At 43.1% G+C, this 576,716-nt stretch overlaps 1 protein-coding gene across 1 annotated transcript; it reads right to left on the bottom strand.

The window, feature by feature from the left end:
* Nucleotides 1–103,084: 103,084 nt before the first annotated feature.
* On the bottom strand, nt 103,085–556,146 carry LOC137334275 (metabotropic glutamate receptor 7-like). Its single transcript, XM_067998936.1, has 9 exons — nt 555,936–556,146; nt 461,957–462,092; nt 456,813–456,967; nt 395,561–395,698; nt 346,126–346,326; nt 322,373–322,512; nt 259,879–260,814; nt 135,731–135,977; nt 103,085–103,846 (listed from the first exon to the last, which is right to left on the bottom strand). Exons 1-9 carry the CDS (start codon nt 556,045–556,047, stop codon nt 103,797–103,799), a joined length of 2,115 nt encoding a protein of 704 aa, XP_067855037.1. The 5' UTR covers nt 556,048–556,146; the 3' UTR covers nt 103,085–103,796.
* Nucleotides 556,147–576,716: the final 20,570 nt, after the last annotated feature.

Genomic DNA, 576,716 nt, shown 5'->3' with positions numbered 1-576,716 from the left:
TGTATTTAAAAAACTCAAATGCAATGGGCCTAGGGTTGCCAACTGTGGTTGAACGTATTTCTGGAGGTTTCATCACATCTTATACCACCTCCAACCATCCCACCCTGTCAAAAAACCTTTTCCCCTTCTCTAATATTTTTATATCTAATAAACAAAAGTTTTCAAAGAAAATGAAAAAAGAGAGTTTTCTTTTAACACCCCTAAGGTTTTTGTTCCAAGTTGCTCGCAGCAGTGTCCAGGAGATTAATTGTTCATTGCTGGAGGCTCCAGGACGAACCTGGAGGGTTGGCAACCCTAAATGGGTAGATTTTTGATTTTGGTTCAGCATGGGCGGTAAGTATTGTTGGAGCACGGAAAGGAAAGTCTGGCGGGCAGGATACCACCCTGGGCACAGAGCCCGCATGGTGCTCCTTCCATTGAAATTAATGGAGGGAAAGCCTAGCTGGTTCTGTAAAAGTCACGTGGCCCTGCATGCCAGATATTCCTTTCTACAGGGAGACCTACCATGCTCTGGGGAAGGTGATCTGAAGCGAGCAATAGGGCAACCCTCTGCACAACCGCCTCGCACGGCAGCATGTCCACCTCACCAGCTGTTCAACAGGGTCAGGCGCACCACCGCTCTGCCATTTGTCCGCGGACTCTGTTTCTTGGCTCCATGCTGCTTATTTTATCCTTTTGTCTTCGCCGGTCATTTCCTCCCCCCATACCAGGTACAAACAGTAATCACAAAGGATAATAGAATGTTGGTCTTTATCTCAAGGCCCTGAAATACAATGGGGCGGAAGTGATGCTTCAGTTGTATAGAGCCTTATTCAGACCCCTGTAGGGTTCAAAACCCCTTTAACAAAATATATTTGAAGGAAAGGGTTAACTGTACCCCTTTTAAACAAAGACATTTGAAAACCTGCAAACACAGTAATGTGGTAAACTGTGTTCTCGCAAATCCTGTTTTTCCCTCACTGATGCTGATGGCATTGGAGAAGTCTGAGTTTCAGGATCGAAGGCATCGTACTGCGGATAGATATCTCGATTATTAAATAAATAATCTAGATGGATAATATTGAGCTTAAAGCGTTGTCAGGCTTTCAAAACACACAGGCATTTGGAAGCACAAGCTTTTCAACACAGCAGGGGGTAATGTAAGAAAAGGCAACAAGGACATACATCAAAGGTTTCGGATCAGGAAAGCAATGATAGGTGTGAAAAAAGCAGTGGCCTCTCATTCATATCTGGTAATCTGTTCAAAACAACTGGGATTTGTAAAACATCAAACAGTGTTGCATCCAGCATATGGTCAAATGGTGAAAGGAATGGATTTGAAGCCAGTGAAGCAATCAAAATTGGAGACGTCAGGACCATTAAGAATGTCTGGGTGTAGAAATATAAGGGACTATCTCCACATGAAAGACCATAAACGGACAGTAAAGGGGCCTTTTACAACCCATCGTTCAAGCACATGGGGCCCGATATTAGGAGGGAGGCAGGTTGGCAGCGGGGGGTCAACTGGGCGCATGGGTAACGCGCCCAGTGAAATCGGGGTGCTCCGCACGCAATCGCAGCTTGATTGAAGGTACTTACCTTTGCTTTCAGGTTTCGCGCTGGAAAGCTGCGCAGCGGGCGGACTGCGCATGCGCAGCATAGGCTGTCAGCTGGAGGAGCTCTATTTAAAGGAGCAGTCCTCCACTGACTGATGCTGCAGAAAATAGGCAAAATTACAGCATGGAGCAGTCCAGGGGGAAGGCTGCTCCCAGGTTTAATGATGCCTCACTCAAGGTCTTATTGGATGGGGTGAGGAGGAGGGGGAGGACAAATATCTTCTCCCCGGCAGGTGGGAGGAAGTGGCCTGCCTCTGCCACCAAGGAGGCCTGGCTCAAGGTGGTAGAGGAGGTCACCTACACCACCAACATATCGCGCACCTGCATACCGTGCAGGAGGCGCTTCAAAGACCTAAGTAGGTCAGCCAAAGTGAGTACACTTACTCATTCCCCTACACTCCGTCTGCCACATCACCGCCCCCACCCCACACCTCCTTCTGCACTGCCAACACTACTCTGTCACATCACCCCTCACACCCACTCAAACCTCATCCTCATCTTACCTGCACTTACTCACCTCGCCAGTACTCATCCCGCCACTACCACTCAACCCAATCCTCATACAATCTCATGACTCTATCTCATACTCACCCTCTCATGCATCTCTTTCATGGTCAGCCTCACTCAACCTGCCACTACCTGTGCTGCAGCCACATGCGTGCATCACATATGTGTATTAGGCAGCGTCAGGCAAACGTGTCGTGAGCATGAAGGGGATGCACAAGGGTGTTTGAGGGTTTGCCATGGTTTTTACTTATATTTAATTTCTGATCAACTCACATTACATATTATATTGGCTCCACTACTGCCACGTCTTTGCGAATCTTGTCTGGTTTGTGCAATAATGCCCTTTCCTGAGGATCACTATGAAGACCCACAACTGATGCCATCCATTGTGTCACTGCAGAGTGGGTGTAGGTGTATTTGCAGGGCTCTTTTGTGCAGACAACTGAGAGACGTCGGCGATGTCCCCGGTGGCACCCTGGAAGGATGCGGAGGAGAAGTTGTTGAGGGCAGTGGTGACTTTGACAGCGACAGGTAAGAAGATGGTGCTCAGGCCAGCCGGGAGCAGCTCGGCATCAAGGAGGCTGCAGATGTCCACGACTAAATGTCGAGCGACTCTGAGCCTCCGTGTGCACTGCTGCTCAGAGAGGTCCAGGAAGCTGAGCCTCGGTCTGTAGACCCTGTGCCGAGGGTAGTGCCCTCTGCGACGCATCTCTCTCTGCCGTTGCCCTCCCTCCTGCTGTGCAGGTGGATGTGTCACAGCACTGTGTTGTGGGGCTCCACGTGTCAGAAGTGGACGGCGTGTTCGGCGAGGCTGGTGATGCTGTTCGCCCTCCAAGGAGGTCATGACTGCAGCTACGGCGGCCCCCATCCGGAAGATGTACATCTGAGGGGGTCCGCAAGGTAGGTAAATGTGTCTGGACACCGGGATAAGTGTACAAGTTGGTGAATTTTATTGTTCGGACGAGGGTGGTGGAGGCCAAACTTTGTCCAAAGTGACAGAGTGGCCTCCTGCAATGAGTGAGGGTCTCCCCCCACCCCAGCTGTCAAATGGACCTTTGCAGCTGCAACACGTCCATTTCAACTGGGAGTGTTTACCCCAGTACGGGAAACAATCTCAGTTAATTTCAAAATCCGATCCCTCCTAAAATATCAGGTCAATCAGGTCTGTAAACAACCTGAAGTACCTGTTCAATTACTTTAAGTGGCACCCCATCGGCTTTAATTGCCGGCGGGAGTTCCACATGCGGGGGCTGCGCGCGCATGGGGAACCCAGAGGTGGGCGGGTTGGAGCCGGGCTCCAGACCCGCCCCGGGAATCCACGATTTCCGCAGCCCCCCCGCCAGGAACGCACCCGATCGCGGGTGCTAAAATCGAGCCCATAGTGTCGAAGCAGAAAGAGTTGTACTGGAGCTAACATACAGGTGGAAGGTATAACAGAACGAGTTAAAACAATACTGGAGCTAACGCTTGGACAGAAACATAGTTTACTGGGCAGGGACGGTTGGAAGGTATAATAGGAAGGTTAAAGGACAACGTTTGAGAATCAGAAACAGTTAGAGACGGGTGAAATATAACAATGGAAGCGGCAATTCAAAAATACATAGCAAAGAAGTTACCAAGGAATAAGGAATGGTTCCAAGTCGAGGATTATCAGTCAGACCCTTTTGAAGCATACGATGATAGGTGGGCATTTATGATAAAAGAGTGGCAGACATTTAAAAAACGGGCTAAAGCCGTATGGCTACTTACCTTCAGTCAACAAAAATAAAGTGATGAAAAGGTGAAGCAAGGGTTAGGAATAGAAGTATCAAATCTAAAGCGGGAATTGGAAGAGGTAAAGGAACAGTTGGAAAAGACACTTGATAATTGGAAACAGGAGGGACAGAATAGTGAAAAATGTATCCATACTTTGGAGGGCCACGCAGAGTACTTTCAAACTCAAACAGTAGTTAAAGAAAATGATTTGATCCGAAGTCAGGCAACTCAAAATGAGTTATTAGAGTGATTAAGGAAAGTAGAGCTGCAGGGGGATGATCCAAAAGCAGCCATGCGAGTACAGATGAGTTGCAACAAAGAAAGCCATCGAGGACCAGAAATATCCCATTCCCATTGTAAAAACAAGATAGCTGAATTAGAAAGAGCATTGCAAGTAAAACAAAGACTTATCTACACCATGAAGGGAGACGATAGTGATAGTGAGTTAGATGAACAACAGTGAGATAATTTAAACAGGGAAGCTACTGAATATGGACACCATGATGACCAACCCTCATGGGTTGCAGGTCCTCTGTGGCAGGAATGGAACAGATTAAATATGATATGGATCCCGCCACACATGAAAGAACAAACATATCAAAGAGATTTATTGTTCTATATACCCCACAACAAATACAAGATATGGCTCAAGCCATTTCTAAATTTGACAGTAAAGGCGATGTGTTTAAACACTTTACCCAAGTTGACCAAACTGCAGCAGTAAGCGGGATGGACACGGCTGAAAAAGTAAAATTATTACTATGGATGTTAGGTCCAGAGGTAATCAGCGGACTCCCACAGGAAAGGAAATTTGGACAAGGAACTTGGGCACAAATGCAAGAGGCCGTACTGACAGCCATTGGATTTGATAGGGGCGACCCCAATGAAGTGTTTACAAACTGTAGACAAGAACCCAATGAACATCCTGATGTATATGCCCAGCGCTTATGGCAATACTCTGATAGAGTCAATGGGCCAGGATTGGACCGTGGTAGTCTGGGGGCTCGTCATAATGTTACCAGATAGTTGAGAACTTTGATTGGTCACGCACAACCGTACTTACAAGCAGCATGGGGTGACTTTGACCCAGACAATGCAGCTCAGACGGACGCTGTAGTCATGAGATGGATGGTACTTAAATGGGAGAATAGAAAACTGGGTAAAATAAAACAACCAGTATACACCGTGCAAGCTGCAGCATGGAAAAATGAGGGCCCTAAAGCAACGGGACCCAGAATGAACATCTATGCTGATAAGATATGCCACAATTGTGGTAAAATGGGACATTTTGCCAGAATGTGTAAAAAAAAACCCCGTGCAGGAAATCCGCGGCACTATGTGAGAAGCCGGACCCAGAGGGGGAAAGAACCAGCCAAGCTCTATCCCAGTTTGACAGACATGGAAAAGTGTTTCAAAGTTGCAATAAAGGCGATGATAGTAGCCTCCGCCCCTCCTATGTGTTCGATTAAACAACTGGTGAGTTCGGAGGTCAGTTTGTCCCCCGGTCCCCAATGACGGGGACAGGCCCCACCTAAGTATTTGTGCCCGTTACAGTATGACTTACATGGACGACCGTGTGTAACCGCTGAGGTTTGGGGCCACCGCGGTATATATTTGGGTTGACACGGGAGCGTCCAGAACTGTCAAGGCTGTGTGCGAGAACTGAGGGAATCTCCTTTTTCTACTGGAGAACCTTCGAGATTAAGCAGATTCACGGGAAACTCCCAAACAGATGTTGAATCCCAGCCAATCTCGATTAAAAATAGGATTTAGTGAGGGAACGTGGGTATGCATACTAATGAACCTAGCGCAGAAGATGCAGGGAGTAACTGGAGCGGATATACTAGTGGGGAGATGTCTGATTGTGGATTTAGCAAATAGCATTCTTTGGCAGGCTGAGGAGACAGAGATAGAGAAACCGGTAGTGATTGCAGGTTATGGGAGATCTGTGTGATCATCGAGATAAAGGGGTATGGCTTGGATGAAATAGTCCGTAATTTATGCCCTGAGATACAACAGGTAGTAAAAGGGAATGAGGCAGCGTTTGCCAAACATTAACTTGATTGTAGTAGTATGAAAGGAGTGGTAGATATGCAGGGGCCAGACCTGCCCCATCCACTGAAGCAATATTGTTTCCCTCGTGAAGCAAAATGAGCACATCAGAAAAGCAATAGACTCGCTCCTCCAGCAAGGTATCTTACATCCAATAGCGACTGGAACAAACTCACCTATTTGGCCTGTTAAAAAACCAGATGGTTCCTGGCGATTGACTATCAATTATCGGCAGTTAAATTAGACAACTCCCTCATGTGACCCAACATTGCCCCTAGCATCGGCACCCAAGGTATTAAGACTGACACTAAAATCCGCTGTGTTCACGGTGTTGGACATATTATTCCCCTTAATCCAGAACACCGGTACAAGTTTGTCTTTACATTCCAGGTCCAATAGTATACCTGGACTTGTTTACCACAGAGGTTTCACAATTCCCCCTCTATTTTCCACCAACAAATGGCTAAAGCCATAAGTCAGTTTAGCCAGCCCGAATGCTTAATACAGTATGTGGATGATTTATTGTTGCATACCCTGGACATGGAAAGTCATGCAATATTGCTAAAAGAACTATTGCATTGTTAATGAGAGAAAGGTTAAAGGTTAATCCAAAGAAGGCACAGATAGCACAGGGTAAAGTAACTTTTCTGGGAGTAAACATTAGCAAAGACGGGAGGGGTATTGATGAAATAATAATAAAATCTGTGCAAGAACTACCCTTACCAACATCGGTTAAGGCGGGACGGTCATTCTTAGGATTGGTCGGGTACAGTCGGGATTTTATAGAAGATTTTGTCACGTTAAGTGCACCCCTCTATGCTTTATTAAAGAAGGATGCTAGTTGGGAATGGACCACTGCCTGTACAGAGGCAGTTACAAAGCTAAAGGAGGCTTTACAGAAAGCCCCTGTCCCAGCCCTAGCTGACCCAGAAAAGCCCTAGAAACAGCAGCCAGTGAATATTCTGTATCAGCGGTCCTAACTCAAAAGATCCATGAGAAACAGAGACCGATCGCTTATGCGTCCCCAGTCCTTAGCCCAGTAGAAGTAAATTATTCTGCATGTGAGAAACATTTGCTTGCGACTTTTTGGGCCATTAAGCATTTTACTTACATTGTGGGATTAGCACCGATACATCTATTAACTAACCACTCTCCAATGGAATTGTTGATAGACGGGAGATTAAAGGACGGTTCAGTATCTAACGTCCGTTTAGCTCAGTGGACCCTATTATTGCAGGGCAGAGATATTAAAGTCCACCACAACCCAGACCGGCCCAGCTTGGCAGGAAACCTGATGTATCAGTGTAAAGTGGCCAACCAAAACCTCCAAAGAGGTCTAATAAAGGCAGGAGTGTTACCAAACACTTGAGACATATATGTAGATGGATCCAGTAGAGTAGAGAAGGGAGAAAGGAAGTCAGGATGTAAAATATATGACTCGGACAAACAAATAGAATTATCTATTAAACTGCCTGCACAGATGTCTGCAGAGGCAGCCGAATTGGCAGCTGTAGTGTAAGTGGTCACACATCCAGTTGAGTTCCCACCTCCCTTTACCATACACTCAGACTCCATGTATGTGTGTAACTCTCTGACCGAGTACGTTCTGATCTGGGAAAAGACAGGCTTTATATCAGCTGATGGGAAGACATTACCCTCCACTCCCATTTTGAAGGTAATTTTTAACAAAGTACAGGAAGTACCCGTGAAATAGCAGTTCATAAAGTCCAGGCACATCCTAAAAATGAGCCCCTATGGGAGGGAAATCAGAAAGCAGATGAATTGGCTAAGAAAGGTGAGGAGGGAACAGATTGGGATCCAGTAGAAATGTTTCCTCCAATGGAAGCCAATCAACCCAAAAAATACCTGACCCAATTGACTTAAAACAACTACAAGGCAGGGATCCTGAAATAAAGGCAGTCTTGGTAATGCTAGAAAAGAAAGAAAGCCCAAGGGGAGAATATGCTAATAAGCCCAAATTAAAGATGAAAGATGGGATCCTGCCGTGGTGCCGCAGAATGAGTGAAATGCTTTTCTTTACCAAGCCCATGATGCATCCACCTCAGGACACCCCAGTCCATGGGGAATGTTAGAAAGGCTCCAGAAAGTTGCATGGTGGCCGAGAATGAAAGACCAGATAGAGCATTACTGTCAAAACTGTTTAATTTGTGTACAACACAACCCAGATGTGATTACCAAGAAGGCACTGTTGTGCCAAATTCGGCCAACAGCTGGCCCTTGGACAGATCTACAGATCGATTATATTGGGTCCTTCCCCAGCCCTCTCGAGGAAATCAGTACTTATTTGTGGTAGTCGACACATTCTCAAAGTGGGTAGAAGCATTTCCGACTCCCAATGCGATGGCACAGGCTGCTGCTAAGATACTGGTGAATCGCATATTCACCAGACAGGGAATCCCAAAGTCCGTTGACTCGGACCAGGGAATCATGTTATTAGGAGGGTAATGCAAGCTACTATGCAGCTGTTAGGAATCAAAACACTATTCCATATCTCCCATAATCCTACCTCATCAGGCATAGTGGAGAGAATGAACTGAATATTAAAAGCAATGCTAAGGAAGTTCATTGGACAATCTCGCAAAACATGGGACCAGTTGTTGCCCTTGGCATTAAAGGCTATGAGATCCATTGAGTCACGTATTCACCAAGGGCTTCATCCTATGAGTTAATGACGGGGAGGGTGATGAGAACCCCTGAACATTTGGTATATATCCTGATATATCCTGATATATCGTATATATGAGTCTCAGTATCAGGCCTTAACTCAGGAATGATATGTTAATCAATTACGTGAGCAATTGCAACAGACAATGGTCTTTGCAGCTGCTAATATTGGACAATCTAAAAAGGCCAACAAAATGTATTTTGACACCAAAGTCAAAGCAGTAGAATGGGATGTGGGACAGAAGGTAATGGTAAAAACATACCAAAAGGAAGGGCCATTTGTGGCTCATTTTTCTGGACCATACCTCACTATGGATAAAGCCAGTCCATCAGTGTACAAAGTAGTCCTGGGAAAGGGAAAAGAAAAATGGTTCCATGTCAATCAGTTAATAGAGTATAAGGGAGATATACTTGGTGTGATCGACCAGCTAGAGGAAACAATTCCCCAAGTTTCACCCATGATGTAGGACGAAAAGGACAACATGATATTACACCCACCTGTGGAAGGACAGGGAAATACTGGCCCATGGCAATTAAGGCCGAGGCCAAGGCCTCGCCCACCGTGGATGGCTGATCCCTCCATTGTGTGGAGCCTGAATCAAATGAGACCAAACAAAAGATGGTCATGATATAGAGGTAATCAGGAATAAAAGTAATAAGATATTAACAAAGAGCAGACATTACCCATATGTTTTGTTTTGTCCTAGGTCCTGACTTGAGACCAATATCGGGAAAGGCAAATGAAACATCATCAAGAATAAAATTACTGTTTGTAATGATAATGTGTATATGTATGTTAATATTGTGTGTAAATGGATATCAAGTAAAAAGTGAAGAATGTAACATAACGGCATACCAAGGTAGTGAGGATAAAGGGCAGACATGGGCGATACCACGGAATAGCAACATAATAACAAAGTACAAGATCAGAATGTGTCTGTGCTATGTATGGAGGGTTTTTATTGAATCAGGTACAACAGGGCTTGGCGGATATTGAAAATAATTTGTAAGTGATAAAATCCTTAAGAATTGGTTCAAACACCATAAAAATGTGAATAGTACCGACTGGTGCAAATTCGGGAGATATGGGTCGACCTATTATGCCCGGCGACCATGCAAAATAGATGCAGACAATAAAACAGAGAGTGGGTTGGTACCGGTTGTTATGTGATTGCCACGGTTAATTGAAAAGGATAAATGGGAAGTGTTTAAGGTAGAATCCATCGGAACTATTGAAGAGGATGTACATAAGGAATTTATACGATTCCCCAAACAGATTATGAAAAAAGGAACCATGTGGAAGGTGCCTAGCCTGGACTGCTGTACCAGGTCAAGGGGATCCTGGATATATAAGCATGATAACACAATTCCAGGCATATCTGCCTGTGGGTTGACCCTGGATGGCCAGTCTCCTATGTGTACAGTGCAACTGCAGACATGGGATGCCCACCAGGTGAAAATTGTCCATCGAGGATGTGGGGAATATTGTGTGACTACCACAAAATTCACTCATGAGCATGGTGACCAAGTGTGCCCGATAGAATCCCCAACCTTTTGTTTTGTACCGACAAAATTGACCAAGATAGGTCCTGTCGTGCTGATACACGTGGTGACCCACGATATCACCTCGATTCAAGTTAATACATCAATGCAGCATGAGGCCCTGAAAGCTGTGGTCCAATTTGGACATCCAATACCGCCATTATCTTTGAGTCTTAAATCCATTATAGAATGTATTAAAACTTCACAGAAGCACCTTGCAAAAATGCAGCAAGACAATTAGAATGTAGAAAAAGTGACAAACATGCTAGGTGCTCATAAATGGTGGGAGACAGTATGTAATATTGGACAACAGCTATGTGTTAGAATGATTAGTATGATTTTGATATGTATGCAATGTATACTAGTGTTTATTATGATAATTTGCTTATGTGTAATGCGACCTTTAATCAGAAAACATGGAAAAGAAATATTATTTTTGCATATGTCATGGCAAACCCATCCTAAACGGCAATAAATGATAAAAACCTAATAACCAAGGAAAATGCTCAGGGTATGAAGTGGATCAGTCAAACGAGTCAACAGGCCCACTTGAGGAGGGAATGTGGGGTTTAAAACCCCTTTAACAAAAGATATTTGAAGGAAAGGGTTAACTGTTCCCCTTTTAAACAAAGACATTTGAAAACCTGCAAACACAGTAATGTGGTCAACTGTGTTCTCGCAAATCCTGTTTTTCCTTCACTGATGCCGATGGCATTGGAGAAGTTTGAGTTTCAGGATCGAAGGCATCGTACTGCGGATAGATATCTCGATTATTAAATAAATAATCTAGATGGATAATATTGAGCTTAAAGCGTTGTCAGGCTTTCATAACACACAGGCATTTGGAAGCACAAACTTTTCAACACAGCAGGGGGTAATGCAAGAAAGAGCAACAAAGACATACATCAAAGGCTTCAGTTCAGGAAAGCAAGGGAGGTGTGAGAAAAGCATAGGCCTCTCATTCATATCTGGCAACCTCTTCAAAAGAACTGGAATTTGTAAAACATCAAACAGTGTTGCATCCAGCATATGGTCAAATGGTGAAAGGAATGGATTTGAAGCCAGTGAAGCAATCAAAATTGGAGACATCAGGACCATTAAGAATGTCTGTGTGTAGAAACGTAGGGGCTATCTCTACATGAAAGGCCATAATGTGGAGACATTTACCTGAGGAAGGAGGAAGCCTCCGAAAGCTTGTAGATTTCAAATAAAAATCGTTGGACTATAACTTGGTGTTGTAAAATTGTTTACAATTGAAAGGCCATAAACAGACAGTAAAGGGGCCTTTTACAACCCATCGTTCGAACACATGGTCTTTTGTACATCAAAGGGTCTCCAGTCACATGATCAAAGCCTAAACTGCCAATCATTGAAGTATGTTAATGATTGAGGCACAACAACAGGTACCGATTGGACAAAAAGAATGACCCTCCCCAATCCTACGTCCCATTGGTAAAAAAATATAAAAAGAAGATTTTGAGAGAAGAACGGTCTCTTCTCTTCTTCACCACCTGGCGGTCACAAGGAACGCACACTGCAGTTAAACATCACGCAAGAAGAAGAGGACGTCGAGTTCTGAAGAGCTGATCAATCTTCAGGCCCGATGAGCAAAATCCTTGGTTTAAAGGTTGGATATGTATTAATGATTTGCCTGATGTGTGTATGAATTGTTAAGTCATTACATAATTAAGTTGTGAATTATTAAGTGTATAATGGGATTTTATAGAGGAAAGTCATATGTTTGGTTTGATTTTGCTTCATGAATGCTCGTGTGAATGATAACATCATTAAATAATTACTTTTGATTAACGAAACTACCGTGAGTGAGGGTCACTTTCTTTGCTTGACTATTCGTCCAGTGAACAAGAATCACACAAAATAAGGAATTCCCTGCACCCTATCTGGAGGACTGCATTCAGTTTTGGGCACCGCATCTCATGAAGGATATACTGGACTTAAAGGGGGTACAGTGCAGATTCACCAGAATGATACCAGGGCTTTAAGGCTTAATTTATGAGGACAGGTTGTATAAACTTGACTTGTAATCCCTTGAGTATAGAAGATGGAGGGTGATCTAATTGCGGTGTTTAAAATGATAAAGGAATTCACTCGGGTAGGTATAGAGATTCTCCCACTATTTCCTCTAGTGGGGGGAATCCAGAACAAGGAGGCACAACCTTACAATTAGAGCTAGGCCATTCAGAAATGAAATGAGGAAGCACTTTTTCACCCAAAGGGTAGTAGAAATGTAGAATTGACTCCCCCAAAAGGCTGTGGATGCTGGGGGTCAATTGAAATTTTCAAGACTGAGATCAATCGATTTTTATTATGTAAAGGTATCAAGGGATATGGATCAAAGGCGGGTAAATGGAGTTGAGGTGCAGATCAGCCACAATCTGTTTGAATGGCGGAACAGGCTCGAAGGGCTGAATGGCCTACGCCTATTCCTATGTTTCAATGTTCTTACAGCCTTTGCAAAGGCTGAAATTTACTAATAATTTTTGATCCTTTAAAAATAGACTCACGCAATTTTTATCCCCATACTCTGCAACTTTAAGTGAGCGCATGCCTTTAATTTTGAGCAGGGTTGCGTGATTCTGATATGCCACAGGAACCCCCTTCATCACTATCCCTGTGCAATGCTCAAGCTATTGCAGACGTCGTATTTAAATGAGATGCATGAGTTGGCCTGGCAGCATCTGGCAAGGCCAACTCATCACTCTGCCGACGCACAATTTGGGCTCTGTGCGACAGTGTCAGTGGCTTTTTTTAACCTCCAGAGAGACAACCTTTAGCATTTCTCCATTCTAATCAACCCTTCTCCAACTGCACAAAACAGATTGGAATACCAAGCGCAGCTCCTGGGCCTGACCGCCGACCGAAGCTGAGGATGTTTCTGCCTCCGTTCAAAAAGCATGATAACTTGACTCCAGTGAAAGGCATTGGCAAAACAAAACAATCTAAAATGTCTCCACTCATCACACGTTGGCCCTGCCATCATTGCGTTTCAGCAGAGATTCACCAACATCCAAGCTTCTTTTGTCTCTTAAATGTTTTAATTATAAAATTTGTCAATCAAAGGTTTACAGCGGCAGTACTGGAATGAGAAACAAAGTGAACAGCACTTCATTAATCAAAGCCTCTTTTAGAAGTGAACTCGTGGTATTAATGCAAATACACATCTCCCACCGAGGATTTCATTTCACTTTAATGTTATTCATTAAGTTTTGTTATTCATTTTTGTTGGCAATCTACTGAAGGATAATTCCTTTTTTTAAATTACATTTGCTGAAACAAATGCTTTCTGCAACAAAAAAAATGAAATGCTTTATAAACAAACACTCATATCTGAATTAATTAGCAAATGCAATGAGTTTACTTGGGATCTGTGGCAAAATGGCTCATTGATTCCTGAATACGCTTAGGTCTAGCAGGAAGATACATTCTTTGAACTAAGCAAGAGAAAGAGATGTGATCTCCTTTTCACATCAGTTTGATAAATTATTAGATGGGGATATTCAGAGGTCAAGTGTACAACTGATCAGAAAAACTGTCAGCCGTGGTTCATTGGTAGCACTCTCAGGGTGTTCTGAGTCAGAAGGATGGTTCAAGTCCCACTCTAAAGATTTGAGCACATAATCCAGGCCAACACTCCCAGTGCAGTACTGAGGGAGTGCTGCACTTTTGTAGGTGCCGTCTTTCGAATGAGACATCTGCCCTCTTTGGTGGACGTAAAAGACCTCATGGCACTATTCAAAAAGGAGCAGGGGAGTACTCCCCGGTGTCCTGGCCAATATTATTTGTTCAACCAACATTATTAAAACAGATTATCTGGTCATTATTTCATTGCCGTTTGTGAGACTTTGCTGTGCACCAGTTGGCTGCCGCATTTCCTACATTACAACAATGACTACACTTCAGAAGTACTTCATTGGCTGTAAAGTGCTTTGGGAAGACTTGAGGTCATGAAAAGCACTATATAAATGCAGGTCTTTCTTACTTTCTTTTTTCTATGTGGCCCATGATCTGCTTTGGTCTACATACAAAACCTTAATTTAACAGTTTATTTATATTACATGGTTTTGGGTGTGGTGTGGAGTGTATATATTGTGACACACAGGGTATCTCAATTGTGTGGGACAGGCTGGATGAACGGAGGGTATTTTCCTGTCCGTCATTGTTCGTTTGTTCGTATTTTTCTCGATTGGTTAGATCCAGGATTCTCCTAATGCATCGCTTTGCTCAACGGACACATGGATTAGCCAATTGGACACGGAGGTTAACATACCCGATTTACAGCACTCTTAATTCTCCAGTCGTTAAGTCTGATCATCAGAAAACCAGTGGTGCCGTGAAGCAGTCGCTCTGACATCTGTGCCTGATTCTCCGCTCCACAACAGGAGCTTTGCCTCACACATTTTTTACCCTTATGTGTTCATTCAGTAAACTATACCCAATTTTCAGGAGTCCAATATTAGATTCAAGGATTTAAATTTGTACCGTCATGATTTTCTGCCCCAGTATGTTCACCATACTTTGTTAGCATGATAGGATGCAATAGAATAGATTTTCTGCCTATTGGGCATAAACACTTCAGACAAATCGATGGAATCCATTGCGTCAGATTTCTACCAGCTCAGCAGCCATTCTAATTTTCAGGTTTTGTTCTGGCGCCCGACACGCCTCGCAGTTTGCAATTAATTATGTTCAAACTTGCTCCAGTAATGTCATTTAGCTGTCCATGCAATTCCCTGGTGTTTACTCAGTCATTTGTTCATATAGAATGGGCACCCAGGACTGCTGCAGTGTAAATGTTTGTGGAAGCTGATTTACACAGCCCTGTTGTAAAATTTCTAACAGGATTTTGAGCCTATTGGGTTTAAGCCCCACAACAGGACTTGAGCACGTAAGCTCGGCTGACACTTCAAAGCAGCACTGAGGGAATGTTGGATAGTCAGAGGTGCCATCTTTTGGATATGATGTTAAACTGAGACTCCGTCTACCTGTTCAGGTGGATGTAAAAGATAACATAGCACTACGTGAAGAGCAAGTCAATTGTTTTCAAACAGCACAACCAGAAAAAGATTAACTGAACATTGATCTCATTTGCTGTTTTTAGGACCATGCATGTGTGCAAGTTGGCTGCCACAATTGCCTAAGAAACAACAGTGACTACACTTCAAAAGCAATTCTTTGGTTGTGAGGCATTTTGCTGCTTCCTGAAGACATTATATGAATGCAAGCTCTTTCTTCTTTCTTTCAAATGTAGAAATAATTTTACTCTGTGGCATTATTTATTATAAATGATTTTGCTATACATAGGTTTGATGGTACTGGAATTGTACTACCTAGGGAGTGGTAAATTGGGCCATAGTTATTTCTTCCGTATCAATGATCATCTTGACCAATTAGGACTCTTAATCGGAATCATTGCAATGGCAATCCAGCCAATCATACCCCCATAACGCACAGAGGTGGTTAATTTTCCCATCGGAATGGAACAATTTATTCTAATTCAAAGCAATGCACAGTGATGCTGTCTGGTTTCTCAATAATGATAAGGATCTCTCCAGGTACTCCATTCAACAATTTACCTCTGCCAACTAGGAGCCTCACTTGACAGGAGTGCTCGGGAAAAAAATGCAGCAACAAAGTTATAGACCTATTTCTGAGCCACGTTAATGTGAACGAGGCTTTTCGCTGAATCAACTGCATTGACCTCCAGATACACAAACACCTCATTCAAATATAGAATTCCAATATGGCTGATCACAAATCACTCGATCCCACTGTGTAAAGTTTAAGAGCTAAGCATAACATTGAACATAAAATGCTGGTATAAGCTTAAAATACTTCCCAACAATCAATGTTTAAACCCTCATCACATTCAATGTAGTGAACCCATTGCCAAATCTTATTAGAGGCTGCCATCTGCTTCGCAAGTTTGTCACTTTTCTGTAAAGTACTGTATATTGTTAAGTGTATGGTATTGTATTGTTCTGGGTGGAATTGCTGAATAAATTATTAAAAAGGACGGTGATACAAAAATTAGCCAAATTGTCCTCTTTTATGTGGAAGTTGTGGAGTTCCTGATCTGGGCAAAAGCATTATTCATCCTGTGATCAAGTACCCCTTGTGTCAGGATGACCAGCACTTGTATTACCCCTTAGTGTTCTCAACATCAATTCAACATAGTCAACTAAAGGCTGTTCAGTGCTCCTGCACACATTGATTGTTAGGTTCACAACAATAAACATACACTTATCACAGACCTCTATCTCTCCTCCCTGAAGGTTTGCCCCTGATCTGAAACATTGCGTACATTTTACCAACCTCCTTTACTTAATCAGTGGCCCCTGTGATGACATATTGGGAGCCAAGCTGGCTGCGACCATCTACTCCCCATGGTCCTAGTGCTCTAAGCTAACAGGGGGTGGATGCACACTTCATCACAACCTGTAAAACTTCTTGGTAAATTAGATACACTTATCAAGAAAGAGCACTGTGCACTGTGACAATCTTACTTAAGTGCAGAAACCCCATAGGCATTTCAAACACTCATGTGACAACACAGATCACACTGTAACAAGTGATTTGTAGTGGCGCGCACTCGATGGGCTGAACGGCCTCCTTCCGTGCTGTAACCTTTCTATGAATCTATGATTCTAATTCTACCACTGGATCACTGGTGAATCATACACTAGATACTTTTCAGCTGTTTGGGCCTTATAAAATCAAATCAAAATGATTTGAAATGGTTCACATTCCATCAAACCAACAAAGACAAATTTGAGGTGATTCGATGCACGTAAGTAACAATTTTTCCTTTCAACAAAGGCAGCTTTCATTTATTTTCAGGCACGTACAGATCTTAACAGCACGAATAGTATTTGTGCACACTCTCCCCTGTCGCCAATCAACATTCTGGAACGTCAATAGGAATTGTTGTCAATACCTTTAATTGAAATGAGTTTCCTTTACAAGTCGAGATGTTTGACCACCCCTCTCCCCCACATACAATAAGGACACAAAATGTGTTTTCTATGTCTCAAACGTATCAAGCTAAAAGGTATTTCTCATTCTTCGCTGAGTGAGTTCAAATTGCATGGATGGACAACAGAAATGGTCTCATCAGCTAAACTGATAATTGGGAATCATTTCTAGGAACATAGAAACCTTAGGAACAGGATTAGGCCATTCAACCCTTTGGGCTTGCTCCACCATTCCATTAGATCATGGCTTTTTAAAAATTTGTTCATGGGATGTGGGCGTCGCTGGCAAGGCCAGCATTTATTGCCCATCCCTAATTGCCCTTGAGAAGGTGGTGGTGAGCCGCCTTCTTGAACTGCTGCAGTCCGTGTGGTGAAGGTTCTCCCACAGTGCTGTTAGGTAGGGAGTTCCAGGATTTTGACCCAGCGACGATGAAGGAACGGCGATATATTTCCAAGTCAGGATGGTGTGTGACTTGGAGGGGAACATGCAGGTGGTGTTGTTCCCATTTGCCTGCTGCCCTTGTCCTTCTAGGTGGTAGAGGTCGCGGGTATGGGAGGTGCTGTCGAAGAAGCCTTGGCGAGTTGCTGCAGTGTATCCTGTGAATGGTACACACTGCAGCCACAGTGCGCCGGTGGTGAAGGGAGTGAATGTTTAGGTTGGTGGATGGGGTGCCAATCAAGCCGGCTGCTTTGCTCTGTATGGTGTCGAGCTTCTTGACTGTTGTTGGAGCTGCGCTCATCCAGACTGCAGTGATTCAATTTTACTAGGGATCCTTGGTGTCACACTCGGTCAAATGCTGCCTTGATGCCAAGGGCAGTCACTCTCACCTCACCTCTGGAATTCAGCTCTTTTGTCCATGTTTGGACCAAGGCTGTAATGAGGTCTGGAGCCGAGTGGTCCTGGCGGAACCCAAACTGAGCATCGGTGAGCAGGTTATTGGTCTCACTAGGAGCCCTAGTAAAATTGATGTCAATGGGAATCAGGGGAAAACTCTCCAGTGGCTGGAGTCATACCTAGCACAAAGGAAGATGGTAGTGGTTGTTGGAGGCCAATCATCTCAGCCCCAGGACATTGCTGCAGGTGTTCCTCATACAGTGTCCTAGGCCCAACCATCTTCAGCTGCTTCATCAATGACCTTCCCTCCATCATAAGGTCAGAAATGGAGATGTTTGCTGATGATTGCACAGTGTTCAGTTCCATTCGCAACCCCTCAGATAACGAAGCAGTCCGTGCCCACATGCAGCAAGATCTGGACATCATCCAAGCTTGGGCTGATAAGTGGCAAGTAACATTCGTGCCAGACAAGTGCCAGGCAATGACCATCTCCAACAAGAGAGAGTCAAACCACCTCCCCTTGACTTTCAATGGCATTATCATTGAAGTGCCGCTGGATAGCACTGTCAATGACACCTTCCATCACTTTGCTGATGATTGAGAGTAGACTGATGGGGTGGTAATTGGCCGGATTGGATTTGTCCTGCTTTTTGTGGACAGGACATACCTGGGCAATTTACCACATTGTCGGGTAGATGCCAGTGTTGTAGCTGTACTGGAATAGTTTGGCTAGAGGCGTGGTTAGTTCTAGAGCACAAGTCTTCAGCACTACAGCCGGGATGTTGTCAGGGCCCATAGCCTTTGTTTTATCCAGTGCACTCAGCCGTTTCTTGATATCACGTGGAGTGAATCGAATTGGCTGGACTCAGCCATCATTGAGGATGGGGATGTTCACAGATCCTCCTCCTCCCATTAGTTGTTTAATTGTCCACCACCATTCACGACTGGATGTGGCAGGACTGCAGAGCTTTGATCTGATCCGTTGGTTGTGGAATCGCTTAGCTCTGTCTATAGCATGTTGCTTCCGCTGTTTAGCATGCATGTAGTCCTGAGTTGTAGCTTCACCAGGTTGGCTCCTCATTTTTAGGTACGCCTGGTGCTGCTCCTGGCATGCTCTTCTACACTCCTTATTGAACCAGAGTTAATCCCCTGGCTTGTTGGTAATGGTAGAGTGAGGAATATGCCGGGCCATGAGGTTACAGATTGTGCTGGAATACAATTCTGCTGCTGCTGATGGCCCACAGCGCCTCATGGATGCCCAGTTTTGAGCTGCTAGATCTGTTCTGAATCTATCCCATTTATCACGGTGGTAGTGCCACACACGTTGGATGGTGTCCTCAGTGCGAAGACGGGACTTCGTCTCCTCGAGGACTGTGCGGTGGTCACTCCTACCAATACTGTAATGCACTGATGCATCTGCGACAGGTAGATTGGTGACGATGAGGTCAAGTAGGTTTTTCCCTCATGTTGGTTCGCTCACCACCTGCCGCAGGTGAATAAGCTACTGCTTATTTTGCGTCCCTACCATAACTGAATTGCACCCCGCCCCCCAATATGTCCCTAGCCAAGGCTACTGATGTGTTTGTGATGGGATAGTTCTGTTTTGCAAAGGTGAGAAATTCTCTTAACTTAAACTTATTGGGTATTCTTTGATAAAACCTGTTGCAGCTCCCTCTTTCCCCTTCATTAAGTCAGGTTGTCTCTGCAGATTGAAAGGATGTTAGAATCTGATGACCGAAGTTTTTGCTCTGCACAGTTTTGCCTTGGGGAATGAATACATCTCCTATTCATTTCCATGGAGGCCTCTTCTATTAGATATGATGACGCTGGAGGTAATTTATGAGTAAGTCTTACAGAACATTCACATAATAATGCATTCTTAAACAGTAGGTTAATTTGCTTCATTCTTATTTTGCAAATGTTAATCTGTTCACTGTACATCTAAATGGTTCACTTAAAAACCTCATTACTCATTAAGAACCAGCCCACAGTAAATGTCTAACATCCTGGACTGACCTATTAGCTGTAAAATGGTATTATTTTCCTGCTGAGCTGGCTTCTCCATTGCTGAGCATCCATGTTATCAAAAGCGAATGAATTACATGCAATAATGGATGCCTGGGAGTCAGCTAGATGCTGGAAGCCCATAGTTTAAACATAGAATAACAGGAGTTAATTACAAGCTGAACACTAAATTGAGTGGCTTGCATAGCTGATATAGAGAATAATGGATGCCTGTGTGTGGTGAATTGGAGACAGCAATTTAATGCCAGGTTTCAGACGATTTAGGCATAGAATATAGATACCTCGGAGTTAAGAGGCTGGATTACAAAATATAATCAAGGGATTCAGATCATGAAGCCTTAGGTTGCCTACCTAAGAACATAAGAACATAAGAAATAGGAGCAGGAGTAGGACATGTGGCCATTCGATCCTGCTACACCATTCAATAAGATCATGGCTGATCTTCAGCCTCAACTCCACTTTCCTGCCCGATCCCCATATCCCTTAATTCCCCTACAGTCCAAAAATCTATCGATCTCAGCCTGCAATATACTCAATGACTCAGCATCGTCAGCCCTCTGGGGTAGAGAATTCCAAAGATTCACAACCCTCTGAGTGAAGAAATTCCTCCTCATCTCAGTCTTGAATGGCCGACCCCTTATCCTGCGACTATAGACCCTAGTTCTAGACTCTCCAGCCAGGGGAAACAACCTCTCAGCATCTACCCTGTCAATCCCTCTCATAATCATATATGTTTCAATGAGATCACCTCTCATTCTTCTAAACTCCAAAGAGTGTGGGTCCATTCTACTCAACTGCCTGAGAGCCTGAACAAAGCACACACAAATCACTTATAAGCATTATCTGAACCCAAGGTAAAGTTATCTAAATTTGCTCCATGCTTCACCGCTATTTGTCAAATATATACTGTGAAATTAATTGAGTGGTTTCACTCCATTTTATTTTAATTTTTTTGGATGGCAGATGGCCGTAAGGTCCCCACATTGAATGAGGTTGGACTCTCTCTCCAGTTCAGAGTGGGCATGGGAAGAACCCGAAGGGCTTCATATCGGCCCATTTCCAATTAATCCATAAACAGCACGATTTGGAAGGCTTGAGGATCGGATATACCTCCAATAAACAGCAAAATGCATTCACAGACGGACAAGATGCTCATCAGCATGAAAAGAAAAACAGAACTCTCTACATTCTGCCATTGAGGCACGCACACACAAGCTGTCCCACCAAATATCTCCCTCCACAGTGGGGACCATAACAACAAGGATAACTGACAGCTCATTTCTTGAATTAACTTGTTTGACCGTCATTTTTTTAAATTGAGAGACAGAGAGAGCGGGAGACAGAGAGAGAGAGAGAGAGAGAGAAAGAGAGAGAGAGAGAGACAGGGAGAGATGGTGAGAGAGAGAGAGAAAGAGAGGGAGAGAGAGAAAGAGAGAGAGGGAGAGAGAGAGAGGAAGGCAGGGAGAGAGAGAGAGAAAGAGAGAGAGGGGAAGAGAGAAAGAGAAAGAGAGAGAGGAAGACAGGGAGAGAGGGTGAGAGAGAGAGAAAGAGAGGGAGAGAGAAAGGAAGACAGGGAGAGAGGGTGAGAGAGAAGAAGACAGAGAGAGGGCGTGAGAGAGAGAGGGAATGAGAGAGAGGAAGTCAGGGAGAGAGGGTGAGAAAGAGAGCGAGGGAGAGAGAGAGAGAGGAAAAGAGGGTCTGCAGGTGAGAGATGGAGAGAAAGAGCAAGAGGGAGAGAGAGAGCGAGAGAGGAAGACAGAGAAAGAGGGAGAGAGAGAGAGCGAGGGAGAGAGAGGAAGACAGAGAGAGGGGGTGAGAGAGAGAAAGAGAGGGAGAGAGAGAAAGAGAGAGAGGGAGAGAGAGAGAGGAAGACAGGGTGAGAGGGTGAGAGAGAGAGAGGGTGAGAGAGAGAGAAAGAGAGAGCAAGGAAGAGAGAGAGGAAGACAGAGAGTGGGCATGAGGGAGAGAGAGGGAATGAGAGAAAGGAAGTCAGGGAGAGAGGGTGAGAAAGAGAGCGAGGGAGAGAGAGAGAGGAAAAGAGGGTCTGCGGGTGAGAGATGGAGAGAAAGAGCAAGAGGGAGAGAGAGAGAGCGAGAGAGGAAGACAGAGAAAGAGGGAGAGAGAGAGAGTGAGGGAGAGAGAGGAAGACAGAGAGAGGGGGTGAGAGAGAGAGGGAGAGAGAGAGAGAGAGTAAGTCAGGGAGAGAGGGTGAGAAAGAAAGAGCGAGAGAGAGAGAGAGAGAGGAAAAGAGGGTCAGAGGGTGAGAGATGGAGAGAAAGAGCGAGAGGGATAGAGAGAGAGGAAGAGGGAGAGAGTGAGAGAGAGAGGAAGACAGAGAGAGGGAGAAAGAGGCAGACAGACAGCGAGGGAGAGAGAGAGAGAGACAGAGAGAGAGAGAGATTGAGAAAGTGAAAAAGGAGTGAGACCGAGGAAGTCAAAGAGAGAGGGAGAGAGAGACAGACATATAGAGAGAGGGAGAGAGAGGGGGAGAGAGAGAGAGGGAGAGAGGAAGACAGAGAGAGGGAGAGAGAGAGGCAGACAGACAGAGAGGGAGAGAGAGAGACAGACAGACCAAGAATCAGACAGAGGGACAAAGAGAGACAGACAGAGGGGAGACACTGGATGCAACATTCACAGCAAGGTGAAAAGGTTTGACATGGTATTTTAGAACAGGTGTACCACCGCCCACTGAGTAAGAAATGTCAAGCTGCCAAAATTACCCAACTTTAACATGGAGTGCGCCTCCTGGTGGAGAGTGTTTGTTCAGCAGTCTAGTGGCAGACTATATGGGAAAACATGTTCTTTCAAACAGGTTTGTACAAAAAACAAATAGTGCCTTTAAAAATTATTTTGTGCTTTAGGGTGTTCTAGAGGAAGGAGGATCAATTCCTAGCAGACTCAAGACAGCATCTGCCTGATACCTGACAGCATGGCAGTGGACACATGACTAATTCTGGCAATGAAGTGTCCGGGATGCATCCAATTTCTTTAAGTAACAAGAAATGGCAGACAGGCCTGATGGGCTGAAGTCTCAGGCCTATGCCTATATTCCAGTGTGACAGTCATGTCTGATTCCAGCCAGTATACTGGTCAATAAATGCCCCATTAAAGTAAGTATACTGATCAGTAAATACCTCATTCCAGACAGTATACTGGTCAGTAAACGCTTCATTCCAACTAGTATATTGGTCAGTGAATGCCCCATTAAAGTAAGTATACCGGTCAGTAAATGCCCCATTCCTGCCAGTATACTGGTCAGTAAATGCACCATTGCAGTCATTATATCAGTCAGTAAATTCCCATTAAAGTAATTATACTGGTCTGTAAATGCCCGATTCCAGCTAGTATACTGGTCAGTAAATGTCCCATTCCAGCTAGTATACTGGTCTGTAAATGCCCGATTCCAGCTAGTATACTGGTCAGTAAATGTCCCATTCCAGCCAGTATACTGGTCAATAAATGTCCCATTCCAGCCAGTATACTGGTCAGTAAATGCACCATTGCAGTCATTATACCAGTCAGTAAACTCCCCATTAAAGTAAGTATACTGGTCAGTAAATGTCCCATTCCAATCAGTATACTGGTCAGTAAATGTCCCATTCCAGTCAGTATACTGGTCAATAAATGACACATTCCAATCAGTATACTGGTCAATAAATGCCACATTCCAATCAGTATACTGGTCAATAAATGCCCCATTCCAGTCAGCCTATTGGTCAATAAATGTTCCATTCCAATCGGTATACTGGTCAATAAATGCCCCATTCCAATCAGTATATTGGTCAATAAATGTCCCATTCCAGTCAGTATACTGGTCAATAAATGCCCCATTCCAGTCAGTATACTGGTCAGTAAATGCCCCATTCCAATCAGTATACTGGTCAATGAATGCCCCATTCCAGTCAGTATACTGGTCAGTGAATGCCCCATTCCAGTCAGTATACTGGTCAGTAAATGCCCCATTCCAGTCAGTATACTGGTCAGTAAATGCCCCATTTCAGTCAGTATACTGGTCAATAAATGCCCCATTCCAGTCAGTATACTGGTCAGTAAATGCCCCATTTCAGTCAGTATACTGGTCAATAAATGCCCCATTTCAGTCAGTATACTGGTCAATAAATGCCCCATTCCAGTCAGTATACTGGTCAGTAAATGCTCCATTCCAGTCAGTATCCTGGTCAATAAATGCACTATTCCAGTCAGTATTCTGGTCAGTAAATGCTCCATTTCAGCCAGTATACTGGTCAGTAAATGCCCCATTTCAGTCAGTATACTGGTCAATAAATGCCCCATTTCAGTCAGTATACTGGTCAATAAATGCCCCATTCCAGTCAGTATACTGGTCAGTAAATGCCCCATTCCAGTCAGTATCCTGGTCAATAAATGCACTATTCCAGTCAGTATTCTGGTCAGTAAATGCTCCATTTCAGCCAGTATACTGGTCAGTAAATGCCCCATTTCAGTCAGTATACTGGTCAATAAATGCCCCATTTCAGTCAGTATACTGGTCAATAAATGCCCCATTCCAGTCAGTATACTGGTCAGTAAATGCCCCATTCCAGTCAGTATCCTGGTCAATAAATGCACTATTCCAGTCAGTATTCTGGTCAATAAATGCCCCATTCCAGTCAGTATACTGGTCAGTAAATGTTCCATTTCAGCCAGTATACAGTCCTCACCATGGGTGAAGATTTCCATGTGTGTTCGGTGTAGTAAGATTGAAAACATATTTATGAAGAACAGGTTTGAACAAAGGATATCTACCACATCCCCCCACCTTCTATATGGAAAAATATGGGAGAGAATTCATCCCCGTGCTCTCTGTAGAGCAGTACATTAGTAACCCCAAAGCAGCTGGCTAAAATTCCACATTCAAAGCATTATAGATTCAAATAAATTGACAAATCTATAATTAACTCCTGATATTTTCATTCCAAATGATTTTTATCGTGCTACTACTTTGCTTGTTGTTTTGTATAAATGTGTCTGACATTGCTTCTCTGGGTGGTGTGACGGGATGAACCATTTTTTAATGCAGTCCGTTTTGTTTGATTCAAGTTCAAGCAGATTAAGAGCATCATCTCGCTTTCGAACTTGGCTCATTGTTGACCTTAGCCTGTGCCAGCTACAAGCTGTTCGATAAGAGGCATCTGGCAACGATGATGGCACAGCGATTCAACTTTCCGACTGAAGCATGTTTCAGGTCAATAAGTTTAAGATTACAGAGGAAGTGAGAATTCATTATGAACTGTAACATTTCTGATGAATTTGAATCTGATAAATGTCAGATCTAACAACGATGTAGAAGCATTGCCACGCTGAATTAGGACTCCACCGCACTTCAAATGCTTGGTATAATTGCTATCTGGACTCGTGCTGTGGAAAAGCTGCAGAACTGAGGGGTCAAGCATTCACCGCTGAGAGACTGGAACTGGCACGGATGGGTTCCTTTTTAAAGATATGAAGTGCTCATTGTAGCAGATCTGTTGTGTGCTTTGCAGTGAAATAAATAGTTGATGATCATAAGCCAATAAAAAAGGTTTTGATGGAGAAAACGAAGCTTGAAGCCGACTTGCTCTTACTCGCAGCGTTATTTATTGAGCTTTTTCTTTTCCAAATAACTCTTAAGCTTCAGTAGCTGAGGTAATTTGTAGATCCATTTTGGCTTTCTATAGCCCTATTTACTGTGGAAAGGAGTTATTGTAGGGCACTTTGATCTGATGGACAGTTTATAGGACCATACATTTTCCAGCTATACGCTCGAACCCCAGGCTATTTTTTTTTAGCCTGAATTTTACCTGACTTAACCCTTCCTGGGACAAGCACCACCGTGAAAGGCAATGGGTGGAAGCAGTTTTCTCAAGCCGCTGCCAATTTAGGAATGTTTCAATAGTACCAGGATAACCCAGCACTACTGGGTTGCTTGTGTAGTGGAAAGAGAACAGGTCCACCCGTCAAAACATCAATCAATCAATCAGTTGGCACTGATGCAAAATGTCCCCTATGTCAGGGATGCTTTACCTTAATTGCCAGTAACTGTTAATCAATTATACAGGCTTTGCATTTAGCTACAGCAACAGTGCAAGACACTGGTTTGATAGGAATGAAGTAAACCTTCCTTAGTTTCAATGTTTGACTTCATTTTGCACCATAATTAAATTATTCAATTTGAAGCCAGAATTAAGTCTTAATGAGTGAGCTTACTGGACATCGGAGGATAGGAATCTGTTGAAGGCTTTGGGGAAGCCCAACTGTTCCCATTGCAATTGGGGGTTAAAATGATTGATTAAACAAAGACACCTCAGACTCCTGAAATTCTAATGTATAATTTCCGTTGCAGTCACATTTGCAACTCAAGAAAAGATAGATGATCAAGACTTTGGATTTCTGGTTTACGGCAGATCTGGGACAGACGTACTCAGGGGCGCATTCCGTCATGTCCCCGTTCCCTCCCCCCACCTTTTCCAGAGGACAGGCCTGGCAGCATAAATTGTGCCCACCCTTACGTTAAAAGGTGCTTGGCACTGTGTGAATGCTGGATGGAGGGGCCACCTGTTGGGCTCAGGTATCCACTGTTCTAGGAGAGGTTGGCCCAAAAATCTATGTGTAGCCAGGGCTTGGATTATTACCTTGCAAGGACCCAAAAATACAGGGCAGGGATTTAAAAAAAAATGCTGTCATGCAGGCAGCCCTGCAATGCCAAAACTCTCCTTTTTGGCAGGATTCCCAGCAAATACTGGGGAGCCCACTTCAAATATGATTATGATTCTGAGGATGGACCTCTGCGGTGGGTGGATTCTCACACTCCCCTCTACCCCCCCCCCTCCACCCTCGCCCCTCCCGGCAGAGATGTGCCCCAATCAAGGAGGAAGAAGGGTGCGGAAAACTTAGGCCCATGGGTCTTTAAATAGATTTGTAATTCACTTCAAAGAAAATAAAATTAAGATGGCACAATTGGAAGATATTGTCATGTAGGGATAAAAGTACTTCATAAAATATACAGTTCAACAACTGCCCTTAACTATTTATTTAATTACATCACCTATCTATCTACTTACAGAAAAGTTTTGTCAGTCAGACAAGCAAACTGCCCGATAATTTATTGCTAACTTCACTCTTTCTGTGTACATCGCGATTGATTCCTGGGAGCATTCAGCCAACCAAGATGCGTTTAGAGACAGTGTAGTAAGTGATAAAGCGTTTGTTTGATTACTTTGTGGAAACTTTGAGCCTATTGATATGCACTTTTCTCATGTACTTCTTTGTCTCTGGGCGCATCACTTAAAGACATTTTCTTCTGTAGCGATGCCCACATTGCTGAACATAGGAAATTATTTTCAGCAATATTCAAAATGATTATGAAATATATAAAGGACCTGATAAAGCACAACTTGATGAGAGACAATCATAGGGTCAAGCATCAACTAATGAATTGGAGGTTTCACAGATATTACTGCTGCACAGAGTAAATACCGTAATAAATCTAGGTTTTCAAAAAGATTTGACAAGACTCCACATCAGATATTAAAGAAAAGGTAACAAGTCATGGAATGAATAGCAAAGTAATGTTTTGGATAGAAAATTGAAATACTATGCACAGCAATGGTACCCATACCATAGGGAAGATACTATAGCTCTTGAGAGGTTGCAATATTAAGCAGTCAAGAGGGGATCAAGGCTCAAGAATCTAAGTTGAGGAAAGGATGAACGAGTTAGATTTCTCACTGGAAAGGAGGAGACTTTGAGATGACGTAAAAAAATATTGATAAAGTCAAAGCAGACAAACTATTGACAATGATGAAAGGTGCAAAAACCAAAAGTCATCAATTAAAAAATAAGAGTACCTAGTAAATTCAGGAAGAATTATTTCACAGCAGAGAAGATTAAAGTAAATAGTATAAATGGATTCACGACACAATCTAGTTTGTTTCTGGACAGGAAGTGATGAAGGATATCGTAAATGTAATGCATGACTATATCATGATCCAGCGCATTAGAGAAGTTATGAAAGGCAGTGCATATCCTGACTTGGTAATGCTAAGCGACTCAGACAACATACAGGAAATGGAAGATGTGCCATTCTTGAGAGATAGTCACCATAGAATGGACAAGTTCAACATGATCTGTGAATCAGGAATACCAATACCAGGAGACAGGCATATCATTTTAATAAGGCTAACTTCAAAGAAATAACACAAGCAAATTGATTATTGGTGTGGGGGTTGGTGGCAGGGGGCCCTTATTCAACAACACTTCAATAAAGATTGAATGGAGCACCATAATTGCGAGCATACAGGATAAATACATTTGCTGGATCAGCGGGAATAAACCAAACAAGCAAACATTAAGTTGATTAAGGAATTAGTCAGAAGTGAAATAAAGAGGAAGGACTACCTATACAAATCCCACACGCTCACTTGGATGAATCATGCAGAAGTGTGTTAAAAGTGTGGTCAGATGGGCAAAGAAAGAGCTGGAAAATAAAGCATTGCTGCAGATATAAGACATGATGGAAAGACACTCTTTCACTACTATAATAGTAAGAGGGCAGTCATTGAAGAGGCGAGAACCCTAAAAGATGCTAATAAGGCTGAAAGCGAAGATCAACACAAAACAGTTAATATATTAAATGATTGCTGCCTCCAAGTATTCATCAGGAAGACATAAGTAACATGCCCTTCCTAAATAGCAATAACCCAAGTCAATTTAATGATTTCAATATAAATAAGATGGAAGTCCTAGATAGGTTAAAAGGGTTCAAGACAAATTAATCCACAGGAATAGATAGTATTTGTTCTGGAATACAAAGAGAGATAAGACAGTTGACTAGATTGATTCCTGGGATGAGTGAGTTGTCCTATGAGGAGAGATTAAGTAGAATGGGCCTATACTCTCTGGAGTTTAGAAGAATGAGAAATGATCTCATTGAAGCATATAAGATTATGAGGGGACTTGACAGGGTCGATGCTGAGGAGTTGTTTCCTCTGGCTGGAGAGTCTAGAACTAGGGGGCATCGTCTCAGGATAATGGGTTGTCCATTTAAGACTGAGATGAGGAGGAATTTCTTCACTCAGAGGGTTGTGAATCTTTGGAATTCTCTACCCCAGAGGGCTGTGGATGCTCAGTCATTGAGTATATTCAAGGCTAGATAGATGGATTTTTGGACTGTAGGGGATTCAAAGGATATGGGGATCGGGCAGGAAGGTGGAGTTGAGGCCGAAGATCAGCCATATCGTATTAAAGGCTCCTTGTGACCAACCCTCAATTACATCAACAGGAAAGGTTATCATTCTCTAAATGCACAACTTGTGAGTGATGCCAGTCACCTAATTCGACGTTACCACCGGAAGCTGCCGTGATTCTTTTGCTCCACAGCAATCAATTATGCGGCCAGAGCAGTGCTTCCAGGTGGTTGCTTGGAGACCAGGGATACCATCCTCAACCATGGCCAATGATCCCACTCCAAGGGCAACTGCTGATAACAAATACAACAAAGCATTGTGCGCTATATGCATCATAACTGGGCAGTCGGGACCCTGAAGTCCTGCTTCTAGTGTCCAGGTAGGTCTGGGGAGCTCTACAGTATAACCCTTCAAGGACGTCCAGAATTATAGTGGGATACTGCTCAAATTTGCAGTTAGGAAGGGATTGTCCCTTCCATTTGCAGACAACAAGAAGGAAGAAGTTGAAGTCCTCATCAGAGCGTGGAGAGATTACTCAGGACAGAGAGGAGGTGGCACAGGGCAACCCATTGGCAGCAGCAAGAAAGGTTAGGTAGTAAATCTTTACCAACCATTTCCCATAGCCATAAGGCAGTCCATCTCCTAAAAAAACTAATTCTGTTTATGTTTCTTTGCAATTTCCCACCGCTGCCCTTCATTCAAACCAGCAGCAAATTTAAAATCCACTCAGGGAAAGGGCCATTCCAAATTTTATCATGAAATAAAAAGAGAACCAGAGGTTTCCATGAAAAATTGCACAAACACACCAATCCTGATAAAAAAAACCTGCCCTGCATATCAAATGAGGTCCTCTCCAGGAAATAGCTTTGGGTTTTGGTGGTGTCACATGGACAGGCAAATGACCCACCCAGTTACGATTCCAGTGGGTGGAGGAAAATCCAGTCCGACGTCACAAGATTAGAAAAAAAGAATGACTTGCATTTATATAGCGCTTTTCACGACCTCAGGACGTCCCAAAGCGCTTTACAGCCAATGAAATATTTTTGAAGTGTAGTCACTGTTGTAATGAAGGAAACGCAGCAGCCAATTTGCACACAGCAAGGTCCCACAAACAGGAATGTGATAATGACCAGATAATCTATTTTTAGTGATGTTGGTTAGTGGATAAATATTAGCCAGGACATCGGGGAGAACTCCTCTGCTCTTTTTCAAATAGTGCCATGGGATCGTTTATGTCCACCTGAGGGGGTAAATGGGTCCTTGGTTTAACACCTCATCCAAAAGACAGCGCCTCCAGCAGTTCAGTACTGCACTGGAGTGTCAGCCTAGATTTTGTGCTCAAGCCTCTGGAGTGGGATTTGAACCCATAACATTCTGACTCAGAGGCGAGAGTGCTACCCACTGAGTCACGGCTGACACAGATAGTTACTGATGAGGAAGACCAATCGGCCCATCTCAGTTCATCCATCCAGAACAAACCAGCACTCCCCATCTCCCCCTCCACTGCAGTTTCCAATTGGTTTTTAACAACTTTACCTAGAAGACCATTCCTAATGCTGATCACTCTTTGTGCAAAGAACTTCCTGATATCAATCCTAAATTTCCCATTTGTTGGTTTAAACAACAACAACTTGCATTTATATAGCACCTTTAACGTAATAAAACATCTCTAGGCGCTTCACAGGAGCGTTATCAAACAAAATCTGTGAGCCCTTGTTTCAGTGTTTCCCAGTTTTTCCTTTTCCATACCATTTACAACTTGTACAGTTCTATACAATCACCTTTCAGATGTCTCCTTCTAAGGCGGAAGGGCCCAGTTTTCTCCAGTCTTCCTTCATAACTGCAACCTCTATAACTGGGGATCAGCCCATGTGACTTGGGATAGGAGGAATTGGTTCAGGAAGTAGTCTAAGCCGAGAGAATGTCTTCTGTGGGTTGGAACAAGAAGTGAATTCGTTCTCTGTGAGCCTACAGATTGCTCTGGATGCTTCCTGCATCCAGTGGGAGCCCATCCTATTGCAGGTGGAGGGAACAGTTTAAGCTTTTATCCATGAGCACACTGCACTCCATACATGGGTAGGGTTTGAGGAATAAAAACAGAAAATTCTGGAAACACTCAGCGGGTCAGACAGCATCTGTGGAGATAGAAACAAAGTTATCGTTTCAGGTCAATGACCTTTCATCATAGAGTTTGAGGAATGTTGATATGGCGATTACAGGGTATGAAGGCTATACACTCAAAGACCTGCCATTTCTCAATACAGATGTCCTGGATCTACTGTGTCTTTGTCATTTTCTGTTATTTTAATACCAGCTAGCTGTGATGTTGTTTCTTGGTTTTGTGTAGGGATGGCTAGATTTTTTACGAGAAGCCAATTAGCTTGAGACATAATTCCCAAATCAATTTTTCTTGCTAATAGGCCCCAAGGAAATTTAGTTTGGACCTTCTTTCAGATGTGGGATACATTGACTATTAAATGGAAATCTTTGATAAACTCTGCCACCCAGTCCTGTGGTTGGTTCAGTCAGGATTTATATGCCAGGATTATAGAAGGGTTACCGATCTGCCACTGCCAGAGGTTTCCTTTCCACTTGTTCCCCAGAGCTTCCCAATCTGGGATCATGCGCTGCAGAGAATGTACTTTCAGACTGGACATCTTCTCATCCTCAGCCTGGTATGGCATGCCAGAAGTCCAAACCCAGTGCTCTGTTTTAATGTAAGGAATCTTACAACACCAGGTTATAGTCCAACAGCTGTTGGACTATAACCTGGTGTTGTAAGATTCCTTACATCTGTCAACCCCAGTCCATCATCAGCATCTCCACATCATGGCTGTTTTAATGTGAGGTACTGACATATTGTCCCTGTATTTCACCTGGTGTAGAGCTGACAAAATCAATCCAGCATCTGAGTCCTGTACGGACACCACCAAGAACAGATTCTCCTAACACAGGCTCTGTACCCACAGTCCAATTGCAAATGGCGATGTGGGGCCAACGTCAGCACAAGACAAATGCTTCAGGTGACTATAGAAATATTTGGATCATAGATTTTCAAACTGTGAGGATACCAAAAGGCACTTCAGGCCATCAGAGTTTCTGTGTCTCATTAGATGCCTGTATTTGTTGATTTACTAGAAAGTTATATCTGCTGTAATATCTAATAGAATATTTTCTGCAATGATAGGGTTGTTTTCCTTTGGGCAACTTACACTGTTTTTCAGAGAATAAAACAGGGGGCCCCCAGAAATGTGTCAATATTTCCAGGGGAACGCCCACAAAGAAAGTTTTGAAAACCACCCACTTAAATGTCCTCACGTGCTAGGGATATGTGTTGGAATATAGGAACATAGTAACAAGAGTAGGCCATTCAACTCTTCGGGCCTGTTCCGCCATTCAATTAGATCATGTTAGATCTGTATGTTAACTCTATTTACACGCCTTGGTTGAAAACTACTAAATAATGGGGAAAAGATTATAGATTGTATGAGGAGAGTTCGATGAAACAATAATGAATTATCTGCAAGGATAGCTTCGGTATTTTGCTTTTCAGTGCAATACTGATTGTAAGTAGCCCCTGTCTTAGCTGAGTGGCATTGAACAGTGGAACGATCATTGGTATGAGTCAAAGAATGTACAGCTTGCTGTAGGCATGGTGTTACAAGTTAATTACCTTCTTTATAGACACCCCCTTGGTTAATGAATAATGAATGAAGCGTTGAAGGAAGAACACTATTGTAGGATTACCAATATTGGGAAAGGATACAGATTGCAGGAGTATTAAGCTGTTCCCAGTCAACAAGCCTTAAGTGTTTTTTATGCAATTGGTACACTATAGTCAGTCTCACATCACCATCCTATTACATTTTCTGTTCCATCTTGTGTAACATCAGCTATGCTATGCAAGGCAGCAATGAAATGCTGACTGTCAACAGGGCTGATTCGATTGGCTTTCTACAAGAGGAAATTTTCTATTCTGAGCATAGCACGTCCTTCAGCTATTTCATTATTTGTTTGAAAACTGCAACGCTGGAACTTTAAAAAATGGATTTCCCATTTGAAATGTCTTCCTGCTTCCTTAGTAGCAGCCTTTATAAAACAAAAAAGCTCCAAGTCCATTCATTCGGCTGTAATACAGAATACCACAGTGAAGTGTAACACAAACAGGCAGTATTTGAAGTAAAGACAAATTATCAGTTGTATTGAATCCTTATATTTGACTCCTTAGCTTAGAACGTCGATGCGCAGTGCCCGTTTTACAGGCGCTAAACGGGCACCTAAGCCTCAAATATGGAGGGCAGGAAGCGCGTGCTCATTACAAGCTGGAATTGCGCCACCCGCCATATTGGTATAGGCAAAAAAATAGGCGCACCTGAAACAAGTGTTAACCCCTTTGCATATGCAAATAAGAGGCCTAACACCTGTTTGATGCCCACTATGCAAAATTGGGCCAGCTGCATTCAGGAAAATCAGGTCTACATGCAGCCTAATCCTGAAAGGGATGGCTGCAAGCCGCCACCAAAAAGCTGAGTGTTTTAAAAATACTTAACTGAATGTGGAGCCAGGAGGTGCATTGATGTTTCTCCCGCTCCACTGCAGTCCCACAGACCGTTGCCGGACCCCGATCGCCCCCTTCCCGATCTGCCCCCTCTCGATCGCCTTCCCTTCCCCTTTAAACATTTACCTGAGGCTGCTGCTGGTGACGCAGTGACAGCTTGCCGGTCTCATTTAAGTGAGGCCTCAGGCCCAATATTGGGTGTGCCGAGGGCTCGTGTGGAGCATAAACACCGGTATAGATCTGTTGGGCTGAACGGCCTGTTTCTCTGCTGAAAAATTCTATGTAATTCTATGGAACTCACTTAGCCACAGGGATGATTGCAAAAGGCCAAGAAAGATGTTTGGGATATTTCAAACAGGTTAAAGCCTTTGTTAACGTAGAGACAAAAGCATTTCATACAAGCATGCACTTGTTACTAAAATTAAACAGTGTGATTTTTACCTCCTTGTCAATTGTCTTTCCCAGTAGCTGCAGAATACCTCGCTATTTGTATATGCTCTATTTAATTATAGTTGCAGCCTGATTCCTGACGTGAAGCCTGCTTATTAAAACCAACAGTAACCTTTAAAAATGAAGAAGAATTTGAAATGAGGATTAAACTCAGATAGATGGATGAATAGACAGACACATGATAGATCGACAGCGGACAGATGGAGGTACAAAGATATAAGTGAAAGTTAACAGAGCATGGGGAGCAGACATGTAAAAAATAGGGGCCTAATTTGTGAAGGGTGCCTGAAAGCGGTTTAAGAAATGCAACTCAGACTTATGTTATTTGCAAAAAGCTTGCAGTTTTAACAAAGCTGTTGCTAACCTGGGGGAATTTGATAATCAAACCATGTGCTAATGACGCAAATGCCTTATTTAACAACTTGGATGGAAAGGCTGAAGATTGAAAACAGTTTCACCTTACTGACCTTGGATTAGAAAAAAAATGATAAAAATTGCCAGACAGGCTTGCAGGCCAGACAGAAGTCACTCAGAGCAAAGTGCCTCCACACCATAAGTGAATACATCCTTTTAGAAACGCTTTGTGCACCTGTCTTAATTGCTCACGAAGGTCATTTTTATCATGCCTCCATCTCCTTTTGTAATGTTCTGCAAAACCTTTAACAGGCCCTGTAGTGAGAAGGTTAGTCGGCAGCAAAGCTAACTTCAAGAATGTTTTGAAACTTCTGCTAATGTAAGGACATTAAGGTTTGGACTTCACGAGAGGTTCACCGGATCAATTAAGCACCAGGATTCCAGCTTCAGAAGGAAGGATGTATGATTAATCCATTCACTGGCTTTATACAGATTACACAGACAATCATACGGGCAAAGCATCGAATCCTGCTTTCACTGAAACCTTTCCCACTCGGACCATTCTGAAATTTCTCTCATCAGTGGGAATTCACAGTAGATTTGTTTTTCAGCAAAAGGAAGTACAATACATTTGAAGCAAATATTGATCATAAACTCAAAAAAAAAATGCTCAAAGGGGGATTGCTTTGATTTTGAGATTTTTTTTAAAGATGGAGAGGGAATTAAAGAGGAGAGGTTTAGGGAAGAAGTCTAAGGGAATATAGCCAAGGCTGTTGAAAGCTCTGCCAACAGTGGTGGGCAGAATGCAGAAAAGCGCCAGAAAGTCCTGGGTTTGAGTTCCTGTCTGTACTGAGTTAGCTGAGCTCACCTGGATCAGCAGTTGGGGCTACTTTCGGTCTCAGTGTCCCTGGACTAGGGAGGGGTGGGAGGAGTGAAGAGGAAAATCAACCAGCTTTCTTGTTACTAGATGCTGTCTGATGATTTCTGCCGAAAAGTGGAGTGGATAGACATTGGACGACAACAGGATCGGACTTGGCGGTGATGCCCCTCACTGTGAAGTCACTCACGCTCACCGTCGAGGCTCACGGGAAGAATGGCTACTTGGGCAAGGGAGAAAATGGAGAAAACTGCCGAAAATAAAATGGCTCCAGAGTAATTTTGAGGTAACTGCTTACCATTCACAGTACGGCCCCCCCCCCCGAGAATGTCTTTCTTCTTTAATCGTACCTATTTACATACAGCAGCAACTAACTGGACTGAACCTTTGTATAACATAAAGCAAATTCACAGAAAGGATAATACAATGAGTCTTCATGCTTCATCAGCACATCAGCCATACAAACACCACTCATCAACGTAAACAGCATTTCTCCAAGAACTAACTCACTACACTCCTTACACACGTACAGCAGGCAATACTGTTTACTAAAAGTACAAGCAATTAGTGAACTAGTCTTAAAACCTTCCTGTTGTAACACATATTTACATCATTATTATTAAGCAATAAAATAGAAACAAGAATTGCATATGGATATTGAAAATGTGCTAAACAGCAGAACTACTGGTTGCTAAATATTACAGTACTCATAAATATTTAGAACTTATGAATATTAATACGTAGTCATTCATTTCCATAATTATCAAATAGATAAAGCAGCAATGTAGGGATGGTTCAGATGTTTTTTTTTATTTAGCCTAAGGTCAAATTATTGTCTTCATCATTGAATTCCCGCTCCCTCAAAATGGGAACAATCATTTAAAGGGAATACTTGTTTAGCAGTGCCAAATCTTTCCACATGGTTTACATAATATTACTGTTTGGATAAAAAAAGATACTTTGCCTTACTTGGGATTTTACTGTATCTGAGGATCTAATCCCTGTTTTCACAGATGGAATGGTACTTTGCATTTGTGAACTTCCCAGCCTGCAGTGAAGGGTGCACAGCTCTCCAAGTTCAGCACCAGGTTAACAGTGACAGCAAACACGCTGGCAATTGTCTACTTGTGAATACAAACAGGCAGTCGCTAATTGAGCTAATTAAATGAGGATGTAAATGAAATAAAAAGACCTACTGAATGGGCTAATTAAAAAAAAGAATTCCTTGGGGAAAGAAACGGAATTTGGTCAAAGGACCAGGAAAGGGGTGACATCTCTCCTCCCCAGAGCAACAGAAAAACAAAACATGTGTTTTCATATCTGTGTTTCCCTCTCACCAAGTATATATTTCAATAAGCAAATTTCATCTGATTTTGTGTATGCCTAGTGGGTTACAGACTCCTTGAGATCTCAAAGTCGCTGTGTTCTAGTCTGCCTGGCATGAGCTATAATGGGCTTGAGATAAGGTGGACAGAATGCAAGTTATTTTTCTATTTTTCTATTTCTATTGCGGTTCAGGTGAAAACAGATGAAGCTCATCACAATACTTAGCTGCACCATAGGCACATGAATATGTGATCACAGGGTTAAGAGACAGCCTCCAGCAGGAATGATTTAATCAAGTAATCATCCTATTACTCCTTAATCACAGACATAATTAATAGTTAATTGATTAAAAATTACACTCCTAAATCAGTACACTGTAGGAGACCCTTCTGCTAATGAGCAAGATTACCACCATACTATGTAAAAGCCAACCTCTCTGTGTTGGTGATGCCATCTTGTCATTAGTACAGATTAGTCAGGCTTCAATTCCCATTGATTTCAAACCAGCTTTTTTGATTGACAGGATCCCAGTGACATTATCTAATGAAGATGATGTGGAGATGCCGGTGATGGACTGGGGTTGACAATTGTAAACAATTTTACAACACCAAGTTATAGTCCAACAATTTTATTTGAAATTCACAAGCTTTCGGAGGCTTCCTCCTTCCTCAGGTGAATGTGGAAATGAAATCCTCGAACCTTTTGCATTTATAAATCACAGAACAATACCTGGTGATTACAGATAGTCTTTCCAACTGCCCGTTGCCAAGGCAATCACAGTGTGCAGACAGAGAGGTGTTACCTACAGGGCCTCCGAATATACAAACAACCAAAAAAAACAGAGAGAGAGAGAGAGAGAGAGGCAGAAACATAGAAACATCCGGAAGGAAGAGAAAGACAGCAAATGACCCGTTATATTAAAAACAGATAACTTTTGTTCGCTGGTGGGGAACCCATGAGTTCCGTACCCATGAGGACGGCCTCAACCGGGATCTTGGGTTCATGTCACGCTACACGTAACCCCACCAGCAAACAAAAGTTATCTGTTTTTAATATAACGGGTCATTTGCTGTCTTTCTCTTCCTTCCGGGTGTTTCTATGTTTCTGCCTCTCTCTGTTTTTTTTTGGTTGTTTGTATATTCGGAGGCCCTGTAGGTAACACCTCTCTGTCTGCACACTGTGATTGCCTTGGCAATGGGCAGTTGGAAAGACTATCTGTAATCACCAGGTATTGTTCTGTGATTTATAAATGCAAAAGGTTCGAGGATTTCATTTCCACATTCACCTGAGGAAGGAGGAAGCCTCCGAAAGCTTGTGAATTTCAAATAAAATTGTTGGACTATAACTTGGTGTTGTAAAATTGTTTACAATTATCTAATGAAGGCAGGGGAGTTCTCTTGAAGTTATGGCCAACATTTATCCCTCACCCAACACCACTAAAAAATAGATTATCTGACCATTAATCTCATTTTTTTTGTGGGACCTTGCTGTGTGCAAAATGGCTGCTGTGTTTCCCTACATTACAACAGTGATGACACTTCAAAAGCATTTCATTGGCTATGAAGCACTTTAAGACATCCTGAGTCTGATGAAAGCACTATATAAATGCAAATTCTTTCTTTCTTTTGGATGCAAAGCTTCCATTACATTTGTGCTGATGATACACAAAAAATGGAGTTAGATCACAGATCAGTCATGATCTTATCAAATGGCGGAGCAGGCATGAGGGGCTGAATGGCCTACTCCTGTTCCTATGTTCCTATTCAGGACTTGCTATGTAATTTCCATAGGAGAAAAGTAAATGTTGCTCTATGTGTCATTTTCCCACAATATTTAAATAGAACATTGATCAACCAAATCCATCTATATTTGACAAATAAAAAGGTCCAAGAGAAAGTCCATGGCCCATTGTGCAGGACACCAACAAGGCTGAAAGAGAGTAGAAGAGAAGATAACTCAAGAAGTAGCAGTTAGTTGATGCCATGCTTGGGTTTTAAAAGCCTACAGATTGACATAAGAACATAAGAAATAGGAGCAGGAGCAGGCCAATCGGCCCCTCGAGCCTGCTCCGCCATTCAATAAGATCATGGCTGATCTGATCCTAACCTCAAATCTAAATTCATGTCCAATTTCCTGCCCGCTCCCCGTAACCCCTAATTCCCTTTACTTCTAGGAAACTGTCTATTTCTGTTTTAAATTTGTTTAATGATGTAGCTTCCACAGCTTCCTGGGGCAGCAAATTCCACAGACCTACTACCCTCTGAGTGAAGAAGTTTCTCGTCATCTCAGTTTTGAAAGAGCAGCCCCTTATTCTAAGATTGTGCCCCCTAGTTCTAGTTTCACCCATCCTTGGCAACATTGTAAGAGTTTTTGGGGGGACTGTGGTATGTTACCCATATTTATGTTCTCATGAAGAGGTTCAACCCCTAACCAAAACCATTCATAGGGACTTGAGGGATAAGAGTTGAACCCGTAACATCCTGGTCAGAAATCAAGTCTTCACCCATGGCAACTCACTTGTGGAACTAGGAAGGAAAAGTATGAAAATCTCTTAAAACATCCCCAATGATATGCTTTTAATAACTATATAGATTTTTCTTTTAAATCCGTTTTGCTAATCGTTGAGGTGTTCGCCTTCAATAAAATTCAAAGTCATTTTTGATTTGATTTTACTACAGAGTGAAATTGCTCAATTTTCACGTTTAAAAATTCACGCAGCTGACGCAATAGGAAAGGGATCAGAGTTCCATTTTTATGGGTATTATTAATCATAAAGGAATGTCATTTGTGTTTTTCACTTCAGACCCATTGGGCTCAATATTGACGCGGTGACGGGATCTGAGTGGGGGGGGGGGGTGGTGGTGGGGTGCGGGGGGGTGCAATAGTGGCTGGCAAACGCGGAACATCGTGGGACGCGTGGGAATGTCCAATTCAACAGGGATGCCTCGTTATCATTTTACTTCCAGGTTTTGCGTCACCACTGAAAGTGAGCGGGCATGATGTGCCGCCACATGACGAGATTTCACCTCAACCATTAAAAGGCCCACTTCACAGATGCAATGGTGGAGGAGGGTTAGAGTTCTGTAGGTTGTGTTCAGTTAAGTAGATGTTGAGAAATGGAATCAAGGAGGGCAAAGGCTGTGCCCAGAATCAATGAGGCTTCCCTGGACGTCCTGCTGGCTGCAGTGAGGGCAAGCAAGGAGGTCCTCTTCCCTAGCAATGGGAAAAAATTACCTGCTGCCACAAAAAAGAAGGCGTGATTGGAGGTAGCCCAAGAGGTGAGCAGCAGGAGTGTTATCATGAGGACTTGGATCCAGTGCAGGAAGCATTTTAATCAGAAAAGGTGAGCAAAGTTGCAGATTCAACTACATCCTGCAGTGTACCTCCCTCTCACTCTGTCTTGTCAAGCATACTCCATTCGCATCACTCCTCACACCAACTTAAGTTTCAGCAGAATCCATCGTTCCATTTCAATGCACAAGCTCACCTCCCCCTTCCTCCATCCACCACTGGGACTCACCCCAATCCTCATGTAATGAGATACCACCTCAGTCAGCTCCTCCGATTCTCAACACACGTCCTCAAATGCATGCCAGTGCCACATGTGATGCATCTAACTGATTGTCACCCTCACCGAATGCACTGCATCTATCGGAGGTACACATGCCTTACAGCTGCTCATAGGTCTGTTGTGCCCCCCCTGCAGGATTGCAGGAGAAGGAAAATTTAAAGGAGGGGGAGAGGACCAGAGGCAGACCCCCACAGATCATGGAGCTCCGAAATGCCAAACAGGAGACTTTGAAGATAAGTGGCATAACAGCGTCCTTGACCATCAGAGATGGAGAGACTCCCTTCATTGCTGCAGGGTGACAGAAATAAACTCTCCAACCTTCTCATGTTGACTTGATTTCAGCACCGAGTGAAATATGATCACCTTAATCATGCGAAGTTGCAACATTTTTCCTTTCCTATGATTAAATCATATCTGTCTCTTCTCTCCCCCAGGCCCTTCAAGCGAAGAAGAGAAGCCTGTGGCCCTTTGCAGATGACGGTTCCTCAGAGGAGCTGATTCCTTCTGAGGGTGCACCGTTACAGGCACCATCAAATACGAGCACTTCGGTGGGTCCCGTTATACAGTTAGGTGGGATGTCACCTGATGATTCGCATGGCACAAGTGAGCACGAGCAGAGAGTGGTGGCAAGGACAGCTGTGGAGAGTCCGCATCGGAAGGCACACTCCTCTCCAACCTCTTCTCAGCTGGGCACAGATGCTGAACCCCCGGGGGCCATCGATGAAAAGGAGAATGATAGAAGGTCAGCAGCAAATGTGCGAGGTACTGGCAGTTGTGCCAGGCACACAATAGCACAGAGGATGGAGGGGTCCAGCTCCAACATTTGTGGACTGATGATGCAGGCCATTGCGTGGATGTCTGCCATGGAGAGATTGGCCTCCTCCATGGAACTTGAATCGCGGCAAGCTAATCAGTCACTGCAGACCATGACCATGGTCGTGCAGACAATGGATGCCAACATTTATGCTGCCTTAAACACTATGTCAGATACCTTATCCGTGGCGTTACAGCATGTCACTGATCTGCATCAAGCTGCTCCCCTGCAGAGTGGTGGGAGTGATGTGCCGCTGTCCCAGGAGAGGGATGATGGTGAAAGGGTACATGGAAGTAGGAACGCCACTCAAAGTGCTCCCACATCTCACCCATTGCCCCCCAATCAACCGGTACTCACAATGCTGCCTCCTCTCCCGTTGGCCGAGTCTGTGCCTGCACAGGTATATGTGGAGCAGTCTTTGGAGGGGCCCTCACGGGCTCCAAAACCCAGAGGTCATCAGTGCGAGCATCTCAGAAGTCAGGGCAGGGAACAGGGAAGCTTGTCTCTACCTCTGCTGAATCCACAGGGGATGCACCACGTAGGAGCGGCAGAGAAAGGAAGAGAAAAGCTTTGTAGTTCACTGAGGATATGCACATGGGTGTTTATGAAAATGTTGTGTTGGTAAGTTTCATTTATTTATTTATTCACATCAAATTTATTCATTTGCACCACTTTCCTGTGTTCACCATTATTGCCTGCCGAGTGACAATTCGGATTTTCAGTTGCTTGGTGATGAATTTGGGGACATGAATTGACTGAGATCAATTGGTGCATGTGCAATGGGTGAGTGGTTGGTTACAGGACTGGTTTGTGTGGTTGGGGTTTGGTTTGGGAGGGGGCGGGGGATGTGATAGTTACTTTGGTCCAGTCTGATTGACTAACTGAACCTTCGATCTCTGAGACCATCCCTGGCATCCCGAGTGGCGATGTGTGTGGCTGGTCTGGAATTGGGTGCCCCATCTTCATCTTCCTCTTCCTCCTCCTCCTCCTTGTCCTCCTCCTCTCCATTGGAATCCTCATCAGATGAAGAGTGCTGAGCGGCTTGTTCCTCCTCCACCTCTAGTCCTCACTGCTGTGCTATGCTGGGCAGAACTTATCACACCATGATTGTCCTCGAGACCCTCACTGGCGAGCACTGACGGGTGCCTCCAGATCTATCCAGAAACCTGACGTGAATCTTTAGCATGCCAATGGCTTGCTCGATGACACATCTGGTTGTCATATGGTTGGCATTGTAGTGCTCTTGGGATTCATTATAGGGTTCCTCAGAGGTGTCATCAACCATGTTTGAAGGGGGCACCTTTGTCACCTAGCAGCCACCCCTTAAGGCTGGTTCCAGGTACAAGCAGCTCAGGGGGTGTTGGACTGCAACAGTACGGAAGCATCATGGCAGCCCCCAGGGAATCTGGCGCATATCTGCATGAACCTTTTCTTGTGGGTGCACACCAGCTGAACATTGAAGGAATGAAATCCCTTGCGGTTGATAAATACCCTTGGTTGCTATGGTGGTGCTCGGATTGCCACGTGTGTGCAATCAATGGCACCCTGTACCTGTGGGAAGCCAGCCAGAGACGCAAATCCGAGTGCCCGCTCATTCTGGCTATTATCATCACAGAGGAAGTTTACATACCTCTAATTTAGGGCGGTGGTGACTTTCGCAGCCATTGATAATATGTAGCCACCAGGTCCGGCATGAAGCACCTCTTCTAGGAAGCTGCAGTTATCTGCGACCATCTGACATGTCAATCTGAGCCTTTGGAAGCACTGCTCTTCAGAGAGGTCAAGGAAGCTGAGCCTCTGTCTGTACACCCTGTTGGTAGTGCTTCCTGCGAATTTGACCCCTCTGCTGCTATCCTCTCTGTTGTCCACCTCCCTGTTGTGCACATGCAGCTCTCTCACAGCACCACCTTGCTGCTGTGGGTGCTGATTGTGTTCAACGTCTAAAGTCCAATCAAAAGCAGCCATGACGCCACACATTCTGATGTTCTCTATGTGAAGACCTCCAAACTTTACGAATACGTATGTCACAACAAGAACTCTCAGCAAACCATTTCCCAGAGGGAACTGAGAAAGCAGCTGTGAGCACTGAGCCTTTATTTACATCGGGACACTTGACCTTTAACCAACCCCATGAAGTGCCGCTCAATCTCGCCTCCGTTTTACTGCCGAGTTTCCCCAACCCGTGCTGGAGGCATTACTTTCAAATCGCTGCCAAAATCTCCCGAAACGCCCCTCATTTGAATATTATAATCACTGACCCGCCTCTCCAGAGCGAGTTACTCGGCCGCCCTCAACCTCGCTGCGGTTACACTGGAAGTAGCCGCGTTAGTGGCGGCTTTTTATCAATTTAACCCACCCCGGACCCTATCCTACCCATCGTGGGGGAATTAAAATCCCCCCCGTTGCCTTTATAATAATTGTCAGTCTACTCCAGCAAATACAAGATACAGCTGAGTGTTACAAACCACATTCAATTTTTTTTTGTCATTCTTCGAGTCGCAATTTTTATAGGTTTTTTTTAAAAAGAGGTGAAGAGCTAAAGCCAATTGTGCAGGACTTCACAATTGAAAAGAAAAGATCAGGCAAATCAAGAGGTAGCGTTGGTGATATTAACCGTGGGTTTTAAAAGCCTGAAAATTGTAGGAGGAAAGAAAATCTCAGGGTGCTAAACAGTTCCAACGTTTTCAGCTCATGGGAAAGAATATGTTGAGCGGGAGACTGTGTGTTGAGTCTTGACTTCAAATCAGTTAGAGAGGACTCTGCATTTAGACACGAGAGGAAAATTCAGGTGAGCACTGACCATTGGAGGATCAATAAATAGAGGGAAAACTTTAGAGGAGGCAAGATGCGAAAAGCAGATTGCCAATTAGAAAACAAGCCTTTTTTTCTGGTATCCTGTAAAAGAATCATAGAATCTTGCAGCACAGAAGGAGGCCATTCAGCCCATCGTGCCTGTGCTAGCTCTTTGAAAGAGCTGTCCAATTAGTCCCACTCCCCTGTCGCCCTGCAAATTTTTCCTTTTCAAGTATATATCCAATTCCCTTTTGGAAGTTGCTATTGAAGCTGTCTCCACCAGCCTTTCAGGGAATGCATTCCAGATCATAACAACTCGCTGCATAAAAAAAAATTCTTCCCCCTGGTTCCTTTGCAAAATATCTTAAATCTGAGTGCTTTGGTTATCGACCCTCCTGCCACTGGAAACAGTTTCTCCCTATCTACTCTATCAAAACTGCTCAGAATTTTGAACACTTCTATCAAATCTCCCCTTCTCTGCTCCAAAGGAGAACAACCCCAGAGTGTGATAGCAATGCGAGAAGAGACATGGGATCAGTATTGAAGTCGTGGAAACACACGGGTGGAATATAGAATTAAAGAGTTGTTGAGGACGAAAGTATCAATACTGAGATTATCTGTACCACTCTATCATCACTCCACATGTCGGTCTCTTTGATATGACACCTCTTCTTTCAATTTCCGACAAAAATGTATCACAAATAAATACTTACAGCACAGATTCCATTTTGCTTCAAAGCGCTTTCTAAAGAATTTGCTGTGAAATTTGAAAGAAGAATCGTTTATTTCTCCGACAGTTAAAAGACACAAAAGTCACAGCAGAAAATTGGATTTGTTAGTGTGTTTGTACATTCATAGAGAATGAAACTGCTTGGGAACAGTAGTCACATTCTCAAATTTGCCCTTTAGTTACTTCTACAGAATTGAAAGTTGACTTGTCATGCCTGTTGTGTTTTTGCGCTAACGGCTATTGTTCTCTTTTCGTGAGTACAGGTTTAATAATCCTCTCTGTGTTCATCGCATTTTAGTTTTTGCTTTCCCTGAATCACTGATGTCCTGGAGGCTGAGTTAAACACATAGTAACAAAATGGGTCCCAGAGAGCTCTCGAAATTGCCTCTTTTCTCAGAGAATCTCAGTGGCCATTTTTCTTGTAGTTTTGACGAACACTGGAAATCCGTTAGATTAAGTGATTTGAGGAATTCTTTGACCATGTTTCTGTGATTTAATGAAAACCGCATAGAGATGGGAGAACTGTGATTTGATCAGTAACATGGTTACTCTGGGGTGGGAGAGGAAGAGAAGCTTCACTGCTGCAGCATGAACCGACTCCTATCACACACCTTCGTCCTGTCCGCAAGTGCGACTCCTATCTCCCTTTTGCTTGCAACTTAAATTCCTTGTCCCGCTCCCAATCTGACCTCTCTGGTTTTGGCCTTCACTGCTACAGTGAAGTGCAATGTAAGCTTGAGGAACAGCACCGTATCTTTTTATTAGGTATTTTCCAGCCCTCGGGCCTTAACATTGACTTTACTACCTTCAGGCCTTACCTTTTGCTCTGACTTTCTGTACGCCAAGTGATGATGGCGATGTGGGATGGGGGTGTCGGGGTTTCTCGGAGGAGAGACTGGTTGGCGCTTGGGATGGAGACCCTCTGTCAGAACACCATGCTGACAGGTCAGTATGCACCCTTGTTGGGAGCCTGCTTTTTTTCTTCTCAAGTTGCTGAATCCTGCTCCACTTTGCCAGCCCCTCCTGTTTCCATTTCGACCTGTCTCATTCCCTACCACCTCAGCTATTCAAACATTCTCAGTGTCTCTTATAATAGGGTTAATTTCTTTTATTATGCTTCTTCCTAGCACCTCATGTTTATTTACATTTAACCATCTCTTATTTCCTTTAAGCACCTTACTGGCCATTCTACAGACACTTCCTTTCTCATGAGTGTATCTATATATACATATCTATAATATATCTATAATATATATATATATACTGTTCCTTTCTAAATGCTAATCAACTTTAATATTTTCTTATTCTGATGAAGGGTTACTCGTTAACTTATTTATTCTCACCACAGATATTGACTGACCTGCTGAGAGTTTCTAGGATTTTCTGTTTTTGATAGCATCCTAACGTTCCTTCGAAAACACTGAACTATAACATCCTGTCAGGAGGACTCTCACACAATCTTTCAAAGAGCACTAGAGCCACCTGAAATTCTTGCCTGTGCTACATTAGTATGATCACTTCAAGTCCTCTTTGTATCTTTGCAGGCTTCCAGGACTGGCCCCTCCTACAGGAGAACTAGCAGCAGACCTAGCACCCTATCTACTTACTCTACCCAGTCCCCAGCTCATAGACATCCATCCTGAAAGGTTTGGATAAACAGCAGGAAGACAGCACAAGCAGCAGGTAACAGGGTACATCGGTCAGAAGAAGGAGCAGAATGCCCCTCATCAGAGGTTGAGGTGAGCGCCCTTCCCAACTGTTGAAGTCAGAGAACAAAATCTCTGAGGACCAGCTTTTAAGAAAAGGATGCTTTCGAAACACACTAGATTATTGGTACATCTACTCACTAGCTTCCAACAAATGATGCCTGTTAAGGGAAGCAGCTGATGAAGGCTCTGGAGAAGGCCAGAACAATATCTGCAACAACTGTCAACAGGGAGTGTAGTTGTTGCTCCTCTTCTAAAAACATAAGAACGTAAGAAATAGGAGCAGGAGTAGGCCATATGACCTCTCGAGCCTGCTCCGCCATTCAATAAGATCATGGCTGATCTTCGTCCTCAACTCCACTTTCCCGCTCAATCCCCATATCCCTTAATTCCCTTAGAATCCAAAAATCTATCTAACTCAGCCTTGAACATACTCAACTACTCAGCATCCACAACCCTCTGGGTGAAGAATTCCACAGATTCACAACTCTCTGCGTGAAGAAATTCCTCCTCATCTCAGTCTTAAATGGCCGACCCCTTATCCTGCGACCATGCCCCCTAGTTCTAGACTTTCCAGCCATGGGAAACCAACCCCTCAGCATCTACCCTGTCAAGCCCCCTCAGAATCTTGTATGATTCAATGAGATCAGCTCTCATTCTTCTAAACTCCAGAGAATATTGCCCCATTCTACTCAATCTATCCTCAAAAGACAACCCTCTCACACCAGGAATAAATCCAGTGAACATTTGTTGCACTGCCTCGACCCTATTGCCACCAAACTGTTGACCACAAAACTTCCCTTCCTGGCTCCCATGTTAGCTGATATTGTTAACGGTTTTCCCTTCTCAGGAACTGACCCCCTCCCCTTCAACTCTGCCGTCATCACCCCCTCTTCAAAAAACCCACCCTTGATCGCTCTGTCCTTGCAAACTACCGTCCCATTTCTCTCCCTTTCCTCTCCAATTTCCTTGAACGTGTTGTTGCCTCTCAAATCTGTGCCCATCTTTCCCACAATTCCATGTTTGAGTCTCTCCAATCAGGTTTCCGCCCCTGCCACAGCACTAAAACTGCCCTTATCAAAGTCACAAATGACATCCTATGTGACTGTGACGTGGTAAACTATCCCTCCTCATCCTTCTCGATTTGTCTGCAGCCTTTGACATGGTTGACCACACCATCCTCCTCCAACACCTCTCCTCTATTGCCCAGCTGGGTGGGACTGCCTTACATACGAACATACGAATTAAGAGCAGGAGTAGGCCATTCGGCCCCTCGAGCCTGCTCTAACATTTGATAAGATCATGGCTGATCTGATTGTGACCTCAACCCGACTTTCCCATCTACCTACTATAACCTTTGACTCCCTTGTTAATCAGGAATCTATCTAACTCAGTCTTAAAATTATTCAATGACCCTGCCTCCACCGCTCTCTGGGGAAGGGAGTTCCACAGACTCACAGCCCTCTGAGAGAAAAAAATTCTCCTCATCTCCGTCTTAAATGGGAGACCCCTAATTTTTAAACTGTGGCCCCTAGTTCTAGTCTCTCCCACAAGGGGAATCATCCTCTCAGCATCTACCCCTTCAAGTCCCCTCAGGATCTTATATGTTTCAATAAAATCACCTCTCATTCTACTAAACTCCAATGTATGCAGGCCCAACTTGTCCAAACTTTCCTCATAAGATAACCCCCTCATCCCAGGAATCAGTTGAGTGAAGCTTCTCTGAACTGCCTCGAAAGCAATTATGACCTTTCTTAAATAAGGAGATCAAAACCGCACACACTATTCTAGATGTGGTCTCACCAATGCCCTGTACAACTGTAGCAAAATATCTCTACTTTTATATTCCTTTCCTGTGCAATAAATGACAACATTCCATTTGCCTTCCTAATCATTTGCTGTACCTGCATACTAACTTTTTGCGATTCATGAACAAGGATACCCAGATCCCTCTATAACTCAGAGCTTTGCAATCTCTCTCCATTTAAATAATATACTGCTTTTCTATTCCTCCTGCCAAAGTGGACAAGTTCACATTTTCCCACATTATACTCCATCTGCCAAATTTTTGCCCATTCACTTAACCTATCTATATCCCTTTGCAGACTCCTTATATCCTCTTCACAACTTACTTTCCTACCTACCTTTGTGTCATCAGCAAATTTAGCAACCATAGTGGTTGTTGGTGGCCAATCATCTCAGCCCCAGGACATTGCTGCAGGAGTTCCTCAAGGCAGTGTCCTAGGCCCAACCATCTTCAGCTGCTTCATCAATGACCTTCCCTCCATCAGGTCAGAAATGGCAATGTTCGTTGATGATTGCACAGTGTTCAGTTCCATTCACAACCCCTCAGATAATGAAGCAGTCCGAGCCCACATGCAGCAAGACGTGGACAACATCCAGGTTTGGGTTCATAAGTGGCAAGTAACATTCGCGCCAGACAAGTGCCAGGCAATGACCATCTCCAACAAGAGAGAGTCTAACCACCTCCCCTTGACATTCAACGGCATTACCATCGCCGAATCCACCACCATCAACATCCTGGGGGTCACCGTTGACCAGAAACTTAACTGGACCAGCCATATAAATACTGTGGCTACAAGAGCAGGTCAGAGGCTGGGTATTCTAAGGCGGGTGACTCATCTCCTGACTCCCCAAAGCCTTTCCACCATCGACAAGGCACAAGTCAGGAGTGTGATGGAATACTCTCCACTTGCCTGGATGAGTGCAGCTCCAACAACACTCAAGAAGCTCAACACCATCCAGGACAAAGCAGCCCGCTTGATTGGTACCCCATCCACCACCCTAAATATTCACTCCCTTCACCACCGGCGCACAGTGGCTGTAGTGTGTACCATCCACAGGATGCACTGCAGCAACTCGCCAAGGCTTCTTCGACAGCACCTCCCAAGCCCGCAACCTCTACCACCTAGAAGGACAAGAGTAGCAGGTACATGGGAACACCACCTGCATGTTCCCCTCCAAGTCACACACCATCCCGACTTGGAAATATATCGCCGTTCCTTCATCGTCGCTGGGTCAAAATCCTGGAACTCCCTTCCTAACAGCACTGTGGGAGAACCTTCACCACACAGACTGCAGCGGTTCAGAAGTGGCTCACCACCACCTTCTCAGGGGCAATTAGGGATGGGCAATAAATGCCGGCCTCACCAGCGACGCCCACATCCCATGAACGGATAAAAAATTTGGTCCCTTCATCCAAGTAATTGATTATAGATTGCAAATAGTTGAGGCCCAAGCATTGATTCCTGCGGCACTCCACTTGTTACATCTTACCAACCTGAAAATGACCCATTTATGCCTACTCTCTGTTTCCTTTAAGCTAACCAATCCTTTATCCATGCTAATATGTTACCCCTTACACCATGAGCTCTTAATTTGTGTAGTAGCCTTTGATGTGGCACCTTGTCAAAAGCCTTCTGGAAATCCAAGTACACCACATCCACAGGATCCCCTTTATCCACATTGCTTGTTACTTCCTCAGAAAACTCTAATAAATTAGTCAAACACGATTTCCCTTTCACAAAGCCGTGTTGACTGCCTGATTGCATTGAGATTTTCTAAGTGTCCTGCTATAACCCCCTTAATAATAGATTCTAGCATTTTCCCTACAACAGATGTTAAGCTAACTGGCCTGTAGCTTCCTGCTTTCTGTCTCCCTCCTTTCTTGAATATTTTCCAATCTGATGGGACCCTTCCAGAATCTAGGAAATTTTGGAACATTAATACCAATGCATTTACTTTCTCTGCAGCCGCTTCTTTTTAGACCCTAGGATGAAGTCTGTTAGAACCTGGGGACTTGTCAGCTTTTAGTTCTATTATTTTTTTCAGAACCCTTTCCCTGGTGATTGTAAATGTTTTAAGTTCCTTCCTCCCTTTCACCTCTTGATTCACAATTATTTCTGGCATGTTATTTGTATTCTCTACATTGAAGACGGATGCAAAATATTTGTTCAATTCATCCGCCATTTCTTTATTCTCCATTATTAATTCCCCAGACTCACTCTCTGGAGGACCAATGCTCACTTTACTTACTCTTTTTCTTTTTAAATACCTGTATGAACTCTTACTATGTGTTTTTATATTTCCAGCTAGCTTTGTCTCTAATTTCTCTAATTTCTCCCTCCTTATTATTCTTTTCGTCATCCTTTGCTGTTCTTTTATATTGTGTTCAATCTTCTGACCTGCCACTAATCTTTGCGAAACTGTACGCTTTTTCTTTCAATTTGATACTATCTTTAACTTCCTTAGTTAGTCACGGATGGTACGTCCTTCCCCTAGAGTCTTTCTTTCACACTGGAATGTATCTTTGCTGAGTGTTATGAAACATCTCATTAAATGTCTGCCATTGCATCTCTACTGACCTATCCCTTAACTTAATTTTCCAGTTCACTTTAGCCAGTTCTGTCTTCATGCTCTCATAATTGCCCTTATTTAAGTTTAAAACACTTGTCTTAGACTTACTCTTCTCTCCCTCAAACTAAATGCGAAATTCAATCATATTGTGATCACTGATACCTGGAGGCTCCTTTACAATGAGGTCATTAATTAACCCTGTCTCATTACACATTACCAGATCTAGAATAGCCTGCTCTCTGGTTGGCTCTAGAACATGCTGCTCTAAGAAACTGTCCTGAAAGCACTCTATGAACTCATCTTTCAGGCTACCTTTGCCAATCAGATTCTTCCAATCTGTATGTAGGTTAAAATCACCCATGATTATCGCTGTTCCTTTCTCACAAGCCCCCATTATTTCTTCCTGTATACCCTATCCTACAGTGTGGTTACTGTCAGGGGGCCTATAAACTACTCCCACAAGTGACTTCTTGCCTTTACTATTTCTTATCTCTACCCCAACTGATTCTACATCTTGGTCTTTCGAACTAAGTTCATTTCTCTCTATTATACTCATGTCATCCTTAATTAACAGAGCTACCCCTCCACCTTTTCCTAGCTTCCTGTCCTTCTGAAATGTCAAGTACCCTTGAATATTCAGGTTCCAGCCTTTGTCATCTTGCAGCCATGTCTCTGTAATGGCTATCAAATCGTACATATTAATTTCTATTTGAGCTGTCAATTCATCCATTTTGTTACGAATGCTACGCGCATTCAGATACAAAGCCTTTAGTGCTGTCTTTTTACTATTTTTGCAACTTCTAGCCTTATCTGCTGGTGCACTCTTAAGTTTGCTTGCTCTGTCCCTTCCTGCCACTCTCTGATTATCATTTCCCGTATTGCTACCTTGCTCTCTTGCCTTGTCTTCTTTCTTTAATTTATCACATTCCCTTACTTGATCCCTCGCCTCCATTATTTAGTTTAAACCCCTCTCTACCACCTTAGTTATACGATTCGCCAGAACACGGTTCTGGCCCCAGCACGGTTCAGATAAAGGCCGTCCCAACGGTACAGCTCCCACTTTCCCCAATACTGATGCCAGTGCCCCATGAATCGAAACCCATTTCTCCCACACCAATCTTTGAGCCATGAATTTAACTCTCTAATCTTATTTACTCTATGCCAATTTGCTCATGGCTCAGGTAATAATCCAGAGAATAATCCAGAGATTATCACCTGGTTCCATTCTTATCTATCCAGTGATAGCCAGAGAATCGGCTGCAATGGCTTCTTTCCCCGCTCCCACGTCATTACCTCTGGAGTGCCCCGATCCTTTGCCATTCCTATTTCGCATCTACATGCAGCCCCTCGGCGAAATCACCGGAAAACACGTAAGTTTCCACATGTACTCTGATGACACCCAGCTCTACCTCACCACCACTTCTCTCGACCCCTCTACCGCCTCTGATCATCACACTGCTTGACCAACTCAATGAGCAGAAATTTCCTCCGACTAAATATTCGGAAGTCCGAAGCCATTGTCTTTGGTCCATGCCACAAACTCCGTTCCCTATTCATTAGAAGAAAAAGGGAAGACAAGGGCAATGTGGGCCCTTTAAAAACAGGGTAATATTGCAAATGAAAATAAGGAAATGGCAGACTTGTTGAACAATTACTTTGTGTCAGTCTTCACATTAGAGGAAGAGGATAATATACCTGACATTCCAGGAAAACTAATAATGAATCAAGGACTGGAACTCACTAAAGTTAACGTAAGCAAGAAAATAGTATTAGAAAAGTAAAGGCACCAAAGAGTGACAACTCCCCAAAACCTGATGGTTTCCACTCCAGGGTTTTAAAGGAAGTAGGTGAGGAAATTGCAGATGTTTTAGTGATAATCTTCCAAAGCTCTCTCAATTCAGGAATTGTCCCTTTAGATTGGAAAATTGCAAATGTAACTCCATTATTTAAGACAGATGAGGGAACCAAGAAAATTATAGACCTGTTAGTCTAACACCTGTTGTGGGTAAATTATTAGAATCTATAATTAAGGACAGTGTGATTGACCACTTAGAGAAATTTGAGCTGATTAGAGAGAGCAAACATGGATTTGTAAAGGGTAGATCATGTCTAATGAGCCTAATTGAATTTTTTGAGAAAATAACTTAAGTAATAGACAGGGAACTGTCTATGGATTTAGTTTACATGGACTTCCAGAAGGCCTTCGATAAGGTTCCACATAAGGGATTGTTAGTTAAAATTAAAGTTCATGGAATTGAAGGCAAATTATTGACCTGGTTAGGAGGTTGGTTAGGTGTCAGAAGACAGAGAGTAGGGATAATGGGTATGTACTTGAATTGGAAGGAAGTGACTAGTGGTGTCCCACAAGGATCTGTGCTGGGACCTCAACTATTCATTATATTTATTAATGACTTAGATAACACAATAGAGAGCCATATATCCAAGTTTGCCGATGACCATAAAGATAGGTGGCATGGTAAGTCATGTAGATGGGAGCATAAAATTACAAAGAGACATTGATAGACTAAGTGAGTGGGCAAAACTGTGGCAAATGGATTTCAACGCAGGTAAGTGTGAGGTCATCTATTTTGGACCAAAAAAGGATAGATCCGAACATTTTTAAATGGTAAAAATTTAGGAATGGTGGAGGTTCAAAGAGATTTATGGGTCCATGTACACAAATCACTAAAATGTAGTAGTCAGGTACAAAAAATAATCAAAAAGGCTAATGGAATGTAGACTTTATAACTAGAGGGTCAGAATATAAAAGAGAGGCAGTTTTACTACAGATATACAAGGCCCTGGTTAGACCACATCTGGAGTAGTTTGTACAGTTCTGGGCACTGTACCTTAGAAAGGATATATTGGTCTTGAAAATAATGCAGCGCAAAGTCACCAGAATGTTACCAGGGCTCCAAGGGGTAAATTATGAGGAGAGATTACATAAACTAGGCTTGTATTCCCTGGAATATAGAAGGTTAAGGGGTGATTTGATTGAGGTTTTTAGGATTTTGAAAGGAATTGATAGGGTGAAAGAAACTTTTCCACTGGTGGAGGAGTCTAGGACAAGGGGACATAACCTTAAAATCAAAGCCAGGCCATTCAAGAGAGACATTAAGAAACACTTCTTCACGCAAAGGGTGGTAGAAGCGTGGAACTCTCTCCCACTAAGAACAGCAGATTCTAGCTCAATTAATAATTTCAAATCTGAGATTGATAGATTTTTGCTAGCCAAGAGTATTAAGGAATATGGAGCCAAGATGGGTGGATAGAGTCAGGATACAGATCAACCATAATCTCATTGAATGGCGGAACAGGCTCGAGGGGCTGAATGTCCTACTCCTGTTCCTATGTTGCCTAGCTACCAACTCCATCCCTTTCCCTGACCACTGTCTAAGGCTCGCAAGGTTCGCAACCTTGATGCCCTATTTGACCCTGACTTCTGACCCCATATCCGCTCCATCATCAAGACCGCCTATTTCCAACTCCGTAACACCGCCAGTCTCTGCCCCTGCCTCAGCTCATCCGCTGCTGAAACCCTTATCCATGCCTTTTTTACCTCTAGACTTGACTATTCCAATGCTCTCTTGGCCGGCCTCCCGTTTTCCATTCTCCATAAACTTGAGCTCATCCCAAACTTTGCTGCCTGTATCCTAACTCGCACCAAGCCCTGTTCCCCCATCACCCCTGTACTCTTTGACCTACATTGGCTCCCGGTCCTGCAACGCCTTGATTTTAATATTCTCATTCATGGCCTCACCCCTCCCTATCTCTGTAACCTCCTCCAGCCCTACAACCCTCCGAGATGTCTGCGCTCCTCCAATTCTGGCCTCTTGCGCATCCATGATTTTAATTGCTTCACTGCCTAGGCCCTAAGCTCTGGAATTCCCTCCCTAAACCTCTCCACTCCTCTCTCTCCTCCTTTAAGATGCTCCTTAAAACCTACCTCTTTAAACAAGCTTATGGTCACCTGTCCTAATATCTCCTAATGTGGCTCAGTGTCAAATTTTGTTTGTTAATGCTCCTGTGAAGCGCCTTAGGAAATTTTACTGCATTAAAGATGCTATATAAATGCAAGTTATTGTTGTAAAATAACATTTTTCATGCAAAGATTAAATCTTTTCTTGACCAGAGCAGCCTGTCCTTTTGCAGCAGATAGTACTTAAACAGAATCTCTGAAAGGTTTAGTGCCAGTTATTTTATTGGACAGCAGTTTGCTCCTGAACTGCATCTGGCATCAGTGGAGGAAATCTGGGTGCCCAGCTGTTTGACTCTCATTTGCATGCAATTTATATTAGTGCGCCTACTCGAGGCTACAAATAAACCTATAAATAGGTTTAAGTTTCGACCTGCCAAGAGAAGGGAATGAGGGAAATCGCAGGAAGGCGGGTACTTGGGTTTGAGCTATGACGAAGGCACAGCCTTGTTTGGCCTAATGCTAAAGATTTTCATTTTCTCCTGGACTAGGCTTGTGTTTCAGAGTCAATCCTGTTTAAATCCTTGTTTCAGACTTCCTCAGCACCCAAGACTGAAGAAAACAGCTCAGATACTAAGTGTGGACACCTGACCTGACCAGCATCTGAGGAACCAGATGGCTTTAACCTCAGTTTGATTACGTACGTCCTCCCAGACGAATTGGTGATCAATGTGAGATGGCTCCAATGATCTTCAGGCATGACTGCAGTCTCTCCCTGGAGCTTTGGATCATTTTATCATTCATCTGCGGTGGTTTAATACTGAAATAAAATAAATCTTTAAGTGAGATTGATGTATATCCAGTCTGCTCCACCTACAAGGCCTTCATATTTCAGGATGTGGAGATGCCGGTGATGGACTGGGGTGGACAAATGTAAGGAATCTTACAACACCAGGTTATAGCCCAACAGTTTTATTTGAAAATCACAAGCTTTCGGAGCTTACCTCCTTCGTCAGGTGAGTGAAGGGTTCACTCTTCACTCACCTGACGAAGGAGGTAAGCTCCGAAAGCTTGTGATTTTCAAATAAAACTGTTGGGCTATAACCTGGTGTTGTAAGATTCCTTACATTCATATTTCAGCTAAGAGAAGGTTACTATCTCTGGGAATTTCCTTGAGGTCTCTCCCACACCGTAACTTTAGTGGCAGTTACGGCAGCAGGAGAGGTCCCTGTAATTATTCTTTCCTACGCCTGCTCCCACCCACATCCAGCAGGACTTCAGTGCACTTGTGAAAATCTACTGGGAAACCTTTCTCAAAACAGATTTTTCAAATCATTTGCTGCTGAATGATACATTGTTGGAATATTTTAATAGAGTATTTTTAATGGAAATTTCAACGTTTAAATTTAAACCTCCAAATACAGAGAAATAACTGAAACGACAGAGAAAGAGCAGGGCATATGGGACGTCAAGGGCAATACTGGGATTGGGAGTGGTGAAGGGGGCATAAGCCTTACAAAAAGATTTGGAGGAGGTGGGAGAAGTATGTTCCCCCTCATTCCCTGTGCCTGTCCCAATGTGTAGTGTTGGATTAAAAACCCCTTGAACAAAAGACATTAAGAGGAAAGGGTTAAACACAGACATTTCTAGGCAGAGGTGGGTGGAAGGTATAATAGGAAGCTTAAAGGCCAACATTCGAACAGAAAAAGGTAGAGGCATGTGGAATATAAAAATGGAAGCGGTAGTTCAAGGATATGTAGCAATGGAGTTACCAAGGAAACAACAAAACAGGCTGAAATATGGCTACATGCCCTCAGCAAACAAAAAGAAAGTGATGAGAAGGAAAAGCAAGGGTTAGAAACCGAGGTATCGGGCTAGAAATTCAGCCGTGTAACGCACGTTGTTTTGGCGCAATGCGGCCTCCCGAAATTCCAAAATGGTATCCGGGATGCGCGCCTGCACGCTTTTAGTGTTACGTGCACCAAACGCCATCTTGGTAAAGGGTTTTGCGCACTCACAGATAACGAACGCCGGCAGTGTGTAAAGTAGGGAGAATATGCATTAGATCAGCATGCAACGTTGATTTAAAGTGATAGATACCATTTTGGCACTTAACGCTCCGCTCAACACATTGTCTTAACCACTAACACCTGAACATGTCTTAGACGGCCTGGAGGACCCCCCCCCCCCCCCCCCACCTCCCACCAGCGCTATTTAAAGGGACCATGCAGGATTTACAGGTTAGTTGATGGATCATTGCTTTTGGCTGTTGATGCATCCGTACCTGTTTTTGGAGGTCTCCTATACTTGAATATTAGGACGAGGGGACATAACCTAACATTTAGAGCCAGGGCTGCCGGGAGTGAAGTTGGGAAACGCTTCTACATGCAAAGGGTGGGAGAAGTTTGGAACACTCTTCTGCAAATGGCAGTTGATGCCAGCTCAATTATTAATTTTAAATCTGAGCTGGATAGATTTCTGTGAACTAAGGGTATTAAGGGATATGGAGTTAGGTCACAGGTCCACCATGATCTCATTGAATAGTGGAACAGGCCCAAGGGGCTAAATGCCACTGCTATTTGCTGCCTCCTGTTATGCGCCACCTTCTCCTGCAAGAAAGCAAAAAGTGCGTTGGTGAGTGTCCTGCAGGATGTCTTGGTGATGCCTGTCATGGTTGAATAGCTGCGAGTGTGTTTGACCTGTGAGTTGCAGGTGGGCAGTTTGCAACAGTGGTAATGTGTGAGGGTGAGAGGAAACATCTGATTGGCAGAGTTGAGTCCTGATTGAAAGAGTTTGTTGGTAGGTGGGTGATGGGGGTGTGGTGTGTGGAGCAGTGGATGTGGCTAGTGATGCTGCTGGTAGGAGATGCCACTTAACAGTTGACCTCACTTAACTTGACCACCCATGTCAAAGCATTGAACTTCTTCCAGCACTGCATCCATGCTTGTACTGGTATGCTCCTGGCATTGACTGCATCCCCTTCTGCCTCTTGAGCATTTGTCTGGAGGGACTCTTGCCCCCCCCCCCCACCCCTGAAGATATAGGATGCCCCTCCTTCTGTCCGCCTCTTGCACCAAGGCCTCTAGTGCATCATCAGAGAACCTTGGTGCATGATCTCTCACAGGCCTGATACAAACTCAGATCGGCAGATTGATGAGGTCTGGCGGGCGGTTGGAGGATGTTGGATTTAGTAGTGCGCAACCTTTATTCAATGTTTTAACATAACTCAACAGTTTGTAAACATAGTGATGGGGCCTGCATCTGTGTTTTACGTGTGCGATGTCTGATCTCCATTCAGGCTCTGTGCGGACCCATATCTTATTTTTTGCAAATAAGAGGTTCAGCCTGTCTTTAAGAGGTGTGAGCAAATCACGCGATATTTGGGCCCCCCTCCTTGCTGGTGAGAAGTGTGAACCTGGTCCAAGGCCTGATTGCTGCATTTCGATAAGGTAAGTGACCAAGCAGTACAAATGTCTTGTGCTGCCTGCATCAGAACCACCACGCACGGGTTAATCATGCACCGCGATACCCATGTCTGGATTCAGGCCTTATTCAATTTAACCCCCAGATGGAAATATCTAATATAGAGAGATAATTAGGAGAGGTAAAGGAACAGTTGGGAAAGACACTTGATAATTGGAAACAGGAGGGACAAAATAGTGAATAATGTATCCATACTTTAGAGAGCCATGTAGAATACTTCCAAACGCAGGTGGTAGTTAAAGAAAATTATATGACCCAAAGTCAGGCAAGTCAAAATGACTTATTACAGCAATTAAGAAAAGTAGCACTGCAGTGAGACAACCTACAGCAGCCATGCAAGTACAGATGAGCGCCAATAAAGAAAGCCATAGAAGTATCTCCTTCCCATTGTAAATGTAAGATAGCTGAATTAGGAAAAGCTCTGGAAGTATACACCATGTAAGCTCCAGTCAGTAAAAATGAGAGCCCTAAAACAGAGGGACCCAGAATAAGCATTTATGCTGATAGGAAATGTTACATTTGTGGGAAAATGGGACATTTTGCCATGATTTGTGTAAAAAAAAAACTCCACAAGGGAAGCCCACAGCCCTGCAAGTAAAACATGACCGAAGGGGAAACGAACCAGCCAAGATCTATCCTAGTTTGGCAGACATGGAAAACTGCATCAAGGATTAATTATGCCATGAAGGAATATAGGAGAAAGGGAGAGGCTTACAAACCACAGAATATGTGCTTTTGTTTTCAGTGTGCTGTCTTTTTAAAGCCTGTGTGAATGTTACTGTCACTTTCAAAAGCCTGTGTGAATTTTCAATGGCACTGGCTGTGGCTCCCCCTTTCTTTCAAGACAAAGGAATTACAAAGAATTTGTTTAAATGTGAAAGCTAACTTTTTCTTCAGTTATATTCAGTATTTTTACAGTTTTTTGGAAAGGCACGCCTGAAGAAAGAACAAAACGAAAGATGGTGTAATTTGTTGGGTTTTAGTAAGCAGGTGCTATTTTATTTGCTCTGTGTTGTGTTAAGTTTAAGATATTGCTGAATGAAATTGGAGTTATTGAGGTTTACTATTAAATTGTGAAAAACACATTTTTATTGAGGCCACGGTGAAATTCTGGTTATGGTAATTTTTGTGAAAGTCTCTAATTCCAGACATGAGATTACACATATAAAACAAATTCTGAATTTCTTAAATGCTTTAATGATTTGAAGTTTATGTTGTGTTGAGTATTGGTGAGTGTGAATTGATGTGTTAAAATACTGGGACATTTTGAAGTAACTCTATTTGTTTAGTCATGTTTTAAGGTTGTGAAATGTGATAGCCATTAACAAGCTGGCATCCTTTGATCTGGTGATTGGTTGTGGTCAAACCAGAGTGACTGTGGAGGGAAAAAAAGGAATGATTAAAGGATCTCTGCTATCTCTATGATATGATGTGGAGATGCCGGTGGTGGACTGGGGTTGACAAATGTAAGGAATCTTACAACACCAGGTTATAGTCCAACAATTTTATTTGAAAATCACAAGCTTTCGGAGATTATCTCCTTCGTCAGGTGAGAGAGTGTGGGACTCCTTGAACGTTTCGCATTTATCTCTATGATAACGATCCAGAGACATCCTGTAGTTGGATTGTATTGCAGAATCGCTTCATAGAAAGTTTGAAGTTAATAGAAGGAAATACTATTGATTTCTGCCGCTTTAACAGATTTTCAATTACTAAGGATGGATAAAAATTGATATTTTTCTTGTGCCTTCATGGCTCATGTTTTGAAATTTGGAAGTTATAGAGAAGCTGAAATTTATTATCCAGAGTTTAATTGTATTAAGATCTTTGTGCAAGTTATCACTCTTCTAATAGGACAAAGACATTCTTTTAAAAAAAAGATCAATTTGAATTTCTTCAAAGCATTTTGTTTTAATTGAATTAAAGCTAAACAAAATGGCTATTGATCGTGATATTGACTCCTCCCCCACCCCTGAGCTTCCAGCAATTTAATCTGCTGAGTCACAAGCAGTTTCATTGTCCTTTAGGGAGCTCCAAAAGAGAGAGAGAAACTTTGGGAGATAGACAGAAAAGCTAATCAGTCTCTCCCATGTTCCCTTGGACACATTTTTCTAGGTTTGTTTCAGCTTAAAGGGATTATTCTTTAAAATAGATTATTTAATGTTAGTCAAGCATATAATTTTTTTTTAAATTTAAGTGTTTATTTCCCCACAGTGGTAGAAGGAAATATTGGGTATTATATCTGTGCTCGCTATGCTGATGATTCCACCTGGAGTGAGGTGACTAGATCCATTCATGGAAACATGCGTCAAACCCTCTCTGGACTCAGGATAAAAAGTGACAGAAGGAAATCATGAATTGACAAATTAACCCCTTGGGCTCTCCAGAAGAGCCACTGTGGATTTTCTGTTTTTCTTTCCTTTTAAAAACAGGTAACCATGGTTTTCGGGGCCACAAATGTGTGGGTGCAGAAAACCTAACAACCAAGGACAAGTTATGAAGTGGATCTGTCAGAAGATCAGACAGATCCACTTGAGGTGGGATTATGGGGTTAAAAACCCCTTGAACAAAAGATATTTGAAGTAAAGAGTTAACTGTGCCCTTATTAAACAAAGACATTTGAAAAACTGCAAACACGGTAACGTGTTCAGAATTGGTTTAAACTGTTTTCTCACAAGTTCTGTCTTTTCTCCTCAATGACACTGATAACACTAGAGAGGATGTTTCAGGACCAAAGATATTGCACCATGTGGATAGGCACATATAGATTATTGAATAAATAGGTTAGATGGATAATATTGAGCTTAAAGGCTTTTGGAAACACAAGCTTTTCATCATAGCAGGGGGTAATGTAAGAGACGGAAACATGTTGCTACAAGGGCATACATCAAAAGGCTTACAACATAATTATGGCTCAGGAAAAGCAATGATAAGGAGTAACAGTACGGTGTGAAAAGCCATGAGGCCTCTCATTCCTATATGGTGATCTGTTCAAAGAACTAGGATTTGTAAAACATCAAATAGTGTTGCATCCAGCACATGATATACCATAAAAGCAAATGATATAAGAAGAGCAAATGAAAGGGACCACTCGAAACAGGGTGTGGAAGATCATAAAAGATTTGAAACCATTGACAGTTAAGAATTGAAGACCAAATTGTCTGAGGCACAGAGATAAGAAGAGCTTCCGCATTCCAGTCACATGAGATCATTGCACTAGTTTTGATTGACTTAACTGTCAATCATTAAGGCATCATAGTATGATAGTAGGTACAACTTATGATGTGGAGATGCCAGTGATGGACTGGGGTGGACAAATGTAAGGAATCTTACAACACCAGGTTATAGTCCAACAGTTTTATTTGAAAATCACAAGCTTTCGGAGGCTTTCTCCTTCGTCAGGTGACTCACCATGATTTTGAACACCTCTATCAAATCTCCCCTTAACCTTTTCTGCTGTAAGGAGAACAACCCCAGCTTCTCCAGTCTCTCCACATAACTGAAGTCCCTCATACTTGGAATCATTCTAGTAAATCTCCTCTGCACCCTCTCAAAGGCCTTGACATCCTTCCTAAAGTGTGGTGCCCAGAATTGAACACAATACTTCAGCTAAGGCCTAACCAGTGTTTTATAAAGGTTTAGCATAACATCCTTGCTTTTGTACTCTATGCTTCTATTAATAAAGCCCAGGATCCGATATTTTTTTTTAAACAGCCTTCTTAACTTATCCTGCCACCTTCAAAGATTTGTGTACATACACCCCCAGGTATCTCTGTTCCTCCACCCCATTTAAAATTGTACCATTTAGTTTATATTTCCTCTCCTCATTCTTCCTACCAAAATACATCACTTCACACTTCTCTGCATTAAATTTAATCTCCCATGTGCCTGCCGATTTCACCAGTCTGTCAATGACCTCCTGAAGTCTGTTACTATCCTTCACATTGTTTAAAACATTTCCGAGTTTCATGTCATCTGCAAACTTTGAAATTATACCCTCTATACCCAAGTACTGGTCATTAATATATCAACAAGAGCAGAGGTCCTAATACTGACCACTGGGGAACACCACTGTATACTTCCCTCCAGTCTGAAAACCAACCATTCACCACTACTCTCTGCTTTCTGTCCCCAGCCAATTTTATATCCACACTGCCACTGTCCCTTTAATCCTATAGGCTTTAATTTTGTTAACAAGTGTATTATGTGGTACTTTATCAAATATCTTTTGAAAGTCCATGTACACAACATCAACCGCATCAACCCTTTCCATTACTTCATCAAAGAACTCAATCATGTTAGTCAAATACAATTGTCCTTTAACAAATCCGTGCTGACTTTCATTTATTAGCCCATATGTTTCCAAGTGACAATTTATTTTGTCCCGGATTATTGCCTCTAAAAGTTTCCCCACCACCGAGGTTAAACTGACTGGCCTGTAATTGCTGGGTTTATCCCTCTCCCCTTTTTTGAATAGGGGTGTAACATTTGCAATCCTCCAGTCCTCCGGCACTGCCCCCATATCGAAGGAGGATTGGAAGATTGTGGCCAGAGCCTCCGCAATTTCCACCCTTACTTCCCTTAGTAACCTAGGATACATCCCATCTGAACCGGGTGACTTTTCTACTTTGAGGACTGCTAATCTTTTAAGTACCTCCACTTCATCTATTTTTATCCTTTCCAATATCGCTACTACCTCCTCCTTTACTGTTACAATGGCAGCATCCTCTTCTCTGGTGAAGACAGATGTGAAGTATTCATTTAGTACCTCAGCCATGCCCTCTGCCTCCACGAGAAGATCTCCTTTGGTATACTAATGATCAAAGCTTAAACTGTCAATCATTGAGATATGTTAATGATTGAGGCCTAGCAACAAGGAGGTAATTGGACAAAAGATGCCATTCCCCCAATCCTACACCTCATTGGTCCAAAACCATATAATAAGAAGGCCTCAGGGTGCAAACAGTCTCTCTCTACCACACTGCAGTCGAAAGGACCTATGTTGCTGACAAACATCGCACAAGAAGAAAAGGACCTCAAGTGGCAAAGAGCTGATCACCCGTTAGGACTTGATGAAATATACTTGGTTTAAGGTTATATATATTAATAATTTTCTTTATATGTGTATGAATTGTTAAATCATTAAAAAATAAAGTTGAGAATTGCTATGACTATAACAGGTAGAGTGAGGCCGTATGTCTTATTTGATTATGCTTCATCCATGCTCGTATGAATTATAACATCATTGAATAATTACTTTTGATTAACAAAACTACTGTGAGTGAGGACTTTCTTTGCTTGACTATTCAACCAGGTTCAAGAATCACAGGAAATCAAGTTTACCCTGCAGTAAATTCAAATTCCTGGCATACCAAGTGCATACAATAAAAACTGAGCAAAGTATGCAGACATTCTCGGGCTTTGAGACAATAGATACAGATGAAAAGAGTCTCAGAGTTCAATACATTTTGTTTGTACCACCTACTGAGGGATAGCAGCATCAGAGGTTGGGGAGTAGATCCACCTAGATAACTATCAGTGTGAACTGTTCCGTGATTTATATTGAGGCAGATCCCATCACAATACTGATCTGAGCTAGAACCACCTGCTAATCCCAGATGAAGATGCTGCAGTAAGCTTTCCTATTAGCTGTGCGATGCATATAAATCACCAGCATCAATAAAAAGTGTTGCGGTCACATACACATTGTATTAATACCCAGCTTTAATATTTCAGGCCAAGTTTGTTCAGAGCTGCGTATTCTTGTGACAGGTGGACAGAATTACTTGATTAACACAGACTTTACACATAAAATAACCAGAGAACAGGGATTCATCAGATGATTATCAAAGACGGCGCATTCGAAAAAATATCAGCTGATAAATTAATAATGTGGGATGCTTGCTGACAGGCTCACCAAGAATTATTAAGCAGCGAAATGCTTAATTTAGTGACACTTCACTCAGCTTTATTCATTATTCACTTTGATTGCAATTTTCGAGCTTCTTTACATAAATATCAAAGTCTTTCTTTTTGCCGGCACTTGGGTCCTGGAAAACACGTATATTCGCCTGCTTCAGCCTTGAAGGACATCTACCCACCATTTTGGTTAGCGCACACTCTACGGATCAAGCTTCACTATCGTTGCTTTCTCAATTTCCGATCCCCGCCCAGCTATGTATTTTCAGTTCTAATCCTTCTCCTTTTTTGTCTAACTCTAGCATAGCATTTTTCTTATTCAAATACCTCATGGCATCTTTGTGAAACTGAAAAAAAATATTGCAGTATCTTTTTTCAATTTCACAAAGACAGTACTCACCTCTCTGTAACACTTCTGACTGAATTGGTGCAAAGTATCCTATATACTCAAAAGTGCATGCTTCCAAGGAAATATGATATCAGTAAGGTACGTTTTAGATTCATTGACCAATATTCTCTACAGATTTGTGCACTTTGGACTATAACCCCAAGAGAAGTCGATTTCAAATAATTTTTGGGAATAGGTGCTGCAGTGGAGTGAAACACTGTTTAATGTTTGCGGTCCCACTTTGAACCCAGCAGACATGGGATGCCCAAAATGAGAATGGGTTTCATTTCCCTTCCCAATGGCCCTCACTTTGATGATTGTATGTCAATAAAAAAAACGGCCTGTATTATTTCAGACTTTTAAAGTTATTTGCTGTAGCAGGGCATGAACGGTGCCCGCCATTAGTTGCCCTTACCCGTTTAATCTCAGATATTTTGCGCCGCAAGTTGCCGGAGGGCACCTGAACAGCATCTGAAGTTGGCCAAGTAAAAGCCTGACCACATGGCACTATAAACAGTGAAGACACACTCACCAATTCAGTCAGAAGTGTTACAGAGAGGTGAGTACTGTCTTGAAATGACCGTAATAACAGTAGAAAGTTAGTTTAATTGTAAAGAAACTTTTAAAAACATTTTATAAATAGGCAGTGCATGAACAGTTTTGAAAAAGCAATGACCCAGATTTTGTGCTGAGTGGCGAACAAATGGTGCCCGCCATTCATTAGATTCAAACTTACCCACAAACTATCCGTGGGCTTCCTGGCGCCAACTTGCATCAATGGGGAGCCGAAGAAAGTGCAGCGTCCTCTCCCGGGCATCTGTGAGCTTTGTGAGCGGGGAAAGGAACTTTCTGACCCCTCAAACAATCTGGTTGAAGCAGTGTCAACAAGACACGCAGGTTGAGAACCAGGAGGTGTTAGTCAGAACAGTAAATTCAATGTAAAATCAGTTACAGAAAGCGAAATAAAGAGAGGGTAAGAAATATTGAATTAAAAGACACAACAAAAAAGTAAAGAAAAAACATTTTAACTTGTTTTTAAATGTCCAACAACAATTAATTTTTGTAGGAATGAGGCTCCACACTTGTAAAAGTTAATTGTCAGTGCCAGAGAGATTGTTTGGCAGTCATTAAGACTTACCACATGGTTAAAATTTTGATTAGACTAAAAAAACTGGACGTACCTTTTTCTGGTGAAAATAATTTGTTTCCAGCTGAGCAGGAGAGCAACTTCGCTCCATTGCAGCCATTTGACCAGGGACTCAGCCAGCGAGCTGTCCTATCCGGGCAGCTTTCACAGGAGCAGAGCATCTGGTAGAGCAACTTCCGGATTTCCGCGTTTGACTGCGGTTGTGCGCTCGCCGGAAGTTGCTCTGAAATAACGGTCAGCGCTGTTAGGATCGCAATTATTTTCAGAGCAACTTCCAGGCCATTGTAACATTTTGTTCTTCCTTTCCACAGGTGCACAGCTTTCTGAGGACGTGGGGGCTGCAGACGATGGCGAGGTGGTGAGTGAGCAGGAGGAGGATTTGGAGGAACCGGATTGGGGGGAGCATCAAGAGGAAGATGAGGGTGCGCACTCTTGTGGGGAGGGCAGGCAAAGTGCTTTCATCACTCCTGTCTCCATGTGGCACCTTTAGGGTGCTGATGTGGAGGGAGGGGTTGCCTTACCGCTATGAGCCTCGCCTCACCCCCTCTCCAACTCCCGGACCCTCTGGCTCTGTGCAAGACACGCGTGACCCCCTCTCGCACAGGCAACTGCCCAGCTGCTGCCACAGGGCCTGTGGGAGGAGATGCATTGGTGAATTCAACTTGTCGTGGGTTGAGGGACCTCTAAGAGCTGGGGTATATGCGTCCCAGTCCCCTGTAAGACGGGGTAGAGGTCGGCCCCATGTTGATGATGACTGGAGAGAGGACTTAATTAGTCAACAAATGAAGAACAGTGATATTTGCTGAGCATAACAAGTACCTGGACCTCTTGCCTCTGTAAGACAGGGGATTAAGGACCTTGGGGCAGAACATTGGTGATTAGCTGGGCCACATTGGGTATCACCTTGGTGAGAAGGTGTTTAACATCAAGGCAGCATTTGACCGAGTGTGGCACCAAGGAGCCCTCGTAAAATTGAAGTCAATGGGAATCAGGGGGAAAACTCTCCAGTGGCTGGAGTCATACCTGGCACAAAGGAAGATGGTAGTGGTTGTTGGAGGCCAATCATCTCAGCCCCAGGACATTGCTGCAGGAGTTCCTCAGGGCAGTGTCCTAGGCCCAACCATCTTCAGCTGCTTCATCAATGACCTTCCCTCCATCATAAGGTCAGGAATGGGGATGTTCGCTGATGACTGCACAGTGTTCAGTTCCATTCGCAACCCCTCAAATAATGAAGCAGTCCGAGCCCGCATGCAGCAAGACCTGGACAACATCCAGGCTTGGGCTAATAAGTGGCAAGTAACATTCGCGCCAGATAAGTGCCAGGCAATGACCATCTCCAACAAGAGAGAGTCTAACCACCTCCCCTTGACATTCAACGGCATTACCATCGCCGAATCCCCCACCATCAACATCCTGGGGGTCACCATTGACCAGAAACTTAACTGGACCAGCCATATAAATACTGTGGCTACGAGAGCAGGTCAGAGGCTGGGTATTCTGCGGCGAGTGACTCACTTCCTGACTCCCCAAAGCCTTTCCACCATCTACAAGGCACAAGTCAGGAGTGTGATGGAATACTCTCCACTTGTTTGGATGAGTGCAGCTCCAACAACACTCAAGAAGCTCGACACCATCCAAGACAAAGCAGCCCGCTTGATTGGCACCCCATCCACCACCCTAAACATTCACTCCCTTCACCACCGGCGCACTGTGGCTGCAGTGTGTACCATCCACAGGATGCACTGCAGCAACTCGCCAAGGCTTCTTCGACAGCACCTCCCAAACCCGCGACCTCTACCACCTAGAAGGACAAGGGCAGCAGGCACATGGGAACAACACCACCTGCACGTTCCCCTCCAAGTCACACACCATCCCGACTTGGAAATATATCGCCGTTCCTTCATTGTCGCTGGGTCAAAATCCTGGAACTCCCTTCCTAACAGCACTGTGGGAGAACCGTCACCACACGGACTGCAGCGGTTCAAGAAGGCGGCTCACCACCACCTTCTCGAGGGCAACTAGGGATGGGCAATAAATGCTGGCCTCGCCAGCGACACCCACATTCCATGAACGAATAAAAAAAAACCTTTGTCAGGTTCTTTCACGTGGAGTTGAGGTGTATGCAGCGTGTACGCCTGTACTGTACCTGACTCCCGAGATACCCCCTTACCGCCTCCCACCACAGACATGGTCCAGGTCCAAGTGCCAACCGCTCCGCCTCCACCAGACACTACTTCTCCCCATATCCCCTTGGAGCAGCAGAATCCCAGCTCCCAACTCCCTAATGACGACCGACAGACCAGACACAGAGGTCACCCGGGATCCCACTGTTAAGGGCATGAATTGAGGGCTGTTTGAAGAGGTGTGATAAGTTTTCTTACTAGTGATGGTGCAATTAGAGCTTTGAGTTAGAGCATTGACAGACATCATCAGTCACCCTCACAGTCAGTGAGCCAGAATATTGAAACTGTCTCAATAATGTATTAAGAAGAGAGGTAGAGAGAGACTGAGAATTCTGGTTCTCGCTTTCCGCGTTTGTCAACAGGAATCGGAGTATTTTCAGATCACTTTACACTGGTCGCTCTCACAACTGAAGCAAAATGCTAAACTGTCCATTTTGCATTGCTACAAAATAGAATCCTTTATGCAGTGGTTCAAGATGTACAGTATAACCGCACTGGGAATAAGGCTGGACATGTGTGTTTTTCCATTTCACAGTGTGCTAAATTTATATTTCAAGATTTCATTTATTTATTACAATTTCAAGATTTATGCAACAATTTCAAATCCACACTTAATTGATGTGGCAATTCAGGTTTCAACAGATGGATCGTGAAATTAGATGAAAACACATTTTATATGCGAAAAACTCCTTCAAGTTATACCCACAGCCCCGAGGGGAATAATTAGGACCTTGGTTTTGTGTCTTACGCTGGGTATTTCCACAGGGTTACTTTTTATTTCCTCATGGTAGTCTATTAAGTTCACAAGCTGAGCAAGAGCACTGCTTCCTCAGCAAGCCCCTCGAGCAATTCCTTCTGGAGTTTTTGGGTGCTGGTGCACCATCTAGTAAGAACATATGAACAATGACGGACGGAAAAAGACCCACTGGTCCATCCGGCTTGTCCCACACAACTTCGATGCCTTGTGCATCATAACATATACACTCCCCACCCCACCCCAAACCATGTGATCTACTGGGAGAGTCGGAAAACCAGATTAAAAACCCAGGCCAATTAGGTGGGGGAAAAATATCTGGAAAATTCCTCTCCGACCCCTTTAGGTGATCGAAACGAGCCCAAGGAGACCACTGTAGCCTTGATTAATTTCATACAGTACCTGTCTTTGCTACAAGGTGATCTCCACCCCAGCCAGAAACAGGTCCAGCTCTCGCTTGAAGGAATCTGATGTGCATTTCACGTTCAGCCAGCAGACTTGAGTTACCAGTCTAAGTTTTTCAAGTACAAATTGGCAGTAAGGAAACTTGCTTGATGCCAGTGACGATTTTTCCCTTCCAGATGGATGGAGGAAATTACAGGCGTCATGATTTCACAATATGTGATGGGGGCACAAACAAGATTCCTCACTACCAGTGTGTACCCAGAAAATGCGCCCTATTGGTTTGCCCATCACTCGCTCAGTAAGGAACACAGAGCTCACTGGCATCCAGATGCTCTTTGCATTATAACCTTGTGTGTCAGCCGCAGATCAGCAGGTAGCACTCTCGCCTCTGAGTCAGAAGATTGTGGGTTCAAGTCCCACCCCAGAGACTTAAGCCCATAATCCAGGCTGACTCTCCAGTGCAGTACTGAGGGAGTGCTGCTCTCTTAGGTGGACGTAAAAGATCCCATGGCATTATTTTGAAGAAAAGCAGTGGAGTCCGATATCCTGGCCAATATTTATTCCTCAACCAACATCATTTAAGCGGATTATCTGGTCATTATCTCTTTGCTGTTTATGGGACCTTGCTCTGTGCAAATTGACTGCCATGTTTCCTACATTACAACAGTGACTACACTTTAAAAGGTGCTTTGGGATATCCTGAGGTCGTGAAAGGCGCTATATAAATGCAAGTCTTTCTTTCATTATTTTTATGACAATGTTTTTGGGGGGAGGGGTGGTGGGAGGAGAGCCGGGTGTATTTTACCACAATGTCGTGTGCAACCAATGTGATGATGCACTTCAACATGATGTATTCCATTGTATTGTGTAAGTCTTTCTTTTTTAGCAAAAAATCTGGGTGGCAGTGAGCTCCCTGGCTGTCCAAGAGCCTGTGTACTTTGCTGCAGTTCCCAGTGTGAAGCTGAACCAATAGGAGACCACTGCCTGGAGATGGATCCACATCACTTACCGAAATCTGGGTCAGCTGACTCTAGAGCCAAGTGGCACGATACAGCTTGAGTTAACACAAAGCCAAAACTGCTTCTTAATAATACAAAATTAAAGATAGCTTTTCTGTTGGTTCTGATACTGAACTGGGGAAGAAAAGTCAAAAATATTTGGCAGTCAAAGTGAACTACATCATCCATTCTATACTTACAGCAAGTACATAGAGCTTTCAATGTTGCTTTACCTGAGCTTGACCCTACCTTCAGTCGAGCCGAGAGGTAGAACAAAACGTTGCCAACATAGTTAAGGTGTGTCCCAAGACATAACCAAGCAATGATTTGTTTATTGTGCTAAAATATTAAGGTGAATTTATCTCATTAATCTGAAAACCAATTGAAATTGGAGACCCGACTAAAACAAACTGAAATAATGGCCCCGATATTACCAGGGAGGCAGGATGGCAGCGGGGGTGCGACTGGGCGCGTGGGTAACCCGCCCAGTAAAATCCGTCCATTCCCCACGCGATCGTGGGTAAATTGAAGCCATTCACCGTGGCTTCCGGGTTTCCCGTCGTCAACCTGGGCAGCGGGCGGACTGCGCACCCGCATCACAGGCTGTCAGCTGGAGGAGCCCTATTTAAAGGGGCACTCCTCCAATGCTGCTCCTGGAGCAAACAACCAAAATTATACAATGGAGCAGCACAGGGGAAAGGCTGCTCCCAGATTTAGTGATGCCTCACTCCAGGTCCTATTGGATGGGGTGAGGAGGAGGAGGGATATATTCTACCGGGCGGACGGGAGGAAGCGGCCTGCCTCTGCCACCAAGATGGCCTGGCTTGAGGTGGCAGAGAAGGTCACCAGCAGCAGCAACGTCTCCCGAACCTGGATCCAATGCTGGAAGCGCTTCAATGACCTAACTAGGTCAGCCAAAGTGAGTACACTTACTCATTCTCCTACACTCCATCTTCCACATCACCACCCCCACCCCACAACTCATTCTGCACTGCCAACACCACTCTATCACATCACTCCTCACACCCACTCAAACCTCATCCTCAACTTACCAGCACTTACTCACCTCCCCAGTACTCATCCCACCACTACCACTCAACCCAATCCTCATATAATGTCACGGCTCTGTCTCATACCCACCCTCTGATGCTTCTCTATCACGGTCAGCCTCACCCAAACCAATGCATTCAGCGGTTGGCCACATCACCATCCCTCACTCACGCCTCTCTACTTTTTCCCCTTATAGGAGAAGAGAGCCCAGAATGCACGGGAGAGGGTGAAGACCAGAGGGGGCCGCAACATCAGGTCGTCCTCACAGACGCGGAGCAGGATGCTCTGGAACTAAGCCGCACCCTCGAGTGCCTGTCTGTCGGGGACGCCGAGACTGACGCCTGACAAACGGCTGGTGACAGAACTTTAACATTCAGCACTCACAATAGCAAATGATGTTAACATGCCTTGGCATCTTCAGCATCTCAACATCTGTCACCATGCTTAATATTGTATTCTAATCTCTTACAGGGCCTTCAGCGACCACTGTGAGGGTGGAGGGCAATTCCTCAGAGGACCTGCCGGCCTCTGAGGGGGCACCGTCACATCTGAGCGAGCCATCCACCAGCGCAGATACACACACCTCGGTGGGTCCACGTCCTCACTTAGTTGGGGTCGCACATGGTGAGTCACCACACAAATGTGAGCACGAGCAGACACTGGTGGCAGGGGCAGCAGTGGAGAGTCTGCATTTGTGGGAGCATTCTTCTCCAGGCTCTGCTCAGCTGGACGCAGATGCTGAACCCTGGGGGCCATCCATGAAAAGGAGAATGATCGAAGGGCAGCAGCGCATTTGCGAGGTGCTGGAACAAGTGCCACGTGCACTCTCCACAATCGCGCAGAGGATGGAGGAGTCCAACTCCTGCATGAGTGGAATCGTGGCACAGACACAGGAGGGAATCTCTGAGATAATGTCACAGGGACGTGAAGGCATCTCTGTGATAGTGTCGCTGGTAAGTGCGGGAATGTCTGCGATGGAGGGAAGGCTAGCCTCCATGGAGCTTCAAGCACGGCTCACCAATGAGTCCATTGAGGCCCTGACAATGGCCCTTCAGACTCAGGGTGAGCAACATTCTGCCTCCTTAAACAGGCAGGCAGATACACTAGCACTGGCCTTACAAGGCTTCACACATGTCCTTCAAACTGTTGTCCAGCAGGGTGGTAGGAGTGATGTGGGCCTGGCCCAGGAGAGGGATGATGGCAAAAGAGGACATGGAAGTGGGGAGGCCACTCAAAGTGCCCCCACATCTCACCCATTGCCCCCCTCTCAACCAGTATCCGCAATGCTGCCTCCTATCCAGGTGGCCGAGTCTGCCCCTGCACAGGTGCATGTGGAACAGTCTTTGGAGGGGCCCTCACGGGCACCGAAACCCAGCGGTCGTAGGCCCAAAGCATCTAATCAGTCAGAGCATAAACAAGAGCAACCTACCACTACCCCTGCTGCAGCCACAGGGGAAGCACCATGTAGGAATAGTCGTAAGTGTAAGGCAAAGGTTTTCTAAGCACAAAGGGGATGCACAAGGGTGTTTGACGGTTTGTTATGTCTTTTATTTATATTTGATTTTTGTTAATGGCACATTAAATATTATTATTGTCACCACTACTGCCACGTCTTGGCCATTCTTGACTGGCTTGTGTAATATGTCCCTTTAATGAGATTCACCATAAACACCCACACTTGATGCCACCCATTGGGTCACCCTACAGTGGGTGTATGTGTAGTTGCATGACTATTTTATGCAGGTGCCTGTGGTGCAGCACTGTGTTGTGGAGCTCCACGTGGCGGAGGTGGACGGCGTGCCTGGCGAGGCTGGTGATGTTGCTTGTCCTCGGATGAAGTGATGAATGCAGATATGGCGCCCCCCCCTCATCCTGATGATGTGAATTTGAGGGGGTCCGCAAAGTAGGTAAATGTGTTTGCACAGCAGAGTTTAGGGTATAAATTAAGAATTTTGAGTGAAAACACAAAGGTCTTGCAGCCAAAATTTTGTCTGAAGTGACAGAGTGCCCTGCTGCAATAAATGAGGTTTTCCCCCAACTGTCAAATAATCCTTTGCATCTCCCACTGGCTGCTGGCTGAAACACATCTGCTCCAACAGGGAGTGTTTCCCACAGCACGGGAAACACGCTGAGGATCCTTCAAAATTGCACCCCTTCAAAATCTCCACTCAATGAGGTCTGTCAAGTACCTCAACTATCTGACTAACTATCTAAAGCAGCATCCCGCCGGCTTTAATTGCCGGTGGGAGTCCCGCATTCGGGAGGCACGCGCACACCCAAACGCGTCACTGGGGAACCCGGAAGTCAGCAGGTTCCTGGGGACCCGCTCCGGGATTCCGCCATTTTAGGAGCCCCCTGGCGCCAACGCAATCATTCGGCCAACCGACAATCGGCCCCAATATCACCATAAAACTCTCACAATTTTCTTCTTCCGAAACAGAACCTCTGTTGCAGGCTTGCAGAGTAGGCGGATAAATGATAAATTAAATTCAATACAGCAAAGTGTGAGGTGGTTCATTTTGGTAGGAAGCTTGTTCCTTGAGAGGTAAGAAACTAAATGGGGTAGAGGGGCAAAGAGATCTGGGAATACAGATACATAATCACTAAAGGTAGCAACCCAAGTTAATAAGGCCATAAAGAGTGCTAACAAAGTACTGTTGGTTCATTTCTACAGGAACAGAATACAGAAGCAGGGAGATAATGTCAAATTTATATAGAACCTTGGTTAGGCCACATTTGTGCTGTGTGCAATTCTGGTCTCCACACTGCAAAAAAGACATTGAAGAACTGGAGAAAGTACAGCAAAGATTTACAAGGATGATACCAGAATTGAGAGGTTGCAACTATCAGGAAAGATTGAGCAGGCTGGGGCTCTTTTCCCTGGAAAAGAGAGTAAGAGGAGACCTGATAGACGTCTTTAAAATTATAAAGTTACAAGACAGTTCTCAACGGACAACCCAACTGTGCCTTGTCTGAAATTGTGGTGGTTAGGGGTCCCACAGCAAATGGTACAAAGGTAGATGGGAGAATAGTTGCAAACAGTTTAAAAAAAATCACCAAGATTGAGTCAGAAATAAGGGGCCTGATATTCCCAGGGCGGTGGGTTCGCGGCGGGGGGGCGATTGGGCGCATGGGTAACGCGCCCGGTGAAATTAGTCTGCCCCGCGCGCAATCGCAGGCTGATTGGATCCATTTACCTGGTCTTCCGGGTTCCCCGCTGCTGAGCTACGCGTCGGGCGGGCTGCGCATGCGCAGTAAGGTCTGTCAGCTGGAGGAGCTCTATTTAAAGGGGCAGTCCTCCACTGACAGATGCTGCAAGAAATCGGAAAAATTACAGCATGGAGCAGCCCAGGGGGTAGGCTGCTCCCAGGTTAATGATGCCTCAATCCAGCTCTTATTGGATGGGTTGAGGAGGAGGGGGAGGACAGAGATCATCCCCTGGCGGGCGGGTGGAAGCGGCCTGCCTCTGCCAGCAAGAAGGCCTGGCTCGAGGTGGCAGAGGAGGTCACCTGCACCACCAACATATCGCGCACCTGCATACAGTGCAGGAGGCGCTGCAATGACCTAAGTAGGTCAGCCAAAGTGAGTACACTTACTCATTCCCCTACACTCCATCTGCCACATCACCGCACCCACCCCACATCTCCTTCTGCACTGCCAACACTACTCTGTCACATCACCCCTCACACCCACCCAAACCTCATCCTCATCTTACCTGCACTTACTCACCTCGCCAGTACTCATCCCACCACTACCACTCAACCCAATCCTCATACAATCTCATGGCTCGATCTCATACTCACCCTCTCGTGCATCTCTTTCACGGTCAGCCTCACCCAACCTGCCACTACCTGTGCTGCAGCCACAGGGCATGCATCACATATGTGCAGTAGGCAGCGTAAGGCAAACGTGTCATGAGCATGAAGGGGATGCACAAGGGTGTTTGAGGGTTTGTCATGGTTTTTACTTATATTTAATTTCTGAGCAACTCACATTACATATTAAATTGGCACCACTACTGCCACATCTTTGCGAATATTGTCTGATTTGTGCAATAATGCCCTTTCCTGAGGATCACAATGAAGGCCCACAAGTGATGACACCCATTGTGTCACTGCAGAGTGGGTGTAGGTGTATTTGCAGGGCTCTTTTGTGCAGACGACTGAGAGACGTCGGCGATGTCCCCGGTGGCACCCTGGAAGGATGCGGAGGAGAAGTTGTTGAGGGCAGTGGTGACTTTGACAGTGACAGGTAAGAAGATGGTGCTCGGGCCAGCCGGGAGCAGCTCGGCATGAAGGAGGCTGCAGATGTCCATGACTACAAGTCGAGTGACTCTGAGCCTCCGTGTGCACTGCTGCTCAGAGAGGTCCAGGAAGCTGAGCCTCGGTCTGTGCACCCTGTGGCGAGGGTAGTGCCCTCTGCGATGCATCTCTCTCTGCCGTTGCCCTCCCTCCTGCTGTGCAGGTGGATGTGTCACAGCACTGTGTTGTGGAGCTCCACGTGTCAGAGGTGGACGGCGTGGCCAGCGAGGCTGGTGATGCTGTTCGCCCTCCGAGGAGGTCATGACTGCAGCTACGGCGGCCCCCATCCGGAAGATGTACATCTGAGGGGGTCCGCAAGGTAGGTACATGTGTCTGGACACCGGGGTAAGTGTGCAAGTTGGTGAATTTTAGTTTTAGGAGGAGGGTGGTGGAGGCCAAACTTTGTCCAAAGTGACAGAGTGGCCTCCTGCAATGAGTGAGGGTCTCCCCCACCCACCTGTCAAATGGACCGTTGTAGCTGCCACAGTCTGATGGCTGCAACATGTCCATTTGAACTGGGAGTATTTCCCCCAGTACGGGAAACAGTCCCAGTTGTTTGTAAAATCCCAACCCTCCTGAAATATCTCCTTAATCAGGTTTGTAAACGACCTGAAATAAATAGCTTAAGTGGCACCCCGCTGGCTTTAATTGCCGGCGGGAGTCCCACATGCGGGGGCTGCGCGTGCATGTCAGCGCGTCTGTGGTAAACCCGGAAGTGGGCGGGTTGGAGCCGGGCTCCCGACCCGCCCCGGGAATCCCCGATTTTCGGAGCCCCCCCGCCAGGAACGCACCCGATTGCGGGTGCTCAAATCGACCCCATGATTTCTGGAAATTCTACCAATCTAGCTGCTGGGCTCTGAAAATTTACTTATGGCTTTCCACTAATGCCGAGCAACCCTGTACCACGTAATACATGGGCGAGGACGTGGCTGGATGCAATTGAGGTGAAAAGGGTGGAAAATGGGACGTATGATGACCTTGCACTCTTCCTGCCCCATTTCCACCAAGCTGCCTCTCCACCTCAACTGACGGAAATGACATTCGAAAATGGGATGAACACAAAAATGGCTGTGTTCCATTCCAATTTCCACTAGCCCTCCCCAATTTAGGCCACCACAGCAGGCAGCCGGGACCAGATATCCAGGCTACAGTGGCACCCCTCCTCCACTAAATGATCGCTATCACATGGATTGGCTGAGGCGATTTGCATTGATGCATTTAAGTACGTGAGGGAGAAAGGAATAGAAGGATATGTCGATGGAGTTAGATGAAGTAAGGTGGGATGAGGCTCAAGTGGAGCATAAACAATGGCATAGACCTGTTAGGCCGAATGGCCTGTTTCTGTGCTGTAATTCTATGTAATTCTCCGTAAGATGTTGGTGCATAACCGCAGTACCGCGATAAAAACACAGCAGCAACCTCTAATGGCAGAGCGGGTACTGCAAGCTTCAGTAAATTTAGTGAGGGACAGGGATGGATGAGTCACCATCATGTTGGAACCAATGATAAACATCAGTCCGGATTGCAGGCTGCTTGTGAGCAACACCATAGGAGATTCACTAGTACAAATTAAATGAATTATTTTGATCGATTGCCATGCTAATTGTATAAGCAGGTCACATGATGGGAGAGAATGGACAATACTCGTGAGCTTCTAGGGGTTTCTCCCTGACGGATTGACCTGACAATTTTTCTCTTCCCTCCATTTTGAGCCCAAATGGCTAGAAGAACAGTGCAAGAGAAGTTGTGAATCACAGTCGATAAGTCAAAACTGGGATAAATACATTTCGCTCCAGCCATTTTACAGAGATTGTGTGGATTTAACACATCGCTGGAAAGCTGCAGGCACAGGCTTAGTAAACTAAATGTGTTAATAAATTAAATGGAAGAGATGAAATTATTCACCATTGCCCTTTGTCATTCCTGAGGCAAGCTAAGTGTAATGATTTGCTCTCAGTTCCAGGACAGCATAATAATTAGATTCTTCACCAGAAGCAGATTTTCAGCATTAACAGCACATGACACATTGCAGTCAGTTAATCAATCCTAACAGTTATTAATTCCTTTTATTAGTTACTCCCTTTTACCAGAAAATGTACAATCTCAACATACTTTGGAGTGTGTATTTGTTATGACCAGACCAGGGGGATGGTTAATATGTGCCTTCCTGAATCCTGTCATAAAATGTTCTAATTTATAGAGAAGGTTTTTCAGGCAAGTGTAATCTTTCGATGTATCAGCTGCTATCCTGTTGTGCACATGTCTTGTATGTGATCCAGACATCCAAATGCTGGGTAAATTATGAGCTGCTGTGACTAAATAGATACAGCTGAATACATTTCACTGCAATTATTCGTGACTAAATTTATAAGAAGGAAATGATGTTTAAAGATGTGCTAAAAAGAGATAAGTTTTTCAGGCAATTATATTGGACCCCTCAGCAACCATTGCAATAGGAACACTGCAGTTGGCTTCAACACTGCCTAGCCCAGGGTGCTGAAGACAATTACAGTGTTCTGTCTGTAATCCTGGTTCACATTGGCCAATGTAGCCAGCACCTGTATTTTAGTAGCAAATGCCATTGGGGTTGTTACCCCCTTTATTTTGGAGCAATTACTGGGTGTTGCGTTTGGGAATTTCTAAGAATCCTCTTTCTGATCACTGTCAGTAACTTCTGCTGGAAAGTGCATGTGTGGTGAGGACAAGGACCCTCCCCTGCACCCCTTCCATATTAAATAGTCTGCTGATACTTTTTAAATAATAAAAGTCCGTATTTTTTCCACTTCCTTCCATGTCTTGTGACTTGCAGCCATCCACTTTTGTGCTCATTAAAGGTTTTGATGAATTTTCATCAATAATAAAGCAAACTTCAGAACTCAAGCCATCATCTCATCCTTTGGCCCAACTCCATCCTGCTGCCCATTAAACTTTGGACTTGGCAAACGATGGCACCCCACATAATACAGAAGAGATTATAAGCAGCTGGGATCAACTACTTGTGAAAATGTGATCACTCTTTGTACATTTGTACCAACCTCCTCCATGATTATACGTATTGAGATTGCTTTTAAATAAATTCTCTTTGCACTGGCTGTAATGTAAAATGTGAAGCCAAAAGTGTTGGCCTGGGGTGTCAGAATATTTTCTATTATGCTAAAAATCACTGGTGTACCACTGCTAATGAATGTCATATTAACATAGAAATATTAGAAGTTATATCAGTGTCACAAGGGAGTTCCAATTGATAGATTCAATTTCAATTGTAATTTTTAATTTTGTAGATTTCATTTCAGCCTAGAGTTATGAACTTTTCAACATGAACTTAATAATTTATATTAAATCCTTTATTCTCCCAATTGCAGAGGAGATTTAGTCAAATACAATGAAGTGATATTGGTGTTTAATAAGATCGATATAGAATTTCAAATTCATAGTCTTTATGCCAATGACACTGAAATGTGTTATGAGCTACGGCCATAACCTTATCCAATCACCTTCCTCAATCCAATGACAAATATTTTACCCTAAATATGCTTGAGCATAGCCCAGATACTCATGCATAAGATTATTCTAAATATCTAATATTAATATATTACTACTTTTACTGTGAAGATTCTCTAAAGAAGTCCAAAAATCAATTGTCCGAGTGTGAAAGATACTAAGCAATGCTGACCTTTAAATAGCTATAAAATCAGAGAGAATTATATTATAGGTTTTACAAGCTTGGTTGAATGTATTTATCACTGTCTAGTTAATAAGCAGACCCTTCTATTGCAACCATTTTGAGTTCAATGACCAACCCTACATCCCGTTCAGATATTGGAAATTCAAGGCTTCTTGTAGAGTTGAAGTTTCAGATAAAGAAAAGATTTAATTGTATTTCCAAAAGAGTAAGGTACAGTTGGTAATAAAGAAAAGTAACTTCAGAGAGAAGGTCTTCCATCAGACACCTTTATGTTCTATGGTGAGCCACCAAATATCTGGTTATGGGGTTCGACTAATAATGAAGATGTAGCCATAACATTTGATTTAAGCAGGAGATCACAGTGAGCCCACACAACCTACAAGCACTTTGTTTATGCAGAGTCTTTGGGGGTTAAACAATTGAAATTATTTTCCTATCCTCTCTGTCTCTCTTGCTCTTTCAGCTCCATTTGTAGAAAGCATACCAGCTAACCACTAACCCTCTCTCTGTAAAAGTCTCAAATTAACTCAATAAATATGTCACAAATGCTTTGGCCCTGAAATTATGTTGTGGGATAGTATCATGTGAATGCTTAATGTATTTGCTTGAAATTCCTCTTTCCACTATATATTAGTGGAAGAGCTATCCCATTTAAAATAAATGGTTTAACGCATCCATCAAAATAGCAGAGAGGGGAATTTCAGATATACGTATTGTGAATTCATATGTCAGCATTCTCCAGCATAGTATAGAACCTTTTGAGTTTTTTCCCAATTTCCCTTCTCCATCTCCCCCTCCCCTCCCGAACACACTCATACCACCATCAACACAACCAAATTCACACTGTTATTACAACATACTCAAACTCATACCATCAACACAACCAAATTCACACTGTTATTACAACATACTCAAACTCATACCACCATCAACACAAACCAAGTTCACACCACCGATAACAGAAAAACACTGTACCTCACACCACCATTAACACACAGAAACCATGTTGACGTCACACAGCCATTAACAAGATCACCCCATTTACTTCGTCACATTTTACAGTTCTGGGGGTAGAATTTCCACTTGTGGTTCTTCCAATCTCCTGCTGTAACTTCAGCAGAAGATTGGCAGAAATCCAGAAGAAATGATGTAAATGACCATTTCTCCAGGACTCCCGCTGATTTTCCGCTGAGTGACAGTGAGAGATGAGGGCAACACACAGAAACGCTTAGTAACTAACTGGCACATCCAAATACTACAGTACAGTTAGAGAACCAAGAAGTGATTAAAATAAGGGTTGGTTGATATCATGAATTTCAAGTGTAAAGTAGCAGGTGTGCGCAGTAACACATAATTGGATTTTTTACAGTATTAGGTGAAATTATCTCATAGTCTGAAGCTTGTAACCTCGTGAGATGGTGATCTGTTGCTTTTCTCCTTCAAAGAATCCATTGATTGATTACTCAGTGACAGGTGGCTCCACAACTCAGTAACCCCAGAGATCCCTTTTAGTTTTAGTTTCATTCATAATTTTTTTTCCTGGTCTTACATTTTTGATGAATATTTCTACTCATCGGGGTGATTGAATGTCAGTGCTAAGAAACAGGATACTTCTCTGCTCTTGGCATCATCTTTTTGAGTCAAGGTCTCCGGAGGTCAGGTACTGCATGCGTTAGATTCAGAGCATCATTCTTGCTACCCTGCCCCAAAAATGTGCCCTAACCTCAATGATGTGACAGAGGAGCACACCATACTGTATTTGGAGAGGCAGGGACTGATTAGGAACAGTCAGCATGGTTTTGTGAGAGGAAAATCATGTCTCACGAATTTGATTGAGTTTTTTGAAGGGGTAACCAAGAAGATAGATGAGGGCTGTGCAGTAGACATGGTCTACATGGACTTTAGCAAAGCCTTTGACAAGGTACCGCATGGTAGGTTGTTGCATAAGGTTAAATCTCACGGGATCCAAGGTGAGGTAGCCAATTGGATACAAAATTGGCTTGACGACAGAAGACAGAGGGTGGTTGTAGAGGGTTGTTTTGCAGACTGGAGGCCTGTGACCAGCGGTGTGCCTCAGGGATCGGTGCTGGGTCCGCTGTTATTTGTTATTTATATTAATGATTTGGATGAGAATTTAGGAGGCATGGTTAGTAAGTTTGCAGATGACACCAAGATTGGTGGCATTGTGGACAGTGAAGAAGGTTATCTAGGATTGCAACGGGATCTTGATAAATTGGGCCAGTGGGCCGATGAATGGCAGATGGAGTTTAATTTAGATAAATGTGAGGTGATGCATTTTGGTAGATCGAATCGGGCCAGGACCTACTCCGTTAATGGTAGGGCGTTGGGGAGAGTTATAGAACAAAGAGATCTAGGAGTACAGGTTCACAGCTCCTTGAAAGTGGAGTCACAGGTGGATAGGGTGGTGAAGAAGGCATTCGGCATGCTTGGTTTCATTGGTCAGAACACTGAATACAGGAGTTGGGATGTCTTGTTGAAGTTGTACAAGACATTAGTAAGGCCACACTAGGAATACTGTGTACAGTTCTGGTCACCCTATTATAGAAAGGATATTATTAAACTAGAAAGAGTGCAGAAAAGATTTACTAGGATGCTACTGGGACTTGATGGTTTGACTTATAGGGAGAGGTTAGATAGACTGGGACTTTTTTCCCTGGAGAGTAGGAGGTTAAGGGGTGATCTTATAGAAGTCTATAAAATAATGAGGGGCATAGATAAGGTAGATAGTCAAAATCTTTTCCCAAAGGTAGGGGAGTCTATAACGAGGGGGCATAGATTTAAGGTGAGAGGGGAGAGATACAAAAGGGTCCAGAGGGGCAATTTTTTCACTCAAAGGGTGGTGAGTGTCTGGAACGAGCTGCCAGAGGCAGTAGTAGAGGCGGGTACAATTTTGTCTTTTAAAAAGCATTTGGACATTTACATGAGTAAGATGGGTATAGAGGGATATGGGCCAAGTGCAGGCAATTGGGACTAGCTTAGTGGTATAAACTGGGTGACATGGACATGTTGGGCCGAAGGGCCTGTTTCCATGTTGTAAACATCTATGATTCTATGAAAACCTTTCCCATATCAGTTAGCTTCATGTTGAATTATGGGCAAGTTTGTGCAGTGGGACTTATAGAATCATAGAATCATAGAAGTTACAACATGGAAACAGGCCCTTCGGCCCAACATGTCCATGTCGCCCAGTTTATACCACTAAGCTAGTCCCAATTGCCTGCACTTGGCCCATATCCCTCGATACCCAACTTACCCATGTAACTGTCCAAATGCTTTTTAAAAGACAAAATTGTACCCGCCTCTACTACTGCGTCTGGCAGCTCGTTCCAGACACTCACCACCCTTTGAGTGAAAAAATTGCCCCTCTGGACCCTTTTGTATCTCTCCCCTCTCACCTTAAATCTGTGCCCATTATGAGCTAGGTCGAATCACTTCAAACAGCAACCGTAATAATCTAATGGGTCTTAGAAGCAGCCAGTTTAATACTAAGTTTTACTGATAGGAAAATCTCCATATTTCATTGCTGGTCTGTTCTAAGTTTGCTGATCTGGACTGGGGCAGCTACCATTGGCATATGGAGGAAGAAAAACAGTGAGGAATTCTGCTCATGATCACTATCTGAGTATGCGTGGGACATCGAGTGTGGCCAGGAATGGGCCTGACTGCGATGCCATCGTTGGAGAATAGCCGACCAATACACACTGTCAGCGCTCACACGCTACTGGAGGGCTGGCAGCACCTGTGGAATTGTGCTCCAACATGAGTCAACCATTTTGGGAAAGATGGGGAAAAATGACAATCAATCAGTGAACAGTCCAAATTTATTTAATTGAGGAATTTTAGAGCCAACAAAGGGGACACTTTGCTGCTGTCACTTTGGGATTGATTTAAACTTAGAGCCCTGAGCTGAAAGGACAAAGCATTAAACAAATGCTCACAAGAGAACATTTTATGAATTAATACTCCCGGTGCTATGCTTCGTACAGTGGGAGCGTTCCAGGCCTAAAGGTCAAGACATCTCACGTGGTTTTCCATGATTTTCCACTGCCCCTCATGCTCAGATTCCCGAAATGTGCTCCCGTCACATGAAGCTTTGTGATGGGCATGCCAATTCGTAAAATGTCTCTAAATTCTGAAATTGTGTCTTCTGTATTTCGTACATAAGCAATTCAAAGAAAAGGTATTGGTTTCCACTTAACCTACTCCTATCATTTAGAAACCATAGATTATATCTCCTCCAAGTCTCCGCAATGGCAATTCTTAGTTCCTCTAGCCTCTCTTCAGAGAAATGTAATCTCAGTCCAAGAACCCTCCTTGCTCCACACTCCTCTATTCCTTTCCTTTAAGTTGCAATAAGTCTTGCAGGCACATTATTTTGAATTAATATTGCATTCTTGGTCCTAACTTCCTGGTTTCTGCAGTATTCAATTATTAATCATCATCTCATATTGCTGAGATATCTCCAAAGGCTGATATGGAACCTTTCCATAATGCTTTCTGAGCCCACCAGTACAGAAGTACCAATATAAAAGGAAATCTAATCTTTGTCAACAGTGCTTTGTGAAAGTATTTGTGTTAGTCTGTAACAACAACTTGTGTAGACTTCTGTCATTGCCAATAACTTTCCAATGTATGAATTTCACAATTTCAAAATCAAACTCATAAGCAAGGGCTTTTCTCTATGGGGATTAGAAATTGCTGGTTGGGTGAAACGAATGGTACAATGGGTTAGACAGTAACCTTCCAGCTGTGGGATTTGGTTTCAGATCCAGTCTGAGTGATCAGATTAAAGTCTCCTCTGTCTGTTGGCTGTAAGGGCCTAATGTGAAATGAATTTGGACAGTCTCAATCCAGATCCTACAGCACAAAATTGGAATGTGAGTGTCTAGTGGGTCACTTTTGGAAAACGGAACTGACACTATGAGATGATTGTAAACAATTTTACAACACCAAGTTATAGTCCAGCAATTTTATTTTAAATTCACAAGCTTTCGGAGGCTTCCTCCTTCCTCAGGTGAACATAAGAACATAAGAACATAAGAAATTGGAGCAGGAGTAGGCCAATCGGCCCTTCGAGCCTGCTCCGCCATTCAATAAGATCATGGCTGATCTGATCCCAACCACAAATCTAAAGAACACAAGAAGTAGGAGCAGGACCCGGCCACACAGCCCCTGGGCCCTCTCCGCCACCCACAGGGCATTGACCGATCCGAACTCAGCTTCATGTCCAATTTCCTGCCCGCTCCCCATAACCCCTAATTCCCTTTACTTCTAGGAAACTGTCTATTTCTGTTTTAAATTTATCTAATGATGTAACTTCCACAGCTTCCCGGGGCAGCAAATTTCACAGACCTACCACCCTCTGAGTGAAGAAGTTTCTCCTCATCTCAGTTTTGAAAGAACAGCCCCTTATTCTAAGATTATGCCCCCTAGTTCTAGTTTCACCCATCTTTGGGAACATCCTTACTGCATCCACCCGATCAAGCCCCTTCACAATCTTATATGTTTCAATAAGATCGCCTCTCATTCTTCTGAACTCCAATGAGTAGAGTCCCAATCGACTCAACCTCTCCTCATATGTCCGCCCCCTCATCCCCGGGATTAACCGAGTGAACCTTCTTTGTACTGCCTCGAGAGCAAGTATGTCTTTTCTTAAGTATGGAGACCAAAACTGTATGCAGTATTCCAGGTGCGGTCTCACCAATACCCTATATAACTGCAGCAATACCTCCCTGTTTTTATATTCTATCCCCCGAGCAATAAAAGCCAACATTCCGTTGGCTTTCTTGATCACCTGCTGCACCTGCATACCAACTTTTTGATTTTCTTGCACTAGGACCCCCAGATCCCTTTGTACTGCAGTACTTTCCAGTCTCTCGCCATTAAGAAAATAACATCGTTCACCTGAGGAAGGAGGAAGCCTCCGAAAGCTTGTGAATTTAAAATAAAATTGCTGGACTATAACTTGGTGTTGTAAAATTGTTTACAATTGTCAACCCCAGTCCATCACCGGCATCTCCACATCATGACTACTATGAGATGAACCCTACTTTGGCATTAATTGAAATCTCATTTAGAGGCGCCCCATAGGATGGCTGGAGTGAGAAACAAGAAAAAAATGTCACAGTGGTTCAGTGAGGGGTGTTCTTCCAAGACTGGTGTTGAAGAATATTGTTGGGCAATAAACAAGGCGCTTTACTTGCCCCTGACTGTGTTATACATGTCTGGGAAGTCCTTGATACTGATCCTGGTGATTGAAATAAGAAGAGTTCCATTTCCCAACAATAACATCCCTCACCTGGATGAGCACAAAGTAAAAACAGATTGTTGGCTATAGAAAGAGTGATGCCACAATCCCATCGATAGGTTCAAGTTCCACATAACTGCTTATTGTGTAAAATTCTCATTTATGAGATGGGGCATGGAAGTTCAGAAGAGTCAGAAAACATGTCCAAAAATGGCATCTGAGTATGGCACCATTGCAGGAATGGCAGGAGCACAAAACGGATGGTAGAGGATCAGCTGCCCATCATACACCCCATCATACCCCCTGTTATACATCCCGTCATACACCACTTCGATAGGGAGGATGATCAGGTGGGATATATAACGGTGGCCAATTTAGTACAACCCATTGCATCCTCATCAAAGTTCAATTTTATTCCTTAAGTCTACTGTTTCACTCAAGACTCATTGCTATTACAAGTTTCAATATTTTGAAATATATAGCCAGTTGACATCCTTCAGGGCACCACATTGCAAATTTCTGATATCAAATTATTTGTCCAAGGAAGACTTCAAGCAAAATTCGGCCATTTCCACTGTAGGATAGGGATGAGAGAGACAGAGACAGATGAGATAGAGAGATAAAGAAAGAATTTGAATTTATATTGCACCTTTCATTACCTCAGGATATCCCAATGAAGCATGGTCCCCGTGGTAATGTAAGAAAACAATGCAGCCAATTTGCACACAGCAAGGTCCTATAGTCAGTAATGAGATTAATGGCCAGATAATCTGTCTTAGTGATGTTGGTTGAGGCATAAATATTGGCCAGGATGTCAGGAGAACTCCCCAGTGCTTCTTCTGAATAGTGCCCTGAGATCTTTTATGTCTGCAGGGCCTCCGAAAGACAGCACCTCCGATAGTGCAGTACGTCCTCAGTACTACACTGAAGTGTCAGCCTGTGCTCAAGTCTCTGGAGGGAATCCATGATCTTCTGACTCAGAGGTGAAAGTGCTACCACTGAGTCCAGGCTATGTCAAATATGAGGTCAAATGGCAAGTCATTTTGGGCCGCATTTGGACACCAGCTTATTCAATTGACCTATTTGGTAGGAATTGGTGCAATACATTGGATTACCTAACAGAAAAATGAAAAAAAAAATAACAAGGAGATATTAAAGCAATAACAAAAAGACCATCATAATTGAAACTCTGAACAAAAAAATGGCTTCTGCTGTTAAATTGGACACAAGTCTTTTCATTTGTCTTCCAAATATGCATATCTAATGATTTATTAATTGGACTGTATTGGTAATTATTAACCCAGAGGAGATGATGCAACATCAATCCTAATGGGATTAAGTCCCTTAACAACAAAATCTTACTATCTATTATACCACTTCCATTCACAGAACAGTTGAGTTATAGTCCATTATTTTAAGTTAAAACCTTGTGCAGATCAAATCTTTGAGTTTAAAATTTGAGCTCACAGTTGTTTCATATCAAATTCCCTTCTGCCACTCCCATCCCACTGTCTTTCAATCCATATATCTATTACATATTTAATTTGGTATATGGGGCATGCATTTCATTGAAAATTCATTGTAAGTATCTGCAGTATTGACGAGTCTATGCATAAATGTCTTGTGTCTCACACACACCAAATGCCACAATTTGTTACAGTGCAAAACAATCTCTTTTTTTAAAATAGCAAACAGCCAGTCATTAACCTGCAGCAATTGCAACTACTCCCTGATTGTATCTACTGACATACTGCTGAGTTCAATCACCTGGATTTGCCCATTTAGAGAAGTTGCCTTAAAGGCACAGGACAGGGTAGCAGATAGACATCACAACCATCTTTCAGATCATGAGCATTGCCACAGGAGATCTGTCAGTTCCTCAAATAACCTTTTAAGTCAAATCGTTGTGAATAGGATCTTCAACTCTGTGAATTATTTCTTTGATGCTTCTTATTGCATGAACCTGGAGTAATTTTTTTTTTTAAATCATCTTTTTAAAAGCGTGTTCCAAAAATCATTCATTTGTTTGCAGCTATTGTTGAATCATGATGATTTCTCTATGATGTGCAATTTCAGGTTTTTTCAAATGCAGCCCTTTGAAAACAGTCAGTAAGTCGAGTGAAAGAGTTGGCAATTGGATACTATTGCAAAGCAACCCATTTAAACAATAAATTCAGACTAGGAATTACTATTGGTAGTAAGAAATGAACTAACACATTCATACTTTAACAGAGATGTTAACCTGTTCAAAATAACCAACAGGAAATTCAATTTTTTAAAATAACAGTGTTTGATTTTTAAAGAAATCTTAGCAGCACCAGTTTCTTACCACGAGAACTAGTAGAAATAATCTTGAATATAGAGAGCCAACCAAATGAACCAGTTGCAACGAGTGGCAATGGACAAATTCTGCACCATCCTTTTGCACACAGTCTCTCTTAAAATAAGAGGATGGGGACATTTGTAAGGATCAAATTCAACTTCAAATTTTTCCTCATAACAAAAAATATGATAATACTTAATATAACCATTTTTGAAATGATACTTGCATTTATACAAATCATCCTCACAATGAATTACTTTGAAGGTGCAGTGACCGTTATGTAGAAATGAAGCTCATGAGTTTACCATTACTGTTCTTGTCCCAGTTTCAAGTGTGTTAGTGATTCACCCTGTTTTTTTTTACATCACGTATTTTGTATTTTAAAAACATTTCTTCTCGCAATATTTTTCCTACCTTCCATTCCCTGAAAGTGTTGTCTCCGGGCTGCTGTACAGTTAACATACGAGCATACAACAGACAGGAAAAGACCCACTGGTCCACTGACACCAGGGGTAGAGTTTCCGCTTTGGGTACAAATTACGCCGACGGGGTTTGAGTCTGCGTTTCCGCTAAAATGCATTAACATAATCACAAACGTAAAATCCTCCAATATCAGCACAATTTGGCAGCTTAACAAAGCTTATTTGTTTACTGTTTTCTCTTTGCAATAAAAAATATTCATTGATGTATTAAGAGTGGTAACCTGGTGCAGTTTTATTAATACAGCTGAAAATGGGTTTATCATAAAAAATAAGCATTTTTTAACAAGTGTCCAGTCCTCCACCTGTGAGTAACCTGATTTTAAATCACTGAAAATGACTTAAAAAACTATACTGAACCATTTACTACTTTCAATGGTATACACTAGTCAGTTTCTTAGTATTTTTAATATCTAAAAATGTTTAAAACGTGCTTGCTAGTAGCTGCATGCCTAAGAAAATCAGCTTAATTTGAAGACCTTCCTCGAACGGCCAAAGATGGGCGCAATTGGTGGAAACTCGCCGTCCTCGTTATTTCGCTCGGGGAGGCGTGGCCAGTTTTGTGGGCGGGGCCAGCTTCAGCGCAATGATTTTTGAGCCAGCTCAAAAGATCGCAGCAACTCAAATTACGCTGGACGTAATTTACACCTAGTGTAAATCGAAATTCCGCAATGTTTTATGTTGATTCGGCCAGATTGCACTGAAAAAGTCAACGCAATCCAGCGGAACTCAACCCCCAGTTGCCTTCAAATAGCTTGTCCAGTGTGCGGCCTTGAAAGCGAGTATCAGCAAGTTATTCACCTGTAGGGGCATCGTAACTGCGTCCAATCATGTTTTCACATCACATCTAGTTGTGCATCATCAGCAGAGGGTTTCTGGATAACGATTAGGTGGGGGAATCCTGACTCATTTTCATCTACCTCACTAGGGGCCAATTGCAGCATGCTTCTTACCACCCCAGCAGATAATTCAGTATAGACCAGGAATTGAACATTGAATGTGTCTCAAGTGTTCATCCAAGAATTCCCACCCATTGACTATAAATAGGCAAAATCTAGCCCAGAGTCACAAGGGAATCCTGCTGTGTTTTTTAAGCAGCGTATTAAGAAGGTCCAGATTGTGGGTACCTTAACCATCAGTCCACCTGGTAAGGTTATCACCTTTTGTCAAGTCCATAATTGGACAGAGGAAGAATGAAGCCAGGGTAGAGATGGAATTACAGCATGATAAAATATAGAAATGTGGAAAATAGGTTTTGTTTCAAAAAAATTAAATGTTCATTGTCCAGTTTACATTTTAGAAATTTCCAGACAACCCACTCAAAAGGCATAGTGTCCATTCCATAACTGGGCAGTGGTAGCCCTAGGTCACTAGGTAGTTCAGCAATTGGCATCCAAAACCAGACAGACCCCACCCCCCACCTTGAGGAAAATCTCAACCTTAAATAGCAGTTGTAACTATGGTTCAGGCTCAGCTCTCCCAAGTGCAAGTCTAACAAGTGTAGTGGCTGAGCTGATAGATCACACAAGCCAAATGTAAAACTGAGATATTTCTTCTGTAAGCATTCAGAATAGGATTGACGGTTCACAGGAAATGCAGATTTTGCAATAAATGCAGAGTTCTTTGAAGTGTTCTAAATCAGTTCATGCCGAGAAAGAGATTAGGACAAGTTTTCAAAGCCACTGGATGATGTAATGATACATATGTAATAAAAGTAGCAGTCACACACCATTAGCACCCATGTATTCTCATAGGCTATGAGCTATTTTATATCTTATGAAACAAGACAGCCAAGATTAAAATATATCTGGCAGGATTTTTGAAATTGAAATATACAATTAAATACCTGTGCACCAATACTAATGCACTAACTTAGAACACAGTTTGGTTTCAAGCTTTAAGATAATCTTTATATAATCTTTATATCCGAGAATATTATATTACAAGTATGCACAAGGTCTTTTTTTTGGTTGTGGAGAGCAGCAGCAGTGGGAATCTGGCTATTCCACCACTCAGAGGGTAGGCGAGTTTTTGACGTCCCCCACCCAAACACACACACACACACACACACATGCAGGGTTGTCAGAACATGAAGACCTGAATTCTCCTCCTGTTGGCAGCTTTATGTCAGGGTGATCCTCAAGCTCACCAATGTAAAACAATCACAATTTGGTCCCAGAATCCTCACTAGCCACACAGGCTAGTTTGGAGGCCAGAAGACCGCCCATCAATGGCTTTCCGCCACTGGGAGGGAGGGAAATACACTTCTGGTAGAGCCTTTAAAAAGCTGCAGCCAGTTAAAGGGCAACATCACTTTTTAGTAGAACGGCAGAAGGAGCAGCAGTCTTGGGGGTGTCAGTAGGTGGAGTGCGCCCTCCCCCAGATTTTCCTATGCGTGCTGGCAGAAGTGAGGGCCAGGAAGGATCATTTGAGAGTCACTGAGGGCAGGAAGCTCTATTAGAGAGTGGTGAAGGCTGCCTGGAGGGAAATGGCAGAGGCAGTCAATGCAACCTTCACCACCCCAAGGACTGCCACACAATGCAGAAAGAGGTTCAATGATCTCACAAGGGTAGCCCAGGTAAGTCAGAGGCTCTGGTACCAATATATATCCTCTATCACTCATCCAGCTTCACTCACCTCTTAACCTAACATAGTCTTTCTCTCTCCACACCAGGGTGTCAGGCAAATGCACTTTTACAAAGGGCAAGCTCTCCAAACAACCCTCTCGGGCACTTTCAAAGCCACAGCTGCTGCCACACCCTTGCCAATTCTGTCTTGGCATCTTACCTGTGCAAGCACTAGCACAAGCGATGCCTACTCATGAGAATTTAAACAGTCAGAAGGTTTGTTACTGGGAGACTCACCGAACACCAGACAGGTTAAATGAATGGGTGAGAAGGTGGCAGATGGAGTATAATGTGGGAAAATGTGAAATTATCCACTTTGGTAGGAAGAATAGAAAAACAGAATATGTTTTAAAAGGTGAGAGACTAGGGAATGTTGGTAGTCAGAGGGATTTGGGTGTCCTTGTACATGAATCACAGAAAGTTAACATGCAGGGACAGCAAGCAAATAGGAAGGCACATGGTATGTTCGCCTTTATTGCATGGGGGTTGGAGTATAAGAGTAAGGAGGTCTTGCTGTAATTATACAGGGCTCTGGTGAGACCACACCTGGAGTGCTGTGTACAATTTTGGTCTCCCGACATAAGGGCCGTAGAGGGGATGCAACAAAGGTTCACTAGATTGATTCCTGGGATGAGAGTGTTGTCCCATGAGGAGAGATTGAGTAGAATGGGCTGATGTTCTCTGGAGTTTAGAAGAATGAGAGGTGATCTCATTGAAATGTATAAAATTCTTAGAGGGTTTGACAGGGTAGATTCTGAGAGGCTGTTTCCCCTGGCTGGAGAGTCTAGAATTAGGGTCATAGTCTCAAGATAAGGGGTCAGCCATTTAGGACTGAGATGAGGAAAAAAAATTTCACTCAGAGGGTTGTGAATCTTTGAAATTCTCTATCCCAGAGGGCTGTGGATGCTCAGTCATTGAATACATTCAAGACTGAGATCGATGGACACTAAGGGAATCAAGGGATACAGGGATAGGGCAGGAAAGTGGAGTTGAGATAGATGATCAGCCATGATCTTATTGAATGGCGGAGCAGGCTCGAGGGGCCGTATGGTCTACTCCTGCTCCTATTTCTTATGTTCTTGGAATGAAGAACTGGGACAGGAAGAGAGGGAGAGTGCTATTCCACCATGAAGTGGGGAGAAACAACCCCCTTGGCTGAGGAGCCAAGGAACCCAGATGGCAGGGGCCCAGTCTTCAAAAGACCAATGATTTAGGAGTTTTATCTAATGTGGAGGCAGTGAAGATGGTTTCCATTTAAATGGTTGAGGTGATAGGTATGTGGGAGGAGTCTATTACCTACCTCAGCAACAAGTTGCAGGAAGTTTCTCATGACCTGCAAAACAGTCTGGAGACAGCCCAGGAATTGCTGCAACATGAAAATGCCAGGAAGAGCTTCTAAGGACATTGATTGCTTCTGGAGTGGCAGCCACCATTGCTTCCATAGATGCATTCAGGAGGACATCATAGGGCTTGTAAAAGCTGATTAAGACTATTCGGTCTGTGATGACACTAACCAGTAGCACTTCTGAGCCTGTGCTGTCTCTGCAGGGAATGACAAAGAACCTGCTTTCTTAATTGCTCCTCAAATTCCTTCACAAGGGAGCTTCAGCCATGAGTTCATCCCCCTTTGCTATTGAAAGCATTAGACTGCCAGTGGCTGGCCCTCTGGGGCGGTAACTAACCTGAGACAAGAGATATTTCAGGCCTCTAAGGCTCCAGGGAAACCATCCCAGCCACATTCATGACTCTCAGGGAGCACCTTATAGTTGGTTAAGATTAGGATCTAGAGTAAGTAAGCTATCTGGCACTAAGGGTAGTCACAGTATTAAGAAGTTGTTGTTGAAAGGGAGAATTATAGAATCAAAGAAGTTACAACATGGAAACAGGCCCTTCGGTCCAACATGTCCATGTCGCCCAGTTTATACCACTAAGCTAGTCCCAATTGCCTGCACTTGGCCCATATCCCTCTATACCCATCTTACCCATGTAACTGTCCAAATGCTTTTTAAAAGACAAAATTGTACCCGCCTCTACTACTGCCTCTGGCAGCTCGTTCCAGACACTCACCACCCTTTGAGTGAAAAAATTGCCCCTCTGGACCCTTTTGTATCTCTCCCCTCTCACCTTAAATCTATGCCCCCTCGTTATAGTCTCCCCTACCTTTGGGAAAAGATTTTGACTATCTACCTTATCTATGCCCCTCATTATTTTATAGACTTCTATAAGATCACCCCTTAACCTCCTACTCTCCAGGGAAAAAAGTCCCAGTCCATCTAACCTCTCCCTATAAGTCAAACCATCAAGTCCCGGTAGCATCCTAGTAAATCTTTTCTGCACTCTTTCTAGTTTAATAATATCCTTTCTATAATAGGGTGACCAGAACTGTACACAGTATTCCAAGTGTGGCCTTACTAATGTCTTGTACAACTTCATCAAGACATCCCAACTCCTGTATTCAATGTTCTGACCAATGAAACCAAGCATGCCGAATGCCTTCTTCACCACCCTATCCACCTGTGACTCCACTTTCAAGGAGCTGTGAACCTGTACTCCTAGATCTCTTTGTTCTATAACTCTCCCCAATGCCCTACCATTAACGGAGTAGGTCCTGGCCCGATTCGATTTACCAAAATGCATCACCTCACATTTATCTAAATTAAACTCCATCTGCCATTCATCGGCCCACTGGCCCAAATTATCAAGATCCCGTTGCAATCCTAGATAACCTTCTTCACTGTCCACAATGCCACCAATCTTGGTGTCATCTGCAAACTTACTAACCATACCTCCTAAATTCTCATCCAAATCATTAATATAAATAACAAATAACAGCGGACCCAGCACCGATCCCTGAGGCACACCGCTGGACACAGGCCTCCAGTTTGAAAAACAACCCTCGACAACCACCCTCTGTCTTCTGTCGTCAATCCAATTTTGTATCCAATTGGCTACCTCACCTTGGATCCCGTGAGATTTAACCTTATGTAACAACCTACCATGCGGTACCTTGTCAAAGGCTTTGCTGAAGTCCATGTAGACCACGTCTACTGCACAGCCCTCATCTATCTTCTTGGTTACCCCTTCAAAAAACTCAATCAAATTCGTGAGACATGATTTTCCTCTCACAAAACCATGCTGACTGTTCCCAATCAGTACCTGCCTCTCCAAATGCCTGTAGATCCTGTCCCTCAGAATACCCTCTCACAACTTACCCACTACAGATGTCAGGCGCACCGGTCTGTAGTTCCCAGGCTTTTCAATGCTGCCCTTCTTAAACAAAGGCATAACATTTGCTACCCTCCAATCATCAGGCACCTCACCTGTAGCTGTCGATGATTCAAATATCTCTGCTAGGGGACCCGCAATTTCCTCCCTAACCTCCCATAACATTCTGGGATACATTTCATCAGGTCCCGGAGATTTATCTACCTTGATGCGCGTTAAGACTTCCAGCACCTCCCTCTCTGTAATATGTACACTCCTCAAGACATAACTATTTATTTCCCCAAGTTCCCTAACATCCATGCCTTTCTCAACCGTAAATACCGATGTGAAATATTCATTCAGGATCTCACCCATCTCTTGTGGTTCCGCACATAGATGACCTTGTTGATCCTTAAGAGGCCCTACTCTCTCCCTAGTTACTCTTTTGCCCTTTATGTATTTGTAGAAGCTCTTTGGATTCGCCTTCGCCTTATCTGCCAAAGCAATCTCATGTCCCCTTTTTGCCCTCCTGATTTCTCTCTTAACTCTACTCCGGCAATTTCTATGCTCTTCAAGGGATCCACTTGATCCCAGCTGCCTATGCATGTCACATGCCTACTTCTTTTTGACTAGGGCCTCAATCTCCCGAGTCATCCAAGGTTCCCTACTTCTACCAGCCTTGCCCTTCACTTTATAAGGAATGTGCTTACCCTGAACGCTGGTTAACACACTTTTGAAAGCCTTCCACTTACCAGTCGTCCCTTTGCCTGCCAACAGACTCTCCCAATCAACTACTGAAAGTTCCTGTCTAATACCATCAAAATTGGCCTTTCCCCAATTTAGAATTTTAACTTTTGGGCCAGACCTATCATTCTCCATAGCTATCTTAAAACTAATGGAATTATGATCACTGGTCCCAAAGTGATCCCTCACTAACACGTCTGTCACCTGCCCTTCCTTATTTCCCAAGAGGAGGTCAAGTTTTGCCCCCTCTCTAGTCGAGCCATCCACATACTGAAGGAGAAATTCCTCCTGAATACACTCAAAAAATTTCTCTCCATCCAAGCCCCTAATGCTATGGCTGTCCCAGTCAATGTTGGGAAAGTTAAAGTCCCCTACTATTACCACCCTATTTTTCTTGCAGCTGTCTGTAATCTCCTTATATATTTGCTCCTCAATTTCCCGTTGACTATTTGGGGGTCTGTAGTACAATCCCATCAAAGTGATCTCTCCCTTCTTATTTTTCAGTTCTACCCATATAGACTCAGTAGGCGAACCCTCGGATATATCCCCTCTCACTACTGCCGTGATGTTCTCCCTAATCAAGAACGCAACTTCCACTCCTCTCTTACCTCCTGCTCTATCTTTCCTATAGCATCTGTACCCTGGAACATTGAGCTGCCAGTCCTGCCCCTCCCTTAGCCATGTTTCAGTAATAGCTATAACATCCCAGTCCCATGTACCCATCCATGCCCTGAGTTCATCTGCCTTGCCCATCAGACTTCTTGCATTGAAATAAATGCAGTTTAATCTAGACTTCCCTTGGTCTTTGCCCTTCTTTCTCACACCATCTGTCCGGTCATGTTCTGTACACTCTCCCTTACTGCCTTTTGTTTCTGTCACCACTTTACTTCCCACTGACTTCCTGCATCGGTTCCCACCCCCCTGCCTCATTAGTTTAAACCCTCCCCAACACCACTAGCAAACACTCCCCCTAGGACATTGGTTCCAGTCCTGCCCAGATGCAGACCGTCCAATTTGTACTGGTCCCACCTCCCCCAGAACCGGTTCCATTGGCCCAGGAATTTGAATCCCTCCCTCTTGCACCATCTCTCAAGCCACGTATTCATCCTAGCTATCCTGTCATTCCTACTCTGACTAGCCCGTGGCACTGGTAGCAATCCTGAGATTACTACCTTTGAGGTCCTACTCTTTAGTTTAACTCCTAACTCCCTAAATTCAGCTTGTAGGACCTCATCCCATTTTTTACCTATATCGTTGGTACCTATATGCACCACGACAACTGGCTGTTCACCCTCCCCCTCCAGAATGTCCTGCAGCCGCTCCGAGACATCCCTGACCCTTGCACCAGGGAGGCAACATACCATCCTGGAGTCTCGGTTGCGTCCGCAGAAACGCCTGTCTATTCCCCTTACAATCGAGTCCCCTATCACTATAGCTCTGCCACTCTTTTTCCTGCCCTCCTTTGATGCAGAGCCAGCCACTGTGCCATGAACCTGGCCGCTGTCACCTTCCCTTGTTGAGCCATCTCCCCCAACAGTATCCAAAATGGTATACCTGTTTTGGAGGGAGATGACCGCAGGGGACCCCTGCACTGCCTTCCTACTCTTCCTCTGTCTGTTGGTCACCCATTCACTATCTCCCTCAGTAATTTTTATCTGTGGTGTGACCAACTCACTGAACGTGCTATCCACGACTTCCTCAGCATCGCGGATGCCCCAAAGTGAGTCCATCCGCAGCTCCAGAGAGAAAGAGCAAGAGGGAGAGAGAGAGCGCGAGAGAGGAAGACAGAGAAAGAGGGAGAGGGAGAGAGAGAGAGAGAGAGGGGAAGACTGCTCCTTGACACCAGTTCTTCTGCTACCCACTGTTCAGTGGAGGTGACTGAGCCAACTTCTCCCAGAATATCCCTCTGTCTCCTCTGCTGGATGCTTTTCCTCCTGGTAGTCACTGAAGGGCTTCTTCTGCTACCCACTGTTCAGTGGAGGTGACTGAGCCGTCTTCTCCCAGAATACCCCTCTGTCTCCTCTGATTTTGTTGGTAATTCCTGATGAACATTGTTTTTTTTTATTCGTTCATGGGATGTGGGCGTCGCTGGCGAGCCCGGCATTTATTGCCCATCCCTAATTGCCCTTGAGAAGGTGACGGTGAGCCGCCTTCTTGAACCGCTGCAGTCCGTGTGGTGACGGTTCTCCCACTGTGCTGTTAGGAAGGGAGTTCCAGGATTTTGACTCAGCGACGATGAAGGAACGGCAATATATTTCCAAGTCAGGATGGTGTGTGACTTGGAGGGGAACGTGCAGGTGGTGTTGTTCCCATGTGCCTGCTGCTCTTGTCCTTCTAGGTGGTAGAGGTCGTGGGTTTGGGAGGTGCTGTCGAAGAAGCCTTGGCGAGTTGCTGCAGTGCATTCTGTGGATGGTACACACCACAGCCACTGTGCGCCGGTGGTGAAGGGAGTGAATGTTTAGGGTGGTGGATGGGGTGCCAATCAAGCGGGCTGCTTTATCTTGGATGGTGTCGAACTTCTTGAGTGTTGTTGGAGCTGCACTCATCCAAGTAGGTGGAGAGAATTCCATCACACTCCTGACTTGTGCCTTGTAGATAGTGGAAAGGCTTTGGGGAGTCAGGAGGTGAGTCACTCGCCGCAGAATACCCAGCCTCTGACCTGCTCTCGTAGCCACAGTATTTATATGGCTGGTCCAGTTAAGTTTCTTGTCAATAGTGACCCCCAGGATGTTGATGGTGGGGGATTCGGCGATGGTAATGCCGTTGAATGTCAAGGGGAGGTGGTTAGACTCTCTCTTGTTAGAGATGGTCATTGCCTGGCACTTAGCTGGCGCGAATGTTACTTGCCACTTATCAGCCCAAGCCTGGATGTTGTCCTGGTCTTGCTGCATGCGGGCTCGGACTGCTTCATTATTTGAGGGGTTGCAAATGGAACGGAACACTGTGCAATCATCAGTGAACATCCCCATTTCTGACCTTATGATGGAGGGAAGGTCATTGATGAAGCAGCTGAAGATGGTTGGGCCTAGGACACTGCCCTGAGGAACTCCTACAGCAATGTCCTGGGGCTGAGATGATTGGCCTCCAACAACCACTGCCATCTTCCTTTGTGCTAGGTATGACTCCAGCCACTGGAGAGTTTTCCCCCTGATTCCCATTGACTTCAATTTTACGAGGGCTCCTTGGTGCCACACTCGGTCAAATGCTGCCTTGATGTCAAGGGCAGTCAGTCATTCTCACCTCACCTCTGGAATTCAGCTCTTTTGTCCATGTTTGGACCAAGGCTGTAATGAAGTCTGGAGCCGAGTGGTCCTGGCAGAACACAAACTGAGCATCGGTGAGCAGATTATTGGTGAGTAAGTGCCGCTTGATAGCACTGTCGACAACACCTTCCATCACTTTGCTGATGATTGAGAGTAGACTGATGGGGCGGTAATTGGCCGGATTGGATTTGTCCTGCTTTTTGTGGATAGGACATACCTGGGCAATTTTCCACATTGTCGGGTAGATGCCAGTGTTGTTGCTGTACTGGAACAGCTTGGCTCGAGGCGCAGCAATTCTGGAGCACAAGTCTTCAGCACTACAGCTGGGATGTTGTCAGGGCCCATAGCCTTTGCTGTATCCAGTGCACTCAGTCGTTTCTTGATATCACGTGGAGTGAGTCGAATTGGCTGAAGACTGGCTTCTGTGATGGTGGGGATATCGGGAGGAGGCCGAGATGGATCATCCACTCGGCACTTCTGGCTGAAGATGGTTGCGAACGCTTCAGCCTTGTCTTTTGCACTCACATGCTGGACACCACCATCATTGAGGATGGGGATGTTTGCATAGCCTCCTCCTCCCGTTAGTTGTTTAATTGTCCACCACCATTCACGACTGGATGTGGCAGGTAAAGAGAGCTTGACCACAGAGTTGTGAGTTTGTTTCTGTTTGTGCTTTCAACTTTGGGAGTTGTATGATGCAGGGACAAAGTAGATTTCTGTCTTTTGAAGGATTTGCAGAAGTCTTAGAAAGTGAGTGACCTTGTGAGGGTGTGTCTGGGGGGCGGGGAAAATAGACAGGTGTCAAGTGACCTTATTTGGTGAGTCAAGCTTTATTTCTTGTCATTTCTGGGCTTTCCTAGATGTTGGCTCTCCTGTTCCTCTCCTTCTTGTGCACCCTCCTTGTGCTCTGGGGTTGCCTTGTTGGTCTGCGGACCCAGGTGAGAGAGTGTCTACATGTAAGGAAGAGATACCTTTGGTGATACCTGACTCTAAAAGCCTCCAAGCTAGCCGCTTCCCTGTCTTCATCATCCTCCCCTTCATAACATCAAAATGAAGGGACTCCCATTGAGAAATCTATGTTTAGATGATGAAGCAGCATTTGGAGCAGAGTTGAGTAAAAATAGCAGTGAAAAGTCTTGACTCAACCCCAAAGGTAGTGAGAAGATGGCTCGGCTGGCAAAGAAACACCAACCTTCAGTAGCAACACACCCAATGGACTCCACAGTATGGTATCTGCCTCAGAGACATCTGGTAAAATGGTGGTAATAATTTGACGCAGGTTTGGGGCAAAAATGGAGAGGAGTGTGGTGAAGGAGTTAGCTATACCTCCATGACCCCATTTAAATGTGGCAGAGCGGGCTTCTGGGAGGCATGTTTGGGAGTAAAACACAGGTACTTTTATTTTGTGATGGATTTGAGGCAGTAGCCTTTAAGAATGCTTTTACTCTGTTTACCACCCCAAAACAGGCCATAATTCAGAGGCGAGTTCAGGCCAGAATGTCTTAGCTGAAATAATGGTGGAAACAGAATCCCAAATAGCTTTTAAAAGAGACGTGGATAAATATTTTAAAAAGGAAAAAAGATAATAAGGTAAGGGGGAAGGGCAGACGACTGGAACTAAGCAAATAGCTTTTTCAGACAGCTGGCAAAGGCGCGATGGGTCGAATGGCCTCAAGATGTAAAATTCTACGGGGATAACTTTAACCCCAATGAACAGGTGGGTTGGGGGCAGGTGGAAGGTTAAAATAATATATTTTCCCAGCGCGACCGCAACCCGACTCCAACGCGCCCACTCCAGTTTAACGTGGGAGCGTTTGGATGTGCGGTGTGCAGCCAAAACCCAGAAGTCGTGTCCCCAATTAATGCCAGCGGGCGGATCGTTAAAGGGCAATTTACCTACTTGAGGTAGGAAATTTTTCGAAATGATTCTGAACCTGTAACGAATTTGACTTCATCTCCACGGGTTTCCCTGGGCTTCTGAATCTCGCCATTGAAACGGAGGCAGTCGAAGTTGATTTGTCCCTTTAAACCTCTGATTGACATATATCAATAAGAGCTCAGGTATTGCAACTGGTCTCTCAGTTCTCTCAGGCAAACATTTGGCTGAGAGTTCTTTGTGTTGGGTCTCTTTTCACCCTTCCAGCCATCACTCGATTAAATTAAATATTCAGAAAATAATCAATTGTTAACATCCTGAATCAATCTTGAGTGTGTGCACATTTAAGAATGATGACAAAATCTGAACTATTGGAATATCCTGCTGTCAAGTTACTTGAAAGAATCATAAAATTTGATAAGAACTTGGCTCTTTTACTAACATAAATTATACCACTCCAAAGATGTTTCCAATTCTCATCTATTCTTTATTTTTATATCTCCATCTCTTCCCTTCATTTTCTGCCTTTCTCTCTCTCCATCTTTGGCAATAGACTTTCCATAGATATTTATTACAAGCTCAGACTCCCACAACTATTTGGATTGTGTTTCTTCCCTCCCCACTTCCAATAAATACTTCATCCCTTTCTCTAATTTTCTCCTTCTCTGTCATATCTGCTGTAATAAATCTACTTTCCACACCAGAGTTCCTAAAGGTCCTTCTTTTTCCTCAGCTGAGTCTTCCCTCAGCAGTGGTTGACAGGCCCTTTGATTGAATCCACCACACTTCCCATATGTAGCAGAAAATAACTGTCAGGACATCTGTTATGCTTTTCATCTTTTAATGCTAATGCTCGTGCTGGTGCTGTTCGGAAGTTCAAAATATGAATGTCACTTATATTGCACTGATCATCAAATCACTTCTCTGCTGCTCACCCTGGTGTATGTTCCTTACTCCTGGCCTGAATCTGGAGCCAGCTCTTCATGCCCTCCTCCCCGTGCAGCCTCAATGCAGACCGGCCTGTACTGCAGCGGGGCGCGCAAGATGCTGGTGGCTCCCATTGACTCCCTGCTCAACTTCGGTACGTTGGCTGCAGGTCTTTCCTTGTTTAATATTGGTTTATTTTGTCTGCTGGCTTCTCCCCACCAATATACAGTCAGTAATAAAAAACCTAAAGTTGTTTGTAAACATAAGGAAGTGTAGAGTACCTTAAAAATACAGCAAGATGTGTAACCTGCAAAGAGTAAACGTCCATGGAAATCCAGGATGGTGGAGACACACACAGAATCAAGAGTAGAATCCTCAGAGCAATAGGCAACCCCAAAGAATGAATCCCAAATAACATGAGACACAGAAACCAACCAAAAATGATTGAAAAGCTTGTTAACAAATCCACTTGAATCTAATTGTGGCTGCCGGCAGATGTACGTGTCCTGCAAATAGCTCGGCAAACTTCCAATCTGCTGAGGAAACTACAGATTGGACTTGTTGCTGAGTTCTTGGGAAGCACTCAGACACCTCATCCAGAAATCGGATAAATTTCAAAGTGCTGCCTCATTGCCCCTTCCACCACTCTCCCCCTCACCTGCTTCTCTTCTCCTCCACCTCACCTTCTTCTCTCCCTCTCCCCTCCTCCTAGGCCCACTCAATTCCTCCCAATCTCTTTCATTTTCCCTCTTTCCTCTCCCCATTCCTCCCCTCGCTACCTCTTTGTTCCCTACGCTTCCTCTCCCCCTCACTCAGTCTGCTTTCACTGTTCTCACCCTCTCCCTTTCTCTCACCCCTCCACACCCCCTGTCTTGGTTCAATTATCTCCCTTGCTGGACCTGAGAAGTTGTCTTGGTTTTGACTCCCCATGTGCAGTGCCAAGGGAGGTCGAGTAGCAAAAACTGCAACCAATGAAAACAAATCTCTCCTCTGCAGCACCACTTTCTACATCCCCCGGTGCAATAATAAACGTCTATATCCGAGAACAACCCCCCAAAAAATGACCATAGGCCCAAATGCGTCCCCACAGCATAGGACCACAAACAATAACAGAAATTCCAGGATAGGACAACAAACCTTCTCCTCCCCACCACCAAGCAGAAATTCTGGCATAGGATCTCATTCACCCTCAACCAGCCCCGTGTCAGAAATTGCTGGTTAGGTTTTAAATCAACATTCGCCCCGAGGCCTCCCCCCACCTCCCCAATGGCTGACACCCCCCCCCACCCCGATGGCTGAGACCCGTCCGTCCCCCCGCAATTTCTCCGACACTACCCTCACTGCGATGTCTCCGACCCCCACTCCCCCACCCCACCCCAAGCTCAGACTTACCTGGCATCCGCTCCGCTGCTGCTTTCTCTCCCAACAGGCAGCCGGCCTGTCAACCTGGCTGGCTGTCGCGCAGGGAAACCCGGGAGCAAAAATGACTGCCTTCAGTTGAGTTGCGGTCGCAGATTCACTTCACTTCCGGGATTCCCACACGAAAATCTACCCACCTGCTCAGTTCCCAGCTCCAAATAAAAATCATGCCCTATGATTCTGTACAAGAAACGCAAACAGAAGTTTCATGACGTCAGATTCAAATGCACATTCCTTAATATTTACGATAAATCTTTCCACGAGTTTGATCTATGTCAAAAAAACTACCACAAGGAAATCAATTACGACCCTCACAAGCGTAAGGAATTTAAAACAAAGTTATTCAGATCCACTCACCATGCATATTTTATCTACAATTGGTTATTCAAGGCAAAAGGCTTTGTTGTGATTGTCCAGCAAGCATTTCCATGGAAACAAGAGAGGCAGAAAATTTTCTGATATTATACAAGAGGCTATCACCACTCTAATCAATGTCATCACTCCAGTTTGGTTTCTGTACGATACATGCTCTGTAGAAGCAGACACTGCTACATGCATTGCTCATATATTATGCTGGGAGCCAGATCCTGGCTGGACAATAGGTGACACCATTTCTATGACAACTGTGTCTGTCAGAACGTCCACACAAAATGAATGCTGGCTCTTTCATCACCATTGCAGTCTTGTTCGGCTCCCAAGGATTGACTGTTCTGCTGTTTTAGTCATACAAACCTACTCAGTTTCTGACAAAGAGGCACAAGAATTTAAAAAAAAAATTAAGGACACGCCACCCCACACAGCACCAGATTTGAGGGAACTGTCAGCTCCTATTTAATGTGCTGTACACAACAGAGTGCAACGACTGAAACAATTAATATGATGGAGACTTGGTGCATCTTCCTTTCTATGTGCTGAATGCATGAAGATAAAATAATACCAGAAACACTTCTTGCATGAATAAAAAATTAATCCAAATGGTTTTATTTCTTGTGCTGATACATTCTTTGACAATAACACATCATTTATCCCAATTAATGAGTGACCATAAAAAAAAAAATCATATGTTTGGCTGAAAGGATATTCCACGATATTGGCACATAAGCAGCAAGATTAATGTCAATACTTGTTACAAACAAACTGTAGAAAATGAACATGCTTTCATAGTGCTTTATCACACAGCTCCATAAGGGGCATTAACAAGACATGAACTGTTGACTAAACAGGGAATTTCAAGACCAATTAATAAGTGTGACTGCATTCAGGAAGCAACAGTGAAACAGAAGCAACAAAGATGCACCACGCAAAACTTCACAAACTATATAGATGGGATTTTATTTTCTCTTTGTCAAAAACTGCAGTCTGGAAGTACACTCAAAGACTTAATAGTCCCTGTGAAATCTCAGTTGTTCATTGCAGTTTGCCCACGAGGGAAGATACATTGGTCTCAGCTCTGACTGATGCGCCGGGTCACGCACATAGCAATACGACAATGCCAGTGGCTTGCAAGTCCAATAAATCCAATAGTTGTTTCAGGGAATCGTTTCTCAAGGAGCTTATCAAACACTTGGGTCTTCCGTGTTGAATCTCTGAGGTAAAGCCTGGCTTACAGACTCCTCCACTGATAGGCAGTAGGGCACGTGGAGGCCTGTGCCAGATGAATGACCAGATGCCTGAAGAACCTGGCCTCCCCATTCTCTTCAGGAGGCAGCAATTAAATTACAAGATCATTGTAGTTCACATATTTCTTTTTGGCTGCTGGGCCTGTAAGAAAGATTCAAGGTGAAAGTTAGAGCTGGGAAAGTCATGCTGTTTGGTCAATGTTCTTACACAATAACAGTGCTACAGATTAATTACTTTAAAGGGCTTTTTGAAGTGATGCAGAATAAGATATCTCAGCATCAGTGAACAAGTGAACTCTCTCTCCACAAGCAACCCAAGTTCCATAGCCAGCCCTCAGTCAGAGTACTTTACACAAATTGAGAGGTAAAAGGGAATCTGGGATTTCAAGGCCAGAAACCTTAACTAAGTCTTCAAGAAAATATTTATAGCAATGACCTCTTGGTTAGTCGCTGGTTAGTCTGAGGTTTGCAAGTTCATTTCACTGCTGGGCTTGCAAATTAATTCTAAGATTAAGGGTAGACTACGCACAGGGAAAGATTTCCTCTGTATGCAGGGAAATTGGAAACACATCTACAATTTCACTACATGAAATGTAAAGAGGGAATCTTCTCCCACAATCCCATAACTACTCAATCCACTGAAATAGAGATATACACATCACTGCCAATGTGGCTGCTCTTTCTTCATGTCATGAGAACACCTCACCAAATCAAGAAGCATTTATAGAAAATAAGTTCAGGCAAAATGGTTACATCTTCAGACATTCCTGACAGTGTCAGTGTCTATATATGGTGATGATGAATTCATTATATTCAGAAAAAAAGAAATCGATAGTATTAATGGGGCTTGAAAATATCATCAATAATAATTATTGTATCTAACATTTTTCTTTGTCTTTCCAATTTTCTCCCTTCCTCTCCTGAAGGGACTGCCTCATACTCAGCATGGTTTTCTGAGCACTGGTCAACTTTCTACAACCTTGCCCAAGTATCCAATCGCAACGTATGAGCACAGACAATGAGTGTTGGCAGGATATTCAACCACGGAGCATATCACAGCCAAACCCAATACTGTCCTGATCGCAGCCTCAACCCTGAGCTGATCATCTATCACCGTATGGTCTCCATCACGAAGACTGCTTACTTCCACCTCTGGAACATCGCCAACTCTGGAATTCCCTCTCTAAACCCTTTCATTTGTCCACCTCCCTCTCCTCCTTTAAGAACCTCTTTAAAACCCACCTATTTGATCAAGCTTTTGGTCACCCCTCCTAATCTTTCGTCTTTTGGCTCGATGTCCATTTTTTCCTTATGCCTCTGTAAAGCATCTTGGGATGTTCTTCTATGTTAAAGGCACTATACAAAGACAAGAAGTCCTTATCATCACCCCCTCCCTGCCCCCCACCCCCCACACGCACTTTCCAGCCCAAGTCAGAGGAGAGCGATCGGGGCAGGAATATTTTATTGATTCACTTCCTTTAAGCAAATATGTGACATTTCTACCAGTTCACAACATGGGTGACAAAATGACTGCAAGAATGTGACCCTTAATCCAACTAGAACCAAAAGAGTGGTACACGCATAGCAGAACAGATGCTGCGATGTACACTTTGAAGGTCTGTTATATAGATTTATTTCCAGAACATGTTAGTCCAGTTTTCATTGCATCACATTGTCTTCAGTGCACAAACACTTTAGAAGTGTTTCTCCCCAACATAAACAATTCCCAAGATCCGCAGTTTCCTTAAAAAAAACTGTTCATTAATGTCACGTTTCCTTGTCAAAAAAACGTATCGCCTGTAAGTCAGTGTCCTCCTTACCATTTTAGTGTAGCTCAAGGCATAAGGGACCAGTCTATGGCCCAGTATGACAACAAATAGATCTTCAGTGAATACTTATTAAGAGCTGGATTCAAGTCCACTGTTTCACCAAGAATATACTGAATGAATTTAATAGAATGACCAGACAGTGTGTCAGGAACTGTGAATGTGCACTTCAGTTCATTGTAAAGCTAGTGTTCTGGTTAGTGTTTTCTTTTAATTCTGTGGAACTCCTCCACTCCCTCTGTCTTCCCTTCCTGCTACGATCTACAGACTTTTAAAATCCAAGCTTGGCAGCACCTAATCACAACTTCCTGATTTACCTTAGTCTTTCTAGTCTCCGTGGTGTCCTGAGTTATAGACTGGCCATTCATCTAGGTTCCCCAATGAGCTAATTCACCATCCATCCACATTTGCTGCTACATTATAACAAAGCCCAGCGGTGCTAAAAGATTAGAATATTTTACCACTTCTCCCCTTCATTTGAAGATGATGCACTGGTTCATGAGTCCATTCCCAGCATCCTCTCATGAGTAAAACTCACAAACACCGCAGGCACACACAAATTACAACTGTATTATTTTTCACGCATGAAAGAACAGACAGAAAGTATGGGCACTTTATTTGAAGATCAATTTATTCTGTGGCTTGACTTCCAAATAGTTCAGGACACAATGGCAGCGCTGGTGCATGAACTGTGAAGACACTATCCGTGCCTCACAAATAAATTTTATATATCCCAATTTTTAAAAGGCTTTTTTTTTGCCTTTTTACATTCTTTCAAATGGCAAAAGAGCCTTGGAGTTTTCTGAATAGCTATATAAATGACAATTTCACCGTTCTGGGTATTTGTTCTATGAGTTACTTTGCTAGTCTAAGCTACTTTACGCACATCATCTTTCCTGCATTCTAACTATGTTGTAATTAAAACTCCTCAGGATGTCTGCTATTCTAATCCAGGACCTTAATTCTGTGGAACTCTTTAACTCCCTGCCTTCCCTTCCCTCTACCATCTACAGGCTTTTCCTACATCACAACAGTGACGACAGTTCAAAAGCACTTCATTGGCCGTAAAGCGCTTTGGGGCGTCCTGAGGTCGTGAAAGGCGCGATTGTAAATGCAAGCTTTTTCTTTCTTCTTTTAAGATACAAGTTTGGCAGCAACTAATCACTCTGCCTGATTTACTGTATCCTCGCTCCTCCATAGTGTACTGGATTGTAGAGTGGCCTGACATCTGGTTTCTTCAATAATAAAACGTGGAAGTCAATGGTAATGAAAATTGGGCAGTTTTTATAATGGGCGGCCGATTTGCAACGTCAGGTTCACACCTGAGAGGGAAGTTGAAAATCTATCCCATTGTGTTGTACTGGCAGGTGTAGCTAATGGTTTCCTACCATTTATATCTTGCAAGTAAAAACTAAAACATCACATAGATTTCTCCCACAAGGGCTTGGCTGTGTAGAATCAGATGCTGAATTCAGCAGGTGTATCTCAATTTTCCGATTCCCTTTTGATTCCTTACAGCTGTCTATACAAGATCATCTTGTGCCCTACAGCTGGACCTCACATTCCACATCTGGATCTGCACCTAAATCTGAAAGACAGCTGCAGACACCAGATTTTATTCCCCTCCAGCTTCACTTTATAACCTTCAACAGGCAGATAGTTGGCCAATCTCAATGACCTCAGCAGGAAACCCAAAAAGACAGGAGTAATCATACCAAAGTAAGCTGCCATAAACAAAGTTGCAAAAGAAGCTAGACTAATTTGAAGCTTTTTAAAATTAGATTTATACCATGTATGCTCTGAAAAGCAATTGTTTATTAACTTTGGCTAATTGATTGCACTCTTGCCTCTGAGTCAGAAGGTCGTGGGTACAGGCTACGCTCCAGAGACTTGAGCACATAATCTAGGCCGACACTCCAATGCAATACCGAGGGAGTGCTGCACTGGAGCTGCCAACTTCCAGATGAGATATTAAAGCAAGACCCCACTTACCCTCTCAAGTGGATGTAAAAGAACCCATGAGACTATCCGAAGAAGAGCATGGAAGTTCTTCTGGTGTCCAGGCCAATATTTATCTCTCAACCAATATCATCAAAAACTGATTAACTGGTCATTTATCTCATTGCTGTTCATTAAAATACATCTAGCAAAGTTCCAAGGTATATTGAAGTGTTTTTTATACTTACAGCAGTCTGATTTGAATTAAATCAAAATAATAATAAAATATTTGTATAATGAAGCAGACCGGACAGCCCTTGGTGCTTGAAGCTAGCCCAGGCCTGATGAGGTGAAGGTTTTCTCTTGCTACTGAGGGTTCTTGTTACATTTTGTTAGAGCAGTTTGAGCAGTCTCTGGTAGGTATGGTCCCAAAGTGCAAAGCTGCCAGAAATTTGACACAGATTGAGATTGGGCCAAAGGCACTGGGGTAGAGTTTCCGCTTTGGGCGCAATTAGGAAATTGGGCCCAAATTGTGCTGGTTAGGTTATACGTCAAGCTTCCGCTAAAATTCATTTGCACAATCACAAATGTAAAATCTTCCATGAACCAGCACAATCGGGTAGCGTAATAGAACGTAATTGTTTCTTTTGCTTTCCATTCAGAAGTATTCCTTGATGTACTTAATAGTGGTAACCTGGTGCAGTTTTATTAATACAGCTGAAAATGGGTTTATCACCAAAAATAAATGTTTTTAATAAAGGTTTCCAGTCCTCCACCTGTGAGTAACCTGATTTAAGATCTCGGAAAATGTTTAAAAATCTATACTGAACGATTTAATAGTTGCATTGGTGTACACTAGTCAGTTTCTCAGTAAATTAAATATTTTTTGATGTGTAAAAACTTTTAAAACGTGCCGACTAGTGCCTGTGCGCCTACGAAAATGAGCACAATGTGAAGAGCCTTCTCGAACCAGCCCAATCGGCAGAAACTCGAAATTTCGACCTGGGGGGGCGTGGCCAGTTTTGTGGGCGGGGCCTAACCCAGACAAACGGAATCTTGAACCAGCATAAAAGATCGCGGAAAATCCAAGCGTAGTGGTTTTGGGCATAACTCACTTACGTTTAAATTCCCCAATCTTTTGCGCTGGTTCTTTTTTTTTTTATTCGTTCACGGGATGTGGGCGTCGCTGGCGAGGCCAGCATTTATTGCCCATCCCTAATTGCCCTTGAGAAGGTGGTGGTGAGCCGCCTTCTTGAACCGCTGCAGTCCGTGTGGTGACGGTTCTCCCACAGTGCTGTTAGGAAGGGAGTTCCAGGATTTTGACCCAGCGACAATGAAGGAACGGCGATATATTTCCAAGTCGGGATGGTGTGTGACTTGGAGGGGAACGTGCAGGTGGTGTTGTTCCCATGTGCCTGCTGCTCTTGTCCTTCTAGGTGGTAGAGGTCGCGGGTTTGGGAGGTGCTGTCGGAGAAGCCTTGGCGAGTTGCTGCAGTGCATCCTGTGGATAGTGCACACTGCAGCCACGATTCCGCCCAGATTATACTGATATAACTAGTGGAAAATCAAACCCAATGATGAGAGGTTGAGAGCAGCAGTTGCAGATTGCCCTGCATCTAATCTGCAGTGTACCTAAGATGGGATTCCATGATATCAACACAGGGTACAAAAAGTGGGAAACTGTTCCTTACCCCAGCATGGACATCCTTTACAATAGCCACAATTCCTTCTTGCCCTAAGATAGAAAATGACATCAAATAATACCTTTCATACTACTGCCAGATGCAGAATGGTTAGCTACTGAATATAGAATTTCTCCCACATAACAGGGAGCTGGGTCCATATAGTCCAGTTGTGACTTTGTCGTTTATAAATCATTTTCTTCTGCCTTACTAAAATGGAATAAACTCCATATGCAGGTACTGGTCCTGTGATAACATCTCACTTGACCTCATATTTAAATTAATCTGCACTATAGGTTATTCATTGCACCTCTACTCATGCTAATTCAGCTCCCGCATATTGTTGACCTCAATAACTCCTCCTGGCCAATTCACTTGACGTTGACACAGCTTTCAATATTTAAGCATGAATACTGGAAGAAGAAACCCCCCCAGAAATAAGCAAGGACAATAAGAAGTTAATCATAATTCGGCTTGAGTTTTAAAAAGACCTGCTGCTGAGACTCCATCTTTCAGGAAGTGGTGAGAAGCGTGTTTATTTAGTCGCATTTGTTATCCAGCTACCAGAAAGACCATGGGCTCAATTTTGAAACAGAGCCGGGAAAGGAGCGGGGCGGTGGGGGGGTCAATTTGAGGTTGGGAAACCCATTAGTACGGGTTTCCCGGATGTCTTCACGATTTTGATGTGAGGATGGTCTTTTTTTTTTGTCGGTTTCCCGTCCAACTGACCGGCCTGATTGACAGGCTGGTCTCAGTCGGATGGGAGACTAGCCAGGGAGAGGATGTCTGCAGGTAAGTCATTATTTGCATGGATGTGGGGGGGGGGGGGCCACAGGGGCATGGGTGGGCAAGGTGCATGTGTGGGCATAGGTGGGCACGGGAGTTGCGAGTCATGGGGGATGGGATCGGGGTCAGCCACCGGGGGCAGGGGTCATCGTGGGGGCCACGATCATTGAGGGGGAAGGTCGGGGGTCGGAGGGTCAGGGTCAGAGGGGGAGGATCAGGGTCGGAGGATCGGGATCGGAGTCGGGGGTCGGAAGGGGAGGGTTGGGGTAGGAGGATCGGGAATGGAATCGGAGGTTGGAGGGGGAGGGTCGAGGTAGGAGGATCGGGAATGGAGTCGGAGGGGGAGGATTGAGGTCGGGGGTCCGCAATCCGTGGTCGGTGCAGGTAGGCTTGTTGGGCCTGGGAGAAGCACTCCTCCTCCTCTGGGCCCACAAGCTGTGCCTTTCTAGGCAATTACCTGCAGCCTCGGGCCTTCTCACCTCCTTTCACGAGGCGTAAAACAGAAGGCCCAGGAATCCCGGCCCCCCCCCCGGGGTTGAAATCGGGAATTAACGAAAAATAGAGGCCTCAAGACTCCTTGAAAGGTTATAAGGCCCGACCCGCCTCCTGGGAGCGGGTTGGCCGCTCGCCCCTTGTCCTGCCCCTGTGAAAACCGGGAATGGGTGAGTTGGAGGTGGGTTGGTGGTGGGTCTGAAATAGTGGCAATTTTCAATGCCCCCCTGCCCCCAATCGACCCGTTTTTTTACTTTTAAAATCGAGCCCCATGACATTTGTTCTACAAAAGCAAAGAGCAAAAACTTGGCTCCCTTTGAATCTATGATAACATTTGATAGCAGGAAGTTCCTTAGTCGCTGAAGGATACTGTGAATGATGGGTGGACCCAAGTGATTGATGAATGGTGGATGTGGCGAGGTGCCCTCCGCATACATGACAATTTAATTTACCTGGGTGTAATTCACTGAAGCATGAGATCAGATACTGAGTTGACAAGAATAAGCAAAATCAAATTCTTGTAGCTCATTCATTTTCTCTCACTGTTGAAGCTTATAACTTCCATTTTTTCATGTCTGATGATCCCAACCTCTCAGGTACATCAGGAGTACAACATTAGTTATTCCCTCCAGTTTTCCTCCTTCTTCTCCTGAAGGCACTGACTCTTGTAAGTTTCCACAGCTACTACAGGCCTCTGATATCTTGCCCAAGTGACCATTCTTTGTGTGAGGTTGGACAGTCAGCGTCAGCGGGCAATTGACCATGGAAGGTATCACGGCTAATGTAGACTTCAAAAACCTTCATCGGTGCATTTTCCAGCAGGAATCACTACATAATATAGAGAGTGGGAAACTCTGGCTGATTGATTCCTTCCCTAGCCCAGACGTGCTGAGGTCTAGTGCTGCAATTTTCGACTTTATTAATTAACCTCTCTCTTTTGCTCCCTGTTAAAGTCTCACCTTTAGCACTCTCTTTCTCATGCACAATTCCTGAAGTGAGGACAAGTAAGAAAGATGCTCCGGTGTTCAGTCACTGAGACCTGAAACTGGATGGCAGGATTGCAAGTTAAACTTCTTCTCCAAAACTGCTTCCTTCCTCCCTCTGGGAGGCATTTTGTTTCATTGCTTATGTGAAAAATAACATACAATAATATCAAATATGGCAAAATGTTAATAATCATGACACTATAATGGGTTAATGGTAATATGATGGCAATTGAGTGGTGAACTTGTTTAGTACACTGCACTTTCAACCCTGGAGGACCTTCGATTGAACCCAGGCCAGATTGAACTAACCAAGTGGGTGCATTAAATTCAGGAGAGGGGCAAGGTCAGGACTCTGGAATGGGCTTTGAACCCACATCCTTCTGACTCAGAGGCGAGAGTGCTACCCACTGAGCCACTGCTGACACTGGTTAGGCCATTCATTACCAGGTACCAATGGGCATAGCATGCATGGCACACACTCCACCCACTGAGACCTCAAAATTGCATATTACAAGTAGGCGCTCACCTGAAACAGGTAGGCGTCTGGGCTGCCCATGTGAAGGGCCCAACAGAAATGGCGGCAAGCACATCGTCTACCATCCCATCCCCGCCTGGCTGAGGTCATGAAAATCGGCTGGTCAGGAAAATGCAGCTGATGTTATATTCTGGGATTTTTAAGAAGGCTTTTCACAAGGTTCCACATCAGCAGCTAAGGCAAGGAATTACTGGAGAAGCGGTAAAGGAATGCCAAGTGGATAGAAAACTCAATTATTGTATGATTGAGGAACGTTTCGGGCTTGAGGTCCAAGATCTGTTAAAATGATTAGGACAAAAAGATGGAAGTTCAGTTCAACGTGTGCAAGTGTAAAGCAATTAATATGTAGGGAAGGTACCAAACGGAGAAGTATGTGTTAAGTGGAACATTGTGCTGATCAGGAAGAAAAACAGGATTTATAGTGGGTAAATCATTGGAACTGTTGGGCCTGTGGTTCACGCAGTAAAAATGGCAAATTAGGTACCAGGTTACGTTAGCAGAGGGATAGAGTACAAATCACAAAAGGTCAGTTTATTACTATATAAGGTGTTGGTCAGATCCCATCTAGTGTACAGTGTGCAATTCTGGGCACCTAATCACAGGAAAGATATAATTGCCCTTGAGAGGACACAGAGGTGAGCAACCAGATGTTTTGAGGTTCCAGGAATTTAGGTTATGAAGGAAAGCTAAGGACTTTGGGATTGTTTTCTTTGGAAAAAAGAATAAATTGCAATGCTCTGAGTTAATGAAAGGAATTCCATAATAATCAAGGTAGGCTTCAAGATATCACATTAGGGGAATTTCTACAGAAAATGTCCGTTCCCAGACTGCCTTGAACTAGCAATTCTAAAGCATAAAACTGGGGAGCAAGAGGTTACCGAGAGCTAAAAAGTGTATAGATATCTGCCTTTATAATGTTTAGCACTGTGAGGCAATTCAATAGAATGCACTCTCCCTTTAATTGTAAAATCAACAGAAGCAGCATGAAGCTGGAAATCCTATAACAGATGTGGTGTCTTTTTATTGCATTGCCACCTTTATAATGGCAGGGCGAATGCCAATTTGTTGCTGTAGAATACTAAAACATGTCCACAAAGAGCAAATGCTCTGTTGTTTTGAGATGTCACAGAAGATCAACCTATTTGGTTACAGGGTCCTGCAAAATGTCGGCCAAATCTATGAAAGGCCTTTGGGTTGAAACTATTTCTTTGCTCATGAAGCTTTGACTGCAACTTCACTGTTTAATTGAGGTAGAGCAATTAATGAGGTATAACGGCTAATGTCTGAATATTCTCAGCCAGGAAACATCAACAAATGGCCCACGGTCTTTCAGCTACCCTGGGACTGCCACAGCAATAGTCCTCGGAAGAAAGTTATGGAGACCCTGCTAACAACCCTGGCCTCGGGCTAAAGGAGAGCAGATTAGCCAGCCTGTTGAGGGAGAGGCAATCTATTGCCATGACAGCAAATGCATTTGTCAGTCAAGCAAATGCCACAACAGATATTTCTGTTGCTAACAATTCGAGTCAACCTCAGTCAATATGTCACTTTGTGTTTGTTCCTTTAATCACCATTAAATCTTTCAACCAATCTATTACTTATCTACTGCATGATACTGTTCTATTGATGAATAAAATCACTGAACCAGTTCACAATGCATGAGGACCCCTTACAGTCCAACACTTAGCAAACCTCTGCATTATATATTCCATGTGTTGTGACAGGTTGAGAAGTTGGACTCATGACATGATTGACATTAAAACAAATGAAACATTTCAAGTAAACCCCAACATTTTCTTTAAAAAGGAGATAGATGGAAAGACGATATCCTATTCTAGCAATATTTCCAAAATATGAATTTTCAGGATATTTTATTTTATACCAGCACAAACAGTTCCATTTGCTGAAAAAAATTAAATAAATTTGTTGGCGCAAATCACGCCCTATTAATGACGTTCCATAAACTCTGAAAGTTCACCTCAATTATTTATTGTGACAGAGCTGTATAACACCCTGAACATCAGAAGCTTGTCTTAACATTCTCAATGAATGAGACTAACATTTACAGCTTGCGAAAAAAAAAGCAGGTGCACAGAGAAGGCAGCTGTTGTCTGAAAATACGTCACTACCAAGTACAGGCTAAACTCAGTTTGTTTCTTTTTATTTTAAATAATATGAAACCTGCTTTGCCAGCAGAATGCAACCTTCTGCCCTTCTACAGATTTTGTTTCCCATTCATCATCTTCACTCCTGCGCAAGATCCATCAAACCCAATAGGGCTACCTTTCAAAAGGGAGCGAAGACAATCAGATAATCTCTTAGCGCTGTAGATGTTAGGCTATTAATAGGTTAACAAATAATGTTGTTTATTTGCCAGTTGAAACTCCAGTCACATCAAGCAGATGTTATGCATCAACATTAACAATTAATGGCCATTGTGTACTGTAGCAGCAAACAGACACGGATAACAGCATTTGCTCTCCAGACACCCTTAGCTGGGAGCAAGAAGCTATTTTTCTAGCCCCGGTTTTTATAAAAAGCTCTCTAAGAAAGCAACCAAACCCAAATCCTATCCATAGATGAGGTGAAAAGGTTTTGAAAAGCATGGGGATCAAATTTCCCATTTTTCCCCCCACCCGCCAAAAATGGCCAAAATTCCCGTTTCATTCAGATCAATGAATCGCGAATGAAATCACAGAAAAAACATCTTTTCTTGAAACGTGCAATCCCCAACAATGCAATTTCATTAGCGGCCGTGAAAAAGTGGTGGCCAATCATGATACGTCTGCAATAATGACTCTTTGAACACTTCTCAAACTGCTAATGAGCCACTTAATCAGCCTAAATTCCAAAAAGTTTGTTAATTCAGCTCAATAGCAATAGATGGGAAAAAAAATATCTTGTTTCACTGACCAGGCACTGCAAGTACTCGTGACCTCTGTCATGGTGGCAGACTGTGACCCCAATTGGCAAAGAAGTCATCTGGCGTGGGAATATGTCTCAGAGATGACAAACATTGTTTCCTGGGTCAGGGGTCATTACCAGTGCCCCTCGAGGAAGGTATAGGTGGTCCTGATATGGGACCACTGCTGTAGCACCAGATCAGGGCTGAAGGCCCAAGTCATCCATTTAAAGCCTTGGTTGAGCCTGAGGCCTTCAGTAGTTTTGACACTGCAATGAGCTGAAGAGAGAGAAGGTCTCTACAAGGTTCTCTCCTCCTTTTGAAGCATCTGAGGTCATTCATGCTACTATCCTGGGCTTACCGCCATGGTTCATCAGGCAGTCCCATGGAGCGTTGGGAACAAGGATGGATGAGAGGAAAATGGGCCAAGAACCCAGGCCCTGTCCACCCTATCAGCATTTACATGTAGCAGGTAGGGAAAGAGCAGTGAAGGAATGACCAGCATCAGTTTCAACAGGGGCGGGAGTGGGGAGATGCAGGACGGGGTGCTGAGAGAGCGGTAGGCCGATGGTTGCCAACCCTCCAGGATTGACCAGGAGTCTCCAGGAATTAAAGATTGATCTCCAGGACACTTCAGCGAGCAGCCCAGGGGAAAAATTGGGGCATCAAAAAATGATGTATTTTTTTCATTTTCATTGAACACTTTCATTTATTCATTATAAAAATATTGGCGGTGGCAAAAATAGGCTGTTTGACAGACAGTCAAGAATCATCCAATCGGGCAATTAAGAGTCTGTTCGCTTTCCAATTGGCGTGGGAAGGCGGAGCACCGCGAGGATGGACATGGTGAGCGACCAATGGCGGGAGCAAGGGGGCGGGGCGGTTGGAGGTGGGAGGTTGCATGATGAAACCTCCAGGAATATGTCCAAGTAGATGTGCCCAACCTTAGGTAGGCCTCATTGCTCAATTTCTCCCCTATTCTTCTGATATCCCATCCAGTAGTGGAGGAAAATTCAGTATCCGGCTGGGTAGCAGCAGAACAAGGGGGAACTGACCAATGAGGCCTACTGTTGCCTTTCCTCCGCGATCCATTTTTGTTGAATCCCAGTTCACCTTTGGTGGAGTGGGATCCCTGCCTGCGCCCTTGAACCCGCCCACTTTTTTGGCTTCAGGGTTGCGGCCGGAGAATGACTAAAGCGGGCTTTATAGGCCTGATGCGGTGAAGCACGCCCGATTCCCTGTGCTGCCTTCCAAAGAGTTGACAAAACTTCAAGGATTTAAAAAATGGCGCCAAAGCCTGTGGAATTGATCTCTCTATCACCAGCAGCTCAGGCATTTTTGGCCGTGCAAATTTTTGAAGGGCTTGCCTGCCGCTCAAAATAACGCTGGACACCAGGGACGAGCAAATGTCTCTTGTGCCCGGCATGCTACGGCACAAATCAAGGAAGCTCTATTGGATGACATATTTCCTTTATTTGCATAGCACTACATGAGCAGACATGTTGTTCCACCCCCATTACTTCAGGCACAAAATCAGGAAGTGTTGGGACCAAGCTTGAAAGAAGTTTCCATCTGCCTGAGTTATATCCGGGGGTGTGGCATAACTGCCGCAGGAAATCCAGGCCATCGTACTTTTCAGGAACATAAAACCATCTGTCTCTGGAAAGAACTGGAAGGCTAACTAGGCACGTAGTCTGAGGGAGCATGGTCAGCTTTCGCTGCAGTATAGCCCACTTAACCTTATTTGTTCCTTCCAGAGTCAGCAAACAGCAGGGCCATTAATACATGATAGATGCGTTGCTTTATGGGTCTGCTGTCGGACCTCCACAATACTTACTGTATCTGCTTTCACACAAATTTATTTTGTCCCTATTCACAGAAGGTAGATTTGTCTTAGATAAAAGATAAGGATTGGGAAGGGCGGTGGGGACGCAGAGGTAAGAAAGAGAAAGAAAAATGGATTTTCCCTATTTGTATATCCTATTCCCTCTTCTACAATTCTACAGAATTGAGCGAGTTCTGGACTAGTGTGCATCCCTGGAGTATTATGACATTCTGATAAGGCTTGAACTCCATTTTTGTTTGTTTAAAAAAATTAAACGGGTATGTTAAAAATTTTAACCAATGCAATTTTTTGTTCCACACATTGCCCCAGATTTTGCTGTCAAAGTAACGGTGAGACTAATGGCGTTCGCCATTATTTATGCTCAAATGTTAAACCAACTCCAGGCGAGGAGCAGATGCTAAACTCAAATATCCAAAAGTTGCTGTCCGAGATACTCCACTGTTAGCTTCGTGAAAACGGCATCTCGCTGTCTGCCTCACCACTGAAATGCTTTGAACGGCGTGAAGTTCCTGTATTTGCACAGTCGATACAAACTAAACTCGCCACAGAAAGTTAAGTCTTGTCCATTCCAGTCTAAGCACCCTTTTAGCAACATAATAAGTGTTAATTACTGCCAATCAACTTCGCTGGCACTGAAAATTCTGGTTTTAATTGTTTGAGATTTTAAAAATGTAAAATTTTAAATTTAATTTTTTTTTACTTTTCCTTTCTGACTTTTTTTTCTCTCTCTTAATCCAATCTTTCTTTCCCTCTCTTTATTTCTCTTTCTCTACCTGATTGGATATTGGATTCATCCACTCTAATTTACACTTCCTTCTCAGTCCTAGCGCTGTTAATTTCCCAATCCTTCGATCTGATTGGTTGAGGAGATACCCTGTTGCTTGCCCTGTTCAGGTCCCAGATGCCCCATTTCTCTCGGTGGGCTGTTATCAGCTCACACTTTCAGCAACTTCCCATGGAAAAAAATTAAAAACCTAAACAGATGCCGTTAGATGCCCTGCCACAGCAAATTATGGCCCAATGCCTTCTCTCAACAGTGAACAGCATTTGCAGAAAGTGGGCCTTGTCATCTATAATCTATCTAACTTTTCAATGTGTATCCCAAGGATTAATAAATGCTATATTTGTAATAATTTGCCGACTGGATAAAATATAGGCCCACACTATGTTACAAACCACTCTTTAAACTGACAGGTGTTAAACAACAATAACTTGCATTTATGTAACAAAGCATTTCAAAGAGATGGATTTAAAAAATGGATCTTGAGCCAAGTATTATATTGGGAGGGGTGGCCAAAAGCTTGGCAAAGAGGTGAGTATTATGGAGGGTCCTGAAGGAGGTGAAAGAGATGGAGAGGCAGATGGATTTAGGAATGGAATTCCAGAGCATGGGGCTTAAGCTAGTGAACGCACAGTCACCAATGATGGGGTGAAGGGAGGGCAGATGCATAAGAGGCTGAGTTAGAGGAACAAGGTAATTTGGGGGGAGGGTGTTATAGGGCTGGAGGAGGATACAAAGATAGTGTGTGGGAGGGGGTGGGGTGGTGAAGCCTCAAGGGATTTAAGCAAGAGGACAAGAATTTTAAATTTGAGATAAAAAGCAAAATGCTGCAGATGCTGGAAATCTGAAGTAAAAACAGGAAGTGTTGGGAGCACTCAGCAGGTCAGGCAGCATCTGTGGAGAGAGGAAGGTCGGGTTATCGTTTCAGGTCGATGATCTTTTGTCAGCATCCAAATTTGAGATGTTGGGGGATACAGATCAGAGTTTTTAAACAGACTAGAGCAACTAATATTTATTTACAATTAGAAGTGACACAAGGCACAAACATTTGGCAAACACTAGGAGGATAATACACCTGAACATTAATACAATAAGATGGACTGTAATCGGTTAATTACCCTTGGTAAGAATGATTTTTGGAGGAATCTAGCGTTTCCAATGGTTTATGAAACAAAATCCTTTGTTTCTAGCCAAATAAATTAAGCAGGTTTTGCTGCTCAACATTTTCCTTATCAACAGATTGTAACTTAATCAATGGTATCCTAACAAGTCAAGTAGAGCAGAAAACAAACCGTCATGAACCAAAATTGAGACAGATCTCCTGAACTGTTTAAAACTACAGTTTTTAACTACTTGTTTTTTTGAAGTAGAAATATTCAGATGAACTTCACATTATTATAGTAAATATATAATTGACAATTGGGGGAAATAATTAACACAGAACAATAATGTGTATCCCAGCAGTTAAGAACATTTTGCATGTATTGTTTCACATACACAAACTGGGCACTCATATAAACTGTTCCTTTTGCATCAAAAAAAACCCTGCTGGCAATTTAATCAATGGGAAAGAACCTATTTGATCTTCTGACTGGGAAATGCCACTTGGACTTTAGGTAAAATGAAACCAGCAATTTGAGTTCTGTGATCTTTCACAAAGAAATATATCACTTTTCACACCAGGCTACCTTCTCCCATGCAGTACAATAAAACACTGCTCGTTCCCATCCCCTCAGTACAACGGGAAATGCTGCAGTGTGAACACAGTTCTTGTATTATATTTAATGCAATTAAAGTCTTACTAAATTCACCACCCATCCCCATTCTTTTTTTTTTGCAGAACATGGAAATTATGTGGGCTTGAGTGAAGAACGGTTTCTGTCATTTCAACACGGAGTACAAACGGAAATAAAAAGATCTCAGCATGTGAACAATTCTATCCCAGTATAACATGGGAGATAGAAGCATTCATCTATAAAAGGAAAGCTCAGACTTTCAACTGCCATGTGTTGCTTTGTGAAAACAATCCAGAAACTTATAGGAAAGCACAATGTGAGGAGGATGTGTGTGTTTTTAATCTTGTCAAGGAAAGGTAGGGAGGGAAGAAGTCAATAAAACATTTTCTGTCAATGAACCTTTCTCATCCCAAAACACAACCTCAGGGACAAGTGGGGAAAGTTAACCACTTGGGTGTGCTGTTACATCATTTATTAGCTCCACCTGGCAGACTTCACTTTATCCCTAATCCTAAAGTGAAGTGGACCTTCTATACACTGCGCTGTAGAGCAAGACGCTTCATTTGATGAAATGACACACCGCTCACACTGGGCCAAAGGAGCACAGAGTTTTTATGTTACTATTTCTATCTTGCTGCAGGGAAAGGTGGACTATTATTGTGAATATTAATTGACAGAAAAATTATTTCATTTCTTCGGGGCAAAGTAAAATACCGAAGCAGAATATGTACTTCCACGGAAGATTCAGGTGAATGAAATTAATAGTGACATGCAGCACGTTCCGATTTACTTACACACAGTGGAATGGGACAACCAACTAAAACATTCAAAGCCAGACTCGCCTCACATGTCTCCAGGTAATATAAAATCAGACTATTCCAATTAAAGCCTTTACTAGAATGAGTAAAGACTTTTACAATAAGGTGAAATTACCACAGAGCAGTACCATCTTAGGACCATTTGGGCTGCAATGGAAACTGGTCAAAATGATCAAAGAAATAATGGTGAGTAACTTGTATAAATCTATAATACAAATCTCGCATAGGGCATGTGTCGCACTTTAAGTGTATGTGTAATGCTACGCTTTTCTGATTGGCTTATATTGGGGCCATTTTCATTGGAACAGAGGAGATCAGGGAATTATGAAAGGATGGGACAGAGTAGATAAAAACAGACTCTTTCCAGTATTGAGGGGTGTAGAATGAGGGGACATAGATATAAGATTAAGTGTAAGGGATTTAGGACAGCGAAGAGACATTTTTTTTCCACACACAGGGTTGTGAGGCTGTGGAATGCACTACCAGAGTTAGTGATTGAAGCAGAAATCATGTCAACACTTAAGAATAGGTTAGATGGGTGGTTGACAGAAAAGGGAATAAAGCAATATGAGAATAGGGCAGGCACATGAGATTAGGATTACTGCTCGTGTGGAGGGTAAACACTAACACAGTCGGGTTGAACAGCCTTCTCCTGTGTTGTAACTTCTATGTAATGAGATGTAAAAACACTTCACAATAATTGACTCATCCTGATTGTCTCCTGGAGCCAGTGGGCAGTGACAAAATATTTTTTGATTGGTTACTGGGAAATTGAGCGAATCGAAAAAACACCTCACCACTGTCCACTGCCTCACAAAAAGTTCTACCGTACCCACCAATTTACTCTGAGCAATGCCACAGGGAAATGCACTAGCAGATTTAATACAAAAGTTTATCTGACAAAATTAACTTTAAGGGTGAAAATGTTCAATTTTATTTTCATCAAAAAAAATCTTCCTACAATGGAGACTCACTAGCCCGTAAAACATTTACTAGTCATTATAATTATTGAGTTACTTGTGTGGAATTTTGGGTTGTTTAGGCATGTAATGGTTAACAGGGTGGTGTCATGTGTTGGACTATGGCTTTTAATTTCTGGGGCCTGGTTTCAAATCCAGTCCAGTCAGATCGGGTGAAATTCTCTCTGGTGACTGTTGGGTTCACATATGAAATGAATGTGGCTGGTTTGAATTCCATTTCTAGTGGGCATGGGCCCATAGCATAAAACTACCCCTAAATCAACACGAATTGGCAACCTTGGAGCCGGCATGGGAAACTGAAATTCTCACCACTAGTGCAGTGGGAGAGTTTCTTCTGATGGACCCAAAATCAAATTCTTCCATTCTCCGATACTACTATTCAGATCAAAAGCACAAAAAGTATAGTAACAGATAGTAACATGGTCGGGCTTTCATTGTCTGTTACAATACTTGTTGAGAAGTTCGTACTAACTCAATAGCATTTACACTGCTGAAACAGGGTGACTGTAAATGTTGTTGGATGGCAAACACCAACACTGAGATGGTCCAATTAGATTTTGTCTTTTTTTAAGTTTATGCCAGGTAGTTTTCTTTAAACAAGGATTTTTACCCTTTTCTTGGATACATGTTTAATGCAAATCTTCTTGCAGCTGTTTCCTATACCTATAGTTAAGGCATTTTGTGCTCATGTACTTTGTAGGTTATAATACATCTAATCTCATGTTTTAAATTAAAGCCAACTTATGCCAATATATTTCCTATGTAAAGCAAGCTCCTCGACATCAGCTTCATTACTTACACGGCAGCAGTTCTATATTGGGTGGGGGTGATGAAGGAGTGAGATTTTTTTTTATTCATTCATGGGATGTGGGTTGCTGGCGAGGCCAGCATTTATTGCCCATCCCTAATTGCCCTTGAGAAGGTGGTGGTGAGCCGCCTTCTTGAACCATTGCAGTCCGTGTGGTGAATGTTCTCCCACAGTGCTGTTGGGTAGGGAGCTCCAGGATTTTGACCCAGCAACGATGAAGGGACGGCGATATATTTCCAAGTCAGGATGGTATGTGACTTGGAGGAGAATGTGCATGTGCCTGTAGCCCTTGTCCTTCTAGGTGGTGGAGGTTGTGAGTTTGGGAGGTGCTGCCGAAGGAGCTATGGCGAGTTGCTGCAGTGCATCTTGTTGATGGTACACACTGCAGCCACGGTGCGCCAATGGTGGAGGGAGTGAATGTTTAGGGTGGTGGATGGGGTGCCAATCAAGTGAGCTGCTTTGTCCTGGATGGTGTCGAGTTTCTTGAGTGGGACGTGTCATTTGTAATGGTAGTACAAACGAGTGTGCAGCTTCCCAAAGACGTATTGTGGGGACATTCAAAATGGCAAACTGTAGTGTGCACCTGTACCAGGAAATGGTTACATCCAGACCATGTGATTGGCTATTAACTGCCATGTCATCCTAACTGGCTATGTACGAGAAAGGTGGGAGGGAAACGTGAGAGAAGGTGAGGCCAGGGCTGAGAATGGGCGGGAGAAAGCAATCTCTCTGCTTTAAATAGTACGTACCTGTTATATAAGTTGGAGTTCTGAATGAATGGGTGAATGGTCAAGAGTGACTTTATCTGCATCACAAAAGCAAGGGGTAAGTAAAAGGTTTAGATGAGTAGATTTAGTTTAAGCACTACAGAAGTAAATACCTTTTTTAAGCATTATATTTTTCAACTGACTAGAAATAAGGAAAGCAACTTATTTACAAATGTATTTATTTGAGCATGGACTCTCGTCCAAGGCTTAGTGATATTTTTGGTAGTCCTCCAGTCAAACTAATTGAGTACATACAATGCATGGTGTGGAATGGAGGCATGCAATCCAGATGGTCCCAGGTTTGACCCCAGGCTGTGCTGAGCTAGCTGAACTCAACTGGGACACTTCAATTGGTCTCCACACACCTGGGCTTGAGAAAGAAAAGAAAACAGACAGGGATTCCCTCTATGACCAAGCAGCCTGCTGAGACTTACCATCAAGACTGACATATGAAGAATGGCTGCTTGGACATGGTACCCCAACAACAGTCAATGCCTTTGGGAGAGGAGGAAAGAAAACTGGGGATTTTTTATTTAAATAGGTATCATTCATATCACGGCATCCCATTTGTCCTAAACAAAAGTGAGAACAGAGTGTTCTGATCAAAGGAATGGTGGTGAAGAACATTCCTATTCATCGCACAGACAGCAAAGGTCAATAAAAGAAATTACTTCATCACTGGGCCTTCATTTCCGTTTATCATTTGTCCAATAAAAGTATCGAGTGCATTACTGTTTCTTGATTACCAATGTACAATTTTTATTATTATTTAGTCATTACAAAGGCAATTAAAATTGATCTTTATTGAATGGGATGTCACCTTGAACAGACTGCAACATCAAATTGCATCTGTAGTTTGTACATTAAATTAAGTTAATGAAATCGTGGCCCTTATTCTCAGTAAATAGAAACATATACATTCTGCAATGTGTAATTCATGTGTAATTCAAGCACTTAGGCCTTGATTTTTATGGGTAGGGTGTTGGTGGGGGGGGGAGGCGGGTGGGGTGCGCGGGAGCCCAGTAGTGGGCCACAAGCCCGGCAAGGTCAGGGGGCGTGGAGGCCCTGCCGATCTTAACATCTGGGCCTCATTCAAATAAATCTTTCTCGAGTCCCGCCCGACACCAGGCCAGATCATCTATCTGGTCAGCGGGCGGGAGTGGGCGTCTGGTGGCAGCAAGTAGCGACCGGGGACCCTTGGGACAGTCTCTGGCAGTCAAGGGGGGGGTGGGTAACCAGGTGAATGGGAGGCCCAAATTCATCCTTGTGAGGCCCGGAGGAGCACTCCTGCCCCTCAAGGAAACTTAAAATAAAACTTTAAAACATACCTTCTGGGCCTCTTCGGGCCCACGGTCCAGATCCTGACAGATTTGGCCTGATGAGGAAACCGTCACTGCTGTCCCGGTCAGGCCTTCAATTAAAATTGCAGATCAGGGACTGATAACATCAATGGACCTGAGCTGCATATTTAAAATAGAACCCTAGCTTCCTTCCTGCGGGGGTCCTGCTCGCCTGCTCAAAAGAACAGATTAATAATGCGGACATGATAGGAAGGCAGCGGGATCAGAAGGGGTAAGCAACTGCCACTATATCTACTGGCCCCCCTACCCGATTTCCACCAGGCGGGGGCAATTAAAATCGGTGCCTTAGATTCTGACTGTGCATTTGAAGAAATTGTCAGAGAGTATTGCTTATTTTCTACAGCAGTACAACTGGATTTGGGGGTACCTGCACATTGCTTTTCTCAATGTAATTTGAAGACCCATTAGAAGAGCATACACCCATGGTTTACTCACAATATAGTGTGCAGACATTAACGGGGAAGAAAGTGTAAGGGAAATTATGTTAGTAGAAAGTGTAAGGGTATATTATGTTGGAAATACCCCTCTGTCTTCCATCCTCCTCCCACCCCAACACACACACACTACCTACTGATTTTTAAAAACATCAGATCTCCTAGCTGGAGACTGCCATGGCCGGTCTCCTCGTCTGCAGGCTGTGAGCTCATGCATCTGAGATCTTCTCTGATTGCTATGACACTTCTAGCTTTAGACAGCCCTGGGAGTCGTGTGACTGCAATAATGTAGAGAAGAATTTCTGATATGGTCCAGTTCATTTTATACTCTGTAACAGGAATACGAATGGTGAAAGATCAGTGAAGTTCTGATGTAGAAGGAACAAGACTATGAGGAAAATCATGAAATACTAATTAGATCATATTGAAGATAATATTAGAGCTAACAAAATTAGTTTTATGGAAACAGTACACCTTACATCTGACAGAAAGGGTTGACATAGATTTAGTGCTTTATGACTCAATCGCTAATCTGAGAGTGAAAATCTTGCAGCTTTATGTTAAAAGAAAATAATTAAATAAGGCCTTGACTTGTCAATGAGAGAGGATCCGAGATATACAGAGTAATGGGCCGGAAATTGATCCAAGCAGCAAACCAGCAGCACTCGCCGCTCATTAGATTTAAAGTCGTTCACTAACTTTCTTTTTTACGGCAACCTCCTTGAACTGCAAGTTCAAATAAGATCAGCGTTCTTTTCCAGGCTGTGAGTGGTGAAAGGATCTCAAAGGCCCCTCAACCAATCAGCTTGAAGCAAGCCACGCTGTGAGAACCAGGAAGTGGAGTTCATAGAAAATCCGTACAGACTAAAAACCAGGAAGTACCCGATAAGATATTATAAAATGAGATAAAGAAATTGAAATGAAGAAAGGATAAGGTTAAAAGACTGAGATAAAAGAGACAGGAAGGAAAAGTTTAAAAAATTAAAATTTTTCAATTTAAATGTCCAAAAACTATTAAAACCAGGAGTAATGAGATTCCAGATTTTTAAAAGTTAATTTTTAGTGCCAAAGAGGTTGTTTGGCAATCATTAAGACTTACCACGTTGCTAAAACTTAGTTTAGACCTAAAAAACTCAGTGTACCTGTTTTGTGGCGAGGTTAGTTTGTTTCCAGCTGGGCAGGAGAGCAAGTCGACGCCGGTCCATTCATTGCAGCTGGCGAGGTCCCTTTAACGTGAAGCTGTCACATCACTGGCGAACCAGGAAGAGCATGTTGCAGATTTCCGCGTTTGACTGTGCATGTACGGTCGCTGGAACGTGCTCTTCGATTTCGCCATTAATTACGGTGAGCGCTGTTAGGCTCACTGTTATTTTAAAAGCAATTTCCGGCCCAATATTGTGAACTGATCTCATATTTTACCTTTTCACTGTCCCAAATGTAATTTTTGATTTGGTACTGAGACTTATGGTAAGGTGTCATGTAGATTTGGCCAGGTGGGCTGATATACAAGACTTAACCAGATATTTAGCCAGAAATATTGAAGGAATATCTTAGACGGGAATAATCATTTGGATTCTGGAGATGTTGTAATAAAGGAAAAGACCAAAAATATTAGAGAGGTGCACAAATTTAGAGGAGCGAGCTTTGAGCATGAGTAGAGTGGTAGTGGAAGGATTATGTAGGAAGCAGGACTAAAGAAACAAAATAACAGAAACAAAAACATTTTAAGGCTGCGTTGGCGATTTGGAAAATAAAATAAATTAAGACAGCTATGGCCAAATGAGATCAAATCGGACCTTGGCAGCAAGCAGAGTTATTTTTAAAGATGTATAAGGAGGATGGGGAGTCATGTCAAAGTCAGTTGAGGATGACTAAAAATGACTGCAAGAAAGTGTAACAAGAGAATAGGAATAAAAACAGAAAATGGTTGGAATCCACATGGAATGAGCTGGAGCTGGAGAAGTTGCTGAGGAAAGAGATGTGGCTGTGAAAGCAAGTTTCAGTTGATAGCTGATCAAACATGAGAAGGGAAACAGAAAGCAATGAAGGTGAATAGGGTAAAAGAGACAAACGGAACTATGGAATGGAAAAATACTATGGTATTTTGCTTTTGTTTTAGAAGTTGCAGACAGCAACAAGAGGAATCTAAGCAGTTGTTTTTAACTGTGTAAATAGTAAATGAATATTGAAGAACAGGTAGATCCTTTATGTGTTTATTTGGGTAAAAATTCAAAATAGTGACTGTGTTAGATGAATTTTTACATCAGTTTTCAATAATGGAGGCTTTTGCCTGCCACTTTGACCCAGGAATATGTAACAAATATGGAGATCAGTAAGGCATGTATTACAAAGACATTGAAGGAATTAAGTGCATCTTCTTAGAAATTGTACCTAGTTATCTCTCAGAAGAAACAAACTGCATAGAATCCATGGGAGAGGAAATTATACATAGTCTATGAAATGGAACAAGCTACAAAGGTCGAATGAGCTCATGTTTATATTCTAAGAGGTTAACCAAGAGAGCAAGGGCAGCCCTGTGTGGTGCCACATTGTGGGGGAAAGCTATCAGAGGGAATACAGTTTGCAGAGATGTAGAGAGGGGAATCAAGTGTGCAACATGTCAATATAATTAAATGAATATGTTTATTCCCAAACAATTGAACTGAAGTATTGACAAGTAGGTACACTTCATTCAGTTAAATGCAGGCTCTGCATCGTGAGCGATTAATAAATATTAAATTAGTCTTGATTTGCCAGAGCTCAATGTACAAATAATAAACATTGCTGGACTAAGATTTACTTTTTAATTAAATCCTACTTCATTTTTATGGATGTCGGGAAAATTCCCCCAAATTTTAGTTACCTGAATGTACAGTTTTTGAATATCAGGCAATAATTTGTATAATGTAATTGGTCGTTACCTATTTTACAGATCAGTATAATTATAGCAATATGTAATGGTTCTGGCTGAGTTTGATTAAACATAGCTTCCAACTCAGCAACTACCATCCAGAATGTCACAGTCTTACAATCACAGATCCGATAGGCTTCACATGTCTACTGGGCAAAAGACAAACACTGGAGTCTATTACAGATGAGACAACTCAGATGCACTTAGTGGCAGTAAAGGCTACAAATAAAAGCCAACATGGATTCATTAAAGGCAGGATATGATGAGCAAAATGCATTGGCATTCTTTGAAGATGTGCTTGAGTTAGCAGTTGAAGGTAATGCAGCTGATATATTACATCTTGACTTTCAGAAAACGTTTGATAAGATCCTTCACAACTGTCTTATGAACACTATGAAATTCTTTGCAATCAAAGAGCAAATGACAATTTGAATAGAAAGTAGAAGACAGTTCAATTTTTTTAATGAGAAGTTATTAATGATGTGACAGCCTATTCCTGATAACTCAAAGAGGTTTTAGCACTAAAAAAAATTATCCAATAATTCAAATGAAGCACTTTAAATAATACAGCAAAGTTGGAACTTAGTGCTCAAAAACTTGAATTAAGAAAAGACTGTAGCTTCAAATGGCCTGTAGGAACCAACTCAGGGAAGATGTTTCCACTTGTGAGGGAGACCAAAACTAGAGGCCAGAAATATAAGATCGTCACTAATAAATCCAATAGGGAATTCAGGAGAAACTTCTTTACCCAGAGTGTGGTTAAAATGTGGTACTCGCTGCCACAAGGAGCAGTTGAGGTGAATAGCATAGATCCATTAAGGGGAAGTTAGATAAACACATTAGGGAGAAAGGAATAGAAGGTTATGCTGATAGGGTTAGATGAAGAAGGGTGGGAGGAGGCTAGTATGGAGCACAAACACCGGCATAGACCAATTGGGCTGAATGGCCTGTTTATGTGTTGTACATTCTATGGAATTCTATGTAACTCAATCTCCCAGCAGTCACTAATGGGACCACTTCTACTTATGTTTATTAAAAGCCACAACCGTGTAAATAAAATGACTAAGTTTACTATTGTGTAGGAAAATGAAGTGTTTCAAAGAGCTAGGTATGGTTCAAAAGAATCTACAGATATCAATCGATTCATCAAATGAACAGCAAATGACATTTGACATTGGGAAATGCAGAACAGTGCTAGAGAAATGAATAGTATATAAAATGAGAGTTATATTTTTAAATAGGTAGAGAAAGGGGAAAACGAGCTTAGAAAGTATCATCACATTGTATGGCAGCATTGGTACAACAAATAAAAACACAATGTTGGTATAAGTGACAGAAATTATCTATAAAATACTTGTGATGTTGCAAGTGGAGTACTGTATCTAGCTTTGGTGACTTAAAAAGACAGAAATAAAGATGGATAAAAGATAGAAAGAAAGACTTCAATTTACATAACATTTTATCATGGTTCTGAGCATGTCCCAAAATGCTTCATGTACAATGAATTACTTTTTGAAGCACAGTTACTGTTGCTGTGTAGGTAAATGAGGCATCCATTTTGCATAGAAGAAGGTCCCACAAACAGCAATGAGATGAATAACCAAAATATAATTTTTGGTGGTGTTGTTTAAGGGAAGTATTGGCTGGAACTTATATCTCTTCTTCAAATAGTGCCATGGGATTTTTAATGTCTACCTAAATAGAATGTCACCCGAGCACAACGCAACGCCATCAACGCTCTCAAGACCAACCGCAACATCGTCATCAAACCAGCGGACAAAGGAGGAGCCATAGTCATACAGAACAGAACAGACTATTGCAAAGAAGCATACCGACAACTGGACAACCAGGAACACTACAGACGGTTACCCGCAGATCCGACCAAAGAACACACCCACCAGCTCAACAAACTGATCAAGACCTTCGATCCAGACCTTCAAAGCATCCTACGCATTCTCATCCCACGTAATCCCCGCGTGGGAGACTTCTACTGCCTCCCAAAGATACACAAAGCCAACACACCCGGACGTCCCATCGTATCAGGCAACAGAACCCTGTGTGAGAACCTCTCTGGATACATCGAGGGCATCCTGAAACCCATCGTACAGGGAACCCCCAGCTTCTGTCGTGACACTACAGACTTCCTACAAAAACTCAGTACCCACGGACCAGTTGAACCAGGAACACTTCTCACCACGATGGACGTCTCGGCACTATACACCAGTATCCCCCACGATGACGGCATCGCTGCGACAGCATCAATACTCAACACCAACAACAGCCAATCTCCGGAAGCCATCCTACAACTCATCCGCTTCATCCTGGATCACAATGTCTTCACCTTCGATAACCAGTTCTTTACCCAAACACACGGAACAGCCATGGGGACCAAATTCGCACCCCAATACGCCAACATTTTCATGCACAAGTTCGAGCAGGACTTCTTCACTGCACAAGACCTCCAACCAACACTATACACCAGATACATCGACGACATTTTCTTTCTATGGACCCACGGCAAGGAATCACTAAAGAGACTACACGATAACATCAACAAGTTCCATCCCACCATCAAGCTCACCATGGACTACTCCTCAGAATCAGTTTCTTTCTTGGACACACGAATCTCCATCAAAGACGGGCACCTCAGCACCTCACTCTACCGCAAGCCCACGGACAACCTCACGATGCTCCACTTTTCCAGCTTCCACCCTAACCACGTCAAAGAGGCCATCCCCTATGGACAGGCCCTGCGAATACACAGGGTCTGCTCAGACGAGGAGGAACGCGATGGACACCTACAGACGCTGAAAGACGCCCTAGTAAGAACGGGATATGACGCTCGACTCATCGATCGACAGTTCCGACGGGCCACAGCAAAAAATCGCATAGACCTCCTCAGGAGACTAACACGGGACGCAACTAACAGAGTACCCTTTGTCGTCCAGTACTTCCCCGGAGCGGAGAAACTACGCCATGTTCTCCGCAGCCTTCAACATGTCATCAATGAGGACAAACACCTCGCTATGGCCATCCCCACACCTCCACTACTCGCCTTTAAACAGCCACCCAACCTCAAACAGACCATCGTTCGCAGCAAACTACCTAGCTTTCAAGAGAACAGCGTCCACGACGCCACACAACCCTGCCACGGTAACCTCTGCAAGACATGCCAGATCATCGACACAGATACCACCATCACACGAGATGACACCACCCACCAGGTGCATGGTTCATACTCCTGTGACTCGGCCAACATTGTCTACCTCATACGTTGCAGGAAAGGATGCCCCAGAGCATGGTACATTGGCGAGACCATGCAGACGCTGCGACAACGGATGAACGGACACCGCGCAACAATCGCCAAACAGGAGGGTTCCCTCCCAGTCGGGGAACACTTCAGCAGTCATGGACATTCATCCACCGACCTTCGGGTAAGCGTACTCCAAGGCGGCCTTCGAGACACACGACAACGCAAAATCGTCGAGCAGAAATTGATAGCCAAGTTCCGCACCCATGAGGACGGCCTCAACCGGGATCTTGGGTTCATGTCACGCTACACGTTACCCCACCAGCGAACAAATGTTATCTGTTTTTAATATAATGGGTCATTTGCTGGCTCTCTCTGCCTTCCGGATGTTTCTGCCTCTCTCTGTGTTTTTTTTTCTCTGTTTTTTTTCCCTGTTTGTTTTATTGTTGAATGTGTATTCGGGGGTTCTGCAGGTAACACCTCTCTGTCTGAACACGGTGATTGCCTTGGCAACGGGCAGTTGCAGGGGCAGTCTGTAAACACCATGTATTGTTCAATATGTATAAATGCGTAGGCTTCAAGGAGCTCTTGAAACATTTGCCTGAGGAAGGAGAAAATCTCCGAAAGCTTGTGAATTTAAAATAAAATTGCTGGACTATAACTTGGTGTTGTAAAATTGTTTACAATTACCTAAATAGGCAACTCAGTTTAATATTTCATCTGAAGGTGGCATTTCCAACAATGCAGCACTCCCTCAGTACTGCACTGAAATATGTGCCTAGATCACACACTCCAGTCCTAGAATGGGGCTTGAAATCTTTAGCTTCTAGCTCAGAGGTGAGAATATTATGAACTGAAACAAAAAAGCAGAGAGGAAGGAACTCAAAGAAAGTAGGTTGTTAGGCCATTAAGGTTTGAAGTGAGGATAAGGATAACCAACTTGTTAAAAAAAATTGAACAGGACATGAATGAAATTTGGTGAATGTGGAGAACTACTCTGAGAAATCAACAAGTGAGAATCACAAACTGAGTATAAATAAGGAGTCATTTCTTCACACTCATCAACTTGATATATATCGCCTTTCCTTCATTGTCGTTGGGTCAAAATCCTGGAACTCCCCACCTAACAGCACTGTGGGAGAACCTTCACCACATGGACTGCAACGGTTCAAGAAGGCGGCTCACCACCACCTTCTCAAGGGCAATTAGGGATGGGCAATAAATGTTCGCCTTGCCGGCGACGCCCACATCCCATGAACGAATAAAAAAAAACTTACATATTGGAGTGCCACCTCGCACAGGGACTGTTGAAATGTTAAAGGCACCTTTATCTCTATAGTTTTCCATTACCTCAGACACTCAATACTTCTGCTGCTGACACCGTGGGGGTAATTTTAACCAAACAATTCAGATCGGCCATCCATTTTACACCCTGCCCTGATTTTACTCTCGATTAATGTCAATGGAGATTTGGATGTAAACGGGCTTTGGCCCAAACCTACCTGTTTCCCACCTGATGGGTTAGGTTAAAATGACCCCCGCTACTATAAAGGAGGTGAATCCTGTGCCTATGAACATGTCCAGGATCCAGCAATTTACAGGTCCTGAGAAAGGTGGAGAAAGCATGGACCTATTTCCATTGGCACTCCAGTGCACAGGTACAACAGGGGAGCGCGATGCTTGGAGGATATCCATCTCTGCTTGAGGGCTGTTCTCCTTGAACCCCTATCACCAATATAAAGGTGCCCCTAAACGCAAAGAGGCAAACTCGATAGCAAGTCGAGAGACGTGGGATTGGTTGAGAGAAACGGGGAGGAAGAAAATGTCATGAATGCTGAACATGGACCTAAATAATAAGTGAGCAAGGAAACCCTTCTCTTACTTCTAATTCTAAAAAAAGTATAGCCAAATATTAATATATATATTAATACCCATCGATACCTAACTGATGAGGATAATTACACTTTGTTGCTTATGAGTTACCAAGTCACCTTCACCAGTGAGTTATATATGAATGTATCACAAATTCCCTATATTGATCCTTTATTTATTAAATGAAGTGGATAAATACAGGATTAATCAGTTTTTATTGGAGACAATTAATGGGATTTCCTTGTAACATGAATAATAGGTTGAGCAAGAATCCTCTGTTCTCATTTAATCATTTGTGCTAACAATCTGCCAAATTTATTTCCGAATTCAAAGTACATGACTTTAGCACATCATAAAATAAATTACATTTTATTGTGTGATATCAAATCACTTTGTTCCAAGTCAGAAAAGGTCTTTATTATAATTACCAACTAACTTGTGTTTTTCTTATTTAATTTTTTTCCATACAGCTGTTCAATGGAATTGTACATGTCTACAAATTCTAGGGCCCTGAAATGACATTATGGGTTGCTAGCGTACGAATACTAATATGTTGTCTGAGAATCCCCTCTTCCCCCATTTTAGCAGAGGCATTAATCAGTTTATTTTCTACTAAAATAGCTGAGACAAGAAACTTCAAATGAACATGATATTCATTTGCATGCTTGCATCTTACGATGTAGCTTCAAGGGTCTAGGGTTGCCAATTCTGGTTGTTCCTGGAGGTTTCATCACATGGCCTCCCACCTCCAACTGCCCTACCCAGTCAAACAGCCTTTTTACCCACCCCCCTCCAATATTTTTTATAAAATGAAAAAAAACCCACAATTTTCTTTAATGGCCCTATGATTTATTCTCCTGGATTGCTCACAGCACTGTCCACATCAATCTTTAATCCATGGAGATCCTGGAGGGTTGGCAAACCTATCAGGGCTCAGGTTTTTTGCCTATCATGTATTTAAGGAGGTAGTCACTGTGTTGTGGTCTTATTCTATGATCTTACCTTTAACGTTCTGGTTCTAAAAAGACAATTTCCTCTTCCAAATGCATGGTTTGGTCATTCACAATATAGTGAGGCTGCCAAAAGCATATTTAAAGGGGAAGGCATTTTCATTATAAATTCCCATGTCCACATTTATAATGCAACCTGTCTATGTAAACTCGTCACACTGTAATTACATCCTCCCACAAGTGGCAGCGCTGTAGCACTTCAGTTTGATATACCAACTCCTCAGTCTGTACTGCAGAGAAACTCAAATGCTCCAGCCAGCTCTACTTTTCTGCTTCCCAAATTGCCATACATTTTGTTATTTAACTATTAATAGTAAAAATCAAAGTTTATAAAAATGAGGATGGAATATATGTCTTTAAAATGATGACTGAATTATAGCCTCACAGTCTAATCCAATTATTCCCTGCCCTCTAACTCCCCTTCACCCAAAGACTACATTTGACCTGGATTCCCCATGTGCAACACCACAGGACATCGACTAATATATTAAGGCATTATAGGGTCCCATATTTCGGGATTTCAGCCAATGATGCCACGGGTGTAATATGTGTTAAAAAATATTAAGCAAAATATAGCCCTCAGGGTTGAATTCACAGGACAACAGGGCTAAATCAATGTACTGCAGACAATGAAAAATAGTTTGACATTCCAGTGATCATATACATTCATTGCTAGTGCATCATCTTGGTCCATTTGAACTCGGCACCGGTCATTACCAAGTTATGCCGATGATCTTTGCTCTTCGGGCAAGGGATAGTTTGACTAAGCTAACACTGGAGTCAGGCTTTTAAAAAAAAGCTGTGAAAGCTACAGTCAGGTAGCAAAGGCCTGGGTGAAAGATGGAATATGGGAGAGATGAGTTTGAAAATGAGCTTTAACTGAAGCAAGAGCATCCACCAAAGTGGGATAGCATATTCATTATTTTTATATTATGCAAAGACAAATTGTATTGATGGAAGTAAGTGATACTGATCATGACTGTTCGGTATGTTCACCTGATGGGAAATAAGAATCGATTCACATCAAACCTCATCAAGTGTTTTCTCAATCATCCTCACGAGATTGAAGAAATACACGAAAGATGCAAATATCTGGTTCAGATCGCAAGGGGAGGCAATCTTTACATCCCTGGGTTATGCTATTGTACGAGTAGATACAAGGCAGTATGAATCAACTCCCATAAAAGTAAAGCATTCAGACTGCTTTATGGAATGACTTACACCATTGAATCCAAAAAGGTATTTATGGCAGACCCAAATTTGTACATAGCCACTCAACAATTGACCACAATGAATGAATGGCTTCTTCGGTCAGGCTCCTTAAATGAGACATCAGTATTTTCATTTTGTACTTCAGATTGAGTTTCCTGATATTTTAAATCCTTTTTTATTATCTTCTTGTATTCTAGATTCTGTCCATTTCAGTTCTTCCATTCACAAAGGGATATTGCTTTCATCATTCGATGTTTGATCACTTTTTACCAGTCTATTCCTTTCTATTTATTTTACTCCCATTTCATATAAATGCATCTTTTTAACAAATTCTACCATTCAATGTGCATCATTTTTTCCCTTGCAAAGAAAAGATTATCTGTGCAGGAATTTAATCTTGCTTCTCGCTTAACATGACAAGAACAAAGTCCTTATAAAATATATTGGATAGCAATTAGCACGGAGAAGTACACAAACAAATTGATTCTCAGCACGGCACTAGTAATTTAAAAATATTCAGGTTTTTTTTGTTATCGTATGTTTCTGACACATTGGTCCACTTTTCAGAAGACATGTATGTTCCTTGAGCTTGATGAATGTGTCCAAACATGACAGTAAAAGAAGACCCAACTAGGTTCAAATTACTGAAAGAAATAACCATTGGTGGGGTATTTTTTTCAGTGTTAGTATCAAATTAAAATGGTTTGGCAATATTTGCTTCTCCAATTACGTTACTCAATCATCTAGTGTTGGAGCTGTGATGGTTGCCTGGGTCGTGTCATCTCTAAAAGAATTTAAAAAGATAGCACAAGGATGTCAAGGACTGAAATATGCACTACACCTTTAACCACATCAGAAAACAGGCTACGAGACATGAATACTGACTGAGTCATGGATATGGAACAGTGCTCAGAACAGTCACATGCATCTAACTATAGTAAGTTATTAGTTCAAGACAGAACTCCCTTTACTGTTAACTCAATAGGTTTGTAACTGGGCATCATATTTAAGCTATTAGGTTTAGCCACTGGTCAGCTCTTTACAGACAGACCCCAATAAACAGTGAAGTCATAAATACATCTCAGTTACTTACTGTTTGGATCTACATTTTCACACAGCTCTGTTTTGGCTTCACCATTAGGCCTGTCCGAGGATTTGTGGGATAGTCGTGAAGACATTGTTGCCGCGGTTACCACCGCCTTGAAGCTACGCTTTCTCTTCTGGACGTTCTGTTCTGGGTGGAAGATGATGATGTAAACCTTCGGCATGTAGAGCATACCCAGAGCCACAGAAGCACTTAGGTTCATGGATATGGTTAGTGTGGTGGTCTGTATGTACAACTGGAAAAGAAAACAAGGAGGGTTTTATGAGGGTTGCTCTTCCAAGCTGATGATGAGCACAGAAAGTCACAATGTTCACCATGAGGTATCTCCCATATCTCATACCAAGTTGGAGATCATCATGCTTCTAAAGCCCAAAGGTTTGGAAAGGGTAGAAAATAAACATTTTGTACTCGATATGTAATATCTATGAGAGTGGAGCAACATATACGCAATGTTTTATTTTTAAATCATATCTAGTTTGTCAGATTGGCACCTAACAAGTTTTGAGAGCGAGTGACATGTAAGTTATGTAAAATATAGCCACTGTGATTCTCCACAGTGATATGTTTTGTGCGCAAATATTGTATTGATTTCTGGACACAAATATAACTCAAACACTCAGTGAAATCTTTCCTTCTCACTTTCATGTCAGGAAGTCCAAGTACATCGTATTTCAGGATACGAGATCGACACCAGCATAGCGCCAAGAAATCGAGAAATGCACCACCATGCAAAACAGGTTCATTAATCAACCATTAGATTGTCCCTAAAAACAAGACACCAACTGTCGTGGTCACTCGCAGCTGCCATTGCCGGCCATAATGGAGGTAGCATCATTTTTTGGCTTGACATATAACGATGCTAATTATGATAATGAGGTTCCATCTGCCTGATTGACTGGTTCAGGTGGATCTTAAATAGGTTATAGCAACATTCAAAAAAGTAGGGCATTCTCCTGATAGCCTAGCAACATTGTTCCCTCATTCAAAACCACCATAAGAAAATATTAACTGGTCATTCATCTCACTGCCATTTGTTGGATCTTACTGTGCACAAAAATGGCTGCTGCGGTTGCCCACATATCAAGTACCACTGCAGTTCAAAGCAATTCATTCTATGTGAAGACATTCCTGACAGATATGACAAGATGCTATGTAAATACAACTTTTCCATATAAAAGTGTACAGAGGGTCTAAAACATGTCCATATATGGCCCTTTTTTAAAAGAGTAGCTGCATATTAAGATGCTGAATTAACTTAAACTTTATCTTATGGAGAATTCACTCAAGTAGGCTCAAATTGTTTGAGGTTTTTCAAATCACTGACTCAATAGTTTTCTTGACGGAGTTAAATTGAACCGTTAGTTTCAGAGCAAACTCATTCCAATAAAAATGGTGTCTGTGGTGACCACTCTTGATTTCTGATTGATCACTTTCACATTAGAAACACTGAACCAATTGCACACGAAGACAAGCTATTTCCATCGCCTCTTCCTGATTGGTTGTTTATCACAATAAGCAAACTGATACATTTAAATGCTGGGGAAAAAATGTTCACTCCCTTTTAGCTGCTTTGAAGGTTGTCCTTCCACAGTAACTCAGCAAGCAGAGAAAAACAGACAGAAGTCCTAACTTATCTCCATTTCGGACATTCTTACTCTTTACCTCACAGCTCTGCTCACTTCCTGACCCCTCAACACAAGCACTGCCTCAACTATCACTTGCTCCCCACCCCTCCTGCCCTATTGTAGGTCTTGATATTTACCTGTCTTGGACCCACCCTTCCCATTGTTTTGGGCCTCTGCTCCTTAACCTGCAAAACACATCAAGGGAGATGTACCTGCATATTAAAGCAACATGATTTTTTTTTTAATCATTCATGGGATGTGGGCATCGCTGGCAGGACTGGCATTTATTGCCCATCCCTAGTTGCCGTGAAGGGGCGGTGGTGATCTTTATCGTCGAACTGCTGCAGACCATGTGGTGAAGGTACTCCCACAATGCAGTTAGGTAGGGTCTTCCAGGATTTTGACCCAGCAACGGTGAAGGACTGGTGATTTATGTCCAAGTCAGAATGGTGTATAACGTACAGGGCAACTCGGAAGTGACAGTGTTCCCATGCATCTGCTACTCCTGTCCTTCTAGGTGGTTGATATTATGGGAGGGGTTGGATGTTTAGGCTAGTGGATCCAGTGGACTGCTTTGTCTGGATGGTTCAAGCTTCTTCAGTGCTATTGCATCTACACCCATCCAGGCAAGTGGAGAGTATTCCATCACACTGTGCCTTGTAGGTAGGTGGTGGGGAGGCTTTGGGAAATTAGGAGGTGAGCCATTTGTCACAGAATACTCAGTATCTGAATAGTTGTAGTAGCCATGGTATTTATATGGCTGGTCTAGTTGAGTTTCTGGTCAGTGGTGACCCACAGGATGTTAATGGTGGTGGATTTGGCAATGGTAATACTATTGAATGTCAAGGGGACATCATTAGTCTCTCTCTTGTTGGTGATAGTTATTGCTTGGCATTTACGTGGAGTGAAAGTTACTGAGGAATTGCGAATGGAGCTGAACATTGTAGAATTATCAGTGAACACACCACTTCTAAACATAGAAACATAGAAAATAGGAGCAAGAGTAGGCCATTCGGCCCTTCGGGCCTGCTCCGCCATTCAAAATGATCATGGCTGATCGTCTAACTCAGTACCCTGTTCCCGCCTTTTCCCCATATCCCTTGATCCCTTTAGCATTAAGAAATATATCTATCTCCTTCTTGAATACATCTAATGACTTGGCCTCCACTGCCTTCTGTGGTAGAGAATTCCACAGGTTCACCACCCTCTGAGTGAAGAAATTTCTCCTCATCTCAGTTCTAAATGGCATACCCCATATCCTGAGACTGTGACCCCTGGTTCTGGACTCCCCAGCCATTGGGAACATCCTCCCTGCACCTAGTCTGTCTAGTCCTGTTAGAATTTTATATGTTTCGATGAGATCACCTCTCATTCTTCTAAACTCGAGTGAATATAGGCCTAGTCGACCCAATCTCTCCTCAGTTAACCTTACGGGCACGGTAGCATAGTGGTTATGTTACTGGGCTAGTAATCCAGAGGCCTGGACTAAAATCCAGAGTCATGAGTTCAAATCCTGCCACGGCTGCTGGCGAATTTAAATTCAATTAATTAAATTCAATTAATTAAATAAAAATCTGGAATTAAAATACTAGTATCAGTAATGATGGCCATGAAACTACCGGATTGTCACAAAACCCATCTGGTTCACTAATATCCTTTAGGGAAGGAAACCTATATGTGACTCCAGACCCACAGCAATGTGGTTGATTCTTAATTGCCCTCTGAAATGGCCAAGCAAGCCACTCAGTTGTAAAATCACACTACGAAAAGTCATAATAAGAATAAAACCGGACGGACCACTAGGCACCGGACAAGACAACGGCAAAACACCAAGCCCAGTCGACCCTGCAAGGTCCTCCTTACTAACATCTGGGGACTTGTGCCAAAATTGGGAGAGCTGTCCCACAGACTAGTCAAGCAACAGCCTGACATAGCCATACTCACAGAATCATATCTTTCAGCCAACGTCCCAGACTCTTCCATCACCATCCCTGGGTATATCCTGTCCCACCGGCAGGACAGACCCACCAGAGGTGGCGGTACAGTGATTTACAGTCAGGAGGGAGTGGCCCTGGGAGTCCTCAACATTGACTCTGGATCTCATGGCATCAGGTCAAACATGGGCAAGGAAACCTCCTGCTGATTACCACCTACCGTCCTCCCTCAGCTGATGAATCAGTCCTCCTCCATGTTGAGCACCACTTGGAGGAAGCACTGAGGGTAGCAAGGGCACAAAATGTACTCTGGGTGGGGGACTTCAATGTCCATCACCAAGAGTGGCTCGGTAGCACCACTACTGACCGAGTTGGCCGAGTCCTGAAGGAAATAGCTGCGAGACTGGGCCTGCGGCAGGTGGTGAGCGAACCAACACGAGGGAAAAACTTACTTGACCTCGTCCTCACCAATCTACCTGTCGCAAATGCATCTGTCCATGACAGTATTGGTAGGAGTGACCACCGCACAATCCTCGTGGAGATGAAATCCCGTCTTCGCACTGAGGACACCATCCAACGTGTTGTGTGGCACTACCACCGTGCTAAATGGGATAGATTCAGAACAGATCTAGCAGCTCAAAACTGGGCATCCATGAGGCGCTGTGGGCCATCAGCAGCAGCAGAATTGTATTCCAGCACAATCTGTAACCTCATGGCCCGGCATATTCCTCACTCTACCATTACCAACAAGCCAGGGGATCAACCCTGGTTCAATGAGGAGTGTAGAAGAGCATGCCAGGAGCAGCACCAGGCGTACCTAAAAATGAGGTGCCAACCTGGTGAAGCTACAAATCAGGACTACACGCATGCTAAACAGCGGAAGCAACATGCTATAGACAGAGCTAAGCGATTCCACAACCAACGGATCAGATCAAAGCTCTGCAGTCCTGCCACATCCAGTCGTGAATGGTGGTGGACAATTAAACAACTAACGGGAGGAGGAGGCTCTGCAAACATCCCCATTCTCAATGATGGCGGAGTCCAGCACGTGAGTGCAAAAGACAAGTGCCGAGTGGATAATCCATCTCAGCCTCCTCCCGATATCCCCACCATCACGGAAGCCAGTCTTCAACCAATTCGATTCACTCCACGTGATATCAAGAAACGGCTGAGTGCACTGGATACAGCAAAGGCTATGGGCCCTGACAACATCCCAGCTGTAGTGCTGAAGACTTGTGCTCCAGAACTAGCTGCGCCTCTAGCCAAGCTGTTCCAGTACAGCTACAACACTGGCATCCACCCGACAATGTGGAAAATTGCCCAGATATGTCCTGTCCACAAAAAGCAGGACAAATCCAATCCGGCCAATTACCGCCCCATCAGTCTACTCTCAATCATTAGCAAAGTGATGGAAGGTGTCGTCGACAGTGCTATCAAGCGGCACTTACTCACCAATAACCTGCTCACCGATGCTCAGTTTGGGTTCCGCCAGGACTACTCGGCTCCAGACCTCATTACAGCCTTGGTCCAAACATGGACAAAAGAGCTGAATTCCAGAGGTGAGGTGAGAGTGACTGCCCTTGACATCAAGGCAGCATTTGACCGAGTGTGGCACCAAGGAGCCCTCGTAAAATTGAAGTCAATGGGAATCAGGGGGAAAACTCTCCAGTGGCTGGAGTCATACCTAGCACAAAGGAAGATGGTAGTGGTTGTTGGAGGCCAATCATCTCAGCCCCAGGGCATTGCTGCAGGAGTTCCTCAGGGCAGTGTCCTAGGCCCAACCATCTTCAGCTGCTTCATCAATGACCTTCCCTCCATCATAAGGTCAGAAATGGGGATGTTCACTGATGACTGCACAGTGTTCAGTTCCATTCGCAACCCCTCAGATAATGAAGCAGTCCGAGCCTGCATGCAGCAAGACCTGGACAACATCCAGGCTTGGGCTGATAAGTGGCAAGTAACATTCGCGCCAGATAAGTGCCAGGCAATGACCATCTCCAACAAGAGAGAGTCTAACCACCTCCCCTTGACATTCAACGGCATTACCATCGCCGAATCCCCCACCATCAACATCCTGGGGGTCACCATTGACCAGAAACTTAACTGGACCAGCTATATAAATACTGTGGCTACGAGAGCAGGTCAGAGGCTGGGTATTCTGCGGCGAGTGACTCACCTCCTGACTCCCCAAAGCCTTTCCACCATCTACAAGGCACAAGTCAGGAGTGTGATGGAATACTCTCCACTTGCCTGGATGAGTGCAGCTCCAACAACACTCAAGAAGCTCGACACCATCCAAGATAAAGCAGCCCGCTTGATTGGCACCCCATCCACCACCCTAAACATTCACTCCCTTCACCACCGGCGCACTGTGGCTGCAGTGTGCACCATCCACAGGATGCACTGCAGCAACTCGCCAAGGCTTCTTCGACAGCACCTCCCAAACCCGCGACCTCTACCACCTAGAAGGACAAGGGCAGCAGGCGCATGGGAACAACACCACCTGCACGTTCCCCTCCAAGTCACACACCATCCCGACTTGGAAATATATCGCCGTTCCTTCATTGTCGCTGGGTCAAAATCCTGGAACTCCCTTCCTAACAGCACTGTGGGAGAACCGTCACCACACGGACTGCAGCGGTTCAAGACGGCGGCTCACCACCACCTTCTCGAGGGCAATTAGGGATGAGCAATAAATGCCGGCCTTGCCAGCGACGCCCACATCCCGTGAACGAATTTAAAAAAAATGATGGAGAAAAGATCATTGACGAAGCAGCTGAAGATAGTTGGGCCAAGGACCTTGCCCTGAGGAACGCCTGCAGCAATGACCTGGGGCTGAGATGATTGGCCTGCAACAACCATAATTATCATCCTTTTTGCCAGGTGCGACTACAGCCATTGAAGAAATTTCCCCTGGCCCCCATTAACTTCAGTTTTACTATTGGGATCAGCTGTAGAAGTATGCCTAAACGCTGAAAAGAACTGGTTAAGAGTGTCAGACCTCAAACCCAAATCCAAAGTTGAGCCAATTAGAAATTGCCTTAGCTTAATTTGAACTCTTCGGCTGCATCTATAAACATGTGGGATGATTTGCCAGTTTCAGTACCTCTCTATACATGCAAAATGATAATGGAACATGTCAAAGACTTTGCTGTCTTCACTATGGCTGGTATTGGCAGCTCCGTGTAACTACAACAGTTGGTGCCTTGTTTACTGGGATAACCTAATGATGGCTTTTCATAGTGGTGTATTTTCTGATTTCATGGTCCTTTGATGGACATGATCTCCTGTGTTCTGAATGATGGTGGACCTCCGTATCCGAGAAGTGAAATGGGATGGAATGATGAATCCGAGTTCCCTGGCGGTCAGTGAATGTTCTTTTCATGCTAGTATATGGATATCATTTATTGGATAAAATTGGAGTAAGATCATATATATTATGGACCCTATAGACCTGGATCTAAACTCTGAATATTCACTGTTAGTGTCCAGGTATATTTTGTTACATTATTGGTAGCTTGAAGATCTAGGAGTTAAGTAGGTTATTTTTTTTTCTCCTCATTCAAGTCTGTATCCAGCTGTTCTCTGCAATGGATTGTTGGGTTATTAAAAATGATTTTTCTTTTTAACTGAGTGCCAGATTATGAAAGATTTAAAAGTACCTTTGCTATGAGATCACAGTTTTTTTTTAAAAGCTTTAGGCTCTCAGGTTATCATGTCATTCCGAGGCTGATTTAAATTTTGAGCCAGTTTTGGATGAATGACCAGTTAGTCTGTTTTTGATGGCGTTGGCTAGAGGCTGAATGTTGGCTGGGAAAATTCACTGCTCTTCAACTACTCCTGTGGGATAGTTAACGTCTAACTGAACACTTTTTATTGAATACACTGAGGAATAAGATGCATCTGTTGGCCAATTGCCTGGCTTGAATCTTGCCACATCCCATTCAACCATACAAGGCATCAGCAGCCCAGAGGTCTCTAACTTAGCCCAACTGAAATAAACAGGAGGAGGGAAACAGCCTTATGGCTACTGCAGAGCTTCCACCCTTGCAGAACACATTCTGAGACAGAGAGAAGTCATCTGTTAACACCTCCATAGGAAGTATGGGGCAGCCAAGTCAAAAATGTACAAGTCATAAACAAAATGTTCAAGAGTCAGGCGTTAACCTTGGTTCAATGGCAGCAACCTCGTTGTGGGTTCACTTCTGTGTGACTTTTGTATTCTGCTTCTTTACCAAGTTAGTGCCAGTAGAGTGAATATTTATCTCGGTCTTCCATTCTGGAACCAAGCATGAACATTACATTGCGCTTTACACAAAATCTCAGCTAAGCCTATAATGCAGTAGCAAATAAATCTCTCATTTAAAACCTCAGGATCAGTTGACCAGAAAGCTCAACAGCAACTTGCATTTATATAATGCCTTTTATGTAGTAAATGTCTCAAGGCATGATGCCAAGCAGCTGTAAAGGTGCAGTGGAAGAGGCAAGCTTTGAGGAGCTATTTGAAGTTGAGGAGAGAAACGGTGAGGTGCGAGACTTTAGGTAGAGAGTATCAGATTGTGGGGCCAAGATAGTTGAAGGCTCTGCCACTGATGGTTACATTGAGTTACATTGACCCTTTAGCACAGAAACAGGCCATTCGGCCCAATTGGTCTATGCCGGCGTTTATGCTCCACACGAGCCTCCTCCCTCCCCACTACATCGAACCCCATCAGCATACCCTTCTATTCCTTTCTCCCTTTCTCCCTTGTGTGTTTATCTGGCTTCTCCTTGTGGTAATGCGTTCCACATTCTTACCACTTGTTGGGTAAAGAAGTTTCTCCTGAATTCCCTATTGGATTTATTAGTGACTATTTTATATTTATGACCTCTAGTTTTGGACACCCCCACAAGTAGAAATATTTCTTCCATGTCTACCCTATCAAACCCCTTCATTACCTTAAAGACCTCGATCAGGTCACCCCTCAGCCTGCTCTTCTCTAGAGAAAAAAGCCCCAGCATGTTATGGAATCATAGAATGGTTACAGCACAGAAGGAGGCATTTGGCTCATCGAACCCGTGCCGGCTCTTTGTAACAGCAACCGAGTTAGTCCCATTCCCCTGCTCTTTCCACCCTGTCCTGCAAATGTTTCCCCTTCAAGTATTTATCCAATTCCTTTCTGAAAGCCACGATTGAATTTACTTCCATCACCCTTTCAGGCAGCGCATTCCAGATCATAACTACTAGGTGCGTAAAAAATTTTTTCCTCACGTCGTCATTGGTTCTTTTGCCAATCACCTTAAATCTATGTCTGTCGCTTCTCGACCCTTCTGCCAATGGGAATAGTTTCTCTTTATTTACTTTATCTAAACCCTTCACGATTTTGAACACTTCTATCAAATCTCCCTTTGATCTTCTCTGCTCTAAGGAGAACAACCCCAGCTTCTCCAATCTAGTAAATTTTTTCTGCATCCTCTCTAAGGCCTTCACATTCTTCCTGAAGTGCGGTGCCCAGAACTGGACACAATTCTCCAGTTGTGGCCGAACCAGTGTTTTATGAAGGTTCAACATAACTTCCTTGCTTTTGTACTCTATGCCTCTATTTATAAAGCCTGGGATCCTGTATAGTTTTTTAACCGCTTTCTCAACCTGTCCTGCCACCTTCAAAGATTTGTGCACATATACCCCCAGGTCTCTCTGTTCCTGCACCCCCTTTAAAATTGTATCATTTGGTTCATATTGCCTCTGCTCATTCTTCCTGCCAAAATGTATCACTTCGCACTTCTCTGCGTTAAGTTTGATCTGCCATGTGTCTGCCCATTCCACCAACCTGGCTATGTCCTCTTGAAGTCTATTACTATCCTCCTCACTGTTTACTACACTTTCAAGTTTTGTGTCATCTGCAAGTTTTGAAATTGTGCCCTGTACACCCAAGTCCATGTCATTAATCTAGATCAAAAAAAGCAGTGGTCCTTCTGCCGACCCCTGGGGAACACCACTGTATACGTCCCTCCAGTCCAAAAACAATTGTTCACCACTATTCTCTGTTTCCTGTCACTCAGCCACTTTTGTATCCATGCTGCCACTGCCCCTTTTATTCCATGGGGTTCAATTTTCTGACAAGCCTATTATGTGGCATTTTATCAAATACCTTTTGAAAGTCCATATACACAACATCAACCGCACTGCTCTCATCAACCTCAGCAAAAAACTCAATCAACTTAGTTAAACACGATTTGCCTTTAACAAATCTGTGGAGCTTTCCTTTATTAATCTACACTTGTCCAAGCCTTTCCTGATAAGTATATCCTCTCAGTTCTGATATCATCCTTGTGAATCTTATTTGCACCTTCTCCAGTGTCTCTATATCCTTTTCATAATATGGAGACCAGAACTTTACACAGTACTCCAAGTGTGGTCTAACCAAGGTTCTATACAAGTTTAACATAACTTCTCTGCTTTTCAATTCTATCCTTCTAGAAATGAAACCCAGTGCTTGGTTTGCCTTTTTAAAGGCCATATTAACCTATGTCGCTACTTTTAATGATTTGTGTATCTGTACCCTGAGATCCCTTTGCTCCTCTATCCCATTTAGACTATTATCCAAGCAATATGTAGCCTCCTTATTTTTCCTACCAAAATGTAACACCTCACACTTATCTATATTGAAATTCATTTGCCAATTACACGCCCATTCTGCAAGTTTATTAATGTCTTCTTGTATTTTGATGCATTCTTCCTTTCTATTAACCATATCTCCCAATTTGGTGTCGTCTGCAAATTTTGAAATTGTACTTCCGATTCCCGAGTCCAAATCGTTAATGCAAATTGTGAAAACAATATTCCCAGCACTGATCCCTGTGGAACACCACTTCCCACCTTTAGCCAATCTGAATAGCTACCTTTAACTCTTGCTCTCTGTTTTCTCTTTAGTAGCCAGCTTGCTATCCATTCTGCTCCCTGTCCCCCGACACCACATGCTCTGACCTCAGTCGTGAGTCTACAATGTGGTAGCTTATCGAAGGCCTTTTGAAAATCCAAATATGTTAAATCTACTGCATTACCCTTGTCTACTCTGGAATACAGAGGGACGCTTAGAGGCAAAGCTGGCCAGATTCAGAAGAATGAAGGGCACTGATTACCATGTGGGGCTGAAGGAGATTGCAGAAGTAGGCCACAGAGGAGTTTGTAAATGAGGAAGAGGATTCTGGATTCAATGCTTTGGTGTACTGGGAGACAATAGAGGTTGCCAAGGACAAGAGATATAGGGAAAGGGGTATCATAGATGTTTACAGTACAGATGGAAGCCATTCAGCCTTTCATATCTATGCCAGTTCTTTACTGGAACCAGCCAAACATAATCCTACTCTATGGCCATCTGCCTATAGTCGAATATCTCTCTATGCTTCAAATATTTATCTCAGTTTTCCCTTAAAAGATTCAATGGTCTCAGCCTCAACCACCCCAAAGCATTCCATTCCCCAGCAATCCTCTGTGTAAAGTATTTTCTCATAACCTCTCTCCTTACTCTCAGTGGCAAATACAGGCAGTACAGTATTAGACAAGTTGGGATTACTTGTGGCGGAGCACAGGAAGCCAATGAGGGTGGCATTGGAAAAGTTGAATCTGGAAGTGATGAGGCATGGGTAAGGATTTCAGTGGTAATGGGGATGAGGGGAGGACAGATGTGGGCAATGTTGTGGATGTGGAAATAGGTGGTGTTGGTGATAGATAGGATACTGAGTTTGAAGCTCAGTTCAGGGTCAAAGAGGATATGGAAGCTGCACATGGTGGGGTCAGCCTGAGTGAGCAGCGGGGAGAAGGGGAAGGGAATCATCAGTCACGTGTGGAGATTTTGGTGAGAGACGAATAGCATGGCTTTGGTCTTGCTGATGTTAAGTTGTAATAAGATCCGGCTCATCCATGATTTGATATCACGTGAGCAGTCAAACAGAGTAATGGTGGTCATGGAGTTGAAGATGGTGGCAGAGAGGTGGAGTAGGATTATGTTTGGCTGGTTCCAGTAAAGAACTGGCATAGATATGAAAGGCTGAATGGCTTCCATCTGTACTGTAAACATCGATGATACCCCATTTCCTATATCTTCAACTCCATGACCACCATCAGAAAGCTGACCCCATGCCTATTGATGATGCCACCAAGGGACAGTTTGTGGAGCAGGACAAAGTTATTAAAAAGCAGTCTGCGCTGAGTAAGCTGATCTCTCTCGAGTGGCTAGTGGCCTTTGGACATGAAAATCAGTTTATTATCTCATTTCTGATCACCAGTATCAATGACACCTGCTACAAAACGTGTCTGCGGATGTCAGGTCAGGCTTAGCTGCGATGGGTCCTACTGTCAAAAAGCCTGCTGACCTTCATCATCTAAAGTCAAACCTAAGAATGGCTACTTGGTAGAGGAACTGACCAGAGCCCACAGAATCAAGACCTCCCACTGTGAGGGGGGATAACTGTTGAACCCCAGGGGTGGGGTGGGATAAAACGAATAATGAGGACCTGCCCTGCTTGCAAGCTACATTATAGTCTAGTCAATCACAACAGATAAGCAATCATAGAAATTATAAAACAGGAGGCAGCCATTTGGCCTATTGTGCCAATGGTAGCTCTTCAATTGCAGCTATTTAAGTTGATTCCATTTCCGTGCCTTTTAGAAACATAGAAAATAAGAGCAGGAGTAGGCCATTCGGCCCTTCGAGCCTGCTCCGCCATTCAATATGATCATGGCCGATCCTCCATTTCAATACCATATTCCCACTCTCTCCCCATACTCCTTGATGCCTTTTGTGTCTAGAAATCTATCTAGCTCCTTCTTAAATATATTCAGTGACTTCTCTACCACAGAAGGCTGTGGAGGCCAATTCCACAGGTTCGCCAACCTCTGAGTGAAGAAATTTCTCCTCATCTCAGTCCTAAATGTCCTACCCCATATCCTGAGACTGTGACCCTTCGTTCTGCACCTGCCAGCCAGGGGAAACATCCTCCCTGCATCCAGTCTGTCCCGCCCTGTCAGAATTTTATACATTTCAATGAGATCCCCTCTCATTCTTCTAAACTCGAGTGAATACAGGTTGAGTTGCCCCAATCTCTCCTCATACGACAGTCCTGACATCCCAGGGATCAGTCTGGTGAACCTTCGCTGCACTCCCTCTATGGCAAGTATATCCTTTCTTAGGTAAGGTGACCAAAACTGCATATAATACTCCAGATGTGGTCTCACCAAGGCCCTGTATAACTGCAGTAAGACATCCTTGCTCCTATACTCAAATCCTCTTGCAATGAGGCCAACATACCACATCCTTTTTCCCCCACATCCTTTTATATCCTTTTTCAAACAATTTATCCAATTCCATTTTAAATGATGTTCTGGCCTTTACCTCAAAGGCCATTTGTGGTTAAATAATTCCATGTTCTAATAACTCGGTGTGTGGAAAAAAGATGCCTTCTGCCTTCTGCCTTCTTTCTTTTGTTCTTCTACAGATAATCCTTAAGTCATTGGACATTTGTTCATTACGGGCACGTTTTTAAACAACGATGGTGGCCATAGCAACTATGCTTCCTCTTATGTTGCAAAGTATATTCAGGCCTATTGTGGCAGTTTGCTTTGAGGCACCATCACATAGCACATTAATTTCCAAATGACATTTTATGATTTGTTTTTATCATAGCAATAATAGCTTTTGGACTAAAACGGATCAACATTACATGATATATCTTCACTGAAACCGTAGGCTTGTGCATAGAGTCAGTGAAGGTCATAAATATACTGGCACTGGTTTCACCCCACCCCACCCCTGGGATTACATAGAATCTACAGTACAGAAACAGGCCATTCGGCCCATCTAGTCCATGCCGGTGATTATGCTCCATACAAGCCTCCTCCACCCCTCTTCATCTAACCCGATCAGCAGACCCATTCTACTACTTTATCCCTCATGTGCTAATCTAGCTTCCCCTTAAATGCATCTATGCTGTTCACCTCAACTACTCCTTGTGGTAGCGAGTTCCACATTCTTATTACTCTTTGGGTAAAGAAATTTCTCCTGAATTCCCGACTGGATTTATTGGTGACTTTCCTATATTTATGGCCCTTAGTTTTGGTCTCCTACAAGTGGAAACATCTCCTCTACATCTACCCTGTCAATCCCTTCAGAATTTTAAAAACCTCTATTAGGTCACTACTCGGCCTTCTCTTTTCTAGAGAAAAGTTTCCACAATCTCCCCTCCTCAAGGTATCTGGGTGCCACACTTTAGGAAGGATGCAAAGGCCATAGAGAGGATGCAGAAGAGATTTACTGGAATGGTGCCAGTGATGAGGGATTACAGTTATGTGGAGAAACTGGAGAAGCTGGGGTTGTTCTCCTTAGAACAGAGAAGGTTAAGGGGAGATTTGATAGAGGTGTTCAAAATCATGAATGGTTTTGACAGTGTAAATAAGGAGAAACTGCTTCCAGCGCCAGAAGGGTCGGCAGCCAAAGGACACAGATTTAAAGTGATCGGCTAAAGAGCAAGAGACGGCATGAGGAAACATTTTTTTACACAGCGAGGTGTAATGATCTGGAAAGCACTACCTGAAAGGGCGTTGGAAGCAAATTCAATAGTAACTTTCAAAAGGAAATTGGATAAATACTGAAGGGAAAAAAATTACAGGGCTAAGGGGAAAGAGCAGAAAATGGGACTAATTGGATAGCTTTTTCAAAGAGCCGGCACAGGCACGATGGGCCGAATTGTCTCCTCCTGCTATGATACTATGAGGTGGAAGGGAGTGGTTCCCTTGACTCCATTTTCACAGTGCTACAAGCAGTGGCCAAGTTCTCCTTGCCTGCTGGCATTGTTGCTTAGCTGAGAAGGCAGATTTCCATGCCCAGCACTCAAATACACAGAACGGGCATTGCTCACTAGCTTCCCACTGCCAATTAGACTTTTAATAATCAACAAGAGTTGACAAGATAGTCAGTAAATGATGGCACAGTAGGCTACCTAATATAAATCAGGTGATTTCTGATAGGTGATCGGCTGAATACGCTTCGTCCCTCTTAGTTACCAGGAGACAACGAACGATAACTGAAGAAAACTTGTGACTCAAAGCACCTGCATGAGCAGCAAAAGGGCAGAGACTGGGATTGAAGTACAGAAAAGCTTTCCCCTTGAAACCCATGTGACAGCATCTTTATGTTTTCTTTCAGTGCAAGCAACACCCCAGGTAAGTGGCTGACTCAAGACTGGAACTCTCACAGCTGGGATCTGCTTAATGGTAGCAGCTGTGCATTTGTACAATGGTTCAAGAAGAACAGGGGGAGAAAATGTGTACAGCTTACTCTCTAAACAAACAAGTAACTAAAGATTTAAAGGCTTTCTACCTGTATAATGTAAACTTCACTAAGGAGCTTTACTAAAATTCCCCAGCAGGCTCATTCATTGTGACGGTTCCAAGAGACCCAAGAGTTAATTAGGTACACACAGGCTCAACCAAAGATTTTCAGAAAAATGCATTCTTAATCCCACGAAAATGAACAAACTATTTGCCTAGCAGGATAACTTTTTCAGACCTTTGAAATTAAGTTCCAATCGAAATGAAGCTTTGAACGAGTCTTATCATCCTGCAGCTGAAGATTTAGAAATGGGTTTACAGTCAACAACAACAACTTGCATTTATAAAGCAGATTTAAGGTAGTAAATGTCTCAAGGTGCTTCACAGGAGCATTATCAAACAAAATTTGACACCGAGCCACATAGAGATATTAAAACAGGAGACCAAAAACTTGATCATAGAGGTATGTTTTAAGGAGTGTCTTAAAGAGAGAGAGAGGTGGAGATGGAATTCCAGAGCTTAGGGCCTAGGGCAGCTGAAGGCACGGCCGCCAATGGTGGAGCAATGGAAATCGGGGATGCGCAAGAGGCCAGAATTGGAGGAGTGCAGAGATCTTGGAGGGTAGTAGGGCTGGAAAAGGTTACAGACATAGGGAGGGCAGAGGCTATGGAGGGATTTGAACATGATGAAAATTTTAAAATCAAGGAGATGCCAGATCGGGGGCCAATGTAGGTCAGCGAGCACAGGAGAGTTGGGTAAATGGGACTGGGAGATGTTGTGTAAACCAAATGCCATCTTGGTGATGTAGAACTAACCACTGTTTTTTAAACTGGCAATTGATTGGTGTAATTTTTTCATTTTACAGGTAAAGATTTCTTCAGATGTGTCCTTTCAATGTCAATTCCAAATCAGCCACAGGGGTAAAGGGTCTAACATCTGTCTGTTAATCTCCAGGTGTGGACAACTGGTTGATGTCCAGCATTTGTGCCTAAGCATTCCTGTTGCTAAGAACAGATGCTAGTGACAGGTCGATCAAGACCGGGCACAACATGAAAAAGATCACACATCTGCATGCAACTTCATAAAAAGACAGTAGAAATTGAAGTTAATATTTGCAATGTGTATTTTATAGAAAGAAGAACTAACGAACTTGCATTCCTATAGCGCCTTTCATGACCTCGGGATATTGGAAAGCACTTTACAGCCAATGAAGTACTTTTGAAGTGTGGGCACTGTTGTAATGTAGGAAACACGGCAGCCAATTTAAGCACAGCAAGCTCCCACAAACAGCAATGAGATAACAATTGGATCTGAAATCTGTTCTAGTGATGTTAGTTGTGGGATAAATATTGGCCAGAACACTGGGGAGAACTCCCCTATACTTCGAACAGTGCCATGGGATCTTTTACGTCCACTTAAGAGGGCAGATGGGACCTCGGTTTAATGTCTCATCCGAAAGATAACACCTCAGATAGTGCAGCACTCCCTCAGTACTGCACTGGAGTGTCAGCCTAGATTATGTGCTCAAGTCTCTGGAGTGGGACTTGAAGCCACGACCTTCTGAGTCAGAGGCGAGAGTGCTGCCCCTCAGCCAAAGCCAACATCTTTTTATGGAAATAGCCTATAGTTTATTCAGTCGTTTGCAATGACACTTGAGTTACATATATCCCATTCATGAAGAGTACATGACTATTGTTTGGATATGAACGTTTTGCTCATCAATGAGACAATCCTACCATTCCAGTTTCTTCTGGAGATGCTACAGGTTAAAATGTTGAGGAGAAAAAAGTATTTATTAATATTGTTTATAATAATTACACACTGAGGGCAGTCATGACCCTTTCTGATGCCAAGAAGTTATTAAGGAAATCAAAGAAATGACAGTATTATATAGGAATGAATGAAAACCCAGAACCATAATCTAAGTACATCTAAGTTTTTGTGGGTCAGTAGAACTATGCTCAGATAAGACGAACTTTGATTTTCAATGGAGGCAGGGGGGCATAGGCAATGATTGTTCATTCTGTCATTGGGTTGGAGAATATTACATCAGAGGACATGCATTTAAATCAGTGAAAGGTAAATTCAAAAACAGATACCACAAAGATGGATGATAAACGTTTGGATTAATCTGCCAGATGAGGTACTAGAGAGAAAGGCGTTAGGGCTTTCCAAAATGCAATTGGACGCTAGGCTGAGAGAGTTAGTATAATGGAGGGATGAGCTTCGATGGGCCAAATGACCTTTGCTTATACTTGGTAATTGTTAATAGTGATTGGGATTGAACTTAATTAAAAGCTGCCTGCTGCACATTTTTAGATATTTATTACAGATATTCATATTTTCTGCCTTATTTTCTCCATTATGTGGCTGACATTTTTAAAGGGCAATACAATCAGGACCATAACATCTCTGTAACTCCCATTAACACTGCTCCTCAATTGGTTGACATCTCCAGTGCATGACCGGTTTTGCACAATTTTCTTTTTCTCCAAAACAAAATAAAATTCAAACAGCGTCCTGGTTAAGAAATGGTCGAGTTTAACTCCAAATGGCTTAAATTTATTAGACAAGGCTAGAATTAAAATTTAGCAGTCTTGTTTGCATGTATGTCTAATGGCCCAAGGGGATGGTTACTGGGCTTTCCATATTTATCCCGTACGTGACACCGCCACTGTAGGAATGAACAGCTTTTTGTCCCATAGGCTCAGACTACATCTATGATACAATTGGGCAGAGCTTTCCTTTAGGAGCCTATGCATGATTTTCTATAAACTACTGACCTTCTATCATGAAGTAACAGAGCACTGTTTTCATACAAGTCCATAGTTATTATCTTTTTGTGACTAAAACTTCATTGCAAACGTCTGTCAGCACTGTGGAGCTTGGGGGAGAAGCTGAGTCCAATACATTGGTCATTCCTTCAGGCCATGTGAAAAACCACACCACCCTCTGAACATAGCTGAACGTTTAGCCTCTGAATTAATTTACTGTAGGAGCTGGCTATCCTGAAACAATGACTGTATGAAAGTGTACAGAAATACAACAAGCATTCCAATATCAGTATAAAGCGATGTATTTAAATTTTAATGCTGTCCGCAGGATATAATTCCCTTTGTGAGTTGCTAGCAATGTACAAAAGATGGGTGTTTTTGATCATACATACTGTGCTGACTATACTGGTATTTAAAGCATTTTTAAATGTCATGGTGAATTTGCAGCCATGCATATAACCTTCTGAACACATGAATAAACAATACATTAACCCAAAGCTTGAGTTTCCCTATTTGTTTATTTAAAAGATTTATTATGCAACTAACTACAACATCTTCAGTGTTAAATATATAATGACATATTTTAGGTAACAGGCATCCTGCTCACCATTTGTAATTCCTTAAAAGTCATAACACGAAGAAGTGCTTCTATATTTATACAAAAAACTAGAATTCACAATCACATCAATAGATGAGATTTGGAAAGACTGCCATAAATTGTAGGTTAGGCATTTGTGTGTAAAATTAGGGGAGACTTTCCAATTCTAAAAGGCAACAGATATTCCAATTATTTTATCCTACTTGGTTATGTTTCACTAGTTCCTGCCTACCAGATACTCTATCTCAGAGGGGGTGGGTATGAGAGAGAGAGTGAGAGAAAAAGAGTGAGAGAGAAAGAGAAAGGGAGAAAGAGAACGAGAGGGGAAAAGAAAGAGAAATACAGAAACACTGTTGTGTGGCAGGACGCGGGTTTGACACACATGGGGCTGATATTGGGAGCTCTTGGACTGAACCTGACGATCAAGATGGGCCTCTTCCCAATAGGGAGAAAAGGAACACAAGAGGAAGAGTCAAGCAAGAGTATTCTCACAATCCTGAGAGACTATCTTGAATGATCAGCTACAGAGCAGCAAGTAGGAAATACAAAAACAGTGGACAAACATGATCAGTTTTTAAAAAAATAAGGCTAGAGGGTAAAAAAATATTTATTTTACTCTGGTTTCCCACTTAATAGACGTGTCTACTTTTTTTGAAAGGTGAAAATATACCCTTTTGTGTTTAAACACTTTGATTAACTTTGGCAATAAAACTAAATAAAGTACATATTTTTTACCTGGCTAATTTTAACCCGCTATGATAGGTGAATGGCAGGAAGTACACCCCTGGTCTCTGTGTGCTCACCAGCGCAAAAGGTAGCGGGAAGTTGATTTTTTTTTTGACCAATTTACTCCGGGACAAAGCTGTACATCAATCATCATCTGCAATGTGTAATATTCAAATCAGTGACTGATGGGAAGATCAGCCAAGTTTCAGAAATATAGCAGCAAAGTGTCCTTCTAAATCTAAAATTGGAGGCACAGAAAAGTGAGTACACTCCCGTGAAGTGCCTTGGGATGTTTTACGATGTTAAAGGCATTATATAAGTTGTTGTTGGTAATAATAGAAATATTATTAAAAATCTAGCTGTCCATCTGATCTCAGGGCAGTCCCATTGCAAAAACTTTTGAAGATTCAAGTTTATTTTTTAAGCACACCGATAGTATTATCTGGCTCAAGCTCACAAACAATCAGAGTAAGTTCATTTAAAACAAAACACAGCTGAAATATTAAAGCAAGAAAGAACCCGCGTTTATATAGCATCTTATTGTTTCCTCAAGTTGTTCCAAAGCATTATGCAACAGAATAGTGCAACCAAGAGATATATCATTTATAAAAATTGGAATTCCCAACTTGGTTGGTTAACCTCTAACATTATGGACTGGATTTTGCTGTAAAAATAAAGGTGGGGCTATCAGAGCTCACTGTTATTCATCTGCAAATCGGACAGCAACTTCCGGCGAACACACATGCTCAGTTAAATGCTGAAATCCGGAAGTTGCTGTATGAGATGCAATGCTCCTCCAAAAGCTGCGCGAGAAATGGCATCTCGCTGTCTGGCTCCCCGTTCAAATCTATTGAACGGTGTGAAGTTCCTGTACTGACGTCGCAGATATGGACTAAACTCGCAAATAAGAGTTGTCAAGTCATTTCAAGTGTAAGTACCCTTTCAATGGCATGGTAAGTCTTAATTACTGCCAAAACAACCTCTCCGGCACTGAAAATTAACTTTTACAAGTGTGGAGTCTCACTCCTTCAGGTATTAATTATTGTTGAGCATTTAAAGAAAAGTTTTTTTAATTTAAATACTTTTAAAAAATGTTTTCTTTTATCTCTCTCTCTTAATCTAATCTTTCTTTCCCTCTCTTTATTTCACTCACTGTACCTGATTTGACATTGAATTCACTATTCTAACTTACACTTCCTGGTTCAGTCTCTGTGCTGCTCATTAACAATGCTTCAATCTGATTGGTCAAGGGGATACACAGTTGCTTGCCCTGTTCACACAGGTCCCAGATGCCCTGTGGAGGGCAACAAGCTGTGGATTTCTAATTTACAGGAACTTGCCGTGCAAAAGCCCTATAGAGATTCTATGGGCAATTACAAGTCTAACGAACGGCAAAATCTGGCCCATTGTCTAAATGTTAGACCCAGACCAGCCTCCAAATGAATTATATTGTTTTTTTTAAATTAACGATAGAGTAGAGCAGCCAGTCATCTGCTGGTAATGGGTTTACTAATGGTAATTACTAATTTGACTTTTGTTGATGGGTAGTTGAATCATGCTATTGCTCCTGGGGATAAGTATAGAAACTGTAACCAAACCTCCACTAACTCATAGGATGTGAGGTCACTACCTTGTGATGTCTAATATCTGGGATCTTCAGCCCAGCTGTGGGTTTTTTCTGATCTGCATAAACACACCTCTCTTTATTGATTGTAATATTAACAGTTTCCAATTTATCAGGAGAAATTTCCATTAGAAAGACAACAATAAATTACGACATTATATAGACGTTGCGACAGATTTATTTTTCTCATTGCATATACGGTGTAACAACTGAACTGAAGGTTTGTAAACTTCTCCCTAATCTTTCATTGGCCTTTTGTTTAGCAATATTACAGAAAGGACTTGCATTTATACAGCACCTCAGGGTGTCCTGAAGTGCTTTGCGACCACTGGATTACTTTTGAACTGTCGTTATGTCAGCGAACCAACAGCCAATTTGCACACAGATAATCTGTTTTTTTTGGTGGTGTTGGTTGAGTGAGGAATGTTGGCCAGGACACGGAGAAAGAGAGAGACAAATCTTTGCTCTTCTTCAAACAGTGCTGGGGGATCTTTTACATCCACCTGAGCAGGAAAATAGGGGCTTGCTTTAAACATTTCATCCAAAAGTCAGTACCTCCCACAATTTAGCACTGCCTCAATACAACACTGAAATGCGCTTAAGTCCTTAGTAGTGCTTGTAAACAGGACCTATTAACTCAAAGATGAGAGTGCGAGGCTGGCACTCTCTCTTTCTCAGCCAATGGAATAATTGAAAATAACTATAAAAGAGTGCATCAAATCTTAATTGAAATAGGAGCCCGTTTTCCTTTGGAACAGGCTTGCCACTGGAAGACAGTAGGGCTGGGCGTGTGCTCTACCTCCGCTGTGACCCAACCCAATTTCCCGGACCAGGATTGTTTATCAGATTCTCACCATTACCACCACTACCAAGAGGGAGCCTGCGGCTGCGAGGGAGCAAGACGTGGCAGTGCTGTAGTGGGGTGCACCCATTGTAGCACCAGAACAGGAAGAGCCACAATTAATGAAGGCAGAGGTACCCTGAAGATCTGAAGCTTGATATTACTTTACACCTTGGACTAAGCTGAGGTGTAAATAAGATTAGTGTTAAGGGCCTGAGGAGAGGGATCTTTCCCTCCAAAAGGTGCTTCACCCTGGCCTTCTTGTCGCTGGTCCCAGAGATTGCCACCCCTCTCATGGATAAATCACTCGGGCCAGCGGTAGTAGCGGCGGGAGGCATGGAAATCAGGCAGGCACTCTGGTCGCACCTTCCGACTGTCAGTTAAATGCTTCCACACTGGTAGGTCAGCGATGTACCAGCCCAGGAAGAGAGGGCGGTTCAAATCTTGGTGCTGCCATTATAGCCAAGAATGTAAAAATCATTATTTTCAAAATGGAGATATTGCAATGAACTTGATAGGTTGGGGGTTAAATTGGATCGGGCCAAAAACCAGGCATGGGTATCGCGATCCACGATTAACCCACAACCGGTGCTTCCTGTGCAGGCAGGACAAGACATTCGTACAGCCTAAGGACCACCTTCAAGCAGCATTAAAAACCAGGCCTGACATGAGGATTCAATGAAATGTGCACTTTCCACCAGCAGGGGAGCCCCAATCTCTTAAAGGGAGGATGTTTCTTAAAATCTCTTAAAGGTAGCCGGTACCTGTTATTTGCTAAAAAATAAGAGTCTGCTGTCTGCACGGAGTCTGAACGGAGATTAGACATCGCACACATAAAACACAGATGCAGGCCCCATCCCTATGTTTACACACTGATGAGTTATGTTAAAACATTGAATAAAGGTTGTGCACTACTAAATCCCACATCCTCCAATCTGCATGCCAGACCTCACCAATCTGCCGATCTGAGTTTGTACCAGGCCTGTGAGAGTGCGTGCACCAAGGTTCTCTGCTGATGCACTAGAGACCTTGGGTGCAAGAGGTGGACAGAAGGAGGGGCATCCTATATCCGCGGCGGGGGTGGGGGGGGCGGCAAGACGCCCTCCGGACATGTGACCAAAAGGCAGTGGGAGGGGCAGCGGGGGATGAAGTCAATGTCAGGCACGCAGCACCATGAACATGGAAGCAGTGCAGGAAGGAGTTCAATGCTTTGACACAAGTGGTCAAGGTGAGTGAGGTCAACTGTCAAGTGGCGTCTCCTACCAACTGCACCACTAGCCACATCCACTGCTCCATGCACTACACCCCCATCACCCACATACCAACAAACTCTTTTCATCGGTACTCAACTCTGCCATTCAGTTGCTTCCTCTCACCCTTACACATTACTACTATTGCAAGCTGCACACCCACAACTCACAAGTCACACACAGGCAGCTATTCAACCATGACAGGCACATCACCCAGACACACATTCCGCTTTCTTGCAGGAAATGGTGGCGCATATCAGGAGGCAGCAAGTGGCAGTGGCATTTAGCCCTTGAGCCTGTTCAACCATTCAATGAGATCATGGTGGACCTGTGATCTAACTCCATATACCCGCCTCAGCCCCATATCCCTTAACACCCTTGGTGCACAGAAATCTATCAATCTCAGATTTAGAATTCACAATTGAGCTAGCATCAACTGCAATTTGCAGAAGAGTGTTCCAAACTTCTCCCACCCTTTGCATATAGAAGCTTTTCCTAACTTCCCTCCTGCATGTCCTGGCTCTAAATGGTAGGTTATGTCCCCACGTCCTAGTATTCAAGTCTAGGAGACCTCCAAAAACAGGTAGAAATGCATCAGCAGCCAGAAGCAATAATCCAAGAACTAACCTATAAATCCTGCATGGTCCCTTTAAATGGCACTGGTGGGGGTCTTCCAGGCCGGCTAAACCATGTTCAGATGGTGGTAAGTTGAGCGTTAGACACCATTTTGGAGCTTATGACTTTAAATCAGAGTTGCACACTGATTGTGTCCATTTTCTCCCTACTTTACATGCTTCCGGCATTCGGTATTTGCGCATAAGCTACTACCTATACCAAGATGGCGTCTGGCGCACGTCATGCTAGAAACGTGTGCGTGCAGCCAAGACGCCATCTTGGCACATCAAGAGGCCGCATAGCGCTGAAGCAACTAGACGACCCAATTTCTAGCTCGTTATATGAGGTGCAGATAAAACAAAGGGTGGTTTGATTTACTAGTACCCAAGTAAAGCAATATTTTGCACTCTCTACTCAAGTTGAATAATAAACTACGCAGACTGGAACACACAGGAGAAAATGGGATTTAAAATAAACATGTTTATGCGAGCTACTGCATCAGCCTGAAGCAAAATGTGTAAATCCAACCCCCCCCCAACCAAAACTGTTCCTTCAGCTTAATCAACCGGGCTTTGTTTATCAGAAAAACACCAAGCTCACTTATTAATTTGTTTACTGCCACCAACTCTGTTCTGTGTTCAAACCTTGTCTGCAAATGAATCAAGATAGTTTGTGAACTGTGAACACTACAATTTAGTAAAGGAAAGAAAGAGGAATTCAATCATTTTTTGGTAGGTGGGACACAGCCAATTCTGCCCAATCGCAGGCTTATCAACTGAAAATAAGGCTTGGCACCATATATATAGGGTTATATCTCAAACATGTCACAAGTCACATGCTCTTTCATTGGAAAACAGTGGCAATTGACGAGTGCATCAGTCACACCATTTTGTTTTGATTGAGAACCCGAGATGAAAAGCCAATGTTTATAATCCAGGGTTGAAAAGAATAGGAAAGAAAGCAAGCTATGTCGGAGAATAAAGTGACAACCTGGGTTTTAAAAGCAAGTTGACTGCAGAAGAAAGGGAAGTCAGTGGTTTCAAAAAATATGTTATAGGAAAGGTTCGGAGGAAAGAACATTTATAAAACACTTTACCACATCTTTAAGAAATGCCTCAATGCTTCACAGACAATGAACTATTTTGAGTGCAGATGCTGTTACTCAAGCAAATGTGGCAGCCATTTTACACACAGTGAGATCCCAGAAACAGCAAACGAGATGAATGATCAGTTGATTCGTTTTTGGGTGGTATTTGAGAGAGGATCTTTGGCCAGGCTAGAGATGAAAGAAGGACCACTCATTAGAAGCAAAGCATTGTCCCAGGAGGGCTATTTTGCATTGATCACTTTTTAAACAGGCGTTCAGCTACTTTTGGTCAAGATTGAAGGGTGAAAATTTTGAGATGACAAAGTTTCATTGGGTTCTTGTGTGGGTGATATTGCTTTTAAGTGAAGCTGTTCATTTCGTTCAACAAATGCACTGTATTGAGGATTAGCCTGGATGGTTGTGGACCTAGTAAGAGATTTACCTTAAAAGGGGCTTCAGTAACTCAAACACGTCAGGGGCAATTTGCCTGTGAGCACTATCAGTAATTTCCAATTTGCCAACAAGCTTACCTGCCTTCACATGGTGAACCCATTTGTTAGTGGGTGCCAAACAAGTTGTAGCAGCTTGACATCACCGTGGGTCAGTGATGTTCATTGGGAATACAAAAGTGAAAATTTCTAACTTTATCAATTTATGTCTTCCCAAAAAGGATGGCAGAGCAAATGAGCCTTTATCCCTGTATCACTGAGCAAGTTCTCTCCAATAAATGACTGGAAATGGATCATCAGCTTGGCTGAACTCCACCCCTGTGACGTCATGTGAATGGAAGGGGGAGAAACAGTTCCTTATTTTTTTTTAATTCATTCCCCTCGTCTGACCAGGACTTCACTGCTGGACCACTTATCTTTTCTTTCCATAGTGCAAACTCCTTCCTTGCCCTCCTCAAACTCTCTGCAGCTCTTGACACAGTGGGCCTGGCCATTCTTCTCCATTGTCTTGCTCAATGGGACTTCCTTGCATGGTTTCACTCCTATCTGTGTGAATGCAGATGGTGCTTCTCCAGCAATGGTTTCTCTTCCTCACCTTGAGACCTCCAAGGATCCATCCTTGACTCCACCCCTCTGTCCTTGCAAATAATCGCCCCATCTCCAACCCGGATTTCTGCTGCAAAGGCCTTGAACGTGTTGTCGCCTCCTAAATCCATGCCCATCTTTCCTGAAACTCCATGTTTGAATCTCTCTAATCAGGTTTCCACCCTTGCCAAACCTAATCAAAATCATAAGTGGAATCCTGTGTGGCTGTCTTTGTCTTCTCTGCAGCCTTTGACATGGTCGATCACATCGTCCTCCTCCAATGCCTATCCTCCACTGACCAATTGAGTGGGACTGCCCTTATTTGGTTCCACTCCTACCCAACAAATTGTAGCCAGAGCAACTCCTTCAACGATTTCTCTTCCAGCCCCACACTGTTATCTCTGGAGTCCCCTAAGGATCTATTGTCGGCCCCTCCTCTTCCTCATCTACATGTTAACCCTTGATGACAACCAGCTCTACCTCTCCACCACCTCTCTTGACGCCTCCACTGTCTGTGTTCTCAGACTGCTTGTCCGACATTCAGTCTTGGATGAGCTGAAATTTCCAGCTAAATATTAGGAAGACTAAAACTACCGTCTTCAGCTCCCAAGACCACCCCAAACTCCATACCCTTGTAACCAATTCCATCCCCCTATCCAGCTGCTCTTGCGGGTTGAATCAGACTGTTCATAACCTTGGCATCCTATTTGAACCCAAGCTGAGCTGCCAATTCTATATCCTCTCCATCACAAAAACTACTTACTTCCACCTCTATAACATCACCCCCCTCCACCCCTGTGCTCAAACTGTCATCCATGCCTTTTTCACCTCCAATCTTGACTATTCCAATGCTCTCCTGGCCGGCCTCTCATCCTCCATAAACTTCAGTTCATCCAAAACTCTGCTACCCATATCCTAACCCACACCAAGTCCCACTTACCCATCACCCCTGTGCTCGCTGACCTACATTGACTCCCGGTCTACTAATGTCTTCAATTTAAAATTCTCATCCTTATGTTTAAATCCCTTCATGGCATCACCCCTCCCCATCCCTGTGACCTCCTCCAGCCCTACAAACCACTCAAGGACTCTGACACTCTTGTGCATCTATTCCTCCCTTTGCCCCACCATTGGCAGTTGTACCTTTTGCTGCCTAGATCTCATATTGTGGAAACCCCTCCCTAAATCCCACCTCTCTCTCCTCCTTTATGATTCTCCTTAAACCCCACGTCTTTGATCCAGCTTTTAGTCACCATTCCTACTTTGGCTCAGCATCCATTTTTGTCTGATTACACCTCTACAGTGTTCCTTGGGAATTTTTTTCTATATTAAAGGTGCTATATAAATGCAAGCTGTTGTTGTTTTCAACACCATTTATTTCCATCTTTGCAACATTGCCCACTTCCAATAATATCACAGCCCATCTGCCGCTAGAACCCTTATCCATATTCTTGTCAACTCTAAATTTGATTACTCCTTGCTGACCACCCTCCACAAACTACATATTGTCCAAAATCCAGCTGCCCTTTTCCTGCTCCGTTCATTCATCACCCCCATCCTCACTGACCTACATTGGCTCATTGTACCCCAACATATTCAATTTATTCCTTATCCTCATCTTCAAATCCTTTCATGGCCTTGTCCCCACCTGACCCCTGCAACATCCTCCAGCCTTATGCCTACCCCCACCTCCCATACCCTTTAGTCCTCCGACTCCCTTTGGGTGTTCCATCACCCTTTGCTCTACCATTGTTTGCAAAGCCTTCAGCTATTTTACTCCAACTTCTGGGATTTTCCCATCTCTCTGTAATTGCCTCAGTGACCCTTTCACCTCTCCACTTCTTTCTCCTCCTTCTAAAATGTCAAAAATGACCATGAAAGCTGCTGGACTATCTTAAAGACCCAACTAGTTCATCAATGCCCTTCAGGGAAGGGAACCTGCCATCCCCTACCCAGTCTCATATGAACTCCAGTCCCACACTATATGGTTGACTCCTAATGCCCTCAGGGCAACTGAGGATCAGCAATAGATGCTGCCTGGCCAGTGTTGTCTACATCCCAGTAGCAAATAAAAGAAAAACAATCTTTTTGACCAAGCTTTTGGCGACCTCTCCTAATCTCTCCAACCACAACTCGACATCTGTTTCTCTATCTATTTCAATTTGGGTGGCAGCTTGGGACACTCACTGCCTCTTCACCGGAACATTCCACTCACTGTTTCCAAGAAATACTTTGGTTGTCCTATGAATAAGCCAGTGACTATTTTGGGGTTAGTTACAAGACATTTTGTTGTACCTGTTTAATGAGGATTACTGTAGATGAATTATTTACACATAAATTCGCAAGCTTTCTCCTTAAAACCATAGGAGCTAAGTTTAAGAACAAAGAGAGCCTCTTTGACCACTTGAGAAATGATTATATTTCCTTCTTAAATCTCTTCCCATGTGAAGGAATAGTCCTGGTCTGCACTTCTTTCCAGGAATTGAGTTTCTTTGAGCTGGGCTGTGAAATGGGAGCCATTTTGTAAATGTCACCAGGAGTTGGAGAATATTGGCATCTGGAGAGAGATCAGTTGTAATATTTTTATTATATAAATTGTAAAGCAATGTCCGATGCCCAATAAGGAGGAGGATGTTGTATCTACATTTTCTATCAATCTGGTATGGTTGCACTGTATTTTGTAGTATTCGATTAAGGAATGTACATTTCTTAATGGTCCAATGGAGAGTGTGTATGTGATTTGTGGCTGTCGAACAGGGTCTGGCTCTGTGTTGGTGCCTTCGATGGTTTTACAGTGGCACCAGTAAAACATTGGTGTAGCATTGCTTACACAACAGTGACTGCACTTCAAAAGTAATTCATTGGCTGTGAAGAGCTTTATGATGTCCTGAGAATGTGATAGTGCATCACACAAATGCAAGTACTTTCTTTGTATTGGTTTAATACTTTGTAAATGCAAAACCTGAATAAACTTGGATCGTAAAGGTTCCATGTTATATGCTGTCAGCATTTAGTTCTGAAAGTTGGATAATTATCGGCATAAGCACGGAAATATAATGGAAGAACACATTCCACTATGATATTCCACTATTAATGAGTGATAGGTCTACCTTATATGAATAATAATTTAAATTTCAACAGTAAACTTTTATCATTATGACAAATAAAAGATTCCTTATGAACCTCCAACATTATATCTAAATGTTTATTGCTCCAGCTGCTCCCCATAAATTGTTCTTATGATATTATTGATGGAACATCGTTCAAATTGTGACATCATTTACTGGAACAGTTTATGCAAAAGTAGAACAGCAATATAATTTTGCACACAGATCTATTAGTTATCATAGCTGAAATGAGATGGGATTGATTCCACACTTTGTGCTCTGAATCCGCAATATGAATATTACACAGCTACTCAGAGATCCTGGCTCACAAGAATTATTTTCTGGACAATTATTTTCCATCACCTATCCATCTAATATTGTAATAAATTGCTTGCAATGAAATAGGCAATAGTGGTCTCAGGGGCAGGTATTTCCTTTCTGTTTCTCAAGTTCATCATTTCTCAGGACTGAATATAAAGGGTGAACACTGATGTTTTGTTGGATATTACAACATACCTATATCATCAAAGTAATGACAGGCATTACTCTTAGCGACTGGTTAAATGACCAGTCATCATGTTGACTCACTGGGTTTTAAAATCAAACCAAAACAGGCAGGGTATATAATGCAAAAGAAAACACAGAACGAGAAGAGTTTTCAAACTATCAAGTCTGTTGCCTCCACAATTTGCCTCATGCCTCCACAATTTGCCTCACCGTGGACTCTACCCAGCCCACTTAATCTTTCCAGAAAGAAGACAAACTGCAGGTAAAAACTCACACATGGAATGTACTGTGGCATTTCTCATGATCCTTAAAAGTAATTGAGTGAAACTCAAAGATATTAAAATCCTAAATTGCAGCCCACACTATTCAACTCTGATCAGTTGATTCAACAGATGACTCATCCATGGCCTAAGAAGTGTAGGAACTACTGCATTCTGCAGATCATATCATACAGTCTTCAATCCTGTCAAAGGGTACGTTTACACACGGGCTTTGGAGTTGCAGTGAAACAGAAACCTTTTCATTCTAACACTAAAGCTGATGTATAAACAAAGCCTGATGCCAGTGATCTCTGAATGTATATTACTCAGTATATGAGTAATTCAAGATATGACATGTGGTAAGCGCAGCACACTTGGGAGGAACAGGTGACTTTGGACCCATGGTTCTCAAAGCTTTCCACCACTGGGCGTTTCCTCGCTTCATGTCTGGGTCTGTTGTAGATTAATTGATAGAGATTGATTCTTTTTTGACCAAGGTCATACTTGAAGAAGTGCAGATCGTTACAACACCTAGGAGGTTTTAGACCAATTTAAAACGGATAGTCAAAATTGTGTTCTGAATGACCCAGGAGTGAACCCAGTTAGTTTGGTATAGTTTAAATGCCCCCTAAACACAGTTCTTTAACAAACTAACTTGCTTTTCCTGGGAGTCCATTCATCAACTACTCTGGAGGGGGGAAGCTCTGCTCAAGTCAGGTCTTGCTAGAGGCTCCTTAATTTTGTACTCAGACCTTTAAGCTTTTCAAGTCACAGTCTAAGTTAAATAGTTTGTTCACATCTATTCAACCCATGCCTCACAAAACTTTTAAACAAAAACTTTTAATTTTGTTTCTTCTCCAGTGAAAACTCGAAGAGTCGCTCTTGATCATGTAGATTTCTACATTCTGCACTCATTGTTTTTGCTCGTCTAAACTCCCTCTCATGATTCAATGTCCCTTTGAACGTAGGATGCTCAGAATTGCACACTCATTTCTATTTTTAAATACACCTTTATTAATTAGTCACGGAGTTTACATGATTAAAATAACCTGTTTTTGAATTACGAAATATATCACAGCAATCAGAGTTTTCATTTTGTTCTTAATTTTAATGTACAACTTTTTTTTATATTCCAACAGGTATACAGTAAGACAATAGCAGTCCACTCCAAAGCAGCAAACTAGGCATTGATAAACTATTGCACACAAGCCTTAATCTGCAGATTGCCAGAATAATTCTTTATTGCTTTTCATCCTTTGAAGACTAAAACAATTTTTCAACTTTTAATTGTTCTTGGAATATTCCACATATAAAACTGATCTGTTCATTTCAAAAGATGAGTATTATAAAATGAAAAGAAGAAATAAAGAACTTTTCTTCAAGGACAGCAATGCTTTGAGGGAGGAATGTTTGTAATCCGAGGAGCCCGCCTCAAAAATATTGTAAAATTCTAATGGTTGGACCATCACCTGCCTGAGAGAAGAGATTTCCAATTTTCCTAACTGGGAGGAGGGGAGTTGTTAGGGGGTTGGTGGCGGGGGGCGCGGGGGGAGATCTGCTATACCGGGTTTCCTGCAGGTGCACCTCAGTCGCTGCCATTTTGTTGGCCTGAGATTTCCATTATCCCATCTTAAATGTCTATGCTAATGCACCAATGTCACTAAAAAACTCAATCAGGGCCAGAACCTAAGCATGAACCATTATTAGTTCTGTTATTTATCAAAGTAAAACCTCATACCGGTGGTGAGCCAGCATCCTCAACATAGTTGATTTGAGTTTTAATTTTCAAAATGAACAACTGAGCCATTAGGCCCAGGCCTGATCCCTGGTAATATGCTGAGTTAATTGATTTCAGCCAAGGTTTTTAATGCCACATTCGTCTTAGTATCCTCAGACTAGGGAGAGGCCAACAGTTCTGTCTTTGATCACTACCCAGTGAAGCTATTGGAAAGTACACTTGTGGATGTCAGAAAAGGGCAGGATCAGGCTTGACTGTGATGCCCTCCATGGTGAAACAGCCTGCCAGCATTCCATACCTGGGATCACTGATGCGGAGTAATCACTTGGTTGAGGTGCTGGAGGTTGCCAGCCACTGTGGAACTACGGCTGACTAAGGATTATCCCCTTCAGGTGGGGAGAAAACTGAACATTACATAGAATGCATGGCACAGAAACAGGCCAATCGGTCAAACTGGTCCATGCCAGTGTTTATGCTCCACACAAGCTTCCTCTCACCCAACTTCATCTAAGCTGAACTCTTCATGAAGCACCATGTGCAAAAAGCAAACCAAGGGTCACCAAAGTATGTTTCCTATTCTTTCCATCGACCTTACCAACAATTACTGGCTCTTCAGGATACATCATATCTCACAACTTCTCCATCATTGTATTGCCTGGCTCTCACTCACATAACATGACCTCATATAAGGATCATCATGTACAACACCAACTGGTGAGATCAAAACTTTTCCTGAAAATGTATAAATGTATGATGTGGAACAAATCCTCTAATCAAAATTTTTGGCATAAACGCAATACTTAGGAAAGAGTGAACCATTAATTTAGTAGGGTAAACCATCTCAGTAAATTTTCCCTATTTGCTACTTTCAGTGAGGAAGTGAAAATGACTATAGAGCTGCAGTCACTGCTAACATAGCAAAGAAAAAGAAAAAATATTTTCGGTGAGTAAAGTTTCTTAACTCAGCATTGCACATCCAAAACCACTTGATATTTCTGGATGAATCAGTGTTCCTATAGACCATCCGATAAAAATCACATCATAATGCCCTTGATGATTCACTATTCAAGACTATCAAATATAAGTTTCCCCACAGCCAAAGTAGTATACCACATGTAAAGAATTGTACCAATTCACATGTATAAATTTAAGATACATATATTAATCCTTTGATTATTATCACCAGTAAAAATTTAAAGTGGTATTCACCAAAATTATCAGAGGCTCTGTAAACATCACCATCCTCAATGATGGCAGAGTCCAGCACGTGAGTGCAAAAGACAAGGCTGAAGCATTTGCAACCATCTTCAGCCAGAAGTGCCGACTAGATGATCCAACTCGGCCTCCTCCCGATATCCCCACCATCACAGAAGCCAGTCTTCAGCCAATTCGATTCACTCCACGTGATATCAAGAAATGGTTGAGTGCACTGGATACAGCAAAGGCTATGGGCCCCGACAACATCCCAGCTGTAGTGCTGAAGACTTGTGCTCCAGAACTAGCCGTGCCTCTTGCCAAACTGTTCCAGTACAGCTACAACACTGGCATCTACCCGACAATATGGAAAATTGCCCAGGTATGTCCTGTCCACAAAAAGCAGGACAAATCCAATCCGGCCAATTACCGCCCCATCAGTCTACTCTCAATCATCAGCAAAGTGATGGAAGGTTTCGTTGACAGTGCTATCAAGCGGCACTTACTCACCAATAACCTGCTCACAGACGCTCAGTTTGGGTTCTGCCAGGACCACTCGGCTCCAGACCTCATTACAGCCTTGGTCCAAACATGGACAAAACAGCTGAATTCCAGAGGTGAGATGAGAGTGACTGCACTTGACAACAAGGCAGCATTTGACCGAGTGTGGCACCAAGGAGCCCGAGTACAATTGAAGTCAATGGGAATCATGGGGAAAGCACTCCAGTGGCTGGAGTCATACCTAGCACAAAGAAAGATGGTAGTGGTTGTTGGGGGCCAATCATCTCAGCCCCAGGACATTGCTACAGGCATTCCTTAGGACAGTGTGCGAGGCCCAACCATCTTCAGCTGCTTCATCAATGACCTTCCCTCCATGATAAGGTTAGAAATGGGGATGTTCACTGATGATTGCACAGTGTTCAGTTTCATTCACAACCAGTCAGATAATGAAGCAGTCCGAGCCCGCATGCAACAAGACCTGGACAACATCCAGGCTTGGGCTGATAAGTAGCAAGTAACATTCGCGCCAGACAAGTGCCAGGCAATGACCATCTCCAACAAGAGAGGGTCTAACCACCCCCCCTTGACATTCAACGGCAATACTATCGCCGAATCCCCCACCATCAACATCCTGGGGGTCACCATTGACCAGAAACTTAACTGGACCAGCCACATAAATACTGTGGCTGCAAGAGCAGGTCAGAGGCTGGGTATTCTGCGGCAAGTCACTCACTTCCTGACTCCCCAAAGCCTTTCCACCATCTACAAGGCACAAGTCAGGAGTGTGATGGAATACTCTCCACTTGCCTGGATGAGAGCAGCTCCAACAACACTCAAGAAGCTCAACACCATCCAGGACAAAGCAGCCCACTTGATTGTCACCCCATCCACCACCCTAAACATTCACTCCCTTCACCACCGGCGCACCGCGGCTGCAGTGTGTACAATCCACAGGATGCACTGCAGCAACTCGCGAAGGCTTCTTCGACAGCACCTCCCAAACTCGCGACCTCTACTGCCGAGAAGGACAAGGGCAGCAGGTACATGGGAACAACACCACCTGCACGTTCCCCTCTGGGTCACACACCATCCTGACTTGGAAATATATCGCCATTCCTTCATCATCGCTGTGTCAAAATCATGGTGAGCCTTCTTCTTGAACGGTTGCAGTCCGTGTGGTGAAGGTTCTCCCACAGTACTGTTAGGTAGGGAGTTGTAGGATTTTATCCCAGCAACAATGAAGGAACGGCGATATATTTCCAAATTAGGGTGGTGTGTGATTTGGAGGTGATGGTGTTCCCACGCACCTGCTGCCCTTGTCCTTCCAAGTGGTAGCCTGCCAATACTCACCAGCTGCACTGAAAAAATCATCGAATGATACGGCACAGAAACAGGGCAGTCGGTCAGTCACGTTGGTGCTGGCACTTATCGTCACGAGTCACCAAGTCTAATCCCATTCTCCTGTTCACTCCCCATACCCTTTACTATTGCTCTTTTTCAAACAACTATCTAATTCCCCTGCAACAGCTTGTTGCAGAATCTTTATAAAGAAATTTTTCTAACTTCACTTTCCATTCTTCTTGTAATTATCTTAAATTTGTGCACTCTTATTACCATATTGCTGGCCACTGGAATCAATCTATCATTATTTATCTTATCATAACCCTTCATCATCTTGAAAGCTTCCACTTTATCACCCTAGGCCTTCTATAAGTTCAAGATTACCTTCTTGCTTTTGTATTCTATGCATCTATACACAAAACCAACGATTCTGTTTACCCAATCAATGCCTTGATCTACATGCCTTTAATGAGCTTGGTATTTGCACATAAAGGTCCCTCAATTCTGCTACTCCATTGTAAAGCCATTTGGTTGAGGAAGCTTATCAGTGCCCGTGAAGCAATTCATAAGTAGAGGAAAAGAGTAGATAAATATTGGAGAGAAAAAAAAGATGACTTGGCAATGCCACATTATCGGAATGGCTGAGAAGAAATGCCTTCAGAAGCTTTGGTGGGAGAGAGGAAATGATGGAGGTAGTTATTGAGTTAAAATAGTAGTGACAACTTCAAAAGCGTTGCAACCCACACAATATAGCTCCATGCCTACAATAGTTAGCCCAAGGGGGAGGGAAGGGTATATTTGAAATATATATTTCTATAGCAATGTGAGCAACCTTTATTCCATAGTAACTGAGCAGTCTTTCTTCAAAAAAATTAAAAAGGTTAGAAGCAGAAGAGTATTTTACAAAAAAAACTCACAGCGTAAATTCATCAACTAACTTGACAATCAAATTGGGGTAATTATGATAATTATAGTAATTACCCTGCATTCCAGCAAATACGCACATCTTCTCAGTTAGAATTGCATAAACATCTTTCTAGCTTCCAATTGTTGGCTTTGAAATTTCCCATTTGAAAATTAAAACCACTGCTGTTTACACAGCAAGGGTGAACAGAATGCAACGTGAAAGGGCAGCACCATTTGTTAGTTAGCCCAGGGTTTTTCAAAGCTCTCGAAACAATTAACTATAAAACAAACCATTTGAAAGAACAATTCTACTCTAATCATTATTGTAGGTAAGATGAAGGTCACTTATCAGTTTAGTTAGTTTTGGTCCAATTTAGCAAAACTATTGTCAATGACTGCGTTGCCTGCAGTGCATTCAAAATAGATGGAAGCAGCTAGCTTATGATTTACATTGGGACTCTGCCCAAAATGTTCCTTTGTATCACTCCCCATGGTCAAAAAATACTGCTACAGTCAATTTTTCTATTTCCCACACCCCCTCCTCTCCCCCCCCCACCCCCACCATTATATAACCTGTACTTAAGAACTCATTAATTCAAACAATTCACACTGTTTGGACAGTTACTTCCACAAAAATAAGTAATGGGTTCTCCTCCTTGTGTCGAGGTTCGATGGGGTGGTCCTAATGCCTGCCAATATGAAACCATCACTAGCTCACCGCAATTTGGTCCGAGAATCCTCATTAGCAATGCAGCCAGTTTGGAGGCCAGAAAACTGCCCTTCAATGGATCACCGCTGCTGGGAGGGAAGGAAATGCACTCCTGGCGGAGCCTTTAAAATGCTGCAGCCAGTTAAAGGGCAGAAGGAGCAGCAGCCTCGGGTTGTCAGCAACTAGAAAAGCCCCCAGATTTTACAATGCATTTTTGGAATTGCTGTTGGCAGAAGAGAGGATCAGGAGGGATCATTTGATGGGTCACTGAGGGCATGAATCCCCTTGAGGGAGTGGTGCAGATTGCGTGGAAAAAAAGTGGCAGAAGCAGTCAGTGCTACCTTCTCCACCCCAAGAACTGCTACACAATGCAGAAAGAGGTTCACTGACCTCACAAGGGTGGCCAAGGTAAGTCAGGGCTCTGGTGGCAATATATATCCTCTATCATTCACACAGATTCACCCACCTCTTTACTTATCATAGTCTTTCTCTCTCAGCAACAGGGTGTCAGGGAAATGCACCTGCAAACACTCAAAACTAACCTTTCAACTCAGAATAGCTTCTGCTAGTCTTCAATGACACCTCTTTTAAAGGGAAAAGACATTTTAACATAAAATGGCTTCCTCCTTCTATTTTGAATGTACTGCAGGTAACATAGTTAATGACAACAGCTTTGCTAAATTGGATCAAAATTAACTAAACTGGTGAGTGACAATAATCTTGCCAACAATAATGTTTAGAGTAGAACTGTTCTTTCAAATGGTTTGTTTTATGGTCAACCTCTCATCGTCATGGCCTGCACAACCTTATATGGGGCAAGTCTCATATACCTGTATATACTTGTAACATTGTCTTCCCTCCATCCAAAGGAAAAAATGGGGGACAAAGAATGCCACGGAATGACAAGTGGGGGAGAACCACCATCACTGTGAACTGAGTCTGCAGGAAATTGAGGCATTAGACTTAATAGGCAAATTTACAGGAGAGCCTGTAGGTCAAGGTGAGATTGGCAAGAGAAGGTTGGTAAAGGTTGGGATGGCTCATTGTACATAGTTTCAGCTTTATATGTTTTCTCAAAGTATTGCTGAGGAGCCTACGGGTCCAGGTCTCAGGGGCCCTGTCTTCCAAAGAGCAATGATTTGGGAGCAGTGATCTCATGTGGAGGCAGTGGAGACTGTTTCCATACATGGTTGAGATGAACGCGAAGGGGGAGGAACCCATTATCTGCATCTGCAACTCACTGCAGAAAGTATCTCACATGCCTGCAGAACATCCTGGAGAAAGTGACAACCAGGAGATTTCTGCAGCATCAAGTCAACAGGAAGAGCTATCAAGGACATCACTGGCTTCCAAAGTGGTAACCAGCAATGCTTTAATAGATGGTTTGAGGGTCAGCCTAAATGCCACACTTGCACAGGGCATCCAAGACCTCAGATAGGGTTATGCTGTCTTGATATCACCAACCCGTAGCACCTCTGAGACTGTGGGCTGCAAGGTGTGGGCACAGATGCCACTGTCTGTTCGGAAAGTGGCAATGAACCTGCTTCCTTATGGCTCCTCCCATGCCTTCACATGAAGAAGCATCAGATATGGAGCTGGCATACCATGCGACTGAAACCACTAGGCTGTTGGAAGCTAATCCCTCAGGGAGCAACTCGTAGAGGCAGTATATTAGGAACGAGGGGAAGTATGTTCGTTTGCTGACACAGGGGTAGTCGTGGTGTTAAGAAGTAGATGTAGAAAGAGAGAATAGATTTTGTTGATATTTCCTGTTGAATGTTGTTGTTTAACATCACAGGAGGTCAGAGTTGATATCTGTGTCTGTTGTTCAAATTTTGAGAGTTGGATGACAGCAGGGGAAACATAAACTTCTGTCTCATGAAGGACCTTGGTAGAAGTCTTGGAAAGTGAGGGACTTTGTAAAGAGGGGGAGGGGGAGAGGAGAATAAGCAGGTATGAAGGTACATTATTTGGTGAGTTAACCAATATTTTTTGAAAGATCTGGACTCTCAGTTGTGCTCTCCTTGCTCGGTCAGCCAGCTGCTGCGGCTCCTGCTCCATTTCCTTTCCTTGTGCACTCTGCTCGTGCTGTGGGGATGTCTATAGACCCTGGTGAGTTAGTTCCTATGTGTAGGGAAGAGATACATTTGTGATGGTCAACTCCAAGGGGTAGATTTTAATTTTCACTGCCGGGCGTAAAACTGGTGATAGAGAATCGGCTGCCCATTATAAACCCTGTCCGATTCTCCTTTCCATTGGTGGTGAAAGTTAAAATCTACCCCTTGGAGTCTCCAACCTAGCCTCTTCCATGATTTCATCCTTCTCCCTTTCATAAGAACATAAGAAGTAGCAGCAGGGGTAGGCCATACAGCCCTTCGAGCCTGCTCTGCCATTCAATAAGATCATGGCTGATCTTTTACCTCAACTCCACTTCCCCGCTCTATCCCCATATCCCTGGATTCCCTTAGTGTTCAAATATCCATCAATCTCAGTCCTGAATATACTCAATGGCTGAGCATCCACAGCCCTCTGGGGTAGAGAATTCCAAAGATTTATAACCCTCTGAGTGAAGAAATTTTTCCTCATCTCGTTCCTAAATGGCCGACCCTTTTTCTTGATGCTATGGCCCCTAGTTCTAGACTCTCCAGTCAGGAGAAACAGCCTTTCAGCAGCTACCCTGTCAAGCCCTCTAAGAATTTTATACATTTCAATGAGATCACTTCTCATTCTTCTAAACTCCAGAGAATATAGGCCCATTCTACTCAATCTCTCCTCATGGGACAACCCTCTCATCCCAGGAATCAATATCAGGATTTGCATAGAGAAATCCATGTCCAGATTGCAAAGCAGTACTTTGAGCAGACCTGAGTAAAGGTAACAGCAAAAGTCTTGACTCAACCCTGAAGTACTAACAAGATCACTGTGCAGGCAAACAAACACCAGCTTCAGTAGCAGCACACAAAATGACCTTCTCATTATGGCATACCTTGCAGCCACTTATGGTATAAAGCCTGTGTCACTTCTTGCTTCACATGTCACACCCGTTCTTCAATCGTTAGCTTTTTGAGGGCTTTTGTGTCGGGTTTATTGAAGCCATTGGTCAGCTTTTGCTAGGTTGTCATGTATGTACATCTGATAAAAAGGTCGGTATAGTTTTATTCATGCCTGACTCATCCACACAGCCTCACATCAGTTTCTTTTGGTGAACTGGTCGATTCTTTTTTTAAAAATTGCACAACATTGAAAACGCAATATTTACAGTACTTTCTAGTGAGGACTACAACAACAACTTGCATTTATATAGCGCCTTTAACGTAGTAAAACTGCGCAAGGCGTTTCACAGGAGTTATCAAACAAAATGTGACACCGAGGCACATAAGCAGATAGAGGGGTAGATGAAATAGGGAGTGAGGAGGCGCGTGTGGAGCATAAACCCTGACATAGACCAGTTGGGCCGAATGGCCTGTTTCTGTGCTGTAGACTCGATGATGTAGCTCCACACTGGCGAAGGCAGCAGCCTCCGTTGAAACTCAGGCTGTTATTTATAACATCTACTAGGCCCTGAACCAACTGGTCCACCCGCACATCCACCTGCTCAGTGGTTAACAGTTACCACATACACACTACCTATTCATCTTTGCGGGGAAGTGATTAAAATGTCATTTTTACAAACTATAAATAGGTTGCTTATCTACACAGTGTTTTTCTTCTTGTTGTATTTTGTCAAAATAAGGACTGGCAGTGCACCACTATTTTGCAGTTTACACTTTATATTAAGTGACAGCTTCAAGCTCTCCTCATCAGATGCACTTCCCACGTTGTTTTGACAGACTGCCTCAACTCCTTGCTTAGAAGCGCATTCCTTCTTACACCAGCGTTCAACACTTCCACCTCCCATACCCCGCACGGTTATGGCCTCTCCAAAACAGATTGCTGAGTCAATACCAATTAGCGTTGAAGGAAAGGGCAGTTTTCTTACCTCAGGCGTTCATTCAGCAGCAGCTGGATTAAAAACCCTCATCCCATCTTCAAAACCACACCCAAAATGTTGACTGTCTCCATCTCTGCAACCTCTTCCAGCTCTACAATCTTCCGAGATCTCTGCGCTCCTCCAATTCTGGCCTCTTGAGCATTCCCAATTTTCATCGCTCCATCATTGTCGGCTGTGCCTTCAGTTGCCCAGGCCCTAAGCTCTGGAACTCCCTCCTGAAACTTCTCCACCTCTTTACCTCTCTCTCCTCCTTTAAGACACTCCTTAAAACCTACCTCTTTGATCAAACTTTTGGTCACCTGTCCTAATACCTCCTTATGTGGCTCAGTGTCAAATTTTGTTTGATTTTACTACATTAAAGGCGCTACATAAATGCAAGTTGTTGTCTGTCCTCTCGACAGATGTTGACTGACCTGCTGTGTGTTTCCAGATGTTTCTTTCTTTTTTGTTTCAGATTTGCCAGCATCTGCAATAATTTGCTTTTTACCCATCCCATGTGTATTGACTGGAGCCAAATGGAAATTTCAGACCAGTAGACAGGGGCGTATACCATTAGAAGCAAATGTATTGTGTAAGCTTGGTGAGGAAACACTGGGCCCAAGTGAAAAGGAGCAACTGGTGGTGGCAGAGGAAGAGCAGGAAACTGGGCAGCCATATCATGTTTCTGATGCTGGTCAGTAGCAAATAACTGGGCATACTGACCGAAGCATCAGTTGATTTTAAAGCCACAATTCCTAACTGTGTTTCTGGTACCTCTGGAATCAACTATTCCAATGCTCTCCTGACCAGCCTCCCATCTTCCACCCTTTATAAATTTGAACTCATCCAAAACTCTGCTGCCCATATCCTAACTAGCACCAAGTCCCGTTCACCCAACACTCCTGTGCTTGCTGACCTATTTTGGCTCCCGGTCTGGAAAAGCTTAGATATTAAAATTCTCATCCAAGTTTTCAAATCCCTCCATGGCCTTGCCCCTCCCTATCTCTGTAACCTCCTCCAGCCCTACAACCTTCCAAGATCTCTGCGCTCCTCCAATTCTGACCTCGTGTGCATCCCTGATTTTCATTGCTCCTCCATTAGCGGCTGGGTCTTCTGCTGCCTAGGCCCTAAGCTCTGGAAATTCCCCCCTAAATCTCTCTGCCTTCCTCTCTCCTCCTTCAATGCGTTCGTCTTTGACCAAGCTTTTGTTCTCCTGTCCTAATATCTCCTTATGCGGCTCGGTGTCAAATTTAGTTTGATAATGCTCCTGCGAAGCGCCTTGGGACATTTTACTACATTAAAAGGCATAATATAAATGCAAGTTGTTGTTATTGTTTTGATTGCTTAACTTCCCTGAAAGTTGAGGAAGCTACATTCACGGCAGCCAGTGAAAAACCCCATCACTGTCCTGTAAGGGTCAACTGAGTCCTTCAGTCCACGGGTGGCCATGGATGGACACCTCTCCCAGCAGCAGTATTGTTTATATTGCCTCCGAAGGCAAAAGCGAGATACTCATCTTTAAGTGATTTCAGTGCCTCGACATGTGACAGTGCTGATAACTAAATGGAGCTCAAGACTTTCCTGTCCTCTATTGAGCCAGTGTTACATGAAAACATTTCTGAGCTTCCTTCAAGCACTAGGCTATTAAAGCTCATATGTGCAGACAGCATGTAATTAAAAAAAACTTGTTAGGGCTTCATTCAGACACTGTGCTATTAAAAGAAAATTTTGGCTTCATTCGGACATCAAACTATCCTCACTATTTAGCGTTAGTTAAACATCACATTATTAACACGAGTTTCACCATCCTGTTTCTTACAGATTTTCTCTGCAACAACCATCATGCTGTTATGTGTTGTCAGTCTGCTTATCAGTAACGAGGTCTGAGGCTTAGCTGCAGGGTGCCAAGACAGAGGTAGGGCCAGAGGCAGGAAAGTCTTAATATTTCACTCCTGCTATGCAGAAGTGAACCACCTTTTATAGCCTTTGCAGTTAAGTCATCTGACAACTAATTATTCTGAAGGGAACTGCAGGATGATTTTTAAAGTTCTCAAACAAAAATGATTTCCTATTACTGCTGGAATGCTGTTCTGGAAACACATCAAAAAATGCTTAAAACAAAGATAATGGGGTCACAGGAATGGTCACATAGTTGCTAAGCCATTGGTCAAAGTAGGACTAAACTGAAACTGCACAATTTATTGAATTTCCTTTATATCTTCACCCAAACATTTGCCCAATGTATTGTTTATTGTTTTCCCAGTGTTTAAGTAACTGAGGAGTTCAAGGGCTAAAGAGATATTGCCGACCTATGGAGTCGGGTGGAGTCTATTCAGCTAGAGCAACTTTTTGCAACTACCTGCACCAAATGCGATTTTTTTTCTATTTGTTCTTGGGATGTGGGCAATACTATCAAGGCAGCATTTATTGTCCATCCCCCTGTTGCCCTGAGGTGAAGAATCAACCACATAGTATGGGACTGGAGTCGCATGTAGGCTAGATTGGGTAATGTGGCAGGTTCTCCTGCCTGAAAGGAATTAGTGAACCAGTTGGGTTTTTATTACAATCTGGCAGCCTTTGAGTTCATTTCTTGTGACACCAGCCTGCAAATTACCAAATATACTGAATTCAATTCAACAACTTGGCGGCGGGATTTGAACTCATGACCTAGATTGCTAGCCCAGCACCATAACCACTAGGATACCATACACTTTTTGCATGAGGAGATCACAAGAAGAATACAGATGAGAAAGACCATTTGACCTATTGAACCTCATATGTCCAAGAAAGAAAATCCTATCGTTCCATCACAGCAGACTCTTGAATGAGTCCCAAGATTATTGCCTCACTAACCCAATTGGAAATCTACTCCAAGTGTCAATTATTCTATGTATAAAGAAGTTCTTCCCAACATCAGTTCTCAGTTCACGTTTCACCAATTTGAACATGTGCCCTGTTGTCCTACTGCTATGGCGTATTCTGAAGTGGTACGCCAGATTTAGCTTTTCTTTGCTGTTTCCTAATATACTTTCCCAGGTCTTGTCAGAGTCACCTGCTTTCAAGGCCAAAAAGCCCCACGTTTCTCTAATATTGCCTCATAGCTCAATTCATTGACCCTGGAGGGTCGGCTTTGAGGCTTTTCTCTACACCACCTCCAACGTTTGAATGTCTCCCTTGTGTCTTGATGACCAAAACCGGACCCAGAACCCAAGGTGCCATGCAAATAGAAGACTGTACAGTTTCAACCCAACATTTTCTAAGTTGTGCTTTACTGATTTAGCAATATGGTTCAGCATTCTGTTTGCTTTGTTGATGGCATGCCAGGTTACTGGGGAAGCAAAGTACTGAGCCTACTAATCTCCCAGAGTTCTGTCAACATCACCTTCAGTTATTGTCATATCTGCTACAGCAGTAATTTTACCGATGCAGATTTCAGGAGTGTGCTTTGAAGTTCTACATTTTTTTTCAGCAATGCAGTCTGCGGCCAGTCAAAAAGCATAATGCCATTCGTGTCACATGCGTACAAACGCAATGCAAAGGCTTTCCTAATGGGCTTTCAGTGTTGATAACATGCTTCTATCAAAATGTCCATGTTTACAGACATTCAAGGAGGCAGATTAGCCATCAGGACCCCTTTAAAAATGAAATATTGTCATCAAATGGTCGTTAAAGATTAAACAGATACATTTTAAAATCTATTTTAGCTTTTCTGTTCTTAAAAAAAATCATTTAAACGGTAAATGCTGATAACATCAAGAGAACTTGCTTGCAGGACCTATTAGGCTTGAAATTAGGAACTAAGGCAGTTTGTCCATTCGTGGTTCAGCTCTACCATAGGATGTGATTCAGTGATTCTTTCAAGCCATTTTACCAAATGGCATAACCATTTCATAGTTAAGAGAATTTGTTTTGGGGGGGGTGGTGTGGGGGATTGGTGTGGGGAATTGGCCAGAATCACCAGCAAACTAAGGAATAAAAATAATGTTAAGACCTTTCTTAAAAAGTTGAAAAACCTGGGTGAAAAGTTAAAATGCATTGAAGAAAGAACTTGCATTTATGTAGCGTTTTTCATAACCACAGATTATCCCAAAGTGCTACACAGCCAATAAAGGACTTTTGAAATACAGTCACTGAAATGAAGGCAAAAATGGCAGCCAATTTGCTCACAGCAAGGTCCCACAAACAGAAATGAGATAAATGACCAGGTAATCTGTTTAAGATGGCATTGATTGAGGGATAAATGTTGGCCAAGACATTGGGAAAACTCTCCTGCTCTTCTTCAAATAAAACCATGGGATCTTTTGCATCCACTTGAAAGGGCAGAGCCTTGGTTTAACATCGCATCCAAAAGACGGCACCTCTGACAATGCAACACCCCCTCAGCACTGTACTGAAGTGTCAACCTAGATTGTGTACACAACTCTCTGGAGTGGGACTTGGACCCTTGACTAAATGTAGCAAAAGCAGGAATCTCAGAACTTCAGGCATCTAATGCCATCCTGTGATTTTCTCATTTACATACTTACACTGATGAAGGGACCAGTGGATGAAATCCCTCCAGAGTGGAAATTACAGGAGATGTAAAATGGAGTGGAAACCTGACAGAAACCAATCCCAGTATCAAATTCCATCCGCAAAAAGCTGTTGCCCTACAATAATACCACCGACTCGCTTGAAACACCAAGTAAACTCAAGGCCTTATTATTAAATACATCAATCACATCTAATGGGATAGGATAGGTACTGGATATTGGATGAGATCTGTCTTTTACTTTTCAGCAGGCTTGATTATCCAACAGCATAATCTAACTGTGTCTCATTGCGCCTTAAATTGGACTGATTTATTTTTCCTTTACACCTCCATGAAGTGCCATGGGAGCTACATGAATGCAAATTGTTACTGATTCTAAACTATTGTCTTTAAAATACCTATATAAATGGTAGATTCTCAAGAATAAATCAGACTTCATTTAAGGGACGTTTGCACTGTAACTGTTGCGTCTGTTGGAATGGTTTGCACTTCACATGGACGCTGCGGTTATTGTGTAAATGCAGCCTACGAGTAGAGTCAGGGGCTGATCTAGCACCAAGGCAAGGAGGAGTGAGACTTTCTGGAGGAAGCAGCTTCACTCTGATTTGGCAGTCAGTTTGGACCTTGGCACCCAATTTACACCACCCAAGTTTAGTGTTGGTGTGAAGTCAAAACCACTTCACACTGATGTTAAATGTGTAGTGCGAATGCAGCATCAGGCACTCGGCAAGTTTTTTTCTCTATCATACATTCTCCCCTCTTGTCCTGAAGCCTCCTTGTTAGTTACAGTTTCAAGGGTGTTGATTGCTCTTCAATATCTCACTCAAGTGCTCATTTTTCACATGTGAGCCTTGATAGTGTGTTGAGAAGCTGTCTGAGCATTGTGGGGGGGGGGGAGGGGATGGATTAACATGCTAAGTGAGCCTTATCCTGTCCTCGGCTATATGTCTCCAGTCCACATGTGCACATTGTATCACCTCTACTGCTGCCTGGCTGAGTTCCCCTACATACCAGGGATCAATCCTGGTACCTTTCTGATCTGTGAGGTTCATCAACTCAATGGGTAAACTTGCTGAGCTCTGGGAGCAGCCAAGATTTTCTTTTTAATCCAATTATAAATGAAGCGTCTTCAAAATCTTAATTGTACATTGTTATGTATCGCAATGCCCAAGTCTGACAAGGACCACTCCCCAAACATATGGCAAGACTTCTTTGCCTCATAAATTGTATGTCAGGCATTAGGACTACAAGTAGAATGAGATTTATCACTCACGGAGTCATAAAAATGAACCTGATTTATAACAGGCAAGCTGTAATAGCCTGCCCTGTGCTGAATCTTTTTTTTAGGCATTTTGATGTACATTTCTTCAGTTTAGTATGAATGCATCAGGTGTGACTGGTAATTTTCCTGCCATATGTCACTTGGTAGAAAGTCAATGATGATAAGTGACACATATAAAATGACTCTTAGGGACTGATAACCAGGCATTGTGCCAGGATGCTGATAAAGAGCTACTTAAGGTTCTACTAAGAACCTATGTCCTTTGAAAGCACAGGACAGCTCACAACCCATAACTCTCAGCACCCACAATGCTTGGGAGTTAAGGGCCAGCTCTGCTACTGAAAAAACTGTCAAGAGTTTGCAGTCAATGTGGTACAATATCAATGGACTGCATATATACTGTAATAAAAACAGGAAATGCGAGAAAACACTCAACAGGTCAGGCAGCATCTGTGGAGAGAGCAACAGAGTTGACGTTTCAGGTCGATGGCCTTTCATCAGAATTGGAAGAAGATTTAACAGTTTTTAAGCAAGTACAGAACCAGGGAAAATGGCGGGGGGGGGAGTAAAGAACCATGGGGGAGGTCTGTGGTAGAGTGGAGGGCAGGAGTGATTAAATGACAAAAAGAGACAATGGACAAGACAAAAAGGGGGTGGTAAAGGGGCAAGTAAAAAAACAAAAGATGGGTCCAGAGGAGGGGTAAATGGCTACAGCAGAATAGCAGAGGGGGAGGGAAGCATAGAAAATCTGGCAAAGAGGAGTCTTGTGGCCTTTTCTTTTCTAAGAGTGCAAGTCCCCTTATAATGACGAGATGATTGTTCCTGCAATGTCAATCAACCTCTCTGGCCCAGAAAGGGAACAATTTAAACTGCGGAGTCTCATTCCTTCAGGTGGTAAATTGTTCTCAAAGATTTTTTTAAAATGTCAAATTTTTATTTTTTTTTTCTTACTTTTCCTTTCTGTTTCTTTTTTCTCTCTCCCTTAATCCAATCCTTCCTTCCCAATCTTTAGTTCTCTTTCTGTACCTAATTTGACTCTAATTCGCCCTATTTCCCTCACTGTCGTTCCTCTGTTTCTTTCTCAATCCTTAAATCTCATTAGTTAAGGAGATAGACTGTTGATCCAGCCATTCACCGAGGTCCCAGATGCCCCACTGTCCTCGTTATCAGCTTGCACTTCCAGTAAGTTACGGCACAAACATTTTATTGAGCTGAAGGGTGTGGGAAAAAGTCTAACTAACAGCGTGCTCCAGCAAAATCTGGCCCCTTGTTTTATTAAAGGGGAAGTACTGCTCAATTGTTCCTAATTCTAAATGATAAAAAGGTATATACCTGTACACTGTCTCTTGGTCACCTTTTTAAATTCTTTAAGTATTGCTCATTGATGCCTCTAGAATTGGGATGCAATTTGATAAAATATACAGTTTTCTTTTGAAAAAACCACAGGTTTTCTCCAACTAAATTCCTGCTGCTTTGCACAATTTAAACCCTATTTGAATTCATCATCATTTAATCGGATTAGATTTAGTTTTTTTATTTCTTACATTCCCTTCGAGCTTCACTGCCTTGTTCGTTGTGCTCCTCATGTTGCTATGAAAATATTTACGTTTATCAATATTGTAATGACCCCTAAGGTAATGCAACTAGCCGCTGATTCTAACCTCCTGGTTTAAATCTCTCACCTCTCTCATTCTGAAATGAAGTTTGCTTCCAATCGTTCTCGCTCTGCAGAACGTCAGCTACACTAAACGGCAAGATCCTTGAATATGAATTTTTACATGGCTGATTTTCATGGAGACTCTCTGGCTTGTCTGTTTCTCTCTGCTGGCTTTAGAGAGACTATCAATTTGAACAAGACAGGCTGAGGAATACTTTCCAGAAAAGGATCGAGGCAAACAAAATTTAAATACGTACCTCTTAAACTCAAAAAGAGCTGCCAATCAAACATATATATATATAAATAAAACCCACCAGATGTTTGTATTTGAATTGAATGACTTGGCTACTCCTTTGGGCACCTGACCAGACACAGCTTTTTATTGTATTAAAGCAAGCAGGGTCATCTTCTGTGATTAAACCAGGTTTATATCCTCATATATACTGTGGCAGAAGGAAGTCCATACCATGAGATATTATGAACACAAATTAACATTTTTATCAATATGACTTCTATAAATAGTGAATACAATTCAAGATCCTTAAAACACTGCCTACCATTCTCTGGAGTAAGAGATTCTATCCTTTTGAAAATCTACCTGCTGTCACTTGAAATGTTGTGCTGCTAAAATTAGGACCACATATCTCAATCACCATACATTGCTATAAAATGTATGTGTTTATTGATTGTTTTGTATGAAACTTGGTACCCAGTATTGGAGTTGCTGATATGTAAGGGTAAATGTCACCTTTACACCATGGTGTCACTTTAATTGCTACAAAACTGTGTGGTAAGATTAGTACGAATGCCAAGGACAGGAGAAATTTGTTTTTGAGTACACGATTTAAAACCAATTAAAGCATACTGCAATTAAAACTCAGCTATCAATTTACTTTCATTCCACTAGGCAATATTCAGACTGAAACTCCTTAATCCACTTAAACACTTATTACTGTTCAAAAAAGGAAAACGTGATCAAACATTAACAACGTTTCTTTCTTAAAATTAGGATATCAATGAACTATTCATTCACAGCAGGAATAAAAATGATAAATGTTCAAAAATTATACATTATAAAAATGATAAGACACCAAAGCTAAAAATGTCCCCTTACCCTCATAGCAACATGGAGAAAACATTTTTTTTTATTGGGTCAAATTGTCACATTCATGATAGCATGAAATCAGCTCATTTAAATATTTTTCTGCAATTCCTGGCACATGGCCTGTGACACACTGGGAGTACCGGGGGAATGGGGAGAGGTGGGGAGGTGGTGCGGGGTACGCAGTGTAGGATCGCTGGCTGCCCATGGAACGAAAATTTTCCTGAGGAAGAAAGACTTTCATTTATACAGTGTTTTTCATGACCTCAGGATGTCCTGAAGCTTTTTATGTCCAATTAAGTACTTTCTGTTGTAATGTAGGAAACGCGGCAACCAATTTGCAAACAGCAAGGTCCCACCATTAGCAATATGATAATGACCGGATCTAAAATCTGTTCTAAGTGATGTTGGTCGAGGGGTAAATATTGGCCAGGACACCAGGGAGAACGCCCCCTGCTCTTTTTCAAAATAGTGCCAAGGGGTCGTTTACATTCACCTGAGAGGGCAGATGGGGCTTCACTTTACCATCTCATCTGAACGATGCAAACTCCGACACTCCCTCAATACAGCCTGGATTATGTTCTCAAGTCTCTGGAGTGGGACTTGAACCCACAACCTTCTGGCTCAGAGGTGAGTGTGATATGGCTGAGCCACAGCTAAGCATGGATAAAGGGCAAGAAGGAAGGGAAGGTGGCACAGGGAGAGAGGTGGAGGCAGGGCAAGGTGCGAGAAGCCAGCAAGTGAAAATATATAAATTTTTTAAATAGGGCTGTTTGGTCTTATTCACCAAAGGAATAGCCTTGAATGGTTCCACTCTTGTCTGTTTAAATTCAGCCCAACCATCTCCACCAATAGCCTCGCTCCCTGCCTCACCTCTGGATCTATTCTCGGCCCTCTTCCCTTCCTCATCTACCTGCTGCCCCTCGGCACATCATCTGCAGGCACAATGTCAACTTCCATATGTGTACTGATGATACCCAGGTCTACCACTGAACACGAGGAAGGCCGAAGATATCATCTTCAGCCCCTGCCATAAATGCCGTTCCCTTGTCACTGACTCTATTCTCCCCCCAGGTCATCTGCATAGGCTGAATGAGATGGTGCAGATATCCATCACCAAACTGTTTACTTTCAGCTTCGTGCTATTGCTTGTCGCCACTCATACCTCATGCCCACTGCCACTCAAACCCTTATCCTTGCCTTTGTCACCACAGGATTCGATTTCTCCAATATTGCCCAGCCGTCCTCTCATTCACGACCCTCCGTAAACTTCAACTTCTTAAAAATTCTGCTGCCCACGTCCTGTCCCGCACTAAACTGTGCTCATTCTGCCTTCCTGTTTCCCTGACCTACACTGGCTTCCTGTTCCACCCTTAAATTTAACATTTTTTTCCTCGCCTTCAAACCCCTCCATGGCCTCACCCAACCCTGTCTTTTATAACTTCTCCAGCCTTATATCCCTCCCTGGGCTCTTCAATACTTCATTCTCAGGCCTTTTGTGCGCCCCCCTTCCTTTTAATCCCACGATTGATGGTACATCCTTTACCTACCTCATCCATGTTCTATAGAACTCCCTCCGTAATTCCTCCCCCTTTCTGGCTTCACCTTTAAACATTTTCTCAAAGCCCACCTTTTCCAACACACTTTTGTTCACTTCTCCCACCACGGTTTGGTGTCCATTAATTTATTCCTTTTTTAAAAATCTTTTTTCCCTTCTCCCACCATATCAAATGCCTCAGCATGTCTTATATGTTAAAGGCATGATATAAATGACTATATCCTCTAGATTTGCATCATCAACGCAAATTAAAATTGTGACATTCGGCGATTTATTAAATATATATAAATGAGGTATTCTTAATCCCAACAGCCTCAATACCCAGACAGCTTTTGTGCAGATTTCCTTAGATTTAAATTCGATTTGAATGCTATTTTGCTGTAACCATTTACACCTCCTCTGAGTTCTCTTTCAAAGAGTGCAGGAGATGACAACATCCCTCACCCTGAGAAGGATTTTCCCAGTACACCTATGTTGCTTCTTTTGTTGAATGTCTCATGTTTGATTGGAAGCTTCTGCAAATCACAGACCTTTTTGTAATCCACTTTTGTCCCTCCAATTTTTTTTCTCCTCTTTCTAAAGGCACTAACTCTTGCCACAGGTGGTGGCATTCCAGTTGTCGAGTATCATGACAAAGTGCTCAGTCTTCATTTATGATCCTGCTATTCAATTGCAGAGGACATCACAGACAAACCAGATACTGTTCTCACCTCACACACAAACACACATACACACTCCAGCAGGGGTTACTGGATAGTGATCAGGAGTGGGATACTTGCTTGTTTTTTTTGCCTCTCCAGTTCAGAGGTCCTGAGCCCAATTGCAGTGTTCCCAATTGCTGCCTGATCCGAGATAAGACAGAGAGCATGAATTGATCCTGTATGGCTCAACCCTACATCAATCAGACAGTCCCTTCACCCAATGGGGAAGATAATTTGCTGTTTTTATTTACTGTCATCCAATTAAATTTAGATCTATGCTGGTATATTTCTACTCGTGCAGTAAAGAAGACAGTTCTTGTGGTGTTGTGTGAGATAGGCAAAGAGGATACATGTGCAATTCAATAAAGACCTCAAGCAAGCAAAGACGGGTTTCAAGCATAATGTGCAAGAACCAAAGTAGAATGCTATGCTGAAGGGTTTCAATAAACAGGAGAGATTGGTGTCGAGGCTGATGGTGACATCTCATTGATGTAATGTTTGTGCAGATTTTCAACCTGCTTGAGAAGAATGTGGAACATTGGCTGACTGTTGGCAAAAAGCTTCTTCTGAATCTTATGCCAGGGCTCAAGGTGGGTTTGGTAAATGACACATCTCAAATGTGACTGATTACTATATAGTGACTATCCTTCACAAAGCAATGAGTCAATATACCTCCCTCTTATTGGAGGAGCGAAGGTTGTATTTATCAAAGTGAAATATTATAGCGAGGGAGAATGGAATTTTCTTTTCAGTTTTCACCTTGTGACAGCATCAAGTGTTCCACAGAATGTATTGTACAGATTGATTACAATTCAAGACTTTTCAATTGCTCTGAAAATATACGTTCCACACGAAATAACGGCAACTGCCTCCCACACACTCAATCTTGTTGTTTAAGAGATTTAGTCGGTACAAATGTCTCAAAGGAATAAACAATGAGAACCTCATTATGGCTGACAATTCTGAGTTATTTTCTGACCTTTAACCCATTACTGCTTGTAGGTCCAGGAAAACGCTACAAGGCTAAGTTTTCTGCTCATTACTGCAGTATTAACCACAGGCTGTCACAATAAACACTTCTATTAGCTATGTAAACAATATGTTAACTGCTTTTTTAAAATAATAATTCTGTTCACCCTCTCAACCCTAGGTTTTTGACTATTCTTTCTTCCATCTCCTTCTTCTATGTTTTCCTCTAACAAGATTAAGTTGCAAAGTTCTTCCTTTCCTGTTTAGTTTTCCTTACCTTTTTATTACTTCCTTCTAGCTCCAACTCTCCATTGTGGAAGTGGGAGGAAGCATTTTGAGTATTGCTTTTTATTGGCTGAAAAGTCAACTTTCCAGCCATTCAAAAAACTCAAGATTCAGAAGATTGACTTTGTCATAACTTTGGCACGCTTTTAAGATTCAAACCCAGAAGGGATGCAGCCAACAGAATGTAACGGCAGTCCCTGCAGTCTGATAGAGCCCAGATAAGTAAACTTGTCAATGGCACTCAGAACATTCATTCAATTAAGTGAGACCTCCTCTCTCTTTATCTCAAGATACGATTCAAACGTCAATTCTGGATGCAAAATAACTCTTCTCTGAGCGACTGGGGAGACAGAATTAATTCAAATTATGAAGGGACTGGAGAACTGAGAGACCTTTTCCATTTTCCATCATCAACAAGTACGGTCTAGAAGCCTTATATTTGGACAATGAGGAGATCTGAAGATCTGGTTTGTGATCCTCAGTCCATATATTTGTTGCCTCTTTTAAAAGGACAGATATTGCCGTAACAACTCGAGCTACCTGCAATCATTTCCCCTCCACTTAGAGTTGTTTTCATTCCACCTCCCTCTTTTTGTCTTTGTCATGCATTTTCACAACCCACTGGACTGTTCTCATAACCCCTAAACATGAGCTTATTGTTGTTGATTGATCAGCTGTGTATTAGCAGCATTTTCGGTTCTTGTTTTAGAATTTGCAGTTTTTAATGTTTGTTTTTGTGGCTCTTTCATTCTTCTATCCTCTCCATCACCAAGAGCGCCTACTTCCACCTCCATAATATCGCCCGTCTCCGACCCTGCCTCAGCCCAACTGCTGCTGAAACCCTCATCCATGCCTTTGTTACTTCTAGACTCGACTATTCCAATGCTCTCATGGTCAGCCTCCCATCTTCCACCCTCCATAAACTTAAGATCATCCAAAACTCTGCTGCCCGTATCCTAACTAGTACCAAGTCCCATTCATCCATCATCCCTGTGTTTACTGATCTACAATGGCTCCCATTCCCCAAACTCATCGATTTTAAAATTCTCATGCTTGTGTTCAAATCCCTCTATGGCCTTGCCCCTCTCTAGCTCTGTAGCCTCCTCCAGCCCTATGGCCCTCCGAGAACTCTGCGTTTCTCCAATTCAGGCCTCATCCATGGCCGAATTCCTTCCCCTCACCATTGGTGGCCGTGCCTTCAGACATCTAGGCTCTGAGCTCTGGAACTCCCTCCCTAAACCTCTCCATCTCTCCCTCCTCCTTTAAGACACTCCTTGAAACCTACCTCTTTGGCCAACCTCTCCTAATGTCTCCTTCTTTAGTTCAGTGTCAATATATGTCTGATTGCGCTCCTGTGAAGGCCTTGGGACATTTCACCACATTAAAGGCCCTATATAAATACAAATTGTTGTTGTTGCTGCTGTTCTGATGCCTTTTCACTGCTTGACTGAGATGATCTTTGTGCGTCATTCATCAATTTTTCACCTCTTTCCAGCTTTCTACCAACCTATTTGCAGACTATTAAAAAGGAAGACGTCCATTTATATAGCAACTTTTCACATCCTCAGGATGTCCTAAAGCATTTCACAGTCAATAAATTACTTTTCAAATATAGTTACTGTTGTTATGTAGGCAAACACAACAGCCAATTTACACACCACAAAGTCTCAAACAGAACTTAAATGAATGGCCGGATAGCCAGTACTGGGTGGTGTTGGTTGAGGGAGCAATGGTGGCCAGGACACCAGTAGAATGTCCTGCTCAAGTCTGAATAATGCCGTGGGATCTATTCAATCCAACAGCACAGGCAGAGGGAGTCTTGGTTCAATATCACATCTATAAGATGGTATCTCTTACAGTGCAGTACTGCACTAGAGTGTCAGCCTAGATTATGTGCTCAACTCTATAGTGGAGCTTGAACCCATGACCTTCTGACTCAGAGGGCAAGAGTGCCACCAACTGAGCTAAGCTGACACCTTGAACCCATATACGGGTTCTTTGTAACAGGGGACATGTCTGACTATTTTTTTTGCTGTTCTCTCCTCCCCACTGTTTTGTTAAAAAGGGTTTGCAGTTTCCAGTCTGATGAAGGGTACACACTCAAAATGTTAAATTGTCTTTGCACTTTTCAGATCCTAACAGGCCTGCTGTACATTAACAGCCTTTCCTGTTTTTAGTCATTCGTACCTCTGAGTCAGAAGGGTGTGGGTTCATGCTGCACCCCACGACTGGAGTATTTCAGTGTTGTACTGAGGGAGAGCTGCATTGTCTGAGGTGCCATCTATTGCCTGGGATGTTAAACCAAGGTCCCATCTGCCTGTTCAGTTGGATGTAATAGATCCCATAGTACTGATCTAAGAGAAAAGCAGGAAAGTTCTCCTGGTGTCCTGGTCAATATTCTTCCCTCAACCAACACTACCAGTAACAGTCATTTATCTTATTGCTGTTTGTGGGAAACCTATTGTGTGCAAATTGGCTGCCGCATTTTCCTACATAACATTAGTGACTGCACTTGTCCTTCGGGATGACCCGTGGATTTGAAAGGCACTAAATAAATGTAAGTTTGTTCCTTTATTTCACTTTTTCAGAATTTACAGATTTTTTTTTCTTATCTGTAATTACTTCATCGTTATTACTGAATTAAAATCCCAAATTAATATAAGAATAGAAAGTAGAAATATTACACAGTTAATGAATATAATGACTTGGATTTTTTGACAGAGGTGCAGAGGTGCATAGTGAAATTCATTATTCACTGCAGATCACAGTTTGACGTGTAATTTCCTTTTATCAACAGGCACAATGGAGGCAACAGCTTTGCTTTGATTGGCTGACCTCAGAAGTTGTCCTGGGGAACATACTTCTTCAGTTTGGAGAAAACATGTCAACTTTTAACAAAATTAGGTCTCTGGAAAAGTGCTAAATTATGAGACTGTAAGTGGGGAAAAATAGACAGAGTGAGAAGGGCGAAGAGTCTTTTCACTTGACACCAATGTGACGAATGAGGCAATGTCCAGGAAGCATCCAATTAACAGCATTATTCTTGTATTAAACCCAACAGCGCCAAGGCAGTCTCCTTTCGAAGTTCCACTGGGATAAGCACTGACTGACAGAGGTGGAATGTCGAAGATGACTGGCTTTAGTTTTGTCCCATCTAGGCAAAATCAAAGTGTCTCAAAAAGCAATCTACTGCTTCCCCGAGGTAGTATAATAGAATGAGTCTCGGTTGTTATTTTTTGGTTTTGCAATCCATAAGATGTAATTTTTGTTCTCCTGTGATATGTTATTCCTGGAAGCCACCAATATATTCTCAACCCACATGTTAATATTCATTAAAAAAATCTTTCTATCTGGTCCTGCGGCTACATTTTATGAGAAAACACTATTGAAGGAATTGGAAAGGACAATTTTATGGACATTCAACATTTCAGGTCAAAGAGGATCTAATGTAACCATTGCTGTTGGTCTGCATATCAGCAAATGTTATAAAATGAGACACTTTTGGTGTAAATAGTATGAGATAATTTGTCCTTCAGAAGTCAGGAATGTGATGGATCCATTGTGGTTGGCGGATCCATATTTAAAATCATTTCCAGATGTGTTTTTATGGGCTTCCATTGATCTAAAATGGATGTTGTGCAAAGATTTATGATTTTTTAAAAACATGTGCTCAATTCAGTCAGGTGGTACTGGTTCCACACGAGGACCAATGGCAGCAGCTAAACATTCCCAGGAGAGGTATAATCAGGTCAGGTGCATAGAGGAGCTCCCTCTATAATACAGACAAGCGACACCTTTACAGATACCTACTGCACCAGTAATACATTCCCATCTCCCTTCCTTTCAATCCCAGCAGCTTCAATGAATGAATTTGTATTAATTAATGCCAAAACTGAGGGCAGTTTTGTGCCACTGACTGATTCCCTGGGAACTGAATTCGTCCGCCTAAAGCTATTTTATGCTGGATACTTACCAGCCAACAGAGAGGAGATATCCACCCCCATCCCTTTCATTTACAAGGATTTTATTATTAATTGCCCTGGGACCTGTTTCTGAGATATCTTTAGGATCATTTTTTCATTGCTAATGATCAGAATATGAGTAATTATAGTGCTCATTTCAGTTTCAACCTAATTTTCCAAATTCTCGCTTAAGTTTTTTTAATTGTGATAGGACATTCTCCCTTAGTAATCCACAAGTTTGATTCTAAGCAATGAATAACAATGAGGACATTGAATTTAACATTAATATTGTACCACAACTGTTTTACACTGTGCAGGTGAACATACACAAAATGACTACAGGGATCAGCATTTGGTGCTGCTAGTTGGTGGAAACACAATGGGAGAGCCGCGGTTATGTTGCCCACTCATGCTGCTGGAGAGTGGAGAAAGGCAGAGTCCTGCGTACATGTTCACAAACTCTCCACGTACGAGGCATACTGACTATTGGCCTCTGAGTGCTGGTGAGATCTCTCTTTGATCTTGCAATGTGTTTTGTGCAGTGATGGATATCAGTGCTGGGCAATTGGAACATTTTCCATTTCAGACACCTCATGTCAGCATCAAGCACTCCCAGGTCAGGTGCAGCAAGGTTAACGGCACAGCAAAGCTCCCTTCGCTTTATCCCAACAATGTGCCAATCCCAACATTTGTCCCTCTGCCTCACCAGTTGTTCCCTTATTAAGAGTGGTAATTTAGTGCCGGTTTAATTCAGCATGTGCTGTAGGCCCACACTCACTAGGAAATGTGACTGCCCAAACCCATTTTAGATAGGACCATTGCAGACTCAGGAGAATTGCACCCCATTCGTCTGGACCGATGTCTAACCCACCACATCACCCGGTCCCTTGATGCTGAGATCTTTAATGATTGTCCCATCAACCATTTCCAGTCATCTCTTCAATTATCAGAAATTGTATGGCAGTATCTTAGCCATTTGAGATGTCACAGACGAAAATCCACATTGTTTTGTGTGCACATGCACTTCAACTATTAAAAAAACATTTTCAAGTGATGTACTGATACTGGAGTGACCATTAGTCACTGCAGCACAGAGGAGAGCAAGTCCAGAGAGAAATATTCCAATCTGGCATTCTTGGTGAATATCGCCATGGTTACATGATCAACCAATCATAGTGTTTTTACCAGATCACATCAATGGTTCAAAAGCAAGTTCATGTTTCTATATATTTCATAATAAGCAACTGGCTGGAGTTCAAAGAAGTTCCAAAAACATCAACACAACTTCACTTGTGCTGCACAGTGACAACAGTTCTGAGAACAAGACGGCACAAAAATAATTGATGGCCCGGAAATTGTGCTGCGTGGCAAACGAACCTCGCCTGCCGCTCATTAGTTATAAACTCACCCACAACTTGCTTCAATGGTGAGCTGCAAAAAGTGCAGTGTCCTTTCTCAGGCTTCTGTGAGAGTGGGGAAAGGATCGATCTCTCTCCTCAACCAATCAGCCTGAATCATCCTTGACAAGCCGCGTAGTCAGAGCCAGAAAGTGAAAGTTACTACAGTGAATTCACTGTACAATCAGTTAGAGAAAGCGTAATAAAGAGAGGGTAAGAAATATCAAATTAAAAGACAGAGATAAAAGAGAGAGACAGAAAAAGTTTTTAAAAATTAATTTTTTTATTATAAATGTCCGATAACAATTAAAATCGGAAGTAATGAGACTCAGCATTTTTAAAAGCTACTTTTCAATGCAAGAGGGATTGTTTGGCAGTCATTAAGATTTACCGTACCGTTAAACGTTAGTTTAGACCTAAAAACCCAGCGTACCTTTTTTATGGAGAGATTAATTCGTTTGCAGCTGGGCAGAAGAGCAAGTTCGCACTGGTCCATTCATTCAGCCGGTGAGATCTCCATACTGCGAAGCTTTCTAACGAGCAGAGCAAATGGTAGAGCAATTTCCGGATTTCTTCGTTTGACTGCACATGTGCGCTCGCTGGAATTTGCTCTTCCATTTGCCCTGAAATAACAGTGAGCCTCGTTAGCCTCGCCGTTATTTTATGAGCAATTTCTGGGCCAATGTCAATGCCTGGGATTAGTTAATTCAATGAAAAATAATGAATGCAGACATATTGCAGAATCCAGGCCCAGATGATGTTTTCAGGCTAAACAGTTTCAACATTACATCTACCACGGTGAGAGAGAAATGATAGGAAGAGAGAAAGAAAGAAAGAAGACAGGAAAGCGTGAACCCACAGAAGTTGGACTCTTTTCGGCAGATATTTGATGTGTTTGGATGTGGCGCTCCATTTTCCTTGGGGAGCAGCCAGGAATATCTGAAGACAGGCAGATGACTGTACACTGCCTCTTGCTGTCATCCCACATCCTATGATGTGGTACTTGTTTCACTCCTTTTGAAAGGATGAAAGGCTGCACGATTCTGCCAGGATTCAAATGCCAGGAGCCCAGTACCAAACAAAATGAACTATCCAACTTTTGAGCAGGGCCCCTGATAGAGGACAGTTGATGCTTTCAACTCAACGTCACTGGAGACTTGACTGTCCACTTATGAACTAATTCTTCGAGCGATATATATAGTCTCAGCTACGACCTTTGACAACAATCAAATGTCAAGCACATTGGCATGATTTTATCATGGTGGTGGGAAGAGAGCGGATGGGGGTACTTGCGGGTGCAAAACCCAGAAGGTAAGTGGGCGATCGTGACCTTAATGAGGCCAATCAATAGCACTTCCGGGTTTCACGCCCAGCAGCCAGCCCGATTGACAGGTTGGCTGCCTGTCGGCAGTGAGGGGAACTGCGCATCACAGAGGGAGCCGGGAGAAAGAGAGAGAGATCATCAGGCTTTGGGAAACATCGGAAATTGGGGGTGGTCTTCCAGCCAACATCAGAGATCAGGGTGGGGGTCTTCCAGCCGACATCAGAGATCGGGGGCTCCGGGCAGCATTGGTTTTAAGATTTTATGTTTGCTAACTTTTTTTTAGCATGGAAAATGTCAATTTATTTCATTTATTTACTGTATTGTTGATGGATCTGGCCCTTCCCATCTGCTGTCACCAGGCGTGAACCTGAAGCGATGGGGAACCCAAAAGGTAAGAGTAAAATCATTTTAAGTATCCAATACCAAAATATAAAAGTACCTTAAGTATCTTAATTAGGTACATTGCCCCTTTAAGTATCGGCCTGATGGATTTAAGTGGGGGCGGGACTTCCTGGTGACTGATGTGCCCATGCATACAGATCTGCCGAATGCAAAAATGGGCGGGTTGGAACCGGGATGTCTGCCCGCTGCTAAAAACATCGATTTTATCTGCCCCCCGCCACCAACCCACTCGATCTTGGGGGCTAAAATCATGCCCATTGTCTTAGATTGTTTTTACTTCTGGAGGATTAATATTCATCTTGGTGGCAAGACCCATGCACTTCCATAACAAATAACGACAAAAAGTTGCATTTAAAAGCATCTCATCTCAAGGCTCTGCAGAGGAAGAAGTGGCTGCCAAGCCAAAGAAGGAGGTATTAGGAAGGTTGGCCAAAGAGGTGGATTTTAAGGATGGTCTTAAAAGAGGACAGGGTGGTGGAGAGAGATTCCACAGCATGGGGCTAAGGCAGCTGAAGGCATGGCCACTAATAGGTGGGCAAAGAGTGGGGGATGGATAAGAGTCCAGAGCAGAGACATGGAGAGTTTTGCGGTGGGGGGGGGGGGGGTATGAACACTGAAGGTAGTTACAGTGATAGGGAGGGGCAATGCAACAGAGGGATTTAAACATAAGGATGAGAATTTTAAAGTTGAGATTTTGGGGGACTGAGAGCCAATTCAACAAGGACGAAGGTGATGGGTGAGCAGAAGTTGGTGCAGGATAAGATACAGTTTAGGATGAGCAGAAGTTTACAGAGGGTGGAGGATAGGAGGCTGGCCAGGGCAGGATTGGAATAGCTAAGTCTGGAGGATGGCAAAGGCACGGATGAGGGTTTCAGCGACAGATGAGTTGAGGTAGGGGTGGAGGCAAAAGTAGGCAATCTTTGGAGAGGACAAGGGCTGATTTTAACTTTTGAACAGTGGTGGAAAGTGAGTGGTAGCAGTTCGGCTGCCTGTTATACACCCCGCCCCATTGACTTGATGTATATCGGATATGGTGCATAACGGGCTGCTGATCCACTACCGCTTGTTTGCACCACCATCAAAATTTAAAATGGAGTCTGAACCAAGTTTCTACAATGGTACCAATTTGTAATTTTGTTGCTTGTAATGGGCATGATAGTTTGCATAAAGTGATAAATCAGGAAATGTAAATTCTACTTAAATCGTCTTCTAATGTGCACTCACTTTTAATTTATACTTTGCCATTCTTTACACTCGAAAGAATTTAGCAAAATGGCAGCAGCAAGCAGACTGCACTATCATTTCAAGATCTTCCCAACAAGGACTATATACCATAACCCCAATCCCACAAATATAAGAGAAATATCTGGGCAAAATTACAAGGAAAATTAATACAATCAACAAGACGACAGAAGGAAGACCTCCAAATAGGTTTAATAATATCTACAGGAAAATGGCAGAAAACTGGCCACATCAACAGTCCCCTGCAGGGTATCTGAAGGTGACTCAGGCACCATCTTGCTTGGTTTAATGATGCTCGACTCACACACTCAGTGGCAAGAAAACAAACTGAGACCACAAGACCTGGATGAAGAGGTTTCTGCTGCAGGATTGACCTGTTTGTAGTGCAGTCGACTCTTAATTCAAAGTTGCTTAATCAAATTATCTGATGATTCAGGTTTTTTTTGCACAAAATTCCCACTTTGCTATGTTACTTAATTCAAATTTTTGGATAATTCCAAATTTTAGCATAAATAATATTGAATTACTAGAAGTAACCTTTAATGTTATTGCCCATTTACAGCAGAATGGTTATTTTTACTGTAACCTTGCTTTTGGCATAATTACTGCAAATTTGTATTTTTTGCAGGCAATTAAGTGCAGACATTAATGGATTATTGCACACTGACAAACTCCAGTTAAATTGATAATAGAGAGGCAAACTTAACAAAAATAAGTCAACCAGCCATCTTCCGCATTATATATTAGCCCAATACATACACCCTCTAAATTATAACTGAAGTAATTTACAAACCACTTGTCCACATTATAACTCCGTTAGCCACGTACTGAATAGCAGCAATGTCCAATCTGACTTAAATGGTTATTTTGGTGCCTTACAGTAGCAAAGATTGAGAAGAGGAGGAGGAATCTGGAGCAGGAGGCATTATTATTTAAGGTGAATAGTAGTGTTTGTGTCAGTTTTGCTTCAGCAGAGACTTGCTCCCTAACATGTATAATCACTGACATAGACCCAGAACTGCATGCCTTTATTCTCACTGCATTTTCTATATCTGTGAACAACACTGCAGACAACAATTTCAACACCTTGGGTGTCTTCCACTTTCTAGCAGTCATCCTTTGGTCTTTGCCTGTACATTAAGGTACATGAAAAGATTTTTCTAGACCAAGATAAGAGATCTCTATCTGTTTGCAATCTCACCTCATCCCAAATTCTGGAGGGGGGAATATATAATGGGCTTTTCCTTCCTCCTTTGAATGTTTGATTTAGTGTGGTTGGAGCATTTTCCATCTAATTTTGCATGTCCATAGGAATGGTCTGAAGATGCATTGGGATGGATGGATCAGATCCCTTACCAGACATGACTGAAGCTTCTGCAGAGCTCAAACTTATGGATTAAGCAAGTTCTTGGCCACAGTACTTTAGTGCTATTTGATTTGGGAACTGTGAGCATTGTACCATCTTTTTAATAAAGGCTATACATTGCCTGTAGTCTTCAGCGACAGGCCTTTTGTAGACTGCTCTGGAGCAGGAGTGTACGCTCCAATACTCCGATTGGCCAGCATCGCTACAGGCGCACTCCCTGTTGCATCGCTACAGGCGTACGTAGCCACTTCTCTTATTTAAAGAGTCTGTCCCTGGGATTTGGGATGGAATCAAGGCTAGGTCAGAGAGACAGGCAGAAAGCTCCCCCTCATCCCCACACACATCTGGTGGCCCCACCGTGTCATGGAATTTTTACCCTCTTATGTTTAACGTAACCAAATACTGGAAACGTGACCAATGCTGGTAATAACCTTCATGAAAGGAGTTGATTGTGAAAATGTAGGCAGAGACAGCACCTTTATGAACCTGTGCCAAATATGGTAACAAACCGTCCCATCGAGAAGGAAAATAAAATTTCTAGGAGCTGACTATGTGTGGCGGGACCACTTTCCTCATCTAATGCACAGAGTGTTTGAACTCCTCTCTCTCCTGACTGACAGTGGGAACACAGAGGCATCTACATAAAGTTCCAGGGGAAAGGAGGCATTGAGGAAACAGCGAATGATAAAGAATGAACGTGCATTTATATAGCGCCTTTCACAACCTCGGGATTTCCCAAAGTACTTCACAACCAATAAAGTACTTTTGAAATGTCACTGTTGTAATGTAAGGAAATGCAGCAGCCAATTTTCACATAGCCATGTCCCACAAACAGCAATGAGATAAATGACCAATTAAACAGTTTTAGTGATGTTGGTTGAGGGACAAATGTTGGCCAGGATACCAGAGAACTCCCCTGCTCTTCTTTGAGAAGTGCCATGGCATCTTGTAAGTTTACCTGAGAGGGCAGACAGGGCCTTAGTTTAAAATCTCATTTGAAAGATGGCACCTCTGACAGTGCAGCACTCCCTCAGTACTACACTGTCAGCCGAGATTATGTGCTCAAGTCTCTGGAGTGGGACTTGAACCTACAACTTTCTGACTCAGATGTAACAGTGTTACCACTGAGCCACAGCTGACATCAATGATGCACATCAACATTTTAACAGTAAAGATTGTTGTAACTGCTTACCATTCCTTTGCTGACCAAACCCGATTAACCTCAAAACTTTTGGACTACAACACTGTTTTACCTTGACTTAAAAAAGCAAGTATTTGCTTGCTGCTGAGTTCATCCAATTTATTTTCTCACATTTAGAAAAGATTAAAACCCCAAAAATCATCAGGTCTAAATATAGGGTAGCAAAAATAGTTGGATAATTAGTGCAGGTAGGAAATACAAAATCAAAATGTGGAAGGTAATTTTGTCTGACCTAATACAAAAGCTAGTTTAAAATGAAAGTGCCAAGAATCTGTAGCAATGTAGACAGCACTCATAAATCTACAGGTTCCATCAGGCCTCATCATGTGAGCTTTTCTAGGACAGCGCAGAAAGATTAAAAGGATTCACACATGATTAAATGCATTCAGTAATGATTCTCAATATGAACGATAAAGGAGGGGTGTGCAAGGAATGCACAAACACTCAGCAGGTTATTGATGGTGATAATGCATATTATATTTTACAGCTGCCTTCCATTAGAAGTTAATTTTGTCTATTATCCTTTGGCACAGTCCAGGTTTTCATCTAATTGACTAAATGACTTCAGCTAACCAATTATTGTTGCTCCTAATGTATTACAATTAGAATGGATCCTGGCTGTGGAGACAGCTGGTTATATGTCATACAAGGAACAATTTTCTCTCATCTATTAGCGTCACTGATCTTTCAGCTTTCTATAAACTTTCCTCCTTCCTTATAATCTATCATATTTATTGCTTTAAAATGTTCAAGTGACTTTAAAATCTCATACATAGGAATGATAATGCTCATCTGACCTTAGTTAAGTCTTTCAATGCCAATGATTCTCATTAAGCTCTTAATGTTGTTCTTCACTGAAGAGCTTAACGTAACTTAAAAATGATTTAGTTACTGCCATGTGAATTAAGTACACCGCGTTCAACTCCTTTCTTGTGATGACACGATGGAGCAGACATGAGCGCGCTTGTTTCAAAATAAAATATCTATGGGCTCAGGCGCAGGGCTATTTTCCGCTTGAATTTGCCACGGTAAATCTCATCAGAGCTTGAAGACAACCAATACCCAACAAAAATGAAATTGTAAAAAATACACTCTGATATCCGTTAAATAACCCCCCTCACCTCTTTTTCCGGTACCTTGATGACTGTATCGGCAGCGTTTCCTGCTCTCGCCCTAAACTGCAAAATTTCATCAACTTTGCTTCCAATTTACACCCTTCCCTGGTCCATGTCTGACTCTTCCCTTCCCTTCATCGACTTTATCTCCTTTTCTGGGGATAGGCTCTCAACCAATATCTATTATAAGCCCACCGACTCCCACAGATACCTTGATTACACTTCCTCCCACCCCACTTCCTGTATGGACTCTATTCCCTTCTCCCAGTTTCTCCGTCTCCGTCGCATCTGTTCTGACGATGCCACCTTCCACACCAGTGCTTCCAATGTGTCTTCCTTTTTCCTCAACCGAGGATTCCCCTCTACTGTAGTTGACAGGGCCCTTGACTGTGTCCGTCCCATTTCCCGCACTTCTGCCCTCACGCCTTCCCTTCCCTCCCAGAACCATGATAGGGTCCCACTTGTCCTCACCTTCCACCCCACCAGCCTCCACATTCAACGTATCATCCTCTGCCATTTATGCCACATCCAGCGCGATCCCACCACCAAACATATCTTCCCCTCCTCTCCCCTTTCAGCATTCCAAAGGGACCGCTCCCTCCGTGACAACCTGATCCATTCTTCAATCACCCCCAACACCCGCTCTCCTCCCGAAGGCACCTTCCCATGCGAGCGCAGGAGATGCAACACCTGCCCCTTCACCTCCTCCCTTCCCACCGTCCAGGGCTCCAAACACTCCTTCCAGGTTAAACAGCAATTTACTTGTACTTCTTTCAATTTAGCGTACTGTATTCACTGCTCACAATGCAGTCTCCTCTACATTGGGGAGACCAAACACAGACTGGGTAATCGCTTTGCTGAACACCTCCGCTCTGTGACCCTGACCTGCCGGTCACTTGCCATTTTAATTCCCTGTCCCACTCCCACTCTGACCTCTCTGTCCTCGGCCTCTTACACTGTTCCAATGAAGCTCAACGTAAACTCGAGGAACATCATCTCATCTTTCGATTAGGCACTTAACAACCTTCCGGACTCAACATTAATTTCAATAACTTCAGATCATAACCACTGTTCCCATTTTTTTGGACAGCAAGTGCTGGTAATGGTTCTGCTATTGCCATTTACAGCTACTCTAGGCTGATCTTTTGTTTCTTAACTTGTCCCATTCCCACCTTCCTTGCCTTGCACCATCATCCCTTTTGTCATTTAATCACTCGTGCTCTCTACCCTATCACAGACCTTCCCTTTTGTTCTTTCATCCCCTCCCCTCCCCCCCTTTCACTGGCTCTGTTCTTGCTTAAAAACTTTAACTCTTTAACACCTTCCAGTTCTGACGAAAGGTCTTCGACCTGAAACGTTAACTCTGTTTCTTTCTCCACAGATGCTGCCTGACTTGTTGAGCTTTTCCAGCGTTTTCTGTTTTTATTACAAATAACGTTAACGTATTCTCTACCAATCATTTCAATGTGGCATGATTCTGGGGTTTAAGTAAGCTAGATTCATGATAATAGTATGATGTCTATCTACACAACAGTGAAAACTGTATTGATACTGCTCAAGTACCAATAGTCCAAAGGAGAGCAATAGTCAATAAGGTTCAAACTTGGTCAGTCCAACATGTGACAACGAAGCTGTACTGAGGAAAGAAACATCAATAACATTTTCAGTACTTCTAACAAAACTAGAGCAACTAAGGAGATTTTTTTCCCATATACAGGGTATGAACTCTTGCAATACAGATGGGCATGAACAAAGAGAACACATGTTGAAGATACCACTGCTCATTCCTATATATCAAGCAGGGTGAACATAAAAGCTCAGGTGGAAAAAATGCTTGAACAAGGCATTACTGAATTAAAACCGCCTGAGGGAACTCCATTAGCAATCATGAAGAAGAAAGAAAGATGAGAGCAACCCATTTCTTGTGGACTACAAAGGTCTCAATGATCTTGCACAACTAGATTCATTTCAGTCATTTATACTGTTAATGGATGAAAGTGTGATTGGCCTTGGAGCAATATAGCGCAAGGAGGTTAACTGTCCAAAGCATGATGTTTCTGTTATTGGAATGTACAACAAAAGAGAGTCTAACCACCTCCCCTTGACATACAATGGCATTACCATCGCCGAATCCCCCACCATCAACATCCCGGGGGTCACCACTGACTAGAAACTTAACTGGACCAGCCACATAAATACTGTGGCTAAAAGAGCAGGTCAGAGGCTGGGTATTCTGTGGCGAGTGACTCACCTCCTGACTCCCCAAAGCCTTTCCACCATCTACAAGACACAAGTCAGGAGTGTGATGGAACACTCTCCACTTGCCTGGATGAGTGCAGCTCCAACAACATTCAAGAAGCTCGACACCATCCAGGACAAAGCAGCCCACTTGATTGGCACCCCATCCACCACCCTAAACATTCACTCCCTTCACCAACAGTGCACTGTGGCTGCAGTGTGTACTATCCACAGGATGCACTGCAGCAACTCGCCAAGGCTTCTTTAACAGCACCTCCCAAACCCGCGGCCTCCACCACCTAGAAGGACAAGGGCAGCAGGCACATGGGAACAACACCACCTGCACGTTCCCCTCCAAGTCACACACCATCTCGATTTGGAAATATATTGCCTTTGTTCATCGTCGCTGGGTCAAAATCCTGGAACTCCCTTCCTAACAGCACTGTGGGAGAACCTTCACCACACGGACTGCAGCGGTTCAAGAAGTTGGCTCATCACCAACTTCTCAAGGGCAATTAGAGATGGGCAATAAATGCTAGCAGCGCCCACGTCCCATGAACGAATAAAAAAAAATGTACTGACACAGTCTGAGCAAGTATATAACTACAGCACTTAGTTTAATGCAGGCTACCAGAAATGTGGTTATTTCCAGATAGTACACATTTATTATTGATAACTAGTAATAGGCTAACCTGAATGAAGAATATTAATAGAAAATTCAGTTGGTTCTCTCTGCAAGATCAGGGATTCAATTCCATGAAATGCCTTTGGACGTTTTTCTGCATTAAAGACGCTAGCCATATAAATGCACGTTGCCAATGTTATTATTAGGAACCAAATCAAAATTAGAAAAAATATGATTTTGCATTTGTATAACACCTTATCACACCCTCAGGATGTCTTGCCATGTTTTATAACTAATAAAAACTAATAATTACTTATTTTTTGAAGAGCAATCAGTGGTGTTATGTAGACGAAAGTAACAGCCAACTAGCACATAACAGGGTCCCACAAACAGCCATGAGTGGACGATCAAATAATCTGCTTTGGTGCTGTTAGTTGAGGAATAAATGTTACCAGCAAATCCTACTCTTCTTTGAATAGTGCCATAGGATCTTTTGCATCCACTTGAGCACAGATAAGGCTTAACGTCTCATCTGAAAGTCAGCACCTCCACCAATGTAGCACTCTCTCATTACTGCACTGAAGTGCCAGCCTAGATTATGTGCTCATGTCTGTAGTGGCACTTCAACCCACCATCTACTGCCTCAGAGCCCAGAGTGCTATCACCGAATGAATCTTCAGAGGGGTGCGCTGAATATGTCTGTAGAAATTTTATTAAATGATACAGAAAAAAGATAATTGAAAATTACACTGAGAAAATAAGCCTAAAATCCAGAAATATGTTATGCTATTTAAGCAAGAGCTTAATGGAAGAGTTAGCTACTATTCATTAGCCACGAGACAGTACAACATATTTATGAAGAGTCTGAATATCTAATTCGGATAATTAAGAGAAAAACTTTGGAGTCACAACAGAAATATAATGGCTCACAAAGGATCGTGCCGCGCTTGATGGATTTTTATGTCAATTAGTCAGCAGCAACGTTCTCGATGTAAATGTTGTGATTGGAACATGAAGTTCCAAATAGGAAAAAAATATTTCACTCGAAATATTCCGATAATCTTAAAATGGCAGGATATTGTAGCATTGAAAAGAAACTTTGAGCTGCAATAACCTTTGTTCTGGGCAGCTATGTCAAAGGATGCAGCTAAATATGTACATTACTTCAATATTGATCAAAAGGTTAAACCTTGTAATCGGCAACCAGCTGGTCTGTTGGTTCCAAAGTCTGCGCATGAACCTTGGAACGTCATTGCAGTACATTTAATGCTTTCTTTGTTTACAGAAGCAGAAGAGCAATTTAAGATTTATATGAATGGATCAGTTTTTGAAATGGGTAGAGATGTTTCCATTTACAAAAGTTATCACTCATAGCACTGCTCAAAGACCAAAGGATAGGATGGCATTCGGTGATCTTGAGATACTCCAAGATAAATGATTTCCGATTATAACAAATTTGAGATACGGTAAAGGAGTAATTTGAGACAAGACATGTGGTGAGTGTAGCATGCTTGGGAGGAAAAGGGTGACTTTGGACCTATGGCTCCCAAAGCTCTCCACCACTGGGGTTTTCCTCATGTCATTTCTGGGTCTGTTGTAGACTAATTGATAGCGATTGATTGCTATGATTACTCAACAACTCCACTATCGTATCATGCGACTACCAGGATGGTAGAAGGCAAACTAGATGGACCTTGGTCCTGTTTCAGCTAACAATTCCTATGTTCCTATGAGATACTGTTCAAATATAACCTGAACAAGTGAGATTAGCTTAACTATTGCTTATCACTCTCAAAAAACGTAATAAAATCAATGAATTATATTGTAATCATGTTGTTATGAGAGTACGTGAAACAAGGTCATGCAAATGGGGCCAGCAGTTTCTAAGTTTGGCCCAACAGTTAAATTGGCTTTCAAAATGGACAGCACACCTTTTAATCCAGCTCAGCTAAACTTGCACAAAGAGATTAATTTCCTTCTTGATTATATCCTCACCACTAACAAAACTTGAGGTAATGAAAAATGCCTCACAGTTTCAGCAGAACACAACAGACAAGCGAGCAACTTGCTATGCTGTAGCTTATGCCAACAATGAGAGATAACAGAGCAATATTCAGGACAGACAATGTCACCAACTTGTGGAGTAGGTCCCTTTCAGAATACATTGCCCATTTTCCAAAGGATAGAAAATTCTGTGTCAAGTTTAGCTCAGAAGTTCCAAGAAGTTCATACCACTCCAGTTAATTATTACCTACACAATCCAATTTCTTCAGGATTCAAAAACACTCAACAATGAGACAACATCAAGCCCAATTGCAGATTACTAGAATCAATAACAACTTACATTTATATAGCTCCTTTAATGTAGTAAAACGTCCCAAGGCGCTTCACAGGAGCGCTATCAAACAAAATTTGACACTGAGCCACATAAAGAGATATTAGATCAGGTGACCAAAAGCTTGGTCAAAGAGGTGGGTTTTAAGGAGTGTTTTAAAGGAGGAGAGAGAGGTAGAGAGGTGGAGAAGTTTTGGGAGGGAGTTCCAGAGCTTAGACCTAGGCAGCTGAAGGTGCGGCTGCCAATGGTGGAGCGATGAAAATCAGAATTGGAGGAGCGCAGAGATCTCAGACGGTTGTAGGGCTGGAGGAGGTTACAGAGAGAGGGAGGGGCGAGGCCATGGAGGGATTTGAAACAAGGATGAGAATTTTAAAATCGAGGTGTTGCCGGACCGGGAACCAAAGTAGGTCAGCGAGCACAGGAGTGATGGGTGAACGGGACTTGGTATGAGTTAGGATACGGGCAGCAGAGTTTTGGATGAGCTCAAGTTTATGGAGGGTGGAAGGTGGGCGGCCAGCCAGGAGAGCATTGGAATAGTCAAGAGGTAACAAAGGCATGGATAAGGGTTTCAGCAGCAGATGAGTTGAGACAGGGATGGAGACAGGCAATGTTACAGAGGTGGAAGTATCAGAAGACTATCTCTAACAGATATTGGTGAACTATATGAATGTCTTGACTCAGCAATAATGATTTGACAATAAGCTGTTTATTTTACCCACTTAGATAATATTCATCTGTGGACTACAAAACACTTGCCAAGGAAGAGATGGCTGCCCCATGACTGTTTTTCAAAAGAAACCAATCCATTGAGTTCGATAAAGACCATACTTATTATCTGTCCTGGAGAGGATAGGTTCATTATTCTGCCAGAGTAGCAATTCAGCAAAGTTGGATTTTAGCCCACTATGGCAATCTACTAGAGCTATGCAATTGAGATCATTGAGGGAAATAAAACACTTAAGGACATTACATTGCATTAATGTTCAAAGAACAAATACAATGGTGATGTAATCACATCTCGTTATTTTGGGGATATTATTAATATTACACAAAGGGCCAGAACCACTAACAGAGTAATTATATTGCCAATGATGTGCTGATATTGTGTTATGTTCACTTGTCTCTGGTCAGTATATCTGAATTTATTTTTTTGTACTCGGTGGGTTAGACATTGGCCTTTCCCCTCTGGGACGTAGGTTCAATCCAAGCCCAGACGGCTGGGATGAAAACCCCTTTGTTTTGTGGTGATGAGAGTCCTGCATGACTTTTGTCACTCTCAATCCAATTCCTAGTAGGCAAGAGCCTACAACACAAAACTGCCCTTAATTTAGCAATTTCACTGAGGTGCCATACAATGAAGTCAGAAATGCAAAATGCCGACACTGTTGCAAAAGGGACTGCTTTTCTGAGGTTGGGGGCAGAGGCACAGTTACTAGGGCAGAGTAGGGGAATATTTTACTCTACATCTAACTATGTCTTTTCCTGGCCCTGCCTGAAAATGTTCCATTTCCCAGCAACAACATCCATTATTTCAGTCAGGACAAAATTCACAAACAAATAATGGAAATAATATCTGTGCACAGGAAATATATTAGGTTTTATCTGATAAATTCACAACAGGCAAATATTAAAACACCAACTTACTTTTGAATCAGGCTATTTCAATCTAAACATCTGATCAGGTGCCATAATAACAACTTCAAAAATAGCATTAGATTACAAAAGGAATGGAGTTATACAACTACACTAATATAAGAGTAGTAAAATTCGGTTTACTGAAAATTAGGACACTGAGCATGCCATTCAGGAGACAAAAAAGAACAGCACAAGCAGCATCAGCTGAACCAGTACAACCTCGGCCTCAAGTCCAAAGCCCACCCGTGAGCACTCCAAGTCCTCACATCATCCCAGTGATAAACAAAGCCCTTGAGAGATAACTGCAAAACCTCACTAAGGAAGCTCAGTACAGGTAACATTACATGGAACACCATGCTCCAAAGCATAGTGAGCATTGCCAAAGGAGTCTTCCTATTTACATCCCAAATATTTTAAAATGCAGCTTCCTACAAATGGAAATTGTGAGGAATTTATTATGTAATAGTAACAATAAGATAATCTTGGGGGTAATGTATTCATTTGGGAAATATTAAACACTCCTAATGTCCTGTCAATTTAGCAACCATTTGAGGTTACGTGTGAAAATTAAAAGACAATCTCTCAGATATGAAGAGTAATCTAGTCTAGTGGTATTCCAAGGTTCCATTTTTACTAGCACTATATTTAATTTTCAACATACTGCACTCCAGATGCCACTAACCGAGACTCCTATTCTTTGCAAATCTGCTTTTTGAAAATAACTTTTTGCGGTCTGGGAATTTTCCTTTTGTAAATGAAAGTCATAGGAACCAGCTGCCACCCCATATGAATTTCCACTGTATTCTAAATATAATTATCAGCAATTAATAGAAGCAAAACAATTACAGTTAATACTTCAGTAACCTGGACTTTTCCCAATTTGCACATTCAGACTGGGGAAAACCTTAATGGGTTCCAGCGCTCCAATCAAAAATACTTACTGCCCATTTTGACCTGCACAGCGGTACAAGTGGATGTCTCTAGTTCCCCCTTATTGCTTGGTAATGGCAAATGAGCTCTTGGCAATAAGGTTCTATACCAGCAATTGTATTGCTCCAGCTTAGAAAAGGAAATCTTGAAACAAGAAAGGAAGATGCTCACTCATATTGCATAAAAAGGGGAGAAAGGTTTGCTACAGCTATACAAAGCCTTGGTTAGACCACACCTGGAGTACTATGTACAGTTCTGGGCACTGCACCTCAGAAAGGATATACTGGCCTTGGAAGGAGTGCAGCGCAGATTCACCAGAATGTTACCAAGGCTCCAAGGGTCACCTTGCCTAAATGTCCAGTGGGCAGATGTCTTCTATTGAAGAGTGACTGAAAATAAGAGAGGCCCATTTTGATAATATTGTTTTCTACGACTTATGTTACTACTAGTCTTCCAGTGTTGGTTTTAATTCTGATGAAAATGTAATTGCGGCATGGGGTTAAGAGTACAGCTTCTTCATGGCAATCAGATGAGATTCTTTAAGAAACATAGGAACAGGAGTAGGCTATTCAGCCCTTTGAGCCTGTTCCGCCATTCAATGACATCATGGCTGATCTGTACCCTAACTCCATTTACCCACCTTGGCTCCATATCCCTTAATAATCTTGGCAAACAAAAATCTATCAATCTCAGATTTTAAATTATTAATTGAGCTAGCATCTACTGCTTCTTGTGGGAGAGTGTTCCACATTTCTACCACCCTTTGCGTGAAGAAGTATTTTCTAACTTCTCTCCTGAGTGGCCTGGTTCTGATTTTAACGTTATGTCCTCTTGTCCTAGGCTCCCCACAAGCAGAAAAAGTTTCTCTATATCTACCCTATCAGTTCCTTTCAAAATCCTAAAAATCTCAATCAAATCATCCCTTAACCTACTATATTTCCAGAGAATACAAGTCTAATTTATGTAAACTCACCTCATAAATTAACCCTTGGAGCCTTGGTAACATTTTGGTGAATATATGCTGCACTCCTTCCAAGGCCAATATATCCTTTCTAAGGTGCAGTGCCCAGAACTGCAAACAGTACTCCAGATGTGGTCTAACCGGGGCTTTGTATAGCTGTAGCAAACCTTCCTCCCCTTTATATTCTAGCCCTCTAGTTATAAAGGCTAACATTCCATTAGCTTTTTTGATTATTTTTTGTACCTGACCACTACATTTTAGTGATCTGTGTACATGGACCTCTAAAACTCTTTGGGCCTCCACTGTTCCGAGCGTCTCACCATTTAAAAAGTACTCGGATCTATCCTTTTGGTCCAAAATGGAATACCTCACACTTACCTGCGTGGAAATCCATCTGCCGCAGTTTTGCCCACTCATTTAAGCTATCAATGTCTCTTTGTAATTTTATGCTCCCATCTACACTATTTACTATGCCACCAATCTTTGTGGTCATCGGCAAACTTGTATATATGGCTCTCTATTGTGTATTCTTAGCCATTACTAAATCTAATAAATAGTTGAGACCCCAACACAGATCCTTGTGGGACACCACTAGTCACTTCCTTTCAATTCGAGTACATACCCAGTATCTCTACTCTCTATCTTCTGACGCCTAACCAATCTCCTAACCAGGTCAATAATTTGCTTTCAATTCCCTCAGCTTTAATTTTAGCTAACAGCCTCTTATGTGGAATGTTACTGAATGCCTTGTGGAAGCCCATATAAACTACATCTATAGACATTTCCCTATCTACTACTTTAGTTACTTCCTTAAAAAATTCAATTAGTTTCATTAGACATGACCTACCTTTTACAAATCCATGTTGGCTCAAATTTCTCTAAGTGCTCAGTCACACTGTCCTTAATTATAGATTCCAATAACACACAATCACAACAGATGTTAGACTAACAGGTCTATAATTTCCTGGTTTCTCTCTCTCACGTTTCTTAAATAATAGAGTTACATTGACAATTTTCCAATCGAAAGGGACAATTCCTGAATCGAGAGAGCTTTGGAAGATTATGGCTAAAGCATTTGCAATTTCTTCACCTACTTCCTTTAAAACTCTGGGTGGAAACCATCAGGTCCTGGGGATTTATCAATATTTTGTGCCATTATTTTTTCTAATACTGTTTTCTTGCTTACATTAACTTTAGTGAGTTCCAGTCCTTGATTCATTATTAGTTTCCCTGGAATGTCAGGTATATTTTCCTCTTCCTCTACTATGAAGACTGACACAAAGTAATTATTCAACAAGTCTGCCATTTCCTTATTTTAATTTGCAATATTACCACATCTGTTTTTAAAGGGCCCACATTACCCTTGACTACCCTTTTTCTTCTACTATAATTGTAAAAACTCTATGTTAATCTTGATATCTCTTGCAAGTTTCTTTTCGTTTTCCCTTTTTGCAGCTCTTTCCTTTCGTATTCCCTTTTTCCCTTTTTGAATTCCATTGTTGTTCTTCTTATCTCTCCCACTCTCCTGAATCTACACTAGTCTTTTCATTTTTGTATGCTCTTTTTTTTAGATTTATGTTATCTCTCCCCTCTTTTGTCAACCATGGCTGTTTTATTTGGTAAGTAGAGCTTTTGCTCCTTAAGGGTATACACTGGTCCCGTATTAAGCTAAATTATTTTTTGAACACCTCCAGCTATTCATCTGTAGTTTTGCCCTATAACAGTTTTGACCAGTTTGCTGTCGCTAGACTCTGTTTCAACCTGTTAAAGTTAGTCTTACCAAAATCTAGTCTCAGTAACTGTGTTACATTTCTCCTTCTCAAGCCTAACACTGAATTTGAACATATTATGATTACTGTTAAATAACTGTTCCCTCACTGTTAGATTATTAACAAAGTCTGGCTCATTACTCATTACTAAATCTAGCCCTGCCCTCTTGTTGGTTCTAGAACATACTGTTCCAGAAAACTGTCTTGAATGCACTCAAGAAATTCACTACCTTTCTGACTTAAGCTACTCTCCTCTTCCCAATCTATATGAAAATTAAAGTCTCCCATTAAAACAATTCTGCTTTTACTGCAAGCTTCTCTAATCTCTGAATTAATATATCCTGTCACTTCAATGCTGCTATCAGGAGACCTGTAAACAACTCCCATTACAGTTCTAAGTCCTCTCTTATTCCTCAATTCTAACCACAGAGTCTATGCTGATTGCTTTCCCTTATCTATATCCTGTCTTACTAATGTTGTAATGGTATCTTTAATCAATAAGGCTACCCCTCCTCCTCGACCAGTTTCCCTATCCTTTCTAAAGACCTTATAACCTGGAATATCTAACTCCCAATCACGACCAGCTTCTAACCATGACTCAGTTATGGCCACCACGTCATACCCTCTAAGCTGTATTGAGCCTCTAATTCATTCACTTTATTTCTTATACTCTGTGCGTTAATATATAAAACTCTTATTTGGGCAAGAGACCCTAACCTGGCCTCGTGTTCTGATGCTGTCTTTCGCACACCATTTAACTTAACACACTTCTTATTTGTCACTCCTGCTGTAACTACTTTAGTTATTTTAGTATTCCCTTCACCTGGAGTATCTATATCAGAGTTTGTGACCTGAACTCTGCTCTTATCCCAGAGTAGGCAATAGCTGGTGTTTTCTACTATGCTTTCGCTTAGCCCGTGGTTTTCCTGTCCGTTATAGTGAACAGGGGGAAATCAGGGGTTTGCAAGTGCACAAGCAGAAAGCCCCGGCCAATGAGAGCACGGTTCATGCCCACTCTGTTCTGAATCATAAAACAGTTTGGTACAGAACTGGAACCTCACCTGCAGGAAGTACCTGCACACATCCCAGATAAGTTTCATAAGAAATAAGAACATAAGAACATAAGAAATAGGAGCAGGAGTAGGCCAATCGGCCCCTCGAGTCTGCTCCGCCATTTAATAAGATCATGGCTGATCTGATCCTAACCTCAAATCTAAATTCATGTCCAATTTCCTGCCCGCTCCCCGTAACCCCTAATTCCCTTTACTTCTAGGAAACTGTCTATTTCTGTTTTAAATTTATTTAATGATGTAGCTTCCACAGCTTCCTGGGGCAGCAAATTCCACAGACCTACCACCCTCTGAGTGAAGAAGTTTCCCCTCATCTCAGTTTTGAAGGAGCAGCCCCTTATTCTAAGATTATGCCCCCTAGTTCTAGTTTCAACCAACCTTGGGAACATCCTTACCGCATCCACCCGATCAAGCCCCTTCACAATCTTATATGTTTCAATAAGATCGCCTCTCATTCTTCTGAACTCCAATGAGTAGAGTCCCAATCTACTCAACCTCTCCTCATATGTCCGCCCCCTCATCCCCGGGATTAACCGAGTGAACCTTCTTTGTACTGCCTCAAGAGCAAGTATGTATTTTCTTAAGTATGGACACCAAAACTGTATGCAGTATTCCAGGTGTGGTCTCACCAATACCTTATATAACTGCAGCAATACCTCCCTGTTTTTATATTCTATCCCCCTAGCGGTAAAAGCCAACATTCCGTTGGCCTTCTTGATCACCTGCTGCACCTGCATACTAACTTTTTGATTTTCTTGCACTAGGACCCCCAGATCTCTTTGTACTGCAGTACTTTCCAGTCTCTTGCCATCAAGAAAATAACTTGCTCTCTGGTTTTTCCTGCCAAAGTGCATAACCTCACATTTTCCAATATTGTATTTCATCTGCCAAATCTCCGCCCACTCACCCAGCCTGTCCATATCCCCCTGCAGGTTTTTTATGTCCTCCTCACTCTCTACTTTCCCTCCCATCTTTGTATCATCTGCAAACTTCGATATGTTGCACTCGGTCCCCTCCTCCAAATCGTTAATATAGATCGTAAAGAGTTGGGGACCCAGCACCGACCCCTGCGGAACACCACTGGCCACTGGTTGCCAGTCCGAGAATGAACCATTTATCCCAACTCTCTGCTTCGTGTTAGATAACCAATCCTCCACCCATACCAGAATATTACCCCCAATCCATTGATTCTTTATCTTGAGCAATAATCTTTTATGTGGCACCTTGTCGAATGCCTTCTGGAAGTCTAAATACACTACGTCCACTGGTTCCCCTTTATCCACCCTGTACGTTATGTCCTCAAAGAACTCAAGCAAATTTGTCAGACATGACTTCCCCTTCGTAAAGCCATGCTGACTATGTCCTATTAAATTATGTTTGTCCAAATGTTCTGCTACTGTCTCCTTAATAATAGACTCCAAAATTTTACCCACCACAGATGTTAGGCTAACTGGTCTATAATTTCCAGCCTTCTGCCTACTACCCTTTTTAAATAAGGGTGTTACATTGGCAGTTTTCCAATCTGCCGGGACCTTTGCCGAGTCCAGAGAATTTTGGAAAATTGTTACCAAAGCATCCACAATCCCTACTGCCACTTCCCTCAAGACCCTCGGATGTAAGCCATCAGGTCCAGGGGATTTATCCACCTTGAGTCCCATTAATTTACTGAGTACCAATTCCTTAGTGATTTTAATCGTATTTAGCTCCTCCCCACCTAGAGCCCCCTGTTTGTCCAGTGTTGGGATATCCTCTCAGTTCTGGTATCTTTTTTGCACCCTCTCCAATGCCTCTATATCCTCTCTATAATATGGAGACCAGAACTGTGCGCAATATTCCAAGTGTGGTCTAACCAAGGTTCTATATAAGTTTAACATAACTTCTTAGCTTTTCAACTCTATCCCTCTAGAAATGAACCCTAGTGCTTGATTTGCCTTTTTTATGGCCTTGGTAACTTGTGTCGCTACCTTTAGTGATTTGTGTATCTGTACCCTTTTCAAAAGGGAATTAGATAAATACTTGAAGGGAAAAAATTTACAGGGCTATGGGGAAAGAGCAGGGGAATGGGACTAATTGGATATCTCTTTCAAAGTGCCGGCACAGGCACAATGGGCCGAATGGCCTTCTGTGCAGTACCTACTATGATACCCCTAGATCCCTTTGCTCCTCTATCACATTTAGACACTTATTATCCAAGCAGTAAGTAGCCTCCTTATTCTTCCTACCAAAATGCACCACCTCACACTTATCTATAATGGCGATCACCATATTCCAGAACATCTGCACAGATTGTTCACTTGTCAACATACATGTGCTGGATAGGATGTTCTTACATATACTGGATTGTGACTTGCTCTAAGGTCTAGGGTTTATAGATAACCATGCTGAGAGCAGTTAAAAGAAAAAAATCTACAGGAAAACAATGCAAGAAGGCATAAACTGCTGCCTTATGAAACTCCCTTGCAAATATTTTGGATCCTTCTCGAGACTGATTAATTAATTACCTTTCTCTAATAACACAAAAGATGCATATTTAATATGTAGAAAACACCTGAATCCCTTCTCACAAGAATACAACTCATATTACTATGGGACAACCCGAGGACATTACGTATCCTATCAAATTGGATCTGGTTCTTGTTTCGTAGTGCATGCAGTGAGGAGCAGCTAATATCTAAAGAAAAATCTGAAGATGTGCGCAAGGGATAGGGTACTGCTTGCAGTGAATTATAATCCTACCTACTTGTCCTGGTACATCTAATAGGCACAGGCTGTATTAATCTGTAAGTGCAAGGAACTGCATGAATAAAAAAATAAATGTATAATAAAGGGACTAAAACGCTGAATCTCTGATTCTCGCTAGCATGGCATGGTACAGCATGCTGTATCCTATTAACTATTCTTTTTGTTCTTCCCATTGTGCCATAAAAACAAAATGCACAAAAAGGAGCAAGCCCATCAATACCCCCTAATTGATTGTGGACAACATACATGTGCAATGTAGACCTGGGCCAACAGATGAGCTCGGGGCAGAATTTTTTTTTTAAAGCTACAAGTTGTGGGACAAATGGGCCTCCTTCTTCATCAAGATGGGAGCCCAGTCACTGATCCTTAACTGCTGAGTACGTCCACTATCTTAAATGGTCATCACATCAAGACTAGTGACTGCAATGGCACCGTGCTAGGAATGCATTTCAATATTATAATTGCTTAACTGATAGTAAGCAATGCGTGTACAAACATCACTTTTGCCAGTATTTGCAGATACTTATACCCCTGGTGCAGAGCAGAAAATTAAGAGCATTCTCCTGATTTACACTTAAATGCAAATGTCTAAAGACACTTATGAATATGATCTATATAAAAGATCTGGTATTGATAGATGTCTCAGGAGCATCTCTCAGAGCTGAATTTGTATTCACAGAAGAAAAGATTGAGAGGAGACATAGTCCAGCTCTATAAAATACTGAGAGATAATGTCAACATAAGCAGGCTCTTTAACTTACACTGTGACTACAGGGCACAGATTTAAAATCAACACGCCTCAAGTGAAACTAGACCTCAGAAGAAAGTGGAGATGTGGAAAAGATTCCCAGCAAAACTAGCTGAGACTGTGTTACTTAACTCCTTCAAAAAGAAACATCATGGGAGTGGAAGGGGAGAAGAGAGAGAATTGGATCAGAGAAGGAGAGATAGACAGAGGGAGAAGGAGAGAAAGACAGAGAGAGAGAGAAGGAGAGCGAGAGAAGGAGGGCAAGAGAAGGAGCGATAGAATGAAAATAGGAGAGAAAAGGAAAGAAGGAGCAAGAGATGGAACAAGAGAAGGAGTGAGAAGAGAGAGAAGGAGACCAGAGGAGAGGAGAGAGGAGAGAAGAGAGAGGGAGAGAGAATAAGAAAAGGGGGTAGAGAAGGAGAGAGGAGAGAGACAGAGACAGATGATGCACAAAATCCAACAAACTGAGAATAGCTACTTTCTTCTTGGAATAAATGCTGTCGACAATCTTCACAATGACAAGCAAATAGTATTTTTTTCAATATCTGGGTGAACTACTGGAAGGCAGTCTACGATTCTGTTTGCAAGTATGGGGGAAAAATGAGCCAAAGCTAAACAGGGATGAGGTAGGGGGCAGCGGTCTGTACAGCTTTCAATAAGAATGGCTTTCGGAGAGGCAAGTTTAAAATTCTGCACTCTAGTTCCCAAGCTGCCAGTCAAGCTACATTACAGCTGAAAGGGAAGCTGTGCCAATAGTAAATGAGGCAATGTTACAAAGGAAGAATGTAATGTACCACATCTTTATTTTGGCAGTGACCATCCTGGCTTATGTTGCACCATTCTATTGTTTTGCTTGTCTGTAGTGATATGATTTATAATTCAATGTAGGTAGTAACTTTTTTTGCAATACATTCTTCAAATAACTGCACAAGTTTCATGTTACCGGGAGCTACATCCTAAACTTATTTATTGAGGGTCTATGTTCTATGCAACTACAAATGAGACAGAGCACTGCAAGATCAATTAAATCAGTCGTCGTCAATCATACGGAATGATTGGTATGAAAAGTTCCCATTACAGTGCATATTTTATAAATATCAGAAGGGTCCCAGTGACTTTACAGGGTCAATGGTAGATTCCCTATTAAGCCACAAAGGCTCAAAACTCAGTTCTACCCTGGGAGGCCACAAAATGCAGTTTCTTTCCACACTCTAATTCGATTTCTTTTAAACAAGTTGAATTTTGAAAACAAACAAAGCCTCTAGGGAGAGAGAGTGGGCAGAGAATGGAAACTGTACAAGTCAGGGTGCCCGTGGTCTCTTGCCATCTGCCCTGGTGGGGGGAATAGATGGAGGGTTATAGCTGAAGTGAGCATCAGTAGAGGAAGGGGCAGAGTTGGATGTAAGGTAATTCAAAGAGGAAGAGGTGGAGATAATGATAGGAGTGAAGGTTAGTAGGAAGAGGAATAGTTAGTGGAAAAGTGAAAGATCGGGGGTAAGAGAGGGGCGGGGGTGGAGGCAAACATAAATGATTGAGGGAAGGCCTTACTGCCAAATCAGCATGAGTCAGGGGGAGGTGGGGGGAGGGAAAGTGGTATCGACATGCTGCTCATCAGGCACACTCGCCAAATGGGAGACCCAATGCATTGTGACTAGAGGAGGAGAAATCCAGACTCCACAGGTCTGCCTTTCCATCATGACGATGTTAGTGTAAAGTGAAGTTGGTTTGAGTATTCCAGACACTCTCTGCACTGTGATCCGTAGACTGCCTCACATAAGGCCTGCAACCAAGAGGCTCCATTTGTGTAGGATTCAAGGGTGCTTTTTGTGGAAAGTGATGTGGGGAGAACAACAATTCCCCAGGTGTTCATTCTTAATTTATTTTTAGAAAGATATTTAATATATATTACATACATATACACAGAGAATCGTTTCCAGAATCTGACCTTTTGCATTTTTAATTTTCAATACTCCTTTTAACACTCAGCAACTGTTCTCTAACCCTGTCCATTCCTGCACAGCTGTTCTCTAACCCTGTCCATTCCTGCACAGCTGTTCTCTAACCCTATCCATTCCTGCACAGCTGTTCTCTAACCCTGCCTTCCAGCCCAGCTGTTCTCTAACCCTGCCCATCCATGCCCAGCTGTTCTCTAACCCTGCCTATCCATGCCCAGCTGTTCTCCAAACCTGCCCATCCCAGCCCAGCTGTTCTCTAACCCTGCCCGTCCTAGCCCAGCTGTTCTCTAACCCTGCCCATTCCTGCACAGCTGTTTTCTAACTCTGCCTGTCCATGCCCAGCTGTTCTCTAACCCTGCCTATCCACACCCAGCTGTACTCTAACCCTGCCCATTCCTGCCCAGCTGTTTGCTAACCCTGCCTGTCCATGCCCAGCCGTTCTCTAACCATGTCCATTCCTGCCCAGCTGTTCTCTAACCCTGCCTGTCCATGCCCAGCTGTTCTCTAACCCTGCCCATCTATGCCCAGCTGTTCTCTAACCCTGCCTATCCATGCCCAGCTGTTCTCTAACCATGCCCATCCATGCCCAGCTGTTCTCTAACCCTGCCTGTCCATGCCCAGCTGTTCTCTAACCCTGCCCATCCACGTCCAGCTGCTCTCTAACCCTGCCCATCCATGCCCAGCTGTTCTCTAACCCTGCCTGTCCATGCCCAGCTGTTCTCTAACCTTGCCTGTCCATGTCCAGCTGTTCTCTAACAGTGCCCATCCCTGCCCAGCTGTTCTCTAACCCTGCCTATCAATGCCCAGCTGTTCTCTAACCCTGCCTATCCACGCCCAGCTGTTCTCTAACCCTGCCTATTAATGCCCAGCTGTTCTCTAACCCTGCCCATCCATGCCCAGCTGTTCTCTAACCCTGCCTATCCACGCCCAGCTGTTCTCTAACCATGCCCATCCATGCCCAGCTGTTCTCTAACCCTGCCTGTCCATGCCCAGCTGTTCTCTAACCCTGCCCATCCACGTCCAGCTGCTCTCTAACCCTGCCCATCCATGTCCAGCTGTTCTCTAACCCTGCCTGTCCATGCCCAGCTGTTCTCTAACCCTGCCCATCCATGTCCAGCTGTTCTCTAACCCTGCCTGTCCATGCCCAGCTGTTCTCTAACCTTGCCTGTCCACGCCCAGCTGTTCTCTAACTCTGCCTATCCATGCCGAGCTGTTCTCTAACCCTGCCCACCCATGCCCAGCTGTTCTCTAACCCTGCCTGCCCATGCCCAGCTGTTCTCTAACCCTGCCCATCCACGTCCAGCTGCTCTCTAACCCTGCCCATCCATGCCCAGCTGTTCTCTAACCTTGCCTGTCCACGCCCAGCTGTTCTCTAACCCTGCCTGCCCATGCCCAGCTGTTCTCTAACCCTGCCCATCCACGTCCAGCTGCTCTCTAACCCTGCCCATCCATGCCCAGCTGTTCTCTAACCCTGCCTGTCCATGCCCAGCTGTTCTCTAACCTTGCCCATCCACGTCCAGCTGTTCTCTAACCGTGCCCATCCCAGCCCTGCTGTTCTCTAACCCTGCCTATCCATGCCCAGCTGTTCTCTAACCTTGCCCATCCACATCCAGCTGTTCTCTAACAGTGCCCATCCACGTCCAGCTGTTCTCTAACCATGCCCATCCATGCCCAGCTGTTCTCTAACCCTGCCCATCCATGCCCAGCTGTTCTCTAACCCTGCCCATCCACGTCCAGCTGTTCTCTAACCATTCCCATCCATGCCCAGCTGTCCTCTAACGCTGCCCGTTCCTGCCCAGCTGTTTTCTAACCATGCCCATCCTCACCCAGCTGTCCTCTAACCCTGCCCATTCCTGCCCAGCTGTTCTCTAACCCTGCCTGTCCACGCCCAGCTGTTCTCTAACCCTGCCTGTCCATGTCCAGCTGTTCTCTAACCCTGCCCCCCCATGCCCAGCTGTTCTCTAACCCTGCCCGTCCCCTCCAAGCAGCTCCCTAACCACTGCTATTCTCACCCAGCTGCTCCCTAACCCAGCCCATCACTGCCCAGCTGCTCCCTAACCCTGCCAGTCCCTGTCCAGAGGCTCTCTAACCCTGCCAGTATCTGTCCAGAGGCTCTCTAACCCTGCCAGTCCCTGTCCAGAGGCTCTCTAACCCTGCCAGTCCCTGTCCAGAGGCTCCCTAACCCTGCCAGTCCCTGTCCAGAGGCTCCCTAACCCTGCCAGTCCCTGTCCAGAGGCTCTCTAACCCTGCCAGTCCCTGTCCAGAGGCTCCCTAACCCTGCCAGTCCCTGTCCAGAGGCTCCCTAACCCTGCCAGTCCCTGTCCAGAGGCTCCCTAACCCTGCCAGTCCCTGTCCAGAGGCTCCCTAACCCTGCCAGTCCCTGTCCAGAGGCACCCTAACCCTGCCAGTCCCTGTCCAGAGGCTCTCTAACCCTGCCAGTCCCTGTCCAGAGGCTCCCTAACCCTGCCAGTCCCTGTCCAGAGGCTCCCTAACCCTGCCAGTCCCTGTCCAGAGGCTCTCTAACCCTGCCAGTCCCTGTCCAGAGGCTCTCTAACCCTGCCAGTCCCTGTCCAGAGGCTCTCTAACCCTGCCAGTCCCTGTCCAGAGGCTCCCTAACCCTGCCAGTCCCTGTCCAGAGGCTCCCTAACCCTGCCAGTCCCTGTCCAGAGGCTCTCTAACCCTGCCAGTCCCTGTCCAGAGGCTCTCTAACCCTGCCAGTCCCAGTCCAGAGGCTCTCTAACCCTGCCAGTCCCTGTCCAGAGGCTCCCTAACCCTGCCAGTCCCTGTCCAGAGGCTCCCTAACCCTGCTAGTCCCTGTCCAGAGGCTCTCTAACCCTGCCAGTCCCTGTCCAGAGGCTCCCTAACCCTGCCAGTCCCTGTCCAGAGGCTCCCTAACCCTGCCAGTCCCTGTCCAGAGGCTCCCTAACCCTGCCAGTCCCTGTCCAGAGGTTCCCTAACCCTGCCAGTCCCTGTCCAGAGGCTCTCTAACCCTGCCAGTCCCTGTCCAGAGGCTCTCTAACCCTGCCAGTCCCTGTCCAGAGGCTCCCTAACCCTGCCAGTCCCTGTCCAGAGGCTCCCTAACCCTGCCAGTCCCTGTCCAGAGGCTCCCTAACCCTTCCAGTCCCTGTCCAGAGGCTCCCTAACCCTGCCAGTTCCTGTCCAGAGGCTCTCTAACCCTGCCAGTCCCTGTCCAGTGGCTCCCTAACCCTTCCAGTCCCTGTCCAGAGGCTCCCTAACCCTGCCAGTCCCTGTCCAGAGGCTCCCTAACCCTTCCAGTCCCTGTCCAGAGGCTCCCTAACCCTGCCAGTTCCTGTCTAGAGGCTCTCTAACCCTGCCAGTCCCTGTCCAGTGGCTCCCTAACCCTGCCAGTCCCTGTCCAGAGGCTCCCTAACCCTGCCAGTCCCTGTCCAGAGGCTCCCTAACCCTGCCAGTTCCTGTCCAGAGGCTCTCTAACCCTGCCAGTCCCTGTCCAGTGGCTCCCTAACCCTTCCAGTCCCTGTCCAGAGGCTCCCTAACCCTGCCAGTCCCTGTCCAGAGGCTCCCTAACCCTTCCAGTCCCTGTCCAGAGGCTCCCTAACCCTGCCAGTTCCTGTCTAGAGGCTCTCTAACCCTGCCAGTCCCTGTCCAGTGGCTCCCTAACCCTGCCAGTCCCTGTCCAGAGGCTCCCTAACCCATATTCACCATCTACTACAGTAGAAAAAAATGCTTTGATTTATATGCAGCAGTGACAAACACAGGAGAAAGAGCAATGTGCAGGCCAGTGCTTTCATGTATGTGAAAGGTGAGGAAACGAGTGTCTAGTATGTTTATATATGGTGAGAGGGAGGAGAAATGAAAACTGAAGGTTTGATGAATATTCTATGCCACAGAAGCATATTACATCTAAAGGACGTGCTTAATTCCAGGTTTTAAGCTCAAGGGGTAAGCATTGATGATATAGGTATTAGAATTGAGGAGAAAAAACAAATCCCAAGAGCTTGGATCCCTCCAAGACAGAATTGTACACAATATAATAGATGACCAAGTCAGAGCCAGGTTAGTAAGCGTCTAGATCTACAGGAAGCAGGTGACATTTGATGAGCAGCAGAAGCCTTTAAAGTGCAGCTGGAACACCGAGACAATAACGACAGTGCTTCAAGTAGTACGAGTGAAGCAGAGAGGTTTCTTCATGCAATGAAAAATAAAATCGGATCTAGGTGATCAATAAATTGTAGATTGTAAAAACTGTAGTAAATCACATGACAGAAGAAAATATCCAGCATAGCTCAAACTTCTACGCAGTGTTTAATAAGAGCATTTAGCTAAAGTATGCAAGGCCAAGACAAAACTATCATTGCGAGACAAGTAAGGAATTAAAACAATAAAGCTGCGGTTGACGTTGTGTACATGGACTTTGAATAGGCATTTAAAAAAGTGCTACATAATAGACTTGTTAGCAAAAGTAAAACCCATGGGATTAAAGGATCAGTGGCAGCGTGTATACAGAATTGGCTAAGGGACAGAAAATAGAGAGTAGTGGTGAACGGGTGCTTTTCAGACAGGAGGGAAGTTCACAGAGGTGTTCCCCAGGGGTTGGTATTTAGACCACTGCACTTATTGATATATATTAATGACCTGGACTTGGGTATACAGGGTATAATTTCTAAGTTTGCAGATGACTCAAAACTCGGAAATTTGGTAAACAATATGGAGGATAGTAACAGACTTCAGGAGACATAGACAGACTGGTGAAATGGGCAGACACATGGCAGATGAAATTTAACACAGACAAGTGTGAAGTGATACATTTTGGTGGGAAGAATGAGGAGAGGAAATATAAACTAAATGGTACAATTTTAAAGGGGGTGCAGGAACAGAGAGACCTGGGGGTGTATGTACACAAATCTTTAAAGGTGGCAGGACAAGTTGAGAAGGTTGGTAAAAAGCATATGGAATCCTGGGCTTTATTAATAGAGGCATAGAGTACAAAAGCAAGGATGTTATGCTAAACCTTTATAAAATACTGGTTAGGCCTAAGCTGGAGTATTGTGTTCAATTCTGGGCACCACATTTTAGGAAGGATGTCAAGGCCTTAGAGAGGGTGCAGAAAAGATTTACTAGAATGGTACCAGGGATGAGGGACTTCAGTTATGTGGAGAGATTGGAGAAGCTGAGGTTATTCTCCTTAGAACAGAGAAGGTTAAGGGGAGATTTGATAGAGGAGTTCAAAATCATTAATGGTTTTGATAGAGTAAATAAGGAGAAACTCTTTCCAGTGGCAAATGGGTCAGTAACCAGAGGACGCAGATTTAAGGTGATCGGCAAAAGAACCAGAGGTGACATGAGGAAACATATTTTTACGCAGGATGTTGTAATGATCTGGAATGCACTGCCTGAAAGTGTGGTGGAAGCAAATTCAATAGTAGCTTTCAAAAACGAATTGGATAAATACTTGAAGGGAAAAAAATTACAGGGCTATGGGGAAAGAGCAGGGGAATGAGACTAATTGGATAGCTCTTTCAAAGAGCCAGCACAGGCATGATGGGCCAAATGGCCTCCTCCTGTGCTGTACCTACTATAATACTATGATAAGGTACATAGATCATTGAAGTGTCATGAACAGGTGCAGAAAATAATCAATAAGGCTAATGGAATGCTGGCCTTTATATCTAGAGGACTGGAGTACAAGGGGGCAGAAGTTATGCTGCAGCTATACAAAACCCTGGTTAGACTGCACCTGGAGTACTGTGAGCAGTTCTGGGCACTGCACCTTCGGAAGGACATACTGGCCTTGGAGGGAGTGCAGCGTAGGTTTACTAGAATGATACCCAGACTTCAAGGGTTAAATTACGAGGAGAGATTACACAAATTGGGGTTGTATACTCCAGAGTTTCGAAGGTTAAGGGGTGATCTGATCAAAGTTTAAAAGATATTAAGGGGAACAGATAGGGTGGATAGAGAGAAACTATTTCCGCTGGTTGGGGATTTTAGGAGTAGGGGGCACAGTCTAAAAATTAGAGCCAGACCTTTCAGGAGCGAGATTACACACAAAGGGTGGTAGACGTTTGGAACTCTCTTCCACAAACGGCAATTGATAGTAGTTCAATTGCTAAATTTAAATCTGAGATGGATGGCTTTTTGGCAATCAAAGGTATTAAGGGATATGGGCCAAAGGCAGGTATATGGAGTTAGATCACAGATCAGCCATGATCTTATCAAATGGCGGAGCAGGCTCGAGGGGCTGAATGGCCTACTCCTGTTCCTATATTCCTATGTTCCTATAAGTGGAAGAACAGTCTGAGAGCGAGAATTAACTTTTTCTGAATGTGATTCAGACAGGAGATGACACTGAACGCTCAGTCGAACCTTCGGACGAACAACAGAACTTTTTGTTTTAAGCTAGATACAGACACTCCATGTTGTGTTGTGCCACTGTCAGTTTACAAGAAGATGAATGCTAAATTATGCAAGTTTGCTGCAAGGTTAGTGATGTACACTGGCCACATCATCAAGTTGATGGAAAATGTAATGTGGTGTGTGACAATAAAGACAAATGCCTTCCAAGCTCTGGAACAGAGAACAACCAGTCCTTGAACTTCAAGTATGCCACCTGTTAGGATTGATGAAAAGAACTGACGCAATCACTAACCAGAAATGCTTAAAAGTGATGGCTAAGTATAATGATGATATATTTAAAGAATTAAGTTGCAAAGCAGGAAAACAGATCATACGACCAAAGTCAGACATTTAGCCAGTGATGAATCCATCAAGGAAAGTGATGATAAAGTTCACGTGAGCTCGACAGAATGGAGAAATTCGGTGTAATAAAGAAAATCACAAGAACAAAACTGGTGGGGCAGAAGTATAGTGACAGTAGTCACGCCAAACTGTGACCAAGTGAGAATGGGCCTCAATCTTAAAAGATTTTAAATAAAGCTGTAGAAAAGGAACAATTCAGGCCATGGAGGGAGTAGTGACATGATTATTAAATGTCAAAATCTGCTTGGTGCAAGTTATGACTACAACAACAACAACTTGCATTTATATAGCGCCTTTAACGTAGTAAAACGTCTCAAGGCGATTCACAGGAACGTTATCAAACAAAATTTGACACCGAGCCACATGAGGAGCTATAAAGAGGTAGGTTTTAAGGAGCATCTTAAAGAAGGAGAGAGTGGTAGAGAGGTGGAGAGGTTTAGGGAGGGAATTCCAGACCTTGAGACCTAGGTAGCTAATTACTACTGGCTATTACAATTGGGTAAAGATTCAAAGTTGAGCTGAATTGACCATTGAAGATGGGCTTAATGTCCAAAGGCACTTCTTGTGCCAACCAGCCTGAGAAAATGTAAATTGGCAAAAATAAATCAATCAGTCACCAAGGAATTGAAAAATCCAAAAGGTTCGCGCAAGATGATCTGTTGTGGTATGTCAACATGATGGCAGATGTGGTTTGCTGATGTGCAATGTGTAACACAAATGCAGAAAGAAAACTTACAAAGTGACAAAAAAATCATATAATATCCCTATCAAACCTTGGCAGGAAACTGGGACTGTTCATCTGATTCAATTCAATGGTTAATCATTGTAAACTACTTTGCAATTTTATCTGAACTGTAAGTTAACCTATATCAAGGCCCTAAAGTTCTGGAATTCCCTCCTTAAACCTCTCGGTCTCTCTACCTCTCTCTCCTCCTTTAAGACACTCTTTTAAAACCTACCTCTTTGACCAAGCTTTTGGTCACCTGTGTTAATATCTCCTTATGTGGCTGAGTATCTAATTTTGTTTGATAATGTACCTGTGAAGCGCCTTGAGACATTTTACTATGTTAAAGGCGCTATATGAATACAAGGTTTTGTTGTTGTTGATTGCACACTGCAAGCAGCAGCTTGTTACATACAGTATCCCAGATGAAATAGCTTCAAATCATATGCCCCCTTTTCAAGTGTAGAATGTTTAGTGAAGCCTCTGGATTGAAACACAACCTCATCATCAAGCTACCTGCCATCCAACAGTAAAGCTGAGAAAGTCGTTCGAATTCCAAAACACTTTATGAAGAAAAAGGTCAAATTGCACATCTTGCCATGTTTGATTACCCAAACACACCTGAAGTTGGGATAGCTTCACGAGCACAACTGCTGATGGACCGTAGAGTGAAAATAACAGTTACCACCTCAGAATGACAACTCTTACAAAAGGAGTTTCACAGCAGGTCAAGTATAAAAAAACAAAGTAAGCAAAAGATGCTACATTACCATGGAGCTCATCCTTTCAAACAACTACAGCCAGAAGGCAGAGAGGCTGCACCCAAACAAAATGAACAGAAACCAAACATTGTTTTGCGGAAGAGTGAGGAGCGGAGATCATTTATCCGAAGGTTAGATGATCAATGATTGACAAGAACCAGAAGATATCTTACCAAAACATTTGAAAAACTAGAGTCAGTGCAAGAGCTGACTGAAGAAACCAAAACTACAAGCTGAATCTGAGATTAGTAAGGATGAACCAGAATCGAGATAGCCAACCAGAATCTAAAAGCCAAGTGATAGATTAGACTGACAGTTTACCTGTAAGAAAATATAATCATGTAATAATGACCCCAATGTACAGTTAGGCATTTATTTGAATTTTGGGTTTAGTTATATATAAAAAAAAGCCCTTGAATTCCTGGGGAGGCCCTGTGTGTGTAATTCTGGGGAGGAGAGGAATCATAAAATCATACAGCACAGAAGGAGGCCATTCTGCCCATCGTGCTTATGCCGGCTCTTTGAAAGAGCTGTCCAATTACCCCACTCCCCGGCTCTTTCCCCACAGCACTGCAATTTTTCTCCCCTTCAAGTGTTTATCCAATTCCCTTTTGAAAGTTACTATTGAATCTGCTTCCAACACCCTTTCAGGTAATATATTCCAGATCATTACAACTCATTGCATAAATAAATTCTCCTCATCTCCCCTCTGGTTCTTTTGCCAATTACTTTAATTCTGTGTCCTCTGGTTACCGACCTTCCTGCCAGTGGAAACAGTCTCTCCCCATCTACTTTATCAAAACCCCTCCAACATCCCGGGGTCAGGGTCATTGAAATGTTTCGGTGGGCGCCTGTACCATTCTGCACCAGAACTGGGGCACCCACCTGCGCTAAGGAGTGGGGACAGTGGGCTCACTGAATGTTAGCAGCGCTCATGGGGCTCCGACAGGTAGAAGGACAACTTTTTAAAAATCCTGTTTGCTTCTTCTGCTAATTTTGGCAATGCAATCGAGTGCTGTGTGATTGAGTGCAGACACAAAAACTGCTCTTTAAATCTTAATTTCCTCCTTCCCACAGCCCTTGCAACTCTGCGTTACTAAGGGGATAAATGAGGGAAAAATGTCATATGATGAACTTCCCTCAGTTACATGGGGCCAGAATTTTTGTTTCCTTCTTTCAGATTCAATATTCTATTTTCCTTTCCTTTATATTCTTTCTTCAGTTTCTAAATTTATTTTAAATTTTAGATTGAACATTTCTGAAAACAATTTTAAAAATTGAAAAATTATAAATATTTACTGGAAATAGATTCAAAACATGACAGGAATCTGTTGGTTTTCTTTTAAGTAAATACTGTTGTCCCTCTGTGCACTTGCAGCAAATAGATACCCTCTGGTTAAAGCCAATTCAAACAGCTGGGTGGATGGTTCCATGGGTACCACTTGGCCTCTTGTAACTCAGTCAAGTGTCATTGCTTTTTGTGCGAGCCAAAATAATGAGTTCCAGCGTTCGTCCGTTTGAGTTGGTGGCGGGACATTCCAGCCATTCAGATCCTTCACCATCTGATGTTCACACTTTCTAGCAGGAGTCACTGGATAGCAATCAGGAGCAGGAACCCTCAATGTTTTTCTTCTTCCCGAGCACAGGCTATTAATGCTAATTGTAGCGTCAAAAATACAGTCCCAGCTGGGATTAGGTAACTGAGCACAGACCAGAGATTAAACTGGGAACTTTTGGGCTGGATGGCTCAGTACCACACAACTCACACAGTGTATTTACTTCTGGTGTTTGGTTTATTTGGTCTCTCTATCTTTGACTGGAATGGAGGCTTCCCATCAGGCACTTGGGCAATCTCAGCCTTGTCAACTCAGCAAAGTCCTCCTCACCAATAACTGGGGACTAGTGCCCAAGTGAAGAGAGCTGTCCCACTGATATCGTCATACTCACAGAATTATATCTACCAGCCAACATCCCAGATGTCAGTGCCATAGTTGAACAGCTGGGCTATGGGAGCGGCAATTCTGGTGCACAGTTCTTTACAGTTACAACTGGCATGTTGTCAGGAGCCAAAACTTTCACTGTGTACAGCCACGTCTTAATGTCACATGGAGTAACTGGACAATGGCATCTATGATGATAGAGACATCATGAGGATACTGAATAGAATTGTTCACTCGGCACTTTTAATTAAAGGCATTTGCAAACACTTCAGCCTTATCCCTTGCGCTCATGTGATGTGCGCCATGATAGTTGAAGATGGGGATGTTCATGGACCCTCCGCCTCCTGTTCATTACCTGATTGTCCATTACCATTCTAATTCGACTGAGATTTGCTTTGATCTGTTCGTTGTGGGACTGCATAACTCTGTCTACAGCTTGCTGCTTTTTGTGTTTAGCATGCAGCTCTCTCTTTTGTAGCACCACTAGGTTGGTGCCTCACTCTAATGTATGTCTGGGGTTGCTCCTGGCACATCCTTCGACATTTCACCTTGAACCATGGTTGGTCTCCCAGCTTGATGGTGATTAAGGATTGAGGGATGTGCCAGTCCATGAGGTTACATATTGTGGTAGTATGCTGCTGATGGCCCACAGTGCCTCATGGATGCTGAGTTTTGGACTGTTAAATCTGTTCTACTTAGCATGGTGGTAGTGCCAGACCATAAAATGGAGGGTGTCCTCATTATGGAGATGAAACTTTGTCTTTGCAAGTACTGTGCGGTGCTCACTCCTACCAACGCTATTGTGATCGGTCATGTCTGTGACACGTAGGTTAGTGAGGATGAGATCAAATAGGTTTCTTCTTTGTGTTGGTTTCTTCACAATTTGATGCATGTCCAGTCTGCCAGCTATGTCCTTCAGGTCTTGGCCAGCTCAATCACTGGTGGTAGTACTACAGAGCCACCCATGGTAGTGATTGAATTCCCATACCTATAGTACATTCTATGTCCTTGCATCCCTCGGAGCTTCGTCCAAGTGATGTTCAAGGTGTAAGAGTGCTGATTTGTCAATTAAAAGTGCCGAGTGGACAATTCGACTCAGTCTCCTCATGATGTCTCCATCATCATAGTGTCCAGTCACTCCACATGACATTAAGAAGTGGCTGTGCACAGTGAGGGTTTTGGCTCTTGACAACATGCCAGCTGTAACTGTAAAGAAATGTGCACCAGAACTAGTCGCTCCCATAGCCCAGCTGTTCAACTATGACACTGGCATCTACTCGACAATGTGGAAAATTGTCCAGGTATGTCCGATGTTTCAGTCGCTCATCTCCTGACCTCTCAGTGCCCTTCCACCATGTGATCGTTGGGAGTGTGATGGAAGAGTCACCGCTCCTCCAAATGAGTGAAGCTGCAACAACGCTCAAAAAGTTCAACACCATCCACTTGATCAGTGCTCCTGCCACTAAACTCAATATCCATCCCCTCCACCATCAGCTGTGGCTGCAGTACATGGTATTTTACAGGGTGCGCTGCAGCAATTCACCAAATTTACTTCAACAGCACCTCTCGGTTCAGCAAGTTCTGACACCGAGAACAAGTGGAGCTATGTTGTGGGAATACCATCACTTCCAGGTTCTCCTCCAAGTCACACGCCATCCTGACTTGGATATATATCGCCGTTTCTTCATTGTCATTGGGTCAAAATGCACTACCTAACACCATCGTGCGAGTACCATTAGCAAAAGGACTACAGCAGTTCAAGAAGAACAACCACCAACTAGGGATGGGCAATAAATGCGGCCTTGCCAGCGTGTACCCACGTCCCAAAAAGAAAATGCTGCTTCTTTATGGTTGAATTAATCTGCTGTGATATAAGCACAGACATTTTGGGAGAAAACTATTTATTTATTAATTAAGCTGTTGAATGAGATCAGCATGTGAGACACGTTGTACATAGACCAATCAAGAATGATTTTGAAACTGTGACATGTAGGGCTGTCGGCAGCTGTGGTGAACTAACTGAGTCAGCTTTTAATTGACCTTCTGATTAAACAACTGGGATGAGGTGAAAAAAGTTTGGTCGCAAGAGGAATGTTTCTCTTTTAAAAAAGGGTGGGGGATATTCTGGCAGGGTTACAAAAAAATCATATGCCTTCTTCACGTCTCCTCTGACACCAGACTATCACCACGAAGCTAGGTTATTCTTAATTGTAAAGATAGCTTTTTTAACAATCTCTTAAATTAAATTATCATCATAGCTGCTTATATATCAACCACAACGACATTAGGAGTCTCCTTAGGAAATAAAAGGAATGCCAACTTCACACTTTCTGAGCTATTTTCTTCTTCTGTGCATACATATCACCTCTTAGAAAGGGTGTCATAACAGATGAGAAAAGAAAGACTCGCCCCATTCACAGCCAATGAAGTACTTTTAAAGTGTAGTCACCATTGTAATGTAGGAAATGTTGCAGCCAATTTGTGCACAGCAAGGTCCCACAAACAACAATGACATAATCTGTTTTAGTGATATTGGTTGAGGGATGAATATTGGCCAGGACATTGGGAGAGCTCCCATGCTCTTCTTCGAATTGTGCCATGGGATCTCTTACGTCCACCTGAGAGGGCAAACGGGGCATCGGTTTAATGCCTGACAGTGCTTCATATGTCAGCCCAGATATTGTGCTCAAGTCTCTGGAATGGGGCTTGAACCCACAACCTTCTGACTCAGAAGCAAAGAGTGTTACCACTGAGTCACAACTGACACATGAAGCCAAATTCTGATGGTTTACTGGTTCATTTTGGACTGCTACATGGTTTCATTTGGCTCTCATCCAGTACCAGAACAAGATGATATGATTAATGAGAGCCGACTATGGCTTATTGATACCAAAGTTCAGATTTCCAAATTACTCAGCTAGCATAACCCAAGGTTGTCACACACTTCGTGCCCTTCGACAGACATTGAATAGGCAGTAAAACTGGAGGATGCTACAGTGTTTGAAGGGAGTGGTAGGTTGTTTTTTTAAAGTAAGCTCCATATAAAGAGTCTATGGTCCTGTATGTCCATTACAAACACTTGTTAGCGATTATAGTGAACCACGTGATAACGAAGGTGTGAGTTATCTTGAAGTCTTTATTCCTCCTATATTTTTATATGCATTAAAAATTACAGTAATTATTGCCCATTCATAAGGCTCTCTGCATGATTTCAGCAGTATAATCTAGTAGAGGCAGACTGTTTATAGAAATAGGAAATTATCCGACAGGCTTGACTCTTTATCTCTTGACCCTGCCATGTGGTCTGACTAAACTCAACTATACAACTCCCAGTACAGACAACAGACATCATTTTAGTTTAAAGACAGTTCAATGACATGAATTCAAATAATAAATGAAAATGCATAACACATTTTCTTTCTCATACATAACACTTCTGAGTAGCTGTTTGTTGTCATAGCAAAAGTGCATTGATCAGATCTGGTCTGTTCTTTCACTAGGTAGCAGCTGTGATATCTAAAAAAAATGAAATGAATATGATGATATATGGAGAAATTTATGCCTTTATTTAAGTGACAAAACCCTTTACTACAGCAGAAATACAAATGGGTGACCTGAAAATTCTGAGGTAAATTGTTTTTTCTGCAGTTAATTACAACAACAGAAATATATTTTTGAAATGATTTTCATTTATTTGATCATTTCTGTTACCAGGTACTCCATAATGTCACAGAAGATCAGGAGCTCAACTTTATAACTGTAGGGATTTGGAAAATATTGGGTAACCTACAGAGTATGTGGTTTGCAGACTGTAAATAAAAAAAATATTTGGGCCCAGACACAAATTGACTCATTGTAGTATTGAAGAGGCAGGTTTCCCATTGCACTGGGAAACAAAAAGAGACACAACAATTTATTTTTGTATAGTGCCTCTAATGTAGTGAAACGTCCAAAGGTGCTTCACAGGAGCATAATCAGACAAAAATTTACACCTAGTCAAAGAAGGAGATATTAGGACAGGTGATCAAAAACCTGCTCAAAGAGGTAGGTCTTAAGAAGCCTCTTAAAGGAGGAGAGAGAGTTAGAGAAGCAGAGAGGTTTAGGGAGGGAATTCCAGAGCTCACAGTAAAAATAAAAATGTAATCAAATTCCTCCAGCTTTAAAGCTGAGGTTTTTTTTGAATTTTACTTTGTTATGCTTCACATTAGAAATTATCGTTGCATATTTTAGGATGTTAGGTAGGGCATTGTGTTTGAACAAACTCGTTGTATCTTTGGGACCTGGCCGTAAAGGTTCTAAGTGAACTGAGCTTGGCTATGAGTCTGTAGCGGAAAATTGTTCATAGTTCTAAATTGACATTAAATGGGCCATCTCAGTTTCACAGCCAAGGAATGATTGGTTTAGAAGATGGAGGTGACACAATAATTCGGGACGGGGTATTTAAGCAATGTTGTTAGGAAAGAGAGACCTTTTCTCCATGTCTAACACCTGATCTGGGTACTTAGCTGGCTCAAGGTGCAAAAATTCCACCAATGACTACCTGATAATTACAAAACTTCACCAAAAATCATTAAGAGAAAAGGTTCTTTGTTATCTTGTTATAGTAGGTCAATTTTTGTCTGATTACACTCCTGTGAAGCACCTTGAGATATTTTCCTACATTAAAGGAGCCAAAGTGGCAGCCGTGACTCAGTGGTAGCATGCTCTCCTCTGAGTCAGAAGGTTGTGGGATCAAGAACCACTCCAGAAACTTTAGCACAAAATCTAGGCTGATACTCCAGTGCAGCACTGAGAAAGTGCTGCACTGTCTGAGGTGCCATCTTTCATATGAGACGTTAAACTGAGGCCCTGTCAGCCCTCTCAGGTGGATGTAAAAGATCTAATGGTACTATTTCGAAGAAGAGCATGGGAGTTCTCCCCAGTGTCCTAGCCAATATGTATCCCTCAACCAAAACCAATAAAAAACAGATTATCTGGTCATTATGACATTGCTGTTTGTAGGACCTTGCTATGCGCAAATTGGCTGCTGCATTTCCTACATTACAACAATGACTGCATTTCAAAAGTACTTCATTGGCTGTAAAGCACTTTGGGACATCCTGAGGCTGTGAATGGTGCTATATAATTTTTTTTTACATAAATGCAAGTTGTTGTTGTAGATTAAGCACATGTTCGTCTGTTGGCTGCTGGTTCATAATACCCTTCATTTCACTTCTGCCTACTGGGCCAGCACTGTGTACGGAAGCCTGGTAGCTGCACAGAAAATCTTGCTTCTGAATAAAACACAAAGCGAGTGGAAAATTCAGAACAAAAAAGGACACTTGTTCCTCATTGTTCCCTCAAAGGAAACTTGAATCTCGTGTGAAATGGCCCCAATTAATTTGTACTGGGGAGGCCTTGTCCAGCATTTTTTGAGTAACATCCCTCATCCCGATTGTCTGTCTCAGGATATCACGGCCGTTCTTAAGTGCACCCTCTGCTCAACCTAATAATTTTGACAAAAACTACAACAAGCAAAACCTACAGTACTGCTTGGAGCATCCCAGCAACAGCCAATGTTTTCAATAATGTATTTTAAACATCAATGCTTGTGAAAAATCAGGCCTTCGCCAACTTGGGGCTAAATCTAATTGCTAATTACCATGTACCCTTTATTCAGTCTAACCGTTTGTTTTAATTGAACATACAAATTATCCCTTTAACAGTCTTTTAATAATATTTCATCATCTCTTTCTCACACCTCAACAGGTCTTACAGGTATAGTTACAATGCAGATCCAAAATACTCCCAAAAGTGTATCGTAGCCACTAGGTATGTATAATGATTATACTGAAGCTCCAGCTCTTGAGTTGCACTCCAATCTCTGCACAGTACCCAGCAAGTTTAATCGCAACAAATTCCTTCAGGGCAGCCACTGATTTGGATCTTTATTGATCTTCCAACGCTGCTGGCTACCACCAGTGATTCATAATGTTTCTACCTCATGCAGTTTGCTTGGGTTTTTGCGAGCAAAATTGATCGACACTTCTCCTACCAAGAACAATTATTTCTGGATCTTCTCCTGAAATTTACCGCTCACTTGCTAAAGAAGAGAGCCACCCCACTGAGAGAGTTAAAGACAAATTTCACTCCTGGGAAGATCGAGCAAGATATATTGTACGGAAAGTAATGAAAACCAGGTCCCTGCTAATATGGGAGGTGGGGACGCTTCATTTGAACTTTGTTCTTTGGTTCAGCAGTTTTTCTACTAATGACTGCCAATTTCTTGGAAGCTTTCTCTGTCATTGTTTTCAAAACTGCAGGGTACCATAGCATGGTGTCTACAAAAAACTGCATGTAATATGTGGTATCAACCACTTTCAGATGTGATACGCACCATATAAATGTAAGTATTATTTAATAATTCTACCCAGCTAGGACTATTTGTTTCATTTTGCTGAATGAACTCAAATAAATGTGCAGGTAATAGTCAAACTGGCTGTAAAAAAATAAAGTTTTACATCTTTTTTTAATGCAGCAAGTTGTTATGATCTGGAATGCACTGCCTGAAAGGGTGGTGGAAGCAGATTCAATAATAACTTTCAGAAGGGAGTTGGTTATATATTTGAGAAGGATAAAGTTCGTAGGGCAATGGGGAAAGAAGGGAAGTGGGGCTAATTAGATAGCTCCTTCGAAGAGCCAGCACAGGCACGATGGGTTGAATGGCCTCCTTCGGTGCTGCATCAATTTAATTTTCTTATTGCTCATCAAGAGCAGGAACCTTAGTGCTGGGGAATAGAACTCTTCCTTTTTCAGGTATTCAGTGTCAGCACCACCCTATCGCTACATAGTGCCTTAGGCCTACCTTGAGAAGACCACTTCCATCACTAGCCTCCTCTGGGGGCGGGGCGGAGGGGCAGCGGTTTGCACTATGGGTCGATGCCCACTAGGATTGAGACTGCTGAAATTCATTTCACATAGGACGCTTACAGCCAGCAGATAGGGGAGACTTTCATCCCATCAGGCTGGACTGGATTTAAACCCAGGTCCCGTAGGTGAAAGGCCAGTGTCTAATTCACCCAGTTTCCCATAATTCAGGGGTTTTGATGATGTTATAGAGCTATTTTAAGGAGGTACTTTTCTGTTAAATTAGTTCAAATTAAACTTAAAACAGATATTAGGAAGGAAATCTTGACTTGAAGAAAACATTTTGGAATCACCTGCTGGATGGGATAGTAGGGAGAAACTAATTGGCAATATTCAGATGTAGGTAGTTACGATAACAGGGATATTAGGGTACTAGTAGCATGAGTTTTGATGGGCATGTGGGGTTAAAAACCCCTTTTAATTGAACGCTGTTGCATTTGAAAGAAATGGTTAACTGTGTCCCTTTTTGACCGCTGTTTGACTGCTTGACGGCTCTGGAGCTGCGGATGGACTCACTTTGGGGCATCCGCGATGCTGAGGAAGTCGTGGATCGCACGTTCAGTGAGTTGGTCACACCACAGATAAAAATTACTGAGGGAGATAGTGAATGGGTGACCAACAGACAGAGGAAGAGTAGAAAGGCAGTGCAGGGGTCCCCTGCGGTCATCTCCCTCCAAAACAGGTATACCGTTTTGGATGCTGTTGGGGGAGATGGCTCACCAGGGGAAGGTGACAGCGGCCAGGTTCATGGCACCGTGGCTGGCTCTGCTGCACAGGAGGGCAGGAAAAAGAGTGGCAGAGCTATAGTGATAGGGGACTCGATTGTAAGGGGAATAGACAGGCGTTTCTGCGGATGCAACTGAGACTCCAGGATGGTATGTTGCCTCCCTGGTGCAAGGGTCAGGGATGTCTCGGAGCGGCTGCAGGACATTCTGGAGGGGGAGGGTGAACAGCCAGTTGTCGTGGTGCATATAGGTACCAACGATATAGGTAAAAAACGGGATGAGGTCCTACAAGCTGAATTTAGGGAGTTAGGAGTTAAACTAAAGAGTAGGACCTCAAAGGTAGTAATCTCAGGATTGCTACCAGTGCCACGGGCTAGTCAGAGTAGGAATGACAGGATAGCTAGGATGAATACGTGGCTTGAGAGATGGTGCAAGAGGGGGGGGATTCAAATTCCTGGGACATTGGAACCGGTTCTGGGGGAGGTGGGACCAGTACAAATTGGACGGTCTGCATCTGGGCAGGACTGGAACCAATGTCCTAGGGGGAGTGTTTGCTAGTGCTGTTGGGGAGGGTTTAAACTAATGTGGCAGGGGGATGGGAACCGATGCAGGAAGTCAGTGGGAAGTAAAGTGGTGACAGAAACAAAAGGCAGTAAGGGAGAGTGTACAAAACATGACCGGACAGATGGTCTGAGAAAGCAGGGCAAAGACCAAGGGAAGTCTAGATTAAACTGCATTTATTTCAATGCAAGAAGTCTGATGGGCAAGGCAGATGAACTCAGGGCATGGATGGGTACATGGGACTGGGATGTTATCGCTATTACTGAAACATGGCTAAGGGAGGGGCAGGACTGGCAGCTCAATGTTCCAGGGTACAGATGCTATAGGAAAGATAGAGCCGGAGGTAAGAGAGGAGGGGGAGTTGCGTTCTTGATTAGGGAGAACATCACGGCAGTAGTGAGAGGGGATATATCCGAGGGTTCGCCAAATGAGTCTATATGGGTAGAACTGAAAAATAAGAAGGGAGAGATCACTTTGATAGGATTGTACTACAGACCCCCAAATAGTCAACGGGAAATTGAGGAGCAAATATGTAAGGAGATTACAGACAGCTGCAAGAAAAATAGGGTGGTAATAGTAGGGGACTTTAACTTTCCCAACATTGACTGGGACAGCCATAGCATTAGGGGCTTGGATGGAGAGAAATTTGTTGAGTGTATTCAGGAGGAATTTCTCCTTCAGTATGTAGATGGCCCGACTAGAGAGGGGGCAAAACTTGACCTCCTCTTGGGAAATAAGGAAGGGCAGGTGACAGAAGTGTTAGTGAGGGATCACTTTGGGACCAGTGATCATAATTCCATTAGTTTTAAGATAGCTATGGAGAATGATAGGTCTGGCCCAAAAGTTAAAATTCTAAATTGGGGAAAGGCCAATTTTGATGGTATTAGACAGGAACTTTCAGAAGTTGATTGGGAGAGTCTGTTGGCAGGCAAAGGGACGTCTGGTAAGTGGGAGGCTTTCAAAAGTGTGTTAACCAGGGTTCAGGGTAAGCACATTCTTTATAAAGTGAAGGGAAAGGCTGGTAGAAGTAGGGAACCTTGGATGACTCGGGAGATTGAGGCCCGAGTCAAAAAGAAGAAGGAGGCATATGACATGCATTGACAGCTGGGATCAAGTGGATCCCTTGAAGAGTATAGAGATTGCCGGAGTAGAGTTAAGAGAGAAATCAGGAGGGCAAAAAGGGGACATGAGATTGCTTTGGCAGATAAGGCAAAGGAGAATCCAAAGAGCTTCTACAAATACATAAAGGGCAAAAGAGTAACTAGGGAGAGAGTAGGGCCTCTTAAGGATCAACAAGGTCATCTATATGCGGAACCACAAGGGATGGGTGAGATCCTGAATGAATATTTCACATCGGTATTTACGGTTGAGAAAGGCATGGATGTTAGGGAACTTGGGGAAATAAATAGTGATGTCTTGAGGAGTGTACATATTACAGAGAGGGAGGTGCTGGAAGTCTTAACGCGCATCAAGGTAGATAAATCTCCGGGACCTGATGAAATGTATCCCAGGACGTTATGGGAGGTTAGGGAGGAAATTGCGGGTCCCCTAGCAGAGATATTTGAATCATCCACCGCCACAGGTGAGGTGCCTGAAGATTGGAGGGTAGCAAATGTTGTGCCTTTGTTTCAGAAGGGCGGCAGGGAAAAGCCTGGGAACTACAGACCGATGAGCCTGACATCTGTAGTGGGTAAGTTGTTCGAGGGTATTCTGAGAGACAGGATCTACAGGCATTTGGAGAGGCAGGGACTAATTAGGAACAGTCAGCATGGTTTTGTGAGAGGAAAATCATGTCTCACGAATTTGATTGAGTTTTTTGAAGGGGTAACCAAGAAGATAGATGAGGGCTGTGCAGTAGACGTGGTCTACATGGACTTTAGCAAAGCCTTTGACAAGGTACCGCATGGTAGGTTGTTACATAAGGTTAAATCTCACGGGATCCAAGGTGAGGTAGCCAATTGGATACAAAATTGGATTGACGACAGAAGACAGAGGGTGGTTGCAGAGGGCTGTTTTTCAAACTGGAGGCCTGTGACCAGCGGTGTGCCTCAGGGATCGGTGCTGGGTCCGCTGTTATTTGTTATTTATATTAATGATTTGGATGAGAATTTAGGAGGCATGGTTAGTAAGTTTGCAGATGACACCAAGATTGTTGGCATTGTGGACAGTGAAGAAGGTTATCTAGGATTGCAACGGGATCTTGATAAATTGGGCCAGTGGGCCGATGAATGGCAGATGGAGTTTAATTTAGATAAATGTGAGGTGATGCATTTTGGTAGATCGAATCGGGCCAGGACCTACTCCATTAATGGTAGGGCGTTGGGGAGAGTTGCAGAACAAAGAGATCTAGGAGTACAGGTTCATAGCTCCTTGAAAGTGGAGTCACAGATGGATAGGGTGGTGAAGAAGGCATTCAGCATGCTTGGTTTCATTGGTCAGAACATTGAATACAGGAGTTGAGATGTCTTGTTGAAGTTGTACAGGGCATTGGTGAGGCCACACTTGGAATACTGTGTACAGTTCTGGTCACCCTATTATAGAAAAGATATTATTAAACTAGAAAGAGTGCAGAAAAGATTTTCTAGGATGCTCCCGGGACTTGATGCTTTGACTTATAGGGAGAGGTTGGATAGACTGAGACTTTTTTCCCTGGAGAGTAGGAGGTTAAGGGGTGATCTTATAGAAGTCTATAAAATAATGAGGGGCATAGATAAGGTCGATAGTCAAAATCTTTTCCCAAAGGTAGGGGAGTCTATAACGAGGGGGCATAGATTTAAGGTGCGAGGGGAGAGATACAAAAGGGTCCAGAGGGGCAATTTTTTCACTCAAAGAGTGGTGAGTGTCTGGAACGAGCTGCCAGAGGCAGTAGTAGAGGCGGGTACAATTTTGTCTTTTAAAAAGCATTTGGACAGTTACATGGGTAAGATGGGTATAGAGGGATATGGGCCAAGTGCAGGCAATTGGGACTAGCTTAGTGGTATAAACTGGGCGACATGGACATGTTGGGCTGAAGGGCCTGTTTCCATGTTGTAAACTTCTATGATTCTATGATTTAAAATATTACTTTAGAAACTACAAACACAGCCAACTGACAGAATTTGAAAAGCTTTTAGAGCGACTACAGGAAGTTGGAAAAGCTTCCAAAAGTTTAAAACACGCTTGCAACCAACAGAAACTGTAAACGTTGGAAAAGTTTTCAGAAATTTCTAACAGATCTTTAGCTTGTGAAAATGACTGATAAGAAAAGGGAAGAAATCTTTGAAGCCTTAAAATCGGAGACAACACGACTATAAATCTATTCTGTGTATAGAGAAAAAGGAGCCACACATTCCGATCGCTGCATGAAAGAGTCTAAACAAAGATACGACAGGGCCCCTACATTCTGATGGTTTGAGATCAATGCACATGGTCTTAACTGAGGTATATCAAAGAGACCTAGTAATGGATGAAGCCTAGTGAAAAGAGAGTGATTGGATAAAAAGAATGAAACTTTATCCCAATCCTAGGTCCCATTGGTCCAAGAAAATATGAAAACAAGGCTTTGCAATGAAAACAGCCTCACTGCAGTCGAAGAGCTGACAGGAAGGTCCAACCACAGGAAGAAGAAAAGAACCTCAAGTGCCAAAAAGCTGATCACTTTAATAGCCTTGATGCAAAAACCCTTGGTTTCTAAGATTGCATGTATTACATGATTTGCCTGATGTTCGTATGAATTGTTAAATGATTAAATAATCACGTTGTGAATTACTAAGTGTACAATGGGTAGAGTAAGATCGTATGTATTGTTTGATTTTGCTTCTTGCATACTTGTATGAATTGTATCATTAAATTGTTACTTTTGATTAATTAAACCACCATGAGTGTAACTTTCTTTGACTAACTATTGTTCAGGTTCAAGAATCACGGGAAATCAGGTTTTCCCTACAGAAATGGCACCTCAGATGGGACCTGGCATAGTCAGACAAAGAAAGTGAAATATTGTGTCCTAGCAGAAAGGATTAAAAATACAGTGTCCAACATACTTGCAGAAACATAGTTTTCTTGGCAGAGGCAAGTGGGAGGTATAATAGGCAGGTTAAAGAACGTTCAAGCAGAAACAGGTAGAGGTGGGTGGAAGCGGCAGTTCAAAAATACATAGCAAAGAAGTTACCAAGGAGAAAGGAATGGTTACCCTCCATAACACGTGAAGCTGGATGGAAACATGTTCGAAGAGTGGCCGAAACTAAAGGAGCAAGCTAAAGCCGTATGGCTGCTTGCCTTCAATAAACAAAAAGGAAGTGATGAGAAGGAAAAGCAAGGTTTAGAAACAGAGGTATCTGAACTAAAGTGGGAATTGGAAGAGGTAAAGGAACAAATGGGGAAGATACTTAATAATTGGAAACAGAAGGGGCAGAATAGTAAAAAGTGTATTCCGACTCTAGAAGGTCACATGGAGCATTTTCAAACCCAGGCAACAGTTAAAGAAAATAATTTGACCCTAAATCAGGCGGCTCAAAATGAGCTATTAGAGCGATGAAGAAAAGTAATGCAGCAGGACAACATAAAGGCAGTCATTCGAGTATAGATGAGTGCCAACAAAGAAATCTGGAGGGGTCCAGAACTATCCGATTGCCATTGTAAATGTAAGATAGCTGAATTTTAAAAAAGCCCTGCAAGTAAAACAAGGAATTATCTGCAAACTCCGACATGGAAAAAAGAGGGCCCTAAAGGAGAAGGAGCCCAGAATAAATCCCTGCACCGGTCAGGAATGTTACAATTGTGGTAAAATGGGACATTTTGTCAGAAATTGTAAAATCCCCATCGCAGGAACCCCAGAGCCCCGCAACGGAGATACAACCCAAGGGAGGGGGAAGAACCAGCCAATGGATGACATGGCAAACATGGATAACTGTATCAAGGATGAATTAGGCTCTGATGGAATATAGGAGAAAGGGACAGAGTTACAAGCTACAGGATGTGTTCTTTTGTTTTCAGTGTACTGTCTTTTTAAAAGCCTGTGTGGATATTTCTGTCTCTTTCAAAAGCCTGTGTGAATGTTGTGATGCTGTGGCTGTGCCCTCTTTTTAAGACTAAGAATGTGACAAAGATTTTGTTTAACTGTGAAAGCTAACTTTTCCTTTAGTTACATTCAGTATTATACAGTTCTTTGGAAAGGTGCCTAAAGAAAGAATGAAACGAAAGACAATGTAATTTATCGGGTTTTCGTAAGCACATGCTATTTTGATATGTTTAAGATATTGTGGCATGAATTTGGATTTATTGAGGTTAACTAACCTACTAAATTGTGAAAAACAGACTTTTGCTGTGACCGCGGTGAAATTCTGGTTATTGTAATTTATGTGATAGTTCCCAATTCCGAACATGAGATTATCACACATATATATATAAAATTGGCATTTTTAATTTTGTAAATGATTAATGATTTGAAGTTTAAGTCGTGTTGAGTATTGGTGAGCAGGAATTGATGTGATAAAATATTGGGACATTTGAAGTGACTCTATGGGGGGAAAAAATTGGACAAGGGCCATTTTTGGGCACAGGGAGCATGATGCACTGTTACCCTGTGCCCAATAACCCCTGCGCAGGCAGGACGCGAGTTTCGGCCGGCCTGAGTACTAACCTGCAAACAGCGTTCCATTCTGGGCCTTGCACATGGAATCAATGCAATTCACACTTTCCACCAGCAGGGGGAGCCCAATCTCTTAAAGGGAGGATGTTTTTTAGAAATCTTTTAAAGGTAGCTGGTACCTGTTATTTGCTGAAAATATCAGTCTACTGTCTGCAAGGAATCTGAACGGAGATCAGACATCGCACAGGTAAAACACAGATGCAGGTCCCACCCCTACATTTACACACTGATATGTTATGTTAAAACATTGAATAAAGGTTGCGCACTATTAAATCCCACATCCTCCAATCTGCACGCCAGACCTCACCAATCTGCCGATCTGATTTGATACCAGGCCTGCGAGAGTGCATGCACCAAGGTTCTCTGCTGATGCACTAGAGACCTTGGTGCAAAAGGTGGACAGAAGGAAGGACCTCCTGTATCCGCAGGGATGGGGAGGGGTGGCAAGAGGCCCTCCAGACATATATCCAAAAGCCAGTGGAGGAGCGGGGGACAAAGTCAATGCCAGGCGCATAGCATCATGAACATTGATGCAGTGCAGAAAGAAATTCAATGCTGTGACATGAGTGGTCAAGCTGAGTGAGGTCAACTGTCAAGTGGCGTCTCCTACCAAATGCTCCACACACTACACCCCCCATCCCCCAGATACCAACAAACTCTTTCCATCAATACTCAACTCTTCCAACCAGATGCTTCCTCTCACCCTTACACATTACCACTGTTTTAAGCCGCCCACCCACAACTCACAGGCCACACGCAATGGCAGCTATTCAACCATGACAGGCACATTACCCAGCCACAGGAGAAGGTGGTGCATATCAGGAGTCAGCAAGTGGCAGTGGTATTTAGCCCCTCGAGCCTGTTCCACCATTCAATGAGATTATGGTGGACCTGTGACCTAACTCCATATATCCGCCTTAGCCCCATATCCCTTAATACCCTTGGTTCACAGAAATCTATCAATCTCATATTCAACATTCACAAGTGAACTAGCATCAACTGCTGTCGGCAGAAAAGCATCCCATCCTTTACGTGTAGAAGCATTTCCTAACTTCACTCCTGCACGTCCTGGCTCTAGATGTTAGGCTATGTCCTCGCGTCCTAGTATTCAAGTCTAGGAGACCTCTAAAAACAGTTACAAATGTCTCGGCAGCCAGAAGGAATAATCCAGCCACGAACCTATAAGTCCTGCATGGTCCCTTTAAATAGCGCTGGTGGGGGGGTCCTCCAGGTACTCTAAGACATGTTCAGATGGTTGGGGTCAAGACTGTGCGTTGATTTGTCCATTAAGTCCCAAAATGGTGTCTATCACTTTAAATCAGCGTTTCACACTGATCGTATCCATTTTCTCCCTATTTTACATGATTCCAGCTTTCGTTATCTGCGCCTGCGCTAACTCCTATACCAAGATGGCATCCGGCGCACATCACGCTGGAAACATGCGTGCGCATCCAAGATGCCATCTTGGATGTTAGAGAGGCTGCGTAGCGCTGAAACAACGGGCGCTACACGGCCCAATTTAGCGCCCTATATGTTTAATCATCTTGGTTGTAAAATGTGATAGCTGTTCGCAAACTTGCAGCATCCCTTGATCTGGTAATTGACTGTGGTCAAAACAAAATGACTGAAGAAAAAAAAATGATTCGAAGATCTCTGCCATCTCTATGATAACGATCTGGAGACATTTTGTAGTTGGATTGTACTACAGAATTGTTTCACAGAATGTTTAAAGTGAAAAGTGATGCTACTATTGATTTCTGCTGTTTTAATAGATTTTCAATTGCTAAGGATGGATAAAATTGGTAACATTTTTGTGCCTTCATGGCTCATGTTTTGAAAATTGGAAATCAGAGAGAAGCTGAAATTTATTCATCCAGAATTTAATTGTATTAGGATCTTTGTGCAAGTTATCACTGTCCTAACATCGCAAAGGCTTTTGAAAAAAAAAGATCAATTTGAACTTTTTCAAAGCACTTTGTTTTAATTGGATTACAGCTAAAATCTGCTATTGTTGTATACAGTTTAAACTAAAGACATGTGGTCTTGTTTTGAGTTAATTTGTTCACAACACACTTGCTGAAGTTAATTGCCTTTGGGCTTCCAGCATTTTAATCTGCTGAGTCACAAAAAGTTTAATTGTCCCTTAATAAGTTCCCAGAGAGAAAGGGGAATTTGGGAGATAAGACAGAGAAGCTAGGCAGTCTGTTACATGTTTTTCTGGGTTTCAGTTTAAAGGGATTGTTTTTAAAATAGATTATTTAGTGCTATTGTCACAGTGCTTTAGTTAAGCATATAAAATTTCTAAGTTTATTAATTAAGTGGATATTTCCCCGCAGTGATAGAAGGAAATATTGGGCATTATTTCTGTGCTCCCTATGCTGATGATTCCTCTGGAGGAAGGTGACTAGATCCATCCACACAAACATGCGTGGAGCCCACTTTGGACCTGGGATAAAGGGTGACGGAAGATTATTAATTAATTGTTTGTCATTTTTAACCCCTTGGGCTCTGAAGAGGAGCCACAGTGGACTTTCTGTTTTTCTTTTAAAAACAGGGAACCATGGTTTTTGGGACTCCAAAAGTGCTGGTGCTGGAAGCGATCCAGTGGTGTTAAGAATTTAAGACCTTGCAGACATTGGCAGATATCAAATGATACAGCATGGTGATGTTTGGACTAAGGCTTTGCCTCTCAAAGGCTCAGCGTTAACCAATTCAGGGTCATTTGTTATTTTTTGAGTGCTCGACGGAAAGGGAAATATGGGAGTTACCTTCAAACATAATTACAAGCATTTCTGTCTCGACTGTAAAACCACCAAGCCTGGGCATAATTTGTTTATAAAATTGAAGTTGATAAGACAATTGATATCAATTGCTGTTCAAGCCCTTGAGAAGGGAAAATTTACCTGCAGTTTAAGGGGATAATCAAATTTATTTAAATAAAAGGTGTCCAATCTAAGTGGTTCCTGTCCAATGCTATGTATCAAGGAAGAAAATTGTAAATTTACAAGTCCTGTCAGTCCAGCAATACTGCAATCTGGAATTGGGATAATTTTGGAATGATAAAATGGACTCAAGCTATTTTGGGAAGTAAAAGGTTCAAGAACAGTTTAGTAAAAATAAACTAACTGTGCTAAGGATAACTTGGACCAGGTTGGGATCGTTTCATCTATGCCTTAAGGGTTAATGATAATATTGTAAAGTTCCTCTAGAGATCTGATGAATGAGGTGAAATGGTTAATTGATAGCTTTCTCTTGGAGATGTTTGTGTCCTTGCCAATATTGAACAATAAGAAAACTGTAATTTATAGCCTGGCCACTACTCTAGACATCAGGACCATGTAGGGGGAGATGAAATGGTTAACGTGGCTCAGGAGAGTGAGAAAACCTTTTAACCAAGGCACTGACACATGTTCCATACAGAAACTGACTAATTAATGAAACAATCAGAATAGAGTTAAACACACTGGTACCTATCAGAGGGATTCAGATTAAAGTAGAGGGATATAGAAATTTGGATTTCCAAATTCAGGGTTGGGTTCCTTTGCGTTAACAATGAAATTGGGACGGAGGTTAGGGAGACACCCTGCCAAATCCTAAATCTAGGACTTGGAAACGGTCTAATGACTTTTTAAAACTCGTGAATGGTTATATAATGATGTAAGATAGTCATTATCTGGACTCGGCAAGGAATTCGTAATGATGTCCGTTATGGGTTGGTACCGGTGTTGATATCCCTCAAAGGTAGCTCTTCCACCAGGGCTATCTCATTGGGCTCACAGTAAATTATATAGTACATGACCTTCACCAACAAAATGCAGATCGGGATTTAGACGAAGCATAGCCCCCACAACCTCACAAACCAAGCCATAAAATACATAAAAGGAGTGTATCTACTGCAGGCCCTTCAGCATGCAACAGATTAGATATTGAATCAACGTTGGAACATGATGAACCGATGCAGAAACAACTGAAGGGTATTTTACAAAGCATGAATAAGGGGGAAAGAGATCTGATATATGAAATTCAACAGGGTACAGTATCAATAGCCAAAATAACAAAAGGCATGTAGCAAATAATGGCAGGAGTAAATAACATAATCAATGGAAGTAGTCGGGAGTCTCAGGGCTAGAATGTATCCAAAGTCATTACATATAGCATGTATGGGGGTTTTGTATTAAATTGGATACAACACTTATTGAAGGATATAGAGAATAACAAGATCCCAAAATGGGTTACTGATAAACATTTACAGGAGTGGCTTAAGGCAGACTATGACCTATGTAAGTCTACAAGATATGGAACCGTATATCTGGTCTGAAAAACCATTTAATACCACAACAGGAAAAATGGTTCTCCCACTGTTGATAGCATTGCCTCAAATATGGGACAAGCCTAGGGAGGTATTTAGTGTACAGTCAGTGGGTACGCTTGAGGGAAATACCTTTAAAGAACTCTCCACCTTCCCAAAACATCTGGTGTGGGGACACAAAGAATGGAATGTCTTGTTGTAGACTGATGTCAGGGACCTGGATTTGTCAATGTGACATAATCCAGTGAATTCTGTCTACCTGTGGGTTCACCTTGGAGGATGAGTGCCTGGTGAAAGTTATCAATAGGTGGGTTGGTACCCATGCGGCCTATCAAACATGAGGTGGGTATTGTATAACCACCAGTGACGTTACATTCAAGCATGGGACTACTATCTGTCCTATCACTTATTCTCCTTTCTTTCGCACCCTCACGGAAATTACTCAGGTTGGGGAATATATTCTCATGCCAATGCGGCCACACAATGTAACAGAGATTCATGTTAATCTCACCCTACCGGATTGATACTAATATCGAGATATAGAGAAAAGAGCCTCAGTCTGTTTAGTCTTTCCTGATGGTTATAACTTCTTATCAGTCATTTTCACAAGCTGAAGGCCTGTTAGGAATTTCTAAAACCTTTTCCAACGTTTACAGTTTCTGTTGGTTGCAAGCCTGTTTTAAACTTCTGGAAGCTTTTCAAAATTCCTGCAGTCGCTCTAAAAGCTTTTCAAATTCTGTCAGTGTTTGTAGTTTCAAATGTAATGTTTAAGAGGGACACAGTTAACCCTGTCCTTCAAATATAACAGTGTTCAATTTAAAGGGGTTTTTAACCCCACAGTTGCCCTACGGTCACCCTATTCCTCCGTTATCATTAAGTCTTATGTTCATACTGGCACGATCACATGCCTCACTTCACCGCCTGGTTAAAATGAAACAAGCCAATGTGCTTATAAAACAAAAGATACTAAAGCTAGGAGATCATGAGTGGTGGGAAACAATGTATAATGTGGGACAACATCCTTGGGTAAAAATAATTAGTATGGCTTAAATATGTGTGCAATGTATACTAGTGTTTATTATGATTTTTTATGTGTAATGTGAATTTAATTAGAAAATATGGAAAGGAAATATTCTTTTTGAGTGTGTCATGCAAACTCGTCCTAAACACGGAGCAAATGATAAAAAATGAACAACCAAGGACACTGCTCACGGTATGAAGTGGATCAGTCAGATCAGACAGACCTACTCCAGGAGCAACTATGGGGTTAAAAACCCCTTTAAATTGAACACTGTTACATTTGAAGGAAAGGGTTAACTGTGTCCCTTTTAAACATTACATTTGAAACTACAAACACTGACAGAATTTGAAAAGCTTTTAGAGCGACTGCAGGAAGTTGGAAAAGCTTTCAGAAGTTTAAAACAGGCTTGCAACCAACAGAAACTGTAAACGTTGGAAAAGCTTTTAGAAATTCCTAACAGGCCTTCAGCTTGTGAAAATGACTGATAAGAGGTTATAACCATCAGGAAAGACTATACAGACTGAGGCTCTTTTCTCGAGAAAAGAGAAGGCTGATGGGTGACCTAATAGAAGTCTTTAAAACTATGAAGGGCTAGACATAGAGAAAATGTTTCTGCTTGGGGGGATTCCAAAACTAGGGATCATAAATATAAGATAGTTACCAATAGGATGGGAGGAGGCTCATGTGAAGCATAAACACCAGTATAGATTAGTTGGGCCGAATGGCCTATTTCTGTGCTGTAAATTCGATGTAATATCTCATTACTTGTCAGAAAAGAACAGTGACAGAGAAACATTCTTTGGCATTTGATATGGAAAGGATACACTAATAAAACAATTATATTAGTATCAACCAACAAATATCAATTATTGGCATCATAAAATTCCATGGAAAAGACATGCAATCAGATATGTTTGCCCCCTTGTCTATACTAACATTACTGTTTAAAGAAAATAGACCACTTATTTTCCAAAACCATAATTATTTGCTTTGAATATCTTGCCTGCAACACTGGTCACAGAAAGAAAATTACATAAAGGCGGAACACAATCGATTTACTGTGATGGTGATTTTGTGTCTTCTCAGTCTCTCGTTTCAGTCGTTTTCCTGCTTTTTGTGGACAGGACATACCTGGGCAATTTTCCACATTGTCAGGTAGATGCCAATGTTGTAGCTGGAGCACAAGTCTTCAGCACTACAGCCGGGATGTTGTCGGGGCCCAGAGCCTTTGTTGTATCCAGTGCATTCAGCCGTTTCTTGATATCACGTGGAGTGAATCGAATTGGCTGAAGACTGGCTTCTGTGATGGTGGGGATATCGGGAGGAGGCCGAGATGGATCATCCGCTCGGCACTTCTGGCTGAAGATGGTTGCAAACGCTTCAGCCTTGTCTTTTGCACTCACATACTGGACTCTGCCATCATTGAGGATGGGGTTGTTTACAGAGCCTCCTCCTCCTGTTAGTTGTTTAATTGTCCACCACTATTCACGACTGGATGTGGCAGGACTGCAGAGCTTTAATCTGATCCGTTGGTTGTGGAATCGCTTAGCTGTGTCTATAGCATGTTGCTTCTGCTGTTTAGCATGCATGTAGTCCTGTGTTGTAGCTTCACCAGGTTGGTACCTCATTTTTAGGTACGCCTGGTGCTGCTCCTGGCATGCTCTTCTACACTCCTCATTGAACCAGGGTTGATCCCCTGGCTTGTTGGTAATGGTAGAGTGAGGAATATGCCGGGCCATGATGTTACAGATTGTGCTGGAATACAATTCTGCTGCTGCTGATGCCCCACAGCGCCTCATGGATGCCCAGTTTTGAGCTGCTAAATCTGTTCTGAATCTATCCCATTTAGCACGGTGGTAGTGCCACACAACACGTTGCATGGTGTCCTCAGTGTGAAGATGGGACTTCGTCTCCACAAGGACTGTGCGGTGGTCACTTCTACCAATACTCTCATGGACAGATGCATCTGCGACAGGTAGATTGGTGAGGACGAGGTCAAGTAGGTTTTTCCCTCATGTTGGTTCACTCACCACCTGCCGCAGGCCCAGCCTGGCAGCTATGTCCTTCAGGACTTGGCAAGCTCGGTCAGTAGTGGTTCTACCAAGCCACTCTTGGTGATGGACATTGAAGTCCCCCACCCAGAGTGCATTTTGTGCCCTTGCTACCGTCAGTGCTTCCTCTAAGTGGTGCTCAACATGGAGGAGAACTGATTCATCAGCTGAGGGACAGCGATAGGTGGTATTCAGCAGGAGGTTTCCTTGCCCATGTTTGACCTGATGCCATGAGATTTCATGGGGTCCGCAGTCAATGTTGAGGACTCCCAGGGCCACTCCCTCCTGACTGTATATCACTGTACCGCCACCTCTGTTGGGTCTGTCCTGCCGGTGGGACAGGACATACCCAGGGATGGTGATGGAAGAGTCTGGGACGTTGGCTGAAAGATATGATTCTGTGAGTATGGCTATGTCAGGCTGTTGCTTGACTAGTCTGTGGGACAGCTCTCCCACTTTTGCCACAAGTCCCCAGATGTTAGTGAGGAGGACCTTGCAGGGTCGACTGGGCTGGGTTTGCCCTTGTCGTGTCCGGTGCCTAGTGGTCCGATACCGGGTGGTCCGTCCGGTTTTATTCTTATTATGACTTTTCGGAGCGAGATTGTACAACTGGGCTTGCTAGGCCATTTCAGATTAAGAATCAACCACATTGCTGTGGGTCTGGAGTCACATATAGGCCAGACCGGGTAAGAACGGCAGGTTTCCTTCCCGAAAGGACATTAGTGAACCAGATGGGTTTTTACGACAATCCGGTAGTTTCATGGCCACCATTACTTATACTAATAAAATCCTACAATCAAACAGCACAGAAGGAAGAAGGAGGAGGCATATGACATGCATAGGCAGCTGGGATCAAGTGGATCCCTTGAAGAGTATAGAGATTGCCGGAGTAGAGTTAAGAGAGAAATCAGGAGGGCAAAAAGGGGACATGAGATTGCTTTGGCAGATAAGGCAAAGGAGAATCCAAAGAGCTTCTACAAATACATAAAGGGCAAAAGAGTAACTAGGGAGAGAGTAGGGCCTCTTAAGGATCAACAAGGTCATCTATGTGCGGAACCACAAGAGATGGGTGAGATCCTGAATGAATATTTCACATCGGTATTTACGGTTGAGAAAGGCATGGATGTTAGGGAACTTGGGGAAATAAATAGTGATGTCTTGAGGAGTGTACATATTACAGAGAGGGAGGTGCTGGAAGTCTTAACGCACATCAAGGTAGATAAATCTCCGGGACCTGATGAAATGTATCCCAGGACGTTATGGGAGGTTAGGGAGGAAATTGCGGGTCCCCTAGCAGAGATATTTGAATCATCGACAGCTACAGGTGAGGTGCCTGAAGATTGGAGGGTAGCAAATGTTGTGCCTTTGTTTAAGAAGGGCGGCAGGGAAAAGCCTGGGAACTACAGACCGGTGAGCCTGACATCTGTAGTGGGTAAGTTGTTAGAGGGTATTCTGAGGGACAGGATCTACAGGCATTTGGAGAGGCAGGGACTGATTAGGAACAGTCAGAATGGTTTTGTGAGAGGAAAATCATGTCTCACGAATTTGATTGAGTTTTTTGAAGGGGTAACCAAGAAGATAGATGAGGGCTGTGCAGTAGACGTGGTCTACATGGACTTTAGCAAAGCCTTTGACAAGGTACCGCATGGTAGGTTTTTGCATAAGGTTAAATCTCACGGGATCCAAGGTGAGGTAGCCAATTGGATACAAAATTGGATTGACGACAGAAGACAGAGGGTGGTTGTAGAGGGTTGTTTTTCAGACTGGATGCCTGTGACCAGCGATGTGCCTCAGGGATCGGTGCTGGGTCCGCTGTTATTTGTTATTTATATTAATGATTTGGATGAGAATTTAGGAGGCAAGGTTAGTAAGTTTGCAGATGACACCAAGATTGGTGGCATTGTGGACAGTGAAGAAGGTTATCTAGGATTGCAACGGGATCTTGATAAATTGGGCCAGTGGGCCGATGAATGGCAGATGGAGTTTAATTTAGATAAATGTGAGGTGATGCATTTTGGTAGATCGAATCGGGCCAGGACCTACTCCATTAATGGTAGGGCGTTGGGGAGAGTTACAGAACAAAGAGATCTAGGAGTACATGTTCATAGCTCCTTGAAAGTGGAGTCACAGATGGATAGGGTGGTGAAGAAGGCATTCAGCATGCTTGGTTTCATTGGTCAGAACATTGAATACAGGAGTTGGGATGTCTTGTTGAAGTTGTACAAGACATTAGTAAGGCCACACTTGGAATACTGTGTTCAGTTCTGGTCACCCTATTATAGAAAGGATATTATTAAACTAGAAAGAGTGCAGAAAATATTTACTCGGATGCTACCGGGACTTGATGGTTTGACTTATAGGGAGAGGTTAGATAGACTGGGACTTCTTTCCCTGGAGAGTAGGAGGTTAAGGGGTGATCTTATAGAAGTCTATAAAATAATGAGGGGCATAGATAAGGTTGATAGTCAAAATCTTTTCCCAAAGGTAGGGGAGTCTATAACGAGGGGGCATAGATTTAAGGTGAAAGGGGAGAGATACAAAAGGGTCCAGAGGGACAATCTTTTCACTCAAAGGGTGGTGAGTGTCTGGAACGAGCTGCCAGAGGCAGTAGTAGAGGCGGGTACAATTTTGTCTTTTAAAAAGCATTTGGACAGTTACATGGGTAAGATGGGTATAGAGGGATATGGGCCAAGTGCAGGCAATTGGGACTAGCTTAGTGGTATAAACTAGGCGACATGGACATTTTGGGCTGAAGGGCCTGTTTCCATGTTGTAAACTTCTATGATTCTATTAAGGAGGCCATTTGGCCCATCATCCCTGTGCCAGTTCTTGGTAGAGCTATTCAATTAGTCCCACTCCCCTGCTCTTTCCCCTTAGCCCTGCACATTTCTTCCCTTCAACTATTTATCAATTTCCTTTTGAAAGTTACTATTAAATCTGCATCCATTACCCTCTCAGGCAGTACATTCCAGATCATGATAACTCACTGCGGAAAATATGTTTTCCTCCTGTTGCCTCTGGTTCTTTTGACAATCACCTTAAATCTGTGTCCTCTCGTTACTGACCTTTCTGTCACTGGAAACAGTTTCTCCTTATTTACTCCATGAAAACCGTTCATGATTTTGAACATCTCTGTCAAATCTCCTCTTAACTTTCTCTGCTCTCAGGAGAACAACCCCAGTTTTTTCAGTCTCTCCACATAGCTGAACTCCCTCATTCCTGGTACCATTTTAGTAAATATCCTCTGCACCCTCTATAAGGCCTTGATATCCTTCCTAAAGTGTGGTGACCAGAATTGGACACAATACTCCAGTTGGAGCCTAACCAGTGTTATATAAAGATTTAGCATAACTTCCTTGCTATTGTACACTTTGCCTCTATTTATAAAGCCAATGATCCCATATGCTTTTTTAACAACCTTCTCAACTTGTCCTGTCACCTTGAAAGATTTGTGTACATACACCCCCAGGTCTCTCTGTTCCTGCACCCCCTTTAAAATTGTACCATTTAGTTTATATTGCCTCCCCACATTCTTCCTACCAAAATGTATCACTTCACACTTCTGTGTTAAATTTCATTTGCAACGTGTCTGCCCATTTCACCAGTCTGACTGTATCCTCCTGAAGTCTGTTACAATCCTCCTCATTGTTTAATACATTTCGTGTCATCTGTAAACTTTGAAATTATGCCCTGTATAACTAAGTCTAGGTCATTAATATATATCAAAAAGAGCAGTGGTCCTAATACCGACCCCTGGGGAATACCACTGTATATGTCCCTCCAGTCTGAAAAAAAACATTCACCACTACTCTCTGCTTTCTATCCCTTTAAACCCATGGGCTTTAATTTTGCTAACAAGTCTATTATATGGTACTTTATCAAATGCCTTTTGAAAGTCTGTATACACAACATCAACCGTACTATCCTTATCAACTCTTTCCGTTACTTCCTCAAAGAACTCAATCAACTTAGGCAAATACAATTTGCCTTTAACAAAGCTGTGCTGATTTTCATTTATTAGCCCATACTTTTCCAAGAGCCAATTAATTTTGTCCCGGATTATTGACTCTAAAAGTTTCCCCAGCACTGACGTTAGGCTGTCTGGCCTGTGATTGCCAGATTTATCACTCTCCCCTTTTTTGAACAGGAGTTAACATTTGCAATCCTCCAGTTCTCTGGCATCATCCCCATATCTAAGGAGTTTTGGAAGATTGTGGCCAGAGCCTCCGCAATTTCCACCCTTACTTTCATCTGTAACCTAGGATACATCCCATCTGGACCAGTTGACTTTTCTACTTTGAGTACAGTCAACCTTTTAAGTACCTCCTCTTTATCTATTTTCAACCTATCCAATATAGCTACTAGCTCCTTCTTTACTGTGACATTGGCAGCATCCTCTTTGTAATGAAGACAAATGAAAAATACTCATTTAACAACTCAGCCATACCTGCTGCCTTCACAAGAAGATCGGTCCCACCCTTCCTTTGACTACCCTTTTACTATTTATACGTTTATAAAAGACTTTTGGGTTCCCTTTTATGTTAGCCGCTAATCTATTCTCATACTCTCTCTTTGCCCCTCTATTCCCGTTTTTCAATCTCCTCTGTACTTTCTGTATTTAGCTTGGTTCTCTACTGTATTATGAACCTTACATTTGTCATAAGCCTCCTTTTTCTGTTTCATTTTAATCTCTATATCTTTAGTCATCCTGGAAGCTCTGGCTTTGGATGCCCTTCCTTTCCCCCTCATGGGAATCTGTCTACTCTGTACCCGAACCAACTCCTCTTTGAAGGCCTCTCATTGTTCAAATACTGTTTTGTCTACCAATTTTTGGTTCCAATCCACCTGGGTCAGGTCCCTTTTCAACTCACTAAAATAACTGGAGGAGAGCTAAAGTATTTTTACGTTTGATTGTTCCTTGTCCTTTTCCATAACTATTCTAATCCTGATGATGTTATGATCACTGTTCCCCAAATGCTCCCCCACTGAAACATGCTCCACTTGCTCCACTTCATTCCCCAGAACTAGATCCAGCACTTTTCCTTCCTCATTGGGCTGGAAACACACCGATCAAGAAAGTTCTCTTGTACACATTTCAGGAATTCCTCCTCCCTCTTTGCTCTTTACACTGTTAATATCCCAGTCTATATTGGGATGATTGAAGTCCCCAATGTTCAATACTCTATAGCTCTTGCATCTTTCTGTAATTTGCCTGCAAATTTGCTTCTCTATCTCCTTCCCACTATTTGGTGGCCTATAGTATATACCCAGTAGTGTAATAGCTCCTCTATTGTTCCTTAATTCTAACCAAATAGATTTTGTCTTTGACCCCTCAACTACTTCATCCCTTTCCAGTGCTATAACAGTTTCTTTGATTACGCTGCCCCTCCTTTTTTCCTTCCCTATCTGTCCTGCATACCTTGTAGCCAGGAATATTAAGTATCCAATCCTCCCCTTCTTTGAACCAGGTCTCTGATATTGGCACTATATCATAGTCCCACATGGTGACTTGAGACTGCAGCTCACCAACCTTATTTACCAAGCTACCTGCATTCCAAACCCATCTTAGACTGCCTCGCATTTGCCCCCTGTCTGATCCCTCCTATTTCTGAACTATTCTTTATTCCAGTACTATTTGTCTCTCCCAGTCCTCTGTGCACCTTGTTCTAATGTTTCATCTTGGTGCCCATCCCCTTCCCAAATTAGTTCAAACCCTCCCCCACTGCACTAACTAACCTCTTTGTGAGGACATTGGTCCCAGCTCTGTTGAGGTGCAACCCATCCATCTTGAACAGGTTCCTCCTGCTCCAGAACTAGTCCCAATCCCTTAGTCTGTTATCTATGTGTTTGTGACTGTCTGTCCCTCCATCCCTCTATCTTTGCGTGTTTCCTCAGTCTTCCCTTCTCATCTCCTCTCCCACCACACCAACCTTAGATTCATCCACAAAAACTTGTCATGAAAGCACTCCAAAAAAACTCAGCATCAGTTAAATTGGTCTACAGGTCACTCCCTCACACTTTGTAGAGGCAACATTGAACATAAAGGTGCAGGTAACACCCAAATATGTTGGTGCGTATATATATATATATATATATCTATTCCAGGTAAATAAACCAGTGAACAAATCATAATTCTGCCACAATTCTTTGTCCATTATAAGTCACTAACTCAGACGTTCTGGGGAGCACCGTAACAAAATGTAACCACAACAATCCTAATTCTTTCCATTCTCAATATCGCTACCACAAAGGCCTCTTCTCCCTCCTCTGTCTGTTCCGCTGGTAGGTGAGGAAGATGAAAATGGGAGATTGCCTCTGTGGCAGTGCATCCATCATTGGTGGATCTGAGGAAGAATGATATACTGACCACAGAGGTGAAAGTCCAAATCAATGCATATGCCACATAAATCAGAAGCTTCTCAAAGTCCAGTAAAATTAAGTTATTGATGGCACCATTAGTGATGTAATGATGTTCAGAAGACCTGCATTGATCATCTAGTCAATGGAGGCAAGTGCTAAAGACCTTTGGTTCATAGAATCATAGAAATTTACGGCACAGAAGGAGGCCAGCTGGCCCATCGTGTCCATGCCAGCTGAGAAAGAGCAATTCAGCCTAATCCCACTTTCCAGCTCTTGGTCCCGTAGCCTTGCAGGTTTCAGCACTTCAAGTGCATATCCAAGTACTTTTTAAATGTGATGAGGGTTTCTGCCTCTACCACCCTTTCAGGCAGTGAGTTCCAGACCCCCACCACTCTCTGGGTGAAAACATTTCTCCTCAGTTCTCCTCTGATCCTTCTACCAATTACTTTACATCTATGTACCCTGGTTATTGATCTCTCTGCTAAGGGAAATAGGTCCTTCCTGTCCACCCTATCTAGGCCCCTCATAATTTTATACACCTCAATTAAATCACCCCTCAGCCTCCTCTGTTCTAAAGTAAGTCTATCCAATCTTTGCTCATCGCTAAAATTCTCTAGTCATGGCAATATCCGCGTAAATCTCCTTTGTACCCTCTCTAGTGCAATCACATCTTTCCTGTAATGTGATGACCAGAACTGTACGCAGTTCTTTTTCAACAATTACAATTCAGGTGGTGTGTTTCATAAAAGGGAAGAGATTGGGAACAAAGAAGGTTTAAATTGGGCTGTGCATTATTAGCAATAAGCACATTAACATGTTCCTATAAAATTATTTTGTCTGCCGTTTTAAAAAGGCATTAAACCATTTATTGTAAGTCTCTAACAATGTCTTCCTCATTTCAGCTGGTAAAAGTAAATGGGAGTTCCATCTGAATTTTACCAGAAATCTTGTGCCTACAATGAGATGTAGATGTGATCCTGAGTCTTAGTCCATCAGAGTAAATCACATTGGCAAGTGGTGTAATGGAGGTGAGAGATAGATGTGTTGAAACACAGGAAAGTTTGTTCAATTCATTTGGGCTATTACTTTGGAAAATGGCAATTGTGGTCATGTTAAAAGATAATGCAAATTGTGAGGCTCATAGCGTTCTCAAAGAACCAATTTGAATAAAGCTAAACATGGAAAGCATAAATGATCATATCAGGACTGATTAAATTTCAACAGAACTAGAGGATATCACACGGGTCCAGGTGAGATACAATATTTAAAACAATGAGTAAATCCAGCAGGGTAACACACAAGAAATGAAGTTACAAGTGTATTACATCTCGTGAGGCCCAGAAGTTTGTTTAGATACGCACTGCGATTCGTGTGGTGCTCCATTTATACAAATGGGTGAGTGATTTTAGTCCTTGAGTTTAAAGTCATTAGTTTCATTGGAAAATATTAAGAGAAATAGAGAAGCCACGTTTTATTTACACATCACTAGAGAGGAATCTGATGATTATGTACTGTAAATATGCAGTTTATACAGACTTCAGACACTGAAGATTATATGGCTTGTGAAGGGATTATGCCTGATATGTTTTGAGTTCCTTAATGTTATTTTCACATGTTCAAGGGCATTTATAAACAGCATTTTATGTGTCTCACTTAAAGTGACTTGTTTTGTAGTGCAGTGACTATTGTCATTGTAAATTGGCAGCCATTTTGCGCACAGCAAGATCCCACAAACAACCATAAGATGAATGACCAGTTAATCTGGTTTTGGTTGCATTAGCTGAGGGAGCACTGTTGCCGAGGACACTCTCTGCTCTTCTTCAAATAGTTTGCAAGATGTTAAAAGTCAAGAGCCAATGGGACAGACAGACAGAGCCCCAATTTAAGGTCTCATCTGAAGGCCAGCACCTCCAAGAATGCAGCATTCTCTAAGTCAGCCTTGATTATGTGCTCAAGTCCTGGAGTGAGGCGACTATCAGCCAGGCCAAGTTGACACTGCTATTGTCACACAAAGAAAATAGCAAAACATCACCGTGGCTTTTGCAAATAGCCCATGTGAAAGGATCCATTTGTCCTGTCTCGGTTACCTTGTCTGTCTCGATTCAGGTACTTATGTAGAGTAGATGTTGTCTGTAAAGGATTACAGACCTAGGTTGAATCCTGGAGATATGGGGAGTGATGAATATTCTGGAGTTAGCTTGATTAACTTTGAAGATCAGGGAGTATTTAACCAGAACTTCCCTTCAAGAGATTAAATAGTTGGGCAAAGAGCACGATATGGTAAACTGATCGATTGTGGACTTGATGGAATGAATGGACTTTTCCCATTATTTTACATTTTTGCCTACAGCCTCTGACTATTTCACATCATAACTAACAAGCTTTGTCTTCAAACAAATTGCGCTCCACGTTTGACCTTTATGAAAATAGCGTGAGCCTCACAGCACTAATTCCACCAAAAATAAGAAATCGAATATAAATTTTACCATACTCCAACAAATAGTTTTATGTATTTAGGATTTTTTTTTGATTACATTATTATTAGGTCTCAGATCAAGTCAACTTTTTGAGATTCCAATATAAAACAACTGGGGGCTTGTATGTGTACAATGGTTCTGTGTTTACTGCTGTATTTTGTAAGATTGGTTAAATTTTACTTCCACAACACTTTTTAAAAAGTGTAAACAAGTGCTAAAAAAAAATTGTGCATTTGCTTAGTACGAGCTTTCACTGCTCTCATTCAGAACAATATCAGTGCCGCTGCAAGTCATTGTCAGTCTCTCCAGAACTAGGGGTCATAAATATAAGATGGTCACTAATAAATTCAATAAGGAATTCAGGAGAAACTTCTTTACCCAGAGAATGGTTAGAACGTGGAATTCGCTACCACAAGGAGTAGTTGGGGCGAATAGCGTAGATGCATTTAAGGGGAAGCTGGATAAGCACATGAGGAAGAAAGGAATTGAAGGATATGCTGATAGGGTTAAATGAAGTAAGGTGGGAGGAGGCTCGTGTGGAGTATAAACACCGACATTGACCTGTTGGGCCGAGTGGCCTGCTTCTGTGCTGTAATTCTACTCAAGGGGAAGGAAACAACTGCTCTACTAAGCCTTGAGAATCGAAATAGAAAGCAGAATACAGCTTGAATTTGGGGTTTCAAGTGCTTTTTACTCACGCAATCATGAAAATACAGATTGGATGCAGAGATAGAGAAAATAAGATCAATTTTCCAAATTCATGCTCTGGTGCAGGTGACCAAAAGCTTGGTCAAAGAGGTAGGTTTTAAGCAGCATCTTAAAAGGAGGAGAGAGAGGTAGAGTGGCATAGAGGTTTAGGGAGGGAATTCTGGACCTTGGGACCTAGACAGCTGAAGGCACGGCTGCCAATGGGGTTGGGGGAGGGGTGAAAGCAATCGGGGATATACAAGAGACCATAATTGGAGGAACGTAGAGTTTTCAGAGGGTTGTAGGGCTGGAGAAGGTTACAGAGATAGGGAGGCCATGGAGCAATTTGAACACAAGGATGAGAATTTTAAAGCTGAGGCATTGCTGGACCGGGAGCCAGTGTAGGTTAGCGAGCACAGGGATGATGGGTGAACGGGACTTGGTGCCGTTATTTTTTCTGAATAATAAAGAAATACAATAGGTCCACTTCGTTGAGCCTCGTGCACCTCAGTAATCTATGAGAGCCACTTCCTTTGTGGGCCATTTGCATACATATCTCATCTCTTTGTGCATTAACCACTTTCCTTATATCCTTTCTTGCATTAGTCCAAGTTGAAGATTTCCTTTGTTTACTACTTGTAGCAAACTGGTAAATGCACTCTTCATACAGGTGTTTTCAACCTCACTACAAACAACAGGCATTTTCCCTTAGGTTGTCTTTTTAGTGTAGAATACATGGATTCATATGTATATGGGAACTCTATGAACATCCCACAAAGCTGTTCATTCATTTGGGCAGTCCAGTCACCACCTACACCTTGATAAGATTCCTGAAATCCAGCTTAGGAAAAATAGCAACCAGCCTCAGAAATTCATGTCATCACACTGTTGGCTTCCTGTTGTGATAAACTGTGTTCTCTTTATCTACAGCAGAGAAGACTCATTAGATAGATGACCTCATCAAGGACACTTTACCAGAACCCATCAGTTCTGAGCAATGAAGTTCATTGTAAAAGAATCAGGGGAAATTTACACCTGTGTTTTGCACTAGAGCTGATGTGAGATGAAATAATTGGCTGCAGTGCATTTGATTAATCTGTTAGCAACTTAATCCATTAAATGCATTGTGGAACATTTAAAACCTTAAACTTAAATTTCTCCTCCCACTACTAAAGAAATAGAACATTTTATTTCTGGTGTGAAATTCCAGCATCACCTGCTCAAACAATAGGGATAATAGTGGTTTATCATGGTTTTCTTTACTCAAATAACTTCTACAATAGACTGACACTATCCCATATTCATCTCAGTTATTTTCACAGCTCCCAATACCATAATCCAATACAGTGGAAAAGACATCTCCAACATATACAGGCAAACTACCACTTCAAATCTACACTATGTGTTTCATTTGTTAGCCACAACAGAATAAATGTTATAAGAATAAATGAATTGGATCAGGCCAAGTACCAAGAATCAAATATTTCACTGAGCCTGCAATGTGAATGTCGATGCTGTCGAGGAACATAGGAGCAGGAGAAGGCCATTCAGCCCCTTGAACCTGCACCACCATTCAATTAGATCATGGCTGATCTGTGTTAATTGTATCCATTTCATTTGTATCAATTAGTGTTAATTGTATTCAGGTGGTGGGTATCAATTGGGGCCTCTCTAGTATCCATTTATAGGAGGGTGTGTAATGGGATATCTGTGAATAAAGGCTTGGAAACAACTGAAGACCAGGCTCCGGTATTCTATCCTTCACCCTCAGGCTATCTAGTTAGAAAAATCTCTACCTAAACTCCATTTACCTGCCTTAGCCACATATCCCTTGACACCCTTACCTAACAAAAATCCATCAATCTCAGTTTTGAAAGTTCCAATTGTCTGAGCATCCACAGCCTTTTGGGGCTGAGAATTCCAGATTTCTACTACCCTTTGCCTGCTGCTTAAACCTGCATTCTTCAGTTCAAAGACTGAGGAGATTTTGGAGTTCTTGGTCAGGACACTGAATTAGAGCACAGTAAATGCAAGTGCCATTTTCTCTTGGGGAGAGGGGGGGCCTGACATCATATGGCTCATCACAGTTGATGTCATATCCTGCTTACAGATTATGGAGCAATTTTGATAGTATTTATGGAGGAGTCTACAGCCCAGACCTTGAATACTCAGCTCTGGGAGGATGTAAGGTTATAAGCAGGGAAAGAAGATGGAAGGAATAAAATAAGAACAGTGCTCATCATTATAGTTCTCCACACTGAGGAAAGCAAAGCAGACAAGACACTGGGTTTAATAACTATTACTGATTTTCCCAGAATGCTTCTGATGAAGGCCTCTCCAAGGCACAGAGACAGACACCAGGGCTTACCAGACCCATCTTGTAGACCAATACTGGAACAACTAATATTAAATGATATGATTAAGAAACATATTAAATTGATTCAACCTTACAAGTGCAAACAGGAACTGCTTTATAATTTAAAAAAATCCACCTACCTTTTCTGCTGATTTAGCAGTGCCAAAAAATATTGGAATGAAGGCAAGCCATACTATACAGGTAGTGTACATAGTGAATCCTATAGGCTTAGCTTCATTGAAGTTCTCTGGGACGCCCCTTGTCTTGATGGCATAAACAGTACATGTCACCATTAGAAGGATGCTATATCCCAGGGAGCATATGATTTGTAAATCTGTAATGTCGCATTTGAGGACACCTCTAGCAAGCTCGGGATTGGAGGTCTTCTGTTCATCATAGTCTATGATGGTGTTTGGTGGGTCAACCCCAAACCAGATGAAGACTCCAAGGAGCTGGACTGAGATGAGGCTGGATGTGATTGCCAGCTGGGAGGTTGGGCTGATGAGCCTGGGCGCTGTCACGGACTTCTTCCCCTGCTCAAAGATGCGAAAAATCCGGTTCGTCTTAGTCAATAAAGCTGCGTAGCTGATGCACATGCCAAGCCCCAGGAAGATACGTCGGAACGAGCATACGCCTATGTTAGGTTTAGCTATCATTAAGAAGGTGATGATGTAACAAAGGAATATCCCGGTGAGAAGAACGTAACTGAGTTCCCGACCAGTTGCCCGTACAATTGGTGTGTCGTTGTACCGTATAAAAGTAGCTATCACAAAAATAGTGGCAATAATTCCAAGCATGGCAAGAAACACTGGGATAATGGCCCACGGTGAATGCCACTCGAGCTTCACAATTGGAATTTGGCTGCAGCCGGTGCGGGTCTCATTAGGCCTCATGTCATAGCTGCAAAGGGAACAGCTGAATTCATCTCGTTGATACTGATACCCGTCGCAGAGCTCACAATGCCAGCAGCAAGGCACACCCTTCACCATCTTTTTGCGTTCTCCTGATTTGCATGGCAAGCTGCAGACCGAGGTAGGGAGCTCACTACTTCCTCCAGCCCACCGCATATCTTCTACCTGTGGAAGGACAGACATAAAAAAACTCAGCTCATTGCAATGATTTGGGACTCATGCTACCCAGACGTCTTTAATGAACCAGCCTCACCTGGTGTGACCAGATTAGCTGCCCTCGGCCTAACAGACATTGCAGTAAATATTTGCTTGTGGCCGAGGTTTAAGAGAAATAATAGGAGGAACCCTCGCTTCTCACCCCGCCACCGCAAAGGAAAAGAAAGGTAAAAAGAGAGTGCTGTCCCAGATATGTCAATCTTACATATCAAGTGACTGATATGAAGGTTCTGAGACCCTTCATAAACATCATGCATCTTCAACATAGGTGCAAATTTCACTCCTGCCACTTCTTTCCAGCTCTCGATCTGAAAATGTAAAGCAAGCTTGGACTCAGCAGAAGCAAACTTTGCTGGATTTTGAAGCTCTGGCAACCATCAACCAACCCCATGAATCCCGACAGATTTAGAACCCAGTGTGAACAATGGGGTCCTTCCAAAACTGCAATGTGCTTGTCGTGTGGTTCTTTGTTACAAAGATTCTGCTCCCAAGTAACTTATGAAAACAGGAAACTTGCCATTAGGCCCACCAAGCCCAGCCCTTTATTTAGAGATCAATCCCACGTACCCAACAAATGCCTTCACTTCCAGAAACACATCTTTTGAACCTTTATCTACTGTCCACTTAAATTGCCTTACCTGGTAACTTTTTTCATAACTCTTATTATCTTCTGGGTGAAAATATTTTACCTGACTTCCCTTCTTACGCCTAATTTCTAAACTCAGTTGAGCTGGTGTTTAAACTCTTTGCCAGGGTGAACATGGTGATCCTACTCATCCTACTCATTCAAAGGAAACTATTAATTTTGCATACAAAATACTCTGCATGTTGGAAATCTTAAAAACAAACAGAAAATGCTGTATACCTGCTGAGTGTTTCCAGCATTTTCTGTTCTAAAGATTCAAACTTATCATTGTTTATCCAACAGTTTAAGTCAAGTATTGGAAGATTTCCAACATATAGAGTATTTTGTTTTTGTTTAATTGAACATAAGAACATAAGAAATAGGAGCAGGAGTAGGCCATATGGCCCCTTGAGCCTGCTCCACCATTCAATCAGATCATGGCTGATCTTCAACCTCAACTCCACTTTCCCACCCGATCCCCATATCCCTTGATTCCCCTAGAGTCCAAAAATCTATCCATCTCAGTCTTGAATATATACAACGACTGAGCATCCACAGCCCTCTGGGGTAGAGAATTCCAAAGATTCACAACCCTCTGTGTGAAGAAATTCCTCCTCATCTCAGTCTTGAATGGCCGACCCCTTATCCTGTGACTATGTCCCCCAGTTCTAGACTCTCTAGCTAGGGGAAACAAACTCTCAGCATCTATCTGTCAAGCCCCCTCTGTACTGTACACAGTACTCCAAGTAAAGCACTCCAACCCCCTTGCAATAAAGGCCAACATGCTATTTGCATTCCTAATTGCCTGCTGTACCTGCATTGTAACTTTTTGTGTTTCTTGTACGAGGACACCCAAGTCTCTCTGAACACCAACATTTAACAGTTTCTCACCATTTAAAAAATACTCTGGTTTTCTATGCTTCCTATCAAAGTGAATAACCTCACATTTCCCAACATTACGCGATATCTGCCACCTTCCTGCCCACTCACTTAATCTGTATATATCCTTTTGCAGACTGTTTGTGTCCTCCTCACAGCTTAATTCCCACCTAGCTTTGTATCGTCAGCAAACTTAGATACATTCCACTCGGTCCATTCATCTAAGTCATTAATATAGATTGCAAATCCTTGCGGCACCCCACTAGTTACAACCTGCCAACCTGAAATGACCCCTTTATCCCTACTCTCTGTTTTCCGTCCTTTAACCAATTCTCTATCCATGCTAATATATTACCCCTAACCCCATGAGCCCTTACCTTGAGTAACAACCTTTTACGTGGCATCTTATTGAATGCCTTTTGAAAATCCAAATATACTACATCCACTGGTTCCCCTTTATCTACGCTGCTAGTTACATCCTCAAAAAACTCTAATAAATTTGTCAAACACGATTTCCCTTTCATAAAACCATGTTGCTTCTGCCTAAGCATATTATGATTTTCTAAGTGCCCTGTTACCACTTCCTTAATGGATTCCAGCATTTTCCCGACGATCAGTGTCAGGCTAACTGGCCTGTAGTTCCCTGTATTCTCTCTCCCTTCCTTCTTGAATAGCGGGGTAACATTTGTTGCCTTCCAGTTCACTGGGTCCGTTCCAGAGTCTAGAGAATTTTGGAAGATCAGAACCAATGCATCTACTATCTCTGTAGCCACCTCTTTTAGATCCCTTGGATGTAGGCCATCAGGTCCAGGGGATTTGCATGCTTTATTTGTCCAGTACTTTTTCTCCAGTGATATTAATTGTTTTAAGTTCCTCACTCTCATTTACCCCTTGGTTCCCCACTATTTTTGGTATGCTTTTTGTGGTCTTCTACTGTGAAGACAGATACAAAATATTTGTTTAATGCATCTGCCATTTCCTTATTCCCCATGATAATTTCTCCTGTCTCAGCCTCTTAGGGACCAACGTTTACTTTTGCTACTCTCTTCTTTTTTACATACTTGCTAGTTTACTTTTATATTCTATTTTCTCCCTTTATCAATTTTTTGGTCATCCTTTGTTGGTTTCTAAAACTCTTCCAATCCCCAGGCTTATTACTCTTCTTGGTAACATTATAGGCCTCTTCTTTCAATCTAATACTCTCCTTAACTTCTTTAGTTAACCACGGGTGGATCACTTTTCCCATGGAGTTTTTATTTCTCAACGGAATGTATGCTTGTTGTTGAATCTTTCGAAGTTCATTTCAATCATTTTTGAATCTAGTCTCTGATAAACTGCTTCAAGGACAAGACTCCATGGTGTCCCTCCTTGGTGGCTCATAGACCATAGCTCCAGCTCAATTACAGTCTATCTTTTCTTTGACATAGAAGCAGCCTCAGTTGGAAATCAAAATGGATTCTACCCAATAATTTGGCAATCAAGATAAGCACCATTTTTACCACTCAAGTAGATAAGACGTTAACAGTAGTCCATTTGATGGGTCAGATTAGGGTTAAAAGATGAGTCTACTTTCCCAGTCTACAAACTTGCATACATTAACATCTTAAAAGGGATTGACTCAGACAGCATGTACTTTTCTAACCTCATTAATTTAGGAATACTGGCAACACCACCCAAGGAAGGCATGGATCAGTAAATACCTCCAGGTAGTTTTTGTACATTGGCCCTGAAGCCAAAGAAACTCAATTTTTAAATCCACATTACTCTCTGCATCCAAAGTCATATTCAAAAATGATTAACTACAGTAATGCTCTTGTTTGAGATATAACGGAACTTTGCTTGTGCCATATGATGCTGTATAGATGAATTTGTGATACTTAGCCCACTAAATATAGCTCACTGAATGTCCTCCAAGATTACTTTTTTTTCATTTTTGGTGAATTTTGTAGTCAAATTAGAGATATTAGTATTCAGAAAGAGAAAGAAAGAAAGAGTGAAAGAACTTGCATTTATATAGCACCATTCAACAATTCAGGGCATCCCAATGTACTTTACAGCCAATTAATTACTTTTGAGGCGTAGTCACTGTTGTAATGTAGGAAACACGGCAGCCAATTTGCGCAGACCAAGGTCCCACAAGCAGCAATGAGATAATAGCCAGATAATCTTTTTAGTGATGTTAGTTGAGGGATAAATGTTGGCCGGGACACATGCTGTTCTTTGAATAGTACCGTGAGATCATTTTACGTTTAGAAGGCAGAAGAGGCTTCGATTTAAGACGGTACTTCCGACAGTGCAGCACTCCCCCAGTACTGCATTGAAGTGTCAGCCTAGATTATGGTGTTGAAATCACTGAAGTGGGACTTAATCCCACAACCTTCTGACTCAGAGGCGAGACTGCTACCACTGAGCCACGGCTAACACTTAGACAATGGATCTCAGCCCAAAGTTCAGAATAGCACCAGCGTAAGCGATTTTAAAAAAAATTCTCATATAAGTTATCCTGTGGCCTCTAAGTAAAATTGGCTGCTGAGTGTCAAATACTGAGGAGTTTAGTGGATCCATATGTAATAAGAACTAGCTTGAGACTGCCCAAGTACATTTCATACAGGACCTTTAGGTCCAGCTAAAAAGGAACATTTTCATCTCATCCTGTGGGCTGGGTTCAAATGGAGGTTGCAGAGATGAAAGGCTTGCTTTCAACTTTCTGTAATATCCAATTCCTTAACTTTAACTTAAAGGCAAAGAAGTTCAAAAACCATTCGTGCAAGAACACCGAATGAAAATAATCCTCATGGGATTGGTAATATAAGAAAAGCATTATACAAGCTTTCTATAATATTGTTAACCTTGTTAGGGAAAATCATTATATCAGTAAATTGACTGAGCATAGACATGATAGCAAGACACTTCAGGGCGGGAGTGATCGGCTTGAGGCTGGCACTGAAAAGCCACTGTGAAACCAACAGCAAAATGAATAACTGAGTATAATGCTGTCCAGTGCAATCTCTCATTATATGAGGTTGAAATGCCAAGATTATGTTGAAGTAGCCCTTTCAGTACCCAAAATACAATTGCACTGTGGTTAAGCAGCACTTAATGAACTCAATGTGCCCATAACTGAATGTTGATTGCTGTCTAAAACTGAACAATTGGAATATTGTCTCATGCAGATCACTGTTACTTGAGCTTTGTTTAATGCCGACCTCGTCCATCTTGTCTGGGAGCAGACCACTAGATTTTAATGATTGAAACATATAAAGTTGTAAACTAAAGTTCGATTGTGTTGTACATGTTGAGCTTTTCTCCCTATGAATGAAACATATCTTTGAGACAATCAGGTGTCAGAAATCTAAAAGGTTACAAGTTTGCCCCTATTTACAACATAATATCATAAATTTTAACTGGCCTCTGAAAGTCAAAGGTGAAGGGACGCTATGAACAGCGATTGGTATTTCACCATATTCATCATGCTCTTGACCTTTACCTTTGACCCACAGAAGGCCGTTTTAATATTGTGAATAGTACAGATGGAGGATTGTTCCATAAATGGTTGGTTTGACAAGGTTTCTTTGCACAGACTGTGTCCCATTATACCCCCGAGCACACCCACAGAAATACCACTTGTGTCAGTGTGAATGGAGATCACTCTAGCAGCCCCAAAGAGGTACAAGGAATGATTGGTGCAAAGACTGCAATCATCCCTTACCTTCCAGTAGCAGAGAAAAGAAACTACTTGTTCGAAGGTTGTAATAGTCTGATTTTATGCTGGTGTAAAACAGCATTGATCTCATGGATAGATAGATACTTGCTAATCTAAGCATCAACCAATTTCAAATACTGCAATTAAGCTGGTATGAAAATGCACGCATCTATTGTGGTTTAGAAGTAGTTTCTTATCCTGTGTTGGCACCCATTGTTGAGCAAAAGGTCTATCTCGCATCTGTACGGGAGTTTTTCCTCATAGTCTTCTGGGAATTTCCATAATTTCATAGCGGTGCTTATATATGTCATGATGCAAACATTGGTAAATATAAATAAATTGTTATGTACTAGGCATCTGCAGGTAAAACCAGACCCCTAGGAGACCTGTTGAGTTTCTCCAACTTGGCAATGTAAACAGGAGACAATTCCATTCACAATTGGTTTTAAAGAAAATGTTTTTGCAGCAGGTGACACGATACATGGGGTGTTGATGCATTCCGATTGAAGGTGTTTAACCCATCATTCTCAAGTCAAAGTTTAATCTAATATATATTTCTGCTATTATATTTTCCAGGCTCATTGGAGGTTGATAATGAGTTCCTGTTACTCACCAAGTGCTCCACGCACCTCTGAACAAATGAGCTGACCTCACTCGATCATGCAAGATCAGCTTATTTAAATATTTGAGTGGCATTCCTTAAGCACAGTGCATCGCATACTGGTAAAACCACAGGGGTCGGAGGCTGGAATGATGGATGCCAGCAACCATCGAAAAGCTGCTGGCTGTTCAGGGCGCGCCATTCTTTTTTTGAAAGAACCGTGCGACACAGAATAGGTAAGTGGAAGCAAAAGGAATAGCAGAGGCAAGGTCAGGGTGTTCTTATATAAAGGAAAGGGTCATCTTGGATTAAAATTATCCCTCCTCCTCCAAATGACCTCCCCAGAAGCAGCCATTCCAAATAGATTCTTAACGTCTGGAGTGTCACTAATGGCTGCAGTTACGTTATGGGGATGCCCACAGGCTTGAGTGGTGCATCAGACATGAAGTGCTAATTTGGTACATATCTTCTGGGGCTTTAAATGAGCCCTGCATACATCTTGCAGGTTCCCAGCATTCCAGTTACTTATTACATAGAATTACATAGAACTTACAACACAGAAACAGTCCATTCGACCCAACTGGTCTATGTTGGTGATTATGCTCCACATGAGCCTCCTCCCATGTCTTTTCATCTAACCCTATCAGCATATCCTTCTTTTCCTTTCTCCCTCATGTGTTTACCCAGCATCCCCTTAAATGCATCAATGTTATTTGCCTCAACTATTACTTTTTCTGGTGAGTGCTTTTTAAGTCTTTAATTTTATTTATTTTAAGTTTAGTTAATAATATAATAAATAGAGGCAAGGCAGGGCAGCTCAGTCCTGTCGAATGCACATCCTGTGCCATGTGGGAACTCCAGGATGCTTCCCGTGTCCTGGACAACCACTGGTGCAGGAAGTGTCATCAGCTAGAGGAGCTCGAGCTCCGGGTTTCAGAGCTTGAGCAACAGCTGGCGTCACTGCAGTGCATCCGCGAGGCTGAGAGCTACGTGGAAAGCATGTTTCAGGAGATAGTCACCATGCAGCTTAAGAGAGTGCAGGCAGAGAGGGATTGGGTGACCGCCAAACAGACAAGGAGGACCAGGCAGGTAGTGCAGGAGCCCTCTGAGGGCATCTCACTCTCTAACTGGTATGGTGGGGGAGAGGGTCCCTCTGCGGAGTGCAGCCAGAGCCAAGATCATAGCACCATGGGTGGCTCAGCTGTACGGGGTGGGGGGAGGGGAAAGGTCAGGAGAGCAATAGTTATAGGGGATTCAATATTTAGGAGAACAGACAGGCCTTTCTGCGGCAGCAGACGTGATTCCAGGATGGCATGTTGCCTCCCTGGTGCCAGGGCCAAGGATGTCATTGAGCGGCTGCAGAACATTGTGGAGGGGGAGGGTGAACAACCAGAGGTCGAGGTCCATATCGGTACCAATGACATAGGTAGAAAGATGGATGAAATCCTGCAAGCAGATTTTAAGGAGTTAGGAAAGAGATTAAGAAGCAGGACTTCAAAGGTAGTAATCTCTGGATTACTCCCAGTGCCACACGCTAGCGAGTATAGAAATAGGAGGACAGAGCAGATGAATGTGTGCCTGGAGGGATGGTGCAGGAGGGAGGGCTTCAGATTCCTGGGGAATTGGGACCAGTTCTGGGGGAGGTGGGACCTGTACAGGCCGGTGGGGTTGCATCTCAAGAGTTGGGGCCAATGTCTTCGCGGGGAGGTTCGCTAGTGCTGTGTGGGGGGGGGGGTGGGGGGGTTGAAACTAATTTGGCAGGGGGGTGGACACCAGGATGTAGCAATGGAAAGAAGAAAGAAGATGCACAAAGGATCGGGGGAGAAAGATAGCACTAGAGACTAGAGCAAGAAATGGTACGGTAGTAGATGGGACCAGACTAAAAGAGAGTACAAGAAAGCCTAACATAGGTTTACAGTGCATGTGTGTAAATGCACAAAGCGTGGTAAACAAGGTTGGTGAGCTGCAGCTGTAAATAGCCACATGGGAATATGACGTTGTGGTGATAACGGAGACCTGGCTCAAAAAAGGGCAGGATTGGGTACTAAATATTCCTGGATACAAGGTGTTCAGGAAAGATGGGGAAGGAAAAAAAGGTGTGGGTGGCAGTATTGATTAAGGAGAGTATTGCAGTGCTGGAGAGAGAGGATGTCCTGGAGAGGTGAAGGACAGAATCTATTTGGTTAGAGCTAAGAAACAAAAGAGGTGCCATTACACTACTGGGTGTATTCTATAGGCCACCAACTAGTGGGAAGGAGATAGAGGAGCAAATTTGCAGGGAAATTACAGAGAGGCGCAAAAGCCATAGAGCTGTGATAACGGGGGACTTCAACTGTCCTAATATAGACTGGGATAGTAATAATATAAGGGGCAAAGAGGGGGAGGAATTTTTGAAATGTGTTCAGGATAACTTTCTTGATCAGTATGTTTCCGGCCCAACGAGGAAGGAGGCATTGCTGGACTTGATTCTGGGAAATGAGGTGGGCCAAGTGGAGCAAGTGTCAGTGGGGGAACATTTAGGGAACAGAGATCATAGTATCATAAGGTTTAGAATAGCTATGGAAAAGGACACTGACCACTCTAAATTAAAAATATTCAATTGGCAGAGGACCAATTTCAGTGGGATAAGAACAGATCTGGCCCGGATAAACTGGAATCAAAGATTGGCAGGCAAAACTGTAATTAAACAGTGAGCGGCCTTTAAAGAGGAGATGGTCCAGGTACTGTCTAGGTACATTTCCACGAGGCAGAAAGGTAGGGCAACTAAAGGCCGAGCTCCGTGGATGATAAAAGAGATAGGGACTAAGATGAAGCAGAAAAAAGGGGCGTATGACAAATGTCAGGTTGATAACACATGTGAGAACCAGGCTGAATATAGAAAGTTCAGAGGGCAAGTGAAAAAGGAAATAAGAGGGGCAAAGAGAGAGTATGATAATAGACTGGCAGCAAACATAAAAGGGAATACAAAAGTCTTCTTATAAGCATGTAAACTGTAAACTGGTAGTAAGAGGAGGGGTGGGGCCGACTTGGGACCAAAAGGAGATCTACTCATGAAGGCAGAGGGCATGGGCGAGGTACTAAATGTGTACTTTGCATCTGTCTTTACCAACGAAGAAGATGCTGCCACAGTCTCAGTAAAGGAAGATGTAGTTGAGATACTGGATTGGCTAAAAATTGATAAAGAGGTACTAGAAAGACTAGCAGTAGATAAGTCACCCAGTCCAGATGGGATGCATCCTAGTTTGCTGAGGGAAGTAAGGGTGGAAATTGTGGAGGTACTGGCCATAATCTTCTAAACATCCTTAGATGGCGGGGGTGGTGCCAGAGGACTGGAGAACTGCAAATGTTACACCCTTGATCAAAAAAGGGCGCAAAGATAAACCCAGCAACTACAGGCCAGTCAGTTTAATGTCGGTGGTGGGGAAACTTTTAGAAACAATAATCCAGGACAGAATTAGCGGTCACTTGGACAAGTGTCGATTGATTAGGGAAAGCCAGCACGGATTTCTTAAAGCCAAATTGTGTTTAACTAACTTGATAGAGTTTTTTGATGAGGTAACAGAGAGGATAGATGAAGGCAATGCGGTTGATGTGGTGTATATTGACTTGCAAAAGGTGTTTGATGAAGTGCTGCATAATAGGCTTATCATCACGATTGAAGCCCATGGAATAAAGGGGGCAGTAGCAGCATGGGTACAAATTTGACTAAGTAACAGGAAGCAGAGAGTAGTGGTGAACGGTTGTTTTTCAGACTGGAGGGTGGTGTACAATGGTGTTCCCCAAGGGTTGGTACTAGGACCACTGCTTTTCTTGGTTTACATTAATGACTTGGACTTGGGTGTACAGGGCACAATTTCCAAATTTGCAGATGATACAAAACTTGGAAGTGTAGTGAACAGTGAGGAGGACAGTGATAGACCTCAAGAGGGTGTAGACAGGCTGGTGAAATGGGTGGACACGTGGCAGATGAAATTTAACCCAAAAAAATGCAAAGTGATACATTTCAGTAGGCATGGGAGGAGAGGCAATATAAACTAGACGGCTCAATTCTAAAGGGGTACAGGAACAGAGATCTGGGGGTATATGTGCACAAATCGTTGAAAGTGTCAGGGCAGGTTGAGAAAGCAATTAAGAAAACATATGGGATCCCAGGCTTTATAGGTAGAGGCATAGAGTACAAAAGCAGGGAAGTCATGATGAACCTTTATAAAACACTGGTTCGACCACAACTGGAGTATTGTGTCCAGTTCTGGACATCGAACTTTAGGAAAGATGAGAAGGCCTTAGAGAGAGTGCAGAAAAGATTTACTAGAATGATTCCAGGGATGATGGACTTCAGTTATGTGAATAGACTGGAGAAGCTGGCATTGTTCTCCTTGGAACAGAGAAGGTTTAGAGGAGATTTGATAGAGGTATTCAAAATCAAGCAGGGTCTAGACAGAATAGATAGAGAGAAACTGTTCCCATTAGTGGAAGGGTCAATAACCAGAGGACATAGATTAATGGTGATTAGCAAAAGATGACATGAGGAAAAACGTTTTTACACAGCGAATGGTTACAATTGGAATGCACTGCCCGAGGGGGTAATGGAGGCAGATTCAATCATGGCTTTCAAAAGGGAACTGGATAAGTACTTGAAGGGAAAAAATTTGCAGGGCTACGGTGATAGCTCGGGGGAGTGGGACTAGATGGATTGCTCTTGCATAGAGCTGGCACAGACTCAATGGGCCGAATGGCCTCCTTACGTGCTGTAACCTTTCTATGATGCTATGATTTGTGGTAGCGAGTTCCACATTCTCACCACTTTCCGGGTAAATAAGTTTCTACTGAATTTCCTAATGGATTTATTAGTGGGGCAAAGAGGAGCATATGGGACTTGTCCAGTGCTTTATGCCACCGGACTCAGGTGAAGCAGGATGGGGGAGAGCAGGGGGGGGGGGGCGGTTGTGCTGATTTGTATCAACGTTCACCAGACCTCCAAAACTTTGATTTTCAGCATTAAATGCTGCTGGTTGGCGCGTACGTCCTCAGACTTCAAATCTGTGGAGCTTCTTATCTCCCTCAGTCCTTGCTTCTTCCTATTATCCACAGGCTTTTAAAACCCAAGCTTAGTGTCACCTAATCATTACCTCTTGATTCGTCTCATACTCGCAACTACCCTCTCCAGCCTTTGCACTGGGGGCCTTGGCCTTTCACCTAGTTTTCTCAATGGAAAACAAACAGTCCACTTTTCAACACAGCCGCCAGGTTGAAGGACTCTGAATGCTGTGCTACTTCAATTCTAACTTCCATAAGAAAAAATTCCATTTGATACCCAGTAGAGGTAGAAGAACCGTGGTAGATGTGTACGCTGCTTTCAAGTAGTGATAAGAGTGAAATTGAATCACTTATCTTCTGAAGAATGGCAAGATTCATTATCAGGAAAAAACAGTTTGTTCCTCGGCTATTGTTAGACACACTGCTATATATCTGAATCAAAAATGGTGCAGGGTTTACAATTCACACCTGAAAAAAAACTCCAGCAGTTTCCCCCGAAAAGGAGCAGAGATCGGCCTTACCCTGCAGAAGGTAAGATCAGCCACTTCATAGACTTCAAGGTGATTTTTCATTCAATTGAGTCTGGCTTTTAGATCTCACAAAAGAATCCAACACTAATTTGAATTCTCTGTGTCTCACACTTGTCGATGGTCAATATTTAATGATTCATTCCTTGTTCTCAGGTGAAATGTGTTGGTCCCATTTATTTTTGATGTTGTGACACACTGGGGAGGGGAAACTCAACTTCTACCCGAAATGGTTGCAAAGTTGGCAGAATGGCCGCATCACCTGCCCAATGCTGGCGTTGGGAGTCCTGGACCAAATGCTACGCTCTTGTAGCCATGATGTTGCTATGTCTGGTCCAGTTAATACTGGTGGATACGTTGATGGTGGAGGACTTGGAGATAGTGCTGCCATTGAAGGTCAGAGGTAAATGGTTGGGCTTTATCTTATTGAGATTTTCATTGCCTAGCCATTACGTGGCAGAAATGTTATCTGCCGTTTGTCAGCTCAAGTCTAGATGTAGTGTGGCTGGCAGGGGCTGCTTAATTATTAGAGAGGTAGTGACTGGAATCATCAGTGAACAATCCCACTGCTGACCTTATGACAGAGGAAAGCTTATCGATGAAGCAGCTGAAGATGGTTGGGCTGAGGATGCTGTAGCTTTCACACATAGGAGACTTTCATCCCATCAGTCTAGGGTTGACTGGAAGCCAGGTACTACCGGTGATAGCAAAATATGCTAACCATGTCACAAAGCATGTATGTAAGTAATTTCTAACTCTGTTTCCAATACTGAGGCCTTCAATACACAAAACAAAATACTCATCCAGTTGGTGAAAGTGTTAACATAAACATATTGGAGAGATTAAAGGGACTTGCATATGTACAACAGGCCAAATCAAAACAAATCTGATCTGTTGATAAAACAAAATGTTTTTCTATCATCTTATTAAACCATATTGAATAGTTTTATTTCTCAGTAATCCTCTGCAGATTAAGTTCTTGCAATGGTGCAGTGGTGATGTTGCAAATGTAAGCTTTCAATATGAATGCCATTGACCGTGATATCCACTGCCAAAAAGTTATTTCCCTCCATGGACGGCAGCATGAGCTTCATTCTTCAGCATCTTCTGAGAGAACAGTGATCAAACTCAGATTTGATCCGTAGGCATGGGGTTTTGAACTCGTACTCTGGCCATGTCATAGACATTGGATACTGTCAGAAAATACTAGATTGGCATAAGAAAATGTGGACCAGAAGATAAATCCACATACCTTTTTGACCAGTAGTTCTGGAGAAACCTGTGCCCAAACTAAAGTCAGGTCTCTAAGCAAATCGCTTTAAACTAGTAATTTGCAGATTACTGCAAACTAGACATTTGCAATTTTCAAGTGCAAAACGGGGGCAAAAAAGTCCAATTTGACAGGGCTATGTCCTGCGCGTCAAGGACGCCTGAGATATGCCTGACGGCATTTTGGCTCGGGTAATATTCAGATGTCCCTGATGGCCACCTTAAACAGGCGTTAGGCCTCCTGTGTATACTCATAATGAAAAGTCATCGATGTGAAAAGTTAGCCTTATCTTCCTCTCTCCACAGATGCTGATTGACCTGCTGAGTATTTCCAGCATTTTCTGTTTTTAAGCCTGTTTAAGCACCCTTCCCAGAAATTTGTCCAAACTGAGCAGTGCGTGCGGCGGGCATGCTCTGCTCAGGTTTGTGGGTTCATCAATGACCTAACCAGGAGTCCTCCAAACTGGCAAGCTTTCTCCGGATGCCTGAATTGCATCTACAGCTCATTGGAAACATGCTGATGAGGCCCAAGGCCCAATTTCGCATGCTCCAAGCACATTGCCTGTTTCAGACCTAAATTAATTTCCTGGCCTACAATCTACAACCACTCTGATCAGTAGACTGGATGAGGATGGCCTTCTTCATGGTGCAGCCCGTAGAAGATGGGTGTGGCTTTGCTTTCAGCCCTTAAGAAGATTGTGCTGGGATAGCAGCGCAAGAGTTGCTAATGCTTACTCCAGACTGCTCCAGCTGCACCTCAGCATTCCAATCCAACATCTCTGCACAGAATACCAGCCATGGAGCTTATTCACTAATTCCCCAGCCTGTGCAACTCTCTCATAGGCAGCGCCATTACATGGAGCTCCGTCCCTGTGTACAAAGGTTTAAATGCAGAGCTTGCCATGGTTGCTGGGGCATGTGCAGCACAACTCCCCCAAGTCCTTCAGCACACTCAGTCACCAAACATTGATGAGACATTTATTCTCATTATCCCCTCAGCTGAATCCTGTTTTCAGCCCGGCTAACTTGCACAAATAAATGATGAAGAGAATATGCTTAGACCTGTTAGCTTTTGCTAGACGTTCCATCGGGCCAACAGGTCTTTAGGTTGACTTAAGAAACAAATAACTTGCATTTATATTCTGCTTGTCATGTCCTCAAGATGTCCCAAGATGCTTTGCAATCAACTAATTCCTTTTAAAGTGTAATCACTTTTGATATGTAAGCAAACACGACAGCCAATTTTGTGAGCACCAAGGTCCCACAAACAGCAAATCAATGAATAATTCAATACTTGAGATTTTCATAGAAAACTAAAATCATATACAGCACAGGAGGAGGCCATTCGGCTCATTGTGCTCTGCCAGCTCTTTGAAAGAGTTCTCCAATTAGTCCCACTCCCCTGCTCTTTCCCCATAACCATGCAAATTTCTCCTTTTCAAGTATTTATCCAATTCCCTTTTGAAAGGTGTTAGTTGAGGGGGGAAAGTTGGCCATGACAACTCCCCATTCTTTTCGAATAGTGCCATGGAGTCTTTTATTTCCACCAGAGCAGACAGGGTCTCAGTTTAGCATGTCATCTGAAATATGACAATGCAGCTGATAATGATGGAGTGCTGCATTATTGCCTGAAAAGGCCCTCGGTAAAATATAAACAGTTCATCATTTTACAACAAAACTCTTTATTAGGTTTTTATTTGAAGTAATCCTTTAGACTATTGGTGTTTTATATTTTAGGCCAATAACAAATGTCATCTCACAGGCAATATAAATTAACCAGATTTCCAATCCCCAAGACCAATATACAATGGTAATCAAGCAGAAACCAACCACTCCATGGGATGCCATTGCATCAAATACCATATACCCATTACCAATACAAAGGATAGAGAAATAGAACCATGGATGTGAGTTTGATCAAAAGGACTTTTCTTACCCCCCACCACCACCCCAGCTATTTTTAGCTATTCTCTGCCCCTGAATGCCACATATTATTGTCAGACTGAGAAACAGGCAACTTGTGCCCAGGTCTCTGCCAATCTCAGAGGTGGATTGATGCAATTCAGGGTGACTACTCTCCGAGGTCTCCTTCCTTTCCCGATAAGGAATCGCCTTGGCTCTATACAGAATCTTCCATTGATGGTTCTACTGTGATTGGGAATTTACTGTATGGGAAGTTGAGGGCCCAAAGCCTCTGCACACCACTCCATGCTGGAGCACCAAAGTGCGGCCTTACCAAAGGATCCTTTAATGTCAGAAATGGAAAATAAAAGGCGACAATCAGACTGCATCAAATAATTGTTGAGATAATTAAATTTAATTCAAGCGTCCCTCCCCCTAAACCAGAACACTAAGTGAACCCAAAATTATTCATGGCACTGGGACAGGCATGTGAAAACGAAGTGTGTCCTGATCAAACTAGAGCACTTGGCAAGCCTTGCACACAATTATCCATTAAAATAAACTTCAAAGTAGATTTTTTTCTATTCAGATCCCAGCCATTCACAGTTCTTAGACCTTGGTAGGCAGCCAGCTATGTTTCAATGCAGATTTAAGGCCAGCGATGAAGCAGTCAAAATGTGTGTTCAGTTTTAAACCCAGATTATTGCCATCTCTTAGCTCTCCCTTTAAACTGCCGAGCCTCATGCTATTTTTCTTTCAACATACTAATTTCACAACTGATTACAGTTCTTTGAGGACAGCAAGGTTTGGCTTTGAGAGCATTCTGCAGAACGTAGAGCCACCAATGTATTTTTCATTGCATGAATGATGCAGAACTGTTGCTGCAGTTATTGAATTAAAGGCTGACTATAAATGAATAAATACCTCTCCTTTGTAGCTACAACCAAATTTTTGGTTTAAATAACCTCCAATTGCTCATTAGGAGTATCACAGGATCCTTGTTTTGATCTACACATTAACACTGAACATCAGGATCTGTGAGATGGAAATGTCAGTAACCAGGACCATAGGAAACTCTGCATTTAAAGTTAATTGAAAACATGGAGATAGAGATATGATAGTTTAATAAATGCAGCTCTGTGTTTTGGAGGTTGGCACATACATTCTTAGCATTAAAATTGTCTCACAGCCAAAGATTTCCCTTAACCCTATAAAATGTGATTGATTGCCATGTTTAAATAACAATTCATATTTTTTTTATATTCGTTCATGGGATGTAGGCATGGCTGGCAAGGCCAGCATTTATTGCCCATCCCTAATTGCCCTTGAGAAGGTCGTGGTGAGCCGCCTTCTTGAACAACTGAATGGCTTGCTAGGCCTCAGAGGGCGATTAAGAATCAACCACATTTCTGTGGATCTGGAGTCACATAGAGGCCAGAGTGGGTAAGGATGATAGGTTTCCTTCCCTAAAAGAGATTCGTGAACCAGATGGGTTTTTACAACAATCCAGTAGTTTCATGGCCACCATTACTGATAGTAGTTTTTTTCATTCCAGATTTTTATTTAATTGATTGAATTTAAATTCCCCAGCTGCCATAGCAGAATTTGAACTCAGGACTCTGGATTACTAGACCAGTAACATAACCACTATGCTACCATACCCATTTCACCGATAGCTCAGTCTGCGTGATCAGTCCTACAGAAGTAACCTCCACAGTCATAATGCTTAGCAGAACACTGGAAAACACTCTTTCAGTTACAAGTTAGACAACTGAGCTTCCAATTATGTGCATTCAAATTTAATCAGTTTACATTTGATTGGATATTCAAATCTAAACTGCCCAATAAGATTAGAAGATTTGCACATAGCTCCAGTCAATTTTTGTAAAATTTAGTTTTGCGTTGTGGGCTTAATTTATTGCCCACCCCTAGTTGCCCTGAGGGCATTGAGTCATTAATGTGGACATCATTTTTCTTAAAGAAGAAATTAATGAGGATAATATTTTGACCTTTTAGTGATCAAACCTTGAACTACCAAACACCAAATTTTGACCTCATCCCCATGTGGGTTCAGCAACATCAATATCAATTTGCAGCTCATGCATAAATGATGCTTTGAAGGTCTAGGGACCTGAATGGACTTTGGACAGTCTTTTCTCTGGCAATATTGGGCAAAATTGGGACAATAAAGATAAGTGATTTAACAAGCAGGAGTCAAACTGTAAACTAGCTACCTTACTGACTATGTCCTCTGTACCAAATAGTGACCAAACTAATATCAAATAAGAATGTAAGAATTTTAGGAACCAAGAAAGGACATCAGCCTTTTGATTCTGATGGAGTCCACCGAGACCCTCAATTGCAAACTAAATCTATTCCACAAAGAGAGGAGAGGCTCAAAAATGTCGTACTCATTTTCACCAAAAAATACCAGTAATGAGATCAGGAGAAAATTCCTTCTCGTGATTACCACAAACTGATATAGGGTTTCTGCGCTATCTTCTGTCTGTGAAATCAATACATAGGTTCAACTAGGTGACGTAGTGATCATTGAACACATGTGACATAGACATACAGTAATTTAATAAATTGTTTGAATCGCGTATTTCTAATTTAGATTATATAGGTACAAAAAGAATTTGATTCAATCCTGTAGATTGTCAGAAACCGTCTGAATCATGTCCCTTCCATTCTTTAACGCGGCTCCTGAAGTGATACTTCAATTATGTTGTGACAGCTGTAATTTTGAACACAGTCAGTTAATCGTCGCCTCATGTTACAAGTGACCGTAATTGTTGCCATTTCATATCCTTTCAAGATTTGCTACGACTTTATGAAATTTCCTGTAAACACAAGAGGGGTGAAGTTGTTCTTGGGCGTTAGCATGAAACGGGCGAGTCTATCAATTGCCCGTTTCACACCTCGCCCAATTTTCTTTTCCATTGACTAACAGCAGTGCTGAATTGTGCATGTGTTGAGGAACAAAATACAATTACTGGGCTTGGATATAATCAATTGTCATTAGCACCAAGCTGGCACTGATGCTAATAACCATTAAACAATTCATCATTGTGTATTGAGTGTAAAAAATGGAACTGTTGCTTAGTTATGCTCAGATCAATTAAGTGCCTGGTATGGATATAACCTCAAGACTGTTTTTTCTAAAGAACTGTTGAACCAACAAACTATTAAATCCAGCATGTTATCCCAGATGTACCTGCCATTAAATTATTAGGTCAAATGAAGGTTGGTGGGGCGTAATGTTTCATCCTGAATAATGCAATCTGCACTGCATATTTCAACTAATGCCATCTCTGGACTGTAGTGAACAAATTGATATAATATAAAACAAATAAATCCTACTGACTGTAAACACAACGGCCCGGAGTTTCCTCTGCATTTATGCCCAGATACATCTGTAATCTGGACGCTAACCAATTACATGGCTTGAAAGATCATGCATTTTCTGGCGTGAGTTACCCACATAACCACCATACGAACAGGTCTCCTCGATCTTTTACGTCCATCAAATCCTCCCTCCGACCGAAGCTCCACCCACAAAACTGGCCACACCCCCAACTCGCAAGTGCGAGTATTCTCCAATCACACTTGTTCAGGGGGGATCTCTCAATATTGCGACCAGATCTTCAGGCGCAGCTGAAAACAAAATCATTTTTCTGGTCTTTTAATTTCAAATTTTTGAGTGTTTTTATCCTCACTGAGACTTGCTTTGTATTTTTGGTTTCTTTTAATGCATTTTCATGGCATAAGTCATGCTAAAAATTGAAAAGCTTCTCTGATTGCAGGTTCTTAAATATGCTGTGCCTGATGTGTATGAATAGTTTAATGAGTGGATACTTACAGTTTAAGACTCAAAGAAGTCTTGGGCCCCGATTGTTTACGCTGATAATGCCCATTTTAAGCTTGGCGTATTCTAATGAGATTGGGAAAATACTTGGATGTAACTTGACATGGGCACAGCTCCGGGCGCAATTTCAGGTGCAATTTCTGGGTTGTGCCCATGGAGGAAACTCCAAGCCAATCTCATTATCAACCAATAAATAAGAAATTTATGCTTGATGTTTGAACAGCTTTATTATTGAACTTGTGTGTGAAGTGAAAACAAAGTTGGCCCAGGAAGAAAGGAGCTTTGTTGAATCTGCTGGCAATCCAATCTTTAAAGTAGCATGTATTTGTTGCTCCATTTTCATGTAAAGTTTATTTGCTAACTCATAGAGACAATCGTATTAGAATACCTAGCACTGCTTCTCATTCATTCGACCTCCACATAGAAATGAATTCTATACCATGAAATGGAGAAACCACTTGAGACAATGTCCTTTTATGAATTTGGCATCACATCAATGGAGCCATTTTGGTCAGGCAGTCTTCTCCACCTCCTCTGTACACCAGAGCTTCATTCTCAACCATACTTGGGTCCCTTTGCTCCCACTGTTTATAAAAGTTGCTGCACATTAAAGAAGACTGTCTAATCTGTGTAGTCGATGAATTCATACATATTTACCTTGTTCTTCAAAAGCTATTACTTTGAAGAAAGTTATGATAAAGTTTGGAGTCGATTTGTTTGCCCTTTGGGGTGTTTCGAACTTGCAAAATCAGTGACATTGCACCTTTAACCAAGGCATATCCTATTTTCTCACATTCTGAGTTACTTAGTTGAGGACTGCACCACCTCAAGAGGATTTTGAATTATTTGCCCTTGACTCCAGTTGATGCAAGCAGGTAGTTTCATGACCTGAAGGATTTTCCAACAGTCTTCCTCAGTGACTAATGGCTATACTTATTGGCTTGTATCATTGACTCATGCTTTCCTGAACTGTGAAGCTTATTCCAACCTCAGTCATAGGTCCAAAATGTCCATCAAAATTCACTGGAAGGAGTTGCTGCAGACTAGAGAGACTTCTCTCAATCCTCAATTTCTGGTTCTTCTGAGAAACACACCTCAAGCTCCAGCTAACAAAGACAATTGAGCTCAGGATTGTTCCTTTGCTTGGCCTTACTTTTTTATATAGGGTAAGTGACTCTGAAGTCAAGCTGATACTACCTGGTTTGGGACTCAGACACAGCAGTCATAATGACCACACTTCTCATTTTGCCTAAAATTGTGTCCAACTTCCATTTATCTCCTGAACATAATGGTGTTGCAGATACCTAGCAGGCTTCTTCCTTCAAAAAGAATTAATGTTTTGTTGATATTCATTGAGCTTTATGTACTCTGCCCAGACACAACAAAGGTGATTTGCAAATTCAAGACCATTACTCAACAGAGAATAGTTCAGTGGGTTGCAGAATCTATCTTGTTCTATTATTTAATAGGTGGTCAGGATGCACCAGAAGAAATTTAAAGCTCATTCTGTTGATGCTGTTGGCATTTCTTGGGTCAATACACAAAGGCTTTCTACATTATTCTTAACTGATGCCTGTCAGGCCAAGTGAAATCTATAACTCAAAAGGGGCCACTGGCTAAAGCCTACCTACATTCAAGGAAAAAGTGTTATCTAATTAAGGACATAGAACCATAGAACGTTTCATTCCAGAAGGTGCTGAAAATTTAATCCATTATGTCTGTGCCAGCTCTTTGCTACAGCAATCCATGACTATTCCAACTGCTTTGCTCTCTCCCCATAATCTTGCATCTTCCCTTTATCCACTTTCCCTTAAAAGATGCAATGTGACAAAGCATTCCATTCCAACAACCCTCTGCATCAGGACATTTCTCCTAACTTCTCTCCTCAATCTCTTAGTGGTGATTTGTATTTGATGGCTCCTCATCACTGATTTCCCCAACAAAGGAAATAACCTTTCCCCATTCACTCTATCAAAAACCCTTCATAATTAAAAAAAATAACTCCATTAAATTTCCTCTCAGCCTTCTCCGTTGCAGTGGAAATAGTCCCAGTATCTCAAGTGTTTCCTCATAACTACAGTGCCTCACCCCTGGTATTATTCCTAATAAAATACGAGGAGGAAACTAGCCAGGGTTCCTATTTCTGATCGCTCACCAGCAACCGCTGCTAGAAGTGTATGTGCGGGCAGGATCAAGGTTAGATATGATGCTCTCTCACCCCATGGATTGAATTGCTTGCCATTACTCACTGTTGAGGCTCACACATGAGTAATGGCCACTTGGACAATGAACTGGTAAGCAACTATCACCCGAAGAACCATACCCCAACAGTGGAGGAGTCAATGACTTCAAGGAAAAGAGGGAGGGGAGAAAAATGGTGAGAGAAAGAGAAAAACAAAGAAAAATAGAATAACTTGTTAGAAAAGTCTGAAGGATTATAGCCTGGCTTTGAGAAACTACAATTTAAATAAACTTAAATCATGGTTGTGTTATGTTGATGGTATTTCTCCATGTTTTTTTATTCTTTTAATCCGTGTTTAATTCTTTCCTATGTAATAGCATTTTAAAGGACACCTATGAAATGTAATTCAAAGTGTGGCCAGATAAAATAGTGAATTTTTCAGAGAGATTTGAGTGCCAAGGGAGCCAGGTTGCCATGCCGACTACCTGTGTTTCTGGCAGTCTGATGGACTGTGATCTAGTTGTTAAAGCAATCGCTTGATGAGCACGTTTGAGAATCTAAAGACAGTGTAGTGATGATATGGCTCAAAAATGAAGGAATTGGAAAAGGACAACCATTCCTATGGGGTTAACCTCTTAGAAGCTGTTTTGGAGAAAAAGTACAGCGATCTCATTAAGCATGATTCCTCTATAGTTCTTGCTGCAAGCTTCCACAGTGGGCTATATCCCTGACGTCCTTCAAAGTCTCTTTGCAAAGAGAATCAAAAGACAAGCTTGTTGTGGTTCAGTGCTTTGCTCTAGCCTCACTTCCTTTTGAAGGAATGTGACAGGGTAATCCAATTTCCGCAAGGTTTCCTAGAAGCATTTTTCGATGGTGAGGCTGACAATGACCCTTGGACTCGACAGCAAGTATTTTATATTAAAAACAAGGGCTTTGAAATTATGCTGTGCAAATAGTTGTGTGCTAATAATTAACACCTCAATTAAAATAACAGGCAAAGCAATTTCATGCAAGTGCATTAAGAGTTGATATGTTAATATTCGCACATTGTAATTTCAAGGCCAAGATTGCTTAAACCGTTATAGCTATTGTGAAGGTTCATAGAGTGGTCTTCAATTACTTCCAGACAAGACTATAAACATTATATATAGAGAACAGAGTGTTTTTAATAACAGTAACAATGATAAAAGTTAGCAACTGCATCAACACTTTGCTTTCTAGCCTCTCTCTTGCTCCACAGAACCTTTCCGGTTAGCCTTACAGACCCAACTTCCCCCTTCCGTTCCCCAGGGATGAGAAGCCAGAATTCCACCTTCCCATAACCCAATCCCTCAGGATCATTACACTGTACTTGACAAGACTAGTTATTTAATATAATACTGTAGCTGACATACCAAGGATGTGTTCATAGTTGCTTTTTCAAGAATCATTAACTAGGTTCACTAGCTTTAACAGTTTTGCAAAACGGAATAATTGTCACATTCCTAATCAGCTTTGCACGTAGTTTGTCCACAGGATCCCAAAGCTTAGCCCATAGGTTCAATGAAGGCCTCAGGCCTCCCTGCCCAAATAATTGGGTAACAGGCATCTGCTGTTGCATTACCAGCCCTGTAAAGGGGCAAGCTGTGCTTTCTGATAGTTTCTGCTCAAACTACTGTGACCTGGATTGAAAATGAACTCTAGACATAAAGCTGCATCAGCCACTTGCATCACTGCTCTTCCAATTATAGAGAGATCTTGACTACATGACATAACAGAGGGGCCTCCTCCCCTTCCGAGTCAAATAACAGAAATTACTGCTTGTGGGGTACTGGCAGAGCAATCCCCCAGGAATTTCAGGAGGTTTATAAACACTGGTGTTATTTGGAAACTACTCAGTTCCTTTGTTTATGAGCTTACCAAAGCTGGAACATGTCAACTCAGTGAATAGGTGAGGGAGATTTTTTGACCATTAAACTATAACATTGCACTACTATAGTGTTATCGACTCATTGAAGGCCTCAGGCCTCCCTGCCCAAATAAATGGGTAACAGGCATCTGCCATTGCATTATCAGCTCTGTAGAGGTGCAAGTTGTATATTCTGATAGTTTCTGCTCAAATTAGTGTGACCTGATTCTTGATAAGAAACAAAAGGCAGTAAGGGAGAGTGTACAGAACATGACCGGACAGATGTTCTGAGAAAGCAGGGCAAAGACCAAGGGAAGACTAGATTAAACTGCATTTATTTCAATGCAAGAAGTCTGATGGGCAAGGCAGATGAACTCAGGGCATGGATGGGTACATGGGACTGGGATGTTATAGCTATTACTGAAACATGGCTAAGGGAGGGGCAGGACTGGCAGCTCAATGTTCCAGGGTACAGATGCTATAGGAAAGATAGAGCAGGAGGTAAGAGAGGAGGGGGAGTTGCGTTCTTGATTAGGGAGAACATCACGGCAGTAGTGAGAGGGGATATATCCGAGGGTTCGCCCACTGAGTCCATATGGGTAGAACTGAAAAATAAGAAGGGAGAGATCACTTTGATAGGATTGTACTACAGACCCCCAAATAGTCAACGGGAAATTGAGGAGCAAATATGTAAGGAGATTACAGACAGCTGCAAGAAAAATAGGGTGGTAATAGTAGGGGACTTTAACTTTCCCAACATTGACTGGGACAGCCATAGCATTAGGGGCTTGGATGGAGAGAAATTTGTTGAGTGTGTTCAGGAGGAATTTCTCATTCAGTATGTGGATGGCCCGACTAGAGAGGGGGCAAAACTTGACCTCCTCTTGGGAAATAAGGAAGGGCAGGTGACAGAAGTGTTAGTGAGGGATCACTTTGGGACCAGTGATCATAATTCCATTAGTTTTAAGATAGCTATGGAGAAGGATAGGTCTGGCCCAAAAGTTAAAATTTTAAATTGGGGAAAGGCCAATTTTGATGGTATTAGACAGGAACTTTCAGAAGTTGATTGGGAGAGTCTGTTGGCAGGCAAAGGGACGTCTGGTAAGTGGGAGGCTTTCAAAAGTGTGTTAACCAGGGTTCAGTGTAAGCACATTCCTTATAAAGTGAAGGGCAAGGCTGGTAGAAGTAGGGAACCTTGGATGACTCGGGAGATTGAGGCACTAGTCAAAAATAAGAAGGAGGCATATGACATGCATAGGCAGCTGGGATCAAGTGGATCCCTTGAAGAGTATAGAGATTGCCGGAGTAGAGTTAAGAGAGAAATCAGGAGGGCAAAAAGGGGATATGAGATTGCTTTGGCAGATCAGGCAAAGGTGAATCCAAAGAGCTTCTACAAATACATAAAGGGCAAAAGGGTAACAAGGGAGAGAGTAGGGCCTCTTAAGGATCAACAAGGTCATCTATGTGCGGAACCACAAGAGATGGGTGAGATCCTGAATGAATATTTCACATCGGTATTTACGGTTGAGAAAGGCATGGATGTTAGGGAACTTGGGGAAATAAATAGTGATGTCTTGAGGAGTGTACATATTACAGAGAGGGAGGTGCTGGAAGTCTTAACGCGCATCAAGGTAGATAAATCTCCGGGACCTGATGAAATGTATCCCAGGACGTTATGGGAGGTTAGGGAGGAAATTGCGGGTCCCCTAGCAGAGATATTTGAATCATCCACCGCTACAGGTGAGGTGCCTGAAGATTGGAGGGTAGCAAATGTTGTGCCTTTGTTTAAGAAGGGCGGCAGGGAAAAGCCTGGGAACTACAGACCAGTGAGCCTGACATCTGTAGTGGGTAAGTTGTTAGAGGGTATTCTGAGGGACAGAATCTACAGGCATTTGGAGAGGCAGGGACTAATTAGGAACAGTCAGCATGGTTTTGTGAGAGGAAAATCATGTCTCACGAATTTGATTGAGTTTTTTGAAGGGGTAACCAAGAAGATAGATGAGGGCTGTGCAGTAGACGTGGTCTACATGGACTTCAGCAAAGCATTTGACAAGGTACCGCATGGTAGGTTGTTACATAAGGTTAAATCTCATGGGATCCAAGGTGAGGTAGCCAATTGGATACAAAATTGGCTTGACGACAGAAGACAGAGGGTGGTTGTCGAGGGTTGTTTTTCAAACTGGATGCCTGTGTCCAGCGGTGTGCCTCAGGGATCGGTGCTGGGTCCGCTGTTATTTGTTATTTATATTAATGATTTGGATGAGAATTTAGGAGGCATGGTTAGTAAGTTTGCAGATGACACCAAGATTGGTGGCATTGTGGACAGTGAAGAAGGTTATCTAGGATTGCAACGGGATCTTGATAAATTGGGCCAGTGGGCCGATGAATGGCAGATGGAGTTTAATTTAGATAAATGTGAGGTGATGCATTTTGGTAGATCGAATCGGGCCAGGACCTACTCCGTTAATGGTAGGGCGTTGGGGAGAGTTATAGAACAAAGAGATCTAGGAGTACAGATTCATAGCTCCTTGAAAGTGGAGTCACAGGTGGATAGGGTGGTGAAGAAGGCATTCAGCATGCTTGGTTTCATTGGTCAGAACATTGAATGCAGGAGTTGGGATGTCTTGTTGAAGTTGTACAGGGCATTGGTGAGGCCACACTTGGAGTACTGTGTACAGTTCTGGTCACCCTATTATAGAAAGGATATTATTAAACTAGAAAGAGTGCAGAAAAGATTTACTAGGATGCTACCGGGACTTGATGGTTTGACTTACAGGGAGAGGTTAGACAGACTGGGACTTTATTCCCTGGAGAGTAGGAGGTTAAGGGGTGATCTTATAGAAGTCTATAAAATAATGAGGGGCATAGATAAGGTCGATAGTCAAAACCTTTTCCCAAAGGTAGGGGAGTCTATAACGAGGGGGCACAGATTTAAGGTGAGAGGGGAGAGATACAAAAGGATCCAGAGGGGCAATTTTTTCACTCAAAGGGTGGTGAGTGTCTGGAACGAGCTGCCAGAGGCAGTAGTAGAGGCGGGTACAATTTTGTCTTTTAAAAAGCATTTGGACAGTTACATGGGGAAGATGGGTATCGAGGGATATGGGCCAAGTGCAGGCAATTGGGACTAGCTTAGTGGTATAAACTGGGCGACATGGACATGTTGGGCCGAAGGGCCTGTTTCCATGTTGTAACTTCTATGATTCTATGATTCTATGATTCTAAGTTTTATATCTTAAAGAGGAGATGAATGTAAAGGTCAGACCAGAGTAAGGAATAAAGATAACGTAAATGGTCAAGGAACAAATACAGTTATAAAACAGAAGTATAAAAGGACTGTTAAAAATAAAGTAAAAGGAACAATTATTAATGATGAATTAAACTGCCTGCACAGCAATGTAGAGAGCGTCCAAAATAAAACGGGGGAACTGGAGGCAATAATCCGGACTGAGGAAACAGATGTAGTAGGAATAACTGAAACATGGCAACATAAAGAACAGGACTGGCAACTAAATATTGCAGGTTATTACATAATCAGATAGGAAGAAGTGGGGGAGGGGAGAAGAGGTGGAAAAGCTGTACTAATTAGAGATAACATAATGGTGGTTTAAAAAAAGGAACATCACTAACAAAAGGATAGAAACAGAATCCATATGGATTGAAATAAAAGATAAGGGATTGATCACATTAATAGGGGTATACTACAGACCACCTAATAGTGGAAAGGAGGTGGAGGAACAAAATATGAAAGAAGCTATGTGAAATGAGTAAAGGACATAGAATGATAACCATGGGAGATTTTAACTATACCCAAATAAATTGTCAAGAAGAGGTAAGTAAAGGGGTAAAGGGAATGGGGTTTTTACAATGTGTACAGAAATAAGCATAGGGGAACATCCAGGCAATAGCGATCACAACATAATAAGGTTTAAGATAAAGGTTGAGAAGGATATAAGTAAGACAAAGACCAAAGTAATAAATTTGAAAAAAAGCTGATTTTCAGGGGATGAGAATGGAACAAGGGAAATTAAACTGAAAAAATTTACTGATAAACAAAGAAATAGAACAGCAATGGGGAACATTTAAAACGGTGATCAATAGCGTCCAGGAGAAATATATCCCACTAAAAGGTAAGAACAAACTAACAATAATGATACACCATGGATGAATAAAGAAATAAGGGCAAAATTAAAACTAAAGAAAAAGTACATAAGTACATACACAACATAGGAGAAGATGACCAAAGGGAATATGAAAATGTTAGGAAAGAAGTTTAAAAAAAAATTAGGAAGGCAAAGAGCAACTACAAAATTAAATTATCAAGGAACATAAAAGTATTCTACAGACATATGAATAACAAAAGAAAAATCAGGATAGGAATAGGGCCACTAAGGGATACACACAATAAATGCATAATGACAGCAAAATGGCAGAAATATTAAGTAATTACTTTGGCTCAGTACTTACCCAGGAGACTAACAAGGTGGGCATGACATTAGAAGAAGAATTCAAAAAAGATATCATAGTAGGTACAGCACAGGAGGATGCCATTCGGCCCATCGTGCCTATGCTGGCTCTTTGAAAGAGCTATCCAATTATTCCAAGTCTCCTGCTCTTTCCCCATAGCCCTGTATATTTTTTCCCTTCAAGTATTTATCCAATTCCCTTTTGAAAGTTACTACTGAATCTGCTTCCACTACCCTTTCAATCAGTACATTTCAGCTCATTACAACGCGCTGTGTAACAAAACGTTTCCCCATGTTGCCTCAGGCTCTTTTGCTGATTACCTTAAATCTGTGTCCTCTGGTTACCGAACCTCTGCCACTGGAAACTGAATTTTGACATAAGGAGAAACTGTCAAAACCCTTCATGATTTTGAACACCTCGATCAAATCTCTCCTTAACCTTCTCTGTTCTAAGAAAGGAGAACAACTCCAGCTTCTCCAGTTTCTCCACATAACTGGAGTCCCTCATCCCTGGTACCATTCTAGTAAATCTATTCTGCACACTCTCTAAGGCCATGACATCCTTCCTAAAATGCGGTGCCCAGAAGTGAACACAATATTCCAGCTGGGGCCTAATCAGTGTTTCATGAATTGTAAACAATTTTACAACACCAAGTTATAGTCCAACAAATTTATTTTAAATTCCACAAGCTTTCGGAGGCTTCCTCCTTCCTCAGGTGAACGGTGTGGAAATGAAATTTTCGAATCCTTCGCATTTGAAAATCACAGAACAATGCCTGGTGATTACTGCCCGTTGCCAAGGCAATCACAGTGAGCAGACAGAAAGGTGTCACCTGAAAGGCCACCGAATATACAAACCCCCCAAAAAAAAGAGAGAGAGAGAGAGAGAGAGAGAAGGAAGACAGTCAATGACCCGTTATATTAAAAACAGATAACATTTGTTCGCAGGTGGGGTTACGTGTAGTGTGACATGAACCCAAGATCCCGGTTGAGGCCGGTTGAGGTTGACACCGCGCAACAATCGCCAAACAGTAGGGTTCTCTCCCTGTCGGGGAACATTTCAGCAGTTATGGACATTCATCCACCGACCTTCGGGTAAGCATACTCCAAGGCGGCCTTCGAGACACACGACAACGCAAAATCGTCGAGCAGAAATTGATAGCCAAGTTCCGCACCCATGAGGACGGCCTCAACCGGGATCTTGGGTTCATGTCACACTACACGTAACCCCACCAGCGAACAAATGTTATCTGTTTTTAATATAACGGGTCATTGACTGTCTTCCTTCTCTCTCTCTCTTTTTTTTTGGGGGGGGTTTGTATATTCGGTGGCCTTTTAGGTGACACCTTTCTGTCTGCTCACTGTGATTGCCTTGGCAACGGGCAGTAATCACCAGGCATTGTTCTGTGATTTTCAAATGCGAAGGATTCGAAAATTTCATTTCCACACCGTTCACCTGAGGAAGGAGGAAGCCTCCGAAAGCTTGTGGAATTTAAAATAAATTTGTTGGACTATAACTTGGTGTTGTAAAATTGTTTACAATTGTCAACCCCAGTCCATCACCGGCATCTCCACATTGTGTTTCATGAAGGTTTAGCATAATTTCCTTGTTTTTGTACTCTATGCCTCTATTAATAAAGGCCATGAGCTTTTTTAACAACCTTCTCAACTTGTCCTGCCACCTTCAAAGATTTGTTTACATACACCCCCAGGTCTGTCTGTTCCTGAACCCCCTTCAAAATTGTACCATTTAGTTTATATTGACTCTCCTCATTTTTCCGACCAAAATGCATCACTTCACATCAAATTTCATCTGCCACATGCCTGCCCATTTCACCAGCCTATGTCCTCTTGAAGTCTGTTACTATCCTCCATATTGTTTACTACATTCAGAGTTACTTGTCATCTGCAAACTTTGAAATTATACCCTGTATACCCAAGTCCAGGTCATTAATATATATATCAAAAATAGGAGTGGTCCTAATACTGACCCCGGGGAACACCACTGTATACTTCCCTCCAGTCTGAAAACCAACCGTTCACCACTACTCTCTGCTTTCTGTCCCTTAGCCAATTTTGTATCTACACTGCCACTGTCCCTTTTATCCCATGGGCTTTAATTTTGCTTACAAGTCTAAATGCCTTTTGAAAGTCCATATACACAACATCAACCACACTATCTTCATCAAACCTTTCCGCTACTTCATCAAAGAACTAAATCAAATTAGTCAAACACGATTTTCCTTTAACAAATCCATGCTGACTTTCATTTATTAGCCCATACATTTCCAAGTGCCGATTAATTTTGTTCCAGATTATTGTCTCTAAAAGGTTCCCCACCATCGACGTTAGGCTGACTGGCCTGTATTGATAGGTTCATCCCTCTCCCCTTTTTTTTTTGAACAGGGGTGTAACATTTGCAATGATCCAGTCCTTTGGCACCATCCCCTATCGAAGGAGGATTGGAAGATTGTGGCCAGAGCCTCTGCAATTTCTACCCTTACTTCCCTCAGTAACCTAGGAAGCATCCCATCTGGACTGGGTGACTTTTCTACTTTGAATACTGCCAATCTTTTAAGTACCTCCTCTTTATTAATTTTTATCCTATCCAATATCACTACTACCTCCTCCTTTACTGCTACAATAGCAGCATCCTCCTCTCTGGTGAAGACAGATACAAAGTATTTATTTAGAGCCTGAGCCATGTCCTCTGCCTCGACAAGAAGATCTTTTTTGTCCCTAATCGGTCCCACGCTTACTTTGATTACCCTTACACTATTTATATGTTTATAAAAGACTTTTGGGTTACCTTTTATGTTAGCCATTAATCTATTGTCATATTCTGTCTTTGCCCCTCTTTTTTAGATCTCCTCTGTACTTTCTGTATTCAGCCTGGTTCTCTACTGTATTATGAACCTTACATTTGTCATAAGCCTCCTTTCTCGGTTTCATTTTAATCTCTATATCTTTAGTTATCCAGGGAGCTCTAGCTTTGGATGCCCTTCCTTTGCCCCTCATAGGGATGTGTCTACTCTGTACCTGAACCGACTTCTCCTTGAAGGCCTCCCAATGTTCAATTACTGCTATAATTTCCAGTGCTATCATTATTTCTTTGATCAATACTGCCATCCCCCTCCTTTCTTTCCTTTCCTATCTTTCCTGAATACCTTGTAGCCAGGAACATTAAGTACCCAATCCTCCCCTTCTTTGAGCCAGGACTCTGTTATTACCACTAAATCATAGTCCCACGTGATGACTTGAGCCTGCAGCTCACCAACCTTATCTACTATGCTACGTGCACTTACACACATGCATTCCAATCTCATCTTGGGCTGCCTTGCGTTTGCCCCCTGTCTGACCCTTCCTATTTCTGAACTATTCTTTACTCTGTCCAATTTGTTTCTCCTCTCTAATGTTTTCACCTGGTGCTCACCCCCCTGCCAAATTAGTTTAAACCCTCCTCCTTACAGACATTTAATATAGAAAGGGGGGAGATAATTGATAAACTAATCAAACTTAGAGAGGATAAAACCCCTGGTCCGAATGGATTGCATTCGCGTATATTAAAATAAGTTAGGGAAAAGATAGCAGAGGCACTACTGCATATATATAAAAATTCATTCGAAATGGACTGGCGGACAGCAAATGTGATTCTTATATTTAACAAGGGAGATAGAACCAGTCCAAGGAACTATAGACCAATTAGCTTAACGTCAGTGGTGGGAAAGATAATGGAATCTTTACTCAAAGATGTAATAGAAAAACATCTAGAAACTGAAAATATAATAAAGAATAGTCAGCATGGATTTCAAAAGGGGAGATCATGCTTGAACAACCTTATTGAATATTTTGAAGAAGTAGCAGAAAGGGTAGACAAAGGTAATGCAGTAGATGTAACATATTTGGATTTTCAAAAGATTCTTCGATAAGGTACCACATAGTTGACTCGTGACTAAGGTCAGAGCATTTTGGAGTCAGGGGACAAGTAGCAGAATGGATAACAAGCTGGCTTTGAAACAAAAAACAGAGAGTATGGGTTAAAGGTAGTTTCTCAGATTGGCAAAAGGTGGGAAGTGGCGTTCCACAAGAATCAGTGCTGGGACCAGTGTTGTTTACTATTTACATAAACGATTTGGACTCGGGAATCGGAAGTACAATTTCAAAATTTGCAGACAACACCATATTGGAAGGTATAGTTAATACCAAGGAGGACTGCGACAAGATACAGGAAGACATTAATAAACTTGCAGAATGGACATGTAATTGACAAATGAATTTCAATATAGGTAAGTGTGAGGTATTACATTTTGGTAAGAAGAATAAGGGGGCCATATACAGCTTGTAAAATAAGAGTCTAAATGGGGTAGAGGAGCAGAGGAATCTGGGGGTACAGATTCTCAAATCACTAAAAGTAGTGATACAGGTTAATAAGGTCATAAAAAAAGCAAACCAAGCACTGGGGTTCATTTCTAGAGGGATAGAATTGAAAAGCAGAGATGTTATGTTAAACTTGTATAGAACCTTGATTAGACCACACTTGAAGTATTGTGAACAGCTCTGGTCTCCATATTATAAAAAGGATATAGAGACACTGGAGAAGGTGCAAAAAAGATTTACTAGGATGATACCAGAACTGAGAGGTTATAACTATCAGGAAAGATTGAACTGGCTGGGGATCTTTTCTCTAGAAAAGAGAAGACTGAGGGGTGACCTGCTAGAGGTCTTTAAGATAATGAAAGGGTCTGATAGGGTAGATATAGAGAAGATGTTTCCGCTTGCAGGGAGTTTAAAACTAGAGGTCATAAATCCAATAGGGAACCCAGGAGAAACTTCTTTACCCAGAGAATGGTTAGAGTGTGGAACTCACTTCCACAAGGAGTAGTTGAGGTGACTAGCATAGATGCATTTAATGGAAAGCTAGATAAGCACGTGAGGGAGAAAGGAATAGAAGGATATGCTGGTAGGGTTAGATGAAATGGGCAGGGAGGAGTCTCGTGTGCAGCATAAACATCGGCATGGACCTGTTGGGCCGAATGGCCTGTTTCTATGCTGTCCATTCTACGTAATTCTAAGTAAAGAGTCTGAACATCATTGGCAATTCTTAAAACTCAAATTCGCAAGGAATTATCACCGGTATTAATATTCTATTGGATTTTTCTTTTGATTTTCTTTGAATAATTATTGGATTGTGCATGTGAAGATCATGATGGGCAAAATCTTGCCTGGAGGAATTACTTTTTCCAACAGTGCCAAAGGTGATGAATTAACAACAGCGGAGAACAATCATAAAACTAGTCTTTCAACCCTCATGCTGTTTAAAATATGCAAGTTATCTCAGATCTCTCTCCCCGTCAAGCTCAATCTCATCAAGTCAGTCCCACCTGCCGAACCCCCCCCCCTTCGTGAAGTAATCGGTTTGTAAGGTACGATGACAAGATCTACTCTTTCAGAGTCCAGCTGTTAAGGTCCTCTTTTAAAGGGGAAAGAGGAGAGTCCTGACGCTGAGGCATTTTTTCTTTAATGACAGCTGTGAAGGGAATATTGCGGATATGACTCAAGTCAACCATCGTGTGTTCACATCTGACAGAAAAATGAAACTGAGCACAAATAATTGATGAGGCCTACACACTGCGTGCTTGCTAATTGTTTTCGCTCAGTGGTAGAAGGGGTGAAGTGATTGATTAACTGCGAGTCACAATAAATTATTGGAGCACAAGTCAGTGTGATGACTCCTGGCTTTACAGTTTAAGTTTAAGAGTTTATTGGCAGCAATCATTCTGAAAATAACGTGCTTCGTATTACTTGTTTAGGTTTTTTTTTCTTCCCAGCAATCTTCATGATCTTCCCAAAGTAGTCAAGAAAAGGATGTACTTGCTCAGGGGCATTTGGATGTTTTGCATTTTAAGGGAAGGTTTTGATCCAAATGTGTCCTGCATTGCTTTACACTCTTTCAGTGCCAGGTTTTTATTTTGTCCTCATCTGTTACTAACATAGCACACGCCAGCTAACGGGTGTCATGTTACTGGGCATCGTTGCAGAGCATCTTGTTTCGGGAGAGTGACTTCTGAGCATCACTTGTACTCTCGGAGTCAGCAGCTGGCCACTGTAGGTGGGCTGGGCTCTCTTGTTAATCAACACTTCCACCTGGCAGGGCAGCTGTGGCAGGCTCCCCACTCAGGGGAGGAGTGGTTTAAGGTCCCGCCTACATCAGGGGACCCCAATTTGCATAGGTTAATGAGGCTCCCAGCGGTGTTAAAATCGCAGATCGCGGGAAGGAAGCGCAAAATGGAGTCGCTCCATTTTAATTGCCCCGACCCCTTCTCCTACTCCTATCCCGCTGTTTGGGGAGAGTTAAAATTCCTGACAGTGCCTGATTTGAAAAGGTACAAAACCAGCTGGCTCAGGGAAACAAACATTTCCCTGGACTTATTGATAGTCTGTTATTATATCACATATTTCATATCATACTCTCCCCGTTACCTCAAAAAATAAACAAAAGCGAAATCTGTCTGCTGGGCCTATAATACACATTCAGTCGGCTCATAATCCTCTGTGGTTACCCACTGGTGACCAAGAGCAGCACCCAACCCATCCTATATAAGCCACGCCCACATGTACTGGAACTCCAATCCTTGCCTCTTGCTATCTCCTTTCTACGGCTGATATAGGGAAGGAAAGAAAAAAATATAGCCAGACAGGAGAATGGGAGAAGGGCCTCAGTTGTAGGAACAGGGGTAGGCCATTCAGCCCCTCGAGATTGTTCCGCCATTCAATTAGATCATGGCTGATCTGTATCGTAACTCCATTTACCCGCCTTGGATCCATATCCCTTAACACCCTTACCTAACAAAAATCTATCAATCTTGGTTTTGAAATTTTCAATTGACCCCTAGCCTCAACAGCTTTTGGGAGAAAGAGTTCCAGACTTCCACTCCCCTTTGTGTGAAGAAGTGTTTCTTGACATCACCCCTGAATGGCCTCGCTCTAATTTTATTGTTATGCCCCCTTGTTCTGGACTCCCCCACCAGAGGAAATAGTTTCTCTCTCTGTGATGCTGTCCTGCGGCCATTCATGGTCTAGGCACAGACAAAAACAATGGCCACTTGGGTGTGGTAGTGGAGAGCTGCGAGGGCAATGCAAGTGCACCCCAGGGAAGGCCAGTGCCTTCAGAAGAGGAAGGAGAAAAACCTGGCAAAACAAGATTTAGAAAGGCCAAAATGCAAACCAAAACTAACAAAGCTCCCTGTATTCAGAGATTGCACTTCTCCAACTAATTAGAGTTATGATATTCCTTGCCTTGGGGCTTTTCGTAAGCTTGTACTAACAGTTCTGACAAATAAAACTGATTTTTTTTTTCTGTACTGTAATTATCATGGCTGATAGCTGTTCTTTTGACCCATAGGCTGGAGTAAGCTCTGCATTATGTTATCTCCTGGGCCAGCCTGTTTCTCAGAGATTTGCCAACCTTCATGTGGAGACTCTGAAGTTTCACACAGTCTCTCTGCGTTTCCAAACTCCTGAGTTTTAGAAACTCATTGGACTGGTAAGAATATCTGACAACTGGATTTTACTGAGAAAAACCTGGCATCACCACTTTAAATATGACAAGTTGGCACCTTTGGTTTCTGTCAACCGCATTTCATTAGAAGAACTAGGGGCTGATTTTAAAATGGAATCGCGGGTGCGTTGGGGGCGGAGGGGCTGCTAAAATAGGAAAAATCTTGAGCGGGTTCAGAAGCCGGCTCCAACATGTCATAAGTGGTTTAACTATCACCCGGCTGGCAATTAAAGCCAGCAGGACGATAGTTAAACCACTTATTGACATCGTTGATCTTGTTTAAGTCGTTTAATTTTGTGGAGATTGAGGCGGGGGGCGATTTTAATTCAACCTTGGCGTGTTTCCCATGCTGCGGGAAACAGTCCATGTTAATGGTGATGTGTTTCATTCAGTTGGACATTTAAATGCCTGTCTGACAGATGGGGATAAAAGGTGAGTTACTGCAGCAGGGCATTCCGTTCTCTCAGACAAACTTTTGGCTGGGAGATCTTTGTGTTTAAGCTGAAAGTTCTTGGTTTACACTCAGAATTCTTCTGTTTACACATATTTACTAACTTTTTGAACCCCCTCAAACTGACACCATCAGGATGGGGGGAGCCATGCCTGCATTCACCAGTACATCCGAGGACGAGCAACATCCCCATCCTCCCCAGGCACGGCATGCACTTCCGCCACTTGGAGCTCCACGACACAGTGCTGCGCCACAGGCACCTGCACAAGAGCACAGAGGGCAACAACAGAGGGGGCGCTGTCACAGGAGGCACTATCCTCACCAGAGGGACTACAGAGCGAGGCTCAGCTTCCTGGACCTATGAGGAGCAGTGCATACAGAGCCTCAGAGTGAGTCGCCAGGTGGTCGAAGACATCTGGAGCCTCCTTCATGCCGAGCTGGGCCTGGCGGCATCTCATTACCCTTCGCTGTTAAAGTCACTAATGCCCTCAACTTCTTTGCATCTGGATCATTCCAAGGTGCCACCAGTGACATCGTTGGGGTCTCTCAGTTGTCTGCACACAAGTGCATAAGGCAGGTCACCGACGGCTTGTTTCGCAGATCCTCGCAGTACGTCAACTTTCCCATGGACGACCTCAGCCAGACGGAGAGAGCAGTGGGATTCCACTCTGCGGCTGGCTTCCCACGGGTACAGGGTGCAATCGATTGCACCCATATAGCAATCCGAGCACCTCCACACAAGCCAGGACTGTTCATCAACAAAAAAGGGTACCACTCCATCAACACTTAGCTCGTTTGTGATCACCGCAAAAGATTCCTTCACGTGTGTGCCAGATTCCATGGCAGCTGCCACAATTCCTTCATTCTGAGGGAATCCAACATCCTGGGCCTCTTCCACGCACCGAACACCCTTAAGGGCTGGCTCCTCGGGGACAAGGGATACCCCCTGCACACGTGGTTCATGACCCCTCTGAGGAACCCCATCACCGATCAACAGCATCGATATAACAACAGCCACATCACCACCAGGTCTACAATTGAGCATGCTATGGGGCTGCTCAAGATGCAATTTAGGTGCCTTGATCGTTCTGGTGGAGCACTTCAATACACACCAGACAGAGTGGGATGTATTATAGTCGTGTGTTGTGCCCTGCACAACATGGCACAACAGAGAGGGGTGCCGCTTGAGGAGGCCCCATCCATATCTGCCACCCACACTGAGGAGGAGGAGGAGGAGGAGAAGGATGAACCCAGGGCCAGAGCAGCGGCTCACCTGGCTGCTCGTGAGGCCAGGGAGTCACTGATATGTGAACAGTTCTCCTAACATCAGAAAGTGTGAAGAGTCCAGTCCTCAGACCACTGGAAAGAAAATCCCAACACCAGCACCCCCCATCCCACTCCCTGCACAAAACAGTCCTGCAACTACACATACACCCACTGTAATGTGACCCAACAGGTGGCATCAAGTGTCACAGTTCATAGAGAAGCACATGAAAGGGCCCTATCACAAAAGCCAGTTAAGAATGGGCAAGATGTGGCAGTAGTGGTGAGAATGATAACATTTAATGTGAATATAACAAAAACCAAATGTAAATGAAAAACATGACAGTCTGTCTGACACCCTTGTGCATACCCTTTGTGATCACAAAACCATAGCCTTTCTCTTCGTACTGCTTCTACGTGTGGCTGCAGCGGAGGTAGTGACAAGTTGCTCATGTTCATGCCCTGACCGATTAGATGCTTTGGGCCTAGGCCCTCTGGGCTTCGGTGCCCGTGAGGGCCCCTCCAAAGATTGCTCCACCTGCACCTGTGCAGGGGCAGACTCGGCCACCTGGAGAGGAGGCAGCGTTGCGGGTACTGGTTGAGAGGGGGGCAAAGGGTGAGACATGGGAGCGCTTTGAATGGCGTCCCCACTTCCATGTCCCCATTTGCCATCATCCCTCTCCTGGGCCAGGCCCACACCACTCCTACCACCCTGCTGGACAACAGTTTGGAGGACATGTGTGATGCGTTGGGAGGCCACTTCAAAAGTATCCGTCAGCCTGTTTAAGCCGGCTGTTGTAAATCTATTCAAATGTCATGACTAACTTTATTATTGCAATATTTAAATATCTTAATTTTATTCTTTTACCAACTTATAGCTCCTGTGAGTACTCAAATAACAACAACGTGCATTTATATGACGCCTTTAATGTAGTAAAACGTCCCAAGGTGCTTCACAGGAGCGTTATCAGACAATTTTGGACACCGAGCCTATAAGGAGATATTAGGACAGGTGAACAAAAGCTTGGTCAAAGATGGAGGCATTAAGGAGCATCTTAAAAGGAGGGAGAGAGGGGTAGAGAGGTGGAGAGGTTTAGGGAGGGAATTCCAGAGCTTAGGGCCTAGGCAGCTAAAGGCACAGCTGGTGGGATGATGGAAATCCAGGATGCACAAGAGGTCAGATTTGGAGGATCACAGATTTCCCAGGGGGCTACGAAGGGGGGAGGTCCATGGAGAGATTTGAACACAAGGATGAGAATTTTAAATTTGCTGGACTGGGGAGCCAGTGTAGGTCAGTGAGCACAGGGGTGATGGGTAACGGGACTTGGTGTGAGTTAGAATATGAGTTAGATAAACACAAAAAGTTTAATTAGTGTTACACTGTTCGCAATCCTTTCAGATGAGAGGTTAAACCGAGGCCATCTCACGTGAATGTAAAGGATGCCATGGCACTATTTCAAAGAAGAGCAGGGGAGTTCACCCTGGTATCCTGGCCAATATTTATCCCTCGACCAACATCATTAAAACAGATTGTCTGGTCATTATCACAAAGCTGTTTGTGGGACCTTGCTGTACGCAAATTGGCTGCTGTGTTTCCTACATTACAGCAGTGACTACACTTCAAAAGTACTTTATTGGCTGTAAAATAATGTGGGACATCCTGAAGTCATGAAAGGCGTTATATAAATGCGAGTTCTTTCATTTTCTGAGTTACTTGGTCTCAGATGATGCAGCAGTAGAAATGCTTCAACTGGCCTTGGTCGTCCTGGTTTTGGGAGGAGAGGAAACAATAGCCATGGTTCCCATTCCTCATTGCTAGGCAATGACCCCTGCTGGAAATACATCAGTGAGGATAGGATTGGGCTCAGCTGCAGTGCTCCCTTAGATCAAATGGCCTGCCCACATGCACCATGGTTCAACAATGAACAATGGCTGCTTTGGTAGATACTGAAGGGTGATTATGCTGTTGGGGAGAAAACATGCAGGAATAAATAAACTTACAGCAACCTTTTTTCCCCTTTTTTTAATTTAAAAAAAATTGTTTACTGCTGCCTTCATGCTTTCATTATCCAATTTGAAGAAAGGAGCAATATCATTTGACTAGAAAGAATCCAGCTCTCCCTCCAAGCTCGTACCCTACACTATCCCCACTCTGGCCTACTATCCCTTTCGCTGCCCCTCCACCTCCTCTCTGCAGCTCTGCTCCACCTTTGGTCCCCACACCCCAGCACTCAGAAATTATTTTCTTCAAACTCCTTGCCTTGCCACCTTTCTCTGCACCTACAAAACCCTCCTCAAAAAACCTTCGGTCTCTCCTAAAGACTTCCTACTTGGTGTTACACTTCTTCCCCCTACAAAGTCCCTTCGGATGTTTTGTGTGAAAGGTAATAACAGAAACTGTTATCAAATGGATACAGTAGCACAGTGGTCATGTTACTGGACTAGTAATCCAGAGGCCTGCACTAATAATCTAGAGAATTTGAATGCAAATCCCACCATGGCAGTTTGAGAATTTGAATTAAATTTTTAAAAATCAGGAAATAATAAACTGCTATCAGTAAAAAAATTGACCAAGAAGCTATTGGATTATTGTGCTGCTGTAGCCTGAGATACACATTTCACTATGGAACATAGGAACGGGAGAAGTCCATTCAGCCCCTCAAGTCTGTTCCCCCATTCAGTTAGATCATGGCTGATCTGTACCTCAACTCCACTTTACCCACCTTTGATCCATTGCCCTTGATACTCTTACCTAATAAAAAATCTGCCGATCACAGACCTGAAGATTTCAATTGACCCAACGTCCACAGCCTTTTGGGAAAGATAATTTCAGATTTTCACTACCGTTTGTGTGAAAAAGTGCTTCCTGATTTCACTCCTGAATGGCTTAGCTCTAATTTTAAGACTGTGCCCCCTTGTACTGGATTTCCCACACTAGAGGAAATAGTTTCCCTGTATCTACACTGTTGAATGCTTTTATCATTTTAAACACCTCAATTAGCTCATTCCTCAACCTTCTAAATGCAAGGGAATAAAAACCAAGTTCATGCAATCTGTCCTCCTAATTTAATACTTGGTATCTGGTATCATTCCAGTAAATCTGCACTGTACCCCCTCCAAAGCCAATATATCCTCTGGAGCTGCTGTACCCAAAACTGAATGCAATACTCCAGATCGAGTCTGATCAAGGCTCTATACAACTGAAGTATAACTTTCTCCCCATTGCATTCCAGCCTCCTTGAGATAAAAGATAACATTCCATTAGCCTTTTTGATTACTTTTTGTACCTGTACACTAACTTTTAGTGATTTCTGTACCTGGACACCCAAATTTCTTTGCACCTCCACAACTCGTAGTCTCTCACCATTAAGAAAATCCTCCAAATTGTCTTTCATGGATCCTGAGTGGATGACCTCACACTTTCCCACCTCAAACTCAATCTGCCACAGTTTTGCCCACTTACTTAATCTGGCTATGTCCGTTTGTAACTTTCAGCTCCCATCTACACAACTTACTGTGCCTCCTAACTTAGTGTCATCTGCAAGCTTGCGTATACAACTCGCTATTCCTTCCTATATGGTGAAAAGCTGAGGCCCCAGTACGATTCCTGGGGAATACCATTTGTCACATCCCGTCAATCAGAGAAACTAACCCTTCATCTGTACTCTCTGTCTCCTACCTCCCGACCAATGTTCAACTCATGTCAAAAGGCTCACTCCAATTCTGTGTGCTCTCATTTTTGCTAATAATTTTTTTTTGTGCAGAACCATATCGAATGCCTTCTGCAAGTCCATGTAGACAACATCCATAGACACTGCACTATCCACCATGCTAATGACCTCCTCAAAAAAATTAAACAGTCATGACCTCCCTTCACAAATCCATGCTGACTCTCCTTAACCAGCTGATACTTGTCCAAGTGCTCAATCACTCTAACTCTGATGATAGAATACAGTAACTTCCCCACAATTGACGTTAAACTGCCAGGTCTGTGATTATTTGGTTTCTCCCTCTCTCCCTTTTGAAATAATGGAGTTACATTTGCACCTGGAAATACAGTAAAACTTACAGGAATTCACTGACTGTTGGCCTTTCTTATGGGCCATTCAGCATTTGCTTTATTTGATTTGGACTTCATCACAATGAGAGAGGCCAGCCTTCCTCATGAATCGCAGGATATTCTGTCAGCAGCCCCGGTGAGAATTTTTCAGAAGCAAGACATTTATTTGACAGTGTTGCAAAAGACTAGCTGTATAGATAACATTATGGGTAATGTCATTATTCTAATTACAGACGGTTTCTGTGAACAGTCTGATTGCGCGCAGAATGATCATTGGCCACTTCTGAATAGATGACCTGAAGTTGAATACTGTCCCATTGAAGGAAAACAAATGTAGGTTTTTTTCGTAACTCTTTGTGATTATCAAATAATTGTTCTTTGCATGAATCAGACTGATATTCAAAATAATAATGACCTTCAGGGCAGTGAGGGATTAGTTTTGTAATATCACAAACTCCCTTCTGTTAAACACATTAATCATGCTAATCCACCAGTCACTTTGATATCTGGGACTGTATGTATCAGCCCAGACTGTTTCCAGTAGCCAAATTGAAGTCTGCCCTGTTAACCTGGATTTTTTTAAAATCTAGGACCCTTATTTAAATGACTGTTGATCAGGGCATTGTGTCAGCCGTGGTAACACTCTTGCCCCTGAGTCATAAGGTTGTGGGTTCGAGTCCCACTCCAGGGACTTGAGCATAAAATCTAGGCTGACACTCCATCGCAGTACTGAGGGAGTGTTGTAATGTCGGAGTTGCCATCTTTTAGACGAGACGTTAGACCGAGGACCAGTCTGCCCTCTCATATGGACGTAAAAGATCCCATGGCACTAACTGAAGAAGAGCAGGGGAGTTCACTCTGGTGTCCTGGCCAATACTTATCCCTCAACTGACAGCACTAAAACAGATTATCTGTTCATTTATTTCATTGCAGTTTGTGGGATCTTACTCTGCGTAAATTGGCTGCCACGTTTCCTACATTACAACAGTGATTACGTTTCAAAAGTACTTCATTGGCTGTAAAGCCATCTGGGACATCCTGAGGTCATAAAAGGCACATTATAAATGTAAATTCTTTCTATTCTTTTGATAATCTGGAAAGCTTTGTACGGTATGGTAGTGTACTAGTTCTGGTATGGAAGTAGCAACCCCTGGGTCATGAGTTTAAACCTTTAAATGACTTTAAAAAAATAAGCTGACAGCCTTCACTGAAAACCTAGATGGCTGACGATTAAGGCAAAAAAAAGATTAGAATCATAGGAAGGTTACAGAACAGAAGGAGGCCATTTGGCCCATCGAGTCTGTGCCAGCTCCATGCAAGAGCAATCCAGTTAGTCCCACTCCCCCATCCTATCCCCGTAGCCCAGCAAATTTTTTCCTTTCAAGTACTTATCCAGTTTCCTTTTGAAGGCCATGATTGAATCTGCCTCCACCATCCCGTCTGGCAGTGCATTCCAGATCCTAACCACTCGCTGTGTAAAAATGTTTTTCCTCATATCATCTTTGGTTCATTTGCCAATCATCTTAAATCTATGTCCTCTGGATCTTAACCCTTCCACCAATGGGAACAGTTTCTCTCTATCTACTCTGTCTAGACCCCTCATGATTTTGAATACCTCCATCAAATCTCCTCTCAACCTTCTCTGTTCCAAGGAGAACAACCCCAGCTTATAAAATCTATTCAAGTAACTAAAGTCCCTCATCCCTGGAATCATTCTAGTAAATCACTTCTGCACCCTCTCTAAGGCCTTCTCATCTTTCCTAAAGTGCCGTGCCCAGAACTGCACACAATACTCCAGTTGTGGCCGAACCAATTCGAGGACTTCATTTCCACATCGTTCACCTGAGGAAGGAGGTAGCCTCCGAAAGCTTGTGAATTTAAAATAAAATTGCTGGACTATAACTTGGTGTTGTAAAATTGTTTACAATTTCCTTTAACAAAGCTGTGCTGGCTTTCTCTAATCAATCAACACTTGTCCAAGTGACTGCTAATTCTGTCCCGAATTACCATTTCCAAAAGTTTACCACCACCGAGGTTAAACTGACTGGCCTGTACATAGGAATACAGGAACATAGGAACAGGAGTAGGCCTTTCAGCCCCTCGTGCCTGCTCCGCCATTTGATAAGATCATGGCTGATCTGTGATCTAACTCCATATACCTGCCTTTGGCCCATATCCCTTAATACCTTTGGTTGCCAAAAAGCTATCTATCTCAGATTTAAATTTAGCAATTGAGCTAGTATCAATTGCCGTTTGCGGAAGAGAGTTCCAAACTTCTACAATCCTTTGTGTGTAGAAATGTTAACTAATCTCGCTCCTGAAAGGTCAGGCTCTAATTTTTAGACTGTGCCCCCTACTCCTAAAATCCCCAACCAGCGGAAATAGTTTCTCTCTGTCCACCCTATCTGTTCCCCTTAATACCTTATAAACTTCGAACAGATCACCCCTTAACCTTCGAAACTCTAGAGAATACAACCCCAATTTGTGTAATCTCTCCTCGTAACTTAACCCTTGAAGTCCGGGTATCATTCTAGTAAACCTACGCTGCACTCCCTCCAAGGCCAATATGTCCTTCCGAAGGTGCGGTGCCCAGAACTGCTCACAGTACTCCAGGTGCAGTCTAACCAGGGTTTTGTATAGCTGCAGCATAACTTCTGCCCCCTTGTACTCCAGTCCTCTAGATATAAAGGCCTTCTTGATTATTTTCTGCACCTGTTCATGACACTTCAATGATCTATGTACCTGAACCCCTAAGTCCCTTTGGACATCCATTGTTTTTAACTTTTTACCATTTAGAAAGTACCCTGTTCTATCCTTTTTTGATCCAAAGTGGATGACCTCACATTTGTTTACATTGAATTCCATTTGCCACTGTTTTGTCCATTCACCTAATCTATCAATATCGCTTTGTAATTTTATGTTTTCATCTACACTGCTTACAATGCCACCAATCTTTGTGTCGTCGGCAAACTTAGATATGAGACTTTCTATGCCTTCATCTAAGTCATAGTTGCTGGGTTTATCCTTACACCCTTTTTTGAACAAGGGTGTAACATTTGCAATTCTCCAGTCCTCTGGCACCACCCCCGTATCTATGGATGTTTGGAAGATTATGGCCGGTGCCTCCATAATTTCCACCCTTACTTCCCTCAACAACCTAGGATGCACCCAATCCAGACCGGGTGTCTTATCTACTTTAAGTATAGCTAGCCCTTCCAGTACCTCCTCTTTATCAATTTTTAGCCCATCCAGTATCTCAAATACGTCTTTCTTTACTGAGACTCTGGCAGCATCTTGTTCCTTGTTAAAGATGGATTCTGGCAGCATTTTGTTCCTTGGTAAAGACGGATTCTGGCAGCATCTTGTTCCTTGTTAAAGATGGATTCTGGCAGCATCTTGTTCCTTGGTAAAGACGGATTCTGGCAGCATCTTGTTCCTTGGTAAAGACGGATTCTGGCAGCATCTTGTTCCTTGGTAAAGACAAGTAGGAAAAATCAAGAGCTCCCTGAGTGACTCAGACAGAGCTTACTGCAATTTGCACAGTCAGGACTTGGAGCCACGACTGGCAGGTAAGTGATGCCCGACTTTCTCAGAGAAAGCTCAAAGTGGCCAAACGCTGCTGACAGCGCCAATGGAACATGAGACATAAATCCAAAACAGGAAGAGCTGGAAGAGAAACCTCGATTTCAGGTGCTTTACACATTTGAGTGGACAGAATCTCACTGCCGACATTGACTTGTTGCATTTGCAGGCTCCCAAGTGTGGGAGAGGAAGTGGGCGAGCAGAATTTTTTTTCCGACAGCAGTGGGTGATTAAGAAACTTTAAGAGCTCATGTGCAGCATCCACAGCAAAGTGATATCTGAGAACCCCACCGATGTTAATGAGGGGCCATGCATAGCTTCAGGAAATTCTCACAAGAATATAACGCCAACAACATTAATAATTGCTACAAAATGGGCCTGTTTTCTTTTTAAATAGAGAAAATCTCTGCCGCCTGTGTTGAGTCACTCGTGAACAAAGGATCAAAGACAGGTTGACCTTCATGTTGTGCACCAATGCAACCAGCGAAGAGTAAATGACACCCTTTGTAACTTAAAAATAGTTTCTTCCCCTTTATTGAACAGCTAGTTGTGTCTGCAGCCAATGCTAACGAGGCTTTACTAATGCAGTGCAAAATCTGATCGTGGTTTTCACACAAGTGCCAGCCTTGGCTCAGTGGTCCCAATCTTGCCTCGGAGTCAGAAGGTTGCGGGTTCAAGTCCCGCTCCAGAGACTTGAGTACATAATCTAAGCTGGCACTCTAGTGCATCATTGAGGGGTACTACACTGTCTGAGGAGCCGTCTTTCAGATGAGACGTTAAACCGAGGCCCTGTCTGCCCTCTGAGGTGGACGTAAAAGATCCTACAGCGCAATTTGAAAGAGGGCAGCATAGTTCTCCCAGTGTCCTGACCAACAAATATCCCGCAACGAACATCTAAAACAGACGATCGAGTCATTTATTCCATTGCTGTTCGTGGGATCCTGCTGTGCACAAATTGGCTTCCGCATTTTCTGAATTACAACAATGACTGCACTTGAAAAGCATTTCATTGGCTGTAAAGCTCTTTGGCATGTCCAGAGATCGTGAAAGGTGCTATATAAATGCAAGTTCTTTCTTTCATTTTCTTTATTGGAAAACATCATCAAAAAAACTCCGAAATGTCACTGTGCAATGTAAATCAATGAAAGGTAGTGAAAGAACCTTCTTTATGAAAAAAAGTAGTACAGTCAATAGTTTTTATAATGTAAAATTGAAGCATTTAAAGAAGACATTGTATTTATTTAGTGCCTTGTCACATCCTCAGGATGTCGCAAAACGCTTCACAATGGGTGAATCACTTTTTGTAGTGTGGTCACTGTTGTTATGTCGGCAAACGCAGCAGCCAATTTGCACACAGCAAAGTCGTACAAGATCACAAGCATGAGATGAATGAATGACCATTCTATCGGGTTTTTGGTGATGTTGATTAATGGTGGGCCAGGATAGCAGGGGAACTCCTACTCTTCTACAAATAATGCCATGAAATCTTTTATGCCAACCTGAGTAGGAAAACAGGGCCTCAGTTTAACATCTCATCTGAAAGATTGCACCTCTGGCAATGCAGCAGTCACTCAGTACTGCATAGTAGCATTAGCCTGGATTATGAGCTCAATTCCTTATTGGGGCTTGAATTCACCCCCTCCTGACTCAAAGGAAAGATTTTTACCAGCTGCGCCAAGCTGACACCCTAACTTTAAAATGAGTACAGTTACTGTAAAATTATATATTAAAAAAAGGTTTGAATTAAACTGTTTAAAATGTCCATAGTTTGGCCTACACACTTCCCCTTGGGCGTTCAGGAGGGGGCTTGAGGTGGCGGTGGGTAGGCAACAAAAAGGAGTCCAGGGCCCATGTCTGAAACAGGCGTTACACCCTTTGCTTATGAAAACAAGGGGCCTAACGCCTGTTTGAGGCCACCTGTGCAAAATTCCCCAAATCTTCAATCCCTTTCATAACCAGTTTCATTTTAAAGGAGTTTGTTGGCATGTCAGCCCATTCCCTACATCTACTTCTCCGCAAAGAGGGAATTATTTTAATCTCCATCAAAGTCAACATTCTCAGTTCAACTGTGCTCCCTCCTTCTCACACCTTGTCAATTCAGATGTGCTTGGGTGCCTTGTACTTTTAACACGTTCCTCTGAGGGCTCAGCAAGTGAATTCTGCAGGTCAAGGAGATCCCAGGTGTGGCTCTCCACTGTGTGATGAATCAGCTGATCTCAGCCATGACAGATGTGGCTTTGCTCCAATTGGCATTGAAGTCCAGGGTATGGAAGGGGGAAAAAAAATCACCAGGATTCTTATTACTTTTAATTGCTCAGTGAGTCTCCACTCTGCCAGAAAATATACATCCACATAGGCCATCCTCAGCCATAGCAAAGACACAGTTGCGCTTCTTATTGACATCCATTTGGATGGCAAGCTTATATGTTAAGCCACACACGATTTATACACTTCAGAAAGATCACACTGCAAAGCACCCAAAGAGTGACCAAAGTCCCCGCTTGAGGAAACCAAATGATTGTTCTATAATGGACTATTTGCCTTGTGTGATTGGTTGTTCTTGTAGTTAGCTGCCATTTTGGAGGTGGTGTACAGGTAAGACATAGTCTTTCAAAGCCAGCTTTATAGTTGGTTGTCCCATTCAAATCAATCACACTGGTTAAACACCAAGGACTTATCTGTTGACCAAGGGGCTTTGGCAGAAACCTCTAGAATCATTTTCTGAGCCTTGCAGACTCCATGTATATTGAAAGAAGGGATGACTATGTGGTTAATGAATGACTGATTGACTGATTGATTGATTTTCTGCAGCTGAATCTCCCTGTTCATCGAGTCAACCACACCCAGCAGTCTGGGGAAGAGCACAATGAAATTTGTTTTGTTTTAAACTGTGTGATCCACTGTTTGTACACACTCTCAGAAAAGTTAATGAACCTAGCAGCCATGAACAGTGCATCAGTTACCTCTGCACTGCAAGCAGAGCCTTGCTCAATGCCTGTGATCATCTTCTGCTGTCTGGAAAGACACAGTTGCAAAAAAAAAAATTAATTACTGCGGTCAGAATAAAGCTATTAAATCATTGAAAATTCCTGTAAACCTGGGGCCAGCGATACACATATCTCAGTAATTAACTCCCTGGTGAGTCTAAACATCCACAGCCGCTCCTTGATTAATAGCCAGATAGTTCACTGAAGACTGAACACCTTTTCTCATATGTAAGGCCTTCTCCTTGTTGCTCCCCACCTTTGTGCTCACAGGTTTCCGTTCTACTTGCTCTTTCTCAAACAGCACAGCTCCTATTGTGGCTGGTGTCAGCGACAGTCTGCTCTTGTGCGGCCTTGTCTTAAGGCTTCCAGCATACAATAGGGCCACGGTAGTAACAAGGACAACCAATATCTTCGACCATATCAAAGTTCAGGCTATGTAGTATTAAATCAGTGGTAATTGTTTACTGCTGTGTCAAACCTCCAAGGTGTGGAGTACATTTAACACATAGATTATTATATTCTTCCTGTTGGTATTTACTGACACTTTGGACAGCTGCCTCCTGACAGTTTACTGTTGAGAACCAGGTTCAAACCCAGTACAGGCAGCTGGGATGAAAATCACCACTCTCCCTATGAAGATTGTTAAGTACTGACATCTTTCCTTTGTAAACTGGCACAAAAAAAAAATGCAAAGAAGAATCGAGATGGTACTCACACACAAAAAAAACGAGTAATTCTCAACCGGCTATAGAGGGTATGTTTTTGAGAAAGCAGGACGCCTAAATTCCTTCGCGCCTCAAATCGGGCACAAACCAAGAGGCCTAAGGACAGAAGTGAATTAACTCTTGGGCCTCGTTAGAATAAATCAGACGAGCTCCAGGCACCAATTAGGCATTTCGACGAAGCTCGCCTGTTAGGGCCTCAGCGTGGGGCAAAATTGGTGAGGCCCCGAGGTAAGTCCAGGGAGTGGGGGGGGGTGAGAACTGGTTGTTTTGTGGAGCCAGGAGGAACATATCTGCTCCTTCTGACACCGCAAAATATTACAAATTTTTTGCAGCCTCTAGTACTCCCTTTAAGGTGGTTAGGCTGCTCAAGACCCGAAAATGCCAATTGGAGTTTGAGCATCGGAAACTCTGACGAAAGCAAAACAATTTCAGAGCCCGGGTCTGAAATGAGCGTAGGAGCTTCATTTCAATATTAAAATGAGGCTTGTGCGCAGCCGCCTAATAAAAGGCCCGGACCAATAAAGCAGTGGCCCAAATACCTGTGCAGATTGGGTGTGGGCCTCTGCACTGCTAAATTGGTTATTGTTACTCCCGTTTTAGGCCCATAAAATGGGTGCAACAATGTTAAATTTAGACCCAAATGAATTTCTTCTAAAGCTCTTGCTGAGGATTTGATAGTTAAGAGTTAAAAAAGCAGGAAAATAGTGAAGACAAGAAAAAGCAACTACATAAAGAACAATGTTCCACATGTGGAGTGGTAAGAATGCATGCATCACAATCCAGGGGTTGCAGATTCAAATTCCCAGGGCTCCTTTCAATTTGTATCTGCTAGCCTGAATTAGCTTCAACAGATCTGCTAGATCGCAAGCACACATCTTCCCTGGCCAGCCCTTAAATTGGAAGGTTAGTCAGGATAACTTTGGCAAACTCTTTATTTTCGTTTGCAGTGGATGTATAGGAGGGGTGAGGCAAATCACATTAAAGCATCATCACACAAAATAAACAACGCACAGTTCTTTCTTCCTCCCTCAAAAAGCAAGTGGTAACATTTTGACAAACACTTTCTCACGAAGATGGTTCCCCTTTAATCGAAGCCAGAAATTATCTCTTTTGTGGTTTGGAGGGTGTAGGGCAGAGGAGAAGAGTGTGTGTGGAAGAAAAAAGAACAACACATAAGTTTCGAAAAATCAATGAATACAGACTAACTTGAAATCTTTCTACAATCTCCGAGTACGGCAGGAAAGGGCTGTTCAAATATTCTTGCTGCATCTCTGAGATGCATGTGTGTTAATATTATACTGAAAGTGTGTGACTTCACTGTGGTATTACAGTGTTTAAGGTGTCTGTGAATTGCTCTGAAAATACCAGGAAGGACAAAACTGAAAAATTCCAGCAAATCAATCGTACTGTCCAACCTCTAATTCCATCCCATTTGCCATGAGATAGTTTATTGCCAGTGCAATGAGCCTGCAGTGAAGTGTGGCTTGAGAAATGGAACGAGGCTGGGGTGATGAATGGTGATAACAGACTGCGACACTGGCCGCTCTCAATCACTGTGACACTGGGCCACATTGGTGTCCCGCACTGACCACACCACAGGATACCTCAAAGAAAGCTCGCTCTGATACACATGATATCTTCTGAGCATATCAGTGTGATTAATGAGTGGACGCAGGCTTCTCAAAGCATGCGGAACAAATTGATACACTCGCATAAAGCCAATGGAGCAATCATGACATCTAAATATAACATTATTAAGAAATTGATTCAGATTTAAAAGCATGTAGTTCATCATTTAGTTATATTTTCCACCATAGATAACTACAAATATATTTAGTCTAATTGCCTCCTTGTGCTACAATAGATGTGAGGCCATCTCCAAAAAGCTTCAGGTTATGTTGGCAGCAAGCTAACCACGAGCTGACATCTCCAATCTACTTTCATTCTATCGAGCTGGTAGAGCAGGATTCTATTAATATGTTAAAAGTTTTGTGTATAGCACACAATTCCTGTAAGCATTCCTGTTATACTTTAGCTGTCATACTTCAAAAAGTCACAATTTGGTTGATCTTCTGAGCAACACCAAGGGAGATGTGCTAGTGTTAGAAAGAAAGTTCTTTGCACTTAAAATGGTTCAAAGTGAGTGCCCTTATCTCTGCTTTCAGTCATTATTCCCTTGCTTTTTGCAGCCCCTAAACATAGGAACAAGAGTAGGCCATTCAGCCCTTTGGCCAGCTCCGCCATTCAATCAGATCATGGCTAACCTGTCCCTCAATTCCACTTACCCACCTTAGATCCATGTCCCTTGACACCCTTACCTAACAAGAATCTATCTATCTCAGTCTTGAAAGTTTCAATTGTCCCAGCATCCACAGCCTTATGGGGAATAGAATTCCACATCAATTACTCTTTGAGTGAAAAAATGTTCCTAATATTTCTATGCAGAAGATGAGGAAGAGTTGTGGGCTACAATCTAGATTTCACTTGATGCACTGAACTTAACTCAGTTTGAAGTTGGCCCACGCAAGGCATATAAATAAAATGCAAGGAATCATCTTCACGTGCCCTCTCTAACCTTAGGGTGTCATAGTCTCAACCATACTCCCAATCATTGTTTATTCCCCGCATATCAATTATTAAACCAGTGCCCTCCACACAGATAAGGAGAGGAAAGTAAAGAGCACCAAGAATCTGCACAGAAATATGAGCGAGAACAAGACAAGATAGAGACAGGATTTCCTGATGCCCCAGTAACAGGCTGTGGTGATTTTAAAAGTGGAACATTAGACTGTGTGTGATACAGAACAGTTAGGGATGAAACTGAACACAACCAAACCAGAAGTTTTCAATGCATGAGGCCCGCTGTAAATGTGTATTAAAGAGGAAAAAGGTTTTACTCTCTGGACATCTTCACCATCCCTACACAACCAGAACTACAGGACCAAGACTTTAAATTCCCCTCTAGAGCAAGGGCGACTGAAATGGCAGCCATTAGTCTTATTTATCTTCATGATACAATTAAATCACCTTAAATCTATATCTTTGGTTCTTGACCGTTCCGCCAATGGGAACAGTTTCTCTCTATCTATTCTGACTAGACCCTTCATGATTTTGAATACCTCTATCAAATCTCCTCTCAATCTTCTCTGTTCCAAGGAGAACAACCCCAGCTTCTCCAGTCTATCCACGTAACTAAAGTCCCTCATCCCTGGAATCATTCTAGTAAATCTTTTCTGCATCCTCTCTAAAGCCTTCACATCTTTCCTAAAGTGCGATGCCCAGAACTGGACACAATACTCCAGTTGTGGTCGAACCAGTGTTTTAAAAAGGTTCATCATGACATCCTTGCTTTTGTACTCTATCCCTCTATTTATAAAGCTCAGGATCCCATATGCTTTCTTAACTGCTTTCTCAACCTGCCCTGCCATCTTCAACGATTTGGCCACATATACCCCCAGGTCTCTCTGTTCCTGTACCCCTTTTAGAATTGTGCCCTCTAGTTTATATTGCCTCTCCTCGTTCTTCCTACTGAAACGTATCACTTCGCATTTTTCTGCATTAAACTTCATCTGCCATGTGTCCGCCCATTTCACCAGCCTGTCTATACCCTCTTGAAGTCTATCACTATCCTCCTCACTGTTCACTACACTTTCAAGTTTTGTGTCATCTGCAAATTTGGAAATTGTGCCCTGTACACCCAAGTCCAAGTCATTAATATTTATCAAGAAAAGCAGTGGTCTTAGTACTGACCCCTGGGGAACACCACTGTACACCTCCCTCCAGTCTGAAAAACAACCGTTCACCGCTACACTCTGCTTCCTGTTACTTAGCCAATTTTGTATCCATGCTGCTACTGCCCCCTTTATTTCATTTCCTTTGCTCCAGATTTCCTTATTGAGCTGCTCCCTGATGTGCCGACATTAAGTGAAGCAGCTCCCAGTGAATCACGAATCCCCAAATGGTGGGTGTGCACAGCAGGGAGGGACCAGTGGTGTAGATTAAGAATCTACTGCATGATTGGAGCTGTTCAAGAGAAAGTTTATTATATAGATAGATGTAGAAAATCCCACCACTGCCCGCCCCTCCCATCCCATCCACACACACAGTTACAACATAAAACTCCTGCGTTTTGAATGTACTTCAGCTAGTAGCAAACATTTCAACATGAATTGATGGCAAATGGTTGTGTAAGAATCTCTCAATCACAGCAAAAAGTCCTCCTTCACTGGTTAGCATCAGTGCTCTGAGTTAGGGAGGGGAAAATTCATCAGGATTCCTCATTATGATTAATGCCCAGCGACCCCCAGTGGAAGTGATCCTGTATGCATGCCTGGTGAGTGCAGGATTGAGCTTTGCTGAAATGTCTGTCACAGTTGAATAGCCCTGGTACCTCGACCAATGAGCAACTGGTCATGTTTAAGCCTTGACAATGAGTGTTACTGTCGCGACTCAAACATGAATAACAACCACTTGGGGAAGTCAACGCCTTCAGGAGAGGAGAGGGAAAAAACTGACAAGAAAAATGATTTTTCTTTAAATTAAAACTGTTTTCTGTCATGTTGATGAGAAATGCTGGGATTCAGTATTAAATAAGTGTCCCATTATAGTAGAATCTGTCTGGAATGTTGACCCTGCTTTGGAGGATTTCACATTCAAAATGCTCTGAATCTAAAGCAAATTGAACTCAATTTCTCCACTGACCTGAAAACTCTACCATTACTTAAAGAAGTGCTGTCCTTTTCTGAGGTGCTGGACAGATGAAACCAGATAGAAAATTGGCTGCGCATTTTACATCTCTCCCGATTTTTATTTCCAATGACTTGAGTACTTGAAATCCTGGAACTCCCTACCTAACGGCACTGTGGGAGAACCTTCACCACACGGACTGCAGCCGTTCAAGAAGGCGGCTCACCACCACCTTCTCAAGGGCAATTAGGGATGGGCAATAAATGCTGGCCTTGCCAGCGACGCCCACATCCCATGAACGAATAAAAAAAAAAGGGCTGCCATCTCATTATCCCCCATTTTACACTATTGCACAAAGTCAAAATCTACCCATCTGTGTGTGCATCTCTAAACTATCCTTTTTCTTTCCACTGCTCACTTTCTCCACGGTATCTGCCTGTAGGGCTCAAGTTAACAGCCCTAATCTTGCTGGAGTGGGACATTTTGCGGCACACACCGTTAGTTAGACTTTTTACTGCACCCTTCAGCTCAAAATTGTTTTTGCCCTGTAACTTGCTGGAACAGCGTGGCGAGGAGAAAGGGACAAGTGGGACCTTGGTGAATGGCGAGATCAACAGTCTCCTTAACTAATGAGATTTAAGGATTGAGAAAGAAATAGGAATGACGGAGAAGGGGGTTAATTTGAGTCATATCAGATACAGAATACAAAATAAAGAGGGAAAGAAAGATTGGATTAAGAGATGGAAAAAAGAGAGACAAACAAAAAGGACAAAAAGACTTTTAAAAAATTTAAATTTTACATATTTAAAATCCCTAAGTAGAATTTACTATTTGCAGGAATGAGACTCAACAGTTTAAAATGTTCCCTCACTGGGCTGGAGAGGTTGATTGGCATTGCATTAACAATTATTACGTTGTTAAAAGGTTACTTGCGTTGTTAAGTACCAGCTCTAATTTTCTGCGGCGAGATTAACGGGCAATTAATGTGCAAATGCAGCAAATTCTTAAAAATAACGGGGAGGTTGAGGGCGAGATACCCCTGTTTGTGCAAAGCAAACAGCTGAGCGGCGTAAATCGACCAGCAAGTTATGGCGATTCGCAACTCACAGTGTATTTCTTCTTCGCCTGAACTTGTTGGTCGATTTACACATTAATAACGGCGTGCATCGTGAACTCAACGTCATTTTTTCCAGGAAGATTTGGGCCATTTTGTTTTGTGTTTAAATTAGTAAATAACCTTTAAGCACATAGGTGATCGCATACAAAAACACAGCACTGATACATAGGGGGAATATATGAACTGTAGATGTGCCTTATGTGAGGAACTGACAGCTTTAACCCACTTTATGCAGAATTATTTCAAAATCTGCTCAAGGTAAACCTCTTGAAATGTATCTTTATTTGAAAAATTGACTCCAAAATCTAATATAATAATCTGCGTTTCAAGAAATATTGAAAATGCTTTTTACACCTGTTAGAATGTTGCAGATAGGATCTGTCTCTACAACAGAGTTATATCGAGTGTGCACCCATGAGGGAGAGGTACTCTATAAAGACTTTATTTCACGGTTTCTTTACCAGAAATCAGAAATCATAGGCTGTCACGAAAAGAACGCAAAAACCGTGATATTCAACATGTTGATGGTGGCATGTTTGTCTTATCAATCCTTCCCTCTCTCGTTTGGTTCAATGTACACACCGGGGAAATCAACTTTGCTCCTCCGACAAATGGAGGGAACACTTTCAAGGGGCCATTTCATACGTGTTCGGAAGTAGTATTTCTATGTTGCATTTTAAGATATGGGCTTATTGAACCTGGAAAGGGAATGTGATACGGGCTGTGTAAACGTGCCACTCATCTGGTCTGTCACTAAGGTTCCCAACCCTCCCGGAAAGACTGGGAGTTTCCCGGAATCGGGACTTCATATCCCGAGCGCTGCCCCCAACAGCCCGGGAGATCAGCAATTTAAATTTCCTGCCGCAGTGTGCCTCCATGAGCAACAGATCCTTATGTGAGGTACGGTAATTAATTACTAACTGTGAGCCCGGCGTCAGGGGTCAGAATCAGGTTAAACTGCATTCATTTTAAACCAAATCATTTCCCAGCCTTTTCCACAGAGTCTGCTGCTCAGTGCTGCCACTCGGAGAGCCGTGATCGGCTGGGTGGGAGGAATTGGCCGGAGGGGGAATCTGGAGTCAGGAATCGGGTGGGGTGGGAGTCTAAGAATCGGGTGGGGGGGGGGTGCTCTCTGAAGCCGGAAATGGGGAGCTCTCTGAAACCGGAAAGGGGGGGTCTCTCCAAAACCGGAAAGGAGAGGGGTCTCTCCGAAACCGGGAGTGGGAGGGTCTCCGAAACCGGGAGTGGGAGGGTCTCCGAAACCGGGAGTGGGAGGGTCTCCGAAACCGGGAGTGGGAGGGTCTGCGAAACCGGGAGTGGGAGGGTCTGCGAAACCGGGAGTGGGAGGGTCTCCGAAACCGGGAGTGGGAGGGTCTCCGAAACCGGGAGTGGGAGGGTCTCCGAAACCGGGAGTGGGAGGGTCTCCGAAACCGGGAGTGGGAGGGTCTCCGAAACCGGGAGTGGGAGGGTCTCCGAAACCGGGAGTGGGAGGGTCTCCGAAACCGGGAGTGGGAGGGTCTCCGAAACCGGGAGTGGGAGGGTCTCCGAAACCGGAAGTGTGAGGGTCTCCGAAACCAAGAGGCTCAAGAGTTGGGTGGGGGGGGGAGGAGAAAGCGAGGGAGACTGGGGAATGAGGGCTCGGGGCAGGTGCGAGACTGGGGAATGGGGTGACTGTGGGGACTAGCATTTCCTGCAGAGCTGGGAGCAGCAGCAGCAATGTGGTGAGTGGAAGCAGCACTGAGAGAGGAGCAGCCAGTAAAGGGGTGAGTGAAAATTGGGGACCTTACTGTGGGTAAGCAGAGAAAGATCATTTCCACTGATAGGCGAATGGGGAACTAAGGCACGGAAACCAAGGATTCTAACTGGAAGGAACAAGGAGAAAGGGAGGAGGAAGGTTCTTGAACTGAGGGCTATTTGACCATGGGATACTTCACCACAAAGTTAATTGGCTCTTGGAGAAGTATGGGCTGATAAATGAAAGTCAGCACGGATTCGTCAAAGGAAAATCATGTTTGACTAACTTGATTGAGTTCTTTGATGAAGTAATGGAGAGGGTTGATGAGGGTAGTGCAGTTGATGTTGTATATATGGACTTTCAAAAGGTATTTGATAAAGTACCACATAATAGACTTGTCAGCAAAATTAGACCCCATGGGATTAAAGGGACAGTGGCAGTGTGGATACAAAATTGGCTAAGGGACAGAAAGCAGAGAGTAGTGGTGAACAGTTGTTTTTCAGACTGGAGGGAAGTATACAGTGGTGTTCCCCAGGGGTCAGTATAAGGACCACTGCTCCTGTTGATATATATTAATGACCTGGACTTGGGTATACAGGATATAATTTCAAAGTTTGCAGATGACAAGTAACTCGGAATGTAGTAAGCAATATGGAGGATAGTAACAGACTTCATGAGGACATAGACAGACTGGTGAAATGGGCAGACACATAGCAGATGAAAATTAACTCAGAGAATTCTGAAATTATATATTTAGGTAGGAAGAAGGAGGAGAGTCAACATAAACTAAATGGTACAATTTTAAATGGGGTGGAGGAACAGAGATACCTGGGGGTGTATGTATACAAATCTTTGAAGGTGGCAGGACAAGTTGAGAAGGCTGTTAAAAAAGTATATGGGATCCTGGGCTTTATTAATAGAGGCATAGAGTACAAAAACAAGGAAATTATGCTAAACCTTTATAAAACACTGGTTAGGTCTCAGCTGGAGTATTGTGTTCAATTCTGGGCACCACACTTTAGGAAGGATGTCAAGGCCTTAGAGAGGGTGCAGAAGAGATTTACTAGAATGGTACCAGGGATGAGAGATTTCACTTATGAGAACCTGGGGTTGTTCTTCTTAGAGCAGAGAAGGTTAAGGGAAAATTTGATAGAGGTGTTCAAAATCATGAAGGGTTTTGACAGAGTAAATAAGGAGAAACTGTTTCCAGTAGCAGAAGGGTCAATAGCCAGAGGACATAGATTTAAGGTAGTTGGCAAAAGAACCAGAGGCAACATGAGGAAACATTTTCTTATGCAGCGAGTTGTTATGATCTGGAATGCACTGCCTGAAAGGGCGGTGGAAGCATATTCAATAGTAACTTTCAAAAGGAAATTGGTAAATACTTGAAGGAAAGAAAAATTACAGGGCTACAGGGAAAAGGCATGGGAGTGGGACGAATTGGATAGCTCTTTCAAAGAGCCGGCATAGGCACGATAGGCCGAATGGCCTCCTTTTGTGCTGTAACCCACTATGACACTCTGATACAATGTGGCTATTGAGTTGCAGACTAAAACTTCACTTCAAGGGGACTGGGATAAATATTTGATCATTTGGTCAGATGTCATGTGGTCAGAATGTCATATGATCAAATCTCCAGGAATGCCTACGACCAGAGTTGGCAACCCTATCTGTCACTTGTGTTGCTTTTTTTAAAATTGAAAAGTGAGCCATGTTGAAGCACAGCAAGTAATGGTTCTTGCAGCTAAAACAGGCACATAGTGGGCGTGTGCTCGAGGGGGGGTGCGTGTGTTCGAGGGGGGGGTGCGTGTGTTCGAGGGGGGGGTGCGTGTGTTCGAGGGGGGGGTGCGTGTGTTCGAGGGGGGGTGCGTGTGTTCGAGGGGGGGTGCGTGTGTTCGAGGGGGGGTGCGTGTGTTCGAGGGGGGGGTGCGTGTGTTCGAGGGGGGGTGCGTGTGTTCGAGGGGGGGTGCGTGTGCTCGAGGGGGGGGTGCGTGTGTTCGAGGGGGGGTGCGTGTGTTCGAGGGGGGGTGCGTGTGTTCGAGGGGGGGGTGCGTGTGTTTGAGGGGGGGTGCGTGTGTTCGAGGGGGGGTGCGTGTGTTCGAGGGGGGGGTGCGTGTGTTCGAGGGGGGGGTGCGTGTGTTCGAGGGTGCGTGTGTTCGAGGGGGGGGTGCGTGTGTTCGAGGGGGGGTGCGTGTGCTCGAGGGGGGGTGCGTGTGTTCGAGGGGGGGTGCGTGTGTTCGAGGGGGGGGTGCGTGTGTTCGAGGGGGGGTGCGTGTGTTCGAGGGGGGGTGCGTGTGCTCGAGGGGGGGGTGCGTGTGTTCGAGGGGGGGTGCGTGTGTTCGAGGGGGGGGTGCGTGTGTTCGAGGGGGGGTGCGTGTGTTCGAGGGGGGGTGCGTGTGTTCGAGGGGGGGGTGCGTGTGTTCGAGGGGGGGGTGCGTGTGTTCGAGGGTGCGTGTGTTCGAGGGGGGGGTGCGTGTGTTCGAGGGGGGGTGCGTGTGCTCGAGGGGGGGTGCGTGTGTTCGAGGGGGGGTGCGTGTGTTCGAGGGGGGGTGCGTGTGTTCGAGGGGGGGTGCGTGTGTTCGAGGGGGGGGTGCGTGTGTTCGAGGGGGGGTGCGTGTGTTCGAGGGGGGGTGCGTGTGTTCGAGGGGGGGTGCGTGTGTTCGAGGGGGGGTGCGTGTGTTCGAGGGTGCATGCGTGTGTATGTTTGAGGGTGTGTGTGTATGTTTGAGGGTGTGTGTGTATGTTTGAGGGTGTGTGTGTATGTTTGAGGGTGTGTGTGTATGTTTGAGGGTGTGTGTGTATGTTTGAGGGTGTGTGTGTATGTTTGAGGGTGTGTGTGTATGTTTGAGGGTGCGTGTGTATGTTCGAGTGTGTGTGTATGTGTGTGTTTGAGTGTTCTTTCCCTCCCCCTTGTTCTGTTAAAATTCTGTTCATTAGTCTTATCTTCCAGTTTTGACAAAGGACCAGCATCCAAGTTAGGTCACAAATCAGCCATGATCTCATTGAATGGCGGAACATGCTCGAGGAGCTAAATAGCCTACTCCTGTTCCTATCTTCCTATGTTTATTTCTTCTTCGAAAATATTTTTTTGACAGACAGTATTATCTCCATGTTAAATTCATATTCTTTATAGGTTAGATGTAAAATGGAGAATAAACGACAGCGTAACCTACTCAAGCTCTGTGCTATCAAATTATGATGCTGTCCAAACTGAGCTTTTGTTTCATCCTCATTACTTCTCTGCTAACTGTTCACCCCTACCCTTCTTTCCTAAGGACATTCACTCCTAGTTGGGGCTGTGGTTCTAAAGGCGCTGGTCATCATTCTAAGGATGCCACTTTTCATGGGCGAGCCTTGGCAGTGAGCATTAGTAGGTCTGTTGACCGCAGAGGGCCTCACAGCTAAGTTTGAATCTGTCCTCAACTGACACCCACACAGATGCGCTTTTAGAAGAGATCACTAGATAGTGATTGGGTGCAAGAACCATGGCAGATTTCCACTTCTCAAACCCAGAGCATCTTAGGCCAGTTGTAGCATTTCTGCTGACATCTCAACTGAAATGAGCTAACTCCTAAGATTGGGGATTGAGCATGGTCTGAATGGCTTCGCTATACACTGGATAAATTTGCCAAGCTTTCGGGGGAAGAACTGAGCCGTTTATAGAGTCATCAGAATCTTGAACTAGTACCCTGAAAATTTTGATTAATTTTATGGGGTGTTTAGATCTCCAGTTCACCCACCCCACCCCCCCACCCCCCCACCCCTCCCAACTGTTTTCTCTCCTCTGTCTTCCTTTAGCTATGCTTCATCTGTGGCTGGGAGTGACTGACGTGAGTTCGGGACTCTGCCAATACCATCAGATACCGTGCAGCAACCCAGAGATGGCTCTCTTCCCACACTGATGTTGCTAATACTGAAGAGCCAAAATATAGCAGGGGATCAGACCTGTACTTTGCTGTGTTCTGGTGTTGTTTTACAATATTATAACACTCTAGACCACTATTGTATTAAGGTTCAATAACAGAGATAAAACTCCTGTGTGGAATGATTATTTCCACTATCCAGTAGTGCAGCATTAATCCAGATGCAGACTGAGTTCTATTCAGTTGAGTGGACACTTGAAATTATGTAAATATTATGAGTGTGCTTGTTTATTTTAATGATGGCCACTTTTAGACATGTATCTAGCTGAAGTATGTTTACTGGAACGCTTCATTTTTTTGGTATAGGGTGAGGGGGGCAGTGGGGGGGACAGTGTGGAAATTTGTTTTGTCTTTTCATCCATTAACAATGTTGAGAATTTCTAGGTTCGTTACAGGAAGGAATAGGCAGAGAGTTCACCTTTTGTTTTGCTCTAACCCTATGATTTAAACTCATTCTCACAAGACTCTTCCATTCCATCACATCAGGGTCAAATCTGATTTTAAAAAAAACTATCCCAATAAATGTCAGAATTCAGCTGGAAATTGTACTGCTGCAAGTTTCCAAGCTTTTCCAGATTATAATGGTCTGTCATTCCTCTGACTACCCCTTTTATTTTCTGGTACAATACTGGCAATTATATATTGGCCTTTAGGGCAATTTGTTTTTTCCTGTGTTGGCCAGAAATTTAAATGTGATGTCACAAATCATATTCTGCTGGTTTTATAGGCGAGATTGATGCATGTTGACATTGGTGTGGAGTTCAGGCCAGGCATGTCGTTAGTTCCAGAGAAGCTCGGATTTTCCACGAAAAGACTTCAAAATACGGGTTTGTTTTTAACCTAGCAGTGTGAGGCATCATCTTTAGACGCTAGTATTTCTAAGCCTGCATCTGTTTAAGCACGCTACTGGTGAATAACTCCATTGATTGCCTGGCTTTACGTGGCCTTTTCCTTTGCTTTAGGGAAGCAGCTGGTCACCTTAGCCTCATTAGCGCTGTTTAACCCCAATTAGTAGGCCACATTCAGAGCCATGGGAGTCCTTTTAGTAAATGTTATCCTGATACATCCAGTCATTGGCACAACGGTGGTTTGGAAATGTGAGCAAGGAGAATGAAATCCTGTTTTTCACACCAAGAAGGTGAATTTGAATTCCTGTCTTTAAGACGGTGACTTTTCTCATAACGGAACTTACTGACAAATTTTGGAATTCAACATTTACCTGTTAAAATGGCCACATTCACACAGGAAACTGAAAGTGTATTAGCAATTATCATTTCACTTAAATGCACACAGCAACGAACGTCAGCAGAAAACAGCCATTTTGGTCGATTACATAGCACAACGTGTCTGCATTCTTCACTTACATTCAGCACCTTAAAGGGGAACGAGGCACAATTGCCAACGTCAGTCCCTTCACTCATTGTTTCTTCCTTTCTCTGCCATTTAGATTCAATAAGGACTTTATTCAGGAAGTACCAGTTCTCAATCATATTAACCCCTATTAACTGATGTAGAGTGCTATTACAATGATCATATGTGTAAAAATGAACAAACCCAAGACTGTCCTCTGAAGATACTCTTTTAGCTGCTTTCACCAAGCAGTTATGAGCTTATTAATAGCGCAATGTATTAGGGTCATGACAGGGCACTAACTTCAGGTGTCATTGTGTGGACAGCTGCTATGCATGCAAACAAGGAGAAGGACAGAAAGATGTGTTCCTATTGGAAACTATCCCAGTATAGAATCATAGAATGGTTACAGCACGGAAGGAGGCCATTCAGTCCATCGAGTCTGTGCCGGCTCTCGGCAAGAGCAATCCTGATTGTCTCACTCCCCCGCCCTTTCCCCGTAGCCCTGCAAATTTTTTTCCCTTCAAGTATTTATCGAATTCCCTTTTGAAAGCCACGATTGAATCTGCCTCCACCACCCTCTCAGGCAGTGCATTCCAGATCATAACCACTTGCTGTGTAAAAAAGATTTTCCTCATGTTCTTCTGCCAATCACCTTAAATCTACATCCTCAGGCTCTTGACCCTTCCACAAATGGGAACAGTTTCTCTCCATCTACTCTGTCTAAACCTCTCATGATTTTGAATATCTCTATCAAATCTCCTCTTAAGCTTCTCTGTTCTAAGGAGAACAATCCCAGCTTCTCCAATCTATCCACATAAATGAAGTAGTTTGTTTAATGTCCGCAACGTGCCTGAGGGATGTAACAAAGCATTTAAGTAACCAGCACTCCACAAAATATTTCCCCAAGATGCTAAAGGTAAATCCAGCGCTCCCAGCATGAGACCATTGTTTGACGGGAGGATGGGGCAGAGGATTAGTGCTACAGTGTTGAAGCCCTATTTCTCATGCATACTCTCTTCAAACGAGGCTCCCCACTGGGAGCACCAGATTGTTGACTTTACCCCATGCTGCTTCTGCTCATTTGGCCAATATGGTGTTAATAGCTCGGCAGGGAGTGACTTACATTGAGATGAAGGTGGTCCGTCCATTGGCCAATGATGCGGTAGTCCCAGGTATTGTTGGCAATGAGCTGATACTGGAAGATATCATATCGGCCTGGCGCATCACCTTTATCATTAAACATCACAGGGGTTCCAGCACTACCTAAGGAGAGAGAGAGAAAAAGAACCAGTGTAATTGAGTCAGACTTGTCAGAACTGGTCAATAGAGAAAGAAACCCATCTACAGAATGTTGGAACAATCACTCAAAAACAATTCCTATCATTTTGTGTGATTAATTAACAAAGCCTACAACGAGCTGCTTTAAAGAATAACTGTTTTGTTTTTTCTCAAGCTTAATGAAAGACTGTTGCACAGCACAGAGTATTAAAACTGAGCCCCACGGGAGATCTTTAGGGAGAAGCAGGCCAGTGAATGAAGACACTAAATATTATTTTTTTTTCCCAGTAATGTTCCATCTGCCTGTGAGAGATATTGTCATTAGATGACAGCCTCAGCCGAGGAATCTTGACTTGCATCCAGAAACAGCTTCCCTTCACAATATGTTCCTCTTTTAGTAAACAGTGGATCATTGTATGGGGTTGAAGCTGAGACAATGATAAGAACAGTTTTGCTTTTATTCAATCTGCCGTTTCTCTCATCTACACACACAAAGACATGCTCTGAATTATATATTGGGGCAGAATTGACTGTAGCCGGCTTTCGTTAGACTTGCCCTTGGCTGTTTAATTTCAATGAGCTTTTGCACGGTAAGTTGTTGTTAGTGGGATTTCAAAACAGAGCCCTCTACAGGGCATCTGGGACCTGTGTGAACAGGGCGAGCAACTGTGTATCTCCTTAATCAAATCAGATGAACAGCGCAGTCTGAACCAAGGAGTGTAAGTTAGAATAGTGAATTCAATGTCAAATCAGATACAGTAAGCAAAATAAAGAGAGGAAAGAAAGATTGGATTGAGAGAGAGAGAGAAAAAGAGAAAGAAAGAAAAAGTAAAAAAATAATTAACATTTAAAAAAAAAATCTCCAGCAACAATTAAAAGCTGAAGGAATGACATTCCATACTTGTAAAAGTTAATTTTCAGTGCCAGAGAGGTTGTTTGGCTTATCACCGCATTAGAAGAGTACTTACACTGAAATGGACAAGCCCTAACTTTCTGTGGCGAGTTTAGTTTGTATATACCATGCAAGTACGGGAACTTCACGCCATTCAATGCATTTGAACAGTGAGTCAGACAGCAAGATGCCATTTTCGGGAAGGTAATGGTGGAACGCCGCTTCCCAAATGGCAATTTCCGGATTTTCGTGCTTAACCACGCAGCTACCCTCGCCTGAAGTTGCTGTGCAGTTTGCGCAGAAGTAAAGTTGAGCACCATTAGCCTCACCATTATTTAGACAGTAAGTTCTGGCCCATTGTATTTTTGTTCAGGATTAACTCTTTTTGTGGCCAGAGATGTTTGTACAAAATAGATCAAATTTGCTCAGAATCTTATTGTTCAAGCTTATAATTTTAGCCCACTGGAGTGTGCAGCACTCTTACATCAGCCTACTAACAGGTTAAAGGCAACAGTCAGTAGTGTCCTGAATTGTCACCTGAGATAGACACCAATGTGTTACATTGAAAAGAAAGTAAAGACCGAGCTTGCATTTACATAGCACCTTTCACAACCTCAGGATGCTTTACAGCCAATGAAGTACTTTTGAAGTGTAGTCACTGTTATAACGTAGGAAACCGGAAGGCAAACGGAATATTGGCCTTTATTTCTGGGGGATGGAGCATAAAAGCAGGGAAGTCATGCTACAACTGTACAGGGTGCTAGTGAGACCACATCTGGAGTACTGCATACAGTTCTGGTGCCCTTATTTAACGAAGGACATACTCGCATTGGAAGCAGTTCAGAGAAGATTCACTCGGTTGATTCCGGGTATGGAAGGGTTGTCTTATGAGGAAAGATTGAACAGGTTGGTCTATGCTCACTGGAGTTTAGAAGATCTTATTGAAACATACAAGATGCTGAGGGGGCTTGATAGGTTAGATGCTGAGAGGATGTTACCCCTTATGGTGGAATCTAAAATTAGGGGACATAGTCTCAGAATAAGGGGTCGCCAGTTTAAGACAGAATTGAGGAGGAATTTCTTCTCCCAGAGGGTCGTGAATCTTTGGAATTCTTTACCCCAAAAAGCTGTGGAGGCTGAGTCATTGAATACATTCAAGGCTGAGTTAGACAAATTTTTGATCAGCAAGGGAGTCAAAGGATATGGGGAAAGGGCGGGATAGTGGAGTTGAGGTAAAAATCAGATCAGCCATGATCTCACTAAATGGCGAAGCAGGCTCAAGGGGCCGAATGGCCTACTCCTGCTCCTATCTCTTATGGTCTCTTATGGAAACGCGGCAGCCAAATTGCGCACAGCAAGGTCCCACATACAGCGATGAGATAATGACCAGATAATCTGCTTTAGTAATTATGACTAAAGCATCTGCAAATTAGCTGTGTTTTGAGTACACCTGGAGAATTATGTTGGCTCTCCAAATTACACAGAGCTCACCCAGTTTTTGAAAGCTTTGGCAGCTTACTTTGACATGTTGTGACAGCTACACAAAGGACGTTCCAATCACAAGCATTTTCTGCTGCCCCGGGCCTTATTTCCAGCAAACTACAATGTCCGAGTCATGTGACCCTTCTGTTCACAACACTGAGAGCCTTGGCATTCCCCTACCACAATCTGTTTGTACTTAGGGACTTTTCTTTAACAAGAACCGGGCCAAGACTATAAGAATTCAATCATTTCTGACCTGAAAAGACATCAATACAAGAAAAGTCTTCATCACACCTTTCCCTGGCTTGAGTTTAAACCTTGTCTCCGGAGTCAAATGACCTTATTATTGGGTTAAAGGACAATTCAATCCACCCTGAACATAACTGGCCACGAACAAAATGAACCATAATGATAAGAGACTTTACAAGCTCTCTATGACTGCAATTCTCCTTTAGCTCAGTAATGCTATTCTATGAGGAACCAGATGCTTGCTGTGATAGGAAGGCCCATGAAGCAATATAGGATCTCAAGGGGCTATTTCAGTATGCATCCTGAAGCGCTGTCTGACATTTCATTGTAGTACTGAGGGAGTTCTGCATTGTTGGAGATGCCACTGTTTGGATGAGATGTCAAACTTAGGTCCCATCTTGCCTGTTCAGGTGGACATAAAATATCCCACAGCACTATTCGAAAGGAGCAAGGTGTAATCCTTGTGTCGTGGCCAACAGCCTTCCTTCAACCAACAACACTAAAAACAGATGAACAGGTTATTTATTTCATTTTCTGTTCATGGGATCTTGCTGTGTAATAAAAGGCTACTGTATTTGCTTGCATACCTACAATGACCGCACTTCAAAAGTAACTTGTTGGACGTGAAGCATTTTGAGATATCCTGAAGATACAATAAGCTAATATAAATGATTGTTATCTCATCGCTGGATGTGGGATCTCGCTGTGCGCAAATTGGCTGCCGTGTTATGTACATTACAACAGTGACTACACTTCAAAAGTACTTCATTGGCTGTGAAGCGCTTTAGCATGTCCTGAGGTTGTGAAAGGTCCTATGTAAATGCCAGCTCTTTCTTTTCTTTCTTTTTAATGTAAAAGAAAGGAGACCTCAGCATTGTATTAATACAATTATCTAAACACAAAACATTGATATTCTATTAATAGGACCACAATGTAGGATATAATTGCACAGGCAGAGGCAATATTTTGGATAAAACTCGACATCCAAAAGGAGCTACTGTTGAATCCTCATCCCACAATTAGTTACTTCTCAGAAGCAAAAAAACAAAAAATTGGATGTGTGAAAGTATCATTATTTTTCTTAGTCAAACATTTTTAAGGTGTGATAATGGTCAGATATTTGATCTCATAAATTCCACTCCTTCATGGGGAGGCATTTGGACATGGGGTCAGTGGAGGTAATGGAAGTTGGGGTTTAAACCCCATTGTTCAAAGCACAACATGGGGGGGGGGGATGAGTGGCATAGCTACTTCTGCTCGCTGCCAAATGCCAACCGCAGAGGGCTCGATGGCCATTCCAATAATGGCCAATCATCCATGGTGTGGTTTCCAGTGGACTAGAATGCAGCAAGGGTTTTGGCCACAACAGCATGTTGGAATCCAGCTGGAGAAGCAAGGAATAGTTACAAACTCCCAGCATGTATTAGCAGTGGACACCCTTGTAGTGCCATTACTGTGTGAGCACCTGCCCCCAATGTATCGATGACCCTATCCCCAGGATTTGGTACAAGGTCATAATGTGGCCAAAGTAGCAATTGGAAGTTCTGTCGCACAGCACTTCTGGCTGCACAATCTCCACCAGAATTTTGAGCGTGTAAATGCTGGGATTCTCTCAAATTCGTAACTAGACAGTTTGGTAATAGGCAGGACAAACCTTACAGAATCCTTTATTAGTATTGCAAAAATGGCAATATTTGCCACAGAATCCAATAACTTCAAGAAGTTATTTTGCTATTCTCTTCAGTAAGACACTGTGGTTCGAATGTCTTCAGTCAAACAAGATCACAAAATACGTTCATATGAAGGATCTTAGTTCCATTTGATTGCATCATTTCATAATACCAATTCTACTGTCTTCCCATTACACCGCCTGGTTCATTCTTAAATGAGTCCAGTGGCTAAACCATCTTGGCTCATTAACCTTCCAAATTGTCTATTTTTGTAGATTTTATTAATGCTCACTAAGACTACCACAGTTGCGCTTCTGACAACAACAAAGAACTTCTCTCACCATAGCTGCTGCACAGTTGTAATTTCATCCCGTCTCCCAATATACAAGTATCAAGCGTTAGCCAATGCCACCTAAGCACTAGACTTCTTTACAAAAGACAGCAACAATGAAAGACATAGCGTTAAACACACAAAGCTTTTCTAACCATAAGAGATATGTCAATCCTCTCATCACTGATCACTGAAGCCTCCGAAAGCTTGTGAATTTAAAATAAAATTGCTGGACTATAACTTGGTGTTGTAAAATTGTTTGCACATGCATTAATTGAATCATTCTCTTCCCCCTCCCCAACACACTACCTCCCATCCTTCCTATTTTTCTTGATCTGCGATTATCAATATTAAGCTCACCCAAGCTTTTTAATTTACAATAACATAGGTAATTTAAATCCTTCAAGATTTACTTCTTTACTGCAACTTACTCATTAAGCTTATGACACACAAATTGGTTGTTAATTTTTCTTTTACATGGTAATACAACATCTCATCATTAACAGAGCCAGCCATTGGCAATTCCTTGTTTTATGCACATAAATCAATGTCCAAAGAGATCCATATTAAATCAAAGAAAACTTAATATAAAAAGATTGTTCGCTTGGGAGTGATTTTTGTCTCCCTTCTGCCCCATTTTTCTGCCTGAACAAGGACAATTTTCGGGCAGGCCGCGGTTTAGGCAGGCCTGGAAACAGGCGGGAGCTTTACTATTGGATTCAAAAAGGGGACATAGAAGGGCTTAGCGCGGTTTTTAGCTGGACGCAGACCCAAACACGCAAGTGAAACCTGGCAGGGGACAAGGCCTCGGGCTGACCTGCAGCAGGAGGGTATTTAAAAAGGCCCACACACTTTCAAGGTAAGTGTATTGGGCCTTTTAAATTCCACAGGTGCTCATGCAGGGGCGGGCAGGGGGGCATAGAACACCTAACCACCCTGACATCATTCCACTGGCCCCCTCTATCGCCAAACACTTTAACCATAGAAAAGATACAGCACAGAAGGGGGCCATTCAGCCCATCGTGTCCGTGACGGCTCGAAGAACAACCAGGTGCCCATTCTAATCCCACCTTCCAGCACCTGGTCTGTAGCCCCGCAGCTTACAGCACTTTAGGTGCAGGTCCAGGTACTTTTTAAAAAGAGTTGAGGGTCCCTGCCTCTCCCACCAATTTGGGCAGCGAATTCCATACACCCAACACTTTGAGGGTAGTGCAGTGGATGTTGTCTGCATGGATCCTCTGGGTAAAAAAGTTTTTCCTCATGTCCCCTCTAATCCTTCCGCCAATCAGCGTAAATCTATGTCCTCTAGTTCTTGAACTCTCCGCTAGGGGAAACAGGTACTTCCTGTCTAGTCTATCTGGGCCCCTCATAATTTTGTACACCTCAATCAAGTCACCCCACAGCCTCCTCTGTTCCAACGAAAACAACCCCTGCCTATCCAATCTCTCCTCGTAGCTGCAATTTTCAAGCCCTGGCAACATTCTTGTAAATCTTCTCTGCACTCTCTCCAGAGCAATTACGTCCTTCCTGTAATGTGGTGACCAGAACTGTACACAATACTCCAGCTGTGGCCTGACCAGCGTTTTATACAGTTCCATCATTACATCCCTGCTTTTGTATTCTATACCTCGGCTAATAACGGAGAGCATTCTGTATGCCTTCTTCACAACCTTATCTACCTGTACTGCCACCTTCAGGGACCTGTGCACATGCACTCCAAGGTCTCTCACTTCCACTACCCTTCTCAATATATTCCTGTTTACTGCGTATTCCCTTTTACTGTTTGCCCTCTCTAAGTGAATTACCTCACACTTCTCCAGGTTGAACTCCATTTGCCACTTTTCTGCCCACTCCACCAACCCATTGATATCTTCTTGGAGTCTACAGCTATCCTCTTCACTATCAACTACACGGCCAAGTTTTGTGTCGTCCACAAATTTGCCAATCATGCCCCCTATATTCAAGTCCAAATCATTAATATATTCCACAAACAGCAAGGGACCCAACACTGAGCCCTGTGGCACACCACTGGAAATGGATTTCCATTCGCAAAGACATCCATCGACTTTTACCCTTTGTTTCCTGTTACTGAGCCAATTTTGGATCCAATTCACCGCATTTCCCTGTATCCCATGGGCTTTTACCTTTCTGACCAGTCTGCCATGTGGGACCTTGTCAAATGCCTTACTAAAATCCATGAAGACAATATCCACTGCACCACCCTCATCAATCCTCCTTGTCACTTCCTCAAAGAATTCAATCAGATTTGTAAGGCATGACCGTCCCTGAACAAATTCATGCTGACTATCCCTGATTAAACCATGCCTTTCCATGTGACAGTTTATCCTATATCTCAGTATTGATTCTAATAGTTTGCCCACCACCGAGGTAAGACTGACCGGCCTATAATTGTTCGGCCTTTCCCTCGTACCCTTTTTAGACAATGGTATTACATTTGCAGTCTTCCAGTCCTCTGGTACCTCCCCTATATCTAGTGAGGATTGGAAAATGATCCTCAGAGCATCCGTTATTTCCTCCCTGGCTTCCTTCAATAGCCTAGGAAACAATCCATCCGGCCCTGGTGACTTATCAACTTTCAAGGATTCCAGTCCCTCTCGTACTTCCTCTCTCGTTATGTTTACCTTATCCAATATTTCACACCTCTCCTCTTTAACTACTATGTCCTGATCATCCCTTTCTTTTGTGAATACGGAGACAAAATATTCATTTAAAACCCTACCCACATCCTCTGCTTCTACACACAAATTACCCTTATGATCCCAGATAGGTCCCACCTTTTCCTTAGCTATCCTCTTGTTCTTAATGTATTGATAAAACATCTTCAGGTTTCCTTTAATCTTACTAGCTAATATTTTTTCATGCCCTCTCTTTGCTTTCCTTATTTCCTTTTTTACATCATCCCTGTACTTTCTATACTCCTCTAGGCTTTCTGCGGTCTTTAGTTTTCTGTGATAGTCATAAGCTTTCTTTTTCTGCATTATCTTGCCCCGTATACTTCTAGACAACCAGGTGGCTCTAAATTTGGCAGTGCAACCCTTTTTCTTTGAGGGGATGTGTCTGCATTGTACCTGTAGAATTTCACTTTTTAGTGCCTCCCACTGGCTTGCCACTGATTTTTCCTCAAGTAGTTGTGTCCAGTCCACTTTAGTTCGAAGGATTCCTAATGGCAAACCCTCTGATGCCAATAATGAAAGGTCAGGGCAAAATATTGAATAAATAACTGCACCTGGCCTTCAGGCTCATGAAAGCCTTAATTGACTTGGGAATAACTGTGGTTATCCACCTTCTCAGAGTCCGGATCAGCAGAGGGGAAGAATGCCATCTGCTGCAAGGACACCCCTGATGTTACATCCCTGATCAAAAAAGGGGAGAGTGTCAAAAATCATGAAAGGTTTTGATAGAGTAAATAAGGAGAAACTATTTCTACTGGCAGACGGGTCAGTTATGAAAGGACGTAGATTTAAGGTATTTGGTGAAAGAACTAGTGGCGAGATGAGGAGAAAGTTTTTTACGCAGCGAGTTGTTATGATCTGGAATGCACTGCCTGGAAAGGGCAGTGGAAGCAGATTCAATAGTAACTTTTAAAAGGGAAATGGATAGATAATTGAAGGGGGAAAATTTGCAGGTCTATGGGGAAAGGACAGGGGAGTGGGATTAACTGGATAGCTCTTTCAAAGAGCCAGCACAGGCACAATGGGCTGAATGGCCTCCTCCTGTGCTGTATGATTCCATGATTCAATGAATTGACACTGAGCCAAAGAGACATTAGGACAGGTGACCAAAAGCTTGGTCAAAGAAGTAGGTTTTAAGGAGGGTCTTAAAAGGAGAAGAGAGAGACAGAGGTGTTTAGGGAGAGAATTCCAGAGCATAGGGCCTAGATATTCATATACATTCTTCAAATAAGTAATGTAAAACTATAGTCAGCTTCTGATGTACATATAAGCATTATTCAGTAACCACACAATACAAAGTTCCCAACAGATGGTCACATATGAGTTTTAAATCTACCTATCAAATCTGCTAAGCAGATTTAATTTGATGGAATGCTCCCACAGAAGCAGAGTGTTCTGCCTCAGTGGCTGGACTGATTGTCCATCAGAAGTGTGTTGATTTGACCACTGATTATGGAGCAGTATTCGCAGTAGCTCTGCAAAAGTCTATAGCCTGGACAGCCTCTACCTGCCAGATAAAGGAGGTTGCAAAGAGGTGAAAGGACCTTGTTGTAGGAAAATAAATCAGGTGGAGGAAGTGAGAATAATTAGAGCACTAAAAAGTGCTGAATTGCACAAAACCATAAATGCGGCAATATTTAACATAACATATTTACTCACATATGATTAATGACAAGGCTTGTTCTAGTTTTGGGGATAAAGACAGTATTTTATAAATGGTTCTCCAAAGTAATTAACTTCCCTCAGCGCAGATTACTTGGTACTGTGTCCGTACATTAATCCACAAGAAACAGAAATGGAACTACTCACAAATTAACAGTTGAAAAATGGCAATTTTATCATATATCAGATATCAGTATCTCTGCAGTGAAACTGAAGAAAGTAAGTTAATGTTTCTAACTTAACATATGAGAGTTTGATTTGGAGAAGAATTTGCATTTAAAGGAGTTCTTTTTAATAGTGTCTTTCTACAAGAAAAGGCTAATTAGCTCAGTTCCTCCACAGGCCATGTTTAATTCAAAAAGCAAAATACTGCAGATGCTGGGGATCTGAAATAAAGACAGAAAATGCTAGAAACACTCAGCAGGTCAGGCAGCATCTATGGAGAGAAAAACGTATGGTTAACGTTTCAGGCCGAAGACCTTGCATGAACGATACTACGTGACATGCTGAGTGTTCCCAGCATTTCCTGCTTTCATTCCATGTACAATTCACCTCATCTGTAGCACTACCCCTTATTTCATCTCCTGAATCCCTGCAATTTTTTTTTCCCATTTCCCAAAGGTAATAAACAACAATACCAATCTATCCAACCTTACAACTCCATTGTGCAACCATAGTCCCAGTAGCACAGGCACCATCATGTTCTGTGCAGTATTTGATAATCTTTGTCTGTACTTATCTCCAGAACCTTTAAACCTGTTCCTAATCAAATATTTATCCAGCTCTTTTCTAAAAGAGTCGATCAACATGACATTAACTGCTTTTGCTTCTCGTCTACTTCACATATCCACTGCTCTGTAGTGAGAAAAGATTCTAATCTTTTTCTGTCCTTTGAGGATAGTTAAGTTTGAACTGTGCCCTCTAGTTCTGCATTCAGTCTAAGTTATGTGACCAATTTGTCTCTCGTTTTCAATGCCTCCCAGTTTCTTTTTTTTTTAAAAGATTCTGGAGCATATCCTCTTTCTAATGTCTTTTCTCCAGTGAAAATAAATCAATTAATTACTTTGATAAGATATGTTCTGTTTTTTAAAAAAAGTTGTTGCCCCCAGTTTCTGTGGTTCTGCCCACAGTCACAGCTGTCCAGACAGGTACAGTAATGGATGAAATGAGCCAAATAACGAACGTATCTGATAGTGCGCCAATTTTTGTCAAGAAATAGAGTCAGACTGCAGAAGGTCAAGAACATACAACTGGTGTTGTCGAGCAGGCATGCCTCCAAGGTTCTGTACTTAGTAGATAATCTGGGCCTGTGGGTTTTTTTTTAAATCTCCCCCCCGCCCGACATTGAATTAGACCAAGAGCACAGAATTTCATTTTTAAAAAGCTTTATACTTCAACTACATTTTTCCTTTTCTCTCTTCTCCTCCCCGCTGTCTTCTTGCGGTATGCCTTTTTCCCAGCAGACAGTACAGGAGGGAAAACTAATGGGTTACTTGGCCGTGCATGAGAGGAGTCCCTCTGACTCTCTGATCTTAGCATTTCTCCATGTTTTTATTTTCATTAATTAGCTTGGAAGGATCACCAAGAGATTCCAACAAGAAAGGTACATTGCAGAAAGTGCCTTCCAGTGATTCTTGTTGAATAGTGTACAATTTTCACAATCACCTGCAGAATAATCAATTCCCCACAATAACCTAGGTTTTGAAGCAAAGCAATTTAAAATGATTGTTCAGCTCAACGGCAAAATCTGAAGAGATTTGACGTGGGCTGGTAAGGATTATTTTGAAACCATTCAAAATTTCACCCAATTCAAGCCTTTTTGATTTAAGTTCACCTGTTCCCTTAAAGGTTGTAATATGAAGCCACAGAAGGGTAGTTTGACTTTCTTAGTTCCCTCTGCTCAGGCAAGATGCCATATTGTGCTATGTTACTCCAATAGCAAGGGCAAGGCAGCAAAGGTCTCTCGGTTTGTGTTGCGAAGTTTTCATTTCATGCTCAGGTTAAAACTATTAATTAGAATTTATTGTAAGTCATACATTTTTACAGATGCAAAAACAAATCATCAGATAAAATAACAATACAGACTTTCATTCTCACCAAAACTTTGGTTGCCTATTAATGGGAGTAACAGATCTCGGATCTGTCCTGTTTCAAATTATAAGGAACTCTTTATTATATCGTTCCATTTAGTTAATAGCTGTGCCTAGTATTGGAACAATTCCAAATGGGTCCTGCTGACTGTTTTCTGGAAGAGATTTATGTTGGCTTTGTGTATCTGTGAGGATATTTTGTTTCTCTAATTAATTTATGTTTCAGGAAAATTCAATGGCTTTGAACACGTTAGATGAAAATGTTCTTGCCTTATTGTTTGCATGATATCAAAGCCACTGCAGGATCAGCAGAATGCAAGCTAGATCTGCAAGTCCACCAGTTATCTCCAGGCTAATCCAATTATGTCTCGTCAAGACATTAATTGAGTAGATGAGATCCGAATGAGACATGAACCAGTATTTAATCAAGGCAGTATCATGGTCAAGGTGATCCACTGTGTCTTTGAAATTGGGCTTGTATCCTAATGGCTCCCAGGCTGAGGATACATATGACAGCTGCTGGCCCTTGCTAGCAGTCCTGGGATAACTAATGTGTCTAACCCCCGTGCCCCCTCCCCAGAACACTAGCAATGTACATTTATTTGAAACCTAATGGTCCAAAGGAGGGCAGGTATGTATCAAATTAACATGGCAATTAAACTGAATGATTCCTGGCAACCAACAATTCCCCATCTATGCACCAATCACAGTTATCACTATTTAGATCCAGAATGCAAAAATCCACATTATGGTTACATTTGTATTGACCTACTTAGAATAGGTTGTTCCCACACTAAAATGTTCTCCTGACTGGACCGAGCTTTCTCCAAAGGCACAACTCTAACAAGGAGGCTGAAAAGAGATCCCGCTGCTACTCTCCGATTCAGGTCCCTAACCTCTGACTTCTTTTTCTCTTGCTTTTGCAATTTCTTTTCTTAAATGAGAGTGTGGAAGGTTCAGCAGCTGTGCTTCAGCATAGCAATGTACCTCTGCTCTTGGTGGGGAGTCTGCACTGTACATCAACCGTAAAGTACATCAACAGTAAAGTGCAGAGCTGGGAGAGGACCTCGCCTGCACTGTCTAAACATTTCAGCTAATTGCAAGCAAATGGTAAAAGTGAAGCAGCACTAGAATTGCTGTGGTAACGACAAGCTACTTTTATTTCCAGGCCCTCTAGAATATTCCCATCAAAGAATAGTGAAAATAATACCAGAGACCTGGAGTGTAATTGCTACCATGTGCTTAATCCCATCTGGATCCCATCTAGTGCTCAGTTAACAATATGCAAGTAACATACATATCAGTGTCTAGGAACCTGTGCACACTTTTTTTACACCTGGCTGGACCTGCATTGCATTTACCTTCCATGTAGTGTCAAACTGAAGTGGTGCAGGACTACGCCCTCCACTTCTCTCCAGAATCAGGTTGGGCCCCGACTCTAGAATGACACTATAACTTTAGACTGAATGCTAAAGTTGTGGTGCAAATGCACACTTGAAGACTAAGGAAAGAGTAGGGCTTATTAGAGACCAAAAAAGTAACCTATGTGTGGAGCCGGAAGATGCGAGTATGGTTCTTAATGAATACTTTGCATCTGTCTTCACAAAAGAGGGGACGATGCAGACATAAGAACATAAGAAATAGGAGCAGGAGTAGGCCATCCGGCCCTTCGAGCCTGCTCCGCCAATTAACAAGATTATGGCTGATCTTCTACCTCAACGCCATTTTCCTGCACCATCCCCATATCCCTTGATGCCTTTAATATCTAGAAATCTATCGATCTCTGTTTTTAATGTACTCAATGACTGAACTTCCACACATAGTTTACCTTGGGGTAGAGAATTCCAAAGATTCACCACCCACTGAGTGAAGAAATTTCTCCTCATCTCAGACCTAAACAGCCTATCCCATATTCTGAGACTGTGACCCCTGGTTCTAGACTCCCCAGCCAGGGGAAACATTCTCCCTGCATCTACCCTGTCGAACCCTGTAAGAATGTTGTATGTTTCAATGAGATCACCTCTCATTCTTCTAAACGCTAGAGAATACAGGCCTAGTATCAATTTCTCCTCATGCGACAATCCCGCCATCCCAGAAATCAGTCTGGTGAACCTTCGTTGCACTCCATCTATGGTAAGTATATCCTTTCTTAGGTAAGGAGAAAATATTATACACAATACTCCAGGTGCGGTCTCACCAAGGCCCTATATAATTGCAGAAAGACATCTTTGCTCCTGCACTATTAAATCCTCTTGTAATAAAGGCCAACATACCATTTGCCTTCCTAATTGTTTGCTGCACCTGCATGTTAGCTTTCAGTGACTCATGTACAAGGACACCCAGGTCCCTTTGAACATCAACATTTCCCAATCTCACACCATTTAAAAAATACTCTGCATTTCTGCTTTTCCTACCAAAGTGGATAACTTCACATTTTTCCACATTATATTCCATCTACGATGTTCTTGCCCACTCACTTAGCCTGTCTATATCCCCTTGAAGCCTCTTTGTATCCTCCTCACAACTTACATTCCCATCCAGTTTTGTGTCATCAGCAAACATGATTTCTCTTTCATAAATCCATGTTGACTCTGCCAAATCCTATTATTATTTTCAAAATGTCCTGTTATCACATCATTTATAATAGATTCTAGCATTTTCCCTATTATCGATGTCAGGCTAACAGGTCTGTAGTTCCCTGTTTTCTCTCTCCCTCCTTTCTTAAATAGTGGGGTTACATTTGCTACCCTCCAATCTGCAGGAACCATTCCAGAATCTATCGAATTTTGGAAGATGACAACCAATGCATCCACTATCTCTATAGCCATTGTAGTTAAGTAGGAGGAGTGAGAAATATTGGATGGAATAAATATAGTGAAGGAGGAAATAATAAGGGGATCAGCACCTTTGAAAGTAGATAAATCGCCAGGGCCAGATGAAATATATCCCAGGCTGTTAAGAGAAGCAAGGGAGGAAATAGCGAAGGCTCTGACCATCATTTTCAAATCTCCTCTGACTACAGGCATGGTGCTGGAGGATCGAAGGACTGCTAATGTTGTAACGTTGTTTAAAAAAAGAGAAAAGGATAGACCAAGTAATTACAGGCCAGTAAATCTTACCTCGGTGGTGGGCAAATTATTGGAAACAATTCTGAGGGACAGTATTAATCATCATTTAGAAATTGTAAACAATTTTACAACACCAAGTTATAGTCCAGCAATTTTATTTTAAATTCACAAGCTTTCGGAGATTTTCTCCTTCCTCAGGCAAATGTTTCAAGATCTCCTTGAAGCCTACGCATTTATACATATTGAACAATAATAAATGGTGTTTACAGACTGCCCCTGCAACTGCCCGTTGCCAAGGCAATCACCGTGTTCAGACAGAGAGGTGTTACCTGCAGAACCTCCGAATACACATTCAATAAAAAAACAAACAGGGAAAAAAAACAGAGAAAAAAAACACAGAGAGAGGCAGAAACATCCGGAAGGCAGAGAGAGCCAGCAAATGACCCATTATATTAAAAACAGATAACATTTGTTCGCTGGTGGGGTAACGTGTAGCGTGACATGAACCCAAGATCCCGGTTGAGGCCGTCCTCATGGGTGCGGAACTTGGCTATCAATTTCTGCTCGACGATTTTGCGTTGTCGTGTGTCTCGAAGGCCGCCTTGGAGTACGCTTACCCGAAGGTCGGTGGATGAATGTCCATGACTGCTGAAGTGTTCCCCGACTGGGAGGGAACCCTCCTGTTTGGCGATTGTTGCGCGGTGTCCGTTCATCCGTTGTCGCAGCGTCTGCATGGTCTCGCCAATGTACCATGCTCTGGGGCATCCTTTCCTGCAACGTATGAGGTAGACAACGTTGGCTGAGTCACAGGAGTATGAACCATGCACCTGGTGGGTGGTGTCATCTCGTGTGATGGTGGTATCTGTGTCGATGATCTGGCATGTCTTGCAGAGGTTACCGTGGCAGGGTTGTGTGGCGTCGTGGACGCTGTTCTCTTGAAAGCTAGGTAGTTTGCTGCGAACGATGGTCTGTTTGAGGTTGGGTGGCTGTTTAAAGGCGAGTAGTGGAGGTGTGGGGATGGCCATAGCGAGGTGTTTGTCCTCATTGATGACATGTTGAAGGCTGCGGAGAACATGGCGTAGTTTCTCCGCTCCGGGGAAGTACTGGACGACAAAGGGTACTCTGTTGGTTGCGTCCCGTGTTAGTCTCCTGAGGAGGTCTATGCGATTTTTTGCTGTGGCCCGTCGGAACTGTCGATCGATGAGTCGAGCGTCATATCCCGTTCTTACTAGGGCGTCTTTCAGCGTCTGTAGGTGTCCATCGCGTTCCTCCTCGTCTGAGCAGACCCTGTGTATTCGCAGGGCCTGTCCATAGGGGATGGCCTCTTTGACGTGGTTAGGGTGGAAGCTGGAAAAGTGGAGCATCGTGAGGTTGTCCGTGGGCTTGCGGTAGAGTGAGGTGCTGAGGTGCCCGTCTTTGATGGAGATTCGTGTGTCCAAGAAAGAAACTGATTCTGAGGAGTAGTCCATGGTGAGCTTGATGGTGGGATGGAACTTGTTGATGTTATCGTGTAGTCTCTTTAGTGATTCCTTGCCGTGGGTCCATAGAAAGAAAATGTCGTCGATGTATCTGGTGTATAGTGTTGGTTGGAGGTCTTGTGCAGTGAAGAAGTCCTGCTCGAACTTGTGCATGAAAATGTTGGCGTATTGGGGTGCGAATTTGGTCCCCATGGCTGTTCCGTGTGTTTGGGTAAAGAACTGGTTATCGAAGGTGAAGACATTGTGATCCAGGATGAAGCGGATGAGTTGTAGGATGGCTTCCGGAGATTGGCTGTTGTTGGTGTTGAGTATTGATGCTGTCGCAGCGATGCCGTCATCGTGGGGGATACTGGTGTATAGTGCCGAGACGTCCATCGTGGTGAGAAGTGTTCCTGGTTCAACTGGTCCGTGGGTACTGAGTTTTTGTAGGAAGTCTGTAGTGTCACGACAGAAGCTGGGGGTTCCCTGTACGATGGGTTTCAGGATGCCCTCGATGTATCCAGAGAGGTTCTCACACAGGGTTCCGTTGCCTGATACGATGGGACGTCCGGGTGTGTTGGCTTTGTGTATCTTTGGGAGGCAGTAGAAGTCTCCCACGCGGGGATTACGTGGGATGAGAATGCGTAGGATGCTTTGAAGGTCTGGATCGAAGGTCTTGATCAGTTTGTTGAGCTGGTGGGTGTGTTCTTTGGTCGGATCTGCGGGTAACCGTCTGTAGTGTTCCTGGTTGTCCAGTTGTCGGTATGCTTCTTTGCAATAGTCTGTTCTGTTCTGTATGACTATGGCTCCTCCTTTGTCCGCTGGTTTGATGACGATGTTGCGGCAGCAAAAAATCGCATAGACCTCCTCAGGAGACTAACACGGGACGCAACCAACAGAGTACCCTTTGTCGTCCAGTACTTCCCCGGAGCGGAGAAACTACGCCATGTTCTCCGCAGCCTTCAACATGTCATCAATGAGGACAAACACCTCGCTTTGGCCATCCCCACACCTCCACTACTCGCCTTTAAACAGCCACCCAACCTCAAACAGACCATCGTTCGCAGCAAACTACCTAGCTTTCAAGAGAACAGCGTCCACGACGCCACACAACCCTGCCACGGTAACCTCTGCAAGACATGCCAGATCATCGACACAGATACCACCATCACACGAGATGACACCACCCACCAGGTGCATGGTTCATACTCCTGTGACTCAGCCAACGTTGTCTACCTCATACGTTGCAGGAAAGGATGCCCCAGAGCATGGTACATTGGCGAGACCATGCAGACGCTGCGACAACGGATGAACGGACACCGCGCAACAATCGCCAAACAGGAGGGTTCCCTCCCAGTCGGGGAACACTTCAGCAGTCATGGACATTCATCCACCGACCTTCGGGTAAGCGTACTCCAAGGCGGCCTTCGAGACACACGACAACGCAAAATCGTCGAGCAGAAATTGATAGCCAAGTTCCGCACCCATGAGGACGGCCTCAACCGGGATCTTGGGTTCATGTCACGCTACACGTTACCCCACCAGCGAACAAATGTTATCTGTTTTTAATATAATGGGTCATTTGCTGGCTCTCTCTGCCTTCCGGATGTTTCTGCCTCTCTCTGTGTTTTTTTTCTCTGTTTTTTTTCCCTGTTTGTTTTTTTATTGAATGTGTATTCGGAGGTTCTGCAGGTAACACCTCTCTGTCTGAACACGGTGATTGCCTTGGCAACGGGCAGTTGCAGGGGCAGTCTGTAAACACCATTTATTATTGTTCAATATGTATAAATGCGTAGGCTTCAAGGAGATCTTGAAACATTTGCCTGAGGAAGGAGAAAATCTCCGAAAGCTTGTGAATTTAAAATAAAATTGCTGGACTATAACTTGGTGTTGTAAAATTGTTTACAATTGTCAACCCCAGTCCATCACCGGCATCTCCACATCATGACTACCATCGACACCACAAACTGCCGGCTCACAGTGGAAAGGATATCCAAGAAGATCGCGCATTTAGACACAGACATCAAGTTTTTACAGAGCTGCAAGAAAGCAGACAAGATCCCGAAAGGACTCCAGATCACGAACCCACTCAAGTCCACATACAACTCGGATTACGCTGAGAGACTCTGCCGCCGTACCTCTCGCACACTCCGCAACCATCTCATACACCAACTCTACAGCAGACGCCACAACCTCGAAACCAAGATAGAGTCCATACTCTCAACCTGTACTCAGGACACAGCAGACCAGCTACGTTATACCGCCAAACAGACGAGGCAACGGAACTACGCTGCCTACATGAAAACCAAGAGCAGGAAGCTTGAGAAACTCGGCATCACCACCAGCAACGACCAAGCTTCCCCTGGTACCACGGTTGCAACCACAGGGAAGTCTATTGTCAATTTATCCGACCACACCCTTCAACCAGACGAAATCGAAGTTCTCAGCCGAGGGCTCAATTTCTGCCCCACTACCAAAATGGACCCCACTAGTCTCGCGGCGGACACAGAGGAATTCATCAGGAGAATGAGGCTCCGGGAATTCTACCACAAACCCCAAGATTTCAGCAGCGAACCCAATGAGACAATCGACGATCCGGAACAGCAGACAGAGGGATCCGCGGTACAGCAACCGAAGAGGAAAGAGTCAAACTGGACTCCTCCGGAGGGTCGCTGCCCTCAGCTGGACATGTATGCTCAAGCTGTCAGGAAATGCGTCAATGCCAGATTCATCAGCCGCACTCAGAAGACAGTCCAGAATGTCACCCGAGCACAACGCAACGCCATCAACGCTCTCAAGACCAACCGCAACATCGTCATCAAACCAGCGGACAAAGGAGGAGCCATAGTCATACAGAACAGAACAGACTATTGCAAAGAAGCATACCGACAACTGGACAACCAGGAACACTACAGACGGTTACCCGCAGATCCGACCAAAGAACACACCCACCAGCTCAACAAACTGATCAAGACCTTCGATCCAGACCTTCAAAGCATCCTACGCATTCTCATCCCACGTAATCCCCGCGTGGGAGACTTCTACTGCCTCCCAAAGATACACAAAGCCAACACACCCGGACGTCCCATCGTATCAGGCAACGGAACCCTGTGTGAGAACCTCTCTGGATACATCGAGGGCATCCTGAAACCCATCGTACAGGGAACCCCCAGCTTCTGTCGTGACACTACAGACTTCCTACAAAAACTCAGTACCCACGGACCAGTTGAACCAGGAACACTTCTCACCACGATGGACGTCTCGGCACTATACACCAGTATCCCCCACGATGACGGCATCGCTGCGACAGCATCAATACTCAACACCAACAACAGCCAATCTCCGGAAGCCATCCTACAACTCATCCGCTTCATCCTGGATCACAATGTCTTCACCTTCGATAACCAGTTCTTTACCCAAACACACGGAACAGCCATGGGGACCAAATTCGCACCCCAATACGCCAACATTTTCATGCACAAGTTCGAGCAGGACTTCTTCACTGCACAAGACCTCCAACCAACACTATACACCAGATACATCGACGACATTTTCTTTCTATGGACCCACGGCAAGGAATCACTAAAGAGACTACACGATAACATCAACAAGTTCCATCCCACCATCAAGCTCACCATGGACTACTCCTCAGAATCAGTTTCTTTCTTGGACACACGAATCTCCATCAAAGACGGGCACCTCAGCACCTCACTCTACCGCAAGCCCACGGACAACCTCACGATGCTCCACTTTTCCAGCTTCCACCCTAACCACGTCAAAGAGGCCATCCCCTATGGACAGGCCCTGCGAATACACAGGGTCTGCTCAGACGAGGAGGAACGCGATGGACACCTACAGACGCTGAAAGACGCCCTAGTAAGAACGGGATATGACGCTCGACTCATCGATCGACAGTTCCGACGGGCCACAGCAAAAAATCGCATAGACCTCCTCAGGAGACTAACACGGGACGCAACCAACAGAGTACCCTTTGTCGTCCAGTACTTCCCCGGAGCGGAGAAACTACGCCATGTTCTCCGCAGCCTTCAACATGTCATCAATGAGGACAAACACCTCGCTATGGCCATCCCCACACCTCCACTACTCGCCTTTAAACAGCCACCCAACCTCAAACAGACCATCGTTCGCAGCAAACTACCTAGCTTTCAAGAGAACAGCGTCCACGACGCCACACAACCCTGCCACGGTAACCTCTGCAAGACATGCCAGATCATCGACACAGATACCACCATCACACGAGATGACACCACCCACCAGGTGCATGGTTCATACTCCTGTGACTCAGCCAACGTTGTCTACCTCATACGTTGCAGGAAAGGATGCCCCAGAGCATGGTACATTGGCGAGACCATGCAGACGCTGCGACAACGGATGAACGGACACCGCGCAACAATCGCCAAACAGGAGGGTTCCCTCCCAGTCGGGGAACACTTCAGCAGTCATGGACATTCATCCACCGACCTTCGGGTAAGCGTACTCCAAGGCGGCCTTCGAGACACACGACAACGCAAAATCGTCGAGCAGAAATTGATAGCCAAGTTCCGCACCCATGAGGACGGCCTCAACCGGGATCTTGGGTTCATGTCACGCTACACGTTACCCCACCAGCGAACAAATGTTATCTGTTTTTAATATAATGGGTCATTTGCTGGCTCTCTCTGCCTTCCGGATGTTTCTGCCTCTCTCTGTGTTTTTTTTCTCTGTTTTTTTTCCCTGTTTGTTTTTTTATTGAATGTGTATTCGGAGGTTCTGCAGGTAACACCTCTCTGTCTGAACACGGTGATTGCCTTGGCAACGGGCAGTTGCAGGGGCAGTCTGTAAACACCATTTATTATTGTTCAATATGTATAAATGCGTAGGCTTCAAGGAGATCTTGAAACATTTGCCTGAGGAAGGAGAAAATCTCCGAAAGCTTGTGAATTTAAAATAAAATTGCTGGACTATAACTTGGTGTTGTAAAATTGTTTACAATTGTCAACCCCAGTCCATCACCGGCATCTCCACATCATCATTTAGAAAGGCACGGATTAATCAAGGACAGTCAGCATGGATTTGTTAAGGGAAGGTTGTGTCTGACTAACTTGAATGAATTTTCTGAAGAGGTAACAAGGAGGGTCGATGAGGGTAACGCGTGTGATGTAGTCTACATGGATTTTAGCAAGGCTTTCGACAAGGTTCCATGTGGCAGACTGGTCAGAAAAGTAAAAGCCCATGGGATCCAAGAAAAAGTGGCAAGTTGGATTCAAAATTGGATCAGTGGCAGAAATCAAAGGGTAATGGTTGATGAGTGTTTTTTGTGACTGGAAGGCTGTTTCCAGTGGGATTCCACAGGGTTCAGTACCATGTCCCTTGCTTTTTGTGGTATATATAAATGCATTAGACCTAAATGTAAGGGGCATGATTAAGTAGTTTGCAGATGACACAAAAATTGGCCATGTGGTTGACAGTGAGGAGAAAGCTGTAGACTGCAGGAAGATATCAATGGGCTGGTCAGGTGGGCAGAAAAGTGACAAATGGAATTCAATCCGGAGAAGTGTGAGGTAATGCATTTGGGGAGGGCAAACAAGGCAAAGGAATACACAATAAATGGGAGGATAGTGAGAGTTGTAGAGGAACAGAGGGACCTTGGAGTGCATGTCCACAGATCCCTGAAGGAAGCAGGACAGGTAGATAAAGTGGTTAAAAAGGCATACGGGATACTTTTCTTTATTAGCCATAGAATATAAGAGCAGGGAGGTTATGCTCAAACTGCATAAAACACTAGTTAGGCCACAGCTAGAGTACTGCGTACAGTTCTGGTCACCACATTACAGGAAAGGTGTGATTGCACTAGAGAGGGTACAGAGGAGATCTACGAGGATGTTGCCAAGACTGGAGAATTTTAGCTCTGAGGAAAGATTGGATAGGCTGGGGTTGTTTTCATTGGAACAGAGGAGGCTGAGAGGTGATTTATTTGAGGTGTATGAAATTATGAGGGGCCTAAATGGAGTGGATAGGGAGGACTTATTTCCCTTAGCAGAGGGGTCAGTGACTGGGGGCATAGATTTAAAGTAATTGGTAGAAGGATTATAGGGGAGCTGAAGAGAAATCTTTTCACCCAGAAGGTGGTGGGGGTCTGGAACTCACTGCCTGAAAGGATGGTAGAGGCAGCAACCCTCAACTCATTTAAAAAGTACTTGGATGTGCACTTGAAGTGTCGTAACCTACAGGGCTACGGACTAAGTGCTGGAAATTGGGATTAAGATGGATAGCTCACTTTCAGCCAGCACGGACACGATGGGCCGAACGGCCTCCTTCTGTGCCATAACCTTCTATGATTCTATTGGAAGTGCTGTGTTGGGTTTTGATACAGTTCCATACATATGTCCATTACCCTTTCTTTTTAATGAATAATCGATGGCCTCTTTTCAAAGTGACCACGTTATTTGAGGTCACAGCAGCATGCTTGGTTACAGGCAGTTAGTTTTAGCAGTTTCCATGACAGTGATGCTACTTGTATAACAGATCTCTTGATCCCATGCTGCTATCCTGATTTTTCTATAACAATAGTGAAAAGGTTATATGGTGCCCTATTGGCCTTTACTTCATAATAGCTGACACAAAGAACTAAAAAAAATGAGACTGAGGTCTGGAAAATGTCAGTGGCACCATTATAGAGACCCAAGTGCGTAAAAAAAATACTTAAAGCAAGTGACAGAGATCATGAAGGGGTTTAGCCTTCGGGTTTATAGTTCATTTGACTAGAAACTTGCATTTTCTGAAATCGGATTTCTTTCCAGTCTTGACTTAACAAATCCTTGCCTACAGTGGCATCTCCATTATACATGCCCCAATCATCAGGTGCCAGAACTTTCATAGAACAATGCCTCGCACGAGGTGTTACCTCATAGCACAGCTCACTGACACCTATCTAACCTCATAGTAAAATACCAATGTCAGGGTAAGCACAGACTGTATTTACCATTCACTATTGTCTGGTGAGTGAGTATATGCCATTTAATGTGTTTCCCCCACATTTAAAGACTAGATTGGGGTCAAAATACACCTTTGTTACATTTACCCCAACATCAAAAGGTAGGTATTGAGGTAAGCTTTCCCATACTTTATGCTTACCCTGATATTGAAGTTGCCCTTTAAGAACAAGCAGATTGTATTTGGAAGTAAAGTGCATCTCAAATCTCAAATTAAGTCCTCAGAGTTTGAGGGGGTGATTTTAACACCCCAAAAACGGGTGGGTGGGAGTTGAAAATAGTTGTTTTTGAGGCCGCGGCCGTAACCCGGCTTTATTTCCGGGTTCAACGTCGGCATGTAAAAGTATAGTCTTCCCACTGGGAATGCAAAGTCTAAAAATTTTGCGGTTGCAACCCTAATAAACAACTATCTTCAACTCCCACCCATCCCCAAACCGCCCATTCTTGGGGTTTAAAATCACCCGCCGAGTCCTTTCCTTCTGAATTTCATTTTTTTTTTAAATTGACGGGCAGGAAAAGACCAATGGGTCCATCAAGCCTTCCCCACACCATGATGGCCAGAGCATCATGACTAGACACTACTTCCCTCCCCCCCCATCCACTCACACCCCATCTCCTAACCAACCCCCCTGCCCCCCACCCACCCCACCCCTCCCCCCACCCACCCCACCCCTCCCCTAATCCGGAATAAAATGGGGCCGGTTCCTTATGGTGCCTATTGCACGGTTCCTGGAACAAAATCCCTCACTGATTTGTCTATTTAGACATTGACCCCTAGAGTTGCTGGTTTAATAGAGCTGCTCTATTAAATGAGTGTCAGAAGCACACGAGATTAAAAAGAAATTTGCCAAAGAATAATTACTCATTTTACAGTTAATATTAAAAAAAACTTGATTTTTTTTGTGCCTTTTTTGATACACTGACGTAACTGAACAATGGCAAATACATAAATAATGGCCAATAAACTGCCATTCCCCTTATTTCTCCAACAATGCAAAATCAGCAGGCTTACCATTAAAATGTAGATTACGGATGTATCGCAGGAGGTCTTCTCCACTAACTGGGTCCATGGCAGGGCAGATGCCAGTGTAGCCTGGGCACAAATCTTTGTGCATGTTGTGCAAAGCGTGGGCCATGGCATATACAGCGTCAATCACAAACTGAACTTTACCCTCCTGTTGGTATTGGGAGTGTGATCCAATCCTCTCCTCTCCTGGGGGGGGGATGGAAATTCAACAGAGTAAATTAATTGTTACAAATCAATTACTCAATGGCCATTTAAAGATTGTGGGGTCGAGATTCCGCCAGTTATATCAGTGTAATCCAGGCGGAATCGGCCAAACAACCGCAAAAGATCGGGGAATTTTAAACGTAAATGAGTTACACCCAAAACCACTGACGCTTATGTTTTCTGTGATCGTTTACATTGCATTCTATTACAATTTCCCAATTGTGCCCAAACTGGAAACTCTACTCCAATATCTTTAGCCTAGAAAATATCATCAGCGATATTAGTGGGCAGATATTTAGTGTATTCGTATGACATTCCTCAATCTGATGATTTAGTGCAGGTGTCAACCCATTTATTTAAAAGGTTAAGACCCAAAAGAGCGAACAAGGAATGTCATTTGAACTCATTAAGCTTTAGTCCACTATTATTGCCACCAGACTCCAATGTTTTATCTAAACTATATTCTATCATGGAATAAATGTTCACATAAGACTTTTTTAAGGATGCAATTGGTCCACGAGTCTGTTGTACTCCATGATGTCAATAGCAAAGGTAATAGATAGCTGACATTAAGTTCTAAGGCTGTAACTCAATGCAGGGGCATGGATGAATTTTCTCAATGTTAGCAGAACCTGAGGAACAATATCACACTGATGTTTACCATCTCTATTGGAGACAATATATAACTGAATAGTTTGTTTTGGAAATACATTTCTTTCCATTAATGTAAATTTCTTTCCATTAAGTGACAGACATGCAATTGCACACTGGGGGCAGTATGATGAGTAATAAAGTTGAATGCAATATTGAGCTTCATGACACGTTGCAGGATTCAAAGCATTTTTTGGAAGAAAGAGCATAGGAACTAACATATAAAGTTCTCAATGTTTATTAGTCCATGACAATCAGTAGCCAGTAAATTCATTGCACAGTTTGCTAATGTCCAGTCCTTTTGCATCAGAGGTCGAGTAGAGTCAAAGGGGCTCAGTTGTCAAGAGAAAATCAAGTCTGAACTAATATGGCTATCACTTTATGGTATCTCCTAATCCAAAATCCAGATTTGGGATCCCTTCATTTAATTTTCAATACTAAGAAAGAATCAACTTGCATTTATGTAGCATTTTATCAAGTCTGAAAGTGGATTACTTCTGAAGTGCAATCACTGTTTCATAAGGGTATACTCCTGCTTCTGGTGAAGGCTACATCTTTCTCTTCTTTCTTTATCTTTACAATGCTAATTGACCTGCTGTGCATTTCCAGCATTTTCTGTTTTTGTCTCCCGAGATTAATGGAATCATGAAAATCTATTTCCAAAGGTTGGGTCTGTGCTGCCTCATGGCCATCTTGAATGGTCCCGTTTCACATAGACATAAAGACCGGCGTTTTCCACTGATCCATTCCCCAGCCCTTAATTTTCTGCCCATTCATTTCAATGGGAGGAGAGAGTATAAATAGGATCAAGGGATAATTGGATATAGTTTTGGAGAGAGAATAGTTACAGGGATATGATGAAAAGGAAAGGAATTGGAGCATAAACTCGTTGAGCGCAGAGGACTTTTTCTGTTCCACAAAATTCCCATTAACTTAGCTAATTTGATCGTTTAGATTTGTATATCTAATCAGTACAAAAAATTCAAGTGTCTGAAGGTTTAAATTGAAGAGGGAAGTTCTAGGGTGGCATGTAACAGGGCAGTGCCCCATCCCATAATACTCTCCGATATATCAATATTTCCAATACAAAGTGAATTGCTTTTGGTTATTTCTCTCTCTCAGAAATAATAATATAAAAAATCTTCTTACAAGAGGCACCCCTTGCATACTGTTCCCAAATTCTCACCCATTTATTGGGACAAGAAGGCTTAAAGCCTGGCTCCCTTGACTCAGGCAGGTTCAGTTTGATTGCTCCCTTGCCATAAAATTGCTCTTGATTCCAAGGGTTAAAGCTTTCCTTGGAAGTTAAGGAGGATTATCAGAAAAATGGAGAGAGCAACCTCTTTCTTTTCACCAAGTCTGTGGGCTGCTGCTGAATACAAAATGGAGACAGTGTCTTGAACCTTCCCACCATTATCTGAAACACAGCAGCTTTGTCTCCTGTCTGGAGACAGTGTATTCCAGGTGAATAGATTAGTGTCTTGTCTGTTGTCCACCTCACAACATCTTAATTTAATATCTGTTAAGCCTTCTCACGAGAAGGGGTGTTCAGTAGTTCAGGCTAGTTTAGTAATTATTGATTTGAGAAAATGAATTAAAAACTAAACCTTGAAGCAATATCTGCCACTTTAATAAGAAAAATAAAAGTAACAAACATAATAATATACACTGGGTTCAGCAAAAACTTGAAATATTAAGAAAAAATGTGCATCAAATGCCTTGCTGAATCAAGGCAGACTAAAAGATTAGTCTATCATCTCTTGAGCCATGATGTGGAGATGCCGGTGATGGACTGGGGTGGACAGATATAAGGAGTCGTACAACACCAGGTTATAGTCCAACAGCTTTATTTGAAATCACAAGCTTTCGGAGCTTTGCGACGAAGGAGCAAAGCTCCGAAAGCTTGTGATTTCAAATAAAGCTGTTGGACTATAGCCTGGTGTTGTACGACTCCTTACATCTCTTGAGCCCTTCAACTTAACTAACAGTGCACACAAATTGCATTAATTGTCACGTGCCATACCTGCAGGAGTCTTATTCAAGAACAGCTAGAGAATGGTGATAAGTGGTGCACCAGTCTGCAAACCCTACACGCGGTATCAACAGAAATGCAACGACAGATTAAACTGAAAAATAATTGGTCCTGTTGTCTAATGCATTTTCACTTCATTTCCACCTTCAAGTGCCTTATCTGCAGCCAACCATGCAACATCTTGCACTGTACTAATGTGATCACAAGCAGGTCTCAGCATGCAGGTTCAAATGGCAAATTAGGAGGGAGGCAGCTAGAATCACCTAACCATTATTAGGGAGTAAAAGAAAGGTGTATTTTTAAAGCTTCGGCTTCTAAATTTTACATTTAATTCCACTTCTATCTGTTTCTGTACAAATAATTCACTATAATGAATTTCAATTCATTTTGGAAAATTATTTGAACCTGCCTTTCACCATCCTTATTTAACTACTGGGGTTATTGCAACGCTGCCAAATGGATGCAGAATACCACTATCGGGCATTGAGGTAGATCAGCTTGTCAGTGCAACGACCTTTGCAAGGTTCAGCCGGCCACAGACCGGAGATCCACTGCTAGAGTTTAATACAACAAATGAAATTCAATGAACTGCCTTCGGCTGCCTTTTAAATAGATTTGTTATTGTGCTGGTGATGACCTTCTATCACTCACAAAAAAGCTGCAAGTGCATTCACTAACTTCTACAGTCAAAAGGCAAGATTGGACTGTGCTTGCACTGAGGCATGAATGTGTTCCTGTGGCACAAATAATCAAAGGATATTACAATTGCAAATCATCAAGCACAGCTCAGCATGCCTTTCTCCCTTTGTCACACCAGTAACCATCCCATCATATATACCTACTGCTGTCCTATTCATACTCAGAATATATATCACAGAGGAGACAGAAAGAAAGATTTTTTTTTTAAATCATTCATCACATGAGTGAACTTTGTACCTACTGTGTGTATTTCATGGACTCGCCCTGTGAAACCCATGTACTTCTTTTTCAACCTGTGGATATGTGCCCATGATGGTGCCCTCTGTGCTCCCTGTCTAATACCAGTATCAGTAGTTGGACGTTCAGATAGTTTATAGATAATGGTGGGAGAACCAGCCCTGATAGTGGGGTATCAGCGCAAGAAACACCTCAAACAGTCATCATAGAGGGCTCCTCATCTTCCAGTTGACACATGAAAAAACATGGCCTTGACAATGCAACATCAGAGACAGTCTATTGTCATAAGTTCCTGCATCTACGGTGCCCTATGTAATTCATTAGCAATGAGCATCTCCTCGTGACTGCCATGGATCTTTCTCAAGGCAAAACAATATCCACTATCCACCAATCTAGCCCCGAGTGCAGGCCACCTTGAATAGAAGATCTACGTTAGATATAGTAGCGGTCAGAGCATTGTGGATCAAAGTCCCCATGTGGTTTAGTTCCTGCATCTGTGATAATGTTTGCTGGATGCTAGCCTGCAATGCAGGCAACCATAGATGCAGAACATTGCAGATATCAAAGACTGAGGTTCTCATCTCAGAGATGCTGGTATTAATCTCAGACTTAGAGATGATCACCTGGAAGATCAAGGTATTCATCCCTGAGATGTGTGCTGTCATCCTGCTCAGCCTCTTGTCCATGATATTGGCCAGTACACCATGCAAATCCATCTAGTGCTCCAACAACTTTGGTTTCAAGTCAGCCCCACTGATCTCAATCCCTCTGTTTTGGTCATGGTGTGTAGGACATTGGCGATCACTGATTGGTTTCTCAGCACCAACTTCAGTAGTTCTACCTGCACTATGCTTCTGTACTGGTGGTGCATTAGGTTATAGAGGTCTAGTTGGCTTAATGTCTGTGCTAGTGCTTGGTACTATAGTGATAATTGAATAAGCGTCTTCTGATGTAGTGTGTGGTGCAATTGTGTTTTGGAATCCAAATGGTCCAGGTTGTACTGTGAAGAGAACACAATGATAGATATTAGATTACTATTAGATTATGGGTAACGTATGAGAATTGAAAATATTGCTCATGTGTACTGATGACATGTTCCATAAACCTCAACACAGAGTACACTTCTTATCCAGTAAGGCAAATAGGAATGTATAACATTGGGCACTTACCAGAGTCATTGGCAAGTAGACCCATTTCAGCTTCAGCCACTCTCTCAAGACTTTCCTGGCCTAAAAATTCCACTATATTTTCAGGAGATGTCAGCACTTTGATCTTTCTGTCCTACCATTCGTTGCCATACATGTCTGATGATTAAAAACATTTGCTTGGTTTTCTTTACATCATGGGAGTGCTTTCGTGATCTGATGCCTTGTGAAAACAGAGGGTGAGGTGGGAGGAGTTTGCAGTGTTGGGCAACCGTTGGAGCCCAGCTCCAACAGGTCTGCTCGCTATTTATTTAGCAGTTTTCATTTTATTCTCCCTATTTTGCCCTCTTTTTCTAATCTCAGAAACTCTAGCAACTCCAGAGCTCCATTCATAGGAGAAGGCAGGCAGTAATGTACAGACACCCGTCACCAGTTTGTTGCTCCACATTCACTTGGCAGAACCCAAGCTCGCAGTTCACACTCCCTTTGGTATTTTCCTTTCACTTGAGTTGGAAGAGTTTGTTACTCTCATCCCAGTGAGATGTCCTGCCCCTCAAAGAACTGATGTAACTCATCACAACAACAACTTGTAACGACCAGAATGCCTTTAGTAGAAAAACATCCCACTGCACTTAGCAGCGGGAAATTTTTTTTTAAAACGCGAGCGCCGGAAAAACTACCAAACAAACAATTCCAGTCAAATTGACTTATTACAAAGTGATACTCCATCAACAGCAAAGAGTTCAAATCTTGTTCTGATTTAGTCAGATAAGACAAGATATTGGTCAATTCCTACAAGTTCAGAACAATCAATTTTATCTTTATGATATTGCATACAATTAAGCATAGTTAATAAATTGCAATAAATATTTTACTGAGTTTTGAAGTAATAAATAACTGTAAATCATGAATTAATTACATCTAGTAAATGAGTTCTTATCTTTAGTATAATTTTGCACATGAGTAATTTAGTACTTAAATATTGAGAAATTAATAATTACTTGAAGCAATTTAATGAGTTTTATCCAAAGTAATTTTAATGTAATTTTTTGGAGATGGAATTAGTTAACCAATTACAAAGGATACTCTCTCCCTTTGATTAATCAGTGTGTCTGTTAACTGTTTGCTTAATGAATTAACTTAATTAAAGTATAAAAAGATTATTCATTAAACTAATATGTTTACAGGCTATTCATTTGTCTTTAATTAACTTTTCATAAAGCATCAAGAAATTAATGCTTTATAGATTGAGAAGTGACTTTGGAGAAGCTTTAGGAAACTTATTTTTAATGTATTCAAATTCAAGGGATAGATGGAGCATACTGCATGACATAAACTTGGCAATGTCAGCAGCATTGACGTCCTTTTTGAAGTTTGAACTGAAGAGAACATAAGAAAAGTCCAGGATCAGGTAAGGCCGTTAGGCCCATCGAAGCTCATCTCTCTTATGATCCTGATACAAGATAGGAAATGTACTGCACGATTTAGCGCAATCGATAATGGTCCGACATGTCTAATTTTTTTTTAATAATTATTTTGGGGATTTGGGTGTCGCTGGCAAGGCCAACATTTATTGCCCATCCTTAGTTGCCCTTGAGATGGTGGTGGTGGGCCTTCTTCTTGAACCGCTGCAGTCCGTGTGGTGAACGTATTCCCACAGTGCTGTTAGGTGGGGGGAGGGTTTCCAAGATTTTGACCCAGCATCATTGAAGGAACAGCGATATATGTCCAAGTCAGGATGGTGTGTGACTTGGAGGTGATGCTGTTACCATCTTGTCCTTCTAGGTGGTGGAGGCCGCGGGTTTTGGAGGTGCTGCCAAAGAAGGCTTAGTGAGTTACTGCAATGCCTCCTGTAGATAGTACACACTGCAGCCATGGTACGCTGATGGTGGAGGGAGTGGATGTTTAAGCCAGTGGATAGGGTGCAATCAAGCAGACTACTTTGTGCTGGATAGTGTCGAGCTTCTTGAGTGTTGTTCGAGCTGCACTCATCCAGGCAAGTGGAGAGTATTCCCTCAAACTCCTGACTTGTGCCTTGTAGGTGGTAGAGTGGTTTTGGGAGAATATGTATAATAAGTCAGTGATACTGATCACAGTATGAAATAGAGTCACTTCTACTTATTTTCTACATTTTAATTCAGTATTTTTATTGTAGTATTTCCACTTTGCGCATGAATGACTGTAAGACTGGTACGGTAGATCTTGACTTTGTGCAACAGTGTAAAACGGGTGATCGCGAGTCAGCAGCCCGTTTGACATCTCTCCCAATTTCTATTTGGCAGATTTGGCAGATGCAATACAATATTGGAAAATGTGAGGTTATGCACTTTGGCAGGAAAAATCAGAGAGCAAGTTATTATCTTAATGGCGAGAAACTGGAAAGTACTGCAGTACAAAGGGATCTGGGGGTCCTAGTGCAAGAAAATCAAAAAGTTAGTATGCAGGTGCAGCAGGTGATCAAGAAGGCCAACGGAATGTTGGCTTTTATTGCTCGGGGGATAGAATATAAAAACAGGGAGGTATTGCTGCAGTTATATAAGGTATTGGTGAGACCGCACCTGGAATACTGCATACAGTTTTGGTCTCCATACTTAAGAAAAGACATACTTGCTCTCGAGGCAGTACAAAGAAGGTTCACTTGGTTAATCCCGGGGATGAGGGGGCGGACATATGAGGAGAGGTTGAGTAGATTGGGACTCTACTCATTGGAGTTCAGAAGAATGAGAGGCGATCTTATTGAAACATATAAGATTGTGAAGGGGCTTGATCAGGTGGATGCGGTAAGGATGTTCCCAAGGATGGGTGAAACTAGAACTAGGGGGCATAATCTTAGAATAAGGGGCTGCTCTTTCAAAACTGAGATGAGGAGAAACTTCTTCACTCAGAGGGTAGTAGGTCTGTGGAATTTGCTGCCCCAGGAAGCTGTGGAAGCTACATCATTAAATAAATTTAAAACAGAAATAGACAGTTTCCTAGAAGTAAAGGGAATTAGGGGTTACGGGGAGCGGGCAGGAAATTGGACATGAATTTAGATTTGAGGTTAGGATCAGATCAGCCATGATCTTATTGAATGGCGGAGCAGGCTCGAGGGGCCGATTGGCCTACTCCTGCTCCTTTTTCTTATGTTCTAATTGCAGTCAATGGAAATAAAAATGAGGAGAGATATAAAACGGGCTGCCGATTTGTTATCACCTGTTTTACACTATCGCACAAAGTCACAAACTACCCCAATAAACCTAGAATAAATATGTACGGCCATGTTACATATCAGACAGCGAGTGAAAGTGTTTTAAACATAGGATAGCATATAGACTGGAATATATTGCAAGACCAAAATAAGTGTAGGATGATCATATCCTATCATAGATCATGAGACCGTAGCTCAAATTCATTATGAATGTTATCTGAATTATTATTGGTTTGAAATATATTCCTACATATTCTTCGTCACTGACAAATATGGTTTTAAAAAAACTGTATGTGCTTGAGGCGATAGCCAATTGAAACAGATGAAAAATAAATGATGTACATAGTTTGTGGCTCAGCCTAAAGTTGTATAATCCCATGAGTCTCAAGCCAAAGTGATATGAAGGGCTATGTATCAGTTAGCCAGCATATGCTACATGCATACATATTATTACATACAATTAGGGAATCTCCCATGGGGCTACTCACAGTAAGTCAGAGGATGCACTCTTTTATAAGGACAGCAACATTATACAATGTAAAACATCATGGGCTGAATTTACATGGCCATTCCACCAGACTCCCGCTATTAACGTCCACCATAACTCCCGCCACAACATCAGTGGAAGTCCGGTAGAATGGCTTGGAAAAAGGCTAATGGTGAGATGCCAGAAATTCTGGCAGCGCGAGTCAGGTAGCTCCCAAAATGCGCCCATGGTGATGCAGAAGGCCCCATTCAAATCAGATGCAATCCCTATGATCCCACATACTCTCACACATTTTTTGGGACCAGTGTATTATTTTTCTGCTAAAGAGTTAGGTATGTGTCCCTTTAAGACTACACATCCATTAATGCTAAATAAACATACAGTGAGTTCATTCACAGTTTACTTGTTATTCAGGTTAGAGATCAGAATTCTGTATTTATTCGTGAGAATGTCATTTGAGAGCCTGCAGATATTGTGGCTCGGGTATTCCTATTTCTGGAGTGCTTTTCTGTATATTGCAAATGTCCTGTCTCTGTTTAGTTTTACCATTTCAATGTGATGCAGATATTTGCATTAGATGATGTATGATGTCTCAAGTGTGCACCTATACACAATGTTTCAATACTGGTAGCAGATCTCCTTTGGCAATGCTCATGGTAAGTCAGAGGTTACGCTGTTTTACAACAAGGGTGTTATGTCATGCAACACACAATGTATTATTGTGGTCACCGATTTAATGGCTGAATAAGTCAAATTCTGTAATGTCATAGAATCATAGAAAGGTTACAGCACAGATGGAGGCCACTTGGTCCATCGAGTCCGTGACAGCTCTATGCAAGAGCAATCCAGCTAGTCCCAATCCCCCGCCCTATCCCCGTGGCCATGCAAATTTTTTCCTTTCAAGTACTTATCCAGTTCTCTTTTGAAAGCCACAATTGAATCTGCTCCACCACCACCCCGGCAGCGCATTCTAGATCCTAACCACTCTCTGTGTAAAAAAGTTTTTCCTCATGTCAACTTTGGTTCTTTTGCCAATCACCTTAAATCTATAACCTGTAGTTCTTGACCCTTCTGCCAATGGGAACAGTTTCTCTCTATCTATTCTGTCTGGACCCTTCATGATTATATTTTGGTCTTGCAATATATATACCTCTATAAATTCTCCTCTCAATCTTCTCTGTTCCAAGAACAACCCCAGCTTCTCCAGTCTATCCATGTAACTAAAGTCCCTCATCCCTGGAATCATTCTAGTAAATCTTTTCTGCACCCTCTCTAAGGCCTTCACATCTTTCCTAAAGTGCAGTGCCCAGAACTGGACACAATACTCCAGTTGTGGTCGAACCAGTGTTTTATAAAGGTTCATCATGACTTCCTTACTTTTGAACTCCATGCCTCTATTTATAAAGCCCAGGATCCTGTATGTTTTTTTAACCGCTTTCTCAACCTGCCAAATCAATAAAATGTGATGAGAAAAGTGTTAAAGGAAGTAAATGCACTTACACTTACACAAAGTATACAATATACATTATAGATAGATTCATGAATATAGTTTGAAACTGGTCTTGGATAGTTCAATTAAAGGGACATTACCTTCATGCTGAAATATGTTACAGGCTTTGAGGAGCCAGGAAAGCTGCCCATCACTTTCATCATAATGAGATTGTAACTCATCTTGATGTAGTTAATGTAGCGGCGTGTGTGTACAAGGCTAAAATCGGTTTGTCAAAAAGATACTGGGACGGATTTTGCTGTAAAAATATAGGTGAGGCTAACAGTGCTCACCGTTATTCATGTGCAAATTGGACAGCAAATTCTGGCGATCACATAGGGGGAGTTAAACCGGAAGTTAAAGTGGAAATCCGGAAGCTGCTGTACCAGATGCCCTGCTCCTCCAAAAGCTGAGCGAAGAAATCATCTAGCCAGCTGGATTCCTGTTGGGGTGAAGTTCCTGTACAGACATTGCAGATACAGACAAAACTCACCAACAAAAGTTAAGTCAAGTCATTTCAAGTCTAAATATCATTTTAACGGCATGGTATGCCTTAATTACTGCCAAGCCACCTCTCTGGCACTGAAAATTAACTTTTACAAGTGTGGCGTCTCATTCCTTCAGATTTTAATTATTGGTGGACATTTCTTTAAAAAAAATTTTTAAATGTTTTTCTTGCTTTTTCTTTCTGTCCTTTAACTCTGTCTCTTCATTCAATCTTTCTTTCCCTCTCTTTGTTTCACTCACTGTACCTGATTTGACATTGAATTCACTATTCTAACTTATACTTCCTGGTTCAGACTCTGTGCTGCTTATTAAAGATGCTTCAATTTGATTGGTTAAGGAGATACACAGTTGCTTGCCCTGTTCACAAAGGTCTCAGATGCCCTGTAGAGGGTGCCACGATTTTTGGATTTGTGGGGCTATAAATTGCGCCGTGTAGATTCCATTTTGTAGGCGCTATGCGGCCTCCATGCATTCAAAATGGCACCCGGAACGCGCGTGCACACTTCTAGCGGACGCCATCTTGGTAAAGGCATTTGCGTCCCTGCAGATAACAAACACCAGCTGCATGTAAAGTAGGGAGAATATGTGGTAGATCAAACAGACAGATGCGATTTTGGAACTCAATGCTGCAGCCAACACTCTGTCTCAACCTCGCACAGCTGAACAGGTCGTAAACAGCATGGAGGACCCCCCATCAGCGCTATTTAAAGGGATCATGCAGGATTCACAGGTTAGTTGCTGGATTATTGCTTCTGGCTGCTGATGCATTTGTATCTGTTTTTGGAGGTCTCCTTTACTTGATTACTAGGACTCGGAACATAACCTAACATTTAGAGTCAGGACACGCAGGAGTGAAGTTAGGAAAAGCTTCTATACACAAAGGGTGGGAGAAGCTTGGAACTCTCTTCTGCAAACGGCAGTTGTTGCTAGCTCAATTGTTAATTTTAAATCTGAGATTGATAGATTTTTGTTAACTAAAGGTATTAAGGGATATGGGGCTAAGGCAGGTATATGGAGTTGGGTGTCTGATAAACCATGATCTCATTGAATAGCGGAACAGGCTCAAGGGGCTAAATTGCACTACTCCTGTTCTTATCTTCCTATGTTCCCATAATAAAGTTTCAACACTCTATAGGGAATGGGCTGGCTAGCTTACAGGCAACAGCAAGGGCACTGGCGGAGTAGCAGAGGTGGGACAGGAATGCTGTCATCCTGAGAGAGGACAGCAGGTTCATGTTCCATGGAGCCACTGCCACTTGCTGCCTCTTATTATGCCCCACCTTCTCCTGCAAGAAAGTGGGAAGTGCGTTGGTGAGTGTCCTGCAAGATGTTTGGGTGATGTGCCTGTCATGGCTAAATAGCTGCCAGCGTGCGTGATCTGTGAGTTGAACTTCTTCCTGCACTGCATCCATGTTCGTGGTGCTATGTGCCTGGCATTGACTTCGTCCCCTACTGCCTCTTGAGTATTTGTCTGGAGGGCCTCTTGTCCCCCACCGCGGATATAGGATGCCCCTTCTTCTGTCCACCTCTTGCACCAAGGCCTCTAGTACATCAGCAGAGAACCTTGGTGTACGCACTCTCGTAGGCCTGGTCCAAGCTCAGATCGGCAAATTGGTGAGGTCTGGTGTGCAGATTGGAGGATGTGGGATTTAGTGGTGCGCAACCTTTATTCAATGTTTTAACATAACTCATGAGTGAGCAAACATAGGGATGGGACCTGCATCTGTGTTTTACTTTACGATGTCTGATCTCCGTTTAGACTCCGTGCAGACAGTAGACCGCGTCTTCTACAGGGCATCTGGGACCTATGTGAACAGGACAAGCAACTGTATATCTCCTTAACCAATCAGAATGAAAAATCATTAATGAGCAGCGCAGAGACTGAACCAGGAAGTGTAAGTTTGAATAGTGAATTCAATGTCAAATCAGGTACAGAAAGTGAAATAAAGAGAGAGATAAAAGAGACAGAAAGGAAAAGTAGAAAACAAAATGTATTTAATTATTTTTAAATCTCCAACAATATTTAAGACCTGAAGCAATGAAAATCTACACTTGTAAAAGTTCATTTTCAATGCCAGAGGGGTTGTTTGGCAGTGATTAAAACTTACCACACCGTTAAAAGGATACTTACACTGGAATGGACAAGCCCTAACTTTGGTGAGTTTAGTCCATATCTAGGAGGTAAGTACAGGAACTTCACGCCGTTCAATACATTTGAACAGTGAATCAGCCGTTTTCACACGGCTTTTGGAAAATTTCCGCGTTTGACCAAGCACGTGCGATCACCGGAAGTTACTGTCCAATTTGTGCATAAATAAAGGTGAGCAGTGTTAGACTCAACATTACTTTTACAAAAAATCGGGCCCATTGAGTTTATACTCCCATTCCTTGTTTATCTTCCCAAAATTTATTACTTCACACTTGTCGACATTAAATTATATCTGCCAGCTAAACTACTGCCCTCCATCATGCATCTGCATTCATTGTTTCAATCTCAAACATTTCTAAGTGATACCTGTTGAAGTATCTGTTCAGAGTGCCAGGCGAGCAATTGATGGCCTCGCAGTTCTCCCATCTGCAAGGACCGGATTCTGAATAATTTACTGCTGCAAAGCTTGAAAATAAGCTAATCATAAAATTGCCAAAAATGTGCTATTCACACACAAATGTTTGTAAATGTAGCATGCGAGATTGCTGTGATTTATTTGCACGTTTTAATGGTGTGTGCCATCAAAACATATTGACACTCAGCAGATATACGGCCTAATGATGCTCATAAACTTAGGTTTATAAAATTTAAATCACATGCTTGTCCAATTCATCAGCTTCCAGAGCTTGCAAAGTGTGGTTAGTGTTAATTCTCAATTCTACATTATGTACTTGTATCAAACATTTATGAAGTGGTTTAATGTTGGTCTCTGTCAATAAGTGAATAAAAGAAGTGGCACTTTAACCAACAGTTGGTTAATGTGTTCTCCTTTCTATTTAGGCCAGTATGATTCACTGTGGTGTTGGGTGCCTGGTATAATTTACTTCCAGTGTGGAGATCTTGCGTCTTAACAATTTATAGGTCATCAGTGAGAAACCGAGAGAGAGACACAAGCGAGAAGGACCGGTTTATACAAATGATGAATAAAGGTACAGTGAAGAAATCCTACATGGTACTGTGCAGTTTTGTCCAACTGGGCAGGCTCCGCATGAAAGCCCTCAGCAAGGAAGGCAGATAAAAAAGCTGCCGTTTCGATGATTTCCCGACTGCCAAGTTAACATTCAGTTGACAACAGCTGAGCTGAGCTTATTAGGTTATAAAATGGCCTCCCACAGTTCAGCCAAAATGCCACTGAGACACATTCCATGTAGCAGCCTGACTGAAACCTGACAGCATTTATTGTGCTGGCTGCTGTCTATAATTATCAGTCAGTACTGCCACCTGAATTTCCAACCACAGACTTGAGAAAATAGGGCCAATTTTTCCTGGGGCCCATGGAAGTGAATGTGACATGTGGGCCGCACATTGGAGTTCTGTGTCCAGATTGACTCTTTGGATTAATTAGTAGGTTGTGGGTGTTACATGAGCAGGTGCAAAGGCCTCCTATTGGATGAAGTCATGAGGGCACAGGACATCAAAGGCCTGTGGCTGCTTAAAGGGGCAGGAGCATCTTGGGGTCATAGGAAAGTCTGTAGCGGGAACAGGGAAGCCCGAGTGAACAGTGTGGAAGCCAACACCTTGTAGACAGATATTCTGGAGTGTGTCTGAGAAGTGATTTGGCCCAGAAGATCGTTCTTAAAGTGGCAGTGCAAAGGAGCCAGATTTTGTGGCAGCAGTTAACATAAGCAGTGAGCAATCAATCGGGATACCAGTAAAGAGGGCTGGTGGAATATGGGCACCTTGCTTTGATGATGAGGCAATTGAACAGCTTTAGTTAGAAGTAGAAGTAGAACAGCGGAGAGATAACCCATTTCCCCACTGTGGAAAGGTCACAACGCAGTGATATCCAGGACGTGGCGAGAGGTGGCTGATGCCTTCGAGAGCAGCAACACTGTGTCAAGGGCATGAAAGAAATTTATTGACCTCAACAGGAGGCAGAAAGTGAATACAAACATACAAAAATGATGGGCAGGAAAAGACCAGCTGATCCATCAAGCCTACCCCACACTCGTGATGGCAGTAGCATCATGAGCTAGTTTAAATAGCATTCTATAAGTATGCGACAGCCTCATGCACAATAAACCACATTCACTCCACACAAGTATCTATTGCATGAAACATCAGTAAAGCAGCATCACCCTCAAAGTAACAGCAGCTACTTCCGAATGCAAAGGGGAAATGGCACTGCTAATGTTGTGAGGGCATATGATGTTGCAGTTAGTTATGAAAGCCTTGTATGCCTTTGCAGGAGAAGGTGGCATTTAACAGGAGGCAGGTCACTGGAAGAGAATCTGTGAGTCACCTCATTTGAGGAAAGTGTCAGAGCTCCAAAAGTGCAACTTGGGAGAGGTGGCAGGAGATGGTGAAGCAGCATGTTCCCACTGAGGGTTTGTTGTTTTCTTTGCTTCGTTCCTCCCTCAATCCCAGTCAATGTTTTTGAAAATGTCAACTTTCAGGACCTTCCCATACAGATGAGAGTGCTGAAGCAGCCCATGAGAACACATTCACTGAAATATTAATTTGTCTTTGTCCCTCTTTATGTCTTCACAGGAATAGCAAAGCAATGAGAGGCCGGATCCTGCTCAGAACTTGAAAGAAGAACATTATCAGGCACCCTGGTAGAAATCCAAGACTTGCAGCAGTCCAGTCCAGTCATACCTAGCACAAAGGAAGATGGTAGTGGTTGCTGGAGGCCAGTCATCTCAGCACCAGGACATTGCTGCAGGAGTTCCTCAGGGCAGTGTCCTAGGCCCAACCATCTTCAGCTGCTTCATCAATGACCTTCCCTCCACCATAAGGTCAGAAATGGGGATGTTCGGTGGTGATTGCACAGTGTTCAGTTCCATTCGCAACACCTCAGATAATGAAGCAATCCGTGCCCGCATGCAGCAAGACCTGGACAACATCCAGGCTTGGGCTGATAAGTGGCAAGTAAAATTCGCGCCAGGCAATGACCATCTCCAACAAGAGAGAATCTAACCAACTCTCCTAGACGTTCAACGGCATTACCATCGCCGAATCCCCACCATCAACATCCTGGAGGTCATCATTGACCAGAAACTTAACTGGACAAGCCATATAAATGCTATGGCTACAAGATCAGGTCGGAGGCTGGGTATTCTGCGGCGAGTGACTCACCTCCTAACTCCCCAAAGCCTTTCCACCATCTGCAAGGCACAAGTCAGGAGTGTGATGGAATACTCTCCACTTGCCTAGATGAGTGCAGCTCCAACAACACTCAAGAAGCTCGACACCATCCAGGTCAAAGCAGCCCGCTTAATTGGCACCCCATCCACCACCCTAAACATTCACTCCCTTCACCACCGGTGCACTGTGTACCATCCACAGGATGCACTGCAGCAACTCGCCAAGGCTTCTTCGACAGCACCTCCCAAACCTCCGACCTCTACCATCTAGAAGATCATGGGCAGTCACGACATGGGAACAACACCACCTGCACGTTCCCCTCCAAGTCACATACCATCCTGACTTGGAAATATATTGCCATTCCTTCATCGTCGCTGGGTCAAAATCCTGGAACTCCCTACCTAACAGCACTGTGGGAGAACCTTCACCACACGGACTGCAGCATTTCAAGAAGGCAGCTCACCACCACCTTCTCAAGGGCAATTCGGGATGGGGCAATAAATACCGGCCTTGCCAGGGACGCCCACATCCCATGAACGAATTTTTTAAAAGTTACATCCACTCGAGGAGACATTGATAGAGTATGAAGGGAACACTGAGGTGGAATCACCAAGCACAGGCAAGCAGGAATAGGAGGAGCAGAAGAGGACTCTTGTCACATAACAAAAGAGCCTTCTCCACCAGCTACATAGGAAGTGCACCAAAGTCTCCATGCATCTTCATTGAAAGGAAGAATGCTTTCAGATAGATTGATGCAGTTACTCGGAGATGCGCCTAGCAGCTTCCACATTATGGCGACAAGTGTGGAGGAGTCCATATCTTGTGTATATGAGGTGCTGATGCATGGAATTGAAAGTGTATCGACATCCCTGGAGTGGGTGGCTATAAGAGTAAGGGGCTCCGGTGAGACCATGCGTGAAGTACTGTGTACAGTTTTGGTCTCCTTACCTAGGGAAGGATATACTTTCCTTAGAGGGGGTGCAACGAAGGTTCACTAGGTTGATTCCTGGGATGACAGGATTGCCATATGAGGAGAGATTGAGTAGAATGGGCCTATATTCTCTGGAGTTTAGAAGAATGAGAGGTGATCTCATTGAAACGTATAAAATTCTTAGAAGGCTTGACAGGATAGATGCTGAGAGGTTGTTTCCCCTGGCCGGAGAGCCCAGCCATGGTCTCAGAATAAGGGGTTGGCCATTTAGGACCTAGACGGGGAAAAAATTTCTTCACTCAGAGGGTCGCGAACCGTTGGAACTCTCTACCCCAGAGGGCAGTGGATGCTCAGTCGTTGAGTATATTCAAGTCTGAGATCAATAGATTTTTGGACACTAAGGGAATCAAGGGATATGGGGATAGGGCGGGAAAGTAGAGTTGAGGTAGAAGATCAGCCATGATCTTATTGAATGGCGGAGCAGGCTCGCAGGGCTGTATAGCGTACTACTGCTCCTATTTCTTATGTTATGAGACCCTTACAGATCAAATTGCTGCAATACAGTCTGCATCCTGTTGTTGAATATAGTTGTCCCAACATCCCAGCCAACTGGAATACATGAAACAAAAGGAAATTGAAAAATATTGCGATTATATACCTCATGCCAAAGTGCTGTGTGAGTGGTGACACGTTTCTTATTTTTGGTCTCACAAGACATGCTCCACTCACTTATTTCTTTATTTGGAATGGTTTTCCATTTGTGGCGGTGGAGATAAAAACTGGAATCATTCAAGGAGCAACGAGGTGCTTTGATGGAGGGATCGCAAGTATCTATGAAATGATAAGATGGACGAAATGAATTAGATGGACCCTAATTTATACTTAACTTTGTGACCTCTGAGTACAGAATGACAAGCATGAGAATTGCCTCAGAAAATATTAATGAATGCAGTTCCAGTTCCTTCTGCTTATTGTAAATAGGATCATTATGCATTAATGTAACAATTTCACTAATTAAATACCCATTCAATCCAGTGCATGGGGGTATGAGCTTGAACTCTTGACATTCCATATAAATGGGAATGGAGTGCCAACTTATCCAACACTAATTTGCATTCTCAATCATCTGAGTTTACTGCAGGCCTGAATCATCATATCCAGTCATTAACTAAAGTCAGTGCTGTCTGTGAAGAAAAGTAATGGGGCAGTGTATGGTTGAAGGAGACAAAGACTTTTTAAGTACCTTTTACTTGTGAGTGATGGTACACCGCTTTTTCAACACTGAAAACTCTCAGCAGTGTCAGTTTGGTCTAACATGATCAGTAAACATAAGAACTAGGAGCAGGAGTAGGCCATACGGCCCCTCGAGCCTGCTCCACCATTCAATCAGATCATGGCTGATCTTCAACCTCAACTCCACTTTCCCATCCAATCCCCATATCCCTTGATTCCCCCAGAGAACAAAAATCTATTATCTCAGCCTTGACTATATTCAATGACTCAGCATCCACAGCCCTCTGGGGTAGAGAATTCCAAAGATTCATAACCCTCTGCGTGAAGAAATTCCTCCTCATCTCAGTCTTGAATGGCCGACCCCTTATCCTGCGACTATGCCAGCTAGTTCTAGACTCTCTAGCCAGGGGAAACAATCTCTCAGCATTTACCCTGTCAAGCCCTCTCATGATCTTATATGTTTCAATGAGATCACCTCTCATTCTTCTAAACTCCAGAGAGTATAGGCTCATTCTAATCAACCTCTCTTCATAGGACAACCCTCTCATTCTAGGAATTAATCTAGTGAACTTTAGTTGCACCGCCTCTAAGGCAAGTATGTTCTTCCTTAGATAAGGAGACCAAACTGTATGCGATACTCCAGGTGAGGTCACAGCAATGCCCTGTACAACTGTAGTAAGACTTCCTTACCCATGTACTCCAAACCTCTTGCAATAAAGGCCAACATGCCATTTACCTTCCTAATTGCTTGCTGTACCTGCATACTAACTTCTTGTGTTTCTTGTACAAGAAATCTCTCTGAATACCAACATTTAATAGTTTCTCACCATTTAGAAAATATTCTGTTTTTCTATTCTTCCTACCAAAGTGAATAACCTCACATTTCCCCACATTATACTCTATCTGCCACCTTCTTGCCCACTCACTTAACCCACCTATATCCCTTTGCAGACTCTGTGTCCTCCTCACAGTTTAATTCCCACCTAGCTTTGTATCGTCAGCAAACTGGGATACATTACACTCGGTCCATTCATCTGAGTCATTAATATAGATTGTAAATAGCTGAGGCCCAAGCACTGATCCATTAGTTACAGCCTGCCAATCTCAGAATGACCCGTTTATCCCTACTCTCTGTTTTCTGTCCTTTAACCAATCCTCTATCCATCCTAATATATTACCCCCAACCCCATGAGCCCTTACCTTGTATAACAACCTTTTATGTGGCACCTTATCGAATGCCTTTTGAAAATCCAAATATACTACATCCACTGGTTCCCCTTTATCTACGCTGCTTGTTACATCCTCAAAAAACTCTAATAAATTTGTCAAACACGATTTCCCTTTCATAAAACCATGTTGCCTCTGCCTAAGCATATTATGATTTTCTAAGTGCCCTGTTACCACTTCCTTAATAATGGATTCCAATATTTTTCCGACGACCGATGTCAGGCTAACTGGCCTGTAGTTCCCTGTTTTCTCTCTCCCTCCCTTGTTGAATAGCGGGGTAACATTTGCTACCTTCCAGTCCGCTGGGATTGTTCCAGAATCTAGAGAATTTTGGAAGTTCATAACCAATGCAACCTCTGCAGCTACCTCTTTTAGAAATCTTGGATACATGCCATCAGGTCCAAGGGATTTGTTGCTTTTAGTCCCATGAGTTTGTCCAGTATTTTTTCCTCTAGTGATATTAATTGTTTTAAGTTCCTCACTCTCATTTACCCCTTGGTTCCCCATTATTTTTGGTATTTTTTTGTGTCTTCTATTGTGAAGACAGATACAAAATATTTGTTTAATGCATCTGCCATTTCCTGATTCCCTATTATAATTTCTCCTGTCTCAGCCTCTAAGGGATCAACGTTTACTTTTGCTACTCTCTTCCTTTTTACATACTTGTAGAAGCTCTTACAATCCATTTTTATATTTCTTGCTAGTTTACTTTCATATTCTATTTTCTCCCTTTTTATCAATTTTTTGGTCATCCATGGCTGGTTTCTAAAACTCTCCCAATCCACAGGCTTATTGTTCTTCTTGGTGACATTATAGGCCTCTTCTTTCAATCTAATACTCTCCTTAACTTCTTTAGTTAGCCAGGGGTGGATCACTCTTCCCATGGAGTTTTTATTTCTCAATGGAATCTATATTTGTTGAGAATATTAAAATATTTCTTTAAATGTTTGTCATTGCTTTTCAACTGTCAAACCCTTTAATCTAATTTCTCCAATCTACCTTTGACAACGTGCCCCTCATACCTGTGTAATTGGCTTTATTTTAGTTTAAGACTTTAGTTTCTGACTTAAGTACATCACTTTCAAATTCAATGTGAAATTCTATCATATTATGATCGCTCTTCCCCAGAGGTTCTTTTACCGTGAGATTACTGATTAACCCTATCTCATTGCACAATACAAGATCTAAAATAGCCTGTTCCTTGGTTGATTCCATGATGTATTGCTCTAGGAAACCGTCTCGAATATATTCCATGAACTCATTTTCCAAACGACCTTTGCCAATTTGATTTGCCCAGTCTATATGCAGATTAAAGCCCCCATGATTATTGCATTATCTCTGTTACAAGCTCCTTCAAGATTAATACTCTGTCCAACGGTATAGCTACTACTCGCACCAGTGTTTTCTGCCCCTTGTTATTTCTTATCTCCACCCATACTGATTCTACTTCCTGATCCTCTGAGCCAAGATCCTTTCTCACTGTCCTTATGTCATCTTTTATTATTAGCGCTCGACCTCCTCCTTTTCCAATCTGCCTGTCTTTTCTAAATGTCACGTACCCTGGAATATTTAGTTCTCAACCTTGGTCATTTTGCAACCACATCTCTGTAATGGCTATTAGGTCAAACCCACTTATCTCTATTTGTGTAATTAATTCATCTATCTTGTTATGAATGCTCTGAGTATTCAGATAAAGAACCTCTAATTTTGACTTTTTACCATTTTTTCCTGCTTTGACCTTACGTGTTGTTGCACTATTATTGGTAAACTCTCTGCTCCTTCCTACCACACTCTGCTTATCTTTGCCCAAGTCATTACACTGTTCTATTGTCTTAACTTTTCTCATTAAATTACTAATCTAATAACCTAATAAACATCGCAAAGTGCTATTGATTCAAGCTGCCAATATAAACCAAACCTCATGGCTCAGGTTAAAAGCCTGATGCAGTGTGTCAGAGGCAGTGGACAGTTGAGTTGCCATCCATACTTCCATGGATAACAAACCCATGATCGTTATTGAAGAACTGGGTCTACAGTGATCAATATCTTCCTTGGATACTTCAAAACCAAGTAGAGTTGATATGTCCATCTGGTTGGTGGAATATGACTTATTATGTTGGTAGACTTTACCTGCCGGTTTAAAAGTGAGAGCTGCATCCAAACCCAAATAGATTGAACTGAGCCAAATTTAGGTACTAGTGATGGAACCTGAAATGATATATTTTGTGTCACCATTAGGTTTGCAGTTTAACTTTTGCTTATCCTGACTGCCAGCGCATTATGGAGGAATTTTCATGCTTACAAAAGACCATTGTAAGTGTTACATTTTGAGTCAGTGCTGGGAAACCAATTATAGTCACACTGGATTCCTTCCAACCAATTACGGTCACATTGGATTCCTCCACCAATCACAATGACATTGGATTCTTTCACAACCACAAGATATTATCGAGGCAGAACACAACTATTTTTCTGTATTCCTTTGGCTGGGTTTCATTTCATCTGAAAAAACGCCAACATACAACTTACCTCATGAACAAAGAATGAGGACCAGCAACCTATTAAAAATGGTCTGCTCTGCCTCTTATTTACCAAATATGCTTTGGTTCACCTATCTGTAAAATATTCATCTTTCCCTGAATGACTAAAACTTACATTTGCTTGCCTAGCTGTATTTTATTACGGATGCATGCAGGACATGTGAGCAGGATACATTCTGGCACCACTCAACATGAGGTTAACTACAAAACAAGCACCTCTGTGCATTGTGTTAAATGTAAGCATGGTGTCATTTATGTATTAGAGAAAAATGGTTCACTGAAATTGTTTTCGTACTGCTAATTTTCAACTTTTACTGCGATCTGTCACAATGACAGTAGGAAGGTTCCTAAAATGGGAGATTAAGAGTCTCTGGACCTCATTCTGAATATGATCATATTGGTCTATCACCATAGAAACAGGAGAATTATTTTTACAACTTGAACTATTACAATTCAACGTAAAGGAAATAAGACTCCAGACAAGTTATATTTGATAATTAGAGCACTCTTCCAATAGTTTGGTCAAACAATAATTCATTCTATTTACACAGAAAAACAAATCTCAAAGTAAATGTTTTCCACTTGGTTCATAGCTGCCACTAACTGCCTGGGAGAGATCATTACAATGATTTTGTGACCAGATGATACATCTTGGCATACCACTGGCTGCTATGTGACCTGAGGAACATAAATCTATACCATATGTAGAAAAGTAGATAGAATTTCAACTTCTTCAGACTTGGGGACTTAATTTGGTTCTAAAGTTCCAAAATATGTGTTGTTCACAGGCAAATTCTATCATTGGTCATCATGGAGCTCAATTAATAAGGAGATTGCCATCAGCACCATGGATCCAGAAAACAAGGGCCCTTTCCAGCACTCCAGTATGAAGCAGGGAAGAGGGAAGAAAATCAACAAGGTTGCTGCACCTGGTTGGTTTCCAGCAAGTCCTCCTGGAAGTGCAGGTACTGCTGGGTGAGGACAGAATTGGAGTCAGGTGTGCTGTCTTGCACAGTGCTCAGTCTTAAGGGCAAGAGCTCCACATGAAAGAGATGACAAGGAAAAGTAAACATGCTCCAGGGCACAATTTCCAAATTTGCAGATGACACAAAACTTGGAAGTGTAGTAAACAGTGAGGAGGATAGTAACAGACTTCAAGAGGATACAGACAGACTGGTAGAATGGGCAGACACATGGCAGATGAAAATTAAGGCAGAGAAGTGCAAAGTGATACATTTTGGCAGGAAGAATAAGGAGAGGCAATATAAACTAAATGGTACAATTCTAAAGGGGGTACAGGAAAAGAGAAACCTGGGGGTGTATGTGCACAAATCTTTGTAGGTGGCAGGACAGGTTGAGAAAGCAGTTAAAAAATGGAATCCTAGGCTTTATAAATAGAGACATAGAGTATAAAAGCAAAGAAGTTATGTGAACCTTTATAAAACACTGGTTCGGCCACAACTGAAGTATTGTGTCCAATTCTGGGCACCGCACTTTAGGAGGATGTGAAGGCCTTAGAGAGATTTACTAGAATGGTTCCAGGGTTGAGGGACATCAGTTTTGTGGAGAGACTGGAGAAGCTGGGGTTCTTCTCCTTACAGTGGAGAATGTTGAGAGGAGATTTGATAGAGATGTTCAAAATCATGAAGGGTTTAGATAAAGTAAATAAAGAGAAACTGTTCCCATTGGCAGAAGAGTCAAGAACTAGAGGACACAGACTTAAGGTGATTGGCAAAAGAACCAAAGGCAACATGAGGAAAAACTGTTTTTACACAGTGAGTAGTTATGATCTGGAATGCGCCGCCTGAAAGGGTGGTGGAAGCACATTCAATTGTGGCTTTCAAAAAGGAATTGGATAAATACTTGAAGGGAAAAAATGTATAGGGCTATGGGGAAAGAGCGGGGTTAATGGAACTAACTGGATTGCTCTAACAAAGAGCTGGCACTGGCTCGATGGTCCGAATGGCCTTCTTCTATGCCGTAACCATTCTATGATTCTATAATTTATAGTCTGGCAACCTTTTTTTGCTCTGTTACCTACTTCACTAATTCAACAACAAATAATTTTACAAAGTGCAAACAGTGATATTTACTGATGTCAAGCAAATAGTCTGAATGCAGTTCATGTGATATTATGATGCCCCTGAGTATCAGAGAAATCAGCTTTCTCATTCAATTGCTTTCAAAGAACGGTTTTCTTTCTCAATGGCTCAGAGAGAAACTCTCCAGCCCTGAGCCATCAGCAAAGTCCAACCTTCGATCACTGGTCGCTGAGCTAGCTGATCTCCTTCAGGGACTGGTGTGCTTACAAGTGGCCGGATCATTATACAACAGCCCATACTGGAAATGCACATGTGGGAATGTTGGGTGTGGGCAGGCTCAGCATCAGCTATGATGCCTCTCCAGTTGGATAGCCTGCCAACACTCACCGTCAAGCCTCATACTTGAATGATGGGTAGCTGGGCAATGACCTCCTCAGCAGGTCAGGGCAGCAATTTTGAGCAACCTGGGGTTTCCAAGGTAAAATGAGTCATTAGGGTCTCTTTCTTTTTTGTGTGTGATGTCAGGTCATATTCCTTGTTCTACATGACAACAAATTGCATTCATAGGGAAACTTAGGGAAACATCCCAATGCACTTCACAGGACTATAATAAGGCGAAAATTGACACCAAGCCAAAGAAGGAGGTGTTGGGACGGGTGACTAAAAGCTTGGTTGACGAGGTAGGTTTTAAAATTTACTACATCATTCCTCGCTGATCTTCAAGCCATTTGATCATTTTCCAGTATTCTTTTGTGTTCGCTCATATGTAAAAAGACATGAAGAAGGGCACTGAGGTAACACTGCTGTGATATTTTCCCAAATGTGAAAATTTTATTCTTTGTGGTCCAAATATTTAATCAGTGCCTGCTGCCGCTTCAGCACCAATGGTTTTAGATTACAAAATAAATGACAGAGTGCAGGCAATGTGCAATATTTCACCAGGGTCAGTGGAACAGGTTCCCCGCTAACGCATCCTAGCATTTATGCCAGTGGATTTTTTGGGCCTATTATTTCTCTCCAAGCTAGAAGATCCCACATAATGAAGTAACCCTGAATATCAATGGAGGGTGTCACAGGGCACAAAGGAATGGGGTGCCATGGTGATACACATTTAAGATTTTTCTCATGAAATCTATCATTTTTTTTTTTGAGAATTTCATCACACAAAGGCATTTTCACAAAAGGAGTAGGATAGTGCTTTTATCTCAATGACATCTCCTTATCAGTCCATACCATATCCATAGCAATTAAGACTATCTGGGGTAGAATATATATTCAATTTAAAATTGCAAATGGATAAGATGAAAATCACTGTATGGCACAGTCGGAATTAACTTCAACAAATTCTTCAGTACCCTGAGGGTTTAGTATTTCAAACACAATACTGGACTAAGTAAATAGTCAAATACTATCCGTTGTAATATTTCTAGTCTCTAGTTGACTTGGGTGCAACTATTGTTTTCCAATAAGAAAACACCAGTGGATGGCTTATACACAATATGGAGTGGCTAAATAAATATGTAAACCCAACAATTCTGCCTAAATTCAAAATGGACTATGAGTCGTAATCTAGATGGTTACACTGAGATCGCTGTATCCAAGCGACATCCAGCACTGACCAGACTGGAGTTTGCGGGCTCCGTGGGAGGGCACCTAATTTACTTAGGGCAGACAAGCGCCTGCACCCCATGCAGCCTTAAATCCGACACCTGCCCACCCTTGGAGGGAGGTTGTCTAGGCCCCCCTGACCCCAGCTATATCCTTTTGGACCCCTGTGCAAGAGGAACAATCAAGAAATTGTCAATTCTTTGGGAGTCTAAGCCGTCTGCTTGACTTGGATCCCAGCAGTGAGGTATACTTATGCCCATCTGGAGGTTGGAACGCCTCATCTCGCTGAGTGTACTGGCCTTCAGGACTACGTCGGGAAGGCCCCACCCCTGACTGTCCTCGCTGACAACATTTGCCTTGTAAGGGACAAGTAGAGATTCTTCCCCTTACAAGGCAGGACAGAAAATCCTGGAAATGGTGGCACAACAAGATCTTTGCCATTTCCTGGTGGGTTTTACCAATCTCCTGCCGGAGTTACAGTGGGGCAGCAGAACCCCAAGGTAATTTGTGTCCTTAAAGTTCTATCAATTCTGAAATTTGTATTTTAATTTCAGTTCTCATTAGTATTGAGCCTAATTAAAACCACTAATGTAAACGGGTCAGCCACCAACTCTACACTAATATCTCTGGAACTTATATTCAAATTCAGCCCAGACTAATGCAGTGAAAAGTGTTCCCTATGTGCTTGATGTCAGGGTCTCATGTGAAATGGTTTTGGGCATTCTCAATCCAATGCCAGTTCACATGGACCACAACATGAGTGCCTTTAATTTGGCACTAATTAGCAACAATAACAAAAACTTGTATTTATATAGCGCCTTTAACATCGTAAAACATCCCAAGGTGCTGCACAGGAGCATAATCAGACAAAAACGGACTCAAAGGGGCTGTAGTTTCACTCAAAGGTCGCAGGATGGATGGTGTGGGAAATGGGAAATTGTTACTCTGTACAATGGAGGGTGCTCTTCAGGGATTGGGCTGCATCACATTTTTGGGGACAGAGCAGAGGGTGCTTTACTTTGCGCCTAACTATGTCATAACTGACCATGGGTGTATTCCATTCCCCAACACTAATATCCGTCAACTTGATGAGCACAGAGCTTCACAATGTACTAGTCATAAAAACATTAAATGTAATAATATTTTAACGCAGTTTCATAATAGATGTGAGAAGCAACTTGCTATTTCACGTTGTGTTAGAACACAGATTCCTCCCTAGGATTTCTCAAGCAGAGGGGTAAATTTTTATTTTTTTTTTAAAATTTGTTCACGGGATGTGGGCGTCGCTGGCAAGGCCAGCATTTATTGCCCATCCCTAATTGCCCTCGAGAAGGTGGTGGTGAGCCGCCTTCTTGAACCGCTGCAGTCCGTGTGGTGACGGTTCTCCCACAGTGCTGTTAGGAAGGGAGTTCCAGGATTTTGACCCAGCGGATGTTGGCTCCGAAATTCCATGGGTGTTGTACCAGTGGGAGGCCGGTGAAACCCCCAAGGGATACCTGGTTATCTCACTTGTCCGCTGTTTCAGCTAATGCTTACATTGACTTTTAAGGGGCAGAACTTCTATTCACTTATGAAGCAAATGACCAGCTGGGAATGGAACCAGTGGTGGGGACTCCTCAAGCTGGGAGTTCACACTCTTGGTTCTGGATGAGGACCACGCATATCAGTGGTGGCTGTTAGGCCAAGAACAATGAGGCATACTGGCCTCCACAAGGATGTATGTGGGCCTCACCAGCAAGTGACTTGGACACCTGAAGAGAACAATTAAAAAGAAATACTTGCTGGATCAGTCTCCTTGGGTGGGGGCCAGTTGGAGCAATTGTAGTTTCGAGGATGGGGGAGGCACCTGGGCGACTCCCATTCCCCACACGGGCAGGCAGCTACTGCAGTTTCCTGATGCATGGTACAGGGCTGGCGCCAAAAATGCACCCTAAGTGGCACTTGTGCCCACAAGGCCCATGCAAGTGAGGTGTCCACCCACTGACCCCACAAAATCCATTGGAGGGCACCAATGGACACGATCCCAGCATAACTATTGGGATCGCTGCCCCTGCAATCTTTACTTATTCTCCTTCCTTCTGTCAGCCCTCAATACGTCCCATTACAGTGACTGTCCTGGGTCCAGTTCAGTCACATTGATCTGCATTACTTATTGGCAATAATTGGGAACAAATCTAGCTAATGTCATATGGTATATTTGAAGACCAAGGTTTAAAGTCTTTCACCCAATTCTTATTTGTTAAGCAGTTTTCAGACTTCTCTTGTCCGTAATGCCTTATGTAATATATACAAAAAGCTACATTATGAAAAATGCTTCATAAAATTGCTTGCTACACTATAATGCATCTTTAGCGACACTTTGGTTAGTTTATATTGTTCGGAATGGTAATTGTACCATCAATCAAAATCTTGCCTTTTGTATTTGCCTTATAAAATATAAGATCATAAATATTCAAAGTGTAATAAATTTAAACCACATCTGCAGCACAATAGACCAGACTTTACAACGTTCATATTGGAGTGAAACTATTCAGATGGTTTGCCAAATTGGAGTGTGTACCAATGACTGTAATGCCCTTAACAATGAAGCATGCTTAAACTCTGAGTGTAACACTTTGCTATTTCTTTAAGTGGCCAGCCTGTCACAGCCAGTATGCTCCGCAGATGGTGCAGCCTGTCTCACGAACTAAACTGGGCAAGGACAAATTACTTAATACTAAGGACAAGACTAAGGGGTGACCTAATTGAGGTGTTTAAGATGATTAAAAGAGTTGCTAGGGTAGATAGAGAGAAACTATTCCCTCTGGTGTGGGAGTCCAGAACAAGGGGGCATAACCTTAAAATTAGAGCCTGGCTATTCAGGGGTGATGTCAGAAATCATTTCTTCACACAAAGGGTAGTGGAAATCTGGAACTCTCTCACCCAAAAAGTTGTTGTGGCTGGGGGTCAATTGAAAATGTCAAAACTGAGATTGCTAGATTTTTGTTAGGCAAGGGTATTAAGGGTTATGGAACCGAATGGAGTGAAGATACAGATCAGCCACAATCTAATTGAATAGGTGGAATAGGCTAGAGGGGCTGAATGACCTACTCCTGTTCCTTTGTTTTAGGGGCTAGGAGTGATGTCAGACAGTTACAATAGGAAACATTTCTCTCTCTCCAGCTCACAGAGCAGATATGTGGACAGCTAGAGCTTATCTTTTGTGCATATCCTTTTGAACAAAAATAAAATCAGTTGAAGATATCACTGGGATTCTGTTTGGACCTATCCTGTGAAGATAAAGGAAAACCCTCTACCTCAAGGAGATAACTTTATTTTCCGACTGCATTTTAAATAATTTTTCCTTCCCTCCTTACATCTCCTTGAAACTTAAGTTTGATCGTAAGGGCGAACGGCTGATTTGCACCCAAACTTCTTGGTCTTGAATTAGTGTCACAATGAGGGCATTAGTAGAGTAGGCAAGGGGCAGGTTGTGAGTGTAAAAATTGGGTCACCTCCCCGTTTACACTAGGTCATCTCCCAGTTGTGGCAGTGTTCCCGAGTCCACCCCAGCCCTTCCCCACCTGTTGTCACAGGAGACAAGCCAGTTGCCATAACGTATGCAGCAGAATTCCCACATCTAGTGACCCTCAGAGAATTCTAAATCTACATGAAGCAGGTGTAAAGTACTTCCAGGTAGTAGTGTGGCTCATTGAATTTGGAAAGGCCGGTTTTCTTACAGCAGCCAGTTGCGAAGCAATCAGCTGCAATTTGGGAAAGTGGTCATCTTAGAAACAGGCCAACTGTTCTGCTCCCAGGGGTATCCAGCTAGACTTGCCAGCGCTGGGGCCTACCAGTAGCTAACTCTGAAATTTCCTCCCCCTCCCACCTCCCACCTCCCACCTCCCCCCCCCCCACCTATTCAATGACCCAGCTGCGCTGGTAATGGATTGGGAGACCAACCACGTTATTCAAATTGCCTGATCCTGGGAATTCTGACAGGGTCAGATGTGTGACTGCTCGCGAATGGAGAGTCACACTCAGTCATTGTTTTGGTGGCAGAGTAGGAGCGTGGATTTTCTGGGCCTTTTATCTACAACTTGGTTAAAGATCACAAATCACATAGTGCAGGAGAACAGCAGAATTGGAGGGAAAAGCGTCATATCCATTCAGTTCCTATAAATTATCATTCAGAGAAGACTGGAAACTCACTGTGTGGGAAATGAAAGTTACAGGCCTTTTTGAAGTGACAAACGAACATAAGAAATAGGAGTATGCCATACGGTCCCTTGAGCCTGCTCCGCCATTCAATTAGATCATGGCTAATCTTCAACCTCAACATCACTTTCCAGCCCAATTCCCCTAGAGTCCAAAAATCTATTGATCTCAGTCTTCAATATACTCAATGACTCAGCATCCACAGCCCTCTGGGGTAGAGAATTCCAAAAATTCAGAACCCTCTGAGTGAAGAAATTTCTCGTCATCTGAGTTTGAAATTTCCGACTCCTTATCCTGAGACTACAACCCCTAAGCTCTAGACTCTCCAGCCAGGGGAAACAACCTCTCAGCATCTACCATGTCAAGCCCCCCTCAGAATCTTATGTTTCAATGAGATCATCTCTCATTCTTCTAAACTCCAGAAAATATAAGCCCGTTCTACACAATCTCTCCTCATAGGACAACCCTCTCATCCCAGGACTCAATCTAGTGAGCTTTCGTTGCATCGCCTCCAAGTATATCCTTCCTTAGATAAGGAGACCAAACTGTACACAGTACTCCAGGTGAGTTCGTACCAAAGCCCTGTACAATTGTAGTAAGACTTCCTTACTTTTGCACTCCAACCCCCTTGCAATAAAGGCCAACATGCCATTTGCCTTCCTAATTGCTTGCTGTACTTGCTAACTTTTTGTGTTTCTTGTACGAGGACACCCAAATCTCTCTGAATACCAATATTTAAAAGTTTCTCATCATTTAAAAATTTATTCTGTTTTTCTATTTTCCTACCGAAATGAATAACCTCACATTTTCTTACATTATACTCCATCTGCCACCTTCTTGCCCACTCACGTAACCTGTCTATATCCCTTTTCAGACTCTGTGTCTTCTTCACAGCTTACTTTCCCACATAGCTTTGTATTGTCAGAAAACTTGGATTCATTACATTCAGTCCCTTCATCTAAGTCATTAATATAGATTGTAAATAGCTGAGGCCCGATCCTTGCGGCACCCCACTAGTTACAGCCTGCCAACCTGAGAATGACCTGTTTATCCCTACTCTCTGTTTTCTGTCCATTAACCAATCCTCTATCCATGTTAATATATTACCCCCAACCTCATGAGCCCTTATCTTGTGTAACCACCTTTTATCTGGCACTTTATCGAATGCCAAATATACTACATCCACTGGTTCCCCTTTATCTACCCTGCTAGTTATATCCTCAAAAAACTCTAATAGGATTGTCAAACATGATTTCCCTTTCATAAAACCATGTTGACTCTGCCTAGTCGTATTATGATTCTCTAAGTGCCCTGTTGCAACTTCCTTAATAATGGATTCCAGCATTTTCCCTGATATCAGGCTAACTGACCTATAGTTCCGTGTTTTCTCTCTCCCTCCTTTCTTGAATAGCGGGGTTACATTTTCTACCTTCCAATCTGCTGGGACCGTTCTAGAATCTAGGTAATTTTGGAAGATCACAACCAATGCATCCACTATTTCTGCAGCCACCTCTTTTAGAACCCTAGGAGGTCGGCCATCAGGTCCAGGGAATATATTGGCTTTTAGTCCCGTTAGTTTCTTCAGTAATTTTTCTCTACCGATATTAATTACTTTAAGTTCCTCACTCTCATTAGCCCCTTGGTTCCCCACTATTTCTGGTATTTTTTATATGTCTTCTACTGTGAAGACAGATGACCAAAAAATTGATAAAAGGGAGAAAATAGAATATGGAAGTAAACAAGCAAAAAATATAAAAACAGATTGTAAGAGCTTCTTCCAGGATGTAAAAAGGAAGAGAGTAGCAAAAGTAAACGTTGGTCGCTGAGAGGCTGAGACAGGAGAAATTATAATGGGGAATAAGGAAATGGCAGAGACGTTAAACAAATATTTTGTGTCTGTCGTCACATCCATCAGGCTTACTACTCTTCTTGGAAACATTATAAGCCTCTTCTTTTAATCTAACACCATCCTTAACTTCTTTAGTTAGCCACGGATGAATCACTTTTCCCATGGAGTTTTTATTTCTCAATGGAATGTGTATTTGTTGAGAATACTGAAATATTTCTTTAAATGTTTGTCATTGCTTATCGACCATCATACCCTTTAATCTAATTTCCCAATCTACATTTGCCAACTCGCCCCTCATACCTATGTAATTGGCTTTATTTAAGTTTAAGACTCTAGCTTCTGACTTAAGTTTGTTACTCTCAAACTCAATGTGAAATTCTATCATATTATGATCACCCTTCCCCAGACAATCCTTTACTGTGAGATTATTAATTAACCCTGTCTCATTACAGAAGACAAGATCTAAAATAGCCTGTTCCCTGGTCGGTTCCATGACGTATTGTTCCAGAAAACTGCCTCAAATGCATTCCGTGAACTCGTCCTCCAAACTGCTTTTGCCAATTTGGTTTGCCCAGTCTATATGAAGATTAAAGTCCCCATGATTATTGCATTACCCTTGTTACATGCCCCTGTAATTTCCTGATTTATACTCTGTCCAACTCTATAACTACTGTTAGGGGGCCTATAAACTACTCCCACCAGTGCTTTCTGCCCCTTCTTATTTCTTATCTCCACCCATACTGATTCTACTTCCTGATCTTCCAAGCCAAGATCCTTTCTCATCACTGTCCTTATGTCATCCTTTATTATCAGGGCTACACCTCCTCCTTTTCCACTCTGCCTGTCTTTTTGAAATATCAAATACCCTGGAATATTTAGTTCCCAACCTTGGTCACCTTGCAACCATGTCTCTGTAATGGCTATTAGATTAAACCCATTTATCTCTACTTGTGCAACAATTTGTCTATCTTGTTACGAATGCTCTGTGCATTCAGTTAAAGGGCCTTTAATTTTAAATTTTTACCATTTTTCTCTGCTTTGATCTTATTCACTGATGCACTATTACCATTAAACTCTCTGTCCCTTCCCACCACACTCAGCTTATCTTTACCCAAATCACTACACTGCTCTGTTGCCTTGACTTTTCTCATTAGATTTCTAAATTTCTTCTCACATGACCCTTTCCCCCTCCTTTTTAGTTTAAAGCCCTATCTACAGCCCTAGTTATTCAATTCTCCAGGACACTGATTATTATCTTTGAAGTTCTGCTTATTAATTTAGACCTTAGCTGCTCAAACTGTCTCAGCAGTACCTCATTCCTAGTTCTACCTATGTCGTTGGTTCCTAAGTGGACCACGACAACTGGATCCTCCCCCTTGTGCTCCAAGTTCTTTTCCAGCCGCGAGTAGTTATCCTTAACCCTTTAAACTTTCCTTGTGGGACCCGGAAAGTTTAAAAAAAAAACTTACCTCTTTAGGCCACATCTGGCCCCGGCTCCTCTTCCCGCTAGCTTTACCCAGCAGGAAAGCTACGACTGCTTCCCTCCCCTCACGGCGCTGATCAAAATAGCATTCGGCACCCAATGATGTCATGGAGCCCAATCTGCATATTTAAAGAAGGACCCCGCCGGTTGCAGGCAGGCGTTCTTGCTGCCTGCTCAGAAAAGCAGGTTAAAGTTAAAGACTGCGGGAAGAGAACTGCCCGCCCGGTTTCTGCCAGTTAAAATTGCCTCTACAGTGTATTATTCTGCATGTTAATGTACCATTTTTAATATATTACAGATCCATATGTATATCTATATATAATATAAAAATGATAGGCCTAAAATTCCTGGGCCTGGGAGAGGGTTATGAAGATAAAAATCAACTGTCATTGGGAAAGTAGCTCCAGAGAGACAGCCAGCAATTTTTGTTTTACATTGAATTCTTTGGCTGGAACAGAGAGCCACACTGATGGATATATAATATATATATATATATATATTGAATTTGATGATGTTTGGATTCTATCCGAGGAGTTCATGGTCTTCAGTACATTGAGGAAGAATGGCTCGTCCCTGAATATTGAAGCATTAGAGAAAAAAATAAAATTCACAGGCAAGTATTTTGCCACTGGCACACATCACTGAAATGAAACGGTGAAGATTAACCCTTTTGAGTACTGAATGTCTTTTGGAACTTGCACGTTTGTTACCTGCCAAAAATGATTTTGGGGTCTGTAGGGGAGGGAGGGAGCTAGGAGTTGTTGTTAAATCCACATTTTCTCACAACCTTTACTGCAAATTTACAATTTATTAGGGTCCCAAAAAAATCATGATTCAGATGTATTTCCTTTTGGAGATACAAGTTAGATTTAATGTTTGTAAATGAGGATGTTCAATATCCATTTACATGGGACCCATAAGTCTGCAGGTGACACCCTTCCCTGGCCGAATATGTAGAACACTCGCATATCTGGAGCTATGACTTCTTAACTGTGCACCACATGGTGTCCCATTCACCTCACAAATCAATAACTATTTAGTATAAAGCAATAGGCTACACCAAACTTACTGCTACGGATGCCCATTGTGTGAAAAGGTTTGTGCAGTTATACAGTCATCGTTTCAATGTCCTGTTACCATTTTGATGGGTCACAAAGAACTGTCAAGTCAAGCACTGTGTTCTCCAGCAATTATTTTTTGAGCAGCCTCTTTATGAATTGCGGAGGAGCAGTTTCCAATAGTGAAAAGTTGAAAATACTTGAGTATTGCTTGCAGCAAAGAGAATCGCATTACTGCTTTTTTCTTTAAGAACAGGTACCAGTTAATGAGAAACTCTAAACTTGTTGGAGTCCTGAAATTCCATTGTGCCATTCAAAATACTGTACCATATTGTGCCTCCAAAGTGTTTTCAATAAATTGATATGGGATACGTGACAAAAGCAACATTTGAGTAATGTTTCAAACCACACAATTCTTTTGGATCAACTTATCAACAAACGGTGAGATTCCTTCTTGGAAATGCATAATGTTCCTCAAAAGGTTAAACATAACTGAATGAACTTGAATGTAAAGAGACTTCAAAAATAATATCTAAACAATGGAAGCTTCTTTTCTTCAGTCAGTCCCACATCAGCTAAAAATATTTCAACTAATGTGATATGGCCTATACACATTTTCATTGTGAACTCCAGAACATGAATCAGTGGATTAGTCATTATCTTAATGTTCAAAGGAGCTTGTAGATTTATCCGCAGGGTCACTCATAAGTGGTGTGTATGAGGTATGTGTTTGACACTAATTCCCCCAAGCATTATTCTGAAGGACACACTGAACAAAAATAGTGCATTAAGACTGAGTTAACAAGTTGTCAAAAGGGGACGGTGCAGTCTGTCGGGTTCAGTTACGTGGCTCAATTTCCTCATTCTTGTTACATCATCCTTCCCCTCAACCATCCTGACTGGCAAATAGAAGAGATATTAACTTCATGTCTTCTGGCGGTGCATTCACACACCAGCAGTCAAACTTAGAGCAAATTGTTCCCGAGTTTGCTTCAGGTTTGGAGGGTCGATTCATACGAGCACCTCCAAAACCCGATCCAAGTATGTTTGTGTGGAAATATCGCGACATCAAGTTTAGTTCAATTTGAAACTATTAGAATATTTTTAACATTGTCACTGAGAGGGCCAATCGATTGGGGTCTGATTTAAGAATGTCTAAAAAAAAGATTCCTCCCTAGCCCTATCATTTGGAAAACTGACCAGAGGACCGTGCTTATACTGAAGTTTAAGATCTGCGATTGGATCTGAAAACTCCATGGGCCGGATTGCACAGCCGGGTCTGGAGATTGATTCGATTTGCCATTGTTTCTAAAATTGCTTCAGCATCACCACGAAGCGGGAACCATATCACAGCAATGCTAAAAATGGGAGGGCTGATTTTCCTCACTTTGCACCCTGGGAATGCAGCTGTAGGTGTTCTACTCCCATGTAAATGAGGCAGGAGTGATGTAACTGTGCCTCCTGCTCTTTCTCCTTCCTCAATTCAGGGTGGGCGCTCATTAGGATGGGTGCCCAGAAGAAGTCGACATTAGGTACCTTGCTCAGATCGCAAGATGAGGAACCCGGAAAAAGGTAAGCACCATTTTTTCCTCCAGGTACGCAAGAAGATCTTTGGGATGGTGTTCTGCTGTCTGCTGCTTTTGGAGGGCAGCCAGAGGGCCACACAGGTGGATGACATCTACAGAGTTGGACCAGTTGAACTACTAGCCCCAAGTCTGGAAATGGACCTTGCCTAGGTGTGGGACTGCATCATGGGAACTTTGGGGCTGTGGAAAGTTTTGTGAACCTAGAAATGCCAGTGGTTTCAGGTCACATGAGGGGGAGCACAGGCTAAGGAGAGAGAGAAAAATTGGCCCCAAGTGTGTCAATACATCCTTGGTCAAGGCATCTCTTATTATTGCCAATTAAGCTCCTCAAAACTCTTAACAGGCACCAGGAACCTTACTGTTGGTAACCTTAACTAAATTTTGCCTAGTGACAGACACAACTTCTAACTGAGTTCCTTTGCTGATGTATTTTCAACCAACTGTGACTGCCATTGACATTCATCTTGATGAGCATATTTATGTGAATCCAAACTCCATTAGCATAACAGGTGGATGGCATCTTCATAATTCATTTAGGATGTGTTCCAGATGGAATTCTGTCAGAACCAATCCAACTGGAGTTGATTTTGACCTAGCCTGAATGATGTGAGTTGTCTTCTGCTTTGGGATCAATTCCAGCTGTTAACCTCATCATCCCTGCTGGTAACAATTTTAGTCCATTGCGCAAATGGTTTATTTCCATTTCCAACTGAGAATGTGATTAATTATTGTTAAGAACGGGCAGTTTCATTTTAACCCAGGAAGTGCTCCCAACCAGTTCAAAACAGGTACTCAAGAATGCAATATCAAGAATGTATGAAAGAACATTTTGCATTTTATAGACTATCTTTCCTGTCCTAAGGACATGCCAAAGTGCTTTACAGCCAGTGAATTATGTTTGAATTGTAGTCACTATTGTTATGTAGGCAAAGCGTAGCAGCCAGTTTGTGCATAGTAAGGTCCCACAAACAGCAAAGTAGATAAATGGCCAGTTAATCTTATGAGAAAGAATGCCCTCTGCCCCACAAAGCAATATAGAATAAAACCACAACAAGATGACAAGACTGAACTGCACCCAACGCACCCAGAGTACCTGGAATAAAACAACAAAAGCAGCTGCTGTTAGATGGCATAGCAACATTTAACATGCTAACTGACATCATTAGCAAAATAAATGGCTGCCAGGCAATGCCAATGGTGCAATGGGAATTCTGGCATCAGGATAAGGATCAAGTGTGTTAACATGTCTATGATTTCCAAGTATATTCCACCACTGACATTCTGCACCAAGGATCTAATATCATTGTATCATAGTAGGTACAGCACAGGAGGAGGCCATTTGGCCCATCATGCCTGTGCCGGCTCTTTGATGGAGCTATTGCAATTAGTGCCATTCCCCTGCTCTTTCCCCATAGCCCTGTCATTTCTTTCCCCTTCAAATATTTATCCAATTCCCTTTTGAAAGTTACTATTGAATCTGCTTCCATCACCCTTTCAGGCAGTGCATTCCAGATCATTACAACTCACTGCATGAAAAAATGTTTCCACATGTCGCCTCTAGCTGTTTTGCTGATCACCTTAAATCTGTGTCCTCTGGTTACCGACCCTTCTGCCACTGGAAACAGTTTCTCCTTATTTACTGTCAAAACCTTTCATGATTTTGAACACCTCTATCAAATCTCTCCTTAATCTTCTCTGTTGTAAGGAGAACAACCCCAGCTTCTTCAGTCTCTCCACGTATCTGAAGTCCCTCATCCCTGGTACCATTCTAATAAATCTCCTCTGCATCCTCTCGAAGGCTTTGACATCCTTCCTAAAGTGTGGAGCCCAGAATTGAACACAATACTCCAGCTGAGGCCTAACCAGTGATTTATAAAGGCTTAGCATAACCTCCTTGCTTTAGTACTCTGTGCCTCTATTAATAAAGCCCAGGATCCCATATGCACTTTTTTTTTTTAAAACAGCCTTCTCAACTTGTCCTGCCACCTCAAAGATTTGTGTACATACACCCCCAGGTCTCTCCGTTCCTGCACCCTCTTTAAAATTGTACCATTTAGTTTATATTGCCTCTCCTCATTCTTCCTACCAAAATGCATCACTTCACACTTCTCTGCATTAAATTCCATCAGCCATGTGTCTGCCCATTTCACCAGTCTGTCTATGTCCTCCTGAAGTCTGTTACTATCCTTCACATTGTTTACTACATTTCCAAATTTCGTGTCATCTGCAAACTTTGAAATTATGCCCCCTATACCCATGTTCAGGTCATTAATATATATCAAAAAGAGCAGTGATCCTAATACTGATCTCTGGGGAACACCTCTTTATAGTTACCTCCTTTCTGAAAAACATCCGTTCACCATTATTGTCTCCTTTCTGTCCCCAGCCAATTTTGTATCCATGCTGTCACTGTCCCTTTAATCCCATGGACTTTAATTTTGTTAAAAAGTCAATTTTGTGGTACTTTATCAAGTGCCTTTTGAAAGTCCATATACTCAACATCAACCGCACTCCCCTCATCAACCCTCTCCGTTACTTCATCAAAGAACTCAATCAAGTTGGTCAAACCCGAATTTCCTTTAACAAATCCATGCTGACTTTCATTTATTAGCCCATACTTTTCCAAGTGCCAATTAATGTTGTCCAAATTATTGTCTCAAAAAGTTTCCCCACCACTGACGTTAGGCTGACTGGCCTGTAATTGTTGAGTTTATCCCTCTCCCCTTTTTTGAACAGGGGTGTAACATTTGCAATCCTCCAGTCCTCTGGCACTATCCCCATATCTAAGGAGGATTGGAAGATTGTGGCCAGAGCCTCCACAATTTCCACCCTTACTTCCCTCAGTAACCTAGGATCCATCCCATCTGGACCGGGTGACTTTTCTACTTTGAGTGCTGCCAATCTTTCAAGTACCTCCTCTTTATCTATTTTTATCTTGTCCAATATTGCCACTACCTCCTCCTTTACTGTTACATGGGCAGCATCCTCTCCTCTAGTGGAGATGGATACAAAGTATTCATTTAGTACCTCAGCCATGCCCTCTGCCTCCACAAGAAGATCTCCTTTTTTGACCCCAACCAGTCCCACCCTTCCTTTGACTACCTTTTTACTATTTATATGTTTATAAAGGACTTTTATGTTAGCCACTAATCTATTCTCACACTCTCTCTTTGCCTCACTTATTCCCTTTTTTAGATCTCCTCTGTACTTTCTGTATTCAGCCTGGTTCTCTACTGTATTATGAACCTTACATTCATCATAAACCTCCTTTTTTTGTTTCATTTTAATCTCTATATCTTTAGTCATCCAGGGAGTTCTAACTTTGGATGCCCTTCCTTTTCCCCTTGTAAGGATGTGTCCACTCTGTTCCTGCACTAACTCCTCTTTGAAGGCCTCCCATTGTTCAGTTACTGTTTTACCGACCAATTTTTGATTCCAATCCACCTGGGCCAGATCCCTTTTTAAACTCAGTGAAATTTTCCCTCCTCCAGTTAAGTATTTTCACATTTGATTGTTCCTTATCCTTTTCCATAACTATTCTAAACCTAATGATATTATGATCAATGTTCCCCAAATGCTCCCCCATGAAAACATGCTCCACCTGCCCCACTTCATTCCCCAGAACTAGATCCAGCAATGCTTCCTTCCTGGTTGGGCTGCAAACACACTGATCCAGAAAGTTCTCTTGAACACATTTCAGGAATTCCTCCCCCTCTTTGCCCTTTACACTGTTATTGTCCCAGTCTATATTAGGATAATTGAAATCCCCCATTATCACTACTCTATAGCTCTTGCATCTTTCTCTAATTTACCTGCAAATTTGCTCCTCTATCTCCTTCCCACTATTTGGTGGACTATAGTATACACCCAGTAGTGTAATAGCTCCTCTGTTGTTCCTTAATTTTAACCAATGGTGTAGTTGAGGGGTCTTTGACCCCTCAACCCCTCAACTACATCATTTCTTTTCAGTGCTACAACAGTTTCTTTGATCAATACTGCCACACCCCCTCCTTTCTTTCCTTCCCTATCTTTCCTGAATATCTTGTAGTTAGGAATATTAAGTACCCAATCCTCCCTTTTTTTCAGCCAGGTCTCTGTTATTACCACTATATCACAGTCCCATGTGGCGACTTGAGCCTGCAGCTCACCAACCTTATTTACCACGCTACGTGCATTTACGTATATGCATTCCAAACTCATCTTAGGCTGCCTTGGCGTTTGCCCCCTGTCTGATCCCTCCTATTTATGAACTATTCTTTACTCTAGTGCTACTTGTCCCTCCCAGTCCTCGATGCACCTTGATCTAATGTTTCATCCTGGTGCCCATCTCCCTGCCAAATTAGTTTAAACCCTTCCCCACAGTACTAGTTAACCTTTCCGGAGAGGACATTGGTCCCAGCACTGTTGAGGTGCAACCCGTTCATCTTGAAGAGATCCCTCCTGCCCCAGAACTGGTTCCAATGCCCCAGGAATCTGAAGCCCTCCCTCCTGCACCATTGGTCCAGCCACGCATTAACCTGTCTTGTCGTAACATTCCTATACTCTCTAGCACATGGCACTGGGAGTAATCCAGAGATTACTACCCCTGGACTACCACCTACAGAACCTTCAACTCATTAGATGCCATGTTGTAGGTTAATTGAGGCTGGAGAGGCCCATGGTGTCCAGTGAAACTAATCTTGAATCAGGAATATCTTTTCCCAATTATCAATTTACCTCATACACTCAGTGTATGCTATTTTGTTTAGTATAGTGCAACAACACCTGTGATTAGTAGAAAGAAGAGAGGCTCATGGAATGAGCAGAATGTCCTCCCCACTCTAGTTTGGATCAGTGATACACTCGTGATTTTAAGAGATCTAGGGGGTGATTTCCAACTGCCATCTCGTCTGTTTATGCTGGAAAATGATAATTGATCATTTGGAAAAAAAATTCCTTCGGCCATTCGCTGATTGATGTGATTATCAAGCGTGCCCGCAAATGGGCGGCTTGGGCACCCAAAACAAGCAGAAGCCGCCTTGACGATGCCAATTGAGGTCCAAGACTGGTTGTAGGAAAGAGATGAATGTTGGAAATCATAGTCTGACCCTCTGCAACTCACTCCGAGAATCATAGAATCATAGAAGTTACAACATGGAAACAGGCCCTTCGGCCCAACATGTCCATGTCGCCCAGTTTATACCACTAAGCTAGTCCCAATTTCCTGCACTTGGCCCATATCCCTCTATACCCATCTTACCCATGTAACTGTCCAAATGCTTTTTAAAAGACAAAATTGTACCCGCCTCTACTACTGCCTCTGGCAGCTCGTTCCAGACACTCACCACCCTTTGAGTGAAAAAGTTGCCCCTCTGGACCCTTTTGTATCTCTCCCCTCTCACCTTAATGTCGTTATAGACTCCCCTACCTTTGGGAAAAGATTTTGACTATCTACCTTATCTATGCCCCTCATTATTTTATAGACTTCCATAAGATCACCCCTTAACCTCCTACTCTCAAGGGAAAAAAGTCCCAGTCTATCCAACCTATCTCTATGGGCCTGATTTTAGCAGGCCTGCGGGTTTCCAGCGGGTTGGGTTTCGGGTGCGTGGCCTCTGCGCCCGGTGAAATTAGTGGGTTGCCCGCACGATCGTAGCAGGCAATCCACTAATTGGAATCACTTACCTGCTCCTCCGGGGTCCACGCTGCTGGTCTGCGCGTCGGGCGGGCTGTGCATGCGCAGTACGATCTGTCAGCTGGAGGCGCTCTATTGAAAGGGGCAGTCCTCCACTGACAGATGCTGCAACCAATGGAACAAATTACAGCATGGAGCAGCCCAGGGGGAAGGCTGCTCCCAGTTTAATGATGCCTCACCCCAGGTATCATCAGATGGGGTGAGGAGGAGGGGGAGGACAGAGATCTTCCCCCCGGCGGGCAGGAGGAAGCGGCCTGCCTCTGCCACCAAGAAGGACTGGCTCGAGGTGGCAGAGGGGGTCACCTGCACCACCAACATATCGCCCACCTGCATACAGTGCAGGAAGCGCTCCAATGATCTCAGTAGGTCAGCCACAGTGAGAACACGTAGTCTTTCCCCTACACTCCGTCTGCCACAACACTGCCCCCACCCCACATCTCCTTCGGCACCGCCAACACTACTCTGTCACATCACCCCTCACACCCACTCAAACTCCATCCTCATCTTACCTGCACCTACTCACCTCGCCAGTACTCACCCCGCCACTAACACGCAACCCAATCCTCATACAATCTCATGGCTCGATCCCATACTCACCCTCTCGTGCATCTCCCTCACGGCCAGCCTCACTCAACCTGCCACCACCTGTGCTGCAGCCACAGGGCATGCATCGCATATGCGTACGGCAAACGTGTCGTGAGCATGAAGGGGATGCACAAGGGTGTCTGAGGGTTTGCCATGGGTGTTACCTATATTGAATTTCGGAGCAACAAACATCACACATTACATTGGCACCACCACTGCCATGTCTCCCCGAATCCTGTCTGTTGTGTGCAATAATGCCCGCTCCTGGGTATCACTATGAGGACCCACCACTGATGCCACCCATTGTGTTACTGCAGAGTAGGTGCAGGTGTATTTGCAGGGCTCTTCCGCGCAGACAACTGAGAGACATTGGCGGTGTACCCGGCTGCACCCTGGAAGGATGCGGAGGAGAAGTTGTGGAGGGCAGTGGTGACTTTGGCAGCAACAGGTAAGCAGATGGTGCTGGGGCCAGCCAGGAGCAGCTCGGCATGAAAGAGGCTGCAGATGTCCACGACTACATGTCGAGTGAATCTGCGCCTCCGTGTGCACTGCTGCTCGGAGAGGTCCGGGGAGCTGCGCCTCGGTCTGTGGACCCTGTGGCGAGGGTAGTGCCCTCTGCGACGCGTCTCTCTCTGCAGTTGCCCTCCCTCCTGCTGTACAGGTGGATATGTCACAGCACTCTGTTGTGGAGATCCACGTGTCAGAGGTGGACGGCGTGGATGGCGAGGCTGGTGATGCTGTTCGCCCTCCGAGGGGGTCATGACTGCAGCTACGGCGGCCCCCATCCGCAATATGTACATCTGAAGGGGTCCGCAAGGTAGGCACATCTCTCCGGACCCCGGGGCGTGTTTGCAGGTTGGTGACTGTGACCGTCCGGAGGGGGGTGGTGGAGGCCACACTTTGTCCCAAGTGGCAGAGCGGCCTCCTGCAATGGGTGAGGGTCTCCCCCCCCACCACCTGTCAAATGGACCTTTGCAGCTGCCACAGGCTGACGGCTGCAACACGTCCAGTTCAACTAGGACTGTTTCCCCCAGTGTGTGAAACAGTCCCATGTTTCCCCAAAATCACACACAGTCCCTTAATCAGGTCAGTTAATGACCTGAACAAGCAAAATAAATAACCTCAAGTGGCATCCCGCTGGCTTTAATTGCCTGCGGGATTCCCACCAGCGGGGGCCACGCACGCACCCCTGCACATCATCGGGGAACCCGGAAGTGGACGGGATCATGGCGCGATCCGGTCACATGACTGGATATCGGGATTTTCGGGGCCCCCCCGCTGGAAACCCACAGGAAACCCGACGGTAAAATCGAGCCCCATAAGTCAAACCATCAAGTCCCGGTAGCATCCTAGTAAATCTTTTCTGCACTCTTTCTAGTTTAATAATATCCTTTCTATAATAGGGTGACCAGAACTGTACACAGTATTCCAAGTGTTGCCTTACCAATGTCTTGTACAACTTCAACAAGACATCCCAACTCCTGTATTCAACGTTCTGACCAATGAAACCAAGCATGCTGAATGCCTTCTTCACCACCCTATCCACCTGTGACTCCACTTTCAAGGAGCTATGAACCTGTACTACTAGATCTCTTTGTTCCATAACTCTCCCCAACGCCCTACCATTAACGGAGTAGGTCCTGGCCCAATTCGATCTACCAAAATGCATCACCTCACATTTATCGAAATTAAACTCCATCTGCCATTTATCGGCCCACTGGCCCAATTTATCAAGATCCCGTTGCAATCCTAGATAACCTTCTTCACTGTCCACAATGCCACCAATCTTGGTGTCATCTGCAAACTTACTAACCATGCCTCCTAAATTCTCATCCAAATCATTAATATAAATAACAAATAACAGCGGACCCAGCACCGATCCCTGAGGCACACCGCTGGTGACAGGCCTCCAGTTTGTAAAACAACCCTCTGCAACCACCCTCTGTCTTCTGTCGTCAATACAATTTTGTATCCAATTGGCTACCTCACCTTGGATCCTGTGAGATTTAACCTTATGTAACAACCTACCATGCGGTACCTTGTCAAAGGCTTTGCTAAAGTCCATGCAGACCACGTCTACTGCACAGCCCTCATCTATCTTCTTGGTTACCCCTTCAAAAAACTCAATCAAATTCGTGAGACATGATTTTCCTCTCACAAAACCATGCTGACTGTTCCTAATCAGTCCCTGCCTCTCCAAATGCCTGTCCATCCTGTCTCTCAGAATACCCTCTAACAACTTACCCACTACAGATGTCAGGCTCACCGGTCTGTAGTTCCCAGGCTTTTCCTTGCCGCCCTTCTTAAACAAAGGCACAACATTTGCTACCCTCCAATCTTCAGGCACCTCACCTGTAGCTGTCGATGATTCAAATATCTCTGCTAGGGGACCCGCAATTTCCTCCCTAACATCCCATAACGTCCTGGGATACATTTCATCAGGTCCCGGAGATTTAGCTACCTTGATGCGCGTTAAGACTTCCAGCACCTCCCTCTCTGTAATATGTACACTCCTCAAGACATCACTATTTATTTCCCCAAGTTCCCCAACATCCATGCCTTTCTCAACCGTAAATACCGATGTGAAATATTCATTTAGGATCTCACCCATCTCTTGTGGTTCCGCACATAGATGACCTTGTTGATCCTTAAGAGGCCCTACTCTCTCCCTAGTTACTCTTTTGCCCTTTATGTATTTGTAGAAGCTCTTTGGATTCTCCTTTGCCTTATCTGCCAAAGCAATCTCATGTCCCCTTTTTGCCCTCCTGATTTCTCTCTTAACTCTACTCCGGCAATCTCTATACTCTTCAAGGGATCCACTTGATCCCAGCTGTCTATGCATGTCATATGCCTCCTTCTTCTTTTTGACTAGGGCCTCAATCTCCCGAGTCATCCAAGGTTCCCTACTTCTACCAGCCTTGCCCTTCACTTTATAAGGAATGTGCTTACCCTGAACCCTGGTTAACACACTTTTGAAAGCCTCCCACTTACCAGACGTCCCTTTGCCTGCCAACAGACTCTCTGAAAGTTCCTGTCTAATACCATCAAAATTGGCCTTGCCCCAATTTAGAATTTTAACTTTTGCCCAGACCTATCATTCTCCATAGCTATCTTAAACTAATGGAATTATGATCACTGGTCCCAAAGTGATCCCTCACTAACACTTCTGTCACGTGCCCTTCCTTATTTCCCAAGAGGAGGTCAAGTTTTGCCCCCTCTCTAGTCAGGCCATCCACATACTGAATGAGAAATTCCTCCTGAATACACTCAACAAATTTCTCTCCATCCAAGCCCCTAATGCTATGGCTGTCCCAGTCAATGTTGGGAAAGTTAAAGTCCCCTACTATTACCACCCTATTTTTCTTGCAGCTGTCTGTAATATCCTTACAGATTTGCTCCTCAATTTCCCGTTGACTATTTGGGGGACTATTTGGGAGATCAAAGTGATCTCTCCCTTCTTATTTTTCAGTTCTACCCATATAGACTCAGTGGGCGAACCCTCGGATATATCCCCTCTCACTACTGCTGTGATGTTCTCCCTAATCAAGAACGCAACTCCCCCTCCTCTCTTACCTCCTGCTCTATCTTTCCTATAGCATCTGTACCCTGGAACATTGAGCTGCCAGTCCTGCCCCTCCCTTAGCCATGTTTCAGTAATAGCTATAACATCCCAGTCCCATGTACCCATCCATGCCCTGAGTTCATCTGCCTTGCCCATCAGACTTCTTGCATTGAAATAAATGCAGTTTAATCTAGACTTCCCTTGGTCTTTGCCCTGCTTTCTCAGACCATCTGTCCGGTCATGTTTTGTACACTCTCCCTTACTGCCTTTTGTTTCTGTCACCACTTTACTTCCCACTGACTTCCTGCATCGGTTCCCATCCCCCTGCCACATTAGTTTAAACCCTCCCCAACAGCACTAGCAAACACTCCCCCTCGGACATTGGTTCCAGTCCTGCCCAGATGCAGACCATCCAATTTGTACTGGTCCCACCTCCCCAAGAACCGGTTCCAATGTCCCAGGAATTTGAATCCCTCCCTCTTGCACCATCTCTCAAGCCACGTATTCATCCTAGCTATCCTGTCATTCCTACTCTGACTAGCCCGTGGCACTGGTAGCAATCCTGAGATTACTACCTTTGAGGTCCTACTCTTTAGTTTAACTCCTAACTCCCTAAATTCAGCTTGTAGGACCTCATCCCGTTTTTTTACCTATATCGTTGGTACCTATATGCACCACGACAACTGGCTGTTCACCCTCCCCCTCCAGAATGTCCTGCAGCCGCTCCGAGACATCCCTGACCCTTGCACCAGGGAGGCAACATACCATCCTGGAGTCTCTGTTGCGTCCGCAGAAACGCCTGTCTATTCCCCTTACAATCGAGTCCCCTATCACTATAGCTCTGCCACTCTTTTTCCTGCCCTCCTGCGCAGCAGAGCCAGCCACGGTGCCATGAACCTGGCCGCTGTCACCTTCCCCTGGTGAGCCATCTCCCCCAACAGTATCCAAAACGGTATACCTGTTTTGGAGGGAGATAACCGCAGGGGACCCCTGCACTGCCTTCCTACTCTTCCTCTGTCTGTTGTTCACCCATTCACTATCTCCCTCAGTAATTTTTATCTGTGGTGTGACCAACTCACTTAACGTGCGATCCACGACTTCCTCAGCATCGCGGATGCTCCAAAGTGAGTCCATCCGCAGCTCCAGAGCCGTCAAGCGGTCAAACAGTAGCTGCAGCTGGACACACTTCCCGCAGGTGAAGGAACCAGGGACACAGGAAGGATCCCTGAATTCCCACATCCCACAAGAGGAACATGTTCATTTGAATATTGACCCACTTAAAGCAGCAGTGTTCTTAATCGGTGTTTTTAATGGCTGCATGCTTATATTGCAATTCTATTGCCGACAATCTATCAATTATATAGAGAATAATGGATCCTTGGAAGTGATTCAATGCATTAACAAACTGCACACGATTCACCACAAATTGTCTAACTTACTCATAGAGGCTAGAAGGACGATTGATGTGGGAAACGAAAATAAATTGATTCAAGTGGAATGGGATGCTCTGCTGAGGTTAAGGTTGAGGTTAAGACATAATGAGAAGGAAATGACTCCAGGTGTTTTTTTTTAAATCTTCCAGTTAATACATTCATCTAAAATTCCTGCATATGCCTTTTTGAACAAAGTTATTACCATAAACAGGATAACAACGTCCTTAAGATAGCCCACACAGAAACATTACACAAGCATGTTAACCAAATTGACTATCCGAAAGAACGAACTTGCATTTATATTACATCTTAACATGGCCTTGGGACAGTCCAAAGTCACAGCCGGTGAATTAATTTTGAAGTTTTGTCATTGTTTTTAGGTAGGAAAATTTGGCAGCCAATTTATGCACAGCAAGGCCCCCATAATTGCAAATGAGATAATTGACCTGTTTTACTATTTTTTAATGCTGTTGGTTGAGGGAGGCATGTTGGCCAAAACATTGGAAGAACTCCCTCCTCTTCCTCAAATATTGCCATGGGGTGTCTTCTTTCCACCTGAACTATTAGAACAAGCAGACATGGCTTCTGTTTAACATCTCACCTGAGAGAACGCACATCTAACAACTCGGCACTCCCTCAGTATTGCACTCAGGTGACAGCCTAGATTAGGTGAAACCACAACGCTCTCAGAGGCAAGAGTGTGAAAAGATATTCCATTCTTTTACCTTCATGAACACAAAACCTGACTCACAGTGGGATCATGAGTAATATTGGTGAAATTTAATTAAGGCGATTTATGATTTCTGAAACCTCTGGATGGAATTTTAGAATCTTACAACACAGGAGGAGGCCATTCGGCCCATTGTGCCTGTCCCAGGTCTTTGAAAGTGCTATCCAATTAGTACCTCTTCCCCACTCTTTCCACAAAGCCCTGCAAGTTTATCTTCAATGGGAAGGGGTATATTTTCTGTTCAAAGTATTCTTCCCCTCCCCACTCATCTTTGCTTGGAATAAAAATATCTCTTGTAAGTTTTGAAATAATGTTGACCAATTTTGAGCTGCCATTTTGGATTCCCTTCCCATTAGAGCTGCTTCGGCATTGTCAGTGATAAGGAGGGGCCACCTCTTTACTTGGGAGGCTTCAGTCATTTCAATGGGGGCCAGAACTTCGAATTGGCTTGGCAGCCAAACTGGAGCCATCTAACCTGAGCAAATACAATCTTACCAAGTTGATACTGCTACACGCACAGGTGCTCCTTTAATATAAAGATATTTATTTATATCTATTTTTGCAAAGATAGTAGAGGAGCACTTTGGGCAGAAAGTACCCTCATGTACCTTCCATCTTGCTCAATGTCGGTTGTGTGTTTCCTCCATAACTATCCAGGACAGACAGCATGAGCACTTGTAAATGGACATTCATGCAAATTACAGCTCGATACTGTGTCACACAATCTAACAAATCGTTTTTCTCCGGCACGACAGTTTGCCACTAATGATAGTGTCACAGCCAGATTCACAGCGGAAGGAATTCCAAAGAATGGCTAAAGCAGAAAGCTATACTCCCACCGGCTCAGTCGGTATATACTCCATGTGGTTTCACACCAAGCCACACAGACGAGAATGTCCCAGGTTTTATTCCTCGTCTACGTCATTAGCTGACCTCAGCGAGACAGTGTTCGGGGCGTTCCACTTAGATTGGGTAGGGAGGAGGAGAAAATAGAAAGGGTTCCTGCACCTGAATACTATCCAGTGACACCTGCTAGAAAGAACACGAGGTGTGGACAGGATCTGGCTCACTTGTGATGCCCTCCTTAGTCAAATGACCTGCTGACACTCTCTGTCTACTCCCAGCTGTAGTGAGAGAAGAATGGCCACTCGGTCAAAGTACCGAGAGGTGCCAGTGGAACCAAATCCCGCAATGATCCAACACCCTCGGAAAGAGAAGGGGAGATAACTGGCCAAAAAAGAATCCTGTCACCTTGAACTGTGCAGCTTCTGTAGTGCAGATCAGACAGTCCCGTCACTATTCACATTGTGCATTTTCATATTATTTTTTAATCAAATCCAGGAAGAACTCCTAATGTCTAATCTTCTGAGTCAGACCTTTTCAAGTGACTACTCTCATGTCAGTGCCAGAGTAATGCATTCAATTATGCAACCAATTTATTACACATCAGTTATAATGATGTATCTATTGTATTAAAAGTCAGAATGAAAAGCGCTTTTCCCCTTTGTTGGAATGTTAAACTCGAATCTGCAGCATGCTTACATTATTGATAGGTGAAATACAAAATGGAACCTGTCATCTCATAAAAGATGAAAGAATAAAGTCTGTCTATCTGCTACACTACGCCATACTTTCCTTTGTCTGCATAATTTGATCAGATTTCATTTCAAAAATTGATTCTGAACTACTGCATTCGTGAGACCCACTTCTGAAAGTAGACACTGACAATGGGCAGAAAGATTGATAACCTGTGCATTTTTTAGCTGTGTCTTTTTTCGATCCCGTTCGAGTCACTTGACAGTCAAAGTTCTCCTCCCAGAACTCTGCGAACCAGACATTTCTTCGGTTGTTCTCCAAGGTCCGACTGGTGAAGTAAGTATCAAAACCTGGTGGGGAGAAAAAAAAGAGAACACAGGCTGTTTATAGAGAGCCCAAAAATATATTCAACTGTGTAAACAATGCACGAGCAGTCCACTGGGGGGAAATAATAGAACAAAGGGATGTGGAGAAAGAAGGTCGGGCAGGAAAGGGAAGGAAAGGGGAAGGAAAAGAAGGAAAGAAAGACGGGAAAGAAAGGAGAGAGAAAGTTGGTCCAAATCAGGGATAGAAATGAACACACATAACCAGCAAGTTAATTTGTTTTGTTTGCTTGGGATAAAGATCAATATCATATCTAGATTTGCTTCCAGGTACGGAGACACAACATGTTATAACAATCACACCAGGCAGCCCAGTGGCAGATAATGTAGAACACTTGCTTCACACTTTTGCAAATCCCATTTGAACTCTATCGATGACTGATGATTGAGCCACCTATGAGGGTGCGCTATGTACATCTGAATCCCATTGTTTATTGATCAGAAAGGCATCACCTTATGTAACAATGCTGTGTTTTGATAGTCTCTAGGAGAGAAATCTCCAGCGATCACAGCCTAGAAATTCGATCACAACCAAAAACAGGCACAGAGTGGGTTGGGCGCGCATTATCATGACTCAGGTGTGCAGCCAGCTCTACCCCTGCTATTCATTGGCTCCACAACTGTTTGGAGGAAGCGGGACACCATATGATTTGTGCCAGGTGTAAATGAAGGAATGTACATGTCTTTTAAATATTTCCTTTTCTGGGAGTCAGGTATAATGTGACTGACAGCCTTGTAACTCGTGAGTTCCAGGGCACACTCGTTGTTTAGACATTTAAACTATATTTGAATTGATCACTTAAATGGACAGTAACTTTGTGAAGAAGTATTTGATATGTTGTTTTTGTTTGAAGAGAGGACAGCACTCCATGTCATTTTAAGCATCATGACGTTACATCCAAGTAAATGACACAATGATGTCCATTGTCTTCAGTCCCTGCCACAAACTCCGTTCCCTAGCCACTGACTCCATTCCTCTCCCTGGCCACTGTCTGAAGGTGAACCAAACTGCTCACAACCTGCCATCCTATTTGATCCTGAGATGAGCTTCCGACCATATCTCCGCTCCATTACCAAGACCGCATATTTCCACCTCCGTAACATCGCCTGTCTCTGCCTGTCTAAGCTCATCTGCTGCTGAAATCCTCATCCATGCCTTTGTTACCTCTAGAGACTTAACTATTCCAATTCTCTGGCCTGGCCGGCCTCCCTTCTTCCACCCTCCATAAACTTGAGCTCATCCAAAACTCTGCTGCCCGTATCCTAACTCGCACCAAGACCCGTTCACCCATCACCCCTGCACTCGCTGACCTACATTGGCTCGCGATCCGGGAACGCCTCGATTTTAAAATTGTGGTCCTTGTTTCAAATCTCTCTATGGTCTCGCCCCTCCTTATCTCTGTAACCTCCTCCAACCCTACAACACTTCAAGATCTGAGCTCCTCCAATTCTGGCCTCTTGCGCATCCCCAATTTTAATCGCTCCACCATTGGTAGCTATGCCATCAGCTGCCCAGGCCCTAAGTTCTGGAATTCTCTCCCTAAACCTCTCTGCCTCTCTCTCTTCCTTTAAGACACTCCTCAAAACCTACCTCTGACCAAGCTCTTGGTCACTTGTTCTAATATCTCTATGTGGCTCGGTGTCAAATTTTATTTGATAACATTCCTATGAAGGACCTAGTGATGTTTTACTACATTAAAGGCGCTATATAAATGCAAGTGGTTGCTGTTGTTGTTTTGACACTATTTATTTCATCACATAAATGTGTTGGTAAAAGAACTAAAAAAGCCTTGCAAAACATTTTTTCCAGAAAGACGATTCTTGCTTTAAATATTTAAATTTCTGTGATTTACTTACTCTCGGTGAAGATACTGCTGGGAAAATCTGACAAGACATGTCCGATTGGAATGTGTGCGGCCACTTTATGTCATTTTTTCAGTGATGTACAGGATGATTCCCCCTCCCCCCACCCAGATGATCAGTCCTACGCAACCAGAAAATAACAGAAGTTTGCTCCAACCATTGATGAGGTAAATGACTTCCTTTCAGTCCTTCGAGCATTTTGGACGAGTTTATTATTGGAATGCTACTGAGCTACAGGGACTGAGAATGACTTTATTGACTGTGTAGGAAAATGGATTCAGATTGACGTTTCTAGGATTATACTGTGATGCCTAATTCGGTTTTGAATTGTCCTGTATATTAAATGCAAGATCCAACCTCTGTTCCACTATCAGCAGGAATCCAATATACCGTTCTTCAAAATACCAATTATTAGATCATCTAACATGATACCTACAAAGGCAAGGATAACACAATTGTCAACGTAATCATCACAAACAACACAACGGGCCAGAAATCACGCAGAGCGGTCAGGCAACGATCACCACCGTTACTGCAAATTAAATTGACAAAATCACTTACTGCAGGCTCTGTGGCATCGAATTGCTTGGATTTGAACTTTAAAAAAAAAAATGTGCATTATCAACCCAGCCTCTGAGCAGCGTGAGTTGCCGTGCGGCTGGAAAAGTGCAAGAGAGGAGAAGACACGCCCACAAAATCTGTCAGGAAGAGAGGTCACGCCCACTGATTCAGGCTGCATTGCTCAAGCAAGCAAGCAGACTTCATTCATTTAACATTAATATTCTGTATGTAATTGCAAATAATTTTTTTTTTAATAAAGCCAAATAAATAATTGAATTAAATAAAAGAGACAGAAATGAAAAGTAAACATTTGTTTTAATTTTTTAAATTTAATTACCAAAAACTATTAAAATAAGGAGTAATATGAGACTCAATATTTTTAAAAGTTAATTTTTAGTTGTTTGGCAGTCATTAAGACTTACCGAGCTGTTAAAACTCAGTATAGACCTGTATTTTTAAGCGTACCTGTTTGGTGACGTAATTAGTTACTTTCCAGCTGGGCAGATAAGCAAGTTGGCGCTTTTTTCAATGATTTCTCTAATTGCAGCGTGCGATGTCCCTTTAATTTGAAGCTGTCATATCGCCGGTAATCCACTAGGAGCAAGTTCTGGATGTTTGCGATTCACTGCGCACGTGCGAACTTGCTCCTTCAATTAACAACGGAGAGCCCTGTTGAGCTCCTCCATTATTTCGGGAGCCCATAAACTTGGTTTCAGAATTACAATACCACAGCATTAGCTGAATTCAATTTAACACATAGTTCAGTTCAGGATCACGGAAACACGACCTGAGCTGTGTGTACTCCCTCTGTGCTGCCATGGCTCCACACTCCAAGGTGCTTCTTTGGCGAGTTGTCTATCTTTCCCGGTTTATTGGCTGTCTTCTTCGTTACGGTTCTTCTAGTTAGCACCTGGCACATCCTTAAAGTGTCACACCATGTTTCTTATACTTAAACAAGCTTCGGCTACTTAGTTCACTGCTAGATTATGCCTTATACTTCTATCTAAACATTGTTCATATTTCTTTCTCCTTTTATTAAGTTTTAGGTACAGAAGTGAGACTAAGACAAATCTGGCCCTTTAAATACTTGAAGATTACTTCAGGCAATCCGATGTATAAATGATTCCATATCAGAGCTGGAGATTCATACCTTTCCAAATAACTATCTCTCCAATAAAGCAATCTTCAAAGCCCATTAAAAGGTAAAAACTGCCTGGTGGGTCCTCCTTGGCTTTATTGAATCAATATACAAAAGAGTTATTTCAGACTGTGAAGTAGAGTCTGCTTTCACTAAAGCCAATTGAACTTCACAGCATCTGCTGTAAAGAAGGATTCTTACTCACCATCTTTTTATTAAGTCAATAGGGGTTAAATTTGTCTTGAGCGGGGGCTCAAAACAGCTGGCATTGCACCAGCTGCCATTTTATACACCCTGCTCGATATCCAATTCTATTGAACGCAATAAATTTGACAAAGTACCGCATGGTAGGTTGTTACATAAGGTTAAATCTCACGGGATCCAAGGTGAGGTAGCCAATTGGATACAAAATTGGCTTGACGACAGAAGACAGAGGGTGGTTGTAGAGGGTTGTTTTTCAAACTGGATGCCTGTGTCCAGCGGTGTGCCTCAGGGATCGGTGCTGGGTCCGCTGTTATTTGTTATTTATATTAATGATTTGGATGAGAATTTAGGAGGCATGGTTAGTAAGTTTGCAGATGACACCAAGATTGGTGGCATTGTGGACAGTGAAGAAGGTTATCTAGGATTGCAACGGGATCTTGATAAATTGGGCCAGTGGGCCGATGAATGGCAGATGGAGTTTAATTTAGATAAATGTGAGGTGATGCATTTTGGTAGATCGAATCGGGCCAGGACCTACTCCGTTAATGGTAGGGCGTTGGGGAGAGTTATAGAACAAAGAGATCTAGGAGTACAGATTCATAGCTCCTTGAAAGTGGAGTCACAGGTGGATAGGGTGGTGAAGAGGGCATTCGGCATGCTTGGTTTCATTGGTCAGAACATTGAATGCAGGAGTTGGGATGTCTTGTTGAAGTTGTACAGGGCATTGGTGAGGCCACACTTGGAGTACTGTGTACAGTTCTGGTCACCCTATTATAGAAAGGATATTATTAAACTAGAAAGAGTGCAGAAAAGATTTAATAGGATGCTACCGGGACTTGATGGTTTGACTTATAGGGAGAGGTTTGACAGACTGGGTCTTTTTTCCCTGGAGAGTAGGAGGTTAAGGGGTGATCTTATAGAAGTCTATAAAATAATGAGGGGCATAGATAAGGTCGATAGTCAAAATCTTTTCCCAAAGGTAGGGGAGTCTATAACGAGGGGGCATAGATTTAAGGTGAGAGGGGAGAGATACAAAAGGGTCCAGAGGGGCAATTTTTTCACTGAAAGGGTGGTGAGTGTCTGGAACGAGCTGCCAGAGGCAGTAGTAGAGGCGGGTACAATTTTGTCTTTTAAAAAGCATTTGGACAGTTACATGGGTAAGATGGGTATAGAGGGATATGGGCCAAGTGCAGGAAATTGGGACTAGCTTCGTGGTATAAACTGGGCGACATGGACATGTTGGGCCGAAGGGCCTGTTTCCATGTTGTAACTTCTATGATTCTATGATAAATGCCGGCCTTGCCAGCGATGCCCACATCCCATGAATGAATAAAAAAATAAATGGAACTGAATATCGAATGGGAGGCATAACAGGCACCAGATGCGATACCATCTGTTTTGCATCCCCGCCCATGTTGAATTTCACCCCCAATAGGTTTGACTAAGGGTTAGGAACTCAAGCCTCTGAAACCTCATGGACAAAACACTTATAAAGAAGCTGACCCTATAGTAGTGGATTTTCACCAGCAGCTCCTACAACTGACGGCAGCAGTTCCTCTTCGAACATGATTTTCACCTCAAGAATTGATCCACTCATACCTGTGACATGATCACATCAGTCTTCAGAATCTGACCATTTGATTGACTGGAAAACCTGCCTTTTGAGCTGATTCTCACTCAACGGAAACCCGGTTTGCAAGAAAAAAAGAGAATGTCTCACATCCAAAACCAACACTGCAGACAGGCAGCTAGGAGGAAAGGGAGTTGAGCACTGAAGTAGGACAAATGGGTTAGAACAGATTTGGAACTGGTGGAGAATTGTAAAATTAATTATAAAATGTAAAAAGTAAAAGAGAGGAAGAGAATCGTAGGAAACAGGGGCAGCAGGGTGGGCACTGGTGAAGTGTTCTGTTGTGTAAAATTATGTTCCGGTCTTTAATTTGGTAGTTTAGGGTTGATGCCACAGTAATAACGGTATTCCTGATGTCTGAGTAGTCTTATTACTGTAATGTTAATGTTTATTTCAGCATCGTGGTGCATCATAGGGATTTCAAATTGGGGTCCTTGGTTCCACTCCACGATCAGACCCCAGGGAATCTGTGCAAGCATCAGATTTCTGTTTCTTTGTGTACCTATTGACTTACTAACATGTTATTTATCTTGCTGTGTGCTATTAAAGAATGTTTTCCCGCAATGATAGCACCGTTTACCTTTGGGTGGTTAATGCCATCTGTCAGGAGTTAGGGAGCACAGCGATAACTGCTGGGCCCACCTCCAAGAGCGTGTAAATAGTTTCAGGGCGGGGGATCGCTGCACAGAAAGATTTCAAAATCACTACTATACATGAAATGAGAAAGACCAAAACCAGTCAGCTCGCGGAAACAGGAATCTCCATGAACCTGCCAGCGTCCTAAGGGATAAAATAACACTTCTTTTTCAATCAGCTCCATCGACAATCCGAACCCATCCAAATCCACTGGGTTTTAAATGAGCATATTACTTTGGCTTCACCCTGCAGTACTACAGCAATCATCTCTATGCTTGAAATCTCCCTTTAAAATCTCAAGCCTTTCAGCTGGGACTTACCTCAGCCACAGATGTGTTTTCCCAAACGTTATTACAATTCATGCCGTGTTTGAGATGGTTTAATGACAGCATTGAGAGCATGAATCAGACCAAGGGAGGTTGCCCGCTTTTCATGTACAAGTGACATTTGCAATAGTGTTGCCTTAACTCACAAACAGAAAGCAATTGTCAGCAAACATCAGCAATCCCTGGGGGGGGCGTGTGGGCAATATGATAAACCAATAGAAACAAAAAAGAACATTAAAGCAACATTATCCATAAATTTTAAAATGTATGCAGAGTTTTTGTCAACATCAACATTACATGAGAAGGATCATTTATCAAACCACACTCATTGTCAGATTTATTCCTCTCCCTCACCATCATCCCATTCTTCTAAAGTCATCCACAGCAAGTTGGATTTATTATCTTTGAATGAACAGTAGAGCATCTTTCGGGTGTATGCAAGAAAGAGACTTTGTTAGGAGGCGCATACAAATTACACTAATAGGCTGGAACAGAATCTTCGTGTTATTTTTTGCAAAACAGGACGTAGTAGAACCTGTGTGGGAGATTAGAATGTTTAAAAAGGGAGTCTCCCGGAGGAATCCCTTTTACAAATCAAACCGAAAGGGAATTGGATCTCCACTTGGAAAGGAAAAATTTGCAAGCCTATGGGGAAAGAGCAGGGGAGCGGGACTAATTGGATAGGTCTTTCATAGAGTCGGCACAGGCACGACAGCCCGAATGGCCTCCTTCTGAGCAGTATGAGTCAATGATAGATTAGCCTGTAACTCAGGCGATTATTTATAGTTTAGTATGTGCAGCCACCAGTCTACAAGATGGCAGTTGTCACAGTTAATGAGAAGCAGCAGTGACTCCACGTGCTGTAATCGATTGAGAGGGTGTTGACAAAAGAAGAGAAAGAGTGTGTGTACCCATGCGAGCATGTGAGAAAGTGAACGGCTGCGGTGTGTATGTATGAGAGATAGGCAGAGTCTGAATGTGTGTGTGTGTTTGTGAGAGAGGGAGGGAGAGAGAGAATGTGTGTGAGAGATAAAGGCCTCGAAATTCGAGTGGGCAGCGCTCTTCTTGGTGAAAAACGAGCATTGCAGGGCCCAATACGGCGCGTGGTATGTAGTTATCCAGGGCGCCCACCTGAAACAGGCATTAGACCCATTGACTATGGAAATCGGGGGCTTAATGACTGTTTCAGGCCCCTTTGTGAAATGCAGTCGCCACTGAGCATAGCAGTTGCCGTGCATGCTACATTCAGCTTCCTTACGCGCACAACAACCAAACCAGCGGTCCCTTTAAGGCAAGGTACGGTGAAAGTTTTTTTTAAGCTTACCTGATGCGCCCCCCCCACCCCTCCCCCTCACCCCACGGACTCAACTTAGGCCCTCGGCTGATTTTGTTTCCCCCTCCCATGACTGGCAAGCTGCCTCCGTGGTTGCGACTGGCACCCGCAGCTCACCAGTAATATACAAATGAGGACCGGGGACCATTTGCCGTGGTCCTGCCGCCAGCCTCTTTAGGTGCGTGCAGCGTGCGATGCACCTGGACAGCGCCACGCTTCAGAGCTAACCAATTTCTCGGCCAAAGTGTTAGCGACAGCATGAGTGACAGCGAGTGTGTGTGAGAGAATGAATGAGTGTGAAAGAGAGAAAAAAAAAATGTATAAACACTCCGTGTTGTCCACATGTCCCATGGATTGCAGCGGTTCAAGAAGGCGGCTCACCACCACCTTTTCAAGAGCAACTAGGGATGGGCAATAAATGTTGGCCTTGCCAGCGACGCCCATAGCCCCAGAACGAATTTTTAAAAAATTTGTATGTCATGGCTCAATAAGTAGGGAAGGGGAATAATGTCTTTCATGGCATTGAATGTGCTTTTTGAGAGGACAGAAAAGGACTCATTAATATGCAAAATAAGCATTTTGGATAAATAATTTTTAAAATACATATTTCACATTAATATAATTGCTCAGACTCACAATTTTTCTTTAAACTGACAGGAACACACCATACATTTTAAAAACACTATTTAAACCAACTCTTTTTTTCCAAATCCAGAAATGTGACTTAAGCAAGTAAGTTAAATTTTAAAAGTAAAAGAAAGCTTCTTTAAGGAAGAGAATAGGCTGAGGTATTAGACTATACAAATTTGAGGGTGAAAACACTTTAAAAAAAATATATAGTCTGTAATTTAGGCTCAGGACTCCACAAAGAGACACACCACCACCACCACGACCAAAAGTCTCTCAATATTTTATTTGATAGATATAAACAGATCATACATTATTGACCTGGGAGGCACCAGTAGTTTTGCTAACCTGGACCAACTCTAACTTGCATGCTCCCAGGGGCGTACTCACTGGAGCTGCTCTAAACCTGTCTTTTTAAACCCTGTGGTCCCAGCTGTACATGAACACAGGCACATCTACCATTACATGATTATACCAATAGTCGAAACCATTCCATATAAGGAGAAACAAACACAGATAATAAGCTGAATTGCTAAATAACGAGCAAACATATAGTATCGTTAACAAGATCAGTACAACTCCTTAGCTCCATTATCTTATCACACGGCACTTTCTTCCTGCAGTTAATTGCTTTCCAGCCAAGTGAATCCAGTGACCACAAGTCTCTGTGTCTCTTCAGTACATTGATTCTACATTCCAGTGTTAATTCTACATTTTAGTATGTTAATTCTAATCTAAACTAGGTAATTAGTTTACACAGGCATGGCCCAATTAAGAACTCTGGTAGAACCATCAAGGTCCATCCTCAATTAGGTGATTAGCTCACACAAGCATAACCCATTTGGTGCTGTGAGGGTCAGCTTCAGTTCCAAACATTTGGGAGCTTCCACAATATTTTGATTCAGTGTTCATTGGACTCCATCTTGGGCAGCTGTACATAACAGTACAACATTGTACTTGTCCAATTATCAAACTCTCATCTGCTTACAGGGGAAGGGGAAAAGAGAAACAGGTTGAGGATGAGAGTGAGAAGACCTCTGACCTCTCGTCATACCCGCCCTTGGGGAGGTGGTTGATAGGGAAGTTGGTGAGGGGGGGGGGTTGGATTGGATGGAGGGTTAAGAGTGGGGTGACAGCAGAGTGAGGAGAACATGTAAGAGTTACGTGGGTGGTTTGATGAGAAAGAGATGGAAGTGAATAGTGCTACCAATGGGAGAGAGAGGGTGATAGGAAGAGGCAGGTTGGTGTGAGAAAGTGATGGGGTAGGGGACACGATGGGAGAGAGCAGGTTGGGGAAAGAATGATGTTGGGAATTGAGGGCCACACTTTCCCTGCGATGCCCCATCGTAAAACGCGGCCTGCAGCTTTCAGCAGCTCCTTTCCTTCACAACATGTCACACCGACCACCCGAAAGAAAAGACAAAAAAGGCAGAAAGAGAAGCTGAAGAGGAGACACAAAGAGAGAAACACAAACACAAAGACAACAAAGACAGGTCATTTCCTGACTTACAGTGGTAAATAGCACGGGAGATACATTAGTAATTATTAGTATTTATGACATTCTTTTCAATCATGTTTATTCAATTGAAAAGTGCCAATTTGTGTGGAAGCAACAAACTATGAACATAGAAAATAGAAACATAGAAAATAGGAGTAGGCCATTCGGCCCTTCGAGCCTGCTCCACCATTCAATATGATCATGGTTGATCCTCTATCTCAATACTATATTCCCGCTCTATCCCCATACCCCTTGATGCCTTTTGTGTCTAGAAATCTGTCCAGCTCCTTCTTAAACATATTCAGTGACTTGGCCTCCACAGCCTTCTGTGGTAGAGAATTCCACAGGTTCACCATCCTTTGAGTGAAGAAATTTCTCCTCATCTCAGTCCTAAATGTCCTACCCCGTATCCTGAGACTGTGACCCCTCGTTCTGGACCCCCCAACCAAGGGAAACATCCCCACTGGATCCAGTCTGTCTAGCCCTTATTGTGATACTGTTATAGTACGCAGTTCTCAACTTGCCAGCCCCCCACTGAACATCACATCTATATTCACCATTTATTCACACATCAATAAAGAGACACAACATGCACACAAGCCTAACAACTCGAGTTGAAGAACTTTTTCCACTTCCATGCAGTTCTAACCATTTTACAAAGAGGGAGTAGGCGATGTTTTAAAAAGGATTTTACCAAATAGAGATGCTTTTTTTAAAAAAAAGTTACAAAAAATGACAATTTAACATCTGTGTTTTCTAATCATTGCGGACAATCTTTTCTGGTGTGCCGATATAGTAGACTCAACTTATGGTGTGAAGCTGTGGGACTCTGGAATCTGTACCATTGCATGGCAAACTTCAGCACACTGACAGCAACAGAGGAAAGAAGAGAACAATCTGCATTTATATAGCACCTTATCAAGTCCTCTGGAAGCCCCAAAGTATTTTACAACCAATGGTTTATTTCTGAAAAGTAGTCACTATCGTTAAACACAGCAGCCAATTTGCAAACAGCCAAGTCCAACAAAGAACAAATGATCTGCTTTTCGTGCTTTTTTTTAAAAACTCGTTCATGGGATGTGGGCATCGCTGGCAAGGCCAGCATTTATTGCCCATCCCTAATTGCCCTTGAGAAGGTGGTGGTGAGCCGCCGCCTTGAACTGCTGCAGTCCGTGTGGTGAAGGTTCTCCCACAGTGCTGTTAGGAAGGGAATTCCAGGATTTTGAGCCAGCGACGATGAAGGATCGGCGATATATTTCCAAGTCGGGATGGTGTGTGACTTGGAGGAGAACGTGCAGGTGGTGTTGTTCCCATGTGCCTGCTGCCCTTGTCCTTCTAGGTGGTACAGGTCGCGGGTTTGGGAGGTGCTGTCGAAGAAGCCTTGGCGAGTTGCTGCAGTGCATCCTGTGGATGGTACACACTGCAGCCACAGTGCGCCGGTGGTGAAGGGAGTGAATGTTTAGGGTGGTGGATGGGGTGCCAATCAAGTAGGCTGCTTTGTCCTGGATGGTGTCGAGCTTCTTGAGTGTTGTTGAAGCTGCACTCATCCAGGCAAGTGGAGAGTATTCCATCACACTCCTGACTTGTGCCTTGTAGATGGTGGAAAGGCTTTGGGGAGTTAGGAGGTGAGTCACTTGCCGCAGAATACCCAGCCTCTGACCTGCTCTTGTAGCCACAGTATTTATATGGTTGGTCCAGTTAAGTTTCTGGTCAATGGTGACCCCCAGGATGTTGATGGTGGGGGATTCGGCGATGGTAATGCCATTGAATGTCAAGGGGAAGTGGTTAGACTCTCTCTTGTTGGAGATGGTCATTGCCTGGCACTTGTCTGGCGCGAGTGTTACTTGCCACTTATCAGCCCAAGCCTGGATGTTGTCCAGGTCTTGCTGCATGCGGGCACGGACTGCTTCATTATCTGAGGGGTTGCGAGTGCAACTGAACACTGTGCAATCATCAGTGAACATCCCTATTTCTGACCTTATGATGGAGGGAAGGTCATTGATGAAGCAGCTGAAGATGGTTGGGCCTAGGACACTGCCTTGAGGAACTCCTGCAGCAATGTCCTGGGGCTGAGATGATTGGCCTCCAACAACCACTACCATCTTCCTTTGTGCTAGGTATGACTTCAGCCACTGGAGAGCTTTCCCCCTGATTCCCATTGACTTCAATTTTACTAAGGCTCCTTGGTGCCACACTCGGTTGAATGCTGCCTTGATGTCAAGGGCAGTCACTCTCCCCTCACCTCTAAAATTCAGCTCTTTTGTCCATGTTTGGACCAAGGCTGTAATGAGGTCTGGAGCCGAGTGGTTCTGGCGGAACCCAAACTGAGCATCGGTGAGCAGGTTATTGGTGAGTAAGTGCTGCTTTATAGCACTGTCGACGACACCTTCCATCGCTTTGCTGATGATTGAGAGTTGACTGATGGGGGCGGATTGGATTTGTCCTGCTTTTTGTGGACAGGACATACCTGGGCAATTTTCCACATTGTCGGGTAGATGCCAGTGTTGTAGCTGTACTGGAACAGTTTGGCTCGAGGCGCAGCTAGTTCTGGAGCACAAGTCTTCAGCACTACAGCCGGGATTTTTTCGGGGCCCATAGCCTTTGCTGTATCCAGTGCACTCAGCCGTTTCTTGATATCACGTGGAGTGAATTGGATTGGCTGAAGACTGGCTTCTGTGATGGTGGGGATATTGGGAGGAGGCTGAGATGGATCATCCATTCGGCACTTCTGGCTGAAGATGAGGAGGCTGAGATGGATCATCCATTCGGCACTTCTGGCTGAAGATGGTTGCCTTGTCTTTTGCACTCACGTGCTGGATTCTGCCATCATTGAGGATGGAGATGTTTGCAGAGCCTCCTCCTCCCGTTAGTTGTTTAATTGTCCACCACCATTCACGACTGGATGTGGCAGGACTGCAGAGCTTTGATTTGATCCTTTGATTGTGGAATCGCTTAGCTCTGTCTATAGCACATTGCTTCCACTGTTCAGCGTGCATGTAGTCCTGTGTTGTAGCTTCACCAGGTTGGCATCTCATTTTTAGGTACACCTGGTGCTGCTCCTGGCATGCTCTTTTACACGCCTCATTGAACCAGGGTTGATCCCCTGGCTTGTTGGTAATGGTCGTGAGGAATAGGCTGGGCCATGAGGTTACAGATTGTGCTGGAATACAATTCTGCTGCTGCTGAAGGCCCACAGCGCCTCATGGATGCCCAGTTTTGAGCTGCTAGATCTGTTCTGAATCTATCCCATTTAGCACGGTGGTAGTGCCACACAACACGTTGGATGGTGTCCTCAGTGCAAAGATGGGACTTCATCTCCACAAGGACTGTGCGATGGTCACTCCTACCATTACTGTCATGGACAGATGCATTTGCGACAGGTAGATTGGTGAGGACGAGGTCAAGTAATTTTTTCCCTCGTGTTGGTTCGCTCACCACCTGCCGCAGGACCAGTCTTGCAGCTGCGTACTTCAGGACATGGCCAGCAGTGGTGCTACCGAGCCACTCTTGGTGATGGACATTGAAGTTCCCCACCCAGAGTACATTCTGTGCCCTTGCTACCCTCAGTGCTTCCTCCAAGTGGTACTCAACATGGAGGAGGACTGATTCATCAGCTGAGGGAGGGCAGTAGGTGGTAATCAGCAGGAGGTTTTCTTGCCCATGTTTGACCTGATGCCATGAGATTTCATGGGGTCCAGAGTCAATGTTGAGGACTTTCAGGGCCACGCCCTCCTGACTGTATATCACTGTACCGCCACCTCTGGTCAGACTGTCCTGCCGGTGGGACAGGACATACCCAGGGATGGTGATGGAAGAGTCTGGGACGTTGGCTGAAAGGTATGATTCTGTGAGTATGGCTGTGTTCGGCTGTTGCTTGACTCGTCTATGGGACAGCTCTCCCAATTTTGGCATAAGTCCCCAGATGTTCGTGAGGAGGACTTTGCAGGGTCAACTTGGCTTGGTTTGCCTTTGTCATGTCCGGTTTCAAGTGGTCAGTCCAGTTTGATTCTTATTTTGACTTTTTTTAGCGAGCTTGTACAACTGAGTGGCTTGTTCGGCCATTTGAAAGGGCAATTAAGAATTAACCACATTGCTGTGGGTCTGGAGTCACATATTGGCCAGACCGGGTAAGGACGGCAGAGTTTCCTTCCTAAAGGGCATTTGTGAAGCAGATGGGTTTTTACGACAATCCGGTAGTTTCATGGCCACCATTACTGATACTATTATTTGAATTCCAGATTTTATTTAATTAATTGAATTTAATTAACTGCTGTGGTGGGATTTGAACTCATGACTCCGGATTATTAGTCCAAGCCTCTGGATTACTAGTCCAATAACATAACCACGATGCTACTGTACATAAGAACATAAGAAATAGGAGCAGGGGTAGGCCAATAGGCCCCTCGAGCCTGCTCCGCCAGTCAATAAGATCATGGCTGATCTGATCCTAACCTCAAATCTAAATTCATGTCCAATTTCCTGCCCGCTCCCCGTAACCCCTAATTCCCTTTACTTCTAGGAAACTGTCTATTTCTGTCTTAAATTTATTTAATGATGTAGCTTCCACAGCTTCCTGGGGCAGCAAATTCCACAGACCTACTACCCTCTGAGTGAAGAAGTTTCTCCTCATCTCAGTTTTGAAAGAGCAGCCCCTTATTCTAAGATTATGCCCCCGAGTTCTAGTTTCACCCGTCCTTGGGAACATCCTCACCGCATCCACCCGATCAAGCCCCTTCACAATCTTATATGTTTCAATAAGATCGCATCTCATTCTTCTGAACTCCAATGAGTAGAGTCCCAATCTACTCAACCTCTCCTCATACGTCCGCCCCCTCATCCCCGGGATTAACCGAGTGAACCTTCTTTGTACTGCCTCGAGAGCAAGTATGTCTTTTCTTAAGTATGGAGACCAAAACTGTATGCAGTATTCCAGGTGCGGTCTCACCAATACCTTATATAACTGCAGCAATACCTCCCTGTTTTTATATTCTATCCCCCTAGCAATAAAAGCCAACATTCCATTGGCCTTCTTGATCATCTGCTGCACCTGCATACTAACCTTTTGATTTTCTTGCACTAGGACCCCCAGATCCCTTTGTACTGCAGTACTTTCCAGTTTCTCGCCATTAAGATAATAACTTGCTCTCTGATTTTTCCTGCCAAAGTGCATAACCTCACATTTTCCAATATTGTATTGCATCTGCCAAATCTCCGCCCACTCACCCAGCCTGTCTATATCCCCCTGCAGGTTTTTTATGTCCTCCTCACTCTCTACTTTCCCTCCCATCTGTGTATCATCTGCAAACTTTGATATGTTACACTCGGTCCCCTCCTTCAAATCGTTAATATAGATTGTAAAGAGTTGGGGACCCAGCACTGACCCCTGCGGAACACCACTGGCTACTGGTTGCCAGTCCGAGAATGAACCATTTATCCCAACTCTCTGCTTCGTGTTAGATAACCAATCCTCCACCCATGCCAGAATATTACCCCCAATCCAGTGATTCTTTATCTTGAGCAATAATCTTTTATGTGGCACCTTGTCGAATGCCTTCTGGAAGTCTAAATACACTACGTCCACTGGTTCCCCTTTATCCACCCTGTACGTTATGTCCTCAAAGAACTCAAGCAATTTTGTCAGACATGACTTCCCCTTCGTAAAGCCATGCTGACTTAGTCCTATTAAATTATGTTTATCCAAATGTTCCGCTACTGTCTCCTTAATAATAGACTCCAAAATTTTACCCACCACAGATGTTAGGCTAACTGGTCTATAATTTCCAGCCTTCTGCCTACTACCCTTTTTAAATAAGGGTGTTACATTACTGTACCCGACTATTGCTTACTCTCCTTCAAATAATGCCATGCGATTGCTTTTACATTCAACTGAGAAGGAGAGTGGGGCTTCGGTTTAATGTCCCATATGAAAAATGGCACCTCCAAGAATCCAGCACTTCCTCAGTGCTGCACTGAAGTGCCAGCCTGGATTATATACTGGTCCATATTGGGGCTTGAACTGCCAACCTTCTGACTCAGAGGAAAGAATGCTACCAATTGAGCCAAGCTGACACTTAACAACTAGGTGCAAGATTGAGCGATTCCAGTTTAAAAATTATGTCGATGGACTTTGATTTTCTGAATAAAGATGTTGAAGAATGTCCACATGGCTCAACATTGTGAAAATCAATAGCCTGTAAAAAGGTAGCATGAGCCATCCAACGTCACGGCCAGTACCATCTACATTTGCCACCGACAGCTAATGGCATTGCCAGCGGAAACAATCTACCCAGGTTAATCTCCGTGCTACCCGAGGTCTCAGCACAACCTCACTCCTGTCACAGCCACTGTCAGAGCTGCTTCTGGAAGCAGTGATGTCAGTTAGATGCAGCAAGTTACTTTTATTCAGAAAAAAATGAATGACAGGATCAGTACGGACTGGCTCATAAGAATTACAGGGTTAGATGGTGCGAAGGAGCCCCAGACTCGGGAGGGGAAGAAATTAGCTCGGGTTTCCCCTCCAAATTGCCACCCAGTTGTGTATGCTGGACAGTGTATGTGCATAGACATTGGTTGAGGACAGCATCAGGCTCAGCTCTGATACTGTCAGAGTATCTGATAAAACCAGTCAACTCAACTGCCTAGACTCACACTCAACTGTCTAGACTCACACATGAAGAATCGTTACTTGAGCAAGTCACTGGAGAACCGTGGGCGCACATGGAACTGCACATCTGGATGAGTTATTCCAAAAAATACCTCATTATGTGCAACGATGCATAGACCCCTCCTGAATAATCAAATTCATTTCTGGTTGCATTTGTTGCTCCATAAATTAACCAGCCAATCCCACCTTTTTGTTTCTTGTGGAATTCTTCCTACATGTGGGGATAAATCGTGATTTTCTGAATTTTCATTCACCCATTTTGCACAAGTGGACACTCCACAGTGGTCTACTGAACTTTGCATTTTAGGTGGCCGTTTGAGAAGGTGTTGAAGGATCACTATTACAGATGACCAATAATTGGCTCAGTCTTGATCATTCCCTCCAACAACATTATATTTAACCAAATCGCCCAGAGCAGATTTTTACACACCTACCATTTTGTATTTGGGTCACAAAAATCGATTAAAAAAAATGCATTCATTTTTTTTGGGGGGGGGGGAAATAGAGCAAAATATGGCCCCAATATGAGACAGGGGAATAAAGCTCATTGTAAACAGTATCATCTTACCGCATTATATTATATCAGCAGCAATCTCTTCAGCCAGTCACTACAATTATACAGCACGAGTTCTTCCACTTTGAAAGCAGGAACGTTTTCGGGTGCCCAAGAATATTTAATTCATGACAGAACTCGTATTCGTTCCTAGATTGAGTGTGCCTGTCAATGTTTTGTTGCTTACATTTTAAGAAGTGATTGACAAATAACGTAGGGTTGCCAACTCTGGTTGGACATATTCCTGGAGGTTTTATCACATGATCTCCTGCCTTCAACTGCCCCGCCCCCACACTCCCTTCATTGGTCGCCCAACATGTCCACTCTCATGGCCCACCACCTTCCTACGCCAAATGGAAAGCAAAAAAAACTCATTATCCGATTGGATGATTCTTGACTGTCGGTAAACAGCCCTTTGCTCCGATCTCCTATATTTTCATAACTAACAAACAGAAGTGTTCAAAGAAAATGTAAGAAAACATTTTTTTTTACACCCCAGTGATTTTCTTCCTAGTTTGCTTGCAGCAGTGTCATGGAGATTAATCTTCAATTCCTGGAGACTCCAGGCCAATCCTAGAGAGTTAGCAACCCTAATGTAACATAATTTAGTTCCACTTTCAAGCCGCAAGCTTTAAGAAACCAAGCTGAAGTGCTATTAAAATGTCACGGGTCTGTTACTCTCTAGACATGCATTAAAATCATTGTTCTCTGCAAAGTATGCACACAATGGTTGGCCTGAGCTCAATAGGAAGGAATGCCTACTTGGAACTACAGCAGAACCTTTGCGCTTCACTCCTGCTCAATTGGTATCAGTCTCAGTATAAAAGCCTTGAGATTAATATCAGGCTTCGAGCACGCCGCAAGACATTATGGGCTCGATTTTCCCGCACCTGCAATCAGGTGCGTTCGTGGCAGGGGCGGTTGCGAAAATCGGGGATTCCCGGGGCGGGTCTGGAGCCCAGCTCCAACCCGCCCAATTCCGGGTTCCCCAGTGACGCACTGACGTGCACGCTCAGTCCCCGCATGTGGGACTTCCGCTGGCAGTTAAAGCCAGCGGGGTGCCACTTAAAGTACTTGAACAGGTACTTCAGGTTGTTTACAGACCTGATTGACCTGATATTTTAGGAGGGGTGGGATTTTCAAATTAACTGTGACTGCTTCCCTTACTGGGAGAAACACTCTCAGTTCAAATGGACATGTTGCAGCCATCAGCCTGTGGCAGCTGCAAAGGTCCACTTGACAGGTGGTGTGGGGGGGTGGGGGGTGGTGGGGAGACCCTCACTCATTGCAGAAGGCCACTCTTCACTTTGGACAAAGTTTGGCCTCCACCACCCTCCTCCTAACAATAAAATTCACAAACTTGCACACTTACCCCAGTGTCCAGACACATTTACCTACCTTGCGGACCCCCTCAAACTTCCGGATGGGGGCCGCCGTAGCTGCAGTCATGACCTCCTCGGAGGGCGAACAGCATCACCAGCCTCGCCGTCCATGCCGTCCACCTCTGACACGTGGAGCTCCACAACACAGTGCTGTGACACATCCACCTGCACAGCAGGAGGGAGGGCAACCGCAGAGAGAGATGCGTCACAGAGGGCACTACCCTCGCCACAGGGTCCACAGACCGAGGCTCAGCTTCCTGGACCTCTCTGAGCAGCAGTGCACACGAAGGCTCAGAGTCACTCAACATGTAGTCATGGACATCTGCAGCCTCCTTGATGCCGAGCTGCTCCCGGCTGGCTCGAGCACCATCTTCTTACCTGTCGCTGTCAAAGTCACCACTGCCCTCAACAACTTCTCCTCCGCATCCTTCCAGGGTGCCACCGGGGACATCGCCGACATCTCTCAGTCGTCTGCACAAAAGAGCCCTGCAAACACACCTTTACCCACTCTGCAGTGACACAATGGGTGGCATCAGTTGTGGGTCTTCATAGTGATCCTCAGGAAAGGACATTATTGCACAAGCCAGTCAAGAATGGGCAAGACGTGGCAGTAGTGGTGATAATAATAATATTTAATGTGCATGTGAAATAAAACAAATATAAATAAAAAACATGACAAATCGTCAGACAGCCTTGTGCATTCCCTTTGTGCTCACAAAACCTTCGCCTTGCATTTCCGGGAACCCCTACGTGGTGTTACCCCTGTGGCTTCAGCAGTGGTAGTGGCAGGTTGCTCTTGTCCATGCCCTGACCGATGAGATGCTTTGGGCCGACGCCCTCTGGGTTTTGGTGCCTGTGAGGGCCCCTCCAAAGACTGCTCCACCTGCAACTGTGCAGAGGCAGACTCGGCCACCTGGAGAGGGGGCAGCATTGCGGGTACTGGTTGAGAGGGGGGTAACGGGTGAGACATGGGAGCGCTTTGAGTGGCATCCCCACTTCCATGTCCCCTTTCACCATCATCCCTCTCGTGGCCCAGGCCCACATCACTCCTTCCACCCTGCTGGACGACAGTTTGGAGGACTTGTGTGAGGCCTTGGAAGGCCATTTGTAAAGTATCTGTCAGCCTGTTCAAGGCGGCAGAATGTTGCTCACCCTGAATCCGAACGGCCGTTGTCAGGGCCTGAATGGACTCATTGTTGAGCCGTGCTTGAAGCTCAATGGAGGCTAGCCTTTCCTCCACCGCAGACATTCCCACACCTACCCGCAACACTATCTCAGAGATGCCTTCACGTCCCTGCGACACTATCTCAGAGATTCCCTCCTGTACCTGTGCCACCATTCCCCTCATGCAGGAGTTGGACTCCTCCATCCTCTGCGCGATTGTGGAGAGTGCGCGTGGCACCTGTTCCAGTGCATCGGCAATGTGCTGCTGCCCCTCGACGACTCACCTTTTCATGGCTGGCCCCCCAGGGTTCAGCATCTAGGTCCAGCTGAGCAGAGTCTGGAGAAGAGTGCTCCCACCGACGCGGACTCTCCACGGCTGCCCCTGCCACCAGAGTCTGCTCGTGTTCACATGTGCGTGGTGACTCACCATGTGCAACCCCAACTAAGTGAGGTCGGGGACCCATCAAGGTGTGTGTATCTGCGCTGGTGGATGCATGGCTCAGATGTGATCATGGACCCTCAGAGACCAGCAGGTCCTCTGAGGAATCGCCCTCCACGGTCACGGCACTCGCAGATGGCCCTACAAGAGAACAGAAAGCAATATTAGGCATGTGGACAGATGTTTAGGTGCTGCAGATGCCAAGTGATGCTAAGATCATTCGCAATCATGAGTGCCGAGTGTTAGCTTTCTGTCACCGGCCACTTGTGCGATCCCAGCCTCGGCATCCGCCATGGACAGGCACTCCAGCGTGCGGCTGATGTCCAATGCCTGCTGCTCCGCATCCGTTAGGACCACCTGGTGTGGCGGACCCCTCCGGTCCGTGCCCTCTCCCGAGCATTCTGGCATCTTTTCTCCTCTCAAGGCAAAACACAGAGGCGTGATTGAGTGATGGTTGCATGGTGAGCCGCTGCATGCATTGGTGTGGGTGGGGTTGAGCGTGAGGGAGATGCATGGGAGGGTGCATGTGAGACATAGCCATGAGATTGTATGAGGATTGGGTTGTGTGGTAGTGATCGAATGGGGACGGGGCGGTGAGTACGTGCAGGCAAGATGAGGATGATGGTTGAGTGGATGTGAGGAGTGATGTGAGAGCATTGTGGTGGCAGTGCAGAAGGAGTTGTGTGGTGGTGGAGGTGATGTGGAAGACGGAGTGTGGGAGAATGCGTAAGTATACTCACTTTGCCTGACCTGGTTAGGTCATTAAATCTCTTCCTGCACTGGACCCAAGTCCGTGGCACATTGCCGCAGCTGCTGACCTCCTCTGCCACCTCCAGCCATGTCTTCCTCATGGTGGAGGGAGGGCACTTCCTCCCATCAGACAGGAAAAAGATTTCCCTCCTCCTCCTCACCCCATCCAGCAGCAGCTGGAGTGAGGAGTCTGAAAATCTTGGGGCAGCCTTCCCTCTGGCGTGCTCCATGGTTCAGCATTGGTTGTTTGCTGGAGGAGCATTGGTGGACTGCCCCTTTAAATAGAGCTCCTCCAGCTGACAGACCTTACTGCGCATGCGCAGTCCGCCCGCCGCGCAGCTTACCAGCGGGAAACCCGGAAGCAAAGGTAAGTGGCTCCAATTAGCCTGCGATTGCGTGCAGAGCACACTGATTTCACGCGCCCAGTCGACCCCCCCTCTGAGAATCCGCCGCCCTGCTAAAATCGAACCGTATGAGTTTTGCTTAACTGAGCAGTTCAACCCTGGTTTAATCTGACTGCTAGAATTCCCACATTATCCAAGTGTGGGAAAAGTCCATTTATCTGGAAGGTGAGGGGAAAGAAATCAGGAAAAGTTGCAACTGAAAATTGAGAAATTGAACTTTCCCAGCTCAGTGCGCCAATATAAAAAAAACTGAAGACGAGGATATACTGTTTTGTCCAATCAAAGCTCATCCTTCAAGTACCCCGACTCTCCACTCATTGCATCTAGCTGCATTTTGTACATCCCCCGTGTTATTAGCTCTACTCCCCCATTCAGCAGATTATTCAAAACATTTATCATTCCTCGAGTTAAGAAGCTCTTCCCAATGTCTGTTTAAATTGATAACCTCTGGTGCTGCTTTCCTGGCTTAATTTGAAGTATTAATCTGGGTTTATTTTACCTGATCTGTGCTATTTAATATTTTATGTACCTCAATGAGGTCCCTCCTGACTGCTTTTCAGGCTGTAGAGTTTGAGCTTCTCTCGTCCTTTCTCACAGCTCAATAATAACACTCATTAGATGGACTGCCTCACAGTAACATGGTCTCAGCATTGCCATTAGGGGAAGCAATGATTTCATAAATGCAACAACAAGTAATGCTGGGATTGGGACTGAAACCGTGGCTAAATTACTCGCTTTGGAGAGGGTGCAGAGGAGATTCACCAGGATGTTACCAGGGCTGGAGCACTTCAGCTATGATGAGAGACTGGGAAGATTGGGTTTGTTTTCCTTGGAGCAGAGGAGGCTGAAGGGGGACATGATTGAGGTGTACAAGATTATGAGGGGCACAGATAGGATGGATACTAAGGAGCTTTTTCCCTTCGTTGAGGGTTCTATAACAAGGGGGCATAGATTCAAGGTAAAAGGCGGGAGGTTTAGAGGGGATTTGAGAAAGAACTTTTTCACCCAGAGGGTGGTTGGAGTCTGGAACTCACTGCCTGAGAGGGTTGTGGAGGCAGGAACCCTCACAACATTCAAGAAGCATTTGGATGAGCACTTGAAATGCCATAGCATACAAGGCTACGGACCAAATGCTGGAATATGGGATTAGATTAGACAGGGCTTGATGGCTGGCGCGGACACGATGGGCCGAAGGGCCTCTATCCGTGCTGTATAACTCTATGACTCATCCAAAAATGAAAATATTGTGTTATACAATAATCCAACCTGGTAAGACATTGGCCTACTTATCCTCATCTTACCTACTCAGAAATGTACCTATTCCTAAAAGCCTTGTGGTTTTATTTTTGCCAAACGTATATGCAGAATACATATATCTGATCTTGTCAATCGTTCTCTGACAGATACTGGTGAGGCTGTGCAATCGATGACAGCACCTTGTGATAGGCAGTCAGCCATCTTGGATATCCTTTATACAGAGTAGAAGCTCCGCATTCACACACTATTAGCTTAAGCTGAACCGGTTTAATTTCTAATTGGGGATGGGATTAATTAGTTTGTTCTTGTAATGCTTTTTGATTTTCTCTTCACTTTTACTATCAAAAATGAACCCAAAAAGAAAATTTAATGATCTTCCATTCCGCATAACTTTCCGAGTGGATCACATTGGATTAGAAAATAAATCGTAGACTATCTCAGAAGTAGCAGCAACACAAACATATAGTTTATACTTTACAACTCACCGACTATTTTCCCTATGTATACACATCACACACCACCAAAACCATGCCACTTACAGAATCCCATACTTACCCTGTACAGCTATACACAGCCATGCAAATCATCATCTACACATGCACCCCTGCACGCAAAGCTCAATTTTAATACTGAATAGTGGCCTGTGACCTAAATTGGTAATACAGCGAGCGAACAGTCACAAAAATGCAAAACAAACTTCCTGCAGCTTTCCCTTTCTATTCTGCCTTAATTCCTTTCCTGTTCTTTTTAAGCCTTCTCTAGTTTCACCCTTTGTGGCCTATAGATCTAGGCTTCAGTTGCCTGGTAAATGTCAATTCATTGGGACCACACCACTCTAAAAAAACTAGGTCACATTGAGAGCAAGTCTTTAGTTGCCTTGTCCTTTTTTAGCCCAATGTTGTCATTTAAACTCCTGCCAATATAGACTCCTTGACTGCTGTCTGGTATGTTGCCCACATGGCCATTATTCATCTGTGAATCTTACTGGTGAGTGTGAGCAGGCTCTTTGACTATTGGGGACCTCATAGCTGAGCCCATCGATGTCCATTCATGACGTTTGAATACAGCCACTTCACAGTGGGGGTTGCTGGATAGCAGTCAGGGGCTGGACCTCAGGCTGATTTCCCACGAACTAACCAGAAACGTTGAGGCCAATTGTAGCATCCATACCGCCACCCAGTCTGGAATCAGTTTACTTGGCGCAGGCCAAGAATAGAAGCTGATCCGCCTCCCCTCCCTCCGTGCTGCTCATGGGATGTACTCGCTGAGCCATTCAGGGAGATTTATCCCAATGAATCATCATTAATGTAGAAACTAGAAACTCCAAAACATTTCTTTAAAGCGGTTAACAACAGCCCATGTTATCAACTAGACTAGCCGAGAATTCCTTGGGCAGCACAAGTGAATCTTTTGCACAATTTTATTCTGTTGATGTTAATGCTATTTTCACAGTCCCTGGTCTTGATTCTTCACGCCAGCAAAAAACAAATTGTATTGTGCTTGTCTTAACATATCAGCTGCATCACTCACTGCTCCAGTGACTTCAAGAGAATGACCAGCAAGAAATGGGAACTGAAGCCCTTACATTTCATGATCCATGAGAGCTATCTCATGAGGCCTCAGTTTACTGAGGAAAATCAAAGTCATTTCAACAAGCTATATACCATAACTAAAATGCTTAAAGCTGCAGTGAGTTGATATCCAAACTTCACCAACCCGTGTTAGAAGTCTAATTATAAGAAGAATAAATTGATTTTATTGACTTTCTCAATCAATAACATTGTCAGGCTGCTATTTTGGAATTAGGACTCCATTATGGAGACATTATGTTGCCAGAGTAATTTTTATTTTATTTAAAAACTCATGATTTACATATCATCCTGCTGGAAACTGATATTTCAGGGATCCTTTCAGATCAAAAGGCCTAAAACTTTTATTTTTTCAAAATATTTTGTTGCTGTCTGTATTCATTTAAAATCATTAATATTCATGGTGCACATTGAACATTGCACAACTTTTTGATGCATTATTGGAATCATTGACTCGTGAGAAAGACATTATTCACTCGCACCTGCCATACATTTGTCAAGCAAAACTGGCAATTCACTGCTGCTGCATATATTCTCACTGCGAACTGCTTCCCGTACACAAATAGTCTCATTCTCAGGGAAAAGTTCCAAGGTACTTTCAAAGTCAAATTTGAGACACGCATGTATTCTCTGACTTGGTCAATTCTAGGCCATCATAAAATGCTGCCCACACCCCAGGAATTCACAACAAAGCAATAAAGATCTTCTCTTGGCCACATTTTTCAAAAGATATTTACATGGAATCACAGAATCCTACAGCACAGAAGGAAGCCATTCAGACCATGATGCCTGTGCCGGCTCTTGGAAAGAGCTATCCAATAAGTCCCACTCCCCTGCTCTTTCCCTATAGCCCTGCAAGTATATACCCAATTCCCTTTTGAAAGTTACTATTGAATCTGCTCCCACCACCCTTTCAGGCAGCGTATTCCAGATCATAACAATTCATAACAACTCGCTGCATAAAAAAAATTCTCCTTCTCTTCCCCCGGTTCTTTTGCCAATTATCTTAAATCTGTGTCCCCTCGTTATTAAGAACATAAGAAATAGGAGCAGGAATAGGCCATGCGGCCCCTCGAGTCTGCTCCACCATTCAATAGGATCATGGCTGATCTTCTAACTCAACTCCACTTTCCCGCCCTCCCCCATATCTCTTGATTCCCTTAGTGTCCAAATATCCATCAATCTCAATCTTGAATATACTCAATCACTGAGCATCCACAGCCCTCAGATAGAGAATGCCAAAGATTCACAACCCCCTCAGTGAAGAAAATTTTCCTCATCTCTGTCCTAAATGGCCAATCCTTTATCTTGTGACTATGCCCTTAGTTCTAGACTCTCCAGCCAGGGGAAATGGCCTCTCAGCATCTACCTTGTTAAACCCTCTAAGACTTTTATACATCTCAATGAGATCACCTCTCATTCTTCTAAACTCCAGAGAATATAGGCCCAGTCTACTCAATCTGTCCTCATAGGACAGCCCTCTCATCCCAGGAACCAATCTAGTGAACTTGTGTTGCACCCCCTCTAAGGCAAGTATATCCTTCCTTAGGTAGGGAGACCAAAACTGTACACTGTACTCCAGGTATGGTATTAGCAGAGTCCTATATAATTGCAGCAAGACCTCCTTACTCTTATACCCCAACCCCCTTGCAATAAAGGCCAACATACCATTTGCCTTCCTAATTGCTTGCTGTACCTGCATGTTAACTTTGTGTCCACACCCAAATCCCTCTGCAAACTAACATTTCTTAGTCTCTCACCTTTTAAAAAATATTCTGCTTTTCTATTCTTCCTACTCTTGTTTTCTGTCCGTTAACAAATCCGTAATCCATGCTAGATTTGTCAAACACGATTTCCCTTTCATGAAACCGTGTTGACTCTGCCTAATCATATTGGGCCGGTACCTTCTCCGACTGGCATGGCAAGGCCGTCCTGTGGACAAACACTACAAGAAAACTTACCTCGTGGTTCCCGATGGCCACTTGCTCCCTCTTCAATTCTTCTGTAAGTTGTGCGCTGTGATTTCAGCGCAGGTTCATTCGGAATCAATACAGAGTGAGGGAATGGAAGCCCCGCCCACATAATCTGTCAAGAAGAAGTCACGCCCACAAGCAGGAGACTAGAAATCATTCCTTTACTGTTAACTTCTGTATGTTAGTTTAAATAAAAATTTAATACATATTATAAAAAGCCAAGCAAATGATTTAATGTAATGAAAGTTACAGAAGTTAAAAGTAAAAAGTTTTAATTAAAAAAAAACATTTTAATGATCAAAAAATATTAAAATAAGAGTAATATGACATTCCACATTTTAATTTTTTGTTGTTTCACTGTCATTAACAGTGCTTTTAAAAAGTAGTCTAGGGCTGGTATTTTTTAGCGTACCCTTTGGTGGCGTAAGTATTTTCGTTCCAGGTGGGCAGGTGGGTAAGTTTACGAATGTTTAATGATTCCATCGATTGTAGGTGGCCCTTTAATTCAGAACTGTCAAACTGCCGACGAACCAATGGGAAGAAGCTCGCGATTTCTGTGTTTTAGTGCACACGTGCGCATTCGCGAACTTGCTTCCTGGATTCGCCAGCCGAGAGAGAGGATGTCATTGCAATACGGCATCCCGAGGCGAGCGATTTCTGGCCCATTATGATTTTCTAAGTACCCTGTTACATGCTTAATAATAGATTCTAGCATTTTCCCTACTGTTGATGTCAGGCTAATTCCCTATAGTTCCCTCTCTTCTCTCTCTCCCCTTTCTTGAATAGCGGGGTTACATTTGCTACCTTCCAATCCACGGGGACCATTCCAGAATCTAGGGAATTCTAGACGATCAAAACCAATGCATCCACTATTTCTGCAGCCACCTCTTTTAAAACCCTAGGATGTAGGCCATCAAGTCCAGGGGATTTATTGGCATTTAGTCCCATTAATTTCTCCAGCACTTTTTCTTTACTAATCTTAACTACTTTAAGTTCCTCCCTCTCATTATGTCCTTGCTTCCCCACTATTTCCGGTATATTTTTTGAGTCTTCTACTGTAAAGACACATACAAAATATTTGTTTAACGTCTCTGCCATTTCCTTATTCTCCATTATAATTTCTGGTGTCTCAGCCTCTAAGGGACCCATGTTTACTTTCGCTAATCTCTTCCTTTTTACATACTTGTAGAAGCTCTTACAATCTTTCTCAATATTTCTTGTTAGTTCACTCTCATTCAATTTTCTCCCTCTTTCTCAATTTCTTGGTAATCTTTTGCTGATTTCTAAAACCCTTCCAATCCTTACTACTCTTTTTGGCAACATTGTAAGCCTCTTTTAATCTAATACTATCCTTAACTTCTCTAGTTAGCCATGGTTGGATCACTTTTCCCGTGGAGTTTTTATTCCTCAAGGGAGTGTATATTCATTGAGAATTAAGAATTATTTCTTTAAATGTTCACTATTGCTTAATGACCCTCCTGCCAGTGAAAACAGTTTGTCCCTATCCACTCTATCAAAACCCTTCATAATTTTGAACATCTCTTCCTAAATCTCCCCTTAACCTTCTCTGCTCTAAATAGAACAATCTTAGCTTCTCTGGTCTCTTTTGAGTTACGTTTTGCATTAAGTAAACTGCAGCACACCATGATTGCTGTAAATTGTTTGTATGTTTGCTCACAGTCGGAATGATACTTTACATAACATCTTACATAAAAATGACTGTGGAACCTAGTTTAGAAACACAATCAAATGGGTCATTCAGGCTGAAAGAAAATAATTCATTTTGCAGGACTGAACTGATTCCGCCAGGTCAGGAGTGAACATGAAACGTGCAGTCAGAAAATCTACAGATGTTGTTGGCATTTTCAATCATTAAGTAAATAGCATGTTTTAACCCTTTATATTTCTGATGCTGTAAAGTAAAGCTGGGCTCAGTAATTTAGAATGGTCACACATCTCAGCCATGGTTCGGTATGAATTGTTTATTTTTAGACTGTGAATGTTTCTTTACCAAGTTGTAGAGTTGAGTTCTTAGTTCAGATCGGTTACTGGCTGACATGGAGATTCAGGAGTTTGAAGCTAGCTCTTTCAAATTAAGAAAAAGTCTGACAGGAAGATACAGCACTAGACTCCAGTGTAAAAGGATCTGCTGAAATGTGTTGAGGGCAATAAATAAATAAATAAAGGCTTTTCCAATTGTTCTGGAAATGAGCAAATCAGTTGAAATCAAATATGGGCAGCAGATACATCCTATAGGAATCCTCTGGCTGGCATCAGTGGTATATCTTCTATACTGAATAGTATTTTAAAACGTACATGAAAATCAGAATGGAATTAAATATTAAAAGTACTTGCCCTCTTTCATAGTATGCATCCTTTATAATACAAATAGATTTGAATTTGGGCAGCAATTCAGCTTCTGCCAATGAACTAAACTATACCACTGCCAGTAAACCTGGCTATTGGAACAAAATGATAGGAGTGTTAGGGAGCCATTCCCTTAATTTCCAGATTTGTATATCTTCCTGGTTTCAGTAATCTTTTTCTTCCACTCGATCCCTTTTAGGCATTGAATGATGTGATGTTTTGATACAGTGCATGCAACTAAACAAACAGGACCAAGCCTTTGCTAGCCAAAACCACGTTAAAACTCAAAAGAAATACAAAATCAAAGCTTCCATATAATTGAGGCTGCTGTGAATAAACTACTGACAGAAAATACGAACAGATGAACAGAAATTAATCATACACTTGAAATGTTTATCAATTACGGAATCGTACTCTACGTAAACCTCCTTGTGTTTCTCCATAAACTACCACAGAAAGTTCAACTTGAATGATAGCTCATCAGCACTGTTAATGGAGAATAAACAGTAAGTCAGCCACGACATTGGAGCAAAATGCTTGTTGCGTAAATTCAGGTTTATTCTGGTAAATTGGTGGTCTTTCCCGTATAAATTATTCAATTACACCAAAATTAACAGGGTTGAAAAAGTTGGTTATGAGTAATTCATTACAGAGACCTCTATTAAACCGTGTTTAAATCCTTTCATGGCTGTGTCTCTTCCTAGCTCTGTAATCTTTCAGTCCTCCAACCCCCAAACTCTCCAGTCCTCTGACTCCTCGTGCATTCCACTCCCTTCACTCCACCATCAGTGGCCGTGCCTTCAACCGCCTAGGCCCCATGTTCTGGAATTCCTTCCCTAAACCATTCGGCTACTCTACCTTCAATACCCATCTTAAAACCCACTTCTTTGATCAAGCTTTTGGTCACCCTTGCATTAACTCCTTGTTTAGGTCAGCATCCAATTTTTTTCCAATTACACCTCTGTGAAGCACCTTGGAACATTTTTCTAGGCACTATATTAATGCATGTTGTTGCTGTTTAGTAATGTTTTATGACAGGACCAGTAGCTATTATTGTATTTTCCCACCCACCTCTGTTTCCCCATTTTTTCACATCCATCTGCCTCCAGGAGAGTTGCAGTCTAAAATGCAGAGCCTTCTATGGTCACCTTCAATTTTGATTCAGGATCAGAAAGAAAAAGAACGACTTGCATTTATATAGCGCCTTTCATGACCTCAGGAAGTCGCAAAGCACTTTACAGTCAATTAAGTATTTTTGAACTGTAATCACTGTTGTGATGTAGGAAATGCAGCAGCAAATTTGCAGACAGCAAGATCCCACAAACAGCAATGTGATAATGACCGGATAATCTGTTTTAGTGATGTTCGTTGAGATAAATATTGATCAGGATACCAGGGAGAAATCTTCTGCTCTTCTTCATAATAGTGCCGTGGAATTTTTTACACCCACCTGAGAGTGCCAAGGGGGCCTAGGTTTAACTTGTCAGCCAAAAGACACCAGCTCCAACAGTGCAGCACTTCCTCAGTAACTGCACTAGAGTGGGACTTGAACCCACATCCTTTTGACTCAGAGGTGAGCGTGCTACTACTGTGCCATGGCTGACACCTGCATCAGCCACCTGGAATGCCTACAGCCCAATATTATTGGTTTGCTTCTTTGAAGATGGAATGCTCTGCTTTCACAAAGTATTTCACGTGGTCCAGAAGTCGACTTAATAACCATTGCAACTTATAAAAACTGAAGCCAGCAGATTCAATTGCTAGACAATTCTGGGACTTAAAGATTGTGGCTTGTAAAGCAAGACTTGTTTTCACTTGAGCATTGAACTGAGACACCAATTTATAATGTACATAGAAAAATAGGAGCTTAGAAAGAAATAAAAGGGTTTCAATAATGGGTTATTTTGATGATTGGTTTGTGAATATTGTCCAGACCCTTAACATTCTGAACAGCAGTTGATCAACCATGTGCCGACTCCAGTCTCCAGTGTGCAAAGCTAGATAATGTCTTCTACATGATAAAACCTTGGCAGTCAAGTATTGCTTTTCAAGGCTTCATCAATTCTCAGCCAAGGACTAGGTTAGATACTAAAGGACTATACAGAGGAGATTGGATTCCTGAAATGTATAAAGTATGACCTATCGAGGTTATAACTTGAAAGACATTGGAAACATGAATGCATGCGAGAATTGATTAATTGGATTGAGCTCTCCTTCAGTTTTCCCCCTTATACGCTTCGAAAATCACTAATGCAGCAGTTATAGTACTACTCATGCCTTGATACATCTATACTTCCAGCTGCTAATTCTAACAGTAATGTTAATGCTTAGATGGGATTAAAATCACCCACTGGTGCCTCCAGCTGCAACGCTGACCCTTCTAACTTGTGTGTTGTTCTTTTAAGAATCGTGATTTGTAGTCATTATACTTTCCACTGCTTTCTGAAACAGTTAACATCTACTGATGTTATACATTATTAAAGAGGTTGTCCAGATCTCTGTTTTCAAAGGAAACACAATACTACTTGTACTGACCTGCAGACATCGATCATGTCCTTGTTTTCCTCATTCACATGCTGATTTGTATTCTACTCAAATGCATGTAGCACCAGGGTAGAGGAGGAAGTCCCTTTATAGAGCACTTAGTTTTATCTCACACTAGGGAGAAGCATGAAGCCTACAGAATCTATACTACTGCGGAGCTCAGACCATTTAAATCCAATGACACAGGCCCCTTGTTGCCTGGTCACATACAAGGGAGGTAAAATTCTCATGTGAGTATCACCCATCCAATTTCCAATGTGAAATATAAAACGAGCAATCTAAAGTCCGGTGTTTCTTTCAAAAGAAAAACCATTGTTTCCATTCTGTGCTTCATTACATTACTGAGATTTTCAATGAATTGATACTGCAATCCTTAAGGTTGTGTTCTATCCCTGTTCCTTGACAAAGCACGGCAATTCTACATGAAACCAATGGTTGCACAGCTAAATTTTCATACTGGTACCGCACATGGAAGAAGTGTTAAGACCATACTTCACTTGCTCCAGCACCAATAGGGGTGAAGGAACCTTCGAACTCAGAGCAATTCTATCCTGTGGCATTCTTGACCACAGTTTGATTTTCTAATCTACCTTTCTGTAATTACAGTACTTCACCACTTTAACCGCCAGTGCTGCATCAGCCAAAGCTTTGTTGCAGTAAATGCAACGTGTTTTGTTTAGTTTGAATTTTGATAGATGTTTCCACAGGCCGATAGGTTCATGTACAGCTCTTCATTGTCTGGATTTGTCATCCAGCCAGTAACTGGAATGGGAGATGTTATGGTTTCATTGTGACAGCTTCTGTAGCGAGTGGTATTATAATTATAATGGTCTGGAATGTCCTTGCAGCTGCTCCTGCTGCACTGCCGGAGATGAGGCAGGAACCCTGTTTGCACGTGTAAACTGAGTTTCTGCCACATTTCTGGTAAAGTTACGACGGTGGAGCGGGAGCGGATCTGAGGAAATTCCGGGCCATTGTTTTTCCTTTTATTTATATGTCACAGTAGTGACCAATTTCTGAACGCCCCTAAATCAATCCTGACTACACATTCAGTACCACTTACTCGCTTAGTCTACTTGACTGAGATTCATTGAACCTGACAATTATATCTTGGGTATAGCCCATGCCACACCCTATCCCTAATGTAAAAGAAGTTATGCTTTAGTGGTTGGCTCAAATAACCATGTGATTTGCTCAACTACAGGCAGGTATAAAGAGCTACCATTGGCCAAGTTGCTTCCTCACTTTATACAGAATTCAAGAATTCATAACAGTAAATACAAACAAAATGGTTACCCATTATATCTTGCCATACATTCACCAACCTTCACTTCCATGTGCTACTCCTTTCTTAGCAGTCTGGCCTTGCCTTCTGCTCAGTTCCCTCAGCTCCTATTCTTCACCTCACCATCACCAGTGTACTGACTCTGTGTTCCTGGATGTTGTTCTAATGATCGCCCTGTAGGTGTAATTATTCCCCTCCCCATCTTTCAGGTCTCTCTATGTCTACCATTTCCCCATGTGGCTGGAAGTTGAGATTTCTTGCTGGTAGTACATCATCATAAAACCAGCCCTGAGAGTCTCTGAGCTCTGACATGTACCATCACTGGGGGCAGGACTCTGCAGCAGACCTGACAGTGTCTCTTGTCATATGTCTAAAGTTTTCAAAAGAATTGGTTACAGTGCAAGGTTTCACAACAGTTTGTATCTTTACGTTATATTTACTATATAATGAGAGATGTTTGGCCAGATTGCTTGCTATGTCCAAAGCTCTATCCTTAATTATGCTGCACATTTGCTCAGCTATGCCTTCCTTCTACAGATTTGTTCAAACACTTTCATCGACCCTCAAGCTTTGTTAATGAGGTGTCTGGAGTAGTGCGTGAATTGGGGCAAGATGAACATCTGACTGGGTCCAGACAAGTAGTTTATAAACAGCAGGATATCTTTTGAGTTGACACTTTAGCTCCCTGTCAATATCCGCCAGCTCGTTTCTAAAGATGATAGTGGTTAACCATGCTGAGCTGATCCACATGAATTGAGGCACAACAAAAGGAGTGGGTTGTTTAGGAGTTTTCAGTCACTAATAAAGATCTCTTATCAGTGTCAGTGGGCAATTGAATTAACAACAACAGCAACAACTTGCATTTATATAGCGTCTTTAACGTAGTAAAATGTCTCAAGGTGCTTAACGGGAGCGTTCTCAAACAAAATTTGACACCGAGCCACATGAGGAGATATTAGGACAGGTCACCAAAAGCTTGGTCAAAGAGGTAGGTTTTAAGGTGCGTCTTAAAGGAGAGAGAGGTAGAGAGGTGGAGAGTTTTAGGGAGGGAATTCCAGAGCTTAGGGCCTAGACTGCTGAAGGCACGGCCTCCAATGGTAGAGCAATTAATATCGGGGATGGGCAAGTGGCCAGAATTGGAGGAGCGCAGAGATCTCGGAGGGTTGCAGGGCTAGTGGAGGTTACAGAGATAGGGAGTGGCGAGGCCATGGAGGGATTTGAAAACAATAATGAGAATTTTAAATTTGAGGTATTCCCAGATGGTGAGCCAATGTAGGTCAGCGAGCACAGGGGTAATGGGTGAACAGGACTTGATGCCAATTAGGACAGGGGCAGTAGAATTTTGGATGAGCTCAAGTTTATGGAGGATGGAAGATGGGAGGCCGGCCAGGAGAGCATTGAAATAGTTTAATCTAGAGGTGACAAAGGCATGGATGAGGGTTTCAGCAGCGGATGAGCTGAGGCAGGGGCGGAGACTAGCGCTGTTACGGAGGTGGAAGTAGGAGGTCTTGGTGATGGAGTGGATGTGTGGTCAAAAGCTCATGTCAGGGTCAAATAGGACACCAAGGTTGTGAAAGGTCTTATTCAGCCTCAGACAGACAGTGGCCAGGGAGGGGGATGGAATCGGTGGCTAGGGAACAGAGTTTGTGGCAGGGACTGAAGACAATGGCTTCGGTCTTCCTAATATTTAGATGGAGGAAATTTTTGTTCATCCAGTACTGGATGTCGAATAAAGCAAAACTGAATATCCTTCTTGGCCCCTTCTGCTAGAGTATCTTTCTAATCTCAGGACAAAAGGAACATATAGAAACAGCTCAATAAAAGAAACCATCAGTGCTTCAAGCTATCACCACTAGAAATTCCTCAGTTGTTGATGGCAGCACTGAAGTTAGCAATTCATCCAAACCCGGCTTAGCTGCATCATTTTCCTCATAATGAGGGGGCTCGACAACATAACATGCTAATTAGCTATCCATCCTCAGTGACATCTCAGCAATGCCCATTACTGTGGCCAGGTCAACAGCTTCTCCTATTAATGCAAGCTTAGAATCTAGAACCACGGAATGACTGCTGTAAACCATAAGGAAAGAGAGGCATCAACAGTTGCACCTTTTCCCACCATTTTACATTTCCTGTCGAGTGCCATTCAAAGAGGGCCCTGTTTATGATTTGCAGCAATCTTCAAGGCCAGAAACTGAGAAAAGCTGAGCATTTTTTCGGAATCTGTCGGAGATGCTTCTGGTCGGAAGTAAATTTTACTAAAAGAAAATTCAAGATGTTTCCTGACAGCCAGATGGACACGTCTGTACAGTTTCTTCAAGGCAGGTGCATGTTGGGCAAGTATTGTATGTAAGGCTCAATAGTTTAAGACATAAGACCCAAGAGCAGCAGCCATGATCCACAGTTGTTTAGTTACAACTAAAATCATCACATTATAATTCTTGACAGTCCTATTTGAATTGGGATGTCCCAACATTAAACAGCATCACTGAGAAAAGCAGTTGTGGGACAGTAGACTCCAAATCTGGTAAATTCGCTCAAATTTGCTGATCCTATAGAAAACAGCATTCCCGCCCTAAACATAGACCTAAATTCCACCTCTTCCGGCATATCACTGGCTAGGAAGTATACATGACAGGGTTAATTTACCACAGAGCCTCTCCCACGAGGAGTGCATGTCGGGATATCATGCACATGGCATGCAGCCCACTGTTTCCCATCGATAATGGATGTGAAATTGTGGACTGCGTGCGTGTGGATTCCCGGCAGGAAAGGCTTTGCACCAGGAGCTTTGCGTCAGGTCAGTGGACAATTTACTCCGACACCTACACTGGGGTAAATTGGTGCCATGATACAAGACACCAACACTGCATGTAGTTGTCATGTTCTTTCAAAAGAAAGACCATTAAAATAACAAATATGTGTTTAAAAAATAAAAATTGTTAAATGAAAACACGACGTATTGTAGAGGTCTTATCAGAACTTCAACAAAAAATTTGAAAGACTGATTTAAAGGACTTGGTTAACTTAAATATACTTCTGTTTCTGAAGTGTATATATATATATTTTGTGTAATGTTTTTGTGTAGTTTGAATATGATAATCTCCCCGGAAGATCTGGTGGCAATGATTTACTGATCTTGACAGTGTGAGGTAACGGAATCAGTAAATCTCTTCATTCCTTCCAGCCCATAACTCCTTCACACCAGATCTGTTGAAGTTGTTGGCACCATTCATGTCAAGAAAATATCCTCCCATCCTCTGAAAATAGATCGAAAATAAAGGGGCCATGGGGGCTCTGAGACTGGGTAGTTTGGTGTGCGTCAGGTGACAGCACTGTGTGACAAGTGATCTTCCAAAGGCCACTTTTTTTTTTACTTTCCCACATGGTTCCCCCAGGCCGAACACTGTTTTCTGGCATACAGAGTAGACAGTTAACTCAATCCCAGAACTCTACCGCCCAGTCGGTATTGCTGAGACGGTTTCCCTTGCTCTCCAATTTTCTCGTTTTCTTCCTGAGAGATGTACCTCGGCAGTCAGTCTCTCCTCAATTCCACAGCAAAAAACTGGGAAGATAATGGACATGCTGCTGTTTTATGGCACAATGTATTGGAGTGCCATTGCACTGTCAGAGGAGTTTTTGATGAAAAACTTAAACCTTTTGTTTTAAAAGAACGAAACAGGATTTGAAAAACTATCCCTTTGCTGGTCTATAATGTAAGGAATCTTACAACACCAGGTTATAGTCCAACAGTTTTATTTGAAAATCACAAGCTTTCGGAGGCTTTTTCCTTCGTCAGGTGACGTGTGGGATTCCTTGCAGGTTACCGCATTTATAGTCAGAGCTTACCCAAAGATCGGTGGCTGAATGTCCTTGATCTTCGGGTAAGCGTTCTCCAAGGTGGCCTTCGAGACACACGACAACGCAAAATCGTCGAGCAGAAATTGATAGCCAAGTTCCGCACCCATGAGGACGGCCTCAACCGGGATCTTGGGTTCATGTCACGCTACACGTAACCCCACCAGCGAAAAAAAGTTATCTGTTTTTAATACAACGGGTCATTCTCTCTCTTTCTCTTCCTTTCGGATGTTTCTCTCTCTCTCTCTCTCTCTCTGTCTGTCTTTTGTTCTGGCCGTTTGTATATTCGGTGGTCCTGTATGTAATGTCTCTCTGTCTGAACACTTTGATTGCCTCGACAACGAGCAGTTGGAAAGATTATCTGTAATCACCAGGCATTGTTCTCTGACTATAAATGCGGTAACCTTCAAGGAATCCCACACTTCACCTGACGAAGGAGAAAGCCTCCGAAAGCTTGTGATTTTCAAATAAAACTGTTGGACTATAACCTGGTGTTGTAAGATTCCTTACATTTGTCAACCCCAGTCCATCACCGGCATCTCCACATCATGGTCTATAATGAGCAACGGACACTCCCAAGCTTCTAGACATAACCCGCATTGACTATCAGGCAAATCAATTTGTTCATCTGAGACCCAGCTAGCTTTAGTTGAAACATGTTAACACGTCTAAATGGGCTACTTGACGATTTCTCACAGTGGAATGAAGATAAATAATTAAAGTCATGTAATGCTATGAACAGCTTTATAGCTGAAAACTCCATGCCAATGCATTGCTGAACATGTTTCATTGAAAGGCCTCTCAGATGTTGGCAGTTTGACTGCTGGGTTTATAACTAAGTAAATAGATAACATTGTTTGCATTTGTTTTCTTTGCTCTACAATGACTGAATGTGAAATTGGATTACCAGAGTATTCTGACCTGGGCAAGTTCAAAGTGCAATATATACTGACCAAAATTCCACACTTGTTAAGTTGTATGAAAAGCCTGAATGAAGATCTCCGCTTGACTCTTTTAATAGAAAAAGATTTAAATAAATATAACTTAGTGCTCCTTTAACTAATGAGCTCATTAATCTGTTATTTTTCCAGGCTTTATTTCCACTCTGTACTCCTCCACAGAAAGAAAGAACTTGGATTTATATAGCACCTTTCACATCCTCAGGACACCCCAAAGCACTTCACAGCCAATTAAATACTTTTGAAGTGTAGTCACTGTTGTAATGTAAGAAACCCGGCAGCCAATTTGAACTCAGCAAAGTCTCACAAACACCAATGAGATATATGACCAGATAATCTGTTTTTTTTAATAAAGTGATGACTGGTTGTGGGATAAATATTGGCCTGGAACCAGGAGAACTTCCCTGCTCTTCATCAAATAGTGCCATGGGATCTTTTCCTGAGAGAGGGCCTCGATTTAACATCTCATCCGAAAGACGGTACCTCCGACAGGGCGTGAACTCCTTCAGTACTGCACTGAAGTGTCAGCCTAGATTATGGGCTCAAGTTTCTGGAGTGGGGCTTGAACCCACAACCTTCTGAAGTAAGGGTGCTGCCATTGAGCCATGGCTGAGACCTAAAGGTGCAAAGAGGCAATGATGTTGAGTCTGAAACCGAACACTATGTAAGCCCACATGAAACTTAATGGTACATGTCTCAAAGCGCCAAGTGCTTAGAATGGAATCCCTCAGGTCAGGTCAACTTGTTAAAATGTTCTTACAAACTCAATTAAGATTAGCACAGCGGTGACAGCACAGTCAGTTGGAATCGGAAAAACCCCCCAGGAAATCCTATTTTATATTAACACTTACTTTCCTGCTAAAATTAATCGACAGGAGAAATTTCAGCTGCCCCTTTCCAAGTGTGAGAGTGTAGGTTAAGAACTAACTTTCGACCATTACATGGAGGTGAGTTCCTAGGCCACATGCTTTCACCTGGTTCCAAATGTCACTCATGCCATGGTGGGAGGGAGGGGCAGGGGCACGTAGAGATTGGGCTTCAGTCTGAGGGAAAAGAAAGAGAACAATAATCGACATAATTCCAGGACGCTCACATACATCTCTCAATGGCTGGATTGACAATGACTTTAGGATGGGGAAATTGGTTGACTGCTCACCTTCTTGGCATGAAGAACTGGGAAGAAAAGTACAGATAGGTAGCCCTGTGATGAAGATGGTTGTACTTCAATGTACTTTGCCAAAAGTGCCCAAAAAACAAAAAGAGGTGAATGTTTCAATTGTAAGGAAGCACTGTGCTCAAAAAGTGTGGGCAGCGGAAACTTAGGCTTTCTTTTAATTAAAAACAAGGTCAACGGTGCCTCGAGTAATGAAGTTATTGACCCAGTGCCCATGTATTTGAATCCCAAACACAAGCCAGTGGTTCAAGTCCCAGGGCCTGCCTCCTACTAATACTTGATTGCTTCAGTTGAGTGAGTTGTGTCAGTTTTTGGCCTGACTACTAGCAGAAGCTCAGCATGAGAGCTGTGCATCCCACCATGAAAGCAAAAGAAACATCGATTTAAGGTGTACTTGCTGTAGAAACTTTGGCTGAAGGTCTGAAGAATTTTTTTAAAAATCGTTTTCCTACTGTAGTCAGTCACTCTGATAAATAACTTTCCCTCATATTTGAGAAAATGACATGTATAGAGAGTACTGCTAATGTTGCATATCATTTATTCTCTCCCATAATGAGAATACATCCACATCTACCTCCTCCTCTAATGAGCCAAGCTGCTTTCCTTCAGTTATCTCACACTGGACTCCAAGTTAAATCTTCACCCCTTCCCCACTAGTTACAACACAAAGAGAGGCCGTTCTGCCCAGTCTATCTGTTTCGATCTCTGAAAGAACTATCCACTAGGTCCCATGTCACTCCTCATACTCTTAATTTTTTTTTCCTTTTCAAATATTTATCACTTCCCATTTAACAGCTATAATGGATTCTGCTTCCATCACTGTTTCTGGTAGGCCATCCTTATAACCCATTGTGTAAAACAAAATTCTCCGATTTATGTTTATTTATGCCTTCTAGTTACCCACTCATTGAGCAGTGGAAATAATTTTTTTGTTTTGCTATTTGCCTTATCAAAACCCCTCATAACTTTGAAAACCTCCATCAGATCTCGTCCTAATCTTCTTTATTCGAACGAATAGGGCCCAGTTTCTCTTGTCTTTCCTCATAAATAAAGCCTCTCATCCTTGGTATCATCTAAGTGAATCTTCCTCTGCACCCTCTCCAGTTCCTTGACACCGTCCCAAGGTTAGATGCCCAAAACTGGACACAACAGGGGGTAGAGTGTCCGCTTTGGGCGCAATCGGGAAATTGCACCAAAATGTGCTTGAGATTGTGCTGGTTGGGTTACAGTTCAAGTTTCTGATAAAATTCATTTGTATAATCACAAATGTAAAATCTTCCATGATCCAGCACAATCGGGCAGCGTAACAGAACGTAATCATTATTTTTTTTTCCCTTTCCATTAAAAAATATTCCTTGATATATTTAAGAGTGGTAACCTGGTGCAGTTTTATTAATTCAGCTGAAAATGGGTTTATCAGCAAAAATAAGCGTTTTCAATAAGGGTGTTCAGTCCCGCACCTGTGAGTAACCTGATTTAAAATCACCGAAAATGACAAAAAAACTATACTGAACCATTTGATAGTTTCATTGGTGTACACGAGTCAGTTTCTTAGTAAATTAAATATTTTCTGATATGAAAATGCTTTTAAAATGTGCCTACTAGTGCCTGTTCGCCTAAGAAAATGAGTGTAATGTGAAGAGCCTCCCCGAACCAGCGCAATTAGGAATCTCGCAATTTTGACTTGGGGGCGTGGCCAGTTTTGTAGGCAGGGCCTGACCTGGGCAAATTGAATCTTAAACCAGTGTAAAAGATCGCGGAAAACACAAACGCAAGTGGTTTTGGTCGTATCTCGCTTACGTTTAAATTCCCCGATCTTTTGCACTGGTTCGGCCGATTCCATTCGAATTACGCTGATATAACCAGTGGAAACAAACGGAATCTCTACCTCAATATCCTGGCTGTGGCCTAACCACTGATTTGTATAGTTGAGCAGCACTTCTTTGTTTCGGTACTCTACGTCCCTATTTATAACACCGTTAACACAATGAACAGTCTATTGAAACATGCCATCAAGGAATGGTGTTGGTAGAGACTGGGGAACTATTCACCTTCCCTCCAGGCTGGAAGATGATGTATAATGGTGGAGAAAACAAAATAATATCTTTTATAAAGCGAAAAGTCTCCAACCGTGTACAAGCTAAAAGGTCACACCTCTTGTCTCAATTATTTTTCTTGTCCAGCTGACTAACTATTTGTCTCGTTTATTCAGCTTTTTTTCTCCCCCCCCCAAACGGGACTGTCCCACGTTGCCTTATTCACATGCATGACCTACCCACGCAGTGTGGGAATCTTAAATCCCTTGCTGATTTTTGTCAGCAATGCTGACAAACGGACGCTGAGTCGAAAACACTGACGGTTGCCCTGTTTGTCGTCATGACCACAAAATATGTGGCTGAGAAAAGGGTCATCCCTGAAGTGATTCTTGCTTTAATTATTTTTGCCCCCCTCCCTTTCTCCCTTAAGACCATTGACTCCTAGCTGAGATAGTTGTCCTCCAGTACCTCACCCATTATTTATGTGTTAACCTTGACAGTGAACTTAAGCCGGCTATTTGACTGTAGAGAAGCCACAGCTAAGTTAGATCCTGTCCTCTCCCAATGGCTGCATACACGAGCTTCCATTAAAGACTGAACACTGACCTCATGTTCACCATATATGGATATTGGCTAAAACTGATTGAATGTGTGAGAGACAATATCAACGCATGATAACTCTTTTGCAACTACAAGTTGCTGGCTTGCAAGATGGAAATTCCTAACAACAAATAATAACTGATGATTCCTCAGTTCTTTCTAAAAGGTCAAGCAGCAGAGTGCAACATACACAAAAGCTGACCCCATAAACTGACCTTCTCTTCAGCTAGCCACTCTTGTACATGCTCGACAAGTTCTGACTTCATACCTATTCCCTTGATTTAATAATCTATCTTTTATTAGCTTTTTATGCTGCTAGCCAGATCCAGCAGATTTAATATTACAGATCTGTACCCGTGTCTGCATCAAGCAGTGCTTGTCCTTGCAAGTGACTATAATGGCTGTCAGAATACAACGCAGAGCTCCCAGACACAGATGCCAACGTCTTGCAGTTGTAAAGAAAAGGTCTCCCTTGAGATCCTCAATGTGATATTCTTAGTGTCACAAATCATGTCTTTTGATTTGTGTTGTCTGCTCTCAGACATGTTTCACCATTTAGTAGCCATTTTCATTGCCATTGTTTTCACTTACCTTTCTCCCTCTGAAGCCACAAGAGATTCATGTTTGTAACTCTGTGCAGCAGTAAGTGTGCTGCATTTACATCATAAAACAAAATGACTACATTACAATCAGCATAGCTAAATATTTTGTGCAGGATTCCTCTACTTTCAGAGAGCCTGTAACCCTGGGGATCAGAATATGTTTGTTCACTTAGTTCTTAATCTAGAGTCTAGGGAACAATAATGTCTGAACATCTTTTCAGTAGAGCTGCATCAATCTGCTCCCAGTACTAAAACTTCATTCATTCTTTCCTTGGATGTCTATTCTATTTTTTCCTCAAGATCACATACATTTTACAGGAGATTAGAAGTTCAATCTGATTAGAAACTCAGAGTGTGTTCTCTTTGGCCATATTCATGTTTCCTTTGGTCCTAGTCACAGTGACCCATGATCTTAATTCTACCACCTAACGAGGCCTTTTCTACCACTCTCATATGAAAAGCTTTTCTTGAACTAGGCAAGGCTACACATATGACCGTAGCTTTTCTTTTTCTCTAGTGTACAAGCTCCCTCTGCCCAGACACTCTCAAGCCAGCTTCTGACAACCAGGCACAATTGCGCACACTATCCCTGCAGCCTCACCAGCATCTCTAAGAAGGGTGTGATAGCCTAGTGGCTGTGGTACTAGACCAGCAACCCAGAGGTCCTGAGTTCAAATCCCACCATGGCAAGTTGTGCAAATGAATTTAATAAATCTAGTAATTTATTTAACCCAATTGGTTCACTAATGTCCTTCAGGGAAGGGAACATACTGCCCTTACTAAGTCTGGCCGACATGTGACTCCAGTCTCACACTATTGCCATTGACTCATAATGCCTCATGACAACAAGGAATGGGCAATGAATACTTACATTATTCACGCCCACATCCCAAAAAACAAATAAACCCAAAAATTGGCAATAATCTGCTAAATGCATTACCTCCCCTTTCTGGCATGATATACACATGCACAAACTCAATTTTATACTGTACATCAACATCCCTACTGACAAAGCTGTCTATCTGCACAGAACAGATCTAAAAGAGAATAACACTTTTATACAGTGCGGTGGACCAAGAATGGATATTGAGCAGGAGACACAACAGGAAGGGAGGGATTGTGGGCACATGATCCCACAAAATTCACATTTCATAGAATGATAACACAGCAGCCACCTAATCGAGAGGTTGTAATCTTTACAAGGTTCAGTCTAGTGTTTTGTGATGTCATTTGAACCCCTCAATTCCATTATTTCTGCTCAATTCTGGAAATGAACTGTTGTGTGTAATCCCAGTCTGTTCCCCCCTCCCTCACAATCAGTGAACCATCCATTTTGACGTCAGCAGGTTAATTGCCCGTCATCCTCATTGTGCATACCAGTGAGAGCACCTGATCAGATGGACGCATCGCCAGCATGGGCCATTCTTCTGCTCCAACTCCCACCACAAGTAGACAACCAGAGGAGACTGGATCAATTGGGCGTGAAAGGGAAAAGAAAGAGCAGCTGTCACTTCACAAAGCGTCAGAAGACTCGGCTTCCTTACGTGACACTGATCTATTGGGATAGCTGAACAATACCTGGGTAAGTGTGCAAATGTTTGATAAAGAAAACCAAAATGACACTGTTCTTTTCAGTCAGATATTGTCTGTACTGTCAAGGTGAAAAGGTGGTCACAGTATAGAGTATACACCTGACAGGAATAATCATTGGAGAGTGAAATGGCACACAAGAGATTTCACCAATAGAATAAAGAGAGATGCAAATATTTGATTTCATTTAGAGCAGAGCTAGGGGACATGATTTCAATGTGTGTAACATGTTCCTTGGAACTCTGGGGGCTTGCTCGACAGATCCTGAATATAAAGCACTGCGAAATGATAAATTTCGAGCATAGTTTAACAGACTCCAGCAATTGTCAGCTCTAGAAACCCAGTATTGGAAATCATTTCAATAAAAACAGGAATACGCCCTTCCCTGACCCTCTCTTTCCATAACTTCAAGCAACTTTCCAGAATCATTCTTCCATTAATTTTATATTGACCACCTTTTGGGACTGCTAATATTTTATATTTGTTTCTGTATATTTGAGAATAATTTTTATTTAAGTCATTAGAAAAATGTAGCAAATCTGGACATTGGGTTCGGTTTCATATTCTGCTTAGGAGATTCCCAGAATTTGAGTAATTCGAGGCCAAATCCCAGAAATTGATGTCAAGTAAAATGCGGCTGCTTTTTATCCAGGCTCCTTGGCATGGGTGAAAGAACGGTGTAAAATTGCACAGTCATTTCAAGCATGCTGATGGGATAAGAAGGCACCACCACTTTGGGTTGTGCACCCTTAAACTATGTGAAACCGCTGGTGGATCAGGTCCTCCATACTGAGATTGAATAAGATTAGATGGTGCAGCCCCATCATGAGATAGTGGAATCTTTTTTCCATTAGAAACCCCTTAACCAAATGTAAATGTGTACCCTCTATCGGCCAGCAAATACTCCACGAGTGCATTCATTAGATGGATGCATTCCCAGCATGAGGATATCAACGTTCCCCTCCAACTCCCGCCACAAGTAAAATACTGGGGGAGGCTGGATCCAAATGGCATGTATCCACTATACAATCACACACATCCCCAACCTACAAACCCTTCCCTGCCAGTGCCATGTTCGATTGGATGCCTCCTCTAAAACCAGTAGGGGTAGCCACGAGTCAAATTTTGTTTTTGTGATTTGAATGTTTTTTGTGAAAAGAGAAACTCGATGGTCACTCTCAGTGTCGTAGCTCCAAGCCACAGGCGCTCATCCCGTTGGGGGAAGCTTGATGTGGAAAATGGCAGCATGCTCGTGCGTTGGGACTCTCTGTCTTTGCCTGTATGGGAATGCCAGTTGTTTTACTGTTAAAAGGTCAGACCTAAACTGAGCCATATTTATGTGTTTAGTTAATGAACTCAAATTGGCCCAATTCTGCTCACTTCACTCTTCCCAGGGTTCAGTTGCTCACTCATCCTTACAAATGGCCGACATTTGGATCCATTCATGAAGTCCAAATACTCATACTTTAATCCGTGCAACTGAGATGAGATTATGTCCTGACACTGGCCTTTGGGATAAATCTTCGACAGCACCTCCCAAACCCGCGACCTCTACCACCTAGAAGGACAAGGGCAGCAGGCGCATGGGAACAACACCACCTGCACGTTCCCCTCCAAGTCACACACCATCCCGACTTGGAAATATATCGCCGTTCCTTCATTGTCGCTGGGTCAAAATCCTGGAACTCCCTTCCTAACAGCATCGGACTGCAGCGGTTCAAGAAGGCGGCTCACCACCACCTTCTCGAGGGCAATTAGGGATGGGCAATAAATGCCGGCCTTGCCAGCGACGCCCACATCCCGTGAACGAATAAAAAAAATTTTTTTTTAAATGAAAGTTGAATGAATACAGGCCAATGGACCAATGAAACAGAGAGGTGAAAATGTTGTGTAAATTGCCACTAGTGGCAATTGATACCGCAGTGAACTCCACCGCCAAGATTCAGACTAAACTGTGGGATAACAGGGACAGAAGGCTATAGAGAGGAGAATAATGGACAAGGCAGGAAACACTGTAGAGCATTACATCTCTTCACATCCAGGGGGCCGGTGATTAGGTTTCAGGACACACTCTGGAAAGATTATAGTGTAAGATGCTGACATCTTTTTACCAAAAAGGGGGAGCTTCACATACTCTCAACCTCAGTAACAGATCCACTCCAAATCAAACACTCCATTACTATTAGGTCAGGGTCCTCACCAGCAGTAATACACCAGTATTAATCTTTTCAGCTCCATCACCCTCTGTTCTTTTGTATCAAATTTCATTTCACAATATTTTTAAAAATTCGTTCATGGGATGTGGGCGTCGCTGGCGAGGCCAGCATTTATTGCCCATCCCTAATTGCCCTTGAGAAGGTGGTGGTGAGCCGCCTTCTTGAACCGCTGCAGTCCGTGTGGTGAAGGTTCTCCCACAGTGCTGTTAGGTAGGGAGTTCCAGGATTTTCACCCAGCGACGATGAAGGAATGGCGATATATTTCCAAGTCGGGATGGTGTGTGACTTGGAGGGGAACGTGCAGGTGGTGTTGTTCCCATGTGCCTGCTGCTCTTGTCCTTCTAGGTGGTAGAGGTCGCGGGTTTGGGAGGTGCTGTCGAAGAAGCCTTGGTGAGTTGCTGCAGTGCATCCTGTGGATGGTACACACTGCAGCCACTGTGCGCCGGTGGTGAAGGGAGTGAATGTTTAGGGTGGTGGATGGGGGTGCCAATCCAGTGGGTTGCTTTGTCCTGAATGGTGTCGAGCTTCTTGAGTGTTGTTGGAGCTGCACTCATCCAGGCAAATGGAGAGTATTCCCTCACACTCCTGCCTTGTGCCTTGTAGATGGTGAAAAGGCTTTGGGGAGTCAGGAGGTGAGTCACTCGCCAAAGAATACCCAGCCTCTGACCTGGTCTTGTAGCCACAGTATTTATGTGGCTGGTCCAGTTAAGTTTCTGGTCAACGGTGACCCCCAGGATGTTGATGGTGGGCGATTTGGCGATGGTAATGCCGTTGAATGCCAAGAGGAGGTGGTTAGATTCTCTCTTGTTGGAGATGGTCATTGCCTGGCGCAAATATTATTTGCCACTTATCAGCCCAAGCCTGGATGTTGTCCAGCTCTTGCTGCATGCGGGCATGGACTGCTTCATTAGCTGAGGGGTTGCGAATAGAACTGAACACTGTGCAATCATCAGCGAACATCCCCATTTCTGACCTTATGATGGAGGGAAGGACATTGATGAAGCAGGTGAAGATGGTTGGGCCTAGGACACTGCCCTGAGGAAATCCTGCAGCAATGTCCTGGGGCTGAGATGATTGGCCTCCAACAACCACTACCATCTTCCTTTGTGCTAGGTATGACTCCAGCCACTGGAGAGTTTTCCCCCTGATTCCCATTGACTTCAATTTGACGAGGGCTCCTTGGTGCCCCACTCAGTCAAATGCTGCCTTGATATCAAGGGCAGTCACTCTCACCTCACCTCTGGAATTCAGCTCTTTTGTCCATGTTTGGACCAAGGCTGTAATGAGGTCTGGAGCCGAGTGGTCCTGGCGGAACCCAAACTGACCATCGGTGAGCAGGTTATTGGTGAGTAAGTGCCGCTTGATAGCACTGTCGACGACACCTTCCATCACTTTGCTGATGATTGAGAGTAGACTGATGGGGTGGTAATTGGCCGGATTGGATTTGTCTTACTTTTTGTAGAATATCATACATGCCAACCAAAAAAACTAGTGAAAAACAATCAACAGCTTCAAAAAAGCTGACAGCTCCCCCCCCTCCAAAAAAAATAGCCCTAACATGAGAAAACAAGGGCTACACTAAAGTTGGTGTACACTGGGGTAGATTTCCTGCCGACAATATATGCAGGTGACAATCCTGACCATTAGCACCAAGAGTGTGCTGACAGGAGGAGCAGGGCCTATCCACTGCAATAGGAGTTGTGGGCCTGGGGGTGTGTGTAGGGGGAAGGGAGGCTGGTTGTGCTGATTCACGTCAGCAAAAGTTGACCATGCCCCCAAAATACTGACTATCAGCATAAGTCACAAAATGGCCGTAATTTATGTAATATTTCTCCGATTTTCATAGAAATCAATATATAACGGGATCTCACCTAGCTACGAGTGAAGGGGAAAGATGCGTCGGAAAGCAATAATGCATCAATGAAAATGCCCATATATTGTAAACGTGGAGCTGAGTTTAAATAAAATTGAGAAGCCAATCCTTGACAAAATCACTGTGTATCTCTACTCCTTCTTTCAGTAACTATTGTCTCACTCCTTGAGTTCCAGCATTTCAGATGAGAGCTCAGCAAACGAATGAGTGTTAACTAGAGTTCTGGACTCCCTCTGCTGGCTACTTATGTAATTGCATAATATATTCTAAACACGATGTGGAGATGCCGGTGATGGACTGGGGTTGACAATTGTAAACAATTTTACAACACCAAGTTATAGTCCAGCAATTTTATTTTAAATTCACAAGCTTTCGGAGATTTTCTCCTTCCTCAGGCAAATGTTTCAAGATCTCCTTGAAGCCTACGCATTTATACATATTGAACAATAATAAATGGTGTTTACAGACTGCCTCTGCAACTGCCCGTTCTAAACACAACAGTGGGAAATCAAGGAGACAATGAGGATCTGAGCCTACAGAGTATTGAGGAGGGGAAAGCATCATATCTGCTAACTGCTGGTGCTTTGGAGGCCCGATTTGCATCTTGTTTAAAAATCTTTCAATTGTGAAGAACACGAGTGTTTAAAATTAACCAAAATGCTTCATTTGAACGTAAAAATTCAACATTTTTCAGAAGAGGCACGTTGCTCTCTCCCGGAAATGCACCAATATCTGAAACAAGGGCAGAGTGGGGCAATTCTATGAAGGAGCGAGCACCATTCTAAATATGCTGCTTGCAGCCCTGACTGTAATGGTCGAGAAGACTGGGCGTGAATCCTCGATTTGCCCCTAGGTAATCTCTTAAAATAACTGCTTTCTTCCCAGTAATAGATTATCTGCTGCTCCTGACAAAGCCGTTTTAAAATCTATACAAAAATAATCAATTTCCAAATGGTAAAGAGAGAGTTTACAATAATATTTAAATAAAAGAAGAATTCAGTGCCCATGGTCATTCAAGCTGCAACAACTAACATTTATAGGGAGAAGCCGTTTCCGCTGGCAGAAGGGTCGATAATCAAAGGACACAGATTTAAGGTAATTGGGAAAGGACCAGAGGGAAGATGAGAAATTTTTTTGCAGAGTGAGTTGTTATGTTCTGGAATGCGCTGCCTGAAAGGGTGGTGGAAGCAGATTCAATAGTAGCTTTCAAAAGGGAATTGGATAAATACTTGATGGGGAAAAAAATTGCAGGACTATAGGGAAAGAACAGGGGAGTGGGACTAATTGGATAGCTCTTTCAAAGACACGATGGGCCGAACGGCCTCCCTTCTGTGCTGTATGATTCTAACTAACTTTTGCACAGCCCTCCTAACATGAAGCAGGATTTCTCAGAGCTCTTTACAATAAAGTGGCAAGGGACATTGTGGACAAAAAACAGGGCGAAAGGGGAGGGAATGGAGAGGTTAGGATGGGCACGATGCGAGATGTCTCTGAAAGGAGGACGAAAGGTGTCAGGGCAGAGGGAACAGGGTGGAGAATTCCAGAGGGCAGGAGCACAGTGGCTGAATGAGTGGTTGCTGATGATAGAGCGGAGGGAATGAGGAGAAGTTCAACATTGCAGTAGTGGGAGACACATAGGGACATCAGGTAGGAGGAGATCACTAATGTTGGTTGGGGTGAGGCCATGGATATCTTTGAAAACTTGGTACATTAGGAGATGGGAAACCAGTGGATCTTGGAGAGGATAGGGAATGTGGCCCTCAGATTGTCAAGGCCGATATCTTTAATACCTTTTAGAAGTACGGAAAATTTTAAAATTATTTTATTAATGCATTTTTAAAGGGTCACTTGCAGTAACCCTAAATCCCCGTCAGTATTTTTTGGGTAGTGTGCCTCCAACTTTCTCCATCGTTGCTTTTTCCTTTTTACCCCATGTAGCCTGCATGCGAGCAATAAGTTTAAGATCATTGCTGTATTTTCCAGAGCCTACTGCAACATAAATTTAAGTAGTTTCATTAATTTTGTGGACTACAATAGAGCAGGTCTTCTGCCAAGAGATGGATGTCTTTGTGTCACTAGTTTCTTTGCTACAATATGTAACTCTAAAACATGTGTGTGTGTGTGTGTGTGTCATAATAGGTACAGCACAGGAGGAGGCCATTCGGCCCATCGTGCCTGTGCTGGCTCTTTGTAAGAACTATCCAATTAGTCCCATTCCCTTGCTCTTTCCCCATAGCCCTATAACTTTTTCCCCTTCAAGTATTTATCCAATTCTTTTTTGAAAGTGACTTTTGAAACTGCTTCCATCACCCTTTCAGGCAGTGCATTCCAGATCATTACAAATCGCTGCATAAAAAAATTGTTTCCTCATGTCGCCTCTGGCTCTTTTGCCGATCACTTTAAATCTGTGTCCTCTGGTTACTGACCCTTCTGCCAGTGGAAACAGTTTCTCCTTATTTACTCTCTCAAAACCGTTCATGATTTTGAACACCTCTATTAAATCTCCACTTAACCCTCTCTGTTCTAAGGAAAACAACCCCAGCTTTTCCAATCTCTCTACATAACTGAAGTTCCTCATCCCTGGTACCACTCCAGTAAATCTCTTCTCCACTCTCTCTAAGGCCACGACATCCTTCCTAAAGTGCGGTGCCAAGGATTGAACACAATATTCCAGATGAGGCCTAAATCTGAACCAGTATTTTATAAAAGTTTAGCAGAACTTCCTTGCTTCGTACTCTATGACTATTAATAAAGCCCAGGATCCTATATGCTTTTTAACAGCCTTCTTAACTTGTCCTACCGCCTTCAAAGATTTGTGTATGTGCTCCCCCAGGTTTCTCTGTTCCTGCACCCCCTTGAAAATTATGCCAATTAGTTTATATTGGCGCTCCTATTTCTTCCTACCAACATGTATCACTTCACATTTCTCTGCATTACATTTCGTCTGTTAGGTGGCTGCCCATTTTATCAGTCTGTCAATGTCCTCCTGAAGTCTGTTACTATCCTTCATATTGTTTTCTACATTTCTGAGTTTTGTATCATCTGCAAACTTAGAAATTATACCCTCTATACTCGACTCCAGGTCATTAATATATATCAAAAAGAGCAGTGGTCCTAATACTGACCCTTGGGGAACGCCACTGTATACTTCCCTCCAGACTTGGAAATATATCACTGTTCCTTCGTCGTCGCTGGGTCAAAATCCTGGAACTCCCTACCTAACAGTACTGTGGGGGAACCTTCATCACACGGACTGCAGCGGTTCAAGAAGGTGGCTCACCACCACCTTCTCAAGGGCAATTAGGGATGGGCAATAAATGCTGGCCTTGCCAGCGACGCCCACATCCCATGAATGAATAAAAAAATTCTGAAAAACAACCATTCACCACTGTTCTGTGCTTTCTGTCCCTTAGCCAATTTTGTATCCATGCTGCCACTGTCCCTTTAATCCCATGGGCTTTAATTTTGATAAGTCTATTATGTGGTACTTTATCAAATGCCTTTTGAAAGTCTATGTACACAACATCAACCGCACTACCCTCATCAACCCTCTCCGTTACTTCATCAATCAAATTAGTCAAACAATTTCCCTTCAACAAATCCGTGCTGACTTTCATTTATTAGCCCATACTTCTCCAAGTGCCAATTAATTTTGTTCTGGAATATTGTCTCTAAAAATTAGGCTGACTGGTCTGTAATTGTTGCATTTATCACTCACCCCCTTTTTTGGACAGGGGTGTAATATTTGCAATCCTCCAGCACAATCCCTATATCTGAAGAGGATTGGAAGATTGTGGCCAGAGCCTCCGTAATTTCCACCCTTACTTCCCTCAGTAACCTAGGATCCATCCCATCTGGACCGGGTGACTTTTCTACTTTGAGTTCTGCCAATCTTTTAAGTACCTCCTCTTTATCTATTTTTATCCTATTCAATATCACTACTACCTCCTCCTTTACTGCTACAATGGCAGCATCTTCTTCTCTTGTGAAGACGGATACAAAGCATTCATTTAATACTTCAGCCATGCCCTCTGCCTCCACAAGATCATCTTTTTTGTCTCTAAATTGGTCTGACCCTTCCTTTGACTACCCTTTTACTATTTATATGTTTATAAAAGAACCTTGGGCTCCCTTTCATGTTAGCCGCTAATCTATTCTCATACCCTCTCTTTGCCTCTCTTATTCCCTTTTTTAGATCTCCTCTGTACTTTCTGTATTCAGCCTGGTTCTCTACTGTATTATCAACCTTACATTCATCATAAGCCTCTGTTTTCTGTTTCATTTTAATCTCTAAATCTTTAGTCATCCAGGGAGCTCTAGCTTTGGATGCCCTTCCTTTTCCCCTTGAAAGGATGTGTCCACTCTGTACCTGCAGTAACTCCTCTTTGAAGGCCTTCCATTGTTCAATTACTGTTTAACCTACCAATTTTTGATTTCAATACACCTGGGCAAGATCCCTTTGCCCTCCTCCAGTTAAGTATTTTTATATTTGATTGTTCCTTGCCCTTTTCCATAACTATTGTAAACCTAATGATATTATGATCACTGTTTCCCAAATGCTCCCCCATTGAAACATGCTCCACCTGCCCCACTTCATTCTCCAGAACTAGATCTAGCACTGCTTCCTTCCAGGTTGGGCTGGAAACACAGTTCCAGAAAGTTCTCTTTTACACATTTCAGGAATTCCTTCCCCCATTTTGCCCTTTACACTGTTACTGACCCAGTAAATATTGGGATAATTGATGTTCCCCATTAACACTACTCTATAGTACTTGCATCTTTCGGCAATTTGCTCCTCTATATATGTTTGCGTGTATGTGTATACATATGTGTGTGTGTTTGAGCGCGTAATAGCTTGTTGCTATTTTAGAATCATACAGCACAGAAGGAGGCCATTCAGCCCACTGTGCCTATACCAGCGGTTTTATGAAAGGTTTGCCAAACACGATTTCCCTATTAGAATTTTTTGAATGTGTAATTAATAAAGTAGATAAGGGGGAAACCAGTAGATGCAGTATACATGGATTTTCAAAAGGCATTCGATAAGGTACCACACAAGAGGTTGTTACACAAGATTAGGACTCATGGCACTGGGGGTAATATATTAGCATGGATTGAGGATTGGTTAACGGTCAAAAGAGAGTAGAAATAAACGGGTCATTTTCGGGTTGGCAGGTTGTTACTAGTGGAATGTCACAAGGATCAGTGCTTGGGCCTCAGCTGTTTACAATCTATATCAGTGACTTAGATGAGGGGACCGAGTATCCAAGTTTGCTGACGATACAAAGTTAGGTGGGAAGTAAGCTGTGAGGAGGATGCAAAGAGACTGCAAAGGGATATAGACAGGTTAAGTGAGTGGGTGAGAAGGTGGCAGATGGAGTATAATGTGGGGAAATGTGAAATTATCCACTGTGGTAGGAAGAAAAGAAAAGCAGACTATTTTTTAAAAGGTGAGACTAAGAAATGTTGGTATTCAGAGGGATTTGGGTGTCCTTGTACACGAATCACAGAAAGTTAACATGCAGGTACAGCAAGCAATTAAGGAAGCAAATGGTACGTTAGCCTTTATTGCAAGGGGTTTGGAGTATAAGAGTAAGGAGGTCTTGCTGCAATTATATCGGGCTCTGGTGAGACCACACCTGGAGTACTGTGTACAGTTTTGGCCCCCTTACCTAAGGAAGGATATACTTACCTTAGAGGGGGTGCAATGAAGGTTTACTAGATTGATTCCTGGGATGAGAGGGTAGTTCTGTGAGAAGAGATTGAGTAGAATGGGCCTATATTCTCTGGAGTTTAGAAGAATGAGAAGTGATCTCATTGAAACGTATAAAATTTGTAGACAGTTTGACAGGGTAGATGCTGAGAGGCTGTTTCCCCTGGCTGGAGAGTCTAGAACTAGATAAGGGATCGGCCATTTTGGTTTGAGATGAGGAGAAATTTCTTCAATCAGAGGGTTGTGAATCTTTGGAATTCTCTACCCCAAAGGACTGTGGATTCTCAGTCGTTGAGTATATTCAAGACTGAGATCAATAGAGTTTTGGGCACTAAGGGAATCAAGGGATATGGGGATGGGGGAGGGAAGTGGAGTGAGAATCATAGAATGGGTACAGCACAGATGGAGGCCATTCAGCCCATGCCGTCTTTGTAAGAGCAATCCAGTTAGTCCCATTCCCCTGCTCTTTCCCCGTAGCCCTGTAAATTTTTTCCCCTTCAAGTATTTATCCAATTCCTTTTTGAAAGTCACGATTGAATCTGCTTCCACCACCCTTTCAGGCGGCGCATTCCAGATCATAACTACTCGCTGCATGATAAAAGTTTTTCCTCATGTCGCCATTGGTTCTTTTGCCAATCACCTTAAATCTGTGTCCTCTGGTTCTCGACCCTTCTGCCAATGGGAACAGTTTCTCTTTATTTACTTTATCTAAACCCTTCATGATTTTGAACACTTCTCACAAATCTCCTCTCAACCTTCTCTGCTCTAAGGGGAACAACCCCAGCTTCTCCAGTCTAACCACATAACTGAAATCCCTCATCCCTGGAAACATTCCAGTAAATCTTTTCAGCACCCTCTCTAAGGCCTTCACATCATTCCTAAAGTGCAGTGCCCAGAATTGGACACAATAGTCCAGTTGTGGCCGAACCAGTGTTTTATAAAGGTTTTTGTACTCTGTGCTTCTCTGTATAAAGCCCAGGGTTCCACATGCTTTTTTAACCACTTTCTCAACCTGTCCTGCCACCTTCACAAAGATTGTGCACATATACCTCCAGGTCTCTCTGTTCCTGCACCCCTTTTAGAATTGTGCCCTTTAGTTTATATTGTGTCACCTCGTTCTTCCTACCGAAATGTATCACCTCGCATTTTTCTGCGTTAAATTTCATCTGTCACGTGTCCGTCCATGCCCCCAGCCTGTCCATATCCTCTTGATTCTATCACTATCCTCCTCACTGTTCACTACACTCCCAAGTCTTGTGTCATCCACAAATTTGGAAATTGTGCCTTGTACATGCAAGTCCAAGTCATTAATATATATCAAGAAAAGCAGTGGCCCTAGTACTGACCGCTGGAGAACACCATTGTACACCTCGCTCTAGTCCGAAAAACAACCGTTCACCACTACTCTCTGTTTCCTGTTACTTAGCCAATTCTGTATCCATGCTGCTACTGCCCATTTTATCCCATGGGCTTCAATCTTATTATGCGGCACTTCATCAAATGCCATTTGAAAGTCCACATACACCACATTAACTGCTTTGCCCTCATCTACCCTCTCTGTTACCTCACGAAAAAATTCCATCAAGTTACTTAAACATAATTTGCCTTTAACAAATCTGTGCTGGCTTTCCCTAATCAATCCACTCTTGTCCAAGTGAATACTAATTCTGGCCTAGATTATCGTTTCTAAAAGTTTCCCCACTACCGAGGTCATAAGCCCCCTTTTTCTGCTTCATCTTACTCTCTATTTCTTTCATCATCAGGGAGTTCTGGCTTTGTTTTTTTTTATTATTCGTTCATGGGATGTGGGCATCGCTGGCAAGGCCAGCATTTATTACCCATGCCTAATTGCCCTTGAGAAGGTGGTGGTGAGCCACCTTCTTGAACCACTGCAGTCCGTGTGGTGAAAGTTCTCCCACAGTGCTGTTAGGTAGGGAGTTCCAGGATTTTGACCCAGTGATGATGAAGGAACGGCGATACATTTCCAAGTCGGGATGGTGTGTGACTTGGAGGGGGACGTGTAGGTGGTGTTGTTCCCATGTGCCTGTTGTCCTTGTCCTTCTAGGTGGTAGAGGTCGTGGGTTTGGGAGGTGTTGTCGAAGAAGCCTTGGTGAGTTGCTGCAGTGCATCCTACGGACAGCACTGTGGCTGCAGTGTGTACCATCCACAGGATGCACTGCAGCAACTTGCCTAGGCTTCTTCGACAGCACCTCCCAAACCCGCGACCTCTACCATCTAGAAGGACAAGGGCAGCAGGCACTTGAGAACAACACCACCTGCATGTTCACCTCCAAGTCACACACCATCCCGACTTGGAAATATATCGCTGTTCCTTCATCGTCGCTGGGTCAAAATCCTGGAACTGCCCACCTAACAGCACTGTGGGAGAACCTTCACCACACGGACTGCAGCGGTTCAAGGCGGCGGCTCACCGTCACCTTCTCAAGGGAAATTAGAGATGGGCAATAAATGCTGGCCTCGCCAGTGACGCCCACATCCCATGAATGAATAAACAAAAAAGATTCTGTCTTTGACCCCTCAAGGACATCCTCTCTCTCCAGCACTGTAATTTTCTCCTTAATCATTGCTGCCACCACCCCCCCTCCCCACCCCCTCCTGTATTTCCTTCCCTATCTTTCCTGAACGCCTTGTATCCAGGAATATTTACTACCCAATCCTGCCCTTTTTTTGAGTCAGGTCTCCAATATCGCCACTACATCATATTTCCATGTAACTATTTGCGCCTGCAGCTCACCAACCTTATTTACCACACTTCATGCATTTACACACATGCACAATACCTCAGAGTTGAGGTAGATGATCGGCCATAATCTTATTGAATGGCAGAGCAGGCTCGAGGGGCCGTATGGCCTACTCCTGTTCCTATTTCTTATGTTCTTATCCAATTAGCCCCACTCCCCTGCTCTTTCCCCATAGCCCTGCAATTTTTTCCCTTCAAGTATCTAACCAATTCCCTTTTGAAAGTTACTACTGAATGTGCTTGCACCACTCTTTCAGGCAGTGCATTTTCTATCATTTAAACCTGCAGTGGTACAGACCAGGCTCAGTTGCAAAGTTCAAATGTCTTATTTCCGATTGCTGAAGCCTTGAATTATTTCAACTAATGTACCAACTAACAGCAGAAAATTAGCATGTGGTCGGCTGAAAAATTACTGTTTTTTGATTCAGTAGTAATCAAATGGTGTTGGCAGCCACTTATTGTCCAAACTACCTCAATGCCTGTCAAAACAGTCCACAGAAAACCTACGTAGATAGTACTGAATGACAGGTGGGAATGACATTTATTTTGACTTCAGTATTATGTGATACTTCCATTCACTTTGACACGTAAATGACGAGTCAAAGCTGGCAACAATCCCTATAAAACAATGCTTAAAGTGTATGGAATAATCCATATATAGTGATTGATGGAAATGCAATATGTCAGCAAAAAGAGAATTGTTGAGGTGGAAGAAAACATAGTAAATTACAAGAGATACTTTCACATCCTATGAAAGAAGACGGATTCATGGCCTACCAAAGAGCAACCAACATGATGCTCAACTTGAGGATCATCTGTAAAACAATAACCTAGTTAATAGCAGTCAGCATGGACTCAGAGCCAGTCGATCCCATTGGACCAACCTCCTTCTCTACTTTGAGGATGAGACAACCCAAGTGGACTATAGAAAGCTCAGTGACATGATGTGCCTGGACATCCAAAAGGTTTTTGATAAAGTGCGATATGAAAGGTTTTAATTTAAACTCAAAGCTGTGGTGATTCAGGGCAAACATTGGGAATGGTTGAGAAACCGGCTGAAGGGTTAGGACACAAGGGGTTATGTCGGGGGTTGGGGGGTGGGGAGAGGGTACCGAGTGGGGTACCTCAGGGCTCAGTGCTGGGACCACTGCTGTTTCTAATTTACATAAATGATCTGGATTGAGAAACTGAAATGCGAAGTGGTGAAATTTGCAATTGACACCAAACTAGATGGGGCAGTGGAACCAGGAGGGGCAGAAATTACAGAGCAAGTTGGATGTGAGTGGCCAGAGCAATGTTAGTTGGCGCAGAGCCCATTCTGGATCTAGCCCCGTTATAGGGAGCAGATCTATACAGGTTAGTAAATTTGAAAATGCTTTGCTGTCCTGTATGGGATGGCCGAGAGTTCAGCCCACCCCATGGCCAGGCCCCTGAATGACATATTCGTCCTAAATGGTGCTGGCACGTGCTACTTATGTTTGCCCCCCTCCCACCCCACCCCCACCACTTTCTTCTTTAATCACATGCAATTCAAGTTTCAAAATCCCACGGGTTATATTTTTAAACAGTCTCGTTAGAATTGGTGCGACAACCTTGGAAACCCATTGAAGATGCAAAAATGCAATTTAACCTATATGTTTCGTATAGGATCAGCAACAGGTCTCTCCTTTCTCAGATAAGATGGTTGCTGTAATCATTAATATACAAATCGCGAGAATGACATCCCCAGCGATATCTGCTGATTTGGCTAAAGGCCTTATTCTTAAAGTATAAGCTTTTTTCTCATTTGTTACCAAAATGTGGACAACATTGCCAAGCTGCTTTTATTTCCCTTTTATAGTTGCCCTGAATTGATTTAAGAAATAACTTGCATTTATATAGTGCCTTTCACAACTTCAGGACGTCCCAAAGTGCCCTACAGTCAATGAAATACTTTTGAAGTATAGCCACTGTTGTAATGTAGGAAACATGGCAACCACTTAGTGCACAGCAAGGTCCCAGAAACAGCAATGAGATAAATGACCAGATAATCTGTTTTTGTGATGTTGGTTGAGGGATAAATATTGGCCAGGACACTGGGGAGAACCCCCCTGCTCTTTTTCGAAATAGTGCCATTTACATCTTTTACATGCACCTGAGAAGGCAGACGGGGCCTCAGTTTAACTTTTCTTCCGAAAGACTGCACCTCCCCCAGCGCAGCACTCCCTTTGTGTCTGCACCTGAGTGGCTTGCATGGCCGCTTCAGAGGGCATTGAGAATCCACCACATGGTGTCAAAAAGAGTCACATGTAGGCCAGACCAGTTAGGGGTGGCAGGTTCCCTTCCCTGAAGAAGTCATGTTTTCTGATACCACAAATTAGCAACACTGCTTATTAGAAAGAAAAATTACTACAAAATTGAAAAAGTCTACCTGAAACCCTATTTCAGTCTGGGTTGATAGATAGAAAGAAAGACATTGCATTTATATAGCACCTTTCACATCCTCAAGACATCCCAAAACCATTTACTGCCAGTTACATGCAACTTAAAATTCCCTTTACATTTTCCTAAGAATGTGCTTTATCTCTAACTGCAACAGTGGGGACATCTTTGCTTCCCACAGCAACCGGCCTCTATCATCCTTTTGTGAGACTTACAATTAGTGCCAAATTCTGGGCCGATTAATAAACACCTCATTCTCCTCACAGCCTCTACAGCAATCAGAAGATGAGACTTGCATGCTATAACTCTGGGCTGAATTCAAACCAAAGTGCTAGAGGCACAAGGTCAGTCTTCTAGCTCATTGCATAGCCCAAATTCCACATCTTTTCTAAACATATGTAAGCAAAAGAGACAGTAGCAGAATTTGCATGACACCTATTAACTTCTACGTTGTATAGATGTGTCCATCAGCAAGAAAAGATGGTTGAAAGCATTGGATCAAATAGACTACGTTTATCATGACAATGGGACTGTCCAAATAAAGCATATAGCAGCAGAAACAGGACTCCAGTGCAGTATTTAAAATAAAGTGGTCTTTTACAGCGTTGAAAACAATGTTATTTTCTCAATGCTCTTCCATTGCAGACTTTTAATGTTCATTCTTCACTACTTAGAAATCAGTATCATTCAACATAATTTGTTGATCATATAACAGTAAGCCCCACTACATAATAACATTAACAGGACTCCTTAATGGACTACATGCAGACAGGGAACTTCCTAACTTTTGTTGCAGACATGTTTACAGATTGACCAGTAAGAATACCAGAATCGTACCCACACTGGTTTCAGGTATAAGTACAACTCCAGACATATATTGCTGCAGTGACACTGTTATTGTGGGTCTCAGGGAAAGGCCAGTCAATCCAAAATCTACTAAATTGTTATAAATGAACAATTGTATATAGCTTGATTATAGGCAAGTACACACTGATCAACGTTCAGGGAATTCATGCTGCAGATCTATTGAGTGAAACAGTATTATAATGTTGCACCACAGATATGGTCAAACAGTCAATCAAAATGCAGCACGTGAATACCTTAGCACTCCCTCCCCCCAACCTTTTATCTATGAAAGCAGCTCAGGAACATAGGAAATGGCATCGCTCACCAATCGGGTGGGGCCGATTAGGGACAAAAAAGATCCAATGGCGGCGGAGGGCATGGCTGATACTTTGCATCGGTCTTCACTAGATAAGAGGACGCTGTCAATGTAACAGTAAAGGAGGAGGTAGAGGCGATATTGGATTGAATAGAAATGATAAAGAGGAGATACTTAAAGATTGGCAGCACTGAAAGTAGAAAAGTCACCCAGTCCAGATGTGATGCATCCTAGGTTACTGAGGGAAGTAAGGGCGGAAATTGCAGAGGCTCTGGCCACAATCTTCCAATTCTCCTTAGATATGGGGGCAGTGCTAGAGGACTGGAGGATTGCAAATGTTACACCCCTGTTCAAAAACGGGGAGAGTGATGAATCCGGCAATTACAGGCCGGTCAGCCTAACAATGGTGGTGGGGAAACTTTTAGAAACAATAATCCAGGATACAATTAATTGGAACTTGGAAAAGTATGGGCTAATAAATGAAAATCAGCATGGATTTGTTAAACAAAAATCATTTTTGACTAATGTGATTGAGTTCTTTGATGAAGTTGATGTGTATATGGACTTACAAAAAGCATTTGGTAAAGTACCACATGATAGACTTGTTAGCAAAATTAAAGCCGATGGGATTAAAGGGACAGTGGCAGCGAGGATACAAAATTAGCTAAGGGACAGAAAGCAGAGAGTAGTGCTGAACAGTTGTTTTTCAGACTGGAGAAAAGTATAGAGAGGTGTTCCCCAGGGGTCAGTATTAGGACCACTGCTCTTTTTCATATATATTAATGACCTGGACTTGGGTATAATTTAAAAGCTTGCAGAAGACACAAAACTCGGAAATGTAGTAAACAATGTGGAGGATAGTAACAGACTTCAGGAGGACATAGACAGACTGGTGAAATGGGCAGACACGTGGCAGATGAAATTTAATGCAGAGAAACATCAAGGCCTTAGAAAGGGTGCAGAAGAGATTTACTAGAATAGTGCCAGGAATGAGGAACTTCAGTTATGCAGAGAGAATGGAGAAGCTGGGGTTGTTCTCGTTAGAGCAGAGAAGGTTAAGAAGAGATTTGATAGGTGTTCAAAATCATGAAGGGTTTTGATAGACTAAATAAGGAGAAACAGTTTCCAGTGGCAGTAGGGTTGGTAACCAGAGGACACAGATTTAAGGTGATTGGCAAAAGCACCAAAGGCGACATGAGGAAATATTTATTTTTACGCAGAGAGTTGTAATGATCTGGAATGCACTGCCTGAAAGGGTGGTGGAGGCTGATTCAATAGTAACTTTCAAAAGGGAATTGGATAAATACTTGAAGGGAAAAAATTTACATGGCCATGGGGAAAGAGCAGGGAAGTGGGACTAATTGGATAGCTCTTTCGAAGAGCCAGCACAGGCACGATGGGCCGAATGGCCTGCTTCTGTGCTGTAACACACTATGATACTATGAAATGACATCACAACGAGAGACAAAAGCACCTATACTGGTTTTATTCCCTCCTGTAATGGACGCTTATGGATGCAATGGCTGCATAGGAGAAACAACTTTAATTATTCTGAACCCACGCTATGAAGGCACTGCCCCCCTTGACTGGACCATTATATACCCCTGCCAAAATACCCATTCCACCTGCAAGAATGTTGATTGTAGTCCTTATCCAGAGCATCTAAATCAAGCACTGACACCGAGGCAGGCAATTTTGCAGAGATAGAATAAGTCAACTGTTGAGTGAAGTGGGATCAATGTTTGAGGAATAGCACTTCTAAATTAGAATGCCGGAAAAATATTATTCTATTATAAAACATGTCACCTTTACAATCTTTAGCATGATATTAATGACTAAGATAGTGCTTCCTCAACTCTTGCAAAAGTGTTCACCTTGTCACAGAGTGTCGGTTAAGCAATGGAGTGATTCAAGTTCCCGAGTTCTTACCTTCCACAGAGGCTCTTTTGGGTAGAATGGTCACCGCCCCCTCAGCCACTTCCCCCTGCTGTTTCACTGGAGAATTCTTTGAACCCCAGCTGTCGGAGCCGACCCAGATAAAATGGCCTGCTTTGTTTGCTCTTTTGCCAGCTGCAAGGACCTGCCTACACAAAATAATCAAGAGTTCCTCAGTCAGAAGAGCTTGGAAAGAACACATCAAACAAAATATTTAAATGGATATGAAGATTAATGAATTATAGCAACGGCCCTTTCCCTTTAAAGGACTAATCTGACGTCTCTGCTTTTCTGACCCAAATGATACCAGAACGAATTGTTAGTAACTGTTTATCTTTATTCATCATGGGGTGGGAAGGGACTATTACTAACAGGGATGAATTATTAATCGAAATTCTTATTGAAGGAGACCTGATTTGGACCATCCAAGATCATTCACAATTATCATTGGGTTCATCTTTTCCCTTAATAAACTGCATTAAGTAAGTGCAGGAGTACTGCCCTCTACACATGTATGCCACTATTTATCAATCCACTCCCCCCTTAGTTTTGTTACAGACAACTAACGACGGTCGTTGGCTACAGCAACAAAAGTCTTTTTTTTAAATATATTTTCAGTTCTAACATGTGAGGCAGATTCCATGGCAGTCTATTAGTGGTGGAGATTAATTCTTCACGGTCAGTTCTTGGGTAATCTCGTGGTGAAGTGGTCTAGAGGAGACTATCTTTTTGGTCATCTCTGGTGTTCTATTTCTTCAGGGGCAGGGAATTCGAGGTCTAATCCTTGATGAGGTGAAGATGAGTTTGAATTTGTACTGGGGGATGGGGAGGGAGCTGAGGGAGGAATTTATTCACACCGTTCCTTATAGAATTGTGTTTTGTGATTTCCATATGTAAAAATTTAAGTTTCAAAGCCTAACCAAAACCAAATACTAAACGCTGATTATGGATAATAGACAGAAAAATCATGGGCAATGGACCTACAATGTCCCAACATGCATAGCCAACAGATGAGGCTCTCCACTAGTAATAGACATTAATAAAATTGGCCATCTTGAGTTCACAGAATTAACCCTCTCCAAACCATAACACCTACTCCTCACCCATTATGTTAATCTGTGTAAACTAATTACTCAATGTACAAATAGAACCCTTTAGATAAATATCTTCTACCTTGAATATACCATCTCCAGCTATATAGCCTATCTATGCCGATACAGAGGTAATACTATTATCTCTCACAAGTAAATGCAGATCCGTAGCTCAAAAATTCACACCAAGCCACCTTTATTTTGCTTATATAAAGATGTTGAAATGAACTAGAATTATACTGCTGAAAAGGTGCCAGATACAGATATAAAATCTTTGGATGTGACAGGCTATTTTAAGGACTAACCATATGGGAGGAATTTATTAGTTTAAGCAGGTTGAATACATACTGCCTAACTTGGCACACTACTCAACCTTGAACTCAGCAGCTGCCCACACATTGGGCTCGATTTTACAACGGTGGCGGGTTGGCAGCGGGGAGGCGAAGATGCGCGTGGCATACCCACTTAACAAAACTTATCGTTTCCGACGCAATCGCATGTTGATTGATGATGATTAACGTGCTCTCTGGGTTTCGCGCCCGGCAGGCATTGACAGGCTGGCTGCCGTCAGGAGCTGCAATGCAAAGTGTGGTGGGGGGGGTGGAGAAAGAGAGAGAGCGAGACGTCATCCAGCGCTGGAATGGAAGATCGGGGTCGGATGGGGGGGGGTGGCGGAGGGGAGAATGGAAGATCCAGTGCTGGACTGGAAGACCAGGGTGGGGGGGGGGGGGGGGGGCAGGGAAGAGGAGAAGATCGGGGGGCGGGGGGGGGAGAGAGGGACATTGGGGGAAGATCAGGGGGATGAAGTGGGGGACATAGGAGTGGGGGACATTGGACATCGGAGCAGGGTGCAAAGGTAGGTTCATTTAGTGTTTTCACTTCCTTCTATGGTTTTTTATTTAATTTATTTAGTTTCTTGTTCCCCAGTTTCACCGGGCGTGAATCAGAAGCGGTGGGCAAGCCGCCCAGGTAAGTTAAAAAATCTTTCTAAGCACTTAATCTGTCACAGGTCAAGTGCCTCAAGTACCCCATTGAGGTACATTTGGCTCTTTAACTGTCAACCCACCGGCTTTAATTGCCGGCGGGACTTGTGTTTCGGGTCACAGGTAAACTCGGAAGTCGGTGGGTTGGAGCCGGCTTCCGAACCCGAACGGGATTTCCGCGATTTTCGGTGCCCCCAACTCACCCGCAATTGCCTCCTAAAATCACCCCCAGTCACTCCATTACCAAGACCACTTTCTTCCACCTTCAAAACATTGCCCTCCTCCACCCTTACCCCCACCCCATTGAAACAGATTATATGGGACAGGCTAGATTAACGGAACCAGTAGGTTTTCTCCTATCTGTCATTTTTCGTCGGCTCCTGATCCATGCCTCCCATCATCTCGATGCTCGACTTCTTTAATTCTCTCCTGGCTAGCTTCCCAGCCTCAACCCTACAAGCTTCAACTCACTCAAAATGTTGCTGCCCACATCCTCACCCAGACAGAAGTTTCACATTCTTATCACCCCAGTACTCTCTGAGCTTCACTGGGGTGAGTTCAGGCCATTCAGCCCATCAAGTCTGCATCATCCAAAGCCCATGTCAGACTGTTCTATAACAAACTTGTGCCCCCTGCCCAACTCCCTGCCACTTTTAAAACCCTTACTTTAAGGAACAACTAACTTGACTGATTTTTTTGATGAAGTAATGGAGAGGGTTGATGAAGGTAATGCAGTTGATGTGTATACAGACTTTCAAAAGGCATTTGATAAAGTGCCACATAATAGACTTGTTAGCAAAATTGAAGCCCATGGAATAAAACGGGCAGTAGCAGCATGGATACAAAATTGACTAAGACAGAAAGCAGAAGATTTCGGAAATGCAGTAAACAGTGAGAGGGATAGTAACAGACTTCAGGAGGACATAGGCAGACTGGTAAAATGGGCAGGCACATGGCAGATCAAATTTAATGCAGAGAAATGTGAAGTGATGCATTTTGGTAGGAAGAATGAGGAGAGGCAATATAAACTAAATGGTACAGTTTTAAAGGGAGTACAGGAACAGTGAGATCTGGGGGTGTACATACACAAATCTTTGAAGGTGGCAGGACAAGTTGAGAAGGCTGTTAAAAAAGCGTATGGGATCTTTGGCTTTATAAACAGAGGTGTAGAGTACAAAAGCAAAGAAGTTATGTTAAAACTTTATAAATCACTGGTTAGGCCCCAGCTGGATTATTGTGTCCAATTTTGGGCACCACACTTTCGGAAGGATGTCAAGGCCTTAGAGAGGGTGCAGATGAGATTTACTAGAGTGATATCGGAGATGTGGGTCTTCGGTTACGTGGAGAGACTAGAGAAGCTGGGGTTGTTCTCCTTAGAGCAAAGAAGGTTAAGGGGAGATTTAATAGGAACATAGGAACATAAGTAGGCCATTCAGCCCCTTGAGCCAGTTCCACCATTTAATGAGATCATGGCTGTTCTGCATCCTAACTCCATTTACTCGCCATGGCCCCATAACCCTTGGCTAGCAAAAGTCTATGGATCTCAGATTTAAAATTATTAATTGAGCTAGCGTGGAAACATGTTTCCTAACTTCTCTCCTGAATTGTCTGGCTCTGATTTTAAGGTTATGTCCCTTTGTCTTAGACTCCCCCACTAGCAGAAAAAGTTTCTCTCTATCTATCCTATCAATTATTTTCAAAATCTTAAAAAACTCAATCAAATCACCCCTTAACCAGGGAATACAAGCCTAGTTTATGTAATCTCTCCTCATAACTTAACTCCTGGAGCCTTGATAACATTCTGGTGAAACTGCACTGCACTCCTTCCAAGGCCAATATATCCTTTTTAAGGTGCATTGTCCATGAACTGTACACAATATTCCAGCTGTGGAACCAGGGATTTATATAGCTGCAGCAAAACTTCCTCCTCTTTATATTTTAGCCCTCTAGACATAAAGGCTGACATTCCATTATCCTTTTAAATTATTTTTTGTACCTGACTACTACATTTTAGTGATCTGTGTATATGGACCTCTAGATCTCTTTGGACCTCCACTGTTCCTAGATTTTCACCATTTAAAAAGTACTCAGATCTATCATTTTTTGGTTCAAGATGGATGACCTCACACTTACCTGCTTTGAGAATCATCTGCCACAGTTTTGTCCACTCACTTAATCTATCAATGTCTCTTTGTAATTTTAGGCACCCGTCTACACGACTTACTATGCCACCAATCTTTATGTCATCAGTAAACTTGGATATATGAATCTCTATTGTGTTATCCAAGTCATTAATAAATATAATGAATAGTTGAGACCCCAGCACAGATCCTTATGGGACACCATTAGTCACTTCCTTCCAATTCGAGTACATGCCCATTATTCTTACTCTCTGTCTTCTGACGCCTAACCAATCTCCTAGCCAGGTGTTCAAAATCATGAAGGGTTTTAATAGAGTAAATAAGGAGAATCTGTTTCCACTGGCAAAAGGGTTGGTAACCAGAGACACAGGTTGAAGGTAATTGGCAAAAGAACTAGAGGCAAGATGAGGAGATTTTTTTTTTACACAGCGAGTTATGATCTGGAATGCACTGCCTGAAAGGGTGGTGGAAGCAGATTCAATAATAACTTTCAATAGGGAATTGGGTAAATACTTGAAGGGGAAAAATTTGCAAGGCCATGGGGAAAGGGCAAGTGAGTAGGACTAATTGGATTGCACTTTCAAAGAGCTGGCACAGGCATGATGGCCTCCTTCTGTGCTGTATCATTCTACGATTCGAAACTTGTTTTGCCAACTCCCCTGAAAGTCTCTTTGGACCTCCACTGTTCCTAGCTTTTCACCATTTAAAAAGTACTCGGATCTATCCTTTTTTGGTTAAAATGGATGACCTCACACCTTTTATGAACAAATATGAATTCACCTTCCTTTTAAAACGATCAACTATCAGTACCATCTTGTGTAATACAGTTTTAATTGTTTACGGATCAACAGTTGCCCTGCTGGAAATAAGTGGAGAAGCCAACATCAAGAGCAGAGAAAGCCCTTTTGACTTGACTCGCTTACCTGATATCATCTTCATTGGCAAAAATGATTATGCCACGAACATTGGGTGGGTCCAAAAGACGCTTGATGATTCTATCATAGTCTCCTTTTCTGGGCTCCATTGGGATTTTCAAAGTCTGAGCAATGCAAATCCCGCCTATGAGATGTGAAAAAAATCAAGATGAATAGAATAAAATTACAGAACCAAAGAAAAGTTCTCAATTAATTGTTTGCCAGAAATTCAGTTTTTCATTATTGCATTACACATCATCAGCAGATTTTTTTTTGTTCCGTCTGTTGAGCTCTTTGTACTCCCATGGTTTTCTTTTCATTAAGAAGAGGTTAAAATGATAGCGCAGGGCTCTACTTTGCAACCAGTTAGGTCACCAGACCTCCTCAATTACAGGCACCTTAAACAGGGTCTCTCAGTATCAAGGCCCCTTTTAAGGAGTACGTCTCCGCATCCGGACCCTGTAGAAGTAGACAACCTCAAAAGAGCCCCTTTTAAGAGAGGATCTCAACAGCCTTTTTCAAGAAGGTGTCTCACAGGATCCTGGGGGATGTTTTCAGATAAAATTTTTAGTAACTTTAGCCACAATAAAAAGCAGCATGCAGCTACTTTGGATGAGGCACATGTCTGTTCTGACAGATGCTAAAGATCCCATGGTGCTATTGTGCATCTCTTCTTAAAATCATCCCACTTTCTCCTTAATATTCCCTTCACACCGTGGACACTGCAAATTAACAATAGCAGTGTGATGTGTAGCATTTAAACAAAAACTCTCCGGTGCCATGATCAAAAGTATGCACCTGTTTGGTGCCACTCTTGATCAGCACTGTGCCACAGAGATGGGGTTGAGGCAGTTCTAATCACCATCAGAATGCCACAATGTGACTACAACTTTTTTTTACAATATTGACACAGTGCACAGCCTTCAGATCTCAGCCTTCAGATCATAATTTAGGCACTAAAAAAAAGAAAGAAAGGCTTGCATTTATATAGCGTCTTTCACGACCTCAGGACATTGCAAAGCACAATGAAGTTCAGCCATATTCTACATTTTCCAGTCATGTAACTATCACTTTAGTTCTGAGGATCACATGAATATCCCATATACAATGTACTGTGATAAAGACCATACTTGACAGCTATGACTTGCCACCACTTCCTTATTCTCTACTCCATGCAATAAAGACAGAAGTTAGCTGTTTCCAGTGCATGTTTCATTGACACAAGGCAGTACTGACAAAATTCAGTGGTGAAGCAAATACTCTTGTCAGAGAATTAAATAAGAAGAACTTGCATTTATATAGTGCCTTTAAAATATTAAAACAGTGTCACAGTAGCAGAATCAGAATTCAATGGACACCGAGCCAAAGGAGGAGATACTAAGAGGGGGGTTGTCACATCGGAAGACCCCATTTGTTCCATGAAGACTGAAGGGAATGACTTTCCCCAGGAGTTTCTTTAAGGCAGCAGACATTTGGTCCAACAGAGTCTCCTTTTTTGAGAACTGGACGCCAGTTAGGACCAGTTGCCTGTCCATATGAGACACTTTAGCACAATCTAGTAATTTAAACTCTAGTGCTGATCCAGGGATTTCCACTTGGAACTTAGTCAACCTTTTGTACAATTTGTTAAAGTCCATGATATATTCTTCCATTGAATGACTGTCTGTTTTCTGAAATCTATGAAATGCTGTCCAGGCCTCATTGGCATTTAGCAGGTCATCTTTCTTGTAGCTTTGATCCAGAAATTCTATTAGAAAGATAAAACCTTCATCATTATCCAAAAGATCTGTATCCATCTCAGAAAGTACCTTATTCTGATTTTACTTTGTTCAGGAAGCAATAACGCCAAGGCCGTACCTTGTATTCTCTTTGGCAGAGTAGTAACCCATGTCCACATATCAACCTCAATCTTCCACTGGTCATATGGTTCAAACTCTGAAAACATCGGAGGGAAATTGTACCTTGACGATTTAAACTTGCTTTCTGTCATTTTCAACAATGGCCACTAAACTTTCAAGTTTTATTTTAAGTCCAAAAAAAATCATAGTTTCCAACCTCCACCTTTAGGCAACCATTCTCTGCTACCATGTTATAAGTTGGATAGCCCGGTGGTGAAGGAGAGAATACTAGAGCCTGGTCTTCAGTTGCTTCCAAGCCTTTATTCACAGAGCTCCACATTACACACACCATACCCTAGATAAGCTCTCTTATATATGGATAGAAGAGAGCCCCAATTGATACACACCATCTGAATACAATTAACACTCATTCATATAAAATCACATGGATACAATTAACAAGGGTGATCAAAAGCTTAGTCAAAGAGGTAAATTTTAAGAAGGATCCGAATGGAGGAGAAACAGAGGGGTTTAGGGAGGGAATTCCAGAGCGTGTGTGTGGGTGGATGAAGGCACCAATGGTGCGGCAGAGGGAGGCAGAGATGCACGTAAATCCCAAAGTCGGAGGAACGGAGAGCTCTAGCCACAGTATAACAAACATGAGAGAAATTGCACAAGGAGGAAAATGCTCCATTCTAAAGTTTGTCAAATCCAGAATGATCATTCATCATGAGCTATTTTTAATCCAAGGCTTTTACATTAATCCACTGTCTGGGTCAAGTCTGTTCAAAATTTGGTTATAGTTAGCAATTTGGTCTCACCAGTCACATTAGTCACTGCTGTCACCAGGACCACTGGCATGTCTGATCACTTCCTTCACACATCATTGATTGTTCATTGAGACTCGTCACCACTGCAATATCACAGTATTGGATGAAGCTGCTGTACGAGTTCCCCTTCCGTCCCATTTGCCTCCACTAATGACCCCCGTGCACTTCATAAACTGCCTGTTTGTAGCTAGTCAGACATGTGCAGTAAAATTAAACTGATACTCATCTTTTTTTTAAAAAAGACATTATTGTGGAGTTATTGTGTCAGCAGAGTCCTCCTACTGGTTTCACTACAGTTGGCAGAGATTCATCTGCGTCAGACTGGGACTTGGATGACTAACACAGAGATTTGGATGATGAATAGCCCTGACTAAGGCCAAAGCAGCATCAGCATCAACACATCACTGCCAATTGGACACCCACATGTAACCACACTGGTGCCATTGCTGCTGTGGGAACAGATTACTTTCAGGTCATCATCAAGCAATATGGTGAAATAATTCTTATGCTTTCTCATCTGGGCACATGTCCAGACCCAAGGAGCAATTGTGGTTTACAGGCATCTTTACACTAGAAGATTTTCCCTGACTGAGGTCATGTGGTGTCCTCTCCTTCTTGTAAATAGCCCAATATTCAAGGAGCTACAGATCACGGTTTATCAAGCTGCCATTGGGTTAAGGCCCAGTGGGCCCGAAGGTACTGATGAAAGGTCATCAACCAGAAACATTAACTCTATTTCTCTCTCCACAGATGCTGCCTGCCTGAGTGTTTCCAGCACTTTCTGTTTTTATTTAATTTTCCATCAGCTGCAGCATTTTGCTTTGGTCTCATTGGGTTAAAGGGCAGGCTCTTTGGGTCTCTATTATACAGCAGAACCCAGCAAAAGTACACAGACTAGGAGCCAGGTGCACAGAAGTTACTTTCCCCAAATGGGAACCCTTAACCTGAAGTTTAAACACCAAAGTAGAAGGGGCTTAAATGGTGGGAAGGTTTTAATGGAGGTAAAGCTAAAAGGTTTAGCAGTGGATATGCACTGGAAGTGGTTTCAGGACAGGTGCATTCAGTGAGCCCTCTGATCTATGTTTCTCACCTGACTGAAGCCCAGCCTCTGCCAAAGGAGAACCCGAGCTTGTCAGCCCTCAATACTTAGCACTAACAAATATACTGGACTCTTAAGATCTGCAGTACCTTGTGATATAATCTGCAGTGTACTATAGTTTATAAACATTAATAAATTCCATGAAAATATTTTAAAAGGGATTAAAAAGTCTGTTTGGGATACACAATCTACCTTGATGTCTGTCACTTTGGAGATGGGGGTAGGGTGACAGAATGTCTAATGTGGTGGGTGCTATCCATTGAGGAGATAAATATGAATTACTTATCGATAACTGCTACAGTGATGGTGAATTTTTATGTAATGTATTACACAAAATACATGTGAGCCCCTGTGTTGCACATACATGCCAACCGTCTGCATTTGATGTGCAGTGCCAGTATTTTGAGGGTGGAGGCAGTCTTTGTGTCTGTTTGCAGACAAAAATCAACATGAACTGGGGGTGGGGTGGGGGGGGGGGCGAGAAGTGGGAAGAAGGAAGGAAAAGAGAATGGCAGCATGAACTGAGGGCAGAGGGAAAGGAGAGCACCAGCATGAACTGGGAGAGAGGAAAGAGATTACCAGCAAGTACTGGGGGAGAGGGAGAATATCAGCATGAACTCAGTGAGGAGAGGGAAGTGTCACCATGAACCGGGAGAAGGGGAGGAGAGTGTTAGCATGAAATGGGGCACAAGAGGAAAAAGGAGATTGGCAGCACGGAATGAGGGGAAGGGGTGGAGGTGAAGGAGATTGCCAGTATGACGTGTGAGGGTGGAGATGGGAGGGGAGGGGCGGGGAAGGAGAATGTCAACTTGAACTGTGAGGTTTGGAATTGGAGAAGGGAGAAAGGAAAGTACCAACATGAACCTGGGGGATGAGGGTGGGCAAAGGGTGATAGGTTGAACTGAGGTGGTGGGAAAATGCACCAGAGAGGGCTGAAAAGGCAGAGATTTCCTCTGTAAACTGAGTGGAGGATTGGAAAAAGTGAAGCGTCTCTGCAAACTGGCTCGAAAGGGGGTAGAGTAACTGTGACCTGGGTAAGGGCAGTTGGAGGAAGAGATTCACAGTTGAGATTGCTTTTGGGGAAGTGATCTGGTTGGTCAGTTGAAAATCCAATGTCACTTATTTTTCTAATTTTTTTTTTAAGACTTAAAATCTATCATTTGTGATGTAGAAAAAGTGTTTACAATTAACCAGAATGCACCATTTTTAACGCAGACGTTCAAAATTTCCTGGGGAAGCGGGCTCCCGGAAAGGCACCAAGAGTTGAGACGAAGGGGTGTCAACATTTGAGAATGAGGGAGCACAGTTTTAAATTTGCTATCTACTTGCCTCGACTAGAATGGTCAATACAAATGGGCATGAATCCCCTATTAGCCATTAAGCAATTTAACAAAAGAAACTGTTTTTCTCCCAGTAATAGATTTGCCGCTGCTACTGGGAGAAAGAAGTTTTAAAATTGGAACAAAAATAATCCAGTTCCAAATGGCAAATAGACAGTTTAAAAGAAAATTGAACAAATGCCCCTTCCTTTTCAGATAAAATCTAAAAACGTAATATCCATGTTCAATATACATTCCAAAATACTGGAAAATGCACTGATAAAGTGACAAAAATTATAAATCTTATACCTTTAACACTAAAACAAAAAGAAAAATACTGCAGATGCTGGAAATCTGAAATAAAAACAGAAAATGCTGGAAACACTCAGCAGGTCAGGCAGCATCAGTGGAGAGAGAAACAGAGTTAACGTTTCAAGTCGATGACCTTTCATCAGAACTGGAAGAAGTTAAAGGTTTAACAGTTTATAAGCAAGAACAGAGACAGGGAAGAAGGGGGGTGGAGGTGGGGAGGAGGGGAGGAAAGAACAAGGAAAAGGTCTGTGATAGGGTGGAGGGCAGGAGTGATTCAATGACAAAAGGGATGATGGTGCAAGGCAAGGAGGGTGGGAATGGGACAAGTAAAGAAACAAAAGATGGGTCAAGAGGAGATGTAAATGGTAACAACAGAACCATTACCAGCAACTGCTGTCTGCAAAAATGGGAGCAGTGGTTATGATCTGAAGTTGTTGAACTCAATATTGAGGCCGGAAGGCTGTAAAGTGCCTTACAATTAACCATTGCCTGTTCCTCGAGCTTCATTGGAAGAATGCAGGAGGCAGAGGACAGAGAGATCAGAGTGGAGGTGGGATGGAGAATTAATGTGGCAAGGTACTGGAAGCTCAGGGTCATGCTTACGGACTGAACGGAGGTGCTCAGCTAAGCGATCACCCAATCTACGTTTGGTCTCCCCAATGTAGAAGATACCGCATCTTGAGTAGAGAATACTGTATACCAAGCTTGAAGCAGTACAAGTAAATCACTGTTTCACCTGGAAGGAGTGTTTGGGGCCCTGGACGGTGGGTAGGGAAGAGTGAAAGGGCAGGTAATGGAAGGGTGGTGGCATGGGAAGGTGTCAAGGGAAGGGAAGCAGGTGATGGGAGGTAATGGAAGGGTGGTAGGGGAGTAGGGGATGCATTTGGTGGTGGCATCGAGCTGGAGCTGGCAGAAATGAAGGAGGATAATCCGTTGAATGTGGAGGCTGGTGGGGTGGAAGGTGAGGACAAGGGGGACCCCTATTGTAATTCTGGGAGGGAGGGGAAGGGGTGAGGGCAGAAGTGCGGGAAATGGGACGGACACAGTCGAGGGCCCCGTCAATGAGAGCGAAGGGGAATCCTCGCTTGAGGAACAAAAGACACATCGGATATCCAAACTGACTATCGTCAAGGCAACATCGTATGATTCAACTGCTAGCAACACAAAATTACTCTCCAATAAAAATTAACGATGACTGTAATCCAGTCTCAATTGGCTTTGCTTTCATGGTTTATAACACTACCAACAGTATTATTGACTTTAATACATCAATTGACATCCAGTAACCCCTCTATCTTTTGGTCATTAAAGCTTCTTGATGCTGTAAACAGAGGTGGGTGTTGAAGGGTGGCTCTTTGTCACATTGATTGATATTTCTGACGAGGCCAACTCATGTATTTCTAAAGAATGAGGAAATGTATTGCTTGTGAGACATCTATCTAGTATTTTTATATTGTCTCAGGAAGAACACCCCAGAAAATTAATCTTTGTCTGTCTAGGGCCCAACTATCGTGTGCATGGGGGAGGGAGAGGAAAAGAGTTTAAGGCCTTCATCTACCCTGGAGATTTTGTGTGTATGGGGGAAGTCCTCAACTCTCCTAAGGAACCCCTGTAACTAGTTTCTTCCCTTTGACATAGGTTAACATGAAGGGGACTCAATTACCCCATAAAAAGAAGTACAAAGCTGTTCAGAATTCCAGAAGCAAAATGTTTTTTGCATGCCATCAGATTCTCCAAACCGGTTTATTTTTGGTTCAGTACCTGTGTAAACTGATTGTGTAAAGTTTGTGTGTACACACAGGCAGACATGAAAATAAAACATGTTGCAGCCTGTCGGAGGTCAACCGCAGCTTGGGCCTGTCTTGTGGCCGAAGCAATAGCAGCAACTGCCGGTAAAGGGTTGTTCTCAGCTCTGCACTTGACAAACAATGGATGGTGATGGTCACTAGCACAGCCTACTGGCTAGAATAACAATCAGCAATCGCAGAATGTTACACATCATTGATTTATGCAGCTGCCACATTCGACTCACAGTAACACTGAAGAATAATATTTGTGTCATGTGCTTGTACGTCTGCTGTGAACAAACCACAGCCCACTGGGACTTAAATTAAAACATAGCCAGTCCTGTGAACATGCGCTTCCAATACGAATGAAGAGAATGGTTTAAAAAAATACAAAGTCTTGAAGTTAAACAGATAATCCAGAAGATAAGCTTCCTATATTTTTCTAACCGATTGTCCCCCCTTTCCTTTCCCCCACTAATCTACAGTTGTTCCCCCGATGCTGATAATCAAGGAAGTGGTTAAACAGAGACCAGCAGCCAAAATCAATCTGTTGTATTGATTGCTGATTGTCCCTGCTTCTTGGCTGGATGTTGTATCACTGCATCTCAGGAGAACTTTACTTCACTCGAGTAAAAATGTCAATGAGTGTCAATAAGGGGCTGAATTCTAGCGCTTGACAAGTAGAGTATCAGCATGCGAGTGTCTGAGAGTGCCAGATGGAGCTCGCAGTGTAACACTGCCAGTCACCTCCTGACACCTTAGATTATTGCTTGCCACAGCCTTTCTACCTTGCATCAAGTTCTGCCAGTGGGACAGGGAGAACTGGTAGCTGAGTATGTGCTACCCATGGTTTTTTCTAATTCTTCTTTAATTATTTAGAACAGAAATCTGTCATTTTGTTAATAAATGAACCTTTTTGTTTTGAAAAAAATGACACTTTTGTGTGAATTTAGGCTGAGGGACGTTAGTGTTGGGACATGGAGAACTCTCCATTTCAGGCCACCAGTGTCAAGCACTCGCACATCAGATACAGAACAATTATATGCAGATCAAAGCTCTGTCTACTCTGCCTCAGTCCCAACCCCAAACAAGCATCTTAATAGCACCAGTATAACATGTATCCACTTGCCACACCAACCATCTTGAGGCCTCTACGAGTAGGTTTGCCATCCAGCCATTTTTTAAAAAAATTGTCACTAGTTGCTGGTCAACAGATTTAACTTTTGTGTTATGAGTATCAGCTTGGCTCAGTTAGCTGTGGCTCAGTGGGTAGCAATCTCGCCTCTGAGTCAGAAGATTAGAGGTTCATGTCCCACTCCGGAGACTTGAGCACAAAATCTAGGCTGACACTCCAGTGCAGTACTGAGGGAGTGCTGTACTGTCAGAGGTGCCATGTTTCGGGTGAGACATTAATCCGAGGCTCTGTCTGCCCTCTCAGGTGGACATAAAAGATCCCGTGGCACTATTTTGAAGAAAAGCAGTGGAGTTCTCCCTGCATCCTGGGCAATATTTGTCCCTCAACCAACATCACTAAAGACAGGTTAGCTGGTCATTATCTCATTGCTGTTTGTAGGACCTGGTGTGCAAATTGGCTGCCGCGTTTCCTACATTACAACAGTGACTACACAAAAAAGTACTTCATTGGCTGTACTGGGCTTTGGGGCTTCCTGAGGTCGTGAAAGGCGCTATATAAATGTTAGTCCTTTCCTTTTCTTTCTTTATTACAGGATCAACAGAGGTAAACACAGACTTATTAGTAATACATGGAGCTTCTGGAACAAATCATCTTCAAATTGATGGAATAATTGCCTCAGTGTGCTGGAGATAAACATTTAGATTGTGTTGTACATGAGCAGTGCTTTGCAAGGACTCAGTTTACAATTAGTTTGGAAATTACTGGGAGTTTGTGTTGATGTGTTTCATTCACACTATGGATGATGTAATTAACTGAAAGGCTGTACGCATAATGACCCAGGGATACATTATTTTGAAAAATCATTAAAGTTAATTGCTTTTTGTTCTTTGGTGGAGATTTGGAGACCCGCATTGAAGAGGTTTGTAGACATAAGTTAACCATTTCACCCCCTCGACCACTATGAGCATCAGAAGGGGTACATGATAGATGCAATTGCAGACAAATTTATTTCAGAGTTGCCACGGCAACAGCAAGCTAGGACACAAAGCATGGCTCTTTGCCATCATTTGTTTTTTTATGCTAATCCAGAGAATAGGAGGCAGCACGTACGAGGATGATGACAAGGCTGGTGGCTGCACTCAGATCTCAAGGACACTTCAAGTTACTAACTACACCCCTGTCTATCATCATTCCACATTCCTCAAACGATCAAAACGCTGAACAGTAAGAATCCAAATACTGGAGGAAAGGAGGTGGCAGGTTCCAAACAAGATATTTATGGTCCTAGGTGAGAGGTAAACAGGATCCTGCAGTTTAGTGTTAACACAAATTACTGTCCATTTAATGAGAAACAACATTTTTAGTGCTTACAACATTCAGCTGATTTTCTTGAGGGGAGCAAACACAAATGAATTCTGCCATGGTTCACCAGTTACAACATTGGAAATTATTTTTTTTATTTGGTCTTAGAATATGGGCACCCATCCCTAGTTTCTCTGAAAGTATTAAAAGTTAACCACATAGTCTGGGACTATGTGTAGGCCAGAGGAGGCAGGGGTGACAGGTCCCCTTCCCTGAAGGACAGAATTGAACCAGTTGAATTTTTACAACAATGCAGGATTTTTCATGGTCATTTTCTGGCACCAGCCCACAAATTACCAGATTTATTGAACTCAGTTTCACAAATAAAGTGGGATTTGAACTCCTGACATCTGTGTTGATAATTCAGTACCATAACCGCTAGGCTCCAGTGAGTTATTTTCCAACAACTTTGGGTAGATAGCACAGCTCAGGACTGAACAGAAAACACCAGGCACAGCTTCGTCGAGTAGTCATGGAGACCAATGAAGTGGGTGATAGAGTTACATAGGTGTGGATGATAGCTGCACAGGCGGGCTTCGGTTTTACCTACATTAAGCCATAGGTAGTCATGACGCATCCAGAATTTAAATTCGAACAGCCAGAATGCAGGGGACAATGATTGTAGTGGTGCAAAGGCAAACAACATACACATGTAAGCTGATCTCTTGCTTGAAAATGATGCCACGAAGGGTTAATACACAGGTAGTGACTCTGTTACTTCTGGAGTCCCCCATGGATCTATCCTTCAGCCCCTCCTCTTCTTCATCTACATGATGCCCCTTGGCAGCATCAACCGAAGACATGGGGTCAAGCTGCACATGTACACTGACAACACTCAGCTCACCACCTCCCTCAACCCCTCCACTGCCTCTGTGTTGTCAAACTGCTTGTCCAACATCCAGTCATGGAGCCGAAATTTCCTCCAGTTAAACACTGAGAAGACCAAAGCCATTATCTTCAGCCCCCCACACAAACTCTGTATCCTTGCCACCAATTCCATCCCCTTTCCTGCCACTTCCTCAGGCTGAAGCAGATTGTTTTCAACCTTGGCTGTCTATTTTAGCCTGAGCTGAGCTTCCGACACCATATCCTCTCCACCACAAAGACTGCCAACTTAAACCTCCGTAACATCGCCCATCTCTGCCACTGCCTCAGCCCACCTGCTGGCAAAACCCTCATCTTTGCCTTTATCACCTCAAGAGTCAATGCTTTTCTGACTGGCTTCTCATCCTCCCCACCCCATAAACTTCAGCTCATCTAAAAGTCTGCTACCTGTATCCTATCCCACATCAAATCCCCCTCACCTATCACCCCAGTCCTTGCTGACCTAAACTTTCTGCTCTCCTAAAGGTACTAACTGTGCCTGTCGCTTGGTTCCTAAGGCACTGGCAGTCCTCCAGTACTTCACCTGGACAGTGAACATTGGCAGAAGCATGTGACCATGTGGCACACCACAGCTGAGACCATTCCTAGCCTCCAATGCGCACCTTCAAACAGTAGTAAACAGTGAACAGCAAATCAGAAGCAGAAACCCTGGCCAACTGCTTTCTTCCCAATTGCAAGGGGAGTGAGGCCAATTGGAACAACCCAACTGGCACTCGGGTTGACATTGCTTTACACAGCACAAAATAGAGATAGAAATGAGTCCCTTCTGGTATGTGTATGTATATATATATTTACATAGCGCCTTTCATGTCCTCAGGACACCCTAAAATGCTTCATTGCAAATGAATTACTTTTGAAATATTGTCACTGTTGTAATGTAGGAAACACAGCAGCCAATTTGTGCACAACCAGGTCCCACAAACAGCAACAAGATAAATGACCAGATAATCTGTTTTAGTGATGTTGATTGAGGGATAAAAATATTGGCCAGGGCACCAGGAGAACTCCCCCGCTCTTCTTCGAATAGTGTCATGGGATTTTTTTTTACATCCACCTGAGAGGGCAGAAGAAGGCTCAGTTTAACATCTTGCCATTGTACACAGCAGCATTCCCTCAGTACCTGAAATGTCAGCCTAGAATTATGTGCTTAAGTCTCTGGAGTGACTCAGAGGTAAAAGTGCTTTCACTGAGCCAAGGCTGACATCTTGAGGTTGCAGAAGCCTTGTTTTATCATGCACTCACATACACATTAGCTGTGACCAGCAGCAGGGGGAACTAAAACTTTCGCAAATTCCTACCTTCGCCAAGATAAGCATATCACAGATTGCATACAAATGCCCATTAATCCCGTAGCGTACCTAAATAAGTAGGACCAACAAATGTTATGCAATCACCGCCAGAAAATAATGCACATCTTTCCCAGAGAACATGATGCCTAAACATGTCAGAGCTCTTTCAAAGAACAAGGTGGACGGATGGCTGGCTGACTGCTTGGAGACATGAGCTACATGTGCAACATTGGCTCACAACAACTCTGTATAGTCCCCTTGCCTGAACACCGAATACCGAATACCTACATTAATGCATGTGGGGCAAACCAGGGCCTTCAGCAAGCAGATATTTGGGGTGCTCAACAACACGTCAGATGCTCGGGCTGGCCGGGCATGTGGTGCAGCTTGCAATCCTGAGAAAGTTGGCAAAATGGTCGTACAAGGCAGCAAGGTGCGTAATTTAGACATAATCACATGGCTGAAGAAGATGGTGAAAGGAAAATAGCATGAGGAATATATCTGAGCTGTTTTAAATGAAAACCTGTTACACAACAGTTACCTATATGCAAACATTTAGGAAGAATTGAGGTGAAACTTTAAACTTTGGTTTCATGTGATTTCTGCATTTAAAAAAAGCCCGAATCAAACTCTGGGTTATGTTCCTAGCATTTGTGTTGTATGGAACACACCAGTTATATGTTCAAGTGTTATATGGGCACCTGAACAGAGGATTATGAAATTGACTGCATTTAAAAAAAATTGACTGCATTTAAAACAGGTTCACAACAGCACTTATAACACAAATCTTTAAGATGCACAGCAGTACTGAACCTGTCTTGGAACTTCTCCACTGCTTCTCCCAGCACCATTACTCAAGTGAGATTTTACACAGAAACGTAACTAGGCCCAGCTCAATCAACTGCCATTAAATAAAGTGCAGTTCAGAGATGCATCTTTCTGTCTGGTTCTTTTAATCAGACGTAGACATGTGAGGCTAGATCTTACAAATTCACATGCCTAGCGCAGAGCTTTGTATATCAAAAGCGCAATATTGAGAATCATGTACAGAGGTCACCAGGGTTCACCAGAGTTTATGTCCATGAAGGATTGAGAAATCTGTGAGGCCCATTGATGTCCATACCAGATCCCTGATATGCGTTCTGGCACTGGGCATGTTAATTGGTAGGATCTGTGCTGTGGGGTAATGAACCAGAGAGTTTTAATTAACACATACACATTTGACTTTCCAGCTCCATGTCTGTCTGCTGCTAATTTCTTTCTGTGTGAAGAAGGTAATCCCTCTAACACTTGGTTGCCTAATGTTTTCATACAGCTCACTGTCCTGATCAGTCCTAAAGTACAGAAACGTACAGACCAAAAGGTCCCAGTTTCAATCCTCAATCTGTGATCATGACTGCTCCCTGATTCACAGTACTAGGACCCCAAATATAGCTGCAGTACCCATTATTGACCCCAATTATAACTCAAAGTAATTCATTAATGACCCCAATTATGACTCACAGAACCCAGTTAATGACCACAATTATACTTTACACTACCCAGTTAATGACCCCAACTATACCTCAGTAACCAGTTTTGGACAACAATTATACCTCACAGTACCCAGTTAATGTCCTAAATTATACCCCAGTACCCAGTTAATGACCCAATTATACCACTCAGAATCTAGTTATAGACCCCAATTATACCTCACAGTACCCAGTTAATGTCCTAATTTATACCCCAGTACCCAGTTAATGACCCAATTATACCTCACCGTGCCCAGTTAATGACCCAATTATACCTCAGTGACCAGAATATAGATCCCAATTATGACTCACACTACCCAGTTAATGACCCGAATTATACCTCAGTACCCAGTTAATGACCACAATTACACCTCACGGTACCCAGTTAATGACCACAATTACACCTCACGGTACCCAGTTAATGACCACAATTACACTCACAGTATCCAGTTAATTATCCCAATTATATCTTATACTACCTAGTTAATAACCCCAATTATACCTCATAGTTCCCATTTAATGAACCCAATTATATCTCTCAGTACCCAGCTAGAGGCTCCTATTCTACCTCACTAACCAGATATAGAGCCCAATTATAACTCTCAATGCCCAGTTAATAACCCCAATTATGCTTCACCGTACCCAGTTAGTGACCCAGTTATACCTCACCGTACCCAGTTAGTGACCTAATTATACATCACCGTATCCAGTTAATGACCCCAATTATACTTCTGTAACCAGTAACAGACCCCAATTATACCTCACAGTACCCAGTTAATGAACCAATTATACGTCACAGTGTCCAGTTAGTGACCCCAATTATACCTCTGTAACCAGTTATAGATCCCAATTAAACCTCACAGTACCCAGTTAATGACCTCAATTACACCTCAGTACCAAGTTACTGGCCACATTTGTATCTCACATTACCCAGCCATTGACCCCAATTATACCTCACACTGCCTAGTTAAAGGTCGCAATTATACCTCACAATACCCAGTTAATGAACCAATTATATCTCACAATACCAGTTACATAGAATTATATAAAATGTACTGCACAGAAACCTCACAGTACCCAGTTTCTTTATTCATTCATTTATAGGATGTGGGCGTCGCTGGCAAGCCCAGCATTTATTGCCCATCCCTAATTGCCCTGGAGGAGGTGGTGGTGAGCCGCCTTCTTGAACTGCTGCAGTCCGTGTGGTGAAGGTTCTCCCACAGCACTGTTAGGTAGGGAGTTCCATGATTTTGACTAGTGACGATGAAGGAATGGAGATATATTGCCAAGTCAGGATGGTGTGTGACTTGGAGGAGAATGTGCAGGAGGTGGTGTTCCCATGTGCCTGCTGGCCTTGTCCTTCTAGGTGGTAGAGGGCGCGGGTTTGGGAGGTGCGGTGGAAGAAGCCTTGGCGAGTTGCTTCCTGTGGATGGTACACACTGCATCCACCGTGTGCTGGTAGTGCAGGGAGTGAATGTTTAAGGTGGTGGATGGGGTGCCAATCAAGCGGGCTGCTTTGTCCTGAATGGTGTCGAGCTTCGAGTGTTGTTGGAACTGCACTCATCCAGGCAAGTGGAGAGTATTCCATCACACTCCTGACTTGTGCCTTGCAGATGGCGGAAAGGCTTTGGGGAGTCAGGAGGTGAGTCACTCGCCACAGAATACCCAGCCTCTGACCTGCTCTCGTAGCCACAGTATTTATGTGGCTGGTCCAGTTAAGTTTCTGGTCAATGATTACCCCCAGGATATTGATGGTGGGGGATTCAGCGATGGTAATGCCGTTGAATGTCAAGGGGAGGTGGTTAGACTCTTTTGTTGGAGATGGTCATTGCCTGGCACTTGTCTGGTGTGAATACTACATGCTACTTATCAGCCCAAGCCTGGATGTTGTCCAGGTCTTGCTGCATGCGGGCATGGACTGCTTCATTATCTGAGGGGTTGTGAATGGAACTGAACACTGTGCAATCATCAGCAAATATCCCCATTTCTGACCTTATGAGGAGGGAAGGTCATTGATGAAGCAGCTGAAGATGGTTGGGCCTAGGATTGTGGTTAATGACCCTTAGTTATTGACCCACAATATACCTCACAGTACCCAGTTAATCACCCCAATTATACCTCAGTACCCAGTTAATCACCCCAATTATACCTCACAGTACCCAGTTTATGACCCCAATTATACCTCACAGTGCCCAGCTACTGATCCAATTATACCTCACATTTCTGGTCACTGATGCCATTTATAACTCACAATATCCAGCGAACATTATACTTAATAGAATCCAATTATACTTAATAGAATCCAGCCATTATCCCTTTAGACCTCTATATCCAGGACACTGACTGCAATTAAACCTTACACCATCTAGAAACTGATTCCAATTATATCTTACAATAACCAGTCACCCATTCAATTATGCCTCAATATCCAGTCACTGACCCAATATCACTTCACAGTATCCAATCATTGACCCAATATCACCTCACAGTATCCAATCACTGACCCAATATCACCTCACAGTATCCAATCACTGACCCAATATCACCTCACAGTATCCAATCATTGACCCAATATCACCTCACAGTATCCAATCACTGACCCAATATCACCTCACAGTATCCAATTATTGATCCAATATCACCTCACATTATCCAATCACTGACCCAATATCACCTCACTGTATCCAATCATTGACCCAATATCACCTCACAGTATCCAATCATTGACCCAATATCACCTCACAGTATCCAATCACTGACCCAATATCACCTCACATTATCCAATCACTGACCCAATATCACCTCACATTATCCAATCACTGACCCAATATCACCTCACATTATCCAATCATTGACCCAATATCACCTCACAGTATCCAATCACTGACCCAATATCACCTCACATTATCCAATCACTGACCCAATATCACCTCACAGTATCCAATCACTGACCCAATATCACCTCACATTATCCAATCACTGACCCAATATCACCTCACAGTATCCAATCACTGACCCAATATCACCTCACTGTATCCAATCACTGACCCAATATCACCTCACAGTATCCAATCACTGACCCAATATCACCTCACATTATCCAATCACTGACCCAATATCACCTCACAGTATCCAATCACTGACCCAATATCACCTCACTGTATCCAATCACTGACCCAATATCACCTCACAGTATCCAATCATTGACCCAATATCACCTCACAGTATCCAATCACTGACCCAATATCACCTCACAGTATCCAATCACTGACCCAATATCACCTCACAGTATCCAATCACTGACCCAATATCACCTCACAGTATCCAATCACTGACCCAATATCACCTCACAGTATCCAATCACTGACCCAATATCACCTCACAGTATGCAGCCAATGACCCTATTTGTACCTCACAGTATCCAATCAATGATCCAAATTATACCTCATAGTGCCTGGCCAAAAACCTCATTTATACCTCACAGTACCCAGCTCACTGGCTTCAGTTGCAGATGGCAGCTCGAATGGAAGAGTTCATGTGAGCCACGTGTACTCAGTCTTGCAGGACTATTTGCAACACTGCAGTTCACCTTGGAATATATGGCAATTCCAGGGGTATCAGAGTGCATGCCTTCCTCCCCTGGGGTTTCCATAACGATGCCCCTCTGCAGGGCAAAGCTGTGCAGCAAGCAGCACACAATAACTATTTCTGAAACCTCAGCCAATGTGAAAGTGGCAGTGGAACTGCTCCTCGAGTTAATGCAAGATTTATAGAAACTGTTTGTACAATTCTGTCCTGAAAAACTGGAAATGAGTTTTTGAAGGGCAGGCTCTGCTTTGCCTTGACCTGACTAAACTGCCCAATTTCAGATGCAACCAGTTTTCTTTATTTTGGCTCAGGTCCATTCTCATTCTTAATGCATGTTCTCTGAAGAACTGAAGTATTGATTCCTTTTTCCCCCCTCTATGTAATTTGCTTCAACTGCTGTCCAATGGAAACCTGTAATTACATTGAACATTATTGTGCAACAAGATTAAGTTGTGCTTTCAAACAAGGGCTGAGACTATTGTGCTGTTTTTCCTGCAGAACTGGGGGATGAGCTCTGAGTCAAACTGAGCTGTCCTTAATTAAATTAAGGAAAGGTGGTGCAACTTTCAGACAAGGTTTGTCATTCAGTCCTGTGAAATTAGATCTGCACAATCCCTAGCAATTTTTGAACTTTTTCATTGTATCCCTTGTTTTAACTCCTGTGGCATATCACTTAGGTCGCATTTGTGTATGGTGTCTATGTTAGGACATTTTCATTCATCTCAAAGTCAAGCATACACTCAAGCATTTCGCAGTACTGTTAAAATGTACTGATAAAGAACTCAGTTTTCAAAATGGTTTTGACAACTAAGAAAAGTCACCCCAATGTTTTGGGGGCACTGATGTCTGTTCAAAAGAAAGTAAACGCCTTCATTTGTTAAATGACATCTTAAACCAGGGTCCCGTTGCCTGCTCCAATAATTCAGGTCTCTGTTAAAGATCCCATTCAGAGAAGAGCAGGGAGTTCTCCCAGTTTCCAGGCCAACATTCCTCCTCAACCAATACTACCAAAATCATATTGCCTGCTGGTGGTACATTGAGGGCATAAAATATCTTTTATAACAGTCACAGCATTTTAATAAGTAATTCTTTGTGTTCAGCAGTTTGTGATGAGGCACCATGTAAATGCAAACTTTGCCATTCAATGTTTTCACATTTCTACATTTGTGTATTCTTTGCTGTTCATTAAGCAGGGCTCTTGAGTTAAATATATATGGTAGCAAATTAAGGAGAAAGTTTTATTTTATGATCTTGATGTGATAGCTGGCATGGGTGCAACTGGGCAAGGGGCAGAGAACGCGAGAGGCAGAGAGCAATTTCATAGGCTTAGTGATGCTTGGAGGGGCAGCAGTCTCCTCTGTTAATGTTGCAACCTCAACAATTATCACACTCATTGCCACAAATTTGTTGCTTTTGTTAGAAATATATCTGTGGTGAAGACCCCGCCATCTCAAATTTGCGTTAAAGATTTCAATGCAGCAGATGTTGCGTCTTCTGCAGTGTGAACCTCTTATGGGGACCAATGTGACGAGTGGAGCTTTCAAAGCAGGAATAGTCCTCAGCCCACCCTTAACTGTACCCCAACAAAGAATCAATGCCTCATGGACCAGAGCAGAAAGGAGAAAAAAAATTAAATCCCCCACACTTTGGTGCCAGCACTCCATTAAATCAATGAAGATGTCCTTGGATGGAGGAGCATCCACACGTCATGTTCAGGAACTTTAGTTATGACACTAGGGGCTGGAACTTTGACCTCTCTGGGCTCATTTTACAGATGTAAAACGGGCACAATGAGGCCCAATTTCCCCTGAAATTGGGTAGGGCCATTTTTCAGGCATCCCTGGTGGCTGCCAGAAACAGGCATTAGGCCCCTAAAATATGCAAATAAGGGGCCTCATCCCGGTTGTTGGTCCTCTCACAGAAAATCCATTGCAATGAGTGGATAAGGTATCGCTGCGGCCTAAGCAGCAGCTGCCATTGCGAGGCAGGGTTACTTTTCTGTGGCACCAGGAGGAGCAGGAGTGCATCCCTCGACTCCACAGTCATCACATTCCCACCCCCACCCCCCTTTTCCAGCTCCAATCCCCCACACAAGCGGCTCGACATTTGTGTCCCTCAACAGGTCATGCATAACATGTTAATGAGACCCGAGACCCAATTTCGGGCTGGCCTTGGGCTTCTCAGTCGGGGTGTGCATTGTCTGTGTGGAGCGCCAAGTCTGGGCCCAGAAACGGGCCTAGACCAATTTGTATCTTTAGAATTACAAAAGAGTGGCTGAGAAAACCAAACAAAAATTACAAACCTCGTCACAGTAGAACGACAAGCGAAAGGGATGATAACATATCTCTACATTCATAGAACCATTGAAAGTTACGGCACAGAAGGAGGCCGTTCTGCCCATCATGTCCATGCTGGCCGAGAAAGAGCTATCCAGCTTAATCCCACTTTCCACCACTTGGTCCATAGCCCTGTAGGTTACAGCACTTCAAGTGCACATCCAAGTACTTTTTAAATGAGTTGAGGGCTGCTGCCTCTACCACCCTTTCAGGCAGTGAGTTCCAGACTCCCACCACCCTCGGTGAAAAAAATTCTTCTCAGCTCCCCTCTAATCCTTCCACCAATCACTTTAAATCTATGCCCCCTGGTCACTGACCCCTCTGCTAAGGGAAATAGGTCCTTCCTATCCACTCTATCTAATCCGGTCATAATTTTATATACCTGAATTAAATCTCCCCTCAACCTCCTCTGTTCCAAAGAAAACAACCCCAGCCTATCCAATCTTTTCTCAGTGCTAAAATTCTCCAGCCCTGGCAACATCCTTGTAAATCTCCTCTGTACCCTCTCTAGTGCAATCACATCTTTCCTGTAATGTGGTGACCAGAATTGTACGCAGTACTCAAGCTGTGGCCTAACTAATGTTTTATACAGTTCTAGCATAACCTCCCTGCTCTTATATTCTATGCCTCAGTTAATAAAGGGAAGTATCCTGTATATGTTTTAACCACCTTATCTACCTGTTCTGCTACCTTCAGGGATCTGTGGACATGCAATCCAAGGCCCTTTTGTTCCTCTACACTTCTCAGTATCCTCCCATTTATTGTGTATTCCCTTGCCTTGTTTGCCTTCCCCAAATGCATTACCTCACACTTCTCTGGACTGAATTCCATTTGCCACTTTTCTGCTCACCTGACCAGTCCATTGATATCTTCCTGCAGTCTACAGCTTTCTTCCTCACTATCAACCACATGGACAATTTTTGAATCATCTGCAAACTTCTTGATCAAGCCCCCCACATTCAAGTCCAAATCATTAATATATACCACAAAATGCAAGGGACCCAAGGTTCTGAGCCTTGCGGGACCCCACTGGAAACAGCCTTCCGTCGCAAAGACACTCGTCAACCATGACCCTTTGCTTCCTGCCACTGAGCCAATTTTGATTCCAACTTGCCACTTTCCCTTGTATCCCATAGGCTTTTATTTTTTTGACCAGTCTGCCATGTGGGACCTTGTCAAAAGTCTTGCTAAAATCCATGTACACTACATCAATCAAACATTGAGGTGATAAACAATAGTCCCCTGAACAAAAATTGTTGTGTTATTTATAATGAGATCAAGAACAATTGCAGGCAACGGGCTGCATTCATGCTGTGACTGACAGCAATCCCACTGTTTGAGAGAAAGCAAATGATTGTTGTTAGCACCATTTACTAACGAAACAAATCTCTGAGTGTTAGATTGAGCCACCCACAAATCTGAAGGGTGGGTGGGTTCGGATGGCATGTGGTAACTCGTTTCCAATCATTTGCTAAACATTAATTTAGTTCGTCGCATTCTGGGAAAATAGGTAAACTTATGGGCAACCAAATCAATTTACAGCTCCTCTCTATGTGTGAAATGTAGAAACAACTGGTATGTGAAGGTGCATTCCACGGCTCTGATTCAATGTGTCCTGGAGTGATACAACATGGAGGGCAGTGGAAAGGGCATCTCAAACGTAATTACCCAAACAATGAGAACATTTTTAGGAACAGGGGAAAGCAAAAGATCGCCAACAAAAGTTGTCCCTTTTACATAAATCAGTCCCACCTACACAAATTCTTGCCATATTGCTCATTCCCTTCTGTCTTCAGAAATACACTTAATCATCTCTGAAACTCATCTATACTGTCTAGTTCAATGGATTACCCTGGTAACTTATTCCATGAATCCAATAGCTGTTTGCCTGAGATGCTCTTGTCTTTCTAAAATTTAATTTGTTTCTTGGTAGTAGCATGCTGGCATAACTAGTGTCCAATGTTGCTACGGTGGTAATGATAGAAAGTGGGGCATTATTCCATTGTTACCGTTTACTTTGAAGATGCTCACCTAGATTTATGCTGATGTATTCAACATCTGCTGTCACTTCTGGTGGAAAATGCCAGGAGTAGTCGTCATTGAGGGGAGCTGATAGTAGGCCTCCATGATCGATTTCCCACCCCCACACTGTCAAAATCAGATGACGATAATGAGGAAAATACAGGCTATACTTTCCAAACAGAATTTAAATATATAGCTCCTAAACTCAAATAGAGCTTACAATCAGAGATGTACTGAAATAAAACCCAGAGCATACTTGTATTTGAATTGAATGGCTCAGACACTCCCAGCATATATATACATTCTATATTTTTGACTTGTATTGACCTAAAAAAAATGGTAAATCAAGTACTTCAAAGGTTTATGTTAAACCAGACTTCCAAAGCTATCAGTTAGTTAACAGAACTGGATTCATGTGTATCCACCCAAGACACAATTGGGTTTGCCTTGAGCTAAACAACTCTAAAAGAAAAACATATTCTGACAAGTGATAGATCCTTTATTAAAGCAATGTTATTCCAAAGTATAAATTCCTAAAGACATATTTTGAATTCTGCTGTGGATTTATGATGCTCCCTAACTCTTGAAGAACCAGGTCAATGATGACATCATCAGTCGATGGTCAACCATCTTCTTAAGAACATACGTACATAAGAAATAGGAGCAGGAGTAGGTCATACGACTCCTCAAGCCAGCTTCACCATTCAGTAAGATCATGGCTGATCTTCAACCTCAAATCCACTTTCCCGCCCAACCCCCATATCCCTTGATTCCCTTAGAGTCCAAAAATCTTTCGATCTCAACCTTAAATGTACTCAACGACTGAGCATCCACAACCCTCTGGGGTAGAGACTTCCAAAGATTCACAACCATCTGAGTGAAGATATTTCTCCTCATCTCAGTCCTAAATGGCTGACCCTTTATTCTGAGTCTATGCCTCCTAGATCTGGACTCTCCCAGACAGGGGAAACAACCTCTCAGCATCTACCATGTCAAACCCTCTCAGAATCGTAAGTGTTTCAATTAGATCACCTCTCATTCTTCTACTCATGACACCATTCAATGGAAGGATTAATTTTATAATTAATATAATTTTGGCAATACATTTGAAGATGCATTCTCACATTTTTTGACTTTTCACATTGGTCAGATTCAGTAACAGGGTTGTTAAGTGAGACACTAGGTCATGGGCTGTCTAATGACATCAGCCTGAGATCTTCCCACTGGTTTGGGGCACTATCTCCCTTTCAGTGCCTTTCACTCTAGATGTCCCCCTTTATAACCTGCCACCTATCACTGCAAACAAGCTGCAGACAGTGCCTCTACACTTCCATTAACCAGATTCTTACCAACTTGAAGAACTAAAGGGCAGAATAAAACTGGGAAATCTTGCAGACCACCATGAAATGAAGATGGCACTTAGAGGTCAGAGAGCAACGAACTGTCCATCAACTGAAAAGTCCAAAATACTTTTTGCCCTCACTTTCTGCAAGTCTGAGGCACAAAGTCTGTTGTTGCTAAAAATGGAGTATCACTTGCACTGATCGTAAAAATCACTTTTCTTAGCAGCTCAGTCTAAAAGTTGGCCACAAAAAAGGTGTCACCTAGCACTAATGAAAAGCTGTTACTTAATACAATAACCACTTATTAAAATCAGATTTACAAATTGTCCCAGATTTAGCAGGACCCTTATATAGAAATTTCTGATTTCCTCATTGGATTACAATCTATTGTGACATGGACTGACATATGTTGGTAATTCCTGTCATTTCTGTGGCTGGAGAGCGAAAGAAAGAGAGCTACCTCAGGGTTTCATCATTCAGAGCAGTCGTGGGGCCAGTAATAGTGTCAGCTACACAAAATGAAACAGTGCTGTCATTACAGCAAATGATATAAATTTATGTTTTTGGGTTTTTATACTAGATATTTTCTCAGGTTCAGTATCACCAATCACTCCCATAAGTGGACCTGGTGTCCCCTACAATCCGGAGTGCACTTTTTTGTGCCCAATATTTAGCTAAACAATAGCGAGACCCAGGGATCATAGCATGGAAGCCTAACTCTGCACATCGACTATTGGAATGGATTATATGCTGCCACATGATTTTCCTCTTCTCGGAAGGCATGCCGAATTCACATTCTTACCAGATCAGGATTCAGGCATTTAATTCAGTAAATTGTTTCATTTATGTAAGACAGATGAATGAACGTTAAACAGTATAATGCAGTGAACTGTACATAACTGTACTCTCCTGGATACATAATAAATATGCCACTTGCTTTCTCTCTAAAGCACAGGCAGCACTTTTGGCTGCTGACTGCAAGCCTCAAACACTAACTGCAGACTGCCTGTTGAATGACACATGCTGCAACATAATCCACAATAGAAGAACTCTGACCCCAACCTGTCCATCAAAGATTACTACATCCAATCATTGACCATGTTCCTTTCTCAAAGGTCACAGACACAGCTGTCAATCAAACTGTTATGAATGGTAAATGGCTAGCCAATTTTTGACAATGGCATTAGATGCTTGTCATTGAATAGGATAGCTCCAGGCATTAGATACCTTAAACTTTCTAATGTCCTTAGGCTTACCAATTTGCACTAATGAAGACCACTGCAGCCAACTCTTCTGGAACTGAACTAATGTGTTTTCCTTTCAGAAATACCCTGTGTGATCTTAGGTTATTAATTCCTCACATGCTGCTTCTAGCAATAAAGAAAGAACTTGCATTTATATAGCTCCTTTCACAACCTCAGAACGCTCCAAAGCACCTCATAGCCAATAAAGTACTTTTGAAGTGTAATCACTTTAATGTAGGGAAACGCAGCAGCCAATTTGCAAACAGCAATGAAATAAATGACAAATAATATATTTTAGTAATATTGATTAAGGGATGAATATTGTTCAAGAGAACAGAACTCCCTGCTCTTTTTCGAATCGTGTCATGGGATCTTTTACGTCCACCTGAGAGGGCAGATCAGAAAAATGCCACCTCTGACAGTGCAGCACTCCTTCAGAACTGCACTGATGTATCAGCCTAGATCATGTGCTCAAAGTGGGACTTGAGCCCACAACTTTCTGGTCTCAGAGGTGAGAGCGCTACCCACTGAGCCAAAGATGAATAAAGAATACAAGTTCAAAATTCTTAACAGGCAAAACATATCTTTTTACCACAAGGACCCCCTTACATTCCCCATAAAGTCTCGGGACCTTTGGCCTGCAGTTTTAATAGAGGATTTTCATTACTGCTATGAATGCTGGGATAGCCCCATCACCATAACTGTCCCTTGCTTTATCTTGTTCTTCAATAAGGGGAAAGACTTACAAATCCCAAAGACAGCTAAGCGGTGAAGGGAGAAATACAGAAAAGGGAGACAAAGATAAAGACAGAGAGAGACAGGAGGGTAAGGAGTAGATGAAAAGAATACATTGTGTTACCTGAATGCCTCCTGGAACCTTGGATGCAGGGTGCTGCTTTCAGCCGTTCCTATGCTTGTGATGCAATGCAATGCTTTAGGCCTACTCCTTATAACTCAAAGCCTCACACCTAGAATTTGCCTAATGTTGACAGTTCTGATCACAACCCTCCCAACTATATCACCACCTAAATATAAACAGATGTGCTTTAAAATTATTCAAGATATGCTCATTATAGAACTTCCATGAAATTGGTGCCATTTCTTTTGTTAGACCAGGTAGGCAGACTAGACTTGTGTCCATTTTGTAAGTGTACACCACCACGCTACTATAAAATATAACATGCTGCAATAACTGGGACAAATTTTGATTGAATTAGACAGTGATCAGATGTGTGATCAATATTTGTAAAATTCTACATCAAAATAACTGGTCTTTCTCTCAGTTTTATACCTTCGGCTTTGGACAAAGTGATTGTCAACGTGATGAGAAAGGAACAAGGAACAGAAAGAGCAAAACTAATCATGAAAAAGCATTAACTTTTTGATTTCATTTTAGAAATTGTGAAGGAAGTACATTGTGTGGGTTTTTTTGACTTGTATATTAAATTTTCTCCATTTTCAGTCCTTTCTGCTTTGTTTCCTTTTTAATTTTCTTCCCTGTTTTCTCATTAGGCGTTAACTCGTGTTGAGGAGAAGTTCATTTAGTGCCTGCAGCCCTCTGGTACCTCATCCAAGTGGCCATCCTTGACTCGGAGCCTGGAGAGTACCAGTAGAATTTTCACCTGTCTCGATTCTGTCCTCGACCAATGGTCCTAAGTATACACTATCCAGTCAAGATCACTGAATGGCAATTAGGAGCAGGAACTCTGGCTGATTTGGCTGCTCCTAACCTAACGGTGCTGAAGCCATTGCACGGCTCCAAATGTTGCCAGGCTGAGAACTTAACACAGACCAGGAAGCCAACATGCCTTGGACCTTCTGTTCTATGTGGTTTAGTACTGCTGGGTGGTGCGTTTGCCCACTAACTTGTTGGGGGATCTCAGTGCCTTTGTTTAGTTTCACAAAGCTATCCACATACATAGAGCTATAGCATGTATAACATATGGGTATATACTTCTTCCATTTTAAAACACTAGCTGAGATTGGGTTCAGCATGTTTCCTCCAAGTGAAGGATGAGAAAATTGAGAGGGTGAGATCACCTGGCCTGGGAGCAAATCACATGTATGAAGCTGAGAACATGAGATAGGAAGGAGTTGGCAACAATTGCCATTATATACAAATTAATTTGGCAGAGATGCGAAGGAATTGATAGCTCCATTCGTTCTTATTCTGATGATGACATTTTTTGTTTCATTACACTGATACACAGGATAGGAGACATATATAGTGACACCAGCAAAGTTGGTGCTTTTGTTCGATTTAAGGAAGGGTATAGATCAGCATATTTCAAATTGGCCACACTTCGGCCAAGAGCAGCAGACGGTATCGCTCTCTCTCTCGAGCCATAGTGGCATGACTGGCAGACTCAATCATTGGCATCAGTTTGTTACTATCCTGTCTGGTGACCCTTTACACCAATCATGCTCGCCGACCAATGACTCTGATTGTGCCACTGATGTGCTTAGCCAAAGTGTAGCCAACTTGAAGTATACTGTTCTATTACACTTCGATTCCCCCCTTAAATAGAACACAAGCACCAAATCTGTTGGTCTTGCGATATATGTCTCTTATCCTCTATGTCAGTGTAATAAAACATAAAATGGCATCAACCCCCACATTAATCCATTTTCAAAATCCTTGGTCCATTCTTATACTCAGGGACTTGCACTGGCACCACAGAATTGTGATAAGAGTATTGGAAATCATTGCTGTACTATTCAACAAGTTTGCAGAGTCTCTGGCCCAATCAGTTTTGATGCTCGTTCCAAATCCATTAATCGACTGAACAGAATGTGCAACTGGCACTGACATCACAGAGACAGTCATTGCTCACTCACCTGCCCTTTCCATTGGAGAACAACGAACAGAATTCAGAGAGTACAAGAAGAAAAATATTGGCCAAAAGATCATTTGAGAAAAGAAAAATCAGCAAAGCAACCAACAAACTTATCATAGAGTCATAGAATGGTTACAGCACGGAAGGAGGCTATTCAGCCCATCGAGTCCGTGCCGGCTCTCTGCAAGAGCAATGCAGCTAGTCCTACCCTCCCGCCCTATTCCCACAGCCCTGCAAATTTTTTCCCTTCAAGTACTTATCCAATTTCAAAGGTTTTTTCATCCTAACCCAGTGGAATCCCCTGCAAATCTTCCACAGACCCGTAATATGTAAAAAGCAGCCATTTAGACGACACGTCGTATTGTTCATTAAAACAATAAATTCCAATCTGCTTTTCTTTTCCAACAAGCTCAGCAGCTTATTGCATCTGATAAAAACTTTGTAATTAGGACCAACTGCCTGCTCTTAGCTATGTATCACTGTGGGTTCTGAGCAAATTCTCAATGAAAGCCTTAATAAATTATTCAGGTACAAAGCTTCAAATGGCTTTCCCTGTTCAGCAATGCACTTGTTCTCTGCAGATAAACTGATTGATCTAGTACCACAAGCTGCTAAGTGACATTGGTTTGATCTTTTTTTTGTAGGTGAGGTAATGCTTATAAACATTTATTTATGGAGCACGGTTTTCTGGTTTGGTTAAGAATTTGTTATCTAAAGATTCCATTTACTCCTAATCCCAGTAAACACACCATGATTTTCTTTTTCCTCTAATGCAGGCCTTTTCGTAGCATGCACTAGAGACACAGCACCAAACAGAATCCAGCTTGTGAAAGGATGCCCGTCACTCTGATGCATTGAAGCATGCGTTTAAGTTCGGAACCCAAAGGAATAGCCAGGAAGCAGCTCGCAATTAAATCTTTTAATACACTTCCTTCCATTTCCACCGGTGTGCTGAAGCAGTGCATCTTCCTGTTTGGAATGCGCACCCAGTTAACTCTCGGCCTCCCGACACTGTGCTTGCAGAGAAACTCAAGCCTACCGCCCGCCGTTTGATTACAGGACCCCAGGCAATAAACTTAATGGGTCACCTACAATTACATTCAAACACTTCTCAGCAGTGGTGTAATTTTTGAAATGTTGCTATTCTGTACAGGGATAGGAATGTTAACACCTCACACAGGAAGAGATGAGAATGGGATCGGGTGAAGGGATGGGAGGGTAGGGGAGAGGCCATGGAAAGGAGGAGGGAGAGTAGTAGTGATAGATAGAGAAAGGGGGAGGGGTGGAGAGTGGTTGGGGAGGAAGATAAGGGTAGGGAGGAGGAGGGAGAGAGGTAGATAATGAGGAGGGTAGGTGTCGGTGGTGTTGTGAGGTAGGGCAGGAGGAGAGAGGTGGGGAGAGATAGGGGAGGAGGAGGTGGGGAGAGGTTGAGGAGGAGAAGGGTAGGGCACAAGGAGAGGGGTGAGGGAGGAGGAGAGGTAGACGAGGAGGGGGGTAGGTGTGGTGGATGTCAAGGAGAGGAGGAAGATAGCGGTAGGAGAGGAGAAGGGTAACGATAGCAGAGGAGGACAAGAGGGGAAGGGAAAATTGCTGACAAAAAAAAATACTTAAACCAAACCCATAATTTGAACCGACATGAATTCTTGGGTTCCACTGAGCTTGACCACGTCTACGTACTCACACTGTTAACAACTCTAAGGTTGCATAACTCTATGCACCCAGGGATTTGTAAACAACCACTCAGTCAAGGCTTTTATTATTCTACAAAACCATTAAGATTACCACTTTTGCTTCGCTGTAAAGTGGTATCCCCTTGAGAATGTCATCTCACAGTGGTCCTGCTACCACACGGAGTATAACTCTGGTGAAGTGTCAAATTGTGTTTATAAAGAGCTAAGAGGAACCATTTAACCTCCTGGGCACTTTCTAAACTTAACACAGAGTCTTTGTAAATGTTTTGAGGAGGCAGCCTCCTGCCCAGAGCTCCCTCCAAAAGTGGTATTCGCAGTCAGCCAGGAATAATCAAAATGGTCGCAACAGTATAACTGGAGCCTCAGATACCCGATCACAAGGATTGTCATTCAATCCCACTTTCACATTTAAATTTCATTAAAGAGCACAACAACCATAGCTTTGCCTGTCTAAACCCCTACACAGGCTCAATTAATCTTGAAGTTTAGGCTTAGTACCTCTGAAGCATAGTGCCCACTGGAGGGCCCAAAGCCTTACCAAATGGACATTCAGCCTGTCTCTCTACCCTGGTTATACCCAGCTGGGTGGTATGAACAATCAGCCTGAGATCACGTCTCGTGGAGTGGTGAACGCAGAAGGGAGACAGTCGGACATCTGACGGGACAGTAAGCTGACAGTCAATGTGAAGGTAGGGTAATGCAGTTGATGTTATTTGTATGGACTTTCAACAGGCGTTTGGTAAAGTGCCACATAATAGGCTTGTCAGCAAAATTGAAGCCCATGGAATAAAAGGGGCAGTGGCAGCATGAATACGAAAGCAGCAAAGTGAAAAGGATCAGAGAGTACTGGTGAACTGTTGTTTATTGGACTGGAGGAATGTACACAGTGATGTTCCCCAGGGGTCGGTACGAGGACCGTTGCTTTTCTTGATATATATTAATGACTTGGACTTGGGTGTACAGGGCACAATTTCAAAATTTGCAGATGACACAAAACTTGGAAGTGTAGTAAACAGTGAGGAGGATAGTAATAGTCTTCAAGAGGACATAGACAGGCTGGTGGAATGAGCTGACACATGGCAGATGAAATTTGAAGGGCGAAGTGATACATTTTGGCAGGAAGAACGAGGAAAGGCAATATCAACTAAATGGTACAATTCTAAAGGGGGTGCAAGAACAGAGAGACCTGGGGGTATATGTGCACAAATCTTTGAAGGTGGCAGGACAGATTGAGAAAGCGGTTAAATAAACATACGGGACCCTGGGCTTTATAAATAGAGGCATAGAGTACAAAAGCAAGGAAGTTATGTTGAACCTTTATATAACACTGGTTCGGCCTCAACCGGAGTATTCTGGGCACCCACTTTAGGAAACATGTGAAGGCCTTAGAGAGGGTGCAGAAAAGATTAACTAGAATGGTTCCAGGGATGAGGGACTTCAGTTATGTGGATAGACTGGAGAAGCTGGGATTGTTCTCCTTAGAGCAGGGAAGGTTGAGAGGAGATTTGATAGAGGTGTTTAAAATCATGAAGGGTTTAGATAAAGTAAATAAAGAGAAACTGTTCCCATTGGCGGAAGGGTTGAGAACCAGAGGACACAGATTTGAGGTGATTGGCAAAAGAACCAACAGCGACGTGAGGAAAAACTTTTTTACACAGCAAGTAGTTGTGATCTGGAACGCGCTGCCTGAAAGGGTGGTGGAAGAAAATTCAATCGTGGCTTTCAAAAAGGAATTGGATGAATATTTGAAAATTTGCAGGGCTACCGGGAAAAAGCAGGGGAATGGGACTAACTGGATTGCTCTTAAAAGAGCCAGCACAGGCTCGATGGGCCAAATGACCTCCTTCTGTGTTGTAACAATTTTATGATTCTATAATCCCAGTCAGGTCCAAATAAACAGCAAATGTCTGAAACCAAACCAGATGAGCTCCAACACCATGACTTTTATCTTCAGGTTTGACTATCTGTAGATGAGAAGACAATTCCACCAGATGCCTTGACGATAGACTACCGGAGCCACAGATACAGTTTCACTCCCCATCTCGTCCCACGTGCGCACGAGAGTCAGATGCACACACAGACATACACACAAAACCATATATATATTAAGGGAATCCATGGCAATGGAGAAATCTGTGGTAAAGTAGGAACGATAGCGTATAGGTGCAGAGGAAGAGTTTGATTCACAGGCACACAGTGATTTTTTAAATGTCCTGTTAACTTGAACTAAATCTGACCCAAAATGGATAAAATCCTCCTCTCCTCAATTGATTAAGCACTGCAGAAATATATTTCTGCACAATGGTCAAACACCAATTAAGCCAGTTGGTGAGGACCCGAGCTCTCTCATAAACCAACCAGCAATTTTCTGCACTAAACACATGTGCCTTCAGGGCCTCTGGTGTGGGGCTTAACACCTCCATTTTACAGATGTTTAGTCAGTTATCCGCTGCTCCTGCACGGTTTGTTATGTGTGCAGCAGGAATACCATCCACGAGTCAGCATCAGCTTTCTCATTGTAAACTGTAGGCTGCACTTAAAGGAAATGACAGAGCATACACTAGTCATACAGATGCCTGACCCATAACAAGTGAGTTTAAATAAATTACCTTTCACAAAGCGTTCATTCGAGATGACTGCCTAGCTCAGACATGTAACCAAAACCCCAAATTAATATAAATACTCTAGCAAATGGGTTAATGTTTTCTGCTTTAACAGTGACTCAACACCGCATGAACAAAACTTACATGTAAAATTCTTCAACTGCCAACCAATAAACAACCGGAGGGTAAGACTGGGTTTGGTCTTCGTTATTGTATGAGCTGATTTTAGATGTGTACAATGCTCTACAATTACTACACCAAACTGGTATAGGCCAATGCATTTATAGTATGCAATTGTGTACATTTTTTCCCACTGGGACAACAGATCAGTTGTTACAGTGCTAGCTGGTGCTGGTACGGCTAATGTGCCATACTCCAAGGATCTTACCTGGATCCTACCCAATACTGTTGCGTTTCTCCAGGTGGGCAAATTGTGCCATGCACTACAAGTAGAAATTCCTATCCTTGTGACAGGTTTCAAAGTAATTGACACTGAAAAAAAACCTGCAAGCACAGGCAAGAAGTAAGCTTTAACTTATGTCATTAATATTGATGGTAGTTTAATTCAATCCACTACTGCCTTCTCTATAGCACCTAGAAGCATATTTGTGTATGGGCAAGAGGAAGAAACAATGCAACTGAGGCAAAAATTGGAGTGCATGTTGTCACAACATCACTTTTCCCTTATTTGCACGGAACTTGCCCAAAATGGATGGAAGCTTCATTCAGGTGCCAGAACCGATGGTGGGAGAAAGGGGCATTGTGCAACTCTGCCCATTTTTTCAATAGAAAATCCAGGTTTCATTTTCTAAGCAAACACATGAAGATAACAGAGGTTTGCCTGCACCAACTCAAAATATGACCCAGCAAGAATCAATACCTTTGCAGAGAAATCCACTGAACCATTGTAGCAGGGGAACCTGGGTGGTATATTGGATTAGACACTGGCTTTACACCTATGAAAATTGTGCTCATATGCAGCCCAGACTGATGGGATGAACATCTCCAGTGTCTGTTGGCTATAAGGTCCCTTTTTGAAGTGAGTTTCAGAAGTTTCGATCCAGTTTTTAGTGGGCATGGGCCTACAGCACAAAACTGACCTTAGTTCGGCACTAACTGACATTCTCAGAGAGGCCATAAGGTAGGTGGTGTGGGAAATGGAAATTATGCCGCACTGGAGCAGTAGAATTGCTCTTCTGAGGTTGGGGCTTAGGCATAATTGTCGTGTACAGTAGAGGTAGCTTGACTCTACATCTGGCTTTCGATACTTGACTTGGAGAGCGCTTGATGCTGACACTGAGTGCACAAAAGGGGAAGAGTTCTATTTCTCATGCAAATAAAGTGAAAGTGACATTATGACGCCTTGCGCTCTATTTTCTATCATTTCTACCTCATTTGTGTTGATATCTCTTCTCATGCATATAAAACAGGTTTCCAGGGTTGCTATGCACTGCGGAGAAGGCAGGAGGGAATTTAAAGTGCCTAGCAACAACAATGAGCACAAAGAAAAAAATGTATATAAATATCACAACTTTAAGTCTTGCTGCTCAACTGGATAATACATGTGCAAGGCTAAAAGTGCTCAATGGCTGAACCCGCCATTTGTAACTGAAGCTCAACTTACCATTTGTAATTGGTTCAACAAGTGACTGAATCGGTTATCTGCAATGCGGTTTAACATGCTGGTACAATAGTGAAGCAAGGATCAGCTGTAGAATTAATCACAGCCCTAAAGCTAACAACAGTCCGACTATAAGTTCCATTCGACTGGATTATGAGTGTGAGGGACGTGCCTCAGCAGCATGGTCCTTCTCTGTCCTGCTTGGGCCTTTGTCTTTCCCAGGTGTCAGCCATGGCTCAGTGATGACCTCTGGGTCAAACGGCTGTGGGTTCAAGTCCCACTCCAGAGATTTGAGCACAAAATCTAGGCTTGACACTCCAGTGCAGTACACTGGCCACACTGTTGGAGGTGCCATCTTTCAGATGAGATGTTAAACCAAGTCTGCCCTCTCAGGTGGATGTAAAAGATCCCATGGCACTATTTTGAAGAAGAGCAAGGAAGTTCTCTCTGGTGTCCTGGCCAATATTTATCATTCAACCAAGATCACTGAAAGCAGATTATCTTGTCCTTACTACTTTTATGTTTGTGGGACCTTGCTGTGCACAAATTGGTTACTGCAGTTCCTACATTACAACACTGATTACACTGCAAAAGTACTTAATTGGGATGTCCTGAGGTCATGAAAGGCACCACATAAATGCATCTTTCTTTTTTCTTTTTGATACTGCAGTAAAAAGAAAAAAAGTGAGGTCGAGATCAAGAAAGAGAAAGATCACTTCCATTGTGGATACTGGAAGCCCCAGAGGCAACATCCCTGATCTCTGAAGGATGGGCCTTGTTACTAAAGTCCCTTCAGGGAGGGAGGTCTGGAGGTCTACAGCAAACAACCTTCCAATCACCTCTGCACCGGTTCTTGTTTCTAGGGGTGAAGACTGAATTCTTGGTCATTGAAGACTGAATTAACTTGGGCAGACGAGCTACAGTGTCAGTGATGGATCCAGGCCAGTCACCTGTCTACCCAGCTTCTCAGCCCCACATTGTGTGGCCCAAGAATAGAGGAACTTAATACCCACACAAAAACATTAATGTCATCCCAGCACTGCAAGGCAGTTGCCTTGATTTATGCAGTTCTTTTTCTTGAGTGAGAGAATGTTGTGTTCAATAAGCTGGCATGAGTTGCATTGATTATAAGACAGGTTTTAATGAATAGCCACATCTATTAAGTGCTGCTAATTGTGCACACCCACACATTATGAGAAAATGGTATTAAACATGCAGACTTGCCCCCCACCACTTTATTTGGACATTGAAATTGCTAAACGCACCATACAAGAGAGGCAATAGCTTGATGCTGTCTTAATAGCTTTATGGTATTACTTTCACAGGATCAAGGCCACATTAAAGGAATCTCACCACACTTCATTTCTACACATTTCAGCTTGCTTTTTTTTAAGCTCATAAAGAGTGCTCCCTCCTGGTGTAAGAAACTAATGCCAAACAAGATCAAAGTTTCCAACTGAATCATGTGTTCTCGTCCTAATACAAGCGTAGGCAGATAACATACATAGAGAAAAAGCAGAGTGTCACATGTAAGATCACATACAGAGACACACGCTCTATATAAAACAACTTGCAATTATCTCGCACCTTTAATGTACGAAGATATCCCGAGACACTTCACAAAGGCACAAAGGAATAAAATGGATACAGGGTCAAAGAAAGAGATATTAGGAGGGGTGGCCAAAATGTTGGTCAAAGAGGGTTTAAGGAGAATTTTAAAGAAGGAAAGGGGGGGTGGAGAGGTACAGGGTGTTAGGGTGGGAATTCCAGAACATGGGGCCTAGGTGACTGAAAGCACAGCTGCCAATGGCAGAGCAAAGGGAGGAAGCTGTACAGGATGCTGGAGTTAAAGGAATGGAGAGTTCAGGATGTTTCGGTAGGGTTGGAGGTTACAGAGATAGGAAGGGGCAAGGCCATGGAGGGATTTAAACACAAGGATGAGAATTTTAAATTTGAGGTGTTTGGGGACTGGGAACCAATGGTGTGAATGGAACTTGATGTAGGATAGGTTGCGGGCAGCAGAGTTTTTTTTTATTCATTCATGGGATGGGGACGTCGCTGGCAAGGCCAGCATTTATTGCCCATCCCTAACTGCCCTTGAGAAGGTGGTGGTGAGCTGCCTTCTTGAACCGCTGCAGTCCGTGTGGTGACGGTTCTCCCACAATGCTGTTCGGTAGGGAGTTCCAGGATTTTGACCCAGCGACGATGAAGGAACTGCAATATATTTCCAAGTCAGGACGGCGTGTGACTTGGAGGGGAACTTGCAGGTGGTGTTGTTCCCATGCGCCTGCTGCCTTTGTCCTTCTAGGTGGTAGAGGTCACCAGTTTGGGAGGTGCTGTTGAGGAAGCCTTGGCGAGTTGCTGCAGTGCATCCTGTGGATGGTACACACTGCAGCCACAGTGTGCCGGTGGTGGAGGGAGTGAATGTTTAAGGTGATGGATGGAGTGCCAATCAAACTGATTACTTTGTCCTCGATGGTGTCGAGCTTCTTGAGTGTTGTTGGAGCTGCACTCATCCAGGCAAGCGGAGAGTATTGCATCATACTCTGAACTCGTGCCTTGAAGATAATGAAAAGGTCTTGGGAAGTCAGGAGATGAGTCACTCGCCGCAGAATTACCAGCCTCTAACCTGCTCTTGTAGCACAGTATTTATGTGACTGGTCCAGTTAAATTTCTGGTCAATGGTGACCCCCAGGATATTGATGGTGGGGTTTTGGCGATGGTAACGCCGTTGAATGTTAAGGGGAGGTGGTTAGATTCTCTCTTGTTGGAGATGGTCATTGCCTGGCACTTGTCTGGCACGAATGTTATTTGCCACTTATCACCCAAGCCTGAATGTTGTCCAGGTCTTGCTGCATGCGGGCACGGGCTGCTTCATTATCTGAGGAATTGCAAATGGAACTGAACATTGTGCAATCATCAGCAAACATCCCCATTTCTGATGGAGGGAAGTTCATTGATGAAGCAGCTGAAGATGGTTGGGCCTAGGACACTGCCCTGAGGAACAACTGCAGTGATGTCCTGGGGCTGAGATGATTGACCTCCAACAACCACTACCATTTTCCTTTGTGCCAGGTATGACTCCAGCTATTGGAGTGTTTACCCCCTGATTCCCATTGACTTCAATTTCACTAGGGCTCCTTTGGATGTGTTGAAGTTTATGGCGGGTGGAGAATGGGAGGCTTGCCAGGAAAGCATTGAAATAGTCGAGTCTGGAGACGACAAAGGCAGGAACGAAGCTTTTAGCAACAGGTGAGCTGAGCTAAGGACAGAGGTGGGTGATGTTACAGAGATGGAAGTAGGCAGTTTCTGCCACAGAGAGAATATGGGGTCAGAATTCAGATCAAATAGGAAGCCAAAGTTGCGAACAGTCTCATTCAGCCTGACACACTGGCTTGGAAGGGAGATGGAGTTGGTGGCGAGGGGACAGATTTTGTGGCACGAGTCAACAATGATGTCTTGCCAATGTTTAGCTGGAGGATACTGTGGTTCATGCAAGACTGGATGACAGCACAGAGGCAGTGGAGGGATCAAGAGAGGTGGTGGAGAGTTAGAGCTGGGTATCAAAGTAAATGTAGAAACTGAGCCTTATTCCGTGGATGCTGTCACCAAGGGGCAGCATGTAGATAAGGAAGAGGAAGGAGCCAAGGATGGGTCACTGGAAGATGCCTGAGGGAAGTCGAGAAGCCACTGGTAGACGCTTTGACTACGATCAGATCGGTAAGAACGAAGTGAGAGCAGTCCCACTGAAGTGGATATGGGAAGAGACACGTTGGAGGAGATTTGGTAGCAATAGACCATATGCAAGGCTACAGAGTGGTTGAAGGACAATGCACCAATCACAGGGAATATAATTTATGATTTTGGTTAGGGCTGCTTCTGTGCTGTGGCAGGAACCCACAAAGGGTCAGAAACCCTATTGGGCGAATTCAAACAAGGAGTGGTGGGAGAAATGGGCACAAATCTGGCATGCAACAAGGGGTGATGACAGAGGTTTTGAAAGGAAGGGGGACTATGCCTGAGGAGAGGGAACCATTTGGAATGTCAGCTCCCAGAGACACAAAAATACAGAATACACAGTGGAGAACATGTGCACACAAACATGGAAGAGTATATACATAAACAGAGCATATACACAAATACATAGATGCACATGAATATAGAATGCATACACACAAAAACACAGACATAAAAACAAAAACACAGGGCACACAGATGTACATATAAATATACATATACACACACACACACACGATATACAGAACATAGATATACACAGAAAATATACATGCACAGCATACACGCAAAGGCACACACACAATTATACATGTACAGAACTCATTAGCTTAGTTTTCAAAAAATCAATGAACATAAGAACATAAGAAATAGGAGCAGGAGTAGGCCATACGGCCCCTCGAGCCTACTCTGCCATTCAATAAGATCATGGCTGATCTTCGACCTCAACTCCACTTTCCCACCCTATTACCATATCCCCTGATTCCCTTATTGTCCAAAAATCTGCCGATCTCAGTCTTGAATATACTCAACGACTGAGCATCCTCTGGGGTAGAGAATTCCAAAGATTCACAACCCTCTGAGTGAAGAAATTTTTCCTCATCTGGGTCCTAAATGACCGATTATTTGTTACCACATGGGGCTACATTTTCAACTTTTTTTTTAAAGAAAGCATTAATAATCCGATTATCTGTAGATTTTAATGGATGCCAATCAAAATCATGGACAGCAGCAATTTTGCAACTCAATTTAGTTCACAGTAGTGATAGAAAACTGGCCAATCACAGCTTCTTTCACACTTTGCAAATAGCTAAGGAGTTACTTAACCATTAGAAATGGCACACATTTTGTTAATGCAGGTGTTGATTTAATGCGCTCCACAGCTGCACGAACAAAATTTGAGAAAAGCCTTGGTAGCTCATGTGGACTATGCGCGAGGGAAGCTGGCTGAGCTTTCTGGTGCAGCAGACAAGTCCCCAAGTAAGAAAGACAGAGAGAGAGAGAGAACTTGGCAAAAAGTCACAAAGTCCAAAACCCAAAAATAATCAATACTCACAAAGAAATTAATTGAATTTCCAGCACCAAATCAGTCTGACTTAATCCATACACTTTTTAATAACCTAAGCACATAACAGTAAAGAATATAATAGGAGATGGATCCTCCCAGAGGAACCCGGTGATCTCACGGCAGTAAAGATTTTGGAGTTAACAGGAAGCGATTCTCCCTTAGGAATTAGGCCTGATCAAAGATGCCCATTGGGAAAGAGCAGTTGGCATGTCGCAAACCAGCAACTGTCAAGAGGTAACTGGGCCAGTGCTTTCAGCGATGCCAATACAATCTGGTGGGGTATGAATCTCCCACTAACAAAACACCATGACTTGCTGAATAAAACATATTCTTTTACTCAATAAAACTGAAGCCACAGATTAGGCTGAATAAACACAATCAATCGCCACTTTTCCCATTCACATTGGGATCAATTATAAAATCCTCTCCACTTCAGTGTAGCACAGAATTTCTTTTTTTTTTTTAAAAAGGTCAATAGACACTCTTATTTCCTCCAAAATGGTGGATGTGACAGAATCCAGTTGTTTTGTTTGTACAGGAGCTGCCAATCATCGCATACGGCAGCCATATCAAATTTAAAATATATCGTAGTAGACTCATCCTCTGCCTGACTTAGAAATATGGATAAATATAAAGTGAAAGAGTGGAGGAAAAGAGAGATCGAGGGTTGCAGACGCATCAATCATTGAAAGGTGGGAGTGTAGATAGAAAAGGACATAAAAAAGACAAATGGGGCTATGGATTTTATAATGAGTATAAAAGCAAAGCACTTTGAACAAGATACTGGGTAGGCCACAGTCAGATATCGTGTAAGGTTCTGGGTACCCAATTATTGGAAAGAGTGCAACAAAGATTTACTGCATGTCGAGAATGAGATGTTATAGTTTAAGTAAAGCTTGAAAAATTGTGGGGTTTTGACTAGAACAGAGATTGTGGGGGGGGTGGGGGGAGACTTATGAAGATTTTCAAGATAAGGCTTCCATTGGGTGTGGAGTCTCTAGCAAGTGGGCATGGACTCAGGATTAACGCTCGAAGAATGAACTGGAAAATTAGAAGAAATGTTTACACGCAGAGCGTTATCGGAACATGAGACGCTTTACCACAAATGGCTCTTGAGGCAGAGATTAGAAAATCATTTAAAAGACAATCGGAATAGTATTTGAACAAAAGAATGTAAAAGAATACAAGGAAAGGGCGGGGATAGGGGATTAGAGTTGATAGCTCCATTTGGAGATCTAGGACCAGCACAAGCGCAAGAAGCCAAATAACTTCCTTCTGTGCTCTCAATTCTATGATTTCATGAAAGACTGTTGTTCCTAAAATGGGGCTTCTTTCAGGAGTTGCATAGATAAAGACAGGCTACACAGACAAAGATCCAAAGAGCAATTTCATGCAAACAGCATACGCCAACGGCAAAACCTATCCGTGCTTAACTCTCACAGCAGTGACTCCTCCCCTACACTGGCAGGAGGGCTCAGTTGCTACAGCTGAATACAACTGCCTCAACACAATCCACTGTGCACAGCATCTACCAGGTGGAAGTTTCAATCTATTGAAAATCAATCGGCCTCCACCCGATATCCCCACCATTACAGAAGCCAGTTTTCTGCCAATTCGATTCACTCCACGTGATATCAAGAAACGGCCGAGTGCACTGGATACAACAATGGCTATGGGCCCCGACAACATCCCGGCTGTAGTATTGAAGACTTGTGCTCCAGAACTAGCTGCGCCTCTAGCCAAGCTGTTCCAGTACAGCTACAACACTGGCATCTACCCGACAATGTGGAAAATTGCCCAGGTATGTCCTGTCCACAAAAAGCAGGACAAATCCAATCCGGCCAATTACCACCCCATCAGTCTACTCTCAATCATCAGCAAAGTGATGGAAGGTGTCGTCGACAGTGCTATCAAGCGGCACTTACTCACCAATAACCTGCTCACCAATGCTCAGTTTGGGTTCTGCCAGGACCACTCGGTTCCAGACCTCATTACAGCCTTGGTCCAAACATGGACAATAGAGCTGAATTCCAGAGGTGAGGGGAGAGTGACTGCCCTTGACATCAAGGCAGCATTTGACCGAGTGTGGCACCAAGAAGCCCTAGTAAAATTGAAGTCAATGGGAATCAGGGGAAAAACTCTCCAGTGGCTGGAGTCATACCTAGCACAAAGGAAGATGGTAGTGATTGTTGGAGGCCAATCATCTCAGCCCCAGGACATTGCTGCAGGAGATCCTCAGGGCAGTGTCCTAGGCCCAACCATCTTTAGCTGCTTCATCAATGACGTTCCCTCCATCATAAGGTCAGAAATGGGGATGCTCGCTGATGATTGCACAGCGTTCAGTTCCATTCGCAACCCCTCAAATAATGAAGCAGTCCTAGCCCATATGCAGCAAGACCCGGACAACATCCAGGCTTGGGCTGATAAGTGGCAAGTAACATTCACGCCAGACAAGTCCCAGGCAATGACCATCTCCAACAAGAGAGAGTCTAACCACCTCCCCTTGACATTACCATCGCCAAATCCCCCACCATCAACATCCTGGGGGTCACCATTGACCAGAAACTTAACTGGACCAGCCGTATAAATACTGTGGCTGCAAGAGCAGGTCAGAGGCTGGGTATTCTGCGGCAAGTGACTCACCTCCTGACTCCCCAAAGCCTTTCCACCATCTACAAGGCACAAGTCAGGAGTGTGATGGAATACTCTCCACTTGCCTGGATGAGTACAGCTCCAACAACACTCAAGAAGTTCGACGCCATCCAGGACAAAGCAGTCCGCTTGATTGGCACCCCATCCACCACCCTAAACATTCACTCCCTTCACCACTGGTGCACAGTGGCTGCAGTGTGTACCATCCACAGAATGCACTGCAGCAACTTGCCAAGGCTTCTTCAACAGCACCTCCCAAACCCGCAACCTCTACCACCTAGAAGGACAAGAGCAGCAGGTACATGGGAATAACAACACCTGCACATTCCCCTTCAAGTCACACACCATCCCGACTTGGAAATATATCACCGTTCCTTTATCGTCGCTGGGTCAAAATCCTGGAACTCCCTTCCTAACAGCACTGTGGGAGAACCTTCACCACACGGACTGCAGCGGTTCAAGAAAGCGGCTCACCACCACCTTCTCAAGGGCAATTAGGGATGGGCAATAAATGCTGGCCTCGCCAGCGATGCCCACATCCCATGAATAAATCCAAAAAAAAGAGGACCAAGAGTGCCAAATAGAGTCTTAAATGTGTGGTGGTCTCTATACACATGGATTGACATCTCAGGATTCTTCATCAATTGTTATACCATAGCAGCAAGTGCTGCAAAGTACAGTCCTCCCTCATTGTGACACAGCATCCTCAATCATGATGTTTAATGCAACATGCGTTCACTTCATTCGCATTGAAGCATTAGCAGCCTTTCACTTCAGACCAGACTGCAGGATAAAAGTCTCTTTCTTCTGGATTTACAGAATAAGTTTGGGCAAGAATTGGGCTATCACCTTTTCGCCACAAATGTGGCGAAAAGGTGATAGCCCAATTCTTGCCAGTGTAAGAAAGCATTCCATGTTCAGAAAGCTCTGTGTAAACATTTCTTCTAACTTCCCCTTTCATTCTTCTGGTGTTAATCCTGAGTCTATGCCCACTTGCTAGCAATTCGACACCCAATGGAAGCCTTATCGTGAAAACCTTTAGAAGGTCCCCCCACCCCCGCTATGAGTGGAGGAGACAGTCTTAGCCCAGTTCCTCGTCAATGTTGAAACATTTCAGCCCAGTTCGGGAGAGAGTTTCAGCTCAGTTCTTTAGCGTGGTTCACAAAACAAGACATTCCAAAAACTTTCAATCTCACCCAGAGAGATCATAAAGGTGGCTGGTGTGGGAATTTCAGAATTTGCATTGGGCTGATTTTCTGAGGTTGGGTTAAAACACATTGTTAAGGTAAAGTATAAGGAGATTTAGTCTGTATCTAACCTGTGCTATATCTAATCTGAAAGTGCCAAATTCTGACACCTGGATGACAAAAGCAGGAAAAATAAGTCTGTTCCCAGCACTGACATCTCACCCTCACAAGCACGAAAATTATCATAAAAAGGTTAATGTAATAGCATGGAGGAGAATAACTAAAGTGTATTAGAATTAGCTCTTTAATAAGTGGCTATTTCACACCAAGCCCATTTCGGTGGATCAGCTGGGCTTCTCATACACACCTCACCGAGGTGCAGGCACAGCTATCCTGACATTTCATTAATAGATATGGCTCAAAACAGTGCACGCAGATTTGGAGCCATACAAAAGTAATGAAGTGCGCACTACAGATATTCACTGCACAGTGTGCAGCAGTAATGCAAGGTGCATCAATCATGGCCTGCTAACAGCCATACCGATCTGAATTGGTGCATTGTTTACATACCGTTACTCTATTCCATTTCATATCTTTTTCCATTAATGACGTTAAGGACAGTCTGCACCAGAATCGCATAATAAAGCCTTCCAGGTCTGCCAGTATAGGTCTGCTGTACTATTCTCACAATAGATTGTCTTTTCTGCACAGCAGGTCTGTAATCCCATAGTGTAACCTTGGAGTCTAGTTTCAGGTCTCACTTCTTTGTCACAATGAGCTATCACTCCGTGATATGTAGAGTCAATCCAACTCAGTAAATCAATGAAATAACTCCATTGAACTGGAACAGAAAGTTATTAAAAAGTAAGGCTTACAATTGGTTTTTCTCCTGTGCATCATCCCAGCACTACCTGCAGTGTGAATGCAGAATCTTTAATATTGCCCATAATGGCCAGTAAGACTAATATGAAAAATGCTCCCTTTGGTAACTGCCTTTGTACATCCAGAGCATATGGATTTACACTATATCAATAATTGCCATAGTTTGCTAACCGTGGTTGCCCAGGTGACCAAGTACTTAAGGTGGTGTTTGTGGTCACCAAATGCCTTTGATATTTGTTCCCTATATTTTCTATTCAAAAGAGATTTTCTGCATATCATACTGGGGCTGTGTATGTCCCTTCACAAATCACTCACACGTGTAGATTGTACACACTGATTTTTGCCTCAGTGCCCTTGGGTTAGAGAAGGAAAAAACTGTTTAGGGTTCCCAATCTTCACCGACGTCCAGGATAGGATCGGACTCAACTGTTATTGCCTCTCATGGTACAATAGCTTGCTGACACACATTATCAAAACTCACACATGAATAATGGTTACTCGGGTGAAGTACTAGAAGGAATCAATGCCTACAGGAGAGCAGGAGGAAGCAAAAAAAGAGAAGGGATCTCACTGTCTCAATCCCATTTATGAAAGAGCCTGTTTAAGTCAATTTGAACCTGAATTCGTTGTTGGGGAGCAATATTTCTGTACAAACAATGAGTGCTGATGATATCATCAGGGGAATTGACTGAAAAAGGAAGCTTTGCTCAGGCCAATAATGTTAGAGCTGAATTAATATCAGTAGATGCAATCAGTAAGCAAAAGTTTCGTAGTTAGTTAATCATCTTAACAGCGTCTGCTGCCTCAGAGCGGTGACTATTAGACAGAAGTTCCCCAAATAGGTTATTAGCATTAAATATTTAAACAAGAATCCTTGGAAATGCAAAAAGAGCAAGAGGCTCCAACAGCAGGTTTATGCCAAGTGATAACACTTTGGACAACTGCCCCATTTAACATGAGAGACTTGGCCTATTCAACCCTTTCAGACCAGACAACTGTCCTACTGAACTCCTCAGGACGAGATTTTACTTATGGTAATGGCAGTTTAGATACAATCAACTTAAACATGCCAGCCATACTTCACCTGACAAAAAAACAGAGCCAGAGAGAAAGAGAGAAAGGAAGGAAAGAAAAGAAAAAGGAAGAAAGTAAGAAAGAAAAAGGAAAGAGAAAGGACAGAGAAAGAAAGAGAGAATGAACTATTGATGAATCAACCAGTTACTAATACATCAAGGCATTCATCACCATCAACGATACTGAACAGAAGGCACTAAGGGACTTCACCAAGACTCACCAAAAAGATATAACGAGGTGGAAATTCAGTCTCCCTAACTCGCCTATTTTCTCTCACTCTCCCAACTTTGAGTATTTGTCTTAAGGTGGTTTGATATCACTACCAGAGACCAGGAGAATAGCAATCAAGCACAGGTCTGTGACCTTGGACTGCAGCTCTTTTTAAAAAAGTCTGTGTAATGCTGTCCCTATTTGGACTGTTGAAGGGCATTTTCTGTTGGGTCCGAGATGCTGGAGATGTAAAATCCACATCCTTTGCATTGATAGCATGCGTGGGGGACAGAAAGTATTATGTACCGGCCACTGACAGCATACTATCAGTATCAAAACCTCATCAGTCTCTCTCTTGGGCCCACTTACTCTTCCAGCCTGTTTATTTTTTTCCCCCCCTGGACTCGATGATTGCACTTGTAAATTAGACTGAATCAGATAGTCAGGTACCAATTACACAATCATACTGTGTAATTAGTTTGGTGAACCAAAGTCAATAACACATCACTCCTGCAATAGTTACAGCGTTGTAACCATTTCCAATATACAGGCTAGGAGAAAGGTACTGCAGAAATTAAACCTCCATTCCTTGTAGGTTTGCAAAATATAATCATGTGAATCCCTGGGCAGCACCTACAATAAAAGCAATGAACCAACTTCTTACATGACATCGGTTCATGGCAGCTGGTGCATGGTTAAGCTGTTATCAAAAGACAATGGCACACTGTACAGGAGAAGGTGTTAAACTTCCATGGGAAATTATAAAAATGAAATCATGATGCACCAAATCTGAAGGACCCCCAACAGAGTAGCTTCAGGTTAAATGGCAGGAGGTGGGATTCAAGCCAAGGCAAATCCAACAATACAAACATGAGAACAATGATGGATAGGAAAAGACCCTCTGGTCCATCCAACCTGTCCCACACAATCACGATACCTTATGTATCACAATATATACACTCCCCACCCCACACCATGTGATCTCCTGGGAGAGGCGATAAACCAAATAAAAACTCAGGCTAATTTGGGGGGAAAAGACCTGAAAAATTCCTCCCCGACCCCTTTGGCGATTGAAACAAGGAGATCACTCTGGCCCTGATAATTCTATGCATTACATTACCTACCTTCTGTAAGAGGTGACTCTGCCTCAAACAGAAACAGGTCCAGCTCTCGCTTGAAGAATTCAGTGAATCGGTGTCCACCGCACGAGCTGGCAGCCTGGTCCAGAGACCCACTATTCTCTGGGAAAAGAACCACCTCCTGACATCTAACCTAGATCTGGCCTTGTACAACTTAAAACTGTGACCACTGGTCTACCCTAACATATTTGATTGGAACAAACTGTCAACTGGAACACAATCTATTCCTTTCATCAACGTATAAACCTCAATCAGATCACCCCAGTCAACATTTCTCTAAAGTGTAGGGTCCCAGCTCTTTTAGCCTATCTTGATAATTAAGATGCTTTAAACTGGAAATTAAACTGCACCCTTTCCAAAGCCTCAATATCACCCATCATGTGAGGAGACCAAAACTGGGCACAATATTCCAACACAGGCCTGACCAAGGTCTCGTACAAGGACAAAATAGTATGCTTTGCTTTTTTTGATGCACCCCAACACCCTAGTTACTCTAGCTATTGCTTCACAGCATTGCTCGTGAACTTTTAGAGACCTAGGGCCCGATTTTAGCACCCGCTCTCGGGTGGGTTCTCGGCGGGGGGGCCTCAAAAATTGCGAAATGGAGGAGCGGGACCGGATCGCGCCTCGATCCCGCCCACTTCCGGGTTCCCCGCTGACGCGCCGGCGTGCGCGCGCAGCCCCCGCTGGTGGGAATCCCGCAGGCAATTAAAGCCAGCGGGATGCCACTTGACGCTATTTACTTTGCTATTTCAGGTCATTAACTGACCTGATTAAGGGACTCACCCATTGCAGAAGGGCACTCTGTCACTTGGGACAAAGTTTGGCCTCCACCACCCTCCTCCTGACAGTCAAAGTCACGAACCTGCACACTTACCCCGGGCTCGGAGACATGTACCTACCTTGCGGACCCCCTCAGATGTACATCTTGCGGATGGGGGCTGCCGTAGCTGCAGTCATGACCTCCTCAGAGGGCGAACAGCATCACCAGCCTCGCCATCCACGCCATCCACCTCTTACACGTGGAGCTCCACAACAGAGTGCTGTGACACAACCACCTGTACAGCAGGAGGGAGGGCTACCGCAGAGAGAGATGCGTCGCAGAGGGCACTACCCTCGCCACAGGGTCCACAGACCGAGGCGCAGCCTCCTGGACCTCTCTGAGCAGCAGTGCACACGGAGGCTCAGAGTCACTCGACATGTAGCCGTGGACATCTGCAGCCTCTTTCATGCCGAGCTGCTCCTGGCTGGCCCGTGCACCATCGGTGTCAAAGTCACCACTGCCCTCCCAAACTTCTCCTCCGCATCCTTCCAGGGTGCCACCGGGGACATCGCCGACGTCTCTCAGTCGTCTGCGCAGAAGAGCCCTGCAAATACACCTACACCCACTCTGTAGTGACACAATGGGTGGCATCAGTGGTGGGTCCTCATAGTGATACCCAGGAGTGGGCTTTATTGCACAAACCGGACAGGATTCGCGAAGACATGGCAGTAGTGGAGCCAATAGAATGTGTGATGTGAGTTTTTCTGAAATTCAATAGAAGTAACAACCATGACAAACCCTCAAACACCCTTGTGCATCCCCTTCATGCTCACGACACGTTTGCCTTATGCTGCCTACTGCACATATGTGATGCATGCCCTGTGGCTGCAGCACAGGTGGTGGCAGGTTGAGTGAGGCTGGCTGTGAGAGAGATGCACGAGAGGGTGAGTATGGGATAGAGCCATGAGATTGTATGAGGATTGGGTTGCGTGGTAGTGGTGGGGTGAGTACTGGCGAGGTGAGTAGGTGCAGGTAAGATGAGGATGGGGTTTGAGTGGGTATGAGGGGTGATGTGACAGAGTAGTGTTGGCAGTGCCAAAGGAGATGTGGGGTGGGGGCAGTGTTGTGGCAGACGGAGTGTAGGGGAAAGACTACGTGTACTCACTGTGGCTGACCTACTGAGGTCATTGGACTGCCTCCTGCACTGTGTGCAGGTGGGCGATATGTTGGTGGCACGGGTGACCCCCTCTGCCACCTCGAGCCAGGCCTTCCTGGTGGCAGAGGCGGGCCGCTTCCTCCCGCCCGCCGAGTGGAAGATCTCTGTCCTCCCCCTCCTCCTCACCCCATGTATTGATACCTGGGGTGAGGGATCGTTAAACTGGGAGCAGCCGTCCCCCTGGGCTGCTCCATGCAGTCATCTTTGCTATTTGTTGCAGCATCTGTCAGTGGAGGACTGCCCCTTTAAATAGAGCGCCTCCAACTGACAGATCTTACTGCGCATGCGCAGCCCGCCCGACGCGCAGATCAGCAGCGGGGAACCCGGAGGAGCAGGTAAGTGAATCCAATTAGTGCGTTGCCTGCTACGATCGCGCGGGAAACCCACTAATTTCACAACGCGCCCGCTTGCCCATCCGCCGGGAACCCGCACCCCTGGTAAAATCGGGCCCCTATGCACTAGAACGGCCAGATCGCTCTCTTTCTCCACCTGCTTTAATACTTTTCCCAGAAGGATGTATATATGTTGAGCATTTGTCCCACCCACATGCATAACACTGCACTTCTTCAAATTAAACATCATTTGTCAGTCACAAGCTCAGTCCCCCAACACATCAAGATCCACCTGAACTGAGAAATGAACATTGTAAAAATGACTGAACTGTGTACCAGAGTATCTGAGCAATGGTGTAAAATATTCAAATAAAGCAAAAAGAAATTAAGTCCTGGAGAGAAAAGTAAGGAAACACACACAAAAAAAGGGAACAGGACATAGGGAACAACTTCCCACAGAAGGCGGTTGATTTAGGATTAAGGAAGATAGATCGATATCTGTTTTAAAGGAGGATCGAGTTGTTATAGATGCATTACTGTTAAAAGGTAGGGCAAGAAACTTAACGTAGGGCATCAACAACTACTGGGATGGAGGGGGTTGGGAACTACATAATAGAATGATCGTACCTGGACTCAGCATGGAGCAGGCAGATGGATCAAATGTCCTTTTCTCAATCTGGACTATCTTATGTTCTTAAAAATAAGTTACAGCATAGAAAATAAACACAAAAAAGCAACAGGATAAATAGCACTATAAACAAGTATGCAATGGCTACCTGTGCTGTGTTCACTGGACTCCACAGTGGGAGCAGTAGGGGTGCAACAATAAGCCTTTGTGACCCAGATTCCTGAGTCTCAGTAACACTGCAGGAAGTATGCATAGGTGGACATCAGATGAGGACAGGACTACACTCAGCTGTGATGGCGCCCTCTAACGATTAGCTTATCAGCATTCATTGTAGTGGCTCACATGTGATGAATGGTCACATAAGTAAGAAGGTAGCCAGGATTTACAGAATTGTAGCCCCATGTAGGTCACTGTCTTCAGAAGGGGAGGGGTAAAAGAAAAGAAGGGCATTTACATGGCATCTTATCACATCATCAAAACATCTCAGAGGGTTCCACACAATTAGCTGTACCTGTTGCTTTGGAGGGTAAGAAGGAAAAAAGTATTAAGGAAGAAGACAAGGCTATTCAACCTATCAAACCCATTCCTTTAGTGACTCAACCTTCAATATCCTAAATAACCATAGATAAACATTCCAAAAAAATTCTTCCAAACTGCCAAAGTTAACGGAGTGAAAATTCCCATTGATTTAATTACATAACATTGCAAATTCCATGCATAACATATAAACAGGTCTTGGACTTGGCTTTAAATGGGGGAAAACTTATCTTTTGGAAGTCCCCTTAAGTCTCTGGGTTCCTTTTTAAACTGCTTGGCTTGATTCCAAGGAACATTTAGGATCTATGTTTTCCCTGCCATGGTGATGGTTTTGCCATATATCATAAGAACAAAATATTTAAATAGTAATGTTCAAACAGTGTCTGAAAAAAATCACTTTCCCAAGTGACAATTAATGATCATTAAATAGCTCATTAAGCAGGTGATGAAGAGAAATGTTTCATGAGCAACAGTTGGGGGAGGGGTAATATAGTGAATGATGATATGCTGTTATGTTTTATCATTTAATTGTATCCAGCATTCCATTGAGATTTGGTGACAAAAATAGGAGTTGGGGTCAGATCCTTAATAAAGATGAGTTTGGAAGCAAATATACCCCAATTAGACTGTGTGTGAGCACAATTCCCTTGCCTCTTCCTCCTCAAGTACTTGATATACATTTGGATCAATGATCTGCGCTAGCCCTGCCTTTGTGTGCATTCTGACTATCTACAGGAGAAATGGCTGCAGGTTCTGGTTAGGCCCCATTTAGAGTACTGCGTTCAGTTCTGGGCACCCCACCTCAGGAAGGATATATTGGCCTTGGAGTGGATGTAGCACAGATTCACTAGAATGATACGTGGGCTAAAAGGGTTAAATTATAAGGACAGGTTGTATAGACCAGGCTTGTATTCCCTTGAGTATAGAAGGTTAAGGGGTGATCTAATTGAGGTGTTTAAGATGATTAATGGAGTTGACAGGGAACATAGGGAGAAACTATTTCCTCTGGTGGGGGAGTCCAGACAAGGGGGCATAACCTTAAAATTAGAGCTAGGCCATTTAGTGGTGATGTCAGGAAGCACTTCTTCACACAGAGGGTAGTGGAAATCTGAAACTCTCTTCCCCCCCAAAAAAGCTGTTGAGGCTGGGTCAACTGAAAATTTCAAAACTGAAATTGATAGATCTTTGTTAGGCAAGGGTATTAAGGGTCACAGAACCAATGGAGTTAAGATACAGATCAGCCCTGATCTAATTAAATGGCGGAAGAGGCTCGAGAGGCTAAATGGCCTACTCCTGTTCCTAAGTTCTTGGATACTCATACCATGAGGCTGACTCTCTTCACTAAATTTGAGGGGCAAATTCATTTGCTGCAGTTTTAGCCATATGTTGAACCATCTCCTGGACTGCTAGCATTTCAACTACACAGGGTCCTAGTTGTCCAAATTTGACAGCCCGTTAATAAAATACAAATAAAAGTGAGGGCAGTATTAATGCAGCTACTATTGAATGTACCTCACACAATTAATACATGCTGGACCATACAGTAAAGACATTTAGCAGAAAACATAATTACTACACCAATTTTTCTCTTTTGTTACTTGTGGAGTCTAATGTTGGGCTCCCAGAAACTGGGCACGAAGAATTTGAACGGGCTCTGAGATTCAGAATTGTAGATCGAACAGTGATCTGGGATAATGGATAGATTCTAGTCCTGCCTGCACCGAGATCTGCTTCTATGCTTCATTTTAGTTTCGAGTGGTGCCAGAAAGGGTACTGCACACAGTTAAAAGCTGCTGGGGTGGGGGGGAAATTGGCCTCTTAGAGATTAGCCTGTCAAGATTTGTATAAACATACAGTCGATAATATTAATATCCAGCCTGTCTCCTTGTGGTTTTAAGCAGAGCGTGAGTGTTTACAAGTTTATTGTTTTTCGTTTCTTTTTTTGTATTACTTGTTTCAATGTCAGGTTTGCTCACTAACTCTGCCAGTGTTCGACATCTCATCACTGTACACTCATCTCAGAGTGCAGCAGCTTTTGACAACAGCAATATCCTTTGATGAATGACAAGGCACATTTAAAACCCCTTGGCTGCAAACAGTTACTACAGTACTAATGCCAGCACTTGAAAACAAGTGTTTGATCACTCGCCTGCCTGGTATCTTCAAAGTATTATTCATTTCTGCTAAAAGTATAGGCCATTAGCACCTAATATTTATAGACCAATAAAAACAGCGGGGACCAAACATTAGAGAAACTCCATTCACTTCTCAGTCTAGACTAGTGGAAAAATCCATTCAGAACAATTCCAACTGGCTCGAAATGAAAGTATTGTTTGCTACACATTGGCCCGGAAATTGCTCATGAAATAATGGCGAGGCTGACAGTGCTCACTGTTATTTCAGGGCAAATGAAAGAGCAAATTCCGTAGAGCGCACATGCTCAGTCAAACGCAGAAATTGCTCTACCATTTGCCCTGCTCGTTTGAAAGATTTGCGTTAAAGAGATCTCGCCGACTGACTGAATGGACCAGCTGCACTGCCTGGATGGAAACAAACTAATCTCTCCATAAAAAAAGTACGCTTTTTTTTAGGTATAAGCTAACTTTGACCAGTGTGGTAAGTATTAATGATTGCCAAACAACCTCTCTGGCACTGAAAGTTAACTTTTAAAAATGTGGAGTCTCTTTCCTCCCGATATTAATTGTTGTTGGGGACAGTAAAAAAAATTAAAATTATTATTTTTTTTATTTATTCTTTCTGTCTCCTTTACCTCTGTCTTTTAATCGTACCCTCTCTTTATTTTGCTTTCTCCAACCCATTTTATAGAGAATTTACTAATCTATCTGACACTTCCTGGTTCTTAGTCTGCGTGGCTTGTGAAGGAGGCTTTCACTTCCTGGTTCTGATGACGTGGCTTGTCAAGAATGCTTCCAGCTGATTGGTTGAGGGGAGAGAGAGATGCAGGTCTTCATTGAGGCAAGTTGGCGCCCAGAAGCCCGCGAAAAGTTTGTGAGTGAGCTAGTTACTTACAAGTGGCGGGCGATGCCCATTTGCCGCTCAACGCAATTTCCGGGCCAATCTTTCTAAATAATACAAGCAACATGCATAAGTTCAGCTTTGTTTTTCTGGTAATTAGATTGCCAGATAGCATGGATTGTGCTGGGAAGCCATTGTATTATAAGAACTTAAGAAATAGGAGCAGGAGTTGGCCATACAGCCCCTCGAGCCTGATTTGCCATTCAATCAGATCATAGCTGATCTTCTACCTCAACTCCACTTTCCCGCCCTATCCCCATATCCCTTAATTCCCTTAGTGTCCAAAAATCTATTGATCTCAGTTTTGAATATACTCAATGACTGAGCATCCACAGCCCTCTGGGGTATAAGAACATTAGAAATAGGAGCAGCAGTTGCTGTTGAGGAAGCTCATTGTTCGTTCCCTTGCAGCACGATCAAAGGGCCAATCTTTAATGCTCTCTTTGCAAGCCAAGCAAAATGTATGTTAATAATGTGTGTTTTAAATACCATTTATATTATAGCACTGCTCCATAGTTTCATCTTAGTGGCTTGTATGGTCCTTCTTCTGGCATCAGAGAAAGTCAGCTCTCAGAAATGTGGAGCCACAAATGTGACACTGTAGCGCCTGCTCATGCGCAGGGTCAAACAATTACTTTAGAATCACATTTCATTCCTGAGCAACTGTGATTTTATGCTTACGTCAGTGTCCCTGCTCTCCAAATCTACCCTGAAATATGAATGTGGTAAATTCATCAAAATAGGAATCAAGTTATACTGGGGTATTAATGAGATTGTATTTGCTATGGGAGAATGGAGGTGGGATCAGAGGATGTGGTTCATGGTTACAAGACAATGGAGGTAGAAATCAGAGGATGTGGTTCATGGTTACAAGACAATGGAGGTAGAAATCAGAGGATGTGGTTCATGGTTACAAGACAATAGAGGTGGGATTGGAGGATATATTATTATTGTCACAAGGCAATGCAACCGTGTAGCAATCTGCTGAAGTACAGCAACATTGTTGTTCGCTCAAAATATCCAGCTCCAAGCGGCAATGATCGAGTCCTGAGACTGGACGTCCAGCATGACCTCTCTCTGCAGACAACAAGCAGCCTGGAGAGAACATAAAGAGATTTCTTATCCTCAAAGGTTTGTGTCTATGAGGAAAGTTGTAAGCTGGATAATGAAATTGCAAACGGAAATAGAAGGCCACGACCTATCTTAAAAGTTTTAATTGGAAAGCTGTGACCAGTGCTGTCCTCCAAGGACTTGTCCTGGGACTCTCCTTGGTAACATTTATTGATGATCTTGAATGAGAAGGGTATCTTTATCAAAAAGCTTTTTCACAAAAGTCGCCAAGTTGTGAGAGAATGCAGTAAGTTCGCTGAAAAGTGATAATATACAAAAAGTGCTGAAGGGACCCACGGAGAGTGTTGGTGCCCCTGAAACACACTTACCTCCAGAAGCAGCATTGTAAGACATGCAGATATATCAACGGAGAACTTCCAACTATTTCTTGCATCAACCATACCAGGGTCTCTCTGGGAACAACTGGTAATTTAGTGACAGTTAAAACTGAATTATGGGCACCTTTGTGCTGTAGGGTATTAAAATTGCATTGCGCAATATTAGTAGGATTTGCACATTGGTACGAAACTCCTCTGTCCACTACTTTAACATTGGCGTTAACCCATTTATTTTAAATGGGTTGAGTTAACTTGAGAGAAACTAATTTGAGAATGTGCAAACTCATTTCATGTAAGCTCTTGGTGCTGTCAGAAAGAAGAAGTTTTTATCCGAACTGTCTGAGCTAGATTCAAAGTCTGGTCCCTGAGGCAAAAACAGAGTGTTGTAAGCCAATGCACCATCCATCCCCCAAACCAAGTTACATATGGGCTGTCACAAAATCGTGGCATCTAAAAGGAATGAGCTGCTTCTGTCATTTTGGAAGAGGAAGAAAAAAATGGCTTTGTGAAAATGTAAAGAAAGCTGAATGATTAATGTTGGTGTGATAATTTGACCCATTTTTTTTTGATTGACTTCATTTTACACTTGTGCAGTATCCTATGCTGCAGTGTCATGAGGCAGAATTGTAAACACTACCAGATTGATGCTAACACTCTGATAATGTGTAATGTGTAATATAATGTACTAGTTGGATTGCTCACTTGCTAATCTGGCGGTCACTGATTTTTTTTGGCCATGACCAATTTCTCTGTCGGCTTGCCACAGTGTGAAGCGGGGTGCCCCACTGTGGTAAGAAGAGGAAGGCCTTGTGAGGAAAATAAAATACAGATGCATCCCCTTTTGTCCTACTATAAGGGCCTTTGCTGCTAGTCAATCTAAAGCCCAAACTTCAACCAATTTCTTGATTGAAGGAGAATTTACCACAGTAAGGGCCCGACAAAAAAAGGAGAATGTGAGGTAAAATATTGAAAGCGACAGAACGCAGGGAATCACTACCGAGTACTGTAGTATGGTAATTATGTTGCTGGGCTAGTAATCCAGAGTCGTGATTTACTCCATCAAAACCGTTCATGATTTTGAACACATCTATCAAATCTCCTCTTAACCTTCTCTGCTCTAAGGCGAACAATCCCAGCTTATCCAGTCTCTCATCCCTGGTACCATTCTAGTAAATCTCTTCTGCACCCTCTCTAAGGCCTTGACATCCTTCCTAAAGTGTGGTGCCCAGAAAAGAACGTAATACTCCAGCTGAGGATTAATCAGTGTTTTATAAAGGTTTGACATAATTTCCTTACTTTTGTACTCTATGCCTCTATTAATAAAGCCCAGAATTCCATATGCTTTTTAAACAGCCTTCTCAACTTGTCCTGCCACCTACAAAGATTTCTGTACATGCACCTCCACATCTTTCTAGTTCCTGCACTCCCTTTAAAATTGTACCATTTAGTTTATATCGCCTCTCCTCATTCTTCCTTCCAAAGTACATCACTTCACACATCTCTGCGTTAAATTTAATCTGCTACGTGTCTGCCCATTTCACCAGTCTGTCTATATCCTCCTGAAGTCTGTTACTATTCTCCACAATGTTTATCACATTTCTGAGTTTCTTGTCAACTGCACACTTTGAAATTATATCCTGAATATCCAAGTCCAGGTCATTAATATATATGAAAAAGAGCAGTGGTCCTAATACTGACCCCTGGGGAACACCACTGTATACTTCCCTCCAGTCTGAAAAACAACTGTTCACCACTACTCTCTGTTTTCTGTCCCTTAGTCAATTTTGTATCCACACTGCCACTGTCCCTTTAATCCCATGGGCTTCAATTTTGCTTACAAGTCTATTATGTGGTACTTTATCAAATACCTTTTGAAAGTCCATATACACTACATCAACCGCACTACCCTCATCAACCCTTTCCATTATTTCATCAAAGAACTCAACCAAGTTAGTCAAAAATGATTTTCATTTAACAAATCCGTGCTGATTTTCATTTATTAGCCCATACTTTTCCAAGTGCCAATTAATTTTGTCCTGGAATATTGCCTCAAAGTTTCCCCACCACCAACCTTAGGCTGACTGGCCTGTAGTTGCTGGGTTTATCCCTCTCCCCTTTTTTGAACAGGGGTGTAACATTTACAATTCTCCAGTCCTCTAGCACAGTCCCCATATCTAAGGAGGATTGGAATATTGTGGCCAGAGCTTCTACAATTTCTACCCTTACTTCCCTCAGTAACCTAGGATGCCTGCCATCTGGACCGGATGACTTTTCTACTTTGAGTGCTTCCAACCTTTTAAATACCTCCTCTTTATTTATTTTTTATCCTATCCAATATCGCTACTACATCCTCCTTTACTGCTAGATTGGCAGCATCCTCATCTCTAATGAAGACCGATGCAAAGTATTCGTTTATTACCTCAGCCATGCCCTCTGCCTCCACTAAAAGATCTCCCTTTTTGTCCCTAATCAGCCCCACCCTTCCTCTGACTCCCCTTTTAATATTTATATGTTTATAAAATACTTTTGGGTTCCCTTTTATGTTAGCCACTAATCTATTCTCATACTCTCTCTTTTCCCTTTTTTAGCTCTCCTCTGTACTTTCTGTATTCAGTCTGGTTCTCTACTGTATTATGAACCTTACATTTGTCATAAACCTTTTTCTGTTTCATTTTAATCTCTATATCTTTAGTCATCCAGGGAACTCTAGCTTTGGATGCTCTTCCTTTCCCCCTCATGGGAATGTGTCTGCACTGTACCAGAACCATCTCCTCCTTGAAGGCCTCCCATTGTTCAATTACTGTTTTGCCTACCAATTTTTGATTCCAATCCACCTGGGCAAGATCCCTTTTTAGTTCACTGAAATTAGCCCTCCTCCAGTTAAGTATTTTTATGCTTGATTGTTCCTTGTCCTTTTCCATAACTATTCTAAACATAATATTTAATTAAATATTAAAATATTGTGATCACTGTTCCCCAAATGCTCCCCCACTGAATCATGCTCCACTTGCATCACTTCATTCCCCAGAACTAGATCCAGCACTGCTTCCTTCCTTGTTGGGCTGGAAACACACTAATCAAGAAAGTTCTCTTGTATACGTTTCAGGAATTCCTCCCCCTCTTTGTCCTTTTGCACTGTTACTATCCCAGTCTATATTGGGATAATTGAAGTCTCCCATTATCACTACTCTATAGTTCTTGCATCTTTCTGTAATTTGCCTGCAAATTTGATCCTCTATCCCCTTCCCACTATTTGATGGCCTATAGAATACACCCAGCAGTCTAATAGCTCCTCAATTGTTTCTTAATTCTAACCAAATAGATTTATCTTTGACCCCTCAACTACATCATCCCTTTGCAGTGCTATAATGGTTTCTTTGATAAATACTACCACCCCCACTCCTTTTTTTCCTTCCCTATCTTTTGTTAATAACTTGTAGCCAGGAATATTAAGTATCCATTCCTCCCCTTCTTTGAACTAGGTCTCTGTTATTGCCACTATATCATATTCCCATGTGGCAACTTGTGCTTGCAGCTCACCAACCTTATTTACCACGCCATGTGCATTGATGCACATGCACTCCAAACCCACCTTAGTCTGCCTCGCATTTCCCCTGTGTCTGATTCCTCTTATTTCTTCATTCTAATGCTACTTGTCTCTCCTAGTCCTCCATGCACCTTGTTTCTCCTCTCTAATGTTTCATGTGCCCATCCCCCTGCCAAATTAGCTTAAATCCTCCTCGGCAGCACATGTACTTTCTGCATTTGTTATTTTAGTGCCAGATTTCCATCAGTTTATTTTTCTTCTTAAGTTATAATGGCTAGGAAGGAGATAGTTACAAGGGTGCTTAAGCAGGGTAAGTTTTCTAACCAGGAATGGGTGAAAAATCTGATTCGAACACAGCAGAGGGGTGCTATCTGGTATATTTAGAAACCACTGTATGTCATTCTGATCTTTAGTCACGTAAACTGTTCTATGCTCAGTGACTTATTGGTATTCAGAGATGCCTCAGGACTTGTCAAATAGTGTCCATGAGCATATATTGTGAGTAACTGTGATGTAATCAAATACATGATGTTGAGCATGTGACAAGCAGAAGGCTTTTACAGGGTTATCTTTTACAGTAATAACTACTAATTATTGCGACTCTATAGGAGCAGCCGTCATGCCATAAATTCCATGATGCATCTCCTGCCAGAACCACCATCAGATTAATGTTTAACATAACCACGATATTCTTAACTCTGGCATAATGTCCACATCTATTTGCTTTAATGCCGCTGCATTACAATAAGTGAACATAAATCATTTACACACTGATGTCATTGATCTGGCAGTTCCTTCAGGGTGTAGGCAGCGTTCTACAGAAAGCTCAGTGAAGAGAATTACTGTGCAGAGACAGATGGAGCTTGCATTCTGATGGCGCTCATTATATTTCCAGTTCTTCGTGGAAAAACTACCAGAGTTCCCAAGCATGCTGCTAATAGAGGACATTTGCCGTGAGACAAAATTAGAAAACAGCTCGAGTGAATCTTGCCGTTCCAAAGTTTGTGGGGAATATAACCGTCATTGGATATATGGGATGTCAGCCATGGCTCACCTGAGTCAGAAGGTTGTGGGTTCAAGTCCCACCCCAGAGACTTGAGCACAAAATCTAGGCCGACACTCCAGTGCAGTACTGAGGGAGTTTTTACGGCATTTCTTTTGGATGAGACATTAAACCGAGGCCCTGTCTGCCCTCTCAGGTGGACAATAAAGGTCTCGTAGCACTATTTCGAAGAGGAGCAGGGGAGTTGTCCCTCGTGTCCTGGCTAATATTTATCCCTCAACCAACATCACTAAAAAAACAGATTATCTAGTCATTATTGCTGTTTGTGGGAGCTTGCTGTGCATACATTGGCTGCCGCGTTTCCTACATTACAATCGTGACGACGCTTCAAAAGTACTCCATTGGCTGTGAAGCGGTTTGGGACATCCTGAGGTCGTAAAAGGCGCTATATAAATGCAATTCTCATCATTGTTGATGCATGGAGAGCAGCTAATTGGGGGAGGCATGGGAGGGTGGCTGGTGCATATGGGGCTGTATCCTGACATGAGTCACTGCCTTCAGGATGAGAGGGCAAAGAGGGGAAGAAAATTGGAGAGTTTTTTTTTTGAAACAGAAAACAAAACAAATGAAGCACAGAACTGATTTTGCAATTGGACGGTCCCAGCGAGGAGTACTGCACCCAGGGAGCACTGGTCAGGGGATCGTGGGCCCGCAGACCCAGATTTCCCTTAAACCAATAAATGAACAGAAAATCAGAGGCCTGGTGATTTCCTGACCAGTGCTCCATGCAAGCACAGCTCCTCATCGGGAGTGCCTGATTGTGAATCAGCCCCATACCTATTACATTTAAAGTTTAAGCTGCTGTATGGGCCAATATTAAGGACACATACAATTGAGTTTATCCAGAGAAGACCACAAATGTGATCCTCTGCTTTCCCCCTGATTTGATTATTAACAATTTGCAGTGAACACCCTCCCACCAAATCTAGGCCACATCTCTACTGTACAGAAGAAACACATTGCCTCCTGCTCCAACTCAGTGTCAACTTAAAACATGGCCCCTCTCCAGGACTTAGCTCCTTAAAATTAGGTTCTAAGTTGCCCCAAATCCAAATCTGCTCAGATCTCACGTCAGCGTTTGAGCTCATCCCTAATAAGATCTTAAAATGATAATCTTCAGCTGTCCCGGCTCTCTCAACAGAAAATCATTTAAACTAGATAGGTTCGAAGTGGTGGGGGTGGGGGGAGAAACAGGATCCCGGATGAAATAGGTCACAGGGGAGAAGGCAGTCAACAGGTCGGCATGGACATAGACATCCAGAGAGATACATGAACTAGAGAGCGGGAATTCCAGGTACTGTGGGAGATGAGAGGAGTAAATCTATAATGAAGATGTACATACATGAGCTCTAGAAGATTTAGAAATAATGTGCCAGAACTAGAGGCCGTTGTGGTGGTAAGGATCGAAAATGTGGTGGGAATATCAGGAACATGGCTAAATCCAGAGGATGGAAATTAATGTAACATTTAGGGGTGTAGAGTGCTTAGAAAAGTCAGAACGAACAAGGAGAGAGCTGGTGGAGCCCTACACGTCAGGGATACCTGGGAGGTAAAAGAAACTGAGTTGCCATTTGTAGTGCATGACTGCCTCTTGGTAGAAAAATGGCCTGTAGAAATCACGGAGCAAGGAGAAGGGGCTCACCAGAATTAATACAAGAAAATCCAGAAACACATTAAAAGTATGATGAGAGGGGCAAAGAGAGACCTGGAAAAAAAGCACATCAGCTGAGGCTAAACATGTCAGAAAAAAAAAAATCTTTCAGTACCACAATAGCAAGAGATGAGATGAGAACCATAAGAGATCCTGTGGGAGGTAGAAAGCTACAAAATCAACTACTCTGGTTAGATATCTCTAATGGGAAAATATGTAAGCTAACATGAGAGGATCATCAGCATAAGAAGTAGGACAATTGGCCCCATGAGCAGATAGAAAGGGTATGTGAGAATGGGAATATTACTTTAAAGGGAGACTTCAAGCAACCTAATGTAAACTGGGAAAACCCAAGTGGTTTAAAGTTCGAGTTGGTAGATGTAGTGCCCGACTGCTTCTTGACCCACTGCATCAAGGAAGCCATGAGAGGCAATGCTCATTTTGATCTGTTATTCATTAACAAATGTACAGGAAATGAAAGTTAAATCACCCTGGAGGAAAGTAACCACAGAAGGATAAAGTTTAACATGATCTCGGAGTCAGAAATACCCAAGGCCAGGAACCAGATACGTAACTTTAAAAGAGCTAAATTAAGGGAAATAAGGGACTAGCTAAAGAAAATAAATGGGGGGAGATTATTCAACAACACTTTAGTGGAAGACAAGTGTGTCCCCTTTAAAGGTATAATGCAGAGCATGTAGGATAAGCCAACCATTGCAGACTAAAAATGTTACCCAAAATGGATTCATAAATTAAAAGTGAGATAAAAAGGAAAATGGCCTGTATGAATCCTGCAAGGAGAAAGGAGAATGGGTTCACTGGGAATAATACAAGAAAATGCAAATGCACGTTAAAAATGTGATCAGAGGGGCAAAGAGAGACCTGAAAAAAAATCACATCAGCTGAGGCTAAGCATGTCGGTAAAATAAAATCCTTCAGTACCACAACAGCAAGAGGGCAATTAGAGAAGAAATGAAAATCACAACAGGTTGAAACTAAGGATGAGCACAAAATAGTAAATATTCTGAATGACTACTTCCTCCAAGTATTCACAGGGGAAGACATTAACAACATGCTCTCTCCACACAAAGATATCCCAAGTAAAATCAATGACTTTGTTATAAATGAGATACGAAGTTCTAGACAGGTTAAATAAACTCAAAACAAATAAATCCCCAGGGATAGTTGGTATTCATCCCAGAATGCAGAGAGAGATGAGGGAGGAGATTTGTGACGTGCTGACAATCGTTATGAGGGAATCAATGGACATTGGGGAGGCAACAGTAGATTTGAAACTGGCTGATGTAGTGCCCTTATTGAAAAAGAGTGACACAACAGACACAGGTAACTGCGGACCTATTGGTCTTACTTCAGAGGGGGAAAATCCTGCCTGATCAATCTTCTCAACATTATCAGAGAAAGTGACAACCCAAATGGACTATGGGAAGCCCTATGGCATAATGTGCCTCAACTCCATAAAAGTCTTTGATAAAGTTTCACATGAAAGGATGGTAATTAACTCAAAGCTATGGGGATTCAGGATAAACCCTAGCACTGATGCATTTAAGGGGAGACTTGATGTATATATGAGGGAAAGGGAATATAGGGATAAGGGGATATGGGGCAAGGTGGGAAGAGGTAATCAGAGTGGTAGGAGGCTCATGCGAACTATAAAAACCAGCATAGACCAGTTGGGCAGAATGGTCTGATTCTGTGCTGGAGATTCCATGTGATACTTTCACTTGGTCTCAATCTTTTCCCTTTGTGAAATGCTGTGATGTGAGGGAGCATCATATCAATATAAGTTGCACACTAATAATTAGACTGAAGTGTGTATGACCAGTAGAGTTGTTAACACTCCCGGACTCTCCCGGAATGGAGCAATTAATCTGCCGGGCTCTGCTACCAGCAGCCTGGGAGAACTTCTCTCTTTACATTTCTTACTGCAGCAGTGACCCCCACCCCACTCACTCCCCCGACTCCCCGCTCCATGATATCACCGGTTGCTACCACGGAGAAGTCACCGGCACGGTGATATCACCCTCCTCCACCGCAGAGAGTTGGCCCCCGTTAAGGAAACACGACCAGTTGGTGGAGAAACAGCCGGGGGTCTGGGGGAGGGGGATTTGGGCTTTGGTGGGGGAAGAGTGTGACAGCGGACTGGACGTCGGGGGAGAGGCATACCGGAGACGGGGGATCGGGGGAGACGGGGGATCGGGGGACAGGGAGGGGTAGAGAAGTTTCTCCTCTTCCCTGCCCTCAGTTTCCCTTCTTCACCTGTTCACGAGTGACCTCCGGGTTCTTGGAACTTCTTGCACCACAGCTGCTGACATGTAACCATGAGTAAAGATACTCAGCTACAGGAGGCCCAACCTTTATACACTAAATGCAGTAACATATGCAGACATCAAGTGGTCACAACATCTCAAGATCAAACCTCCAGGAATGCCTCCAACCACAGTTGGCAACCCTGGTGACGAGGGGAAACAGGTCACATGCACTGACTGCTCCAGTTTCCTGTGAAACCCAGAGTAGCACTGGGCAGGCAAGTCTACACAACTCAAGATTACTCACACATCTACCACTTTTACAGTCAAGTACAAGCGGCATCTTTTACTACAACTTCTGTGTAATGTAGCAGATAACATAGGGCGTCCCACACACATGGGAATACTGTTGTCAAATCTTTATTTAAGAAACAAAAGCCTCCAACGAGCATGTGGACTTTGATCATCCTCTTGTCACATTAGTCAGATGCTAATGTTTGCAGCTCACTCTAAAGCACAATGCAGTAAAAATATCCACAACATGGTAACAGCAGTCAACTCAGAAAGTGACTGATTTTATTACAGTGAATTCATTGTAATACAATTCATCCTGAATATTTCATTGGAGTGAAGCCTCCCATTATCCCTTTTTTATCTAACAACATTGGCGGGCTAGAAATATCTCTGAAAGCCATTTCTACTAACTGAACACCAAGTTATGAGGGTGAATCGCAGAGAAGCATCTGGCTTCATAATCCTTGGCAGCAGATTAATCACTGCCATTTTCAGTTTTTAAAATGCTGGTCTAATACAGTGAAAGCTTGGAGATCAGCAGCACAGTGGGTTATCACACAGCCCTCACACCTTTAGGAACTAGGTCCTGATACAGGTTGGAGTTCTGGGACAATAGTCTCCTCTCTATGCCAGCTGTAAGGGTACGGCATGAAATGAGTTGGGGTAGTCTAAAGCTCTGATTTTAACCCAAGTTGAACGGGAAGGTTTCGAGTCTTTTGCCAGTTTTACATCCCGCCCAATTTTACGTTCCATTGACTTCGATGGTAAAACGGGCATCCGACCCGAACTCACCCTGTTCCTGCTGGGCAGGTTAGGGTCAAATCGGGGCATAAGTTCCCTGTGGTCATGGACCCACAACTCAACATTCCTAAGTTGGCACTACGAGCCTAAGAGGTCTGCAGCAAGCTATGCAGCCTGAGCTGTACACGTTTAAATTGCTTGCTTTCATTGTGTTTTAAAAGGGGAGCTATCTTTGTGAATAATATTTTGCAAACCTTTTTTCCCCATTTAGTTATAAACATGCAGCAAATTGATGGAAGTCACTTCAAAATGAAACATTGCATCACTGATGCGGGATGTCACTGTGATTAAGAAATGTGTAGTCCTTCTGATTCTTCTCCCTGTTGAACATTTTTCATTGTATTTTCAACAACAGTTCAAATTTCTATTGTGCTTGTCATGAACAGAGAGACATCTCAAAGAAGTTTACAAGCCAGAGGAAGAGGAAGCAGTGCATGCCAAGCAGAAGGGGAAAGGGAAGGAAAGTGGAATGATTCAAGGGGGGAGGGCCAAATGCACAGATGATGAAAGAGGTTTTAGAAGGCAGGGCAAGGCAGAGGAGGGACCTAGGAAGGGAGTTCCAGAGGCAGAATTAAAGCGGGATCTCCAATGGTGGAGCAGAGGAAGGGGGATTATTTTTTGGTTGTTTCAGGAAGGGCGTGTTACTTCCACCAGTCTGAAAATGTTATTTTCAAGGGATTCCGTCCCCTCCACTATGGTGCTACGTGAAGCCTCACACATCGGCACTTCATTGAGTCTCCCTATGATAATCAAGGCGTTCTCCCCACTCCAGAGACTTAAGCACAAAATCCCGGCTGACACTTCAGTGCAGTCATGAGGGACTGTTCCACTGATGGGACGTTAAGCCAAGGCCCCATCTACCCTTTCAGGTGACGTAAAAGATCCCATGGCACTATTTTGAAGAAGAGCAGGGGAGTTCTCCCTGATGGCCTGGCCAATATTTATCCCTCAGCCAATGTCAAAAAAACAGATTATCTGGTCATTATCACGTTTCTGTTTGTGGGTTCTTGCTGTGCACAAATTGGCTGCCACATTTCCTACATTACAATGGTAATTGCACTTCAAAAAATACTTCATTGGCTGTGAAGCACTTTGGGATGTCCTGAAGTCATGAAAGACACTATATAAATGCAAGATCTTTCCATCTTTCTTCTTCCTTTGACAATGCCAATAGGTGGTATGAGAGATATGATTGGGGCATTTTGATGTAGGCAGCTGGAGTGATTGATGCAACTGCCTGACAGGCCGGTAATTTAATCTGGCAGCAGTGCCTCTAAATCCGTTTTTCTGCCTGCCCACTTGATATATATATATATATATATATATATCACAGTTCCTGTCTCATAGGAACATTAGGAACAGGAGTAGGCCATTCAGACCCTCGAGCCTGCGCCACCATTCAATTAGATTATGGCTGATCTGTACCTCAACTCCATTTACCTGCCTTTGATCCATATCCTCTGATACCCTTACCTAACAAAAATCTATTGATCTGAGTCTTGAAAGCTCCAATTGTCTGGCTACCTGACTGGCGGCATGTAGCATTCGTGCTGCCTGCTGTTTTACATGATTGCTGCGTGCAGCCAGCCCTACCTGCACTGTTGAGACTGCTCACCAACAAGGGGCCCCGCTATCAAGAGTGGCGAGCACCATTTAAAGGCAGCCTGCACCTCTTAAAGGGGAGGTGCACTGTGGCTGCAGGAAGTGGTGGAAGTCAATGGTGAAGTGAATCTGTGCTGCAACAAAGTAAAGCTTGGTGATGATGGGAACTCTGGAATTTTTAATGAGGAACAACCTGGCTGCTCAAAGTTTGTCGGACTCTCATATTCTCAAAAGATAAGATACGGATCTGAACAGAGATCAGACATCGCACACGTAAAACACAGATGCAGGTCCCGTCCCTATGCTTAGTTCTGTTGAGTTCTTTGAAAACATCGAATAAAGGTTGCTCACAACTACATCCCACATCCTCCAATCTGCACGCCAGACCCAGCCAATATGCCGATCTGAGTTTGTACCAGGCCTGCGAGAGAGCTTGCACCAAGGTTTTCTGATGATGCACTAGAGGCTTTGGTGGAAGAGGTGGACCGAAGGAGGGACATCCGATATCCACAAGAAGCCCTCCAGGCCTATGCTCCCGATGCAGTGGGAGGCAGCAGGGGACGAGATCAATGCCAGGAGCATAGCACCACGAGCATGGATGCAGTGCAGGAAAAAGTGCAATAATTTGACACGGAATGACCTTGAGTAGTCAAGGTGAGTGAATTCAACTGTCAAGTGGTGTATTCTACCAACTGCACCACTAGCAGCATCCACTGCTCCACGCACTACACCCTATCACCCACATACCAACAAACTCTTGCAATCAGTACTCAACTCTTCCAATCAGATGCTTCACCTCACCCTCACACATTACCACTGTTGCAAGCCGCACACCCACAACTCACAGTTCGCACACAATGGCAGCTATTCAACCATGACAGCCACATACCAAACATCTTGCAGGACACTCACCAACACACTTCCCACTTTCTTGCATGAGAAGGTGGCGCATAACAGGAGGCAGCAAGTGGCGGTGGCTTCATGGAGCATGAACCCACTGTCCTCTCTCAGGATGACAGCATTCCTGTCCCACTCCTGCCACTCCGCCAGTGCCCTTGCTGTTGCCTGTCAGCTAGACAGCCCACTCCCTGTAGAGTGTTGAAACTTTATTACAGAAATATAGGAACAGGAGTGTCCTGCAAGATGTTTGGGTGATGTGGATGTCATCGTTGACCTAACTCCATATACCTGCCTTAGCCACATATCTGTTAATATGTTTGGTTAACAAAAATCTATCAATCTCAGATTTAAAATTACAATTGAGCTAGCATCAACTGCAGTTTGCGAAGAGATTTCCAAACTTCTAACACCCTTTGCATGTAGAAGTGTTTCCTAATTTCATTCCTGAAAGTCCTGGCTCTAACTTTTAGACCATGTCGCCTCGTCCTAATGTTCAAGTATAGGAGACCCAGGAACAGATACAAATGTCTCGGCAGCCAGAAGTAATAGTACAGCAACACCTGTAAATCCTGCATGATCCCTTTAAATAGCACTGAAGGGGGGTCCTGCATGCCGTTTAAGACCCATTATAAGACTATAAGTTCCATAAGAGATAGGAGAAGGAGTAGGCCATTCGGCCCCTCGAGCCTGCTCCGTCATTTAATGAGATCATGCCTGATCTGATTTTTAACTCAACTCCACTTTCCCGCCCTTTACCCATATCCTTTGATTCCCTTGCTGATCAAAAATTTGTCTAACTCAGCCTTGAATGTATTCAATGACTCAGCCTCCACAGCTTGTTGGGGTAAAGAATTCCAAAGATTCACGACCCTCTGGGAGAAGAAATTCCTCCTCATTTCCGTGGTAAACGGGTGACCCCTTATTCTGAGACCATGCCCCCTAGTTTTAGATTTCCCCATGAGGGATAACATCCTCTCAGCATCTACCCTTTCGAGTCCCGTCAGAATTTTGTATGTTTCAATAAGATCTCCTCTCATTCTTCTAAACTCCAATGAGTAAAGACCCAACCTGTTCAATCTTTCCTCATAAGACAATCTTTCCATACCCGGAATCAAACTGGTGAACCTTCTCTGAACTGCCTCCAATGCAAGTATGTCCTTCCTTAAATAAGGGCACCAGAACTGTACACAGTACTCCAGGTGTGGTCTCACCAGCACCCTGTACAGTTGTAGCATGTCTTCCCTGCTTTTATACTCCATCCCCCTAGAAATAAGGCCAATATTTCGTTTGCCTTCCGGATTACCTGCTGCACCTGTATGTTGACTTTTTGTGTTTCATATACGAGGACAACCAGATCCCTCTGTACTGCAGCATTTTGTAGTATTTCTCCATTCAAATAATATTTTACTTTTTAATTTTTCCTCCCAAAGTGGATGACTTCACATTTTCCCACATTATATTCCATCTGCCAAATTTTTGCCCATTCGCTTAACCTGTCAATATCTCTTTGCAGACACTTTGGGCTCGATTTTACCACCCGCAGGTGGGTTCTCGGCGGGGGGGCCCCGAAAATCGCGAAATCCAGGAGCGGGACCGGATCCCGCCTCGATCCCGCCCACTTCCGGGTTCCCCGCTGACGCGCAGGCGTGCGCGCGCAGCCCCCGCTGGTGGAAGTCCCGCAGGCAATTAAAGCCAGCGGGATGCCACTTGACAATATTTAGTTTGGTATTTCAGGTCATTAACTGACCTGATTAAGGGACTGTGTGTGATTTTTGATCAACATGGGACTGTTTCCCACACTGGGGGAAACACTCCCAGCTCGAATGGACGTGTTGCAGCTGTCAGCCTGTGGCAGCTGCAAAGGTCCATTTGAGAGGTTGGGGGGGGAGACCCTCACCCATTGCAGGAGGCCACTCTGTCACTTGGGACAGAGTTTGGCCTCCACCACCCTCCTCCTGACGGTCAAAGTCACCAACCTGCACACTTACCCCGGGGTCCGGAGACATGTACCTACCTTGCGGACCCCCTCAGATGTACATCTTGCGGATGGGGGCCACCATAGCTGCAGTCATGACCTCCTCGGAGGGCGAACAACATCACCAGCCTCACCAGAATCGCCATCCACGCCGTCCACCTCTGACACGTGGAGCTCCACAACAGAGTGCTGTGACACATCCACCTGTACAGCAGGAGGGAGGGCTACCGCAGAGAGAGATGCGTCGCAGAGGGCACTACCCTCGCCACAGACCGAGGCTCAGCCTCCTGGACCTCTCTGAGCAGCAGTGAACACGGAGGCTCAGAGTCACTCGACATGTAGCCGTGGACATCTGCAGCCTCTTTCATGCTGAGCTGCTCCTGGCTGGCCTGTGCACCATCTTCCTACCTGTCGCTGTCAAAGTCACCACTGCCCTCCCGAACTTCTGCTCCGCAGCCTTCCAGGGTGCAACCGGGGACATCGCCGATGTCTCTCAGTCGTCTGCGCAGAAGAGCCCTGCAAATACACCTACACCCACTCTGCAGTGACACAATGGGTGGCATCAGTGGTGGGTCCTCATAGTGATACCCAGGAGCGGGCATTATTGCACAAACCGGACAGGATTCGCGAAGACATGGCAGTAGCGGTGCCAATATAATGTGTGATGTGAGTTGTTCTGAAATTCAATATAAGTAACAACCATGACAAACCCTCAAACACCCTTGTGCATCCCCTTCATGCTCACGACACGTTTGCCTTACGCTGCCTACTGCACATATGTGATGCATGCCCTGTGGCTGCAGCACAGGTGGTGGCAGGTTGAGTGAGGCTGGCCATGAGAGAGATGCACGAGAGGGTGAGTATGCGATAGAGCCATGAGATTGTATGAGGATTGGGTTGCGTGGTAGTGGCGGGGTGAGTACTGGCGAGGTGAGTAGGTGCAGGTAAGATGAGGATGGGGTTTGAGTGGGTATGAGGGGTGATGTGACAGAGTAGTGTTGGCAGTGCCGAAGGCGATGTGGGGTGGGGGCAGTGATGTGGCAGATGGAGTGTAGGGGAAAGACTACGTGTACTCACTGTGGCTGACCTACTGAGGTCATTGGACCGCCTCCTGCACTGTGTGCAGGTGGGTGATATGTTGGTGGCGCAGGTGACCCCCTCTGCCACCTCGAGCCAGGCCTTCCTGGTGGCGGAGGCGGGCCGCTTCCTCCCTCCCGCCGGGTGGAAGATCTCTGTCCTCCCCCTCCTCCTCACCCCATGTATTGATACCTGGGGTGAGGCATCATTAAACTGGGAGCAGCCTTCCCCCTGGGCTGCTCCATGCAGTCATCTTTGCTATTGGTTGCAGCATCTGTCAGTGGAGGACTGCCCCTTTAAATAGAGCGCCTCCAGCTGACAGATCTTACTGCGCATGCGCAGCCCGCCCGACGCGCAGATCAGCAGCGGGGAACCCGGAGGAGCAGGTAAGTGGCTCCAATTAGTGGTTTGCCTGCTATGATCGCACGGGAAACCCACTAATTTCACAACGCGCCCGCTAGCCCATCCGCCGAGAACCCACAGCCCTGCTAAAATCGGGCCCTTTGTGTCCTCATCGCAACTTGCTTTGCCACCTATCTTTGTATCTTCAGCAAATTTGGCCACAAGACATTCTGTTCCTTCCTCCAAGTCATTGATATATATTGTAAATAGTCGAGGCCCCAGCGCTGACCCCTGCGGCACCCCACTAGTTACAGATTGCCATTTTGAAAATAATCCTTTTATCCCGACTCTTTGTTTTCTGTCAATTAGCCAATCCTCTATCCATGACAGTATATTACCCCCAACACCATGAGCTCTTGTGCAGTAATCTTTTATGTGGCACCTTATTGAATGCCTTTTGGAAATCCAAATATACTGCATCCATTGGTTCTCCTTTATCCACCCTGCCTGTTACTTCCTCAAAGAACTCTAATAAATTTGTCAGACATGATTTCCCCTTCATAAAACCATGTTGACTCCCCTTGATTGTATTATGAGTCTCCAAATGTCCTGCTACTACTTCCTTAATAATGGATTCTAGCATTTTCCTAATGACAGATGTTAGGCTAACTGGTCTATAGTTCCCTGCTTTCTGTCTCACTCCCTTCTTGAATAGGGGTGTTACGTTTGCGGTTTTCCAATCTGCTGGGACCTTTCCAGAATCTAGTGAATTCTGGAAGATTACAACCACTGCATCCACTATCTCTGTAGCCACTTCCTTTAAGACCCTCGGATGCAAGCAATCAGGTCCAGGGGACTTGTCAGCCTTTAGACCCATTAGTTTACCTAGTACTTTTTCTCTTGTGATAGTGATTGTTTTGAGTTCCTCCCTCCCCTTTGCCCCTTGATTTTCTACTATTATTGGTATGTTATTAGTGTCTTCTACTGTGAAGACAGATACAAAATATCTGTTCAATTCCTCTGCCATTTCCTTGTTTTCCATTATTATTTCCCCAGTCTCATCCTCTAAGGGACCAATGTTTACTTTAGCTACCCTCTTCCTTTTTATATACTTGTAGAAGCTTTTACTGTCAGTTTTTATATTTCTTGCCAGTTTACTCTCAATTTATTTTCTCCCTCTTTATTATTCTTTTAGTCATCCTTTGCTGGTTTTTAAAGTTTTCCCAATCTTCTGGCTTACCAATAATTTTTGCCATGTTGTATGCTTTTTCTTTTAACCTGATACCATCCTTGACTTCTTCAGTTAGCCATGGTTGGTTCACCCTTTTTGTGGAGTCTTTCCTCCTCACAGGGATATATTTTTGTTGCGAGTCATAAAATATCTTTTTAAATGTTTGCCACTGCTTATCCACTATCATACCATCTCATCTGTTTACCCAGTCCACTTTAGCCAATTCTGCCCTCATTCCTTTATAATTGCCCTTATTTAAGTTTAATACAGTAGTTTCAGACCCAAGATCCTCGCTCTCAAACTGGATGTGAAATTCTATCATGTTATGATCACTGCTTCCCAAGGGATCCTTTACTTTGAGATCATTAATTAATCCTGTTTCGTTACCCATTACCAGATCCAAAATGGCCTGTTCCATGGTTGGTTCCCTGACATATTGGTCTAAGAAACAGTCCCTAGTAATATCTATGAACTCCTCCTCAGGGCTATTTTTGCCAATTTGATTTGTCCAATCTATGTGAAAGTTAAAATCGCCTATGATTATTGCATTACCTTTTTTACAAGCCCCCCTTATTTCCTGATTAATATTTTGCCCTACAGTGTAGCTACTGTTAGGGGGCCTATATACTACTCCCACCAGTGATTTCATTCCCTTGCTATTTCTTACCTCCACCCAAATTGATTCGACATCTTGATCTTCTGAGCCAAGATCATTTCTCACTATTATACCAATTTCATCCTTTATTAACAGAGCTACCCCACCACCTTTACCTTTTTTCCTATCTTTCCAAAATGTTAAATAACCCTGAATATTTAGCTCCCAACCTTGGTCACTTTGCAACGACATCTCTGTAATGGCCACGAGATCATACCCATTTGTTTCTATTTACGCCGTCAATTCATCTATCTTATTACGAATGCATCGTGCATTCAGATAAAGAACCTTTAATTTTGTCTTTTTACCATTCTTTCCTACCCCGGCCCCATTTGCTAGTGCATTCTTATGTTTGTATGCTCTGTCCCTTCCTGACACACTCTGTTTATCATTACCCCCATCACTTTCCTGTACTATTTCCTTGTCTTTTCTCTTTATCAATCTAACTTCGCCCCACCTGAGCCCTCCCCCCCTCTATTTAGTTTAAAGCCTTCTCTACCGCCCTAGTTATTCGGTTTGCCAGAACACTGGTCCCATCATGGTTCAGGTGAAGCCCGTCCCATCGGAACAGCTTCCTCTTTCCCCAGTACTGGTGCTGGTGCCCCATGAATTGTAACCCATTTCTCCCACACCAATCTTTGAACCACGCATTCATCTCTCTGATTTGATTTGCCCTGTGCCAATTTGCTCATGGCTCAGGTAATAATCCAGAGATTATCACCTTTGTGGTTCTGCTTTTTAATTTAGTCCTTAGCTGCTCAAACTCCCTCAGCAGAACCTCTTTCTTAGTCCTACCTATGTCGTTGGTACCTACGTGGACTGTAGTTAACCATTCAGCTGTGCGAGGTTAAGACAATATGTTGGCTGGAGCGTGGAGTTCCAAAATTCATCTGTCCCGTTAAATCAGCATTGCACACTGATCTACCGCCTAATCTCCCTATTTTACATTCACCCGTTAAGTGTGCATGTGCAAACCCCTTTACCAAGGTGGCATCTTGCGCTCGTCACGCTGGAGATGTGCGCATTCATCTCGGACGCCAATTTCGGTCCTTAGTAGTCCGCGTAGTGCCTACACAACAGGCGTTACATGGCTCAATTTAGCCCCCAGGATTCAACCTGAGTTTATCCCAGCCTCTGCGAGCTACTAAACCAACCTATTCCCTTTCTGGCAGCTTCAAGAGTCTGAAGTTCAGTGATTTGGGGCAGTCTAAACTAAGTTACTTGTGGGTACGAGTCCACACAAGAAAACTGTTTGTAGATCAACATCAATTGGCAATAGTATAGTAATCTCATTCGGAGCTATCACAAAATGCCTCTTTTAAGATAAAGGTAGAAAATATGGAAAAATGCACAGCGGGTCAAGTTGTGTGGGCCCCATTGTGTCTGTGCCAGCTTTTTGCTCGAGTAACCCACAACTAATCTTACTGCCCTGTTCTCTCCTCATAACCCTGTATATTCCTCTGCTTTAAATATTTATACACTTTTCCCATAAAATAGTCAATGGTCTCTACCTCAGCTATTCCCTGTGACAAAGTATTTTACGTCAACAGCTCTGTGTAAAGAAGTTTCTCCTAACCTCTCTCTGCACTCTCTCAGTGACAATTTTAAATTGTGGCCAGTGCTGTCCCACAGGCACCTGTGTTGGAGCCTCAATTATTCACTGTATTTATTAACGACTTAGAGGATGGGATAGAGAGCTACATATCCAAGTTTGCCGATGACACAAAGATAGGCAGCATTGTAAGCAGTGTAGATCATAGAATCATAGAAGTTACAACATGGAAACAGGCCCTTCGGCCCAACATGTCCATGTCGCCCAGTTTATACCACTAAGCTAGTCCCAATTGCCTGCACTTGGCCCATATCCCTCTATACCCATCTTACCCATGTAACTGTCCAAATGCTTTTTAAAAGACAAAATTGTACCCGCCTCTACTACTGCCTCTGGCAGCTCGTTCCAGACACTCACCACCCTTTGAGTGAAAAAATTGCCCCTCTGGACCCTTTTGTATCTCTCCCCTCTCACCTTAAATCTATGCCCCCTCGTTATAGACTCCCCTACCTTTGGGAAAAGATTTTGACTATCTACCTTATCTATGCCCCTCATTATTTTATAGACTTCTATAAGATCACCCCTAAACCTCCTACTCTCCAGGGAAAAAAGTCCCAGTCTGTCTAACCTCTCCCTATAAGTCAAACCATCAAGTCCTGGTAGCATCCTAGTAAATCTTTTTTTTTCAGATGGAAGCATAAAATTAGAGAGAGACATTAATAGATTAAGTGAATGTGCAAAACTGTGGCAAGTGTGAGGTCATCCACTTTGGACCTAAAAGGGATAGATCAGAGTACTTTCTAAATGGTGAAAAGCTCAAAACAGTGGAGGTCCAAAGAGACTTAAGGGTTCATGTACACAGATCATTAAAAAGTCATGGACAGGTACAGAAAATAATCATAAAGGTTAATGGAATGCTGGCCTTTATATCTAGAGGATTAGAATACAAGGGGGTAGAAGTTATGCTACAGCTATAAAAAGCCCTGGTTAGACCATACCAGGAGTACTGTGTTCAGTTCTGGACACCACACCTTAGGAAGGATATACTGGCCTTGGAGGGAGTGCAGCGTAGATTTACTAGAATGATACCTGGACTCCAAGGGTTAAATTACGAGCAGAGATTACACAAACTAGGGTTGTATTCCCTGGAATTTAGAAGATTAAGGGGTGATTTGATCGAGGTTTTCAAGATATTAATGGGAACTGATAGTGTAGATAGAGAGAAACTATTTCCGCTGGTTGGGGAGTCTAGGACCAGGGGACATCGCCTAAAAATTAGAGGCAGGACTTTCAGGAGTGAAGTTAGGAAACGCTTCTACACACAAAGGGTGATAGAAGCTTGGAACTCTCTTCTGTAAACGGCAGTTGATGCTAGCTCAATTGTTAATTTTAAAACTGAGATTGATAGATTTTTGTGAACCTAAAGGTATTAAGGGATATGGAGCTAAGGCAGGTATATGGAGTTATGTCACAAATCAACCATGATCTCGTTGAACGGCAGAACAGGCTCGAGGAGCTTAATGGCCTACTGCTGTTCCTATGTTAACTCCTCGTCACTGACTCCTCAACTAGACAAAATAGTTTTTCCCCATTCAATCAATGAAAAGCTTTCCCCATTTAAAAAACCTCTATTTTGGTGAGATCCTTTATCAGAACCTACCAGCAATTGAGGTTTTTCCTTTTTGATTCTAGTGGGAACAGAAAAAGTCACGCTGGTGCAGCAGAGAGGGCTTTTCAGAGATTGGTGCTGAGGCATGTTGTTACATAGAGTGTGCTTTACTCTCCATCTAACGGTTGTTATACTGGACTTAATGGCCCAGGACTTAGTTACCTTGGATGCCGCTCCATAATGGCATCTATCCAAACCGCCTCCGAATCCATCGGAGCAAGTCCGCGAATGCGCACATGCACATTAAAACCCAGAAATTGCGAACTTGCTCTGATTGGTTCAACGGCGTTCTGAAAGTCCCGAATTAAAGGGCCAACCACGCCACAATCAAACACAATCACCAAACAATCGTAAGCGTATCCATCATCCCAGCTGGAAGAAGATGCTCACATCACGAGAAGGGACACTTGAAAATACAGGCCCTACACTACTTATAATGACTGCAAAACAACAAAAAATTAAATTTTAAAAATTTGGAATGTCTAATTATACTTATTTTAATAGTTTTCAATTAAAAAAGATTAATACAAATATATATTTTTTTAACTTTTAACTTCTATATGTTTACGTAAATTAAATCATTTCCTTGCATTTTTATAATAAGTTAAATTTTTATTTAGACTAACATAGGGAATGTCACTTTAAATTTATGAGTTTAACTTGTCTGCTTGTGGGCGGGGCTTGCAGTCCCACAATGTTTCCATGAGCTCATGACCTGCACCTGATATCGGAACGCACCACTGAGAAAGATCTCAGAATCCAGCAAATTTACTTCATGGACCATGCAGTAAGTACATTCGTACTTTTTATCCGCAGGAGGTGCGGAGAGCCTCGTCACGCACTACGGTGACAGCAAGTTCCGGCCCATTAATATTTGTTACTGACAAAGAGTGGCTGAAATGGAATGTGTTCCATTCTGCAGTTCCAATGTTCCCTCTCTTTAGGAATACAAAATGAATCCCTCTCCCCTCCAAAAAAATCTTCATGAAAGACCTTGCCTTTGAAACTTTTCCACTGTAAACGCAAGATGGCACAGGCAACAGGTGTTGCTACATTAGTCAATCACTGGAGAGGAACTGAGTTTCTAATGGGGATTTCTGGGGTGTTTTTTGTCAGTCTGAAGCAAACATGGCCTCATGTTTTCCAGAATGAGCATTTTGATATGGGTCTACGAGAATACAGTGATGGCTGAATCTGATGTGGTTTGGATCTCTTGTCAACAGCTAGGCCTCATCAAATAAACCTTCAGTAAAGGCAGCTGTCATGAAGAGTTACAGCAGCAGAGTTCACTCGAGCAAATACAAATACACCTATAGAGGAGTTACCCAGGACAGTATCTTCCATAATCACCTCCTACGTGAAGTGCTGAATGACATTTGCATCAAGCTGGTGCTGACTGCTGCAATGAGTTAACTTTATCAATTTTCCTCCATCTTGTGTGAGTCCTTCATGCAAGAATTAAATGGGTCAGGGAAGTATAGAAACAATAGAAGGAATATATCAAATTGGTAAATATGCCAAATGGATTCAGACAATACACAGATAACTCAGTGCAGATCAGATCACCACCAACACCAGGTTATAAAAATGACAAGCCCTTAACTTCCTTGGAGAAGGCCATCCTGTCGATATAGCAGATGGCACAGCTCTCCAACTGCACCTGTGCTATCTGTAGCCTGTGCAAGCAGTTGGCCTCGGTTATTGCTGGGTTGCTATGTCAGTGGTGGCTGTGCTTTCAGCTGCGTAGGCCCTAAGCTCTGGAATTCGTTCCTAAACCTCTCCGCCTCTCTCCTCCTCCTTTAAGATGCTCCTTAAAACCTACCTCTTTGACCAAGCTTTTGGTCACCTGTCCTAATATCTCCTTATTTGGCTCCATCTCAAATTTTGTTTGATAATGCCTTGTGACATTTTACTATGTTAAAGGCACTATATCTTTATCAAAGAAGAAGATACTGCCCAAGTCACAGTAAAAGAGGAGGTGGTTGAGATACTGGATGGGCTAAAAATTGATAAAGAGGAGGTACAAGAAAGGCTGGCTGTACTTAAAGTAGATAAGTCACCCAGTACGGATGGGATGCATCCTAGGTTGCTGAGGGAAGTAAGGGTGGAAATTGCAGAGGTGCTGGCCATAATCTTCCAAACATCCGTAGCTACGAGGGTGGTGTCAGAGGACTGGAGAACTGCAAATGTTACACCCTCGTTCAAAAAGGGTGTAAGGATAAACCCAACAACAACAGGCCAGTCAATTTAACCTCAGTAGTGGGGAAGCTTTTAGAAATGATAAACCGGGACAAAGTTAATAGTCATTTGGACAAGTGTGGATTAATAAAGGAAAGCCAGCACGGATTTGTTAAAGGCAAATCGTGTTTAACTAACTTGATGGAGTTTTTTGATGAGATAACAGAGGGTTGAAGAGGGCAATACGGTTGATGTTGCGTATATGGACTTTCAAAAGGCGTTTGATAAAATGCCACATAATAGGCTTGTCAGCAAAATCGAAGCCCATGGAACAAAAGGGGCAGTGGCAGCATGGATGCAAAATTGGCTAAGGGACAGGAAGCAGAGAGTAGTGGTGAACGGTTGTTTTTCGGACAGGAGGAAGGTATACAGTGGTGTTCCCCAAGGGTCGGTATTAAGTTCACTGCTTTTTTTGATATATATTCATGATCTGGACTTGGGTGTACAGGGCATAATTTCAAAATTTACAGATGACACAAAACTTAGTAGTGTAGTAAACAGTGAGGAGGATAGTCTTAGACTTCAAGAGGACATAGACAGGCTGGTGGAATGGGCGGACACGTGGAAGATGAAATTTAACGCAGAGAAGTGCAAAGTGATACATTTTGATAAACTAAAGGGTACAATTCTAAAGGAGGTACAATTCTGGGGGTAAAAGTACATAAATCTTTGAAGGTGGCAGGTCAGGTTGAGAAAGCGGTTAAAAGAGCATACAGGATCCTGGGCTTTATAAATAGAGGCATAGAGTACAATAACAAGGAAGTTATGTTGAACCTTTATAAAACACTGATTCGGCCACACCTGGAGTATTGTGTCAAATTCTGGATGTGAAGGGTGCAGAAAAGATTTACTAGAATAGTTCCAGGGATGAGGGATTTCAGTTACATGGATAGATTGGAGAAGCTGGGGTTGTTCTCCTCAGAGCAGTGTAGGTTAAGAGGAGATTTTATAGAAGTGTTCAAAATCATGAATAAAGAGAAACTGTTCCCATTGGCAGATGGGTCAAGAACCAGAGGACACAGATTTAAGGTGATTGGCAAAAGAACCAAAGGCGACATGAGGAAAAACTTTTTTATGCAGCGAGTAGTTATGATCTGGAATGCACTGCTTGAAAGGGTGGTGGAAGCAGATTCAATCATGGCTTTCAAAAAGGAATTGGATAAATACTTAAAGGGAAAAAATTTGCAGGGCTACAGGGAAAGAGCGGGGGAGTGAGACTAACTGGATTGCTCTTATAAGGGCCAGCACGGGTTCGATGGGCTGAATGACCTCCTTCTGTGCTGTAACGATTCTATGATTCTATATAAATGCAAGTTGTTGTTGTGTTGTTGTTGTTGAAGGGCCTGCAGATGTAGCTGAGAGCATAACAGTAGGAGCACAGAGGCCAGATCTGGTGCCAGCTGATCTCCCTTCCACCACTTTGACCCTTAAATATTGCAATTGAGGTGCTATGAAAGCAAACCCATCATTAATTTTACAATAAAAACAGAAAATGCTGGAAATATTCAGCAAGTCAGGCAGCATCTGTGGAGAATGAAACAGAGTTAATGTTTCACGTCGAAGGCCTTTCGTCAGAACTGGAAGAAGTTAAAGATGCAACAGTTTTTAAGCAAGTACAGAGCCAGGTGGGGAGGAGGAAGGGGAGCAAAGGAATGAATAAAAGGCAAGGTCTGTGATAGGGTGGAGAGCAGGAGTGATTAAATGACAAAAGGGATGATGGTGCAAGGCAAGGAGGGTGGTAATGGGACAAGTAAAGAAACAAAAGATGGGCTAGCGGAGCTGTAAATGGCAGCAGCAGAACCATTACCAGCTCTTGCTGTCCATAAAAATGGGAGCAGTGGTTATGATCTGAAGTTATTGAAATCAACATTGAGTCTCGAAGGTTGTAAAGTGCCTAATCGAAAGATGAGGTGCTGTTCCTCGAGCTTCCATTGAGCTTCACTGGAACAGTGTAGGAGGTCGAGGACAGAGAAGTCAGAGTGGGAGTGGAACGGAGAATTAAAATGGCAAGCGACCGGCAGGTCAGGGTCACGCTTCCGGACTGGGCGGAGGTGTTCAGCAAAGCAATCACCCAACCTCCAATTGGCCTCCCCTGTGTGGAGGAGACTGCATCTTCAGCAGCGAATACTGTACGCTAAATTGAAAGAGGTACATGTAAATCATTGTTTCACCTGGAAGAAATGTTTGGGGCCCTGGACGGTGGGAACGGAGGAAGCGAAGGGGCAGGTGTTGCATCTCCTGCGCTCACACAAGGTGCCTTGGGAAGGGGAGTGGGTATTGGGGGTGATGAAAGGGTGGGCCAGGGTGTCGCAGAGAGAGCGGTCCCTTCGGAATGCTGAAAGGGAAGGGGAGGGAAAGATATGTTTGGTGGTGATATCGCACTGGAGGTGGCGGAAATGGCGGAGGATGATCCGTTCAATGTGGAGGCTGGTGGGATGGAAGAGGAGGACAAGGGGGACTCTATTGTGGTTCTGGGAGTAAGGATAAGGGGTGAGGGCAGAAGTGCGGGAAATGGGACGGACACGATTGAGGGCCCCGTCAACCACAGTGGAGGGGACTCCTCGGTTGAGTAGAAAGGAAGACATATCGGAAGCACTGGTGTGGAAGGTGGCATCGTCAGAACAGATGCGACAGAGATGGAGAAACTGGGAGAATGGAATAGAGTCCTTACGGGGAGCGGGGTGGGAGGAGGAAGTGTAATCAAGGTAGCCGTATAGTAGACAGTTGACAGAAATGGAAATAGAGAAATCGAGGAAGGGAAGGGAAGAGTCGGAAGTGGATTATATGAAAGTGAAGGAAGGATGGAAATTGGAAGCAAAGTTGATGAAATTTTCCAATTCAGGGCGAGAGCATGAAACGGCACTGATAGAGTCATCAATGTGCAGAAAAACAGGTGAGGGGGGGGTCCTGAGTAGGACTGGAACTAAGAATGTTCCACAAATGCCATAAATTCTAAATAGGCAGGCATAGCTAGGACCCATATGGGTACCCATAGCGACACCTTTTATTTGGAGGAAGTGAGTGGAGTCAAAGAAAAATAGAACATAAGTACAAGTTCAGCCAGGCGGAAGAGGGTGGTGGTGGATGGGGACTGGTTGGGCTTTCGTTCATGGAAGAAGCGGAGGGCCCGCAAGCCATCCTGATGGAGATATAGGTGTAGAAGGACTGAACGTCCATGGTGTAAAGGACACGGTTAGGGCCGGAAAACCGGAAACTGTTGAAGTGGCGGAGGGGGTCAGATGAATTGCGGATGTAGGTCGAAAGAGACTGGACAAGGGGGGAAGAAAATAGAGTTGAGATAGGAAGAAATAAGTTCCGTGGGGCAAGAACAGGCTGAAACGATGGGTCTACCAGGGCAGTTATGTTTGTGAATCTTGGGAAGGAGTAGATGCGGGGTTGGGGGACTATGAGGCTGGAGGCCATGGTGGGGGGGGAAGATCTTCAGAGGAGATGAGGTCAGTGACGGTCTGGGAAACTATAGCTTGATGTTCGGTGGTGGGGTCATGGTCCAGGGAGAGGTAGGAGGAGGTGTCGGAGAGTTGGTGCTCAGCCTCCGCAAGGTAAGAGTTTCTTCACTGCACAACAACAGTGCCGCCCTGGTCAGCAGGTTAACGGCAATGTCAGCGTTGGACCTGAGAGAACGGAGCGCTGCGAGTTCAGAGTGAGGTCGGTTAGAGTGAGTGAGGGGAATGGAGAAATTGAGATGGCCAATGTCACGCCGGCAGTTCCCAATGAAAAGATGAAGAGAGGGTAAGAAGCCAGAGGGAGAGGTCCAGGTGGAACGAGAATACTGAAGACGGGAGAAAGATCTTCGCTGTGCGGGGTTGGGGGGGGGACTACAAAGAAGTGAGCGTGGAGGCGAAGGCAACAGAAGAAGAGCTCAGCGTCATGTCGAGATCGAAATTCATTGTGGTTGGGGCATAAGGGGATGAAGCTGAGGCCTTTGCTGAGGACTGATGGTTTGGGGTCATCAGAGAGGGGAAGGTCAGAGGGGATAGTGCAAACATGACAAAGGGTGAGATTGGAAGGAGGGATGGGGTCAGAGGAAAGTGAAGGAGAAGAAGGATCAGGAGAGGCGTTGCCTAAGAGTTGTTGAAACTTGCGGACCTTGATACCTGAAAGGAAGAAAATACGTTTTTTGTTAAAGTGCCAAATGGCACTGGACACAGCAGCTTGCAATTAGATACACTGTTGTTCCTCGAGCTGGACTAAAAGTTTGTATTCTAGCAGTCACTTTATAGATTCCCTCTTTTTCAAGGGCCTTCCTGTTCTGCTGAACTCTGGTAGATAGTTTATTTAGATTATGTGTTTTGATTAAGAAAAACATAAGAAAACCCAAGCACCAGAAAAATCCAACGTCTCCCCAAAACACCCAAAAAAAACACACCTTTGGTCACCTTTAAGAACTCCCTATTACTCACAGCTTATCTTTAATATGTATTGAGAATGGAAGAACTAACAGTGGACAGGAGTCTAGCCCACTGGTCAGGAAATCTTGCATCATCAGTAAAGGCCTTCAATTAAACTCTAGTAGAGTAATCTACATTGGTGTAAAGGCCAGATCGCACACTGGGGACTTCCAGCTCAGACCAGGCAGCATCCCTGGACATCACATTCCTTGGTGCCCACATATCAATTCATGCTGGCATGTGAGATACCTGGGTCACAATCTCACGTATTCAACACATAGGCCTGGCTTTCCCTCTAATATCCTGCTCCTAATCGAGCAGGCGAGCAGTCGGAAACATTGGAAAATCGGACGACAAGGCTTACCGCATGTTCCCTTCCTGACCTCTATTCCTCCCACCCCCCCAACCCCTACCGAGAAGGCCACTGGCCACCCCTCCTTGCCTGCCACATGTAAATAACAGCAGATAGGCGGGCGCCGCAAGCTGTCCGATTTCCATGCCATCTGCCTATGTCACCACCACCTCCGAGGACCAAGAAATGGGTGGCAGTAAATCCCAAGAAAGCAGTGGAAGGCCTACTGAAGCCTCTTTTGGAGAGAGAGAGAGAGAGAGAGAGTGAGAGAGGGGCTAGTAGAGTCCTAACATGAAAGTTGCCCACTAATCATGGAGGCCCTCCAGTGTCCTCTTCAAGCAGAGCTCCATCTAATCATCTTCCCTCTTGATGGAAGCTCCCTCTTGATGGAAGAGATCCTGCCAAGAGCCCACCTTGCACATTTAATAAGACTCAAGAAGAAACCTGAGCCAAGGTCAAGTGGGGTCAAAGCAACAGGTGGCAGTCTCTCCCCAACCCACCTGGGGCGGATTCAGAAACATCCCGTCCATATTGACCAATGTGTTGTCAGCTTAGGCCATTAATGGTTTAAAACAGGTAAGCACTGAAGGGATCACTTTGCCTTTAATTGATTTGATAAAATACTTGTGATGTTCAGAGTCACAACTGATCAATGTTGGATTCCAGCCCAAATCACTGACATGTTTAACATGGAAGAGGTAATTATGCACCTTTATCTATCAATAGCGGAGATTTCAATAATCTAAAGATTTTGCTGGGGTTACATTAGGTAACACTCATCTCCTGTTTCAAACAGGGTTTCCTCAGATGTAAATTTATGAATTATTTGTTATGAGAAAATATTTATATATAAATGCCTATTAAGTACAGGGATCATAGTCCTGTGAAAGGAACATTTTCTACCCTCGTTCCTGTACACAGGATGCAAACGTGTTTCATACAGATGAAAGAGGATGAAATCCAACCTGGAAAACTGGCAAAAGCCATGTGATACCTTACTTCAGGTGAACTGACGCAGAGCATTGATCTCCTCAAAAGGTAGAAAGTAAAAGACAAATATTGAATTAATCCATCTGTTGCTACACAAAAACATTACAGAATTACAATAGTGGGCTGTGTTGACAATCAACAGAGTTGAATTGTGATTTGCTAATCCATGTTTGCTACAGTGAAGCCTGATGGAACAGGCCTGAGAATATGCAGTGTTCAGATAATGTACAGCATTATATAGACTATAAAACTTTAATAGAGATATGTTGCTTAGCAATTTCCTCTCCTCCACTGTCATGCACAGTACAACAGCAGACCTGCAATAGTAGCTGGGTTGTGTTGAAGAGCGACTCTTCATTCCTGTACCATGCCATATATTTTAGAAACAATCCATAAATCCAACACGTTCTGACAGGCACCTTCCAGCCAACCACTCAGTTCAGGAACTCATTACTTTACCAAAGAGTGGCAATAATCTTCAGAGTATAGACACACACACATCCTTTTACTTCACTTTCCAGACAGGTATCTCAATCGACATTTGAGCACTTTGTAGAGGTCACTTTGGAACCACGCAGATTGTAATGCTGGTGCGAATCCAGAGGAGATTATCTCAGAGTGCTGAACTTGGCGTGTTCGTGATGAAAGCAGCCATCAGTGAAAGAAGACCTTCCTCACCTTTCTCTAAGCTGGCTTCAAGCTTCAGCATCTTCAAAGGGGAGAAGACTCATCCCTTTATTTGATATCTCCGACTGCTTGGGAATGCGTTACATTATACATACAAGCTTATGAGAAGAGCAGCTGAAAAGCCTGCTACAATTTTTGACCGTGACAGTAGGCAATGCTGTGCAGGTTAACAGAACAATTATTTTACATGGCAAACTCTTCCAATAGAATCAGAGAACTTGGTCCATTTTCAGTTATTTAAGTCAGCACAACTATGAACAGCATTATTGTTTTCCATAGTATGTTGAATAGTTTTTAATCCCTTCCTTATACAGAGAAACTTGCACCTTGTGTCAATCTTCAGGTTTTCAGAATCGGACATAAAATTTAACAAAAACCTGTTTCTAGATCATGGAACTTACAGCACAGTGGAAGGCCATCTGGCCCAGATCTTTGCATCTTCTGTTATTCTAAAGGTACACGTGACTGAAATAAAATGAACAAGAATGAGCTTTTCACCAACAGCTGGTCATCCACGTGGGAGCCCAACTAAAAGCAGATGATGACCGGGAATTTCCTCGTGGTGGAAACTCCATCTACTCAGTGAGTGAGTTCCTCAGTCACTTCAGGTACTTACAACCTGCACTGCTGGAGAGACAGGGCTGCTCACTCTTCATTAGAAACAGTTAACGGAACCATAAAGACCGTTGAGAACTGCAGTGTTGTACAGAGGGCAACAGATGGCTAGCATTGAATTCAAAGCTGCAACACATTCAAGGTTTCTGATTGCATTATAAAATGCAAGCACATGGCTCTGCTTTGTAGAGCTTTCCATGCTTATGTGCATTATTGTAAAGTTAGCTGTAATTTTTTTAATTATTTGTTCCTGATTATTATCCAGTGATCCCTGTGCTGGAAGTGTCCGTACGTAGGTGTCAGGTGAGACAGGAGCAGGATAAGCTGTGATGTCCACTGTGGTCAATAAGCCTGCTGACTGTCAAAAGCTCACACGTAAATAATGGGCACTTAGGTAAGATGCTGGAGGGTGCCCATGGAACTGTATCCCAGCAAGGATTCAATTGGGCCCGCGAATAACCGAACCAAAATGGGCAGGTAACGGAAGGCCAGCTCATTGGTAGAATCTGCTGCCGCTCCAGGCCCATTGCTGATGATGTGCCAGGATTGCCAGGGCCACAATGTTGGGCACCAGCAGCCATCATTTTATCTGAGCCAATGTCTTCTTGGGGGGAAGGGTTGGTGAGAAAATTGACAAGAGAGTATTCAAGAAAACAGAAACACAGCATAATCACATCAAGTTTCGCTGCATGATTCTATTCAATACAACTAAAATGGAAGCGTTTGACCAGGATTATAGCAGGGCAAGCTTCCAGGGATCATGCCAGAGAATTATAGAATTTTACAGCACAGAATGACACCATTTGCCCCATCATATCTGTGCTGGCTCTTTGCCAGAGCAACCCAGAACACTTTACTGACAAATAATATGGTCTGTTTTGAAGAGCTTGTACATTATCATGCATTTAGCTTTGTTTTTTTCTTACTTTCAATGATGTTCCCAGAATAAAGGCAGAAGAATCACAGAATCATATAATCTTGCAGCACAGAAGGAGGCCATTCAGCCCATCGTGCCTGTGCCGGCTCTTTGAAAGAGCTATCCAATTAGTTCCATTCCCCTGCTCTTTCCTTTCAAGTATATATCCAATTGCTTTTTAAAAGTTATTATTGAATCTACTTCCACCACACTTTCAGGCAGTGCATTCTAGATCATCATAACTTGACTAGATGAAATGTTACCATATTAATTCTGTTAAGCACAGCATGACTCACAATTAATGAGAAGGGTTTGTTTAATGTTTGGTCCAACTGACTACGGCACTTCCAAACACCTTGTAGTCAGAAGGTTGTCATTAATAGTAGCAGCTCTGTGTGGAGACCAGTTATTAGTGGGGGTCCCACAGGGATAAAGCAAAATGTCGCAAGTGACAAATTGATCCAAAAACACTCGGCCACCATTGATCAGAATTTATTTCTACACTTGTAATCGCTGTGACCAAAGAATTCTACTGTTCAGTATTTACATTGAAAAAGTGAACATGTTCTTTATGCACAAGTCGACAATTCCACTATAGTGAACAGCAGAAATCGTCCCCATTTTTGCATCATTGGCAAACTTGCAACCAGGCCTTCATCCATATCATTGATGTATATCGCGAAGAGTAATGGTCTTAACACCGACCCCTGTGGGGATCCCACTCGTAACCAGACTCCATGCAGAGCTGCTACCATTAATGATAACCCTCTGTCGACAAAAACGCAACCAATCCCCTATCCAACCCAGGATCTGTCTCCTAACCTCACATGACTCTATCTTATATAGCAGCCTATTGTGAGGCACCTTATCAAAAGCTTTCTGAAAGTCCAAATATATCATGTCCGGGCTGCCTTCATCCATCTACCTGGTAACTTCTTCAAAAAGTTCAACCAGGTTGTTGAGACATGACTTTTTATTCCAGAAGCCGTGTCCCTAATAACCCCTTCTTTGTCAAGATGATTGTATAGGACATCCCTAATGATCCCTTCTAGCAACTTTCCTGCAAGTTACGTCAAGCTAATGGGCCTATAATTTCCTGGTTCTGACTTGTTGCCTTACTGTATATTGGTCCATTAACCTCCCTCCAGTCACCAGAAAACAATCCCTGGCGGCAGAGAACTGTTGAATATGTGAGCAAGGGGCTCACTTAACACAGTTCTCATTTCGGTAAGCAATCTCAGCTTGATCCTGTCTGGACCAGTAGCCCAGTTTGATATATTTATTTCTAATGGAATTACTTTTTGCTTAGGATAGGAATAAATAATAAACTTGAAGGCTTAATGAAAATATTAAAAACATTTTAAAGTGAAGTCATTGGAAATGAAAACTGGCTGGATTCTATAGTGAGCATGCAATCTGCCCCATTGGTTACTAACCAAGCAGTGAAGATGAAAATTGCTGCCAGAATTTTTAATATATTACTAACAGATCTCCCATGGCATTACTTGGATGACACGCTCTTTTATAAGGACAGGAGTTTGATACTACGTAATGTATTATTTTGATGTGTCTTTTTAAGGCAACAAAGTCTAATTCTTGTTGAGTAACAGAAGCTCAGGTCACTCAGAATTTAATTGTAGTTTGATCAGAGAACTTTAGAAATTGTAAGGTACTCATCAGTTTTGGTTCTAACTCAAAAGCACCCAGGATTAAACAATTGGCTTTGTTTGCCCTGTGTTTTAAGGTAGTTTTCAAACAGCACTAAAATGTAACATCTGCAATATGACATCTGGCACGTGACAACTGTACACACTGATATAAGGTTTTTACGATATTATTAAGACAAACGGATGAGATAGATAGGTAGGGAGATAGATAGACTAGATAGACAGACAAATGGACAAATAAAGCAGGTAAATAGTCAGGTACATTTATTCAAAGAAAGACTTGCATTTATATAGTGCCTTTCACAACCTCAAGATGTCCCAAAGCGCTTTATAGCCAAAAAAGTACTTTTGAAGTGTCATCACTGTTGTGATGTAGGAAATGTGGCAGCCAAGGTCCCACAAACAGCAATGAAATAAATGACCAGATAATCCGGGGGGGTGTTTTACTCCCCTCCTCTTCTAATAGTTCCATTCGATCTTTTACGTCCACCTGAGAGGGCAGATGGGACCTTAGTTTAACGAGTGATCTGAAAGACGGCACTTCAAGTAGTGCAACACTCCTTCAGTACTGCACTGAAGTGCCAGCCTAGATTATGTGCTCAAGTCGCTAGAGTGGGGCTTGAACCCGTAACCTTCTGACTCAGAGACAAGAGTGCTACCACTGAGCCAAGGCTATTATGGGAAATTATATAATTTGGCATTGATAAAAATTTGTTGGCCTATTCTTTGTCCCCTCCGGCCACACAATTTCTGCAGTATTTATATATTTGGTGGGGATTGATATTAATAACAGATATTGCAGTCCACCCTGCCACTCAATGGTGGGGTGGAGCGTCAACAGAACACGAGTATACTTTTAATTTCAAAATGTAGCTTTGAGAACGAACCAACTTCTCCTGATCTTAACTGGGTCAGCGACTAAAATATCTGGTGTGTTTTTTTATTAAAACTAGCAAAAATTGCATTAGCTCATCTTTGATGCTCATGAGAGATTCTAGCAAGCAGACATGAAAGTGAGCCAGGAATCAATGCAAATGCTTTCCTTAGCATTCAGTTAGTCAGTTAGTACATGCATTGTGCCACTGAAAAGAACACTTAAGGCACTGACTTCAAAACAAAGTGGTTATAATGGGGGATTTTAATTTTCACATAAACTGGAAGAAGCAGAACAGTCTAAGTAGAAAAAGCAATAGATTTCTAGAATGTATTCAGGACAGTTTTCTGGAACAATATGTTTTAGAACCAAAAAGGGAACAGGCCATATTGGATTTAGTGAGGTGTAACGAACCAGAATTAGTTAACAATCTGATGGTAAAGGAACATCTTGCAAAGAGTAACCATAATATGATTGAATTGGATATTAGATTTGAGAGAGAGAAGGGAGGGTCACAAACCAAGATTTTAAATTTAAGTAGGGCAAACTTCGAGGGAATGAGAAATGAATTGACCACAGTAAACTGCGCTGAACTGTTAGTGGGTAAACCTACAAACAGTGGGACGTATTCAAAGAAGTACTTGGTACAATACAAAACCAACAGATAACCTAAAAAGGCAAAGGCTCCACATATGCAGTTAAGTAACCATGATCAACAAATGAGGTAAGAAACAGTATCCAGCTAAAAGGGTTATACAAATGCAAGGAAAAGTGGAAAACAGATACTAAAAAAGTAACAAAAGGTACAAAAATGGAATATGAAGAAAAACTTGTAAGCTAACAGCAGAGGTTTTTATAAATATATTAAAAAGAATGGTAATAGGGAATGTTAAGGAGGATTGCAGGCAAGACTATATGGTTAACAAGGAAATGACAGACTTGTTAAATGACTATTTTGTATCCATTCTCACAGTAGAGGAAGAGGACAAAATACCAGCAGTACAAGAGAACCTAAAACTAAGTCAAGGGGAGGAACTTAGTGGATTTAATAAAAGTTTAAAAAATGGTAATGGAGAAAATAATGGAACTTAAGATGAACAAGTATCCAGGACCTAATGGTTTGCACCTCAGGGTATTAAAAGAAATAGGTGAGGAAATTGCATAAGTCATAATTTTCCAAAGTTCTCTAAATTCAGGAATTGTGCCTTTGCATTGGAAAATTGCAAATGTCACTCCATTATTGAAGAGGGGAACAGAGGGAGGGAGAAATTGGGTAACTGTTTATAGTCAATTTTGGTAGTTATTGGAACCTATCATCAGCGACAGTGTGACTGAGCATTTGAACAAGTGAAGAAGTCACTAGTATGGTGGACTGCAAGTATTTCTCTATTACGGGAGCTGGTCTGTGAAAGGGTTAAGCAAATATTGAAATCATTAGAGAGGTACAGAAACAACAGAGTAGGTTCTTGTCTTTTCTGCCTGAGAGTAAAGTATCGCCTGAGTGTAGTGCAGAGAGGGAAATCAGGTGGTGACAATTGCATACCCATAAGCAGAACCACCTGATTTTCCTTCCATTAATTTATATGGTGGGAAAATCGGTCAGGCTGTGATCTGCCCTGCCCAGCTTACCCTCTCTGTACTCCACCCAGTAGATGCTTCATGCCCAGGTGATTAAAAAAACAAAACTCTATCCCAGTGTATCTTCATTCTGTGTATTTTGATGTGGAAGATTAAGGGTTAAATTCATTGTCTAAGGTTGCAAAAATTGAACTTCAAAATGGCTAAAGAAATGTCTGTTTTTTTTATTTCTTCCTAATAGCCACTCCATTGTCTGTAAGGTAATGGGAATTTCTTTCTCAAATGCAATTCTATCAGCAATCCAATTACCTGAAGGGAGGCCTCAGTGCGTAAAACGTCTTGACCTGTCTGCAAGAAATGTAGTGATTTGTATCACACGACATTAACCGTGCCATACAACGAACAAATATCTCACAAATTACCAGACCTTCATGGCACAACAAGTGCGCTCTAAACTGCCTTTTATTATTGGGACCTCATCAGAGAATGTATTATTAATGTATTTTTTTATTTCTTTTTAGTTTTAACAGCATTTTCCCCTCTCCACCTCTGCCCTCTGCAGACAGCGGAATGTAGCACACTGCATTCCTACCCATTAAAATCAATGATGTCAATAATGTTTTAAGGCACCTTCCGGCCCACCTCTTGTCAGTAGCAGGCAGGCTCTTTGATTTACAGACCAGAAATGTCCCCTGAGGAATTAATGCAGCACTCACTTCAGTTAAAGCTCTAGTTCCCTTTGTTTGATGCAGAAGGCTTACAGTTGAGAATATCGTCCCGTTCACGTAAGTTTGGTCATGTCTGGAAAGCCCACGGGGTCAATTTTGGGAAACCGATGAGAGGTTGGCACGGCAAGAGTAATGGCCACCTAAGCAGTCTGCAGGGGACCCGTCCCAGTTTCCAGGTCGCCCATCATTTGCATGAGTGAGGCGAGGTAGCAGCGCAAAACGCACTCCAAAATAGGCAATTCTCTGATTAGGAGGCGAGAAATTGGGACACTGCAGCAGGTTCTTCAGGGTCTAACAGTAGATTAAACGGAGCATAGATTGTTGAGCTGAATTTCATTGCCTGGGAAGCACTTTGGGGCATTCTGAGGTTGTGAAAAGTGTGACAAAATGCAAGTTTTTCCATTCTTTTCTATTAGACATTAAATACCAACAATTACAGTATTACCAAACTGAAAACCAATCACAGTATAAACAGACTGAAGACCAACAATCACAGTATTATCAATCTGAATACCAACTATTATTTGTATAGATTTCAGGAGGTACATTGCTGTCCCACCAGGGCTGACGTGCTGAATTTGGGCAGACTGATCAGACTTTAAGTCTGAGATCCCACCAGTTGCACCTGACCCCGTTTCCAGTGGTAAACGTGATAGGTTCATTATGATATTACACCTGTAAATGTGGTAACTAGATTGCCAAAATTTTCTAAGTCCCTCAAGAGGGTTGAATCTGTCTGACCCCCTCCACAATTGCACAGTGTAGGAATCCTGTGCCACGGCAAATGGAAATTAAAATAAGATGATGTTGTGCTAGCATTTATCTAATTTGCTGGGTACAACATTACAATGGGCAAATTGCTTTGGATTCCAGGATCTGTTGAAATCATATTGTTACTGAGTGACCATGGAAGAAACAATTTTCATACTAAATTGTAACATCGCCAGGATGCCAAACCCGCAACCCCCGCCACCTAGAAGGGCAAGGGCAGCAAGTGCATGGGAACACCACCACCTGCACGTTCCCCTCCAAGTCACACACTCCATCTTGACTTGGATATACATTGTCGTTCCTTCATAGTTGCCGGGTCAAAATCCTGGAGCTCCCTACCTAACAGCACTGTGGGAGAACCTTCACCACACAGACTGCAGCGGTTCAAGGTGGCGGCTCACCACCACCTTCTCAAGGGCAATTAGGGGTGGGCAATAAATGCTGGCCTTGCCAGCGATGCCCATATTCCAAAAATGATTTTTTTTTAAATCACAGGACTGTGGTAATCTGCTTCTTGATTAAATTCATCAATGTCCCCACTCTATTTTGGTTCAATGGTTATAAACCTTCACTACAAACTCTGAATAGCTCAACATTGATGGAAAAAATAACTGACACCAAATGAAACAGTTCACTGAACAAACTTCACAGCTCCTAAACCAATTTTATATCTGTTATGAATCAGTAATTCTATTAAACTGTCCAACCTGGGAATATAGTCTGTATTGGCATTAGAATTCTACCTGTCCTGTTCATTGTAGAGTGTCAGCTTCCAAACAAGGCAAAAATTCCACAGAGGTATATTGGGAACTGATTAACATGGCCACTCAGTGTGCTGTAATATTATTAATAATATTTTCAAACAGTTTAAAAGAAAGGGATCTAGAATAACTCGCTGACACTTGTTCAAAACCATCACTGGAAGTCCCTCAGTAGGTAAAGGCATTGCCCGATGTGGTGCTAAAACATTACAGACCACAAAGACTTGGATTGGATTCCTGAATTAGTTGATCTCAGCCAGAACAATAGAAACAAGGATTTTAATTGTTCTCTCCACACCCTGAGCTAGGGGAACCAAAAAAAACATCAATTCTACACGATTATGGTGGTTGTAATCGCATTCAGCTGTGATGCACTTTTCCACCAAGTAGTCTTGTCACCAATCAATGTCTAGGCTCATACATGAAGGATGGTCACATGAATGACCAATTTTGGACGAAACTACTTTTAACTGAAACCCATTATATAGAATTGCTGTGTGGAATTTCAATGGACGCAACCATTTCCCATTCACCCTCATTGTATGGAATTTTAATTGGCCTAGCTTTTTCCCATTCACCCTCATTGTATGGAATTTTAATTGTCCTAGCCTTTTCCCATTCACCCTCGATGTATGGAATTTTAATTGGCCTAACCTTTTCCCATTCACCCTCATTGTATGGAATTTCCATATTATATTAAAATTCTTGTGACTGCAAACACTTCCTGTCATCTACTTCTTGTGTTGCGATTATGCCATGACTTGTGACACTTAGCAACATCTGAGTGCCATCTGAAGTAATGCCTGTTTATGTTACTTTTAACGTGAACGCCTGATAAAATGACCTTTCATTGCCTTTCAGTCTCCCCACCCTGGTGGCACTGTGGCATGAATTGCCTAGGACCAACCGCTATTTTACCATTAAGGTTAGTTCACTATTTTGCAGCATTCGTGGCCTGCTCTCTGTGACATTTTCAATTTTTCTTAAACCCCCTATTGATTTATTATCTCCACTGCCATGACCATGAGCCTTAGCCAACAGCCATCTGCCCTCAACACCCCCCTTAAGTGTACCTCTGCATCCTGACGTGACCCAACACATTAATAAGTGCATGCCAGCTGTCTAACAAGCCACATCCCCTCCCGCTCCTGCTCCCTCAGCTTCCTGCATCAAAATGTCAAAAAAATCCACTGCTGACCCACAGTCTGAAATTTACAAGCAATAGAGTAGTGATAATGAAAGACATCAATTATCCTATATATAGACTGGGATAGTAACAGTGTAAAGGGCAAAGAGGGGGAGAAATGAGTACTTTGCATCAGTCTTCACTAGAGAAGAGAATGCTGCCCATGTAACAGTAAAGGAGGAGCTAGTAGCGATATTGGATAGGATAAAAATAGATAAAGAGGAGGTACTTGAAAGGTTGGCAGCACTCAAGATAGAAAAGTCACCCGGTCCGGATGCATCCTAAGTTACTGAGGAAAGTAAGGGCAGAAATTGTGGAGGCTCTGGCCACAATCTTCCAATCATCCTTAGATATGGGGGCAGTGCCAGATGACTGGAGGTTTGCAAATTTTAGACCCCTGTTCAAAAAAGGGGAGAAGGGTAAACCCAGGCCAGTCAGTCTAACGTCGGTGGTGGGAAAACTTTTAGAGACAATAATCCCAGACAATAATAATTGGTACTTGAAAAAGTATGGGTTAATAAACAAAAGTCAGCACAGATTTGTTAAAGGAAAATCGTGTTTGACTAACTTGATTGAGTTCTTTGATAAAGTAACGGAGAGGGTTGATGAGGGTAGTGCGGTTGATGTTGTGTATATGGACTTTCAAAGAGCATTTGATAAAATACCACATTGTAGACTTGTTAGCAAAATTAAATTGCATGGATTAAAGTGACAGTGGCTGTGTGGATACAAAATTGGCTAAGGAACAGAAAGCAGAGAGTAGTGGTGAACAGTTGTTTTTCAGACTGGAGGGAGGTATACAGTGGTGTTCCCCAGGTGTCGGCATTAGGACCACTGCTCTTTCTCATATATATTAATGAGCTGAACTTGGGTATACGGGGTATAATTTCAAAGTTTGCAGATGACACGAAACTCGGAAATGTAGTAAACAAAGTGGAGGATAATAACAGACTTCAGGAGAACATAGACAGACTGGTGAAATTGACAGACTGGTGAAATGGGCAGACACATGGCAGGTGAAATTTAATGCAGAGAAGTGTGAAATGATACATTTTGGTCGGAAGAATGAGGAGAGGCAATATAAACTAAATGGTACAATTTTAAAGGGAGTGCAGGAACAGAGAGACCTGGGGGCGTGTGTGCACACATCTTTGAAGGTAGCAGAGAAGGCTGTTGAAAAAGCATATGGGATCCTGGGCTTTATTAATAGAGGGATAGGGTACAAAAGCAAGGAAGTTATGCTAAACCTTTATAAAACACTGGTTAGGTCTCAGCTGGAGTATTGTGTTCGATTCTGCGCACCACACTTTAGGAAGGATGTCATGGCCTTAGAGAGGGTGCAGAAGAGATTTACTAGAATGGTACCAGGGATGAGGGACTTCAATTATGCGGAGAGACTGGAGAAGCTGGGATTCTCCTTAGGGCAGAGAAGGTTAAGAGGAGATTTGATACGTGTTCAAAATCATGAACGGTTTTGACAGAGTAAATAAGGAGAAACTGTTTCCAGTGGCAGAAGAGCCAGTAACCAGAGAATACAGACTTAAGGTGATTGACAAAAGAACCAGAGGCGACATGAGGAAACATTTTTTTAAGCATAGATTTGTTATGATCCGGAATACACTGCCCGAAAGGGTGGTGGAAGCACCTTCAATGGTAACTTTCAAAAGGGAATTGGATAAATACTTGAAGGGAAACCATTTACAGGGCTAAGGGGAAAGAGCAGGGGAGTGGGACCAATTGGATAACTCTTTCAAAGAGCCGGCACAGACACGATGGGCCGAATGGCCTCCTTCTGTGCTGTATCTTATTACGAAACTATAATTACGACAACCGTCTGATTAACCTTTGTAAGTAGCTACAATTGCTCTAATTAGAGCAGTGATCTCAAAGGCACAAGCCAGGTTATTGGCTAAACATCACACTCTTACTCCAGGCCTGAGACTATCCGTGAGCAACATCACAGAGATCAGCAGGTAAAAAAAATTTGCGAGTGCTGGAAATCTGAAATAAACACACGAAACAATGGAGATACAGAGCAAGTTTATCAGCATCTAAAGAGAGAAAAGGACGGTTACCGTTGTAGATAGGTACCATTCTTCAGAACTGAAAAGGAAAAGATATTTTTAGAGCTGGGACCCTTTGTACTTCAGTCCTTTTCACTCCTTTCCAGTTTAAAAAAATAAAATCAACGGTTGTTAAACCAATTATATATCGCTTTGTTCTTTCCTCCTTTCATCGTTTTCTGTTTTTAATCCTAAGCCTCATAACATGTTGGTTTTGTCAAGGTTATTTTCTCAGTAGTCAAACACACACAAAGCCAAAAGCTCCCTCTAATATGAGGCCATAGGTATACAGACATAAGCCCCCACCCACGCACCAATATTACTCTCCACTAAAGTCAGCAGTCAATGGAGAGTAATATCGGGCATGAAACCAGCATTACACCCGATCCCGTCAGTTTCCTGATGGGTGGGTTAGCTTAAAATTGCCCCTGACGTCTTTTGTGGAATTTGATAGTTTGACAACTTAAATTTCTCTTGATTTTTAAAAAAAATCTACTTGACCTTATAGCTCAGGACAGTCTAGATTAATCACCAAGAACTAAACTTACTAAAGGCACAATGATTTGATGCTGTAAGTTGATTATGGTTGAACAGCACCCTGTCACCACGTGCGAGGTTTAATGAAAATGGCTTGGCACTCCGCAGAGGAATTAGTGCAACGTACTGAATTGTGATTGCGTGCTCTTACCAGCTTCCTTGGAGATCTGCACGAAGGCCTCTACTCCACTCTCGCCGTAGCTCCCTTCCGAAGCCAGTGTGGACACATAATTCCACCCCAAGGCCTTCACAATGTCCACCATGGCCTGGGTCTGGTAAGAGTCCGGTGGAACGACACGGGAGAAGAAAGCATAGCTGCTGTTGTCACTTAGCTCCGGTGCGGTGGAGGCATAACTGATCTGGGGAATCTAAGGGAAAGAAAAAAAAGAAATGTATCTTTCATTCAGTATGGAAAGTACAGAAGATAGCATTTGGCGCATTGTAAATCTCATCTTAATTTTAGGGAACTTCAATTTCAACTAAGATAAATATGTACTGAAGGAAGGAGTTGAAGTCAGTCGTGATAATTGAGCTATGGTGATTGATGTGATTGATTTCTTTACTCGAGCGAACACCGGATAAAAGCCATCGCTGACTGCAAGATCTTTTGCCTTTCCGAAACACAGACCCATCAACACTGAGGGAATGTGAACAGCGAGGTTTAATCAGTGGGAAAGGTGTGATTGATAGCAAACTCGTTTGGACATATGGGGCTGTGTTTCCTTTAAGAGTGAGATATATTGAAATAAATTGCATTTTTAATCATAATGAATGGCTGTCACTCCAAATAATGCTTTGACATGAAGATCCGCCCTCATTAACATGGTGCCAGTCCTTCATCAGGGGGACCTGAAATCTAGTCCTCACAAACCTCACACAGGTGGTTTCCTGTCAAACATATCAGAGATGCCAACATTTTGAGGGAGAAGTATTGAGACCTGACAAAATGCGTACTGTGTGCCTTGTGCTCATATAGAGACAGTCGACTCGCTGAAGGAAATCTGCCTTAACTGGGGTTTCCACCTTTTGCCAAGTCCAAAACCAGAAAGGAGACAAAATGATGGCAGAGCAGGAGATGATGTTACATAGAATGACACAGAATTACATAAACTCTACAGCACAGAAACAGGCCATTCGGCCCAACTGATTTATGCCAGCATTTATGTTCAACACAATCTTCCTCCTACCCCTGTTCATCCAACCCTTAAATGCATCTATGCAATTCGCCTCAATTATTCATTGCGGTAGCGAGTTCCACATTCATACCACTCTTTGGGTAAAGACGTTTCTCCTAAATTCCCTAATGGATTTATGGGTGACTGTCTTATATTTATGGCCCCTTGTTTTGGTCTCCCTCACAAGTTGAAACATCTGCTCTACATCTACACTATCAAAACCTTTCATTATCTTAAAGACCTATCAGGTCACCCCCCCTACCCCCGAGCATGTCCTGATAAGTATATCCTTTCAGTTCTGGCATCATCCTTGTGAATCTTTATTGCACCTTCTCCAGTACCTCTATATAATATGGAGACCAGAACTATCCACCATATTCCAAGAGTGGTTTAACCAAGGTTTGAAATAAGTTTAACATAACTTCTCTGATTTTCAATTCTATCGCACGAGAAATGAACCCCAGTGCTTGGTTTGCTGTTTGTTAAAATGGCCTTATTAACCTGTGTTGGTACTTTTAGCGATTTGGGTATTCCTTTGCTCATCTACCTCATTTAGATGATTATTATCCAAGCATTATGTGGCCTCATTATTCTTCCTACTAAAATGTAACACCTCACACTTATCTATACTGAAGTTCATTTGCCAATTACACGCCCATTCTGCAAGTTTGTTAATGTCATCTTGTATTTTGTCGCCATCTTCCTCAGTATTTACTATACCCCCCAATTTGGTGTCATCCACAAATTTTGAAATTGTACTTCCGACTCTGGAATCCAAATCATTTATGTAAATGGTGAACAATAGTGGTCCCAGCAACAATCATTGTGGAACATCACATCCCACCTTTTTCCAGTCTGAGTAGCTACCCTTAACCCCTACTCTCTCTCTTCTGTTTTATAGCCAGCTTGCTATCCATTCTGCTACTTGTCCCCTGATTCCACACACTCTGGCTTTAGTATGAGTCTACTATACAGTACCTTATCAAAGGCCTCTTGAAAATCCAAATATATTACATCTACGACACTACCCTTGTCTACTCTTTGTTACTTCGTCAAAGAATTCAATAAGGGGTTGGTCAAACATAACCTTTCCTTTTAAAATCCATGCTGACTATTCGATCATATTTTCAGTTTTTAGATGTTTTTCTATTACATCTTTGAGTAAAGATTTCATTATCTTTCCTACCATCGACGTTAAGCTAACTGGTCAATAGTTCCATGGACTTGTTCTATCTCCCTTTTTAAATATAGGAATAACATTAGCTGTCCACCACCACTGGCACTATTCCCATTTCTAATGAATTTTTTTATGTAAAAAAAAATAGTGCCCCTGCTATCTCTTCCCTGACTTCTATAATTATGCACTGAGTCAATCCATCCAGACAAGGGGTTTTATCCTCTCTATTTGATTAGTTTAATATTTATCTCCCGCCTTTCTAACCTAAATGTCTTTATATCTTTTTTGATCTCTTCTTCTAATGTCATACCCACCTTGTGAGTCTCCCTGGTTAATACAGCAAAAGACAAGGCTGAAGCGTTTGTAACCATCTTCAGTCAAAAGTACCGAATGGATGATGCATCTCGGCCTCCTCCCAAGATCCCCACCATCACAGAAGCAAGTCTTCAGTCAATTTGATTCACTCCACGTGATATCAAGTTGAGTGCACTGGATACAGCAAAGGCTAGTTCTGGAGCAGAAGTCTTCAGTATTACAGCCGGGATATTGTCGGGGCCAATAGCCTTTGCTATTGGCCCCGACAATATCCCGGCTGTAGTACTGAAGCTGTTCCAATACAGCTACAACACTGGCATCCACCTGACAAAGTGGAAAATTGCCCAGGTATGTCCTATTCACAAAAAGCAAGAAAAATCCAATCCATCCAATTATTGCCCCAAGAGTCCACTCTCAATCATCAGCAAAATGATGGACAATATTGACGACAGTGCTATCAAGCGGCACTTACTCACCAATAACCTGCTCACCGATGCTCAGTTTGGGTTCCACCAGGACCATTCAGTTCCAGACCTCATTACAGTCTTGGTCCAAACATGGACAAAAGAGCTGAATTCCAGAGATGAGGTGAGAGTGACTGCCCTTGATATCAAGGCAGCATTTGACCAAGTGTGGCATCAAGGATCCCTAGTAAAATTGAAGTTAATGGGAATCAGGGGGAAAACTCTCCAGTGGCTGGAGTCATACCTAACACAAAGTAAGATGGTAGTGGTTGTTGGAGGCCAATCATCTCAGCCCCAGGACATCATTGCAGGAGTTCTTCAGGACAATGTCCTACGCCCAACCATCTTCAGCTGTTTCATCGATGACCATCCCTCCATCATAAGGTCAGAAATGGGGATGTTCGCTGATGATTGCACAGTGTACCATTTGCAACCCCTCAGATAATGAAGCAGTCCATTTCTGCATGCAGCAAGACCTGGACAACATCCAGGCTTGGGCTCATAAGTGGCAAGTAACATTCGTGCCAGACGAGTGCCAGGCAATGACCATCTCCAACAAGAGAGAGTTTAACCACTTCCCCTTGACATTCAACGGCATTACCATCACCGAATCCTCCACCATCAACATCCTGGGGGTCACCATTGACCAGAAACTTAACTGGACCAGCCATATAAATACTGTGGCTACAAGAGCAGGTCAGAGGCTGGGTATTCTGCGGTGAGTGACTCACCTCCTGACTCCCCAAAGCCTTTCCACCATCTACAAGGCATAAGTCAGGAGTGTGATGGAATACTCTCCACTTGTCTGGATGAGTGCAGCTCCAACAACACTCAAGAAGCTCGACACCATCCAGGACAAAGCAGCCCACTTGATTGGCACCCCATTCACCACTTTAAACATTCATTCCCTCCACCACCGACGCACTGTGGTTGCAGTGTGTACCATCTACAGGATGCACTGTAGCAACTCACCGAGGCTTCTTCGACAGCACCTCTCAAACCCGCGACCTCTACCATCTAGAAGGACAAGGGCAGTAGGCGCATGGGAACACCACCTGCAAGTTCACCTCCAACTCACACACCATGCTGACTTGGAAATATATCGCCGTTCCTTCATCGTCACTGGGTCAAAATCCTGGAACTCCCTCCCTAACAGCACTGTGGGAGAACCTTCACCACACGGACTGCAGCGGTTCAAGAAGGCGGCTCATCACCACCTTCTCAAGGGCAATTAGGGATGAGCAATAAATGCTGGCCTTGCCAGCAATGCCCACATCCCATGAATGAATTAAAAAAATACCGAGGCAAAGTAACTATTCAATATTTCTGCCATTTCGCTATCATTACGTTTGAGTTTATCATGTGCATCCCTTAGTGGCCCTATCCCTATCCTGATTTTTCTTTTGTTATTTATGTGTTTGTAGAATACTTTACTATTTCTTTTTACATTACTTGATAATTTAATTTTGTAGTTCCTCTTGGCATTCCTAATTGTTTTTTTGTCTCCGTTCCTAACCTCTTCGTATTCCCTTTTGTCATCCTCTCTATTGTCTATGTATTTGGTATATGACTTTTTCTTTACTGAACTGAGCCATAGATGATGAAGATCTTAGGTTCACCCCCTGATCTGTGCTGATTTTAGCAGTGCGTTGATGGGACTATAATTGCCCTCAGTATCCAAGGGCTGGGAGGCCAAAAAATCATCCAGGCTCCTGATTGCCATTTAAGGATCCCTGCTGGAAAGTGCACATGTGGATAGAATTGGGCTCGGCTGTGATCAACCCGTCAGTACTCCCTGTCTAGACTCCCACTTGAAGAATGATCAGTAATACGAGATACCACAGAACAGCCACCATTCGTGGAACATAGGAAGAGGAGTAGGCCATTCAGCACCTCGAGCTGGCTCCGCCATTCAGTTAGATCATGGCTGATCTGTAACTCAGCTCCATTGACCTGCCTTAGCTTCACATCACTTGATATCCTTACCCAACAAAAGTAAACCACACCTTAACATGAGTTGTCAGCTGCATGAAAGGAACTAAAATGGGGGGAAAAGCAGAGGATCTCTCCCGGTCAAGGTTTTAAAGCTCAAAGCATACACTAATTAACCACTCTCTCGTCATGCTTGGGGGGCAGATTAAGAGGTAATAACCTGGACAAGCACATAATTACTTTATTAATCACTGTAAATAGACTGCCTGTGGATTGTATTATTATTCTGCTTTGCAGATGGAACTACAGTAACAGCACGTTCACAACACTCTCACCACCAATCCCCTCTCAGCACTTGTTCTCATCGGTTGTAACACTCCGAAAGCTGTAGTCTTATTTTAACTTTGAAAATGCTGTTACAAGAAATTCTGCATCATTGGTATGAAACAGCAGAGATTATGGAGCTGAAGGTTACAATTCAATCAAAGGGCTTTGTCAACATTCACAAACTGTTTGGAATGATGACATCAGACCTCCAAGCATGAATCCAGCATCCATTACTCAATGTATACTTAGCTAAAAATAATTCAATTCAGCCTACACGAACATAAGATTACTTGAGATCACTGAGAATCAGGATGATTGTTGAACGAATGGTGGTGGTTCCACTAATTTTTATTCAGCTCATGGGATAATGAGGCCTGAGAATATCGACTCAACTACCACTTGCTATCAGTAACTGGATAACTCGTCCTGTTATAAATATACCTTTAATCATTAATTGGTCAGGCAATTCATTCAAATCTGTTTACACAAAAACAGTTGTCACATGACAGGGCAAGCCACTAATATTCGGGAATGCAGTTAATCACCGAGCAGTGCACAGACATCTTCTGGTGATTTGTCATTATTGTACAATACCATGTGAACTCTGTGCTGTAAAGTCAAGCAGGCTGCTTAAAGACGTGTTTGGCATGAAGTCATGGACCAAAAGCCCAGAGACTGATAAATAAAAAAATAAAATGATAAAAATAAATTTTAATAACTGACACAGAGGTAAATATGAACTTTCCTGATATTGTGGCACAACTAAAGGGAATTTAGTGCATGTGTGTGGGTGGACAGGGAGGGGGAGTTACACAGCACAGGTCAGAATTAACACCATCCTACATTGCTTCAGGAGCTTCCCTACACTTTGACCTCAGAAATGACACACTCACTGCCCTTGCTGCTCCAGGGGTACTTTTCCATTTCCCACGTGTTCAATTCTAATAGGATGGCTTCTCCAAGTGAGAGGTTATCAGATCAGTGGCAGTAACACTGACCTTATGGGTACATTTGAGTTGTACGAGCCTATCCGCTGGGAACATAACTAAAGGGTGATTCATTTTATCCAGGACCGCCCCCACCAGAAAGAGGAGACTTCCACCTTATCATTCTGGATTGGGAATTGATAGCGTTAGGTGCCCGCAGCTGGAAATAAGCAGATTTCCAATGTAAACAATATTTATTTTAAAGCCCTCTGTCCCTGGTATCACACCGGCAGCCAGTTGCTGTAATTCCAATGTTCATCCTGGTCGGACAGCTATGTATCAGTCTGGTCCCCCCGGCAATTTAGAGATAGGTCTAGGTTGAATTCTCGAGCAGCTGAGGGATGATTATGTCTAATTGGGATATCCTGTTGATAGTGTCCCTTTGCTCAATGCAATGAAGGCTGGTGACAGGTACACATCCCATTCCCTTCGGTTTTGTGCACCATCCTCATTTATTTGATTTGTATTTGAACATGTGAAATTTGGATGACCTAAATTCAAATGCTGACCCTACTCTATATACATGCCTCCTAATTACATATTAAAGCATTACAATGTAGAATGAATATTTAACAGACCCAAAGAGAAAGTCAAGACAATTAAAATGAGATTTCACTGAGATATCAGAACATTAAACACATTACAATAATTTAAGAAGTTAATTTAATTTATTTTCTTTTTTTCTCCTCTTCAGATTATCTTAGATTAAAGAAGCTTGAATTTACATAGGGCCTTATCACATCTCTTAAATGTCTCAAAGTGCATCAAATAAAATGGATTACTTTTATGTGCATTGACAGTTGTTATGTGGGCAAATGGGACAGCCATTTTGACACAGTAAAATCCCACAAAAAACAATGAGTTAAATGACCAATTAATCTGTTTTTGTTTGGTGTGCTGGTCTCCTAAAAAATAGTATCATGGGATCTTTAATGTCCAACCAAAGAGGAAGAAGGGGCCTTGATTTAACGTCTCATCCAAAGGATGGCATCTCTGGCAATTCAGCACTATCTTAACAATATCAACAATCTGCATTTATATAACATTTTTAACATGGATAAAAGTCCCAAGGTGCTTCAGAGGCCTAAGGAGAAAAGCTTGTTCAAAGAGGTAGGTTTTACAGAAGTTCTTCAAGGGGGAAAAGGAGCTAAAGAAGTGGAGATGTTTAGGGAAGGAATTCTAGAGAGTGGGGCCTAAGCAACTGAAGGTACAGCTGCCAATGGTGGAATGAAAGGGGGAGGATGCGGAAGATGCAGGAGTCAGCAGAACAGAGAATTCAGAGGGAGTTGCAGTGCTGGAGGAGACTACAGAGGAAGGAAGTACAAGACTACGGAGAAATTTAAACAGGAGGAGAAGAATTTTAAATCTGAGGCGTTGGGAGCCAAAGTAGGTCAGTGAGGAAAGGGGATGGATGAGCGGGAGTAAGTGCAGGATAGGATGTGGGCAGCAGAGGTTTGGATGAGCTGAGGTTTACGAAGTGTGGAAGATATAAGGCCAGCTAGAAGACTATTGGAATAGTCAACACTACACTGGAGTGTCACTAGATCATTTGCTCATGTCCTGGAGTAGTGATTGAACCTACAACCCCTACCCAACCTACTTTAACTTATATTTTCAAAGGAGAAATTTGTACCATGCCCCAATGCAGAGGGCAGGAGAGGATAGATATGATGGTAGAGGCTTAATTAATATAATATTGTCTCTTTGGGGCACCTTAGCCACAACCACTGATTCACAGAGGTAGCTAACCATGTAATACTAGTGCTACTGTGTCCAAAACAAAGAGGTTTTTGGTACAATACAAAATCCATAAAAGATAAAAGCTCCACCCGTGTAGTTATGCAACCTTGCTCAACAAACAAGCTAAAAGAAAAGGCTTACACAAATGCAAGGAAAAGCAGAAATCCAGTAGACTGGGAGAACTGTGGAGGTGCAAAGGGATTTGGGTGTCCAAGCATACAAATAACTAAAAGCTAGTGCACAGATACAAAACCTAATTAAAAAGTTTAATGGAATGTTAGCCTTTATCTCAAGGGACTGGAAGACACAGGGGAGGAAGTGATGTTGCAGTTGTATAGAGCCTTGGTCACACCCCATCTGGAATACTGCGTTCAGTTTTGGACACTGCACCACTCGAAAGGATATATTGGCCTTGGAGGGGGTAGAGCGAGAATTAACCAGTGATATGGGGGCTTAAAAGGGTTAAATTTTGAGGGCGGGCTGTATAAACTTGTCTTGTATTCCCTTTAGTTTAGAAGGTTGAAAGGTAATTTAATTGAGGTGTTTGAGATGATTAAACAATTTGATAGGGTAGATACAGAGAAGCTGTTTCTTCTGATGGGGGAATCCAAAACAAGGGGGCACAATCTTAAAATGAGAGCTGGGCCATTCAGGAGTGAAATCAGGAAGTACTTTTTTTACACAAAGGATAGTAGAAATTTGGAAATCTCTTCTCCCCAAAAGGATGTCGATGCTGGGACAATTGAAATTTTCAAGACTGAGATTGATAGATTTCTATTAGGTAAGGGTATCATGAGACATGGGTCAAAGGTGGATAAATTAATTTGAGGTACAGATCAGTCATGATCTAATTGAATGGCGGAAACTCCTCGAGGGGCTGAATGGCCTACTCCTGTTCCTATGTTCCTTTTACTAAAAGTTATTTTTAAAATATCAACTTAAGTAATTTATAGCCAGTTCTCAAGAATATTAGTGCCATTTATATATATATTATATGTATGTGTGTGTGTGTGTGTGTGTGTGTATATGTCAAGCTTGGTGTCACCTTGTCACAACCTTATCCTCCCTCCTACGCTTTTCAAACTTGGTGGTGAGTTGCATCATACTAGGCCTTGGTCCTTCATCTGGATTTCTTAAAAAAATACTCCTCACTGGCTAGCAAATAGCTCCTTTAAACTCCGTGTGGAGTGCGAGGATACCTCTTCCATTCCACGTGCACTCAACTGTGGTGTGCTTGTGAGACAATGTTTCTAAAATACATCAAAAAAAGAGAATACTGAAATCAGTTCTGTGGTGTCAGGCTTATTATGTTGGGTCATGAGATGTACAATCTCTTTTACGTCATCTTACATTTGGTTGTAATTTGCATCAATGCTGGCGCTTACGGCCACAGCACAAATAAACACAAATATGCGGCATTAATGGCTCTTTCAGAGCTTAGAATCAGAGCCAGAAATTCAATGTGTGGCAGTGTTCCTGTTGCAAGGTAAATACGATGTTAACAATCCGAAGGCCACTTTCTCCCATTTCTTGAACTGCTCAAGCACAACCAACAGCTCACTGAGAAAAATGCGAGTCTGTGTCACTTCAACAGAAACGGCCCAATATTTCACTTGAAAGCTCAAATTAATAAAGGACCGTATAGGTCCGCTAAAGGATGCTGAAGATTTAAGATTCAAACTGATTCTCAGGTTATGGTAGAGTTGCTAAATGACTATTTTACATCAGTCTATACTCCTGTAGACGATGCTTATGTTCCAGATGAGGGGTGCTTAGTATTGAATGGCATTATTAATATTACAATAGATAGTAATGTCATCTTGGATAGATTATGAAAGCTCAAAACTGATAGGGCTCAAGGTCTGGATAATATCCATCCAAGGGTGATTAAAATGATGGGTCAGGTGCTCTGTGAGCCCCTTGCCCGCATCTTCAATAGTTCAAAAGGGTCAGGGATAGTTCCCTTAGACTGGAAGCTAGCTCATGTAATTCCTATTTTCAAAAAAAGGGGACAAGTCAGAACTGGGGAACTACATGCCCAACAACCTGACATCAATTATTGGGAAGATGCTAGAAGGGATCGTAAGAGAGGCCCTTTATGAACACTGGGAAAGGGAAAGGGCCTTTAGAAATTCTGAAAAAATAAGTTGTGCCTAACAAATTTGATAGGAGTTTTTTGAGGAAGTCACTAGGGTAGTGGATGAGGGTAATCCGGTAGACATTGTCTACCTGGACTTTCAGAAATCCTTTAATTAGCTACCTCACACGAGGTTACTTCGTAAGATAGAATTATTGTGGTATCAGTAGAAATTTGAAAAGCTGGATTAGGAATTGGCTCCAATCCTGAAGCCAAAAAGTTGAAGTTAATAGATATGGTTCAGCTTGGAGACATGTTACTAGTGATGTCCCCCAAGGGTTGGTCCTGGGCCTGCTACTCTTCACGGTCTTTATTAATGACCTCGACAGTGGTGTTGGCAGTATGGTAAGTAAGTTTGCAAATTACACCAAAATCTGTGCAAGGGTTAAGACGATAGAGAAGTGCAATCAAATCCAAAAATATTTAGATGTGCTAGGGGAGTGGGCCACATATTGGCAAATGGCGTTTAATTTAGATAAATGTAGTGTCATGCATGTCAGGAGGGCCAACACAGAATACATGTATCATTTGCAGGGAACAATGTTGAGTGACAAAAAGATCTTGGTGTTATTGCGCACAGATCACTAAAGGTTCATGACCAATGTAGAGAAACTGTAGCTAAAGCTAACAAGGTATTGGGTTGTATTAATTGAATCATTCAGTATAAATCAAAGGACATTATTTTGACACTATACAGGTCACTGGTCAGACCACATCTAGAGTACTGTGCCCTGTTTTGGTCCCTCCACATGGTGGGTGATAGTGGCCTTGGAAAAGATCCAGAGGAGAGCTACAAGATTGATTCCTAGCTTAAAGAATCACAGCTACTCAGATAGGCTCAAGGACCTTGGTCTATTTACTTTAGAGCAGCGTCAGCTTAGAGGTGACCTGATAGAGGTCTATAAAATAATTAAAGGGCAGGATAGCATCCCTATGGATAGATTATTCCAGTTTAACAGATTGGGGAGGACCAGGGGCTATGAGTTTAAACTATGGACTGGATGTTAGGAGGTTTTTCTTTTCCCAGAGAATTGTGAGCCTCTGGGATACATTGCTGGCTGGTGTGGTGGGTGCTGGCTCTCTGCCTTCACAGGGAAGCTGGACCAGTTCCTGGCTGGGGCAGAGATCGCATCGTATAGAAGGTAAGTGTCTTTATAAATTTACAGATAAATAAAGAAATAGAACAGCTGTGGGAAACATTTAAAATGGTGATCAATAGAGTTCAGGAGAAATATATCCCACTAAAAAGCAAGAACAAACTATCCTGTAATGATACACCATGGATGAATAAAGAGATAAGGGCAAAATTGAAACTAAAGATAAAGTCATACGATAAGTACATAGGCAATAAAGGAGAGGGCGACAAAAGGGAATACAAAGTTAAAAAAAACAATTAGGATGGCAAAGGGAAACTACGGAATTCAATTATCACGGAAAATAAAAAGAAATAGTAAAGTGTTCTACAGACACATGAATAACAAAAGAAAAATCAGGATAAGGATAGGGCCACTGAGGGATCCACACAATAAACTCACAGGAAATGACAGCGAAATGGCAGAAATATTAAACAATTACTTTGCCTCGGTATTTATCAGGGAGACTAACATGATCGGCATGATGTTAGAAGAGATCAAAAAAGATATAAAGAAATTTAAGATCGAAAGGGGGGAGATAATTGATAAACTAATCAAACTTAGAGAGGATAAAACTCCTGGTCCAGATGGATTGCATCCGCGTATGTTAAAAGAAGTTAGGGAAGAGATAGCAGAGGCACTATTACATATATATAAAAATTCATTGGAAAAGGGAATAGTGCCAGATGACTGGTGGACAGCTAGTGTGATTCCCATATTTAAAAAAGGAGATAGAACAAGTTCAGGGAACTATAGACCAATTAGCTTAACGTTGGTGATAGGAAAGATAATGGAATCCTTACTCAAAGACATAATAGAAAAATATCTAGAAACCGAAACTATAATAAAGAGTAGTCAGCACGGATTTCAAAAGGGAAGGTCATGCTTGACCAACCTTATTGAATTCTTTGAAGAAGTAACAGAGAGGGTAAACAAGGGTAATGTAGTAGATGTAATATATTTGGATTTTTCAAAAGGTCTTCGATAAGATACTGCATAGTAGACTCATGACTAAGGTCAGAGCATGCAGAGTCAGGGAACAAGGAGTAGAATAGATAACAAGTTGAAAACAGAAAACAGAGAGTAGGGGTTAATGGTAGTTACTCAGACTGGTAAAAGGTGGGAAGTGGTGTTCCACAAGGATTGGTGCTGGGACCACTGGTGTTCACTATTTACATAAATGATTTGGACTTGGGAAACAGAAGTACAATTTCAAAATTTGCAGATGACACCAAATTGGGGGGTATAGTTAATACCGAGGAGGACTGTGACAAAATACAGGAAGACTTTAATAAACTTGCAGAATGGGCATGTAATTGGCAAGTGAATTTTACATTTTGGTAGGAAGAATAAGGGGGCCACATACTGCTTGGATAATAATAGTCTAAATAGGGTACAGGAGCAGGGGATACCAATACACAAATCATTAAAAATAGCGACGCAGGTTAATAAGGCCATAAAAAATGCAAACCCAGCACTGGGGTTCATTTCAAGAGGGATAGAATTGAAAAACAGAGAAATTATGTTAAACTTGTATAGAACCTTGGCAAGACCACTCTTGGAGTACTGTGAACAATTCTGGTCTCCATATTATAAAAAGGATATAGAGACACTGGAGAAGGTACAAAAAAGATTTACTAGGATGATACCAGAACTAAGAGGTTATACCTATCAAGAAAGATTGAATAGGCTGGAACTCTTTTCTCAACAAAAGAGAAGACTGAGGGGTTACCTGATAGAGGTCTCTAAGGTTATGAAAAGGTTTGATAGGGTAGATGTAGAGAAGATGTTTCCACTTGTGAGGGAGTCCGGAACTAGGGACCATGAATATAAGATAGTTACTAATAAATGCAATAGGGAGTTCAGGAGAAACTTCTTTACCCAGAGAGTGGTTAGAGTGTGGAACTCGCTATCGCAAGGAGTAATTTAGGCGTTTAGCATAGAAGGGGAAGCTAGATAAACACATAAGGGAGAAAGGAATAGAAGGATACGCTGATAGGGTTAGATGAAGTACGGAGGGAGGGGACTTGTGTGGAGAATAAACACAGTCGTGGACCTGTTGGACCGAATGGCCTGTTTCTGTGCTGTACATCCCATGTAATCCTCTATAATAACACTTGGTGATCTCCAGCACTGGATTCGATCACCTGAGGGGGTTTGGAGAGGAATTATACAGAGTATTTTTTTCTCTTATTGGCCCTGGGTTTTTTTCTGTTTTTTGCTCCTCCCTGGAGATTATATGGCTGCAGGGAGGAAGGAGAGGAAATGTTTAGTCAGGATGCATCATGGTATGGGCAGGCTTAATGGACCAGCTGGTCTTTTCCTGCCCATCAATTTTGTATGTTCGTATTTCACTTTCAGATTTAACACTTTCCGTTTTATTACTGCAACTAAGCAAAGGTGCATCTAAACCAATGAGCTTTTCCCTTTAATGTTATCATCGCGATAATGAAAAGCATTGACACAGCAAATAGTTGTGCTTTAAATATATGGGAAATAAAAGGGACAAAGGCCCCACCCCTACCCCTCGAAACCTTTGACCTCAATATTAGACCCCCCACCTCTCCATGGGCCAGACAGGGTCGGGGTGGGAGGGGGAGGGGAGTTTGGGGAGTTAAAAAATGAAATGGGCGGAACGCACCCCAACCTGCCGCACATGCGCCCGCTGCTGTTTTTATGGCGGCGGATATTGGAGCAGCCGAGTGTCCCACCGTGGAGAGATGGAACGCTTATTAATATATTTAAAATCAGACTCCTGCAGTGCAATTGTAGCTGTCTCAGCGCTCCTTGTGGGCTAGGAGGAGCAAGTGCACTACCTCCAGGCCCGTCAAGGAAGACTTCAGCCTCCTCAACACCCGATCCCCATCCTTCCTCCCTCCGACCCCCCAGCCCCAATCGCCAACCTTCCACCCCCAGCCCCGATCACAGGCCTTACCCATCCTTTGCCCAATTGCCGACCTCCCTACCCCACTTCCAATTTCCGACCTCCCACTCCCCTCCCGACTGCCAACGTCCCCACCCCCCTCCCGATTGCCGACCTCCCCACCCACCTCCCGACTGCCGAGCTCCCCACCCCCTTCTCGATTGCCAACCTCCCCGCCCCCTGCCGATTTCCGACCTGCCCACTCCCCTCCCAATTTCCAACCTCCCACCCCCCTCCCCATTGCCGACCTCCCCCTCGCCGGCCATGCCGTCCATTTGGCGGGCTGACGGGCGGGAGGTGGAGCTACAAGATGCTACTGAAGTCTTGCCATTAAGATCGGCAGGATCTCCATGTCCCCAGCCTTGCCGGGTTCTTCGGCCATTTTTGGCCTCACCCGAACCCTCCCCGCTTCCCCGTAAATATCGGGGCCATAGTGTCAGGTTTCCTTTTTGTCCATTGTATTTTTAAATCCATGAGTCTCTCAATGTTTTTCACCAAGTTACGAGGTCTATAAGCAGCAGCTTTTGTGCTGCTCCATTCCTGACTAATGATGCCTACAAATGTGTCTCTTCAAGGTTTTGGTTAAACCACCACATTCGGGTTTCTTTTTGCCACATAAATATTAAGCTAAACGAGGAGAGGCCTGGTAAATGGCACGTACTGTCAGGGAAGGTTAGACGGAGAGCTCCCACCAACATGTCTTAGTCCCAACCTCATAACAACACCCTCTACTACACCACTGTGATACTTTCCATTTCCCACCACAGCCATTTATGGCCTCTCAGAGCGAATGATTAATTTAGTACTAATTAATGGCAAATTAGAGACAGTTTTGCTCTGTGAGTCAACATCCATTGGGAACTGGTTCGATATTTTAACTTGCAAGCAAACGCAAATTTGACAGAATACCTTAAAAACAGTTCACATGGGAAATTCATGTGTACCGTTTCAGTTTCATTCAAAGACAGTGCTGTAAGATGCAACTCGAGTTTGCAGGTTTATGAATGGTGCAAAAATTCATGTCTGCATCTTCTAGTGACCAGGAAGAATAACTGCTGTTTATTATGTGGAAAAATAATATTTAATTAAATTGACTTTAAAGCTCCCCCGACAGCTCATTGTGTAATATATAACCAAACCATACAGACCGGATGGTCCCAGATTTGATTCTCAGTAGTTCATGCTGAGTTACTTGCTCGCAGCTACAATTCACTTCAGCAGCCTTGAGCTAAGAGGTCAAAATCAGCCTCGGTTCCCACTCCCGATTACTCTTCAGTGATTCTTACTGGAAATTGTGCCATATATGGGCACTGGGTAAGGACGAGAACAGTCAGTTGTGATGTTCTCCTGAAGTTAAATACCTTACCAACACTCACTGTCATGACCAGCCTCCTATCCTCCACTCTCCATAATCTTGAGCTCATCCAAATCTCTGCTGCCTGTATCATAACTTGCACAATGTCCCATTCACCCATCACTCTTGTGCTTGCTGACGTGCATTGACACCCGGTCCAACAACATTTCAAATTTAAAATTCTCATCCTTGTGTTTAAATCCTTCTATGGCCTCACCCCTCATTATCTCGGTCACCTCCTCCAGCCCTACAACCCTCAGAGAACTCAGCGTTCCTCTAATTCTGGCCTCTTGTGCATCTCCGATTTCCTTCACCCTACCATTAGCGGTCGTGCCTTCAAATGTCTGGGCCCTAAGCTCTGGAATTCCCTCCCTAAATCTCTCTACCTCTCTCTCCTCCTTTAAGATACTCCTTAAAATCTACCTCTTTGACCAAGCTTTTGGTCATCTGTCCTAATGTCTCCTATTTTGGTGTCAATGTTTGTCTGATTACGCTCCTGTGAAGCACCTTGGAGAGTTTTTACTACATTAAAAGCGCTGGATAAATGCAAGTTGTTGTTGCAGTTGTGTAGACGTACAGGTGAAGAATCACTGGTTGGGTGAGTTACGAGAGAGTAACCTTTCAATTTGAAGCTGAGATTTCTTGCCTCTTTGGTCATTACCATTAAACATAATTTCCTGAATAAACCCCCTCCCAGCGAGTCTTATCGCCAGGAAGAATGACATCATAAGAGGTTAAAGTTTAAGCAGGAATTTGGGTCTGGAGTACCATAATTCTCCATAAAGAAATCTTTCAGCAGGAAGAAAAAACTGCTATGGAAAACTAGGCCCGGAAATTCTTCAAACTTATTCTCGCTCTGGTGTCGTAACTTCACCTGCAGTGTGGTGAAAATCCCAGTTAAGTTACGGCAGTGGAGCAGAAACAACTCTAAGGAAATTCCAGGCCTAAGTGAACTCAATGGGTGAGCATGGAGTGCTCTGACAAGAAGAATGGAAACAACTTTGGAATATTCATAGAGAGCAAAGAGATTTGTTATATTTAAGAAATTATATCATAATATGAGTTCAACTGCTTTCAAGTTTTTTTTAAATTTTAGTCATTAAAATCTGTTCCAATAGTTAATGGCTATGAAAAGAGGGGTGGAAACTAATCCAATTTTAGGAATATAGGAACAGGAGTAGGCCATTTAGCCCCTCTAGCCTGTTCTGCCATTCAATGAGATCATGGCTGATCTGTACCCTAACTCCATTTACCCACCTTGACTCCATATCCCTTAATACCCTTGGATAGCAAAAATCTATCGATCTCAGATTTAAAATTAATAATTGAGCTAGCAGTTATTGCTTTTTGTGGCAGAATGTTCCACACTTCTACCACACTTTGTGTGAAGAAATTTTTCGTAACTTCTCGCCATTTCTCCCCTTTCCTGAAGCTGCCGATTCTTAAACATAGAAACATGGAAAAAAGAAGCAAGAGAAGGCCATTCAGCCCTTCGGGCCTGCTCCGCCATTCAAAACGATCATGGCTGATCGTCTAACTCAGTACCCTGTTCCCGCTTTTTCCCCATATCCCTTGATCCCTTTAGCATTAAGAAATATATCTATCTCCTTCTTGAATACATCTAATGACTTGGCCTCCACTGCCTTCTGTGGCAGTGAGAGAGAATTCCACAGGTTCAACACCCCGAGTGAAGAAATTTCTCCTTATCTCGGTTCTAAATGGCATACCCCGTATCCTGAGACTGTGACCCCTGGTTCTGGAGTCCCCAGCCATCAGGAACATCCTCCCTGCATCTAGTCTGTCTAGTCCTGTTAGAATTTTATATGTTTCGATGAGATCACCTCTCATTCTTCTAAACTCTAGTGAATATAGGCCTAGTCGACCCAATCTCTCCTCATTCGTCAGTCCTGCCATCCCAGGAATCTGTCTGGTAAACCTTCGTTGCACTCCCTCCATGGCAAGGACATCCTTCCTCAGATAAGGAGACCAAAACTGCACACAGTACTCCAGATGTGGTCTCACCAAGGCCCTGTAGAACTGCAGTAAGACATCCCTGCTCCTGTACTCAAATCCTCTTGCAATTAAGGTGGGGTGTTGTTCCATGTGGAGCTGCAAGTCCTCCAATACTTCACCCGTTCTTCAAGAGTGATCCTTGATGATGAGTAGCACCAGCTGTCTACCCATGATGGGCGTTACAGCTGAGGCCAATCTTATCCTCATCCAACTTCTACACACAGGCACCTTTTCAGCACAGATCACTGGACAGTAATTGAGTAGGATCTTTGGCTGATTTTTTCCACCTTTCCTATCCAGGGGCATTGAAGCAAATTGTAGCCATCTGACTGAAGGTCAGCTAAATCTATGAAGATCAGGGCTCAAACCTGGATCCCTCCTGCTCTGTACGGGTCAGTACCAGACCACACAATGCATTTATTCACTGAGCCACCAGGTGTCTTTATTCTAGTCATGTTTAATGTAATTAATGCAGTAGAAATTTTCTGGTGAAGTTTCATTTCAGACTTTATAAATGAAATCGGAATTCTTGGTTTGACATTCTGGAAAAAATAAAGTATCTTAGAAACAGTCACTAAAATGTGTTACTGTTGCTTCAGAGAATTTTTCACAGGCTTTAAATTGCTTAGATTCAACACTGTTACAGTAATTGTTGAGAGCTTCTTTGATAATGAATTACAATGAGGCTATCAGTGACCAAACACTTACTGTAATTGTGATGATGTGGAGATGCCGGTGATGGACTGGGGTGGACAAATGTAAGGAATCTTACAACACCAGGTTATAGTCCAACAATTTTATTTTAAAATCACAAGCTTTCGGAGATTATCCCCTTCGTCAGGTGAGTAGTGCACTCTCACCTGACGAAGGGGATAATCTCCGAAAGCTTGTGATTTTAAAATAAAATTGTTGGACTATAACCTGGTGTTGTAAGATTCCTTACATTTGTAATTGTGAAGAAAGGGGGTTGGGGGATGGTCACATTAAAGGCCACAATACAATTGTTCAGAGGACACACGCAGCTAGAATGATTAATTTGAACAAGTGAGATGTGAAATTACAACCAAAAACATGATTATTAGTCACATTTCATAAACTGCACCCCAGCGGACAAATAAAATCCACTGCCAACTGTTTGGGCCCAAAGGATAAGAGTGACTTGACTATGTGAATTCTCAATGAATAAACCCCAAAATAAGGCCTTTCACTGTCAAAACCTTTCAGCAAATGTGGTGTTCATTTCATTCACTGCTCACTAGAAATTCAACCTGGATCCATTGGATTTTTTCTGAATTCCAAATCATCTTTCCTCTAATCTAATGCATTGCAATGATCAACATGTAGGCCGGGTTTTCCCACTTCTCTTCTTGTCAGTCTGAGATTTTCCACCTGTGCACTTTAATGGATGGAGAATCTTCCAGTTCTGCTGAAAGCTCATTGACCTGAAACAGTGAGGGCAATTTTAATCAAACCCGCCAGGCGGGGAACCAAAGGGATCAGGTGGAACGTTGGATTTACAGCCCGCCCGATATCAGTCTCCATGGAGAGTAAAATCAGGCGGGTGTAAAACCAGCATTGCACCCGATCCCGTCAGTTTCCCAACTGGCGGGTTACGTTAAAATTGCTCCCGTTAATTCTAATACTTTCTCCACAGTTGCCGCCTGACCTGCTCAGTGCTTCCAGCCTTTTTTGTTTTCGTTACAGATTTCTAGCATCAGCAGTATTTTGCTTTAGAACAAATATGTCTTATGCTCCCCTTCTCAGTGCCAGTAACACGTGACACCAGCCATTGATCTCCACCATTCTCTTTGGCTGTTAAAATTCACAATTTAAACAGCTGGTTAGAATGACCGTGATTTCAGTCTTAAAATCATTTTGCAATAGATCAGCTCGCCACCTGGTGTTGAGGGCGATCAGTTCGTTGCTGGAGAACGGAATGTTTTCTCACTCGGTGTCACTTTGCCCTAGCAACGTGCCTTCATTGCTCTAGCTCCACCACCTCCTCGAATGAGTACCCCCTGGTATACCAGCATGGCCTTAACATTTTCCCCACCTGTCTCACTCACACTGGCCAAAGGAGGAGATGGGAGTATTTGGAGTGTCATCACAATGAGGCTATCAAAAATGCCCTCACCAATTACTGTAAAGCTGTCTGGAATCTTGGCAGTTTAATTCAGGACTAATTGGCACTAAATGGAAAATTTCTACTCTGGACTATGATTTGGATAGAGGCTGCCGAAACATGCTGCAATTAGGCTCCTTGGAGCTCACAGAGATATAATACATTCATCCAAACAGTTTGGGCCAGATTCATATCTGTGTCCCAACAGTGAAAGAACTGTTTTTCAGCTCATTGTACCATGCAGGCTCTCAATTATGATCTTTCTGCAAAACAATGAAAATATATAAAGAATGTCTCTTAAACTAAATTACTTCAATGGCTGATTTATCCAGATGACCCTGTCATGATCCAGATTCACCCTAGAGATTTAGTTGCTTGGAGTCAAAGTGATAACAGAAAAGATAATAAAAAGTATCTCTCTGAAGCTTTAATTCAAAATTTTAGCTCTGCTTAAAAGGTACAGAAAGAAAGACTTGCATTTATATAACACCTCATCACATCAGAAATGTCTTCAAATGCTTATCCGTATATCGAATGACTGTGAAGTGCAGTAACTGTTGTTCTGTAGGCAGAACATGTATTAATAGGTCTCCCATGGCATTGTTCTTGGCAAGTTGGATAATATGCTGTTTTACAACAACAGGACCATCTTACCATGTAACACACAATGTATTATTTTGCTGCTAAAGGTGGAGCTATGTTTAAGCTGTCCTGTCTATTTAAAGCCAGGAAATCTAACTGCTTTAAGTAAACACAGCCTGAGGTTATTCAGAAATGTCACTGGTGTTTGGTGAGGGACGTTTGTAGAATGCAAGTTGCCTGTAAATTTTCAGCTCCAGGTCAGGAATAAAAAACAGCATCAAATGACTAGCTTCCTTTATTTTAAAAAATACTTTTGACACTCTGAAGAGTGACATCTGAAGTGAAAGGAAGTTCTCAAAACATACCTATATAACAGTCTAGATTTTGTGCTTTAGTGGATTTGGGGTACATCTTCGGGTTCCACTGCATTTCCTGCCCCATTCTATTGGAAACTCATGGCCAACATATCTATCAGGCACATAAACACATCCTATAGCCACACATTCCTATAATATTAGTTTCAGTAATTCCTTTTTTATTCTCAATTTCTCA

This window comes from Heptranchias perlo, chromosome 17 (genome assembly GCF_035084215.1).
Source record: "Heptranchias perlo isolate sHepPer1 chromosome 17, sHepPer1.hap1, whole genome shotgun sequence".
Taxonomy (NCBI): domain Eukaryota; kingdom Metazoa; phylum Chordata; class Chondrichthyes; order Hexanchiformes; family Hexanchidae; genus Heptranchias; species Heptranchias perlo.
Note: the sequence above shows the minus strand (reverse complement) of the source record. Positions and strands in the feature narration are given on the sequence as shown.

What these genes read in the sequence shown, in the direction of transcription:
- LOC137334275 (XM_067998936.1), bottom strand. Translation starts at nt 556,047, where the DNA reads ATGGTGGACATTGTGAAGGCCTTGGGGTGGAATTATGTGTCCACACTG. An exon ending in GCAGATCTCCAAGGAAGCTG is followed by an intron (nt 462,093 to 555,935) that starts GTAAGAGCACGC and finishes CACATCTCATAG; the next exon opens with GCGGGATTTGCATTGCTCAG. An exon ending in CAAAAGAGCCTCTGTGGAAG is followed by an intron (nt 395,699 to 456,812) that starts GTAAGAACTCGG and finishes TCTCCCCACCAG; the next exon opens with GTTTTGATACTTACTTCACC.